At 40.1% G+C, this 460,605-nt stretch overlaps 19 protein-coding genes and 1 non-coding gene across 41 annotated transcripts; 8 read left to right on the plus strand and 12 right to left on the minus strand.

Moving 5' to 3' along the window:
- Positions 1–7,348: 7,348 nt before the first annotated feature.
- On the minus strand, positions 7,349–42,551 carry LOC148904006 (MICOS complex subunit mic25a-like). 2 transcript variants are annotated; one of them, XM_089012621.1, is made up of 9 exons: positions 42,330–42,551; positions 41,055–41,127; positions 34,168–34,285; positions 33,385–33,508; positions 24,759–24,842; positions 22,366–22,436; positions 19,375–19,510; positions 12,195–13,293; positions 7,349–8,839 (listed from the first exon to the last, which is right to left on the minus strand). In XM_089012621.1, the coding sequence occupies exons 1-8, from the start codon at positions 42,411–42,413 to the stop codon at positions 13,270–13,272; spliced, it is 714 nt and encodes a 237-aa protein (XP_088868747.1). In that variant the 5' UTR covers positions 42,414–42,551; the 3' UTR covers positions 7,349–8,839; positions 12,195–13,269. The 2 variants fall into 2 exon arrangements, with proteins under 2 accessions (XP_088868747.1, XP_088868739.1); XM_089012613.1 differs by lacking the exons at positions 41,055–41,127; positions 42,330–42,551 and adding an exon at positions 34,975–35,080.
- Positions 42,552–42,946: 395 nt separating this feature from the next.
- LOC148904007 (E3 ubiquitin-protein ligase TRIM39-like) lies at positions 42,947–55,486 on the minus strand. Its single transcript, XM_089012597.1, has 4 exons — positions 54,843–55,486; positions 53,022–53,161; positions 44,860–45,027; positions 42,947–44,210 (listed from the first exon to the last, which is right to left on the minus strand). The coding sequence occupies exons 1-4, from the start codon at positions 55,317–55,319 to the stop codon at positions 43,502–43,504; spliced, it is 1,494 nt and encodes a 497-aa protein (XP_088868723.1). The 5' UTR covers positions 55,320–55,486; the 3' UTR covers positions 42,947–43,501.
- A 2,332-nt stretch (positions 55,487–57,818) lies between these two features.
- LOC148904008 (twist-related protein-like) lies at positions 57,819–61,685 on the plus strand. 2 transcript variants are annotated; one of them, XM_089012601.1, is made up of 2 exons: positions 57,819–59,317; positions 60,550–61,685. In XM_089012601.1, exon 1 carries the CDS (start codon positions 58,302–58,304, stop codon positions 58,920–58,922), a length of 621 nt encoding a protein of 206 aa, XP_088868727.1. In that variant the 5' UTR covers positions 57,819–58,301; the 3' UTR covers positions 58,923–59,317; positions 60,550–61,685. The 2 variants fall into 2 exon arrangements, with proteins under 2 accessions (XP_088868727.1, XP_088868732.1); XM_089012606.1 differs by having other exon boundaries at positions 57,819–59,313.
- A 2,115-nt stretch (positions 61,686–63,800) lies between these two features.
- hdac7a (histone deacetylase 7a) lies at positions 63,801–123,893 on the minus strand. 3 transcript variants are annotated; one of them, XM_089012576.1, is made up of 28 exons: positions 123,781–123,893; positions 113,923–114,118; positions 101,354–101,583; positions 100,542–100,613; positions 86,803–86,981; positions 85,231–85,321; positions 84,635–84,755; positions 83,120–83,220; positions 82,871–82,993; positions 82,678–82,787; positions 81,032–81,133; positions 79,733–79,904; positions 78,859–79,064; positions 78,215–78,415; positions 77,129–77,360; positions 76,861–76,994; positions 76,189–76,309; positions 75,506–75,555; positions 74,564–74,671; positions 73,071–73,126; positions 72,870–72,957; positions 72,674–72,793; positions 72,488–72,585; positions 70,262–70,380; positions 69,778–69,911; positions 69,532–69,613; positions 69,266–69,404; positions 63,801–66,804 (listed from the first exon to the last, which is right to left on the minus strand). In XM_089012576.1, the coding sequence occupies exons 5-28, from the start codon at positions 86,947–86,949 to the stop codon at positions 66,762–66,764; spliced, it is 2,898 nt and encodes a 965-aa protein (XP_088868702.1). In that variant the 5' UTR covers positions 86,950–86,981; positions 100,542–100,613; positions 101,354–101,583; positions 113,923–114,118; positions 123,781–123,893; the 3' UTR covers positions 63,801–66,761. The 3 variants fall into 3 exon arrangements, with proteins under 3 accessions (XP_088868702.1, XP_088868695.1, XP_088868712.1); XM_089012569.1 differs by lacking the exon at positions 101,354–101,583; XM_089012586.1 differs by lacking the exons at positions 113,923–114,118; positions 123,781–123,893 and having other exon boundaries at positions 101,249–101,365.
- Positions 123,894–136,905: 13,012 nt separating this feature from the next.
- LOC148904010 (vitamin D3 receptor A) lies at positions 136,906–195,374 on the minus strand. 4 transcript variants are annotated; one of them, XM_089012758.1, is made up of 12 exons: positions 195,232–195,374; positions 191,954–192,026; positions 190,106–190,192; positions 182,161–182,315; positions 158,454–158,601; positions 155,544–155,674; positions 154,286–154,470; positions 153,235–153,334; positions 151,036–151,213; positions 148,198–148,349; positions 146,714–146,830; positions 136,906–144,490 (listed from the first exon to the last, which is right to left on the minus strand). In XM_089012758.1, exons 5-12 carry the CDS (start codon positions 158,597–158,599, stop codon positions 144,237–144,239), a joined length of 1,263 nt encoding a protein of 420 aa, XP_088868884.1. In that variant the 5' UTR covers positions 158,600–158,601; positions 182,161–182,315; positions 190,106–190,192; positions 191,954–192,026; positions 195,232–195,374; the 3' UTR covers positions 136,906–144,236. The 4 variants fall into 4 exon arrangements, with proteins under 4 accessions (XP_088868884.1, XP_088868852.1, XP_088868863.1 ...); XM_089012726.1 differs by having other exon boundaries at positions 151,036–151,216; XM_089012737.1 differs by lacking the exons at positions 190,106–190,192; positions 191,954–192,026; positions 195,232–195,374 and adding an exon at positions 183,061–183,246 and having other exon boundaries at positions 151,036–151,216.
- A 494-nt stretch (positions 195,375–195,868) lies between these two features.
- trnaq-uug (transfer RNA glutamine (anticodon UUG)) lies at positions 195,869–195,940 on the plus strand. The gene has a single exon. It is a non-coding gene; the product is annotated as a tRNA-Gln (tRNA).
- A 1,071-nt stretch (positions 195,941–197,011) lies between these two features.
- On the minus strand, positions 197,012–214,628 carry calcrl2 (calcitonin receptor-like 2). Of its 4 annotated transcripts, none has more exons than XM_089012632.1 (13): positions 214,479–214,628; positions 205,375–205,432; positions 204,560–204,734; positions 202,904–203,011; positions 202,721–202,833; positions 202,378–202,469; positions 201,274–201,403; positions 201,032–201,185; positions 200,780–200,840; positions 200,578–200,674; positions 199,687–199,905; positions 199,008–199,049; positions 197,012–198,538 (listed from the first exon to the last, which is right to left on the minus strand). In XM_089012632.1, the coding sequence occupies exons 2-13, from the start codon at positions 205,426–205,428 to the stop codon at positions 198,278–198,280; spliced, it is 1,506 nt and encodes a 501-aa protein (XP_088868758.1). In that variant the 5' UTR covers positions 205,429–205,432; positions 214,479–214,628; the 3' UTR covers positions 197,012–198,277. The 4 variants fall into 4 exon arrangements, with proteins under 4 accessions (XP_088868758.1, XP_088868786.1, XP_088868778.1 ...); XM_089012660.1 differs by having other exon boundaries at positions 200,578–200,644; positions 214,479–214,626; XM_089012652.1 differs by lacking the exon at positions 214,479–214,628 and adding an exon at positions 209,109–209,250.
- A 553-nt stretch (positions 214,629–215,181) lies between these two features.
- On the plus strand, positions 215,182–232,396 carry itchb (itchy E3 ubiquitin protein ligase b). Of its 3 annotated transcripts, none has more exons than XM_089012672.1 (24): positions 215,182–215,335; positions 217,657–217,747; positions 217,989–218,130; positions 219,911–220,035; positions 220,126–220,260; positions 220,888–220,933; positions 221,026–221,207; positions 222,056–222,299; positions 222,751–222,846; positions 222,970–223,144; positions 223,253–223,316; positions 223,928–224,012; positions 224,225–224,353; positions 224,975–225,047; positions 225,617–225,688; positions 225,899–225,987; positions 226,149–226,308; positions 226,393–226,526; positions 227,123–227,263; positions 227,504–227,624; positions 227,786–227,890; positions 228,067–228,163; positions 228,551–228,623; positions 229,178–232,396. In XM_089012672.1, exons 2-24 carry the CDS (start codon positions 217,678–217,680, stop codon positions 229,275–229,277), a joined length of 2,658 nt encoding a protein of 885 aa, XP_088868798.1. In that variant the 5' UTR covers positions 215,182–215,335; positions 217,657–217,677; the 3' UTR covers positions 229,278–232,396. The 3 variants fall into 3 exon arrangements, with proteins under 3 accessions (XP_088868798.1, XP_088868812.1, XP_088868806.1); XM_089012686.1 differs by lacking the exon at positions 215,182–215,335 and adding an exon at positions 215,390–215,527; XM_089012680.1 differs by lacking the exon at positions 215,182–215,335 and adding an exon at positions 215,577–216,476.
- Positions 232,397–232,447: 51 nt separating this feature from the next.
- znf341 (zinc finger protein 341) lies at positions 232,448–242,445 on the minus strand. The gene is given in 17 exon segments (XM_089012700.1): positions 232,448–232,626; positions 232,629–232,907; positions 233,651–233,721; positions 233,810–233,921; positions 234,042–234,174; positions 234,288–234,384; positions 235,343–235,551; positions 236,447–236,679; positions 236,847–237,015; positions 237,153–237,243; positions 237,316–237,406; positions 238,504–238,687; positions 239,828–240,109; positions 240,195–240,344; positions 240,575–240,765; positions 241,795–241,905; positions 242,406–242,445. Coding segments are annotated over 17 exon segments (2,586 nt in total). The 5' UTR covers positions 242,437–242,445; the 3' UTR covers positions 232,448–232,474.
- Positions 242,446–242,940: 495 nt separating this feature from the next.
- Positions 242,941–250,572, plus strand: e2f1 (E2F transcription factor 1). Its single transcript, XM_089012713.1, has 7 exons — positions 242,941–244,157; positions 244,880–244,979; positions 245,760–245,979; positions 246,097–246,249; positions 246,439–246,553; positions 246,648–246,921; positions 247,798–250,572. Exons 1-7 carry the CDS (start codon positions 243,906–243,908, stop codon positions 248,025–248,027), a joined length of 1,344 nt encoding a protein of 447 aa, XP_088868839.1. The 5' UTR covers positions 242,941–243,905; the 3' UTR covers positions 248,028–250,572.
- Positions 250,573–251,085: 513 nt separating this feature from the next.
- LOC148904016 (protein-glutamine gamma-glutamyltransferase 2-like) lies at positions 251,086–260,016 on the plus strand. The gene is made up of 15 exons (XM_089004936.1): positions 251,086–251,107; positions 252,097–252,291; positions 252,768–253,004; positions 253,081–253,199; positions 254,307–254,435; positions 254,964–255,141; positions 255,219–255,354; positions 255,588–255,691; positions 255,767–256,006; positions 256,092–256,121; positions 256,201–256,248; positions 256,606–256,812; positions 256,902–257,062; positions 257,436–257,575; positions 257,954–260,016. The coding sequence occupies exons 1-15, from the start codon at positions 251,086–251,088 to the stop codon at positions 258,102–258,104; spliced, it is 2,097 nt and encodes a 698-aa protein (XP_088861062.1). The 3' UTR covers positions 258,105–260,016.
- A 6,887-nt stretch (positions 260,017–266,903) lies between these two features.
- Positions 266,904–291,157, plus strand: ctnnbl1 (catenin, beta like 1). The gene is made up of 16 exons (XM_089012770.1): positions 266,904–267,044; positions 267,480–267,686; positions 268,025–268,131; positions 268,239–268,378; positions 268,972–269,069; positions 271,552–271,645; positions 274,400–274,491; positions 274,859–274,931; positions 275,433–275,491; positions 275,779–275,927; positions 277,567–277,748; positions 282,145–282,242; positions 283,535–283,615; positions 287,424–287,561; positions 288,761–288,833; positions 290,544–291,157. The coding sequence occupies exons 1-16, from the start codon at positions 267,015–267,017 to the stop codon at positions 290,630–290,632; spliced, it is 1,710 nt and encodes a 569-aa protein (XP_088868896.1). The 5' UTR covers positions 266,904–267,014; the 3' UTR covers positions 290,633–291,157.
- Positions 291,158–292,722: 1,565 nt separating this feature from the next.
- On the plus strand, positions 292,723–315,181 carry vstm2la (V-set and transmembrane domain containing 2 like a). Its single transcript, XM_089005033.1, has 4 exons — positions 292,723–293,071; positions 311,729–311,898; positions 312,733–312,777; positions 314,024–315,181. The coding sequence occupies exons 1-4, from the start codon at positions 292,966–292,968 to the stop codon at positions 314,444–314,446; spliced, it is 744 nt and encodes a 247-aa protein (XP_088861159.1). The 5' UTR covers positions 292,723–292,965; the 3' UTR covers positions 314,447–315,181.
- Positions 315,182–318,476: 3,295 nt separating this feature from the next.
- tti1 (TELO2 interacting protein 1) lies at positions 318,477–333,407 on the minus strand. Its single transcript, XM_089012782.1, has 14 exons — positions 333,270–333,407; positions 332,071–332,816; positions 331,601–331,938; positions 331,236–331,512; positions 330,286–330,457; positions 329,942–330,210; positions 328,192–328,581; positions 327,324–327,483; positions 325,993–326,151; positions 324,969–325,120; positions 324,595–324,735; positions 324,226–324,430; positions 321,265–321,352; positions 318,477–321,170 (listed from the first exon to the last, which is right to left on the minus strand). The coding sequence occupies exons 2-14, from the start codon at positions 332,794–332,796 to the stop codon at positions 320,969–320,971; spliced, it is 3,279 nt and encodes a 1,092-aa protein (XP_088868908.1). The 5' UTR covers positions 332,797–332,816; positions 333,270–333,407; the 3' UTR covers positions 318,477–320,968.
- Positions 333,408–333,687: 280 nt separating this feature from the next.
- On the plus strand, positions 333,688–341,923 carry zgpat (zinc finger, CCCH-type with G patch domain). Of its 2 annotated transcripts, XM_089012795.1 has the most exons (8): positions 333,688–333,885; positions 334,001–334,090; positions 334,396–335,039; positions 335,409–335,542; positions 336,964–337,122; positions 338,152–338,271; positions 339,214–339,631; positions 341,301–341,923. In XM_089012795.1, the coding sequence occupies exons 2-8, from the start codon at positions 334,007–334,009 to the stop codon at positions 341,437–341,439; spliced, it is 1,698 nt and encodes a 565-aa protein (XP_088868921.1). In that variant the 5' UTR covers positions 333,688–333,885; positions 334,001–334,006; the 3' UTR covers positions 341,440–341,923. The 2 variants fall into 2 exon arrangements, with proteins under 2 accessions (XP_088868921.1, XP_088868929.1); XM_089012803.1 differs by lacking the exon at positions 334,001–334,090.
- Positions 341,924–347,547: 5,624 nt separating this feature from the next.
- On the minus strand, positions 347,548–362,445 carry chrna4b (cholinergic receptor, nicotinic, alpha 4b). The gene is made up of 6 exons (XM_089012814.1): positions 362,169–362,445; positions 356,875–357,026; positions 355,034–355,078; positions 354,838–354,947; positions 349,992–351,399; positions 347,548–348,323 (listed from the first exon to the last, which is right to left on the minus strand). The coding sequence occupies exons 1-6, from the start codon at positions 362,248–362,250 to the stop codon at positions 348,198–348,200; spliced, it is 1,923 nt and encodes a 640-aa protein (XP_088868940.1). The 5' UTR covers positions 362,251–362,445; the 3' UTR covers positions 347,548–348,197.
- Positions 362,446–375,011: 12,566 nt separating this feature from the next.
- tm9sf4 (transmembrane 9 superfamily protein member 4) lies at positions 375,012–385,004 on the minus strand. Of its 2 annotated transcripts, none has more exons than XM_089012834.1 (18): positions 384,977–385,004; positions 383,613–383,723; positions 382,105–382,204; positions 381,875–382,031; positions 381,516–381,657; positions 380,587–380,713; positions 380,395–380,516; positions 380,006–380,117; positions 378,986–379,056; positions 378,765–378,897; positions 378,448–378,529; positions 378,267–378,342; positions 377,906–377,989; positions 377,602–377,777; positions 377,427–377,490; positions 377,209–377,328; positions 376,743–376,832; positions 375,012–376,618 (listed from the first exon to the last, which is right to left on the minus strand). In XM_089012834.1, exons 1-18 carry the CDS (start codon positions 384,992–384,994, stop codon positions 376,469–376,471), a joined length of 1,935 nt encoding a protein of 644 aa, XP_088868960.1. In that variant the 5' UTR covers positions 384,995–385,004; the 3' UTR covers positions 375,012–376,468. The 2 variants fall into 2 exon arrangements, with proteins under 2 accessions (XP_088868960.1, XP_088868953.1); XM_089012827.1 differs by lacking the exon at positions 384,977–385,004 and adding an exon at positions 384,867–384,917.
- Positions 385,005–386,062: 1,058 nt separating this feature from the next.
- hck (HCK proto-oncogene, Src family tyrosine kinase) lies at positions 386,063–394,601 on the minus strand. The gene is made up of 13 exons (XM_089012846.1): positions 394,442–394,601; positions 392,574–392,690; positions 392,018–392,051; positions 391,339–391,432; positions 391,158–391,253; positions 390,354–390,457; positions 390,086–390,235; positions 389,153–389,305; positions 388,883–389,065; positions 388,190–388,266; positions 387,774–387,927; positions 386,729–386,860; positions 386,063–386,559 (listed from the first exon to the last, which is right to left on the minus strand). The coding sequence occupies exons 2-13, from the start codon at positions 392,673–392,675 to the stop codon at positions 386,357–386,359; spliced, it is 1,482 nt and encodes a 493-aa protein (XP_088868972.1). The 5' UTR covers positions 392,676–392,690; positions 394,442–394,601; the 3' UTR covers positions 386,063–386,356.
- Positions 394,602–396,288: 1,687 nt separating this feature from the next.
- rbbp8nl (RBBP8 N-terminal like) lies at positions 396,289–405,269 on the minus strand. Of its 8 annotated transcripts, XM_089012868.1 has the most exons (16): positions 405,159–405,201; positions 404,603–404,712; positions 402,532–402,587; positions 402,242–402,316; positions 402,094–402,136; positions 401,482–401,577; positions 401,248–401,360; positions 400,893–400,968; positions 400,658–400,815; positions 400,520–400,569; positions 400,092–400,156; positions 399,249–399,969; positions 399,078–399,180; positions 398,937–399,001; positions 398,345–398,558; positions 396,289–398,271 (listed from the first exon to the last, which is right to left on the minus strand). In XM_089012868.1, the coding sequence occupies exons 4-16, from the start codon at positions 402,300–402,302 to the stop codon at positions 398,216–398,218; spliced, it is 1,821 nt and encodes a 606-aa protein (XP_088868994.1). In that variant the 5' UTR covers positions 402,303–402,316; positions 402,532–402,587; positions 404,603–404,712; positions 405,159–405,201; the 3' UTR covers positions 396,289–398,215. The 8 variants fall into 8 exon arrangements, with proteins under 8 accessions (XP_088868994.1, XP_088869028.1, XP_088869019.1 ...); XM_089012902.1 differs by lacking the exon at positions 404,603–404,712 and having other exon boundaries at positions 400,703–400,815; positions 405,159–405,269; XM_089012893.1 differs by lacking the exon at positions 404,603–404,712 and having other exon boundaries at positions 398,937–398,998; positions 399,078–399,177; positions 405,159–405,269.
- Positions 405,270–425,800: 20,531 nt separating this feature from the next.
- Positions 425,801–435,946, minus strand: gata5 (GATA binding protein 5). Its single transcript, XM_089012906.1, has 7 exons — positions 435,414–435,946; positions 434,099–434,760; positions 431,057–431,226; positions 429,420–429,548; positions 428,847–428,931; positions 427,537–427,667; positions 425,801–427,342 (listed from the first exon to the last, which is right to left on the minus strand). Exons 2-7 carry the CDS (start codon positions 434,640–434,642, stop codon positions 427,217–427,219), a joined length of 1,185 nt encoding a protein of 394 aa, XP_088869032.1. The 5' UTR covers positions 434,643–434,760; positions 435,414–435,946; the 3' UTR covers positions 425,801–427,216.
- Positions 435,947–460,605: the final 24,659 nt, after the last annotated feature.

Genomic DNA, 460,605 nt, shown 5'->3' on the forward strand with positions numbered 1-460,605 from the left:
GATCAGTAAATTAATACTGTTGTTAATTTCTGAATATTTCATCTCCAGTGACTGGCTCAGATAAAGAAAGCCCTTCCTTTTTATTATGGAGTCAGCCAGTCCTCCTTCAGGGATTTCAATTCGATCCAAAATGCTGCTGCTGGCCTCCTAACTGGAGCTTGTGGGAGGGAACAAGTATAACTAATTCTGGCCTCCCTTCACTTGCTCCCAGTACATATCAAAGTCAATTTAAGATACTTCTATTTGTTTTCAAGCATTCATTAAATAGCATAGCCTCGTCCCAGGTTACTTCCCTTATCTCCTACGCCTCTACAAATCTGTTTGATGCCTCTGTTATGGTATCCAGACGCTATTACTGAGAACAAATCGAAACGGAAGTGGAGATCAAAACCTTTGTGTCACTCACCTTAAAACCTGTTTGAAGGCACATCTGCATTGTTTGCTTTTAGACCCAAAACGAAATTGACACTGTCCTATAGATTTCCGGCGTTGAAAAGTTGTCCGGTACACTGAAATATTTTTCATGTACCGCAATAGTAATCCACGACATTGAACAGTGAGGCCTCTTGCTTGTGACCACCGTACCGCAGAAATTCTTTCGTGTTTTAACAGGACTGTAATTTCAGCAAGCCAGGACACGGGTAGCATTTGCCCCTCATTGGCCACACAGGAGTACACCCACAATAACCATCCTTCGATTCTCCCAGCGACACTCTGCATTAATTCCAGATGAAGAGAAGAGTTATGATGGAGATTTTCCCCATGGCGAGAAGAAGAAGCCGCGATTAACACAAGAGAGAAAGAAAGAGAGATCGAGAGAGAGGGACCATGTTCGAAAGAATGTGGGAGAGACGACAGGAAGTTAAAAGTTTGAGAAAACTTGAGGGTGAGGTGAGGATATTTGGCTGAAGAGAAGATGAACATGAAGGTGGCAAAAAAGCGGATTTGGTGGGAAGCTAAATAACTTGTTGGAAGATTGAGTTGATTCCAGAGGATACGATAAAAGCAAGTCGACATTTATCATTTTTTCATCTAACTCTTTCCATGACAAAGAACAAAATCTGTATCAAGGATTAAGTATTTTTCTGTTCACAAAAACAGAGAGCTCAAAGCTTTATCTCAAGCCTTGTTCAATGTGGGTGGAAATTGCCCTGGGGGGTGGCCATTGCCCTTGTTCTTTGTTGCGTTGATCCTGGAAAATGTCACTGTTGAACTTCAATGTAAAGGCCATCAAGTATCACCACCTGGAAATGTGGGTCCTTGCGTCAATATTTTACAGTTCCATGTAGATTGCTCCATTCTTTGCATTCCTCAGTCTCACAAGCAAATGTATTTGCATTATTCACGGACATAAAATAGCACGCTGACATGCATTGCCCAATTCATGTGCTCCAGATTAGCTGTCATTTTACGGACAAGTATAATTGGGTTGCTTTGTGATAGATTTGACAGTGTCAAAATACGAGTTTGAATACAATGGACAGGTATGATATTATCTGTACTATAAGGCACACTTAAAAGCATTCAATTTTCCCAAAAGTCGCAACCAAAAATCCGATGCACCTTATATTGACCGTCGCAATCTCCATTTCCCATTGAGCTATTTCCTTGTTTCTGTGCCTATGCATCTAGTGGTGATCATTAGCAGGCCCCAACTGTCACCTAAAACGGTTCTGCCTGACACTACTTGACATATGCTTTCGCCAACACACACACAGACAAACACTATAAGCTTTGCACGGTCATTATGAAACAAAAATACCAAAAACATTGTTACTTGTTCAATAAACGCAGGTCTTTGTAACTTTGGACTTTTGTTTTATTGTAATGTCATTTTTCTATGTTTCAAGTCCATGGCTTTAAAGCTGTATTGGATTGGATTGGATTTGCCTTTATTAGTCTCGCAGTGGAGAAATTTACATTTCATTGTACTCTATTGTAATGTATTACATTATATTGTATTGTATTCCCTTTAGCGTCGTTCAATCGAGTGGGTGCATAATGCAACCGCAGACATTTTTGTAGCTTCTCTTCTATGCGCCGTAAAATGTAGTGCATTCTGTATATAAAATGATAAAATGGGCGAGTCATTGAAGGTGCATCGTACAATCCAGAGTGCCTTATAGTGCCGAAAATACAGCATTTTGATTGTCTGTTCACTATTTTAATGATATTCTGGGTTGCCACATTTCCACAGGTAGTACAAATCTATTGTTTTTAATGATCGTAGTAGTAACTAAAGAGTCTTCCAGGCCATACTGAAATCCATTTTTACTTGATTCCAAAATGTTACATTATTTGTGTGGACAATGAACGTTTTCATTGCAAAAGTTGAGGCAAAGGACTGTTTCAGAAGCATCGTTCATCCCTGACCATTTTTCCGGCCACTGCTTGTGTGCTCAGTAAGGCAGTGAGGCTCTCTGTCAAAAGTGGGAAGAGCTCCGTCTCCCATCCAGCTCCAGGAAAATGCCAGCTTGTGTTTTCAGCCTGAATGGCTGGAACGTGCATGGCGCAACAGCAGAGTACAGTACCTGAAGCAGCCCCAGTCAAACCGCTGACAGGTTGGAGAAGGAAGACGATGAATAAAGCAGCACTCGAGCCGACCGGCCAACCGCTCAGCCATTCAAACGCCTGTCAGATACCCCAGTATCTTTTGACAGTGTGACAATTCTGGAATTATTTCAGCATGTATTTTAGGAAGACTGCCCACTGCTCGCGTGGATTCAAGCTGTGACTTGACACAAGCGTTTGTGCTATTTTTGTGTTTACTGATTTATCACCCTGGTGATGTCCACTAAGGTGACATTTTGTCCAGCTCTCCTTGAATTATAGCTGCCCTGTCATCCAGTTAACAAAAATGTATCGGAATGTGATCCTCAAAATGTGATGCAAAACAAAATACTGTATAGTCCGGTGCACAAGGCGCACCCAAAAGCCTTAATTTTCTTCAAAAGATAACCCTATGCCTTATACGCAGGTGCACCGTATATGTGAAGTAATATTGAGCCACAACAGGTCTCGCAACAACTGTCAGCAGCCGCCGACTCCATTCCCCCATGTAGAAGAAGTCGTACGTAACCCCATTCTCCACTGTAGCACCTTATAATGCGGTGTATCTTATATCTATTTACAGTAAAGTCTCGTTACATCGATATTCTCGGGAGTCGGAAAAAATATCGATATAACCGTACTATCGATATATCCGATCCTGCGGCATGTAAATTTTCTCCTTGCGTTCATAGAAATAGTATCGTAATAAGCAGTACTATCGATATAACCCATATCGATATAACGAGACTTTACTGTATACAGTAAAGTCTCGTTATATCGATATTCAAGGGAGTCCGAAAAAATATCGATATAACCGGGACTATCGATATATCCGACCCTGTTTGCATGTAATTTTCTCCGTGCGTGCATAGAAATAGTATCGATATAACCGGGACTATCGATATATCCGACCCTGTTTGCATGTAATTTTCTCCGTGCGTGCATAGAAATAGTATCGATATAACCGGGACTATCGATATATCCGATATCGATATAACGAGACTTTACTGTATATTATAATTGGATTTTTTTTTCATTCCTTGAAGGCATGCCTTATAGTCCGGTGCGCCTTATATATGGAAAATGTTTGAGAATACATCATTCATTGAGGGTGCGTTTTATAATCCGGCAAGCCTTATATTCCGGAAAATGCTGTGTTTTTTTTGTGTATTGTATTTAATTTAAAGACAAACCGCCACTTCTGGCTTTAAAAAAGGGACGGGCATAATAATGGGTTATCAGTCTTGTGGACTTTATTGCTGATGAATTTTATCTTGAGGCAATTGATGCGTCTGTGCAACCAGCAGATGAAGACCATAACCCGTTTGAGCCAGCAGACATTAAAACAACCTCACATCCATGCGCATGGGAGTTTAAGGTTCAAAACAAAATCATCAATTCAATGATCCTTACTTCATGAATTCGCAATAAAAAAAGGCATTTGTTATTTTAATTAGTTATTGTCTTTGAGTTTATACTTCCTTTATGCCGGTGTTTATATTTCTATTTTGATGTATCTTACCCCCCCTGGCCCCTTCGGTTCTTCCCCGGAAACAATCATAACAAGGTAGTGATGCAGCTCGGTGACCAGCCCATAAGCCAGATGGAATGGAATCCCACAGCTCAAAACTAAAATGTAATCCTCTTCGCAAAGCCACCTCTCTTTCCGGAACAATGCCTTCATTTTAGACCAGGGTGATGCTTAACCCTGTGCTGGAAACCAGGATATATCTTATGACATCTTGTGCAATGCTTTATCTATGGCATTTTTAGGCGTAGTGGGGGGAGCATCATCCTTTGTAAGTAGCATGACATGTCAATCCCCATTGTGGAGTTTACGATTGTCATCGTCGATGAGAAATATGAACAATTTACAAGATAGCAACTGTGATCTCGCATCAAACATGAGCAACCCTAACGATTCTTTTTCGTGACCTTTCTTGAGGTCAATGCATCACAAATCCTTTTGTTTTCCTTCTAGTCAACTTTGGTTTAAATGTCATCCAGTGAATCATCAGTGATCCAAAAAGCAGCCGACCTCTTTCCTGTGGCTACAACAACTTTTTTTTCCGCCCCCTTTTCACCTGTTGTGACGTCATCGATTAGGGCAGATGCTTAAAGCTGCATACTTTGTGTTTTGACAAATCAGTCCCTAAAGTAATTTGCGGCAGTCCAACAGCTATAAATAGACCCATTGTTAGTGATTGCACCTTCTTTTGAATACAGTTAATTAGCACAGATGTGGATGACACATTCAGTGTTACGATAATGAACAATCTTGTTCACAGTTTGTCTGCCGCTCCTCATTTTGTCCCCTCTCCTACTTTTACCACAGTCACTGATAGATAGAGACACAAACACAAGCGCACTCACACACACACACACACACACACACAGGTTGAGTGAGTCACTGTGATGGCCTCCATGTCTCTACCTGCCAATCAAGGCTCCATTAGTTGTTACTTGGTTTGGGGACTCAGGGTTCACTTTAATAGCCGGATGGGAGTTGAAAGCACAGTCTTCCACGGAACCATCCATGTGTGTACTGTGTTGTATACGCGTGCAGACTTAAGTGGCAGGTGTGCGGTTATCAGGTTGCTTATGGGTATACTGAGGGATTTTTTTTTCCTATCTATTTTTTAGGGTTGGACTCTGACATGAAATCGAGAATAATGCTTTCTTCAATGCACATTTTCTCCTTAGAGGTGAGAGTGAGTGCAAGACTGCCCTCTATTGTTTTCTACTAAGACCTGTCATATCTCAAAGATACGGAAGAGGATTAGGGCAATTGAAGAAAAATAAATAAGGTTGGCAAGATGTTCACTTTATTCTCAGAATTCTGACTTTATTTTAAGAATTCTGATTTTAGAGTGAGAATTCTGACTTTATTGTCAGAATTCGGATATTAAAGTCAGAATTGTGATTTTATTCTAAGAATTCTGACTAAAGATTAAGTCAGAATTCCGAGAATAAAGTCAGACTTTGAAGTTTAAGTCAGAATTCTGAGAATAAAGTGAGAATTCTGACTTTATTCTCAGAATTATTCTCAGAATTAAAGTGAGAATTCTGACTTTATTCTCAGAATTCTGACTTTAAAGTTTAAGTCAGAATTCTTTAAAGTCAGAATTCTGAAAATACGTAAAGTCCGAATTCTGACGTTATTCTCAGAATTAGTCACAGAATTAATGTGAGAATTCTGACTTTATAAATCAGAATTTTCAACAATATTTTCGGAATACAATTCGGACAACAATAAAGTCCGAATTCTCACTTTAAAATCAGAATTCTGAGTAAAGTCCGAATTCTCACTTTAAAATCAGAATTCTGACAATAAAGTCACTTTGAAATCAGAATTCTGAGTATAAAGTCAGAAATTTCACTTTAAACTCAGAATTCTGACTTTATAGTCAGAATTCTTAGAATAAAGTGAGAATATTGCCAAACCTTTTTTTTTCGTCAATGGCCCTAATCCTCTTCTGTACTAAAATACATTCATGTGTTCGCTAATATTTTGATGACCTTTTTGATTGCTGCAGTTTGGGTTTTTTCATGGCACATGAAGTTGACTTCGGAACATATCATGAAGTCCACTGAAACCCATTGTGTTCAATTTGATAGTCCACTTCCATTGTCTATATATGTATATATATGATTATCATTACTACCACTTAGCACTATGGTGGTCACAGAATTTGCATCTGCCTTCAAGAATAAATACATAAATAAATAATCTGCACTTTCTCATATTTGCATGCAGTCTCTGCTCGTTGGAGGACGACATGCGGGAATGTTCCTCCTCTCGGTGTCAAGTGTGTGCGTGTCAATCGCTGGACCGTTGTGGGAGGCAAACTAGGACTTGTGCCATGCATCATTAAGTTGAGTTTGGCTCCGAACCTGTGGATGGAGCTGGATAAAAAAATGTAGTGTTGCTATGGTTGGGTAAATAATGATGTCCAGGGGGCAGTTTCAGCCTCAGACTGGCTGCTCGAAAATAAATTGATGTTTTGCCCCTGGCTCATTGTTAATAATGCATTTTTATTTGCAGGTGAACAGTGGCTATATTCAACTAATCCTCTAATAATGTGGCCCAGAAGGCTTGTTGAAATACAAAATGTCTAAAATATATATATTTTTTTTCATGATACATGGTATTATAAAGTTGATTAATATAAGTAGATGTTACGCAGAATAATGTATGTGTCTTGTTGCTATCAACCACAAGCAAAATGCGCATTGGCAAATACGTGAAAATAAACTACAAAGCAATAGCATTTACACACCTGAATAATTTAGCATCCATTTCAAAACGTAATCTCAGCATTTAGCAAAGTGCGTTGTGCGCTCCACAAGAACTTAAGCTGATGTTGCAATCACAAGACCATGAACATGCAAATATCCGTAAATGAAACGTTCTCTTACACTGCCTCCAACTGGGCTGTGGGAAGGTGTTGTTATTTCCGTACTCTGGCTCCCTACTGTGTTCGTCCTCATTAGTGTCAATGTGACTCACTAGCATGCAGATCACATGGCCTGGAATTGAGATTCAAACCCCGGACCTCCAAATTATGAGGCGGATGTGAGAAGAGTTACTCCTACCCTGCATTCGTCATATCGAGCACAGCAGAACATAACAAAATAACTTCTGTTCCCCTGAAATCATATTTGCATAGTTCCCTGTCAACGTGTCAAAAAAAAAAACAACGAATAAAACAAAATGTGATTGTAGCCACAGAGGGGTGGGGGATGTGGGCACTGCTTCATAGTTTACATTGGTCAATACTAAGCAGATCAGAGATGATTGGATTGGATTAGCCTTTATTAGTTTCACAAGTGGATACATTTTCAATTAACAGCAGCAAAGTTATGAAAGAGGAATGGAAAGGAAGAAGTAGAAAAACAAAATACACGAGGTGCTGAAAAGGTAGCCACTCTCGTGGCGCCATCTTGAAGTCAAAAGAACAAAAAACTAAATGATATGACAACACAAAGACATAGTCATTCAATCGTCAGTACTTTCGGCACCCCCATTGTTGTATGCAGCAGTTCTAGATAAAAGAGGAGAGGATCAAAACATCCCTTTCAACAGTGGATCAGGGACGTCATGGTGGAATATGCACGTCAGCTACAACCTAATGTTGAAAGCAAACACGAAGCTGTAGCATCCATTGGCCCACGTCAATCCGCTTCAATTCCAAGCCGCGACATTTTCACATATGCATCGGTGCTCTGTGCTGACGCTCCTTTCTTCTCATGGCGGGCTCCTCAAGCCATGCATACATCCAGTCACAGACTGTCCAACAGCACCGACCTTTCCACTGAACAAAGCGGGGCTGTTAAACTGCTGTCCATTACAGGCGCAAAAAAGCAGAATCGCCCCAGAGTTGTTCAGCGATGACAGTCAATCACTGACATCGCTCCCAATCAAAAACGGCGCTGGCATATTCGCTTGGCAAAGTTTCCTTCTTGATGAATGACATGGCCCAAAATGCTGAAAAACAATCTGTATTCATTCCACACAGAACCCAACAACACAAAGTGACATAAGAAAACACAAAAACAAAAAAAGCACGGCTCGTGAGAGCATTTGATGACTGCTAGCTACTCGGGCGCCATTTTGAAAACCCTTTTATGAGTTCTCAGGTGTGCATTTCAGCATTATTGCAGTTTTTGAAAAAGGCAAACTCATACTACGTTGTACCTCTGCTATTATGATTGATCCATAACTGGTAAAGTATAAACTCATGTGGGAATTAAATAACAGAATAAAGGCAGTTTCTGCCCGCCAGTTCAAAATGAACACAAATAAGTCCTGCGATATAAAACAAGACATTACTTTCAATCGTGGACATGCTCTTTCCACAGGTGGGAATGTGTTTCATGTGAAGCCTTTGTAACGTAGCTTGTCCCGCAGTGATGCTAGCTACATGTGACATGTTTACCCTCCCGTTAAAAGGAAGAAATATCAATCAAAACAGTTGTAGATACAATTTCCACTTTTCGCCATCCCGATTTTTTCACTTTGTGTTTCACCTTTTTTTTCTTGTCTCTGAGGAGTCGCCTTCATTGATGTTTTTTCCTTCTGGGAAGAAGGACGATTTAGCGCTCTAGCGGTCGCCTCAAAGATGGATGTCAAAGTCGACCGGGAGCATCCTCCGAGCTCGTCAATATCTTCAACATCAAACCCACGGTGTGTGTTTTCCCAACACACAATGGCGTGAAGACATGAAGTGCACGCCGGGTCGCTCACTCTCCAGAAATATTGCCCGAATCAAGGATGTGGTCAGGCCCACTGGAACCAAACACATGATGATGGACATTTCAAAGAGTTGTTGACATTGAGCATTTGTTAGCCTCCATAGCAAGGTGTCAGATGTGAATAGTGTTGCCTTGAAAAATATGAAATCTGCACCAACTGTCATAATTTATCAAAACAAAATGGAGAGGAATTTCTGAGGCATGTCCGTGAAGCGGCGAGACGTGGACAGCAGCTCCTTCAACTAGCGTATCTGGTTTGACCTCTCCTGATGCATTTTTATACCCTCATTAACCAAAGGACAAGGCTCGCCTTGTATTGATCGGCAACATCACGGTCAAAGAGCGAGAGTTTCGAACCTCTTCTCCAGTCCAAGTTAATTTTGGATTATGTGACAAGGCTCGAGGGCCTCCAGCAATGATTATTTCGCTAGTCAACTAATCACCAACACAAGTACAGAGTCCGGTATGGTAATTGAGAGCATTGACCAATGAGTTTAAAGCACAGACGCCAGCCAAATCAGTGGGCAGCACTCTCTAGTGAGGCTAAAATAATGTTTACCTAATCTGATCGATTGTTTTTAGTAAGCAAATGTCAACCCTGTAGATTTTCAAGTCACTACAATGGACATTTTACCATGTAATCAGGTTTTCATTATTGGTGCACGGAAAGGTTAGAGTGAAGATTTTTTTTTCTGTATGTGGCATATCCCATGACGTTATAATATTCTGAATTCAATTGTCCTTTTATACCGACAATCTGAGGGCATGGAAAAGGTCTGTTCCATCCAACCAACCCACCCTCAGGCTTTTTCAGGACAGCAGCATAATTTCATCTTTACAGATACCTTCACAATAAAGAGTTTCTACTGTCCTGAAGAAAGAATAATGACACATGAAGAGAAACCTCCAAATTATAGAGCATTAGGCCACTGAGTACCAGGAGAAGCATTACAGAAATAAGATCGGATGATGAAAGGAGGGAGGTGGGGGTGAGGGGCTAAGAAAAAAAAGCAGAAAGGTCCAGAGAAAAGAGCCAGTGGTGATAAAAAAAAAAGATGAGCACTAATCCGGCCTCCGACACAGGGATTAAATTGCACTCGGGTTGCACGACGGTAGGGGTTAAGCAGACTGTCCATTCCCTAAAACACCTCTCTTTTTCTCATCCCTTCTAATGACATTAGAGAGGTGGAAGTCTTTAATCAGGGTGACGGAATGAAGAGAGTGTGCGACTTTTTCTGTAGAGAGCGCGTGCACACACACACGCGCACACACACACACAAAATGGGCAGGGCATGACTGGCGTAATGGATCGAAAAGAGAGCTTTGGATTTGTTTAACCCTTTCACGCATTAATGATGACAATCTATATAACCTGATAACACGATAAGATGTCCACGTTTGTAACTGCTGTTCTTGTTGAAGCTCACGTGAGACATGAATGTGGACAAGCTGCACCAAAAAAAATATATACATGAATCAGTAATATATATATGAAATTCAAGGATGACATTGCAATACAAAGGTGTATTTTAAATCAAGTCTGCATCCTCGTGTAAAAATATGTTCACATCCAACCGAGCCTTCACTTAAACAAGTAAGCAAATAAACAAATACATCGATGAATATATTAAATAAATGATGGCGTAAATGAACAGATGAATAAATGAATAACACATACATAAATAAATGAATAGATAGTGAGGGAGAGGAGAGAGGGAGAGCGACAGGGAGAGAGCGAGATAGAGCGAGAGAGAGACAGACAGACAGAGAGCGACAGAGAGACAGAGACAGACAGACACAGACACACAGGTGGTTTGATCCTGGGTACCTGTTGCAACTGTATCAAACTGTCCTTCACCAAGTTTCAAAATTTCACAAGTTGCTTTATCGTCTTACCCAAAGATTTTCACCAGTTGTCATGTTTGGGTTTTGTTGGGAGGTGGAGATTTGGCGGCTGACATCAGGCAAAAAGATAAATCGCACCCTGAACACATCAAGGGATTGAAAGCAATTCACACCGAGCATTCAGTGGGAACAGAAGCAATGTTTTCAAATCCGTGTCTCTTGAAGGGTTCGGTCTGGAAAAATCAAACAAATTAAAGCAACATCGCCACCGTAAGTTACCGCAGTGGTAAATGCATATGAAAGCGAGGGATGCATTTGAATGCGCGCAACATCATCTTCGTCTCTCTCGCCGCAGCACTCACTTGACACCGTTACCATAGCAACATCCGTACGTCTGGCCTCTGCCACCCAAGGCCGCGTTGAATTCTTTCATTAAGAAACGCCCGGACGTCCTTTCGCAAATGAGTAGCACCAGCCTCACTTGACACCGCAAACCAATTACGACAACCTGGGCAAACTAAAACCAAACGTCGCCACTTGAGTGAAATGCGCTCGGTCAATTCAGACAAGTGCTCACCTCCACATAGCGGGGGTGTTTTCTTACAGGTGTCAACTGCCTGGAAACGGTGCATATGGAGAGGATATGATCATAACGGTATTTGTAAAACGTCATCTCCTCTCCTTCCCCCCAAAAAAATGACAGCAATGTTATTTTTTTAGTTTCCTTTCAGTGGCAGCCAATGCAAACAATACTGCAACCCTTATTACATTTTGCTTAGTTGGACCACTTAAACATTTACAAGCGAATCATTATACTAATCCAAATATTGAGATTATTATAAAGATCAGTTACCCAGTGACAAATTATTGGTGCACGGAAACAGAATTAAAATACAGTAAAGTCCCGTTATATCGATATCGGATATATCGATAGTCCCGGTTATATCGATACTATTTCTATGCACGCACGGAGAAAATTACATGCAAACAGGGTCGGATATATCGATAGTCCCGGTTATATCGATATTTTTTCGGACTCCCTTGAATATCGATATAACGAGACTTTACTGTATTCCGCAAGTGAAAAACTCATATGATGATATTTTTAACTCAATTATTTCATGACGTTGAAATTATGAAAGCCATTCCTACATTTTAAAATGTCAAAAGTAAAGACAGATACCCAGAGAACATGATTAGGATGCCTCCTGGACGCTTCCCTGGTGAGGTGTTCCGGGCATGACCCAGGACACTATATATATATATATGACTATGTCACCAGAGCTGGCCTGGGAACACCTCAGGATCTACCAGGAAGAGCTGGAAGAAGTGGCTGGGGAGAGGGAAGTCGCGGCTTCCCGATTGAAGCTATTGCACCCGCGACCAGACCTCGGATATGCGTCAGATAATGGATGGACGGGTGGCATTGTGTGTAAAGTTGGCATATTCTCCCAGTGCCTGTGTGGGTTTCCTCTAGGTACTCCGATTCCCTCCCACATTCCAAAAACATGCATGGAATATTGATTGAACACTCCAAATTGTACCTTGGTGTGAGTGTGAGCGCGGATGGTTGTTTGTCTATGTGTGCCTGTCTACTAGCTGTCAACCAGTTCAGGGTGTCCGACATCTGCTGCCCAAAGACCAGAGGCCTAGGGTCCAAGAAACACCTACCAAAATAAATCAGTTGAAATCAATACATGTTAACATTCTTCTTCTGCTTTAATTCTTCATAGCAAGTCACAGTGTCCCATCATATGCAAACAAATCATAAGTTAACAACAGTTCTTCAATGGACTGGTTTCACTTTTAGATGTATGACACACAATCATATTCAAAAAGACATGATGGATCAACCTTGGCAATGAATCACAAAAATATATATATTTTCACGCCTTCCAGGTTTGAAGAAATCCATACGTGTGATAGGACAGCTCACAAAAGTTTGTAACGCCATCATTTTAAATGAGAAATGCCAAAATACTTGACAATGAAACTATGTGACATTGAAGTGGAGCTTTCGTCTCATTGTACTGCGACGACGAATCGGACAAGGATGGATTCTGTTAACCAAGGCCAAATAAACCGTGGGTAAATTGAATCAAATGATAGATGATTTTTTTGTACAAAAGTGATGGCAATGTGTCCACAAAACTGTGTGAAATAGAAAAACCACCACTCTTGAAATTGCTGCCATTTAACAATAACGCCATGCACAGTCCCCATACATTCTTTTTTTCCACGCTAGACAAGCAGTAGAAATCTGGATGCAAACTCAAGTTGACATTCATGCGCGCATGAAAGAGCCTTGAATGAATCTTTACCATTTAAATTGGCCAAACCTCTAATGGTCTCATAAAAGATGGATTTGAAAGTATATCGAGACAGACCTCGAACCCGCTCACTCTTTTTTCTTTTTCTTTTTTTTCTGTGAAAAAAGCAGTGTAGAATGATCGCATGTTTTCAATGGTTGATTACTGCAAATGAATAGCATACAAGAAAAAAAAAAACAACATTTCAACAACAAGCCATGCCGAGAGCACCGTCAACCTCCCAGAATTCAACACAAAATCACGATCGAAGGGATGCTCTGAGAAGTAGTGTAAAAGCCTTTGTCCTTCTTCATCCATGATTGACCAGGTGGTTCTAAAAGGGGAAAAAATGATTTGAGAATTAAAAATAAACACATAAAAAACAATTTCAGGTTGCTTGACAAGAAGAAAGCCTCAATTAGATTGTATTGAACTGTTCAAAAACTTGGATGTCCCACTCAAAGAGAAACTTTAATGGCAAAACGGACGACGATTTCACTTGACAAAAGAGCCCCAAAAATCAATCTGAAAACATTAAGGACAATGTCGCAGCTCGACAAACTATTGGAAAGCATGACGCAACCTATTTGAAAGTTCCAGATAAAAGCCTTCAGAAGAGCTACAAAAGGCAAAAATAATGCAATGGCGCTTGTTTATTTATTGACGAAAGCCCTGAGGAGAAAAGAAAATTGATCTCTTTGGGATGACGCGTTTGAATCGGGGCTGCAATCACAAAGGAGGCAGATGGAATGTGTGACAAAAGGACTTTGACAAAAAAAGGACAGTGCGTATAAAATGGACTGTTTTGATAATACAGTGGCTTGGATGCGACAAAGAACAGTGAAAATCCCCCACTGTTGCCCTCTTTTATCCCTGCTGGGGGTCTCGAGTGGTGAAGGTGGCAGAATCCAGACTGAATTAAGTGTTTGTGCGATGAGGCGTTGTATGGATGACGCTACGAGCAGATTATCAGGGTCGAAAAGAAGGTTAAAACTGGTGCTTGTAAGGTCAAGGTTCACTTTGTGTACGAAAATGCCTCACCGCAGAGGGCATTACAAGTGCCACTCCACTGCTGAATTGTTATTTGTTTCCTAGGTTGGAAGCCGCAAGGTGTCTGAAGGCCACTGTCTCGAAAAAAGACTTGACTTTTTTTGATAGCACGCGGCAGAGCAAGAAAAGGGCGGAGAGAAAAGAGGAAGGAAAAAGTGAAGTGATAATGGTGGATGAGGCCAGGAAGATGGCTGGATGATAAAAAGAATGGAAAATGAAAAAAGAACGATGACCGGAGGTGGACGTATTTCACGTTTGGGAGAGTGGTGGCATGTTTATACATTTGCAGGGCTTCAGACAAATACATATATTTTTTGTATTGTTATGCCGACTAACACAGTTGAGTCGTCCCTGTGATAATTTTAGGAAAATTTGAGGGAGCATGTGGTTAATTCACTCATTCACTGCCAAATGTGTCCACTGAAATTGCAAGACTCACTAAATATTGAGTTTTAAGACTACGTCAACATTCAATGCAGCGTAAGAAACCTTAGACTAGAGTTAATTTCTAAATTATATGGGTCTGTAGTTATATGCATTGAAAGTGGGGGCGGCTGTAAAAAAGGTAAATGCTGCCACCCATTGGGAGGAAAAAAACATTGCCAGAGATCTGACCGAAGCTTGAAACGCACCCCACGCAAGAAAAACCAAAACACGAGCAAATTTGGGAATGGTGCTCCACGTCATCCTTTTCAATTCCAAAATAAATTCGGGAATGGCACTGAATGATTTAAAATCAATACAATGCTTTGGCACACAGGAATGAAGATCATAGATTATACATATATAATGATGTTTAATACAATTAAACCCATTCACTGCCAGACGCGCAAAAATGCGTCCACTCCAGTGCCAGGGTTTTTGTCATTGTCAATCCAATTCCAGGACCCACAGAATATTGAGTTTTTAGGACAACATAAACATTCAATACAGTGTTAGAAACCTTTTATTTTCTTTCATCATAAAAAAGAGGTAATTTCTAAATTGTATGGGTCTGGAATTACCTAAACTTGAAATGAGGGTGGCTGTCCAAAATGCAATACATACAGTTTTTTTAGCACTTTAACAACAGCTAAAGCTGGAACAATGCACTAACATGCAAAAAAGGGAAATGTTGCCTCCTTGTAGAAAGGAAAAAAAACATTGCCAGAGGCCATGATCAGTGCTTTATCGGCACCCAAGCATGAAAAAACAAAACCGGAACAAATTCGGGAATGGCGCTCTATGTCATATTTTCAATTCCCGAATAAACTCGTGGATGGCAGTGAATGAGTTAAAAACGACAAAGCTATAACAATATTTCCTTAGCAGTTACATTCCAATCCAACTTTCTTATACTCTTATTGATGTTGTATCACAGGACTCTAATACGGGACCATTTATCTGCTAAATTTGGCGACTGACACATTAATGTTTAATTTTCTCATTCTGTCGCACACTTACGCAACCACCTGTTAACCACCCACTAAGTATCATTTTGTCTAGTATGCACTATTTCCTCCCTGATGTTTTTTTTCTTGCTGTTCTCCATTTTAACATTTTATATTGAATCCGGTTGTGACATCTGACAAACACATGTATTGTCTTTTTCTGTGCAAATAATTTTGTTCTTTTCTCATACTGTTTTCATGATTTCATTTGTTTGTCCCTTACTTCAATCACATTTTGTCTTCTTCATCTTTTTGCATTTGATTGCTTCATTATCGACAGGCACAGTAGCCATGCTCATGTGATCTCAGGAACAGCACGACTTGTGTGCAAAGAAATGAGGGAGGAAGGGGTGAATATAAAAGAATATTTAAATAACCATTTAGATTCACGGAGCGCATGTTCCGGAAAACTCAGCATGTGTGGTGTTTGCTTTGAAAGTGGATCTATCTGCGCTGGAATAGAGTATTTTAACTTTTTCCATATCCCATGATTTTCACACCACAAGAAATCAAAGTTTTACATATAGTACAACTCACAGACAATTTCTACACCTTGGCAGCATGTTAAGATTTAGAATAATTTATTTCCAATGGCACAACTAGCGGCTAATTGCTGGATAGAGTCATTTTTGAGTGAAAAGACCATATTCATTTTGCAAATCACAAGTGAAACATATGAAAATAAAAGAAAGTGAGTGTTATTTGGGCATGACGGGAGAATCAATATTTGTGGTCCCAAGCCATGATGGTCAAAGAGATCATTGGTTGGAAAACTATTTAATGGAAGAGAATCCTCGACTAGATTACGGAGTCATTACAATACAATCACAATTAAATTACATTCTGTTTGCGTGAAAAATAATACATTTTACTTTGTTCCATACTTTTTTAATTTTTCAGCTCAAGCCAGGTCTTTTCTTCTGCCTTTGCTTAACATTTTAAAAGACAGATGTTACTACAGCGGACATCTTATCTTGTTATCCGGTTGGGGGGGGGGGGGGTGCCTGAAAGGGTTAAACTCATTAAACATAGCAACTCTTTATCATCTCTTCTATGCTTCTCACATTGAGCGGGTCTGTATGTTCTTTTTTCCTTCCTTCCACTGTGATAGCCTGGCCACAGACATTGATCTACAGCGAATCGAATCTGATGAGATTGGCCCTAAAAGACTCACAAACAGCATCAGACTGTGCAGCTCAAAGTGTGGTGCATTCATTTACATCTAAGGCTGCGGATAAATGCCAGGAGCATCCCGCTGAGTGTCCAGACACTGTGTTTGAGTTATATCACTGTTTCATGTCAGACTCAGCCTCCCTGAGGATAATGACTAGCAGGGGTTGTCTGGCTCATCTATCTCGGCAGGGCCTGTGTCATTTGGTATACAGTGTACCGCACGCATCAACACCACTTTGAACAGGTTCAAGTGTCACCGTACAGGAAAAACCAGGGTAATGTGCATGATTGTCCTTTAGCCTGCTGTGAAGCTGATAAAAAAAAATCCCCAAAAATATACAAACAAACTACTGACAGTATATGTGGGAGTTTCAAACACAGCAAGAAGAAAACAAATCATCTATCATCTTTTGCATTTCATTTCATTTTCTTCAAAAGATGACCAAGCCCCTTATACGCCCATGCACCTTATATGTGAAGTAATATTGTGAACAGGTCACACAACTACTGTCAGCAGCCACCGACTCCATTTCCTCCCCCATAGAAGAAATAGTGTGTAGCCCCTGCCTCTACTGTAGCGCCTTATAATACGGCGTGCTTAATATTTGAAAAACTTTTATATACAGTAAAGTCTCGTTATATCGATACGCAAGGGAATCCGAAAAAATATCGATATAACCGGGACTATCGATATATCCGATCCTGTGGGGGGGGGGGGGGTGCGTAAATGCGGCATCTTTGTTATGGCATGTAATTTCATCATTGGGTTCATGGATTGCGTATCTAACATGTTTTTTGTACAGTAATGAAGTGAAAAATAAAGTTGTGCATAAAATAAAAACGTCTTTACACTTTTTAATGACTATTTCCTTTCAAAAATGCAACCAACCAATGCTAAATCGTCAAGTTCTATTCACACGAAGCCACGAACGCCAGCATGTACAATCATATGAAAAACAGTGATTGTTGCAAACAATAAAGATATCTGGATGCAACACAATTAAATACTGTACATGGATGAAAAACCAAAACTGCAACGTTTACATAACTTACGTGACGTTCGAGAGTGCCTGAATAGAATGCCGGCGCGCAGCGGTGACGTTACAACAGCTTTTTGACTGACTCAAGAAACTCAAAAAGTGATGTTGGTTGCCCTTTAATGCACAGTATGGAATGTACAGTCATTTTCAAAATCATGACGCTTCAGCAGACAAAACAACAAACATTGTTGCAAAAAACGCTTGCATTCATGTAACAGTACATGTACATAACACTGCAATTAGTATGTATGTAAGCTATTTAAAAAAGTCATCAATCTTCTTCTGCTTCCCATTTTTATATTTTAATATGAACACTTCCATCTTGTTTAACGCTTCTAAAAAACCGGATGCATTTTCTACGGATTCAAAGAAAGATCGCATGTCCGCAACCCCTTGCAACGCTTTTGTCGAAGTTGCAAAAGGTGTGCATTCAGTCGCTACTTCTTCATCGTCATCAGCATCATCATCATCACGGGAATCTACTGTGGCATACTTGGCTTTGACCTCTGCTGCGATATCCGCATCTGATGAGCTTGAGAATGTCGCAATGTCTTTGTCGACTGCGACATACGATGCAATGTCGGCGACTTTTAGCTTTTCAGCCAACACTGCAAGAGGAATGTTGTCGTCATCCTCTTCGTTAGCTGCAGATGTTTCCTCACTGCACCCTGGATTTTCAAATTTGCAGTGACGGAAGCAGTTCTTGATGGTGTTTTCGGACACCGTGCTCCACGCTTTGGAAATTGCTCTGATGGCATCCAAAACAGTCCATTGTTGAAGACACACGAGCAGCCGTCTGATACACACGAGCTGCCGTCTGAAAATGGCGTCTGCTCGGGAGAGCTGCTCAAGTAACAAGACACGTGACCAAGTTGACCAATGGCGCGACGGATATATCGATGTAAACAACAAAAATGGCCGGCGGGGGATGAAAAGGAGCACCGTAATAACCGGATTATCGTAACAACCGGGTATCGTACTAAACGGTACTAATTATACATAAAAAGACTAGAAATGTGCAAGGGAAATGAAAATAATATCGTAATAAGCGGTACTATCGTTATAACCGATATCGATATAACGAGACTTTACTGTATTTATATATTATATTTGGAAAACTTTGTTCATTCATTGAAGTTGCGCCTTATAGTCTGGTGTACCTTAGGTATAGAAAAAGTTTGAAAATACAACATTCATTGGGGGTGCGCCTTATACACGGAAAATATAGTACCGTATTTCCCGGTGTATATGCCGCTAGTGTGCCTTATATGTGAAGTTATATTGAACAGCAACTGGTCTGGCAACTATTGTCAGCTGCCCACTCCAATTCCCCCATGTAGAAGAAGTAGTGTGCGGTCCATGTTGATATATATATAAAATGCAACCCCAGCCTCTACTATAGTGCCTTATATTGTGGTGTACCTTATATAAGGAAAATATTTTTTAAACATGCCATTCATTCATCCCTTATAGTCCGGTGTGCATTACATATGGAAAAAAGCTTATGTATGGAAAAAAGTTTGAAAATACAGCATTCATTGGGGGTGCGCTTTATAGTCCAGTGCGCCTTATACATCAGAAACATATATGTATACAATGACTTGAGAAATTAATCGATGCCAGAGAACGATCTTTGTAGATTTGCAAAGTCAGACAGTAAAAGTTTGGCTAAATGTTCAATAAGATAATCAGCCTAAACGCTAAATTCAAGAACGTGCTTACCCTCTTTGCCGCATTTATGCATCGCATGTATTCTTTGGCCAGGTCTGAACATTTTAGAGTTTGCCGTCCGTTCTCCTTGTAGCAAGATAAAACCTGAGCCTGTAGGCCAGGACATACAGCGGCGGTATTCCGGAACCTATGACAGACACACACAAAAAAAAGATAAACAGGCTGTTTTAATCCAAAATAAGTGACTTTTGTTCACAGAAATAGGAGATAGATTATGATTTTGTGGCATTTTTCCATGATTGGTCAAACACAGATAGCAAAATAATCCCCAGTCTTCACGTGACATCAACTTCAATGTTTCGTTAAATTCCTTCCACTTAGTACAGGGCAGACAGGGAAGACAAAGCATTTATACTGAAGCGACTCGATGATTGAGGTCAAACAGATAAAAATAAAAATGTCACGGCAATCCACGTTCAGCAACTGTTGGTGCAGATGCTACAGTATGCGATTGGTGGTAAATCATGCAATTAAACGCTAAAACACATTTAATTGAGAGGAAAGGATCATTTTGATCAAATAGAGCAGAAAAGAGTGCTTGGAGAGATTGAATTAGCCACGCTTAATTAGCTATGTGGGTTGTATCATAATTGGTTTTTGCCCGTCTATCTGTGTGATTGTTAACTTTGACAGGTTTGCTGGCTGGGTGCATCATTCTCATGGAGATTGAATGATTGATGCGGAGACCAACAAGTTACATACGCCTACAGTCGTGACACACCACGCGCAGATACTGTTCAAGTTCATCGGAGACAAAAATACACACGGAGAAACCCGTTGTCCAGTGTGCCAACGCATCCAATTAGAGCATAGGCTCGGCAATTCTGAGAAGAGCTTTGAATGATAAATTTAATTGGAAAACAAATTAAAGGGCCCTTTCGTTTTCATACCCAGAGGATGCAATGACCCCTCGCATTTTAATTACAGTACAACCATGTCCGTGTGCGCCATGTTCGTCATATCGGCCAAAACAACAGCTCAAGTTCATCAACGCGCGAACAATATTGCGAGCTGAAAGGAAAATGAAGACGGAAGGCAGCGAGATCAAAGATGAGAAGTGACAAAGGAAAGGTCCGTTTTTGTTATTCTCTACGTTTTGGAATGATGACTGCCTGTCAGAGAGCTTTTGTTCTGTTTAAGCTTTGGATTTTGGGGTTCTATCAGTTTTCTTACTTTCCTCTCACTTTTCACACGTCATATTGGCAGAAAACCAAAGAGGCATTTTTATCTCCTGCAAAGGATGAAGCTGCCCAAGATAAGTAGCTGTCCTTTAATTTAAAATAAATGGCCTTCATCGGTGGAGCCAAAGTCTCCCGATAGCGGAGGGAGCTTATTAATAATATCGCCTGAAGATAAAATGACTCCAGCCACAGAGGCGGTAAAGCTGTCCTACAAGTTACAACAACCCGAAGGCTGTCCAAAGGGCTCCATCTTACACGTGGCAAGAAGCTCAGGTGTCCTCGATCATTTCTTCCTTCTGGCATTGATGGGCTTTTGAAGCTCATTACAGCTGATGTTATTTTAACTTGTAAGTGGACTAATGGGGGGGCGGGTGGGTTGATCATTATTTAAAACAATTCAGCAGCTAGCGCTATCGAGGCGGTCGATTAATGACACTGCATTGTGGGTGCTTTTATTTGGTCAATCGGTTGTGAAGCTATCGGTTGTTCATTGCCACGATTGCGCCTGAAAAACGTCTCACGTCATTGCATCTTCTCTTTGCAGTCAGAAAACAATCTTTCAATGGGCATGTTAGTCCCAGACAGTCCACTAAGGGCGGAAAAATACATTGTTCTAAGACTTTTGGAATTACAGTAAAGTCTCGTTATATCGATATTCAAGGGAGTCCGAAAAAATATCGATATAACCGGGACTATCGATATATCCGACCCTGTTTGCATGTAATTTTCTCTGTGCGTGCATAGAAATAGTATCGATATAACCGGGACTATTGATATATCCGATATCGATATAACGAGACTTTACTGTACCTTAACTCATTCACTGCTTGTCTGTGACTGGAAAGTGTCCTTGAGAGCATTGAAAGGTGCTTGAAATAAAATGTATTATTATTATTATTATTATTATTATTATTATTATTATTATTATTATTATTATTCCCGAATTTATTCAGGAATTGAAAAGCATGACGTGGGTCGCCATTCCCGAATTTGTTTGGGTTTTGTTTTTTCTTGCTGGGGGTGCCGATAAAGCGCTGGTCAGACCTCTGGCAAGGTTTTATCCTTCCACGAGGGAGCAGCATTTGCCTATTGTCCATGCTAGCACTTTGTTACAGCTTGAGTTGTTGTTAAAGCGCTATACAATAGAGAACTAATAAATTGGATGGATGACTCAAATCAACAAGCAAAAATGAACAAACCCCTTAGAATTGATTGTGTTGAACCTTTCGAGAGTCCACGACTATCGAGAAATTCCACATTATCACGATGAAGGCTTTTCTTTCAATTAGTCACATTTAATATTGTTTTTTAGAAGTCACAGAGACTGGTTATTCGAAAGCACTGTTAGTTTTCTGACAGAAAGTTTTGCAGCAAGCATAAGACTGGCCTCTTCTGTGACCGCAAGCATTTAGAATTAGTGAGCGTTTCCCAGGCTGTGGCTCATTAAAGTCTCACTGTGAGACATGCTGACCACAGGGAGTGAGCATATTGTTTAACTCGGCTTAATTAAAGTTGCCAATTAAATACACTTATCATATTAGTCGGGTTTGCTCTGGAGAATGTGAGCATTTAACCGGTTATAAAATGAGGAAAAGAACAGATCCTTGTCTATTACTGCTTATTAGTTTGCTGTGTGGAGTCAGTGTGTGTGTCAAAGCCCTGGAGGTCTAATATGGAAAATGAAATCTGTGTGTGTGCGTGTGCGTGTGTGCGTGTGCGTGTGCGTGTGTGTGTGTGTGTGTGTGTGTGTGTGTGTGTGTGTGTGTGTGCATGCATGTGAGTGCGCGCGCATGCGTCTTACCTCACGTTTGATTCCGTCTTGGATGCTGCTTGGTGGAATTGCTCCTTGCTCTGTTCATAAATCTCCAAATTCTACACACCGAAAAACACAGAAAACACTTGACTTCACAAGGTCGGGTCAACTTAATTGTTGTTAAAAGTTTTTTTTTTTGTTGCCAATTGGGAGTTTTGGGAGTGCCTTTGCATTTTACTGCATATTACTGGAAATACCACATAGAGCACTCCATGAACTTTGAAGCGACAATTTCAAAATCATTTTAACCATATAGCGACGCGGCCTTTTATGGGATTTTTTTAGAATTGGAATCTGTGCTAACATCAACCTTTGTGAAGAGTGCTTGGACAAACTTTGCGGTACAATAACATGGTCTGAAATTGTTTGTCGTGTTATTTTTTTCCTGTCACTTTATAAGTAAATGAAATGTATTTTTGAAAATGCCACTCGAAAATTGTAAATCGGTCGTTATTTTCTTACATTTTGAAAAAAGGAAAATAATAATGAAGGATTTCTTTTCTTTTCAGCCAAAAATGCGATCCTATATGGGGAAATAAAACGAAACAGTGCTAATCCACAACATCTGGAGTCTCTCTTCTGTTGACCTACATGGCTTAAGCCTGTACACATCCAGCATTCTCTCCAAATATTTAACCAATAAACTACAACAGCTGAGAGGGAAGCATAGTGGGGGAAAAAACATGAGAGAAAACTCTTGAAACAATTGTGGAGGAAAGGTAAAAAAACAAAAGCTATTTTTTTTTAAAGGCAAACGTAATGGAATCTTTTAGAAACATATCCCAAACTGTGCAACCAAACACGTAGTTAAGATACTGCTAAAATAGGAAAAGCTGCAATAAGCTGACATTTCTTTTTAATTCAGTGCAGCTAAACTCCTTTCATGATGACATTTTGCAAAGTCAAACAGACGAAACCACAGCGAGATTTTGGAGTCGTAAAGCAACCACACTGAACCCCGCGGACAAGCACAGAAATGTGTACAGTCGGCATGCCGCGCACCTGATTACACAACGCGTGTAAAAATGCAGAAAAGCGCTCGCTCTCTGCATCTTTCTGTCCTTTGCGGCCGCACCCGGAGAGAGGCCTATCAATAAACATCCAAGGCCCGAAAGCAAACACAGCTTGTAGCGCCTGTATGCCAGCCAGCCAGTCTTCTAGGGGCTGTGTATACCAAACCTGTTGCTAATGAGACTTTCATAAATAATCACACATCTGACACTGGGATAACGTGCTGAAGACACAAATACAACAAGTGGGATCACTGATCTGGTGGCCAGGGGCAAGTTTTGATGTGTATCACATATGGTGTTAGCATAAAATGAAAGTTGCAATTTTTGCCCAATACTAATATTTTGATCTGAAATCCAATTTTCTTTCCTATACTTTGTACAGAGACAAAGAGAATGACCATACTCCAATTGTTTTTGGGTGGACGGTATGTATTTATTTTATTTACATATTTATTTATGTATGTATTTGTTTTTTATGTTTTGTTTATTTGTTTTATGTTGTAATTTATTTATTTGGCTATCTGTGTATTGATTTATTTATTTATAGGTAGCACTGTTATTCTTCTTTGCATTCGTACCGGCAGTCCTCTATCATTGAATGATTTGATCCAGAGCAAAAAGATCCATATATCATGTGAACAATGCAGTATCACATTTTTATTGTTGCACAGAAAGTGTTGAGCATGTTTTTCAATTCAGATGTTCGTTTTTATGCATGTTATCTTAATGGTGGAAACAATATATTGTTATCAGATTTCACATTACCAAAATGTGACATTTGAACAGGACTGTGGAGACTTTTTCTTTTTATGTGATAAAAGGACTTTTTCGTGTGGGATGTGAAGGAATTGCTTGGCAACAAAAGGCCATGCAAAGGTTCTTATTGGTTGGCACCCGGTGAGGCTGAGACTTCAATGAAAATAAACCTTTTTTTCCACTCCAGCAAATGTCAGACAGTTGAAAGGGAACAAGCACAAATAAAATGGCTCCCTGCAGTGGGCGACTGTTGCTAAAATCTCTGATCTTTCACGTTTGCAGAGCTGTGCTAAATTACTTTGTTTGTCGAGTTTTGTTTTGTGTAAAATTGAAGTCCCTGAAATGTCATCAATATCTGTATGTTCAGTTCTGTCCTGGGCTGCTCCATGGACACTCTGAAGGAGGTGGCCAATGGGAGGATGCTAGCCAAGCGAAAAGCTATGATGGACATATCCACGCCCTCCCTAGACGAGACAGCACTGTGTACCCCCTTCAGCCGGAGACTGATACACCCGCACTACTTTCTCCCTTTCATAAGTTTGCCGCTGCAAATTGGGAATTTCTCCATTGTGAGACATAAAGGTTTTCTTATCTTATCGTAAGTTGACTCACCCGCTTCTCTTGGAGTGCTACTTGCTCCTTGTAGAATGCATCCAGCGCCTCCAGTCGTAACTCTTTCTTCTGAAGCTCTTGAGCCTGAATGATAACAAACACAGACACAAAAACATTGATGAAACACTAAGTGCTCTATGGTGGATCAGTCAGTAATAAACCAGTCTGAACAAACCCAAAGACTCAACATGAAATCAAAATAAAATGCCTCTGAAATGATCCATGTATTTCATGTAACCCAGAGCTGATTGTTGAGATGCAGCCATCGTACTTTTGAAAAACACAGAGAAACACTGCTGACTGTCGCACTTTGTAGAATCAATTTGTCAGCTGCCAAAAAGACACAATAAGGGCCTTAAAGTCACAAGATCGCAAATAGCGGGCGCTAAATTGCATGCTCACTCGAATAGCACACACGTGCACAAACGCACACAAACTGTGTGTCCGTTTTGTGTACCCAAAATATATTTCCTTTCGTGAAGGTTTCAGTAAAGGCACATAAACCGCCCAACACAGTTGGATATGCATGGGTAGATTACTTGATTATTAAAATAATAATTTGCGGCAGGCATACGGGGCAAGTAACCACCTCATCAAAATAAAATTACATCTACATATGTCATAATGAAAGAGGTACATGGATAATGTTCATATTCGCAACACAAGACACCTTTCATGGTTAAGCAATAACAATAGGTATGCCTGGAAAGAACAGGAATATTTGATCAAACCTATTTAAAGGACCTGGTAACATGTATGTGGATGCTCTGATTTTGTTAAAGTAGGACTATTGTCGCAGTATAAAGCATCAGGGCAAGTCTACAGAAATGCACACACACACACAAACACAGAGACGGAAGAAGATACATCATAATTATCAGGGCTGTTGAATACCAAATCAAATCAGAGGTGTCGTATAAACAAACCGATGCAAGAAAAAAAAGACGGGGCTTATGGGTCCACAGTCAAGGTGCATCAAGTATAGACGGTGAGTAAGGGACTAAAAGAGTTCATGTGTCAGTTCAATATTCAAGACAAGAGTTTATGCCAGGGAGATTAGTTACAACGCCTTGAAATAAAAGTCAGCACACTCTTCCAATCAGTATGCCTACTGTGTTGTTCCAGATTTAATTTCCAGCCAGAAAGGAAAATGAGAGTGAATGATACGACTCCCCTGTTGTCCCTGCAGGGATCTGCAAGTCTCCAGCAGATAAGAGGCAACCAGGCAAGACTCGACACACGTACACATTCACGCACACAGCATATGCACACAGAAAATGGGGAGCCCACTTTCTTTAAAGGAGATGAAGAGGATCTCGACAAACTTCGTCTTTTCCGGTGTATAAGGCGCACCGGAGTATAAGACACACCCCCAATGAATGAAAAAAGTTTTTCAAATATAATATATAAATATATAAAAGTTTTATAAGGCACATCACATAAGGCCCTATAATAGATGCTGGGGTACGCACTACTTCTTCTATTGGGGGAAATTGAGTCGGTGGCTGCTGACAGTAGTTGCCAGACCTGTTGTGGCTCAATATTACCGTAATGTCCGCACCCAAAAGCCTTCATTTTCGTCAAAAGATGAGCCTGCGCCTTTCCGTAGGTGTGCCTTATATGTGAAGTAACAATGAGCCACAAAAGGGTTCGCAACTACTGTCAGCAGCCACCGACTCCATTTCCCCCTGTACAAGAAGTGGTGCTTGGGTCCATGTTGGGATACATAAAACATAACCACGGCTTCTACGGTAGAGCCTTATTATGTGTTGTGCGTTATACACAGAAACTTCATGAAACATGTCCTATGTTTGGAAATGTTTTCTATATTTATATATTATATTTGGAAAACTTTTTTCATTCATTGAATGTGCGTCTTCTAGTCCGGTCCGCCTTATACATGGAAAAAGGTTGAAAATGCGGAATTTGTTTGAGGTGCGCCTTATATTCCGTAAAATATGATACTTCACATACAAGGTGCACCTGCGTATAAGGCGCAGGGTCATCTTTTGAAGAAAATGAAGGCTTTTGGGTGCACCTTATCCACTGGAAAATATGGTACATGGGGAGGATTTGATGTGATCAAGTTTAAATGTCACTAAACTATATTTACAGTAAAATACAAGTTATCATATATGACTTGGACTTACAAAGCACAATTTGTATGGTGTCTTGAACCTCAAAATATTTTGCCCCGACATTGTCGGACAATAATGGATTTTGGAATTCAGCCTTTCCAGGCAAAAATATACTGAATGACATTTCAATTTCTACTCGTTGCAATGATCTCAACAGTTAAGTCGAGTGAAGTGATGCAAACATCCTGTAAAAATATCTCTCGATTTTGACAAGCTTAGAATAAGCAAGAAATCTGGTGACCGTTGTTCTGGTGCATGCAATTAGCATTTGCATTGTGATAGTCATCAAAATAAATAAGACTCCATCTCTCCCTCCCAGTGTATGTGTGTGCGTGTGTGTCTGCATGCGTGCGTGTGCGTGTGTGGTGTTACCATCTGATAAAAACCAGCAGTCTGTTCGCCTTTTTCCCAGTTCTCCCCATATCAGTATTTACTCCGCTGGGTTTATTTAACGCATAGCTTCCAGTTAGACAATAAAAAAGCACTTTATAATAATCAGACTGGTAATTACGACAGGCAGCCACACAGAGAAGGAAGAACAACAACTGGGTCATTAAGGTTTTTTTTCTTTTACAGCTTCTCATTTTCCATAAACAGATTAGCCCATTCAATGCTGCCCCAGTAGATAAGACATTTTTTAAATGCAAGTGCAAATTGTATAAATTAAAAAAGAAACAAGAATCAGAACAATTGCAGCATCTTAATTATTACGAATGACTGCTGAGGCAACAATAATCGTGTCAAAACTTCCACTTGGTTGTTGAAGCTTCAATGATGTCAAGGAAAACATGTTTCTAAATTTTTAGGGAGTGATATGGAGTGATTATATCAGGCTGTGTTTGGGACACATTATGTATGTTGAGTTCCCCACAAAGAAAAATAGAATATTTTTTAATATTCGACACAAAGTGTATTGGAATATTGAATAAAACATTTTAACAGTAATTGCGGTCGCATCTGCACTTAACAAAATGGAATACAACCAATTTCAGGTTTGCAAAATAAATACCTCATAGCAATAGTATTTTTCTTTTAAGCTTTTTTTTAAGTAATTGCAGTTTTTAGTCAGCAGCAGAATCAACATTTACAAATTCCCATTACACTACATTCAAATAGGTATAATGAAACAATTATTTCTCTGTGCTAAAGATCTATTTTTTTTTTAAATCAATTGTTAGACTTATATGGATTTGATAACAATCTTGTTCAAAGACAAACATAGTCACGTTAAATATTAGAGGGGGAAAAAAGGGAAAATAAATCCAGAATTTGCTCTGGCTGCTGCTGGGTCGCTGCTGAGCAATTCATAGAACAATGCATCATCATAAAAGCCAAACGGTAACCTCTACACACACGCATCCCCACTGCCATATCGGTTCCAACAGATTACAATTATCGTTACAGATGTTGACTTATCAGCACCTCAGTCTCTTCCTCTCCCGTTTGCCCCTTTGTTCAGTTTTCCCCTCCACTATAGCCCCAGTTATCGCCACGGCACTCCCATTTTTTCCCTCCCTCCATTGCTCCTCTATCTCTTTAAATTCTCCTTCTTATATGCATGATGCTACAGCAGAGCCAGAGGCTATAGCCATGTCAGGAAACTGTTTAGCCCTTCTTCAGCCTTGAGAAAAAAAAGGCTTCAAACCGGGGACACATTGTACGAATGCTGGTTGCATTCATCGATTTACCCATTCACTCCACATGATATTTGATACGTTCTGAAAACCAGGCAGCATACAAAGCCTATTCATAAATTTTTTGAAATGTATTCATTTTTGTGCCATGGAGAGGTCTCTGACGCAGCCTCTGACGCAATGTTGATCATATTGATTGCTAAAGAATGGAAAAAGATAAATATTTTTATTACTATTTTGCAGCTGGGAAAAAAAGAATCTCATGTTTCTTTTGGCAGACAGCAAGTTTACATCCCAAAAGTAAACAATAATCTGTGGGCCTTGCAAATAAGTCAAAATTCAGTAAAACCGCTGGGATTGTGTGGTTTGCTCTAGTGAAAATGGGATTCAATGAGCTAATGAGCGGAGCATACTCTCCTTCTTAGTACACAGCCACTCTCAAGAGTAATGCATGCCTTTGGTTTGGGTTAGTTATCTCAGAGTCCTTCTCAGCACTGAATCGCTTTATAATAATGACAAAGAAATTCCCCCCGAAATGTTTCCCAATTGTCATGCGATTGGTGACTCCTGAAGTACCACCAACCACAGCTCATAAGTGGGGAAGCTTCAAAATTGTGTACAACAATAACAAAGACTTTAACTCAGTCACTGCTAGACATGTCCAAAAATGTGTCCACTCCAATACCAGGGTTTTTGTCATTGTAACTTGAATTCCAGGACGCAACCACACCCTCTCTTCTTTCATCAAGAAAAAAAAAGTTAACTCCTAAATTATAGGGGTCTGGAGTTATATGAGCTTGAAATGAGGGCTGTCCAAAATACAATGCAATACTTGCGTATTGGTTTACATAGTGCTTTAATAACAGCTGAAGCTGGAACAAAGCGTTAACATGGAAAAAAATGGAAATGCTGACCCCTTGTGGAAAAGAAGAAAACATTGCCAGAGGCCATGGCCAGCGCTTTATCGGCACCCAAGCGTGAAGAAAAAAAAAACCCAGACAAATTCGGGAATGGCGCTCTACATCATCTTTTCAATTCCAGAATACATTTGTGAATGGCAGTGAATGAGTTAATAGTCCCACAATGGGGAAATTTGCAACACATTCTCCCACTACAAAAAGCAGAAAAAAGCAAGGCATACAATTTGGCCTTCTCTTGTCACACAAAGCAGAGAAGGTGTAATCAAAGATGTCATCAATTACTGTGACTGAACAGTTGGGCTCAAATCTCTAACTTTGGGGCAATTCATACATTGAATACACGTCTCTACTGTGCACCAGTATTGTGAATTATTATTTTATTTCTTAAAAATTTGAATTCCCATCAAGTAAGAAAAGTCAAGTAAGAAAAATCAATATTTATCTAGTTTTTCCCTCTTTCCATTGGCCCTTGGACGGTACTTGATGTCCTCACTGATTGTAAGCATTGTGCTGAGATGGAATAAAACTCTTACTTATCAATCCTAAATAAATACATACAATGAAATATTCGAATCATGTGCAAGCATATACAGTATATTCCACAAAAACCATTGCCTTCAATTGAAATTCAAGTGAACAGACACATTTAACGTGTTTGTATTCACTTAAATAGCCTAATCCCACAGAGATGCAATATATTTCACTAAATTAGTAGTCGGAGGAGTACAAGATAAAACATGATGCCATTCACCAGCTAATATGAGGCATGGTAATGAAGCTTGTCCCCATCTGCATCAGCTCGCTTTTCTCTAAGCGTGTACACAGCTGTTTCGTTCACACCCATTACCAAAGTCTGAATGCGCTCCCCGACTCAGATGCTGCCGGATCTGCAGCTGACGACACGTCATTAAATGTAAACAAGGTAGGTAGGTGAGTCCAATCGAAGGAAACATCTGGATCAATTTACCACTGCAGCTTCACTGACAGATTGATGGACACGAGTGAAAGTGCAAGTCCCATCTTCCTTGAAATGGAAGCCACGGATCTAAGAGGTGTCCCAATTCATCACTGCTGCAGTAAACCAGATGCCTCCTTTATCGCTTCTGACACACTATGTGTCTTGTTTGAAGTTACTATTGGGCATTCCAGGGCAAACATTGCTAATCATTTCAGAAGTGAACAAAAGCAAAACTAGATTGTGAAGAGTGCTCTAAGACAAATGGTGAGTGACGGGAGGGTGCCATCCAATAGACAATTGTTCGTAACATAATTATATCACAAGATAGTTTCATATGAGCCAATTAAAACATGTATGACTCATACCCACTCAGACACACACACCTGCAGGGTCAACGCTGTTGGTGCCCTTTTGTTAATGAAATAAACTAAAATAATGTGCATGTTAAAATGTAATTAAAACAAAAAATAAATAAAGAATTGTCGTAGGAATTTTGAATTATCATGAGCAAATTAAAATGGTCTGGAAAAAAAAAACAATGGCCCCCTGACCTTTATTTTTCATTGTAGAAATGGAAATGTATTTTAATTAATTACATATCAAAACGCTTCTGTAAATTTCAATTCAGATTTTGAGCATGTGTTGAGATATTTTGACCATAAGTAAAGGGCTCCAACATTTTCATGTTTGAAGTGAACCTTCTCCACTCTGTATAATTTATCCTGTTTCATAGATGCCTCATGGTACTTTGTATTATCGCGGGGATAAGCAAACATTTGTCCACGGAAAATACACCAGACTCTGTACTTAATGTGATTTAATGTAATTTTCCACTTGTCAGACAATAAAAAAAGCAGAAGACAGCCGCACATAAATCCACATGGCGGGTCCAGAGTGTGTGTGTGTGTGTGTGTGTGTCCAGGGAGAGTAACGGGTGGGAGGCTGCCTTCGCTAACGATGTGTCGGATGAGTCAAAGAGCAGATAAATCGATATTAACAACCATTTAGTCCTATAGACAACAGAACTGAACATGCGTGTTTTTGGACTGGGAGAGGAAGGACCGATGAAAGGCTACTTAAGCACAGGGAAACTACAAAATATAAAGGCATGAAGCTATTTGAGAACCATGAGACCACCTTAGTTTCAGGAGCGAGATGGTCACTGCCAGGGGTAAAATGCAAAATCTGTCAAAGATGGTTGCCATTTAGTATCACCTGCAACAGGGGTGTCAAACTATTTTTTTTTTGCCGCAGTCCATCTTGTACTTAGTTTCCTCGCGAGGGCCGTTCTGAAACTATTAGAATGTTTCATTTCCTCCACATTATAGATACAGAATGCTTAGCAAATTCATGAATAACTTGTTTTCAAGAATAATGAGTGTTATTGTGGTTTACATACGACAATTTGAAATTTTGGTTTGGACTTTAGCAAGCATCATGGCACTTGACATGCTTGATTTGCTTTTGCGCCCCGAATAAAATGATTTGGGGGGGCCAGATTTGACCACCGGGACTTTGCTTCGACGGAAAACCCTACAAGGAAGAGGCAGTATCTATTTTAAATGATGCTGGTGTGTTGAGACCAATTTAATAACAGAGTCTATAATCCATTCCTGCTTTCTTCCATTTAGTAAGTATCCAATCGGCTACAAAAACAACATTTTCATTCAAATGATAGTCCACCTGAAGATCTAGTCATCACCAATTCATTGTGACGGTCTAAAACTCAATTCAAAAACACATATGCACTTGTAATAAATATCAAACATTAATACTGTCAGGATGCGTTCATAATTGACCATTAAATTAAAATGACACATTCAAAGAAAAGTAACCAAAAAGGCAAACACAATGCATCTTCACCAGCTTGGGTATTCACGGCGTGTGAATGTTGAGCCATTATGTTCGCCGCCACGATAATAGGAAAATAATCTCATTTGAGTTCCGCACGAATGAGCGCAAATCCGCCACACACTTGACTTGCATGCGCGTATAAGTATTCACAGCACAGGAAAGTGTAATTACAAGGCGCCTTTGGCATCAGCACGTCCAGTCTTGTTGGAACAGTTGTTGTGCTCACCATGTCCCTCTAGTGACTTTCTATTAACAGCGGGAGAGTGCTGGAGTGAAGATAAGGCAATCACTACAGCATTCCTTATCAAAAGGGCGTGGAGGGAAGCAGGGGCACGAGGAGAAGAGTCACACGAAATAGGCCACGGCCGGCGTGTAAAACAAGCTCTCCTCTCTCCATCCGACCAACCTACCGCCACACCGCTCCTATCTCCAATTCCAGGATACTCTCGGCTTGTAATTTAACACTTGCACTGTGCTGATAATGCAGTCTCCGGGGAAGGAGGCAAGAGGTGATCGGATGGGATGGAAAAGGTGAAAGACCAGCAGAGATACAGTCAAAGTGTAAGGAGAGAGAGAGAGAACAGTAGCAGAACTGAATAAAACGGTGGAGCAGGTTGCAGATTTTAAGAGTAAAGACCAGTGTTTCTACAAGTTGTTAAAATGAGAGTAAGGGGGCAGAAAGAGGACGTCAATGGAATGACATATTGCGTAGAATCCAACAAAATCATATACAAGAACAGTATGTAATGACATAACTGATTTCATTAAATCATGGGATTGACATAAATTTTTGAATGGTTGATAAGTATAAAAAACCTGCATATGCGTTGCTAAAATAATTATATGAGTTGTTTTCTCTCATTTTCTGTTTTGGAGTAATTGAAAGACTTTAAACTTGTTTATGCACAGAGGATTGTTGCAGTTTTTGAGTATACAGTCTTGCCATGGTATCTTGACATTGACCCATGACAATAAAACAATTTATTTCAAACCGGTTAAGCCCGAGGGTTAATTTTATTTTGATTACCACTTTAGTTTGGTTCAAAATCACAAAACAAAGTGTGTGTGTGTGTGTGTGTGTGTGTGTGTATGTCTGTGAAGTATGTCTGTGTGTTCATGTACCAACTGTTTGGTCTTCTCAGCCTCCTGGCGAGTATGCTGTCTCTCCCGAGTCATTTCCTTAATCATCTGTGCCTCTCTTTTACGGGCCAATTCCTCCCTTTGTATGATTTTCTGCCAATCAGTCCTAGAAACACACACACATGAATAATCATTCTTGTATTGCCCTCCGGCTTGCCACAGCATCAGATTTCCAAAAGGCTTTCATGCCGCAATTACAAGGCCTCCAATTTTGGTGACCTCTAGAGGGCAGCACAGACCATCACTCAGATGGCATACTCGAAGTCATATTGTGGAAGACAAGCAAAAAAAAAAGTCAATTAATTACAAAAAAACAAATAAAAAGATGTACACTGTTTGAATAAACAGGTTAGAAAATAAAACAGTCAATAAAAGTAAAACCACAGCTTTATAACTCCAAACCGAGCCACAATAGTATCAGATGAGAAAATTTAAATAGGAGCGATGTCACACGATTCAACCCTTTTTTCTGATGAAAGAAGAGTCTAAATTTCTTACGCTGCAGTCCTAAAACTTTATATTCTGCAGGTCCTGCAATTTGAGTGAAGCATGACATAAACCCTGGCACTGGGGTGCGTACATTTTTGCACATCGTCTGGCAGTGAAGGAGTTAATATTCATGTTTAGGAATCTGGGGCACAGATTGTCATATCAAACAAAATCTTTTAGACAGACATGCGAGCAAAGTCATCATGTTGCCCGCATTTTACTTGTTGTTTTTAGATTTCTTGATGTCAAAATCCAATTAGGAAAAATATGACGAACCTCTGCTCCTCTTTCTTGACTATAGCAGTTGTTTTGTCGGTACTGGACTGGGCGCTTAACTGGTTTTGTTGTGGATTCTGCTGCGGTCGGGTGTTGGAGACGGTGCTGAAGGATCCACCTGAAATAACCAGACAGGCAATAGTAAATCGAAGTGTAATGGATGACAAACTTTCAGTGTCATCACTTGAGACTTTGGGAGAGGGAACAGGGATTTGGGGAGTTGGAAAGCTCGAGGACATGTTCGGTTTTACGCTCCTGGCACAGATTCACTTCCACGGTTTGGTTAGTCAGAGTGCACCAAAAACGGAGTCCCGGGGTGCGTTTGAAGTGTTCCGATTAAGGACACTGTGTGCCACACAGTACGTCAGGCAGGATGGAAAGATTTCAAACGTGAGCTGATGATGGTTTTCAGAACATAGGATGCTTTCAGAACATGCAATTCTAGAAATTGATCTATTCTTGATTATCAATATCGGTATCAAGTCTTGAAAATGAGAAACATATCAGCACAGGCCAGGGAAAAAATGTGTGCACCCCTCTCCACTGGTCATGCATATGTTGCAAGAGCAGAGATTTTTGGACAAGTTGAAACTGCAACTATTATGCTGAGTTCACCTTGTCTCACCTGGACAAACAAACAAGAACAACTGCAAGAATTTGTCAGGTACAACAGGCATATTAGCCAGTGAAGGAAAGCAGTTAAATGATGAATTGTCTTCTGTTAAATTGATCAACAGTGAAAATGTAAACGATTAAGAAATGTGTTTAATTATAATTTGTAGACCCTAAAATTGGATGCAAGTATACCTGCATTTCTCTGTGCACGGTCTGGGGGAATATTGGCCACACCCCTCATCCTCTGGAGAACATCTTCTGAAAGCTGGACCAAAGAGTGAAAAGCATGTTTATCAAGACAATAAAAAATGCTGCGTTTTGTTTTTTAACATTCAGCTTTATGGCAGTTCATTGGTATAAAAACTTTTTTTTAACACCACCACCTGTTCACTTTTTATAATGGAAATGGTGACCGCTTTATCCAGGAAGGGAACAGAAAATAATATGTTGGCTTTATAAGTTCCTGTGTGTTTTGAAAGGAAGTTGTACCATTTTTTTTCAAATGCTGCAAAGAAAATCATCTGGGAGCAAAGGATTCTTCAGTGAATCACTTAAACGCAACTTCGTCTTTGGATGTGCATGTGTGCCTCTGTCCGCAGGCCCACGAAAAACCACGAAAACCAGTGACTCACTATTTCTAAGACTAAAAACATTAGAAGGTGCAGATTTATGGACTTGCGTATTGGTTTACATAGTGCTTTAATAACAGCTGAAGCTGGAACAAAGCGTTAACATGGAAAAAAATGGAAATGCTGACCCCTTGTGGAAAAGAAGAAAACATTGCCAGAGGCCATGGCCAGCGCTTTATCGGCACCCAAGCGTGAAGAAAAAAACCCAGACAAATTCGGGAATAGCGCTCTACATCATATTTTCAATTACAGAATACATTTGTGAATGGCAGTGAATGAGTTAATAGTCCCACAATGGGGAAATTTGCAACACATTCTCCCACTACAAAAAGCAGAAAAAAGCAAGGCATACAATTTGGCCTTCTCTTGTCACACAAAGCAGAGAAGGTGTAATCAAAGATGTCATCAATTACTGTGACTGAACAGTTGGGCTCAAATCTCTAACTTTGGGGCAATTCATACATTGAATACACGTCTCTACTGTGCACCACTATTGTGAATTATTATTTTATTTCTTAAAAATTTGAATGCCCATCAAGTAAGAAAAGTCAAGTAAGAAAAATCAATATTTATCTAGTTTTTCCCTCTTTCCATTGGCCCTTGGACGGTACTTGATGTCCTCACTGATTGTAAGCATTGTGCTGAGATGGAATAAAACTCTTACTTATCAATCCTAAATAAATACATACAATGAAATATTCGAATCATGTGCAAGCATATACAGTATATTCCACAAAAACCATTGCCTTCAATTGAAATTCAAGTGAACAGACACATTTAACGTGTTTGTATTCACTTAAATAGCCTAATCTCACAGAGATGCAATATATTTCACTAAATTAGTAGTCGGAGGAGTACAAGATAAAACATGATGCCATTCACCAGCTAATATGAGGCATGGTAATGAAGCTTGTCCCCATCTGCATCAGCTCGCTTTTCTCTAAGCGTGTACACAGCTGTTTCGTTCACACCCATTACCAAAGTCTGAATGCGCTCCCCGACTCAGATGCTGCCGGATCTGCAGCTGACGACACGTCATTAAATGTAAACAAGGTAGGTAGGTGAGTCCAATCGAAGGAAACATCTGGATCAATTTACCACTGCAGCTTCACTGACAGATTGATGGACACGAGTGAAAGTGCAAGTCCCATCTTCCTTGAAATGGAAGCCACGGATCTAAGAGGTGTCCCAATTCATCACTGCTGCAGTAAACCAGATGCCTCCTTTATCGCTTCTGACACACTATGTGTCTTGTTTGAAGTTACTATTGGGCATTCCAGGGCAAACATTGCTAATCATTTCAGAAGTGAACAAAAGCAAAACTAGATTGTGAAGAGTGCTCTAAGACAAATGGTGAGTGACGGGAGGGTGCCATCCAATAGACAATTGTTCGTAACATAATTATATCACAAGATAGTTTCATATGAGCCAATTAAAACATGTATGACTCATACCCACTCAGACACACACACCTGCAGGGTCAACGCTGTTGGTGCCCTTTTGTTAATGAAATAAACTAAAATAATGTGCATGTTAAAATGTAATTAAAACAAAAAATAAATAAAGAATTGTCGTAGGAATTTTGAATTATCATGAGCAAATTAAAATGGTCTGGAAAAAAAAAAACAATGGCCCCCTGACCTTTATTTTTCATTGTAGAAATGGAAATGTATTTTAATTAATTACATATCAAAACGCTTCTGTAAATTTCAATTCAGATTTTGAGCATGTGTTGAGATATTTTGACCATGAGTAAAGGGCTCCAACATTTTCATGTTTGAAGTGAACCTTCTCCACTCTGTATAATTTATCCTGTTTCATAGATGCCTCATGGTACTTTGTATTATCGCGGGGATAAGCAAACATTTGTCCACGGAAAATACACCAGACTCTGTACTTAATGTGATTTAATGTAATTTTCCACTTGTCAGACAATAAAAAAAGCAGAAGACAGCCGCACATAAATCCACATGGCGGGTCCAGAGTGTGTGTGTGTGTGTGTGTGTCCAGGGAGAGTAACGGGTGGGAGGCTGCCTTCGCTAACGATGTGTCGGATGAGTCAAAGAGCAGATAAATCGATATTAACAACCATTTAGTTCTATAGACAACAGAACTGAACATGCGTGTTTTTGGACTGGGAGAGGAAGGACCGATGAAAGGCTACTTAAGCACAGGGAAACTACAAAATATAAAGGCATGAAGCTATTTGAGAACCATGAGACCACCTTAGTTTCAGGAGAGAGATGGTCACTGCCAGGAGTAAAATACAAAATCTGTCATAGATGGTTGCCATTTAGTATCACCTGCAACAGGGGTGTCAAACTATTTTTTTTTTGCCGCAGTCCATCTTGTACTTAGTTTCCTCGCGAGGGCCGTTCTGAAACTGTTAGAATGTTTCATTTCCTCCACATTATAGATACAGAATGCTTAGCAAATTAATGAATAACTTGTTTTCAAGAATAATGAGTGTTATTGTGGTTTACATACGACAATTTGAAATTTTGTTTTGGACTTTAGCAAGCATCATGGCACTTGACATGCTTGATTTGCTTTAGCGCCCTGAATAAAATGATTTGTTGGGGCCAGATTTGACCACCGGGCCTTGGCTTTGACGCAAAACCCTACAAGGAAGAGGCAGTATCTATTTTAAATGATGCTGGTGTGTGGAGACCAATTTAATAACAGAGTCTATAATCCATTCCTGCTTTCTTCCATTTAGTAAGTATCCAATCGGCTACAAAAACAACATTTTCATTCAAATGATAGTCCACCTGAAGATCTAGTCATCACCAATTCATTGTGACGGTCTAAAACTCAATTCAAAAACACATATGCACTTGTAATAAATATCAAACATTAATACTGTCAGGATGCGTTCATAATTGACCATTAAATTAAAATGACACATTCAAAGAAAAGTAACCAAAAAGGCAAACACAATGCATCTTCACCAGCTTGGGTATTCACGGCGTGTGAATGTTGAGCCATTATGTTCGCCGCCACGATAATAGGAAAATAATCTCATTTGAGTTCCGCACGAATGAGCGCAAATCCGCCACACACTTGACTTGCATGCGCGTATAAGTATTCACAGCACAGGAAAGTGTAATTACAAGGCGCCTTTGGCATCAGCACGTCCAGTCTTGTTGGAACAGTTGTTGTGCTCACCATGTCCCTCTAGTGACTTTCTATTAACAGCGGGAGAGTGCTGGAGTGAAGATAAGGCAATCACTACAGCATTCCTTATCAAAAGGGCGTGGAGGGAAGCAGGGGCACGAGGAGAAGAGTCACACGAAATAGGCCACGGCCGGCGTGTAAAACAAGCTCTCCTCTCTCCATCCGACCAACCTACCGCCACACCGCTCCTATCTCCAATTCCAGGATACTCTCGGCTTGTAATTTAACACTTGCACTGTGCTGATAATGCAATCTCCGGGGAAGGAGGCAAGAGGTGATCGGATGGGATGGAAAAGGTGAAAGACCAGCAGAGATACAGTCAAAGTGTAAGGAGAGAGAGAGAACAGTAGCAGAACTGAATAAAACGGTGGAGCAGGTTGCAGATTTTAAGAGTAAAGACCAGTGTTTCTACAAGTTGTTAAAATGAGAGTAAGGGGGCAGAAAGAGGACGTCAATGGAATGACATATTGCGTAGAATCCAACAAAATCATATACAAGAACAGTATGTAATGACATAACTGATTTCATTAAATCATGGGATTGACATAAATTTTTGAATGGTTGATAAGTATAAAAAACCTGCATATGCGTTGCTAATTATATGAGTTGTTTTCTCTCATTTTCTGTTTTGGGGTAATTGAAAGACTTTAAACTTGTTTATGCACAGAGGATTGTTGCAGTTTTTGAGTATACAGTCTTACCATGGTATCTTGACATTGACCCATGACAATAAAACAATTTATTTCAAACCGGTTAAGCCCGAGGGTTAATTTTATTTTGATTACCACTTTAGTTTGGTTCAAAATCACAAAACAAAGTGTGTGTGTGTGTGTGTGTGTGTGTATGTCTGTGAAGTATGTCTGTGTGTTCATGTACCAACTGTTTGGTCTTCTCAGCCTCCTGGCGAGTATGCTGTCTCTCCCGAGTCATTTCCTTAATCATCTGCGCCTCTCTTTTACGGGCCAATTCCTCCCTTTGTATGATTTTCTGCCAATCAGTCCTGGAAACACACACACATGAATAATCATTCTTGTATTGCCCTCCGGCTTGCCACAACATCAGATTTCCAAAAGGCTTTCATGCCGCAATTACAAGGCCTCCAATTTTGGTGACCTCTAGAGGGCAGCACAGACCATAACTCAGATGGCATATTCGAAGTCATATTGTGGAAGACAAGCAAAAAAAAAGTCAATTAATTACAAAAATAAAAAATAAAAAGATGTACACTGTTTGAATGAACAGGTTAGAAAATAAAACAGTCAATAAAAGTAAAACCACAACTTTATAACTCCAAACCGAGCCACAATAGTATCAGATGAGAAAATTTAAATAGGAGCGATGTCACACGATTCAACCCTTTTTTCTGATGAAAGAAGAGTCTAAATTTCTTACGCTGCAGTCCTAAAACTTTATATTCTGCAGGTCCTGCAATTTGAGTGAAGCATGACATAAACCCTGGCACTGGGGTGGATACATTTTTGCACATCGTCTGGCAGTGAAGGAGTTAATATTCATGTTTAGGAATCTGGGGCACAGATTGTCATATCAAACAAAATCTTTTAGACAGACATGCGAGCAAAGTCATCATGTTGCCCGCATTTTACTTGTTGTTTTTAGATTTCTTGATGTCAAAATCCAATTAGGAAAAATATGACGAACCTCTGCTCTTCTTTCTTGACTATAGCAGTTGTTTTGTCGGTACTGGACTGGGCGCTTAACTGGTTTTGTTGTGGATTCTGCTGCGGTCGGGTGTTGGCGACGGTGCTGAAGGATCCACCTGAAATAACCAGACAGGCAATAGTAAATCGAAGTGTAATGGATGACAAACTTTCAGTGTCATCACTTGAGACTTTGGGAGAGGGAACAGGGATTTGGGGAGTTGGAAAGCTCGAGGACATGTTCGGTTTTACGCTCCTGGCACAGATTCACTTCCACGGTTTGGTTAGTCAGAGTGCACCAAAAACGGAGTCCCGGGGTGCGTTTGAAGTGTTCCGATTAAGGACACTGTGTGCCACACAGTACGTCAGGCAGGATGGAAAGATTTCAAACGTGAGCTGATGATGGTTTTCAGAACATAGGATGCTTTCAGAACATGCAATTCTAGAAATTGATCTATTCTTGATTATCAATATCGGTATCAAGTCTTGAAAATCAGAAACATATCAGCACAGGCCAGGGAAAAAATGTGTGCACCCCTCTCCACTGGTCATGCATATGTTGCAAGAGCAGAGATTTTTGGACAAGTTGAAACTGCAAATATTATGCTGAGTTCACCTTGTCTCACCTGGACAAACAAACAAGAACTACTGCAAGAATTTGTCAGGTACAACAGGCATATTAGCCAGCGAAGGAAAGCAGTTAAATGATGAATTGTCTTCTGTTAAATTGATCAACAGTGAAAATGTAAACGATTAAGAAATGTGTTTAATTATAATTTGTAGACCCTAAAATTGGATGCAAGTATACCTGCATTTCTCTGTGCACGGTCTGGGGGAATATTGGCCACACCCCTCATCCTCTGGAGAACATCTTCTGAAAGCTGGACCAAAGGGTGAAAAGCATGTTTATCAAGACAATAAAAAATGCTGCGTTTTGTTTTTTAACATTCAGCTTTATGGCAGTTCATTGGTATAAAAACTTTTTTTTAACACCACCACCTGTTCACTTTTTATAATGGAAATGGTGACCGCTTTATCCAGGAAGGGAACAGAAAATAATATGTTGGCTTTATAAGTTCCTGTGTGTTTTGAAAGGAAGTTGTACCATTTTTTTTCAAATGCTGCAAAGAAAATCATCTGGGAGCAAAGGATTCTTCAGTGAATCACTTAAACGCAACTTCGTCTTTGGATGTGCATGTGTGCCTCTGTCCGCAGGCCCACGAAAAACCACGAAAACCAGTGACTCACTATTTCTAAGACTAAAAACATTAGAAGGTGCAGATTTATGGAAAATGACAATTTGGTGAGAGTTTTCTTCGCACCATTTGTCCATTGTATTTACTCATATTTGTTTTAATGTGCTCTGTTTACAGTTTATGAAGTTCAGTTTTGAATTAGACTATATTTGGTTCCTAAAAGGTGGCTTTTTGATGATTTTGTGATGAAAATGCAATAGAATATTCACTGTAGTTTTCAAATTATGATGAGTTTTGTTGTCTGATATGTACTTTCTGCTTAGTGTAGTCACTGGAATTACGTATTGACTATCAAATAATTAACATGATTTTGTTGCGTGGTGGCTGTTTCTGTGTGTATAAGGGTTTTCAATAATATTCTGAAAGTTACTTCTTTATGTAATTCAACACAAATGGTCATATCTCAAATTTCATGACAAGTTGTAACGCAACTAGTCAATGTTTTGATTCAGGTTTTTATAACAAATAAGACAAATGCGGAAATATACACCGAATTTATCAATTGAACATAAATGATTATGAAATAAACACCTCGTATATTAATAGTTTGATTTCAACAAGAGAGACAATATTCCAAAATGCTGCATATGCTAAAGAAAGTCTGATTCTTCTGCTCCGGAGAGATCCGGCTAGTCTGATAACTTGTCCTTGCGTCCTTCTGCATCCGAAGTTGAAGTTGAAGACTCGTTTTAAGAAGGATCCGTTTGAACGAGCTCACAATTGTCCAGATTCGGCGTTTTAGCAAAACAGCGGGTATTGGTGAGTGTTGTGAGGACATGACCTAAGTTAGCATAGCTTTGCAACAAACGCTAGCGAATTAGCATTACCTTGACTCCACGCAGAATCCTGACTCTGTCCTCGTCGTCCACACCAAAAGACACTTTTCTCGTTGTACTTTCTCCGGAGCCCATTTTGCGGGCAGTAACACTGACTAAATTGCGTTTATACTTATATATATTTATTTATGCGGTCATCGCTGTTATTGCGTTCTATCGTTGATAATCGTGTAGCTACCGGTACTACTCAATGACAGCTGGGTTCGGGTTGCCAGATCCACGTGTCATCCCCCTTTGCAAGTTACAGACCGTACAAGTCAATAAATGAGAGGATAGTGTTAAATTTTGTCAGCAATTATTGCTGTTGTAGTTTGAACGAAATATACAGCTGTATAATCTTAAGTAAAAACACATACATATAGATAAACTCGTTCACACGTACATGGCAGTCTAAGTTTTTAAAACTCAAGATGCTGTTGTTGGAGTCGTACAACTGGCTGAAATGTCAAAGCAAACTCTCAAACTCCTTTAATTCCATTAATTAATGCATGTAATGTATTTTGGAGTGTATAGTATTCTATTATAATTTGTGATAACTCCAGAAACATATATATAATTCTCATTTATTTGTATATAAAAATCAAAAATCACGTTCACACTTCAATGTAAAAGAAAATAAACATATTACTGATTTCCTATGAGATAGTCAACAATAGACATGTATGAAAAGTAAAAAAAAAATGTGACAGTTGCTGACACTAAGACAATTACTCACTATACCAAATAATGTCATTGTAAACAAACTACTATTGGATGAGACTGCTCAATTAAAGTCGGGCTCTTACTTTCATAAATTAATCCCTTTAACTTTCTCAGATCATTTTGAAGTAGTTTTGGGAGATTTTAAGTTATTTTTATTGGTGTTTTGCATTTGACTAAAAATATCAGCCTGCGTGTTTTGGGTATTTTAGATGCTATATAACGTTTTTCCAATGTCAGTTAGGAAACAAAAAATGGTGTCGGTTGTCCTTTAAAATGCCATTTTTGCCATAAATCGGGTTAGGAAATTATCTGGTTTTAGGTGCTTATCCACACCCCAAGTAGCCCTGGAGGGACAGTGTGCCCCAACATATAAGTTTTCCATTCCTGATTTTGGCACTATTTTAATACATTTTACACACAGATTCATTCTGTGGAGGCTTATGAAACACAAGCAGGAATGCTTACAAGCCGCACTGGAGTGTGATCCAAGAGCCTGGCGTGTTGGAATGGATACTGAACGCTGGGTAAACGGCCTCTTTAAAAGCAACCTTGAAAGTGTAGAGATGCTCCTTTTGCTCTTTAATGTTATGGAACATTAAAGTGCCTTCCTCATAGTCCAAAGCCACTTCAATCTTCAAGGGCTGCGTCTTCATTTCACGCAGGACTACGTTTGACGAAGACTTGCACACAGTCAGTTTGCCGCTTTTCCACTGGAGCCGCCAGGACACCGAGTTGTGACCCAGTCGACTGTGGTCGCCGCGGCGCGGGATGCTCCTGTAACACACCCCAAGCGACCACATGCTCTCAGGGCCCACTTCCACCACCCAAACATGCGAGCCACTGGAAAAGCCTTGGTTGCACATGACTTGCGGGGCACTGGTAAAACGCTCCTTGTGCTCGACGTACGGCTGCTTGGTGTCGCTGCACTTGGCCGTGCGTAGATCGTTGCTCAGTTGCAAGCTGGGGTGGGCCGTGCACGAATTGAAGGTGAGCTCGAGAGGATTAAAGAGGATGCAAAGGAACTCGGCAAGGCGGATGATTTCGGCTCGGAAGGCCACACTTCGAAGACCTTCCTGCATTTGCTTGGTGTTGAGTGGAGCTTTTGTGGGGATGTTGCAGGAAATTGAGACGGTGGCAGCCTTCCTTACCTTCTCTTCTATCAGTATAAACCTAGGGGGGGAAATGAGTGGGAAATCATCATAAACTCTCCAAAAGACAAAGAAACTTTTTTTTTTAGAGAAGTTGAATCAAGATTTTGTTTGATCGGTGATATGATTTCACAATCATGTCCATTTTGGATATTTGACTGATGTGAATTGACAAAGCGAATGTACAATTGTAACATCGTTAAAATAACTCATAAAACTAAATCCTAAATCCTTCACTAAACCGATATGGTGGTGTGAGGTTCAATTTGGATCGTTCTTACAACAGACTGCTTAGGCAACATAGGATTAGTTATGCTGATGAAGTGATACCGGGGCAAATAGGGCAATCAGGCCAGTCGTCTGTCAGGACAATAGGAGCAATCAGTGGAGCCGCAGGGAGTAGTCCTCTGCTCCCCCCAACCTGAGAGCAGGGATCTATCATAGCAGAGTCCGGCAATGCCACGTCTGGACAGTAGGGATATATATAGGGCCGAAACTACCACTAAGACTTTAGTTCGCTGAAGAAGCATTTTGGATCAGAAGCGAAACATCCGACACCTTCAAAGAAGTACAGATGACGGCCGAAGAAACCTTTTCATCGATGGACCACTCCTGTACGACTGAGAGCTTACACAGACGTATCGTTAAAATGAATACAAGTTCATATTCACTGGTTTATGAAGCTGTACGAGTCCATCATATTGAGGGCCTCAGTTGCACTTTGCTGGGCCTCCACGAGCAGCTTCTGTTGCTCCTCCAGCGCACCCACGCCTGCCTGCCAGCTGTTTCGACGTTGACTTTGCTCCTCGTCCAGCAGCTTCTGCAATCTCTCACGGTACCTGAAAACATCATTCAAATGAAGCGAAACTGATCGAGTGCCAGCCGGTGGAACACAACGATAGGATGATGTGGCGGCATTCAAAATGTACAGGATTGTTTCCAAATGAGCCTAGTGTTAACGCTAAGGGTGCCTTTGTTATGCTAGCCTTATTTATGCTAGCCCTTAGGCTAAAGTAAGTATTTGAATCCTGGGATCGCTTACAAGGGAGAATGTTTTCAAAGGAATTTCTGAAAGTTCAAGTTTGGTGAAGAAATCCATTTTACAATTCCAAATTACTCTTGACATACTGTATTGGCCGTTTTTTAATCCATTCAAGACACACTCATTCTCTAAAATAGTGGTTCACAACCTGTTAGCCTTGTGTTCCCCCAAACCTACTTTCCTTCAACGAGTACCTACTACAATTTAAGAATTCCCGTCCAAAAAACAAGTCACTAAAAATTCTGGAAGCGCCAAGGTTATAGTATCCCTTTTTGTTTCATTGGCAGCCATATTTTTAAATGGTCAGTCAAGAATCAAATTGGCACACTCAATCAAGCACCTAAACCGCCTGACCAGAAATGGTGCCAAGCCCTTGCAGGGGAAAGGAGAAAATATTAACTCATTCGCTGCTATTCCCGAATTTTTTTGTTTGTTTTCTTGTGGGGGGTGCCAATAAAGCGCTGCTCAGACCTCTGGCAATGTTTTTATCCTTTCACGAGGTGGCAGCATTTGCCTTTTGTCCATATTAGTGCTTTGTTACAGCTTCATCTGTTGTTAAAGCGCTATATCAATCGATGTATGTATTGTATTTTGTACAGCCGCCCGCATTTCAAGCTCATCTAACTCCCGAACCATATAACTTAGGAATTAAATCTTTTTGTCTGATGAAAGAAGAGAGTCTAAGGCACAGGTGTCAAAGTCAAGGCCCGCGGGCCAAATCCGGCCCGACACATCATTTTTTTCGGCCCGCGAAAGCAAATCAAACTTGTTAAATTCCATGATGATTGCTAAAATCTGAGCCAAAATTTCATATTTTTGGATGTCAACCACCATAAAAGTCATTATTCTTGACTTCAGATTTGAAAACGAGTTATTCATTAATTTGCTGTGTGTGTCACATCTCGTCGCCGTCCTGGGCGCGCCCCGCCCCTCCTGTCTCTCCTCCGCTGCTCCCTGGAGACGGCCCCTCCCATCATCACGCACCTGGGTTCCCACAGCTGTTTGTCATTCCCGTGATTGTGCCTTCTGACTATATCTACCGATTGCGCTATCCAGTCTCCGTCGGAATATTTCGGAAGTCACCCCCATTACTACCTTGCTGTCAGGTTCGCTATTTCTTCCATTGCCTTTACGCACATTCCCCACCTTATGAGTTTGTTGTTTTGCATGCGTGTTTCAGTAAAAGACTTTACCCTGATCTCTGTCTCGCCGTTGCATTTCGGATCCAAGCCTTCCCTCCTTCCCTCGCCACTCGAGCCCGGCGTCCTTGCCTCGAGTAGCGTAACATAATATTCCGACCACCCATGGATCCCGCCGGCGAAGACAGATTCCTCACCGCCCTCTCCATGCAAGCGGAGCGTTCGAGCCAGATGGCGCAAGTCATCACGGAACTCCGCCAGATCACCACCTCGCTGGCTCAACGATTCGAGACGGTCGAGGAACGTCTGGCAGCCCTCACAATTCGGTCCTCCCCGTCCGCGGGTGGGCACCCGCTCCCGCTACCCAACCCCTCTCGCTACGCAGGCGAAACCGGGCGTTGCGCGCAATTTCTCATGCAATGCGCGCTCGTGTTTGAACAACTGCCGCAAGCCTACGCTAGCGATGAGGCTAAGGTAGCTTTTATCACCAGCCTGCTCAGGGGAGACGCCGAGACGTGGGTGCTGGCCATCAGGGAGTCTCGACCGGAGCTGTGCACCTCCTACCCGGACTTCGTGGCAGAGATTCGCCGGGTATTCCACCATCCAGTCACGGAAGTTGAGGTAGAAGGAAGACTCCTCGACTGCGTCCAGGGGTCCCGCTCGGCTGCAGAGTACTCCGTCGCCTTCCGGATTCAGGCCGCTGGCAGCGGCTACGACGACCGAGCGTTGAGGGGGGTGTTTCGTCGCGGGCTTAACTCCGATCTCAAGGACGAACTGGCTACACGCGACGCTGGCACCACCTTCGACGACTTGGTCAACATAGTCATCGGCCTTGATCACCGCCTTCAGGAGCGACGGAGGGAGCTGAGCGGTCGGCTGCCCGACGAGCCACGAACCCGGTCCTCGAGAACCAACGCCGGCAGCGAGCGCGTGCGACGTCGGGAGATTTCCCCCGAACCCATGCTGATTGGTGGGGGGAACGACCGCATCGAACCCGGGGCTCGCCGCACCCAAGGCCCCCAACCAAAGACCTCCGGCACATGCAAGTCCCTGTCGAAGAAACGACCTAGGCGACCGCGGGAGGCAAAACCCCCTACCCCCGTAACGCGATTGGAGCTGGAAAGTGAATTGACTGGGCCTTCCAGCTCCCAAACAGTGCGGGCATTAGTGGACTCGGGGGCCGACGGGTGCATTATCGATCCCGAGTTGGCAGACTCATTGGGCTGCCAACTTATCGACCTCCTGCCCCCCAAGGAGTTCGTGGACCTGGACGGAGGACTATTAGCGCGAGTCACGCACATCACGGCCCCGCTCAAACTTCGGGTAGCGGGGAACCATGTGGAGCACCGCCAATTTTTAGTCATGCCCTCCCGGAATGCTCCATTGGTATTGGGTCTTCCCTGGCTCAATACCCACGACCCATCCATCTCCTGGGAGGGTCCCACCATTCAGGGCTGGAGCCCCTACTGCTACGCCAACTGCCTACGGTCGGCTACGGCAGGGCAAGATCCCTCCCGCGTTGGCCCGCCCGAGGCCATCTGCCTCAAGGGTGTGCCACAATGTTACCATGACCTGCGGGAGGTGTTCAGCAAGGACAGAGCCCAATCCCTGCCACCCCACCGACCGTATGACTGTGCCATTGACTTGCAGCCAGGGGCTCCATTACCGGACTCCAGACTTTACCACATTTCACAACCGGAACGGGAAGCCCTGAGCACTTACATAGACTCCTCTCTAGCGGCGGGACTCATTCGCCCGTCGCGTTCCCCGCTGGGCGCAGGGTTTTTCTTTATCGAGAAGAAGGACGGATCCCTGCGCCCATGCGTTGACTACCGGGGCCTGAACGACATCACCATCCGTAACAGATACCCTCTCCCCCTCATGGATTCGGCCTTCGCACCCCTTCAGTCCGCCACCATGTTTTCTAAATTAGACCTTCGCAGCGCCTACCATTTGGTCCGTATCCGTGAGGGGGATGAATGGAAAACAGCATTCAAGACACCTTTAGGGCACTTCGAATACCTGGTGATGCCGTTCGGGCTCACGAACGCGCCCGCCGTTTTCCAAAATCTGATAAATGATGTGCTCAGGGACTTCCTCAATGTTTTCGTTTTTGTTTACCTAGATGACATTCTTATTTTTTCCCGCTCTGCAGAAGAACATCGGCAACACGTCCGACGGGTCCTGGCGCGGCTCCTGCAAAACCGGCTCTACGTGAAGGCAGAGAAGTGCGACTTCCACGTCCGCTCTCTGTCGTTCCTGGGGTTTGTCGTGGAGCAGGGGCAGCTCAGGGCCGACCCCGCCAAAACCAAAGCGGTGGTGGAATGGCCGACCCCTAAGACGCGCAAGCAGCTTCAGCGGTTTTTGGGGTTTGCCAACTTCTACCGCCGCTTCATTCGCGGGTATAGTCAGAAGGCACTTCCCCTCACTAACCTCACGTCCACCAAGCTCCCTTTCAGGTGGACTCCCGATGCTGAGGGGGCATTCAACCGCCTCCGTCGTGCCTTCACCAACCCCCCTGTCCTGCGTCATCCCGACCCCGAGCTTCCGTTCACGGTCGAGGTTGACGCATCCGAGTCCGGAGTAGGGGCCGTCCTTTCCCAGCGCTCTCCCACCGACCAGAAGCTACGCCCATGCGCCTTCTTCTCCCGCCGGCTCAGCCCCGCCGAGGCCAATTATGACGTCGGCAATCGGGAACTGCTGGCGGTCGTCCTGGCCCTGCAGGAATGGAGACACTGGCTTGAGGGAGCTAAACACCCCTTCACCGTCTACACGGATCACAAGAACCTGGCGGCCATCCGGTCTGCCAAGAGACTTAACTCGCGACAGGCCCGATGGTCACTCTTCCTCACCCGGTTTAACTTTTCTCTCACCTACTGCCCAGGGTCACAGAACACCAAGCCCGATGCCCTATCCCGCATCCATGAGCCGGCAGAAAGGGAGGAGACCACCACCAACATCCTGCCGGCCCAACGCATCCTGGGTGCCCTGAGGTGGGAGGTTGAGAGAAAAGTTCAGCAAGCCCTGGGGACGACTCCCATCCCCAGGGGCTGTCCTAAGGATCGCCTGTTCGTCCCCGCCCCTCTTCGCACGGAGGTGCTCGTCTGGGGGCACACCTCCAAGATTGCCTGTCACCCGGGGGTCAACAGGACGATCCAACTCATCGCCCAACGGTTCTGGTGGCCGGGGTTCCGAAGGGACATCACCAGCTTCGTGAAGGCCTGCCCGACCTGTGCTTGTGGGAAAGCTTCCCACCAGCCCCCGGCAGGACTCCTCCAACCGCTACCGGTGCCGTCCAGACCCTGGTCTCACATCTCCGTCGACTTCGTGACAGGCCTCCCCCCCTCCCGTGGCAAGACGGTCGTCCTCACCGTTGTGGACCGATTCTCCAAGTCGGCCCACTTCGTCCCGTTAACCAGGTTGCCGTCCGCCATCGAGACGGCTCAACTCCTGGTTAACCACGTCGTCCGTCTCCACGGGATTCCGACGGACATCGTGTCGGACCGGGGACCGCAGTTCGTGTCCAAGGTATGGAAGCGTTTCTGTCGGTCCCTAGGGGCGTCGGCGAGCCTGTCATCTGGATACCATCCCCAGACCAACGGACAGACGGAGAGGAAGAACCAGGACCTGGAGGCGGCCCTCCGGTGCGTGTGCCTCCACAACCCGGCGTCGTGGGCCCTGCACCTACCTTGGGTGGAGTACGCCCACAACTCCCTGGTCTCCGCAGCCACAGGTCGGTCCCCATTCATGTCCGCCTGTGGCTATCAGCCGCCCTTGTTCCCCACACAGGAGGGCCAGGTGGAGGTCCCGTCTATTGAACATCACCTCAGACGGGCCCACCGAGTCTGGAAGGAGACCAGGGACGCCCTGACACGCACCGCATCCCGGAACCAGCGGTTGGCGGACCGTCATCGGAGACAGGCACCCAACTACCAGGTCGGGCAGGAGGTGTGGCTGTCCACGAGGGACCTTCGGCTGGCAGGGTCTTCAGCCAAGCTGGGCCCACGCTTTACGGGTCCCTTCCCCATCGAGGCCATCCTCAGCCCGGTCTCGGTGAGGCTCCGGCTGCCACCCACCATGAGGATCCACCCCGTCTTTCACGTTTCCCTCCTCAAGCCAGTGGAAACCAGCTCCTTAGCCCCCACGCCCACCCCCCCACCTCCCCCCCGGATGTTGGCCGACGGACCGGTCTACACCGTGCGGGAGATACTGGACTCCAGGCGCATGGGCAGAGGAGTGCAGTACCTGGTCGACTGGGAGGGCTATGGACCGGAGGAACGACAGTGGGTCCCACGTGCCTGGATCCTCGACCCATCTCTCATCCGGGCGTTCCATGCGGCTCACCCTTCCAAACCTGGTGGGCCGCCAAGAGGCGTCCGTTGAGGGGGGGGCACTGTCACATCTCGTCGCCGTCCTGGGCGCGCCCCGCCCCTCCTGTCTCTCCTCCGCTGCTCCCTGGAGACGGCCCCTCCCATCATCACGCACCTGGGTTCCCACAGCTGTTTGTCATTCCCGTGATTGTGCCTTCTGACTATATCTACCGATTGCGCTATCCAGTCTCCGTCGGAATATTTCGGAAGTCACCCCCATTACTACCTTGCTGTCAGGTTCGCTATTTCTTCCATTGCCTTTACGCACATTCCCCACCTTATGAGTTTGTTGTTTTGCATGCGTGTTTCAGTAAAAGACTTTACCCTGATCTCTGTCTCGCCGTTGCATTTCGGATCCAAGCCTTCCCTCCTTCCCTCGCCACTCGAGCCCGGCGTCCTTGCCTCGAGTAGCGTAACAGTGTGCTTTATATGTAATATTTGAAGGGATTTAAACATTCTAATGGGTTCCCCAAATTCATAACGGCCCTCGAGAGGAAACCATAACTACAATGTGGCCCTCGGCAAAAAATGACTTTGACACCCCTGGTCTAAGGTATCTTACCCTGTAATTAATGTTGATTTAGTCCTAAAACTCAATATTCTGTGGGTCCTGCAATTTGAGTGAAAATGACAAAAACCCTGGCACTAAAGCGGACAAATGTTATCACATCGCCTGGAATTGAATGAGTTAATAATAATAAAAATAATAAGTATAATTATTTTTATCAATATCTATCATTAAACTATTTATAGCATTAATATCTTGTTGGACGGCATGTGCACCTTAAGTAAGTACAGTAAAGTCTCGTTATATCGATATCGGATATATCGATAGTCCCTGTTATATCGATACTATTTCTATGCACGCACGGAGAAAATTACATGCAAACGGGGTCGGATATATCGATAGTCCTGGTTATATCGATATTTTTTCGGACTCCCTTGAATATCGATATAACGAGACTTTACTGTATTAATAAAATAACAAGCACCTGAAAAAATATCAAAACATACATTTTTTGGTTGTAAAATTGCTAATAATATAATATTTTCTGAACTTATCAAAATATCATAAATTATAAAGCGCACCTTTAATGAATTTAAAACAGTTTGTGCTGATTTGATTGAAGGTGACCAGGTTGTCATTGTGGGGAAAAAATAACCTCAGTGAAATGAAATGCAGACAAACAACGTATGATTCCAACAACTGCCTGGTACATTAACAGGCAAAGATTTTGATCTGTAACCGTCACTCCCTGATCTTGCTCTTCAAGTTTGAAGACCTGACATTCGTGTGAAAACAATTGTTCTGATTATAAAACATATCATATTTGGAACGGCCTTGGGGTGAAATAACAGATCCCACTCAAACCCCAAATGTATTGTAGTCCTTTTTTCTGATGCATTATTCAGATTATTAGTAGTATTGGTATTATTGCTATTACTGCTATTACTGATATTACTGATATTACTGCTATTATTGCTATTATTGATATTAGTATAGTTATTCTTCTTATTATTATTTTCATTTATTAGTCGTAATATTGTATAAAAAGATGGCGTGCAAGGGAATTTTCATAAAAAAAAATCTGCCAACTTGTAGACTGATGAAAATCAAAACAAAAGAAAGATGTGCGTTGTTTTTCAAAACCTTCCAAATGTGACCTGCATGGACTGAATGTCAACCGTAGTGTTATGAAAAAGCCGAAACTTTGAAAAACAGGTTATCCACATTGTCAACCTGTATGCACTTGATCCAGATCACAAATCACAAAGTAGGTTAATCCATTCATTTGACAAAATCTTTTCATGCAGAGATTTGCCTACAGCACCGAGCTGCAGGACATATTTGCACTGCCGTGAGAGATTAGCCATCAGATACAACTCAGATTCAGATTATTTTATTCCTGTTTGACTATTGAATCAAGATTGATGAACTCTGTTGTAATGTATTGGGGGGAAAAAACTGTCCACTTTAGCAAACCAACAGCAAATATAGGCTTGTGCGGTTTATTTATTTGGTTGTGTATTAATATATTTATGTATGAATTTATTTATTTATGTATTTATTTAGTTATTTATTGTATATATAGTTATTTATATATTTATGTATTTACTTGTCTGTTTGTTTTGTATTTATTCGTGTTCTTTTATTGATGTTTGTATGTATGTATGTATGTATGTATGTATGTATGTATGTATGTATGTATGTATGTATGTATGCTTTTATGTGTTTAATTATTTATTTGATTGATTGATTGATTGATTATTTGTCTGCTTACCCTTCAACAAGTCTCGCCATGACTTCCACCGTTGTGACAGCCTTGTGAACCAATTTGTCTCCAACAGCTTCAGAAAGGCCCTGCTGCTCCTTCACCTTCTCGACCAGGAAGTCAGTCATCTTTAGCCTATTAGAAACCACCTGCATACGCACATTTAGCAACACAAATAAGCCTATGATTAAATGATGTCACTAATCCTTCGTCTCATCACATACTGATAGCATGACTTACCCAGAAATACATTATAACAGTATAAGAATCTTCAAAATGAAGAACTTTATTGCCAACTACAGTATGTAGAACACACAAGGAATTTGTTTACGGTTAAACACGCTGCACTATATAGACTATAAACACTACATTTTTTCCATATGTCCAAATCCCCTCTTCAGAAAATTAGATTTTTGAGTTATGGTTAATTTGTCCCTCTTGACAATCTGTCATGCTAGCGCTATAGCATATCATTGCAATGACCAAATAATTACATTGTTACAACATTTTCTAAGGTAAATGTTTTCATTCCTCATTTACTTTGTAGCGCGATTAAGTGTGTATGTTTATTTGAGAGATTATTTCATAATTTCATAAAGTGTTAGTCAAACACAGTGGATATACAGAGCAAATGAGATAAGACACATTCACGTTCATGCCAGGTAATTAAAACCCTTGTTTTTGGTCGGAGTGGCCCAGAGACATTTTACATCGTGACTCATATGTCACCGGTGAGTCTGTTATTTGCTTTTCATTCATTTCAACAAATAGTGGGACATATGGTTGATTTTAAATTACCTTTAAAGGACAACCGACATTACTTTTTTGTTCCCTAACTGACATCAGAAAAACGTTTTCACAGCATCTAAAATGCCCAAAACACGCAGTATGATATTTTAGTCAAATGCAAAACACCAATACAAATGACTCAAAGTGTCTATAAAGTACTTCAATTTGAAAGCAGAAGTGGCCAGTTTCAGAAGGTCCCGCCCCCTTGTTCGTGGTGTCACGCCAAGACGTCTTGCCTTGCTCGAGAATCAAAACAATGGCTTCAGATTCAGAAAAGATGCTTTCTTGTTCCTCATCCAGTTCTGAAGAGGAAAGCATACGTGTTTGCAATCGATTAAAGAATTTATTCCGGTTATTTTGATGCATCTGGAGAGAAATGTAGTGACAAACTCTTTAGTACTCACAGTACCCAAAAAAGGCAGAAGACGGCGACAAAGCTCTGTGGAAATTGTCTCCTGTGAGGTTTTGTCAGCGAATGTCAAATACACTGTAGAAGTCTTGATGCAACACACAAGGATTCACCATCGCGTTATTTATGTGTTTTCCTTCACCATCAACACGGATCAACACGAAGTTTCCAGACCAAACAAAGTACTGCAAAATGCATTGACGTGATGGAAGGACTGCTACAAGGTGTCCTTTTTTCGGTGAGAGGCGTTCCTTCCGTGACGTGACGTGAGGACTTGTCACCAACTCAAAAACAAGACTTCCGGAATATTCAGCGTGTCTTAAAACGTAAAATATAGTTATATGCGGTGGAATCTTTGTAAAATACGCTCAGTAGAAGTCATTTGAAGCCATTTTACAAATTATGGACGCAACTTGTCCGGAGACGTCGGTTGTCCTTTAAATTGTGATCATATAAACTGCTTTTTATATTATCATTTTTTTTTTATTATTTTAAAACAAATTTACGTTTCACACACAGCTCAATGATGATGAACCAAATAACACCGATTGTGTGTTTGGAGAGAGGGAAGCACTCTGCATTGGTGACCTAATGACTCAAGAATGTAACAACGTGACAAAAATGAACCTTACCTTGCTGCGGACCTCGAGGGCATGCCTCATCTCCCCTTCAGCAACGCTGAAGGTGAGAAGGTCATGGTTGTGGTGGAGCCCTTCCACGAAACACTTGGAACACAGCAAAGCCATGTCGGTGGAGCAAAAGTACACCAGGGGACAATGGTGGATGTCACACTCCTTCCTCATGTGTGACTCCTGGTCCACGGGGTTCTCGTACAGCTTGTCTGTCTTTTGCTGGTTCTCCGGTTCAATGGTTGATGTGGATGCTATGTAGCCGTTGATGATGCTGCTTAGTTTAAAGTTCTTCTGCAGGGATTGAACACCCTGAAACTCCAGGCGACATTCCGGACATTGCATGATCTTATCGGCGTTATCGATGGTCTGCATGATGCAAACCTGGCAGTAGTTGTGGCCGCAAGGGAGAACCACGGGGTCCAAGTAGAGCTGAAGGCAGATCGGACAACTGAGTTCCTCTCGCATGGAAAAACTCATGATGCAAAGGAGTGGGATGGAGTCACTTCCTAATATTTGTTCATATATCCTCGAGTGCCGTTTTTAGTCTTTGTAAAAGCTACTGGGACTGTCGCGATCGGCTGCCGGCTGTGTTCTAAGAGATACAGGTAAGACTGCGAGTTAGTCCAACAAGAAAATGAGAAAGTCAATACCTCTTTGTTTTCATTTGATGGGGCAGCGCATGCACAAGCGCACCAAGAAAAACAACATTCCTTTCTCGCGCTACAGGAAATCCAAATACACTATGGGGGTTGTTTGTGGTAAAAATATGAAGAAAAAAAGCAGGTCAAGGCTCCTTTAACACTGTTTTTTGTTGTTGAAATTTTTTGATAACAATTACAAAAGGAAAACATGGTCACATTGAGCTCCACTTGATCCGTGAAAAATAGGGCCGGCAACCTTTTAGAGTTGTCTGCCCTGGTGTACGGTAACTTTTTCTCATGAGCGGTTCAGACACTGGTATCAAGAAAGTTATTCTCCTCAATCCTATAATGCAGGGGTGTCAAAGTAATTTTTTGCCGCGGGCCACATTGTAGTTATGGTTTCCTCTCGAGGGCCGTTATGAATTTGGGGAACCCATTAGAATGTTTAAATCCCTTCAAATATTACATCTAGAGCACACAGCAAATTAATGAATAACTCGTTTTCAAATCTGAAGTCAAGAATAATGACTTTTATTGTGGTTGACATCCAAAAAATATGAAATTTTGGCTCAGATTTTAGCAATCATAATGGACTTTAACAAGTTTGATTTGCTTTCGCGGGCCGAAAAAAATGATGTGACGGGCCGGATTTGGCCCGCGGGCCTTGACTTTGACACCTGTGCTATAATGTTAGCTCAATGGCTTTTGTAGTTCGACACCGGTTAAGTCACATGTTGCTCAGAAGTGAGCCAACGAACGGTAAATGCGGGAACCTGCTTGCATACACACATTTAAAACGCACGCACCAGATGACTCGTGTTGAGAGTAAACACGGGATGCAGAAACCCTTGGTGTTTTCACAATGAAAGCCTGTCAGGAGTCACTGTCAGCTCAGGTGACTGTAAAATATAAAAATAGGGGTACAGTTAGCGTCACATGAGGTTCAAACAACTACTAGGTCAATTATATGATATTAACAAAGGCCCCAACAGTTTGACAAGGCTATGGTGTCTGTTGTTGTAAGAGTACAGTACACAAATAAATAAATAAACAAACAAATAAATAAATAAAAATAACACCTTTTTGGTGATGCGGATCATACAAGATTTCAACTGTCGATATGTTCTTTGATACATATGGTCAGTTGCTCCTCTTAACTCATTCACTGCCAGACGTGAAAATCTGTGTCCACTCCAGTGTCAGGGTTTTTGTCATAGTCACTTGAATTCCAGGACCCACAAAATATTGAGTTTTAGGACTACATAAACATTCAATGCAGCTTAAGAATCCTTCGACTCTCTTCTTTTATCAGGAAATAATAAGTTATTTCCGAAATTATATAGATCTGGAGTTATATGAGCTTGAAATGAGGGCGGCTGTCCAAAATACAATGCAATACATACATATTGGTTTATATAGCACTTTAACGGCAGCTCAAGCTGGAACAAAGCACTAAACTGGAAAAAAGGAAATGATGCCCCCTTGTGGAAAGGAAAAATATTTCCAGAGTCCATGGCAAGCGCTTTATCGGCACCCAAACAAGAAAAAAACTAAACCCGAACAAATTTGGTATTGGCGCGCTATGTTATATTTGCAATTTCCAAATAAATTAGTGAATGGCAGTGAATGAGTTAATGAATATTTGACAAACAGATGTTTTTGTACTTTTATCGCGATACGCCTTTCATATTAGAAGATAATTCATCTACTGCCCCAAAAAAATGCTGTGCCGTCAGTGGGTTGTCAAAAGTGGCTTCTTCTCTTGTGGTGGACTCGCGCCATTTTGGGGTTGACTCACGATCTTTGATAGGAGTTTTTCCAGTGACTCACGAGCGTGCATATCCAAAAGAAAACTATTTTCATTGTGGGGAACAAACTTTCCTTGTTGATGATTTGTGAAAAATCATATCTGACTTTTATCTTGCAGGGTTGTGTTTGGTGGGAAGCGTACGCTCGTCACGCAGAGTTTTGGACAGTAAAGTCCACGTTGGAAGCATTTCACAGGTCGGTTCTGGATGAAAGCAAACATAAAGCCTTTTTTTTCCGAAGTGTCTGATTGGACCTCAGTGTTGCGGTGCGGGGCGAACGCCAACTCTTTCCTCCCTCTGGGCCTATGATTAAAGAATAGAATAAAACACACCATTGTGTTTGCCTTGTTGCTTCTACCAGCGCGCTCAAGACGTATTTAATACTGTTACTCCATCCTGCTGGAATGTTACATGTTTAAAAACATCATAGAGCGGCTATACTTGATAGAAAAATTCAATGACCTAGTCGATGTTGAACCGGGGGAGGGGGAAGCGGCAGCTAGCAAGTATGTGGAAGGGGGGGAGGGGTGCCGACGACATGTTTAGGAGGAAATCTGGAACCAATATACTCGGGGAAGCTTCCACAGCGAGGAGAAAACGTCATTGAGGTTTGATTTGGTTGGCTGTACGAGACACCTTGTTCCTTTGATCACCGTGGCCAATAGTTTAGGGTTCCTGATGTACTGCGCGAAAAAAAAAGTAGACCCGCACACCAATCAGTGATTCAGATGGGCGGACCGCCGAACATTTCGTGGTCTCCTCCCTTTTAAGTCAGATTCAAATTTCTGTTGAATCACATGCGGCTCAGGCAGCGGCGGGACAAGATGACCAACGTGGTGATGACTGGCTCGCCTTACAGTCGTTTGGATGAAAGAGCATGGCGGTAAAACGTAAATGAAGACTGGAGTTTTCCCTATTTTGTGACAACTCAGCTGTTTCTGTAGATCAACCTGAGAAGAAAACACTCCATCGAGAGGAGGACTTGGAAGGATCCCAAAAGGAAGTTAAGTATGAGAGACGAAGAGCAAACAAGTGCAGATCATCCGGTGGGTGCGGAGTTTTCCAGTGAAGAGAACATCGGAAAACCACCCACAAACACTTGTCCTGTCCTTGTGGCAACACCTGGTTTCCGTAGGCGGAAACGCCACACAGGTTCACCTGAAACGGGCGACGCCACCACAGTCACATCAATCAACGAGAAGCTTGGAGACGACATCCAGAATGACACTCGGACCGGACTGAAAAAGCTCAAAAGGAGTCCTGAACATTTGCCGTCTTCGTCCCTTTCTCCGATATCTGGTCCAAGTCCTGGAGGGTCGTCACCCCTTGAGGACCTTAATGGTCAGCGCGTGATCGCCAACATCCGAGAGCGCCAGCGAACGCAATCCCTGAACGAAGCCTTCGCCTCGTTACGTAAAATCATCCCAACCCTCCCTTCGGACAAACTGAGCAAAATTCAGACTCTTAAACTGGCATCCCGCTACATCGACTTCCTGTATCAGGTTCTGCAGAGTGACGAGATTGATTCAAAGCTGAGCGGCTGTAACTACCTGGCCCACGAGAGGCTAAGTTATGCCTTTTCTGTCTGGAGGATGGAGGGGGCCTGGTCCACCATGTCTGCCAGTCACTAGACTCGTCTTTAACAAAACAATATTCTCATCTCGCGTGATTGAAAATGGGTCAGCCATTTTGATGTACAAGGCTCAGGTTACATCATTGGTTTGACTCACTGATGAGGCAACAAAACTGTGACTCTTAAGGAGAACATTTCTTTCGGAACATCTGACTTTTAAAGCTACATACTCATTTGTTCGTTTTTTTAGCCATTGAGTCGTCTCGTGGGGACTTTTTGCTTTGGTTGTTGCCTTGAAACAAGCATCCCCGAATTCCAATCGTTCTCAGAATGTGACCACTTTTTGAACAACTCCGAAATGATGTCTAACCATTGCACTGAACTGAAGTGGCATCCCATATTCGACCTTCAGCATCATCCCGAGGACCACAACAATCACCACCATACACGTAGGTATGCATCCTTGTTGTCTTTTATTTGTTTATTTTTACACGTCATCCTGTTCAGGATTGCGGCTGGCTAACTTGGAAGACTGATGAGTCACCTGTCAATCAGAAAAAAATGGCAGCGTAAACGCTAGAATCTACGTGCATTTTTTTTATGCTTATTATGAAGTCGGACCAAAAAAACATTGCTTCCTGCCAGTCTTCAGTCTCTTCTCAAAACAAACGCCTCCGTTTATTCTCATGCCAAAGAAACCCTCACAACCACCAAATTCTTTCCCCTCGTTTGGCTCTCAATGTGCTTGCTTTGCACACAAAAAAAGATACAGCTGACGACAAGAACTAATGAAAATAAACAGCTTTATAAAAAAGTGATGAATCATATGTGGTGCCATCAAAGCCCATGCGGGAATTCTCCCGCTGGGCTCCTATAGACCAATGAGAGTGATGGAGGAGGTGAGAGCTGATTTATGTAGCGCACATGCATAGGTGTAACCCCCTGTCCTCCACCAGCAGCCGTAACTTCCCCTTTTTCTCAACACACACACATTCCTTATATGTCCCAATGTTGATTTACCGGATGAAAAAGTATTTTTAAAAAGCCTCTTTTAAAAAAAATACAGATTTTTGACCAGTCAGCCTTTTTTTGTGGAGAACGAGCCAGGACACTTTGTCATAATCACTCACAAAAATGACCTTGTAATGTTCACGTCAAACAAATCATAATAAAGTTTAGGACCACTGAAAACAATCAGTGGAGCCGCAGGTAATAGTCCTCTGCTCCCCCCCAACCTGAGAGCAGGGACCTATCATAGCAGAGTCCGGCACCGCCATGTCTGGATAGGGATATATATATATATATGTATGTAGGGCCGAAACTACCAGTAAGACTTTAGTTTGCGAAGAAGCATCATGGATAAGAAGCCAAACGTCCGACACCTTCAAAGAAGTACAGATGACGGCTGAAGAAACTTTCTCATCGATTATCATGACAATTTATTCATGGATATTTTTGTCTTTATTTATTTATGTGTTTATTTCTGCAATTATTAATTTATTTTAGTATTTATTTACTTATTTATTTATTTGTATGCTCATTTATTTATGTATTTATTTGTTTATTTTAAGAGTTTATTGAGAAAAAAAACGTTTTTTTTTTCTGTTTGAAAAAATTTCAATGATACTCCGTTTCATGAAAAAGCGGTACAAGAAATAACCCCATTGACCTTTATGTCATTCCAGTTGCTCCAAAAAGGACTCATTTGTTGCCACCCCGTGTCTGCCGTGCTTGTCATGAGGACTTTGGATTGCCAATTTCAAGTATGAGGTGACTGTTGATTATCACAAACTGGAGAACTGAAGAGCGTGCAGCTAAAACGAGATTTCCAACAGATGACAAAAAAGGATTAACCTTTTTCAGGGACGGCAGTTACTACAGTGGACAGCTTCCTGTGTTATCAGGTTACAGGGTGCATGAAAGGTTAAAGGACAACCGACGTCACAACCACAAGTTGTGTCCCTAATTTGGAAAATCGCTTCAAATGACTTCTACTGAGCGTATTTTACAAAGATTCCACCGCATATAGCTATATTTTCCGTTTTAAGACTCGCGCTGAATACTCCGGAAGTCTTGTTTTTGAGTTGGTGACGAGTCCTCACCCTACGTCACTGAAGGAACACCCCTGACCAGAAAAACGACACATTGTAGCAGTCCTTCCATCACGTCAATGCATTTTGCTGTACTTGTTTGGTCTGAAAACTTTGTGTTGCAGCAAAAAGAGGCAGAAGAGGGCGACAAAGCTCCATGTAAGGAATTAATCAGCCTGTGGAAACGGGCTGATTAATTCCTTACACGGAGCTTTGTCGCCATTTTCTGCCTCTTTTTTGGTGCTACATTGCCCCCCACATTGCCTCAAAATGGCACGGAATACATTATTTAATCAATTGCAAACATTTATGCTTTCCTCTTCAGAACTATTTGAATCATATTCATAACTGGATGAGCAACAAGTAAGCATCTCCTCCGAATCTGAAGCCATTGTTTTGATTCTCGAGCAAGGCAAGACGTCTTGGCGTGATCTCACGAACAAGGGGGCGGGACCTTCTGAAACTGGCGACTTCCGGGTTCATTTTTTTGCAGATTTTGGACACTTTAAGTCATTTTTATTGGTGTTTTGCATTTGACGAAAAATATCATACTGCGTCTTTTGGGTATTTTAGATGATATGAAACGTTTTTCTGATGTCAGTTAGGAAACAAAAAAAGTGATGTCGGTTGTCCTTTAATAAGGCATTTTGCTGATTGCTGACATATCAGCACATACTGGACGTCATTCAAAATCCAAGTGTCCCGACAATAAAGTTGATCTAAAAATGTTATTGGCTTATTTTGTTCCAGCCGTGATGATGTTGCAAGTCGCTTTTAATTCAGGCACCCCACCCTCTTTGTCTCCAGCCTCTTGTTAAACGCTGTCTCACAGTCCTCTCTCCCCCGTTTCCCGTTTAATGAGGTCTGCACGCCTTCCTCCGCCTGGTCAGTCAGGAACACTTCATACTGCCAAAAGAACGAATTTTAAAGCGCAATTAAAAGCGCCGGGGGTATTTACAGGCCGGTTGGAGACTGAAAGGACACCCGGGCATTTTAACTTTCACAGGCTCTATATGGTCAGCAGAATTGAGTTCTTTGGATGAAACATTTGTTTGCTGAGGGGTCAGTTTGAGGTAGACGAGTGTGTTGCTTCACAATTCTCAGGTTTTGGTTCGAATCTTACCTTCAGTTTTCCCATGTGTGGTTCAGATCTTGTCCCTCCCTGTGCTTGTGCTTGATGTCAGCGCTCCCCAACCTTTATCTCCCCACGGATTTTCAGGGACCGGCCGTTCAGGTGTGACTGATAGATCCAACACAAGAAGAATATGATATGACCCCGCATGAAAAGCTATATGGCCACAACACACTTCTTCGATTTGTGGTGGTAACGTTTAAACGTACCTTGAAAATATGATATGCAGCAAATGCAAAAAAAAATGTGTCGGTTGTCCGTTAAGATTCCAAAATGAATAAAACATTTTCCGAAATGAAGAAAATGGAAGTCATGAAAGTTATGTATTCTTTGTTTGCGGCCGGGTACCAAACAACCCACGGGCCAGTACCGGTCCACGGCCTGAGGTTGGAGATTGTGCTTTACCTGACTGACACAGTATCTCACACACAGTAACTATGTATCTCACACACAGTAACTACCAAATAGCTAATTTGGCAAATGTTATTGACAAATTTTTACGCTGGTCAATCTTCTGTGAATAAAACCAGATTTGATACATTTGCTTTCCAAAAGTATTTCTTTTTAATCAAGAGGAAAAGACTAAAGTACAAAATAGAAAATCTTTCTATACATACAAATGGTAAGAAATCTGATGAAAATACAACACATACAGTTAGAAGTCATTAGGGAAGAAGAGCATAAAATCTATTTCAACAGTATTACTGCAAGTCCAGTTAGTTAAAAGTTACCAATACGTATATACCTACTGAATGCAACAAGGCACACAGCTGATGTGTATTTTGGTCTTGAAGATTCTATTTACAGTGTATTTCTTAAAAAGAAAAGTACACATGACATTGGTGAAAGAGGCAGTTAAGAAGAATTGGGGGGGGGGTTATTTTGACCTCTGCATAAGACAACTAAAATGCCACTGGGACTATTATGATAATAGATCACACAACAGTACTGAAATCACACACACACGCACGCACACACACAAAGATATACACTAATATACTTTGAGGACACCACATGCAAATTGGTTTGAATGTCTGTGGAATTTAGAGCCCGCGAGAGCATTTTATCCCAAAGTGGAACTGGAAAAACAAATAAAACCTCAGATGAACTGAACCAATAAATGCTCATAATATCCCATATAAGAATAATAAACATGTTTTTTTTTCTTCCCATAAATTTGCCATCCTAAAATGAACCCTGGTAGGGAAATGGCTTCAGAGCTTTGGCTTGACCTGGATTCTCACTTCACATTTTGAGTGACACCATTTTTGAAAATACCTTGAATTGAATATCTTGATATTAGGAATTAGACCTCGTTCCAAATATAGATGTCCATCTAGAATGCTACGTTTGAGATGTGTCCTTCACTAAATCCTCATGACAAGTGTTGTTCACACATCTGCGTTGTCACTATTTGGTACTCTGCTGGTTGCAGAGATAGTGCAAGAGAAAGAAAGAGAGCGAGAGAGAGGGAGGCAGAGAGAGAGGGAGGCAGAGAGAGAGAGAGAGAGAGAGAGAGAGAGAGAGAGAGAGAGAGAGAGAGAGAGAGAGAGAGAGAGAGAGAGAGAGAGAGAGAGAGAGAGAGAGAGAGAGAGAGAGAGAGAGAATTACACACACACATTTCTGTTTCAATTGTTTTGTGAGGTCCAGATAACTCCAGATAAGGAGTGAGGACCACCGTTGCTGCTAAATTTAGAGAAAAACTCGTGTTACATTTGAAGACTAAATGTCACCCCATTTCCCACTTCAACTTCTTTAAAAACAAAGAAATAAAAAGTGGACTTGGAATAACAGCAGGAGTGAGGTTTCTGAATGGGTACATTCAAAGTCCTCACCCCTGTATGAATTTGGTTAAAATATGGTTTTACTTTTTGTGGTATGAACTTTTTCCTCTCATTAAACACACTCGCACATAAACACACACACAGTGCGTAAAAAGTGTGTGTATCCAAGTGAAATGAAAATACACACCAAAAAATCATTTTGGGTGAATTTGTGAGGACCTTTCTTAAACTTCAACTGATGCATATGTAGACCCTCTTGAAGCCTTTAGAATGAAAAACTTGCAGGGACCAGCCAAAAGGTCCTCCGTTTTCAAAAATGTCCTCACTATTTACGGTAGAAAATATTAGTGGGCCTCACAAGACTAGTTATACAAACACACAGACAAACACTCGGGATGTCCAGATCATCAGAGTCATGTTCCGATATCTTGGCATTGAATAAATATGTAAATAAAAGAAAAAAAAAAATGTAAATTTGCGACATACATATTTTTGTTTCTCCAATTTGGAAGCAATTGATATATTCTATGAAGGAAAAAACAAGAATTCTACCAGAGGGTTTTCTATTATACAGTACTTTCGCTCCATACTGAATTTAGCTAAGACACCATTCTCTCCACAAAAGACAACACATTGCCATAATAATAATGGCTGGAGTGGTTACGCTCATTAAGAGGGTTAGGACAGAAATTTTCAAAACATGCAAAAAAAAAGTCCGATTTATACAGTGCTTTGCATTTTTTTTGGGGGGGGGGGTGGGGGGACACAACACGACTAAATTCTCTTCTGAGATAAAACTGAGCTACATTGGACCAAACAAAAGAGAATACTATTGTCAAATATAAATGTGGACATCAGTCTACGAGGTACGTATCCCCTTACCGTATCCACAGGCTTCTAAGTACAAAGTAGACGGGGCAAACTTAACGAAGAGGTTATTCACAATTCTGTCATTGTGAAATTTCCGGATCTTAACATAGATGAGGCGAAAATAGAGTTTAAAATTGCAACTGGCAGAGGCACCGGTGAGCTATGGGAACTCCCTTGGGTGAGCGTTCATCTGCCCAAAAACAACACTGGTAATAGAAATGAACAGAGAGTTGTTAGCCAATAAAATGACATTTAATAAATACTTAATTCTGACTTTGGGAAATGTGAAGAAAAAAAAAACGTTTTTTTTATATGCCCATCCCCTGTATACATTCTCGTCCTTAATGTCGTTCCTATGACACCCTTATTTCCAAAAGATTTAAAGGACAACCGACACCATTTTTTTGTTTCCTAACTGACATCAGAAAAACGTTTTATAGCATCTAAAATACCTACAACACGCAGGCTGATATTTTTTGAATTAATCAGCCCGTTTCCACAGGCTGATTAATTCCTTACATGGAGCTTTGTCGCCCTCTTCTGCCTCTTTTTGGTCCGACATGAAGTTTTTTTCGTTCAGGGGCGTTCCTTCAGTGACGCAGGGTGAGGACTCGTCACCAACTCAAAAACAAGACTTCCTGAATATTCAGCGCGAGTCTTAAAACTGAAAATATAGCTATATGCGGTGGAATCTTTGTAAAATACACTCAGTAGAAGTTATTTGAAGTGATTTTACAAATTATGGACACAACTTGTCCGGGGCGTCGGTTGTCCTTTAAGGCAGTTGTACTTGAGTGACGTATTCAAGTACAAAACTATTGCCACTATTTCGAAAAAGGTCCGCTTCTGGTTGCGCAGTGGAATGGGAAACGCCAAAACCAAAAAACAATTGTGCTACATTAATCAAAGAAAATACCGCTTGACTTCATTGGATTTTGAGTTCAACGATATTTGGGTCCGCGGAGCGATAATAGGAGGTCATAAGACATTGCGAGTGAAAGATAAATGCGTCTGTAGCATTTCAAAATATCTTTTAAGAGAGTCGGCGCGTTGTTTTTACCCAGCCGGTGGAATTTCTTACACTTCACATTCAGGAATGAACAGTGCAATGGAGCGACAAGGACTTTTGCCCTTTTTCTTTCGACAAAATCATGATGTCGTTAGTGCGTCTGTGTAAGATCTCAGTCGTACAGGAATGGTCCATCGATGAAAAGGATTCTTCAGCCGTCATCTGTATTTCCTTGAAGGTGTCGGACATTTCACTTCTTATCCAAGAAGCTGAAGTTTGCGGACTAAGCTTCTTGGATAAGAAGTGAAACGTCCGACACCTTCAACGAAGTACAGATGACGGCTGAAGAAACCTTTTCATCGATGTCATTAGTGGTTAACCTGCTGTCATGATATGATTACAACATTTCCCAATTGTTGTTTTCTTTTTTTTAATCTTCCGTAGTCATTCTTTCGTGCGTCTACACGTGTGCACGCAATGGCCCTGATGTCAGTCATTCAATGTTTTTTTTTTTTTTGGGAAGAAAAAGGGATTGCGGGGGGGTTGAAGTGGCACGAAGGGGGCAGGAATGCAAAGGCCTCCGATGGATGCAGCCCTCGGTCTGAACATTAAGGCAAACTTGAGGCACGTCGTGCTTGACGGAGAAACGTGAATGCTGCGTATGGGTGTGCGTTCAACAGAGCTGTTGTGCTGTATCAAAAAGGCACAATTCATTGTCAGTCAAGTTCATTAAAAAAAAAAAAATAGAAAAAACGTCTTGTATTGCTCTTTGGTGAGGTTTCACAAGGTTACCGCTGAGTGGCTCTCAGCATTGAGGTGCTTTTACCACGTAGGTGTTTCTGCGTGGCCAGAAGGCAAGACAGATGAATAAATGAATGGATGGATGGTCGCTTGCCCGCCCCTCAACCACCCCCGCCGCCCACTTTCATGCTCGTGAGCGGCGCTGGAGATCCAGTGCTTCACAAGTGGGGCCAGCCTAGTTTCTGAAGGTAAGTTGAATGAGGGCATTTGGTCACATGGAGTCGGTGTCATGTTCCATTGGCTCATCTGGAAGGCTGCGAGAAAGACAGAAAAATGGAGGTCAGTCAAGACAAGGAGGCGTTTCCCATTACTTTGTAGGCGACGTCAAGCAAGAACAAATGAAAGAAGCAATTTGCAGGGGGAGAGATGCCAAGGTGTGGACCCCACCCTCACACTTGCTGCCTTTTTTTCACAGTGTTTTAAAGTTATCAGTGAATCATCCCTGAGTTTTCACAACGAGGCGTTGGGTATCTGTAAATGTGTCAAATGTGGTGCTGATCCATAAGACTATTCTTCATTCTTGGAAATTCCCCTTTCACTGGCTGTCAAGCATCTAAGTGTCACGGTTTGCAAGGTTGTGATGGCAGTTGTGGATCCCAAAAAGCAGGCAGGAGGGAGCAGCAGGTTGTATTTGAGAAATGGTATTAAAATAAAGTCAACAGGAACAAAATCTAAAACATCCAAGTCATTCAAACAGATAAATACAAAGTATAAAATAAAGATCAAGAGTAAAAATCTGCCAAGATGAATCAAACACATGCACAGCATACAGTGCATACACAATGCCCAATGCATACAATGCATAAAATGACCCGACACCGAATGGTCGTGCCGGGAGTCCTTTTGACTGCTACTGATTGTAACGACCAGCACCTGCTGGCTACCCGTTGGTCGCCAATCCGAACGTGGCAGTCCGCCACTGATCGGGACAACCAGCACCTGTGCTGGTGCAGGCGGGGAGACAGCGCCACCTGTTGGTCGACAACCAGATGATGACACTAAGTGTCTTTATGCTGCATCTGCACAGGAGTTTGTTTCTTTTAGATGTTTTTTAAACTCGTGATTCATGAAAAAAAATCTGCAGAGCAAGGCAACCGCTGGCTAAGAAGACTCAAAAGCCATTTTGAGCATCAGAACTTGATAAGAAATACGCAATGTGACTACGTGAAGATACAATCAGGTCCTACTGTTTTATTATAATGTCACTTTTTCCTGCTTTTCCTTTTGTGTATTTATAGTCTGTAATTTTCCGCCACCCGCCAATCATCTCTGATTTTCAACATTCATGCTTTGTTACTACTCAGGTTGAAGTGGCCATTCCAACTACACTTTTGTATTTTTTAAGCAGAATTGATTTTTTGGGGGGGTGAGACGATTGTGTTTATAGTCAAAATTAAATAAATTGGGACAATAACTCATAAGATGAATTTATTCTGAGACTGAGCTGGTAGCTCATTTTATTCGTAGTGCAAACTGTGATATCATCAAGAGGCAACTCCATCAACGACCATCACAAAGGTAAATAAAACGACTTTATTATACAGTGCAGTTTATTTCTTTAATTAAAATCCAGTAGCACATTTATTATACATAACATAAAGTATATTTTGTGTAGTTTTAAGGATTATTTCGTCGAAAATTATGTTTTATGGGGACCTGGGAACGGATTATTCTCATTTTTAATGATTTCTTATGGGAAATAAATGTTCGGCAGACGAACTTTTCGCCTTACACACACTTTCTGGGAAGCAATTAAGTTTGTGAGCTGAGGTATCACTGCATATGGAAAACTTTTGTCATTTATTGAAAGTGCGCCTTATACTCCAATGTGCCTTAGACATGTAAAAAGTTTGAAAACACTACTCCATTCATTTGGGGTGTGCCTTATACTTATGCAGTGGAAAATATGGTAACCATCACTGAATTTAAATACGCTGCAAAAATATTGTCCTTGAATAGTTGAATACAAATGAAAATTAATTAACAAGTGTATTTAATTACAACTACTTCATCAGTTGTTTTTTTTGTGTATCACAAGGTGGAGCCCATGTACCTCTCGCAGCACACAAGTAACAGTCTTGCTGCACTTGTAAGTCAAGGTACCACTGAAAAGACACAACAGAATAAATCACCAATTCCCTTGAGCTGAAAATGTGGCCAGTGGAGGAATAACTTCAATTTCCCATCACCCCTTATCCTCCGTCTCCTACAACGAGGCTCCTACAGAGACGATGAGTAAGTTTTTCCTCTCTCTCACACACACATACACACCGGCGATTTGTTTCTTGGGCGTGCTCCCATTATACAGTGCGAGTAGTCAGTCACACACAACTCCCTTTGCAAGAGAATCTAACCTCCTCTTTAGGCCAGCGATTGAGAATATAGTCACGGGTCTTGTTCGTACGAGAATGGTTAACCGTAAGGTGAGCTGGTCGTCTGCTCCTTGCAACATTTTTGCACAAATGTGATAGCAGAAGCTTGATGTGCTTTGGTGATGAGCCAAGTCATGCTTTGCACACAACTATGCTCTTATCCAAGTTTACATCACGGTAGTTAAACAAAATATATAAAAGGTTATGTAACTGAGAATCTCTTGTTTATCACCGTGCATCTTGTATATCAGTTATTTTTTTCAAAAAAGGGTGTGAGGTACATGTTTGAGATGTACTGCCTGATAAATGGCTGTGGGATGTTGTGGACCTATGAGCCCAGTACCTTTTATTGGAAAGAACTCCAACAGAAAGGGACGCCAGAGCATTGACAGCATCTGATTCCTCGCAGTCTCGTCTCTGAGCAGTCAGGTAAGACAGATCCAAAGAGCTACTGGATGCCTTCACGCTTTGCCAATACTGACCTGAAACACATAGAAATGATGAAACAATGAAGTGGATGGTGACTGAAACGGATATGAAGACAGTGATGAACATCTTGACCACCGCAGAGAAGCTACAGTGCTTCTTAAAAAACAAATAATTGCTCACTTTGAATTTGTATGACCGTCTGCAGGGAGTGGATGGCGTTTGCATTTGGTTTTTGGAGCAGGACCTCTTCGGGTAATTGGTCCTGCAGGACAAAAAGGACACGAAAGTAGTCAGGAAGCTGTTTGATCTCACATTTAGGAATCCATTTAAGGCACAAATGTCATGGAGACTTCTGCTTAAGGGTTAAGCGGTCACATGGGAGCAATATTTTTCCAAAAAAGAACACTATTACTCAGCATGCCTCACCTGTGCACCAAGAAGGGCACTGACACAGGCTTCTGATGCATCGCAGATGGCTGTGAGGTCATGACCTCCCTCGAGGGACAAAACTAGACGGCCCCCTGCTAGAGACATCAGCTGGCGAGTCAGGAAGCTGAAACCTGAACACGCAAAATAACGATAAGACGCAGCGACCAAACCGAAGTGACGTTTGCGTTGCTGTCTTGACGTAAGCTTGACTACACTTCCCGATAGTTGTTCAAGACAAGTATATATTTTGACCTCCCCGCTGCACGGTGGCAAAAAGCACTCACTGTAATTATGGTCACATCAGAGATGCAGTCAAGGATGCTTTTCAGGCTAAACTTGACAAGAGGTATAATAATCTATTAAAATCTCACAGAATACGCGAGCGGCCCAAAAAATGAACATTTCTGGTTGTTCAGAAAACAGTATTGCTTCAAAAAAAGGAAAGAAGAGGGCTAAGAATGTGTTGAGAGGATTTGCTTACATTTAGCAGACACCTTGTAACCGCCAAGAGGTGCGGGGTTGCCCTCGGCAGCATCAAACCCGGCGGAGACCAGAACGACATCTGGGGCAAACTCTTGAGCTATGGGCATCAACACGGTCCTGGTTGCAACAAAAAGTCACACAAAGTCCAATGGTGAGGAGTCAAAAGGCAAAATATTTAAACAACTGAAGTCAGAGAGGTGAAAAGGGCTCTTATGTCCAGACAAGCTCTTTGCATTATGGCATTCCACAGTTCAGGGTAAGCGGTGTTGAAAATGGATGGAAAATAAAAATAAAAATAAAAATAAAAATAAAAATAAAAATAAAAATAATAAAAATAAATAAATAAAAAAAATACAAATAAATGAATAAATAATAAAAATAATACTACTACTAATAATAATACATTTCATTTCATTTCTAAGCGCCTTTCAAAACTCTCAAGGTCACTTTACAGTCACAGGATAGGTTTTCCTGTGGGTGAGCAGCGGCAGCGACACGCGCCGGCTTTCACTCAACCCGGAAGTAACTCAATTAGATAGAAAGCTAGCTAGATCAGAATCATCTTTATTGCCAAGAATGTAGAACAAACAAGGAATTTGTTTTCCGGTAGAACACGCTGCACTAGATAATTAGATAGCTGATACATAGCTAGCTAGATAGCCGGCCAGGGAGCTAGATAACAAATACCCAGCTAGCGAGACGCCAGCTAGATAGCTGGATAGGTGAAAGGGCTGCTGATTGACAGTTGGATGGCAGCCCATAACCCATATTTTGCTTCTAAAGGCTTCCTTTTTTTCTTGCTTGATGCTATGAGCCCGCTCCAGCATTCAAAATAACTTAAAAACAGGACATTCCAAAAACACTGTGAGTTTCAGAACAATATAAGTGTAGTTGATCGCACTTGGGAGTTTATTTCTGAACACACTTGAAATTGATACTTTCTAAGTACATTCCTAATTGATTCTTGTGAGCGTAATGATTTATTGATACCACTGAATCGCTATTCTTGTCCTTACCAAGAAGTAAATAACGAAGGCCGTTGTTGAAGGTTTCCATTGTACTGAACATTTCGGGAAGAGTGCAAAGCTGTTGGCGAGACATGACTTGAGCTCAGCGCAGTCGGTAAAGTTCAAAGCTAGAGCGAGAGAGTCTGTTTCCTATTAGAAGCCTGTCACTCTCCTCACGTCATTGACAACGTGGAGAAAAAGAGGAAAACAGTCCATCTGGGAGCCATTTAACTTCATTATTCTGCCGGGGGACTTTGGAGACTACCCCTGCACACATCCCCCCCCCACTCCCACCCCCATCATCTTCTTTGTACACACGCACACATGCTGTCATGACTGCATGCAGATGGACAACATGAGCTCATAGACTAAATTGAGAGCACCCAGAGATAAAGTGTTTTCCCATACCCCCCCCCCCCCAAAAAAAAAAAAGAAAATCACACACACACATACACACACGCACACACACACAACACAAAGGTAAAAAAAAGTCAGAAGGAAAAGGTATACTGCCACACATGAATATATGCATTTGCTGGCGTTGTCCCAATATCAATACATTTACTTTTAGTCCCATACTAAAATAAAATGCCCCGATACTGAAACGACATTGTAGCTTATTATGCCTCGCACGTAAATAACTTCAAATTATTTTTACGTATCAATTCAAATAATTTCCGTGAGAATACTCAATAGAATAATTTAGATTTAAAAAAAAACATTTTTATACACTTTTTTTACACATTTTTATACAATTCTGAAGATCCATAGAAAACATTTGCTATTTTTGACAATTTAATAATTTTACATACTTGCATAAACGGCACTGCCCAAAATATTTATCCTTATACAGTATATTGATCAATCTTCAGATTTCTTGGACGGATTAAGGCTTTTAAATGTTCTGTAAAGCACTTTGTTTCAGCTGTGGCGCTTTGTGAAATCGCTGCAGATATGTTGTATTGTATTGCCTTTAATGTAGCTCCATCTAGTGGTTGCATATAATGGAACCGCAGCCACTATTATAGCTTCTATTCTATGCACCTTATGATGCGGTGTACCCTGTATAGGAAAACAGTTTGAAAATAGGCCATTCATTGAAGGTGCGCTTGATACTCCAAAGCTTCCTATAGTGAGGAAAATATGTTATTCTCTTTTTCTCATGTCCTGTAAGAATGTATTATAATCTTCGTGAGAAGCAGGAGTGGGTATTCTACCTGAACGCTGCAAGGTACTCTGCATCCCCCATGGGAGGGTCCAGTCCTCCTGTCCATGCCACATTCACGTTGAAGCCCTCCCCAGCACCTAAACCAACCTAAAGCCAAAATAAAAAAAGAGAGATTCCGTCAGATTTTATTTTTAAGTATTCTTGTACATTCGGCCAATATATGAATGAAATCCACCTCAGAAGGTGATCCACTGCCAGGAAAGAAATTGCCATGGTCATAGCGATGAAGCGACATGTAGAGCACACTTGGGTCACTGTAGAAAATTTCTTGTGTCCCGTTACCATGGTGAACATCCTGGCAATAGACACTATGTTTAACATCACTATTAATCCAGGAAGTGGTAAATAAATCAAAGGTGACAGAGGCCTACCCAATCAACAATAAGGATTTTGCTGACGTTGAGCTTCTGTTGAAGTTGTTTGGCAGCAATAGCCACTGAATTAAAGTAGCAGAAACCCCTGCAAAAAAAAAAAAAAACGTTTGACGACTTGAGTTATGTTGAGAACAACATAATGGAAAAGCTTGAACTGTATTTATGATGTTTATCTTCAAAACAGACACACAAACTTACATTGGGTTGGAGGGGTCTGCATGATGCCCCGGTGGCCTGACCACCGCAAATCCGTTCTGTTTAGAATCGAGAATATAAATTGGCTTGTCATTCAAAAATATTTTAAAAACAGATAATATACATCATTAATCTTTGTTCAAAAAGTATTTTGCATTCAGAATGGAAAAATGTATTTGTTGCTTGCTTACACCCAACCGCAGAACTGCATATTTATTCCCCCCCATCCACCCGCTATGAGTACGCTAATGTTTAAAAGAATTCTTAAAAACATCATCGACACAGCGCATGCTTCACAATATTTTGTATGAGACAGTTGATGACGTTTATATGACAACATGGAAATAACTACACCGTCCACCAATAAAACCTGCAAGTAAGTTTTGGATGATATGATACTTTCTTACTCTTTGCTGCATTTGCATTTAAGAAATCTTGACTTTGGAATCAGAAAATAAACTAATAAGTCATGAAGAAAATGTGCCACTCTTCCAAATATATTTTGTAATGTTTTCATGTTTCATGTTTTAATGTTTGTAAATGCTTTGAAATGTCGGATTTTAAATGAAGCAAAACAAAGTGATTTCTAATTTTAGTGTGAGAAATATTAAAGGACAACCGATATCACTTTTTTGTTTCCTAACTGACATCAGAAAAACGTTTTTATAGCATCTAAAATACCCAAAACACGCAGTATGATATTTTTAGTCAAATGCAAAACACCAATTAAAATGACTTAAAGTGTCTAAAAACTACTTCAAATTGAACCCGAGGGTGGCCAGTTTCGGAAGGTCCCGCCCCCTTGTTCGTGGTGTCACGCCAAGACATCTTGCCTTGCTCGAGAATCAAAACAATGGCTTCAGATTCGGAGAAGATGCTTTCTTGTTACTCATCCAGTTATGAATATGATTCAAATAGTTCTGAAGAGGAAAGCATACATGTTGGCAATCGATTAAAGAATTTATTCCTATCATTTTGATGCATCTGGAGAGAAATGTAGCGACCAACTCTTTAGTACTCACAGTACCCAAAAACGGCAGAAGATGGCAACAAAGCTCCGTGGAAATTGTCGCCTGGGAAGTTTTGTCAGCAAATATCAAATAGAAGTCTTGGTGCAACGCACAACGATTCACCATCGCGTTATTTATGTGTTTTCCTTGTAATTTCGCCATCAACACGGATCAACACAAAGTTTTCAGACTAAACAAAGTACAGCAAAATGCATTGACGCCATGAAAGGACTGCTACAATGTGTCCATTCTCGGTCAGGGGCGTTCCTTCCGTGACGTGACGTGAGGACTCGTCACCAACTCAAAAACAAGACTCCCGGAATATTCAGCGCGAGTCTTAAAATGTAAAATATAGATATATGCGATGGAATCTTTGTGATTTTACAAATTATGGACACAACTTGTCGGGAGGCGTCGGTTGTCCTTTAAAAAAAATCATCTCATTTGCTAAATGATTTTCTATCAACACCAAAAACATATTCTCACCTTGAGCTCACCCTTAGCCACTCTTACAGCCAGTTCGACAACACTGCCGGCGGCCATGCGTGACGCCGTGGACGTGTGCGACTCATTCCAGATGGTGTCGTTGTCAACCTGCAGTGCAAATGACGACAACATAACAAATCAATGCTCATGCATGACTATCCATCACGCTTCTTTACACCTTTGCCAAGGTTAAAATTTAAGCGCGTCAGTAGTCAAGTCTGTGCAGTACTGTACAGTTCTAGAGAGCTCTGCTTTTCCTTTTTAGACCATATTTTCCAGATCATAAATTGAAGATATTTTTCATACTTTAACCAGAGGGACTTATACTTTGAAGCGACTTAGGTGTAAAATGATTAACACGTGACATCATTTCATGTTAATTTCACATTCAACCACAAGATGGCGCACAAGGCCCGAGTGGAATTTTACCACATTGGCGTTAACTGATAAAAAGCAATGATGACTAAGTGACTTAAAAGAGGAACTGCCACATCTCTACCGTCAGAGTTGGCAGAGTTGTTTAAAAGTGACACAGAGGATAACGATTTAATTGGATTTCGTGATTTGGAGTGACAGTGATGGTTTACGTGAGCATACGAGGCACTTTTCATTTTATTGCTTATGTGTCATGCAAGGTTAGAGATCACTTTACAAATGACTACCATTCAAATGCAGAGGTCATCATTTGTTGCCCTTGAAACAACCCCATTGAAATCAGCTGTTTTATTTGATATTTTATTTCCAGGCAAGATTCATTTTTTTTCATGAATGTCCACCTGGCTCAACATAACAAAGAATCTGTACTTGCTCATTCCTGAGTCTGAGAAATGTTGCTTTGATTGGTAGTGATCAGGGATTGCCAAGCAAACATTCATTCCAGCCCTTTTTTTTCAATGAACGCAGAGAACGTACAATTTGAGTTCAACTGTGTTTGAAACTTACCCCGACACCTCCACATGGTAACATGACAAACATCCTTTGAGAGAGAATTCCTAAAGAACAAAAAACTTAAATCAGTCAAATGTTACAATCCCTTTTAAAGATGCAGTAAGAAGATGCTAATTTGACATAAATAACTATTGAGAAGATTCAAATCCATGAAGGAATCCTAGAATAGTTGAGTCTGAAACAATTGTATTGGTTTACAGTGATGAAGAACTTCTTGTTCACCACTAAGTACTTAGAATCATATAAATTAAAACATGCTCAAATTCTGTGTCGATAATGGGGAATGGGTCGCTTGAAGATGGTGCTGAGAATGTGGCTGTCTTTACAACAGCTCTTACATTTTGTTTTTCTACTTAGTTTATTTCCTTTCCTCTTTCTTTCATAATTTTGATGCAGTGTTACAAGTGAGACGAATAAAGGACATCTTTTCTAATCTCACATCTTTCTGTGTGAGGTTGGGATTTTCTCTTTGCGCTTGGATGTTTTTGTCTACGGGTATCGTCCCACATTCCTCAAACCATGTTTCTTAGAGTAACTAAAGACTTTTAATATTCTGACAGGTTGAGTGTGAATCGTTGTTCATCTATCTGAGTCCGGAAAATTGGTTAATCAGCAGTTTGGGGTGTCAGAAAAGCGGTGCAGAAAAGCGAGAGACAAATTTGTAAATTGTAACGCACCTGCCAGTTTGCGGTTGTCCAGTTTGAGTCTGTTGAGCGGGTTGGTGCCGTAGAGCAAAACATGGCGCTCTGTATGGACGGATTGCAGCTCTTCCAATGTTGCCTTACGACCACGAATGCTCTGAGACAACAAAAGGAGGATTTAAATAAATTAACTTGGACTTTGTACTATGAGGGGGCGTCTGTACAATAACTTACTTAGAAACTTATGCTTATGATTTGACTTAGATACATGTATGCTTTGATATGTCTGTGTAAACTCTCAGTCGTCCATCGATGGAGGAGTGGTCCATCGATGAAAAGGTTTCTTCAGCCGTCATCTGTACTTCTTTGAAGGTGTCGGACGTTTCGCTTCTCATCCAAGAGGCTTCGTCAGCAAACAAAAATTTTGCTGGTAGCTCTTGCCATATATATATATATATATATATATATATATATATAATTTTTATATGTAAAAAATTTTAGTTCGGTGAGTTGGATGAGAAGCAAAACGCCACATACCTTCAAAGAAGTACAGATGACGGCTGAAGAAACCTTTTCATCTATGCTTTGATACAGTAATTATTGAATCCCTTGGGAAACACACTGGTTTATTGTCAATCTGACAGCCCTTCGGTTTTGGGGAGAAATTATTTTAAAAAAAGGACCAATTGTGTGCGTCTTGTGTCATACCTCACACTGCCCCCTCAGGCCCCTCTCCTGCAGTCGAGACCAGATGCTCTGTATTCTTCCAGCATGCTCTGGGTGATTGCTGTTGTCTCCACAGGCACACTGGTGCTTTAGCATCTGAGAATCATACACCAGGCCTGCACAGGCAAAATAAGCGTAGATGAAGATTTCACAAAAGACTGTCTCAGTGATCATCGAATCTGTCTGTTAAAGACAGGGTTAAAAAGCAGATACACACGAACACAAAGAGAAGCTCTAATGTGGCACTGACCAGTAGTGAAGCGGGATTTGCTGCTGGTCTCCTGCCCACTCAGGCTCAGAGGTTTTTCGGACAAAGCGAGAGACGTGGAGGCCGGGGAGGACTGCGTACGAGAGAGGGGCCGATGCACACCCAACGCACCGCAGATCCCACCGCCTCCACCGCCACGTAGCATTGGTACCGCCATGGTCTCCATCTGTCGATGCAACTGCTGCAGCTGTTTCTGCTGTTCCCACAGTAATGACTAGGAAACAGAAGAGAGGTCAAGACATATGGGAGATGTACCAGGAAGCCCACAAATGAGGACAAAACTAAGTAAATCAGGAATACTGCTGACTATCTAACTGCTCAGAAATAAGCGAATGAGGTACAGTAAAGTCTCGTTATATCGATATTCAAGGGAGTCCGAAAAAATATCGATATAACCCGACTATCGATATATCCAAACCTGCGCGCATGTAATTTTCTCCTTGCGTTCATAGAAATAGTATCGTAATAAGCGGTACTATCGATATATCCGATATCGATATAACGAGACTTTACTGTAGTTTAAAAAAAACCGATAGTCCAAAAGTCTGATAAAAATCAAGAATGCAAACTAAACAAAGTTTAGACCAAGCAATATGAGATTTCCCGAACCACCTAGTTTGTATTTGGAGTTGTTGTTATTTTTTCTTCACAAGAGTGACAACTCTATTTAAAATGGAATTGCTAAAATGTAACGAAATGTGATTTTTAAGTTTCATACAGTGACTGGTCAAACTTTAGCTTTCACATCTAAACTGAAATTCGGTGATATATTCACATGTTTTAAAATGTCAAAAGTTCAACTTTTGACTGTCATGATTGATGAAGCAAATGTAGAGACATTTTAAATGTTGCTTTTTAAAGGTGAACACATGCTTTAAAATGATTACAATGAAGATTGATTACAATTCAAATCTTGTTCCACCGTCACTGGTGAATAAAACTATCCAAAAGTGAAAAATCATGCCATCTAGAGGACAGTAGTCGGCTTAATAGCTGCTATGAACTCGCAGTGGTGTACTTTTTTGTCCTGTTTATTAACTTATGACATGAAAACTTCAGAATACCCACCTGGTTGAGTATGAGTGCATGTTGTAGGTTGATCTGTTCTTGACTATTGGATGTTGCTGGCTCAGCCTCCCTCATAGAATCTGACCTCTGTCTGCTTTGGTAGGCTGGCTCTGATGGCGACGTTCCCCCGCCATCCTCTGAATCCATGTCCTCGGAAGGGATCTGATGCAATCTGGGTTTCTCACTGGACTTGGACATGAGCTGCATTTACACACCCGCACAATAAACAGAATCAAACTGGTGAATTTATTTATATTTGTAATTGGAAATCACGAGGAAAAAATAACAGGATTTTGTGTTGAATTACATGATTGTAAATTTAGCATCCATGAATTAATAATGAATTAGTTACACTGTCATCAGCTCCCACCATTGACACGGAAATTTGTTTTGTTCAATCCACACTCAATTAACTTCTTCAAAGTTGGACCGAAAAACTCTGACGTTTGGTTCTGTCAAGTTTGTTATGGTACTCTATGTACGAAGCCATTATTTTGCAGCCTGATGTCAAGATTCCAACCATAGTGATGCAAATAACTATAGGCCATTAGGAACGGAATAATTACAGATGTCCTTTAATGTGATTCCATTATTTGGAATCAATCGACAGCAACGGTTCAAAAACCTTTCAAAAACCTGCATACCTTGCCAAGGTGAGTCTGCTGTTTTAATCGCTCGAGTAGTTGCGTGTTGTGATGCTGTTGAAGCAGTTGTGAGTGAAGCATCCTGGGGCTTTGTGGGAGGGGTTCTGAACGTGTTCTACTAAGAGGCTTGTGGGCCTGAGCTCCCCCTGGAGACAGTTGATCCAAGTGGGAGGAAAACTGCAGCGGGACTGAGTCGAGTCCTGGAACTGGTTTGAGACAGATGGACAGACCGCAAGTTTTGTCACTATGTATTACGGGAGGTGAAACATTTTGATTTTGAAGCTACAATAATGACTGCAGTTATGTTATATATCCACTAGATGGAGCTATTGTAAAATAATGCAATACAATACAATACAATACAACTGTATGTACAGCCTTCTTAACTGCTGTAGCTGCAATAAAGCCATCAGAACTGATCACAAACACGAATATGAAATATATAAATACAAATGGCAATGAAAACAAAAGTTTATGAAAACAATTGATTCAACAAAAGGGCACACGCACACACAAAAAACCATGTGTGCTCACATGCACAAGGGGCTAAATATACTTAAAAATCTTAACCAATCTTAACTATGCTTTTTTATGGCGTTATCGCTATTTCAAAATGGCTGCGGAGACCTTAGAAGTAGTTGTCTGTTGAAGTGTGTTGGCGAATACATGTCAATTTCTGGCAGTTACAATTAGTTGCTGATAGTAATCACCACAATATGGCAGAGGAACACTAACAGGGAACCAATTCGATGGAGAATATATAGAGACTGGAACAAAAAAACACAAGGCGCATGGGATTGTATGACGCACTGTCAGATTTTGAGAAAATGTAATGCTTTTAGGTGTGCCTTATAGTGCAGAAAATATGTTCTACCAGTCAGTAGCGGAGCGTGGACTAGTCCAGAAGGCTCCAGGATTATAACAGGAAGTTGTGAGCTCAGCTGCCCCGCTTGATCTTCTCTACTCAGGGGCAACAACACCTGCGGGGCCCCGGCTGTGACCAAGGGACCTCGACCAAACTTCAGTGGGGACAAATCACCATCAACCTGTAGAATAGACAAATGTGTTATGTCACATTACATTTTTCTACAGAGGTTTATTTAACTATAAACAAGCAACAAATCTAATTATGGCACTTGCCTTTTGCTCAGTATTCCTCAATGTATAAAACTGACATCAAAAACTAAATTCATCTGGAATTGACATGCAATCAGCAATGACAAAGTGGAATAAACAGAGTGGTATAATTTCAAAATATTTTCAATACAGTGATACATGATGTGTGTTGAACTGCCTTCCTTAAAGGACAACCAACGTCACTTTTTTGTTTCTTAACTGACATCAGAAAAACGTTTTATAGCATCTAAAATACCCAAAGCACGCAGTATATTTTTAGTCAAATGCAAAACACCAATAAAAATGACTTAAAATGTCCAAAATCTGCAAAAATTTGAGCTGCGAATTGGGCATTTTCAGAAAGTCCCGCCCCCAGTTCGTGATGTCAAGCCAAGATGTCTTGCATTGCTGGAGAATCAAAACAATGGCTTCAGATTCTGAGAATATACTTTCTTGTGACACATCCAGTTATGAATATGATTCAAATAGTTCTGAAGAGGAAATCATACATGTTTGCAATCGATTAAAGAATTTATTCCGTGCCATTTTGAGGCAATAGGGGGGGAAAATGTAGCACTAAAAAGAGGCAGAAAATGGCGACAAAGCTCCGTGTAAGGAATTAATCAGCCTGTTAAGTCAGCCTATTAAGTCCTGTGAGGATTTAATAAGCCCGTTTCCACAGGCTGATAAATTCCTTCCATGGAGCTTGGTCGTCCTCTTCTGGCGGCTTTTTGGTGCAACACGAGGTGTTCACACCAAACAAGCATTGACGTGATGGAAGGACTTCTACAATGTGTCCTTTGTTTTCGGTCAGGGGCACTCCTTTAATGATGACACATACGGACTCGTCACCACCTCAAAAACAAGACTTCCTGAATATTCAGTGTGAGTCTTAAAACGTAAAATATAGCTACATGTGGTGGAATCTTTGTAAAATACGCTCAGTAGAGGTCATTTGAAGCCATTTTACAAATTATGGACACAACTTGTCCGGAGGTGTCGGTTGTCCTTTAAGCGGAGATGCCATAGATATTATTTGTTTGTGTGCCAGGCTTACCCTGGCATTGGCTGGTAGTCCCAGTGTGATGGTGGGCAAAGTGGAAGGACTCTGGATAGTAAAATTTGCCAGAGTGCCATCTCTGAGCAACAGCTTCTGTGCCTGCAAATACCAAATATGGCTGGTTATTCTTCTTTTTTTACAGAAAAAAATACACATGCAATGGAATACAAAAACCAACATGTTAAACCAGACTGCTAAAAAGGACAGGTAGGAAAACAAAACTCTAATAGTGGTGAATGTAACTCCCAATTTTCCAACTTTGCAAAATACTGTCCGTAAAGTGTAGCTTTTGAGCAATGTAAGAACATAATTAAACGCATTAAATGTCATGAATCACACAGACGCAGCAGGTGTGACACCGGTTGCAATGTTTTTGACTTTTCTGTGATTAAATCAATTATGTATCAACAGCTGACACACAGTACTCCAGCAGGATTGTGTGCCTCTGCATTAAACAGGTCATTACTCAGAATCTGGCCACACTTCAAGCACAAGGGATGACTTGCCTTATAATATGTCTGCTTGTTTGAAACCTGCTTCATTTTCCATGATATAAGACAAATTACACTTCCCGGAGGAGGTCAAAAGTTAGATTGATTCATCAGGTATTGATGTACTGGTTTTGTGAACCACCTTTCAAAATAAGACATGATAAGGCTTTTCAGTTGGCCTGTTCGAACAAGAATTGGAAGTTAATCCATGCCATTAAAAATAAAATATTTTTTAATCCTAGGGATGTTGCAATCATGCTTTGTTGGCATCCATTTTTTTTCTGTCAATCGAAAGCCCCGAAGTGATACCTTTATAATGAAAAAAGAGCATACATTCAATTTTCCTCATGGAAATATGCATATAAACATGTCTAAACATCCTACTGGATACAGTTTCGAAATTGTTTGATATATTTATATTGTATGTCAATGCCAATTTGTTGGTTGCAAAACTCTCTAGTTCCAAATATTCTCTCAGCACAAAATTTGATGCTACTCAAAATGCGTGTCGGGCACTTTCTGAAGTAGTTGTTTTTACCTTGCTCTATATTAAAACTCTTTCTTGTTTGTTTGCATAATATTAGCAAAAATAAAACCTATAGCATGACAGTGACACTAATTGAATGTTAACGTTAAACACAAGCCTGTATCTTTCAATTTGCTCGACCTAAAGCAATTATTTTTACGCACTGTAATTGCGTGGGGACGCACATGGCAACAATTTGGTTGAACTTTACCGCAGAATGAGGGAATTCTCAGTATGACTGCATTTGATTTGTTCAGCGGTGAACAACACATTGACATCGTTTGGCTAAAATCAAGTTGTTGGGTGCATGTGGGACTTCCCTCATCTCAAAACAGCACGGTTGATTTATGACCTCATTAAATGAAAGCAGTGGGTAACAACCAAATATTTATACCCGTATATTTTACACTCCTATTTGAACTTGTTTGAAGTGACTTTGTTTCCATGTGTCACAATTGTCAACTTGTCAGTCGCTCTTGCAACTCTTTGACAATAGCATTGAGTGAGTAGGAATCTCTACATCAGGGCTTAGGAGACTTTAACTTGCTTTTCCTTAAAAAATACATTATTGTGCGCGCGTGTGTGCGTGTGCGTGTGCGCGCGCGCGCCCGTGTACATTTGATCACCTCGTGCGAGAGGCCACCTGCAGATGGCACTATCCCATTTTCACTGGGAAGACTGTCATTGGGGGAACTGCAACCAGAGACTGGAGTGCTGCTGCTGCTGGGAGATGAGTCTGCAGAGAAGCCAGAGCGGCAAAAAAAAGTGAGACTTATTTGTAATTATATATTATGTTTTGGTGTCAAATCAAGAATGTACCCAGTGTATCAGGTACTCTGTGTCTGATGGTGGGTGGTGCGCTCTCTTTGCGGGTCAATGGGCTCTGACGGGTGTTGAGATGTTTCTTCAGCTTGTGTTTCACTTTTAAATTGGGCTCAGATGCTTGATGAAAAAAAAAGGGATTGATGATAGTGGAGGTGATTAATTGATACAGTCGAGTCGCATAAAGATGCTACAAACCTCAGAATCCACTCAAAAAAAAACATCTTGAGTTGGTGTGTATTTTACCTGCCCTGCGTAGACGTGTCCCTTCTGAGCCCTCGGAAGAAGGCAGCGAAGGAGATGAAACCAGAGGCTGGGAGGAAATATTCTGTTCCAGAGCCAGTTTACTGAGAACGCACAGCACAAATCCAAATTAACTAATTTGACCTTGAAGTAGGTTAACAAACGTTTGGCCACGCAGCAATATTTGTTGCTAATGGACGGTCCTATGGAGCACTACTCAAAAATTGAAAAGAGGTCCAAAGTTTGAGGCTGCTTTGAATTAAAAATGAACAAAAATTGAGTTGCATGTCATTGTTACAAAGCGATGCTGGTGGCCCTCTGAAACAGGAATGTAAAAATGTAACTACAAGGCAGGCGCCAACTAGCTAGAAGGAATAAATTATAATCTTTGATGATTTTAAAGCAAACTAGTATTGAACAAGTTTAAGCCTTGTCACAGCACGTCCCATCACTAGTTTATGGGAGTAAAGCCCCTTCCGCTAAATTATTGTGACCGGTTAAACTTGTCACGTTACATGTTTTAGCTTCTCCAGCTAGCTTAGCGTAGCTCGCTCCACCAATACAACGCTAAGCAGTGATCGAGTGCGAGTATTAAATGATTATTGTGCGAACTGTGAACAACAAATAAAGAGGATAGGATCTTATATTTAAAGGACAACCGACACCACTTTTTTGTTTCCTAACTGACATCAGAAAAACGTTTTATAGCATCTAAAATACCCAAAACACGCAGGATGATATTTTTAGTCAAATGAAAAACACCAATAAAAATGACTTAAAGTGTACTAAAACTGCAACAAAATGAGCTGCGAATAGGGCATTTTCAGAAAGTCCCGCCCCCAGTTCGTGACGTCACGCCAAGACGTCTTGCATTGCTGGAGAATCAAAACAATGACTTTAGATTCAGAGAATATGCTTTCTTGTTACACATCCAGTTATGAATATGATTCAAAAAGTTCTGAAGAGGAAAGCAAACATGTTTGCAATTGATTAAAGAATTTATTCCGTGCCATTTTGAGGCAACATTGGGGGGAAATGTATCACCCAAAATGGAGGCTTAAAATGGCGACCAGCTCCTGTGAGTAATTAATCAGCCGCTTCCACAGGCTGATAAATTCCTTAATGGAGCTTGGACGCCCTCTTCTGGCTCTTTTGGGTGCAACATGAGGTTCTCAGACCAAACAAGCATTGACGTGATGGAAGGACTGCTACAATGTGTCCTTTTTTTTCGGTCAGGGGCGTTCCTTCAGTGACGTCACGTACGGACTCGTCACCAACTCAAAAACAAGACTTCCGGAAGATTCAGCACCAGTCTTAAAACGTAAAATATAGCTATATGCGGTGGAATCTTTGTACAATATGCTCAGTAGAAGTTATTTGAAGCCATTTTACAAATTATGGACACAACTTGTCCGGAGACGTCGGTTGTCCTTTAAATATCTGTAGATCATGAATGTAAATACAGAACATACATTACAGACATACTGCATTTTGTATCACTTGCATATTTTGTATCACCTGTATGTCACTGGCGTAGAAGTCAAAGTGTTGGAATTTGTTCTTTCCAGTGCCGCTTGCTTCTGCTTCTTCAAGATGACTTCCTGGAGTTTCTGTTTAACTAGTGAACTGGCAACCGCGCCTGGACGTTCAACCCAACAAGAATGCATTTTAAAAAATTCAGACACTTTCAGGAACAAAACATAATTTGTGCATCAAATCCTCAGTGAAGATGATTCATAATATACTTCCGAAACGGTTACTAGTTAAATGGGTGAGAATGGCTGCTAATAGTTCTGTATCGACTTTGTTTGTGAATATGGTGCCCTGAAGTCTGATACATGGTTAGGTCACTTGTTTTGTGTGTGTATTAGCGCATGTGTGTACAAAGAGGTGACAGAAGGTGTTCAAGTCAATATTGACCCAATGACTTGTGCCAATATTGAAAGCTATATTTAACTCAACTGTTGTAGTTCCACCAGTCAGGTTATATTTAACTAAAAGCAAACAGCCTTGGGAAACAGAGGAAAATGGCTCAATAAAATGTGTGTGCGTGCATGCGTGTGTACGTGCGTGCGTGTGTGTGTGCGTGAGTAGCTTTTGAATAACAGACTCACTTTGTTGACTCTTGTCCTTATTTTTGAGCTGCAGCAATTCTTGCTGCTTCTCGTGGTGTTCCTGTTCACGTCTCCGCTGCTCCATATTGAACTAAACATTCAAACATTTGTATTTCACTTTAGATTAAAAAAACATTGTGCTGTTTTGGTAGGAAATTCACGATTTCCAAAATATTTCAATGAAGTCAAAGACAGAATACAGCGGAAGAGGTTTATATAGGGAGCGAGGCCTGTATTTGTGTAAACTAGGTGTTGACAACGATTTTTGTTGTCGACGACAGAAGTGACAAACGTTATGACACTGTTAGAAAGCCTGCTGTGTTACAATCAAAATCAAGTTCTCGTTCTCATGGACAAACCATTTAGGCGACGAAGATGGGGCTTCGTCTACTACTACTACTACTACTACTACTACTACTGACTATTATTGCTCATCGCGAGACCCTCTGGAGGAAATATTAAAAAACGAATAACGATGATCTTTGTGGAACGGCTCTTTCAAAACCGGCCTGTTTTTTTTTGTTTTCAGAATCAGCGCAGATGTATGAACACTTGTTTGTCAGATATCCTAAACTCCCAAATCTGGTTGCATCATTTTATCATCTTGCCTTAAAGGACAACCGACACCATTTTTTTTTGCTTCCTAACTGACATCACAAAAACGTTTTATAGCATTTAAAATACCCAAAACACGCAGTATGATATTTTTAGTCAAATCCAAAACACCAATAAAAATGACTTAAAGTGTGCTAAAACTGCAAAAAAATTGAGCTGCGAATTGGGCATTTTCAGAAAGTCCCGCCCCCAGTTTGTGACGTCATGCCAATGGCTTCAGATTCGGAGAAGATGCTTTGTTGTTACTCATCCAGTTATGAATATGATTCAAATAGTTCTGAAGAGGAAAGCATAAATATTTGCAATCGATTAAAGAAGTTCTTCCGGGTCATTTTGAGGCGTCAGGACGGATGTTTAGCGTCCCATAAAATGCACAAAATGGCACCCAAGCTACGTTGGAAATGGGCTGATTTGTCTACTAGGAATAAGTGTCAGCGAATATCAAATAGTTGTCGTGGTGCAACACACAACGATTCACCATCGCATTATTTATGTGTTTTCCTTCTAATTTCGCAATCAACGCGGATCAACACGAAATTTTCAGACCAAACAAAGTACCGCAAAATGCATTGTGTGTCGCTTTCTCGGTCAGGGGCATTCCTTGCGTGACGTCAGGAATCGTCACCAACTCAAAAACAAGACTTCCTGAATATTCAGCGTGAGTCTTAAAACGTAAAATATAGCTATATGTGGTGGAATCTTTGTCAAATACACTCAGTAGAAGTCATTTTTAGTGATTTTACAAATTATGGACACAACTAGTCCGGAGGCGCCGGTTGTCCTTTAAAGTGGGTAGATTACTCCACACTTTTGATTAATTTAGAAAGATGTAGCCATGGATTGGCAGGATCTTTTTTTAATATCTGAAGTAATTGACACAAACTGCTATTTGAGTAAATTTGGTATAAATTCAAGCAAAAGAAAATTGGTTTACAAAAAAGTTGTGATTCTTTGTACCCGTATATGCTGTTGAAGCTGCTGTTGGGAGAAGGACGTCCGGGACTGCGGGGGAAAAGGGCTGAGAAGTAACGGCGGGTGTAACGGCGTAAGAAGTGCCGTGTCGGAGCCAGGGCGCATCCCCCGCTCTCCCACCCTGAGATCCATGGGAAACCAAGTGACGCACAACACACGGGAATCTGCAAGGCAGGAAAAGAGACGCAACAATTTCATTGTATGTTCATACATTTTTCCCTCCATCCTAAAGCGGACAAAAATAATGATGACATCAATCTCAGTTTGCAGTAAAGTAATTAAATTCACTCACAAACATCGCAAAGAAACAAACAGATGGCGGTAAAACAGAGCAGGCGTTATTACACATGTTGTATATTATCTGAGCACAGTATGTAAATCTTGAATTTGCTTGAATGAGAAGATGGCACCACCACATTTGTACAACACATACAACTTCGAATCGGATAACAAAGCCACTGTCTTTTGAACATTATTCCTCATGGCAACAAAGTTATTCATACAAACTTTTTTTTTTCACCGTCTGCAGCAATAAGACAGAACCGCTGCCAAAACACGTCAGCATTACACACAAGACTTAAGTCTTGAAAATCCAAAGACCGACTCACGCGAGGCACTGTGCTCACCCGTAGAGGTTGCACTCTCATTTAAAGTGTCTGCTGACTTTCAAAGTGCAAAGTCTCATCTGTGTCATTTTTAAAATCCTTTTTCCACTCTTGACTATCTGGCCCTGACGTCGACTCACACATATTTCCATGTTCTTTGCATGCTGTTGGGCATATTTGCATTGCAGGGTTGAGTCAATGGGAACGATTGCCTCATCTGGCACTAAAAACAGGATCCAGGAAGGGAACAGCTTGGGAAAATACTGACGGGGTGAGGAGGAGGGGGTTAGTGCGCGCAAAGACACACATATACACAAACACAAACATGCCTTGAAGAAATTCAGTATGACATCATCGATGTGCTGCTGCGGTTGGTCGTGAAATGTCAACCTGCAGTGTGTGAAGTAAATACCACTCATTGCCATGGTAGATTAGAACAGAATCCAAAGGAGCTCTTTGCGGTCATGTGACGCAGAGGGTACGGTAGTGTCAATCCTTCATCGCAGGAGGTGCCAATGTACACTGCATGAATAAAAGGCCAGGATTGGAATGAAAAAAATCCTTTAGTCAACACACACACACACACACACACATTCATGGTAATGCCTAATGAGAAATTGGGCCGTTGTCACTGGAAAGGAGGAGAACAGGCTGACGAAAAAAAGCGTTACGAGTGGGAATACCAGTATTTCTCCTTGACTTCCAGTTGTTATAAATACACACTGGTCTAACATTTACTAACAGTTAGTCTTTTGTGTCTGTCGGGGGGACAAACGAACAAAACATGCCTACACACGCAAGAAGACACTGTAGTTGAATCCTGAGAAGTCACATCAACTTTGCGGTTTCAGGGAATGTAACTGCTTGATTGACACTGACTACGGAGTTTGGTATTATTTACTTTATGGTTCGTTGCATGCTTTATTTATACGATTAAAGGATTACTGTCGATTTTTCAGAATGGATACATTTTTGCATGAGATGGAAGTAACCATGACTTATACTCAATTTTGATTAGCCAATCAAAAACCAAGACATCTGTAGCACTAAGGGTCTCCTGTATTTTACGGACCACAAGGAACATTTAAAAGCAGGTAATATTCTCAAATGCCACCGGTGCACTTTGTAATCCAATGCACCTTTTATATGGATCAATATTCTGATTTCTAGACATTGTATTTTAAATGTTCTATAAAGTTCTTTGCAGCAGTTGTGAAAGTGCTATATAAATTAAGCTGTATTGTATTGTATTCCTTTCACATACCTACATCTAGTGAATGCATAATACAACTGCAGCGATTGTAGCTTCTACACACCTCATATATGAAAACAGTTTTAAAATAGGCCACCTACCTAAGGTGTGATTTATATTCCAAAATACTTTCAGCAATACAATACATAAGTCTGATTTTTCAATTTTGCTGTATTTAAAAAAACATATACCTGTAACTGATATAATAGTTATATGGCACTTGTAAATTGTATTAAAGCAAGTTTTCAAATCTGGTTTACAACAAGAGAATTTGGCACATGATGATATTGTAATTTTAAATAGAAGGTCCTTCAGTTACTATGAACCAAAACCACACTCAATATGTGCAGTGGATCTTCAAGTGGAGAAATAGTCTTTTTTAACCACTTGGCAACAAGGCTTCTCAGTGAGTGGATACACAATGTCCTTTGGCTTGTAAAATGACCGATAATAACATACTTCCCCATGCAGGAAACAGTACTTTACGCCTTGAAAAAACAGTGTAATTGTTCAGTCGGTGACCCTGTGCAACCACATTTATTTTCTCCACTGACATTTTCTCAACCAGGCATTTGAAGAGAAAAAAGATTGAATATCTGCTTTAGAATGATATTTGCTTACAGTATATTATACTTTTGAACCATGAAAATTAAATAGGGATCATATTTGCATTTTACCACAGAAAGTTGGTGTTGATTGCATTTAAATAACACTGTAATGAACATGACAATGGAACTCTGTATGTTGTCTCAGCAAGGAAGGATGACCTCTAGGAAGCCTTCAACTTTTTGGGAAGGGAACAGAACAAAATGAAACAAATAGCCACAAATTATTCCATGGATATGGCAGAGTGGTTGTGATTGCCCACAAAATCGAGACAGTTTAGTTAATTCGAATATTTTTCTTCTTCAAAAACAAAAATAATAATCATAAAAAGTCCTTGTGAAGCAAACAAATGTGTTGTACATTTCATACACCACAGTGTAGCATGTTGCCAACATCAAATAAATAATAATTAAAGGACAACCGGCATCACTTTTTTGTTTCTAACTGACATCAGAAAAACGTTTTATAGCATCTAACATACCCAAAACACGCAGTATGAGATTTTTAGTCAAATGCAAAAAAAACAATATAAATGACTTAAAGTGTCCAAAATCTGAAAAAAAATGAACCCGGAAGTTTCAGAAGGTCCCGCCCCCTTGTTCGTGGCGTCACCCCAAGACGTCTTGCCTTGCTGGAGAATCAAAACAATGGCTTCAGATTCGGAGAATATGCTTTCTTGTTACTCATTCAGTTATGAATAGGATTCAAATAGTTCTGAAGAGGAAAGCATACATGTTTCCAATCGATTAAAAAATTTATTCCGTGCCATTTTGAGGCAATAAGGGGGGAAAATGTAGCACTAAAAAAGAGGCAGAAAATGTCGACAAAGCTCTGTGTAAGGAATTAATCAGCCCTTTTCCACAGGCTGATTAATTCCTTACACGGAGCTTTGTCACCCTCTTCTGCCTCTTTTTGGTGCAACACAAAGTTTTCAGACCAAACAAGTACAGCAAAATGCATTGACCTGATGGAAGGACTGTTACAATGTATCCTTTTTTCGGTCAGGGGCGTTTCTTCAGTGACGTAACGTACGGACTCGTCACCAACTCAAAAACAAGACTTCCGGAATATTCAGCGTGAGTCTTAAAACGTCAAATATTGCTATATGCGGTGGAATCTTTGTAAAATACGCTCAGTAGAAGTCATTTGAAGCCATTTTACAAATTATGGACACAACTTGTCCGGAGACGTCGGTTATCCTTTAAGTATGTCAAATGTGAAGAACAATACAATCATGTCCGCTCTTAAATACAGTGGCAAATTGAGCGCACCCCGCTCAACTGTCAAATACCACTTTTACAACATCAGACATGGCTGCTAAAATGGCCTCGCAACTTGATTATTCGTAAAGGCTCACTGAGCGGTAAAGGTTTGCAAATGTGTGTGCTGGCGACAATTGTTCTCTTTTTTTTCTGCAATGTTCAATGTCACAAACAATTTTAATGCTTTCACAAAATTGTTCTAATCATGTTCAAAATGTCATGGCAATTGGTGACCCAGAGATGGGGACTCAACTCCATGTGGGACTCAATTTGCTTACCAAAAAATGAAAATGACTTGAAGGAGGACACATCAAGAAACCCGGGAGTGATAAATATGGTATGGAAATATTTTCTGAACATGAAAGCAATTAGACAGCATGCATTCACAATGTATTACATCATTGTTAAACAACAAACACACCTACTTGAAGTTAAGCTTTATAGAAAAGATAATATGATACAGCAATAATTGAATCTGCTTACATGCTCAATGACTACACCACATTCTTGCTCAGTTTCATCCCCAAGTCTTTTGTCGTAAACTTTTGCTGTGCGATGTTTTTGACTGGTTCAACAGGTAAGACAGGGACTTTGCACTCACTCTCCGACAGCACAATTCAGAAATAAACACGACCAAATGGAAAGATAAAAAAAGACAAAAGGCAAATGACAGGACAGCCTGTCAAAAGACAATGTGACAAACATCAGGTCTGCCGGTCTTGTCAATGAGCAGACACTGAAAAAAGGCTCAATAACATCTATTGCATGACAGATATTCATTCTCTACCAAGTCAACAAACAACCAGGAAGATAATAGAACTATGTTATGAGATAAACCAGTTGGTGTAATAGTTTACAATACGGTTTTTGCAAATATTGAAATCACGACTTGCCAATACAGTATTACAAAAAGCATACCAGATTTGTTGAGAGAAATAAGAAATAATCATTTTTGAGTTTGTGCTGTATTTTTCAAGAGATTAAATTCATGCGTTTTCCATAATTTTGAGGATCCCTGAGAAACTTGTAATAAAGTCACAGTGTGTTTGTCTCATAAAGTAACAGCGCCACGAGTGTCACATTCACAGCTGGCTCTAAAATTACACTCCACACTCCCCTTTAGTCATCTTTCATAGACTGCCACATCCTCTTTTGGTTCTTAACTCTTTCTCTTCCTCTGTCTTGCTAAAAAAAACGTTTCATGATCACAATAACATCGTGACAGCTTAACTCCTTAAAATGCCATTCATTTTTTTGCGGAGGGGAGAGAGATGGGGGATGAGAGAGAGAGAGAGAGAGAGAGAGAGAGAGAGAGAGAGAGAGAGAGAGAGAGAGAGAGAGAGAGAGAGAGAGAGAGAGAGAGAGAGAGAGAGAGAGAGAGAGAAACCAAGTACAACTATAAATGTCCAGAGAATGAGGATAATTAATTGATGATAAGCTCATGTGTCATACTTTGGTCAGTCAGGACAGATCAGGCTATGTACACTCCATAATCTTTACAATCCATCCCATTAACAACTGGCATGGCAACCACGGTAACGGGGCGGGGGGGCGGTGGAGCCAAGCAGGAAGTCAAGTCTATAAAAACACAACAATGAGAGCACCCGGGCGGCTTCCTGTTTGAGAGCTGAGTTTAGACGCACATTTCCTCCCCATTCTATGCCCCAGCTGTTGTTGTCATGCTGCTGCCACAGTGCCCTTGAGCTTCTGGTGTCCACGCTTTGGCCTCCCAGGGGAAATGTTAATACAGTCATACAGACAAGAAGTGAAGAAGTGTTTCACCACTAAATGCTTCAGTCAGCTGCAGTGATAGTAATCTGCTAAAAAAAATGTGTGTGTGTATTTTTACATCATAATTGTGGCACTTGTTGAATTAAAATCTTATTTTCCTAATTATATTTCGTTCCTGCTATGGGATGGTAAACATAAACATAATTCTTGCATGTCATAGCAAAGCGGGAGGAAAGGTGTCCAACTTTGGAAAATGATTTCAATGTAAAAAGAAAACAAGAATAATACGAACAAGATCAAGGTGTCATGATCTGGTTGGCAACCAACAGGTGCGCTGTCAGCTCGTCGTTCCAATCAGTGGCAGTCAAAAGGACTCCCGGCACGACCATTCGGTGTCGGGTCATTGTATGCAATTGTATGCATTGTGTATGCATTGTATGCTGTGCATGTGTTTGTTTCACCTTGACAGACTTTTACTCTTGGTTTTTCTTTTGATCCTTTGTATTTTTCTGTTCAAATGATTTTAACGTTTTAGATGTTGTTCCTGTTGACTTTATTTTAATACAACATCTCAAATACAACCTGCTGCTCCCTCCTGCCTGCTTTTTGAGATCCACAACTGCCATCACCACCTTGAAAACCGTGACAAAAGGAAACCTTTAATCGTCCGAAAATGAGGAAAGCACAAGCATTCCACAAGAATTTCAGAAAGCAACCGAAACGTCAACTGTCGAGAAAACTGCATGCATAGCAAAGCATAAATAAATTCAACATTTAGTTTGGTAATATTCCTAGAAGCCCATCAAAATAAAAAAAATACACCCAACGTGGGTAATTTTACCCGAGTGCTGCTGCTTTTGCAACGTTACAAGTGCGTCTTTGAGAATTTGCATGCAGATGCTTTACAAAAGACCACTCGTTGGTCAAATACCAAAAAATGTTTGCACCGATCAGCAATAGAAATAAATAAATGAAGAAATCACAATGCTCCATTTTCCTTTGACTGACCGAAACAAGATTTCCCTCAAACTTCATCACCTGTCCACCAAGGAGAAAGATGAATACAAGAGCCCACAGTCTTGACTGAAAAACTACAAGGCTCTGAGAAAAAAAAAAAAACAAATTCACACTCGTAGTTGCTTAACAAGTCTTGTGCAACACAGGATCTCTATGAATAGTCAAGTGGAAGTGAAGGTCACATGCTCTTTAAGCTGGGACGCTCAGTTCCAAAAACAAAATTACTTCATTAGAGTCGCCAAAAATTTCATTTGCATCAGTGGAGTTGCATAAGTTTAACAGGAGAACTCACAATTTGCATTTCTATTATTTCCCATGGGAGATAATTCAAACAAATCAGAGGTTGACCAGGAGGCTGGAAGTGATTATGTTTAGTTGGGTCGTATCCAGGCTTGCAAAAAAAAAAAAAAAAAAAAACAGAGAACAGACACCGTTATTTCCTTATGGTGCCTACGCAATACTAGTGAACCAACCTAGACACTTCCCATGTTGAGTTAGCGTTGTCATCGGCATGAAAATTACCATTCCAAATAAATCACAGTGCTTGCACAAACTAAACAAATTATTCCAGGGCTTGATTTTTGTTTTCATAGCGTAATAGGAAACATCACAAAATAACAAAGAGCTGATATACTGTAGCGTAAAAATCAACACTTGACTCTGGAGCACAAAGTCCTGTATGTTAATATGAGAACAACTGTTTTACAAAGTCACATCATAAAAACAGTCTATAAACATTCCATGGGTCGCTGTCATCTTCCACCTGACTCGGTGCGGCAATTTGCCTGAAGCCAGACGCGACCACGCACATACACAACCACACTCACTGCATGCTTCTGTCAGAGCTACCAGGTGTCTAACAGACAAATGACTGCACCCCACCCCCATCATCTTCTGTTCAGACATCACACACATTCAAAGAGGTACACTCACAATCTTGGTGACATTCTCATCTCTGCTTGCTGTCTGTAACACAACACATTGCACCGATGAACTGATAGTGGACTTTAGGCACATTTTTATGGCTGCTGATTATATTTCAGCAAAATGTTGTAATTCCTAAAGCCAATGATATGGAACAAAACTTTATTATAGATATTAAAAGACAACCGACATCACTTTTTTGTTTCCTAACTGACATCAGAAAAACGTTTTATAGCATCTAAAATACCCAAAATGATGATATTGATATTTTTAGTCAAATGCAAAACACCAATAAAAATGACTTAAAGTGTCTAAAATCTGCAAAAAAAATGAAGCCGGAAGTGGCCAGTTTCAGAGGGTCCCGCCCCCTTGTTCGTGGCGTCACGCCAAGACGTCCTGCCTTGTTGGAGAATCAAAACAATGGCTTCAGATTCAGAGAATATGCTTTCTTTTAAATTAAAACCAGTTAGCCATGTATCATTAACTCAACATTATTTTTTTTTTCCTGCTTCTTGAACCAAGCAATCCCGACTAAAGCAGCCTTAATCTTGCTCACAAGTCTTGCTCTTGGGGGTCATTGCTCTCTCTTCAGTTCTGCCGATTTCCTTCACATCAAACACATTCTCGACATTACACAATACAGATAAAGCCGCTGGACACAGCAGCTTACTCTAAGGATAACTCCACTTTATCTTTGGACACAATCACAGACAGCGCACAGATGGTCAACCTTTATCACGCCTGACTTGTAATACACATGTCCAAGAAACATGTTAAGTTTAATAACCGTGGTTCAAATACATACAAATAAAATGTCTTACCAGTGGAATGTTGACACTAAAATAATTCATTTCACATCATGCGTCCAGGGTGTAACTCAACCTAATATCTTATGTATGCTCCAACCAAACTCAACCAAACACAGGACAAGCACTTTGGGTGACGGATGGAAGGATGATTGATCTGGTCATTGGCGTTAGAATGGGTGAGTCATGAGAAAAAGTGGTGACAAGCTAACTGATACTTTGACGGCTTGTGGTGGTGGTGACGAAGAGATAGGTAGCCACAAAGACTTCCAATCAGCAGTTAAGGCTTTTCAGCTGATAAATACAATGGTATAAATTGACTTACCCAGTTAGCTATTTGGCTACCCTTCAGGCGTGGTCCAGTTTGATTGGCTGCCGTGCCGAGTATGCAAAGTGCCAAATGAACGTTCGTTTGGCAATAATACTCGGCACGGCAGCCAATCAGAGGCTTGTTTTGTGCTTCGGACTATACCGTGACGGTAAAGTGTACTTCAGAATTTTGAAAGGCGCTTAGAAAGAGGAGTCCCTGTAGATCGTAACGCTTTGCTCGTAGCTTTTGCTTTATTGAATAAAACTAACGTTTGATTTGAAAAAAAAAAAAAAATTTTTTTTTTCCTTGAAGAAGTTGTCGGCCACCTGGGCCGAGTCGTTTTGAAAGTTGTAAGCCTGACGTAAAAGTTGTACGCCCCAGGCCTACGGCAGACTTTATTTCAAACAATGCTTATACAAAAGCAATTTCCATTGCTGGTCCAAAGAGATTGAAGCCATTAACTTTGAATTTGAATTATACGAGCATAATTTGCGAACACGTTCTGTCCAATTTCACTGATGGTCTGAGTCAATGTTGGCGGTAGCTGTGGTCTCGTAGCAACATAGAGATTGTAGAGATCTGAACGCTGTTGTTCCATGTCATGAAGTGTCCCTCTATATTACTTGTACTTGCGTTGACATTTATGGTCTTCCTTTGTCTATTTTAGGCCTTGGTGTACTCACGGTGGATTTTCTGTTGCTTAGCATTTTGTAATATTGGCTTACAGCTTTAGAAATACGTGAGGAGAGAGTGCACAGGGGACAGATAACAATATGAGCTAGGCATGCTAGATACCACTTTTTTAGGCCAATACCAGACTACTCAACTCTTTGGGACTTAATTTGTGGCGTCTCCTCTGCTGAGACTTAGTGGAACAAGCTCTTTTGCACAGTTCCTGGCATCCATCTTCAAAACGGGCCTTGAATGGAGCATGTCACAAGGGCTATTAAAAGCTTTCTCTCTGTGGGAGGGCATCACGGATATAATTCAAAGATTCATCTTAGTCACTGAATAAAATGCTGAGACAATGAGTCCAAGTCTTAAAATGTAATTCAATGCGTTTGTTTCAGTCTTCTAAGGCAGTGGTGTCAAACTCATTTTCATGGGAGGCTACATTTTAGTTACCATTTCCCTTGGAGGGCCATTTTGACTGAAATCAGATAAAGAAGTCAAGAAAGACACTTTATTCAGCTTGTTTAAGCTACTCTGATGGGGTGTTTGGCAACAAGAACATGCTTAAAATGTCTCTCTCATTACACGCGAGAATTGGAAATGTTGAATACATATTTTTAGCAAGCGTCATGGAGGTTTCTATGTTTGATTTGCTTTTGCAGACCACATACAATGATGTGGTGGACCTGATCTGGCCCCCTGGCTTTATGTAAAGGCCCTTGACACCTGTGTTCAAACCCAGAAACCACAGGAATCAACGCTGAGAAAAACGGAAAATAAATATGTGTGTGCGTGCGCATGTGTGTGTGTGTGTGTGTGTGTGTGTGTGTGTGTGTGTGTGTGTGTGTGTGTGTGTGTGTGTGTGTGTGTGTGTGTGTGTGTGTGTGTGTGTGTGTGTGTGTGTTCACCCAGATCACCACAGCAGGAAGCATTTAGATCATAAGGTTAATGTAAAATGACCTGATTTAAATAAACGGAAATGGTTAGTGGTCGGACTCATCACTCATTTTAAAAGTCGCTCATTCCATCGACTGACTAATCAATGGATTAATCGTCGACTTTGATCAAATACAAAATAAAAAAATACATTTTAAAAATGGATTTGGCATTCAAATACAGTACAGTATTAGCATATTTTTTTCTGATTAATGCTTACCAAGCTCATAACAGTTGATTATTTGGCACTGTTCCCCAATTGGGCAAAACCAAAAGGAAAACCATTTAGCTATATCACATTAGAGGGATGATATACACACCAACCTGAATAATTCTGTGCAGGCTCCAAATGCGGTACTCAAATGCGAGGCTGGCATGCTCAAGAATTGGTGGCCGCTTGGGGAGTATAATACACATTACCCCTGGCATATCAAGTGATGTCATGCACCTCGAGGCAACACAATCGAGACGTTTGTTCAGTGGGTCAAAAATAGCAGTCTAGTGTTACAGCCATTACCAGACCGGGTCCTACATGAGTTTTGTGCACACAAGGCCCAAGGGAGTAAGTGGCGCCAAATAATCAGCAAAGTTTAACAAGCCATTGTGATCAAACGTGGCAAATAATGTTTATTTTTTTCGGTCACAGGATTGATGACTATAAAAATTAACAAACGTAACTAAAGACCGAGCAAAATTCTCCAAAAGTGAATTTGGTGCAGTGGTAGTCATTCTAAGATGAGCATGAATGTGTCCACAATGCACTTGTCAACTGACCCCCCACTTGAAAACCAAGACTGGTGAATAAAAAAACTCAACATGACACCACCACGGCTTCATCAATTGTGCCTGTTGTTATCGGTTTCCCCAGAAGCAATAACACGCATCCACGGGTGGAGAGATAAACGTGGAAATAGAGATTGCACGCATTTTCCACCCCCCACATTATGTGAACTGATTCGAGTCATATTTTCCTTTGTTACAAGATTGGAGCAAGAATTTTAAGTCTCTTTGTGGGCATTACAGGGGACAGGACTGACTGGTTCTTACATAAATCTCATTGTATCGTATCTCCACGCGAATACGCTCATGGCGTGTATCGTATATGAAAAATATGCTTTACGTACAAGGTTAAAATGAAATCCACCACATATATAGAGTGACATTGGCATTTTCTTTCTGATTTATGATAGTCCCGCTGACACTTATGGTGGACAATAGCACGGTTCATCTTTCACAGTGTTGCTGTTTCATGGATTTTTATGGAGTGCAGTTTTGTATGCATTTATTTATTTTTAATGGTACATTGTGTTCTGCAACCTGATTGGCAATGGGACTGTCAACTAATTTTAGCAGTATGCGGGCTTCATCATTGCACACGTTTATTTCCACAATTACAAATCCTGAAATGTCGACAAAATGATGTGTGCAATATTTTTCTAAATGCGTGAAGCAGTATCTTGTAATGATTCGGGTTTCAGAACGTGAAGGTGCACTTTGAGTCCTACTGTGTACAGAAGGAGAAAAACGCTAACTACCTGTTGGCTAATGATACAAGTCTGCAAGATGAGAATGTGCTTCCTGGATGTTGCCGAGGTGCCCTTGGGCAAGGAAATCAGAGTGCCACTTGGTGATTGGTTAGCAGCACATCCGCCTCACAGACCAGAGGTGATAGGTTTGAATACCGGTTGCGGAATTCCTGTGTAGACTTTGCATGTTCTCCCCATGGGCTTTTTCCGGATATTCTGGTACCCCCCAACCCCACACCGCATTCCAAAATCATGCATGATCGGTCCATTGAATTGCCCTTCTGTTAATGTTAATGCAACTGGTAATGTAAATTTCTCCACTGCAAGCCTAATGAAGGCTAATCCAATCCAAGACGTCGAACGTTCCATCAACAATAAAGCATTGAATATTCATTTTTATTATTATTTATGGGAGAAAACTCTCTATATTATTTGCCATCATTTTGGATCTTGTATGGAATTGAACTGGCGATGCATACACAGAGGATGTGTAATGTTTGGGAGTGTCACATTTTTTTTTTGCATGTGATTCGATTGTTGCTACCTCGTACATATTAACTAGATATAACCAGATGCTGTAAAGTCATTGCCACGGCTTCACCTATTTCCACAAGAGTGTACGTGCACGCGCACCCGATGCAGCGCAGCCGTCGTAGACTGGCACGGAACGAACCAACCCCTATTGTGAGCCAGGCGTCCATTGTGATCTTACACAGTACGATCACACAGGCTTGTATGTGCCTCTCGGAGTGGAATACACAAAGAAACAGCTGGCTAACTGGTTTACAATGGGGCGGAGCCAAACGTTTTAATCTGAGACATGCGGACGGAACCCGAGTCAGCAAGATGTCTTCGATCAAGTTTTAGCAAGGCTCGACACGGCGACCAATACAGTATGCTCGCAAATGATGTCAACTTTTCACAGTAAGCGGTGGTAAAAATGTCATCCAGTCACAACTAGCACAAGTGCATGATTTAATATTCCGGCTGGTACTTTGGGGGTACTTTGTCATATGTCAAACTGCGCACAAAAGGTGGATAAATCCGTCTGGGATGCACGTGAGGTTAAATCCTTCTTGTATAAAACAAATAATGAATCTCCAAATCTGGACGTGTATTTTGCCATGTTAACGGCAATCGAACTAAACTAGCATTATTTGTTTGATAAAGGCTGGCTTTGCATTCTGATAGCTCCCATTCACTTAGACGCTCTTTGGTCAACTGAGACTGCACGCTTGTCATCCAGTGTTCCGTGTTGAATTATAAATACTGTTAGGTACTACTGTGGTACAACACAATATGTGGCCGGTTTGGTCTCCAAACTACCAAACCATTGCTATATTATATTCTGTGGGTCCTGGAATTTGAGTGAAAATGACAAAAAACCCAGGCACTGGAGTGGAAACATTTTTGCACATGTCTGGCAGTGAATGAGTTGATTCAAATATAAAGTAGAAGTTTACAAGCAACATTAATGAGTAAAGGTGTGGAATTGTATTTTATTTTTTATTTTTTATATTTGCCTTATGATTGACTTGTTACTAGTCCAAGGTGACGAGTCACTAATTTCTATTCACCCTTTTATCGAAAAGAAAAAAAAACTGTAAAAGGTCAGTTACATCAGAAATTGTGTCGAGTTAGTTGTGGAACAGATGTGCATCGTGTTGAAAAAAAACATGTGGTAGAATGCACCTTGCAGTTAAGCTTGAAATGCAATGTATGTTGTTGAGCTCACAAAAGATAGCAGACAAGATCACTGAATGCACACAAATGAAAACTACAAAAAGGTGAAATCCGTCTTTTCCAAATAGGACAACACCTATTCTATGTTCTTACTGCTGTTCCCTCACTTACGAAACGGTTAGATCATTGGTTGTGTTGGAAAAATTGCTGTCAGCACAGCCGTATAGAAAGAATCACTGTAGCCAATGTGTGAAATGTTTAAAAAAAAATATGTCATCATGAGTGAGCTTGCTGTGGATTTGTGGCATTTTTCCATATGAATGTTTCAATGTTGACAACTGTGCCCATTTTGAATGAAATGTTCAAGTGAAACATAATTCAGTCATAAACCTACCTGGCTCAATGAAAAATACTGGACTGCCCCTTTTTATATCTTTAGATTCCTCGTTCCGGCTGCTGATTCCATCTGTGGGAACAACAAAAAAAAAAAAAAAACACGGAAGATAAATTGAAGTGCAAATCACATGCAAATACTATGAGCAGATAAACAATCTGAAATGACAGTGAATTCCCTTTTGTGGTGCGCAAAAGTAACCCTGAACTCCTATCGCTTGTGGTTTAAAAAAGTTGTTGCAACGGGCAGCCAGGAACAGGAAATGCAGATAAAAGTTTATGAGGTGTTGTTACACTCCCGATTATGCACTTTGGTGGATGCATACGTGTATATAGCCAAAAGGAAGTCAAATATTAAACCCCAGATTTATGTGAATGAATGACACAATTCCAGTGCAGGTATGACTTGACCAAAAGAAAGCCAACTTCCGTGCACACACAAAAATAAACCAAAACCAACCACTGATGGGGATGCAAAACGCGGAGAACATTTCATTGATGCTGTGGACAAAACAATCAATTTCTCGGTGCAACTTCGTATGCTGTGTTTTTTAGAAACATCGTTGTTTAAATTGAGGAGTGAGTTTGTACGTGTTACGACATAAAAGTTCTCATAATTGAAAATCGACAACAACAACAAAAAAACACTAACGTGTCATGTAATTCACTAAAACTGCTGCGGGTGAAACACACGAATTAAAAAAACACCTGTGCACCTCCTCGCTTTTAAAACAGTTCGCAAATCCAAAAACGACGACGTCAAGCAAAAGGAAAAAGAAGGCGAACAAAGTTCCAGATGTTAATCCATCAGACCTTGGAAGATGAGGGTCGACACGTGAGAGTATCCAAAAACTCGGAGAAGTATATCCAGCTAACGTCGGTACATCCGTGAGCGGCGGCGACCGTGAAACCGGAGGTCGCGGTGCTTTTGTCAGCAGGCTCTCCGGCGGCGTTTAGGAGGAGGAAGAAAAGGGTTGTTGCGGCGAAGTTGCGAAAAGAAAGTCCGCCCCCTCCTCGTTCCTTCTCCTCCTTCGTCGCTCTTTCTGCTGACAGAAATAGAAAACTAGCAAGGCGGGCCCTTACCAAAAATAGCTTCAATTTCCCTCAGACCAGGATAATTGATTTCACCAACACCATATTCCCAAGGGATGCACGTGACGGCAAATGTGCGTTTTCTCAAAACTTTTAATATCGTCATCATGAACAAAACTAAAAGGCCAAGGTGAGCGCTGGGGATGATTAATGGAACCGACTCTGTGGCTCCATCTACTGCCGGTCAAATTCAAACTTGCACTTGTTTGAACGGAGCCGACAAAAGCGGTCAGGGTTTGTCTGTAAGACCCGCTAGGTTTGAAAAATATATATGCATTAAAACGGCGACATGCAAGTGACTCTTGATTGCAGTGAGTTTTACTGGAATTGCCAAAGGTTTTTAATTGCGTTAATTGACATTTACATCATGTAGATCGTGGTATTCAAACGAAGGACAGTAATTACGCAGAATATGAAGTGAGCTGTATCTGATTATTCAAAGCTGTTTACAAAGTATGAAACATTCAGGAGAGACTTCGAGTCGGATCATGTCAAATTTACGAGCCTTTAAACTCGTCTCGTTTCGTAGTAAATAGTCCCAATGACGTTATATTCTGTATACATTTTTATAAACGTGTGCTGCAGTTTTTGGGCAATATACCACTTTGGTGCTTGTGTTGTAACACTTGTATGTCATGAATATACTTGGACCTTCATACCGGACATATACTGTACCGTTGTTGTTTCACTGTTCTAATTAATATGAGTATGTTAATACCTGAATGTTTTTTTTTCTGATGATGTTTTATATGGACTGAAAAACATGCGGTTTTTTTATACGTGCCGTATCTTGTGCTGACCCAGCCCACCTGTCGAATTCTTGGAATGAATGTGGCCCCCAAGCAAAAAAAAAAAAAAAAACGTTGCCCACCAAAACGTCATCAGCACAGATGCTCATGTGTGTGTACAAATGTTTTTTTTTTTTTTTTTTGTTCCTGATCCTCTTCTACGGTTGTTTATGAGCTAATCCTTTTATTAGATGTGTTGCAAGAGTGAGAGATAGAAAACAGGCAGAACCACGGCACTGAAGAACCGGAGCTGGTCATGCCAGCTCTGGACAAACATTGTCCAAAGTAATAACAAATTCTAGCGGGAATTGTGCAAGGCTGACAGATTTTTCCATTTGATTTTTCGGTCATGTTTCTGGATGACAGCAATATATTTCTAGGAAAAACAAGCAGAAATATTTTATGTATTTAATTGAAGTTAGTTTTTTTTCCAGTCAGTGTTTATGGGGCAAGAAACTGCTGGATTTCTTTCAATTGGTGTGAGGTACTACAGAAGTCAAAGAATCATGCTACCTTGACAGCACGCGGTTGTTTTCATGAAAGTATCAATAACATTGATGTGAATTGAAGCAGGCGTTATAATAATGTAACGTAATGTATTATCATTATCATATTTCAGTAGTGCCATACAGCATCTGTTGCTATTAATTCTCAATAAATTCAGATGGCCGTCCGATCTTCATCAATGTAGGCATTTCTCATAGTTATTCACTTGAGCATAGGCAATAAACTCAACACCCGCTTCCAGTCAACGCTATTGCACAAGTTGTAACTGCAATGTTTCACCATGATTTATGCTGGAACAAACTTTATATGTCACCCAATAAAGCTGCTTTTCGCAATGGTTTGTAATGCTGAGAGATAATTTGAGACGAGATTTTTTTGTGATGGTTGTTGAAAAATATAGGATGGAACAAACTATGTATATAAACTGTTTTGCTCCAGGATGTTTGTTTGTCTTTGGTCTGATTTTTTTCCTACAAGCCTCTTTTGTCTGTGACAGAATTCACACATAAAGCTGATTAAAAAAATGACTAACAAAATAATGTATAGTCTGTAATATATGGTATATTCCTGATTATACATCACTTTTTTTTCATAGGTTGATCAGGGATGCACCTTATTCCCCAGAGTGAATTTATTAACACATTATTTGAATCAGCATGATTCAAACTAGATCTTAGTTTTACTACCTGTTGCTTTCTACTCTCATTGTGACTGCTTTATTTCCTGTCTATGATAGTTGTCCATGTTAAGCGCTTTGTTAGTTGCCGCTGTGGTTAAAGCGCTGCATAAATCGATATGTATTGTATTGTATTGTATCATATCGTATTGTATTATTGAATCATTTGACATCTCTGTGAAATCACATGAGGGCGCACTAGGCCTGTGTTGATAAATCAAAGCTGAGTTTGATGTAAGCAATGTCGAAGAAGAAACAAGAAACAACGAACGTATCTTTTACCACCAGGGTTGTTTCAAAGTCAACACCAAGGATGAAGATTTCGTTGGACTTAGTGATTTCGAGTGGCCTGTTAGCATGTTGTTTATGCTGTAGTTATCTGAATATCTTTATATTATGTCATGGAACGTAGCATATCATCCACTTGTTGAACGTAGCATATCATCCACGTAGCATATCAACCAATTGTTCTCTATTTTTTAAATACATTTCAAGGTGACATGTCTGTATTGGATCTTATCAAATACATTTTCCCTAAAAATGTGATTAATATGGCAGTGCGATTTATATTCCGGAAAATACAGTACAATGTTTTTATTGCTCACACCATTCCTCAGAATTACAATTTTCGTGTGTGTTAATCTAAGTTATAAAATGATTTAATCGACTGGTGTAACATATATGCATACATATACAGAATTTCTCAGGGCCCAAAACCGTTGAGAAACTGTTCTAAATGGTGTGATGGCTCTGTCAGCTCCAAATGAGTAACATCCTATTAGCGTGACACAATGTAATTGGCTTGTACATTCAATAATAAGAGCAAGGCGACCCATTAAACAAATGACAATAGAACACATTCTTTGGTCTTTCTTCTTGGCATGTAAAAAGAAGGCAAGCTTTGTCTCGGGGAAAATAGCGCCTTTTGCGTTGTACTCATTCCATTAGCGTGAATATAAATAACAGTCTGCATTGTCTTTAGATCCTAATCAAAGTTCTATGTTGTGGTTCTTTTTGCAGACATTCTTTGTTGATGCCGCCTGATTCCAGTGAAAACAATTGGATTGCAATACCTGGATTAAGCTGAACTGCTTGGGGAAATTTGCATTGTTATGGTCATTTTTGCCCGGAGACAATTTTATGACTGGCATTTTCCAGTTTGTAAAAAAAAAAAAAAAGTTTTTAGCACATTTCATGGACAGCAGTTACTTGAGTGGTCCGAATGGTGTTTTCTTTGATAATGTTAAAGTCGCTATTATTAACTCATTGACTGCCATTCCCGAATTTATTCAGGAATATATAATATGACATGGAGCACTATCCCCGAATTTGTTCGCATCTTGGATAAGAAGCAAAACGTCCGACACCTTCAAAGAAGTACAGATGACAGCTGAAGAAACCTTTTCATCGATGGACCACTCCTGTACGACTGAGAGCTTACACAGACGTCACAGTTGTTTTGTTTTTCGGTCAAGAAGCTCAGATTTTGTGAGCTTCACCTACATACCTGCCCCCACCCCAACTTCAAACTGCTCTTTGTCTCCACAAAGCTAAAGCATTGACATGCTTTTCGTGCTATTTGCCAATCTGAACATCGGCCAGCCAAGTCACTGAGCGAGTCAGGTCGGCCGAGTAATCTTGAAACCAAGTGGCGTGTGTATGTCTGCTTCACAAAGGGGGGAGGCCGCCATCCTCTCAGGTGTCTCTAAAGCCAAAGTAACTTTCCTCAGATCACTTCGTCGCGTGGGTGTGTGGCGCAATGTACATAAGTGTGCATGTGTGCACGCTCGCTCCATTCAATTACACAATCTGCCGTGAAGTCTGAATCACATCCGGTTTCATGCTGAAAATAACAAAACCACATGGTGACAGAAAAGTAGCTCGGAGAGCAACCGCCTACGGGGAAGGAGGGATACACACACGCACACACATACACAATGCTACAGAATTCATATTTTCCTTATCAACGTGCTATACAGACAAAGCACTTGGTTAAAAATATGATTAAAAACCTCGGCATGGAGCTCGGCGTTAAAAATTAATGTATAGACTGTAAACATTTGGGAGAATCTGGCTGAAGTCAGAGTAAGGAGTAGTGTCAAAGTTCGTCTTTAGTTCCCCTTGCACATGCATTGAATTAATATTTAAGTGAACCACCACCAATCATTCTTTTAGCCAGTGGCGGACAGTCAAGGCTTGCAAAGTCTTCTCTGGCGATTTTACAAATTATGGACACAACTTGTCCGGAGGAGTCTGATGTCCTTTAAATTGAAAGTAAATCACACCACACTTTTTTCAGTCTGGTATGCTTCAGACGCAGCACTACTGACGGCGATGAAATCCACGGCTACTAGCGCTACTTTTAGCCCATTTTCAGGCAGGATATTGTCAACTGTTCATTTAATAATCGCCTCCCACCTAGTTCCATCTAACCTTTTTATTGAAAAAGTGAGTCTTGATTTAACTGCAAGCCAATTACAGAGATGTACAATCATCAAATGAGATTAAATGACAGCAGCAATCCCTTGTGGTGAGCACCCCCACCCCTCCCCTAGGACCCATCTGTGTATTTTTTATTTTATATAAAACCAAGTGGTGACAACCTAATGAGGTTCATATCCAGTTTCACGCAGCAGGCCAAGTCAAGCGGATGAGCCTCATTTCCATTTTTTTTTGTTTTAACGAAACAAAGTTAACCTTTCGTACACGGTTCGCTGGTACAAACCCCCTCTATCTGCGAACTACAATTACAATGCCTGTCGCATTGGGGTGAGATTGTAAAGTGGAGACAGAGACAGTCAAAGCATTGATATGTACTGATGAGTGGAGGGTTAGAGGGTGGAAGAAAAAAATGCAGAAGGGGGTGGGGGGGGGGGAAAAAAATAGAGGGCTGTTGAGAGCACTATAATAATGTTTGGCCTTGGCCTGCCAGCGGGGTCCTTCCCCTTAAGAAGCCAACAGGAATGTAAAGAATGCTGCATGAGAAGAAAAAGTAAAGGACCGAATGGAGGGGGGGGGGGAGGAGCGCAACATAGGGGCAAACTGATACAAAAGAAACAAAGAGGAGGAAGGTGGAAACAAGATGAGAAAAAGGAAGCGCGGGTGAGATTTCGGTTGTTGTTGAGAAGAAAGACAAGAAAACAGCGAGGCTCTCGGATGTCAGGAAATCTGTTATGTGCTACGATGAGGCACTTAGGAGGGTGTGGTCAGAAAAACTTGAAGCACCCTAAAGACTATTCTCCATTCTTGTTTTATGGTGCGTTGAAAACATCACACCCAACAAAAACTCATTGGCGTCCCCTTTAACGAGAAAGTTGTGTGTTATTCTCACGCTCCGCGTTTGGTGATCGTGAGATTAACAAAAACATTCAAGGGAATACACTGAGCAGATGTCACATGATAAGCAGATGAACACAAAAATGTCATCCATATTTTTTGTGTTACCCAAATTCTTAAAACTGGAAACAGATATGGTGGAAATAATGTGGAATGGCTTAAAGCAAATGTACTTACATCCGCCCCAGTTGGAATTGTAGTATTGTAAAATACGCCTGATCTACAGGTGACCCGGTGGACAAGTGGATAGTGCCATGATCGGGTTGGCGACCAACGCGTGGCGCTGTCGGCCCCGCCTGCACCTGCACAGGTGCTGCTCGTCCTGATCAGTGGCAGACTGCCACGTTCTGATTAGCGACCAACAGGTAACGCTGTCGGCCCTGGCTGCAGCCGCGCAGGTGTTGGTCGTTCCAATCAGTGGCAGTCAAAAGGAATCCCGGCACGACCATTCGGTGTCGGGTCATTGCATTGTGCAGTACATTCATTGCATTGTATGCTGTGCATGTGTTTTCTGCACCCGTTCAAGTTTGTTTCATCTTGGCAGACTTTTACTCTTGGTTTTCTTCGATACTGTGTATTTTTCTGTTCAGATGATTTTGATGTTTTAGATTTTGTTCCTGTTGACTTTATTTTCATACAATTTCTCAAATACAATCTGCTGCTCCCTCCTGCCTGCTTTTTTGGCATCCACAACCGCCATCACCACCTTGCAAACCGTGACAGATAGATAGCACGTAGACCTAACAGTGCCCAGGACATGGGTTAGATTCCAGCTCCAACCATCCTCTGTGGACTTTGCATGCTCTCCTCGGGTCTATGTGGGTTTTCTCCGTGTACTCCGGTTTTCTCCCACATCCCAATAATGCATGGCAGTATAATGAGGACTCAAAATTGTCCCAATGAGCGCAGATAAAGGTAAATCCAATCCAATCTCTTTGTGCCCTGCGATTGACTGGACACCGGTTCAGGGTGCACCCCCACCTACTGCCCGAAGACGGTTAGGATGGGCCACAGCACCCCGCGAACATTGTGAGGATAAAGCGGAAAATGAATAAATGAATACCTCATCTCACAAGTGTTTGACAGGATGAACTATTTTGCGATTTCTGCTTCCTTTCTTTGTGGCATCTTAGTAAGACACACACACACACACAAAAGGACCGATCGCAACCATGGTTTCTCACAGAAAAAAAGTGTGACTTTAACAAACCAATCTAAAGAAGAAAAGCAAGATTGTGTACTCTACAGGTTCCACCACAGATCAATCATTTCATATATTCGCTAATCTCTGTCCACATACTGTCACGATTTGTAAGGTGGTGGTGGACCCCCAAAAAAAGCAGGCAGGAGGTAGGAGCAGGGTGTATTTGACAAATTGTATTAAATAAAGTCAGCAGGAACAAAATCTCAAACAACAAAGTAATCAGAAAAGGTCCAAAGTAGCAAACCAAACCATGAGTAAAACATGACAAGATGAAACAAACCTGATAGGGTAAAACAAACAATGACCCGACACGGATTGGTCATGCCGGGAGTTCTTTTGACTGCCACTGATTAAGACAACTAACACCTATGCAGCTGCAAGCGGGGCTTTACAGTGCCACCCGTTGGCCGCAAACTGAAACGTGACACACATTAACAAGCAACAATTCACTCCAACTCAAGGCTACAATTGACATTCACTTTGGTGTGAGGGAGGGGCACAATCCCTCCCCCCCCCCCCCGGAACAGAACACGCAAATTCCACAGAAGCGCAAGCGGATAACATCTAACGAGGTGTAGGAGGGTATGGGGGGTGTGGTGGTGGTGGTGGTGAATGAATTCCAATCTGAGAGTAAGTGAGGTCAACCCAAGCGACAGCACACACAAAGTCATCATGACAGACGAACGACCCACAACAACCTCGGGATGTTTGGAGTTGCGGGCAAGTTGTTCACAAACCATAGCGACCACAAGACTATCCCGAGGATATCAACCACTCGCACAAACACAAACACAAACACACTCACAGACGGGCAAACACACAAGATAAAGTTGAAAGTCTCACAGTGTCAATGCAAAACACTTTACAGTTGCAGGATATTTTTTTTCTGCGGGAATCAAAAATATCAACTATTATAACAAATTTGTTTCTCATATTCTTTGGGGTGAAATTCTATAATATTAAGATCGTTAAAAAATCTGCCTCGCCAAATGACATTTTTTTTTCTGCCCGAAAAAAAATATTTTCAGCAACAGCGGTCTGGTTGTTTTTTTTTTTTTTGACATATCGAAAATGCTCCATCTCATCACATACTGTATGTACGCACATTAATCAGAATCAGAATCAGAAAGCCTTTAATTGTCCCACAATGGGGACATTAATTAATAATTTATAATAATTAATAAATTATTTCCAACCATTTTAAAATTTGATGTTTTAATCAGCATTTTAAAGCGCATGATTTCTCTTTACTATTTATTGACTAGTGAGTATAGCTCACAAGATTATTTCCTTCATTTCAACGCTAGTTTTTGTTAATGATGAGCTGGAAATGTTGAAAACAGTACCGCAGATACGAAGAGAAAGAAGACTTACGCAAAAGCAAAGCGGACAAACACACCAATGAGTAAACTAAGCCAAAATAATAAACTGAGAGGGCTATCGCCGAATCGCAAGAAAATGAAGAGATTTGAGACGATTGGGAATCATTGAAGATGTGAGCGTAAACTATGAGGGAGGTCATGGGTCAAGAGGGGTGAGGAGGTCAGAGTGGGCTCAGCAGCTCTACTTAGAACAGGATATCCTGCGAGGAAAACCCATCTGTCTCTCTCTTACGCACTATCGTTCTGCCTCTTAATGTCGCATGGAGGGCACGGCAAAGAGGCGAGGTGTAACCTTTCACTGCCGGCACAGAAGAAAACACAAGCTGAGAAACTCAGCTTTCATCAATCATCGGTGACAGAAAGCGATAGAAATGATGTGCGCCCGGTGTCACTTTCCGTAAGCGGGCCTGAGGTGGCTTTGTCGTATTTGTATCGTGTTCCAGCGCTGTGTCTTCTAACAGAAAATCACTTGAGCGGCCAAGATAAATTTCCTCGCTGAGACAACAAAGTGACCGTATCTTATCTTGGCCAGGCAGACTTGTGTGTTCACTCTGTCGCATCCCACTTGCGGTGGGGCGCAAGGGATGGGGGATATTACAATCAAATCAACCGCAGAATGGGGTGTCCAAGGGTCACTGGGACCAAACAACATCGCTTCTATTTTCTTTTAATTGAAATTTATTTATTTATTTATGCATTTATTTATGCATTTATTTATGCATTTATTCATTTATGTAGTGGTCTATTTATTTGTGCATTTGTTTAGTATTTTTTCATTTATTTATGTGTTTATTTGTCTTTTTTGTAAGACTCGTTTTAGTCTTCATTTTATGTTTAGTACGGCCATAAATTGAAATAAATACAGTTAAAAAAGAAAACAATCTTGTGATGTCATGTATGAAAATAATTGACCAAGATGAAACAAAAGGACATTTTCCTTATAATTATGACTTAAAGGACAACCGACGTCTCCGGACAAATTGTGTCCATAATTTGTAAAATGGCTTCAAATGACTTCTACTGAGCGTATTATACAAAGATTCCACCGCATATAGCTATATTTTACGTTTTAAGACTTGTGCTGAATATTCCGGAAGTATTGTTTTTGAGTTGGTGACGAGTCCGTACGTGACGTCACTGAAGGAACACCCCTGACCGAAAAAAGGACATATTGTAGCAGTCCTTCCATCACGTCAATGCTTGTTTGGTCTGAAAACCTCGTGTTGCGCCAAAAGAGGGCGTCCGAGCTCCATATAAGAAATTTATCAGCCTGTGGAAGCGGCTGATTAATTACTAACAGGAGCTAGTCGCCATTTTAAGCCTCCCTTTTGGGTGATACATTTCCCCCCAATGTTGCCTCAAAATGGCACGGAATAAATTATTTAATCAATTGCAAACATGTATGCTTTCCTCTTCAGAACTGGATGTGTAACAAGAAAGCATATTCTCCGAATCTGAAGCCATTGTTTTCATTGTCCAGCAATGCAAGACGTCTTGGCGTGACGTCACGAACTGGGGGCGGGACTTTCTGAAAATGCCCAATTCGCAGCTCAATTTTTTGCAGATTTTGGACACTTTGTCATTTTTATTGGTGTTTTGCATTTGAATAAAAATATCATACTGCGTGTTTTGGGTATTTTAGATGCTATAAAACGTTTTTCTGATGTCAGTTAGGAAACAAAAAAGTGACGAGGGTTGTCCTTTAATTTTACTTTGCGTGGTAAAACATAGTCCCGGTTAGATCAGTTATTGAGAACCACTCTCTTCACAAAAATGCTTCCAGTTTTACCTCCTTCGTTTTCATGAGCATAACTTTGCCTTCTTGCCTAAATCCACGCACCCTACATCTTAAAGTGTGCAAAAAGAAAGTCCCAGACGCCTTTTGTTTCTCCCACATCGTCCTCTTGTCAGCCTCTGCTGCCCCTCTCTCCCACCCTGGGGTTTAGCTGGAATTCATTATGTGATGAATGGTTGTTTGTGTTTTTATAAGCTCAACAGCGCCAACCCGGACTTGCGTGCTCATAGCAGGAGATAACCAAACGTTTACCGTGATGAGGGGAACAATTAGCCAATCGTCCTTTGACCCGCTAGCTAACCCTGAGGTCAAAGTGACACGGGGTTCGCTAGTTCCCAGGTGGCTTACCATCCGGCAGCTTAGCAAAGTCAGTAATATAGTCATGGTGTTTTGTATGCAGACAGGTGACACAAACACCCCCAGAATGCCTATTTTCCCATCGGTATCCGTGTGTGTATGTGCGTATGTGTGCGTGTGTGCGTGTGTGTGTGTGTGTGTAGACATACATATGGGCAAGCGATAATGATCCCAGTGGACACAGTGGAGAGTTTGCACAGATAGACCGCAGTAGAAATCTGCACTTCCTGCTTCCTGTGGCAAGAGGAAGTGCTACCATCGCTGTCCTCTTATCACCAGTGACAGAGCCAAAACACGGGGAGAAAGACGAGATGGAGGTAAGGTACGCCAAGCAGCCTTGAGAAAGAAAACCAATGGATAATAAGCCGCTAAATGATTTCTGGATGGACGTTGGATTTCTTTGTTTGTTGTTGAAGGAGATATTAGTGATGGGTCTCGATTTACATTCTGGAGCAGGAGGAGAGGCTTCCATTGTGTTTGTCATGGCACAAAAAAAAAAACGTCCAATCGCTTCTGATTAAGTTTTGTTCCGAGCCAACCAACCATGAAAAATCGATGAAAAGGTTTCTTCAGCCGTCATCTGTACTTCTTTGAAGGTGTCGCACGTTTCGCTTCCAATCCAAGATGCTTCTTTAGTGAACTAAAAAGTCTTACTGGTAGTTTCGGCCCTATATATATATATCCCTACTGTCCAGACATGGCGGTGTCGGACTCTGCTATGATAGGTCCCTGCTCTCAGGTTGTCGGGAGCAGAGGACTACTCCATGCGGCTCCACTGATTGCTCCTATTGTCCTGACTAACAACTGGCCTGATTGCCCTATTTTCTCTGGTATCACCTCACCAGCATTATTAATCATGTGTTGCCTAAGCAGGCTGTTGTACGAACATCCAAATTGAACCTCACACCGCCATATCGGTTTAGTGAAGGATTTAGCTGTTTTATGAAAATCTCTTCTTTTACTCCCCTTTCAAACCATCTATGTTCTTTCGCTAAGATTTTAACCTCATTGTCGTCAAATGAGTGGTTGCTAGCTTTTAGGTGCATATGTACTGCAGATTGAGGTTCACTAGTATTATCCGTGCGATGTTGATAAAGTCTTTTTTTGAGAATTTGTTTAGTCTCCCCAATGTATTGCTCTTTACACCTTCAAAGAAGTATAGATGACGGCTGAAGAAACCTTTTCATCGATGGACCACTCCTGTACGACTGAGAGCTTACACAGACCAACCATGAAACAGCAATCAAAATGACGCGACTCATTTTTTTCCCGTAACAGGTGCAGATGCAGAGATCCAGGAAGGTTTGCAGGATTCAATATCCAAATGTTTGCATTTGCATCTGATGATGAGACACAGAATTTGAAGGAGTGATCGAGAGAAAATGAGGGAAAAGGGGGGACCGATTTTTTTTTTTGGGGGGGGGTAAGGGTGGAGGAGTTTTGAGCTGAGATTGTCCCAGATGGACGCAATCCAATCCCTCCCTTTGTAAACAGTCTTGAGCCTCTCATCATTTTCTAAACGTTTCCCACTTTTTAATCCTCAACACTTCCAGGAAACTAAAAGACAGAATATTAGCGCGCTTCTGGGAACACATCCTAGTGCAAATTCATTGTTTTCCTCTTATGACATATTTCTGGACCCCTTTACCCGTTTTTCCCCTCCCCCACGTCGCCGCTCGCCTAATTTCTGCCATTTCCAAAGTAAACAGACCACTAAATATCAAGCTGACTCACTTCCACTGTGGGTGGTTCTGTTTCCAATTTTCTCACTACCTCAGCCACCATAATACCTCTCAGAAGAAGAAGAAAAAGCAATTTGTACAACAAACAAAAAAGTGACCAAACCAGGTATGAAGTGCTAAACGTGAACATGTGGCCACCTGGTTCTTCTCTCACTACCTTTTGAATCTTTCAAATAGTGACTGTTTTTCTCCTTTGCTTTTTTCTCTTTTAGAGACCGTGGGAGCGCCCTCAGAGTACTGCGCAGGAACCACAGGGCTCAAAACAACAGGAGGAAAGCGGTAACTTGAGTAACTTTGACTGGGGAGTGAGTATGGGGTGGGGTGAGGTGATGGCTGAGAGGCAAGACAGGAATAGGGGGTTGGAGGGGGGGGGCAGAGATGCCCAGGGTGTACACCAAACAAAGATGTCAGAGCTCTGCCAAGTGAAAGACACCAAACATTTAGCACGACGCAGATTTTTGGATTAAAATTGATGACATGAATCACTTGTCCAGTTGCCTTACCAGCGTGCGGTGCGCTCATTCAACTGGAAGATCCCATCGGTCCATATTCTGCAGTTCAGTTCAGTCCAGAGAGCTCCACAGGAGTGAGGAAGGGACACCCAAGCTATTGCATCTACATGCATACATATAGTATAGATATATGCACACGTATGCAACACAACAGTTCTCCTTGTCCAAATGTTGAGAAAGTGAGGGGCTGCAACAAAAAGGCAATCAGAGGGAGGGAGAATTTGAGGTCGAGCAAGAGAAAGAGAGAATGAGGTTAACGGTTAACCCCTCAGAGTGGACTTGGCTCTCTCTCTCTTTCTCTCTCTCATACTCTCACACACACACACACACACACAAATATACACACAGACAGATGTTGTGTCATATCACTGACTTCTTGTGATTCTCTCAAGTGCAAAAAGGGAGAGAAGAATGGAGTCAAGCCAAGACTGTACAGTATGTGTCTGACTGGCATGTGTGTTGGGGTAGAGACGAATAGACAAGAAAAATAAAATGAAATAAAATAAAATGTCAAAACACTTTCAAAGTATGGTTTCAAACGTGGACTAATTTGCAGTCGCTCCTTAACATCAAATTTATGGAAGACACAAGTAGAAGCAAAGTATATTTTGTCAACCAATGTCAAGTCATGTCTTTTCAGAAAACTGTCATTGAGAGAAAGATTAGGTGATGCAAAATGCCGGTTTAAGAAAAACAGGCTATAGACTTTTTTTTCTTGTGGCAGATGTAAGCGAGCCAGATAAAAAATATTACGCTGAGATCTGATCAGTCATTAATAAAGATTAAAGGACAACCGACGTGACTTTTTTGTTTCCTAACTGACATCAGAAAAACGTTTTATAGCATCTAAAATACCCAAAACACGCAGGCTGATATTTTTAGTCAAATGAAAAACACAAATAAAAATGACTTAAAGTGCTCAAAAACTTCACCGGAAATGGCCAGTTTCAGAAGGTCCCATCCCCTTGTTCGTGACGTCACACCAAGACGCCTTGCCTTGCTCGAGAATTAAAACAATGGCTTCAGATTCGGAGAAGATGTTTTCTTGTTTCTCATCCAGTTATGAATATTATTCAAATAGTTCTGAAGAGGAAAGCATAAATGTTTGCAATCGATTAAAGGACCATTACATACCGTGACGTCACGGTAGGTATCGTCACCAACTCAAAAAAAAAAAAGACTTCTTGAATATTCAGCGCCAGTCTTAAAACGTAAAATATAGCCATATGTGGTGGAATCTTTGTAAAATATGCTCAGTAGAAGTCATTTGAAGTGATTTTACAAATTATGGACACAACTTGTCCATAGGCGTCGGTTGTCCTTTAAGTTCGAAAAACCTATTAAAAAAAATCATGTCATATTCACACACATGCATTCCCACCACAATCCCTCAGCCACGACTCCCACATAAGTACCACCACCACCCACACAGACACACAAAACCCCCCAACCCAACACACACAGACACATTCTCTCCAGCATTAATCATATCTAGTGAGAGGGTCAGCTTCCCCGAGCGTTCGCTGGCTTGCTGAGATCCACCTCACAATGGTCCTATATTGTAAGCCTGTTCTGATTACATCTGTGTAAGCTCTCAGTCGTACAGGAGTGGTCCATCGATGAGAAGGTTTCTTCAGCCGTCATCTGTACAAAAGTGAAGGTTTCGGACGTTTCGCCTCCTATCCAAGAGGCTTCGTCAGCGAACTAAAGTCTGACTGGTCGTATCGGCCCCATTTATATATCCCTAATGTCCAGACCTGGTGGCGCCGGACACAGCTATGATAGGCCCCTACTCTCAGCCTCCTCCAACCTGAGAGTAGGGGCCTATCATAGCTGTGTCCGGCGCCACCAGGTCTGGACATTAGGGATATATAAATGGGGCCGATACGACCAGTCAGACTTTAGTTCGCTGACGAAGCCTCTTGGATAGGAGGCGAAACGTCCGAAACCTTCACTTTTGTACAGATGACGGCTGAAGAAACCTTCTCATCGATGTTCTGATTACACACACAAGGAGTTGCATTACGCCCTGCTAACTCAATTTCCTCCCCACTAGGTCAACCTTGGTGTGTTTGCATGTGAGCCTGGTGTGTGTGTGTGTATGAACTGACTGGGCACTATTTGTCCTGTTCTCATTATTGTCCTGGATAAGACTGGAGGCAGCACAAAGCTATTTTTTTTTGCATACACACCGATGGACAATTTGAAATACAGTAAAGTCTCGTTATATCGATATTCAAGGGAGTCCGAAAAAATATCGATATAACCGGGACTATCGATATATCCGACCCTGTTTGCATGTAATTTTCTCCGTGCGTGCATAGAAATAGTATCGATATAACTGGGACTATCGATATATCCGATATCGATATAACGAGACTTTACTGTAGTTTCTCCCATTGCTTTTTTGTATAATGCCTCTTGTCTTATCCAGATCAATTGAAGAATGAAATAAAATGCCTCATATGACATTGTGTGCTTCATGCAATTGCACACATGGATGAGGGTCATCAAATCTTGTAAATTTACTTTTACAACACTAATTGTGTCTGCTAGGAGTAATCTGTGGTGTATTGCTATGACAACGGTGAAGGCAACAAAATAATCAGGTCAGAATTTGCGTCAAAGGAGCAGAACTTCATTGACATAAACATCAGATTGAAATTCCTAATGGTTGACACAATTCAGAATTACCAAATATTGTTGTAATGATTTAATACGGGCACAAAGTACAGTTTTTTTTTCATTGCCACTACCCAAAGATTGATCAGGGTGCGAGGTATAGCTGCAAAAAAAATCTAGAGCAAAATAAAAATCCAAACCTGTTCTCGGGTGAACTCTGTCATGAGAATTTATAAAATAGTTTGCAGGCCTCCTTCTGGCAAAAGTAGAACAAACACAGACGAGAGCAAGATGTCATAATGGGTGGGTCTCACAGAGCAAGACAGCAGATTCTCATTTGGATGCCCGGGCTGCAACATTACCATAAACCCACCCTCGCTTTAATTTTCGAGCAACACGTTAGATCTGCGCACTTTCCCACTGGTTGTGTGTCATAAATGTGTTTATCAGATGCGTTCATCACATCTGAGTCTCATTGTGGCAAAAACTAACAACGAGGACATACGCAATCCAGTTGCGTCTTTTCGACTAGTTACCTTCCAGTTATGAAAAGAACACATAAACCGTCGTCGAGTATTTTTTATTTCATTTTTTTTTGTCGCTGACTTTGACTGAATTCCCGCTCACACTTACTGTCTCTCACTGACACATGGAAAGATGTCATGGTTGTACACAATGATTAGTGTGTGCGGATGATTTGTTGTGTGTTTCCATGTCTCCTCCTCTGTTTTGGTTACCAGTTTCATCTGCTCAGGATCACTAATTAAGCCCGCTAGCAGGAAAACATGGAGACCTAAACATCGAGTCCGAACCGAGCCGTATGACAATGGACTAAATCAGAAAAGATATACGAGGCACATTAACTGATTGACTCACTCACTGCCATTCCAGAATTTATTCAGGAATTGAAGAGCATGACGAGGAGTGCCATTCCCGAATTTGTTCGGGTTTTGTTTTTTATTGTAGGAGGGGTGCAAATCAAGCTGCGGTCAGACCTCTACCGATTTTTTTCCCTTCCACGAGGGTGCATCATTTGCCTTTTGTCCATTCCAGATAACTCTAGAGCAGCGGTTTTTAATCTGGGTTCGATCGAGCCTTAGGGGTTCGGTGAGTGGGTCCCAGTGGTTCAGTGGATCCTCCGCCACAGAGGTCCACCCCTCAGTCTAGACTTAGACTTCTAGTCTAGACTTAGTAGTAGGCACAGTCATTGGAAGAAAGGTTCGGTGAATGAGCATATGAAACTGGTGGGGTTTGGTGCCTCCAACAAGATTAAGAACCACTTCTCTAGAGCCAAATGAAATCGACATAAACTTTTTTTTCTGATGAAAGAAGTGAGTCTAAGGCAGGGGTCTCCAAAGTCGGTCCTTGAGGGACACTGTCCTGCCTGTTTTCCAGCTCTCCCAGGAGCAACACACCTGATTCAAATGATCAGCTCATCAGCCAGCTTTGAAGCAGCATCAAAATGGTCCTGATGATTTGAATCAGGTGCGGAAATCAGGCAGGACAGCGGCCCTCGAGGACGGACTTTGGAGACCCCTGCCTTAGAAGGTTTTTTACACTGCATTGAATGTTTATGTAGTCCTAAAACTGAATATTATGTGGGTCCTGCAATTTGAGTGAAAATGTCAAAAACCCTGCCACTGGAGTGGACATATTTTTGCACATCAGAATCAGAAGACGTCTGGCAATGAATGAGTTAATTGCAATCAACTGAACTGCACTGGAAAAAAAAAAACATTTTTCAATCTGCTCATCTTTCTCCAAATCTTTCTGTTTCCTCTGTCCAGTCAAAGCAAATGCCCGCCCACTCCGAGTCTGGTTGGGTTCCAAGTTCCGTTGGGGTCCCAAACCGTGTATGTTGAGTGTCCCACGTCTTCCCTTCATACAAATATTGGAAAATGTGAACCGTAATTTGATGTTAACTCATCCACTGCCGTCGACAATTGTATTTGTCAACTTTGCTGCTACCCATAAACATTATCAGTTAAGTTTCTCAATAAGTTTTTAGCTAACTCTCTCTCTAACTCTCTCGAACTCTCTCTCTCTCTATCTCTATGACCTTCTCTAAATCTATCTCTCTCCCTCTCTCTAACTCTCTAACTCTCTCACCCTAACTCTCTGTTGCTCTTTCTCTAACTGTCTGTCTCTCTCTCACCCTAACTCTCTGTTGCTCTTTCTCTAACTGTCTGTCTCTCTCTCACCCTAACTCTCTCTCTCTGTCGCTCTCTCTCTCGCTCGCTCTCTAAATAACTTTCTCTCTCTCTATCTCTTTCTCCCTATCTCTCTCTCTAACTCTCTTTAACTCTCTACCTCTATGTCACTCTCCCACCCTAAATCTCTCTCTCTCTCTCTCTCTCTCTCTAACTCTCTCTCCAACTCTCTCACTCTCTAACACTGACTCTCGCTCTCTAGCTCTCTCTCACTCTCTCTAACTCTCTCTCTCTCCCTGACCCTGTCTCTCTCTCTCTCTTTCTCTGTCCCTCTACACCAATTCTCCCCCTACTGTGATACTGTATTGTGTTCCTGTACATTATTTTGTGAGATTGCGACAAGATAGTGGCAGTATTAACAGTCGACCTTGAGTAGATCAATTGAGTCCCCACCAAAGGCCCAGTCTGAAGCTTAAATCTGGAGAGAGTCTTTCTTTTGTGCCACTCCTCTGAGTCCAAATTCCTCTGTGAGGAATTTATGTTGCCAGGTACACCGGTGACTCAATAATTAATCCTATGAAAGGGTGGAAACTTCCTGTGTTGGCTACTGAAGTGGATGGCAAATGTAAATAAAGTGAAACTCCCCTCTAAACAAATACAAAGTGATGGGAAGGACTGAAAACTTCAAACGTGAAAGTTGATTGCATGAATGTGCAGGATTAAGATACATCTGCGCAGCTAGAAAGTGGCGGACTCAAGTGGTTGAATTCAAAGCGTATAACAGCGAAACCAAGAACAAGGGTGGGAAAGGAGAATACAAAGATAGTGTGTGGGGGTGGTAATGGTGGTGGGGTGTTATGGGGTCCAAACCCCTTGATGCCAGCAGCTGCTGCTGTTTTGTGGTTTGACATTACATCAGCGGGTTGAAGGAAACGGCTGGGAACCAGCTTCTTCTCGACTTGACCTACTTAAAGAATGTTACCGTTATAAATGACATGTAATACTCCCTGGTTACACAGCGCTCACTCACTTCCTACCAACACACACTGTTTTGTCATCTTGCTGCTGAAAAGGGGCTTCATGAAGCAAGTCAGGCCTAAACTGATTCCGATATTTCCACTTTGCTTGTCAGCTTTGTAGCCGTTGATAAAAGTATACATAATCTCGAAAGACAATGAGCTCACATTTAAGTGGGATCTTCCTAAAAAAAAAATCTGAAAACAAATGTAGATATGTAATACAGATCCATCTCCAAAGTACAAAAGCATCTGGGAAGAGACGTTACTTTTTGATTGCGTTCATTAAAATGACATCAAGTACTGCAATGGGTGTGTGGTCACAGTGACAGCACCTGAGGGAGTTGTAAATCGAGACGTGGAAGATTGATGGAAAGCTCTAAATCTGCTCTCATGATTTAGCCATTAAATTGTTGACATTTCTACCATGCAGCACAAAAAAGACAGAAACGAAAAGTGCTGTAAAAAAAAAACCTACGCTTAAGTACAGATTAAATGCATGGTTACTATCGTTCCAAATGGGCTTTTAAAATGGCTAACAAATTTGTCCTAGTAATTCTAATTGAAGAAGACAGCTTGTATTCTGAACTACCTCCAGAGCGTGAAATGTCACTCAACCAATCGACGACAAACAACACTTTTCTGCATTTTTCAACTACTGTTATCCTTATGACACAAACGTTCACATTCCTTCGAAACCAATGTGACAGAGCATAATTTAATTTACATCACCTGCAGATGAGGTTCAGCTAATTATCAACAACCACAGTTACTAGTTGCGCTGGAAAGCAGAAACTTCAGATAGCTCGGTTGTTAAACCAGATTGTGCGGTGTCTGAAAGGTCGGCACACTGAACTCCAATTTGCTCCCTGTGGGCCTAGTAGCGCTTTCCATAGCAGCAGCTGCCTCGTGGAGTATGAATGTGAGCATGAGTGGGTGAATGTGAGGCTTTGTCAAGCGCTTTGGGATCCGTAAAATGTTCTTATTTTCCCATTCACGGTTATAAATGGCCCGCTGAGAGCATCCCTCACTAAAACGTTGCTGGAGGTGAAACAAGTTTGAGGCAGGTGCTTTATAAGTCTCGCCTCACGATACTCTGGATGTTAATGTTTGTTCAATATTTGATGACATTTTTTACGATGGGGGCAGTGAGATATAGCTTTGAATTCAATCGCTTTGTGTCAGATATAAATATTATATCAAAATATATATTAAATAATTGGGTGAATAGTCGTTTAGCAAAGGACCATCAATTATAACAACAAAACAAAAACATGGGGTAATCTTGAGAATATTAACTCATCCACTGCCAGACGTGCAAAAATGTGTCCACTCCAGTGCCAAGGTTATTGTCATTGTCACTCCCACAGAATATTGTGTTTTAGGACTACATGAACATTCAATGCAGCGTTAGAAACCTTAGAATCTCTTCTTTCATCTAAAAAAATAGTTAATTCCTAAATGATATGGGTCTGAAGTTATATGAGCTCGAAATGAGGGTGGCTGTCCAAAATACAATACTGTACATGCATATTGGTTTATATCTCGCTTTAACAGCTGAAGCTAGAACAAAGCGTCACCATGGAAAAAACGGAAATGATGCCCCTTGTGGAAGGGAGAAAACATTGCCAGAGGCCATGGCCAGTGGTTAATCGACACCCAAACAAGAAAAAACAAAACCCAAACAAATTTCGGAATGGCGCCCAACGTCATATTTTCAATTCCCGTATAAATTCATGAATGGCAATGAATGAGTTAAGGATCTGAAATCAAACTATAATAAAAGCACTCTTGTGCAACCAAACACAAATAAAAGTCCTGGTCTGTGCTAATTGACATTATACAGTATACAATTGGTTCATTTCTGTTTTTTATTGTTATTTTTATTTATTTATTTGTTTTTAATGAGCGCAACACATTACAACACATTAATTTACCTGCTAATTTGCTATACATACTTTTACTACAGTCAGTTTTGAAGCAATTCCAGTCAGAACTTTGTTAGAAATGCTACCCAAGCATTTATGTTTGGCTAATGTATATTTCACATTAGCTTAGCGGTTAGCATGGCGTCTCTGTCATCTCCTGCTTTTTACTTCTGATTCAGTGTGTTGTTTACATGCTTTTCTCCTTGTCCTCCACTGACAGCAATATTATAATAATATTTAATAAGTTGGATGGGAGTGTTGGCATTTTAGAAGAGTGGCTCCCAACTGCGGAAGGATGGCGTTTAGCATTGCTAACTATTGAGCTCCACTTTCTATATTTAGTTGCTATTCAGTTCCTGAGTTGGCTGAAAGTAAGGTGGATTGATGACTGACATGAATCCATAATTCAATTTAACCATCTGGGAGGTGGTTAAAAACCTTTGCTGGCAGGTCATCCAGCAGTGTGGTCAAAAATGTCGAAAGCATTTTTGCCACAAAACAGAAGTGCTGATGCCATCATTCATCAACAAGAGTTAACGCAAATGGCCGGTGGGATCTAAATCTATACCGGAAGGGCAAAATTACACCGTCTACCTTATCCACTGCTTTTACGTGACAGTGTGACCTCAGTTTAACGTTTACAACCCCAGGTATGCTCAAGTTTCGACGTTCCAATGTACGGGTGATTATTTCAAGAACCTAACAGGCTGTACCACAATATGTGCAAACCACATACATCAGTCAGTGTACCGCAGTCTTTGGCTACTTTTAAATGGATTTGACCCAAAACTGCATTTGCCCTTCCGTGACCAATGTTCGACTCTTGAGAAAGCTTAAGTGAAACCCTGCATATTGTCTTTTATTTTATTATTTTATTCTGACTGACACACAAACTAAGCATGTGTGCCAAACAACACCCGACAGACTGGAAGTATTCAGTAATAAGCATACATCTGTGTAAGCTCTCAGTCATACGTGAGTGGTCCATCGATGAAAAGGTTTCTAAAGGCTGTCATCTGTACTTCTTTGAAGGTATCGGATGTTTCGCTTTTTATTAGGCAACATAGGATTAGTTATGCTGATGAGGTGATACCAGAGCAAATAGGGCAATCAGGCCAGTCGTCAGTCAGGACAATAGAAGCAATCAGTGGAGCCGCAGGGAGTAGTCCTCTGCTCCTCCCAACCTGAGAGCAGGAACCTATGATAGCAGAGTCCGGCACCGCCATTTCTGGACAGTAGGGATATATATAGGGCCGAAACTACCAGTAAGACTTTAGTTCTCTGAAGAAGCATCTTGGATAAGAAGCGAAACGTCCGACACCTTCAAAGAAGTACAGATGACGGCCGAAGAAACCTTTTCATCGATAACAAGCATACAATTAAATAAAATAGGTTTGTTTCTGATTTGAACCAAAACAGAAAGCATTAACGGTCAGGTAGAAAATAGTGCAGAAACCATTCTATTCTGTATCACTACAATTAAAATGTAAAGTTAGTGTACAAAAATCCTGCCTGACATCTTGTGAAGTTGTGAGCTGAGCTGGGTAAAGTAGCCTGTTTCGCAATTCTCCCTGCTTCTACACTGAATTCACGTGATCCCATCATACACAAGTTGGATAACAATCAGAAATTGAATCCGATTAGAATCGGAGTTGTTGCGCCAGGTAGATACAAGACAGGAAAGATAGCGGACCGAGTTGTGGACCGAGTTTGTTCAGCCCTGTTTTCAATAATAAATCACTGACAAACAGATAACTTATAATAAATCACTGACAACCAGATAACTTTTACAACCAACACACTTTTTTTTAAATCCTAAACACCTATTATCGAGCTATTCTTTGCAAACAATCGCCTCGCTTGCCCACGATGGAGCCAAACGTGTGGCTGATAGATTTGTGATATCCGAATGCAGAGCCAGCGTGTATTTTGCTAGGATGTGAGGATGGATGGATGGAGGAAGGAGATGAATGGGGAACACAATGGGCCTGAGAGAACATGAAGAGGTGTGTGTGTGTGTGTGTGTGTGTGTGTGCATGCTCTCAAAATGGGACAAGTCAACAGGAATTCACCAATTCATTTCCCATCCTGGCTTCCACTCTAATCATTCAGCCACTCACAGTGCACACTCACCCTTTTTTGAGCCCCTTTGTCCAGAATAGAGCTTTTCCTCATGTGACTTTCCCACAAAGACATCGACACGCGTAGAGATGGGTTTTGTCCGAAGGAGGCCACAGTGCAAGTAAGAGCAACAGCTGCAGGGATTAGAAATGAAATGAAAAAGTTAGTGGAATGTGTGGGCGGACAAACACTATAAAGTGAAGGAGGGGCTGTGGCGGGCATTATTTGCTCACTTACCTCACCCATTAATCCAACTCTTATGTTATTTTCACAGAAGGAAAAGCAACAAATGTCCCAAAGTCAATTTGACGAATTATATAAGTGTCTGAAAAAAAAGTATGTTTCAGTTTTTACTCATTCCGGTTGAATTATCGCGACCAGATGATGCTTCAATGGAGATTTTTTTTTTTGTATATATGGCTAAAATGTTGTAAAGGCATTTAAAAGGCCTTTCAGGCTTTGTTCAGCGGAAATGTTGGTGCTGTTGGACAGTCTGCGGCTGGATGTGTGCATGGCATGAGGAGCCCGCGATGAGAAGAAAGGAGCATCAACGCAGAGCACCGATGCATATGTGGAACTGTGTCCCAGCTTGGAATTGAAGCGGATTTGTGTGGGACAGGAGATGTGAGACAGTCTCTTTTCGTCAATGGATGCTTCAGCTTGGTGTTTGCTTTCAACATTTAGCATGTAGCAGACGTGCACATTTCACCATGCCGTCCCTGATCCACTGGTGAAAAGGACGCTTTGATTCTCTTCTCATTCATCTAGAACTGATTCATATGACAAATATGGTGTAGAAAGTTTTTAAGATTGAATGACAGTCCGTCTTTGTGTTGTCATATTATTTGTTATTTTGTTTTGTTGTTTTTTTTTTTACTTTAAGATGGTGCCACGAGAGTGGCTGTCTTGACAGCAGGTCCAGTGAGAGACGAATAAAGGCTAATTTAATCCAATCTAGATATAGATTCATGCCAATTTGATTTCATTTTACAGTTGGATTTTATTTTTTTAATTTAATTTCATCACTTCACCTGTATTCGAGTTAAAGAAAAAAAAGGAAGTAACAAAAAATTAGAGCATGTTGACATCACAACGTATCCACCCAACAAGTGACCACAACTTTACAACAACATAATTACACTTTTGGAGAGATTTGAAATGTGGATCTCACTTCATATTGCTTGCTAAAAACTTGAATTTAGTTGCACTGATAAATAATCAACCCCCATACCCTACACTGCACACAGACGGAAATCCTCCATTCTGCATACACAAACAACCAACTAATCTGTTGGGGACAATAAAAGTCAAGAATAACATGACGAGAGTGTGTTACCATGCTGCAATGCGTGGAATTATTTGAACAGAAACCCATCTTTTTTTTTCTGTGTCAGTCAGACTGCTGTGGGGCTCTGGGACTATTTTGTTGAGGGGACGGCTCAGCGAGAAAGTCGTCAAAACAGGAAGTGTTTTATGTAGCTGAAACATTCCATTTTTAACTCTCACGCGCAGTTGCAAAAAAAAAACAGACACACACACACAAACACACACGGCACCCATATAGTGAACAACAGGCTCACTTGGTGTGTATTTAAGATACTACATTTATTTAAGATATAAGATATAAAACAAATGTGCCACTTTTGTCTTTAGCTAGCCATTGTGTGCGCGAGTTTGCCTGCTGGAGATCCTGTGTGTTTGTGTGTGTGAGCATATGTCCATCAGTCCTTGCTCCGGACACTGCAGAGACGCCGGAGTGTGTGTATAGTCATTTCGTCTTTGACGTGGGACCTGCACTAGGTGGCTGTGGACTGGACTCATCTTTTAACCACTGTAAAGGGCATGTTTTTTTTTAATCGAATTGGACAGTCAGTTTTGAGAATAAAATGGTTGCATGTTATACAAGTACCGTATTTTCCGGTGTATAAGGTGCACCTGCGTATAAAGCGCAGGGTCATTTTTGGAAGAAAATCAAGACTTTTGGGTGCGCCTTATACACCATAAAATACAATCGCAGGATGTGCCTTGGTCTCCAGCAGGGACTAACTCACCAAAACAGACCTTCAATCTATTTTATTTAAAAATGCAAGGTAAAATCATGCAAGTGCTCCACTTCAAGCATCTGCACCATTTCAGAATCATGTTTAGCTCATGATATGGATCTCTTTCCAGAATAATCTGACACCACCAGTCCTGGAAGTTTTTTTTTTAACATGTCATTCCTACATAGATGTTTGTCAAAAAGCATTTTTCAGATGTGTACGCACATGATGTGTCTGTACACGTATACACGTATACAGTCAAATTGGACCTGAGAATTCACAGTCTTTTTTTGCCAATATATTTTTTAAATATATTTCTAGACACTTGAATTTCAAAAAAAGGCGCAGTTTACCAGTGAGAGTTACAGTCCATAACAGCAAGGATTAGGATTTACAGCAGCTACACCCATTCTGCAATACACAATTGGGAAAGAAATAAATCTTAAAGGGATTCGTTATGGGAGACGAGCTTGGAATTTCACATTAAAAAAAACGTTGACAAATAACTCTGGACTAATAAAACTGTCTACTCCGAGGAATCATGTTTTTTTTTTTAGAATAGATGTCTTTGTGTAGAGACAGTTTTAAGATCCACCTCCAGACTCTCATTTTATGATGATCGTCAAGTGACCCTTGGACGGCCTATGTTAGGGTGTCCAAAACCTCGCTCCTTGGGAGCCGCTCTGCTGCCTGTTTTTGAGCCGTCCATGCTGGAATGCACGCGATTCAAAGCATGTAGATTATTTTCAAGCTTCTTCGGAGCTTGCTGATCCTTGGAATCAGGCGTATTGCAGCAGGAAGTGAAGTGATAACAGACAGGACAGTGGAACCACGTTAACACGAGCTGGACATGCCTGGCCTATGACATATTGGTGGACCAGCCATTGTATCTTCACCTGCTGTTTCCATGTTGATATCAGTGCTAACATCACATCTAATAAATCAATTGTCTCAACTAACCAGGGGGAAAAGTGCTTTGCCACCACCATCTATCATCTAAGGGCCAAACAACTGAAGTAATGGGAAGAGGTCACTTCGTCAGGCTTTGAACTTGAAGTAGAAGCCTCGATGACTGTAAGCACAATGGAAGTTTATTGAGGAACCAGGCAAAACTTTTAAAAAAAAGAGGTCAAATTATGCTAATGAAGGAAAGAAGGAGGTGTTTGCCAGTTCTAGAATTTTAGAAGGGGTTAATATTTTGTGGAAAAATTAGTTTAGAAAAAAGAAATACTCTAAAATGGTTGCTATTCAAGACTTTGATTTGCATTTGACTCAGCATGATATTACAGTCTTGATCTTAATTTTACTCCTTGGTGTGTTCTACTATCTTTGTGACTGCTTAATTTTCTGTATATGATAGTTGTCCATGATAAGCGCTTTGTGACAGCATCAGCTGTTGTTAAAGTGAATCAATATGAATGAATGTGTATTGCATTGTATTACAGTAAAGTCTCGTTATATCGATATTTAAGGGAGTCCGAAAAAATATCGATATAACCGGAACTATCGATATATCCGACCCTGTTTGCATGTAATTTTCTCCGTGCGTGCATAGAAATAGTATCGATATAACCGGGACTATCGATATATCCGATATCGATATAACGAGACTTTACTGTATATTGTAAATCGCTGGCAGATTCAGAAAATGCAATTAAAAAAAAAACAAAGGAAATGAATGACAGTGATGCTAGTCCATTTGTCCGCAGTCGTTCTGGGAGAAAGCGAGAACACCACCCACAGGAGGAACTCACCAATTTTTCTTTTTTTTTTTTTTAATTCCACTGCCCAGAAAAGACCTTCCTATTTTTACGCAGGCAATGATGATTCTCGCAGGGAAAGCACCAGTTGCGGGAGAGCTCGTTTTCCCGCAGATGTGTTGTCCCTGAAGAGAACCAAAAATAAACGTTAGGAAAACCGCAAGGATAAATATGACTTCTTTGTATGGAAAAGCTCACAATTGTGCTCTCGCGTGCTTCTGGGGGTGAAAAAAAGGGAGCGAGAGAAAAGCAGAATGCTCTAGACATGAAGCACAAACAGGAAGGAAGAAAAAGGTTGAAGAATGTAATTAGGGGAATAAAAACAAAACCGGGAACTGAATGGGTGGATTTATGTTCAATATAACCACAACATTGGGGATATACATATGATGTACTGAATACATAGTACGGGGAAACAATGAGACCCTGCAAGATAAGATAAACAAACAAAATGATTTCTAAATCAAGGATGGCACGTGCTATGCCTGTGTCACAAATGAATCCCATTAACATTTGCAGAGAATGAAAAACACTTACTTCAATTCTCGGAATGGTATTTGTTTCCATAAACTGATGATATTGCAGTCGTCTATTTCATCAGAATTGGTCGGCATGAATTATACTGATCAAACTCCTTCCTGGAAGTAAAACGTGGTGCCATGAATGGATAAATTAAATCAGATCCTCTAAGATTTACTTTTGATCTTGGTTGCATTATTCTCGCAACCATTTTCAAACAAATAAAGAGAAACATATGAAACTAAAAGTAGAACTTCCTGGAGTGTATTTATAAATTCCTGTTTATGTGATCTCTAATCTACTCTGCAGTTTATCTTGGCAGAGAATAAACGTCAAAATAAACTGTGACAAGTCCAAAGAGCAGGAGAGTTAACTCAAATTCATAATGGGATATTCCCGACACTGTGTGTGTGTGTGTGTGTGTGTGTGTGTGTGTGTGTGTGTGTGTGTGTGTGTGTGTGTGTGTGTGTGTGTGTGTGTGTGTGTGTGTGTGCGTATTTATTTTTACGACGTGTACTAGTCATAACAAATCGAACAGTAAAACAGCAAGATGAATTGTTGGTTAGCTAGCTACCTTGCCAAATGGTTAGCTAACTCGCAAGCCAGATGATTAGCTAGCTAGCCAGCTAGCTAAATTGCTCGATAGATGTTTGAAAAGTACATTTTCGATGCGGCTCCGTTAGGAATTGTGGGTTTACTTGTCTTCTTCCTTCTTTTTTCAATTACTTAGGAATTAACGCTGCTGAATTGTCCCATCTGAGATCATATTTTCTTTGATAGCTCATACTGTCAAACTATATGTTTTTTTTTATCATTTCAAGTAATGTACAGCATACTACAACTTTTACATGGAGAAAAAAAAGAACATTTAAATTGTCAACCACTTTTACAAAGACCATTTTGGCTGAAATCCAATTTGTCTCGACTGCTGATAAACAACGACAATGCTGCCACCGATCGCTACTATTGTCACGATAAACCAGCAAAAGTAATCCTCAATCGTATTTTTTGTATGTATCGTTGCGTACGGTCGGATTTATAAAAAAAGCATAATGTGCACATGCACGTTAAGCTGTCTGCATTTCCGCTTGTGTCAGCATTTTTGTTTTTTAATCATTTCAAATAATGTATGACAACTTTTATAGAGGAATTGTAATCATTTATAAGGGCAGGCATTAGCCAAGTTTTTAAATAAAAAGCCTAGAAACGCGCAAACAGGACGGACACCCACCAGTTTGAGATGGTGTGAGCTCATGAAATATTTTTTTTTGTGTCATAGTCCAAAAAAAGATTGGACTTGATGGTATAAACCATCCATCTTGAACCCCCCCCCCCCTCCCATAAACCACTGTAGCAACGCCAGGCAAGCCCAACTGCTGCCAAAGGAATGCAGAGTAACCACCACAAAACATAAATCCATACAACTGAGGCAGAGCTCAAAAAAGGATATAAATATAACGCCGGTGAGTTATTCTTGTTGATATTTTTGGGAATCTACTTGGCGTCCAGAATTTCCGAGTTTTCGTCAGATTAGGACAAAAAGTAAAATTATGAGGATGACCTTGACAAACTGGGGAGTCAGACTCTCCAGATGAAATAAACGCTTTAGCACTTCGCCAGACACCAGACCAAGAAACATAGTATGGGCTGCTTTAACAGTAGTGAGCATTTATACCGTTTAATGTCTTTTCAAGATATGGTTTGGAGCGAGGCTCGATAAAACTTTTTCTTCCAGGAGCAATTTTGCGAATCACATTACTTGCTTTGAGGACCAGCTCACGAGTTATGAGGAGCAATTATTTGCAGGTGAATCCTACACACACACACGCACATAGATGGATAGATAGATAGATAGATAGATAGATAGATAGATAGATAGATAGATAGATAGATAGATAGATAGATAGATAGATAGATAGATAGATAGATAGATAGATAGATAGATAGATAGATAGATAGATAGATAGATAGATAGATAGATAGATAGATAGATAGATAGATAGATAGATAGATAGATAGATAGATAGTCCCTAATTCCTTCATTTCCATTTTTGTCACTATTAACCTCTGAGATAATTAAAATTAGCTTAGTTTTAAATATTTCTCCCAAAAACTGGGTGGGGTATTTAAACCCCCACTGAGTTTACTCAAAAATATTTTTTATTGAAAACAACTGGCGAGTCTGTTCTGTTGCATTGTTGTTCAAAGATGTGGGAGGCAACGAGCGAGGCGGAGGAGTGTCTGGGGTTGATTCGCAGTCCCTTGCGGTAATTTTTAATAACAAACATTAAAAATACCACAAAAATCCTTTACCGCATTCCCATGCTCCCAAAGTCCAGAGCGGGCGCGTACACGCGTGCCTTGCACTCCACCCATGAATGACCTCTTGACATTTAACAATGAATTGTCTCATGATGCGTTTGCATGAATAGAGACAATGTAATTTTACACTTAAAGGACAACCGACATCACTTTTTTGTTTCTTAACTGTCATCAGAAAAACGTTTTATAGCAACTAAAATACCCAAAACACGCAGGATGATATTTTTAGTCAAATGCAAAACACCAATAAAAATGAAAAGTGTGCTGAAACTGCAAAAAATTGAAACCGGAAGTGGCCAGTTTCAGAAGGTATCGCCCCCTTGTTCGTGGTGTCACGCCAAGACATCTTGCCTTGCTGGAGAATCAAAACAATGGCTTCAGATTCGGAGAAGATGCTTTCTTGTTACTCATCAAGTTATGAATATGATTCAAATTGTTCTGAAGAGGAAAGCATACATGTTTGCAATCGATTAAATAATTTATTCTGTGTCATTTTGAGGCAATAGGGGGGGGGGGGAATGTCGCCTCCAAAACAGGCAGAAGATGGCGACAAAGCTCCGTGTGTAATAATAATAATACATGGGCTCCGTGTGCAATATTAATACATGGGCTCAAAAGGCTTGTCACAACACGCACGGATTCACCATTGCGTTATATGTTTTCCTTCTAATTTCGCCATCAACACGAAGTTTTCAGACCTAACAAAGTACGGCAAAATGCATTGACGTGATGAAAGGACTGCTGCAACGTGTTCTTTCTCAGTCAGGGGCGTTCCTTCAGTGACGTGACGTGAGGACTCGTCACCAACTCAAAAACAAGACTTCCGGAATATTCAGCGCGAGTCTTAAAACGGAAAATATAGCTATATGCGGTGGAATCTTTGTAAAATACGCTCAGTAGAAGTCATTTGAAGCGTTTTTACAAATTATGGACACAACTTGTCCGGGGACGTCGGTTGTCCTTTAAAAAATAGAATGACCCCATTGTGATGGAACAGTTGTCATATATTGAGGGGAAGACATTTAGTTGAAAGGATTCCGCAACCTCTTTTCTGATTGATAGCAACAATTTAACTCCAATGAGTTTGGTTGCATGTGTGTGTGTGTGTGTGTACGTGTGCGTTTGTCATGTCGCCAGTGGCTTTCTGACCTCGTCTGGAGGTTTGGCGATCGCAGCTAAAGATTCCTTTCCACCCCTCCCTCCCCTCCATGTTTCACATGTGCGTCAGCAATGATACCGCAACACCCCTCCCGGCTCGCACCACCACCACCACTGCCTTTGCCGCCACCCAACGTTCTCCCGTGATCTTCCTTCGTTTTCCAACGTCCCCACCCTCGGCTTTTTTTTTCTACCCTACCCCGACTTCACTACCTCTCTTGCATGTGTGTGGTTGCTTTGTGTTGTACTCAATTTACAGACATTGTTTAGTAAACAAGCGGTCTTTTCCCTTCGCTGTCATTTTGCAGAAACACATGCAATCAGTCAATTGTATGACTGAGACTATGTTTCCCAAGCTTTATTGTGCCAAGGAACACAAACCTCAAGGCGCACCATTAGAACAATAATGTTGCAAAAACTACTGTATACATACTGAAATAATGATGATTTTTGTCTCAGTCTACTCTGTGGAAATCTGGACCTGTTTAGAAGAACACAAAGTATGTGATTATATAAGTGTACTGTGTGCCATTTCGTGGAAGCGCATTTACTTATTCTTAGTCATTATATATCATTAGCATACATCGACAAATAAATACATGAGTTGTCGTGAATAAAGAGATGGCTTGATTTCATGAACAAACTTATTATGAAGTAAGACATAAATAAATACATACATGTTTGTTATTTATTTTTAAACATTTATATGAATTTTATTTATTTGTTTGTTTATGTATTTGGTTGGTTAGTTTAATAATAATAATAATAATAATACATTTTATTTCAAGCGCCTTTCAAAGCTCTCAAGGACACTTTACATTCATAGACGAGCATAGATACAATAATAAATAAAATACAATTATAAATAGAATTCAATAAATAAAATATAATTATAAATAGAAACAAAAGACAGAGCTAAACAAAAAATGCAATTTTAAATAGGTGGGGTTTGAGATGGGATTTGAAGGTGGGAAGAGAATCGATGTGACAAATGTTGGAAGTGAGTTCCAGAGTTTGGGGGTAGAGCAGCTGGAAGCTCTGTCCCGCATTGTGCTGAGACGGGCAGGGGGTCACACAGAGATGGAGGGAGGAAGAGGATCTTAGGGAACGAGAGGGAATAGGTTGAGTTAGTTAGTTAGTTGTTGGTCATTTGGTTAATTAGCTAGTTAGCTACTTAGTTGTTTAGCCATTTGGTTGGTTAGTTAGTTGGTTTGTTATTTAGCTATTTGGTTAGCTAGCTAGCCAGTGAGCTCGTTGCAATAGCTAGTTAGTTTGATGGTTAGTTATTTAGCTATTTGGTTAGATAGCTAGCTGGCCAGTAAGCTAGTTAGTTGGTTTGTTGGTTAGTTATTTAGATATCTGCCTAGATAGTTACTTAGCTTCTTAGTTACTTGGTTGCTTTGTTGGTTGGTTTGTTGGTTAGTTATTTAGCAATTTGGTTAGATTGCTAGCCAGTACGCTAGTTAGCTAGTTCATTCGTTTGTTCTTTATTTTGGCTCAGTGGTGAGACCTAAAAACCACCCTGAGAATTAAATGACTCACTTGGTGATCACATACTCGTTCTCTGGCGTAGCAGGTGTGTCAGAAGTCGGGATGGGACGGCTCGACTTTAAAAAGTGCGCAAGCCCAGACGCGTGAAGAACAGATTGGGCGAATATGAGAATTTTGCCCTAGGAGCAGAACTTTGTAATAAACCGAGGACCCCCCAGTACAGTAAAATATTAACCTTCATAAATAAGTCATTATTTTGACAGGCAACATTTTACTGGACTTAGGGTGGAAATTTGGTATGCTTTTGTGTACACATTTTCAAAAAGAAAACTTATGAAGTCAAGTGCGTCCCTAAAAATAAAAATGAAAATACAAGTGACCCTGTGAGCCAGCGGTACTGGGTTCGATTCCAGCTCCTGTGTGGAGTATGCATGTTCTACCTGTGCCTGAATGGGTTTTCTGTAGGTACTGCAGTTTCCTCCCACATTCTAAAACATGCACGGTAGGCTGATTTAGCACTCTGAATTGTCCCTAGGTGTGAGTGTGAGTGTAGGTGGTTTGAAATGGGTGTTTTATTGCCTATTGAAATCGGGCGCGCCTTTGCACCAACCAAAAATGCAACCAACCAAATGGTTCAGCATAAAATGGTATAAGTTGACCATAGAAAAACAGCAAACACATGTGGGGAGCATCGCATCTTTTTTGACTACAGGAACAATATGCGCCATGATGACAACAAAGACAAACCTGTGGTATATGTTTGTTTACCCTTCATTTCATTGGAAATCATGTCGCCTCGCATCTCACCGACAATTCTTCACCCTTGGAAACGACAACCACAAACAAATAGTGACAATCCAAACTTGTCTTTGAATGTTTGACACGACATTTCTATTAGCGTTGGTCAAGCTCATGGACATAGCGTGTGTTTTCAAAAATGACAAGGGATTGTTTAAAATTCCAGTATTGCATCATGAATACCCCCCGCCCCCAACAACACCCAAATTTGGAACAGTGTTACGACATACTGTAGCATTCCAGTAAAAGTGAATGCGTCACAGTGAGCTGGATGTGACTGTGTGCGCGTGGGTATTTGTGTGTTTTCATGTCTGTGCATGCCTCCAGCGTATTATGCAGGAATGTGACAACCAGAAGTATTTTTCTGTCTCAACCAGAACGAAAAAAAAACTTTTTTTTATGTTCTGAAAAAAAAAGAGATAATAGGTAGTCTATCTACACTCAATCTACACAGTGCAGCGAGCTAGTGGTTTGTGGTCCCACACAACTGAAACCACAGTGAGGACAACATGGAGGAAATGTCAAGGTCTTTGCTATACTTTGTCAATGACCAAAAAAAAAAAAAAACAAATTGGAGAGAGATTACTGCAGGCGTCAATAAACGTTCGTGTTCTAACTACCACATTTGAATAGTGAAATTAACATTCGGCCAAATATTTTAAGAATTCTGCAACATTTGGATGGATTAAGTGAAGTGTTTTTTGATGGTAGAAAACCCCACACAGGCATGGGGAGAACCCGCAAACTCCACAAAGGGAATCGAACCCTTCACCTCTTCATTATGAGGCAGATGTGCTAACAGGTTAGTCACTGCGCCGCCCCGAATAAAATAGGCTTTAATACATTGTAACGAAACCTTTTTTGGCCAATTACTGCAGTCAAATTGTTTGTGTAACCGTCACTAACACTCGTGGAGCTGTCGTCAGGTGTCTTGTGAGTCTTGCCTCTCAAGTTTGATTGGCACCTTTCCCAGGTGACATATAATTTCACTTCTTCTCACAAATGTGTTAGGACTCATTTCATTTTTGAACAATCAGACATGTTACCGTTAACCATTCTTGGGTGTCCGTAGGACGTGCAAATGAGATCAAGCTTTCCGGGCAGCACATTTCAGGCCAGATTGCCGAAAAATGTCCTCGTGCTCTATGGCATGTGCGCCCTCTGCTGGCCAAGTATATGTACCTGCATCCTGTGAGAAAAATAATTGGAATGATATTAATTGATGAAAACAAGGTATTTATTTCGATATATACATGCAATGTATACATGGGGTTATACATTACCGTAAAGGTACCTTTTTTAAATTAACCCACCTTTTTCTGAAAATAACATTTCAGTTTTTAATAATTTATTGTGTTTGATTGGATTCTTATGAATTATATATTTTTTTTCGTCAAAAATTCTCTTCTCGTCCACTTATTTTGACAAAATTGTAAAATTGTAATATTGCACACGTTTTATTTCATTGATGTAAAGTCTAAATGTTTGTGTAAATAATAGCAATATTTTTATACTTGTTTGTAGTTCTACGGTGGTGGTGGAGAAGGTGGTGTGAAATCACATTGAAGAAATAAAGGACAACCGACACCTCAGGACAAGTTGTGTCCATAATTTGTAAAATCGCTGCAAATGACTTCTACTGAGCGTATTTTACAAAGATTCCACCGCATATAATATAATTAATCAATCAAATGCAAATTACCAATAAAAATGACTTGAAGTGTCCAAAATCTGCAAAAAAATTGAGCTGCGAATTGGGAATTTTCAGAAAGCCCCGCCCCCAGTTCGTGACGTCACGTCAAGACATCTTGCATTGCTGGAGAATCCAAACAATGGCTTCAGATTCGGAGAAGATGCTTTCTTGTTACACATCCAGGTATGAATATGATTCAAATAGTTCTGAAGAGGAAAGCATACATGTTTGCAATCGATTAAATAATTATATGTGCCATTTTGAAGCAACATTGGGGAAAATCTCACTCAAAAAAAAAAAAGAGGCACAAAATGGCGACCTCCAGTGGCCACCTCCGCTTCCACAGGCTGATAAATTCCTTATATGGAGCTTGGACTGGCGGCTTTTGGGTGCAACACGGTTCATTGACGTAATGGAAGGATGCTACAATGCGTGTTTTTTACGGTCAGGGGGCGGTCCTTTCTTGACGTCACGTATGGACTCGTCACCAACTCAAAAACAAGACTTCCTGAATATTCAGAGTGAGTCTTAAAACATAAAATATAGCTATAAGCGGTGGAATCTTATTAAAATACGCTTGGTAGAAGTCATTTGAAGCCATTTTACAAATTATGGACACAACTTGTCCGGAGACGTCGCTTGTCCTTTAAATAACAAAGCGCAGAAAGTAAAACCTGTAACGGAAGTGACAACAACCCAACGTAACGTGTCAAGAAAATAAAGCACAGCCATCTGCTGGTCAACTACGGGACAGCAGTTATAAACAAATGCATCAGCTGCAGTTACAGACAATTTATTCAATTCACTTACGATGCATGTTTTTTCGAACGGGGTAACTCTAGACGAGGTGGAGAAAGCCTGCACATAAACATTGAAATCCGATTTGGAAGGCCGCAGCTGTGATTTGAACCTGGAACCAAACACATGTGTAAGCAGATATGCAAAGCGCACCTAATCACAAATACGTTTGAAATAGAATGCTAAAAATGGGTTTGTGTCTTGCGTTACCTGTTTCCACACGACGGTCTTCTGAAAATCATGAATTCAAAGAAAAAGCCACAAACTCAATGGATGTTTTGCATCATTATGTACAGCTGTTTTATTTGTGATTTGATCCAAACATGATCAGTATTTTTTGTTTTTTCCTCGATACAATGCATGTAATCAAAGTACAATAGATCAAAATGCACGGAGAAGAGCACACAATAGAAGGAAAAGCCAGAGCAAATTGAGTTCCAGTCTGCATAAAACGACTTCCGGTCAAAGCGGTTTTTGTAGTAATGAGGCCATCGACAATGACGGCATGGCAACTGTGTGAATATGATGACAGAAAACGAGAAGCAATGACTTACAATTACTGCATGGTGTGGTGCTATTCTTGAGATGCGGCTACATTACAACTCTATCACTTGTTTATCCAAAACATGAAAAAAGATCACAGTCTACTGAGCTTAGCACATAAGCTTGGTCATTTCCGTCGAGAAGTGAAACGGATAAAATATACAAATCAGATGAGATGAGTTCATAGCTCGTGTACACTTTCGGTAAATTTGGGCTGTGTGATACACCGAATTCCCAGTTACTGTTGAAAATATAACGACATTGGAGAAACAACCCCATTTTAAGAAATGTGCAGCTGTGAAGCGCGACGGCAGCGTCAACATCGGCACGACAAAGACAGATCGTCGTGCGTTCAAGAGCCCTGATATTGTCCCAAAATAAGGCTGTGGGCTGTAGGCACACCGAGGTACAACTGAGTTGAGCAATTATGTGCATCAACTGAAAGATTTTGACTTTTAAAATGGACACAGATAGAGATATACAAGTGCATCATTGGTAAAAGACTGCTGGTGAGGGAGGAAACAAGTGCACAATGATCCGTGCGACATCTGTCTGGAGACGGGGGGTGAGTGTCTTCACGAGTCAAGTTGCCTGTGTGTGTGTGTGTGTGTGTGTGTGTGTATGTCCACGCTAGCAAGCGAGTAAGCACATAATATTTCAAAGAAACATAGCCATCCGTCACAATCCAGCCCACTGTCCGCATCCTAAAAACAACAAAGATGTGGCCCTCACAATTGTAGAAACGTTTACAGCCTCGTAGATCACAATAAGTATATAATTTTCTAGATTTGTGAGCGGTGAGAATCAAAATGGGTCTGAGAAAGAAAAACAGAAATGCATGAAGTGAACCGCAAAACATGTTTCCAGCTTCCCATTGTCATTAAAATATGAACATTTTGTCTAAAACACAATGGTGATGAAGTGGATGACATGAGACGTTCAAGGGGAAGTTTTGCTTTTTTTTGTGTGATATTTGTTCAGTGACTGAAAAATGGCGGCGCACAGTCCAAAATAATAGAGCTTGTTCAAAACTGCCCAAAAGGTGCCAAGCTTGTGGCATCATATTTAAAAATAATGGAGGCTGCGATGACTGCAAAAAGTGTGGATTGTCCAACAGTAGCAGACGTGTCCGATCTGCTGATAGAATTGCAAAAGTGGCTGTGTGAGTATGTTTTGGTCACAGTTGAGAAGTTTTTTTTCTTTTTCATGAAAAGAAGGCAGTTTTTGCAAAGGTCAGGTTGAAGCTGCTATGCGTAGTTTTGGAGTGGCAAGAATTACACACAAAAAAAAAAAAAACGACAATAAAAATCACTGTGATCAAAAATGGGATCCCATTGTCTTCATGAAAAGTTTGAAGAACAAGAGCAAAGCAAGATATTTGGGCGAGAGGCCCAGTTGGGGGTTGGTGAGGAACCCTTACACTCCAAAAAAAGTCAGAAAATGGCGACCAAGCTCCGTGTGAGGAATTAATCAGCCCATTTCAACAGGCTGATAAATTCCTTACATGGAGCTTGGTCGCCCTCTTCTGGCTCTTTTTGGTGCAACATGACGTTTTCAGACCAAACAAGTACAGCAAAATATATTGACGTGATGGAAGGACTGCTACAATGTGTCCTTTTTTTTTCGGTCAGGGGCGTTCCTTCAGTGACGTCACGTACGGACTTGTCACCAACTCAAAAACGAGACTTCCGGAATATTCAGCGCGAGTCTTAAAACGTGAAATACAGCTATATGTGGTGGAATCTTTGTAAAATACACTCAGTAGGATTCATTTGAAGCCATTTTACAAATTATGGACACAACTTGTCCGGGGATGTCGGTTGTCCTTTAAGACGAGTAAAATACAAATATTTGATTTGACAATTGAGTCATTTGATACAAATATAAGAACGTGTACCCGCATAACGCGAGTAATATCACTATTTTATTCAATGTTAGAACTTTTTATGAATGTAATTTCTAATAGATTACCTATATTGCGATAGTCACAATTCTCACAGGATACCATTCTGAGTGAAATATTGATTCAAACAGTTATGAGTATTTTTGGAACAGTAGTCATTCCTGTGACTTTTTTTTTATTAAACCTGTGTGGCTTTAATACCGCTTGGTAAAGTGTCATAATCGACATAAGTTCAGAACCGCCATTTGCAATTTACATTTACATTCATTTAGTTATATATATATATATATATATGTTGAAATGTATTGCCATTCCAATTGGATGCTGCTATTATTTCACCGTTTTTCGTTTTGTTTTCACCCAGACTGAAACAAACGTATGCCACATCCAGACACAGTGGGGGAATATATAATGAAGGCTGCTTTAGAAAACCGCTGCAACAACCATGTCTTTCTTCCTCGTAGCAGCAAATATGAACCACTTCCTGTCTGAAATTGATTGTAAAATAATAAATATAATATAAATAATAATTTCATCTTTTAAATCACGTATCGCTCAAATTCATTTTTAGTACGCCGGAATTTACCACACTCCTCTGCCTGACATCAAGTGAACATACGATTCTCTTGGTTACCACTAAGAGGCGCTCATGAGTGTGAATGGTGATGCGATGACGTATCTGACTTGACTTTAGACCTGCTAAGCTTATTTTGTGATGATGTTGAGGTAAAAAAAAAAAAAAAAAATCATCCAGCATTCTAATGAGATCAAAAAAAGGAACAAATCACGACCGCACACGACAAATGTATCCTTTCCTTTTTAGTGTTCAATTATTTTGCAACAGAAAAACACGATGCTAAATGTACTGTATGTGCTGAGAGGTAGTATGTTTGGTTAATGTGGCACTAAAGCTGAGCTGAAAACACTGGACTAAAAAAAAAAAAAGTGTGATGATCCAGAAATGAGGGCAAAGCCAGAAAATCAGAAAGTGTGTAAAAACCTCCAAGCTTTGCGATTCACACAGACGCAAGACACACACATCGCCAGTCGGATGAGCTGATGTTTGGTTCCCTTCGAGGCTATTAACGTCAAAAGTCATTTCAGATATGATTGAGGTATCTGTTTTGATGGTGTATAGAGTACGAGCACGGCTTCTGGGGGGGGGGGGGGTTTCACACTTATGAAATGGCTTTTCTCTGGTCCCAATCAGCCGACAAGTTTATATACTTGGCGCGTTTCCGCCTGGCTGGGTTTTTCCATCTAGAAGTGAGCAGGATGACTCAACTCATTCCCCAAGTCATCATTGATGGCGATGTTGACAGTTGGCTGAACTTTCTCACAGGCAACACGAGAATTCGGCAGAGGCCGAGAGTGATTTCGAAAACTTCAAAGTCAATTAAGTAATAATGCTCTCAAGCGAGGTACACGCATAGTGAGCGACCATCTGGTCCATTTTGAGTGTTTTTTTTTTCTTCTTTTTGTTGTTGTTGCTTTCGTCAGCAAAGGCCAGATTATCGGATGAGGTCTGAAAGACGATCATCTGGAAAGTAAAAACACTTCAGACATACGAAGCCTGCTAGATTGTTCTCTTGTCTTATTCTGGGTCTTTTCCAGAGTTCTGCATCACTGTTTTTTTAATCAAATAAAATGGCAAAAGGGACCAAAGAAAGTAAGTGTGAAAGCACCGCCAGTAAGGCGACTGAGGTGGAGCTGCAAACCTGCCTGGAGTGGGCGGACGACTCAACAGTTAAAGGACAACCAACACCTTCGGACAAGTTGTGTCCGTAATTTGTAAAATCACTTCAAATGACTTCTACTGAGCGTATTTTACAAAGATTCCATCGCATATAGCTATATTTTACGTTTTAAGACTAGCGCTGAATATTCAGGAAGTCTTGTTTTCGAGTTGATGACGATCCCTACGTGACGTCACGTTTGGAACGCCCCTGACTGAGAAAGCGACACATAATGCATTTTGCGGTATTTTGTTTGGTCTGAAAACTTCCGTGTTGATGGCGAAATTAGAAGGAAAACACAAATAATGTGATGGTGAATCCTTGTGTGTTGCACCAAGACTACTATTTGATAGTCGGTGACACAAATTCCCAGCAGACAAATCAGCCCATTTCCAACGGAGCTTGGGCGCCATCTTGTGCATTTTCTGGGAAGCTACATTACTGTCATTGACGGCTCGAATTGATATGGGAGGACTCCTTTAATCGATTGCAAACTTTTATGCTTTCCTCTTCAGAACTATTTGAATCATATTCATAACTGGATGAGTAACAAGAAAGCATCTTCTCCGAAGCTGAACTCCGTGAGCCCATTGTTTTGTTTCTTGAGCAAGGCAAGACGACTTGGCGTGACGTCATGAACTGCGGGCGGGACTTTCTGAAAATCCCCAGTTTCGAGCCGATTTGTGGCAGAATTTAGACACTTTAAGTAATTTTTATTGGTGTTTTGCATTTGACTAAAAATATCAGGCTGCGTGTTTTGGGTATTTTAGATGCTATAAAACGTTTTTCTGATGTCAGTTAGGAAACAAAAAAATGGTGTCGGTTGTCCTTTAACGGACAACCAACGTCACTTTTTTGTTTTTTCTTTGTTGTTACTCATCCAGTTATGAATATGATTCAAATAGTTCTGAAGAGGATTGCATACGTTTTTGCAATCGATTAAAGAATTTACTTTGTGCCATTTTGAGGCAACATTGGGGGGAAATGTCTCACCCAAAAAAAAAGAGGCACAAAATGGCGACCTCCTGTGGCCACCTCAGTTTCCACAGGTTGATAAATTCCTTATATGGAGCTTGAACGCCCTCTTCTGGCGGCTTTTGGGTGCAACACGGTTTTCAGACCAAAGAAGTATAGCAAAATACATTGACGTGATGGAAGGACTGCTACAATGTGTCCTTTTTTCGGTCAGGGGCGTTCCTTTAGTGACGTCACGTAGGGACTCGTCACCAACTCAAAAACAAGACTTCCTGAATATTCAGCACGAGTCGTAAAATGTAAAATATAGCTATATGCGGTGGAATCTTATTTAAAATACGCTCAGTAGAAGTCATTTGAAGCCATTTTACAATTTATGGACACAACTTGTCCGGAGACGTCGGTTGTCCTTTAAGGTTCATTTAAGCATCAAACACAGAGAAAGTTGAATGTTTGCTTCCCCCAAAACCTGAAAAGTTGAGCTTCCTTTTCAAGCAAGCGATGTTAGCATTTCCGTGTAAGTCCAGTTTTTTTGTTTCTTTTTCATCCCCTGAATTGTAAATTCTGAGAGCTGCAAAGTGAAGCTGCGGAAATGAGCAAGGTATTGTCACACTTTGGGATCAGGAGGTGACAAGTCGTCATCAGTCACTGCATATCCCGCCGGCCTGAGGTGATCCTCCTTTCAAAATTTCTGTACAAAGTCTTTTAAAGGTCCAGCTAAAGGTTTAAGCGGGGTAGAAAAAAAGGTAATTTGGGCATTGTTTGTTTTCACAGTTAAGCGACAGTCCACGGCGGATGTTCCCATCGGCCTTTGGTGCACCAAAGAAGCAAAGCCGAGAGAGACGGCTGCTGAGTTAAAGCTGTTGTGAGTCACCAACGGCAGCAAATATTGGCTCCTGCAGAAGATGAGGTGGTATGTAGGTTGGTTGGTTGATGAAAAGGCACGACCACGCTGGTTGCCATCGGCTAATGCTAGCGTCAGTCATGCTGAAACCCATTGAGGTTGTTGATACGGTGTTCCGTTTTGTATGAATTCTGGCAGAAAAGCAAGAAAACAGTGTTGTTTCCCTGCCAAAAAGTTGAAAAAAGAAAACCAAGTAGTCCTCCCAGCAAGTCATAACTACATAAAACCAGAAGTCCTCAGCCAGCAAGTAAGCGCAAAGCTCAGAATAGGATTTTAACAGTGTGAAAAAGCTTTTCCACAAACTTCAATACTTGAGCCCAAAAGAGTGGGAAGGTTGGAGAGGGCACCTTGGTGGCGACCACACACTGATTCGCACATCAAACATTTCCTGGATAGGAATGTTAAGTGACAAGAGTTTTTTTAAATACATTCCACCAATGCAAATTGTTTGCAACGGTTCGGTTTGTGAAGCGTCCAAAACAACAACACCTTGTTGTTTCCTTCAATAAATCAAATGCACTTGCTCACCAAAAGTGGTTGACTCCATCCACAAGCTTGAATAATACAACACAAGGCTCCATTGCTGCCAATTGCATATCGTTTGTCCAACTCCAGAGCAACTTGAATTCTTTTAGCGTTTTGACATGAAATTTTAAATATGTACAGACTGACAGTGGTATTTACAAAGTATGTCCACAAGGGGGAGCTCGAGGCCTGCCAGGGAGGGGGGGCTGTCAAATGACATGTGACCGTGAAAGGGGTTTTTTTTTTTTCAATCACTCGCCATGCTATTGAAAGCGTCAACATATTTCGAACCCAACGTGTCTTAATCTATATTGCTTCCTTCAGTATTCGTGCTGAATCAAATCAAATGAGGGTTCAAGGTCCCCAACCCCCCAATGAATGGATGGGTTGATTCAGTTTGTTTGTAGCTTCCAGTAACTGTTATCGGTACTATTAAAAATCACAGTGATGCAGAGTTATGAAAACGTTATCTTCTGATTGTAAGTTTACGCCTGACACACATCAACACGTACACACTATCAAACAGAACTTTTCCCTGAGGTAACAGCGAGCAACTTCCCGCAACTGTCTTAGCAGCCCCAATCAAATATGGCGGATAGGCGAGATCCAACCACATTGTGACGTCTTCTCAGTCAGTCTACAAACTTCACAGGTCCAAAAAAAATAAACTAAACAAAAAATGGGAACATATGAGGCCTCGGGTAGGGCCTGAACTCAACACCCCCTTGTGGTCCACACATATATCTATATAATTGTGTTTATCTGTGTAGGTCAGCTTATACATTTCATTTATGTAGCGTTATACATACGTACATTCCTGCACAATTCCCTTTTGACTGGACTGAAAGGAATTCCAACTGTAGGGGGTCTCTTTCTTGGTAGCCAACCACCGCCCTCTGACTCCCAGGATCCATCCCGGTTAATCCTGACAGTTTTTTTTTCCTCTTCTTCATAGCACACTATATTGAGCGCTTGCTTGGAAGCAGCAAATATTTTTTGTAAGACTGCCGTTGTTTTTGATGGCTTGACTTGCGCCAACAGCATAGATGATACAATCGTGTATTCCTCTTCAAGCGGACATGTGAACAGCGAGCTGCTTTGAAAGATGACAAGAGAAAAGAACTGTCCGTTCCAAACATCCAACCGTGGGGTGCGATTGTGATGTTATCCATCGGTAAGGAGTGATGCGTATGATGATGAATCTGCCCATGTCATTAGCCTTCAAAAGGTAGCGGTTTTCCAGCGGTGATGGGGATGAGGGGGGCGGTGAAGGCAATCGGCGTGCGTTTTGTGTGTTCCTGCTATGACACCTCACTGCCAAAAACCTCCAACACCAGCGGGGTGAGCTGCATGCTGTGCTCGGGCTGAAAGGACAGCGAGCGGTACTGCTTCGAGTGCTCCTCATTCAGGCTGCGCAGGTCTGCTAGTTTTTGGATCATCTTGGCGTAGAGAAGGCGTCCGCCGGGGTGGTTGACTCGGATGTAGGCCTGAAGAGTCTCTGACATGTGATCCTGGAGCTGCTCGATGCGGCCGTGGTCCTGCACCCCGGGACGATCTGCCATGAGGGAGGAAGGATTGAAAGGGAGGGGGGGGGGGGGGTGACGAGCAGATGTGAAGTACGTGTTTAGACAGCGGACGGTTTGGCGAATACATTGAAAACATCAGTTCGAGTAGTTCTGTCTGTCTAAAGTGGTCGTATTTTGAGAGTTTCTAAACAGACTACCACACATGCACATATGTTCAAAGGGCATCCCTTCACTATTGTCGTACACCCATGATTGATTTGCATGTTGTCAGCACCCCCCCGCAAGAAAACCCAAAACCCGAACAAATTTGGGAATGGCACTCCACGTCATGCTTTTAAATTCCCGAAAAATTTTTTGGGAATGGCAGAAAATGAGTTAATTATTTTCCATGTTCACTCTTGAGGGTTTGTTCACCGTTAGCATTCGCAGCCCCCCCCCCCCCCCAAAAAAAAATCTATATGCACTTTGACCACTGCCAACATACTGTAGTGGATGTGTAATTACACTTTGTTCTAGTAGGGCAGAAAAAGCATGTGCCCTGGTATCACACTCTGGCATTAAATGCCCTTCTCCAGTTTTGTGTAGTGACCCCCCCCCCCCACACACACACACACACAATCCTCTTTAAGGAGGTTGAGAATGAATCATCTGTGCCTCCGCGCTTGATGCAACCACATAATGAACTCCATTTTGCCTCAATGGGGCTTTTTTTGCATAAAATGCTGTGATGGAAAACTCGTTGGGGAAAAGTACTGTGCACTATTTTTTGTTTTTCCTCAATATGATGGCTGCATTTTTAGTTTGGGGTTAACAGCAGGGTATGATTCTTAAAATAAATAAACGAAACCGGGTGAGTGTTGCAAATTGCATTTTAAAGGACAATCGACATCACTTTTTTGTTTCCTAATTGACATCAGAAAAACGTTTTATAGCAACTAAAATACCCAAAACACACAGTATGATATTTTAGTAAAATGCAAAACACCAATAAAAATGACTTAGTGTCTAAAAAGTACTTCAATTTGAAACCGGAAGTGGCCAGTTTCAGAAGGTCCCGCCCCCTTGTTCGTGGTGACACGCCAAGATGTCTTGTCTTGCTCGAGAATCAAAAATATGGCTTCAGATTCGGAGAATATGCTTTCTTGTTACTCATCCAGTTATGAATATGATTAAAATAGTTCTGAAGAGGAAAGCATACATCAATCGATTAAATAATTTATTCCGTGTCATTTTGCGGTCTCTTGAGGTATTCTGCCACCCAAAAGAGGCAGAAGATGGCGACAAAGTCCGTGGAAACGGGCCGATTATTATTTCGCGTTATTTATGTGTTTTCCTTCTAATTTCGCCATCAACACGGATCAACACGAAGTTTTCAGACCAAACAAAGTACCGCAAAATGCATTGACCTGATGAAAGGACTACTACAATGTGTCCTTTCTCGGTCAGGGGCGTTCCTTCAGTGACGTGACGTGAGTACTCGTCACCAACTCAAAAACAAGACTTCCGGAATATTCAGCGCGAGACTTAAAACGTAAAATATAGCTATATGCGGTGGAATCTTTGTAAAATACGCTCAGTAGAAGTCATTTGAAGCGATTTTACAAATTATGGACACAACTTGTCCGGAGGAGTCGGTTGTCCTTTAAACTACCTCAGATTGGATTGGATTTGCCTTTATTATGTCTCGGTGATAATGAACTCAGTCTCGATTGCATGTATTGCACTGCTTTCTATATACAATAAAAAGCACAAATACTTTTGTTAAAGAAATAACTGCAGGAACTAAAGATTTGCTGAGGGCGATGACGACACGAGATTCAAGCCACGATGACAGTGAGAAAAAAAAACAGCCCAACATGTACACAGTGTGCTAAACAAAACCATTGATTGTTGTCTTGTTTTGACTCAAAAATCTGACTCACACACATAGACAACAATCATCAACTTGTGTTCTTGTGTGGGGGCGGGATTAGTTGATTTGGACTAAAGCCGAAAAATATAAATTATGTTGTCTTCAAACAAACTCTTTGATTTTTTGCATGCAAATTTATAGTCCAAATGGCGCAGCTTTCAGATAAAAAGTATTGTGCAAACTGTGGCCATTAAAGCAGAATCATTATGACAACTAAAATATATCATTGTTGCAAAAGAGCCCATCTGTGGTTGAAATAGAGTGGGAACATGTTGCCTTCAACGGGGTGATGTCGTAGGCCGTATTGATTCATAAACTCGAAAAAAAAAAAAAAAAGTACCTGGGGAGAGCAGGCAGATGGCCATGAGCAGGACGTGTTCCTCCTCGTGCAGATTGAGCTTCTTCAAGCCAACCTGAAACTTGATCAATGGCTCCAGGAGCTCCAAAGTGTGACCCGCTGCACGGTATAACATGAACATTGATGTTATTGAAATAAAACAAGGCTCCATATGAGAAAAGACAAGCACACTTTTAACCCAAATAGCCGAGTCGACTTACATGTCAGTCGCATACATGTTTGCGATTGATTAAAGAATTTATTCCGTGTCATTTTGAGGTATCTGGGGGGGAAATGTAGCACCCAAAAGAGGCAGAAGATGGCGACAAAGCTCCGTGGAAACGGGCTGATTTTTTTCCTTAGAATTTTTGTCAGTGAATATCAAATAGATGCTCGATTCACCACCGCATTATTTGTGTGTTTTCCTTCTAATTTTGCCATCAACACGAAGTTTTCAGACAAAACAAAGTACCGCAAAATGCATTGACGTGATGAAAGGACTGCTACAATGTGTCCTTTCTCGGTCAGGGGCGTTCCTTCCGTGACGTGAGGACTCGTTACCAACTCAAAAACAAGACTTTCGGAATATTCAGTGTGAGTCTTAAAACATAAAATATAGCTATGTGCGGTCGAATCTTTGTAAAATACATTCAGTAGAAGTCATTTGAAGCAATTTTACAAATTATGGACACAACTTGCCCGGTGGCGTCAGCTGTTCTTTAAATGAAAACCAAAGTGTCAAATAAATACATGAACGTCAGTATTAGATTAGTTGTCCAGGATTTTGATCACCAAATCTTAGTAGCCCCAAGGTTGATAATCTTTATGTGTGAGGGGAAAGCCATCCACTACGGAATAATATTGTGACTGCCTGGACTGTGAAAGAAAGGAAATCTGGCCATTCAAAGAAGCGCTCTGCAGACAAAGACGGGCAGTAAATATTTATTTTTTTTTTTGTCCCCATATGGCAAGAAATATTTTCATTGTCAAGTATTTTCTTTAGAATGTCGACATTGCTCTATAACATTGATTGACATTCATGGGATACCCTTCTTTGTCGTGGAGGTTTTTATTTTTGACAAAGATGGCGGGACGGATTCCTAATGTGCATCGTAATCTGTGTTGAGATGGTCTATGCACAGAACACGCAAAAAAGTGTAAAATGCTTGATTGTCTTTCTTTGTGTGTTCTGGCACAGATAAAAAAGTCATGATCTGTTTTTGTTATTAATTTATTGTTTTGACGTTTTATCTTAATGTGTGATTGAGGCTGATGTATTTTACATGCAGCTGTTATTGTTTTGAAAGTGCTCCGTAAACAAAGTGGAGTTAAGTATTAAATGTGTCATCACCTACGAAGACAACAAACGGTTGATTGTCCTTCAAACGCAAATAAGAATTGGATTGCGACCAAACATCAAAGCAGAATGTCAACGCTTTCACCTCAATTACGCCACGAACGGTGCAGGAAAGTACGAGGAAACCAACCCTTTGTGACATCATTGATGCAATATTTGAAGTCAGGTCCTCCACAGCTCCAGGACATGTCCTCCAGGCTGAAAGACTGATTGGAGCGCAGCATGATGATCTCAATGGCACTCGACTTCAGCAGAGCAATCTGGTCTTCTGCTGTCAGTTCTCTGAAATATATTGTCACAAGCTCACTAAGTATCAGTGTGGTCACGGCAAGGCTTAACCGCAGCTGAGATGATGACATTTTGAACCCTGATTTCCATTTTATACATCTACCCAATGTTCCGTACGATAATGCTCATCTAAAAGCACTAAATTTTCACAAAAACTGAATTTTTTTTCTTTCATTTAAATATAATAATAAACGTGAATCCATTGTGTATTTTTATCCAACTTTATTAGCAGAATCCTGGTAACATCGCACCAACAACAACATATGTAACATCGTCTCTGCCCCTTAACGCTCTATCGTCACCATGGTAATATTTAAATGTACCTTCAAAATAAGATACACCACAAAAACAAGTGAAACAAAAACTGATATAATCTGGTAATTTTTCATTTTTCAAAATAAAACATAGTTCAGACTCAGATAATAAATAAAACTGAAATTATGTAAATTAGTTATTTTTTCCGCGCGGCCCGGTACCAAATGACCCACGGACCGGTACCGGTCCGCAACCCGGAGGTTGGGGACCTCTGATCTAGGGGATGCATGACGAAAATGCTAAAGCTGTACTGTCTACCTTTAAATCCAACTAGAGGCTGCACGAGGCAGTTACTATTGCCTTACTATACTACGAAGAGAGCGGAAAATATGGTGTCTATTACTTTGCTCTACACTGTAGACTGTCTACAGTACTCAAAAAAAAAAAAAAAAATCACAACTAGCGCTAATATTAACATTGGAACCTGCTGAATGTTATTTTTTTAGAAAGTATACAAACAGCACAGTCCATTCAAACCAATGTGGATTCATATCAAGTCTGTTAAAGAAGAGTTTCTTCTCAGAAAGCATAAAGGACATCACATCAAACCACGAGCTGGTCAGTCCAAAGTCAAATAATTACAAACCAGCTCCGAAAAGAGGAGTTGAGGTTTTGGTGTCTGTAAATAAAGTCAAGATTGTTTTCACCATCCCCAACTGAAATCTGAGTCAGTTTTCCAAAAGTGCTGAAAGAATTATCATTGTACGTTATCCCCACAGCGAGGGTGGGCATTACCATTTTCCTATGAATGGGATTACTTCAGTTTTCTAAATTAAAAGAAATTGAAGAAATGATTCAAACAAATACTTTTTGTCAACACTACATGCTGGCTTCATTTGTTGGTTATATGCTATGCGTTTTTTTTGAACACGCAACTTCTTCCAAGTCTTAAAAGAATTGCATTGCAGGCCACATCAAATGCTCTCGTACATGTGCCGCAGGTTCCCCACCCATGCCTCCGAGCATTGTTTGAGAAAAAAAAGCAGTTAATTATGTAATTTTGTGTACAAGACGAAGAGACTACAACGGTTCCATCCTTGGTGTTTAATCCAACATCATCAAACAAATAAAGGCCCAAATATACAGTTGTCATGATCTGGTTGGCGACCAACGGGTAGCGCTGTCAGCCCAGCCTGCAGCCTCGCAGGTGCTAGTCATTACAATCAGTGACAGTCAAAAGGACTCCCGGCACGATCATTCGGCGTCGGGTCATTGTATGCATGTGTATGCATTGTATGCTGTGCATGTGTTTGTTTCATCTTGACAGACTTTTACTCTTGGTTTTTCTTTTTATCCTTTATATTTTTCTGTTCAAATGATTTTAACGTTTTAGATTTTGTTCCTGTTGACTTTATTTTAATACAATTTCTCAAATACAACCTGCTGCTCCCTCCTGTCTGCTTTTTGGGATCCACAACTGTCAACACCACCTTGCAAACCATGACAACAGTATGTACTTGAACGAGAGTTACAGGAGATTGACTAAAGTGTGCCCCTGCTGGTTGGAGTAGGTACTTCAATTCACCCCCACGCTGCGTTACAAGACTTGGCTGTGGGACTTCTTGTGTTAACTACATAATTTCAGTCCCTATGCACAGTGACGTGCAGTCAGTGGAGGCAGGTGAGGCAGTGCCTCACCTGTCATCATGGAAAGCTGTCATGGAAATATCAAATGAAAAATAAATTAAACAGTTAGATGTATTTAGTGATTTGTACTTTAAAGTTCTTGTCCATTTAACTTCACCGTTTTAGGATTTTTTTTCAAAAATCGCTGAATTTACCGTTCAAATACTAAGTAGAGACGAGCGGTGACGTCATTAATGACGTCAGTGCCTCACCAGCCATGAACCTCACCACACGTCACTGCCTATGCAAATGTCAATGTTCACTTTTCTTTCCATTTTTTTAACGTTAATAGCATGACTCATATTTATGAAACACGGCAACAAGGCCAGCAACAAGAATAAATCTAAATATGAGGTTGACTCGACATGAGTTCACTCTGTGTTCATTTCAGTCGCTGTAAAGCACAGAGTGGTTCATTCTGTCTATTTGCCAAGCAACGTATGCATCTCTCAAGCTCAGTGTGAGTCCCCCCCTTTTTTTTAATGGGAAGACCTTGTTTGTTAGGCAGTGGTAATACTGCCTTTTGCTTACATTTCAGCAACAATTGAGTATGCCACCCTTTGAAACCTGTTGCTGCTCATGAAATGTTTATGGCACCACAGGATGTACTGTAGCATGTATTAAGAGGTAGTATTAAGAGTCCCTATTTATTGAGGAGGAATCTTTTTTTAGCGGAGGCCCTGAAAAAAAATGCTAAGCACCGAGTGCAGAAAATGAATTCCGGTTGCGCAATATGTACCTGAAGCCTGGGATCATCTTGGCAAACCCTATGACCTTCTGGATGCTGTAGGAGACGAGATCAGCCAGATGAGGCAGCATAGAGAGTTTGCTTTCCTCCTCACTAGAGTCTGGACTGCTCGCACCGTCGTGGTACATCATTATCAGGTTGCTGAAGTTCATCTTGGTGTCCAGCGACTCTGCTTGTGATCAAAGAGGATTAAGAATTTGGGCAGAATATTGTGCAAATGTGATTCAAAGAAGTCACTAAAAACAAACAGAAATACAGTGAGACCTCAACTTACGAACTTAATTGGTTCCCAGACAGAGTGTGTAAGGCAAAAAGTGTGTATCTCAAAAAAAAAAAAAAAAAAAAAAAAAAAAAAAAATAGGAATAGGAAACCATTAAAATGGGAATAATCCGTTCCCGGGTTTCCATAAAATATACTTTTCAACTAAATAAGCCTTAAAACTACACACAACATACCTTAGTCTATGTTTAATAAATGTGCTATTGTATTGTAATGAAAGAAATACACTGCATTGTATCATAAAGTCACTTTATTTACATTTGTGATGGTCATTTATGGCTTGATGGAATGGCGTTGGAGGTCGAAGGTCAAAGGGAATTGCTGTTTGGAAAGAGAGGTGCATTACACGAGGACTGTAATTAAAGAAATAAACTGTGCTGTAAAATAAAGTTTTATTTACCTTTTTGATGGTCGTTGATGGCTTATGGAAGGAGAGTCACCTTCCATAAGGACTGTTGGTAACTTAACCTCTTCTAAAACCTCCTCCTCCAAAATTTGACGTTTGTAAGACGAAAAGTTTGTAAAATAAGGTGTTTGTAAGTTGAGGTCTCACTGTAACACGTTTTTTTTTTTTTAAGTTAAACACAGTGGAGACAAGGAAAATTATAGATCAGAATAGCTGCACAGAGAACCGACCTGATCTTCTTGTTTACCAGATGAATGACAAATTGCAGCAATAAAGTTTTGAAGCAAAAGACTTAAAATACAGTGCTGTGAAAATCTATACGCTCCTCTTTTTTTACCCACTTCAACATTGAGGAGTTGTCATGTGACCAAACCCAAAATCATGGCAGACTTTGAAGACAAGTGACTGAACGATGATCGTAAACTACTTTGAGGCGCGGTACACCCTAAAACGGGAGAAGTCATTTTTCATTTTCTTACTGAATGTTTTCTTCATACCGTGTACATGTATTGGAAAATGACATGCTTAAACTGTATAATTTTATCTTTTTATCTATAAATCTTCATATTGTATTTGAAATCCAAGTGGGCGGCAATACTTTGGAAATGGTTACACCAAACTACTGTGACAAAGTAAAAATCTGTCACGTTCCTCTTAGTACATTATAAGAAAGTTCGACTTCCTACTGCTGAGGAATGTGCCCAAAAATACTGTAAATACCCTCTCTAAAATATGGTTATTGCGGTTGCAATATGTATAGTGCTAAGGCTTGTGGGAAATTCCCATTTTAATATGAAGTTGTATTTTCCATGTAGGAAAAAAGCTTTCATCAAGACTAATAAGTACAAAATGACTTGAGCTTCATTTGGCAGTATCCATATGACATCATTCAACACTCATATGGAACCATGAACCCATTGTTTGGTTTTAGGATGGGTGAATTCCAGAATTAAAAAAAGAAAGAAAAGCAAAATACATAAATGGGATTTTTGGAGTGAAGAAATAGAGATTTTAAAATAAGGTGAATTGTAGAAAGTAAAAGCAAGACAAGTAAAATAAATCAATTAATTTTTCGAATTATTTTTTTCAATCGACCACATCATTTTCAATATTGATAGCAAAAACCTTTCTTGAATATGCTGTGATTAAAATAAATTCACTCATGTTAACTATTCTCTTTGTATATTCATTCTTCAGTTTCCGTTCAGCATAGTAATGTATTTTTAGTTTCATTTTACAACTTGGGAATGTTAAAAATAAGAACATTAATGTATTATTCTTAACCCAATCTGTAAAATTAATGCATATTTCAAAACGGGATCATTTGACAATGTTATTGATTCTTTCCATTTTTATTATTTCCGAAATCAGACATATGATGGAAATGCCAACAAATCAAAAGTTTAGCCAAGATCCCAGGAGGAATTTTGTAATAATTGAAAATCTAGCATATTGAGAGTAACTGTGATTCTTAAAATTGCGCTTCTCTGAGAAAGGGACATACCAGGCGAGTGATTGAACGAGTCGGAGGAAGCATCGGACAGAGAGTGAAGGGAGGCGGCTCTGCTGGCGCTGCGCGTGACAGGACCTTCACGCACTGGAGGCTAAATGCAGACACACACAATGATACAAACGTCAACACGGGTATGAAAATCTCATCTCATTTTCAATGGCAAATTAGAATAGAACAGAATACAAGATGACTGAATAGTAGCGGTTGTCAATGAGGGGGAAAAAGAAGAAGTTGAAAATTGCCTTGGGAGATTGCTCTACAGAAGACAATGTGAAAACAACGCTATGTACTGATTTTCTCTTTGCCGTGTGATTCATGCAACTGTGACTCGTGCTCGCTCACTTTGAAGGCCAGATGCTCTGCGTCGGCCACAACATTCCTTGACCTCATCACTGAGCAATTTATGAAAGTGAAGAAGGACTTTGTGTGTTTGGGGCGGGGGCACTTTAATTCATTGACAAATACAGTGGGACCTCGGTTTAGGAACACCTTGCCTTACGAACTTTTCGGTTTACGAACGTTAAATTTATGAAAATTAAACCTTGGCATACGCACTACTTTTCGGGATCCATACGGAGCGCCGCCCCACCACAGCTGGCGGAGTAATTTTCGGCGGAAGAACAGCAATTCTCTCCGACCTGCCACCCTATTGCATCAAGCCATCAACGACCATCACAAAGGTAAATAAAACGACTTTATTATACAGTGCAGTGTATTTCTTTCATTACAATACAATAGCACATTTATAATACTATTATATATAAGGTATATTGTTTGCAGTTTTAAGGCTTATTTAGTTGAAAATTATATTTCATAGAGACCTGGGAACGGATTATTCTCATTTTAATGGTTTCCTATGGTAAATTATTTTTTGGGATACACACTTTTCGCCTTACACACTGTCTGGGAACCAATTAAGTGCGTAAGCCACAATAATGCCCACTGTAATGCGATTGCATCCTAGCACGTTCACTTCCCAAATATTTGGCTTATTAAAGACTCGCAGGTTTGGTAAGAGAATCCAAGTTAGTAGCAGTCTCACCCGAAAGCGAGAGAAGTCAGAATAGGAGGCATCGTAAGTCTTGTGGTGAGCTTCAACCAAGGAAGAGATGATCTGGGCTTGCTCGTCGTTGAGCCGAGGCCTTGACGCTTCCTTTGCTGCCTCCTCCTCCTTCCTTTTTAATATCATTTCCTTCTTCCTTTGTACCTCTTCATCTGTGAGGATGACTGTAAGGCAGGAATAACAAAAAATAATAATAATAAAAAAAGATTCACATGTCTTGGGTTTCAGTCGGTGATTTGTCTTTTAAACATATGACATTCAAAATACAATTTAAGCAAATAACTCATCACTTTCTTGTTCCCTAACTGACATCAGAAAAACGTTTTATAGCATCTAAAATACCCAAAACACGGAGTATGACATTTTTAGTCAAATGCAAAACACCAACAAAATGACTTAGTGTCCAAAATCTGCAAAAAAATTGAGCATTTTCAGAAAGTCCCGCCCCCAGTTCGTGACGTCACGCCAAGACGTCTCGCATTGCTGGAGAATCAAAACAATGGCTTCAGATTCGGAGAATATGCTTTCTTGTTACTCATCCAGTTATGAATATGATTCAAATAGTTCTGAAGAGGAAAGCATACATGTTTGCAATCGATTAAATAATTTATTCCATGCCATTTTGAGGCAATAGGTGGGGGGAAATGTAGCACTAAAAAGAGGCAGAAAATGGCGACAAAGCTCTATGTAAAGAATTAATGAGCCCGTTTCCACAGGCTGATTAATTCCTTACACAGAGCTATGTCGCCCTCTTCTACCTCTTTTTGGTGCAACACGAAGTTTTCAGACCAAACAAGTACAGCAAAATGCATTGACGTGATGGAAGGACTACTACAATGTGTCCTTTTTTCGGTCAGGGGCGTTTCTTCAGTGACGTAACGTACAGACTCGTCACCAACTCAAAAACAAGACTTCCGGAATATTCAGTGCAAGTCTTAAAACGTAAAATATAGCTATATGCGGTGGAATCTTTGTAAAATACGCTCAGTAGAAGTCATTTGAAGCCATTTTACAAATTATGGACACAACTTGTCCAGAGAGGTCGGTTGTCCTTTAAGCTGCATTGAATGTTTATGTAGTCCTAAAACCCAATATTTTGTGGGCCCTTCAATTTGAGTGAAAATGATAAAAACCCTGGCACTGCAATGGACACATTTGCACATTGTCTGGAAGTGAATGAGTTCAACAAGTCAAGTCATTTTGTTGAAGGTGCTTAATACGGTTTAAACGTGCTCACACTCTTTCATCATGCCGATGTCAATGCAGCGCTTGAGACGACAGGCCTGGCAGTGACGTCGGTTGTCTTTGGTGATGGTGCAGCTGCCGTTGAATGGGCAGGTGAAGGCGGCTTTACGCTTCATACTGCGCCTAGCCGGGTGAAACACGAGATTGGTTACACTCATGAATAGGAATTTATTAGCGGTTGAATGGTGCAGCAGAAATAACATTTGGTAACATTTCAATGGTTATTTCACGGTTAATTAGTGAAACGTGTTTTGTATCCATGACAATGGAAGGACACAAGATGGCTCAGTGAAAAACATGCCGTGTCGGAACGAGGGTAGAAAGATCATCTATTCGCTATACTGTACTGATGGATAATGTAGCTCACATAGGCTTACATGTCAATGAGGAAAGCAGGGAAAAAAAAACAACCATCAAGATCTGTTATGTAGTAAGCAATACGCCTGTGTCGGCTGTCAGTCGTACAGGTGTGGTCCATCGAGGAAAAGGTTTATGTAGTAACCAATGAGAAAACAAGAACATTTCTGTATTATATTAAAAGCAGATCAGACTCGCTGATTATGTTACAGTATAATTTTTCCAACATGCTCAGAATTTTTGGGTCATGATTATGGATAGTGGTAAACATGCATTGGTTTGAACTTTGATGCTCGGGCTGTGTTCACACTTAAAATGAACTGCGTTTAGATTGCGAGTATAGTATATTTATTTTATTTTTACTTTATTTTTTATGTAGTTATTTATCTATATATTTGTTTATCCATTCATTCATTTATTTGTTCATGTATTTATTCATTTATATGTTAATTTATTTACATGTTTATCCATTCATTCATTTATTTGGTCATGTATTTATTTATTTGTTCATTTATTTATTTGTTTGTTTATTCATTCATTTATTTATCCATTCATTTATTTGTTCATTTATTTGTTCGTGTATTTATTTATTTGTTCATTTATTAATTTGTTTGTTTATTCATTCATGTATCCATTCATTTATTCGTTTCTTCATATATCTGTTCATTTATTTGTTTGTATATTTATTTTGATGTAGTTGTTTATGTACAGTAAAGTCTCGTTATATCGATATCGGATATATCGATAGTCCCGGTTATATCGATACTATTTCTATGCACGCACGGAGAAAATTACATGCAAACAGGGTCGGATATATCGATAGTCCCGGTTATATCGATATTTTTTCGGACTCCCTTGAATATCGATATAACGAGACTTTACTGTATTTGTTTCTGCATTTGTTTATTTATTCACCTGTATATTTATAGATTTCTTGATGTATTTTGTTTATTTATCCATGCGTTTATTTATGTATTTATTCGTGTGTTCATTTGTGTATTTATTTGTGTGTTTATTTATGTATTTATTTGTGTGGGTTTATTTATTATGTATGAGTGTGTTTGATTATTTATTTATTCATTTATTTACTCATTTATTTATTCATTCATTTATTTATTCATGTATGTAGTCCTTTATTTATTCATGTATTTATTCCTTTATTTATTTACAGTATTTATTTATCACTTTGCTCACAAGGGTGACTGGGCGTACTGGAGCCTAACCCAGCTGTCTTTGAGCAGTAGGCGGTGTACATCCTGAATCGCTTGCCAGCTAAACGCAAGGCACAAATACAGGAAAAATCCTTAACGAGAGAGCTTTTCTTTCCTACCGGTACATAGTGAGAAGGCGCTGCGTCGGTCTGTCTCTCAGACTGCAAAAACGCGGCGGCTATTTCAATGCCTTCATTTTCACGCCGAGTTACACGGTAGTACATACTGTACCGCATACAGTCATGAGCACAGTCGAACATTATTCTTCTGTTTTCACTGAATTTCACCAACCACAACTGACATAACGGAAGTGCGGCGCAGCGAGTGAGTGACATCACAATTGTGGCCACAAAAGAAATCAATACTTTTAATTGTTAGCAACACAATTAGGGATTTCTGATTTTATTGATTGTCTTCTCACGCTTGTTTTTTATTGGATTCTTTGGTCCAAAATGGCTGTCTGAATGCCAAGCGAAAAAAACCAAATGTATACACTGAATATGATTTTGTGTTCGAGTTCACACACAGCCCAAAAACCTTTTTTACTCATCTTTATCAGCAAAATATGTTTGATATATTTAATAATAATAATTAAATGAGATTCTATGACATTTATGCAGTTCTACTCTATTACATGTATGCAGTCTATTCTGGAACTGTCGCAACTTGGAATTGAAGCGGATTTAAATGATTAGATATGAGACAATCTCTTTTCGTCAATGGATGCTACAGCTTCGTGTTTGCTTTCAACAGTTACTTTGTAGTAGACGTGCATCATTACACCATGACGTCCCTGATCCACTGGTGAAAAGGACACTTTGACCCTTTCCTCTTTCATCTAGAACCGCTTCATGCAACAAAGAGGGTGCAGAAAGTGCTAAAGATTGAATGACTGTCTGTCTTTGTGTTGTCATATTTATTATTTAGGTTTTTTTTTTTGTTCTTGTGACTTCAAGATGGGGCCGCGAGAGTGGCTGCCTTTCCAGCAGCTTCGGTATTTTGTGTTTCTACTTTTTTCTTTCCTTTCCTCTCCCTTTCATAACTTTGCTGCTGTGAAATGTAAATGACTCCACTGCGAGACTAATAAACACTAATCTAATCGATTCAAACACAATCTGGTCCAGAGTAAATCAAGAGTGCCTCAAATGGTTCTGGCCAAGTAGTTCACTCCTCTTAGTCCTAAATCGGTTGGAGATATGCTGAATCGATGCTCACTTCCACACAATGAACATATAGTAATACCAGCAATACTACACCATCAACTGTTCCACCACTTATTCATACACTCAAAGTGAACGTGAAAAAAACATTTCCGGTCTAACATCATGACTGACCTGAAGAAGCCTTTGCAACCCTCGCAGGTCATGGCGTTGAAGTGGAAGCCGGTGGCTTTGTCGCCACAAACCCCGCAGATCCGCGGGGCGTTGCGATCGAAATCATCTGATCCCGCCACCGACGTCGTAACCGTCATGGGCTCCATCACTGTGTAAGACAAGAGAGAAGATTTCCAGATAAATTGTTTATTGTGCTGACAAGTGAGCAGTCAAAAAAAAAACAAAAAAAAACATAAAAGCTTTGATATTCTTCAGAAGTATGAGCGTCACCAACCAAAGCTAGATTACAAAATCAGTTGGTTTCCTATTAGCAGCGTGTTGTAAGTGATGTGCCTGGTCGGATGCTCCTATGTTGTCCCTTCTTATAAAAAGGCAGGTGTTGGGGTATTAGCATATTGAGCATGAGGCACCGAGACTCATGATACACAACCAGCTAATGCCTGAATGAGTCAGCGAAGACACGTGTAAACAAGCTTATGATGAAACCAAAAACTGGATGCATAATGAATATTTTCATGACAAAACTCTCAGAAATGTACTCAATATCTGATTATGTTAGGTTGAATACTGTTTATATGAACACGTGTGTGTGTATATATATATATATATATATATATATATATATATATATATATATATATATATATATATATATATATATATATATATATATATATATATATATATATATAGTAAAGTCTCGTTATATCGATATATCGATAGTCCCGGTTATATCAATACTATTTGTATGCACGCACGGAGATAATTACATGCAAACAGGGTCGGTTATATCGATAGTCCCGGTTATATCGATATTTTTTCGGACTCCCTTGAATATCGATATAACGAGACTTTACTGTATATAGATACACAGTAAAGTCTCGTTATATCGATATCGGATATATCGATAGTCCCGGTTATATCGATACTATTTCTATGCACGCACGGAGAAAATTACATGCAAACAGGGTCGGATATATCGATAGTCCCGGTTATATCGATATTTTTTCGGACTCCCTTGAATATCGATATAACGAAAAGCCGAAAGGAAAAGAAGACGAATAATTTCATATTAACAACAATAATAATTCTATACTTCATAATCACAATAATATTAATATTACTATTAATAATAATCAGAAGAAATCCCAACCTCTCAAATTCCGATGTAGAAAATAATTCAACTTTTGATCATGTACACCAGCAAATAGGGTGTTATAGATAAGCACAAATGAATATCAGCTTCTGAAAGGTGATCTTTCAGAAGGTTATATCAATACTATTTCTATGCACGCACGGAGATAATTACATGCAAACAGGGTCGGTTATATCGATAGTCCCGGTTATATCGATATTTTTTCGGACTCCCTTGAATATCGATATAACAAGACTTTACTGTATATAGATACACAGTCAAGTCTCGTTATATCGATATTCTCGGGAGTCGGAAAAAATTTCGTAATAAGCAGTACTATCGATATAACCGATATCGATATAACGAGACTTTACTGTATACAGTAAAGTCTCGTTATATCGATATTCAAGGGAGTCCGAAAAAATATCGATATAACCGGGACTATCGATATATCCGACCCTGTTTGCATGTAATTTTCTCCGTGCGTGCATAGAAATAGTATCGATATAACCGGGACTATCGATATATCCGATATCGATATAACGATACTTTACTGTATATATATATTCGACACACACTGGGCGAAATTCGTGTTTTTTAAGTTGGAAATCAGAACTACCCTTGAAAAGACATAAAAACACATAGGATCAGTCCAATCGTGAGAGCCGCAAAGGACATCGGTACACTCGCGGTCGGAGAAAACGATCTTGGCACACCACGGACAACATCATAAAAAATTTGTGTCCGTGAGAGAGGGAGGAGTCAACTGAGGAGAGGAAAAGCAAATGAGGGCAAAGAGAAGAGGGGGGGATTCACGCGATGAACGTGCGTGCCCAGCGGTCACGAGGCTGCAGGATGCATCTGAAATGCATCAGAGCCTCCGCCGCCGATGCATGTCAAACGAGGACAAAGACAGAGGGAGCAATTGGTGGAAGAAGTGAACTAGTGGAGAAACAATTAACCTACATTACCTTTCATTAGCTGTTAGTTTATGAGGCGTGGGGGGCAGGGTGGGGGGGTTATGATCTACAAAACGCACATCTGCTTTTCTGTTCCAACTTTACGTACAGTATGTATGCCCCTCGAGGTTAAGGACTTGTATTTTGTTCTATCATAAATCGTTCCAGTTCCAGCTTGTAAAACTACAACGTCCATGAGAAGAGTTTGAGGGGTGGCAATGAAGGGACCTTTTTTTTTCCTTTTGGACACGCAGCTCTGAAGGAGGCTTGTATCATAACAGTACAAAATGTTAGACAGCTTATTTTTACGTACACACAAAAAAATAATATTAATATGAAAAAGATTTTGAAATATTTTAAAATAAAAATAACCATAATAGCAATATAATTATTAATAATAAGAATTTCATATTTGCTGTGTCGACCCCTTGAGGGGAAAAGCCGAAAGGAAAAGAAGACGAATAATTTCATATTAACAACAATAATAATTCTATACTTCATAATCACAATAATATTAATATTACTATTAATAATAATCAGAAGAAATCCCGACCTCTCAAATTCCGATGTAGAAAATAATTCAACTTTTGATCATGTACACCAGCAAATAGGGTGTTATAGATAAGCACAAATGAATATCAGCTTCTGAAAGGTGATCTTTGAGGGTGCGCAATATTTTACGGGTGTGAAATAATGGTCACCACTGAATCACACGCGGCTGCGACTACTCATACTATTAAAAAAAAAACAACAACCTGAAGGTCATGGAAGAGGGCAAAACACGCAGGCTGATATTTTTAGTCAAATGCAAAACACTAATAAAAATGACTTAAAGTGTCCAAAAACGACTTCAAAATGAACCCGGAAATGGCCAGTTGCAGAAGGGCCCACCCCCTTGTTCATGACATCACACCTGCACGTCTTGCCTTGCTTGAGAATCGAAACAATGGCTTCAGATTCGGAGAAGATGCTTTCCTGTTACTCATCCAGTTATGAATATGATTCAAATAGTTCTGAAGAGCAAAGCATAAATGTTTGCAATCGATTAAAGGAGTCCTCCCATATCAATTCAAGAAGAAAGAAAGCATCTTCATTGTTTTGATTCTCGAGCAATGCAATACGTTTTGGCGTAACGTCACGAACTGGGGGCGGAACTTTCTGAAAATGGCCAATTCATAGCTGAATTTTTTTGCAGATTTCGGACACCAAGTCATTTTTATTGGTGTTTTGCATTTGACTAAAAATATCAGCCTACGTGTTTTGGGTATTTTAGATGCTATAAAACGTTTTTCTGATGTCAGTTAGGAAACAAAAAAGTGATGTCGGTTGTCCTTTAAAAGGCTACTGAATTGGAAGTAGTGGTAGTTGCCAACCCATACGACAAAGATAGATCGGTAGGTAGACCGAGACATATTTGAAATGTGTCAGCCACCAGGAATGTCTCAGTGCAATATTGGCAGTCATAGTGTGTGGGCTTTAGACTTCATCAGACCATAAAATACATGAATACACAACTGCAAACAGGAGAGAAAATACCTGATTATATAAGGTGCATTGTTTTGGATGGACAGACTTTGCAGTTTTTTTATCAAGTGCAATTAGTACGTTTTGAAGACGCAAGAATCGACGTTCAGTCATTTGGTTTTTCAAATCCTCTGATGATTATTTGGTATTTTTCTCCATGCTCAGTGTTGAGCCACCTTTTCTCTATTTTAACTGGCTGTAAGCGCGGTTACTCGATTGTCGGCACCTGTTACTTGCCACAGATGCTTGTAATTACTCATCTCGAGATAATTACTATGTCAACGTAGCGCTCAATTAATACAGCAGACAGGATACTTTTTTTCAGACTGTGTAAATTCTCATTTACATAAGTCACCAGCAGTCAGTCGCGCTACTTCAGTCCTACTCCCGTCAGTCACTTTGCTTGCCGCTGGGCGAGTTGGCACAAACACACACTAACTTGGGCCTCAACTGCTTTTGAAAACAGTTTCAACGGTTTGTTTTGACTGTTTCAGTTCAGTCCCGCCTTATCCTTGAAATCCAGTTTTTGAACTCGTTTTCATAGAAAGCGGATGGAAACGAAAAGAGGAAACGCAAGTGAGTCTGTAAGTGCGTGAGGTATGCCATTCAGGGTTTCCTTTCAAAATAGTAATGATCAGTTTAAGGTTTCAACCATGGTTAAACACAGAAATTTAGTGCTCATCGCGGCCTCCATTTTGGTATAAAAACGCAGCTCCAAAATGTACAACGAATTGTAAATGAAGACTGACTGAATCTCCAGTTTTCAAAACAAAAGCTGAAAAAAGGTACTGCAGCTAAATTTGTATTAACATGGAATCGGGCCAAAGGGCAAATAAGGTGAAGCATGTGGGTGAATTATTAACCTGATAAACAGGTTATCAGGCCGAGAACAAACTACACACGTCCAGCACAAAGCCACAACTGATAAGAAAGGAGTTTAATGACATTGCAGGTCTTAAGGAAAACTAAATAACGCAAGGTGGTGGCGGTAAAAAAAAGTGAAGAAATAAAATAGAATACAGTAAAGTCTCGTTATATCGATATTCTCGGGAGTCGGAAAAAATATCGATATAACCGGACTATCGATATATCCGATCCTGCGGCATGTAAATTTTCTCCTTGCGTTCATAAAAATAGTATCGTAATAAGTAGTACTATCGATATTACGAGACTTTACTGTAGTTGAATAGAATTACAAAACAGTTTACATCTCAATCCCATAAAAATTGGCATTTAGGAGTTATATGAGAAGATAATGCATTTAGGCAACTTCTCTATCGCTGCAAGTGTGTCCACATTCCCACAGCGTCATGGCAGACCGCGTTCAGATTACTCAATGCATGTTGACGTCACCTTCAGGCGTGACCAATACAATGCTTCCTGCTCTGACAGCAGCACATGTAGTTGTTCGGATGCTTGCAAGCAAAGTTGGTCTTGTCTCTTCCAATTTCTTTTCTAATTGAATAAACATTTTTAGAAGTGACAACGTGACCAGCTAGGGTTGATTGGCACCTGATATTATGGATCCTTATGTTTCATCCTGAGCCAAACATATTGAGGGCCTTGTGGTGATTCCAAAAGTTAAAACGAAGTCAGGCACTTCAAGAGCATTTGCTATTCAAGCTCAAGCACTTTGGAACGTCCTGGCAGTAGAAATTAGAGCATCTATCAGAATCAGAATACCTTTATTCGTCCCGCAATGGGGAAATTTGCAGTCCACAGCAGCAAGCTACTGCTTGTAGACCTCTTTCGAATCTTAATGTGGATTTATTTCTAGTTTAAAAAGTCTACATTCTCGAATTTGGTGAAACCACATTTCATATACAACTCATTTCTCGCATTGCCTCAACTACTGATGTGGATTTTGGTCTTTTGTATTGCCACTTCCCTTCTCTGGAGGGATTGCTGTGTTGATTTGGAATTAACAGCTTCCCCAGAGGTATTGCCATGGAATATTTGTTTTAGGATTTAAGGACAACAGCTTCCCTGGAGTTTCTCTCAAGAAGAGGATGATATATATCAATATGACTTTCTTGATACTTGCACTATGTACAGTTTTTTTATGAAACGGTTTTGCGCGTTTACAGTATACAGTTGACATTTTTATTTTACTATGCTTAGAATATCTTGTTTTCTACCCTTTCACCACCCTCCCATCCCCTTTCAAATTGCTGCTGTGGACTGCAAATTTCCCCATTGTGGGACGAATAAAGGTTTTCTGATTCTGATATGATCTTATGGCAAGGGTGTCCAACTCATGTTTTGCAGCAGGCCACATTGTAGTTAAGAGTTTCCTCTTGGATGCCATTATGAATTTGGCGAAGCCATTAGAATGTTTAATTTTATACCTTCCACATATTACATAGAGCGCACAACAAATTGATGAATAAATCATTTTCAAATTTGAAGTCAAAATTAATGACCATTATTGTGGTTCACACATTTGAAATTTTGGTTCGGACTTCAGCAAGCATTATGGAATTTCACAATTTAGATTTTTTTTCGCGGGCCGAATAAAATGATGTGACGGGCCAGATTTGGCCCCCGGGCCTTGACTTTGACACCTGCGTCTTACGGCATCGAAAAATAATTAAAAAAAAGGAAATGTTTTTGGTGAACCCAACACTATACTCAACGAGTGCATAGCCAACGAAAGGATGCAGTGTCAGCTGAACCTGAGAAAATAAAAGGCTCCACCATAGCCCAACAAGAAAACAACACTTGCCACTTCCCACTCGAGCTATAAAAGCTTGAGGAATGATGTGGACATTTATCAAAACACTTTCTCAACAGGCATGAATTCAAATTGTCCATAAAGCTCAGCTTTGTTTTACCCAAACCTAAAACTTGACCACAGTGTGATCAATTTGTATTCTGCATGGAATCTGTCTTTCAAATTCTGTTACTTTTTCTCATGGTCTGGATCCATCTACTGAATGCAGTATTTGTGTGATTGACATGAATCATTTCTTACGACATACCCAAGATTTGCGTATGATGGAAAATATGTATGTTCAAAGGGATAGCGTTGAGGCGGCATGTGTTTAAAGACACGCCCAAAACAGGGATAAAAACGCACCCGGCATGCAACTCTGATTGAAGAATGTCTTTTAAAAAGCAGACACATTAATTCCATTGTGTATCATTTCCACATGTTCATGTGAGCGTTTTAGTGGTTGACAAAGACAAAATCAATTGTAAACATGCTAAACAACACAACCAAAAAAAAAAAGACTCACAGCTATAGTTTGAAGTTTGCCTGCGTCTATTTCCCAAATAACATGGCCCAATTAAGTAGAGAAGCCACCACATGAATAAAAACATTTACGTAGAACCAAAAAATATAAAATTTCCTCTCGTTTTTTGGGTGGAGTTCCTTATCGATGAAAGATCTGAAACACTTATTAATCAGGTAAAATAGATTAATCAAAAAAAAAAAAAAATCAGCACATGTATGTAATAAAAAAATAAAGAAGACAAATGAATACATCAATAAAAAAATATATTGAAATAAATAATAGATTAATCAAAAAAATCCTCACAGGTATGCAATAAATACACGAACAAAAAATAGACAAATCTATCCATTGCTAAACAAATAAACAAATAATAATAAAAATACATTTCATTTATAAGCGCCTTTCAAAACTCTCAATGTATTGATAAATAAATAAACAAATAAATATATAAATAAATTGAAATAAATAATCAATTAATCCAAAAATCAGACCATGTATGAAATAAATAAATAGAATAAATAAATAAAGACAAATAAATACATCACTCGATAAATAAATAAATAAATAACTAATAGATTAATCCCAAAAAAATCCACACAGGTATGTAAGACATAAATTAATGTGACTAAATAAAGAAATATATTGTATTGGATTTACCTTTATTAGACTGGCAGTGGAGAAATGTACATTTCACAGGAGTTCTGAAAGTTATGAAAGGAATATATATATATATATATATATATATATATACACATATATATATTTTTATATATATATATAAATGAATAAAAATTTCAAAATCCTCTACAAGTCGCCTTATCCAGAGGACTACTAGAACGTCTAGACCGCTAAGCGCGTAAGCGTAACTCTACACGTTCACACAGCCCACTCACCCAAATACCCGAGATGCTATTTGACGCAGACCGTTTTTACGATGGAAATGTTACGGCACTGTTAACCAAAACCTTAATTTGTATACCAGACAATATTGCAGAGTGACATTTAACTCTGTGCAGCTTTGCTTTACTTTGCAATTGGAGCACTGCCGAGCCAAGTAGCTGTAAAATGGCAGTAACCGATTACAAACAACTATAGGAACAAATACTTTTTGCTCCACGGCAGTATAGCATGATATTGATATTGACATTATTTATGGCATTGCCTTTCTTTACATTACAATAGATTTTTCAAATTAGGCCAAATCCCTTTAGTGGGCATTAGGTGTCTCTGTGAATTGGACGGCTGCTCAAAAAAATATATATAATAATAATAATGTACAATATTATCCGCGCCTTCAATGAATGACATTTTAAAACCTGTTCCACGTATAAGGCGCTATAGCTATATTTTACGTTTTAAGAATCGTGCTGAGTATTCAGGAAGTCTTGTTTTCGAGTTGGTGATGATTCCTGACGTGACGTCACATCAGGAACGCCCCTGACCGAGAAAGCGACACACAATGCATTTTGGGTACTTTGTTTGGTCTGTGTTGATCCGTGTTGATGGCGAAATTAGAAGAAAAACACATAATGTGATGGTATTGCACCAAGACTACTAGAGTAAAGTCTCGTTATATCGATATTCAAGGGAGTCCGAAAAAATATCGATATAACCGGGACTATCGATATATCCGACCCTGTTTGCATGTAATTTTCTCCGTGCGTGCATAGAAATAGTATCGATATAACCGGGACTATCGATATGTCCGATATCGATATAACGAGACTTTACTGTATTTGATAATAGTTGACACAAATTCCCAGCGGACAAATCAACCCATTTCCAACGGAGCTTGGGCGCCATCTTGTGCATTTTCTGGGACGCTACATTGGAGTGCCGACGGCTCGAATTGATACGGAAGGACTTCTTTAATCGATTGCAAACATTTATGCTTACCTCTTCAGAACTATTTGAATAATATTCATAACTGGATGAGGAACAAGAAAGCATCTTCTCCAAATCTGAAGCCATTGTTTTGATTCTAGAACAAGGCAAGACAGCCTGGTGTGACATCACCAACAAGGGGGCAGGACCTTCTGAAACTCGCCATCTCCGAGGTCATTTTGAAGTAGTTTTGGGACACTTTAACTCATTTTTATTTGTGTTTTGATTTGACTAAAAATATCATCCCGCGCGTTTTGTATTTTAGATGCTATAAAACATTTTTCTGATGTCAGTTAGCAAACAAAAAAATGGTTTTCCTTTAAAAATGCACATTTAAACAAAACAAAAACCTTGAAACTGTCTCATCATTTCACCAGAAGGCTCCTTGAGCGCAAAGCAGCCTCATCAGAAATCTTTACTCAAATTTCACCACAGCTTCCTGAATTATAAAATTAGACTGCATCATTTAAAAAAAAAAAACAGAAGAAAAAAAAAACACTACCCGGCATCCATTTATGAGAGAAAATAACAGGCTTAGTGGAAAACAACAACGTCTACCAGAAAAAATGACTCATCTTGCTCTGAATCTCCATCATTCAGTCTCTCTCGCGCCAGTCGGGTTACCAGATACAGAACATCCTGAACACAACAACAGCCAACCTGACCAACGACAGAATATGCACAAACAAGCTCGGCCTTCTGTTCGGACAAATTTTGCCCGGACTGGCTGAAGTATTTCAAACATTTACGCTACTTTTTATATATCATTTATTTCAGTCATGTCCAAAATCCGGCCCGGGGCCAAATTCGGCCCGTGGACAATTTTCATTCGGCCCACAGCGTCCGTCATAAAATCCATCACGTCTGTCCTGCATGTAGAATTAATACATTGGGTAGTAGCGCTGTTACCTGCATATGCTAAGTGCTGCCATCTAGAGGCTCAATTAGAAAAATGTGCTAAATAGCATTTGAGTAATTGACTGACTGAATGACATAAATGTTAAAGGACAACAGGACAGTTGTGTCCATAATTTGTAAAATGGCTTCAAATGACTTCTACTGAGCGTATTTTACAAAGATTCCACCGCATATAGCTATATTTTACGTTTTAAGACTCTTGCTGAATATTCCGGAAGTCTTGTTGAGTTGGTGACGAGTCTGTACGTGACGTCACTGAAGGAATGCCCCTGACGAAAAAGGGACACATTGTAGCAGTCCTTCCATCACGTCAATGCATTTTGCTGTACTTTGTTTGGTCTGAAAACTTCGTGTAGGGCCAAAAAAGAGGCAGAAGAGGGAGACAAAGCTCCGTGTAAGGAATTAATCAGCCTGTGGAAACGGGCTGATTGATCAGATTTTCGTATTATAGACTCCGTGTTAAAATAACGTGTGTTACAAAAGTGTAAATTAGAGGTAAATAAAACACAAAAATGCTTTTATTGTTTAATTATATATTCAATTAGTATCAACATGTATTTTGTTTTTTACATTTTCTTTTGTTTCACCTTACAAATGAACTGTCTGTATTGTAACATGTATGGAATGAGCCCCCCAATTTATTAAAATGGCGATTTAGAAGTGAAGTTAAGTGAATATTCCATTTCAATTTAATTTTGAATGATTCAAATGAACCAAAACAAATGCTTAATTGAAATTAAAATAAAAAAAGTAAATGTGAAACACAGAATGGCTCGCTGAAATGTCTCAGCATTAATTGCTGTTATATGTAAAGAATGTCCTTTATATTTTTAACACATCAAATCTGTCCTCTTTGCAAAACCTTTCGACTTCATTAATTCATTGTTTTAGTTTGTTGAAAATACATCCAAAATGACTTTGAAAAGAAAAATAATCATTGAAAAATCTTCATGTGAAGGAGAGAGGAATCAGCCTCATTTCAAATGGCAGTTTGTGTACCTGAGCATGTGTTTACGCACGCGTTAAAAATGAGCCTGCAGCAAAACCCTTCTACCAGAGGAGTCCAGCCTCTGGCGGTTTGATAATCTCCGCTTTGTGCTCGTCTGTGCCATTTAATGCTTCATCCACCATTTTTCTCGGGGGAATTTATCTTTCCCATTTCAAAAACATTGTACATTTGAATGTGAAAAATTGCCAAATGTATGTAGGGAATTCATTCGATATTGATCAAACGCATTTCAAATGTGAGAGTGAAACGTGAGAAATGACACAATCCAATCATATTGATACGATGCAAATCTAAATAACTGGTGATATAACCCACCCTACCCCTCAAAAAAAAAGGAAAATAATAATAATAATCCATTTCATTTCTAAGCACCTTTCCAGACCTGCTCCTGCCCATGACCAGCTAACTAATAGACAGCTAATGGATAGCGAGCTAGATAGCTAATAGATAGCAAATAATCTGCAGAATAACAGCCTTAAAGGACAACCAACATCTCCGGACAAGTTGTGTCCATAATTTGTAAAATGGCTTCAAATGACCTCTACTGAGCGTATTTTACAACGGTTCCACCACATATAGCTTTATTTTACGTTTAAGACTCGCGCTGAATATTCCGGAAAACTTGTTTTTGAGTTGGTGACGAGTCCTCACCCTACGTCACTGAAGGAACGCCCCTGACCGAAAAAAGGACACATTGTAGCAGTCCTTCCATCACGTCAATGCATTTTGCTGTACTTTGATCTGAAAACGTCATTTAGGACCAAAAAGAGGCAGAAGAGGGCGACAAAGCTCCATGTAAGGAATTAGTCAGCCTGTGCAAACGGGCTGATTAATTCCTGACACGACTTTGTCGCCATTTTCTGCCTTTTTTGGGTGCGAAATTTCCCACACCTGATGCCTCAAAATGACATGGAATAAATTCTTTAATCGATTGCAAACATGTATCCTTTCTTCTTCAGAACTATTTCAATCATATTCATAACTGGATGAGTAACAAGAAAGCATCTTCTCCGAATCTGAAGCCATTGTTTTGATTCTCGAGCAAGGCAAGACGTCTTGCCGTGACACCACGAACAAGGGGGCGGGACCTTCTGAAACTGGCCACTTCCGGTTTCAAATTGAAGTACTTTTTAGACACTTTAAATCATTTTTATTGGTGTTTTGCATTTGACTAAAAATATCATACCGCGTGTTTTGGGTATTTTAGATGCTATAAAACGTTTTTCTGATGTCAGTTAAGAAAAAAAAGTGACGTTGGTTGTCCTTTAAATATTTATAGTCATTTGTGGTCAGTAGATTGCAAACTCGTCTGATCTCAAATAAAATGTTTGGGCCTCTTAACTCATGTTGTCGATAAATAGCTGGTCAGATCTCTGGCAATGTTTTTTACCTTCCGCGTGGGGGCAGCATTTGGTTTTTGTACAGCTGCCCCAACTTGCACCTCATATTACTCCAGACCCATATGACTTGGGAATTAACTCTTTTTTTCCTGACAAAAGAAGAGAGCCTGAGGTTTCTCACACTGCATTGAATGTTTATGTAGTCCTACCTTAAACGCAATATTCAGTGGGTACTTGAATTTGAGTGAAAATGACAAAAACCCTGGCACTGGAGTGGACACATTTTTGCATGTCTGGCAGTGAATGAGTTAAAAAGAAAAAAATCTCACACAAAACAGTTTTTTTGTTTGGTCCAGATGGAGGCCAAGAATTTGAAAAAAAAAGAACACTGGAGATAACCAAAACATCTCGGTAACAAAAAAAACACACACAATAACCTTCGCAGTCCAAACTTACGCCATTACAACACAAACACACGATCAAAAGAAACAGGAAACCATGGCGATAGATTTTGTAAATCTCTGCTCAAGCCATCAAATCCACATCTGGGAAGCATGAAAAATATTTTTTTTTTCAAGAAAGTGGTCACCACCACATTTGAAAACGGAATTGGGATTCCAAGCGACAACTTCCATTGAATGGGGTGGATTATTTTTTTTTGAATATATAAAACACTGTTAAGAATACTGAGTTTGGCTGAGGGGGTCTATTTTTTATTTGTAATTTTTTGTAGATGGGCTGCACTATCGCAATATGGTCGTTAAATTCCAAGGTGACATGTGAGCAAATAGTTATCAACTGTCAAAACATGTTTCAGCACTACGAGGACAGAACTAAAGTTTAGTCTGTACTTTGTGCAAGCGTATTGACACAGAAAAGCAGGAGGAATTTAAGTCATCCAGTCATCATGCTGATTCAAATGCGCAAGATGAGGAGACTCAGCCAACTTAAAGGACAACCGACGTCTCCGGACAAGTTGTTTTCCATAATTTGTAAAATGGCTTCAAATGACCTCTACTGAGCTTATTTTACAAAGATCCCACCGCGTATAGCTATATTTTACGTTTTAAGACTTGCACTGAATATTCCGGAAGTTTTGTTTTTGAGTTGGTGACGAGTCTTCGCGTTACGTCACTGAAGGAACGCCCCTGACCGAAAAAAGGACACATTGTAGCAGTCCTTCCATCACGTCAATGCATTTTGCTGTACTTGTTTGGTCTGAAAACTTCGTGTTGCAGCAAAAAGAGGCAGAAGAGGGCGACAAAGCTCCGTGTAAGGAATTAATCAGCCTGTGGAAATGGGCTGATTAATTCCTTACACGGAGCTTTGTCGCCATTTTCTGCCTCTTTTTTGGTGCTCCATTCCGCCCCAATGTTGCCTCAAAATGGAATGGAATAAATTATTTAATCGATTGCAAACATGTACGCTTTCCTCTTAAGAACTATTTGAATCATATTCATAACTGGATGAGTAACAAGAAAGCATATTGTCCGAATCTGAAGCCATTGTTTTGATTCTCCAGCGAGGCAAGACGTCTTGGGGTTACACACGAACAAGGGGACGGGACCTTCTGAAACTGAAACTTTATCAGATCATTTTGAAGTAGTTTTGGGAGACTTTAAGTTATTTTTATTGATGTTTTGCATTTGACTAAAAATATCATACTGCGTGTTTTGGGTATTTTAGATGCTATAAAATGTTTTTGCGATGTCAGTTAGGAAACAAAAAAGTGATGTCGGTTGTCCTTTAATTGTTTTACTTGCGGTCAGTTTTTTTTTTTTTTTTTTTTTACATCAGACCTTTTTTTAAGAGAAGTACAGTATATTAATTTACGACATCCTCTATACATGTTTTCCCAGAAGCTGAATTGAAGAAATTTACCCCCGACGATGAAAGCCTTTCACATAATCTGTATGTTTGCACAGAATTAAGAAATACAAACACCGCCAACCACCGGCACATGGCGGGGAAAGGATTTAGTACCAATGTAAATGTCGACAGACTTGTTGAGGCCACTCACTGCTTCTCGCAAGTCTTTCTTCCCCGTGTTAACTCATAAATTGCTCAGACAACAAAACCCGCCGGTTTCTCTGAATACAAACAATTTGCAAAAACGCATACACATTTAATTCAAATGACAGCAAATGTAGCCGCACATATTTACACAGTCAAATGGCTGTCTTTGTAATACTGTATTAGCGGTGTTGATCAATCAAAATTAAAACATTGTGCAAAGGATTTACAGTGCATATAAAGTTGACAGTCTTTTGGTGATACAATATTGGATATATAAAGAAAAATATCGGTAATGTGTGAAAACTGTGACTGTTTCATTTTTAACTCATTCGCTGCCATTCTCGAATTTATTCGGGAATTTGAAAGTGTGACGTGGAGCGCCATTCCTGCATTTGTTCAGGTTCTGGTTTTTCTTGCGGGGGGTGCCGATAAGGCGCTGGTCAGACCTCTGGCAATGTTTTTCCTTAACACAAGGGGGCAGCGTTTGCCTTTCGTCCATGTTAGCGCTTTGCTCCAGTTGCAGCTTTTCCGAAAGCGCTATATAAATCAATATGTATGTATTGTAGTGTATTTTGTACGGATGCCCCCATTTCAAGATCAGATGACTCCATAACCATAGAACTTTGGAGTTAACTCTTTTTTTTCTGATGAAAGAAGAGAGTCTAAGGTTTTTAACGCTGTAGTGAATGTTTATGTAGTCCTAAAACTCAATATTCTGTGGGTCCTGCAATTTGAGTGAAAATGTCAAAAACCCTGGCATTGGACTGGACACATTTTTGCACATCGTCTGGCAGTGAATGAGTTAATTGTTCAGTTTCTTTTTTTTTTCTTCATTGCAATTAAAATAATTTTAAGTTGTTTAGTGTTTGTTCTGTCAATTATTTCACCGCTTTTATTTTTTTTCTCCCTGTGGTATTGTTTCAGGGTTTCAATGGGGATTTCATTGTATCGATACCCAAATGTATTGTGACAACACGACAACAACATACTTGTTCAGAGTACAAATACTACCATGTGTGTCTAACTCATTTTTTTGCCACGGGCCAAAATGATTTCCTCTCGAGGGCCGTTATGAATTTAGGGAAACCCTTTGAATGTTTCATCTCCCCACATATCACATACACAATGCACAACGAATTAATGAATAACGAGTTTTCAAATCTGAAGTCAAGAATAATTACTGTTATTGTGATTTACATGCGACAATTTGACATTTTCGTTCATCGAATTTCACAAGTTTGAGTTGCTTTCATGGGCCGAATAACATTTTGTGGCGGGCTAGCTTTGGCCCCCAGGCCTTGACTTTGACACCAGTGGTGTAGAGAATGCTTTACTTCACTTTGATGGTTGTGTTTGAATAACTTGGTCAGGTTCTATGACAACTTTAACATCTAAAATTTGATTTTGGAGCAGCTAGCTAGTTTTCATTGTTAAAAAAAATGTTTACTTTGGTAGTGAGTATGTGTGATGTTCGATTACACAAATCACTCAGATACTTCCGGGTTGAGTGAACGCTGGCGCGTGTGGCTGCCGCTGCTTACCCGCAGAAAAAAATATCCTGTGACTGTAAAGTGTCCTTGAGAGTTTTGAAAGGCGCTTATAAATGAAATGTAATATTATTATAATCAGATGTACAAAGATTTTCGTGACAACCTTCACACTGATCATCATTTCCGTCATCAATGGAGCATCTCACAGCCATCTCAGGACACACGAGGAAGCGCCACAGGACTCTGCGTCATGTGGCGGGGATGATGCTGTTATCTACTGACTGCACAGGTTGGTCACTCTGGGAAGTAGCTGGCGCCGAACGCTTCAGGGGGTCATGTTCTTTGACTTATCGCTCTTTAAACATATTCAGCCACTGCGGCTCAGGGACAAATGGCGCAGCGAAACACGGATTTAGTTGTGGCAACCTGACTAATAAGATTGGGATGGCGTTGGCTTGAAACTTGATCGCATCACATTTCCACCTTTGACTGATTGCCATCAAGTCATTTGGAGGGCTCTTTCACTGTAATCTCCAATTTCCTAAATGCTCGATAAAGTGTCGCAGCTTGTACAAACGAGCGCAGCCGCACGATGGCCGACTTCTTACATCAATGCTGCACGAAGGCACCTCGGAGTCAAAGCATCACTCACATTCGATGAAAATCAAATGTAATGTACATGAAAATACCCCAAAAATGACAATTTCTGCCTTATCGTCTGTAAACCTGGGAACTGGATCCAAACTTGGGCGAACAAGGACACAGAACGGTCGATAAATATCACTAAAAAAAACACAAATTTTCACTGTGGTGCAATGGACTTCATTCCATCCAGGACAACATAAGAACACTGTTTGTGCGTTTGTCCTCACAATTTGGCAATTTGAGGCACTGGAATAGGAGGAACATGTGACGAACGGGTGAACGAAACAGATTGACATGAACCGAGTTGCCACTACAAAGCACCACAATATTGGTGAGCCATATATTTCGAGTTGCGAACCGCAACGTGGACTGTTTTGTAAAAGCGTGTAGCAGTAAGTGTGAATGTGAACTACGGCGGCCTTGAAAATGTGTTCTCGTTTAAACCCATAAAAGAAAGGCGAGTTCACACGCTCGTATGTGCGTGCAAATAAAGATGAACGATCATGCTTTGCCACCTGTTGTGATAAAAACAACAACCCAAACACACACACATATAAAGAGGCTATGGGCACAAAGGTGAGCAGAGGCAGTTTCAAATCGGGATAAGTTGTGATCCGTAAGCAACTATGCGCACATCTGGATGTGTAACATCAGCCCTCCCCCTCTTCCCCCGCCATTTCACAATACTACAATTTCATCCGCTGAACCGAATCACGTGTAATAATATCAGTGAACTGATGAGACAGAAAGTGTGAAACAAAGAAGAACATTGACATCCCTCAAGGGTTTGAGTGAAAATGGCGAAAAACTTTCCAATTGTTAATCATCAGACTACTGAATGTCAGTTTTGGAGACATTTATGGTCGTCAGCAGTGAGAACGCTTTGTTCCACCGTGTGATCGCTTCACTGCACTTTTCCTACTTCCAACTCCGTGTCAGTGTATAGGCATAGCAAATGATCTTGAAAGCAACTTGAGCATAAAGGGAAGACACGTTTTGGACATGGGCGATTAGTCGTGATCAACAAAGACATCACTTGCCTTATGTCGTCCATTTGTTGGTGGTGGTTTGATTTTATTTCCATTCTTGCACTATGAGATATAATAGAAGTTCACGTTATGGCTGGCTAGTTAAAAATACAGTATTTTTCCGGTGTATAAGGCGGACCCAAAAGCCTTTATTTTCTTCAAAAGATATTCCTGCACCTTATACGCCGGAGCGCCTTAGAAGTAGTCCATAACCCCAGACTTTACTGTAGTGCCTTATAATCAGACTTACGACCGGGTTCTGTTCCGACCAAACGGTCGTAAGTCAAAATGGTCGCAAGTCGAAATCCATTAAGAAATGTTGAATAGAGTGTTTGTAAGTACAGGTCATCGTAAGTCGAGCCGGTCGTAAGTTACTTGTATTAGCAAATTTTATATATTTGGAAAAGGTTTTTCATTCATTGAAGGTGCACTTTATAGTCCGGTGCCCCTTATAATCCGGTGGGCCTTAGATATGGAAAAACTTTGTAAATACATCATTCATTGGGGGTGCGCTTTATACTCCGGTGCTCCTTATATACCGGAAAATACGGTAAGAGCTAAAAATAAATACAATTTGAAACAGACAAGTCCTTCTAAAGGACATTACAGAAATGTTTTTTTTTAACACTCTTCAAATACACCCTCCATGACAGTCAGCCAGTCTGTCAGCCATATTTCCATATCTAAGTCATAATAGTGTATGTATGTTAAATATCCTTTTTTTAATTTTCATCACCTGTTTCCGAACAGGAAGTTCCCTGGGATCGACCGAACTAGGCCAGTCCACATTTCTTTCAATGAAAGACGAATTTACATCGGCATAACACATCTCATAATTGATCGTCTCTCCCGCAGCCTTGCACAGGATGAAGCCGCAAGACAGAGAGGCAGAGGATGTGATATAAATAAAGCTACAGTACACGCAGATGAGCCACCAGACATCTCGATCCCTTGTGGTTGTCGAATTGTCCAAAGAAGCGATGGGTGGAGCCTCATGCGGGAGGCCTGCTGAGTTTGAACCAATCACTTCAGTGGGCTTGTCTCCATCGCCCTCTCTGTGCTACAGTAGCATCAGAAAAAAAGAGGAATGGAATGGAAGGCGAGGGCGGGGGCGTTCAGGAAAGAGGGTTTACTGCTCAGAAGAAAAAAAAAAACCCTTACACTGGGCCTCAACACACTGACACAAAGACTATGAGGTCCAAATTGGGCTACAATCGTGTAGTCTGAGCTCGGCATTGGAGAAGAGAGACGGACTGAATGTCATTTGATTGTTTTTGTCCCGCTCTTTTCTCTGTGCCAGTTCCTTTCAATCTCGAGAAATGTGAAAAGTACATTCTCAGGGGGCCACTGAAAGGACTCGCAGTGTTCACATTTTCAGGTGTTGGGAAACATCAAGGGGCTGCTCGCGTTGTTCGCTGAAGTAGTGCGCAGTGGATGTCATTTAATTTAGGTACTTCTGATTATGGACACAAAAAAAAAACAATTATTTTCATTGAGTATTAAATCATGATTTTAAAAACTTTTTGTTGATTTGATAATGAAACTTCAAAAAAACATTTTTAAAGATGTTATTTTCACAAGTCTTGGGATTTAGAAGGCTACCCTGGGTACTCCCTGTGGATTGTATTTTGGGGCATACAATTAGATTACATTAGATTTTAACTCATTCACTGCCAATGTGCAAAAATGTGTCCACTCGAGTGCCATGGTTTTTGTCGCAGCAGTGGGGGTTGGGGTTACAGACAAAAGAGAGAGTGAGGCCGTTCTCCAAAAAACAAAATGGCGTCTTCGGTTAAAGCCACGTGATTGGTCAAGAACCCAGCAGTGGGGGGGGGGGGGGAAACATTAAAGAGACAGGCAGCCAGAGAGACAGTGAGAAAACCCACACACACACACACACACAAGAAAGGGAGATGACAGAGCTTGAAACAAAAAACCATAAGTGTAAGAGTGTGAGAATCCACACAGGGGGAGGATACTTGGATCAGTTGATGGATGGATAAATGGGTGTTTTCTAAACCCTTTCAGGCAAAGCGGTTACTACAGCGGACAGTTTATCATGTTATAGGGTGTAAGAAAAGCTAAATGTTCAGGACAAAAACGCTCTTTCAAAGTTAGATCTTCGTGACTAATGGGAAACAGCTCAAAAGAGGCCATTGTGATCATTTCCCCAACTTTATTATCTTGCATAAGAAGATTTAACGTACTATATTTTCGGGTGTATAAGGTGCACCCAAATGTCTTGGCTTTCTTCAAAAGATGATCCTGCGCCTTTTATGCAAGTGCGCCTTATATGTGAAGTCATATTGAGCGTAAACCCAGCCTCTACTGTAGCAGCTTATAATGTATTGTGCCTTATATTTGGAAAACTTTGATATACAGTAAAGTCTCGTTATATCGATATTCTCAGGAGTCTGAAAAAATGTCGATATAACCAGACTATCGATATATCCGATCCTGCGGCATGTAAATTTTCTCCTTGCGTTCATAGAAATAGTATCGTAATAAGCAGTACTATCGATATAACCCATATCGATATAACCCATATCGATATAACGAGACTTTACTGTATTTATATATATTTGGAAGATTTATTTCATTCATTGAAGATGAGCCTTATATATGGAAAAAGTTTGAAAATACACCATTCATTGGGGGTGCGCCTTATACTACAGTCAGCCTTATACACAGAAAATACAGTACAGTTGTTTAACATATGCTGCTTCATGTAACAAAGAGAGTACAGAAAGTGCTTAAGAATGAATGACTGTCTTTGTGTTGTCATTTTTTTTTGTTCTTTTGACTGTGGTTGACAAATAGTGGGCGTCAACCATGCTTTGGAATTTGTCATTTATCACAGCTGTAATAAATCAGCATTATTTTGATTTATTTTTATTATTATTTTTTTTGGGGGGGGTTACTATACATGTATATTATTTAAGTCATAGACAGTTCTCTCATATTGTCCTGAACAGTTAAACATTTTGTCATGTGATGTTCCCTTTCCAATTGTGGTTCCCGCCACGCCCAACATATTGTGAATTAGTGCATTTGTGCGCAACACACTGTTGGCAATGAGGAAGAATATCAAAGCAATCTGCCATCATTTTACAACCTTCCTGGAACTCCTCAAAGCCCGAAGCTCCTGAGTAACACATTTTTTTTCCCATTCCAAGTAACCTCAGCGTGGGTTGGGCTGGTGTTTGTTTCTGGTGCGACAGTGAACTCGCTGTGAACCAATTTGGCTTTCCACGCTCTGTAGAGCTCCAACAAACCGACACGGTGTCATTGTTTAAGTGGGGAGGAACTAATTATCATGAAAATGCGCTCCATTTTGCAAGTGTGCCCATGTTCACACCCACATTAACGACGAATCAGAACTCGAGGGAATCATTTTCTCTCTACGGTTTGGCATTTTGAAATCATTAAATGATTGAGGTTGACGGAGGAAAAAAAAAAAAGTTGGCTACACCTTTTTATAATAGCGCACATTAAAGCACAACATGCATGGCTTTGTATTGTGTGCAAGCGACTGCACCCGTGTCAATCAGCTCTTTTAATTTGCCAACTTTTTATCTGACCACTTTGTACTTTTCGCATCATAGAGAATTATGAGCTAGTCATCTCATTTCTCCGCAAACTTTCTGCTCAGAATACAATACAATACATATTGATTTATATAGCGAAGAATGAGGTCGGAAACAAAACATCAGATGACGCTACAATAAAATTATTTTAACTATTTTTTGAACAATCAAACTTGATTGGTGGCATCTATGCATCTGTTTTACTTTTAGTTTCGCTCTTGAGCGAGGCCAGTCTCCTCCAAGTACAAATGTTATTTGATTTTCAACTGATTATGAATTGGATCATGACATTACACTACCGGCCAAATGGCAACGAATGTAGACAGAAAACAAGACACCCCCCCCCCCCCCCCCCACACACACACACACACACACCATTTTCTAGCTCCGTTGGTGACTCAAAGATATCAAAGAACTGGTCAAACTTTGACAGTCATCACTAAAACTGTCGGCGGAGCTCTTGTATCAACGGTATTAACGGCTGCGTGGGAGAAATATTGACTATAAAGAATTATCATAGTGAAGTGGGGCCCATCCAGCAAGATGTTGGCATATCCATCTTGACTCCATTTAAGAGATTACCGACACAGTTGTAAAGAGTTGTCTCGGGTCTCCTTTGTGATGGCACCAGAGAACGGCAATAGCGATGGCAACATAAAGAAAACTAGAATGATAAGCATAGCTCGCAAGTAGCTTAGCAACAAGAGCTACACCTTCCTGGCCTCTCAATACAACGCGGCTAAATGTAAGTCAGTAATAATGATAAAAGACAAATGGAACGTAAGCTGCGACTAAATTATTTTTTGACTTGTACGACAGCGAAGATCCTGCTGGGCATTTGTCATACCCACCGGATGACCAGTTAAGAGTTCATCGTTAGCGGTTAGCTTATTTTTACAGATGCATGAGAGGAACTTTCAAATGACCATATTTTCCGGAGTATAAGGTGCACCTTCAATGAATAAAAAAAAAGTTTTCCAAATATATATATATATATATATATATATATATATATATATATATATATATATATATATATATATACACAAGTCTCCCAAATATAAGGCACACCACATTATATAGCGCTACAGTAAATGCTGGGGTACGTACGCACTACTTCTACAGGGGGAAATGGAGTCAGTGGTCACAAGTCCTGTGTGGCTTAATATAACTTCCACATATAAGGCGCACTTGTGTATATGGCGCACTTGTGTATCATCTTTTGAAAACAAAAAAAAAAAATCAAGGGTTTTGGGTGCGCCTTATACACCGGAAAATGTTACCTGTACACTACATTACATTTTTAACAATTATGACAGTTTGACCTTGCGATGTAGAAATGCTTTTTTTCCTGATTCCTTATGGCATAAATTCTGCTCAATTGCAATCAATTTTGGCACTTCCCGTAAACAACAAAACAACATTGGTTCACCTCGTCACGTCTTAGCATGATTATAACTCACAAGGGCAGTGAGGACAGCGCAGGCTTGCAACAAAGCCAAACAATCCCACTTTGGATCACCACCAAACTGCAATGTCCCATTCAGTGGCTGAATTTTGTCATTGAGATTCATGCATTATTCACAGAAAAATGGAAAAAATGTCATAAAATGTCTGTGGAGGGCTGAGGGCGATATAAAGTTATCATGATGACAGATGTTGTGATAACGTGTGTCCAACCATTGACAGGTAAACAGAGACTCAGACATATTGACTGAACAAAAAGCTTGTCAACAAGTCCGTGTTGTGCTGACTATGATTCCTATATTGACAGACCACTGCAAAATGATCAATTTCTCAGATTCTGTATTTTAGGAGAATAAAAAGAACATTTTGTTGTGTTTTGTGAAACTAATAACATTGGTCTTTAACTCATTCACTGACAGACATGCAAAAATGTGTGCACTCCAGTGCCAGGGTTTTAGTCATTTTCACTCAAATTCCAGGACCCACAGAATATTGAGTTTTAGGACTACATAAACATTCAATGTAGCGTAATGCAATACACACATTGGTTTATATAGTGCTTTAACAATAGCTGAAGCTGGAACAAAGCACTAACATGGTAAAAATGCTGCCCCTCATGGAAGGGAAAAAAAACATTGCCAGAGGTCTGGCCAGCACTTTATCGGCACCCCCGCAAGGAAAAACCAAAATCCGAACAAATTAGGGAATACCACTCTGTCGTATTTTCGATTCCCGAATACATTCGGGAATGGCAGTGAATGAGGTAATTGCAAAAAAAATTACAATGGTCAAAAAAAGTCTATTTTGAGGAGATCGGGGTCTCTTTATTTTGCCACAGTTGAATTTTTAAAAAGGTCAATTATTGAATGTGCAGAAGATACTAATATACACGCGTACTTTGACCGACCCCGTTTTAACCACTGATGTGGAGTTAATAGTAATCATAAACACCTGACTATGGTGACAATTCAATCAGAAGTCCGAAAATAGAATTCACTGAAAAAGGGAAACATCAAGCGTCTGCGCTCACAATGTGCCTGTCCTATTGCAGCTTCTTCCAACGTCGTCAGTACCTCTTTATTTTCTCCACGCGTTCAAGTCACAATTGCGACCATGCAGCTGGTTGTGACGAGTGGCGTTTCTCATTTGCAGACTCTTGCTTCAAGCCTGCTGCATGCCCGCGCAGAGGCGCACGCGTGCGCGCACACACATGCACACGCGGGCCAGTGTGGTATGTCGAGGGAAGCAACATAACAATAACACCAGGCACACACAAAACGCTGCAAGCCGAGTGTGTGCTGGAAATTGTCCGAGTGTATATCTGCAATGCGAAAGACCACGCGCGGTTCATGCTTCAGCGTGGAAACAAAGGGGCGGCTGAGTGATGCTGCTCTAGGACCATGTGGGCCAAAGCAGCGTGCACGATAAACTCGGATTGCGTTGTGTGCCTGCGAGATTTCGTTTACCTGATGTCGCATATCAGCCTTGAGTCTGTGCAGCGGTAGCAGAAAGAAGAGGTGGCGGCAAAAATGTTGTGGTGGCCAAATTTTCCGAGCCAGTTGAGGGCAATGGCTTAAGGAATTCTCCCCAGTGAAAAACTTTTCCTCGTTATAAAACGAAACTGTCAACAGAGAAGAAAAGTAGGAGTGAATCGGGGGAGTAACGGTCAGTCACCGGGGGCGGCACAAGGAAGCAAAGTGTGGGTGCAGGGTCGAGTGGGGAAGAGTCACGTTAGCCCCGATGAGCCCGAGGTTGTAACATGCATGCAAAAACATGCTTCAAAACGTGAAATAACAGCACGACGGCGCGCGCACAAGTGTTATTAGACCTTCTGGGGGGGAGCGAAGTTGCACATGACGCAACACTTCACCTTTGCCATAATATCACGCGGAGTAGTGGTCGAACTCCAGAGTCGAATTCAAAAGAAGACTCGTAGCTTTCGCAAAAGGACTTTCACTTGACCCGAAACACGTCGTCGAAGTGACAAAAAGCATTTCCTCCCTTTCTATAGTGAAGATTTGGCGCTCCGCAAGCGTGCGCGCGACGACGAACGGACGTTCGCGCGCAGCGCGGTGCTAGCAATAACAACAAATCACAACAGAGCAGTCCGCGAGAATGTCACGTCTCCATAGCGGCTGGGCGGTGAAATGGCTACCCTGGCTGACAGCGTACATTGTGCCCCGAGCGGCGTGTCAAAATATAGCACGAAGAAAGCGCTGACAGCGGCTAGCACACTTTTGCCTGGCCCCGAAAGCTACTTCTAAAGAGAAGCGAAGGTTGAAAAAAAAACTATGCTAGTTCGGGTTCGGTATTAAAACCCCTCTTTGGACATTGCAAATAAAGCCTATGCATGTTAAGCAACTTACATTTTTTGGGATGAAACCGAACATTAGTCCAGTCTTCTCGTACGTCTCAATGTAGCTGGACAAGCACTTCTTCAATGTCCCACCCCCTGTGTCGAGCCTCACGGCATATCTATACATATCTATAATCCCCCAGCATCCAATCACCGTTCTTCATTTGAGAATGAGATCTTCTCCTATTGGTCGAGAGACCGTTCAATCTCAGTTGTGTCGCCAGCTGTCTCTTTGCCATATAGGGGTGTGTCGTGACGTCAGTCACAGCCTGTTCAAGTTAAACAATCAAAAGGAGACAAAAAGGATCACAACACAGTTAAATGCCAAAATGAAGGCTTTAAACGAATTTATCAAGACAAATAATCACTTTCAGTAATTGTTCAGTCTAAAAGAAATAATGTGTGTATTTGAATTATGTGTTTGTTTTTATTAGTACTAATGAATTCTTCTTAAACGTATTTTGAAACGGCATTACCCAAATCATTTATTCATGATTTAGCTATACATAATGCAGGACATTTCCGGTATTCACTCTCCATCCTTGCAAATACTGGATAGTGATAGTAGGGCGTAGTCACCGATACATATGCACAGTAAGAGAATACATCCACAACACAAGTTTTATTGACTTTAATATTATTGAATAAATACAGTGGATATATGGAGTTGTTGATATGACTTTGATCGTGTCTCATCATCGGTCGCCATAGCGAGTCACTCGCATGATTTGTTTTTTTTTACCCCGGATGCCCTTCCTCGTGCATGCAATCCATCTATTTTTTATCCAGACTTGGAAGACCCTGCGTAAATGTATTTTAAAATTTAAAAGGAGAGTTTGCAGTCAAACCGCTGGCATGACTTGAACGTAGCCTCTCACTTCACGATGGGGATAAGATGCGTGGATGTCTAGATACAGGACGCTGATTAATTTCATAATCAGTATGATTTTTTTTTAAGATCTCACAGGAATTCACAAATCTCATGAAATATTGTCAGCGTGAGTGCATTTGTTGGCAAAAATGAAAAATGCACAAAAGATTGATTGAGTGATTAGTTGAGATTTATTTAATTTGTGACACTCAATCAGATATTTGAAATATCACATCAATATGAATTTCAGGAAAAGAAAGGAATAAAAACACTGCACAAATACAAATACATAAATAATAATAATAATATCTCTTCTTCAATGGATGCTACATCTTCGTGTTGGCTTTCAACATTTAGCTTGTAGTAGACGTGCACATTCCACCATTACGTCCCTGATCCACCGGTGTAAAGGACGCTTTGATCCTCTACTCTTTCATCGAGAACTGCTTCATGTAACAAAGAGGGTACAGAAAGTGCTTAAGAATGAATGTCTCTCTGTGTCTTTATGGTGTCATATTATCATTTATTTATTTATTCATTCATTCATGTTCTTTTGTGACGAGATTGGCTGCCATTCCAGCAGCTCCTGTATTATGTTTTTATTTCCTTTCATAACTTGGCTGCTGTGAAATGTAAATTTCTCCATTGGATTTATTAGACATAAAATAAGGTATATTTTCTGTAGTTTTAAGGCTTTGAAACTTAGAAAGTAGAACATTATGTTTTATGGGGATTTTAATGGTTTCCTATTGGAAATTAATTTTTGGGATACACACTTTTCGCCTAACACGCTCTGTCTGGGAACCAATTAAGTTTGTAAACCATGGTATCACTGTACTGTATGTTTCTCACAATGGAAATATTCCCAATTTACAATAGCGAAATTATGAAAGGGGGGGAATAGAAATTCACAGACACACACGCGCAAACACACACACACATTCCTGTTTCAAGGGTTTTGTGAGGTCCAGATAACTCCAGATAAGGAGTGAGGACCACCATTTCTGTTTAGTTTTGAACTAGTGTTTTTTCATTTGAACACTAAATGTCACCCCATTTCCCACTTGACCCTCTTTAAAAACAAAGCAATAAAAAGTGGACTTGAAACTGAAATAACAGCAGGAGTGACGTTTCTGAATGAGTACATTCAAAGTCCTCTGCCTTGTAGTGAATTTGACTAAAATATTGTTTAAACTTTTTGCGGTATGAACTTTTTCCTCTCATTAACCACATACACACACACATAAACACACACAGTGAGTAAAAACTGTGTGTATCCGAGTGTAATGAAAATACACACCAAAAAATCATTTTGGGTGAATTTGTGAGGACCTCTCTGAAACTTTAACAGATGCATATATAGAACCTCTAGAAGCCCGTAGAATGAAAAACTTGTGAGGAGCAGCCAAAAGGTCCTCACTTGTCTAAAAATGTCCTTAGTTACATATGGTATAAAATGTTAGTGGTCCTCACAAGACTAGTCATAGAAACTATTATGATGATGATTATTATTATTATTATTATGTCTTTTTTCAAGAGACCATATCTAAAAACAACATCCGGGTTTGTGTTTTGGTCTCAATCTATTTCTCAGTCCACAGTGCAGCGCGTTTACAGTCGACACTAAAAGGTGCAAATGGTCTCAACATCCGCACTATACATTTACCCGTCAAGTCTTGGGTTGCGTGATCCTGTATGTCTTTACAGCCTGTAGCCTGTGTGTGCATGTGTTGGAATCTAGGCCATCCCTTGTGGCTTTGTGTCTGAGAGGCGGATCAGGCTATATGAGGGGCAGCCAGGCATATGGGCGTGTCGACGTTTGGAGCATGCGCACACACACACATGCACGCATACATACATCCTTTCCAGAGCCGATGTATAAGTGGTTTCCCTCATGTAAATAAACGTCATTATTATTATCGGAAAAGTCGATATCCCAGCTTTAAAGTAAGCCCAAATCGCTTCTGTGACAAACACTACATCACTCTGTTCTGGCTCGCTCCATCCCACTTCAACGCTTCCCCGCCGCTCTCTACCCTACAAACAAACACTCACTCACACACAAAACGCGTTCGCTCCTTGACTCTTGGAAACAGCTGGAAAAGCAAATAGTCGGGCCAAGCGTTGGCCCGCTCGCGCTCACACATGACTGGACCATTACTTGGATGAATGCAGCCCTCACACTGATTTCCCCAGCCACAGTGGAAATGCGCGAGCACTGCAATCGCACACATCTAAAAGGAACACCGCGGTCATTCCCTTACTCGTTCGAACGGAGTCGAGGCCACACACGGGGATCACACAGTCCTGTTGGACATTGGTTCTCCGCGCTTGTGTCACGTCTTTCTCACTGCCGTCATCAACAACTTCAAACCTCTCAACATACCAAAGCCATTCAGAACTCAATGCAAGTTTGTTGGATTGTGTCCAATGAAGCAGGATGGACTAAGATAAATGTGGGAAATTGAGTGATTTAATGGCGCCGTACTCAATTCAGAGTTTTGCCTGGAATCTGTCACGATTTGCAAGGTGGTGATGGCACTTTGTGGATCCCAAAAAGCAGGCAGAAATCTAAAACATCAAAGACATTCAAACAGAAAAATACAAAGTATCAAATAAAGACCAAGAGTAAAAGTCTGCCAAGATGAAACAAACACATGCACAGCATAAAATGCATACACAATTGCATACAATGACCCGACGCCGAATGGTCGTGCCGGGAGTCCTTTTGACTGCCACTGATTGGAACTCTACAAACATAAGCTCGAAATAAACCTTTTTTGTGTGATAAAAGAAGAGAGTCTAATGTTTCTTACGCTGAATTGAATGTTTATGTAGTCCTAAAACTTAATACTCTGTGGGACTTGGAATTTGAGTGAAAATGACAAAAACCCTGGCACTGGAGTGGACACATTTTTGCACATCGTCTGGCAGTGAATGAGTTAACCGTTATCTAAAATATTAGACTTGAAACTGAAATAACAGCAGGAGTGAGGTTTCTGAATGGCTACATTCAAAGTCCTCACCCCTGTAGTAAATGTGGTTAAAACATTGTGTTACATTTTTGTGGTACGAACTTTTTCCTCACATTAACCGTGCATACATACATAAACACACATAATGAGTATAAAGTGTGTATCCAAGTGAAATGAAAATACACACCAAAAAATCAATTTGGGTGAATTTGTGAGGACCTCTCTGAAATTTTAACAGATGTATATATAGACTCTCTAGAAGCCTTTAGAATAAAAAACTTGTGAGGACCGGCCAAAAGGTCCTCACTTGTCAAAAATGTCCTCACTACGTATAGTATAAAATGTTAGTGGTCCTCACAAGACTAGTCATACAATCACACACAATTCCTTCAACACAAGAGAACATAGGAGGGAAAATTGGCAGGGGAGTGGAAGAACACCTGCATACCATTTATCATTTCACGCCTTTCAAGCCAAATTGATGTTTTTTTTTCATCAAGTGCTCAGTATTTTGCATTTTGATAAGCATTTGCATAACGGAACTTCTCCATAATTCTGGTAAAATGCGGTGATAGTTTTGATTTGCGGCAATTACCGTTTCGTTAAATGTCAGTGCAGATATGTTGACGTCATTGGAGCCATCTCTGTCTCTCTAAGTGGTCTCACATCCTGTATTACGTTCCTGTGTTGGTGCATTTTAACCATTATTTCTCTAAGTATACAGGGCCTGATTCACTCAACGTTTGCGGCGTACAAAAAAAAAAAATGCAAGCTGATTTACTGACCTCGGAGCATCCAGGGAATGCAAGTTCCTTTTCAAGTTTGAGATTAATTTAGCACACACAATATGTTTGAATGCAAGTTTTTGATTCCTTTGTGGATGTTTTCCCCATGCATGTGTGAGTTTTCTCTGGGTACTGCGGTTTCCTCTCACATACGAAAAACATGCATGGCGGCATGATTGAACACTCTAGTGTCCTAAGGTGTGGCTGGAGATGGTTGTTTGTCTCTGTCTGCCTTGCAATTAGCTGGCAAGTAGTTCAGGGTGTTCCCCGCCTACTGCCTGAAGACAGTTGACTGTGATGGAAAGATGGGCGGATGGACAGGTAGCTAGATGAGTAGGTCGGTAGGTCCATGGATGGATGGATAGATGGATAGATAGATAGATAGATAGATAGATAGATAGATAGATAGATAGATAGATAGATAGATAGATAGATAGATAGATAGATAGATAGATAGATAGATAGATAGATAGATAGATAGATAGATAGATAGATAGATAGATAGATAGATAGATAGATAGATAGATAGATAGATAGATAGATAGATAGATAGAGCGTGCTACACATCAGTCCTGACGCCTCAAAATGACCCGGAAGAATTTCTTTCATCGATTGCAAACATTTATGTTTTCCTCTTCAGAACTATTTGAATCATATTCAGAACTGGATGAGTAAAAAGAAAGCATCTTCTCCGAATCTGAAGCCATTGTTTTGATTCTCGAGCAAAGCCTTGGCGTGACGTCACGAACAAGGGGGCGGGACATTCTGAAAATGAAATTTTCTCAGATCATTTTGAAGTAGTTTTGGGAGACTTTAAGTCATTTTTATTGGTGTTTTTCATTTGACTGAAAATATCGTACTGTGTGTTTTGGGTATTTTAGATGCTATAAAACCTTTTTCCGATGTCAGTTAGGAAACAAAAAAATGGTGTCGGTAGTACTTTAAGGCCAACCGTTAAGAGAAAAAAAAAACGTGTGGTGGGGTTTCAACGAAGAAGTGTGAGTGACGCGTGAAACTTTAATGCAGAGTAATTCAACGAACATGTACGATATGTGCCGAGAAAATACGGGAGCAGGTTTGGTCATCTCCTTACCACCATTTGAGGTAAATGTTTAACTGAAATGTGTCTGCTTGCACACTATAGTGCACGTCAGAGACCAGATGAGAGGAAGATAATGTTGTCGCGGAGAAAACCAAGATGGGGGAAGAAGCACGCACAGGAATTAACCCAAAGTGAACTTTGTACGCACATTATTATTTGATCCACGCATTGCCTCGACCACATTTACGGTTTTTATCCAGCCGTGCGGTTTCACATTTATCGAATGGTTCCCTCGTGTGCTTGCTCATCAAGTCACTCGACAGTCATATGCGACTCATTTAGCGCCCACGTTGACTCCACTTCTGATAAAATGTGAATAACTGAGAATTTTTTTAATATGCTAAGCTAACATCCCAGTGTTTGATGGTAGAAAGCAGAAACTAGTGCGCCTCAAATGCACTTTTGTTTTACATGCTAATACTGCGTCAGTAAACAGTCACATGCGACTCTTTTAGCGCCCACTTTGTCTCCATTTCTGATTAAATGTGAATAACAGAATTTATTAATATGCTAAGCTAACATCCACATGTTTGATGGGAGAAACGAGAAACTATTGCGCCTCAAATGTTTTACATGCTAATACTGTATCAATAAACGCTCACAATCAACACGTCACTCGGCAGTCACATACGACAGAACTCATTTAGCGCCCACTTTGTCTCTACTTCTGATGATATGTGAAAAACTGAGCCTTTTTAAAATGCTAAGCTAACATCCACATGTTTGATGGTCGAAGACAGAAACTATTGCGCTTCAAATGCACTTTTGTTTTCCATGCTAATACAGTCACATGCTACTCATTTAGCGCCCATTTCATCTCCCGTTCTGATTAAATGTGAATAGTGAGCATTTTTAATATGCTAAGCTAACATGCGTGTCTCTAGCTGTAGAAAGTAGAAACGATTGCGCCATTAATGCACCTTTGTTTAACATGTTCCAATAATTTTTTTTCTTAAAGAAAATGACTCATTTTATGTCAAGTAACGATTCATCTGTTTCTGTCAAATGGAAATAATCTAGCAGCAGACAGGTCCAGTGATAACTTGGAGGGAATGTTTGGGTTTAGTTGAGCCATTTGTTTTTGAGATAAAACTAAACACAATGTTAACTAAACCGCACATTTACTTCAATCTTCCAGTGTTCCCACATCAGCCACATCTGCGCTTCAATTTCAAGCCATCTTTGGAATTTGGGAAGAAAACACTTGTAGACATTCCAGCTATTTACGCCTTTGGCATGCAATGTACTTTTGGGTAGGAGGGAAACGCAACAATTAAAGATTATCCCGCGGGCTTCATTATGCATCGTCACACTCCACAAACCCAAAGACGAAGGGCTGTTTCTCTGGTCGAACGTGCACTCCTCTGTTGGCCTCAGATGGTCACACATCGTTAACCCTTTCATGCACCCTGTAACCAGATAATAATAATAATAATAATAATAATAATAATAATAATACATTTCATTTATCAACGCCTTTCAAAACTCTCAGGGTCACTTTACAGTCACAGGATCAGTTTTTCTGTGGGTGAGCAGCGGCAGCGCCAGCGTTCACTCAACCGGGAATAACTCAAATAGATCACGTTAGCTAGCTAAAGATAACTAATAGCTAACTAGCTAGCTAGTTAGACAGCAAATATATGGCTAGCTAGGTCGCCAGCAACGGTGATCCCGTTCAACCGGGAATAAATCAAATAATTAAGTTAGCAAGCTAGCTAATAGATGAGTAATAGATAGCCAATAGATAACTAATAGCTAGCTAGGTAGTTAGTTAGACAGCAAATATATAGGTAGCTAGGTAGCCAGCAACGGTGACTCCGTTCAACCGGGAATACATCAAATAGATCAAGTTAGCTAGCTAGCTAATAGATGACTAATAGATAGCTAGTTAGATAGCTAGTTCGACAGCTAATAGACAGCAAAGATAACATGATAAACTGTCCTTTGTCATAACCGCCATCCCCGAAACGATTAAAGGCAACCCAAAAGAAAATTGAGGGGTGCAATTTTAATACTGTCACACTTTTCGGGTTCACATATCTAAATTCTCACACTCTCTATCTTAAAGAAGGACCAACACAAGTCAGCCTTTCGGGATCTTCTATTTATATAACTTCAAAATTATAAGATGTCAGTGTGGCGTGGTCGCTTCAGACCATAATGAGATATTAGCTTGCTCCCCAGACTAAACTAAGACTGCTGGCTTGCTGAACTTTGTCCTCCCTCCTTCCCACATTGTCACAGTTTAGTGGAATGAATGACCCTCGCCGTCCTTTCATTCTGCTTTCTTTGAAGGAGACAAATAATATATAATTTTTTAATACCACGATTTTAAACAGCTGTCACTCTTCTCTGTGCAAGTTTTTTGGAAATTGTTTTGTTGAAAGGTCAAATGAGCTATTGCGCACCACATCGTTACCGTGACAACCAAGGATGAAACTGGGTATTACATTGTGTTGCTTGTTCTCTCAGTCCGGCGAGAAATGAGAACTTCAATTTCACTTGTGGAATGACTTTTTTTCTTCTAGGTATAGCAGTTATGTATTTTTGTGTGCAGGGAATTTTTGAGTTCATTTTTTTGTTGTTGTGTGAAGTTTATTTCGGAATTAAAAAGTGTGACGCACAGCGCCATTTCAAAATATGTTTGGATTTTGGTTTTTCTTGCAGAGGGTGCAGATAAATCATGGTCAGACCTCTGGCAATGTTTGTCCTTTCTACGAGGGGGCAGCATTTGCCTTTTGTCCATGTTACAGCTACAGCTGTTGTTAAATTGTGATATAAATGGATATGTATGTATTGTATTTTGTACAGCCACCCCCATTTCAAGCTCAGATAACTCCAGACCCATATAACTTGGGCATTTACTTGTTTTCTGATTATGTAGTCCTAAAACTCAATATTATGTGGGTCCTGCAATTTGAGTGAAAATGACAAAAACCCTGCCACTGGAGTGGGCACATTTTTGCACATCGTCTGGCAGTGAAGCAGTGCCATATAGTTCGCTAACCAAGGGCAAGTGATAGCATTGACTAAAACCTGTAGGTTTAACAGTTCTAGTTTCCATGTTGACTAAATATCATTGTATTTAAACACGTGGAGTATAATTTGCGACCAGTCAACTTATCTCACTGCTGTCACTCCTCTTTTTCAAAGAGTGCAACTTTTCCCACCTTAGTTTGACTTCCACGGGTCGCTCCTGTCATGAAATCCATTCCAGCTTCTCTTTAAATTGGTTCTCCTCCCCTAAAATATCAGGTCAAAGCATATTGAGGAATCAATCCGAGTATATTGCAAAAAGGTTTTACAGCCAACATGTGTTTTGTATTGTACCGTTCACCACACACATTCATATTGATCAACACGTCCTGTTAGCAAAGTGAGTGTCTCAAACGTTCGACAAGATTTCTTTTTGATCCACGTTCTCTTCAAGCGCATTTGATTGCAGTGGGGAAACGATTGTTTTCACACTGGCCAGCGCATCCATCATTGTCATGTGATGCAATGCTCTTCTCCATCGTTCCCTTGATGGATCGTGAGTGTTAGAACACGATTAAAGCCAAGGACTCTGTCTATCTGATGAAAACAAGACCGGTTCTGTGTCACGGCAAAAACACAAAGGGTAAAACAACATTGAATCATCCAAAAAGTTGTCAACTTTTGTTCAGACCGCAAACACGAAGCAGCGTCCGGATAAAGACCCGTTACTCGCATTGTATGAGGATGACCTCATGGCCATGAAGGGAAACGAATGTCGATGATAATCCAGCACACTAAAAGGACAACCGACGCCTCCGGACAAGTTGTGTCTATAATTTGTAAAATGGCTTCAAATGACTTTTACTGAGCGGATTTGACAAAGATTCCACCGCATATAGCTATATTTTACGTTTTAAGACTCACGCTGAATATTCAGGAAGTCTTGTTTTTGAATTGGTGACGAGTCTGTACATGACGTCACTGAAGGAACGCCCCTGACCGAGAAAGTGACACACAATGCATTTTGCGGTACTCTGTTTGGTCTGAAAACTTCGAGTTGATCCGTGTTGATGGCGAAATTAGAAGGAAAACACATAAATAACGCGATGGTGAATTGTTGTTTGTTACACCAAGACAACTATTTGATATTCGCTGACACAAATACCCAGCAGACAAATCAGCCCATTTCCAACGGAGCTTTGGCGCCATCTTCTGCATTTTCTGGGTGCTACATTTCTGTCCAGATGCCTCAAAATGACACGGAATAACTTCTTTCATTGATTGCAAACATTTATGCTTTCCTCTTCAGAACGATTTGAATCACATTCATAACTGGATGAGTAACAAGAAAGCATCTTCTCCGAATCTGAAGCCATTGTTTTGATTCTCGAGCAAGGCAAGACGTCTTGGCGTGACGACCTTCTGAAACTGGCCACTTCCGGGTTCAATTTGAAGTAGTTTTTGGACACTTTAACTCTTTTTATTGGTGTTTTGCATTTGACTAAAAATATCATCCTGCGTGTTTTGGGTATTTTAGATGCTATAAAATTGTTTTCTGATGTCAGTTAGGAAACAAAAAAGTGGTGTCAGTTGTCCTTTAAACTTATTTCTACAAATATTGGTCAGCAATGTAAAGAATAATAAAATATATGCCCTATAAAGATATGTACATGTACAACTGGAGAGAATACTACATATGTTACTACAATGTTTGTATGCAACGCTGTTTGTAACTCTGTTTGTAAGGGGAACATCGGTACCCATAGAAAACCCACAAAGACACGAGGAGAACAGGCAAGGCCCGCAGAGGAAGACATTACTCCATATATATTTGTTTAGCACTTTCTGTGCAGCAGTTTTTCAGTGTTCTATGAATGCAATTGAATTGAGTTGAATAGCGCGTGTCACTTCAAAAACATGAACAAAACATTTAAATAATTAAAAATAGATACACATTGATTTGTCACATCCTCATAGTTTGTAGTGGTATTGAGGTGAGAACTGTTTCTAGTACCTGACCTGTAAAGAGATTATCCTATGTATTGGTTCATGCCACAGTTGTTCAAATTCCTAACCTTTCCCACTCTGTATTTCTGGCAGTGTATTCCAATTATATCCCAAAACATAATACTGATCGTCCGCCAGCTATATCTGAACCTGTCAAATGTGCATGAATGTGTGTTTATGTGTGTCAATGTGTTTGTGTGTGCGCGCGCAAATATGTGTCGTCTTTAACGGGTCAAAGGGAGCATGGGGTCATGTAGGAGGCGTATTCTCACATGTGAGGGATTGTGAGGACAGGGTTATGTGTGTGTTTGTGTTCCCATTAAGCCGTTGCGAAAGACTAAGCTGAGTGGACATCAGGTCTCTGTATCCTCGCACCACCTCACCGTTATGTATGGGTAGAGTTAGCGACTTCAAGGGAATCGTCATGCTCAATTTGAATGAAAATACATTATAAGTGAAAATCAAAAAGCGTAATAGATGGATATACTAATGCTAACACAAGTAAAAATCATTAGTACAGTAAAATATTCGCAAATGTTGTTAGTATGCTTAGAATGGCATTTTTATAACCAATCTTCTTCATAACCAATCTTCACTCGCCACAGTGAATCAGTGTCCTCCATCTTCAGATTATATTATTACATTTTTTAATCACTATTTGATTAGAAAACATTTTGAGGCCAAAAATAAGATATGTTCAAATTGTCCTTTAATTGACAAATACATTTTCAATGTATGAAACTTGAAGGACAATTATAAAGAATGTTAAAAATGATCATTTCTTGCATCGATATATTATGGATTAAACATTGCTGGCGCTGTCGTCAAATAAACTGAATGAATGTGCCCATGGGGGGGAGAGAGTAGTCACAGTTGGACACCCCATAGGTCCGTCCACTGCTTCGCACATGCACAGATGCAGGGTTCGATTCTAATCCTGTGGGTGGGGGGTTGCATGTTCTGCCTGTGCCCGCGGGGTTTTCTCCAGGTATTCCGGTTTCTTCCCACATTCCAAAAATCTAAATTGTCCCTAGGAGTGAGAAAAGCGTGGATGGTTGTTTGTCTTGATGTGTCCTGCGATAAACAGGAAAACGGTTCAGAGTGTCCCCTACCTGTTGCCTGGAAACCACTTGAATCGGTTCCAGCCTGTCTTGCGACCCTTGTGAGGATAATTGATGGAATGTATGAAAGGATGGACATATTAATGAAAAAACTACGTTTGTGGTTGTATTTTGGAAAATGTTCACTTTAAATGGATGCTTTTCAAGGATTTGTGTAAATCCCATCGTTGACCAATACAAAGTCGTTGTGCTTTTTCAGGTTAGTGCAAAAACTTATCATGTGACCGTAAAGTGCACTTGAGAGTTTTGAAAGGCGCTTATAAATGAAATGTATTATTATTAATGTAGCCTAAAAAGTGTACAGTTGTTATTTGCTGCCCCCGCGCGGTAAAATATCCACTCACCTGACAGTCAGGGGTGCTTTGGCTTTATAAGTGATGATTTTCGGGATATGACGATTAAAAGGTCGATAGTGAGTAGTGGTCCACTCGCCAGACTTGGAATCAGTTCCTACTTAATGACGGTGTGCAAAATGTTGCGAGTGGTTGTTTGTGGATAATCAGTGTTGGAAATGGATGTTTTTCACAAACGACCGAACGTGAATTTCAGTTCAAAGCCATCAAAAACCGGAAGCGGAAGTGGACTCATAAGATTATCACAATTGCTCATTTCGCGCACTCAAAATCTCGTTTTCTGTTTTATTTTATTTTTTTAATTGGGGTTAAAACGCGTGTGATGAGTTGAATGTATATTGAATTTAAAGAGTAAATGAAACGGCAGTTATTTGAATTCCGTGGTGATTTTCAAGAGAAATACAGAGGAAATGACGTATGGTTGGTGACGAATGAGCGAGGGAGCAGAGCGAGCTGTGGCGTGGAAAGCAAGATTCGTCACATTTCAGATGCGCTCTACCGACATAATGAATGAACAGCTGAATAGCGTTGGATATTTATTCGTCCGTGGACGTGTCTCCCGGTGACATTGCATGCACTGTACAAACCCTTTTATAAATGTTGACATCTGCCTGAAAAGGCATTAACCGGTCCCATGGTGTAATGGTTAGCACTCTGGACTTTGAATCCAGCGATCCGAGTTCAAATCTCGGTGGGACCTCGTCCTTTTGTTTTTCCTTCACAAGTATTTGTACGAATGTAATTTACTCGCAGTCGTTAAAAATGGTGCCATATGAATGTGTTGAATTTTATTCTAACTTAGCTGGTTCAAAATATACGTTTTCTTTTTACCTTTGCCAGCAGCATAGAGTACAGCCATGACACTTAAAGGACAACCGACACCATTTTTTTTGTTTCCCAACTGACATCAGAAAAACGTTTTATCGCATCTAAAATACCCAAAACACGCAGGCTGATATTTCCAGTCAAATGAAAAACACCAATAAAAATGACTTAAAGTCTCCCAAAACTACTTCAAAATGATCTGAGAAAATGTCATTTTCAGAAGGTCCCGACCCCCGTGTTCGTGATGTCACGCCAGGGTGTCTTGCCTTGCTCGATAATCAAAACAATGTCTTCAGATTCAGAGAAGATACTTTCTTGTTACTCATCCAGTTATAAATATGATTCAAATAGTTTTGAAGAGGAAAGCATAAATGTTTGCAATCGATGAAAGAAGTCCTCTCATATCAATTCGAGCCGTCAATGACACCAACGTAGCTTCCCAGAAAATGCACAAGATGGCGCCAAAGCTCCGTTGGAAATGGGCTGATTTGTCTGCTGGGAGTTCAAATCATAAAAATGTGAAGATGTCCTGTATTGTTTTTAGTTTGTCTCCACGACTGTATACATTATACTGCCTCCTGGTAGCCAAGGCGTACACACCAGAAGGAGCAGCACAATGATTGCAGCATTTAATATGCAAAATTGTTTAATGCTTGATATTCTTGAGTGTAAAGTACAACATGATAGTGCTATTTTTTTCTTCTTCTTTTTGCTTCAAAAAAATTACATTTTGTGCCAGTAATGGCATGTGCATTCATTTCAATGTGTAAAGATCTGAGACAAGTGTTTTTGACTTCCGAGACTGAACATGGAACTGATTAAATATGTCTCTCAGGGTATCAACGTTTCAAGATTTTAAAATAATCATATACTGACAAAAAAACAAAATTATAAAGCATCATGTTTCATATGGTGTTTCGAATATTGATGGAGGGAAAACTGAAAGGAATTTTTTTTCATTTATTCAGTCTTTTTTTTCAACAAAAATGTGCTGAACATGAAATAATTTGAATACTTTCTGGATGCCCTGTAAAAAAAAAAACGCACATATACGTACTCGTCAGCTTCACTTAGGAGCCAACAACTAATAGAGCTATGGTAGTTGTTGACTGAGGACATTATTTGAGGAAATACACAATAAATCAAAGCTTTGACTCTACAGTCACATAAAATATATACTGCATAATGTACATGAAATGACTATAAAATCTAGAAAATGATACAAATGATGTATTTAACAGCGCATAAATATGCATAAATTGAAGTGGTTATCTCAAAATGTGTGAAAAGCATGCTTTTTTTGCAAGTGCACTTATTATATGTGGGAACAGTGGCACATATGGGATTTTGGAACTGGATAAGGAACATTTTTTTATTAGATTTTTTTTAATGAATTTATTATTTATTTATTTATTTATTTCGACCCTTATTTTCAAACACTTTGTTTGTTTGTACCTCACCCTTAAAGGACAATCGACACCATGTTTTTGTTTTCATAACTGACATCAGAAAAACGCATCTTATAGCATCTAAAATACCCAAAACATGCAGGCTGATATTTTTAATCAAATGAAAAACACCAATAAAAATGACTTAAAGTGTCTAAAAACGACTTCAAAACCGGAAGCAGCCACTTTCAGAAGGTCCCGCCCCCTTATTTGTGGTGTCACGCCAAGACCTCTTGCCTTGCTCGAGGCCTAAGGAAATAATCAGCTTGTGGAAACGGGCTGATTAATTCCCTACAGGAGCTTTGTCGCCATTTTCTGCCTCTTTTTTGTGCGACATTTCCCGCCCCCAGATACCTCAAAATGGCATGGAGTAAATTCTTTCATCGATTGCAAACATGCATGCTTTCTTCTTCAGAACTATTTGAATCATATTCAGAACTGGATGTGTAACAAGAAAGCATATTCTCCGAATCTGATGCCATTGCTTTGATTCTCCAGAAGGGCAAGACGTCTTGGCGTAACGTCACGAACTGGGGGCGGGACCATCTCAAACTGGCCACTTCACCCTTTTGCAGATTTTGGACACTAAGTCATTTTTATTGGTGTTTTGCATTTGGATAAAAATATCATACTGTGTGTTTTGGGTATTTTAAATGCTATAAAACGTTTTTCTGATGTCAGTTATGAAACAAAAAAGTGATGTCGGTTGTCCTTTAAAAAAAAAGGGTTCCCCTTCAGCTATGTTACATTTTGGTGGTCTGTAGCTAGTTTAGCACGTCCACCTCTCCATTGCTGCGCTCCACACTTCTCGCTGACTGCCCACCGGACAGGATGTGAGCGTCGTCGCTTCCGCTTTTCCAATCGCTATCAGGTTGTTCCATGCTGACGGTGGCGCGACTGGTCTCTGTGATTGATGAATTGTTATGGTAGCCTAAGTGGCTAAAGTTGACAGGGGTCTCTCCCCAGCCTGTCTTGCCCCATGCCGATTTCCACTGGCCCCATTTTCTCTGCAGCGCCGTTTGGGCCTAATGGCGACAAGGAAACAATGTCGACTGTTGAAATTCAAACTATGGCGCCCCAGGCATGACATGGCTGGCAGGGGGAATTCATGTGTCCCCACTATGTCAATAAAACATGCGCGCAATGCAAATTTGCATCAACAAAGAAGGTGTAAGAATAACAGGTACAACTTTAAGGCCACTTGAGGGACCAAGGTGGACAATGGGGGCAAGCAAAAAGCACATTATATATTACAGTTTCAAGTATTGTGCATTTCATTTGATTATTTGTTCATGGGAATCATATTAAACAAACAAATTTGTATTCCATGTACGTATCATACCTACGTCGCATCCTTATAAAAGATATTTTTTTCACCAAACACTGCATGTGCATGAGGAAATTGATGCTCAATCCACAAAGTCAATATAACTGAGAAAAAAAAAACTTGAATCAAACTGATTACTCACTTTCTGGCTTGTAATGGTAACTTACCTCACTATTGCAGAAACATAATATGATTGCCACCAAGAGTCCCTGTAAAATAAAAAGATTAAACATGAAAAATGGCGGAAATGTATGTTGTGACTTTGAATTTTATGGAATTTTTTTTCAAGGTTTCTTTCCTTTATAAGCTTTGTTGCACTTCTAATAGTGGTACGATAAATGAAGTATACATTAAAGTTGAAATATCCTGTTACTGTCTTCTTCTTTTCCTTTCGGCTTTTCCCTTCATGGGGTCGCCACAGCAAATCATTGTCCTGCATCTTTAGAGGTTTGATCCGCATGTTTGTTTTGGCCAAAGTTTTTAAGTCAGATGCCCTTCCTGACAAAACCCTTTGTATTTATCCGGGCTTGGGACCGGCACAAGAAGACTTATGTCCCTTTGTGGCTACAGAACAAGCAACTCGCTCAGTAAAAGGCGCGCAAAAACAAAATGGTCATCGACACAGCAACATTCAAAAAAGCAAAAATTATACTATCCTGTTACTGTAAAAAATATTAATTATACTTTGCAAAACTACACTGCACTTTCTTTGAGTTAATTTGTGCTCCAACCACCATAGCTCCTGATGTCTGCCCCTACTACTCTTTGCAGCTGCACGAGGAAAAACTGAAATTTGACTTGGTATGGTGCTTTGATGGCAAAACAAAGGTTCTATTATTTCTTTACCTGAAAATGGCAGAAAATATTCACAAAGAAGTCATAGATGGCCCGACTGATGCGCCCCTCAGGCCTCCAGGGAACCAGAATAAATTGAACTCCGAGCAGAGGGATGAGGATGAGCGTGGCTCTCACAGCCTTCATGTAGGTCGTGGACTCGGCACAGTGGGTCTCCTTCAGCTTGGTGATCAGAACCCGCAAAATGTTCAGCAGGAAGAACAAATTTACCTGGACACAAAAGAGATGTGGATAAGCATGCATATTGAAAAAAAGATCAATATATTATTTCTTACATCGCTGACCAATATTTGTAGATATAAGTTTAACTGTTAAAGGACAACCGACACCATTTTTTTGTTTCCTGACATTAGAAAAACGTTTTATAGCATTTAAAATACCCAAAACACGCAGGCTGATATTTTTAGTCAAATGCAAAACACCAATAAAAATGACTTAAAGTGTCCAAAAACGACTTCAAAATGAAACCGGAAATGGCTAGTTTCAGAAGGTCCCGCCCCCTTGTTCGTGACGTCACGCCAAGACGTCTTGCCTTGCTCGAGAATCAAAACAATGGCATCAGATTCGGAGAGGATGCTTTCTTGTTACTCATCCAGTTATGAATATGATTCAAATAGTTCTGAAGAGGAAAACATAAATGTTTGCAATCAATTAAATAAGTTATTCCGTCTCAATAATTTACAAATTATGGACACAACTTGTCCGGGGGCGTCAGTTGTCCTTTAAGGAAACATATTCATGTTGAAGTAATGATGTCATATTATTTGTCACACACACATGCATTAGTTAACATGTTAGTTGCAGATTGGCGCTACGACAATTTGGCTGTCAACACAAAGTCTGGATGTATGCCGAGTATATACTCTTTAATCAGTTGCTCACCAACAGAGCTGCTTGAATGGGTCCATGAATGATGTAAAGCAGGTACGTGTTGGAGTTGATCCAACATCTTAGAGACAGAAAGTAGCAATGAGAAGTTCTAAAATAGTACATGATGAGACACAGCAAAACCTTGACTCTAAGCCTTAATCCTGACACACATTCATGACCCTATTCTCAAAACATCACTACCCGGGTTGCTTACTTGTCATTAAAGAAGAGCCCGCGAGCCACAGCATAGGTGACGGCAGGAATGATGGGAAAGCCTGACGGTAGAGACACACATAAGACTTTCGTTCCAATATGGCCAAATTCAGGTCAAGTGATTCCATGGCACACTTTTGTCTGCATCGGTCTTGTCTACCGGTGTCCATGTTTGTTTATTTAATAAATATATCAACATATGAACGTTCGTTTAATCTAAATAAGGACATACAATGATGATACTGACACTCACCCCACCCCAAGACATAGTACCAGTACAGTTTCTGCTCTCCGACAAAAACGGCCACGATGATGAGAGTATGTAGGTAGATGCCCTCGCACAGCATCCAGAAGTAGTTTGAGGTCGAAGTATATTGGGTGAGCACAGCCAACACTTTACAGCTCACCTGGTCGGGGAGAAAAGTGCGATTTATAATCTCAAAACCACCACAAACCGACAGTTGGAGGAGAAACAATGAGATGTGGCGAACTCACAGAATTGCTAGTATTGATGGCCTGGTTATTTGCTGCTGTCAGAGAGAGCCACATGATGGTCACAACCGAGTTCAAAATGAAGGAGAGGAACATGTTCTTGTGGAGGGAAATTCTTTGGCAACTCAGACTCCTGAAAAAAGGGGCAAACATGTCTTTTTTTTTAAAAAATACCGTAGAACACAGGTGTCAAAGTTAAGGCCCGAGGGCCAAATCTTGGCCACCACATCATTTTATTCGGTCCGCGAAAGCATATCAAACTTGTGAAATTCCAGGATGCTTGCTGAAGTCTGAACCAAAATTTCAAATAGTCCCATGTAAACCACAAAAATTGTCATTATTTTTTACTTAACATTTGAAAACGGATTATTTATTAGTTTGTTGTGCGCGCTATGTACAAATTTCCCCATTGTGGGACGAATAAAGGTTCTCTGATTCTGATTTTCTGATTCTGATGTAATAAGTGGAGGGGATTAAACATTCTAATGGCTTTCCCAAATTCATAACGAACCCGAGAGGAAATCGTAACTACAATGTGGCCCACGGCAAAAAAAAAAAAAGGTTTTGGACCCCAAAAATGCAGGCAAGAGTGAGGAGCAGGGTGTATTTGCCAAATTGCATTAAATAAAGTAAGCGGGCACAAAATCTCAAACAAAGTCATCAGAACAAAAAAGTCCAAAGTAGCAAACAAAATCATGAACAAAACATGACAAGACGAAACAAACATGACAGGATGAAACAAACAATGACCCGACACTGAATGGTCGTGCCGGGAGTCCTTTTAATTGCCACTGATTCAAACGACCAACACTTGCTGCTGGCGGGGGCCTACAGTGCCACCCGTTGGTCGCAAACCGAAACGTAACAGTTTATACAGTGGACTCCTGTGGAACAAAAGCTTCCCATTAAGAGTTTGTTGATGCAATAACTGAAGAACCCAAGGGTCGAATTTGTTTTTGGCAAAGATGAAATCAGCAGGGGTTTCCTGAACAGGCCAATTTTCAAGATACTGCACCTCATCAGAATTGTGATTCTTGGAGGTCATAGACACAACAACACAAACACGGTCCTATCCACACAGACGTGAGAGGACCCAAATTCACTCACTTGAAATAGGAGAAGATGATGAGGCAGATGATGAGTGAGACAATGGAGAGGCCGTGACCCACCATGGCCAGGTAGTACAGACTGATGGCGAACTGCACAAAACAAATACAAAAACACCTCCTTCTTAATTCATTTCCTCCCAAATCAAGTTTCCAAAGTGATATCCAGATGTCAAATTTAATTGCCTAAGCTAAATCTTGAAATCAAACAACTCCAAATCCACGCAGGAAGGATGAAACCCAGAGAGGCTCTCGACGGTGAGCCAGACATGCTAATCGGTTGCCTTTCAACTGTCATTTTTCATTGTATCCCTCAGAAAGAGATCTCAGTGTGTTATTTTCACCTTGAGTTTGTCCTTGGTGTAAATCTGACACTGGGTGTAGTTGGACCACACTCGGTTGCTCTCCGGGTGATGGAACCACTGTCCATCCGGATTGCAAACTTTGGTGACTTTTTCTGTGAGACAAAATAGTCACTCTGACTTTGTTGTTCATTTCTTTTATTATTGGTCTTCTCCTGGCCTCACCAGCAGGGTCAAAATCGTGGAAGTATTCTGGGCACATCTGAATGACCGTCCCTGGAGACGAATCCCCCCAACACAGCCAGCCGTCCCATGTGCGATTACAGTAATTACCTGCAGGGGGCAGTAGATACAAGAGAGAAGTGAGTGGTGAGGAGAACAAAGAATAATTTGAAAGGAACACAATCATGTGTTGAGAAACACACACGCGCATACACACGCACACACACACACACACACACACACATACACACACACACACGCACAAGCACAAGCACAAGCACAAGAACACGCACACTCACACTCACACTCACAAACACACACGCGTGCACACATATACAGTAAACACTATACACCCAAGGGACAAAATTTAGGCAAAACTTGTAACCACATCAGTTTTGGGAATGAAAAAAAAATCCCACTCCATTTCTAAAAACTGCAAAGTTTGAGGCCTTGACTTCAAAAGACCTCACACAAGACAATAATAAAATAATAATAATAATTTGGAGGGATGGATGCGGTAATTTTTGAGCGTGAGAACTATTTGAAAATTGAAACTCAATTGTTACAGTGAACAGAGTTCCAACAAATGCACGGAATAGAATCACAAAAGTAAGTAAGATATTGAGCATTCTTAACGCCCTGTCATATCAATGACGTTTATTCAACATAGATTGTATTGTCCACATAAGCTAATTCTCCACAACTGGGCCGCCGATACACTGCCAACAATAGACGGAAGCCTGGTAGTAGCAGGTTAGCGAGCAGCATGTTAGGAAGCTAATCACAAAATAACATTTCAAAGGCGAGATAGGGTCGAGCAGCAGTTAAAAGCAGCGCAACTAGACAAAGCCCAGGTTTCCTTTCTTTCATACTCACATCCTCTTTCTTTGCAACAACCGCTTTATATTTGTATATTTGAATGAATTACTGTTGCACCCCAGGAAAAGGGCATCAGAGGCAAATTTGAGTTAACTTAAAGGAAAACCGACGTCTCCGAACAAGTTGTGTGCATAATTTGTAAAATGGCTTCAAACGACTTCTACTGAGCGTATTTTACAAAGATTCCACCACATATAGCTATATTTTAAGACTCGCGCTGAATATTCCGGAGGTCTTGTTTTGGAGTTGGTGACGAGTCCTCATCCTACGTCACTGAAGGAACGCCCCTGACCGAAAAAAGGACACATTGTAGCAGTCCTTCCATCATGTCAATGCATTTTGCTGTCCTTGTTTGGTCTGAAAACTTCGTGTTGTACCAAAAAGAGGCAGAAGAGGGCGGCAAAGCTCTGTGTAAGGAATTAATCCGCCTGTGGAAACGGACTGACGGGTTAGTTAGTCGGGTGGTTAGATGCTTTGTTGATTAGTTCGTTAGTTGGGTGGTTAGTTAGATGAATAGCTAAATTGCAGGTTAGTTAGTTAGATAGTTGGCTAGTTGGTTAGTTAATTAGTTAGTTGTTTGGCTAGTTGGCTAGTTGGGCGGTTAGTAGTTAGGCGATTGGTTGGCCAGTTGGTTAGTCAGTTAGTTAGTTAGTTCATCAGTTGGTCAGTATCTTTAAATGGTCCCCAAATTGACCCAAAAAGGAAACGAGTAATATGAGAAATGGTTGATGGACTTCAACTGAATCAAGTAGTTGAGTCGGTACTATGTGGTAACTTCACCTTCTTCGGCGCGTGGTGGGTCGCGGATTATCTTCAGGTAACACTCGAACTGTGCAGCCAGGATCTGATGACGTGACATTCCTGGTACGTTGGATATGTTGTCAACATTCCCCTGCTGGTCCTGAAAGGCTAACTCATCCGCAGTCATGTACTCCACATCCTCGCATTGCGCAACCTGTAAAATGTAGTCAGCAAGATTCATTCATTCCAAGAAGACCCATACACTCTATTTTCAATCACTTCTAAGGCACTTCATTTTGTAACTCAATAGGATACAAGAAACGCACATGCATCATACCACTGAAAATGAATTGTCCTTCATTCAATTCGACACTGTATAGATACAATAATGCATATCTGATTCACACAAAAAATATGTCGAAACCTATTAAATTTCAAAATCATGACATACCATGCACAGTACCATCTTGGCTATTAAAGTCATCACTGTGACTTTGTGCATGCTGCAAAATTTTCATATATAGAGCGCACCGCATTATAAGGCACAGAATCGAAGCTAGAATCGTGCCTGTGGGTGCCTTATGCATCCACTAGATGGAGCTACGCTCACGGTAACACAATACAATACAGCTTTATTTATATGTTTACCTATTTTCACAGCCACTGCAGCTGTAACAAAGCGCTTAAAAAATCAATTAAAATACTATGTCCAAGATATCAGAATGTTGATGTGTAGGGAAGGTGCATCGAAGTATTAAGAGCGCTGTCAGTGTTTGAGAAAATGTAATGCTTTTACGTGTGCCTTCTAGTGCAGAAAATACAGTTTATAAAATCAATTTGTGGAGTGTTCTTACCTCTGAGCCCAACACCAGTGCAAATATCAGTGATAGCGTTTTGCTGCTCCACATGTCACTAAAGAAGAAACAACAAAACACGCAAGTCATCATTATTTGTGGTGGTTGCATTCATGTTTTGTTCATCTTTCCACAAAAGAAGTCTTGCTGCACAAAATTTCAGTAAAATGTGCTTAGCATCAGTTAAAAGGGCAGAATGTTCTCGAAAGTATTTCTAACTAACACCAGACAATGTTTCAACACAGCAGAAAGGTAGAGTGTCATAACAATTAGTTTCTGCCATTGGAAGAACATGAAAAAAACAGATAGGTTTCATCTCTGAATGACCTGGCCAGAAATCCATATTTCACTTTGGTATAAACTACGTTTAAAGGACAACCGACGCCTCCGGTCAAGTTGTGTCCATAATTTGCAAAATAATAAATAATAAATGTCATCACTTCAAATGACTTCTACTGAGTGTATTTTACAAAGATTCCACCGCATATAGCTATATTTTATGTTTTAAGACTTGCGCGGAATATTCCGGAAGTCTTGTTTTTGAGTTGGTGACGAGTCCTCACCCTACGTCATTGAAGGAACGCCCCTGACCGAAAAAAGGACACATTGTAGCAGTTCTTCCATCGCGTCAATGCATTTTGCTGTACCTTGTTCTGAAAACATCGTGTAGGACCAAAAAGAGGCAGAAGGGGGCGACAAAGCTCCATGTAGGGAATTAATCAGTCAGTGGAAACGGGCTGATTAATTCCTTACACAGCTTTGTCGCCATCTTCTGCCTTTTTTGGGTGCAACATTTCCCACCCCCGATGCCTCAAAATGACACCGAATAAATTCTTTAATCGATTGCAAACATGTATGCTTTCTTCTTCAGAACTAATTGAATCATATTCATAACTGGATGAGTAGCAAGAAAGCATATTCTCTCCAAATCTGAAGCCATTGTTTTGATTCTCCAGCAAGGCAAGACGTCTTGGCGTGACACCACGAACACGGGGGCGGGACCTTTTAAAATTGGCCACTTCCAGGTTCATTTTTTGGCAGATTTTGGACACTTTACGTCATTTTTATTGGTGTTTTGCCTTTGACTAAAAATATCATACTGAGTGTTTTGGGTATTTTAGATGCTATAAAATGTTTTTCTGATGTCAGTTAAGAAACAAAAAAAGTGATGTCGGTTGTCCTTTAAGGGTGATAATTTTTACAATTTCCTGTAAAAGCATCTTTGAGAACATCCAAACATTATGCGAAACACTTTTACATAATTGTGGGAAATACAGGACACAACCTTGACTGTATGTGACCCAAGCTGAAAAGTCAAGCACAATATGTTCTCGGTTCACTGGTTGACCTTGTGTTTGCTCCAATGTTCAAAATATTCTCCCACAGTAAAATGGAAAAAGGGGTATAGCAAAAAAACAATTTAATATTTTTCCAAATTGTTCTTTCAAAAGCTGGTTCTGATTTTAAAGATGTGATTGGTTTGAACTGGACTTAATTGTTCCACTTAAGGTGTTATTTTTGTAAAACACACACTCGACCTGACATGGTTTTTGTTTAAAAAAAAAAAGAGACCCACTTGAAGACAAACACTCAGTAAATCAAGACTAAATAATCTCTTGTACGTTCTATAAACAGCCGCTTATGGCAATGTGCAGTATAATTTCATTTAAGACTCACAATGTCAAACTGAGCTGCTCCCAAAGATAATAACTCTCCCCTTTTAATGGGAAGTCAGACTTTGTTTGGAGTAACACGGCCAGCTGATGTATTCCAAGCATTCCTTTCAACGAGTCCCTTATTTGTCCTGTTCTGTTCTGTTTAGACAGCGACTGTCAAATACAAAATGTGTTGGACTTCGGGTAACTGCATCACTGAGCAACACAGTTCGTACAACACAAGACATGTTAAAAACTTCAGTTCAGCGTGCCACTCTACAAATGGCAAACGTTGCACATGGTTACAGACTTCAGAGTAGATACGCTGATATGTTGTATGACAAAAACAAATGGAATTGTTTCAAATGAACAGTGCTTCAGGCACAACAGTTTCTGGCAGATTCAGTCATAAAAAAGTGGAGTAAATCGCTGTACGCCTTTGTTGTTCTTTTGGCCCAAAATAGATACAGGAGCGTAAGAAAATAAAAACATATTGTGCATATATCACCAGACAATTTCTTCAAAATTTGGGAAATAGGTTTTATTTTGTTTTTTGGTACAATCAATGGGGGCTCCTTGTTACTTGTGATTTAGATTTTATTATGATTTTTATGATAAGAATCCTTCATCATATGAATGAGGCTTCGGTCAATAGAGTTGCAAATTTCCCCATTGTGGGAGTATTAAAGGACAACCGACACCACTTTTTTTTGTTTCCTAATTGACATCAGAAAAACGTTTTATAGCATCTAGAAGGTCCCGCCCCCTCGTTCGTGGTGACGTCAGGAATCGTCACCAACTCAAAAACAAGACTTCCTGAATATTCAGCGCGAGTCTTAAAACGTAAAATATAGCTATATGTGGTGGATTCTTTGTAATATACACTCAGTAGAAGTCATTTGAAGCGATTTTACAAATTATGGACACAACTTGTCCGGCGGCGTCGGTTGTCCTTTAAAGGCTTTTTGATTTCACCAAAAAATATAAAATGTTACTTAAAAAGGTCGGTACACATGAATGCAATATTTTTGGTCATGCCTCTAAAACCACGGTGACGAATGCGAATATTAGGAGTCATTCCTATAGAAAAAAAATAAATGTCTAATGTGATGTTTTTAATGGTAAACATCATGTATTTGTTTAAGAAGATATGGACATCCCACATCCTGTCACCCTGCTTTAATAGCCCCCACAGCACTCGTGAGGTGGAGGGTCATGACGCAAGATGATGGGAAATGCAAACAATACTGTTTTGCTTGACCGGATATAGGATTATGGACCGATGCACTGATTCATGTGGATAGAAAACAAGTTTTGGGATTTCCATAAATCTAGCCATTGCCTGAGGTGTGGATTTTTATCACCAAAGCTTCATTTCTTAAAATTTTGACAGTATTTGTAAATTGCCCCACTTGGGAGATTTTCAAAACTTCACATTTACAGTATGTTCAAGTTTTTTTTTTGTGGGGCAGGACTTGATCTTGTATCAAAAAAGTTTTCATTGCAACTGAACTTCAATTCAGAAAATCAAAACCTTCTGTGGACCCTGACAGGGTGTGCACTGAACACCCAAGCAAAAATATACAAATAAATGAATAAATAATCCAAAGTGTCTGTGTAAATTTATGGGGAAATAATACTGTACGTGTGTTTCAGGGATCAATTAATAGTTTTATAAATGGATATCGGGTTAGAAAAGAGACAATTGATTCAATTGATCGATTTTGTAAAAATCCCAACCATAGTGTGAACAGCACCTATATTTTAAGTAAAAATGCAGTGTTATAATGCGCGCGCACACACACACACACACACACACACACACACACACACACACACACACACACACACACATGCATGTACACACACACACTTTCAAATCCACTTTTGTATCTCACATAATGCTGCTGTTTTATTTCCAATTTGACCAATGAATTAATTATTTTCAGAAATGTTTAATTCAGCTTTGATCATTTTGGCAAAAGGGCTCTTTATTTGATTATGACACAGTACCTGAGGGGGTACCCACGTAACAGCAAACCCCTCAAAAAAGAAGGGAGTTTAGATGCTGCTGCTCACCCGCAGAGAAAATTCTTATCCTGTGACTGTAAAGTGTCCTTGAGGGTTTTGAAAGGCGCTTATAAATACAATGTAAATACAAAAAAAAGGTAATAATGAAGATTCTGAAAAGGGAGAATGAAGGTCGTGCAGGACGCGATTATCTCCCACTCCGTCATCCTGCAAACAAATTCCTGCTTTGACAACCCCCTGCACTAGGACACACACACACACCTACATAGGTCAAAAATAAACCATTGTTACAAATATACAAAGGATTTTCATAATGCGGGGAACTTTGCTCGACAGAACAAGATGTTCAAGTTGCTAACAAGGGGACGATCAACACTCTGCGCTACTTCTTGTAAAAGAGCGGAAACAGATGGGTCACACAAGATCTAAATCAAAGTCGGTTGTTCACAAATATGGCGGAAAATGCATTCCCGACATGGGCATTCTGTTGTAACTTACTGTCAGTGACCCAATTCAACCCTTCTTACCACGATTATCATGAGGCATTTTGACAAAATATGCCAACTCACAATGTCTGCCATGACACTATCAATTTGCTGCTGTGAAATGTAAATTTCTCCACTGCGGGACGAATAAAGGCAAATCCAATCCAATTACAGAGCGAGACATTTTGTGTCATTAGGATGGAATACGATTACTACAAAAGATACTGCAAACCTCGAAACTACAATATCATGGGAGCAATTCACAATTCATATTTATTTAATGACTTGACAAAAACATAAAATATTTAAATCAAAAACATATTACTCTCAGAGATGCATATTATATTTAGATCATAATAATTGATCCTCTTTTGTTTGTGCCTGCGAGCCAGTTAGCTCACTGTGCAGTCTGGCAGTGAATGAATTAAAAGTACACCTTGAAAAATAATTTTGGATCACGCCCAACGGTCATCCACCATTGCTAAAAGAGTGCATTGGTAATAGGCCAGCACATTTGGAATTCAAAGCCTTGAGCAGATTACGATGACATGGCAACACAAAGAAGTTGACATATGAATGGACAAAAATTAAATATAAAAATCTAACATTCATTTGACTCGCATCAAATTGCAGCTAAAAGCAAATTGCGGGACGACTGTGTAACCGCTGAATGCTGACTCATCTGAGTACTTGCTGGAACAATCCCTCCTCACAATGAATTATGTATAAATTATTGCCTTAGAGGCCTTGTAGTGGAACGGCCATCTGTTCAAAATCAGCCTCCTCATTCCTTGAGGTGTTTCTACACTTTCAAAAATGTGAAATGTAAAATGCCATCATTACATAGATGTACGTCTAAGCAAAAACAAATAAATAAACAAACTAATAAATACATAAATACATCGAGACACAAACATATAATAATAATACTCATTCCGGATTTGTTTGAGACCACACAAATATATGTTTTTAACAAACAGGATTTTACAGTAACAGATTTGGTTATACTGTGTGGTGTGCACTGATAATCTCATCAGAGAACAAATATTCAGATCTCGAAAAAAGTAATAAAAATTAATCTGTACATTACTTTGTAGGGTATGTCGCGGTGAAATTTCCAAGGTGTTTCCAAATGGACTGAAGTTAGGGGTGTTGTGGAATGAATTTGGTCATGACAGACTTGTTTTATAAAACACATCATGCTGTCACAAAATAAGACATTCCGCAGGACATTGTTTTTGTTTTTGTTTACAACCAAAGGACTTCTTTGATTTCCTACATTCCGTACATTCCGTTCCACATGACAATTCATGGAGTCATGACTGGAAAAGTCGGCTTACACGTTATTTTTAATAATTTGAAGGAAAAAAACAGTCTTGTCCATATGAGTGCATGATGAGTGTTAGTTAAATGCTTTAAAGGACAACCGACGCCTCCGGACAAGTTGTGTCCATAATTTGTAAAATCACTTCAAATGACTTCTACTGAGCGGATTTTACAAAGATTCCACAGCATATAGTTATATTTTACGTTTTAAGACTCGCACCGAATATTCAGGAAGTCTTGTTTTCGAGTTGATGACGACATCACGTTTGGAACGCTTCTGACCGAGAAAGCGACACACAATGCATGTTGCGGTACTTTGTTTGGTCTCAAAATTCGTGTTGATCATTGTTGATGGCGAAATTAGAGGGAAAACACATAAATGACGCGATGGTGAATCGTTGTGTGTTGCACCAGGACTACTATTTGATACCAGCTGACAGAAATTCCCAGCAAACAAATCAGCCCATTTCCAACAGAGCTTGGGCGCCATTTTGTGCATTTTCTGGGATGCTACATTGGAGTCCAGACGCCTCAAAATGACACAGAAGGACTTCTTTAATCGATTGCAAAAATGTATGCTTTCCTCTTCAGAACTATATGAATCATATTCATAATTGGATGAGTAACAAGAAAGCATCTTCTCCAAATCTGAAGCCATTGTTTTGATTCTCGAGCAAGGCAAAACGTCTTGGCGTGACGTCACGTACAAGGGGGCGGGACCTTCTGAAACTGGCCACTTCCGGGTTCAATTTAAAGTAGTTTTTAGACACTTTCAGTCATTTTTATTGGTGTTTTGCATTTGACTAAAAATATCAGCCTGCGTGTTTTGGGTATTTTAGACGCTATAAAACGTTTTTCTGATGTCAGTTAGGAAACAAAAAAATGCTGTCGGTTGTCCTATAAGCAAAATTAAATTCAACTTGTTCTTGCTTTTTTCCCATAATGCTGTTATGTAACAATGAGGGGAAAACAGCACTGAGATAACTTGCATACAGTGTACATGCACCCACGAATTGCGCGTGATTGAAAACAGATTGTGATTGAAAACAGATTGTTATACCATATGGAAAGGTTGTCTCTGTTGCAAGTTCGTTATTTTAGCAGTGCACCTTGCACACATGAATGGGTTGCTAACTCAAATTACATCCTCTGGGCAAGCAGAAGTAAACACTCCCTTGAATCTCACAGGGCATTAACATCGCCCCCGGCATTTAAAAGCTCATCTATTACGATTCAGTTATGTTACAGCACGCTGTATGTTTTTCATTTTCCAGCTGATCCTCAGCTATGTTGTGAAATGTGGAAATTAAATTACAAGCGCTTGACTCCAAAGACATTTAAATCCTGAAAAATCCACACAATTGCTCATGCCAGCTTTGACGGCTCAGTTACTCTCCACTTAGCCTAAAATAAGAACACATTTTTCATCTTAGAAGGGGTTGTCATTGGGGAAATCGGTGAGGGAAGGGGTCTTGTGTTATGAAACAAGACATGACTCTGGAACAAATGGGGAACTGGGATCAAAGTAGCAGGCAGAACTTCTATTAATACCCACAGAGTGGCTTGGCAAGAGCAGACTGTTATGCTCCAGCTGAAAGTTACAGTGGGAAGTGGTCGCTTCCCACGAAAAGACGATCCCACGGTGCCGCAGATAAGATAGGATTGATTTTTAGGGTGAGAAACTTTGACAGCTGAGAGAAGGGATCAAAGACAGCCTGACAGAATGCTCAGAAGAGCAGTGAAAATCCCACCAAGTACTACGCATATTAAAACAACTTGTGTTTGTGTGCCCCAGCACAAATCAGTCAGGGGTGGCTGTTTTTCAAACACATAACTTTGTATTCAACACAATGTTGGAATTCATAAATGTCTCTCAACACTTTATCCTATTTGTTCCACTTTAAAGGACAACCGACGCCTCCGGGCAAGTTGTGTCCATAATTTGTAAAATCATTTCAAATGACTTCTACTGACCGTATTTTACAAAGATTCCGCCGCATATGGCTATATTTTACGTTTTAAGACTCACGCTGAATATTCAGGAAGTCTTGTTTTCGAGTTGGTGACAATTCCTGACGTGATGTCACGTCAGGACCGCCCCTGACCGAGCAGCTCCGGTATTTTGTTTTTCTACTTCTGTCATTCCTTCCCTCACTTCACTGCGAGACTAATAAAGGCTAATCCAATCCAATCCTAAATTAATTTCATTTAACATTTCGCACCCCATGTATTGAGAATCATATGAAATCCTCTTGTGTAGAGAGATGCACACCGCATATCATTATTGTTACTTTGCAATTCTTTTATGACCATACAGTAGTAATGTCAATTGACCGAGAGCAGACAAAACAATAAAATCTATTTCAGCCCAGTCATTAATCTTGACTGGGACCAGGCAGCCTGCCACACACAAACACAGGGAGAAGCCCATCCAGATACTAAGATACTGTATTTGTGCACGCAATTCCCACTGAAACTGAGAACTCATTGTTTGTCACACTTACTGTACCATAGTCAGGTTTCATGAAACAAAATGCATCCACATTCTCATAATACAAGTAGGATAAAGTCCAAGTAAAAAGTGATATTTTGTTGAACTTGTGTCATGAACACATTGAGCAAGGTTCTATGAGTTAAATGTATTTCATTTCACTAAGCCGGGGCAGCTCGGTATAAAGTGGTTAGCACGTTGACTTTATAGTACTGAGGCACAGGGTTCAATTCCAGTTGCGGTGCTGGGTTCAATTCCAGCTGTGGTGCTCCCTGTGTGGAGTTTGCATGTTTGCCCCGTGCATGCGCGCATATTTACTCATCCTTTACTACACGAGTTCCTGGTTTATCGTAGATCACAAACACGAATTTGTGATCCATACAAATATGATGCTTGGGTGAGCTCCATCCATATTCTGAAAATAAATTGTATAAACAAATTACTTTGAGCATCACACTCACTTTTTTTCTACTACATGCATTGTATTTTCCAAAAGATGTTCAAGTAATTAAATTAAGATTTTAACATTGAGTGTACCTCTTCATCAACAAAACCAAATGTGATGCATCTTAAGTAAAAAAAAGGTTAGGCGCAATAACATTCTAAACAAGACTTAATAATAACAACAACAACAATAATAATAATAATAATAATAATAATAATAATAATAATAATACATTTAATTTACAAGCGCCTTTCAAAGCACCCAAGGACACTTTGCAATCAAAATGAACAGAATAAAAGAGCTGATTATCCAAGATGACACCGTAACACATTTTCATTGTCAATGATGCTCTATTGCCATTCGGCATTTCAACTTTGCATTCATCAAAGCTTTAATTCAATGTGGCAAGAAGCCAGGTAATTCATTGAATTGCAGTACACTTAATTGGGTGGAAAACTCACTCACATAATATTCATCCTAAAAGAGATTGAGCACACTTTGAGATGCTTCGTATTGACATGAAAAATGCATGTTATCTTTTTAACAAGCATACATCGTTTTTTTGCGCGACTATTGTGCTTCAACTGTGGACAAGTGGCCTATTTTCCCCCCCACACGTTAAACATTGCAATAAATGACTTCTACAAATAAGGTGAATATAGTTCACTTACGTTTTGAATGGGAGTGTAATCAAGCCGACTTTCTTCACGAATGTACATTGCCTTCAAGACAAACGTCTCATGGTGTTCTGTGACAACACTGGCCGACCTCCACCAATACAGCACTCAACCATCTCACGGGGCTGTTACATGACTTCCTGTTATGACTTTCACAGTAAATTACCGCATATGATATGCATGTCGTGTAGTTTAATCGTTGCTTTAGTTATTTCTAACCTTCAGTAATATTAAACAGAATTCAACCACAATACCTTACAAACGAATGACTTCATAATAATTAAAATACATTTCGTTGATGCTGTTAAAATAAGCATTGACGTGCGAGTCTCACAACACAGTCTGGTCAATTCACTTAAAAATGTCCCTTGCAAGCTGGCTCACATATTTATGTGCTACAGTACAGGTACATTGAAACTTTACGATAGAAATGTCAATGTACCATCACAACAGTGCAAAGTATGACACTGCCTCCTGCTGTTTGCTCCGAGTGAAGGTCGACCAAAGAAAACGCATGAGGTAATTCTTTGTTATGGGCGATAAAAAATAAAAAATGTAAAAGCTGTACGCTGTAACGAAGAGAACAGATAGGTCGTTAGGTGTAACTAAATATAGAAAGACGGTTTTTTTCTCGGTTTCTTAAAGTTTAGGCCGCTCGCAACCACCGTCCAATCACAACGTTAATGCGCATGCTTCCCCTGAAGTACCAAGTCACGTGACATGAGTTTGGGAAGATGGTCGAAGTTTGTGTTCCCTGAAGCGAACCCGCCACCCAAACAGTCTGTGAAACAAGGGCTGGGACTTTTCTACATCACTGTCAGTTTGTTTCCCGAGTATCTCCTGGAGTGCGGGTAAGAGAGCGAAACTCGTAACCAACGAGTTGACGCGTACAATCTGTACTTTAACAGGCGTGGACTTTGCCATAATGATGACACGGGCTAGCAGGCTAACGACTAGCTGGGCTGTGGTGGTGGTAGTAGGTGGAGGCTGAGCTGCAGCTGACGCAAAACACGTTTTCAGTGCGGGGCGAGCATACCAAAGGGGTAAATATTATCACGAGGTGTTCATTTGTGCACTTCCTCAACGCTCCCAGGAGTAGCAAACCGATGGTGACTACGTCGTTAGCTTCTTATACAAAGCAAGTTCGACTCGTTTTTAAGGCAACCTGAAGCTTGTTCTTGCAGCACAAAGATCTGACAAAGACGAATTTTTCTTTGTGCTATGGTTATTAGAATTTACTTGCGCGCCTTGTTAGCTTTCCTTTCGTTGAACGCGTATGTTATCGAATTAACACACCTCACTTTCAACAGCAAGCTTACATGTCGTTTTTTTCTACTCGAATTATTCAAAATAAAAAGACCACTCGCGCTTTTTTTGTTGCAAAATGTCATTTCAACAAGCAAAGACCGTAGAATAAACCGAAACTGACAACGAAACGAGTTTATTTTTACTGAAACTTGAGTACTCAAATTCGCGTCTAATCGGTAGACCAATTGAAAGTAATAATTTTGCTAATGAAAAGAACATATTTGCAGGTATACGCCCCACTTGGTCTTTTTTAAATGACACGTTTTTATTTTGCGCACTATTTTTGGTATGGTATGTGGAAGCGAGAGGTAGGATAGGAAAAAAAAACAGGACTATTGCGTGTAAGGATCCAAAACTATAAAACGAAACGAACACCACCAAAATCAAAACACAAAATCAACAAAGTGAACCGAAAATATATCCATCCATCCATTTTCTGTACCGCTGATTCCTTATTAGGGTTGCGGGAGCTTATCCCAGCTGTCTTCGAGCATGAGGCAGGGGACACCCTGAATTGGTTGCAAGCCAATCGCAGGGCACATAGAGACAAACAACCAGTCACTCTCACACTCATACCTGGGCACAATTTTGACTGTTCAATCAGCCTTCCATTCATGATTTTGGAATATGGGAGGAAACCGGAGGACCCGCAGAAAAAACCCATGCGGGGAGAACATGCAAACGGTAGGAGGACAGACCGCGTCTTGAACTCACAACCTCTGCACTGTGAAGCCGGCGCGCTAAGCACTCGTCTACCAGGCCGCCCCAAAAAAAGCACTTGTACAAGTGTCAAGCAGACATGCGACGTGTGACAGGACCAGTAGTAGCAAAAAAAATATTATAAAGAGTCACAGAAACTAGAGAACTAAATACAAACAAACTGTCGAAGACGATAGGGGACAAGGAGCACGAGACATAAGTGGCTGAAGGAGCTCATTGGTTGACACAAGGAACCAGTCTGATGAGATCAGGTGGACACAAAAACCAAACAAGACAGACATGGAAAAGGGGCATTGCAGATGCTCAGGCATAACATAAAACTAACACCAAATACAAATCTACCTAAAAACACTGATCGTAGCAATTTTCCCATCTCAAAACCCACCCACCTATTTAGAATCGCATTTTCTGTGTAGCTCTTTCTCTTGTTTCTATTTATAACTATTTAATTTATTGTATTCTATTTGTGATTGTATTTTATTTATTATAGTGCCCGTGCTTGTACGTGACTGTAAAGTGTCCTTGAGACCTTTGAAAGGCGATTAAAATGAAATGTATTACTGTATTATTATTATTATTATTATTATTATTATTAATATTTTGTGGTCTGTTTATTTCTGGAATTTTGTAAATTTCATGTATGTTAGAATACTGTATAACCTTGTATAACCTTGCTGTGAAATGTAAATTTCTCCACTGTGAGACTAATAAAGGCATATCCAATCCAATCCAACCTTTTACTAAGAGTTATGTATGGCAAAAAATAGCATGATTTGATGAGATTGTTGTCACTGATGACGTTTGTTGTGTCAGTTCGACCAGTTACAGCAAATTATTGACAAATCAAAGAAAATCTCCCACAGAATTGAAAGTTAATTCAGGAGCTGTTTGCTCATGGACATTTGGACAATACAAGATTAAAAAGTCAGTCTTAATAATAAACTACGGGAAAGGTTTTTGGGTCTCTGATTTCTTTTTTTTTTTTGCCTTTCTGAAAATTGTATGTAATGATCTGAATCAGTCAAAGATGTTTTTAAAATGTAGAATTAAATATTTCTATATTCTCATGCTCTACTTCGTAAGAAATATCCAATTTTGTTCCCCAAAATTGCATTCATGGTTTGATTTGTTGTCTGGACTGCAGGCTGCATCGTAGCTCTATGTCATGGCAAGTGAAGTCACCAAGGCAGGCAGTTCCGATGGTTACCCAATGAAGGCGCAGCTACAAATTACTGGTGAGTCTTATTTGTACACGCACGTTAAGTCAATTCTCACATGAAGTCTTAAAAAGGCCTCTTAATATGTCTGTATGGATCTGTGAGTGGGGCTACTGCTAATCTAGATTTTATAGAGTCCTAAATTTAAACTAATGAGTCCAACAATGTTTTTATTGTATCACCAGTTTCTTCGTGGCAGAATTATTTTTTGTCTTACCATCTTCTGGTCTGGATCATGCTTTATGTCTCCCAATTTCAGTGCTATCAGCAAAACTAAAAGAGAACAAGAAGAACTGGTTTGGTCCGAGTCCTTATGTGGAAGTCACTGTTGATGGTCAGTCCAGGAAAACTGAAAAATGCAACAACACTCACAGTCCCAAATGGAAGCAGCAACTTACGGTGTAAGTTACGGATGATTACACACACAATGTGTGTTCAGAGGAATGCAACTGTCAGATTTTTATTCTGTGGTGGTGCCTGCAGTTGCTGCATTGTTAAACAACTATATGGCTGGATAAAATGGTGTGGGATCAGATTCCATATGTCTTTTTAAAGGACAACCGACGCCTCCGGACAAGTTGTGTCCATAATTTGTAAAATCACTTCAAATGACTTCTACTGAGCGGATTTTACAAAGATTCCACCGCGTATAGATATATTTTACGTTTTAAGACTCGCGCTGAATATTCAGGATGTCTTGTTTTCGAGTTGGTGACGAGTCCTGACGTCACGTCACGGAAGGAACGCCCCTAACCGAGAAAGCGACACACAATGCATTTTGGGTACTTTGTTTGATCTGAAAACTTCGTGTTGATCTGTGTTGATGGCGAAATTAGAAGGAAAACACATAAATAACGTGATGGTGAATCGTGGTGTGTTGCACCAAGACTAGACTGCCAGCAGACAAACCAGCCCATTTCCAAGCATCTTCTCCGAATCTGAAGCCATTGTTTTGATTCACTCGCAAGGCAAGACGTCCTGGCGTGACGTCACGAACAAGGGGGCGGGACCTTCTGAAACTTTCTGAGGTCATTTTGAAGTAGTTTTGAGACACTTTAAGACATTTTTATTGGTGTTTTTCATTTGACTAAAAATATCAGCCATATCAGCCAAAAATATCAGTTTTGGGTATTTTAGATGCTATAAAACGTTTTTCTGATGTCAGTTAGGAAACAAAAAATGGTGTCGGTTGTCGTTTAAGATAAGTCAAACTTTATTAGTCTCATAATGGAGAAGTTGAATGAAGAACCTGATTTATAGCAGCAAAAATTGTGAAAGGGACCAGCCGAAGAGTTTCGGCTGTAAAGACAGCCACGAGCACGACATCATCTTTGGGAGAACCATTTTTTTGCATTTTCATTGTCAAAGGTTGAGAAGAGTACCAAAATATGGTAACACCGGTCGCCATTGTAAAACATTACATAACATGCACTATAAGGAATGCAGTAGAAAAACCGCTTGAAGCTCATCTCTTGACTGTTCAACCTTTTGTTTTGGAAATATAAAACATTCCTTAAAGTATTGTTAGGTTTTATGGTGAATTACAACAACCATTGCGTTCTTGGGCCACATTTAAACATTTTTAACATTGAATGTCTTTCAAGTATAACCAAGTATAATCAACCACTATTTAATGATATCTGAGAACAAAGAAGTGTTCAACTTTGAAGGTTTGGCAATCTGTGCCAGAACATTTTTGGAGCCATTTATTGGAGTTTTAATTTGTGGTTAAGAGAAGTTCGTATGATTGGTTGGGAATAATCACCCGGCTTTAAAAGAAACAGTTTTTTTTGTCCTAAACGCAAGGGATACTGACAACGTGAGCTGTTTGCTTGCATTATGTCAGCACCCTGAATAGGTTCTCAACACCATTGTTTGCTCCCAGAATCGCACAATGGTTTTACTGCTCACATAAGCAACTGCGGCTGGTGTGTTGGAGACTAACAAGCGCTTTTTACTTGCAAAACTCCAATTTGAAAGTCTGGCCTCACCACTGACATATCAACTTTTTATCACGATTACATTAAATCCTTGTGATGCTGTTGAATTGTTATTTTGCTCGTGTTTAACTAAAATTGGCATAGTATTTATGATGACTACATTGCCTTTGGGTGATTCGGCTGGAAATTTTGATAGAAAATTCCCTAAAGGAGTATTTCTAAGTTTATTTGTTTTCGACAGGATCGTCACTCCCTTCAGCAAACTGGTGTTTCGAGTGTGGAGCCACCAAACCCTGAAGTCCGACATCCTGCTTGGCATGGCCAAGTTGGACATTAGTGCAACGCTCAAGTCTAACAACATGAAACGTGAGTGTCCGCTGTCATTGACTTGAAGATTGACTTGACAACTGGCGGCGAGATTGATGTGAGCGTATGCCCACATTTGCCTTCATCTAGTCTCTGACGTGCTGCAGAACATACAGCTGTGTACAGACCGAGACCAGACGGATGTGGTGGGAGATCTTTCCGTCTGTCTGGACGGGATGACAGTTGATCCCGAACTGTTCTCCAAGGCTGAAATCGACCATCAGAGTGAGTCGGGTGGTGTTAGTATATGAGCCCCAGCAATTGCTTGAGAGACTGCAAAGGCTGTTAAGTTGCTGAAACTTAAAAAAAAATAAGTAGCCTTACTTATTTTGTTCTCTTGAAAATTATATGTATGGCACAAGTGTCAAAGTCAAGGCCCGGGGGGCCAAATCTGGCCCGCCACATCATTTTATTCGACCCGCGAAAGCAAATCTAGCATAGCAAGAGCAACGATGCCTGCTCAAGTCCGAAACAGAATTGTCGAATGTAAACCACAATAACAGTCATTATTTTTGACTTCCGATTTGAAAACTAGTTACTCATTGATTTGTTGTGCGTTCTGTATGTAATAGGTGGAGGAGATGAAACATTCTAGTGGTTTCCCCAAATTCATAATGGCCCTCAAGAGGAAATGAGGAAACAGTAACTACAATGTTGCCAGTAGCAAAACATTAGTTTGACACCCCTGATGTATAGGAACTATCCTATTTGAAACCTTGTCCTCTTCTGCTTTATGGGTGGAAAAAAATAACACGTGCCATTTTTTTAAAAGCATTGTAGCTTTAAATGCGTGTCAAATGGCATTTTCACTGTCTGCTTCTTACGCGTCTAATACATTTTTTTGGTCTTCAGATCTATCAAATGGAGACTCTCGTCCTAATGGAGAACATACCCCAAGGTACGGCATATTTTTCACTATTATTTAGCAGGTTCCGTAAATCAAGCGTCAGTTTAATTTGGACTTCATTCCCCAAAACCACCTGCACTCAGACACAGCCGAGACAGTTCCCCTGCTGTGGATGGCGTAGAGCACCGCTCATCTCCGCGCGGTCGACGGTCAGGGACCACCTCCGGTTCTCCGCGGGTGTCGACGGGGAGCGTGCGACCTCTGCGGCCACCCAGACCCTCCAGACCACCTCCTCCGACCCCACGCAGACCCACCTCTTCACCAGGTCAGTCTTTTTATCAAGTTCAATTTTTAGTGGCTTTTACAATTCACTGTTCTGTATAAGTTCCACCTATACGGAATTGGAGGGACCATCACATGTGTCAATCTGCACTCAAACGCCACGATACGAAATCATGATATGAAGCTCACAATCCAATAATTAGCATGATATTCTTGTGGCAGGTGTCAAAATAAAAACTCTCACGATTCTGTCAAAGAAATAATGGAAAATGAAAGTTTTGTACATCACAGAAGTGATGGTTTATTGTCATTTGTTTCTATTTTGATGGCACACCTGATGTGCTGACATCATGAGTTGTGTGCAAAATGTATCATGTGCTGTTCTAGTTTGGAAGGCCTATTTCTCAAGTCATTCAATCATATCAGCACAACAAATGTCTAAACGGAAAAGTTTCAGCCGTATACTGCTGAGGTTTAGTGTGAGGTGAAGTCCTGTTCATGATGCGCATTTCCTTTTGAACAGTAATTCATTTCACTTGTTGCTTTCGTAATTGCATCCTGGCCTCTTTTAAAACATTAATTTCATTTGATTTATCTTAATCCGGAATTTCGTGATGTTGCAGTCATTTGTTTTCTTACTAAACTAAACTTTTATGTTTGTCAATCCATTTTTCCATCTGAAATGAAAATTTATGCCATGAAAAAAATGAACTCTACTCGTACAGTTATCATGTACAAAACGTATTTAAAACAGAATGAGAAAAAAATGTCATTTAGGCGGTATGGCTAATTTTGTTTCTACTTGTGGTTCATTTCATTGTTTATCTTTATTTATCAATAAACAACTGAAGTTATCACAAATGTTTAAACCAAGTAACATTCTCTGCTTAGCATCCTCGAGCAATAGCTCTACGCTGGCCGAGAGCAGCAATGGTCAGTCGGGTTCAGGGACACCTGTGCGTACAACTGCACCCTCAGCAGCCCCAGACTCCAGTCCTTCGACTGGCTCGGATAGGAACACTCCACCCGTTCCATCGACCACTGGACCTCCGGCATCCAGACAGCCAATGAGCGGCGTCGGCCCTGCTTCCTCATCCAGAGTCCCTGCAGTCAACTCTGGACCTTTGCCTCCAGGGTAAGATTGTCTTGTTCTTTTTACGCACATGTATTGTTAAACACAATTTGATTTGCAATGTTTGAATGTGGAACATGTAAGTTGAGAGTCTAAGGTTTCTTACGCTGTATTGAATGTTTATGTCGTCCTATAAATCAATATTTTGTGGGTCCTGCAATTTGAGTGAAAATGACAAAAACCCTGGCACTGCAGTGGACAATTTTTTTTGCACATCTGGCAGTGAAGGAGTTAAAAAGTTTGTAATGTTTTTTTTTTAATTTAATGGAACAGCAGGAAAAATTCATTTAATTTAAATATTCATATTATTCATTCAAAAACTTTTTATTCATTCTGTACATAATTATTGGTCATTCTGGCATACAGAAAGTTGCTTAAAAGTGTTAACATATCAGCACCCAAACTTTTTGAAAAGCTCCATCTGATATATCAATTCCCTGTGTTTTTTTTCTAGATGGGAGCAAAGGATCGATCAGAATGGCAGGTTGTATTTTGTTGACCACGTAGAAAAAAGAACGACATGGGAGCGCCCAGATCCTTTACCTCCAGGGTAAAAATAAACCCTCCTACAAATTTAACTTCATCTTTTTGAAACTTTCCAAATCAAAAAGTTCTGTTGTACAATTGTTGCAGATGAAAAGAGTTTTGCCCCTTGTTGACTTTTTGTCCTTAGCTGGGAACGTCGCGTAGACCAGATGGGCCGCGTTTATTTTGTCGACCACATTACGCGGACGACCACGTGGCAGCGGCCTACGGTGGAGACGGTGCGCAACTATGAGCAGTGGCAGCACCAGCGAAGTCAGTTGCAGGGTGCCATGCAACAGTTCAACCAGAGGTTTATCATTGGGGTGAGATGTAATAATGTTACAAAATAATTAAGATGGATTCTTTAAAATTGTGTTTTAAAAAATTGACCCAATGTTTTTAATGACAAGAGTATTCTTATCTTGACACAGGACCAGGCGGCAGCCTCACAAAATAAGGAGTATGATCCACTTGGGCCTTTGCCGAATGGATGGGGTAAGATATATGTACTCCTTTGTTAGCCAACAAGTACGCAGCAATGGGTGCGTTATTCGCGTTATGATGAGAAAAATACTGACGTTGAATTGCAGCTTTCCCTTGGAACTCAGCCTTCAGGTGTCCTCAGTATTTGTAGCTCTATCAGTGTGTTTTTTTATGCATTGTGTGTGTTCCAAGTTTTTTTTGTGACAGCTCAGTCGACTACTTCACAAGATATGGAGTATTTTAGTTCGGTCACACTACATTCATGTAGTGTCATGTGCCCGTGTGGTTTTTGACTGGGCTAAACTCTCTAAATAAATGTCATGTTTGAATAACAAACAGAAAAAGTAGTTGCAAATAAAGACTCATTCAAAAATAGAGACCCTGAATTGAAAAAAAAAAAGGAATAAGAAGTTCAAGAGACTTCACATCATGCCATGTTGAAGGCATGGTAAATTTTTAAGCGCACAAATGTCAATCTCAGGAGTGCACGGTTGTGCATAGGGCAGCAGAAAATATTGCTTATTAGAATTGTTAAATGTACACTATACAAGTTTTACAGTGAAACTGTGGTTGTTTTTGTTGACCTGTAATTGTGTCTTATTCATTTGTGTTTTTCTATTTAGAAAAAAGAACAGACAGCAACGGAAGAGTGTATTTTGTGCACCATCCTACACGGTCAACGCAATGGGAAGATCCACGGTCACAGGGGTATTTTTATTTTCAGTGTGAATATTTTTGCTGCATTCCATTTTCTCAAAAGCCGACAGCGCGCCTTGTAATCAGATGCACTTTATGTACGGACCAGTATTCTGATTCCTGGGGCATGGTATTGTACATGTTCTGTAAAGAGCTTTGTTATAGCTGCAACGGTTGCAAAAACAGAAATACTCACTGGCTTTATTTTATCTTGTGTTTTTTAGGTTGTTGAATGAGAAGCCACTTCCCGAAGGATGGGAGATGAGATTTACTGTTGATGGTACTCCCTACTTTGTAGACCACAACAGTAGAACGACCACCTACATTGACCCTCGCACTGGAAAATCCTCACAGTACGTCCTCTAGCAAATACAAAACTCAAATACAGTACCTGTTGTGAGTTCCATGGTTCTGTTCTGTTGTTGGATCTCAACAAGAGATCCAACTCTTTAGTAATTGTGGCCTTAACCACAATTTGATGTTTACGAATATCTGTTTTTGCCTGTTAAAATGATGCAGTTTAGAGCCCTTGCTTATGACAGTCTCGTCATGGCTTGCGAATGCTATATGTGTGGTTGATTACGTATGTCCGGTTTCAATCACACCCGTGAACAATTTCCCTCGAGTTAACTCAATGCAGCCTAAAAAAAGTGTATATTTACTTCAAGCATTTTTCTTGTAGTGTATGTCACCGTAGTTTTGTCTTCACAGAGCTCTCTATCATGTTCTGAGTAAAGGAAACCTGTTTTTGTTATTCTTCACATTGTCTCCGAGGAAACTCCTCTGATGACTCATTGTCATAAGTGCAGTACTGTGTGCAATGTCACCCGTCACTGACTGTCTATTAGCTCCCATTGTTGAAAAACAGGATTAGTGAACTGGCATGTGTATGTGACGACGTAATCGATGTGATGTAATGGGAACCGATTTACATACCTTGCACATATATTATATTTTCATTATCTTGCTTTCAGTGAAAATGGACCTCAGATCACCTACGTCAGAGACTTCAAAGCCAAAGTACAATATTTCAGGTTTTGGTGCCAGGTAAGAATCTGAAGAGCATCCACGTGATTAAATTACCTGTTGAATCTTTTGGACAGATTGTGTTTACCACATCATCCAAAAATGTAGCCATTCTTGTGTACAGAATGGCAGAGATATTGTCAAAGAGCTTCATGTTTGACAGAAGCCTGAAATAAAAGTAGAATTCAATAAAAAGATCTATGTATAGATACATTTTATTCCACTGACAATTTCTAAATATTTAACATTGGTACAAAAAAAAAACCCAGAGGGCCCACCAAAATGTAAATTCCGGTGCTCCTTGGTCCAAGCATGACATGCAAAGCTTGCATTGAATTATGACTTTTCGGCTTGTCGCGTCAGATATCACCACGTTGAGTAATTTTTATGATTTTCAAAGACTGCTGTAAGATAATTCTAATCAACTATTCTTGGTGAGGCAATCGGTGGAGAAATTTGAGTTTTAGTTTGATTTCCTCATCCTCAATATAGTTTTTTTTAATTAATTGGGGGAAAAGGACAGGAAAATGGCCCAATCAAATTTTATTCACCACGGTTTGATGATTTGATATATTTCCTTTCCTGTTTAGCAATTGGCAATGCCTCAACACATCAAGATTAACGTGTCACGGAAAACTCTGTTCGAGGACTCCTTCCAGCAGGTAAGCATACCTGCAGCCAAGAAGCCCCTTGTGTGTTGTAAAAAGTAAGAGTATTGTAAATATGCAATAATTGTGCATTTGTAAGTACAGTAATTATTTGCCAATGCATAGTACGGTATATGTTTTGTATGAACTTGTTGTCATAAGAGCTGTGGAAGTCTTTGGTGGTTCCAGTGTTGCACTTACCAATGTATAAATCAAACATTTAAGATCATGAGCTTCAACGCTCAGGATTTGCGAAGAAGGCTGTGGATTATCTTCCCTGGAGAAGAAGGTCTCGATTACGGAGGTGTTGCCAGGCAAGTACAAAACAGCATTAAACCCCTGCAAGTACATTGGGCCATAATTTCCAATGTGCGTTTTTCCGAAAAGGTGTGCATCATACATAGTGGATGTTGCCGATGTTGTTGGTTCTTTGACTGTATTTTGACGTCCTTTTTTTTGCTCCCTCCTCTTCCAGGGAATGGTTCTTCCTGTTGTCCCATGAAGTGTTAAACCCCATGTACTGTCTTTTTGAATATGCTGGAAAAGAAAACTACTGTCTTCAGATAAACCCCGCCTCCTACATCAATCCCGACCACCTGAAGTATTTCAAATTCATCGGGCGCTTCATTGCCATGGTTAGTCATTGTCGCGCATCAGCCAGGAAGCACAGTAAATACAACAGAGTAAATCTAATCAGACACCACTTTTATCATTTTCAGGCTCTTTTCCACAGCAAGTTCATAGACACGGGTTTTTCACTACCATTTTACAAGCGCATCTTGAACAAGCCTTTGGCCCTCAAAGACCTTGAGTCTGTTGACCCAGAGTTCTACAACTCCCTCATTTGGATCAAGTAAGTTCTGAGCGCTCAGTGTTTCATGTTGCTTGGTCATATTTGTGTCTACATTACTTTGATGAATTTGCAACATTACCATATTGTACATTATTAACTATGTAGATATATTTTGTTTCACTATATTGTACCCCTATTGTCGTAAAGAGATGAATTGACAGCTCTAAAATCGATTATTCGACAATCACTTAAAAAATGGATACGTTGTTTTGAGGTCTATTTCAATTTAAACTTGTCCAATTTAAATATTTGCTAGTTGCAGACCCACCATAACGCTCTTGCGTGTGGTAAAGGAACGCCACAGATTAGGAAGAACAGTGACACACAATTAGCACACTTGCGCAAGGGGTTGCTGTGGGTGACGACTCGCACCCAGATGCTCACAGACTTTCTGACTTCACACACCACCATATTTGCCCCCGCCTCTTGGAATACATTTACTGTTTGTGTTCTGGATTTAACGTATTGACCTATTTTGCCACATTTCAGATTTTATGTATCATGTTATAAAAATTGTGACAATCGTAAGGTGGAATGAAATGTCTACTACTACAAATTTCTCGGCCTGTGTCGTGATTGTCCTTCCTGCCCCGTAGGGACAACAACATTGAAGAGTGTGGCCTGGAAATGTTCTTTTGTGTTGACAAGGAGATCCTAGGTGAAATCACTACGCACGACCTGAAACCTGGCGGAGGAGAGATCCAAGTTACAGAGGAGAACAAGGAGGAGTACATCAGGTGTGGCGCAGATGGACTGTGATTCTGAAGTCCGTTTTCTGTTTACAGGGATTTTCCGCCGATCGGTGGATTTCCGACTTTTTCAGACCAAATGACCAGATAAAACTAAATACGTATTCTCACTTTTTTGCTGTTCATTTCCTGTTTCGGCTTGTGTTGGTGGAAAGTGTAACACCCTGATTCAAACCCCTTTTGTGCTTATTTATTTATTTATTTTTATTTTTTGTGTATGGTGTGCAGGTTGGTAGCAGAGTGGAGGCTGTCGAGAGGAGTGGAAGAGCAGACCCAGGCATTTTTTGAAGGCTTCAATGAGGTCCTCCCGCAGCAATACCTGCAGTATTTTGATGCCAAAGAGCTGGAAGTATGCATACAGAAACCATCACTTTATACATAATAAACACATTATAATTGTAACATAAATGTAAAAAAAAGTCGCAAATGCAAAGAACATTATTTCAATACTGGCCCTCATCATCTCCACCCTTGAGTTGACATTTTAACATACAACTTTTGTCCGTACAGGTGATGCTTTGTGGCATGCAGGAGATTGACCTTGCAGACTGGCAAAGAAATACCATCTACAGGCACTATGCTCGCGGCACCAAGCAGATCATGTGGTTCTGGCAGGTCAGCATTCAAAACCGTAGAGGTTCTGAGCAGGGAGCTCTTTTCTGCTATGGATGAGTGCATCTTGTATTGGATATGCTAGCAGTGTGTGGCTTTTGTAGCGGATTTGGTTAAATGGTAGAAAGGTATAGAAAGTTTTCACTGGGAAAATAATTTCTTGGATGTTTTCCTTACAGTTCATAAAAGAGATGGACAATGAGAAGAGAATGCGGCTGCTACAGTTTGTCACTGGTACCTGTCGTCTGCCTGTCGGAGGCTTTGCTGACCTCATGGGTAATTTCTATGTGTATTTTTGAAGTTGAGCAAGAGAGGCTCCGTGAGACGAGTCCAACTTTTTGAGCGAGAGGCAAGCAAAATAGTTTTATCAGGTTTTTAATGACAGTGGGATTTTTTTTTTTTTTACTTTATGTAACTTCCGGGTTGAGTGAACGCTGGCGCGTGTGGCTGCCGCTGCTCACCCGCAGAAAAAATATCCTGTGACTGTAAAGTGTCCTTGAGAGTTTTGAAATGCACTTATAAATGAAATATATTTATTATTATTATTATTATTATTATTATGATTCATTTGAACGGGAATAGCTAATTGGCATCTCAAATAGACAAACACTGCAGACTTTTTAATTGCACAGATCAAACAACTCATTCTACTTCATTTTACAGGAAGCAACGGTCCACAGAAGTTCTGTATTGAAAAGGTGGGAAAGGAAAACTGGCTTCCCAGAAGTCACACATGGTGAGTTCACTGACTCAAGATGTTGAAAGTGTTTCTGGAGAGAAGATACCGAAGATACAATAGAGCTGTAAAATCTGACTAGATAGAATATTTTAAAAAAACAGTGACAGTGAACAATGACAAATTTGCACTTTGATACTCGCACTTTGAGTTTTGCTTCTTTTTGTGGCATTTTGATGTGAAGGAACTACTGGTATGTTGAAGAGCTTAATTTAAACGAAAGTAACACTTTGCGACCAATTTGTGACAGTTAACGTTTTGGGGAGGTCAGTCTCTCCAGAGGGATTCTTAAGTTTCTCTGTTCTGCTATTTGCAAGTACATTATGTTATATGTAAAAGATAAAAAACATTTCTTGTTTTTACATGGGAACATTTTATGCCATCACTCTGAGAGGGTGTTTTTTTTAAACACCTATACAAGATTATAAAAATGCAAGTCTGTGAAACTAGCATCCGTTGTGACGATTTTGGTGCTGCAGAACGCACACGATGTCCCAAATGAGACAGAAATGACAATGCTTTTTTTCCTTCTCTCTCTACTTTACTTTGCACAGTTTCAACAGATTGGATTTGCCACCATACAAGAGCTACGAGCAGCTGAAGGAGAAGCTCATGTTTGCCATCGAGGAGACGGAAGGCTTTGGACAGGAGTGACATTTTGAACTGGCCGTGGCGCTCAAGCGCCAGGTCTTGGGATTTAGAGCATGGCGTTGAAATGGCGAAATCTTCCAGAAGATCCAGCAGAAACCGGGTGACAGCGTTGGAGTCGAGTCGCTTATTAGTCAAACTGGTCCCCGCTATGGTAGGTTTTCCAAAATTAAGCAGATTGTATTATTGGCTCTTAATCACCATCCACCAGAATGATTTCTCACCCCCACTACCGAGACTTTTTAATTGCTTTTGTTCTTGCCTTTAAGGATAAAGTAACAAAAAACATAAAGATGCTGCACATTAAAGCAAACTATGGTGCTCACCGCACTCGTTTGAGAGGAAAGAAGCAGCCCTGAATGGCTCCATGATTGTGACCATAGTTGTATTTTTATTGTTAGAGGCTTACTGCAATGGCAGCGTTTGAAAAAGAATCCTAGTTTTATAGGACCACGGGTTAGACAGGCATTGTATGACTAGGGAAAAAAAGATTTGTCAGGTTGTCATGATTGCAGGTGTTTTGAGTGATATACATGACCCCCAAACGGCTCGTCCTTGAGGGCATGCCAAGTATTCGCAGATGGAGAAACACCAAAATGAAAGTCAAGCCAAATGGAGTATTTTTGTTCTATTTTGTTCATGCAGGCTAAATAAAAGGGTAAAAATAACTTTTGAGTGTTTAAAACCGCTTCAGATATATTATTCAAAAGATCTAAGTAATTAGTGACTCATGTTGTTTTCCGCATTATTTTTTTTTAAATCAACTTTACGGCAGCAATGGCTGCTACAAGAAACTAGTGTGAAATAATCGGCAGTGTCTATGTCTTCATTTTTGAAGATGTGCTCTTCAGTAGACACCAAATAAGTGTTGTTTGTGGCTCAACATTGAGGAAAGATTAATGTAACAGTGGTTTTTAAAATGTGTACACAGATTGGGAAATAGAATAGGAATAAAAGTCATCCTGTGATCATCATCATCAATTATTTAATTTCTGACACTATCGAGAGATAGCAAATAGATACAGTGAATATAGTCGACATACCGTGAATCAAATGTCATATTTTTTTTAATCATAACTTCTAATTGGGGATGTAGCTGTGTTCACAAAGAACCACTCAAAAAAATAATTAAAACTTTACATAACACCCCTCTAAATTGAGTTGTACAGGTTTTAATTCACATTGTCTCCTCATTTGCCTTAAATGATGGCATTTAGTCCCTAAAGTTCGAAACTGTGCAATTACAATTTTCATCTTCCCATGCCAGTAACATTTTCCCCCAACCCCATAATATTTTTATGGGGTTATCGTTGTTGCAGTCAAGCTTTTTGTCTCCACACTTCACAGCTTGATTTATCAGTAATAACATTAAATTGAGTGGGGTGAATATATACTGAGCAAGTTAATGTATAGTATTTGTCCCTAAATCTTCTTAGAACCCTGAAAGGTTCAGGGACACTGTGGTCCTCGTGGAAAAAAAAGAAGTCTGCAGCCCTTCATGAATGGTGGAAAAAGTATTGACTTAAAGTATTGACCATTTGAAAAAGGGTGTGTAGCCTTTTTTTCTTTTCACTGTTAATGATAAATCTTAATACATCCATCTGCGTATTTTAAAAAAACAGGCGTTATGATTCCTGTATGTCAAACTTAATCTGCTGTATAAAACAAATGTTTTTTTTTCTTTCATAATTGAAAAAATAAGAGGTTAATGGTGTGGCTATACTTTCCCTTCCCATTTCTAATTGATCTTTATGACATATGTGGGATGGGGGCAAAATTCAATGGTCAAATGGTCACCTTAATTAAATTTAAAAAACTAAATCAAAGCTGTGTGTTTATCTATTGAGTAATATATCAACTACAGTAACAATATGTCAATGGAAATAGTGCGGGAGATGGTTTATTCCCATGGGGCAACTTTGAAAATTGACAATTTATCCCCCACAAAAAAAGCTGTCCAGCAATTTGGCTGCTGTTTGTTTGTTTGTTTGTTTTTTTTTTGTCAAGTTGAATTTGTCCGAAAACCAGTCATTGATCCCTTCATTATTATATAATGCCCACAGTGTTTTGACCAGAATATTAAAGGACAACCGACACCACTTTTTTTTGTTTCCTAACATCAGAAAAACGTTTTATAGCATCTAAAATACCCAAAACACGCAGTATGATATTTTTAATCAAATGCAAAACACCAATAAAAATGACTTAAAGTGTCTAAAAACTACTTCAAATTGAACCCGGAAGTGGCCAGTTTCAGAAGATCCCGCCCCCTTGTCGTGGTGTCACGCCAAGACGTTTTGCCTTGCTCGAGAATCAAAACAATGGATTCAGATTCGTGTTACACATCAGTTATGAATTTGATTAAAATAGTTCTGAAGAGGAAAGCATAAATGTTTGCAATCGATTAAAGAAGTTATTCAGTGTCATTTTGAGGCATCTGGACAGAAATGTAGCACCCAAAAAATGCAGAAGATGGCACCAAAGCTCTGTTGGAAATTAGGCTGGGAATTTTTGTCAGCGAATATCAAATAGTTGTCTTGGTGCAACACAACAATTCACCATTGCGTTATCTTTGTGTTTTCCTTCTAATTTCGCCATCAACATGAAGTTTTCACACCAAACAAAGTACCGCAAAATGCATTGTGTGTCCTTTCTCGGTCAGGGGCGTTCCTTCCGTGACGTCAGGCATCGTCACCAACTCAAAAACAAGACTTCCTGAATATTCAGCGCGAATCTTAAAACGTAAAATACAGCTATATGCGGTGGAATCTTTGTAAAATACGCTCAGTAGAAGTCATTTGAAGCCATTTTACATATTATGGACACAACTTGTCAGGAGGCGTCGGTTGTCCTTTAAATCAAATGTATTCAACTCATAATCACTTTTGGGGGAAATGCCGATGTATGTTGTGTTGCACACAGAACAGGCATCTTGTTCACACAGGTGTGTTTTGTTCTCTGTATGGTGTGCAACTCAGGCCGATAAAAATAAATGGAGTTCCTGCCCTGCCCGTGTAGAAGAAACAAAGTGAGTCCAGAAGATTAAAGACTAATGCTCACATTATTGCTCATAAGCATGTTGTTTAATTTTTTTACGTTTTAATATAAAACAAAATATTCATCCAGTGAATATTTCCTGATTGATTCTTAAAATCCTCAAACATAGCATAGGACGAAATCAGTTCAGAAGTGGCTTTTGATATCTACTGTGATGCATCTCCTTCAAGCCCCTCAACTTCAATGACAGCCATGGCTGCCGTAGCTTGACCGCCGTCATCTGTTGAGTCCCGCTCTCCATCATCCGCGTCTGTTCCCGCCTCCTCCTGGTTGTCCTCTTCCCTAATCTCATGCCTGGAGTCCTTAATTTCTCCGCCTGCCTCGTAAAATGAGCACAGCTCATTTTCTCGGTTTGCTCGTCCCCTCTATCTCGCTCCACGTATTCTTCGGGGGTCTCACCGTCCTGTCTCCCTGCCCCTGAACATTTGTGGTCTCTGTAGTAACTTTGTCTGGAGAAGCCTTTGTTGCAAGCGGAGCACCGGAAGCGATAATTGTCTGTGTGCGACTGCTGGTGCTCCAGCATGTGAGCCCTCCGACTGAATGCCTTCTGACAGAAGAGACACTTGAAGGGCTTGATGCCTACAAGTCAAAGATATTGAAGGAGAGATCATTGTGATGACAAATCGACAATTACCTTAATGGGCAAAATGTTGCCACGAGATATTGTAGAGGAAAATATATATATATTGTAGAGCAATATATATATGTAGTCGATATTGTAGAGCTATATTTATCCAGTACACTTTTCAGTCAGGGTGTAGTCAGAAGCAGGCTTCTGATTGGCCCCGGGCAGACGCTATTTCAAACACTGGTATATATAAGGGCCATCAGCGACCATCACAAATGTAAATAAAGTGACTTTATTATACAGTGCAGTGTATTTCTTTCATTACAATACAATAGCACACTTATTATACATAGAATAATGTATGTTGTGTGTAGTTTTAAGGCTTATTTAGTTGAAAATTATATTTTAATGGAGACCTGGAAACGGATTATTGTCATTTTAATGGTTTCCTATGGGGGAAAAAAATTGGGGATACACACTTTTCGCCTTACACTGTCTGGGAACCAATTAAGTTTGTAAGCCAAGGTCTCACATGTATGTGTGTGTGTGTGTGTGTGTATATATATAGTTTTTTTAGTTATTTATTTTACCATTTGAACAGTTCACTTTTTTAACAGTTTGAACCTAAAAGGTATTGATGTCAATGTTTTCTTGCCAACATGTGTTTCATGTGTAACAGACAAGAGCCCATACGGAATTATGGATAAAGAGTAGAGCCAAATTCAAATTGATGGAGTGGACAAAGATTACTGACCTGAGTGTGACAGAATGTGTGCCTTTAGCTTGTCGGGTCTGTTGAATTCTTTTGTGCAACCTACATGAGTCCTATTTGAAAGAAAAACAAAATGAAGGCATTAAGTTGGAGACACTGTATAAAAACCGAGAGATAGATTGGAATGACTTTTACCCTTACCTGAAAGGACACTTGTATTTTTTGAAGGGTTCATGGATGAGCATGTGGCGCTTGACTTTGTCCTTCCTGTTGAAAGTGGCTTCACACACCGAACATTTATACGGCTTCTCACCTACAAATAAAGTCGGGTTTCATTTTTCACATGACGCTTTCTTCATAAATTACTATTGAGCCATTTTAGCCAATATTTAGACCCCTAATTATGAATTTTCTTCAACAGGTGACTACACACCTGAATGAATCCTTGTATGCAGTTTGAGGTAGTGTTCTGTCTTGAAGACTTTCTTGCAGATGTGACACTTGAACCTCCCTCCAACACCATGAGTGGGTAGATGGCGTCTGAAGTACCTCTCGCATGGGAACACCTGAGGAGCGCAGTGCACACGAGGTCACCAAAATATCCGATTTTTCTTTTTCTGCTAGTAGTGTTAATATCTTCTTTTGAAAAAAAAAAAAATAGGGACCGGGTGCATAAAACCTTTTGACAATGTGGGCATGGAAAGTTGTGTGAGGCAGTCAGTAGGTGTTGCTCCAGAGCTTCTTGGGTAGAATATTTGCTTTGACATTTCACACATCTGTAGACAACAACAGCAACAAAAAAAAAGATATCAGAACGGTTGACCTCTGCCAAGGCTTGAACTATTTTTTTTGCCTGTGACTGACTCTGAGTCACGCTACGATCTTAATTGCATTAAAGGGGAAGTCAAGTTGAAAAATATATATACATATGCAGTGTATGAAACTCATGCCAAAATGTTAGCGGACACCAGGGCAGACAACTCTGAAAAGTTGCCTGCCCCATTTTTCACAACTTGAAACACAATAAGACGACTAATCGCAAAAGAAACAAACGTTGTTGCGAAGTATAAAGGTTTTTTTTTCAATTAAGGAAGTACCTACCACAAATGCTCCTTTGCTTAATTTATAGTAAATATCCCTTGTTGAAGATTTTGCTCCAGTTGTCGTTTGTCGTCATGGTGCACAATGCAATCGTTGCGTTGCGTGCTAAAAGCTACGTGGACTCCTCTTTCAAAGCGCCTTTCAAAACTCTCAAGTACACTTTACAGTCACGGTATAATGGTGACTGTAAAGTGTACTTGAGAGTTTTGAAAGGCGCTTAGAAAGAGGAGTCCACGTGGCTTGTAGCGATTTGCTTGTAGATTTTGCTTTATTGAATAAAACAAACGTTTGAGTTGTTGGCCACCTGGGCCGAAACGTTTTGAAAGTTGTACGCCTGATGTAAAAGTTGTACGCCCCGGGCAGACAACTTTATGGCCGGACAGGCAACAATATGGCCGGGCAGGCAACTTTTCAGAGTTGTCTGCCCTGGTGTCCGCTAACTTTTTGTCACGAGTTTCAGACACTGTTTATAGGATTGTGTATTAAATATTATAGTTGAACAAATCCACAATTATGAACAGAAAACTCCACATTAGTGTTATTTTGTGTGTTGTTTTGTAATATAAGTGAGAATGAACCAGAAACAGGCATTTTGTACCCAGACTGACCGCACAATAACCTTCATGGACTCACCTGTAGAATGTGGTTTCCTTGCGTGTGTTCTGCTGTGGGCAGAAACAATGGGAGTACTGGTGGACTCCCAGTTCAAACAGAGACGGGAACACCTTGCTGCATAGGTGACAGCGGTAGGTCAGCTGCTCTTGGTGAGTCCTTATGTGCTCTAGGAACTGATCCAGTTTCTGGTAGGTCTGGGAGCAGGACTTGAGCACACACTTGTAAACCTGACAGAAGGAGCGCTATGATTTATTGATACGGATATTGAAAGAAACATTTTAGATCAGTAGCTATTACTGTTAGAATCGATGAAAAGGTTTCTTCAGCCGTACTCTGTACTTAAAAAAACACTATCAACATCGTTGGGATAATCTTAGTGGGCCTCTATCTGCAGTACATTTGCACCTAAAAGCTAGCAACCACTCATTTGACGACAGTGAGGTTAAAATCTTAGCTTAAGAAAATAGATGGCTTGTAAGGGGAGTAAAGAAAGCCATTTTTGTAAAACAACAAAACCCTTCACTAAATCGCCATGGTGGTTTGAGGTTTAATTTGGATCGTGCTTACAACAGACTTCTTAGATCGTTACAACATAGGCTTAGTCATGCTGATGACGTGATACCAGTGCGAATGGGGCAATCAGTGCCAGTCATAGAACATAATCAGACAGACACTGCACCCCCTAACCTTGGAGCGGGGACCTATCAAAGCAGAAGTCTGGCACCGCCAACTCTGTCGATTAGGAATATACTGTATATAGGGCCAGAGCTACCGGCACAACTTTAATTCGCTGACGAAGCTTTTCGGATGAGCAGTGTAACGTCCGACACCTTCAGAGAAATACAGATGACGGCTGAAGAATCCTTTTCATCGATGGACCACTCCTGTACCACTGAGAGCTTACACAGACGTACTGTTGGTGTTGATGACAACTCATGGCATGATTGCAGTGTATAAGAACCACTGAGAATGGTGAAATATATTAAAGCCACTTTAACGAATGGATAGAATTGTCTGTTAAACTGCAAACATACTACCACCAAGCGCAAATTTGTGCAGATCCAACCGAACAGGCAGGGATTCGCTATTCTTGAAATTCCCCCGGCTGGTTCTTTAGCTCACCTGCTCCCCCTTGTGTTGAGTCATGTGGGATTTAAGTTGGAAGTAGGTCTTGAACTTGCTCGAGCAGAACTGGCACTGGTAGGAGCTGTCGACTACCACAATCTGTTTGGTCTGGGTTGGACCGTCTTGGTTCGGAGGCTGGGAGATCACCGACTCACTGCAAGTGCCCTCCACATCAGCCTGGGCTTCTGATATGCTTTCCTCCGTTTCCCCTGATGTTTCTGTGGCCAAAGCTGTCATTTATGGGCATTACTGAAGACCATTGCTGGGAAGTTTTTTCCCCTCTCTCTCAGTACCAGCACTTGAGCATTTCACAAATGATATTTGTAATATTGGCCAAACTCCATTGACTATAGCAGATGATATTCTAGTTGAGTTGTCACAAAAACTTGTAATGTACCCATTGAGGCTGTGTCGTCTTCCTGTGTTGCTCGGTGCTGAGGGTCCGCCTCCTCCTGGTCACACTGCTGCTGGTCCCCGCCGGTCTCCTCCTCATTGGCTGATATCGGTACGACTTTTACAGTGACCGGCAGCCTTGACACTGTGCTGGCCATGCCCATAGGCCATACCTTTATGACAAGAGACAGCTGGTATTTTGATGTAGCTGGTATCGGGGTGTCTTAGTTTCATCCTTCATAGGAACGAACGACAGCATTTTGTAGCTTGCAGTATGATGCAGGGTAGTTGTACACCACAGTGCCAGTACCTTGTGTGTCTGCATGTGCTTCTTCACATTGGATTTTTGGGCGAAGGCTCGACCGCACACGATACATTGAAATGGTTTCTCTCCTGTATGACTGCAAGAAAAGTGTAAGAAAGTGATTTTTTTTGATCATAGTGGATGGTCCAGCTTTCGAGAAATAACTCACCTCCTAATGTGCTGCTGAAGGTCAAAGTTTTTGGTGAAGACTTTATCACAGAAATTACACTTCAGCTTCGGTCCTTTGGATTTCAGCGACTCTGTTGAGGAAAATCAAATCCACAGTTGTAAAATTCACATAACGCACCACTTGGGTTTTACCGCATGAAATGTTTGTGGAAGGTCGCTGTCAGTGTTCATCAAAAAGCAGCTTCAGCTTAAAGAAACACCTTAGCTTAAAGGACAACCGACGCCTCCGTCTGGACAAGTTGTGTCCATAATTTGTAAAATCACTTCAAATGACTTCTATTGAGCGTATTTGACAAAGATTCCACCGCATATAGCTATATTTTACGTTTTAAGACTTGCGCTGAATATTCCGGAAGTCTTGTTTTTGAGTTGGTGACAAGTCCGTACGTGACGTCACTGAAGGAACGTCCCTGAGCGAGAAAGGACATACCTTGCATCACCTCAATGCATTTTGCGGTACTTTGTTTGGTCTGAAAACTTTGTGTTGATGGCGAAATTAGAAGGAAAACACATAAATGATGCGATGGTGAATCGTTGTGTGTTACACCAAGACTACTATTTGATACTAGTTGACACAAATTCCCAGCAGACAAATCAGCCCATATTCCAACAGAGCTTGTGCGCCATCCTTTGCATTTTCTGGGACACTGCATGCTCTCCTTGACTGCTCAAATTCATATGGGAGGACTCCTTTAATCGATTGCAAACATTTATGCTTTCCTCTTCAGAACTATTTGAATCATATTCATAACTGGATGAGTAACAAGAAAGCATCTTCTCCGAATCTGAAGCCATTGTTTTGATTCTCAAGCAAGCCAAGACGTCTTGGCGTGACGTCACGAACAAGGGGGCGGGACCTTCTGAATCTGGCCACTTCCGGTTTCAAATTCAAGTAGTTTTTAGACACTTTAAGTCATTTTTATTTGACTAAAAATATCAGCGTGTTTTGGGTATTTTAGATGCTATAAAACGTTTTTCTGATGTCAGTTAGGAAACAAAAAAATGGTGTCGGTTGTCCTTTAAAATAAAGGGTGGGGACATTATTCACAAATAATCTTTTTTTTTGTAAAAAAAATACTTTCCAGAGTAGCGCAACTTAAAAATAATAATTACAGCCTCAAAACACACGTGCACGGACACACACACACACACACACACGCATACATACCGATGACACCATCCGAGCTCTTTTTGCTACTTGTTGGTCTTTTGGGGCCAACTAGTTTTTCGAACTCGCCCAACTCCGTTATGTTGGTGGTGATGCTGCACGTCTTTGTTTTGATGCCCAGCTTTCCCGGACTGTAAACAGGAGGCGTGTTGAATGATTGGCTCTCCACACACTGACTGGGGATCTGTGCGACAGAACCATGTCATGTCAGCAAACCAATCAACTCCAAATCTGTTATACAGTCAAACCTCGGTTTTCGAACGTCTCGGTTCTCATGCCATTCGGTTTTCAACCAAAAATGTCATCTTTTTTATGCCCCGGTATACAACCGAAATTTGGTTCTCAACCAAACTGAGTGCAGACATATTTGGTTCAAGAATTAAAAAGTTAGTGTGCCCTGTGTTTGTACTAAGACAGCTGGGATAGGTGCCAACACGCTCCGTGGCAGAAATAAAATTGGTGAAACTAAGTTTGTTTTTATAAATTTTACACATGACCTGCTCTATTATTCCGTTTTTATCCGGTTTATGTGATGAAATAGTTAAAAAGTTGTTTTCTAGACTTTGAACGGATTAAGATTTTTTACGTTGATTTTAATGGAAAGTGCTGTTTCGGTTTTTGAATAAATCGGTTTTCGAACAGGTTTCTGAAACGGATTATGGTCGAAAACCGAGGTATCACTGTATTTAATCAATGAAATGGTACTCTCTTCGTTTGTGTAACATAAACTCAAAATTGTGACTAACGTCTTTAAAAAAATACTTGTAATTAACCACAATACGACTTCTACATTTTTCTTTTTATAAAGGTATGCAGTCGCTGCTTAGTCAAGTGAGACAATTTATGAATTACATAATTTGCAGTATATTTATCGCTTGAACTATTAACGTTAGTATTAACTCATTCACTGCCATTTCTGAATTTATTCAGGAATTGAAAAGCATTTGCCTTTTGTAAGGCCGCCCCCATTTCAAGCTCAGATAACTCTAGATCCATTTAACTTAGGAATTAACTTTTTTTTCCCGATGAAAGAAGAGTCTAAGGTTTCTTACACTGTATTGAATGTTTATGTAGTCCAACAACTCAATATACTGTGGGTCCTGGAATTTGAGTGAAAATGACAAAAACCCTGGCACTGAACACATTTTTGCACATCGTCTGGCAGTGAATTAGTCAATATAGGCAATTAAACATTTTTTTTAGAGGTTGGCATCAATTACTTGACTACTTTTCACAATTCCACGCTAATCATGTGGCATGTCAAGTGCACAGTCCGCCCGCAAGAGTACACTGAACTCTTTTTATACCATTTTTCTCCACTCACTTGTACAGGATGGAATGGATGCAGATTCAGTGCATGAATCTCTGCACTACCGCTCCCGACCATGTGGGGCAGTGTGCTGTAGACCTGAACTACCGAGTTGCTGTGGTTGGCAGGGACATGCGAAGAAGCGAGAAGTGGACCGGGTTGTCCTGCCGGCAGCGAGTGGGCCGGCGTCTGACTCAGAGCAAGTGTGTGGGGCGGCTGCTGTTGAGGATGATGATGATGATGATGGTGGTGGTGCTGAAGATACGATACACCAGTTGTATTCGTGCTTGGGTGACTCTGGAAAACAAACCATGATAAAGTTCAAGTGATACAGTTCGGTTGAGTTAAATGGGATGGAAATTGACCGGTCGTTTTGTGTTACCTGTACGGGCGTCTGCATGGCGCTCATTGGCTGATCAATGGAAGTAAAAGCGGAGATTGCAGACATGAGGATGTCATCACTGACCAGCACGTTGCCTTGGACTAGCGTGTGTGTTAGAGGAGAGGGTGGGACTGTGATGTAGGTGGACACCTGCAGGACAGACATGATGACACACAAGGTAGACGGGTTATTTTTCTTCCCCCATATGATAATCCAGAAATGAGTATCTCCACCAAAAATGTGATTCTTCCAGAAACAAATCTGTTACAATAGCGTCATAGTGTGAGAATAATGAGACATTGGAATGTAAGGACAACAAGTTACTTCAGTAATGTATACTAAACTACACTAAATGAAAAATGATCTGATTTTCTTCTCACCTGCCTGTTGGCATTCGTTTGTGGTCCTGAAGTGATGGAGGGAACTGGTGCGTAGGCATTAGTGGAAGCCAAAGACACAGTGGACAGGGAGGGTGCACTCGACTGGCACTGCTCTCGCTTATGTGCCATGAAGGCCGGCAGGGAATTAAACTGCTTCTTACACTTGCCGCACAAGAAGACATCTTCGTCATCTGTGAGAAGAAACAAACATACAGTGAGACCTCAACTTACAAACTTTTTGTCTTACAAATGTCAAATTTATGAAAATTAAACCTTATAATAAGCACTATTTTCATAATACACACCCACCACGGCTGGCGGAGTGATCTTCGGCGGAAGCACACGACCGAACAGAACCAGAGGTTAAGTTACCAACAGTCCTTATGGAAGGTGACTCTCCTTCCATAAGCCATCAACGACCATCAAAAAGGTAAATAAAACTTTATTTTACAGCACAGTTTATTTCTTTAATTACAGTCGTCATGTAATGCGCCTCTCTTTCCAAACAGCAATTCCCTTTGACCTTCGACCTCCAACGCAAATGCAGTGTATTTCTTTCATTACAATACAATAGCACATTTATTACACATAGAATAAGGTATGTTGTGTGTAGTTTTAAGGCTTATTTAGTTGAAAAGTATATTTTATGGAAACCTGGGAACGGATTATTCCCATTTTAATGGTTTCCTATGGGAATTATTTTTTTGAGATACACACTTTTCGCCTTACATACTCTGTCTGGGAACCAATTAAGTTCGTAAGTTGAGGTCTCACTGTATAGGGGTAGGCAGAGGAATTGTACATGTTTACACACATCTATCTGTTTCCTGTAGCGCTTGTCAGGTTTGCAGTGCAGACTGAGCCTCTCCCTACAGGACTGTGTGGCAGTTCGACTAAAATTTCTTCAATCTTTATTGAGCTACGGTACATTTTTACATTATAAAAAAAAAGTCACAAAACACTACAAAACAAAACTGTCCCTGAAAAAACAGTGGACACAAAAATTAACGGTACCTTCTTCCATCTCGTAATAAAACATTTTTTTATTCCTGCCAGTGGCATGGATACAGAAACTAAGACACATAATTTGCAGTAAAGAAATAATAGTCTATAAAATCTCACAGGAACATACATGTTCCATGTTTCGCAGGTGGAGAATCATTGCTCTAAAGAAGTCGAATTCATTGGAATGCAGAGAGGCTGCTTTGTCGTTCACGCACCCATCGACTGGATAGTAGGCGTGCCGGAGACGTTTTGGTTGTTCGGGTCAGGAACACCCCCTTGATCGTCCAGCAACGATTGGACCGCCAGTACTGTCTGATTGTCCATGCCTGAAGAGGAAAGTCAAACTTGCTGGTTTGATTGCATGCTTTGTTGCATCATTTAAAAATACGTCTTGAGATTTTACAGTGTGATTCACAAGCAGGCATGATATTTCATTTGAAATCAAGTCCATCAACTGTACTGTGCATTCATATGTACATTGTGACTTGTTTATATTATACTACTGTACATATAATCCGATGACGACGACCCTGAACAGTATTATAAAACCCCGCGTGCAACTAAATGTGTCAAAAAACTTCACGCAATGTATCATTTATTGCTTAAAATATAATTCAGTGAAAACGTCTTATCCATTATTCAATTTAACCATTAACTAAATTGTATTTCATTTTTTTGCACACGATTCTACGTGGTTTTGTGACAAAAACAAACCAAATGTGAATTTGTGTTGGGTGTAATGCAATATGAAACAGTTCCGTTAAAGTTCAGAAACGTGGTATGCACATCCAAGATTGTAATTAAATGGTCACAAATATATTCTTACCCTCAAGTACCTCAAATATAGCCTGCGCCATTTTGCGGTTCTTCAACTTGCATGATCGGCATTTGACTAGTTGAGTCTGTTGAATCGGAATCGCTACCACAGTTGTCAATTTGTAGCAAAATATTCAAACTAATGCCATGGACAAGCGTGTTGGTTTTTGAAACGTTAATTCCAATAATGACTTAATTTACTTGAAAAATTATAACAGATAAATATTCATTTCCAAATTTCGAAAAGGTAAAAAAAGATGTTGACATTGTTTCAAAACATTTTAGACACGTGGTTTATTTAAAATAAATGCGATAATATCATACATGATCATCAAATTAAATATATAACACCTACTGCGTGACACCGAAACGCATCTTTGCATCGACAACTCTGCGATCGATAAAATGACTGACAACAAAATCCGCCAATCAAATAGCGTTTACCTCCTCTCGAAGGGGACTCCGTTTCTCGACCAATGAAAGGCACCAAATTAGCACACGTGTCGGTTTCGCGGCAAAAAAGATTTCGCGCGAAAAGTGTCCCATCCTTGTTTGGACCTGGATCAGCTGGGACAATAACAACAATTCGGCACGTCAACCGGGCATCGGAGACCTTTTTAGAAATGGACTGCACCCGTTACGAGCTTCTTGCGGCCGAGCAGATGGCGATTTGGCGGATCCGTTAATTCACGGGAAGCTTTATTTTCTGTCTTTTTTAAAATCTGCACTTTAGTCGGACATCTTCCCGCATACCCCAACAAACCGAGGGGGTTGTGGCTAATGACATTGCTAGCATGCTAATATGACTAACTGTGTTCTCATGTAGGACGTCGTTTATTCATATCCTATTCAACGAACACGTTATTAAAATGGTTCGAACATAACGGAAGCCTTTTGGTGGAGGTGAAGGCGACTGTCTTCGTGCCGCACAGCGCTTTCCACCCTTTCTGGAAAACTACCGCGAAGTTTTTACTCGTCCTCTCGTTCAAGTTTGTATCGTGTCCGGTGTTGTGTTCTTTCTCCGTAAACCATAAACGGAGACTTTGCTTCGCGTTTATGCGCTTTTCGTGTCGTCCCGACAAGTGACTAGCTCACTCGTTAGCATGCTTGTCGGCGGGGCCTGGTCTCGTGCTGACAACCACAGGTTAAAACAAAAGGATAGCATGCTAGCTGATTATCCATCTGCTTTTTTTACTGCCTCGTCCGCTTTGTGTGCGTAAACCCCCACTCTGGCTTCCCGAGCTGGTACGTATTTGTCACGATTTGTATTTTAAATGCGTTTTATACAACATCACCCCCTGCACTTTCGCGCGGAAGTAGGATTGCAATATGAGTGTCATACACACATGAGGAACTTCTCCCAAAAAGTCTCCACAAGTTGCTCAAGAACTCTTGAAGTCAAACGATCACGCGACTTCTTTCTCAAAGACAAAAGAACCTTTTAACCGGAGGACTTGTTGAGTTAGTGTGAATCTCGTTCTGGCATAGCAAATTGTGGGAGAACCCTGCCATGTCAGAGACTCTGATAACAGGCCACACTTCAGAGGATCTGTTGGCTGACTTAGAGACTTTGCTAAACTCAGGAGGCGTTGCTCTTGATCAGGACCACCAAATAGTTATCATCACCAGCCCCAGCAATGAGGGACTCCATCCGGACGCAGCTCCTTCCAGCATGGGAGAAATCTTGCTGTTTGCCACCCCGCAGGGATCCGCTGATGTGGCTTTCCAAGACAAGAGCAGGCCAGCCCTCGGAAGGCCATCGGTGAGGACTCGCAACCTTGGTGGACGGTTTGGCCAATCATGATCACATGTTACCGACATTCAAAGTGTGGAGAATTGTTATAACATTTTCCTAGGATGTTAAGCTATGGAATTTCACACATCCAAACATAAATATCAATATTTCTCATAAACACGCAAACAAAATAGATGTTTCTCCTCATCCACATGTGCCAGCATCACACGGGCTCCAAAATCATTGGTGGGTGGATGGTCCTGGGTCACCGTGAAACTGTCAGGCCATCCCAAAGCTCAGAGACACTGGGCCAGTATACATTTCATGAATACATCAGAATAAATAAACACCTTGCTTGCTTTTTAACTAAAATAATCTCCAATTTTCTCCACTGAAATTTAACTATACAGACATAGTATACAGTATTCATAAAATATGAATCACTGAAACTTATCGCATCATGATTATAAATAGAGAATACCTACTTTTAGTAGATACCGGCCCTTTAATCGAGTAAATTCCTGCTTGATTCCCATATATTGCAGTAAAATTCCATTGTCAACTAAATTGTTTATCAGTGAATGTGAACGCTTGCTTCTCAGATATACATGTTCCATATGATTGGCGAAAAACCACTCCAGTGTCTCACTGTCCAATGACCAACCAACCAACCACGTGTTGATTTATCGAGTACATTTCTGATCGGAATGTCCTTTTTGGGTCATTTCCTCTTTGCATGTGTTTATCAGGTTAAAAGGAAGTTGGACCTGGACAGCGACCATCAGTATGTTAGCACGACGCGGCCATCTTCGGGCCACGAGCCTCCCTCCACACCTGCCCCTCCTAGAGGTAGATACACTTTCACACACACGTACATGTGAGCTTATTCTTCATGTCAGTTCTCATGTATTCATTCATTCAATAGAAGTTACAGACAAACCGGACTTGATGCCACGACTAAAACAATATCAATCATGCAAAGGAGTTGTTTTCGCTAAATGTCAGAGATGTTTGTTCGGACACTGAATAAAGGCTCGAACACAGGAAGATTGTCTGTTGCTGCCAGCAGGGGACGTAGCCATTAATGACCGACGCCCAACTTCTGCAGCCCTCTGCCTAGCTATTTATTGAGAGTATATGTAAATTTAAGTGATACATTAGTAAAACATAGTCTTTTTGATTTGAATACCACGCCCCTGGACGTCCCAAGCACCAGCATCTATAAACTAACAGAGCATGGACATTCTAATGGGTTATCTTTCCGTGAACTGATAGATTTTTAACCCGGCTAATGAGCTCTTCCTGTGAAGGAGTTACCAGGTCCTAAATTCCACCCAAAGGCTAGAACACTCCTACCCGAGGATGACAGTTTAACAGGCTGTGTCTGTTCACCTCGGATTGACCCCAGATTTTCTGTGCTTCCATTGTGGGCCTTGTGTTCGGCTAAGTCAGCATACAACAGCATGAAACAGAAATATGCTAACTTCCATTCTCTCTATTCTATATCACTAAACAATACTACGTGGATCACAACAATGAAAAATTCAAATAATCCAAAATGTGAAGGTTTGGAAATGAAATGATCAGCAGAATCTTCGCAATGACGTTTTGTGCTCGTTCTCCTCCCAGTTCCTCGCACCCTTACCGAGAAGTCTCGCTATGATACTTCTTTGAACTTGACCACCAAGCGCTTTCTGGACCTCCTGTCCAAGTCAGCTGATGGCGTGGTGGACCTGAACTGGGCCTCGCAGGTCCTGCATGTCCAGAAGCGACGCATCTATGACATCACCAACGTTCTGGAAGGGATCCAACTCATTTCTAAAAAATCCAAGAATCACATCCAGTGGCTGTGAGTGGACTGCAATTGTTTTACCCACCCATTCTGTTTTATTCAGCCTCGTCTGTCATTTGATCGAAACGTAGTTAAGGTGTGCTGTAAACGACTTTGTTTGCTCGTTCTCCACAGCGGCAACCGTGTCGACGGGGCCTCGGTGGCCTTCCAGCAGGACCTGCAAACGGAAGTGTGCAACCTCACCGCAGCGGAGGAGAAACTGGACAATCTCCTCTCCAAATGCAATCTTCAGTTCAGATTGCTGACAGAAGAGCCGAAGAACAAAAGATATCCTTTTGACCAACAAGTTCTGATGAATCGAGTCAATGGACAAGTTTTGTGACGATCACGTATGTTTGTAAGTACAGTCAAGTCTCGTTATATCGATATTCTCGGGAGTGGGAAAAAATATCGATATAACCGGACTATCGATATATCCGATCCTGCGCATTTTGGTCCTTAATGATTGTTTGTCACGCTGGGCTACGTGCGCTGCCAGGATTTGAGAGCGTCGTTCGATACCTCGGACCAGTTGGTCATGGTGATCCAATCTCCGCCAGAGACCCAGATGCAAATATCAGACCCCAGCGAGGTTGGCACCCTCATATTTCATCTAAACCCTTTTACAGGGGCGGGGGGGAGAAATCCCATCCGCCAATTTTCATCTTCTTTTTGTCATTCTCAAGGGTTACCAGGTGTCGTTGAAGAGCACGCAGGGTCCCATCGACGTTTTCCTCTGTCCAGATGACAGCTCTGGGGTTTGCAGCCCCGTAACTGGAAATAGTCCCTCGAAAACAAGTGCTGATGTCTCGGCTCACGCGCACGCATCAGCCCGTCGCTCTACACCCAGCAAAAACAGAAGCTCCTCGTCTTTGGAAGTAGCAGCGTCATCTCCAGCGTCCACGGCGACGGCGGAGTCTCAGCCAGAGTCTTCGACGTTGTTGTTAAGTGGACCCACGGGTACGTGACAGCTAACTCGTTTGTTTTCAGCCAGGTTGTTTGTGGAAGTCGTGCACATCAGTTTGCGATTTGAGATACATATTGAATTATTAATAGAAGTTCCTTTCTGGTGAACAGCTTATGAATATTCATGTTGCAACATGACAACAAAAAATATGACGTTGGTATATGAGGATGCTCTATGTTTGGTCTGACACAATGTGTTTCACTTAAATGTTTAGGATAGGGCATTTCTATTATTCACTTTTGAAAAGGTTAGTATTTTTCCACTTTTTGCTTTTATTTTTTCCTGTGCGTATTCTATCCTACTCGTACAACTAAAAAGACAACATTTTAAAGCTACAGTAAAGTCTCGTTATATCGATATTCAAGGGAGTCCGAAAAAATATCGATATAACTGGGACTATCGATATATCCGACCCTGTTTGCATGTAATTTTCTCCGTGCGTGCATAGAAATAGTATCGATATAACCGGGACTATCGATATATCCGATATCGATATAACGAGACTTTACTGTAATTTAAAACCACACGTTCATAGTAGATCCATTTTCCAGATCCGCTTTATCCTCAGCGGAGGAGTTCTGGCGCCCATCCCCGTCATTTTCGGGGAGTAGTTGGGGGAAATCCAGCATATTTAGTAGAAAATTATGTTTTATGGGGACCTGGGAACGGATTCTTCTCATTTTTAATGGTTTCTAATGGGAAATAAATGTTTGGCAGAGGAACCTTTCGCCTTACACACATTTTCCGGGAACCAATTAAGTTCGTAAGATGAGTTATCGCTGTATATAGAAAATAAAGCTCAGGGAAAAGTTAAAGGCAATGAGTTTCATATTTTTAAGAAGTAGCTGGTGTTTTTTCTTCTGTGGCAGAATCCCTTCTGAACGGTGACCCGCTCTCAGACTTTGGGGTCATGGCAGACTTTGACTTCTCCGCGGACTTCCTCCACGGAGAGAACCTCCCTCTCCCGCTGGATGGTTTCATCAACTTGTCTCCACCACACAGTCTGGACTACCACTTTGGCCTGGAGAGCGACTCAGGCATCACCGAACTGTTCGATAGTGACTTTGGTGACCTGTCACAAGTTTTAGGGGAGAGTTAGACAAGGATTTGGTTGGGGAGTGGGTGGGATTTTAGCTCTGGGAATACGCAGACTAGTATAGTGTACCTTCGGAGGTCCCAGCTTTTTTGTTTTGTTCAAAATAGAACGGGTTCACCGTTATAAAACTTTGAAATACTATACAGTGCAGGTGAGGTTTTAAATAGCATTTATGTTTGTGTGTACTCGTACCTCACTTTGAGACGCGCTGTCATGGGCGATGTAATTTCTCGAGAATTAAAGGACAACCGACGTCACTTTTTTATTTCTTAACTGACATCCGAAAAATGTTTTATAGCATCTAAAATACCCCATACACGCACTATGATATTTTTAGTCAAATACAAAACACCAATAAAAATGACTTAAAGTGTCTAAAAAGTACTTCAATTTGAAACCGGAAGTGGCCAGTTTCAGAAGGTCCCGCCCCCAGTTCGTGACGTCACGGAAGACATCTTGCCTTGATCGAGAATCAAAACAATGGCTTCAGATTCGGAGAATATGCTTTCTTGTTACTCGTCCAATTATGAATATGATTCAAATAGTTCTGAAGAGGAAAGCATACATGTTTGCAATCGATTAAATAATTTATTCCATGCCATTTTGAGGTATCTGGGGGCGGGAAAGGTCGTAAAATAAGAGGCAGAAAATAGAAACAAAGCTCCTGTAAGGAATTAATCAGTCCGTTTCCACAGGCGGATTAATTCCTTACACAGAGCTTTGCCGCCCTCTTCTGCCTCTTTTTGGTACAACACGAAGTTTTCAGGCCAGCCAAGTACAGCCAAATGCATTGACGTGATGGAAGGACTGCTACAATGTGTCCTTTTTTCGGTCAGGGGCGTTCCTTCAGTGACGTCACGTACGGACTCGTCACCAACTCAAAAACAAGACTTCCGGAATATTCAGCGCGAGTCTTAAAATGTAAAATATAGCTATATGCGGTGGAATCTTTGTAAAATACGCTCAGTAGAAGTCACTTGAAGCCATTTTACAAATTATGGACACAACTTGTCCGGACACGTCGGTTGTTCTTTAATGCGCACTTTTTTTCCTTAAAAAAAGTAATTAATGAAAAGGGGGGCGGGATATCAGAAAAATAGGGGATATTTTATACTGCACACGGGTTTAGAGGACACAATTTGTCACACTGTTGAGCTGTTTACTGTGTTGATCATATTTAATATCAAATGCTACAAATCTATCAATAATAATGCGATGGCATTGGTGCAACTATCCTATTGAGTTTTTTTTCTGTCCTGAACTTTGCAAACTTTCAAGGCGTATTGATATAAATGTTTTTTTTTTCTTACTTTTGGGATATTCACGGTGAATTCCAAAACGCAAAAAAATGGCGTCAGTTCCAGTCATCGTATCTTATCTGTTCCTGCCATTTCAGTTGGCTGTAACAAAAAAATAAATGTCGTGTCGAATATTACAAGACAACAGACATGCTGTTTATCCGTGAATTATACACATAGGTGTAATTGTAAGACTAATTTCTACTGTACAAGGAAGCTTCCTTTCTTTAGCAATATTTTCTGAGAATAATATAATACAAATTGCGTATCATAATTACCATATTTTCGGCACTATAAGGCGCTTTTGAGTATAAGACGCACCTTCAATGAAAACAATTTTCATATATAACGGGCACCGCATAATATGGTGTATTATACGGTGCATAGAATAGAAGCAACACTAGTGGTTGCGATTGTGTTATGCATCCTCTAGATGGAGCTACGTTAAAAAGAATACAATACAATACAGGTTATACAGTGCTTTCCCCTCGCCGCAGCTGAAACCGCCTGAACTGTCGGCTTCTAAGAAAACGGACATTTTGGGGTGCGCCTTATAGTGTGGAAAACATGTTACATTTTCAACAACATTGAAACATTGATTGGGATTTGGACAACAGTTTACAGTCTGATATCGTCTGTAAATGGCCCCTTTTTTATGTCGCCCTGTTTTTTTAGCCAGTTATCAGAGTGGGAAAAATGCCACACGCTACTGAGTGCATTACAACCAGCAAATTGGGGGGAGAAATTGCAAAGAGGCACTATACAGTTCTATTTGGGTTACTGTTTAAAGAGTTAATGGAATTAAGAAAGTGTTTTATTGTTCCTCCCAGTTTTTGCTGAACATTATCTTAAAGTGCAACTATAATTAACTTGAGTGAGGAATTCAAAGTAGCTTTTTTTCCAACCGAGGTCAGGGTTAAAAAAACACTCAATCATCTGGGTGTAACTTGCCTCAGAGCCAAGACAAAACGAACGGTGTCCTTTCGACCTCTTCAAAATTGACCTTTTTCTTCAAACATATGGAAACTGATATTATTCCCATTCTCCAAGGTCTAAATTAGCTAAATATAGCAGTTATTGTGATCTTGGACCTTGTAAACCATGTAATTTTATTGTTGACATTTTTCAAAAACGCTGCAAAACTTGGGATATTATGTCCTTATTTTCATTGTAGCTTTCCAGAGGTTGATGCTATAGCAATTAAAAGTGGTACCAAATGAAAGCTAATAACATTTTCTTGCATATGGTAGTAAACACATGAGCACCTGTGTTAATTTTAATTAATTTTAATGCACAAACATCTATTTTTTTATGCTTGGAAAGGATGCCATCATATATATAATACATAACTTTATCTCAAAAATGTTACTCTTAATGCATGTATATAATTTATTATCACTAATTATGTTTTATCTCTTCATTTCAGATTGTAAGTGAAAGCTGATTTGTTAAAATTTGTGACACTGTCCTTGTGTTATTGTCCAGACAGCAGGAAGGCGTTCATTCCTTCAGTCCGTACGAAAGATCAAGCATGGGACATGTGCACACGACAAGAGCATGTTGCTCTCTTTCCTGCTCTTGAAAAAAGCACCATATCCATTTGTTACCACATTAATAATGTTTGTTCGGGATAACCATCAAAGTTCTCAATTCATTTGTTGGCGTGCTCATCAGAAAGAAGTAAAAGTGAGATTGTTATCACAGGGTGGGAGGAGCCTTCTTATCACTCGTTGCTGTTGCTTGTCAGAGTTGTCAGTCAGAACATGGAGGCCACGCCACAAACAGGTGAGCGCCACACCACGAGCCACTTTTTACACTTTTATACATAAAACAAAATGTGTTTTTTTTTAACCTGCCGTGTGTTGTCAAACAATTCTAACATTCCATACGATATGATGGAAACATATCTGGTGTGTTTGCGCCTGCACAGATTGATTGACAGTTGCTGTGAATGTAAAAGGAGAGACAGTTTGTGTCAAAACCAGACACACCTTGACATTTTCCGTTGCTACCTTAACGAGTTGTAAAAAATATTAATTATTATACAGCGTATGTAATATATTTCTGCATCCCATTCAAGTATAAATTTAAAGATATGGACTCAATGACAACATAGTGACATTTGCCATTGGATTGGATTAGCCTTTATTAGTCTCGCAGTGGATAAATTTACATTTCACAGCAGCAAAGTGATGAAAGTAAAAGGAAAGGAAGAAGTAGAAAAACAAACTACAGGACCTGGTGTAAAGGCAGCTTCTATTGCGGCGCCATCTTGAAATCAAAACAACTAAAAACTAACTAAATAACAAATACAGTAATATGACAACACAAAGACACAGAGTCATTCATTCTTAAGCACTTTCTGTACCCTCTTTGTTACATGAAGCAGTTCTAGATGAAAGAGGAGAGGATCAAAGCATCCTATTCACCAATGGATCAGGGAAGTCGTGGTGAAATGTACATGTCTGCTACAAGCTAAATCTCGAAAGAAATCACAAAGCTGTAGCATCCATAGACGAAAAGAGTCAATATTCTCACATCTCCCACGTAAATCCGCTTCAATTCCAAGCCGCGACATATGAAGTCACGTCAATGATTCTTGAAAACAAAAATGATGAGGGCCGTGCTATTTTATATTTATTGATTTACATTAATTTACAGTATTTATTACTATTTTAAACATATAATTTCTGTTTGAACGAATGAACCAAACCTAGGGAGAGAAAAAAAACATGTTATCGCCGGGTTGCACCTTTCAACTGTCTTCATTTCAGGTCCAAACAGAGGCCAAAGGCGCCTAAAATTGGTCAACTTTGAGATCCAGGAAAACCACATTTCTCATGAGACCCAGGGGCTCAGCGACAAACATCTGGTGGTCCGGAGAGGGAAGCCATTCAAAGTTACTCTGCTGTTTTACGGACGAAAGTGGAACCCAAAAGCAGAGCGTCTGGCCTTGCAGGTTTTATTAGGTAATTTTGTACACACACACAAAAAAAAAAACAATGGTGTTCATCAATTCCAGTCCACGACACTTTTTGACTGACTTTTTTTAAAACTTCAGATTGGCCTTCAAAGAATATAATCTAATCCTCGCTGATGACAAATATTCTGTGATCCATTTGGAAAACATTCCGCTTGGTAAAGAGGTTCGGGGATTGGCTTGATAGGTCGATATGTAGGTTTCGAGGTAGCTAGCTAGCTAGCATGGTAGGTTGGTGGGCAGATAGATATCTGACTAGCCAGCTAGAGAGCTAGTCAATAAAAATCATCAGTCATGTTTTGTTTTTTTTATCCTTGCCCAGACCTTTCCAATTTATCCATGGGAATGAATATTAAACACACAAACAAGTATTTTGTACACACACTATATCACGTTCATGTCCACAAATGAGTAAAATTAGCAAACGAAATGGACACAGGTGAAGCTCTTATTCCCCATTCACAGGTGAAATGTCAGCGAAAATGTTGGTCCACTTCTCCGACAAGTGGTCCGATCCACATAGCTGGTCAGCACGAATTTACCCAGGCAACATAGGCCGTCGTGTCGTCACCATCCACGTTTGCGCCCCTGTGCTGTCCTCCGTGGCGCGATACCAACTCTTGGTACACATAGCGGGCGCACACGAACAAAGCAGCTACGTTGCAGGAACATTTGTGCTGCTCTGCAACCCTTGGCTCAAGGGTGAGTTTTGGAATGTGACTCGGCCATCTTGTGTCCACAATTCAGTGCAATGAGCCCCTTTTTTCTTTCCTTTAAGAGGATCCGGTGTACATGCCACTGGACGTGCAACGACAAGAGTATATCAAGAGTGATTATGGTGTGATCTATATGGGCACAGATGTCAACGTTATTCAGCGGCCCTGGTCGTTCGGTCAGGTAAATTTATGCAGTTGGCTGAACACCCGTACGGCATATGCAGTCATCTGTGGCCCCCTGCCCATGTCTGCTTCCTCCGTTTAAAAATGACTCATAAGGGGCAACGATTGTAACTGCCTCTTTTAGCTTGGTTTGAGATAATTTGTAAAATGTCTTCAAATGACTTCTACTGAGCGTATTTTACAAAGATTCCACCGCATATAGCTGCTATATTTTACCTTTTAAGACTCATGCTGAATATTCCGGAAGTCTTGTTTTTGAGTTGGTGACAAGTCCGTACGTGACGTCACTGAAGGAACGTCCCTGACCGAAAAAAAAGACACATTGTAGCAGTCCTTCCATCACGTCAATGTTTGTTTGGTCTGAAAACCTCGTATTGCGCCAGAAGAGGGCGTCCAAGCTCCATATAAGGAATTTGTCAGGCTGTGGAAACGCAATACACTGTCATGTCTACAAGAGGTCGCCATTGTCTGCCTCTTTTTGGGTGAGACATTTCCCCCCAATGTTGCCTCAAAATGGCACGGAATAAATTATTTAATCGATTGCAAACATGTATGCTTTCCTCTTCAGAACTATTTGAATCATATTCATTACTGGATGTGTAACAAGAAAGCATCTTCTCCGAATCTGAAGCCATTGTTTTGATTCTCCAGCAATGCAAGACGTCTTAGCGTGACGTCACAAACTGGGGGCAGGACTTTTTGAAAATGCCCAATTTTTTGCAGTTTTAGCACACTTTAAGTCATTTTTATTGGTGTTTTTCATTTGACCAAAAATATCAGCCTGCGTGTTTTGGGTATTTTAGATGCTATAAAACGTTTTTCTGATGTCAGTTAGGAAACAAAAAAGTGACGTCGGTTGTCCTTTAACAACAGCTGAAGTTGGAACAAAGCTCCAGCATGGAAAAAAAGGGAAATTCTGCCACCTTTTGGAAATGAAAAGACATTGCCAGAGGCCATGGCCAGCGCTTTATCAGCAGCCAAGCATGAAAAAACAAAACCCGAACAAATTCAGGAATGGCTATTTAAATCTGACAATAAGCTTGACAGCCCTGATGAAGCCGTTCAGATTGCAAATATGAGACTCAGTCAGTGTTTGTGTTCACAGTATGAGCCTGGAATTCTCGAGGCGTGTCTTCAGCTGCTACAGGTCAGCCCACAGCACCTCAGCAACAGTCACAAAGACTACGTCCGACGAGCAGACCCGACCTACCTGAGCAGGATCATCTGTGCTATGGTGAGACACAAAAATCCCAAGCAACCTTTGCACAAAAGAGTTTCCTCCTGTTCACAACAACGACACCATTTTTTTGGTTCCTAACTGAAATCAGAAAAAATGTTTTATCGCATCTAAAATACCCAAAACACGCAGGCTGATATTTTTAGTCAAATGCAAAACACCCATAAAAATGACTTAAAGTGTGCTAAAACTGCAAAAAAATTGGGCATTTTCAAAAAGTCCCGCCCCCTTGTTCGTGACGTCACAGAAGACATCTTGCCTTGACCGAGAATCAAAACAATGGCTTCAGATTCGGAGAAGATGCTTTCTTGTTACACATCCAGTAATGAATATGATTCAAATAGTTCTGAAGAGGAAAGCATAAATGTTTGCAATCATTTAAAGAAGTTCTTCCGGGTCATTTTGAGGCGTCAGGAATGATTTGGAGCGTCCCACAAAGAACACCCTTTCTTGAGAATCAACATATTTCCAAGTGGTTTTCTCTTTATGGACCATAATGGCTTTCAATCTCTGTTGGCCTTCAAGGTGAACTCCAATGATGACATGGGTCTTGTGGAGGGCAAGTGGAAGGGCAGCTACAAAGATGGTGTCGAGCCTACCCAGTGGAGCGGCAGTGCAGACATTCTTCACCGCTGGATGACATCCAAAGGCACACCTGTGCGTTATGGACAGTGCTGGGTCTTTGCATCTGTCCTCTGCACAGGTGCTATTCATATTTTTATTTGTCAACATATGCAAATGCCAGTATGTTACACTTTGTCCTGTTTTTTTTTTGTCCAGTAATGCGAGTGCTTGGGATTCCCTCCAGAGTGGTGACAGTGTTTAACGCAGCGCACGATGGTGATGGGAACCTGATCACTGAAGAATTTTATTCAAGCACCGGGGAAAGACTCGGGTTGTCAAAGGACAGTATTTGGTTGGTATCTCTTCATCTTAAAAATGTACGGTATGCAAAATGCATGCTTAGGTAGTCCTATCACCGTTTTTGCTATTGTTGTTGTAAATAAATAAATAAACCAAGAAATTAATACCAAAAAAATCCAGGTAGCTTTTGTGAATGAGTGAGCCGAAGCAGGTACCCTGTGGAACACTCTTGAATATCTATGTACCACTATTCTTCCCATGTATTTCGTGTATGTACACATACAGGAACTTCCACGTGTGGGTGGAGTGCTGGATGAAAAGGTCGGACATTGGTGCCGGATTTGACGGCTGGCAGGTTGTAGACCCAACACCACAAGAAACGAGTGCAGGTTTGCGGATATTTTAACGCGACAGCATACATTATTGGTTCAATTGAAATATGTTCAAGGATGTTTCTGCTGCAGGAGCATACCGCTGTGGTCCATGTCCAGTGGTGGCAATCCAAAGGCATAGCCTCGGCACCCCATTTGACACCGGCTTCGTTTATGCCTCTGTTGATGCGGACATTGTACGCATGATAGTGCGTTCCGGTAAGGTGGTGGGGAAGAAGGTGGACACCAAGTGGGTGGGACGCTTGATCTTCACCAAGAGCATCGGTTCAGATGCGCCAGAAGATCTGACGGATTCTTATAAGAGACAGAAACGTAGGAAAGCTTCTATTGAGGGAGAATTTTAGCGTACAATTAGCATAGAAGCTCAATGTTCTTTTTGTGTTGGTTTTTGTTACAGGAGATCAAACATACCGAGTGGGAAACTCAGGTCAATGATATTTTATCTATTATTTAATCTGCTTATTTGCCGTTTCCGTGTGTAATTGAGCGCTTCTTCTTTTGTATAGTCTGTCGGGCCTCACGTTCTATCGGACCTCGTCCTCCCGAAGAATTGGGTAATATACGATTGTTGATACTTTCTCACCTGAGCTGGTTTCGCCATTGTTTTACTCAATGTATACCCCTTTTTTGTTCTGTTTTTAAAACTTCAACGTGTTCACTGAATGGAACTGTTTTATTGCTTTTTCAATAGTGTAATTGAACATTTTTATCGTTTTGTACAGTATGTCCTTTATTACGTTCGGACATGCCTCGTTCACCCATAGAAGGTACAGTAATATACTATCTCTGACCTATCATCTGGAAAAGTGTTAACTGAGCGACACAAGTTAATTTAAAAAAATAGTGTGTGTACTTTGATATATTACAGCAATAATAACAGTCTTCCTCTTACGGTCTTTGTTCCTGTCCAGGCGCGTCTAGCTTGGATGTGACCTTGACCGTACAAGGAGACCCGATTGTGGGTGAGAACATCAACCTCACAGTGGCAGTCACAAACCTAACAAACAGCACACGCCTCTTGAGGGAACACCTGAACGCTCACTTGAAAGAATTCAATGGCGGTCCAGAAAAAAGCTTCTGGAAGAGCCATCAAGAGGTGTGCATTCAGCCATTTGAAGGTAAGCTGTCCCAGTGCCACACAGACTGATGAAAAACCACCATCAGGGGGGAAAAAATGTTTTTCATTTTGTTTTGCATTTCTGTGCAGATTTAACACATCACCTTTTCATCCCATCCTCTATGTATGAGGCTTTCCTGTCAGGCGATGACATTGTGAAGGTGGTGGTTGTTATCAAGGACTTAAAGACCAAAGAGAGGGTCTTGGCTATACAGGATTTCAACTTTAGCTCACCAAAAATAAATATAAAGGTAGTCATCAGTACTTCTTTGCAAAAAGTTTACCGGGGGAAAAAAACCAAACACACACTTTCTACTCAAAGCTGCAGACGCAGAAGTAGATAGAATAAGTGAACACGCCAAGTATTGTACTGCCAAATGCATTCAACTGCGATGCAGTTGCTTCTGAGGACTGACTTGAACTGTTCATCTCATCATCATTTCAATTATAAACTGTTGCGCTGATCAAACCCCAAATTAAGCTTTCAGTTTGTTGCCCCTTCTAAATTCATTCACTTTTGCCCAAACATTAAGCAACATCTAGTTTTATGCAATCCCATTGATTGACGAGTAACGACATATCTCAGAATCAGCTTGTCACCTCCTCACCCCGATTCTCATGCAGGTTGAAGGCGGGGATAATATCCAACTGAAAAAGGAGCACACGGCAATTGTGTCATTCACCAACAAGCTCAACAAATCTCTTAACGGCGCTATTCTCACTGTCGAGGGCTATGGTTTGTTGCATGGAAAACAAGAGGCCAGGTGGGTCTTTGCACACTTCTTTTGAAGTTCCATAGTCTCATTCCAGTCATGCTACGCGTGTAGTTTTTACTATCTTAGGAATGGTGTTACTGGAATGCCGTCAGGTATGACTTACTGTGAAAGAAACACGTCAACATTCCAACTTGGTTTCTTAGATTTACTGTATGTCATGTTGCAGGGAGTATTGAGTGAGATGTTTGTGTTTGTACAAGTCCCTCTCTACTCTATATGAACCAATTGTCAATGAAAATGTTATCATATATATATATATATATATATATATATATATATATATATATATATATATATATATATATATATATATATATATATATATATATATCAGTATTGCTCACTTTGAATGACTCTCTCCTTTAGGCTCACCGTCCTGCATCCAGATGAGAAAATCGAGAAGAAAGTTGCTATCATGGCATCTACTGCAGGCACAAAGCTGCTGATTGCTTCATTCTCGCATAACAGTTCCAGCGTCGTTTCGAGAAAGTATCACAAAGTGTCCGTCACCATCTAGTGACACTGAAAAGTCATGGAATCATGTGGAAAGTTGACATTTTTTCGTGGAATTCCTCATGCATTTTCATGACCTCTCCGTCTACTTTTTCTTTTTAATCAATATATTTCCAAAAGTCAGCAGAATGATTCAAATATGACAGAACTGTTTAAACAAATGGTGGTTCCTGGATATCTTATCTTGTTATCAGGTTACAAGGTGAGTGAAAGGGTTCATAAAGCAATTGAGTTGCCTGATATTGGTGTCGGCAATGTAGGTTCAATGCGAACGGTGATCAAGCGAATGGTTATCAATCTCCGCATTAATCTGGCTGTGATAGACAGGCGACCAATCAGAGGGGCAGGGATCCTTTTACCCAAATTCAACTGAAACCATGTACAGAGAAGCAGTATGGAAAATGTTTGAATGGGTTTTATTCTAGATGCTGTTGGTCCAAGCGACCACTTGATGGAAACATTGGCCCATGATGTTTTTGTCTTTGGTTCACAATTTAAAAAAACCCAAAAATAAATAAACCCACATTATTTTCAGTCGAGTATTAAATAGTTTTTCAAAAATCCTCTGCAATGTATTTGCTGTCAAAATGCAAAAGTCTGCCATAAATAGAGTTACCGTATCTTCTCCAATATCCCTATTACATACTGTGAAACCTATCTTATTGTTTATTACTCTTATCTTTATTATTATTATGATCGGTATTATATTTTTCACTGCACCCTATGCGATTTGAGTTTTGGGCAAGAGGCAGGCTACACCCTGGCTTCGTTGACATGCATTGAGTCAAAACCTTGACACATTTACACCTCACATCTCATCTAAATATATTCATGTCTTTTCCATGTCTAGCTAAGCATAAAAAAAAGACATTTATTGGGCGGAGATCTTCTCCAAGACACACAAGGGACATTCAGCTCCTGGTTAGGCTATGGTTAGGAATCCTGCCCTCTTCTTTGATGCCTTGATACCACGGGTGTCAAAGTCAAGGCCCGTGGGCCAAATCTGGCCCACCACATCATTTGATTCGGTCCAAGAAAGCAAATCCAACCTGTGAAATTCCATAATGCTTGCTTAAAGGACAACCGACGTCTCCGGACAAGTTGTGTCCATAATTTGTAAAATGGCTTCAGATGACTTCTACTGAGCGTATTTTACAAAAATTCCACCGCATATAGCTATATTTTACGTTTTAAGACTCGCATTGAATATTCCGGAAGTCTTGTTTTTGAGTTGGTGACGAGTCCTCACCCTACGTCACTGAAGGAACGCCCCTGACTGAAAAAAAAAGGACACATTGTAGCAGTCCTTCCATCACATCAATGCATTTTGCTGTACTTTGGTCTGAAAACTTCGTGTAGGACCAAAAAGAGGCAGAAGAGGGCGACAAAGCTCCATGTAAGGAATTAATCAGCCTGTGGGAACGGGCTGATTAATTCCTTACACGGATTTGTCGCCATTTTCTGCCTTTTTTTGGGTGTGACATTTCCCACCCCCGATGCCTCAAAATGACACAGAATAAATTCATTAATCGATTGCAAACATGTATGCTTTCTTCTTCAGAACTATTTGAATCATATTCATAACTGGATGTGTAACAAGAAAGCATTTTCTCCGAATCTGAAGCCATTGTTTTGATTCTCCAGCAAGGCAAGACGTCTTGGGGTGACATCACGAACAAGGGGGCGGGACCTTTTAAAATTGGCCACTTCCGGGTTCATTTTTTTTGTTGCAGATTTTGGACACTTTAAGTCATTTTTATTGGTGTTTTGCATTTGACTAAAAATATCATACTGCGTGTTTTGGGTATTTTAGATGCTATAAAACGTTTTTCTGATGTCAGTTAAGAAACAAAAGAAGTGATGTCGGTTGTCCTTTAAGAGTGGAAAAATATAAAGTCAAAAAATGTGTTCCACAATGTATTCTTTTCTCAATGTGCGCCTATGAATGGGTGGATGATTTAACGCCATGGTTGTCGGGGTGAACAGCTTGTGTTGTCACCTGAGTGTCAAGCAGACGCAGGCGATAATCAGACTGCACGCTTGCTGATTTTCAGACAAATTAAACGTCAGGGAAAAGCAGCCAGCGCGACCACTGAGAACGCTTTGAAAAGCTGAGCACGTCATAAATTATTAACGGCGCCCTCCTGCGCCCAGTATCCACACACAGACTCACACCGTCCATCTCTCCTGGCTTAGCAAATGTTAATGACACTTCTTTGTCTGAAGATGCATTTTTCACCCACTTTTCACCATGTCAATCATGGCTTCTTTTTCACCCTCACCCATCTTCTTGCATCTCATCTCATCTCCATCTCACACATTGTCTTGTCCATGTCTCTTTTTTTGTGTGTCCTTGTTAACTTCACCTCATTTGACCCGTCCAGACCATCTGTTTCTGTCTGGTTTGGAACATACCGTACTATTCCTCTTCCCTCCATCTTTTAGCACCTCAATTTTTATCCATCATTTTCTTGTTCTCTTCTCTATTTACTGTATCTTCCAATCAATATCATGGTTTATATTTTCTCTGTTTCTCTGTCCTTCCAGAATCTATCCTTCCACTCATCCTTTCTGCCCCCGAGATGGAAATGATCAATTTCCCCCTTTCATCCTCCTGGTCATTGACGATCCTTTCTTTCATCCATCTTTCTTTCTCTCTAATTAACTAAAGTTCCTTCCTTCCTATCCATCCATCCAAGAATGAATGATATCTAGCTAACTATGCTAGATAGCTTGCTAGTAGCCAGAAAGCCAACTTGATAGATAGCTATTGGTAAGTAGCCAGCTAGCTAGAGAGATACGGTAGATAGATAAATAGACGGATGGATGGATAGATTGATAGATTGATAGATTGATGAACAGATAGATAGGTCATCAATAAATTCATGAGATTATGTCACATTTTAACCATTCCATGAGCCATCGTGCCTGGAGATGGCGTGATCTAATGAGTCGATTTGGTTGACTATAACTGGACTGAAAAGCCACTTCAAGCCAGGCGGTAGAAATGGGCCGATGAATGAATCCTCACCACTTGAGTGACTGAGCGGTGAATTCTCATCATCAATGATTAAAGCCGCATTAAAGATGGCAATTTGACGATGTCAGTGGTTGAGTGTGTCATCATTAATGTGCATAGTGCTGTGCCCTTTAGATGTAGGAAACCAAGAGTACTGCTTTTAACGAGCGCTTAGTTATGTGAGGGAGATTTTCAATTCAGTTAAAATTTATTAGTCACCATTTTATTACTGCAGGTATGGAAAGTGGGGGGACTTGAATTTTAATAATGTTTGATATAAGACAATATGTCATACAAAGTATTTTATTTTGTTGAGGTTGAAAGCACAACACAATCCCTCCTGTGACAATGAAATTACTTTCTCATTTTCTTATTTTTCTACGTATTTCTACACAGTACAGGGTGCATTTTCTTCTTTTAAATTTATTTTACCATTAATCATTCAGTGCAAACATTTAAATCAACTCCAACTTCTTCAACATTGGGGCAACATTTTATTTTAGGGCATAGTTAATATTAATTTCATGCTGCATGCACTTTGTTACCATGAACAACGAGGAAAACGAGAAAAAAACAGCAAGTTTAATTTTCTGTCAAAACCTACCAATGGGAAGGAAAGCTCATATTCCATATATTGTATAAGGTGCACTAGACTGTCTATACGGCGAACTTTCACTGATTGAAAAAAGTTAACCAAATATAATATATAAATTAACATTTTCCAAATATACGGCACTCTACATTATACAGTAGAGGCTGGGGTTTCGGACAACTCTTCTACAGGGGGGAAATTTAGTTGATGGCCGCAGTTGGCAGTCGTTGCAAGACCTGTTGTGGCTTCATATTACTACACATATAAGATGCACCTGCGTATAAAGCGCAGGCTCATTGTTTGAAGAAAATTAAGGCTTTTGGGTGCACCTTATTCACCGGAAAATACGGCACTTAAAATAAAGTGCAACACAAAAACAACATCATGACAAAATAAAAATGGCCGAGTATGATGTGAAAATATTTAAGCCATCGTTAATGGCTGGCATATGCGTACAGACACAAACTAGCGCACACTCTGCAGTGGACGGGTTGCTATAGTAACACCAATAGAGATTCACTGAGCATCTTGTTTGGCCACTGCCCTTTTTGTAATGATGGTTCCCTGAAGTGGTTTGTTGATGAGAGGCAATACTCTCTGGAGTCCTCTTTTGCATTTGGAATCATGAATATCGCAATCCAACCCATAAAGCCAAAAAGTGAATGCAGACTTTTCCTTCTTTTCTTTTTCTTTTCTACTTCTCTGATGTTTTTATCATTAGACCATCACTGCAGAGGGAGGGAACATGTACGAGGCAAATGTAAACAAATTTTGTGATCATGTTGGACCACACATGTGCCTCTATGTTTGTAGCACGCACGATACCTCAGGCTTCATTTAAAGGACAACCGACACCATTTTTTTTTTGTTTCCTAACTGACATCAGAAAAACGTTTTATAGTATCTAAAATACCCAAAACACGCACGCTGATATTTTTAGTCAAATGCAAAACACCAATAAAAATGACTTAAAGTGTGCTAAAACTGCAAAAAATTGAGCTGCGAATTGGGCATTTTCAGAAAGTTCGTGACGTTATGCCAAGACGTCTTGCCTTGCTCCAGAATCAAAACAATGGCTTCAGATTCGGAGAAGATGCTTTCTTGTTACTCATCCAGTTATGAATATGATTCATATAGTTCTGAAGAGGAAAGCATAAATGTTTGCAATTGATTAAAGAAGTTCTTCCGGGTATTTTGAGGCGTCAGGAATGATGTATAGCGTCCCAGAAAATGCAGAAGATGGCACCCAAGCTCCGTTGGAAATGGGCTGATTTGTCTGCTGGGAATTTGTGTCAGCGAATATCAAATAGTTGTCTTGTTGCAACACACACCGATTCACCATTGCGTTATTTATATGTTGTCTTTCTAATTTCGTCATCAACACGAAGTTTTCAGACCAAACAAAGTACCGCAAAATGCATATATTATTATTATTATAAATTGTGCTGTCCAAAATCACACCTTGGGATTACAAAAAAAAAACCCCATACTCTGTATCCATTGAGATTAATTCTGTTCAGCGAGGCTTGAGTTGGTCTCGCACCCTTTTCTGCATGCAAAGTAAGAAAAAAAGTGCAAGAGGCAAAAAAAGAAAGTAATTGTGAGACGCAGAGTGTTGCAGACACCGGTTGCCATGACAACAGCCTTATAAAGTGGTCATGCTACCTCGCCTTCTGTGCGGTGATTTAATCAGTTTACCCAGCCAGCAATGCATCATCATCACCCCGAGTTAGGATACACCTAAAACGCAACGTTATGGCTACCACATTGGCTTGTGATGATTTTTTTTGAGTTTATTGAGCAAATGATGTCAATGTCAAAGTGTCGTCTAAAACCTTCGTTGCGTCTCCTCTTAATCGTGTCTCAGCCACGTGAACATTTGTGTCGACCTCCGATGGGACCCACAGTTAAAAGAAACTCATCTCGCTTTAATAGTGATCAGTCGTAAAATAGGTAATAAAGAAACAGATTAAGCAGATATTAGTGACCAAGGTCTCTGATTAAAGGTCGCGAGAATTATTGCTGAATGTTAAAATAACGGTTTAAGAAGAAAAAAAAGCCCCTTAGCTGAAGGGCAATAAAAGGTCGTTTGGAATGTTGTTCTGCTTCTTCCGTGTGCCACGCAAAGTACACATCAGTGTGGGTTAAATTTCTCCTTGAGAGGCCGCAATGATTATAATAAACTATATAAAACATATCTTCCGCAATTTTAGTATTTACTTTCACTGCTTCGCGGATGACACCCGACTCTACCTCTCCAGTAAACCCGACGCCTCTCTTCCATCTGCATCCCTTACACTTTGCCTCTCAGAAATTAAATCCTGGTTTTCTCATAATCATCTGTGCCCCCTGCCCGTCTCACCACGATGGGATGCAGAGCTTTCAGCCGCTCTGTTCCCAAACTCTGGAATTTAATTTATTCGATTTTATTGTTTTATGTATTGTTTTTATTGTAAAGTCTTCTTGGGTGTTCAGAAAGGCGCTTGTTAATTAAATGTATTATTATTATTATTATTATTATTATTATTATTATTATTATTATTATTATTACAAATTATTCAGTACATTTTTGTGGGGTTTGGAATAAAGGTACAGATGCATATTTTCTTTTCCCTCCAACTTTTGTCACCATAACGACATAGGACCTTTTATTCAGAATCTTCTAAGGTTTCTACTAAATAATGCATGACTCTCAAAGCGAACATTGGGCCGTGTAAAAGTACATTTCTTCATCATGATTGCTTCATACCACTTAGCCCTTCACCTCTCCGACAATCCTCATTGAGGATTTATACCAGAGGAAACTATGTAAATGATTTCCATTTTGCACCCGTGTCACCTTTTCTCTCAAACTCAAGCTGCAATTTCCATCAATTCTTAAAAGTTTGAGGGACATGCTCATTTCACAGGTCAATTAATTTTAATCGCACAATGTCAATTTAAACTGAGTTCAAGACGCTAGATGGACACATTGTGAAAATCTCATTAACCTTCCCACTTTGCAATTTGTTCAGGGTTCTCTTTCCCTGCAGATTGGAGCCACTCCTCAACCATTTTTTAAAACCTTTATTCTGTTTTATGTTGACGAAAAAAAAATTGACGTTCGGATTGTGTCAAGTCACAGCACTTTTCCTCCTTAGATTTGAGTGGCAGCGATCCCAGCAAGATATTAAACTTCATATTTTAAAATAAAAATAAATAAACAGTTACATTTATTGAATTTCCAGGATGTAAATTTTTTTTGCACATGATTTTGATGTGGACAAATCAATCTTCAGAGTTTCAAAAGTATTTTTACTTCATAACATGTTTGGAAAAAAAATCATTACCCCTCTTTCAACAATTGATCTTTCTGAATTGAATAGATCACAGTATGAATTTTAAGTGGACTGCCATTATGCACGGATGTGAAAAGAGTAATTGAATTAATTAGCTGTTAATCCACCCGTAGCAGTTTTGTCGCTGTCTGTTTCATTTGCACGAAAGCTATCATCTTCATAATGACAATCATATTAATTTGCTCTCCCCTTCTCTATCTTTGCCTGACACTCTCTGTCACGGGTTGCAAAGTGGTGATGGCAGTTGTGGATCCCAAAAAGCAGGCAGGAGGGAGCAGCAAGTTGTATTTGAGGAATTGTATTAAAATAAAGTCAACAGGAACAAAATCTAAAACATCAACATCATCTGAACAGAACAATACAAAGTATCAAAGAAAAACCAAGAGTAAAAGTCTGCCAAGATGAAACAAACACATGCACAGCATACAATTGCATACAATGACCCGACGCCGAATGGTCGTGCCGGGAGTCCTTTTGACTGCCACTGATTGGAATCACCAGCACCTGCGAGGCTACAGGCGGGGCCGACAGCGCCACCCGTTGGTCGCCAACCAGATCATGACACTCTCTGCCTTCTCCATCCCGTGTGTGTCCTCCTTTTTACCCTCTTCCTCTCCCCAGCAACTCTTCAGCGTTGTGTACGATACATTCTGTCAATATACAGATGCAAGATGGCTGGAAAAATAGCACATTGATTTTTGCTTCCTTCTTCCTCGAATCAAGACGACATCATTTGTGCTCAATGTTATCCTGCATTGTATTTTTGCAATCCGTTTAATTCTTCTTCTTCGCTTAATTGAAATCTTGCAAATGAGCCATTGTTTACATCTTGCTGCAGAAGAACAGACAATTCCAGCACACATTTTCCCCCCTCTCTCCAACCATGGAAATTAGTACAAACTCAGGAAAATAATTTGTCTCTGTGCAAATCTGAAAAAAAAGATGGGGAAATATCACTAGTCTCTCACTATGCAACCACCTCCTGAAAGACTGTTAGCTCTTAGTGGGAGATTTATCTACATTTGATCAGATTTGATGCGGCATTTTACTGTGGGCAAAGTGGGAAATATGACAAACAAAGTCTGGTCACAATGTGCCCTGTAGTCTAATCAAATCTGACAACAGTGATAAAGTAGGATTTGTTTTGTTTGCAAAGAGTCAATCTGACTTTTTATTCATCCTCTTTGGCATTCTCAGTCCAACTGTTTAATGTTTCAATACTTTTTTTGCACGGTAATGAGGTAAATGGCAAAATTAACTGTCGTGGTTGCACCCAAAAATGACAAATACAATACAAGGCTTCAGAAGGATTGTTATAGTGTATCTACTAAACTTGGAGCGTCATTCGCAGGTTACCACGGAGATACATAATGAACGAATTGCAGAAAGGCAATAATAATAATATCCATCCATTTTCCGTACTGCTTATTCCTCATTCGGGTCGTGGAGGGTGCTGGAGCCTATCCCAGCTGTCTCCGGGTACGAGGCGGGGGACACCCTGAATTGGTTGCCAGCCAATTGCAGGACACACAAAGACATACGACAGTCACTCTCAAACCCCGGGCCAATTTTGCAGTGTTCAATCTGCCTGCCATGCCTGTTTTTGGAATGTGGGAGGAAACCGGAGGACCCAGAGAAAACCCATGACATTACAGGATTTTTTAAATTATTATTATTATTATTATTATTATTATTATTATTATTATTATTATTATTATTATTATTATTATTATTATTATTATACTTTTTTGCACGATAATAAACAACCAACTAATCATTCCTGCTTGGGCGAATGCAGCTTCGTTATTTTACGACAGTCTCTCCGCTTCGCGGCATCTCTTAACCGTTTTACGGCATACGTGTGCGACTAGCTCGTACCCGCTCCATTATTATTACGGCATAAACAGGCATTATTTGTTTCTGGAACTGACAATAGTCTCGCGTTGAGGTTTCAGACCAGGAAATATGGATGTCGGAGAACTCTTGAATTATCAGGTAGGGTACACGATCCCCCCCTCACTCAGTACTCTTGAATGAACCTTGTGTTGCTGACACTTCCATTGAGAGCCCATTGCGTTTATCACTGCTTGCCAGTCGCGTAGTCTCCTTGCAAATTGTTTTAAAACCATCTCGTGTGGCGCACGACGTGACAAGAAAGCACGTTATTTGTCTATTGTGTTGTCTTTGGGTTAATTTTCACTAACATGCAAACTCAAACCAGATGAATGATTGTTCTTTATGTAGGTAGAAAGTCTCTGCTCCACAATTGAAGTTAAACTTTTAATATACGTAACTTCAAGCAGATCCCAAAAGAAGATCGTGATCATGTTTGGTGTGGTGCGAAACCTACATTACGCCTACTGCGCTTATCAGTTCGGGGAACCTTAATGTCATGCCGTGTCTTTGCTCATCGCATCTCTCACCGTGTAGCCCGACCGAGGAGCAACACGATCCCGAGAGGATGGCGCAGGAGAGGAAGATCTGAGAAATGCAAAGCATCCGAAGCTGTCCAGTACTAGACACAGGGATGGCACAGGATCGGGTGTTGAGGGAGGCGCTGAAATAAAAGAAGATTTGACTGTGGATCGCAAGAAGATTTTGGAGAAACTGATGGACCAGGATGAAGACGATCCGGAGGTACATGCACATATTTATGTACAGTAGAAGTCCAGAAGTCGAATTGCCATTGTGTTTTAGATTTTAGAATTTTTCCAATATAGATATAAATATAGTGAGAGAAAGGTTACGCCACACTTGGAAGGTCCGAACATGTTGCTTTTAATCCTTTAGGAAGTGAGACACTTTCTCTTTTCCAGTAAAATCCTCCAGATAGTGTAGAAACTCTGACTCCTTTCACATAATTAGTTTGTGTCTTTGAGCTGGCAGCCATGTGTCGCCTTCTTCTTGTTTCACTTTCACGCCCCCCCCCCCGCCTTTTCACACCCCCTCTGCTACTTCCCTTCTGTATCCAAAAGGCAGAGCCAGTCGATGAGAGCTCAGTGAAAAAAATGATCCTGACCTTTGAAAAACGATCCTACAAAAATCAGGAACTCAGGATTAAGTTCCCCGACAATCCCGAAAAGTAAGGCCACCAAGCGCCATCCTTTCAACCGTTATCAATTTTCCTCAACGCAAACACAACAACCTCTCCTTAATTAATCTCTTGTTTTTTTTTTTGCCTCCGTCCAGGTTCATGGAGTCCGAACTGGATCTAAATGACATCATACAGGAAATGCACGTGATTGCTACCATGCCTGATCTCTATCACCTGCTTGTGGAGCTCAACTCTGTTCACTCGCTGATGGGTCTTCTCAGTCATGAAAACACTGATATCCTTTTCTGGGATACATATTGTAATTCGTTTGTTTCTTCTTGGCCATTTAGAATGAATCCCAAGAGAAATTATTCAACATAGCTTTCTGGCTTTTGTGTTCGACTAAACAGCATGTTTCATACTGAGTAACGACCTTTTATTTATTTGTTTATTTGTGTGTGTAATAATTTTGGCTGTGTGCTGTGAGATCTGTCTAATACTTAAGGGGAAGTCAAGTAAAAAAAATATCTTGACAATAATCTGTTTCGTGTGCATTCAGATTCATATTACCATATTTGTGGAATATGAATTAAGACAAAAAATGTTTATTCATCTCATCGGATGGCCATTGTGCCTCTTCAAAAGTACCAAAACGCTCAATTATTGACTAATCACCTCTCTTAACCCCAAAAACAGGCAAGCAAAAAAATGATGATTGAATATGGGCTGCAAATCTTTTGAACGTGAGAGGAAACCAACACCTTGCAAGAAACCCAAAGTCAATCCCAGAGCTAGGATACAGATATGCTTTGCTCTCACAATTAATTTAACATGAAGAAAAACTCAGCCCAAACCAATTGTCGCTCTATTGTCCTTAGCTTTATCTACATGTTGCCATAGCAGTGGTGGACCTACTCCAAGAGCTGACGGACATTGACACACTCAACGAGAGCGAGGAAGGTGCCGAGGTTCTTATAGATTCTCTGGTGAGTCTACACCTTAAAGGACAACCGACACAATTTTTTTGTTTCCTAACTGACATCAGAAAAACGTTTTATAGCATCTAAAATACCCAAAACACGCAGTATGATATTTTTAGTCAAATGCAAAACACCAATAAAAATTACTTAAAGTGTCCAAAATCTGCAAACAAATTGAGCTGCGAATTGGGCATTTTCAGAAGGTCCCGCCCCCAGTTCGTGACATCATACCAAGACGTCTTGCATTGCTGGAGAATCCAAACAATGGTTTCAGATTCGGAGAATATGCTTTCTTGTTACACATCCAGTTATGGATATGATTCAAATACAGTAAAGTCTCGTTATATCGATAGTCCCGGTTATATCGATACTATTTCTATGCACGCACGGAGAAAATTACATGCAAACAGGGTCGGATATATAGATAGTCCCGGTTATATCGATATTTTTTCGGACTCCCTTGAATATCGATATAACGAGACTTTACTGTAGTTCTGAAGAGGAAAGCATACATGTTTGCAATCGATTAAAGAATTTATTCCGTGTCATTTTGAGGCATCTGGACTGCAATGTATCGTCTCAGAAAAGGGGCAGAAAATGGCGACCTCTTGTAGACATGACAGTTAGGCTGATAAATTCCTTATATGGAGCTTGCACACCCTCTTCTGGCTCAAAACAAGGTTTTCAGACCAAACAAGCATTGACGTGATGGAAGGACTGCTACAATGTGTCCTTTTTTTCGGTCAGGGGCGTTCCTTCAGTGACGTCACGTACGGACTCGTCACCAACTCCAAAACAGGACTTCCTGAATATTCAGCACGAGTCTTAAAACGTAAAATATAGCTATATGCGGTGGAATCTTTGTAAAATACGCTCAGTAGAAGTCATTTGAAGCCATTTTACAAATTATGGACACAACTTGTCCGGAGACGTCGGTTGTCCTTTAATTGTACATGCGGGGCCAGACATTATTGATTTTAATATGGAGGCTGAGGGCTGGCTGAAAATTGACCACGGCCCACATTTGGCCCCCGAGCCGGACTTTGGACATGATGACATAGAGAATCGTCGTCTGATGAAATACATTCGTGGGGAGAGGAAGAAAATGTAATATTAAATAAATAAATCAATCAATAAAAACATACTGGATTACAACAAATAAACCCCCTTTAATACATGTAGTGCTTTGCAATTTTCCCTCTGACTGACAATCATGGTTACATCATTGGGGGATACTTCTACAGGTCTTCTGTTCTCTTGTCAGTTTCCTCTGGCTTGGCTTCTTGGCTTGATGTGATATTGTTTAAAACAAACATGCGGATTTGCTTTTCCACGCTCCAAAGGGAATAACTACGACATAAAAATGAAGTCCATTTACTGGGCAATGGAGCGATATAAACCCAGGTCGTCTTTTACAACATCCTGCAGGCGAGAGCGTTTCAGAACGTCAAGGTTTGGTTCGGACCCATTTGTCTCTTCACTTGCTGTAATGCCTTCAAGTCCTCTGTCCTTGTTGCTGGAAGGCCAGGTGGCACCCTTGATAAGATGAATCAAAAAGATCCCTGACCGTCCCTGGTGGCTCATAAATCAGCGTGGATGCTCTGTCTCCTTTGTGTGTAATAGTACTTTTATCCAGCCAGACGCTGGATAAAAGGCACCCTTTGAGATTTGTGTGATTATCAGTCTCCAATCTTGACTGTTAACACTCGCCCATTTCCTCAAGTCCCGATCTTAATTTTCATCTGTGTAATTTACGCAGGTGATTGTGGAGAAATGGTTTTGATTTGGCTAGTTCTGTACATCGCTGCTATTTAGCATTGAAGTCACGTGTTGTTTGATTAACGTTCGTGTTCTAAATGCTGCATCTCATCCTTTTTTCAACTCATTCACTGCCAGATGATGTGCAAAAAGGTGTCCACTCCAATGCCAGAGTTTTTGTCATTTTCACTCAAATTGCAGGACCCACAGAATATTGAGTTGATGGATTACATAAACTTTCAAAACAGCGTTAGAAACCTTAGAGTCTAAGGCTTAGACTCTCTTGTTTCATCAGAAAAAAATTGTTAATTCCCAAGTTATTTGTGTGTGGAGTTATCTGAGCTCGAAATGGGGGCGTCTGTACAAAATAAAATCCATACATATTGATTTATATAGCGCTCTAACAACAGCTGAAACTGTAACAAAGCGCTAACATGGACAAAAGACAAATGGTGCCCCCTCGTGGAAGGGGAAAACGCTGCCAGAGGTCTGACCAGCGCTTTATCAGCACAAGAAAAACCAAACCGGGAATGGCGCTCCACGTCGCACTTTTCAATTCCAGAATAAATTCGGGAATGGCAGCGAGTGAGTTAAACAAAACAATGCATTCACATGAAAACTGTTGTCAATAATAACCCTTAACCTCTAACGGAAGAGAAAATGTGAATGAATGTTGCTGTCACACTGAAATGTTCAATTTTTTTGACCCCAAAACAAAATTTCTGTCTAGCTGGAAGGCCAGGTGGTCGCATTACTGGTGCAGAATATGGAGCGACTGGATGAGCAGGTTAAAGAGGAAGCTGATGGTGTCTTCAACACACTTGGTAAGAACTTAAAACGTTTTCCTTTCTTTCTCCATTCCAAAGATAAAAGCCATTCTGCTTCACACGCTACAAGTGAGCATTTTATAAAATGAATGTGATGAAATTAATACATTGTTCAGAAAAACAAAATGTGCGTCCACATTCGCCCAATCTCCTGGCTTTCTACTCTTTGTGTCGGGGCAAGTTTGGCGCTTGCAATTTTGTGCTACCCAAGCTCCACGTGACCTCTGTCTTGCCGGCTGACATGGCTAATCATGTTGCAGAGCGGCAAGTTCACTTTGTGTCCGGTGCCAACACAGCACATACCATTAATCATCACCTCCGTGGTAGCAAATAAGAACAAACTCTAAAATGTCTGAAGTCGGGGGCGGGGGTGGGACAACCGACATTATGAGCTCCCTCTTTTCAGCACCAGTTAGCAATTGAGCAGCAGGATTTCGCACCAACTTGAGGCCTATGAAGGACTACAAGATAGCAGCAAAACAAAGTTCATTACAGTAATTACAGATGAGATGTAACAAAGGACATTGATTAGAAAATGGCGAAGTTTTAACTTAGTCACAGAGTCTGTGTAAAATGTGGGTTTCACATAAAATCAATCGTTTTAATGTCCAGTCAAACCTGGGTTTTCAACCATAATTCGTTCCAGAAACCTGTTTGAAAACCGATTTGGTTGAAAACCGAAACATTTCTCATTCTAATCAATCTAATCGATGTCTGCTTTAAAAAAATATATATATATCGTGATTGAACCATACAAAACACACCTGCTCACATTGGAACGCTAAATGACAATAATGCGTAGGTCACGATAAGACGCGACACGAGGAAGCGGAGAGGAGTCGAGTGGTGCATTCAGATGCACTCAGTTTGGTCGAGAACCGTAAACCAAGACATAAAAAAAAATGAACTTTTTGGCCGGAAACCGAGATGTTTGAGGTTCGACTGTACATGGATTTTGATGGCTAGACTCAATAAGGTTTGACAAATGTTCCCTGTAACTGTGGTGTGGATAAATCCTGAGAGAATTTCAAATTCTACCCAATACAGACACACGCACACATGTATGCATGACTCCACCCCACAATTAAAAACAAAAATATTGAACTGTATGAGTTATGTGCGACACACACAAAATTACTTGACCTAAAAGTGGGCTACCAAGTCCTTCGTCTATATTTAACCTGACACCACTCAAAACTTTTCGAACTCTCAGCTCTTTTTTTCATTGAATAACTCCATCGACATGAGGCCTTTCTTTGCCGTCAGATTGGTCGAGGTGTACACGTACGTGCGTGCAGCGTATGTGTTTGGCTCCAGATGCGTGTCAAGGGAGCAGCGCTTGTGTATCGTCTATGCAAGTGTGTGCCTTTGCGCGCGTGCGTTATGGAGGCTTCACTACGACTTTTGTCTGTTGTCTGCTGCAAGCCTTCTGTCCTCCGGGAGTCTGTTTGTCGACTCCCTTTGAATCCCAGATAAAGGCCTCTGCTTCTTCTTGCTTTCAGTCAGCAGCAGCCCTTTCGCCTCGGTTGTTTCCTTGTTCGTATTTTCCCTTTGTCTCCATTCTTTTCAAGCATTCCTGATTTTATTGTTTGTTTATTTTGCTCCTATTTCTTCATTCGCCATATTTACGGTCTACTTGTTCTCCACGCTCCCATAACTTTCCACCCTTCATCTTTCCACCCTCCCTTCTGCTCTAAGCCTACCTCAATTCGGCTCCTTTCCTCTCCTAGTTTAATTCATTTGTATTCCCTTCCCTCATCGCAATTCCACATTATCACTCTGTCGCTTTCTGCAGTGGTACGCTCTGATGAAGATATCAGGTGGCAGCAGCCTCTTTCTAATCTAAGAGTGAACTGGGACCAAAAAAAAAAGACCTTCCATCTTGTATCCCTTCATGATTACCCCTGAAAATCTGTACCTGGGGTCTTTCGTTCAAGGCCTCCATAGAATTTAAGGCATATTCACAAACGTACACCCGCCAGACACTTGTTGCCACTGACTGCTACAGAGAAGAGACAATCATTTTTGACAGTGTGCAAAATATTTCAGATCTGTACTGTACCGAATGGATGTTTCTTTGACACAGCTTTGGTGTGTGATACCTCCCGACAGCCTGTAAAAAAAATAGCTGCATGTCCTCTACGTGCAGCTCATCTGTGACATTTTTTTGATGCTCGGTTATGCTTGAGAGAATCAGGATTTGTACCAAAATATATCCAGCCCTTGCAGTTATTTACCATATTTTCCGGTGTATAATGCGTACCGGAGTACAAGGCGCACCTACAATGAATAAAAAAGGTTTTCCAAATATATGTACATTTATCAAGGTTCTTCAAATATAAGGCACACACCACATTATAAGGCGCTACAGCATAGGCTGGGGTTACGCACGACTTCTTCTCGAGGGGGAAATGGAGTCGGTTGTGAAGTCACATTGTGGCTCAATGTGATTTCACATATAAGGCACACCTGTGTATAAGGCATAGGGTCATCTTTTGAAGAAAATCAAGGCTTTTGGGTGCACTTTATACACCGTAAATTACAGTAATATTTCTCATAGGCCACTTTGGGGTTACGTCTACCCCTGTAGGGACGTTATGACCGGAAAATTCAATAAATGTTTATGTATGACTGCTTATACACAGGAAATTACGGTAATATGACCCGTTGCCAAATACTTCGGGGACTTATGACAACAGCAGCTTTGAAAAATGGATTTTAATGTTTCCTCGCGTTGTTTTTGTCCCTCAGCCATTATAGAAAATATGGCCGAATTTAGACCGGGCTTGTGCACAGAAGCAGCTCAACAGGGTCTCATGCAATGGCTGCTCAAGAGAATTAAAGTAAGTCGTAGGGCTCTCACTGTTTAATATTGTCAGAATTCATTACTTCACTGATTATTCCATCACACTGTTTTGCAGTAAAAATGTGTTCCAAAATCATTTTGTTATTGATTACTGTTTCTTAACTGATGACATGAGTTTATTTATAATTACCGTATTTTCCGCACTGTAAGGCACACATAAAAGCCTTCATTTTTTTTTTCAAAAGCTAATCATGCACTTTACAATCCAGTGCGTCTCATAAAGTTTTAAAATATGTTATTTGTTGAACGTGTGCCTTGTAGTCTGGAAAATACGGTAAATAATACACACAATGTAATTAATAATGGTGTGAGCTAATTCAAGTTTTCTCATCTTTTCCTGTTAGGCAAAGATGCCTTTTGACGCAAACAAGCTTTACTGCAGTGAAATTCTGGCCATCTTGTTGCAAAACAATGACAGTAAGTGTGTCACAGTCGCTCATCTGTCTTTGCAAATGGCGTTCCACAGCTTCTTGTCTCTTAATGACCTCTCGTGACAAAGTCTCGTTATTGTCGCCGCGTTCAAAACTACCCTCAAGTTTTCACTTTTTATCATTGCGTCCCATCGCCTCTTGATTGTATTTGCTTCACTAGATATCTTTTAATCTCCTAATCTCAATTAAGATCTTGATTATTTTTTTCTTTCTTGTCGTCTGCTGTGTTTTCCATTTTATTACCTACTCTAACTTGTCATGTAGGAGGTGTCGGGCCCACGAAAGTTTCTCATTAATAGTGCAAGACTATTCAGTCATGTCACATTTCAGCATGATCACCTTAATCCTACTTTGGATCTAAACTGATTAATATAAGGTGGAAGAAGACGAAAGACTTGCCTGTAGCAATTAAGAGTGTCATTTTAAAACAATGATAGAACATTTTCCTTTCCTTCTCTCACTCAGTTTTTCATTCTCTCTTCCGCAGACACGAGAGAGCTCCTGGGAGAACTGGATGGCATTGATGTGTTACTGCAGCAACTATCCGTAAAACTCCTTTCAAGATGATTGCGTTTCCTGTGCATTCATAACCTGAAAATTTCCACATTACCCTTATTATTATTAGTATTATTATTATTTTTACAAACGCACATACCAATCTTTCTTTTGACGCTATTGCCCCTAGATATGAATTTAACCTAATCACAAGAATGTGACTTTATCCGATGAGTCGCTCAAATTTCTCATGCCACGTTTTCCACAGCACCAGACTTAGTCGGCTGTATTTGCAAGTGATATTTTTTATAAAGTGGTTCTTGTCAATCTTCTTTTAGGTGTTTAAACGTCATAACCCATCCACAGCTGAGGAGCAGGAGATGATGGAGAATCTCTTTGATGCATTGTGTTCCTGCCTAATGCTGCCAGCCAATCGGGATCGTTTCCTCAAAGGGGAGGGTCTTCAACTCATGAATCTCATGCTTCGGTGAGTGAAAATACAGCATGAAAACTACTCAAAGTCAAGGCCCGGGGGCCAAATGTGGCCCACCACATCATTTTATTTGGCCCGCGAAAGTAAATCAAACTTGTGAAATTCCATGATGCTTGCTGAAGTCCGAACCAAAATTTCAACTTGTGCCATGAAAACCACAATAACATATAATAATCATTATTTTTGACTTCAAATTTGAAAACTAGTTATTCATTAATTTGTTGTGTGTTCTGTATGTAATACTATGTGGAGGGGATTAAACATTCGAATGGCTTCCCAAAATTCATAATGGGCCCCGAGAGGAAACCAAAACTACAATGTGGTGCTAAAATCTCAGCCAAAATGTCTTATTATCTTGTGTAATAAATAACGTGGAGATTTTGCAATAAATTTGTTATTCTGTTAACATTCACCAAATCAATCATTGAAAAAAATATTACAGTTGATTTGACTGATTTCAAAATTGGTGATACATCAATTAGTTGTGTATTAGCAAGCATACATAAACATTTATTGAACGTCCTTGTTGTAACGTCCATAAAGGTGTAGGCGTCACCCCAAAATGGCCCACGACAAAAAATACCTGTAGTTTGACATACCTGGTCTACAAAGATAACAGAAAGGGAAAACGACAGACCGACTGTCTGTTTCGTTATAGAGGTAAAAAAAATGGAATGCTAATTTTCCCTTTAGCAAAACTAGTGATGATGACAACTTCTACACCATTTTGGAAGATTTCCCAGTTTTGATACTTGTGAAGTGATAATTGCCACCCAGTTTCATCCGTTCTGGGTGTCACTGTCATCCCTGCCATTTAGATGGAAAATAATCAAATAGGTTTGCTATGTGGTTGGGTTTTGACCGGGAATGGTTAATTTCACCTTTCAACACAGCTGCTCATATTTGTGTGTTTGGATACTCACAGTCACTTTATGGGGTCAAAATAATATTGTTGTTGATACCTGAAGGTTTTAAGCCAAGTGTCAAGCGAGTGAATAGGCTCATTCCCCATGGGAAAATGCGCTTTATATTGCCGCACCTCTGGCCTCTCCAACCGTCCATCATACCTAATGTTTCTGTCTGGAGAACCATACTCAACTGCCTGAAATATGTCCTCCTCCTCCCAAGGTAAATACTGCCATCTGTCATTTGTTGCAAAGCAGGGAGACAAACGGCTACAGATCCTTTGAGGACGCGTGCACTCAAAAGAGAAACGCTTAACGCTCAAAACGTGCTGCTTTTATAAGCAGATGAATTGCATATATGTGTTTTTATTTATTCTGGGAGCTACTTTTCCATTCAACTCATCTTCATAATTAACTGACAGATACAATAAAGTCTCGTTATATCGATATTCTCGGGAGTCGGAAAAAATATCAATATAACCGGACTATCGGTGTATCCGATTCTGCTGCATGTAAATTTTCTCCTTGCGTTCATAGAAATAGTATCGTAATAAGCAGTACTATCGATATAACCGATATCGATATAACGATATCGATATAACGTGACTTTACTGAATGTAATAAAAAGCTCATTTATTTATTTATTTATTAATCTAGAGTTTAAAACGTCAGCAGCATGCCGTTACATTTGATGACAAAAAAATGCTGTTTTTCTGTATTTAATTTAGGGAGAAGAAAATGTCCCGAACGAGCTCCCTCAAGGTTCTGGATCACGGGATGATCGGACCGGAGGGAGGAGACAACTGCCATAAATTTGTGGACATCCTGGGTTTGCGAACCATCTTTCCGCTTTTCATGAAAACTCCCAAGAAGATGAAGAGCTCCGGTGCTTCTGAGAAAGAACATGAAGGTCAGTTACGTTTTGCAACAAAATAATGGTTAATAGGTTTTGTTACTTGACCAAATGAATGTGATGACATGTCGAAGGCTTGACGAGAATCAAGTAGAATCCAAATGGAAAAATAACGCTTGCGGGCACTTCCTGTTTCGGCTTTGTGAACGTTTATCCGTCGTCACAACGCTGTAGAGATTAGTTATTTTGCAGCTTCATTCAAAAGTAATTAAGATGTCTTGCCTCTCCTTCATTTCCTTTTTACATTCATTGCCTCTCTCCGTCACGAACCTTCGAGCAAGATTGATACCCGTGAAATCCTTTTCTGAAATTGACAACAGCGCAAAATAACAGACGTCTGCACACAGACTGGCATAATTAATATATGTTGCAAATGTTTTGGGAGGGTGAAAAAAGAGGATAGTTCGGCATGATAAATTGCAGCCATCTTGATGAGTATTCTTTTCCAGACGCTTCATTTTTTTCTGGTTTCATTTCAGCGGTGTGCATATTATTTTAGTATCAGTGAAACGAGAGGAAGTTAAGGAAACAGCAGATTATATAATGAATGATGATTATTTAATGATCTATGTTTGCGGATAGGAATCAACAAGGGTTCAGTTGTCATAGCTCGGCCACTTCAAAAGTTTCTTTACTGTTCCAAACTCACACTTTTTGAAAGCAACTAATGACTCTATCCTCACCCTTTCTTCTAATAAAAGTAGCAACCTCCAATTTAAATTGCCGACAACCTTCACGTTAAAGGAAAAAAAATATTGTTTGCGTCCAACTGATGAAACTCTAATGCTCTAAAGTTATTTGTTGCCGCGGGCCGCATTGTAGTTACGGTTTCCTCTCGGGGGCCGTTATGAATTTGGAAAATCCAGTAGAATGTTTATTCCCCTCCGCATATTACATATAGAGCACGCAACAAATTAACGAATAACTAGTTTTCACATTTGAAGTAAAAAACAAATACTATTATTGTGGTTTTCATGGGACAATTTGAAATTTTGGTTCAGACTTTAGCAAGCATCGTGGGACTAGACACGCTTCATTTGCTTTCGGGGACTGAATAAAATGATGTGGCGGGCCAGATTTGGCCCCGGGACCTTAACTTTGACACTTGTGCTTGATTTTGACACAATTGTGAAGGATTTGGAATAGGTCAAATTTACAAAAATAGAACCCCTCCATCTCAATTCTTGACAAAGAAACATTCACTTACCATCCCGCCCATTTATCTCTAGTATGTCATTTTTGATATTAGCCAATATTTTATTGAACTGTGGCACCAAAAGCAGATCAGATTAAGGCATCATCCCGAACTCCATATTGCAACTTTTGTCGCATATCTCAGATGAAACCGTCGAGTCTCCTTTTATCATTCGTGTTACTGTTTGCTTTGTAGATAGCGTTTGAAATGACGCAAGTCTGATCGCTATCTGTTATATCAAAACTGCCATTCTGTGTAATCCTATTATGGTTGTATATGTAACACAAAGAAGGATTTGCTGAAAATCCCGGAGTAAAGACACATTTAATTACGTGTGTGCCTTTTTTTCCGGTGGGAACTGATCATATTTCATGTTGGTAATCTCATGCGCTAATGAAATAGAGCCCCCTCGCATTTGTTGTAAACGAAAGGTTTAACATATTATGTGCAGTTTTTAAAGGCTTAATCATGTCTTTTGTTCCCTTCTTCATTTTCAGCGGGTGGGGTCATGGTACTCGTGTGTGTTTACATATTCCTGCCCCTCTCGCATACATAATTATTGTGGTTATACGTTTAGCGATACAGCAAGAGATTTTGTAATTATCTTACGGTTAAATAGTTTCTGGTACTTCTCTGCCAATGTCTAATGCTTTTTTAAATTAGTTAAATTAAAAGTATCACTAAGTAACATCACTCACATTTTTTGGAGAGAAGGACAGTGAGGAAAAGTATGCAATGATGCATGTGTTATGATGGGATGCTTTGTTATTATTGTTCCTGAAATGTATATATTTTATTATTTGTTAATCAAACCTGAAGTAGCAGTCTTTCTTGACTATTGTTTGTAGGATGATTATTGCACCACTTGGATAAGAGCAGAGTTCGGTCTGGCTCCTGTTAAAACTCGATTATGCTTTTGAAAACGGCTGACATACCACCCTGGTGCTGAAAGGCTGGTTACTCTTCCCGCAGGTCACAAATATTCCTGGCTTTGTTTGTGTCTCTGTGAAAAATTGCCACTGACTGTTCAGAACTTTGCCATGCCTCTTATGCCACACAATAAAACCACTGTGTGTTTATTATTATTTTTTTGCCCACAGTTTAAATTTGGAATAAGAACAAACAGACAGTGAACACTTTCTTGGAGTTGTGAACATTGGAAAGGTCATTTTTCAAGCTTTTAAAGTAGTTCACGATCACGAAAATCGGCATAGGAAATATGCTGATTAACGATTAGCATTAAACAGTGATTGAAGACAAGTGTTTATTTAATTTTGTGCACCCTGGAGTCCACTGTAGGTATCGCTGAAAATTTGCAAGATACGAAGTACAACGAATAAGCAATGAATCAAAAACTAATTAATGATCATCTTGATCATTATTTTTGAGAGGGGATTTATCGTGTAGAGACATTTTTCGTTAATAAATGAATGTTGAACTTTATGACGCCAAACAAAACATTTGTCATCAACACGTTTGCCTATTTTCTGACAAATTTTTCCGACTTGCTCATTTGTTTGTCTTGTGTTTTGAAACACCAAAAAAACATCGATAGATTAATAAAATGTGAACATAAGGTTGTTTAATTCCCTGACATGTTTCGGCGTGTACTTCCGCCTTTGTTACAAATTAGATAACAAGGAGACAGTATGAACTTTACTCAACCAATATGTATGTATTGTATTGTATTGTATTGTATTGTATTTCGTACAGCCACCCCGATTTCAAGCTCAGATAATTCCAGACCCATATAATTTAGGAATCCATTCTTTTTTTTCTAATGAAAGAAGAGCGTGTAAGGTTATCTTACGCTGAATTGTTTATAAAGTCCTAAAACTCAATATTCTGTGGGTCCTGCAATTTGAGCGAAAATGACAAAAATAACCCTGGTACTGGAGTGGACACATTTTTGCAACATGGTCTCGATGTGCAAATTAGGTATTGATGACACGCTTGTCTCAGGACAGATTGGGAAACAGTTTTATGGCCAGCCTGAGCCTGTATACCGTTAATGCTCTCCACGTCTGACAATCTTGGCGAGGTTAGTTTCCAACTTCCTGCCGACTGTGATCAATAGCATTCTGTTCAGAGTGTGATGGTGGCCTCACCAATTACCGCTCAGACCAAATCAATAGTTTTTTTTTTCACCCCCTGTCTCAAAATGACAATTGAAAATTCGAAGTACCATGTGTGGGTTCATGGTTCAAAGAATATTCCCAGAAAGATATTTTACGGACTTGGAAGTAATAGTGGTGATGATGTATATCACTGTGCCGTCATGCAGTCCATGGGCTGTGGCAACAATAATGCAAACAAATCTGTGGCTAAGTGGACTCATCGGTTTGTTGTTGCAACCTTCGGCATTTGAAAATTGCATTTTTATCAATTCAGATTTCATACTATCGGTGACACTGTTTGACAACACTTATTATTATTATTATCAAGCAAATCTTAGGGATTTTTTTCAATTTGATCACAATGCACTCACTTATTTGATGCTATTTTTTCCTCCCTTCATGTCCAACTAAATTCTCAATGTAAACCATGGTTGGTGACTACCAGTACTTTCCGACCTTAGATCTCTTGAGCAAGCGAACCGCGGAAACTGTCGAAAACAAAACAACTTGTTTTAAAAGCAGAAATGGGATTGATTCCTGTGCTCTTGTTGCTTAGCAACAGTAAAGCCTGGTTGAGTGAGAATATTGACCTCTTGTTGAAAAAGTCCAATTGCATTTTTCTCCCTGCACGCTGGACTTTTAGAGATTGTGTTCTTCTGCACTTGTGTGTACAATTGTTTAGTCAATGTCATAAAACGGATAATATCATTGTCAGCTGCTTGTATGACCTGTTTGTAAGACAAGATAAGAAAAGCCTTTGTCTCACAATTGAGAAATGTGCAATTTGTAGCAGGAAAATTTAGGAAGGAAGAACGTCCAAAATGAAAAAACTATTTGCGTGTACAAATATAAACTTAAAAAGTGGCAATTCTGTCTCACAAAGATTTGCACAACTATTTACTTCTCGTCACCTTGATGTCAATTTTGATCATATCTTTCCGACTCAGTCAATGTAATGCAAAAGTTGAAGTGTTTTGTCAAGGATTTGCTTTTCAAAGGGGGAAAATTGGGACTATGTACTGATAAAACAATCATTTTACTTTTGTCTTCCTGTGTGTATTTTTTTCTTTTCGTTTTTTAGAGCATGTCTGTTCAATTATCGCTTCCATGCTGAGAAATCTCAAGTCCCAACAGAGAAGCAGACTCCTCAACAAGTTTACAGAAAATGACTGTGAGAAGGTCTGTAGTTGTTGATCTTTTCTTTTTTTTTTTTTTTTTTTTTTTTTGCATTTTCTTTCCTCATTTGTGCAGTCTTTAGCGTCTGCATCTGTGATCAAAATTACTTTTTGGTGTGTTGCACTTGCTGAGGCGTTTGTGGCATGTGCCGACAATAATAGATACATTTGAACTCCAAAGTCAAAAGTGCCCCAAAAAAAGTGTTGCATTAAAATAAATTGCTTTGTATTCAATATTGCTCATGAAGAAATTAATATCCTCCAATCAGGAGCATATAATGTGCCATTATGGTATAAATACAGATATCAAATGGACATGCACTTCTATTGCACATGGTAATGGATTCTGGATGCATTTATTGATTAATTTTTTTATCAATAGAAATATATTTTATATTCAACAAACTGTGGTTATTCAAAGGGAAAATGAGAAACAAAATATTCATTCAAAGCCGTTTGTTTCATATTGTGAAGTCCACCGCTTTATGATAATAACTGTGTCATGTTTTGAATTTATTCATCCTAAATTCTCCACTCAAGCCTCGAAGGCAAATCAATTAAAAACTATGGCTCGATTCCAATGTTCCCTCTCAGATTTTGCACGCGGGTACTTCTCTCACCCTTGCTGCGGCGCATTACTGATACGCCTCATTTCCGCACTCATTCCCTTTGTATCCACCCCATTTTAATCTACAAACAGGACACCACAGTATTCCCTCTACTCTTCCAAATAAAATCATCAAACCTCATTTTGCAAAAGCATACTTGAAATCTCTCCAACACGTGTGAAAAATCTATTGTTTGCTAAAGAAACCAAGGCTAAATTTACAGCTGCATCTGTTATGAAAGCACTCCACGTATAAAGACGAGTTGAGTAACGGGTTTCGAGTGTCAACCATTTTCACAAAACCTTTAGGTTTAAGCTCGAAAGCGAAGAAATATGGAAACGCAGACGAGAACAGCTTTATCTGTGCTGCGTCAGAGTCACCATTTTCAATGTCATTGGTTGATTGTGGACACAGCTCTTTTCTCCAATTATGTGGGTGTGCGCACTTTTGCAATCATATGACCTCTGATTTTATTTTTGTTGAGTTGTAGATGTCAACAAACAGCATATATTCAAAATTTAATTCCATTTGTTTTCTAGCCATATCCTCTTCTTTTATCTTGTCTCATCTTTATACTCGCATCCATTCCCTGATGCAGCCCTGTTTCTTTTTTCTCCCCATTTGGCTTGTGTATGCCGCTACACTCGCTTTCTTTTTTTCCCCCGCTTCAATTTCTTTTCCTCGCCAGGTTGATCGACTGATGGAGTTGCATTTTAAGTACCTGGAGGCTGTTCAACAGGCTGACAAGAGGATCGAAGGGGAGAAACATGTAAGCATTTCGCCTTTCACCTTCCATCCATTCCATGCTCTCTCTCTCTCTCTCTCTCTCTCTCTCTCACAAAAACCTTTTACAACGGGCATTGTGCTCCTTGTGGTTGGAGAAAACACCTTGAAGGCACCGCTATTTTATGTGAAACATTTCCATGTTTTGCTGCAAAGATTGCGATATGAACAACAATCCCCTGTTGTAAAACGCTGGATGATTTATTAAAAAAAAAAAAAAGAAAGAATGTAAGAAACCTTTGGTTGTTCTACCCAGTATCAAAACCTAAGCTTCATGGAAAAACCCGACGAGTCTCCTTGATAACAATCTGACATGTTGAATGAAGGGAATGAAAAAAATAAAATAAAATGACACCCATCTCCCAGGCGCCTATTGAGCGGTTTCCAATTGTGTCACTGTAGCTGTTGAATAGACAGACGGATGGAGACATGTTCCAAGATAAGGTGGTCAAAACTTGACAGAAAATAAATAAAGGAAGCTGGAGCTGCTGTGACCAGATGAGTTTAAAAAGAACAGAAAATATGCATCAGATGGAGGAAAGTAAACGACGTTCAAGAGTTGAAGAGCATGTTCAGATGACAGAAAGATTCATTTGTCAGTCAGACTGAGATTGCCTTGAAAGGCCAGACAGGTTGACATTTTATCTTCCTTCTCGTTCGCCTTTTTTTCCTCTCCCCATGCGCCTCTTTTGTGCTCTTGTTTCTTGCCCCCCCTACCATAAAATGGCAAAAGGATGATTTGTGTGCGATAAGGTATGCGTGTGTATCAGCATCTTCAAAGCCACACAGCTATATTTATTTGCGCTCATTTTCAACTCAACCAGTGCCAGATTCGGCCTTTATTATTTTTCAAAAATACACCGGATCCGACTGACACAAGTAAAAATATAATCTTATTATGTTACATATTTGACGTGAGATGATAATCTACCTCTGCCAAGTAGGTCATGATTTTATTCGTGTTAGCTTTTATCGCTTTAACTGTGTTTGTTTTGTTTGTTCATGACTTGATGAATATATTTCTAATTGACGGATATGTATACACTGGCCAACCAGCATATTTTGACTGCTTTTGGGCATGTTTTGTCATCCCAGCACAGAAAAGGAGACGCGATTGGAAAATTGTTGGCTCTGAGGCATTTAACACACGGAGCTCTTGTCTATCGGTGAAGCTCCACTGCATTTAAAAAAAATGTCAGAAATCGTTGTCATCTCTATGACTGGCAAGATGGTAACGATCCCATCCTAGGTACAGCGCGTCCGTCCGTCAGTCCGTCCCTGCAGCTGAATCGTGAGGCTTCCGTTGTTATTTTTAATCTCTTTGTTGCACCTTTATCCCAGTAAGCCAGTTTATTTTCTAAGAGCTAAACAAAATGGATTTCTTTGCTATCTCGTGCGAAACCAGTGGAAATCACGCTGCAAAGGAAAAGCCACTTCCACCCATCCCCAAAATAAGCTACTTATTTTTCTACCATGGTATCACTGTACTGTCCCTCTCCCATCAGTATTGTGTCATTTTAAACTTAAAGTTACTTTACAACGTGCTGTGCTTTAGATGTAATGTAACTGACCTTCCTTTCACCTCCATTTCTTCTTTATTTTAACTCATTCAAATCCATACCTGAATTTATTCTGGAATTGAAAAGCATGATGGGGAGTACCATTCTCGAATTGTGTTAGGGTTTTGTTTTTTCTTGCGGTGAGGTGTGCTGATCAGAATCAGAAAGCCTTTAATAGTTCCACAATGGGGAAATTTGCAAGATGGTAATAATCAAGCGCTGGTCAATGTTTTTCCTTCCCACGAGAGGGCAGCATTTGCCTTTTGTTCAGACGCCCTCATTTCAAGCTTGGATAACTCCAGACCCATATAATTTAGGAATTAACTATTTTTTTTTTTCGGATGAAAGAAGAGAGTTTAAGGTTTCTTACGCTGCATTGAATATTTATGTACTCCTAAAACTCAATATTCTGTGGGTCCTGGAATTTGAGTTTAAATTACAAAAAAAACCCTGGCACTGGAGTAGACACATTTTTGCATGTCTGGCAGTGAATGAGTAAAGGAACCCCTTGTTTAGACAGTAACATCTCTGCATGTTTTGCTGCCAAGTGACAAAATGGTGTGAGGGTTGCGGTGCAATTTGTAATGAGAATTTCAATTGTAAAAAGTAATTAAGTACATAGAAAAAAATGAAAGAAAGAGAATGCAAGAAAAAGTCCAGATTTCAGAATGACCTATTAGCTGGGTACAAAAAAAAGCTCGAATGATAACTCTGACTATTTTAACTGACTCTGAAAAACGTGACGTCGACAGTCGACCTGTTGTTTTTCATTCCAGCAAATATTTCTCTTGCGCTTTCCGCAATTGATTGAGTCATGTTAATGAGCTGAACTGCAAAGCCATAATTGGGTTCTGCGCCATCATCGATCTTTAAGGACAAGGCTGATTAAATCCGAGGGATGCAAATGTCACATGTGACGCCATTAAGCTCATCGCCAAAGGCTATTTGTTTTTATCGGGCGAGCTTTGAAAAGTTGCCCTTTTTTCTTGATTTACTGCGTTTGCCTTGTTAAGTTGTTTTCACAGGAAAAACAAAGTCACTCTCTGGCGGACTATAAAAAAAAAAAAGAAAATAAATAAATAAATAACAATCACAATTTGGATTTCTATGCACCGCGCATACTCGCTAGCGACTTTTTTGATACATCCGTGATTTGAATCGCTTTATCCTCACACGGGGTTGGGGTGTGCTGATTTTGTCTTCAGACACCTTTAGCGTGAATAAGAACCAAAAATCACGTTTACATGATGAAGGACTTAAAAAAAAAACACTTAAAGTTAATTTTCACTCTTTCTCTCTCTCCACTTAGAAAGTTAAAATGGATTTGTTTGCACGGCGCTCCAGTTGGCTTCCGCACCGTCTCCCCGTCACGTCTGCTACTTAATCTCTAATAGTGATTAATGTTGCCCGTATGTGTATTGGCAGCAGCGTGTTATTGGCATACTGACAAGATTGTTAAGATGGATAACGATGCAATTGCGAGTAGCAAATGTGGACTGACCGTGTGCCGTTGAGCAGCAAAAAAAAAAAAAAAACAATGGAGTCGCGTGTTCGGTCAGTGATGACAATGGATTTGCCGAAGAAATGTAAAACAAGACGACAATTTAAAACACTGCAGTTTTTCCTGTGTAACTCTTTTGTTTCCAAGCGCTTTGTTGTGTTGAAAAGCCCGTTAATTGTAAATTGTTTGCCTTGCGGGGCTCCCTGTGGGTGCCGTTGTGTATTCATGCCCACTGCTTTGTCAATGGTCACCGATAGGAATAAACAAATCGCTCGCTGCAGTACGGGGATTTTAATTTTAAATTAGGAAAGAGGATCTGCACGTTGCAGCACTGTATGGAATGATTTTCTTATAATAGTATGGTCCGTGGTCACAGCAAAAGTTGCACGACAAACTGAATCGTACAGAATTGTGCTTATTATTCCGACTGTTTAGCGTTGATAGAGGTTTGCATGATGGGTGCCATTGTAGTTTATCAACACCTGCGTGCCTGTGTATGCGTTTAGGAGATGGTTCGGTGTGGCGAAATCCTTGATGTTTTCAGACCAAACAAGCACAGCAAAATGCATTGATGTGAGGACTGCTACAATGTGTCCTTTTTTTCGGTCAGGGGCGTTCCTTCAGTGACGTCACGTACTGACTCGTCACCAACGGACTTGTCACCAACTCAAAAACAAGAGTTGATGGGTGCCATTGTAGTTTATCAACACCTGCGTGCCCGTGTATGCGTTTAGGAGATGGTTCGGCGTGGCGAAATCCTTGATGACAACATGGACGATGAATTTTACCTCCGTCGACTGGACGCCGGGCTGTTTGTTCTTCAGTCCATCTGCTATATCATGGTGGAGATCAGCAACTCGGGGCTATCACAGGTACAAACGTCTTAAGATGTTTTATTTTCTTGTCCACGTATAAAGAAAGCTGCAATTGAAAAAAACATTATTGACAAATATAGTTTCTCAAACAAGGCAGTCTTCAGACTCGCAAAGCCGATACCGCTGTTGTTGAAGTTTCCGCTGTATTAGAATGACTTTTGGAAAGCTAATGCCACATACGGTACTGGATTTGTAGTTGTCAGAGTACATGAAAGCTCTGAAGAAACATGCCTTTTTTTCACTATTCCGAACAGTTGTATGTAGCCTGTCTGTAATACGCTTTCCTCAAAGAATTACTATAACCTGCTTTTGAGAAGCTGTTCACCACTGTCCCTGAAAGTGGTAACATTTAGCTTATACTGTATTGATTTAAAAAGAAATTGCCTTTTATACGTGTTATCACTTTGTTACAGTTTCAGCTGTTGTTAAAGCGCTTTATATAAATCAACATGTATGTATTGTATTGTATTTTGTACAGCTGCCCCCATTTCAAGCTAAGATAAGTCCAGACCCATATAATTTAGGAATTAACTCATTTTTATAATGAAAGAAGAGAGTCTTAAGATTTCTTACACTGAATTTATTGTTTATGTAGTCCTCAAACTCAATATTCTGTGGGTCCTGCAATTTCAGTGAAAATGACAAAAACCCTGGCACTGGAGTGGACACATTTATGCATATCGTCTGGCAGTGAATGACTTACGTTTGAATTCAGCTCAAGTACCTCGACTTGCCTCTTATTTACATTTCATTGCCGCTTTTCAAGTAACGACCTTCACATTCAGTATCATATTTTCTGTACTGTAAGGCACACCTAAAAGCATTAAATTTTCTCAAAAGTCGACTGTACATTTTCCGATACACTAAATTTAGGTATACATATTCTGACACCTTGGATGTAGTTTATTGAAATTTTTGTAAAGTGTTTTTGTTACAGCTGTGACGCTTGTGAAAGCACTATATCAATAAATCTGTATTGTATTCTCTTTAGCAAAGCGAATATAAGAAGAAAAAAAACAACCACAGTCCCTATTGTAGCTTTTATTCTATCCTGTTTTTATGAAAACAGTTTTAAAATATTCCATTCATTGAAGGGTGTACCTTCTACTCCGAATCGCCTTATAGTGCGGAAAATATCGGTAAGTTGTATTTTAGAGGTTTGACCCCTTATGTATGCTCTATCTGTCTGACTTCAGCTGCAGCAGAGGGTCCATCAAATTCTCAATTTAAGAGGGGGCTCTGTCAAAGTTGTGCGCCACATCATGAGAGGTGAGTCATTAAATGAACTCAGCAAGTCACCTGCAGTACCACCAAAAGAGAGTGGACATAAATCGTCCAGAGAGTGTATTATAGGTGTTCAATTACCTGACTGTCTGTGTCAGGTAATTGAACACCTATAGTACACTGTCTGTAAGTAAAGTAAATTAGTAGACAGTAGTAGACAGGATGAACTTAGTAAAACGATATATTTTGTGTAGTTTTATGGCTTAGAAAATTATAAAGTAGAAAATTATGTTTTATGGGGACCTGGGAACGTATTATTCTCATTTTAATGGTTTCCTATGGTACATTAAATTTTGGGATACACACTTTTTGCCTGACACACTCTGTCTGGGAACCAATGAAGTTCGTAAGCCAAGGTATCACTATATATAATTTGGCTCTTCCGGAAAACAAATTATATTGGGGACAACATAAGCACGGATCTTCTTCGCCATTGATGGGAGAAAACATTGTAAAATGTGTAAGGGCACAGAAGCACTAACTCACAGGAGGACAGGAGACTTGTCTTCTACCCGTGCTGCCACAACCGCGACTCTTCTTCGGTTAAACAATCAACGAACTGCAGTGTGTAAAAGAGAAACGGAAACGGGCCTGACGCCAGCAGCGATGTTAGATTTGTTTTTTTTTCTCTCCACTGTGACATCTGCCGTTCCTATATCATTGTGTGATAAAGCTGAAGAGGCTCCACTCACACCCCCTCTGGCCCTGGAGCGTGTAGCCGGGGTAGATAGAGCCATCCGTCACGCGTGGCGTTGCCAACATGTCAACGTGCCAATTGTCATTGTGTGTAGAAACGTGTTGCTTTTGCTTCTGATTGCATCTGTGCAGCATTTGGTTTCTTTTTTCGTTTGTTTGTTTGTTTATGTTCCTCTCAGTGTGCAGCGCACATTTTGCGTCTCTGATTGTTGTCTCACTTCATTCATTTTACATGATCAAACCTGTCAGGAAGAATGTTTTTTTTTTTTTTTTTTTTTTTTTGGGACTAATGTAGTATCATATTTTCTACATAATAACGCACCCCGGAACGCTTTTTTTCCCCAAAAGGCACCTTTTGATCCAATGCACCTTCTTTAAAGGACAACCGACATCACTTTTTTGTTTCCTAACTGACATCAGAAAAACGTTTTACGCTCTACTCTAGTTTCCTTTTTTTTCCTCTTTCTTTTGTTCTTCCCGTGGCGTGATGTGTAATTCTTTCCTCCGAAGATAGCAGAGACCCCACTGAGGCTGCAGCTGCCGCAACCTTCTCTTTTTGCTCGCCAATCTCTCTCTCTCTCTCTCTCTCTTTCTCGCTCGCTCGCTCTCTCTGTCTGTCTCTCTCTGTCTCTCTCTCTCACTCCGTCTCTCTCTCTCTTTCCCTCTGTCTCTGTCTCTCTCTCTCTGTCTCTCTGAAAAATGTTTGACTAACCTTAACAACTCGAGTTGACATTCCACAATTGAATGCGTTTGTTCTTCATCCTTCTTTCTAACAACTCTTTTTTTTTTTTTCTTCAAATAGCTTTCATTGTGCTTTATTTCTTTCCTCGATCCACCACTCGTGTTGGTTCCCAAATCATCCGGAAATGAGTTTAAATGTCTCTTCAGTGCTTCCCGCGGCGCTGAATGTCAATGGCCTTAATGTATGGTTACCATCATCCACAAGATGTCCGCCTCTGGGGGGGGGGGCTGTCTTACCTGTCTGTGTCTTATTTGTAGAGTACGCAGAGAGCATCGGGGATGGCAAGAGTGATGAGTTCAAAGAGGCGGAACGCAAGAGGATTATGGACCTTTTAGAAAACTTTTAACATAACTTTTTTTGAAATTATTTTCATAGGAATGAGACATACACACACAATTTTGTTGTATTTGGGAGACCAAATGACAAATGTCATGTTATCAAAATTTCTGCCTTGCTTTTTCCATGGTTTCCTCATTTATGTTCCAATCATTCCTGCAGTGAAAACCCTCAATGTTATTTGATTGGCATTGTTATTATTTTTTTGTATATTCAGCTTGGCCAATATGTGCATAATGTTGGTGATGAATCCAATTTAACAACAAATTGGTAATGGGAGTGTTAAAGTAAATTTAACTTCTCAATACTGGTGTTATTTTAACATGCATGGCGTGAAATTCCCATACTCATTATTTTGTGTAATAATGTTATTGTAGACCATGTCTAGCAAAACAGTTAAAAGTCTGCAAATAACCGCTTAGCGGCAATTTTTGTCTCTCACTTTTTCTTCTTTTATTTTATTATTATTTTTATTTTTGAAGGGGCGGGGTCAAACTTGTCTTTTGGATTGAAGCTGAAAATATTTTCAAATAAAACATTTACTAATAAAATCTTGCTGGTGTACTTGCGTTGTTTGAAGAATGCTACAGTTTATCTGACTCAATTATTATTCTTAAAGGACAACCGACACCACTTTTTTTGTTTCCTAACTGACATTAGAAAAAACGTTTTATAGCATCTAAAATACCCAAAACACGCAGGATGATATTTTTAGTCAAATGCAAAACGCCAATAAAAATGATGTTACTCATCCAGTTATGAATATGATTCAAATAGTTCTGAAGAGGAAATCATACATGTTTGCAATTGATTAAAGAAAAGAGGCAGAAAATGGTGACCAAGCTCCCTGTGAGGAATTAATCAGCCCGTTTCAACAGGCTGATAAATTCCTTATATGGAGCTTGGTCGCCCTCTTCTGGCTCTTTTTGGTGCAACATGACGTTTTCAGACCAAACAAGCACAGCAAAATGCATTGATGTGATGGAAGGACTGCTACAATGTATCCTTTTTTTTTCGGTCAGGGGCGTTCCTTCAGTGACGTCACGTACGGACTCGTCACCAACTCAAAAACAAGACTCCCGGAATATTCAGCGTGAGTCTTAAAAGGTAAAATATAGCTATATGCGGTGGAATCTGTAAAATACGCTCAGTAGAGTAGAAGTCATTTGAAGCCATTTTACAAATTATGGACGCAACTTGTCCGGAGATGTCGGTTGTCCTTTAAAGTTGCACATATGGGATGAGCAAAGTTATACCTGAAGCTGCTTTGCAAGCCAGACATGTGTCAGGGTTGTGTCAGGAAGGGCATCCGACGTATTTTTTTTTTTGCCAAAACAAATATGCGAATCAAACCTCTGAAGAAGAAGAATTTAATAAAATATTAAATAATAACAATAATAATAATAATTGCAAACAGTACTGTTTTTGAATGTTAACCCCACTTGTTTCCGTCTTGTTGCCCATTTGTCATTTGGGTCAATGCTGTGCACATTCACACACATTACAACGCCCCCAAGACTAGATTTGTATACAAAACCGACTAAGTGTACTGTATTAGAACAAACAAACAAACATTTCTAAAGAAACGACAAAGTCTCGAAGGTAATGTGTCTTCATAGTTGAAAAGGCGAATGTTGTTTCAGGACCTTGGACAGCAACAGTGGAACAGTGATGATGACCCTCCCCCCCCCTTTACTAAGCATTGTGAACGAGCATTTTTTATTGGGTGAGGCTATTTTCTGGACATTCTTTATACTGTACGTGAACCACATTTGGCGATCCACGCGTATCATGTACACAAATCAGAATCCTCGCCCAACAATCTGAATCTCAGCCACCGGTGTGACATCCAAATTTAAAGGGATCGAAATCAAAAAATAGAATCTGAGACATATTGTCTGCAATCAATTTAGTGCTAACAAATTTATTTAAGTTGGTCGAAATAATTGTTTTCTTCACTGAACCTCACAAATTGGCTTTTCAATTTATTTCTTTCCCACCCATTGGCTACATTGGTAATTCTCTCTCCCGTCCTAATGAATGCTGACGCTCCCCCTCACAAAGCCCCAGCACCCAGTGACGTCTCCTTCCGCGTGAAATAGACCCAGCGACCAGGCAGTCATTCATACCAGACGGAGTTGCCAGACGACTGCGGAGGCTTCACGTACCTTGCCCACGTCTACTTTCACGCCACGACAAGTACAATTTCCACACCTCCCTCAGCCCCCCCCCCCTCCCACTCCCCGTGGATTTAACGCATCAGGAGGTGGAGAAAAGAACACTGGTGGAACCTCCGCCTCATGTGAGCGGGAGACACAAGACGCAAACACGAGAAGAAGCGCGATGGGAACCTTCGGGGTACTGCTGGGGACTTTGCACTACGTGGGACTGTGCGTGGCCACCAGGCACACTGGACACGGACACACTGAGAACCACATCAGCGGACACGGTAGGCGCGCGAACCCACGCGGAACCGCCCTACGGTGCTTGCGAGCTTGCTCCGGCTATGCCGTTCACTCCCACGCGTGATATACACGACAGGGTAGTGGTGGGTAAACTAGGGGGCTTTAATTTTGTTGTTCTAAAAAGTGCAAATGAAATCAAAAGTAGTTCACGGGCGAAACACCCAGAAAAAAATACACATATTTTGAGATGTAGTATAGTTGTGTCATTTAAAAAAGTCCGCCTCCACAAAGGTTCTGTTCCGAATGACCATGACTGAAAAGTATTCATTGAACAACGTCCATATTCATTACAACGCATTTCGCGAGAAATGCGGGAATTGTATTTTTAAATGAGGTCCTGAAATAGCACATTTCATATTCATGCCGTAATTTTAACATTTTCATCTGGAAATATAACTTCGTAGAGGTAAAGTGTATATTTCAGATCACCTAAAATCACAGCATAAGTCATAAGCATAAGTTTTTATCCAACGCTATAATTATCTATCTATCTATCTATCTATCTATCTATCTATCTATCTATCTATCTATCTATCTATCTATCTATCTGTCTGTCGCTCTCCGTCTCTCTTTTCAAATGGAATTTTATAAAAAATATAATTTCATCAGCATTTGCTTCATTTTTTAATGTTTTCCCGAAACAAAAGTTATATTTTTAGCGCTGCATTAGTCAATATACAGTAAACGCTAGCATCAAAAACGCCCTAAAAAACAAGGCCCAAATTGCATGCAGTAGGCGATTTCAATGAATCCAAGTTGATTTACACTTTCATTGGTGTGTAAAATACACCTGTAAGAGCGTTGGCTGCTCAAGCATCTTGAATAAGTCATCATTCAGATTAGAACATTGTCTGAATGATCCCCTTTATAGACAAGCGAATAAAATTAAATCCATCTCAGGGTGGCAATCAAAGATGAAAAGGGGTAAGCGTACAGTACATTTCAGATCTGGATGACATTGCTGAAAAACTAAACTGAATCGCCATGGTGGGGTGAGGTTCCATTTGGATCGTTCCTACAACAGATTTCGTAGGCAACATAGGCTTAGTTATGCTGATGAGGTGATACCAGAGCAAATGGGGCAATCAGGGCAGTATTAAAAACCCCATATCAGGCAGCAACAATAGAAGTAATCAGTGTACATTCAGGGAATAGTCCTCTGCTCCCCCCCAACCTGAGAGCAGGGACCTATCTTAGCAGAGTCTGGCACCACCATGTCTCTACAGGAGCGATATATATATATATATATATATATATATATATATATATATATATATATATATATAAAACTACCAGCAAATTTTTGTTTTCTGACGAAGCCTCTTGGATAAGAAGCGAAACACATTCAAAGAAGTACAGATGACGGCTGAAGAAACCTTCTCATCGATTGCTGAAAGATTTTTCACTCACAGCTCGGTCCAACAAATCAAATTCGGATCCAAACGTCGATTGTTGACTCTGTTTTCCCACATTTTTTATTGTAGCTGTCGGTTTTGAAGTTGAAATCGGGCCCAATCACACTGTGTGCTTTAAAGGACGTTGTTTCTGTTTGGGTTAAAAATATCTATTATATTCATCATTGGCAGTGATGTGAGTAATATCTCAGGGGGCGCCGCTGCATCCATAACATAAAGGAAGACGGCTTTCAAAGTGAATAATGTTCTTGTTGCCGGAGCTATTTCGACACAGTGCGGGAAATGGATGTGTGAGGAGGCATGAGCTAAAAAAAGAAGAGGTGTAGGGTTGATTCTTGCATGTATTGAAACCAGTTTGCAAAGTCTCTCTCCTTATTGTAGCTCGCCGTCTTTCATTCCTGATTGAAGAAGGTGGCAAATGGATTCATCTTACAATTTAGTGCAGGTGATTGTGATTGAGTTTTTACTCTAAAGTGATAAGATGATGGTTAAAAATTATTATCGGAGGAAAAAGGATACATCTGCGGTCACTGAAACCCGCAGCTACTTTAATGCGGTTTTGCGAGTTATAAAGAAAACATTTTGGAAAGGCTCAAATGACCTTGAATTATTTGTCATTGTTAATTCAGAACATTCTTAGTTGATGATTGACACGCGTCTATATGAAGACGCTGATCATATGATTGATTTCTCATCAATATCACACTGATTTAAAATGGTCAGAAATAAATACATGTCAATATGGTGCATTTCATTTGTAATATTTACAGTATCTGCAAAAGGGCCGAGGAAATCACAATGTCCTGTCACTGATGAAATATTACTTATCCATCCATCCATCCATTAATCCACCCATCCATCTATCCATTCATCCATCAATCCATCCATCCATCCATCTATCCATTCACCCACCCATGCATCCATCCATCCATCTATCCATTCATCCATCAATCCATCCACCCATCCATCATTCTATCCATCCATCCATCCATCCATCCTTCCATCCATCCATTATCCATGTATCCATCCATCCATCCATCCATCCATCCAACTCCACCCTCCCATCCATCCACCGACCCATCCATCAATCCATGAACTGACCCATCCATCCACCCATGCATCCTTCTATCCATCCATCCATCCATCCTTCCATCCATCCATTATCCATGTATCCATCCATCCATCCATCCATCCAACTCCACCCTCCCATCCATCCACAAAGCCATCCATCCATCCATCCACCCACCCACCCATGCATCCTTCTATCCATCCATCCACCAACCCATGCATCCTTCTATCCATCCATCCTTCCATCCATCCATTATCCATGTATCCATCCATCCATCAATCCATCCAACTCCACCCTCCCATCCACCCATCCATCCACCGACCCATCCGTCAATCCATGCACAGACCCATCAATCCATCCACCCATGCATCCTTCTATCCATCCATCCATCCATCCATCCATCCATCCATCCATCCATCCATCCATCCATCCATCCATCCATCCATCCATCCATCCACCGACCCATCCATCAATCCATGAACTGACCCATCCATCCACCCATGCATCCTTCTATCCATCCATTCATCCATCCATCCACCCACCCACAAAGCCACCCACCCACCCATCCATCCATCCATCCATCCATCCATCCATCCATCCATTCATTCATGTTTTTTATGCTACAAGAGTGAAACAAGTTTACATTTCAACCTTTCTGGCAACACTGTATGCACTGATCACATGAGCCATCCTGTGTTTAACGCTTTCAGGCACAGCGGTGACTTCAATGGAACAACTTATCATGTTATCAGCTTACAGTGTGCTTAAAAGTGTTCAATTTATTTGATACAGGATGCTAGAAAAGTTGAGGACACTAATTCAGCTGCTTTCTCTTCTCCCCGTGTGTCACGACCACCTCCTTCTCTCCTGATCTTTGCTGTTTTTAAGCCCATCAGGATGATTATTGATTGTACTGTTTTCACCACAGTGAAGAAAAAGCAATCCTAAATGGAAAAGTCAAACATTTGGTCTGAAAATGTATTGCGACCGCGGCAACATCAGGCCTTTATCTGCCTCGGGGTCGTTCCAGCCACTGATACTTTTCAATTAGCGTCTCATTAGAGTATGCTTATCCAGCCAGCTCGTTATTCCAACCAATCAATTGTCTTAATTAATGAGTGAAGGCTAAATGAGGCGTAAGGAATTGAAAACTTCTCAAGGGAAACCAAGTGAGATGGCACTACAATAAGTCTCTTTTTATTTTCAGGATGACATCTGATAGTTAGTTTTGTCTTCGTAATGTCATCCATTTTATGGACACAACTTGTCCGAGGGTGTCGGTTGTCCTTTAAAACATGATTTTAATTAGTGAGCAGTGTCATTCTTGTTTTCCAGTGTGGAAAAAAAGCCCCTTGTGATACAATAGCTGCATAGAAGCATTCAGTTTAACTGTTAAACATTTAACAATGTCTCACACGTTGCTGGCAAATATTCAGCAGCTTGTCGGATTTACTTTAGTGAGTGTGTGTGCGTGTATCTTGTGTCGGCTTCGCCCCCCCCCCTTCCTTCTTCTTTTCCGCAGGGGCATAAAGTAGAGCAGGTTTATGCTGGAGCATCACCAAGTCGTTAAAGCGACAAGCATACGCCTCACTAGATCCATTAATATGGGCACACGTCCCGGTGGCACTGAATAAACATGGCGCAGCGTTCGTCGGCTTTTGCCTTCACAATTACACAAACGGTTTTCAGGCATCGAACTCCACCGTGGCACACAGTCAGACTACATTAAAGACAATCCGATAATAAAGTGAATCTACCGCCTCGCATCCGAAGTGAGTGGGCATCGGCCCCCGGGGTCACCCGCGACCGTAATTAGTTGAGACTGGATGAAAAGTGTGTACTATTGCCTTGTCATCGGTTGTGGAGAAAGGGCACAATTGGGTAAAAACAACAACAACAACAAAAAGAACCAAAAAAGCGCCATATTTCGACCATAAAGTAAGACAAAAAAAAAGAATTGTTTTATATTTTTATTGGAATAAAAAAAAAAAAATCATTGTTATATTATTGTAATAATAAATATCATTATCATTTTCTTATTGGAATAAAAAAAACACCACAGTTATATTAACATTGGAATAAAAAAGAGACCATAATTACATTATAATTGGAAAAGAACAAAATTGCCATTGTTAAATGTTTAACAGTTAAACGGAATGCTTCTATGCAGCTATTGTATTGTGGACAAGTTGTGCCCATAATTTGTAAAATCACTTCAAATGACTTCTACTGAGCGTGTTTTACAAAGATTCCAGCGCATATAGCTATATTTTACCTCGCACTGACTATTCAGTCTTGTTTTTGAGTTGGTGACGATTCCTGACGTCACGTCACGGAGGGAACACCCCTGACCGAGAAAGCGACACACAATGCATTTTGGGTACTTTGTTTGGTCTGAAAACTTCGTGTTGATCCGTGTTGATGGCGAAATTAGAAGGAAAAAAAACATAAATGGCACGATAGTGAATTGTTGTGTGTTGTACCAAGAGAACTATTTGATATTCGCTGACACAAATTCCCATCAGACAAATCAGCCCATTTCCAACGGAGTTTGGGCGCCATCTTCTGCATTTTATGGGACGCTACACATCAGTCCTGACGCCTCAAAATGAACCGGAAGAACTTCTTTAATCGATTGCAAACATTTATGCTTTCCTCTTCAGAACTATTTGAATCATATTCATAACTGGATGAGTAACAAGAAAGCATCTTCTCCAAATCTGAAGTCAATCTGTTTTGATTCTCGAAAATATCATCCTGCGTGTTTTGGGTATTTTAGATGCTAGAAAACGTTTTTCTGATGACAGTTACGAAACAAAAAAAGTGATGTTGGTTGTCCTTTAAATGAACATATTCATTTTCTTGTTAGTTACAAACAAGATTAAAGATGGGGAACGTAGAAAGTATCATTTCTCCCGGACTGCTAAAGAGTTGACCTCATCGATTCTGCTTGTTTTTAGTTTAGTTGTTTTTAATCAACCGCATGGCTAGTTTTGTACCGGGCCTAGGTACTGATCCCTTATTTCGGTACCGCTTTTGACTTTTAACAATATAAGAACCGACAATGGCCTTTCTGCTTGAAGGAACTGGAGACTTATTGATCCACCCAACCATCGACCAAAAACGTCAACATGACAGTGGCTCTCGTCAAGGTTCTATTCTCAGCATCTTGACTCATTAAAGCCTTCCCACTTTCACCTACCGTCCTTATGTTGTGCGTAATAAAACCCGGGATCGGCTTTTCCTTTTCTCTCCAATCGGAAGGCTTCCTTATAAAATGGCACAAACAAGCTGGTGGCGAAGCCTGCAGTCAAGGACTCTTCCCCTGTCATCTTTTGGGGGAGGGGGGGTGTTTCATTCGCATATGCGTGTGTTTGAATGCGTGCCCGCGCATGTGTTTGCGGGAGCGAAAAAGCGTGGGGTGATGTCGTTTAGGTGAGAAATGATTGCAAGCGGCTTTGAGATTGGTGATCCAAAGCTTTGCTTGCTTTGAGGCATCCCTCTAAGACTAAAAATCATCCCTATGACTTGAAGCTCTGCGTGCGCGCATGTGTGTGTGCGTGTATGAGAGACGATAAAATAACTCATGATTTAGTTCACTTGGAATCGACCTTGGTTATGTGAGGTGTTTATGCATGATAGACTATGTAGTTTGTTGGAACAGTTGTAGTTGTCCTTGGCGCATTGTCCTTTGGTATCATTGCATTAGGAGCATAAAAAATATCGAACACCAAAGATTTTGGTCGACCGTGTTGTAAGATAACGCGTGCTCGGTTATTAAAATCCCAACCGCAGTACAGAGAGTGCGTGGGGTGGGTACTTGTCTGGGAGAGTGGTGCTTATCTTCCATGAGACACATTACTGTTAATGTTGCATCAAAGCGCACGCGCTTGGTCATTCAGATTTAGAGTCACACTTCTCCTGGGAAGCCACTTGGCAGGATTCACGTGTTGGCGGTCTTGCTTAGAGAGGAGGACGGGCGATGTTGCGTGATGCGTTCTTGAGTTTCGGAAGCAGTCATTTACTGGCTGAAAGAGCTGCCGGGCTCCAGCAGGCCACCATTTAAATGAGTGCAGTTTTATTGTGGACAGCTGCACTCGTTTGTCTTGGATTGTTTTCCGCATACAGTGCTGTGTATGAGGTGCCTCGCGGCTCTAAAGTTTCTGGTTTCAATCTCAGATCTTGGCTTACTGTTTGGAGTTTGCCTGAGACGTCAAGTTAAAGGACAACTGACACCACTTTTTTGTTTCCTAACTGACATCAGAAAAACGTTTTATAGCATATAATCTACCCCAGATGATATTTTTATTCAAATGCAAAACACCAATAAAAATGACTTAAAGTGTCTAAAAACTACTTCAAATTGAAACCGGAAGTGGCCAGTTTCAGAAGGTCCCGCCCCCTTGTTCGTGGTGTCACGCCAAGACGTCTTGCCTTGTTCGAGAATCAAAACAATGGCTTCAGATTCGGAGAAGATGCTTTCTTGTTACGCATCCAGTTATGAATATGATTCAAATAGTTCTGAAGAGGAAAGCATACATGTTTGCAATCGATTTAAAGAATTCTGTGTCATTTTGATGCATCAGGACTGATGTGTAGTGTCCCAGAAAATGCTGACTGCTGACAGTAGTTACAAGCCCTGTTGTGGCTCAATATTATTTCTCAGACACACCTGAGTATAAGGCGTAGGGTCATCTTTTGAAGAAAATCAAAGCTTTTGGGTGCGCCTTATACACCAGGAAATACGGCATGCTGTGCCCTTGGCTATCCCTTGACAGCTGGGATAGGCCAAAGTCGATCAGAAAATGGATGGATGGATGGCGGGATGGATGGATTCTTATTATTAGTCACTATTTCAGTGACTGCGGTTACTACAGTGGACAGCTAAACATGATCGCATGTTACAGGGTGCATGAAAGGGTTAAGCAACAGTCTCCTGAGCCCTTTTCTGTCAATTTTGCTATACGAGCATATAAAAAGGAGGCAACCGTCCTCCCTGCTCACTTTCACGCATTGGATTCCGACTGCTTCTTTCATGTGACTGATATGAAAGTATAACATTTACATTTAAATGACTTCATTCCGTAGAGTGTGAGAAGGTTACACTGCATCAGCAAGGTGCAACTTTTATTAACAACATCCTTCCCGAAAAGACCAACTTCACGGTTGTATTAAAATCATGTCACGCTTTTTACAAAAAAAAAAAAAGAAATCAGCACATGTCCACAAATGTAAGACATAGACACCAGTCACATTTTATTTGATTTCAATCCGCCCAGCTCATTAGGATAATATATGTGGTGGAAACAAGCTGTAAAAAAGTCAGCAAAGCAAACCTTAAAGGACAAGCGACGTCACCGGACAAGTTGTGTCCATAATTTGTAAAATGGCTTCAAATGACTTCTACTGAGCGTATTTTACAAAGATTCCACCGCTTATAGCTATATTTTACGTTTTGAGACTCACGCTGAATATTCCGGAAGTCTTGTTTTTGAGTTGGTGACGAGTCCGTACGTGACGTCACTAAAGGAACGCCCCTGACCGAAAAAAAAAGACACATTGTAGCAGTCCTTCCATCACGTAAATGTATTTTGCTGTATTGTTTTGTCTGAAAACCTTGTGTTGCACCCAAAAGCCGCCAGAAGCGGGTGTCCAAGCTCCATTTAAGGAATTTATCAGCCTGTGGAAACGGAGGTGGCTACAGGAGGTCGCCATTTTGTGCCTCTTTTCTAGGACGCTACATTGGAGTCCAGATGCCTCAAAATGACACAGAATAAATTTTTTAATCGATTGCATACATGTATGCTTTCCTCTTCAGAACTATTTGAATCATATTCATAACTGGATGTGTGACAAGAAGGCATATTCTCCGAATCTGAAGCCATTGTTTTGATTCTCCAGCAATGCAAGACGTCTCGGAGTGACGTCACGAACTGGGGGCGGGACTTTCTGAAAATTCCCAATTCACAGCTCAATTTTTAGCAGATTTTGGACACTTCAAGTCATTTTTATTGGTGTTTTGCATTTGAATAAAAAAATCATACTGCGTGTTTTGGGTATTTTAGATGCTATAAAACGTATTTCTGATGTCAGTTAAAAAACCAAAAAGTGACGTCGGCTGTCCTTTAAGAGATCTCACTTTTTTATTGTTCCTAAACACCAAAGGCTCAATTATAATTATCGCCTGCTCCTCCAAGCTATGGGCCTCTATTATAACATGTCCGCAGTGACCGAGCCTGATTGCACCAGAGAGGCTGTTGCCTGCCCAATTGATGTGGACAAAAGATGCGCTCTGTCGATTCGAATGTGCCTACTGGCTGCTTGTTCAATTATCAAAACTCATTTCAAATCGCTAGTGTGCATATGCATTCCCAGTATGCAATAATGTGACGTCTCAAGGCTTGATGGGTTTGATTCTTTAGCTTCATGCAAGTCATCAATGTTCAAAGAATGGCATTTTTTTTACCATATCTGATAAAAATAAAACATAGAAATACACACTGCAGTCATATTAATAAATATAAATACAGTAAAGTCTCGTTATATCGATATTGGATATATCGATAGTCCCGATTATATCGATACTACTTCTATGCACGCACTGAGAAAATTACATGCAAACAGGGTCGGATATATCGATAGTCCCGGTTATATCGATATTTTTTCGCACTCCCTTGAATATCGATATAACGAGACTTTACTGTATAATAAAAATATATTGTATTTTACCATGCAGTTGAACCATCCCAGTTGAATGTTCAGCTTAAGGATCGACATATTTATTTATTTATTTACACAATACAATATTATAGCGCTTTAACAACAGCTGAAGCTGCAACAAAGAACTTAACATGGACATTTATGTATTTAGTTGTTTATTTATCTATGTATTAATCTATGTATGCATTGTATTTTATGCATTGCATTGTTTGTATTCGTTTATGAATTCATACTTATCACTTATAAATGAAATGCATCACTATGTATGTATGTATGTATGTATGTATGTATGTATGTATGTATGTATGTATGTATGTATGTATGTATGTATGTATGTATGTATGTATGTATGTATGTATGCGTGTGTGTATGCGTGCATGCATGTGTGTATGCGTGTGTGTATGCATGCATGTATGTATGTATGTATGTATGTATGTATGTATGTATGTATGTATGTATGTATGTATGTATGTATGTAGCATACATATGTGTACATATGTATGTATTTGTTTGTTTGTATGTTTATTTGTTCACTTGTGTTTCTTTGTTTGTTTGTTTATTTATTGTTATTTGTTGTTGATTCCTTTTTCTATTGCCTTTTGTATTGTTATCCCAAGGGATTAATCAATCAATGTATTTTTTAAAAACCACCAATATATTAGATTTTCCACATATCTGAATTGCTGCATTATGATAGCCGATATGTTTTATTTCATGCAATTTTTTTTATCGTCTGTAACATTTTCTATTCACCATCATAGATTGGGCCCTCAAAATAAATCATGACAACAATAGTGCGACATACACACAACATTTTAATGGGAGCAGCATATGGGGACTCTCAATTCCTTAGCTTAACATGGACATGGCCGTTCCTAAAATAAACCGATCTAAATCAGTCTATCGTGTATTGTTGCACATTTCCCATCAATATGAGCAATCAGTGTGAGTCATTATTTCTAGATAAAGCGCTGTTGTACCCTAATGAGGCCCTGGGATGATGCAATGTCTTTCTGTTGGGCTGAGCGATGCAGCGTGTCGGGCTCATTAGACCCACCTCACTGTCCCCACTCACCTCCCTCGCACTCGTTTTCGTTTCAGAAATACAAACACAGCGCTGACACAACTAAAATCGCTGACAGATGAAGCATATCTTACTCCCCACGTCTCCTCTGATTAAATGCCGCATGAACGTGTTTCAAAGTTATTCCTGTGGTAAAGCCCAGTCATGTCCCGTGTCCCCATTAGAAGTGATACTCTTCCTGCTCGTGCTTTTTTTTAATATTTATTTTAATCTTACATCCTTTTCCCCCCTCTTTTACCTTCCTGTTCTCATTCTTGTCTTCACCTACTGTTCACTTGTGGGAATTTGGCGGAGGTGTCACTAGTTTGACAGCCACTGAGACGATGAAAAGATCATCGGGAGGTGACGCCGACAAGGGTGCCGCTGTCGGAAAGTACTGTACAGTTCTTATGGGACGTTTTGGAAAGTAGGCCATGAGCTATAAAGTCAAATGGCATTTTTCCGTCACATGCCACTGATGAAAATCCCTACATTACAGTTCAAAATGTAAGACTGTCATTTAAAATATCGCTTGTACGGTTAAGAACTGAGATGGCGGCATTTTGACACCAATGGAATATTTCTCTTTCTGTTATTTCACGGAGATATTCCATATTTTTCATTCTTTGAGTTAAAACACCTTCACACTGCTCTCTTTGCTCGATTTCATCCAATAGATTAGATTAGATTAGATTAGATTAGATTAGATTATCTTTTATTCGTCACACAGTGGATACATTTACATTCCACAGCAGCAAAGTGAAGTAAGTAAGAGGAAAAGAAAGAAGTAGAAAAACGAAAGGGAAAGGAAAGAAAAGGAAGAAGTAGAAAGACAAAATACAGGAGCTGCTGTAAAGGCAACCACTCTCGCGGCACGATTTTGAAGTCAAAAGAACAGAAAAGAAAACTAAATAACAAATATGATATCACAAAGACACAGTCATTCAATCATAAACACTTTCTTTCTGCACCCTCTTTGTTGTATGAAGCAGTTCCAAATGAAAGAGGAGAAGAACAAAGCGTCCTTTTCACCAGTGGATCAGGGATCATGGTGAAATGTGCATGTGTACTACAAGCTAAATGTTGACAGCGAACACAAAGCTATAGCATCCATTGTCTAAAAGAAATGGTCTCACATCTCCTGTGCCGTGTAAATTCGCTCCAATTCCAAGCCGCGACAGTTTCTAAAATACCCAAAACACACAGTTTGATATTTTTAGTCGAATGCAAAACACCAATAAAAATGAATTAAAGTGTGCTAAAACTGCAAAAAAAATGAGCTGCGAATTGGGCATTTTTGAGAAAGTCCCGCCTCCAGTTCGTGACGTCACGCCTCGACGTCTTGCATTGCAGGAGAATCCAAACAATGGCTTCAGATTCGGAGAATATGCTTTCTTGTTACACAAGAAACAAGTTTTCTACTTTCATTCCTTTCATCACTTTGCTGCTGTGAAATGTGAATTTCTCCACTGTGAGACTAATAAAGGCATATCCAATCCAATCCAATCCAATCCATCCAGTTATGAATATGATTCAAATAGTTCTGAAGAGGAAAGCATACATGTTTGCAATCGATTAAAGAATTTATTCCGTGCCATTTTGAGGCAACATTGGGGGGAAATGTCTCACCCAAAAAGAGGCAGAAAATGGCCACCGAGCTGATAAATTCCTTCCATGGAGCTTGGACGCCCTCTTCTGGCTCTTTCTGGTGCAACACGAGGTTTTCAGACCAAACAAGCATTGACGTGATGGAAGGACTGCTACAATGTGTCCTTTTTTTCCGGTCAGAAGATGCTTTCTTGTTACTCATTCAGTTATGAATATGATTATATGATCCGTGTCATTTTGAGGCATCTGGATGAAATGTAGCGTCCCAGAAAATGCACAAGATGGCGCCCAAGCTCCGTTGGAAATGGGCTGATTTGTCTGCTGGGAATTTTAGTCAACTAGTTCACCATTGCGTTATTTATGTGTTTTCCTTCTAATTTCGCCATCAACACGGATCAACACGAAGTTTTCAGACCAAAAAAAGTACCCAAAATGCATTGTGTGTCGCTTTCTCGGTCAGGGGCGTTCCTTCAGTGATGTCACGTACGGACTCGTCACCAACTCAAAAACAAGACTTCCGGAATATTCAGCACGAGTCTTAAAACATAAAATATAGCTATATGCGGTGGAATCTTTGTAGAAGTCATTTGAAGTGATTTTACAAATTATGGACACAACTTGTCCGGAGACGTCGGTTGTCCTTTAAATCTCCATCCATGCATCAGCCTCAATAGATGCAGAAAGGAAAGGAAGTTTGCAGTAGTGCATCTGTTAAAATCCCGTCTGTCATGTCCATCTGTTAGCATTTGAAAGTTGTACGCGTGTGTGCACGTGAGTGTTAGCTTTTGTGCGTGTAGGAATATGTACTTCCTGCATCGTGCCTCTATTTTAAATGCCAGAGAGCCTGCCGTAAGCCAGTTCATTCGTTTATCCTTGTCGTCAGCTCGCCCCACGAGAGCCTCGTTTCTGCACAGCAGTAATCCTCAGGGAGGAAAAGAATGAGGAAAAAGGGAGGAAAAAAAGGTGTCTGGGGAAGGCGGCAGCAGGGAGTTTGGCCAAATGAGAAAACGTATTTTTAGACGTTTTTTTCTATAAACGCCACTATTCTGTGCAGTTTTAGTGCCACTCGACATCTGGATCCATTACTTTTTTGAAAAATCCATGAACGAACGGATGTTTTTGTGGATGATCAAGTGGAGATTCCCTTGCACCCACGACTGAGCAACGACGCCAAATTGCGAGACGCGCCGGGGGCCCAGCAGCCATGTTAACTGGAACGGCGAGTGAGGCGTAGCGTGCCTACTCAATTTCACAAACACACTAATCTACACTTGTTCTGACATGAAAATAGAAATGTGCTGTGATTATACGCCAGGGAAACGGGCCCATGACGACCAAAAATAGGGCAATGAGTCTGCTTTAGCCAAAAGACAGCGTGTAGAACTAAGTCTGAAATGGAGATTGAAATATTTCTAGAGGTAGTACAGATGCTCCCCAATTTACGAACGAGATACATTCCGAACTGTCGTTCCTAAGGTGAATTCGGTCGTAAGTTGCTTTAGTGCTACAGTTTGTATGGAATGTATATTTAAAGGACAACCGACGCCTTCGGTTGTGTCCATAATTTCTTAAATCACTTCAAATGACTTCTACTGAGCGGATTTTACAAAGATTCCACCGCACATAGCTATATTTTACGTTTTAAGACTCGCGCTGAATATTCCGGAAGTCTTTGAGTTGGTGACGATTCCTAACGTGACGTCACTGAAGGAACGCCCCTGACCGAAAAAGCGACACACAATGCATTTTGGGTACTTTTTTTGGTCTGAAAACTCTGTGTTGATGGCGAAATTAGAAGGAAAACACATAAATAACGCGATGGTGAACTAGTTGACTAAAATTCCCAGCAGACAAATCAGCCCATTTCCAACGGAGCTTGGGCGCCATCTTGTGCATTTTCTGGGACGCTACATTTCATCCAGATGCCTCAAAATGACACGGAATTACTTCTTTAATCGATTCCAAACATTTATGCTTTCCTCTTCAGAACTATTTGAATCATATCCATAACTGAATGAGTAACAAGAAAGCATCTTCTCCAAATCTAAAGCCATTGTTTTGATTCTAGAGCAAGGCAAGACATATTGGCGTGACATCACGAACAAGGGGGCGGGACCTTCTGAAACTGGCCACTTCCGGGTTCAATTTGAAGTAGTTTTTGGACACTTTAAGTCATTTTTATTGGTGTTTTGCATTTGACTAAAAATATCAGCTCGTGTGTTTTGGGTATTTTAGATGCTATAAAACGTTTTTCTGATGTCAATTAGGAAACAAAAGTGGTGTCGGTTGTCCTTTAATGGACGAGAGGAAAAAACATAACGGTGAATTCTGAGGAACTCGGGCCAAATATTACATGTGGTAGTCGCATAATGTACATAAGTATTACCCGTTTGCTTGTGGATGTTATGTGTTGTCAAAGAAAATACCATAACCTGATTCAGCCTTTCTTATTTTTCTAAAACAATAAGGCACAGAACGCTAATATTTGTCTACAATCCATATACAAGCCAGCAGCAAGGTACTGCTTGATGCATAAAGAAAGAAACATACTTGAGCTGATTTATCCCTTTTCTTCCCCGCTTTCCTCAGTCTCTTTAGTTGTCGTCGTAAGTCAGACCCAGCAGGGATGGTTTCACCTTTACGTCGTAAATTTCAGTTGTTGGCTTCCAGCCTGTGTCGCCGTCAAAGTCCAATCACTGCTCCTGTGTTGTTGCAGGCTAGGACATACGGTGGTGCGTTAGATAGGCGAGGCAGATTAGATGCTCAGCACTGATATGGTGCTTCTTATATCTCTTCCTGTTCCTCCACTGGATGGCCGACCCCTGGACATTAAAGCTGGTAGAAAGATGCTTTGCAAGCTGCCTCAAAATTCACCAACTTGGACGCACGGATGTGGAAAATAAAGGTGGAACTTTACTGTGGGCAGATCTTAAAAGACCTGAAAAATCACATTTTAATTTTTGTATGTGAGTAACAATGGAATTTCCAACCCTAGTTTTTAAAGGACAACCGACTATACCGTCCGTGACTGTAAAGTGTACTTGAGAGTTTTGAAAGGCGCAGTCCACGTGGAATGTAGCAGTTTGCTTGTAGCTTTTGTTTTATTGAATACAGCAAACGTTTGATTTGAAAAAACATTTTTTTTTTCTTTTTCTTGAAGTTGTCGCCCACCCGGGCCGCGAAGTTTTGAAAGTTGTACGCCCGACATAAAAGTCGTACGCCCCCGGCCTCCGGGCAGACGTTATTCCAAACACTGATTGAACCCTTTATGTAGCAATAACGATAACCTGATAACATGATAAACCGTCCACTGTAGTAATGTTGTCCCTGAAAGGGCTAAAGTTAAGAATCTGAGTTCACGACATTTTTATGTTGCTTGCCTGATAAATCCCACAATCATTTTATGTTGATTTGAAATTGTGTGATATGCTACCGATCCACTTGGTTTATTATTTCAATGATGATATGATGGAAATACTTTCCTCCAGTGATAGACAACAATTAGCGTTTGGTATTTTCCAGAATATTTGATTGATCAGAAGGCTGAGTCTGCACTGTGCTTGCTATTGTGCTGATGTAGAGATTCATCTTGGAGATGGCTTTATCGATCTTCGTGGCCCTCGAAGTACAACACATCTCTAAATTCATCAACTGGCTTTTTGTCTGTATATTTAGGTTGCTCTCCACCGGCAGGGAGGTTAAAGCTGTATGCTACAGAACACACAGTGCATATTTGCTAAATAAAGAAGGGAAATGCCCTGGAAAGTAGTTTTTTTTTTTTGCAGGTGAGCAGTAGGGCTCTTGTTACGTCATTTGTTTTAGTTTACATTGAAGTAATGGCATTTGAATGGGGTGTAAAAAACATTTGATGAAGTGGTCAACTGGTTAGCATGTATGCCTCACGAAAGACAACAGACGTGAACAAAAGTCGACTGGATGGAAATAAACGTGAAGGTGAAACACACACGTGAATTTCTTGACTCATTTTAGAACGCTTGAGGATTATTTTCACAGTTGATACCAATCGTGAAATATTGAGTTTGAAGATCAAACTTCCAGCTGTATGGTTCATCACTGCTAGCTCATTAACAAATGTAAATGAGCACATTCCGCTCGCTTCTCTTTAGACATTTGTGGAGTTTTCCTACAGGTTCCCCAAGTAAGGTGTGGCAGCTGTTTCCCGCCATACTGCGCCAAGGCTCATTACTCGACCGCAAAGCTTATTAGGAGGCCGTTGGAGAGACTCGTTAGCGGCTAATTATTTCTGATGAGAGTGTGGATTGAAGTGTTTGGGCACATACACTGTACCTGTACAGTAAGGGGGGCTTTATTTTTAATTTTCGAAGAAAATAATGACCGCCACTCATTTAATGACTGCCGGGTGAAAATGGCAAGTGGCTCTAAAAGGTTTCACTTTCCCCTTGAGTGAATAAACATACATGGTGTAAAGAAATGTTGCCATTTTGGGAGCATGTTCTGCAGTAGAGGAACAATGAAATACTTCCACAGAATCAGAATCCATTTATTGTCTTCACATCGTCTCAGCCTAATGACTCTTTCTCTCCTGTTAATTTATGTGACCCACCCCTTCCTTCCTTCTTTGCTAAATGACTCAACTTGGATGCTTTCGAACATTAATCAGCCTGCGTTTCTTCTTCAGTTTGTCTTGGAGATAACAACAAGACATGCGGGTCCCTTATACGTTCTTTTCTGTGGCAGTTGGGACATTAGAGAAGACTTTTTAAGAAGAAATAGAACTTGAAATAGCCTCCAGTTGCCTCAGAATAGCCTTGAATCAATTTGATTGTGGAGATTTGTGCTGGGATAATTGTGTCCACGCAATTATTGTCATTGAGTTTTTGTAATGGTTCTGTTCTTGGCAATCTTTAGTTTTTAAAGTATACGCGATAGGTCAATACGAAAAAGTCGAAAGCCGTTTTTGAAGAGAGAAGTCTATTTGTGATGGTGGTGAGCAATAAATTTTGCGTGCGGTTTGAGAATTGAATCTCTTTGCTGAAGTTACTGTGTAGACTCTACACAGCAACTTCTACACTGTAGAGGTAGGTCATCATCCAGTTTCCTAGCACATATAAAATAAAAACCTCATATTTGGCTCTGAGAAAACTCTAAATTGCCCGTACGTGAGTCCCATCATATAAAATCTAATATTTGGCATCAAAAGCAAGAACCTACTGATTTTGTTATAATTATTCATGAAATGGCATCCAAAGAAAACAAATTCACTCTCACAGTCACATCTGCGGACAATTTAGTCGTTAACCTACCAAATCTACAAACAAATGTAAAACCTCTATTTACACGTACGGCTAAAAAAAGAAAAGATGAATGAATAAATATATCTTAAGATGCAACGTTGCTGACATTTGTATACTGGGATATGAGTACAAAGATCACTAAAAATAGATCTATGCGTCCTTTTGTTCTTCTGTCAGTTAGATCCACAACATGTTGTTTACTATTCAGGGTTTGAATCATTCTGTTGATTCTCTTGCGTCTTCGTACATGGTTGGCTTTGTATTTATATGCGCTTTAACTCTATGAATAGTGCGTCTCTGGCATATACTCCACCCATCTACTTTCCTCTACAAAGACAGCAACGTTTAATCTGACAGATGCGGTCGCAACTGCCACTATCTGCAATCCCGAACGACTGCTTCTGTGCTACGAATAACATCAATCGTATCCAGTTTTGGAAGGCTTGGTTGAGAACGTCTTTGGGGAACAGGACTATTGTTTTACACCAGATGTGTCAAAGTCATCCCCTACGTGACGTCACATTTGTAACGTCCCCTGACCAAAAAGCAACACACAATGCATTTTGCGATACTTTGTTTGGACTGAGAACTTCGTGTTGATGGCGAAATTAGAAGGGAAACACATAAATAATGCGATGGTGAATCATTGTGCGTTGCACCAAGACTACTATTTGATATTCGCTGATACGAATTCACAGCAGACAAATCAGCCCATTTCCAACGGAGCTTTGGCGCCATATTTTGCATTTTCTGGGAAACTACATGCAGTCCTTGATGGCTCGAATTGATATAGGAGGACTCCTTTAATCGATTGCAAACATCTATGCTTTCCTCTTCAGAACTATTTGAATCATGTTCAAAACTGGGCTGATTAATTCCTTACACGGAGCTCTGTCGCCATTTTCTGCCTTTTTTTGGTGCTACATCCCCCCCTATTGCCTCAAAATGGCACTGAATAAATTATTTAATTGATTGCAATCATGTATGCTTTCCTCTTCAGAACTATTTGAATCATATTCATAACTGGATGAGTAACATGAAAGCATCTTCTCCGAATCGGAAGCCACTGTTTTGATTCTCGAGCAAGGCAAGACGTCTTAGCGTGACGTCACGAACAAGAGGGCAGGACCTTCTGAAACTAGCCATTTCCGGTTTCATTTTGAAGTCGTTTTTGGACAATTTAAGTCATTTTTATTGGTGCTTTGCATTTGACTAAAAATATCAGCCTGTGTGTTTTGGTCTATTTTAGATGCTATAAAACGTTTTTGTGATGTCAGTTAGGAAACAAAAAAAATGGTGTCGGTTGTCCTTTAACTGGCATGGCATCGATGTATTTTTTTTTTTTCCAATTTGCGGTATAGAGAATATTTAAAATACGGTTTTGGGGACCTTTAAATGATGCTCACATTAAATTGTAAATTGTAATTTGTATTGTAAGTCAAATAACACCAAAGTGGCACTCTAGTCACTCACTAACTTTGTGTGTCCAGCCATGTTCACGGAGGTGCCTCATGATGTGACCGCTCAGAGGGGTCAAGATGTGGAAATGGCCTGCTCGTTCAGGGGGGCCGGCATGCCCTCCTACTCTCTCGAGATTCAGTGGTGGTACATCCGAAACCATATGGACTGGACAGACAGACAGCCGTGGAAAACCAATGAGGTAACAGCGTTTAATCTTTTCAGGGATGGACGGCGGTTACTACGGTGGACAGCTTGTCATGTTATCAGGTTACAGATGATCATTTTTGGTGCATGAATGGGTTAAACTTTAAAGGACAACCGACGCCCTCGGACAAGTCGTGTCCATAATTTGTCAAATCACTTCAAATGACTTCTACTGAGCGTATTTTACAAAGATTCTACCGCGTATAGCTATATTTTACGTTTTAAGACTCGCGCTGAATATTCAGGAAGTCTTGTTTTCGAGTTGATGACGATCCCTATGTGACGTCACGTTTGGAACGCCCCTGACCGAGAAAGCGACACACAATGCATTTTGCGGTACTTTGTTTGGTCTGAAAACTTCATGTTGATCCGTGTTGATGGCGAAATTAGAAGGAAAACACATCAATAACGCATACAACAGCCTGCTTAGGCAAAATAGGATTAGTAATGCTGATGAGGTGATATCAGAGCAAATAGGGCAATCAGGCCAGTCGTTAGTCAGGACAATAGGAACAATCAGTGTCTGGACAGTAGGGATATATATATATAGGGCCGAAACTACCAGTAAGACTTTAGTTCGCTGAAGAAGCATCATGGATAAGAAGCGAAACGTCCGACACCTTCAAAGAAGTACAAATGACGGCTGAAGAAACCAGCAGTTCATTAGAACACATATGTTTGTATTGCACTCTATGTGGCAATCCAGCGCGCTGTAATGCTAACGTCACTCTTTAATCCCTGGGTTCATTCCCATGGTTGGTTTTCGTTGGTGTCACTTCTTTTCATATTAAGTTGCAAAGTAATCCTGACACTTCTTATTTTTACACAGGTGTCTCCGGAGGAGGAGGTTCCAAAGGATTCTACAAAAATAAGCGTGAGTGAATCGCCTCTATACTCTGAAGCCTGCTGGTAACAATCTTTGATGATTACATGAGCCGTCAACCCCTATTCTGATTGCATTTCCATTTTTCGCTCTGTCTGATTTGCCAATGCTGCTTATCCTATTTCACACTAGGGATGACTTTTTCCTTGGATGCAATCATGGCATGGATAAGATCCTGTCATCCTCGGTGGTCTTCACGGCCACTTAACGGCAATGCTAGATTTTTCAAAGTACTATATATATTCTTCTGTCCCCTTCTGGTTTCCATGGTAACTTGGCATTTAGAGAGGAGCCGTTTAGCACCATATCAAGTATAAATGCCGATTTTCTTTTCAGCTCAATGCGCTGCATTGTAAAGACTGCAAAAAGGCTTTAAAGGACAACCGACGTCACTTTTTTGTTTCTTAACTGACATCAGAAAAACGTTTTATAGCACCTAAAATACTCAAAACACGCAGTATGATATTTTTAGTCAAATGCAAAACACCAATAAAAATGACTTAAAGTGTCCAAAATCTGCAAAAAAAATGAACCCGGAAGTGGCCAGTTTCAGAAGGTCCCGCCCCCTTGTTCGTGACATCACCCCGAGACGTCTTGCCTTGCTGGAGAATCAAAACAATGGCTTCAGATTTGGAGAATATGCTTTTTTGTTACTCGTCCAATTATGAATATGATTCAAATAGTTCTGAAGAGGAAAGCATACATGTTTGCAATCGATTAAAGAATTTATTCCTTGCCATTTTGAGGTATCTGGGGCGGGAAATGTAGCGCAAAAAGAGGCTGAAAATGGCGACAAAGCTCCTGTAAGGAATTAATCAGGCCGTTTCCACAGGCTGATTAATTCCTTACATGGAGCTTTGTCGCCCTCTTCTGCCTCTTTTTTGGTGCTACACGAAGTTTTCAGACCAGCCAAGTGCATCCAAATGCATTGACGTGATGGAAGGACTGCTACAATGTGTCCTTTTTTCGGTCAGGGGCGTTCCTTCAGTGACGTAGGGTGAGGACTCGTCACCAACTCCAAAACAAGACTTCCGGAATATTCAGCGTGCGTCTTAAAACGTAAAATATAGCTATATGCGGTGGAATCTTTGTAAAATACGCTCTGTAGAAGTCATTTGAAGCCATTTTACAAATTATGGACACAACTTGTCTTGAGACGTCGGTTGTCCTTGAAGATGCATTGAGGGTGATTTTCCTCATCTCACCATTCCTTTTTGTTTTTCTCATCTGTTCCTAGGTTGTAAAGGTCGCGGGAAGTAACATCTCCCACAAGCTCCGCCTTTCCCGTGTCAAGTCATCTGACGAGGGCACTTACGAATGTCGAGTCATCGACTTCAGTGACGCAGAAGGGGCGCGCCATCACCGCGTGCGCGCCTACCTGCAGGTAGTAGCCGAGAGCGACATCGTCACCAGTAACCAGTATGACAACTTCCAGGTGCTGGACGACACCAAAGGTCATTTGGGCTTGGAGCATTCTCACCGTCGACCCCAAAACGAGGGCCGCTCCCAGGAGCACAGCAAGCGACGTTCCTCGGCCTTGCAGCACAGCCATCCCGGCGGCAGCGATCAGCACCAAGCGGGAAGAAGGCTGAGGAAGCGGGATGTGGACAGTAACCATAGCAACAATGACTGCTCCAATGAGCCCAGCTGTGTGCTGTAATCTGATTGCATCTGAAAACAATGAGAGAAAAAATAAAGCGCAACGTATGATGCGCATAAAAGGCTACACTTTCCAAACAGAGCCAAACCCACAATGTCATATGCAGTCAATGAAAACCTCGGCTTGTCGAGGGTTCTGTGATGGAAATGTGTAGCTTTCCTTTTGAAATCAGTCATGTTTTGTGTCCCATGTGCCATTTTTTTCTAAAATGATCAATTTGAGTTCATGTTGCCTTGCATGAAGTGGACACAAAACTACACTTTGAAACCATTGCGCACAAACTTCAAATCAAAAAACAGACTTGCACTCAATGGAGTGCAAACATCTCTCAAGAGACAACATTTCAACAATGGTAAAAATTCATGTTAGTAAGAACACTTTTTGGTTTATTAATGTTTACTCATTCACTGGTATTCAAGAAATTAATTTGGGAATTGAAAATATGACTTAGAGCGCCATTCCCGAATTTGTTCGGGTTTTGTTTTTTTTTTCATGCTTGGCTGCCGATAAAGTGCTGGCCATGGCCTCTAACATTTTTTGTCTTTTCCGCAAGGGGCAGCATTTCCCTTCTTTTCCATGTTAGAGCTTTCTTCTAGCTTCAGCTGTTGTTAAAGCCCTATATAAACCAATATGTATGTATTGCATTGTATTTTGGACAGCCGCCCTCATTTCAAGCGCATATAACTCTAGACCCATATCATTTAGGTATTAACTCTATATATATATTGTATATATATATATTGTATACTGTACTGTATACTGTATATATATATATACACACACAGTATATATATATATATATATATATGTATATGTATATGTATATGTATATGTATATATACAGTAAAGTCTCGTTATATCGATATTCTCGGGAGTCGGAAAAAATATCGATATAACCGATCCTGCGTCATGTAAATTTTCTCTTTGCGTTCATAGAAATAGTATCGTAATATGCAGTACTATCGATATAACCGATATCGATATAATGAGACTTTACTGTATATATATATATATATATATATATATATATATATATATATATATATATATATATATATATATAGTTTTTTACTGCTTTGATTTCAGCGATTGTCATGAGCGAAACCATTTGGTAATCTCTTTTTCCTTGTGGATCTCATCGACTACATATACACTGTAAATACAATGAATATGAATGTGCGCTTTTGTTTAGGAGACTTTCTTAGAAAAAATAAGTACAATATTGGTATATCATCCATCCCGTATTTTCATAATAATAACTTCTATTGCTCATCAGCCATGAAAAAGCCTCAATCCTTTGGACGGTTAGCCTCCAAACTACTTTGTAAATAACTACATTGTATAACATAAAGTGAATGCATGTACGGTTGTTTTCTTAAAAGCCTTTTCAAAGAAATCATACAAAGGCAGCGCAATTACTTCCCTCCCTTTTCTAATATTGTTTGGTTGTTCAAAATACATTGTTGTATTTTAATCTCCTGCGTTATTTGTTGTTGTTCATTTGGATTTTGTTGTTACTTTTCTCAGTTTTTTCAAAAGTGCTGTACAGACAGATGAATGACATTTTGAGGAACAAAAATCTTAGTATGTCACTATCTGCCAACATCCAAGAGATTGGCTCATGATTCTGAGCGGTTTGAGTACATTAGCAACGGCTTTAAGGACAACCAGCGTCACTTTTTTGTTTCCTAACTGACATCAGAAAAACGTTTTATAGCATCTAAAATACCCAAAACACGCAGTATGATATTTTTATTCAAATGCAAAACACCAATAAAAATGACTTAAAGTGTCCAAAATCTGCAACAAAAAAAAAGAGCTGCGAATTGGGCATTTTCAGAAAGTGCCGCCCCCAGTTCGTGACGTCACCCCAAGACGTCTTGCCTTGCTGGAGAATCAAAACAATGGCTTCAGATTCGGAGAATATGCTTTCTTGTTACACATCCAGTTATGAATATGATTCAAATAGTCCTGAAGAAGAAAGCATGCATGTTTGCAATCGATTAAATAATGTATTCCGTGTCATTTTGAGGCATCAGGGGTGGGAAATCTCGCACCCAAGGGAGGCAGAAAATGGCAACAAAGCCGTGTAGGGAATTAGTCAGCCCGTTTTCACAGGCTGATAAATGCCTTACATTGAGCTTGGTCGCCCTCTTCTGGCGGCTTTTTGGTGCAACACGAGGTTTTCAGACCAAACAAGTACAGCAAAATATGTTGACGTGATGGAAGGACTGCTACAATGTGTCCTTTTTTCAGTCAGGGGCGTTCCTTCAGTGACGTCACGTACGGACTCGTTACCAACTCAAAAACAAGACTTCCTGAATATTCAGCGCGAGTCTTAAAACGTAAAATATAGCTATATGCGGTGGAATCTTTGTAAAATACGCTCAGTAGAAGTCATTTGAAGTGATTTTACAAATTATGGGCACAACTTGTCCGGAGGGGTCGGTTGTCCTTTAAAGGACAACCGACTGGTATTTGAATCATATTCATAACTGGATGAGTAACAAGAAAGCATTTTCTCCGAATCTGAAGCCATTGTTTTGATTCTAGAGCAAGGCAAAGACTTACTGGTGTGACGTCACGAACAAGGGGGCGGGATCTTCTAAAACCGCAATTTTGAAGTAGTTTTGGGACACTTTAACTCATTTTTATTGTTGTTTTGTATTTGACAAAAAATATCAGCCTGTGTGTTTTGGGTATTTTAGATGCTATAAAACGTTTTTCTGATGTCAGTTAGGAAAAAAAAAATGGTGTCGGTTGTCCTTCAAGAGACAAGTAATAATCTTGTCGTGTACATGCTTGCGTGGAGCCCGGTCATCAGCCCACACGTTACTCCACTTTGCTCCAAAGGGATCCGACGAGTCAGGAGTGAATATTTTGCAATGATGCGGATGAGTAAGCGCGCAGCCTATTTTGCCTCAAAGACCTTGTGGATAGTTTTGCTTCATTCAAGCGAACAACAGTCCCCGAAGAACACTCTTTCGGAATCCTTCCACCGATTGTTACAATTTGAAGGTTAGTCCTGGAAATAAGAAGGAACATGTAAAATTGCTCGGAGAACAATTTGAGCTCATGCTAACATGTATGCCACACAGAAAATAAATAGTATATGAACATTGATTATTGTGTCATTGTTGCTTCTAAGGAAATGTTGCAAGATTTTTGACACATTTTACAATAGCAATAGTGTTGCTATGGTGCTACATATCACTTGCTCCAGCCCCTTAAAGGACAACCCACGTCTCCGGACAAGTTGTGTCCATAATGTGTAAAATGGCTTCAAATGACTTCTACTGAGCGTATTTTACAAAGATTGTACCGCATATAGCTATATTTTACGTTTTAAGACTCGCGCTGAATATTCCGGAAGTCTTGTTTTTGAGTTAGTAACGAGTCCGTACGTGACGTCACTGAAGGAACTCATTTGAATAAAAATATCATACTGCGTGTTTTGGGTATTTTAGATGCTATAAAACGTTTTTCTAATGTCAGTTAGGAAACAAAAAAGTGACGTCGGTTGTCCTTTAAAACTATGCACTAACACACAAATGAACTCCATCGAACCATCTTTCGATGTGCTATCCTAACAGGTATGTTGAAGCCTATCCCGGCCGACTGTTTCGGGCAGTAGACGGGGGACATCCTGAACCAGTTGCTAGAACAATCGCAGGCCATACAGAGACGAAGGGAGGGATAATTTAGAGTGTTCAGTCAACCTGCCATGCATGTTTTTGCAATGTGCGAAGCAACCGAAATACCAGGAGAAAACCCACGCCAAACATGCAAATAGGCAGACTAGAGCTGGAATTGAACCGCTGCACTGTGAGGTCGACACGGGCCGCACTAAATGTACTACAGTGTGTGTAAAACTTCTGTCTGTCTACCCAGTTTATTTATTTGCAGTCTTCATTTTTTTTCTCTCATCGTAATTTACCGTATTTTCCGGCGTAAAGGCACACTGGATTAGAAAACATACCTTAATTCTATCTAGTTTGCTATCTGTTAGCTGGCGAGCTATTACGGCTGGCTACATAGCTGGCTATCAATTAGCTGGCTGGCTATTTGAGTTATTCCGGTTTGACTGAACGCTGGCGCGTGTGGCTGCCACTGCTCACCCGCAGAAAAACGTCACCTGTGACTGTAAAGTGTCCTTGAGACTTTTGAAAGGCGCTTATAAATGAAATGTTTTATCATAGGGCGCGTGGTCATCTTTTGGAAAAAAAATAAAGCTTTTAGGTGTACCCAACAGCGTGGAAATTACGGTAATTTGCCATAAAAATGTGTGTATTATTAAGGCAGCACCCTTTGCAGGTGCTTGTGTCTCTGAGGCCCCGCCCACCCGCGTTGACGTTGGTGACTAATGGTGCCGTTGTCAGGCCCTGGCAGGCGGATAAATAGCCGAGGCACACAATGAGATAAAGAGACGGCGTGCCACATTTGCTTTACATTAAGTCAAGCCGCCTAAATGGAAAAGGTGTTGTTTCCTCGTACAGCGGAGGCCTCGTACATTCATTACGGCACACTGAAGGTGGTGGGAGGCTTACAACCGCCCCTCTGGCCACCGCCACCACCACCTGACCGGAGAGGTGATGCGATAATAGAGAGCGACTGGGCCTCTTTTATTGAAACGCAACCTGAATGGCAAAGGCTTTAAGAGCAACAGCAGCTGTGATGGGTGATATGTCGTCTTCCAGTGAATAACAGCAGCAAGAAGGCTTTTCAAAGACTACCAGTGCATTGTTGCCCCTTTTTGGATAGACAGACAGATTGACTACCTGCTTGGCGATTCCTTCATGACACTTTCGACCGAGCATGAAAGCTTGCGACTACAGGAAAAGGGCATATTGAGTCGCGGACTGTCACCAGCTCATCATTCAAGAAGCTAATTTATTTGAAATAGAGTGGGACCTTGGCTTACGCACTTAACTGGTTCACAGACAGAGTGTGTAAGGCGAAAAGTGTGTATCCCAAAAAATAATTTCCCATAGGAAACCATTAAAATGACAATAATCCGTTCTCAGGACTCCATAAAATATAATTTTCAACTAAATAAGCCTTAAAACTACAAACAATTCTATGTATAATAAATGTGCTATTGTATTGTGATGAAAGAAATACACTGCGCTGGATAATAAAGTCGTTTTATTTACCTTTGTGATGGTCGTTGATGGCTTGATGGAATGGGGTAGCAGGTCGGAGGGAATTGCTGTTTGGAAGGAGTCACATTCCATAAGGACTGTAATTAAAGAAATAAACTGTACTGTCGTTTTATTTACCTTTGTGATGGTCGTTGATGGCTTGATGGAATGTGGTTCAGACTTCTCTTCCTGTGTTATGAAAGTCCAGTTAGGCATCTCTTTCCAAAAAAGGCCGGTCTCATCTGCATTAAATAACTTGCTGAGGAACGTAGCCTTCTTCTTTTACCATTTTGAGGAATGATCCCTTGTAGGCTTCGGCAGCTTTACTGTCAGAACTGGCTGTCTCACCATGACGAGTAACGCAGTGAATCCCGGGACGGCGCTTAAAGTTCTCAAACCATCCATTGCTAGCTTTAAAATCATCAATAAATGGCGAACTTCCAGGTTGCCACATGACGATATCAGAGTGAATTTGCCATGCTTTCTCGGATATAATTGCTTTATTCACGCTGTCGCCCGCTAGCTGCTTTTCGTGAATCCAAATTAACAGAAGTTTTTCAAACTCTGCTATTGCCAGAGACCGTAGCTTTGACAGCACGGAAATGCCTTTAGCAACACACACACCTTTAATGGCTTCTTTGTTGCGAAGGATGGTAGCAATGGTGGACTTAGCATATTGCTACTGGGCCGTGAAGTTAGACAAATGCACACCTCGTTCGTGTTTCTCAATGATCTCCTTCTTCTCCTCGACTGTAATCTTGTTTTGTGTCTTCTTCGGCTGAACACGAGCCTATGGTGGGGTCTTTTTCGGTCGCATAACAGCAAAAGTATCCGTGATAAATCCTTGAAGACGAACAATGTGTGCACTCAGAGAAAGGGGGTGTGGAAAGGTAGTGACGCTGTTCGGTCGTGTGGTTTGGTGTTCTTTCACCGAAAATTACTATTACTAGTATCCTGAAAAGTAGTGCGTATGCCAAGGTTTAATTTTCATAAATTTAACGTTCGTAAACCGAAACGTTCGTAAGGCAAGGTGTTCGTAAACGGAGGTCCCTGTCCACTGTACAAGATAACGATCAGATGAATGGAAATTACATGTAATGCATTTCATTTGTTCCTCATGTGCTGGATTCAAGTTCGACTGATAGTTGTGTTTATTTATTTATAAACGGGTCGCAAGTTTATGTAATCATAGTCATGATGAGGTGGGTTGATTGCAGGGCAAAATGAGGGGGGGGAAAGAATCATGTGTCACAGTCCGTATCTGAGACGGTTAACATGAAAGTTATATAAAATTAGAGCTTTGGGTAAAAATGTCTACATCTGTACACAGCTCGATCCTCTACGCTGAACGCCCATTGGTGTAGTTTTATCACAATCGTCTCTACTCGTCACCCGTTTGGCCAAATTCCTCCCTCAGCAGTTTGAGCACATTGTCCGAGTATTCATCCCTGGGGCTTCCCATCCCGCTAAGCCGCACGGGCTGCAGGTCAGGCTGCGGTGGAATGAAGGAGGATGGACAGTGGAGCTCATTTAACATTAACCAGAAAGCATCGGGATCCACTTGGGTCAAGTGGTGGAAAACGCTGGAAAGGAAAAAAAAAACGGCATGAAATTCAATCTGATATGCACAAAGATGTCATGGTGTCATGGTGTCATGATGAGCTGAAGTGAGTTTACCTCAAGCTTGCTTGTTGCAGTCGGAAGGGTTGTTTGCAGCTCAGGTAGGGCAGGCACGCTTCACTAACAACATCCAAATCTGCTTCAGCTGTAAAAACAAAGGCCGGAAAATCAAACAGAAATCGAGAAAAAAACGTTTTGTACGTATTTGGAAAGTTCATGACTTGAACTTGAAAGGAAAAAATATTGAATATACTTTTGCATGAGTCATTTTTCTTTATTTTGCCTTAATATTTCTGGGACACTACATGCTATCCTTGACGGCTCAAATTGATATCGGAGGACTCCTTTAATCAATTTCAAACATTTATGCTTTCCTCTTCAGAATTATTTGAATCATATTCATAACTGGATGAGTAACAAGAAAGCATCTTCTCCGACTCTGAAGCCATTGTTTTGATTCTAGAGCAAGGCAAGACGTCTCCATCCATCATGAGCTGAATTATTCGGCTCGATACAACACAAATATGGATAGAAGAACTCTGGGTGATTCTCAAGCAATTCTTCTTCAATAAGATGCCATGCGCTGTGAAAAAAACTGTTTCTAAAAATAAAATCCCTTGTTGGCATCCACCCAAGAGTTAAAAAGGAGAATTTTGGAAACGTTGCATTTTTGAAGCCCGTAGCAAAGCTGGATGAGGGAACAAGACTCACAGCGGGGTGCTTATCACGCTTTCATCTGCTTCCCTCTCCTTTTTCTTTGAAGCGGCGAAAAAGGTTCGAGTCGGTGTGAAAACCCTAACCAGAACTTGTTTCATGTCTCACCGGCTTCTTGCAGCAATTTGAAGCCCGTCGAGCCGCCTTGCCTCACCCCAACCTGCCAAATGCCCACTTTTCTTTCCCTCCCATGTTGCCTTGCTTCGAACCAATCTCGCTTTTTTTTATCCCCCGCCCCCTCCTGCAACCTACACGGGCATCCCCCCCGACAGACACTTAAAGGACAACCGACGTCTCCGGACAAGTTGTGTCCATAATTTGTAAAATGGCTTCAAATGACTTCTCCTGAGCGTATTTTAATAAGATTCCACCACATATAGCTATATTTTACGTTTTAAGACTCGCGCTGAATATTCCGGAAAACTTGTTTTTGAGTTGGTGATGAGTCCTCACGTTACGTCACTGAAGGAACGCCCCTGACTGAAAAAAGGACACATTGTAGTAGTCCTTCCATCACGTCAATGCATTTTGCTGTACTTTGTTTGGTCTGAAAACTTCGTGTAGCACCAAAAAAGAGGCAGAAGAGGGCGACAAAGCTCCAATGAAGGAATTTATCAGCCTGTGGAAAAGGGCTGATTAATTCCTCACAGAAGCTTGAACGCCATTTTCTGCCTCTTTTTGGTGCTACATTTCCCCCCCACTATTGCCTCAAAATGGCACGGAATAAATTCTTTAATCGATTGTGAACATGTATGCTTTCCTCTTCAGAACTATTTGAATCATATTCATAACTGGATGAGTAACAAGAAAGCATCTTCTCCGAATCTGAATCCATGGTTTTGATTCTCCAGCACTTCTGAAACGGGACTTCTGAAACTGGCCACTTCCGGGGGTTTTTTTTGTGTGCAGATTTTGGACACTTTAAGTCATTTTTATTGGTGTTTTGCATTTGACTAAATATATCATACTGCATGTTTTGGGTATTTTAGATGCTATAAAATGTTTTTCTGATGTCAGTTAGGAAACAAAAAAGTGATGTCGGTTGTCCTTTAACCATTCCCTTAGGTGCAAAATGGGCTTCTTTCAAGCTTCATTTCAAAACGATTTCCCCACACACGCCGGCGTGTCAGGAATAAAAAGAAGCGGGCCACATTTCTGACTTCAATGGGATTATTCGCCTGCCACTTCGCGTCCGCTTTTCTTCCATTCTATCGGCTGCTGCTTCCACTCCTGACCACTTTCTTTGTGGATGGATTGCGAGGAGCACACAAATACTCAGGTAGCGTCAAGTAGCTCGGTGGAAAATGAAGAAAAGGTGGCAGTGGGAAGCAGAAGCCCAGTGACCAGGAAGGAGGGGGAGGGGGGGATCATTTTCCTCCTGTCCGCGGCTCGCTGTATGACTGAGTCATTCTAATTGGCTTGCCGCAGGCGTCTCAAAGGCGAGCCGGAGCCAAATCGGTATTCACACGAGTAAAGCGGCATGCGGCCGCAGACTGTTTCTCTTCTCTGCTGCTCAGTTACATGCTCACCCCTCCAGTTTGTGACGTCACGCCTAGACGTCTTGCCTTGCTCGAGAATCAAAACAATGGCTTCAGATTCGCAGGAGATGATTTCTTGTTACTCATCCAGTTATGAACATAATTCAAATAGTTCTGAAAAGGTTTGCAATCGATTACAGAAGTTATTCCATATCATTTTGAGGCATCTGGACAGAAATGTACCACCTAGAAAATGCAGAAGATGGCGACAATGCTCCGTTGGAAATGGGCTGGGAATTTGTGTCAGCGAATATCAAATAGTTGTCTTGGTGCAACACACGATTCACCATCGCGTTATTTATGTGTTTTCCTTCTAATTTCGCTGCATTGAATGTTTATGAAACTCAATATTCTTTGGGTACTGCAATTCGAGTGAAAATGACAAAAACCCTGGAACTGGAGTGAACACATTTTTGCAAATGTCTGGCAGTGAATGAGTTAAGGAGCAATATTGACATGCAAAGTCAATACTTTCATGCATTATTTTTTTTTTAATTTCAATTGTATTTATTATATACATATTTTGTGTATCTGGACGCAAATACAAATAAAATAGCATCGGCTTGTATTCATTTGTTCATGGAAAGAATTCCGGATGATTGTCGAGTAAGCCTTCAAGGGAGAAATGTTTTCTACCATTGTGTAAGTCTGACATCTGGTGGTACAACTGCGTGTGGACGTGTGCGTGTGTGTGTGTGTGTGTGTGTGTGTGTGTGTGTGTGTGTGTGTGTGTGTGTGTGTGTGTGTTTTTCCACTTTCCACTCACCCAAGTCCAAGCTCTGGCACAGCGAACCCAGTCCCTCCAGTACCGCCAGCTGCAGTTTGTAGGCGAGAGTGTGAGTGTAGACGGGTCCTGCTTTGGCACTAACGGGTGCCTGTTTAGTCAAAGAGGTGGTCAGCTTTGGCAAAATCTCCTTGGAGACCCTCATCCTCAGGAAGTCGCCACAGGTGCCACCCAAAGTACACAAAACCTGGAAATTATGATTCTGTCATGAGATTGAATGACTTGAACATGTATGAAGAATTGTTTGGAAGCAAAAAATAGTGACAAAAAAACACAGTCTTCACCTGAATGTAGGTGAAATGTGAAGCTGATTTGCAGATGTTAAACACACGCGATGACTTCTTTACGTACCCCGAAGGCTCTGAGAATGGCGAGTGGGTCGTCGGCTGTCAGTCTCTGCACCAGAGCGGGCCAGCAGCGATGGGCCATGGGTAGCAATTCGTTTTCCCTCTCGCTCAGCACGTTAATGCACAGCTCCAGCACATCCAGCATCTGAGGGAAAACGCAAGGTGAAGCGGTACCAACCTTAAAAAAAATGTCAGCCAGTTTGGCTTGATGTATGGGTACCTGATGGGTTTATCGTCTGAAAAAATATTCCCTGAATTCAAGGTGTACATTGCATACTGTGTAAGTTGCCAATATTACATCATTAAATTAGCATTAATGTTCAGTTGTATTTTATGTTTACTAGCGTTAATCAAAAATCAAAGGGGGAAAAAAAAAACCTTGAGTCGGAGGCAGAGATTTGAGTCAGACAGCAGATGAATGCAGCGCTCCATAACATCTTTGGTAATGCTGAGGTGGGTGGGAAGTTCGGCTTTCACATCAAGGTTATCTGTATTGTCGTTGTCTTCAAATTCCGTTGGAGGAGAAATTTCTGAAAAAGGCAGTGAGATGTCACTAGGCAAGGACTTTCACACTAGAAATTAGTGTAACAGTCGAGCCGTGATTTGCGTTTTGAATCAAATGCAAACTCAAAGGACAACCGACACCATTTTTGTGTTTCCTAACTGACATCAGAAAAACGTTTTATAGCATCTAAAATACCCAAAACACGCAGGCTGATATTTTTTGTGAAATGAAAAACACTTCCTCAATATTCAGTGCGAGTCTTAAAACGTAAAATATAGCTATATGCGGTGAAATCTTTGTAAAATACGCTTAGTACAAGTCATGTGAAGTGATTTTATAAATTATGGACACAATTTGGCACAACGGAGTCGTCGGTTGTCCTTTAAAGGGTATTTCAGGGGTCCGGATTGTGTGCAAGTGGCTCCATTTTGTCCGTAAAATTTCGTCCTTTTGTTTGACCGGCAAATTAGTTTTTTTAAATTTGTATTGATATATTTTTTATTTATGAGCAGATTGTTTCAAACGAAACAATGACAAAAAAAACAAATCCTGGCCATGCTTACTTTATCTTCAATTGACCTACTACGCAAAAGGAGAAACATTCAAAACGGATCCAGAAAATGGCGGGAATTTCTGTTGAGGGATGAGCTAACTATGAATTTATTTACTTACTGCGGCCCGAAAAAAAATATTTGGGTAAATTGTTCTCTTGGTAAAAAGTCTGCTTTTTCTCTGACGCCGATGTAACCTTAGAAGATAGAAAATTCCTCGACCCCCTCCCTCAACAAATGGTACCTTGCACACATAACTGAGCCAGAAAAAATGTTGCACTTTTGGTTGAAAGCGTCCAAACACATTTGAAACGCTGGCTCTAGTTTTGCAGCTGCAGATTCATACCCAAGTCTTGAGGGTCCTCTTCCTCTATCCCGATGCCTTCTGCCAGCTCTTTCTGTTTGCGGTAGTCCAGCAGGAACTGGCGGACGTTGAAGACTTCATGGCCAGTGAGTGTCTGTTTGGACTGCTTGATTTTGCTAGATGTCAAAGGAAACCACCTTGCTGGAAGAAAAGCACACAGGAATATAAATTGGATGAGGCGGTGTGCTTTGTCTTGCCTTTGATGACAGTGTTTCATCCCATATGGTGAAAAAATATACAAATCTAATCAAGAATATTTAAAGGACAACCAACATCACTTTTTTGTTTCCTAACTGACATCAGAAAAAATGTTTTATAGAATCTAAAATACCCAAAACACGCACAATGATATTTTTAGTCAAATGCAAAACACCAATAAAAATGACTTAAAGTATCCAAAATCTGCAAAAAAATGAAAAGTGGCCAGTTTCAGAAGGTCCCGCCCCCTTGTTCGTGGTGTCACGCCAAGACGTCTTGCCTTGCTGGAGAATCAAAACAATGGCTTCAGATTTGGAGAATATGCTTTCTTGTTACTTGTCCAGTTATGAATATGATTCAAATAGTTCTGAAAAGGAAAGCATACATGTTTGCAATCGATTAAATAATTTATTCCGTGCCATTTTGAGGCAATATGGGGGGGGGGGGGGAATGTAGCACTAAAAAAGAGGCAGAAAATGGCGACAAAGCTCCGTGTAAGGAATTAATCAGGCCGTTTCCACATGCTGATTAATTCCTTACACGGAGCTTTGTCGCCCTCTTCTGTCTTTTTTTTGGTGCAACACGAAATTTTCACACCAAACAAGTACAGCAAAATGCATTGACGTGATGGAAAGACTGCTACAATGTGTCCTTTTTTCGGTCAGGGACGTTCCTTCAGTGACGTCACGTACGGACTCGTCACCAACTCAAAAACAAGACTTCCGGAATATTCAGCGCAAGTCTTAAAACATAAAATATAGCTATATGTGGTGGAATCTTTGTAAAATACACTCAGTAGAAGTCATTTGAAGCCATTTTACAAATTATGGACACAACTTGTCCGGAGACGTCGGTTGTCCTTTAAAATACATATAGAAATATCTATATCTCCATTTATCTAGATCTATCCATCCATGCACAGCTATCTATCTATCTATCTAGCTATCTGTCTTGCTAGTCTAGCTGTTTCATAGCACACTGACCAAATTTAGTTTTTGATGCATGGATGCCAAAAACGTTGAGAAGGATATTTTCTCTCATTTGTATCCACCATTGTGGTGTGACAACAGGATGAGCCTTGCGTAAACACTGTGACATCACTCGTGAGAGCTTACCAAGCGCTTTCATGAGTGCGAGCAGAACCGAAGAGAAGACGGAGGCCGTGTGATCGTAGCTGAGGTCAAGAGCCGTGAGTACGTCCTGGATGATGTCTCGCACCAGGGGCAGCAAAGTGCCATCAGAGTGAGTCAATATCACAGTCAGCACTCGGGGAGCCTGGACAACACGACAAAGTCATAGAAGAAAAAAAATTGGAGAGTGCCATATTTTCTGGACAATAAGGCGCTTTGGCCTATTTAAAAATTGTTTTCATATACGCACCATGCACCACTTTGTAAGAATTGAAGCTACAATACCAGTTGCGGTAGCACAATGCCTTCACTAGATGGAGCTACGGTAACGAGAATCCAATACAATGCAGCTTTATTTGTATGTAGCTTTCAAAACTGCAGTTTGTAAAAAAGTGCTCTACAGAAAATGTAAATGAATTTTTCCAAGAAAGCTGAATATTGATCCATGTTTCTAAATCAGCCTTCTAAGTCCTGCAGTTCGACAATGTCCCACATTTGTTCAGAGAAATTAATTGCTGTGGTGTCTGCTTTCGAGAAAAGACAGAAAATAGAATGATTGACAATTAGTGACAGATCTTTTCTACTTCAGGGGTTACAGCCGAGCTTATTTTTGTACTCTTTCTGCACTCTAAGAAGTTTGAAGCAACAAACTGGCTAATAAGAAAGTAGTCATTGCTGTCAAAGAAGTATGTTGAATTCATACATCATGACTTTAGATCTGCACAATGAGTCTCTCTACTGCTCTTCAGTCCAGACTGCTCATAATAACACCAAAAGTGACGGTTTGTCATAACGGTGGTCATAAGGTGGGGAAAAAAAATAATTTACAAGGCAAAAATATGTTCAAAGTTACCTGCGGATGCTGGCTGAGCCTCTGCAAGTTAAGTGAGATGTCATTGAGCAGATAGTCCGAGTTTTCGTTAATCAAGTCCTTTATGGACAAGTAGCCACAAGCCTTGCTGATGTCCCACATGGAGTCCAGAGCTGCTTGGCGGATCAAAAGTGTCTCCTCGCCCGCTTTCTCAAGCACGGGGTACAGTGATGTCATTAGTAGGGGACGGAAATCGTGTCCAAGGGCTTGAGCGAAGCAGGCCACACCCTCCAGCTGGATGCACAACTGCCAGATGTTACTATTGAGCTGGCGGACTGTTGAGGTGGGCGACGAGGCACAGGAGGGAGAGATGACTTGGAGAGGATTAGCGGGACTGTTGGATATTGGAAGCAGGACTGGCGGCTTCAGCAGCTATGGATAGAAAATGGACAATCGTTATGGATGACAGTGGTTAGTTTTATTTTAATGTTGTTTTGTTTTTGGGGGGAGTAACCGGTAATGCAATGTACAGCTCTATGAATGTGAAATTCGTGAGGGAAAGCAATAGTTTTTAAACATAAGATGGGGTGCCGTTTTTCCATTTAGGTTAATCTTTTTAATTTTTAATGAGTGGTAATAACTCAAACTTGAATTCATCAATTTATTTTCTATAACAATTACATTTTTTTTCATAAACGTTTTGATTGGAGTTTTTAATTGGAAGTATTGTAAATTTCACACAAATATTTAACATAAACATTTTGGGGAAAAGATCTACTATACAGGTAACATCCGATTTACGACTGGCGTGACTTACGAGCACAAGACCCTTTTTAAAAATTATTTTTATTCTACACCTGGCACCGCAATGTGCTAGCAGCCGGCAACGCGTACTACAATTTTGGCCAGCCAGCATCTCACTCTCGCACAGCAATCTACCGCGTGACTACACTCAGTACAGTAGTTATACAGCACAGATACATCTCCTGTAGTACTGTACACTGCTTGTTTTCCTTCGGCGTCCGCCTGACTCCGAGAGTGTGTGTCGGGCGAGCTCTTCTGGCTTCTCCGTTAGCAGGGAGAGTGATTTTTCAACAGCGCGCATGTGTGGGAAGCCGTGCATATTTGGGTCAGCACAACGCATGTGCGCAGAAACTAAAAGGTAAGTATAAAATGTATAAATAAACTGTACAGTAAACAGCACTGGTATACAGTAATAAAAATCCATAATCTGGAATATAAAATGATAAAAACGACACTAAAATGTATAACATTTATAAATAAACTGTACAGTAAACAGTTTGGTATACATTACAGGTACAGGTATACAGTAATGAAAATCGATAATACGAAATATAAAATGATTAAAATGACACTTAAAGTTATAACATTTATAAATGAACTGTAAATAGTTTGATATATAATAGTATAAAATACAAAAAGTCGAATGGGTTTCGACTTACGACTGTTTGATTTACGACCGTTTTATCGGAACGGAACGTGGTCGTAAGTCGGATGTTACCTGTAGTATATAATCTAAATAATATACTATATAATGTAAATTATTATAAACAATGTTAACTGATATGAATAACTTTTACAGCATTTTCCCATTACAGTTGATTTTTTAAGCGCATTACTGTACCTGTTTACCATGACCTCACCTTTCTTTCTGTTTGGATATAAATAAATGCAGAAATAAATATATGGATAAATAAATACATAAATAAAAATACATAAATATTACATTTAAAAAAATATGTAGGTATTAGAAAGGCGTCTCTCTCCTTACCTGTTGGTCCAGTCCACCATTGTCACTTTCCTCATTGACTGTGATCAAGTGCCAGTTGTTCAGGCTGACGTATTCCTCCATGACCAGCATCACAACGGCTTTGAGGTCTTCCCGGGAGGAAGGAAGCCCTCCGCTTTCAGCCTCTGTGACGCCGGCAGCCCCTCGGATGATTTCATTGAGAACCATGGCGGCCTGCTTCCTGTACGCCGAGGACTGGCGGTACAGATCCAAGAAGAAGTCCGCCAGCAGAAAAATGTTGCCATGGTGACCTACAAATCCATTGCAGGGAAATTACTCCATAGGATGTTGACAGACAGGTGACGTTGAAAGAATATTCGGCATACCTAAAAACTGACAGATTTCAGTGAGCACAGAAAAGATTTTCTCATCTGTAAAGAACAGAAAATGCTTCCTCCGGATGTGAGCCGAGTGCTGGGAGCTTGAGTTTGGTTCTATTGTAGTGTTGTGACCTCGTTCTTCTATAATCCGGACATCGGTGACGTCCAACTCCAGTACCTGTGAAAACAGCAATGTATTTGTACAGCTGGGGAAGAAATCTCATGTTTCTGTATACCAGTACAATCGTCTGCTTCATTTTCACATTGTTGATGTTGTTTGTGTGATTTACAATTACACCAAATTTTAACCAAGTCACTGCCAGACATGCGAAAAAAATATGTCCACTCCAGTGCTTGGGTTTTTGTCATTTTCACTCAAACCCACAGAATATTGACTTTTAGGACTACAAAAACATTCAATGCAGAGTAATAAATCTTACACCCTCTTCTTTCATCAGAAATTAAGAGTTCATTTCTAAATAATGTAGATGAATCTGGAGTTAGCTGAAATGGAGGTGGTTGTACAAAAGGCAAATTCTGCCCCCTCGTGGGAAGGAAAAAAAACACTGCCAGTGGTCTGACCAGTGCTTTGTCGGCACCCCTCTGCAAAAAAGAAAACCCAAACAAATTCGGGAATGGCGGAGAATGAGTTAATAGAGTTGCGACGTCAGTGCATTTTCTGTTACACGCCGTACAAACAATCTGTTGTCATCGGGAGAATTGTCTGAAAAAATATAATTAAAATAAATAAATAAATAAATAGATACATTATTACAGCTGAAAATTCTGCTGAGTGCCATCTGCAGATACCATTTATAAATATTTATGATGTAACATTTATAATCTGAAAAAAAAAACATGATTATTTGCATAAGATTTTAGAATGCGGTGTCATTTGGAGGCAGGTTCCACCCATGTTATATCCTCTCATACAGTGTAAAATATCTGTCAGTTACCTGCATCAGAGCTTTGGAAATCCTCTCAAGGTGCACCGCTGAGTTCAGCACCACAGATACCAGTGGTCCGAGGAGCTTTAAATAACCCAGAAAGACATTCAGGACAAACAGCTTCTTCTGGTCATCAGAGGTGCGCATCAGTCTGGGCAGAGAAGTGGCCAAAGAGTGGAGATTCTCTGACAGGACGTCCGTGAATGTTTGAGAGCTGTTTTTACGGCTGAGATCTTTTTCGGACTTCTGATTTTTCTGGGAAGCCTTTCTGAGTGCAACTTCACACCTGAAAAAATGAGTAAAGTTGCCAGGAATGAGCAAAATAATTTAGCTGAGCCCGCCCACTCTCCCATCTCCAAAAAAAAAAACCTAACCTCTGTCTGACTCTGGGCTCTTCATCATTAATCGCTCCCACCAGCGCTTCCAGAAGCAATCCAACACACTCTCCCAAAGCCTGACTGCACCTGTCCAGCAGGTGCTTTGCCAGTTCCACCACCTCCAGTCGAACTCTCCAGTGCTGATGTGCCACCGTGCTTGAGATGACCTTCTTCAGGAGCAAGCAGAGCTTTTCTGATGTGGTTTTCGCCCAGTCCAGTGTGCGATGGACCATCAACTGGCCAATCTTCCCCGGATCCACAGTGGGAGATTTAACTGGCTCATTGGACTGAAGCTGAGAATCTTCCATGACAAGACCGACAGTCCTGGACCAAACCTGAAATGGCAAAGAGCGTAAAATGACATGTATTTTCTTAAAATGCACTATCATTAATCTTCAGTCTAGAAAACAACTGGTTAAAAAAGTTGCCTTTGCAGCTTTGACGTTGAAAAGGAATTTAAATGGTACCTTGACAGCCCTAACAGTGACTCCATGACCTTGTCTGACATCGCCTGTAATGATCCGGGCTACTGTCATAGTAACTCCAGGTAAAAATGAAGCCAGGGCATTGCCAATGGCTTCCCACTCTTGTGAGGAAGGGACGACATGTTCCTCATTGCAGTCACACTGCAGAGTCAATACCTGAAGAACCTTCAAGGATGCTATTTGAACAGCTCTAGATTTCTCCTTCTCGGCCAAAGCCAGAAGAAGTGAAATGGCAGCTCCCAGCTCAGGTAGCATTGTGGTTTCGAAAAATTTGAATACAATATCTTCAAACGCAGCATGAAACAAGGCATTCAGGCATCTCAGCACGGTTAATTTGAGCTCTTCTGATGTATCGGCAGGTTTCCCAGGATTATCTGGTGAACAGAGGCAGAGGCAGAGCTCTGAGAAGAGTTCATGGAGGGTTTGCCAGGTCCGAATGCAGGTATTCTCGAGGACGTGACTCATAGCTTCAACCACAGCTTGCACCACTTTGTCCTTCTTGGGTCCAGGCACTTTGAGCACAAAGCGGAGAGGGAAGAGGACATAATCTTGGAGCTGCTGCAGGGTAGCATCGTTGACCTCCTTTAACTGTGCACTCAATGTCTCAACATGGTTGAAAGTCGGCACACGGGTCAGCCTGACACAAGCTGGTCGCAGGTAGGCAAAAGCAATCTTTGGATCGCATATAAGGGCCGTGTGTGGAGGCATCGCAGCTGCGGCTCTGTTCTCTGTGTCGTAGGAAGAAAAACGATAAGTATTCAATATGGAATAAAATCAATTGTTCATGAATTAATTGTCATCTGAACTGCGTGTCCTTAATAAGGTCATCTCCGAAAATATTATAGAGTCCGTCTATCAATCTACCAATCTCTCTATTAGTAGTCGATGTAACCTAAATGTGTTGTTGATAACTAACTGTGAGCAAGCAAAGCAATACTGTAAATAGTATTCGACTTTCACACGCGACTTCTTTTCAAATACAATGTTTAAACTGCATTCGCATTCAAAAGGCAGAAGCCAATCCTTATAAATGTTATACAATACTACATACTGTGCTATATGCTCAAGTTGGAACCATACACATTGTTGACATCCGGTATCGGAGTACAAATTAAGATATGTAGTAACTTCCTATCGAGATACTGTGTTCGCATCGAAGAAAAAATATACCGAAATCATACCTTCAAGTTGATGATTTCAGAAAACCCACATTCGGGTGCAAATTAGACATAAAATGTTTCACAAGAACAGCGCACTGACAAAGAGCTGCCATTGAGCCATTATTTGCCGACGTCATTGTTCTGCGCCGAGGACTCTTTTATGTCAGGCGACAACGAAGTACAGCTCAGATTTTTAAAAGGATCTACTTCTGATTATCCTAAAAAATAAACCGAGATTAATTTCAATCTAAAATTATTAATATGATTTTAAAATTCAGTAAGAAATGATAAATAATAAAATGCTTTATTCTGAGGTATACTAAATATCTCTGTGCAAATGAAAACTATTTTACTATTTTTACTAGTCTTATCCCAGTTATTGAATTTGTTTACTTTGAAAAGTATAGAACGGAAGTGATTTTCTTGAAATTTATTTTGACCCAGCCGGTCAACTTTACTGTTTTGGTTTTATCTAAAGCATTTCATTTGCAAAGCACATTTTATGGGTTATTTCATTCCAGTCGTCACATTGGTTTCAGATAATTAGCGAGATAACAGAGGGAATCCCAGTCAGATGATGTCCAATTCTCTCAGCTAGCTCGAAGGTGGCTAACAATTTTGCCTCACTCGCTCCTATGTAAGTTACTGCTGCTCTTATCGAATTTGACCACATTTTATCTGAGCTGACTTCTATCTAAGTCGACGGATTCAGTGTGCAAAATATGAATGCAAGTGATCTCTGTATTTTTCAGGGTTGCATGTTTCTATATTCAATGTTTTGGATTGAATGGAATGACTTGACTCTAAACGGGAATTGCAATGACCATGTAAATACAATACAGGCAAGTCGGAGAGATCTACAACCACACAGCCGTCTTCCGTTATTTCACCACTCTGGTGAACATCACTTTCCCCAATTCAGCAATATTTACACAACCTTGTATATTGTCAACTAACAGATTATTGTTATTGTTATTATTTTTAATATGCATTAGCCAGTGGCGGGCGTCTTTCCAATAAAAGATGATTCGAAACGTATATCAACACATGGGGTGTGATCCGATTCAAGCAAGTGGTTTGGAACACGTGGTAGTTTCACTCATTTCCACTTTAAATGATGCATTTCTCTTGCATACTTTCCCCAAAGGCTGGATGCCTTTCATTCCCGTCCCGCCGTTTGTGGAGTGACACTATGGACGAGGAAACTCTGGAGGGAGCCATATCTACATATGAAGCCCAGCTGCAGCAAGTGGATGCCACACTGGCTGCTGGCCTGGATCCCTCCCAGCAGAGTGACCTGCTCAAATTGAAAGAGGACCTCTGTCATCTGATAGAACTCACCAAGGCCAGCCTGCTGTCTTTCAAGAAGAGTCTGCTTCTGGCTTCCCTGGAGGACGCTAGTGGAGTGGCGGCCAATTCGCAAAAGCCTGAGGCTGACACAAAAGGCGCTTTGGAGTCCGAGTTTGCTGCTTTCTACAATGAACTTGGGGAGTTTTCAGGAAACAACGCTGATTTGAAGGAAGGCGACCAGGACACGGATGGTTTTGGAGAAGATGAATGTGAAGAAGAGAATGGGGATGAGGTAGACACACTGAGTGGTACCAAAGTAAGAGCACCTTACAGGACATCGTGGGGGACGCTGGAGTACCACAATGCCATGGTGGTTGGGGCAGAGCAACCGGATGGAGAGGAGGCACAAGTTCGAGTTTTGTACATTTACCCCACACAGAAGTCAATGAAACCATGTCCATTCTACCTTGAGGACAAATGTCGCTTCCAGGATAACTGCAGGTGCCTTTTTATTTATTTCTGGTTTTGCTATTAGAATTTCCAGTTCGCTGAAGAAGCACCAAAACGTTGACCAAGAATGTTCCCTTTGCTTTTATATTATTTAGAGTTCAATTCAGACATTTTGTGCTTTGAAATATTGTCCAGCAGGTGGAAGCAAAACAATATTGTCCATATTATTATATATTATCATTATACACTGTACTTCAGAATCAGAAAGCCTTACTTAACAGTGATGCAATTGGGCAAGTAGGAGCATTCTTTTACTCTCGTTTACCATGAACTAAAAACTGCCAATGTATTTACCCTTGACATCCTTAATATCACAGCTGTCGAATCCCTTCCTTGTTTCTTTATTCATGCTCCGCAAAGGTTTTCTCATGGTGAAGTGGTGTACGTGTCAGAACTCAGAGACTTCCAGGACTGTGATCTCAGTCATCTCGAGGAAGGCTCATCCTGTTTGACTCGGCACGAGGATGGCATCTGGTATCCGGCCAGAATTACAGGTACGGACTGGGCTTGTTCACATCAAGAGTTGTGAAAAAAAATTCCATTCACAAAAATGATTTTGATTGATGTTACAGAAGAATTAGCATGCATGCATAGGTGTCAGAGATGTTTGTTCGGACACTGTGAACAAACGCTCGAACACAGAAAAGATTGTCTTTTACTGCCGGCAGGGGGCAGTTTTCATGAAGCCACTTCGTGTGCACTTCTTCGACCGATGCCCAACCTTTGCAGCCCTATTTATTGCGAGTATATGAAAATTTAAATGATACATTAGTAAAACACTTCTTGAATTGATTACCACACCCCTGGACATCTCATGTTACAAGCACCAACATCCATAAACAAACAGAACATAGACATTTCAAAGGGTTGTCTTTCCGTGAACTGATAGATTTGTAACCTGGCGAATGACCTCTTCCTGTGAAGGAGTTACCAGGTCCTAAATTCCGCCCAAGACGATGACAGTTTAACAGGCTGTGTCTGTTCACCTCAGATTGACCCCAGATTTGCTGTGCTTCTATTGTGGGCCTTATGTTCGGCCAACTAAGCATACAAAAGCATGAAACTTTTAAATATGATAATTTCAATCATTGTGGGACGAATAAAGGTATTCTGATTCCGATTCAATTCTGTCTATTTGTTATCAATAGGACATCTACTGTGTGTATTCATTGTGGGTCCTTGTACATCTATGCTACTCTTACAAAAAAAACAACAAGTTAGGGATATTGAGCTTCTCCGTAACACTTCTGGATAAACTTAAATGCACATTAACCCTGGCAATAATCACAGTCTGTGACATGATAACTTGTTAAACTGTCCACCATTTTCTCTGAAAGGATGAACCTTAAAAGACGAACTTGGGTTGAGCTCGAAAAAATGGCACATTTCCAGCAGGTGTTTGTTTGATTCCTCACCATGGAATGGTGAAGAACAGCCACTTTCACGCCATTCGCAATATATCTGTGTTGACACCTAATTATGAAACTCTCAGTGAGGATTTCTCTCCGAGAACATCTGCTTTGAAGCCTTACAATGCTGAGGGACCGTTGATCGATTATTTTTTTGTGCCGTCTAGGTCTCATAGTGCAGGACATTGACTGTTTTCATTTGTGGATTGAGTTCTGCAAAAAGTATGCAAACATTGAACATTCATAAGTTTCAAAAAAGTCAAATTAAATTTAATCTGGACATTTCACGCAAAATCTCCCAAAAAACATTTTTTTTGTGAGCAGTGGATCAGTCATGCTGGAAAGATTATCATTTTGCAAAGAAAGAAATATTAAGAAAAGCTATGCGCTTACAGAATAAGACAATTACAATTACAACACACACTGCACCATTTGGACAGTACGCGCTTCTTTTTCAACACGCTACGACACAATCACCTTGGATGTTTGTTGTTTCTCTCATGTAGATATCGACAATGGCTTCTACACGGTGAAGTTTGACTCCCTCCTACTCAAAGATGCTGTCGTTGAAGCCGACTGCATCATTCCACCGCTGAGAGAAGAAGACCCGCTCTCTTCCGACTCGGACCAGGGCGATGCCGAAGACGATGCAGCGTATGCGAAAGGTCATTTTCAATCATATTTTACTATACACTATTATTTTGGCGGTATTAAAAAAAAAAGAAAGCAAAAAAGACATTTAAAGGACAACCGACATCAGTTTTTTGTTTCCTAACTGACATCAGAAAAACGTTTTATAGCATCTAAAATACCCAAAACACACAGTATGATATTTTTAGTCAAATGCAAAACACCAATAAAAATGAATTAAAGTGTCCAAAATCTACAAAAAAAATGAACCTGGAAGTGGCCAGTGTCAGAAGGTCCCGCCCCCTTGTTCGTGGTGTCACGCCAAGACGTCTTGCATTGCTGGAGAATAAAAACAATGGCTTCAGATTCGGAGAATATGCTTTCTTGTTACTCATCCAGTTATGAATATGATTCAAATAGTTCTGTAGAGGAAAGCATGTATTATTATTATTTTTACTTTTTTTTAACTTTATGTTACTTCCGGGTTGAGTGAACGCTGGCGCGAATGGCTGCCGCTGCTCACCCGCACAAAAAAATATCCTGTTACTGTAAAGTGTCCTTGAGAGTTTTTAAAGGCGCTTAGAAATTAAATGTATTATTATTTATTATTATTATTATGTTTGCAATCGATTAAATAATATATTCAGTGCCATTTTGAGGTATCTGGGAGCGGGAAATGTAGCACCAAAAAGAGGCAGAAAATGGCGACAAAGCTCCGTGTAAGGAATTAATCAGCCCGTTTCCACAGGCTGATTAATTCCTTCGTATCAATCAAAAACTCATCATTCATAGAAAGAGCTAAAGAAAGAGATGCATTCACAGATTTTTTTTTTAGTTAATGTCAAGTATTTTATTGGCTATCGCAATGGGCACATGCTAATGAGACAATAATGAAAGCGATGGAGTTAAACGCCCAAAAAACACTCAAGATGCTGGACAAGAAAATACCAATGTTACATATTCACAAAGTAAAATGCTAAATTTTGAAAACCACGACATAAAACTGTATTGTCAAAGTGCATTGTGGTGTATTTTGTGTTTGATTGAAACTTATTTCCCCACAGTTTTGGGGTCCGGCAGCGAATCGACTGCAAACAACACTTCCACTTTTGGCGGTTGGGAAGTTCACACAAGAGGCATCGGATCAAAGCTAATGCTAAAGATGGGCTACGAATATGGCAAAGGTGGGTGAAAATGCACTCGATATACTACGATTTTGAATCATTTTGATGGAATTGCATTACTCTGCTTTTGCTAGCGATCAAAAGTTATCATGGCATCACCAAAACCATATTCTTCTTTTTGCACGCTAATGTAATTTATTTTTTCATGAAGACAGTTTGACCTTGGAACACATTTGTCATATTTTCTATGGGAATTATTCTCATTATATTTTTAATTCAAACTAATCGCTGGTCAATTAAAGTGTAGATGTATGACCTTCGAGGTCCCACTGCAATATCCAAATATTCCTCATTTGTTTTAGTTTCTAGGCAAATTGGACCCTGGGGGGGAGTTGGGGGGAATATATATCCAGCTTGCTAGTTAAGGTAATAAAATTAATAATTGATCACTAGCCGATAACCATTTATCTCAAAATCCACCAGCTGTCATAGCAATTAAATAAAGGTCAAAGTTGTGACATGAGGAATCAAACATTTTATTTATTCCCCCCATCCCTCTAATGTACAGATCTGTATCTTTCAGGTAACATGACTGAGACAAAGTAAAAGAAGATCTGTATCCGATCACAGCAAGAAATGTGAATTACAGCCTGTTCTTTTTTTCTGATATGTTCCCACCATGATGTTTTTAGGCGAGGTTGAGCCATCAATTTGAAATTGAAAGCAGAACACGACAGGCTCGGCGGTTTCCAGACAAGATGCAGGCTTGTCTCGGTTATTTCTCTGTTTTCCATTGATATGCGTTCCTACATCGCTGCGGTTGCAACATATCAATCACAAAAGAGCCACGCCTAAAACAGTACCCTGATTTATCATCGACCTCAATCTAAATGGGAACATGATTAATCTTTGGAGCGTCATGACGTATTGAAGCAGACATGAAAACAGATCAAAACCATCAACCGAACTTTCAATGCAAGTTTGTCTCGCTGGTTTTCGCAGGTTTGGGAAAAACGCAGGAAGGTCGAGTGGAGCCCGTCATGGCGGTGCTCGTACCCAAAGGGAAATCACTGGATCAGTGTGCCGAGTTAACCCTGAGACGCGCTCACAACAAACCAAATGATGACGACAAAACAAGCCGGCCAAAGCGTCGGCGGAAGCTGCGGAAGGCCAACGGCGAGCGAAAAACTGTCTTTGACTTTCTTAACTGCAAGCTCGGCGCCAAGGAGCGTGATGTTTCCGAGGAGGGGGCGACAACGGCCGCTGGGTCGTCGTCGCTCACTGGGGTGGAGGCCTACAAGGGTGGCAAGAACACCAAGAGGAGTCTGAATGTGAAGCTGTTCCAGGTCGCCGAGAAGGTGTCACAGACTGAGAGGGAGATCCAGAACTTGACCCAGTCGCTCAGCAGGCAAACGGGCAGGTCAGTATTGCCGGCTGTTGGAAATTGCCATACTACAGTATATGAGAATTTACCCCCATTTCAGGGCAAAGTTGGATTTGGCAAAAAGTGTTACAAATTTGCCTTCCTTATCCAAAGACGTAAAACAATATGGGCCTTGACTTAAAGGACAACCAACAGCATTTTTTTGTTTCCTAACTGACATCAGAAAAACGTTTTATAGCATCTAAAATACCTAAAACACGCAGTCTGATATGTTTTGTCAAATGCAAAACACCAATAAAAATGACTTAACGTGTGCCAAAACTGCAACAAATATAGCTGCGAATTGGAGATTTTCAGAACGTCCCGCCCCCAGTTCGTGACGTCACGCCAAGACGTCTTGCATTGCTGGAGAATAAAAACAATGGCTTCAGATTCGGAGGAGATGCTTTCTTGTTACTCATCCAGTTATAAATATGATTCAAATAGTTCTGAAGAGGAAAGCATAAATGATTGCAATCGATTAAAGGAGTCAATGACAGCAATGTAGCACCCAGAAAATGCAGAAGATGGCGCCCAAGCTCCGTTGGAAATGGTGCTGATTTGTCTGCTGGGAATTTGTGTCAGCGAATATCAAATAGTTGTCTTGGTGCAACACACAATGATTCACCATCACGTTATTTATGTGTTTTCCTTCTGATTTCGCCATCAACACAGATCAACACGAAGTTTTCAGACCAAACAAAGTACCGCAAAATTCATTGTGTGTAGCTTTCTCGGTCAGGGGCGTTCCAAACGTGACGTCACGTAGGGATCGTCATCAACTCGAAAACAAGACTTCCTGAATATTCAGCGCGAGTCTCAAAATGTAAAATATAGCTATATGCGGTGGAATCTTTGTAAAATATGCTCAGTAGAAGTCATTTGAAGTCTTTTGCGTCGGATGCCCTTCCTGACACAACCCTCTGTATTTATCCGGGCTTGGGACCGGCACAAGAAGACATTTGTCCCTTTGTGGCTACAGAACAAGCAACTCGCTCAGTAAAAGGCTCCAAAACACAAAATGGTCATCGGCACAGCAACATTCAAAAAAGCAAAAACTATACTCACCATTTGATGACAATGCTCTGATCTTACCGTGAAATGGGCATCTCTTTCCTTAGCTTTGACTAAGACATAAGTGCCTTGCTGTCATTTTGTGGCATCTATGATGTCAATTACAGTAAAGTCTCGTTATATCGATATCGGATATATCGATAGTCCCGGTTATATCGATACTATTTCTATGCACGCACAGAGAAAATTACTTGCAAACAGGGTTGGATATATCGATAGTCCCGGTTATATCGATATTTTTTCGGACTCCCTTGAATGTCGATATAACGAGACTTTACTGTACTTCGTTCCCACGGAACGCACTCCTTCTGGGCCTCAGTTGGCTCAAGACGCGATGAACCGATGACTGATTATGATTATTGTGGCCATGATGTTCATCCCTAATCGCAATCTAATGCATCCCACTTGTTATTTTCAAGTGACGATTCATTGGAATTCAGGGCTGTTGGTAAATGTGACAATGAGATGCAGGGATTCAAGGTGAGAGTTGGTGCATGCGGCCAACTCATCGGGGAGAGTGCAGCCCGGAAAAACCAGCATGTCTCTCTCCCCACTTTCTAATCTGTTTGTTGTCTGTGTCCTGGAAAAAAAGGGACGCGTCCAGAGTGAAGCAGCTGGAACAGAAGCTGTCGGACGCTCGTCGGCTGCTGGCCCAGCAGAAGGCCCAGGAGCTGTCCATCCAGAGACAACAAAACAAAGCGGACACACACAAGAAGATGACCGAGTTCTAAGATCTTTGTAACGTAAAATATTTTTTTAAGAGTTGTATCATAAACCAAACACCACACATCAAAACAAGACAAGAGCTAGTTATTTTACTTTGAAGGACAACCGACGTCTCCGGACAAATTGTGTCCATAATTTGTAAAATGGCTTCAAATGACTTCTACTGAGCGTATTTTACAAAGATTCCACCGCATATAGCTATATTTTCCGTTTTAAGACTCGCGCTGAATATTCAGGAAGTCTTGTTTTTGAGTTGGCCACGAGTCCTCACCCTACGTCACTGACTGAGAAAGGACATACCTTGCATCACCTCAATGCATTTTGCGGTACTTTATTTGGTCTGAAAACTTCGTGTTGATCCGTGTTGATGGCGAAATTTGACGGAAAACACGTAACACAGTGGTGAATCGTTGTATGTTACACCGAGACAACTCTTTGATATTGGTTGACAAAAATTCCAAGCTGAAAAATAAACCTATTTCCAACGGAGCTCTGGAGCATCTTCTGCATTGTCTTGATCCCTCAAAATGACCCGGAAGTCCTTCTTTAATCGATTGCAAACATTTATACTTTCCTCTTCAGAACTATTTGAATGATATTCATAACTGTATGTGTAACAAGAAAGCATATTCTCCGAATCTGAAGCCATTGTTTTGATTCTTGAGCAAGGCAAGACGTCTTGGCGTGACAACACGAACAAGGGGGCAGGTCCTTGTGAAAATGGCCACTTCCGGTTTCAATTTGAAGTAGTTTTTAGACACTGGAAGTCATTTTTATTGGTGTTTTGCATTTGACTAAAAATATCAGCCTGTGTGTTTTGGATATTTTAGATGCTATAAAACGTTTTTCTGATATCAGTTAGGAAACAAAAAAAGTGATGTCGGTTGTCTTTTGGATTGGATTGGATTGGATATGCCTTTATTAGTCTCACAGTGGAGAAATTTTTAATGGTTTATGTCACTATTTGTCTGTACAGAAAGTATCAGATGCTCATTTTTATTTGTCGGGGTTTTTTAGTTTTTATTTCTTCACTAAAATCATGATTTGGAGAATGTTCCTATTTGTGTGTTTTTCTTTCTCGTTGCAAAACAGTTCCTTCTGTCTGAATAGTGACAATTTGAATGGTAATTTTTGAACTCTTTCTAAAACCGTGGCTTCCAGTTTCAATTTTGGAGAACAAGGGAAACACAAGATTTGATGAATAATTCCATCAATATCATAGGGGCCTGATTTCACAAGCATTTCATGTAGCTCTAACTCACGTGTGTCGAAGGATTTACAGTTTGCCCACGTCGCCTTAAAGAATTCTCATTGTGGGTAGACAAGAAAAAAAAAACGTCAAAGTCAATCAAAGCTGATTAAAAAAAAGTCTGAATCTACATACTATTATTTTTAAAAAATTAAATTTGTGTGTGTCTAGTCCCACAATGTTTTTATTCCATACTACCTGGATAATTACTTTATTATATATATATATATATATATATATTTTAAAGATCATTTCATTTCCACTTAACTCTGTTATTGGAAGATGAAAATGAAATGTAATACTTGCCTGTTGAAGAAAGGAACAAGGGTCAGGGGTTAGGGTCAGGATAAGAGGTTCATGTCAGAGGTTAGTGTTAGGGGAAGGAGTCAGGGGTATCACAAGGGTTCAGGGTTTGGGTCAATATAAGGGTTCGGGGTCAGGATAAGGGATATGGGTCGGGATTAGTGTTAGGTTTAAAATTAGGGTTTGGAGTCAGGATAAGGGTTAGGGATCGGTGTTAGGTTTAGGGCTCGGACAAGGGTCATTGGTTAGGGTCAGGATAAGGGGTTTGGATCAGAGGTTAGTGTTAGGGGAAGCGGTCAGGGGTTGGGATAATGGGTCAGGGTTAGGGTCAAATTAAGGGTTAGGGTCGGTTACGGATTAGGGGGTTAGGATTGGGGTTAGGATGTGGGGAAGGGGGTAGAGTCAAATTAATGGGTTATGGGTTGATGTCAGGGGTTAGAGTTAGGACGTAAGGTCAGGATAAGGGGTTAGGGTTAGGGCCAGGGTGAAGGTTAGGGTTAGTGTTTGGTTCAGGGTTAGAATAAGGGGTTAGGGATCACGGTCAAGAGGTTAGAATCAGGCTACGGGGTGAGAATCAAGATAAATTGTTCAGGGTCAGGGGTTAGGGTTCAGGGTTATGTGATCCAGATACCCTTTAAAGAAGTAGAGTCTACATAAATGCATCTGATTTGATTAAGTGCAACCACTTTATTTTAACAAAAACGTTTTTCAATGCAGGAAAGCTTCACTTTTGTAGACTATCCAAAAGATTTTCTCCCACAAGTTTTTTGGTTTGTCACTGTGCATTTGGGAAAATGACAGTCTTGTCATTTGCAAGGAACTTTAGTCATCATTGTGGCTTTTTCTTCTTTTAATAGAAGATTGCCAACGATGGTGTCTGTATTGCCAGCTCAATTTTCCTATTTATTATTGAAGCTTTCATTTCTGGTTAGTCAAACGGCATTGCTATCTTGAGCCGTATCTGTGATTCTCACGGGCTGCTAGCGAGTAATTAACAGAGGAAAATTGATTGAATTTACGATGCGCGACCAAACTGTGCTTTCACCCATTTCAAATATCACCTTCCCCCACGGCGACCGAGGAAAGGTCGAGATCAACGACATGAGGCGCCATCCAATTAGTTTCTCGATCTGGATCGACATGGACAGATAGGATTATGTTGTCATCCAGTTATGATCGTAGCAAATATCTGTGGACTGAAACTAAAACCCAAACTCAGGTAGGGTATTTTTTTTCGAGTCCGCAATTTCAGTAGTACTTGAGTGGAGGTTTTTAAAAAATACACTTATGTGTTGTTGGTTTTTTCTTCACCCACTTATGAAGGCTCACAAATGCGGAGAGCAAAACTTGGGGTATCGAGAATCTTTGCCAGATCATGGAAGGTGGCACAAATGCAGTGTGGTTTTAAATAATGATATCCCAAGGGAACAGGCCTCTGTGCACCTTCCTTTCAGCCATTTATGAGCCTGATCTCTCTGAAACTTTCCTCTTCCAAGCCAGATTGGACCGTTCTTGCCCTTGTCTCTCATCTGTATTTTCACCCCCCCCCCCCAAAATAATAATCAATAGCTTCTTTGCTGAGCCAGTGGAGACAGAAGGAAGGTCACCGTGGCGGGTGTTCAAGTGAAAAACGCCACATGCCGTTAAATAGAATCTGTTTCAAGGATGGCATGGAGGGGCGGGGTGTCATCTTGGTGGCCGAGCAGCATGCTGATGTGTGTACTGACAATAAAATAAAGAGACAAATCCCTGGGAGCCTGAAAGGCTCCCCTGTTTTGGTACGGGCACTAAAAAAACATAAATATTCAGATAGTATATATATATATATATATATATATATATATATATATATATATATATATATATATATATATATATATATATATATATACACGCACACATTGTCCTGTAATTGGTTGTAGACTTTGAAGCCTGTTCAGCTTGGAGAAGGAAAAATACTCACTTTCCTAATAATTCTGCACACAGTCTATATACTGTATATATAAATGTGCTTTTTTTGGTCTTATCTATATAATGTTTTGTTTCTAACCTCATGGCTCATTCTATACTATCACCCATTCGTCATACAATGTACCTTGCAGTCACGTTCTAACATTTGCTGTTGACTCAGCTAAGCTCTGACCTAAATTGTTTATTGACCTTGCTTTTTTGCCTAACGTATTTGATACTTTTGCCTTCACTGACCGTCAACGCTTGTCCTCAAACCAAGCTGGTTATTCAATGAAACCGGATGTTTTTTTTGTAGCACCGATTCTTGCATTTATGTCTTACCTTTTGAACTGTTCTTGATATAAAGTGCTGCTGTGTTTTTGTGCAAATGCGTTGACCTGAACTGATATTCACTGGCATCATTGACTCAAGTGAACCATACCACTTCAGAGAATGACTCATGGTAACCCGAGTCCATCAAATGAAGTGACTTCATCACCACTTGGACAGAAAGCTTTCATAAATGGCATTGCTATCTTTTTGACTTCTTGACCAAAATATGCCCCCAGATGTCTAAATAGGAACAATTGTTTGTTAATAAGAGTACATACATGCCCTTAGGCCACTACATAAGGAAATACAATATGCTGCCATGTCTACTCGAGAGCTTTTTTTCAAAGATAAATCTCAATATCTTGCATAAATTCATACAGCATTGAACATTTGAAGCAGAAAGAAAGAGAAATTGGAGACAATTTTCTGACAAATCATACTTTAAGTGACAGAAATCCACAAACCTTAAAGGACAAACGACATCACTTTTTGTTTTCTAACTGACATCAGAAAAACGTTTTCTAGGATCTAAAATACCCAAAACACACAGTATGATATTTTTAGTCAAATGCAAAACACGGAGCTTTGTCACCCTCTTCTGCCTCTTTTTGGTGCAACATGAAGTTTTCAGACCAAACAAGTACAGCAAAATGCATTGACGTGATAGAGGAACTGCTACAATGTGTCCTTTTTTCGGTCAGGGGCGTTCCTTCAGTGACGTAACGTGAGGACTCGTCACCAACTCAAAAACAAGACTTCCGGAATATTCAGCGCGAGTCTTAAAATTTAAACTATAGCTATATGCGATGGAATCGTTGTAAAATATGCTCAGTAGAAGTCATTTGAAGACAGTTTACAAATTATGGACACAACTTGTCCAGAGACGTCGGTTGTCCTTTAAATAGTCCCACAATGGGAAAATTTGCATCATGTTTTTTTCATTAATTCATTTTGTCCATTTTTATTCTGTCAATTTGTGCAAAGCTTTAGAAACGTTTGCACAATCTGCTTCATGTTATTGCCGTTATTCACTCCGACCCTGTGTTGTGGAGTGTGGCAATACAAAAATGGTTTTCATTACCATCACAAGTTGCTGAGCTAGGGAGTTGACTCTTGTTAAACTCTGTGTCCAATAAACCTGTGTGAAATACACACTGCACTTGAGCCATTAAAAATACAAATAAATAAATAAACAAATACATAAAAATTCAGAGCCCGGATTGTTTCCACTCCTGGAATCGGCACTCGGTTACTTCCAAGTTACACTCGCTAATTGTGTGCTGATCCATATGTGTGGCACATGCAGCGGACATATAACTAGTGATTTGAATGACCCTCTGTTGTAATTTACAACAGATTCTTTTCTTACAGTGTTTTTTAGGTGTTCAATTGCCTGACATGTTTCGGCGTATACTTCCACCTTCGTCAGAGTGTCACCCATTGTATATTGGTGATTGCAATTATGCTGTAGAAACCATTATAGTAAGCAATACTGTACCACAGTGGCGGACCGTCAAGGCCTGCAAACCCTTCTCTGCTGGCCTAAAAATATCTGAATCACAGAATGATGTTAATTATATTATATCCATTATATTATATCCATGAAGTCTTATTAAATATTCCACATTTTTATTTTTTATTTTGTATTTTTTATTATTTTTATTATTATTATTATTAAAGCCTGTTGTGCTATCGGAAAAAAATAGGGCGGAAAAGTTTACTTCTATTTTACCCGTCTGAAAATGATCCATTAAAATAGCAACCTTGACTTCTCAGTGAATGACGAACAAAACCTAATGATACAATTTAGGCAGATACAAGGAAGTGTGCCTCTTTGAAGGTGATGAAAATTAGGAATGATCAACATTGGAGGAGATCTGCAGCCTACCAAGTGACATTTAAAGGACAACCGACGTCTCCGGACAAGCTGTGTCCATAATTTGTAAAATGGCTTGAAATGACTTCTACTGAGCGTATTTTACAAAGATTCCACCGCATATAGCTATATTTTACGTTTTAAGACTCGTGCTGAATATTCAGGAAGTCCTGTTTTTGAGTTGGTGACGAGTCCTCACCCTACGTCACTGAAGGAACACCCCTGACCGAAGGACATATTGTAGCAGCCCTTCCATCACGTCAATGCATTTTGCTGCACTTGTTTGGTCTGAAAACTTCGTGTTGCACTAAAAAGAGGCAGAAGAGGGCGACAAAGCTCAGTGTAAGGAATTAATCAGCCTGCGGAAACGGGCTGATTAATTCCTTACACGTTTGTCGCCATTTTCTGCCTCTTTTCTGGGACGCTACATTGCAGTCCAGATGCCTCAAAATGACACGGAAGGACTTCTTTAATCGATTGCAAACATGTATGCTTTCCTCTTCAGAACTGTTTGAATCAGATTCATAACTGGATGAGTAACAAGAAAGCATATTCTTCGAATCTGAAGCCATTGTTTTGATTCTCCAGCAAGGCAAGACGTCTTGGGGTGACACCATGAACAAGGGGGCGGGACCTTCTGAAACTGGCCATTTCCTGTTTCATTTTTTTGCAGATTTTGGACACTTTAAGTCATTCTTATTGGTGTTTTGCATTTGAATACAAATATCATACTGCGTGTTTTGGGTATTTTACATGCTATAAAACGTTTTTCTGATGTCAGTTAGGAAACAAAAAGTGATATCGGTTGTCCTTTAAGTTATGGAGGCAGTAGTTGGAGATGCAAAGCTCAATGTCAAAACAGGGAAGTACAAAGGGGTGTTTTCATTACCTCATCAATTATTTATATGCTCCCAGGAATTGATTATAGACTTCTCACGTTGTCCATAGGCTTGATGTTAAACTGGGACAAAACATTTGAAGCTCATTGTACAAATATCCCCCCCAAAAAACAGGATAAATAACCGTCTTCTGTTTGCTTTGGTGGGGAAATTTCAAATCATTCCAGCAAGCCAAGGAGGAAGAAAGAGTCCCACTGATCCCAGTATACATACAAGTACAAACATCCAGAGGAATATTCTGTCGATGACCATGGCGACATACTTCCAATCCTCTTTCACCTAACAGGAAAAAGAGCAAAAAGGGACATTGAACACGTATTCCAAGACACCAACATCCTGTTAGTCAGCTGTCAGTTTTCACCCTTGAGTGATTTCTTCCGAGTGGATGATTTTTTTTTTTTCATTAGGATGGCTCGTCCCTAAATGTCATTCAATCGTGGCCTCTCTGGAGAAAAATCAAGGTTGAATAGCTAAGGTCAACTTATTTCAATCACAGACCTTTACCATGAGAGTGACTCAAATTGTTTTCTTTTTGATTTTTTTTAAACTGTCTTGCTAGCATATGTACCTAACACCATGACATAAGATGGTTTTATGAAGATCCACACTTAAAATATATGTAAATAAAAACTGCATTTCAGAGATGATGTTAAACGATGAAGCGAGAGACAGCACTTTAATATTAAGTATGCAGGTGATTTATCCAACATACGGCCCGCGGGCCGGAACCGGCCCCCAAGGAGGTTTGATGAGGCCCGCAGGATAATTTAAAAGTGGAAAAAAAATGCACGAACGACATGAAAATCATATTTGTAATGTGGTGCAATTCAAGGATTGTCCGCTAGGGCCATAGTGGTGCTTTTTCAACCGCAGTTTCAACACCCTCATTCGCCAAAATGTCATTATCCAAATGAAGAAAAGTAGCTAACGAGTGTCGAATTTTCAATGAAAAATGGACCACGTCATATTTTTTTACAGAGATGCATGGGGAACCTTTGTGCTTTGTGTGTTTTCAACAAGTTTCTGTATTTTGGTTATTTATAGAATGTAAGGTATGATTTTAATGGTCCGGCCCACTTGACGTCTACCGAGGCCATATGTGGTCCACGATGTGAAAGGAGTTTGACAGCCCTGATCTAAACGTATCCAGCTAGCTAGCTACTCACCCACTTCCATTCATCCATCCATCTGTATTTGTTAGTCCATATATGTTTTTTTGCATTTATCTATAATATCCTTAGTTTTTATTTTTAAATTGTGAAAAATGTACATTTGTTTAAATGATTGGTATGGCATAAAAAAAGAAACTACAGGAAAACTAAAAAAAAAATATATATGTGAAACTTTTATTTTGAAAGAAAATTGCGTGTGTCAGGGACAAAAATAAAATAAAATAAAATAATGAAACATTTTTTTTTCAAAACTCTCTGGGACACTTTACATTCCCAGGATAAGAACAAAAATAGTTGAATATCAATCTGAATCTGTGATAATACAAACATTTTTTTTAGAAATTAGAGGGGGTGGTGGGTAATGTAACTTTTTTTAGGTTTTATTTTCATTGGAAATTAATAAGAACTTTTGTGGGGATTTTCGAAGTGCATATGTTGAATATTTGATCAATTGGAATTTTAGTGATGTTTTAAATCATTGCCAAGGTGGCATTGAAGGAGCTAAACATTTCTAATTTTGAAAGGGAAAGGGAAACAACAGTAAATCTATTTTTCTTGAATGTATGGTGGAGAATAATTTGTGATTTTTTTTGTTGGGAAAATGTACATTTTTTTTTTTTGTACATCAGAATTTTGGGTGAATTTGAGTCACCTCGATTGTTTACTCTTTTGTACTTCTTACTGTGGAACTGTGCGGTAAAGGTTTAGTTTTACCATTTTCTGAAAAGTACCACCTTACTTTTTTGTTAAATGGTTAACATTTTAATCAACTCACTGAGAAGTCGTCGTCCTCTGCCCTGAGATGATCAGCGACGTATTGAACTCCCTCAATGGCTCGTTGCATAGCAGGAGACAAGCGATGGATCACAGCTTCTTTATCAGGCTCCTCTTTGAGGGTATTTGTAAGGTAGTTTGTAGAGGCTCGTTGTTTTGTTTGTTCTGCAGTCCCAGTCCATTTCTCCGGCCATTCGTTGTGCAAGCAGCAGGACTGATAGCCGTGCGAGTGACACCGTCGTGCAGCTCTCAGTGGAAGCTCCTTCTGTAGGTCACCCATTTGCTCCACGCTGAGTGAGCGGCCATTTAAAAACAATTTATTCACGTCTTTGTTGGAAAGATTGTGAAGGTGTCCGAGAGGCAAAGTTGGAGGTAAGGAAAGTTGAGAAGAAGACAAAATGGAAGAGATGTGTCCTTGTCGGAGACCCGAATACTGTTTAGTGGGTGACTGGGAGAAAATGTTGGCCTTTAACGAGGGATCTTCCTGATTGACGTCCTTGACAGGGGAGGAGGACGGAGACGGTGAGCAGACACGGATGTTTGGGCTCTCGGGTGGAGTTTTCGGGAGGCTCTTCTCGGCCTGCATTGTTTGGGACAGCCCTGTTTCTAAACCCATCCAAAAGGTCTGGGAGTTGCCCGTTGCTGATATGATGGTTGGGCGGTGCATCATTTCAATCAACTTCTTGCAGTGTTGCTTGGCCGTTCCGGGGGGCCGCTTCATGAAAAGGACCCGGGGCACCATATCCAAAAAAACCCTTCGCACCCAATGCGGCATTCCGTGGGTTTGGGGTGATCGGTGGTGGACGTTCAAAACAAAGACAGTAATTATAATTGAAAGTGTGACAAAGACCATGGTGAACAGCAGGTATTCACCAATGAGTGGAATCACCAAGGATGTGGACGGTATTATCTCTGTGATTAACAGTAGAAACACGGTTAAGGATAATAAAACGGAAATACACAAAGTGATCTTCTCGCCGCATTGCGATGGTAAATAAAACACCAACACAGTCAAACAGGAGATGAGGAGACAGGGGATGATCAGATTAATGGTGTAGAACAACGGGAGCCTCCGAATGATGAAGTAGTATGTGATGTCTGCGTAGATTTCAGTGCAACACTCGTACTTTTTAGTGTTGTACTTGCCCACGGCGTTCATAATAACCCACTCGCCGCTCTCCCAGTAGTCCATCTGATCCACGTCGCTGGCCATGCTGATAAGGTCAATCTTGGCTCGGTCAAAGGTCCAGGAGCCAAATTTCATCTTGCAACTTTGTTGGTCAAAGGGGAAAAAGGTGACGTCGATGCTGCACGAAGACTTGTAGATGGCCGGTGGCATCCACTTGATCCGTCCGTCGTGGAATAGATGCGCCTTGGTTAGGTGGGTGACGGCAAAGTCACCATCAGCACTGGAGATACGTACGACAGTATTACACAACAAATACACCTTCTTACACAAGAAGGCGGAAGTTACAATGAGCCTGTGTATCCACCCGTTACTCTTTCATACAACAGAATGAGAGCTAGCTTAGCGTTGAATTTAGCATTTAGCTAAACGGGCCCTGCAGCTTTCATATTAAGGACATTATAAAATCGCCATCATTTTTGTTAGGGGTCCACCAATCTGGACTTTTTGACGCTAATGCAGATTTCAGGCTTACCTTTACAACGAAACAAAACAAAACAAAAACACACACAGACACAAAACAACCATGAACTGATTTAGATTGATATTGAGTCCATAAATGTAAACACGATTTACAGTATGTGTCATGCTCTTAAATATCTCATCATATGTTGAGAATAATAATGCCTTTTTTTACAGGTCAAAACGCCTCTTCAGAAATTGAAATGTTTAATGTACAACGAGAGCCAATTTTTACGTGAATAATGCATACTGAGCATGAAAATAAAACAAATTAACATATTGTCGATATATTTTTCAAACATTAGATGTCAAACAGCACGTGGGAGGAATAAGGAGGATGTAATTTACACAAAATAACAATTTTCACTCATGTCCTCCACTTCTTGCCCAATACCTACTGAACACTATTTACTATTCATGTTGGTTTCACTCCCTGGTGCTTTCTACTATCTTTGGGACTGCTTTATTTCCTGTATATGATACCTGTCCATGTTAAGTGCTCTGTTGCAGCTTCAGCTGTTGTAAAAGCGCTATATAAATCAATATGTATTGTATTGTATTCAAGGAAAATGTGAAATTATTTTACAGTTTCAGTGGCAAAACACCAGTTGATATTTCTTATTTTGAAAAATTCAAATTTCAGGCGATATAATTAACCGACTGAATATTCGGTGCGGCCCTAATTTCAGTATCTATATTTTTTGTGCACATTTTTGTTGAACATAGGCATTGGTTCATTCAACATTTTCTTCACTGGATTAAAGTTATCTAGTGAAAAATCCTCGTAAAGTCACCACTGGACAGCATTTGCGAGGTGTTTGTGACTGAGACTACTTTTTTAATTAAACGGTCTCGCCCGACTATGTTGGCGTGCATCAGGGTGCAGAATCAAATATATCATAACAAAAACTGTATCTCGACCGTGAACCCATAAATACAAATTATGATGACTAAAATTTTTCCAGCAAGAACATGCCTCCTTGTGTTCCCCTTTCTTTCTTCTGCCGAAAGGCAATCACATCCGTGTAAACTCTTCAACATTTCAGCACAATACAATAAATTATCTATTTCCAGGGCTCCATTATGAATTGATATGTAAAAAAATGGTATCAGGTGCGGTCATAATTTCATGTCATATGCTTATAACACAATGGCAACCTTTGTCCAGCTAGCCCTTTGTCTCGTTTTATTAGTTTCATGACTCATAGGCCATTTAATCAAAAGGCAGCAGAGTACACTCACTTTTGAATGACAAATCAATTTGGTTATTGTATTGCTTACATCACGTCATGTCTAATAAATGTCATTGTTATGTTGGTCATTTAGAAGTCCCTTCACTCATAATAATATTCACATTGGATGTGTTTATATCAAAGGTTCTTTGAAACGCCTTTAATTACATTTGATCTCCTAGTTCTTCAACCTAATATGCATTTGCTTTGTGCGATGTACCAAGTTTGTTTACGGCCATTCGCATTAAGGATGACCTTGTTTACAACCAAAGTAATTGATGACGTTGGCACAGGACAAGAGTGTTGGCACAGCGGTGGGATCTTCTTATTTTCTGTTTGAATTGAATCAGCAAATTATGAAAATGAATGCGGATGTGATTGCACTTGCGTCAGGGAGGGCAACGTTGGTGCATGAATCACATGAATCACCGCCCCCAGTTTGTGATGTCACGCCAAGACGTCTTGCCTTGCTCGAGAATCAACAAACAATGGCTTCGGATTCGGAGAATATGCTTTCTTGTTACGCATCCAGTTATGAATATGATTCAAATAGTTCTGAAGAGGAAAGCATACATGTTTGCAATCGATTAAAGATGTTCTTCTGGGTCATTTTGAGGCATCAAGACTGATGTGTAGCACCTCGAGAAAATGCAGAAGATGGCGCCAGAGCTCCGTTGATTTGTCTGATTGGAATTTGTGTCAGCGAATATCAAATAGTTGTCTTGGTACAACACACAACGATTCGCCGTGTTATTTATGTGTTTTCCTTCTAATTACGCCATCAACACGGATCAACACGAAGTTTTCAGACCAAACAAAGTACCGCAAAATGCATTGTGTGTCCTTTCTCGGTCAGGGGCGTTCCTTCCGTGACGTCAGGACTCGTCACCAACTCAAAAACAAGACTTCATGAATATTCAGCGCGAGTCTTAAAACGTAAAATATAGCTATATGCGGTGGAATCTTTGTAAAATACGCTCAGTCGAAGTCATTTGAAGCGATTTTACAAATTATGGACACAACTTGTTCGGAGACGTTGGTTGTCCTTTAAATATTTATGGACCTACATTGGTGGGCAGGTGCTGGTGTGGGCCATGTAAAAATGGATGGTTCTCCATTTTTGTGTTGAGGCAATTAGAGTTTAGCATGTTTGTGACGGAGGCCTACCGTGTTCTGGGTGATGCAGCTGCCACACATATGGAAGCAAGGTAATGAGTACAAGGTGGTCTCCGATTGCCAACATCACACACACATCCGCAAGTGGACATCTTGCAGTTTACCTGACAATGTCATGGATGCAACCGCATCTGCTTTTCCAATGTCAAGCACAGTGTACATTGTACACGTTGACTGCTCTTATTTTAATGCAAATGAAGGGAGCCTTTACAATTGGCCGGGAGTCAGCTATATCCCATCACACAATGGCACACTGTGCATTAGTGCAAAATGTCGGAAGATACCAAAAGAAAGAAAAATTCCACCCATGGGGCCAGCTCGACCGCGCTTTGTGCTCGACTCACGCTGGGCACAAAATAGGGCTTCTTAATGTTTACAAGATCTTTGGTTAATGGGGTATATTTGGAAGTTTATCACAAAAAAAACTATATTCACAGTCAAGTAATATTATTTTGGCGGGGTCCCGAATGTCAAAATTGTTCCCATTTTCATGAACATAAAACTACAGCAGCCTCTATTTTTTTCTGAGATATTTATCAAATAGTAATGGTTAATATTATTTTGGGCTGCGACTCCCCCTATGAAGTTGTTTTGAGTGTGTGTAGTTCATTCTCGGACACAGACACCATAACAGTTCACATGGTAACAAACTGCGCATAGATGATGATGTTATGGATGTGCCAAATATTTTCTCAGAGTACTGCATAATCAGCCCAAATACTCCTTCATTGGAAATATTTCCAAAAAATAACGTCAAATTCTAACATAAATGTATTGGAGGAGACCCTTACTTGTTGTAAAGGACAATATCGGGCCTCCAGATGATCTCTGAGGGAATCCGGATGGAGGTAACGTTGTCGTATTCCTCCGGGTTCCAGCGCAGCTTGTAATCGTTCCATTCCTGGAGGGCAAAATTCATCATGAAGTACAATAATGGTGTTCCATATTGGATTCATTCTAGCGATTTGTCTCTTGTCATTGACATACTTGCTTGACCCAGACATTTGTCGTCATCATCTGGTTCTTCTCATCCTTGGTTGATGGAAACAGAAAATGTTGATGTTATTCGTATTGTATTGTACCAATTTGCTCCAAAACATCGGTGTCCTGTTTATTATTGTTTTACTCAGTAGCATATGAAACAAGACACCCAAATTTACAATAATCCTCAGATGGATAAAAAAAAAACACACTTTTTCCAGCCTTGAAACATTCTGTCAGAGAGACAACTTGGCCAAGACTTCCTTTCGTCTCTCAGGCATGTGAGACAAGCTTTCTCTCCTAATTCGTCTGTGTAAGATCTCAGTCGTACAGGGGTGGTCCATCGATGAAAAGGTTTCTTCAGCCGTCATCTGTACTTCTTTGAAGGTGTCGGACGTTTCGCTTCTTACCCAAGAAACTTTGTCAGCAAACTAAAGTCTTACTGGTAGTTTCGGCCCTACTGATATATATAGGGCCGAAACTACTAGTTTATATATAGGGCCGAAACTACTAGTAAGACTTTAGTTTGCTGACAAAGTTTCTTGGGTAAGAAGCGAAACGTCCGACCCCTTCAAAGAAGTACAGATGACGGCTGAAGAAACCTTTTCATCGTTCTCTCCTAATTCTGAGTAAAACAATCCTCACGACCGTGCAGGCGTTACATTTTCAATCACATGAGCTCATTGTAGAATTAAAAAATCCATGTTCCTAACACCAAACATCAGCTTTTCTTTCAGTCAATGGAATTCCTTGAACAGGGGTTGTGTAAAGAATACGTGATGTGTTGAATTCTCCACGGGGCCACGCAAACGCTATGTGTGTAATAGGAAAACAAACCTACAAACAAGACATTGGGTTCTGTTTTCATTCCCAGCCCAAGTCGAGCACAAAGAGCTGTCTAACAGTGCGCATTTATGGAGTTTTCTTTTGGCATTTTGCTTGACCTCGCACGGGTAGAATTGGGTGTAAATGGGCTTTTTGCACCGTTATGAATAGAACAAGTGTTATTGAGGGCACATTGTGGCAACATCTCTCATTTGCATTAAAATCAGGCCTGTCAGAGAACAGTGCATCCAAATATGCACATCCAATAATAATAAAAATGCATAGCAAATAAATATGTGCTTGACATTAGAAACAGAAATAAATTTATTGGAGTCCGGGCAGGTAAACTGCAAGCATTCCCCTTGCGGATGATGTGCAGGTAACGTGGGCAACTGGAAACTATCTAAAACACAGGTGTCAAAGTCAAGGCTCAGGAGCTAGTTTTGGCCCGCCAAATATTTTTTTTCGGCCTGCGAAAGCAAATCAAGCGTGTCAAATGCCATGATGCTAGCTAAAGTTCAAATCAAATTTTCAAATTGTCGTATGAAAACCACAATAACACATTATTTTTTTTTACTTCAAATCTGAAAACTAGTCATTCATCTATTTGTTGTGCGCTCTTGGTATGTAATATGTGGAGCAGATGAAACATTCTAATGGTTTCCCCAAATTCCTAATGGACCTCAAGAGGAAACTAACTACAATGAGGCCCGCGGCAAAAAGTTAGTTTGACACCCTTGGTTTAAAATGTAGTCCAGTTCTTCTTCACCATCAAACACTGGTGTCCAAAGTCACAAACATGCTGAACGAAAATGCAGACGACTTGCATTTATCAAACATTTGGATGAATCAGGGGTGAGGCAACTCAATGCTGACACAGCGGCAACATGGCCCCAAATATGCTGGACTTGACTCATTCTGGCACTAAAATGACGTTACAAGCATTTATACGCCTAATGCCTGCGAGCCAGTCCATAAAAATAAATCCGGCTGTGTTTGAAAATAGTGAAAATCTTACTCACCACATCTATAAGCTGAGCAATAGAGAGACCAAAGTGGACCAGCACTGTGTCTGATGAGTTTTCCACGGGCCTGGAGAGCTTGTTGTAACGCACAAATAGATCCTGCAGCAGCTTCTCCTCAGCGTGAGCCCGAGGAACAGCATAGCAGGACACTGGAGGTGATGATATGAAATGATCAAACTGTTGACAGAAATGCTCTCCTCAAACATTTTAGCATCCCTTTGGAGACTTTGGAGAATTTTTGGAGAACCGCAGTATATGGCGCAGCCCCAATGAATGGTGTATTTTCAAAGTTTTTCCATATAAAAAGCGCACCTTCAATGAATGAAAAAAAAATTTAATTCCAAATATCATAAATACATATAGGTTTCCAAATATAAGGCGCACCCCCAATGAATGGTGTATTTTCAAACGTTTTCCATATATAAGGCGCACCAGATTATAAAGCACACCTTCAATGAATGGAAAAAAATTCAAATTCCAAATATAATATATAAATATTCATATATGTTTCCCAAATATAAGGCGCACCCCCAATGAATGGTGTATTTTCAAACGTTTTCCATATATAAGGCGCACCAGAGTATAAGGCACACCTTCAATGAATGAAAAAAAATCAAATTCCAAATATAATATATAAATATACATATATGTTTTCCAAATATAAGGCGCACCCCCAATGAATGGTGTATTTTCAAACAGTTTCCATATATAAGGCGCACCAGAGTATAAGGCACACCTTCAATGAATGAAAAAAATTCAAATTCCAACTATAATACATAAATATACAAATATGTTTTCCAAATATAAGGCGCACCCCCAATGAATGGTGTATTTTCAAGCTTTTTCCACATATAAGGCGCACCAGAGTATAAGGCACACCTTCAATGAATAAAAATAATAAATTTCCAAATATATATATATATATATACACGTTTTCCAAATATAAGGTGCACCCTCAATGAATTGTGTATTTTCAAGCTTTTTCCATATATAAGGCACACCAGAGTATAAGGCACACCTTCAATGCATGAAAAAAAAAAACAATTCCAAATATAATACATATACACAGTATATGTTTTCCAAATATAAAGCACACCCTATTTATTATAAGGCGCTACATTAGAGGCTGGGGCTACGCATTAATTCTTCTATAGGGGCAAATGGAGTCGGTGGCTGCTGACAGTAGTTGCCAGACCTGTTGTGCCTCAATAGTACTTCACATATAAGGCGCACCTGCGTATATTTCGAAGAAAATGAATGATTTTGGGTGTGCCTTATACACCAGAATATACAGATTTTTTTTTTTTTTACCGTTTGTTGTTGTTTGCAATAATGAGAACCCGTTTGTAGAGCTGAAAACAGAAAGCGACCTCCGCCAGACCTAGCTGATGTCATGGTTACACGAGACAGTGGGGAAAAGCGATGGGAAGGATGAATGCGGATCAGAGGACATGTTGTGCCTGCAAACCCCTTTCGTCACATCACCCTCACACAAAATTTCCACCTGTGCACCGCTGTCCCTTCGCTACCCATCTAATGGAACACCTCCTCCCTGCGCCCCCACAGAAGATGACCTCGCCAAGTCCCAGAACAATTAGAGACTTACCCCGAGGCTTGCGCAGTGCTTTGCCAATTTGTATGCTCTGTGATTTTTTTTTTCCTACAATGAGTCGAAGCTTTCTTCTCTTTGAGCCATTCATCATCATTGAGTGATTCATATTTGTGACTTCAATTACTACACTGGTACTAATGCATTATTTAAGTATGTTTTATGTGGTAGATTCATCCATCAGTTTAGCGCACTCTACTGCATTTATCTTTTGGAAGTGAACTGAAACAACTTCCAGGAGCCTGTTTGACCTTGTCAATTCTTTGATTGTCTTACAATGGGAATTACTGTAAAGTATTTTGTTCCTGGGATTGAGTTATTTTTTTGGGGGGAAATATTCTGTACACGGAATTTATATCCATCGTACAGATATGACTGTAAAAGATTTGGAAATTGTGAAATATCTCTGCTGTAATGCGAAACTCGTCTGCATTTCCACCCTACAACCAGAAGAGACACTGTTGATCCAGACAACACATAAAGAGACATGTTGGCGATGTCCTCCTACACATTCAATCAAAGCTGATGCGTTGTCCTTTACTCGCTGACAAAAACGGTATCCCAGGTTCAATATCTGCCCACATATCGTCACGCTTTTTATTATTTCTATATTTTTTTATGCCGAGATCTGTGTGCAGGTACCCATTAAGCAAACGGCAACAAAGCATAGTAGCCTACACATTGACCTTTGTTTCATCATCTCGCTACATCTGTCTAATGCACCTGATATGAAATCGAAGCATCCGCTAAAGGTGTGTAATAGCCAGCAAAGTAACTACGTGAACCAGCGCAGCGTCACGTTATAAATGGTGGGAAACGTTTCACGATGGAATACTTGGAGACACGCTTCATTTCATTTGATGGCCACACCGAGGGTAATTTCTTTCATTTGATGGAGACAACCTGGCCAATGTGTATTCATGATGTCCCCCAGACTCAAATTAAAAATACAATAAAGTTTTCTAATGAGGCATTGACATTAAATAGTTTGGCAATTTTTGATCGTCGAAATGATGGGTGTCAAACTCATTTTTTTGTCGTGGGTCACATTGTAGTTAGGGTTTCCCTCTCGGGGGCCGTTAGGAATTTGAGGAACCCATTAGAATGTTTTATCCCCTCCACATATGACATACAGAGCGCACAATAAATTAATAAATACTTTTCAAATCTGAAGTCAAAAATAATGACTGTTATTGTGGTTTACATACGACTATTTCGGACTTCAGCAAGCATCATGGGATTTCATATTTGATTTGCTTTCGTGGGCCGAATAAAATGATGTGGTGGGCCAGATTTTGCCCCCGGGCCTTGATTTTGACACCTGTGAGCTATCACTCTGTCAGAGATATGACAGTCAGACACTGTGGATAGAGACTCGGAACAAGAAAGATTGTCCCTGCTGCCGGCAGGAAACGCAGTCATCCATGACATACGACTGAATTCTGCGTCCCTCTGCCAAGCTATTTATTGAGAGTACGTACAAATTTAGTTGATACATTAGTAAAACATAGTTTTCTTGATTATAATACCACGCCTCTGGAGGTTCTGCGCACCAACAGCTGTAAGCAATAAAACATTGTGTTTTCCATGAACTGATAAGTTTGTAACCTGGCGAATGACCTCTTCCTGTGTTAAGGAGTTTGAAGTCCTAAATTACTCCTGTGATAAGGAGTTCCCCAAGTCCTAAATTACTCCTGTGAATCTAACCGTTTAACTTGCTGTGTGTGTTGACCTGATTGGCCCCAGGTTGTTCTGTGCTTCAATTGTGTATTGAGTCACAAGTGTTGATTAAGCATACAACAGCATGAAACTTTTAAATATGATAACTTCTTATTCTGTCTAATCTCTATCACACAGCAACATGGTTGTGTGGTGTCGTTGCCACATCAGAATGCAGCATAGGCTTTATTTTTTATAATAAATATTTGCATGAAAAACATTTCCAGGCCATTAATGGGAAATAATCTAGTATGGTAGTAAATAGATGGCTGTTCTAGTGCTGTATGATGACATATAACTAATGGTGGGGTGTGAATCCAAACACTGACTTCAAAACCTCCTTTCATGCTGTTTTCACCACAGAAAAATGACATTGCATGGACACAGAGTTCCAACAATACATATATGATCACTGAAAAAGAGCTATGATGCCTCTTTGTATGCTACTTCAACTTTTACCTTCATTATTCAAACCGTGACATGTCTTGCAGTTGAATGATCGTGAAACTCTGTCTTTCGGTACTGTTACATCATATAAAACCAGCATCAAATTTGAAATTGAAATTAAGGATAACAAAAAGCTCTGTCTCAAACATGAACACATTTGAAAATACCACATTGAATTTTTACGCTTTCACCAAGCTACCATGGATTTAATCAGTGTTATGACTACAAACTGGTGTGTGCAGGTGACTTAGCTGCTGGTTTTCCGGCATTACTGAACCCGATTCTGTCCTCTTTTGATCAATGGACTCTCTGAGGCCAATCGTGCATCATCAGCAGCCGATATCTACGAGCAGTGTTTGAGGTCCGTCATAGGCAATGCTTTGTAGCAGGTCACCAAAGACACAGAGGTGGTCATCATTATCCGATGGAAACGGCAAAAAAAAAAAGTACAAAGTGAAAGTGTCCTTTTTTTATTTTTATACAAAAAAAATACATTAATAAATAGCTAAATTAAAAAAAAAATCAAAAATACACAAATTAAATACAAAAATACACAAATAAATAAATAAACACACACACACACACACATATATATATATATATATATATATATATTTTTTTTTCGATATATCCGACCCTATTAATAAATGGCAAAATTAAAAATAAATTAAATACAAAAATGCACAAATAATATATATATATACCGGGATATATATATATATCCGATATCGATATAACGATTCATTTTGATATAAAAATATATTAATAAATGGCAAAATTTAAAAACATCAAAAATAAATTAAATACAAAAATGCACAAATAATATATATATATATATATATATATATATATATATATATATATATATATATATATATATTGTGCATTTATGTATATATATTTTATATATTTTTTTTTTATTATATTTTGTTTGCCATTTATTAATATATTTTTATATCAAAATGAATATATATATATTATATCGATACTATTTGTGCATTTTTGTATTTATTTTATTTTTAAGTTTGCCATTTATTAATATATTTATATATATAAAAAAAAAAAAAAAAATATCGATATAACGAGATATACTATATATATATATATATATATATATATATATATATATATATATATATATATATATATATATATATATATATTTTTTTTTTTAAGAAAGACAAACATTAGGCAACCTCTGCCACCCAAAAAAAATATATGACTAAAAATACACAACTTTACTATACTGGACTGCATTAATATGACATTTACGGAAGCTTAAAACACCCTTCTCAATTTGTACACATCTCCATCCAACCTGCCTGCTGCTATGGGATTAATTCCTATATTATCCTATATTATTCCTATATTTAAAATTCATTTAAAAATGTCGTTGAATATTTTCAACGTGATTGAAAGTTTTAAAAGGATGGATGATACATGCCTATTGAACACATAGATAATATATAGATTGATCAATCGAATCTCACGGTAATATTTTATGAATCACAATTACCTTGTGTTCCGAGAGCGAGCCAAAGTAAGCTGAAACATTTGTTTACTGCCATGGCGCTCCTCAAGATGCAAGATGTCGCCATAGAAACAGTGTGGTCTTGCTTCAGATGATTTTATCAAAGAGGCAAAATGTTGAATGAGTCAATGTCAGCCTGGTGCCGCTCACCCTGCTCATCCATCTGTCACTCGGCTGTCCACTTTGAGTTGAGACAGAGGGATGCCTGCCTGTCTGGTTTCGATACGAGCGGGTGGCTCCTCGCTCTGGTGGAATTCTTGGATCACATGAGTTTGCTTCCCTGCTCCTCTACATGCATGACTGTGGCTCTCGTATCTAAGGCCCCTCCTCCCCTCTCTCCCTCTCTCTCTCTTGCACTCTCGCTGTCTCTCTCCCTCTTTCTCTCTCTCTCTCTCTCTCTCTCTCTCTCATTTCAGCCCTCCAAACAGTTCTCTAAAAATGTACAATGGGCCCACTGAAGATTAACCGAATTCATTCTGTTTTTATTTTGAAGTATCCCCCCCGCCCCCTACTGTGAATAATGCTTATGCTGGGTTAAATTCAGTGGCTGGCCGTGCATGTCACTCCTTGGCCTTCAGTAGTGCTACATCTCAATCAATTAGCTGCGAGCGTGATGTGATATTACTAAACGTCCACTAGAGGATGCCGTTGGCCAGTAAATGACTTAAGAAGAAACGTAAATACTGCCATTAAACTGTTAGAATGCTGACTATGAACGTGTGGATTCATGATAATCTCATAAAATTGCAATTTTCTTTGCTATTTTCGATAGCTTCGGAGCTGTCTCCGAAGCTATCAAACCTTAATGATGCCACAATTGAAAAATGGCATTATAGTATATATAGTTAGTATATATATACTATACAGTATACAGTGATACCTTGGTTTTCAACCATAATCCGTTTCAGAAACCTGTTCGAAAACCGGTTTGTTCAAAAACCGAAACAGCACTTTCCATTAAAATCAATGTAAAAAATCTTAATCCGTTAAAAGTCTAGAAAACAACTTTTTACATATTTCATCGCATAAACCGGATAAAAATTCAAAACATATTAGAGCAGGTCATGTGTAAAATTCTATAAAAACAAACTTTTATTTTCACCAATTTTTAACATCAACATTAACATTTGTACATAAAAATCTCTCAACACAGGGCACACTAACTTTTCAAACCATCCTCTGCTTGCTTTAAAATCATACTATTCAGGAGATTTTAACCAAATATGTCAGCATTTTCGCAAAAATAAAACAACAACAATATCAACGTGTCGTCACAATGAGACAATGAGGAAGACGTGACATCTAAGGAAGTGACGTATAAGGAAGCAGGGGGTAGTCGAGTGATGCACTCAGTTTGGTTGATAACCACATTTCGGTTGTATACCGGGGCATAAAAAATATGACATTTTTGGTTGAAAACCGAATGGGATGAGAACCGAGATGTTCGAAAACCAAGGTTTGACTGTATATACTATATATATATAGTATATATGTTTTATATATCGGGCCGAAACTACCAGTACGACTTCAGTTTGCTGACGAAGCTTCTTGGATGGGAAGCAAACCTCCGACACCTTCATAGAAGTACAGATGACGGCTGAAGAAACCTTTTCATCGATGGACCTTAGTCTAGACTGAGTCATTGGAAAAAGAGTTCGGTGAATGAGCATATGAAACTGGTGGGGTTCGGTGCCTCCAACAAGATTAAGAACCACTGTTCTAGATTAACGTTAAAAAATTTTGAAATCAAACATAAAATAAAGGCAATCTTTTATTTGACATATTGTTAACTCTGTTGTCATGGAACTTTGTAGCAGAGATATTTTTTTATTTATTGATATTTTTTTCCATATATCTGTCATATTTTTAACCCACCCACAAAGTCAAGCCTCCGCAGAGTACGCATCAACATTTCTCGAATCAAAGACGCACTTCACTTTATCGGGTCACGACTAACAATGACGTGAGCAAATCGAAGTGAGCCTCTGAGTCCCTGATGTAGGCAACGACTACACCGTCATTGGCTGATTGTGTGTGTTGATAGCCGATAAGAGTGCAAGGAGGAGAGTTTTCCAGAAAGGAACTTGCTAACCCGAGTGGGTGGAAATGAGCTCATTAATAAACACTTTTTTTCCCCTCTGGTCTCTTCAGTTAAATCGTAAATACAGTTGCCTCAAATTATGATTTTTATCAGCCACATTCAACACATTTATGTTGGATCAAATATCCCGTTTTGATATCATTTTCTATTTCGATTCCCAAAATAGCATCAGCATTAGTGTTTGGAGAAGAATTTGATCTAATCATCCTCACGAGTGTCGCGGGCATACTTGTACCTATTCTAGGCGTCTTTGGGCTGTCGGCGGGGGACAACCTGAACTGGTAGCCAGCCAATCACAGGGCACATATCCAACAGCCATTGGAGCTCACACTCATACCATAGAGACAATTTGGACTTTTTCAAACAACTTGTCATGGACGGTTTTGGAATGTGGAAGGAAACTGGAGTACCCACTTGGGGTTGAATCCAGGTGACATCCCATTTCAACAACACGTCAGTGTTCCACCCTTGACTCCACAGGCTATTTTATGACTGCGTGGCGTTAATGCAACCGTCTTGAACACCGCCCCTGAATTTTTAGGACTGGTTGATTTGCAGTGCATGTCCAAAATCCCCCAGTAAATTTCAGATTTAAGACTTAAAACTAACTAAGTTCTCAAGCCCAACCTCATATTGATGAATTGATTGATTCATTTGAGAAGTCTTTCACTACGTCGGGAATTGCGACCAGCCAATGTAAAACAACAACAGTGAGAATGTGACGATAGATTTAATGATTATACCACAAGGCTCAGAAGGTCCAAAGGGAATGAACCATGTGACAATCATTGAATTATTGATGATCCTCCCATGAAGAAACTTTGTCATTGATCACAACAGTACGAATGACAACCCACTGAAGCCATTCGCTGTGTGGAGCATTCCCAAAGAACAGCCTGAGGGAAGTGACATCATTGCAATGGGTCAGATTCCTCTATATAGCACTCAACAATACATGCTTTTTTTTCTGCCTTTATGATTCAGACCAACTGCTTTCTTTGTATGTATTCTGCCTCAGCATGCACACACATGCTCGTACATGCACACGCACATACACAGAGATACGACCATGCATATGTAAGTACACCCCCACCCATGAATACGGCCAAGATTAGCTGTCAATCACGGCTTTAAAATAATACCCTTTTCTGTACTTTTGCTGATTTATAGGCCAAGTGTCAGATGTTTGCCTCCTACTATGAATGTTAAGTAGTGATATGGATCTGGCTGCGATGATATAATTAGACTTTAGCGGATTTACTCAACCCAATATATGGCACTTGATTAAGAGGTACGCCAAGACTTTTCAAAGCACCGGTGGGGTTATCATTTGTTAAAATAAGACAGTGGTTGGCGGACCACTTATTTTTTCTTCAGCAGATTGCCTTTGCCGTCTATCAAAAATGTTGTTTGTCTTTTTTTATTTAGCACTGATTACATATCTGCCCTTATATCTGCATGCATGGCTTTACACAAAGGCCCCAAACCGACCAGTTGACACCCCCACTGCAATTTATGTATTTAGCTTCATAAATAAATAGCCATTAGATGAACATGTTCGGATTTCTCAGAATTATTTTTGGTAATTAATGCAGCGCATTTGTCATCTGAAATCACGTGCCTAAATGTTTGCCTATATTATCCATAATGTATAACTTAAACCTTAAAGGACAACCGACATTACTTTTTTGTTTCCTAACTGACATCAGAAAAACGTTTTATAGCATCTAAAATACCCAAAATGCGCAGTATGATATTTTTTTTAAATGCAAAACCAATAAAAATGACTTAAAGTGTGCTGAAACTGCAAAAAAAATGAAACCGGAAGTGGCCATTTTCAGAAGGTCCCGCCCCCTTGTTCGTGGTGTCACCCCAAGACGTCTTGCCTTTCTCGAGAATCAAAACAATGGCTTCAGATTCGGAGAATATGCTTTCTTGTTACTCATCCGGTTATGAATATGATTCAAATAGTTCTGAAGAGGAAAGCATACATGTTTGCAATTGATTAAAGAATTTATTCCGTGCCATTTTGAGGTATCTGGGGGCGGGAAATGTAGCACCAAAAAGAGGCAGAAGAGGGCGACAAAGCTCCGTGTAAGGAATTAATCAGCCCGTTAATCAGCATGTTAGCGCTTTGTTCCAGCTTCAGCTGTTGTTAAAGCGCTATATAAACCAATATGTATGTAATACATTGTATTTTGGACAGTCGCAATTTCAAACTCATATAACCCCAAACCCATATAATTCAGTAATTAAACTCTTTTTTTCCTGATGAAAGAATGGAGTCTAAGGTTTCTTATGCTCCATTGAATGTTTATGTAGTCCTAAAACGCAATATTCTGTCAATCCTGAAATTTGAGTGACAATGACAAAAACCCTGGCTCTGGAGTAGACACATTTTTGCATAATCATCTGGCAGTCAATGAGTTAATGTGATACTGGATTATTTTTAGTGTGTGTAAAACTGATAAAGGGTTAATATTCTTGCCATCATTCAATGTGGACATTGAAGCGTTCATGCGTGCTGAGAACTCATCTAAATATTGACGTTCGCCTGATACAACCGAGAGGACCTGACAGGGCTGTTAAACAGGTACTGACAAAGGACATAGAACCAGTGACCGTGTCTGATTCTCTCATTTATTTAGTTGTTTGATAAAGCGGTGCCTGTTGGGAGATGAAAAAGGTGTGAATGTTTTAAATACGTTTACTGTTCATAACAATAATGATGAGCCACAACTTTGGACCGGGCTATTTGGAATCAATGTTACAATCATCTGATTAAGGTTTGTAGGGGTGGTGGTAAATTAATGGTGCATCCAAGTGCAGCCTCATTACCATGTCTTAATGTGTTCTGCTCTATTGATTGGTAATGTTAATTGGCTGATGTTTTTTTACATGCCACCACAGGTCCTCAAATTCATCATATTGATTGATATCATATTTATTTCTAAAAGTAGGGTTGGACTACAACTATAACAGCTACCGCTGGCTGTTTATTCTTTCTTTTTTTATGGTAGTCAAGATGCTATGTGACACCATGTTGGCCCTCACAGATCACTTGTAGGACTTCTTCAGACATCGCGAGGTGTGGCATGTGCTGTGTTATGAATCACACAATACAATACAACATATATTGATTTATATACCACTTTAACGACAGCTGAAGCTGTAACAAAGCGCTTAACATGGACAACTATCATATGCAGGGTATAAAGCAGTCACCAAGGTAGTAGCACACACAAAAAGAGCATTAGAAGAAACATTTTCCCCTTTTTCCCCCGACGTGACGTCAGGAATTGTCACCAACTCAAAAACAAGACTTCCGGAATAGTCAGCGCGAGTCTTAAAATATAAAATATCGCTATATGCGAAGGAATCTTTGTAAAATACGCTCAGAAGAAGTCATTTGAAGCCATTTTACAAATTATGGACACAACTTGTCCGGAGGCGTCGGTTTTCCTTTAAATCAATATTAACAAATCATTCCAATCATAGTGGATATTAACTCAAGCAAAAAAATAGCATCTTATTATTCGTCTTATTATTGCTATTATTCGTCAGGCCAAATTCTCCAGCTCCATTTTATGCATGACAAGTGTCTTGCCACTAGCAAGGGTTACAAATCAGGTACCAAATAGCCCCCAAGGATCACATACAGTAAGTAGCCTGCGGGCCTGTTCGGTAAACGAAATATTTCTTTGGAATGTTGCAGAAATTAGCATTTCAAAATGTAATCCACCTTCTTTAATCATTGCGCAAAATCATTTACGTGATCAGGGTCTTCACCACCAGTACCAGTAGTTGTTAATTATTAATAATTGAGGAATATTTGAGAAAATTCGTTCTGCGGGAATTTTGTATAAAACGTCATTATAAAAGCAGGCAATAGGGAACTCTCAGTTCCAAAAAAGTTGGTGACAACTGGCCTCGAGTAATAGATAAGGACTAAGTCACTCAGTTGTCCAATCGAATTGGACCCATTACATCATCAAACTGCTTGCGGCGACAAAGGGGGCCATAACGTGATTACACATATTTTATCGTCAAAAAGAGGAATCAGTAAAATGGATTAAAATGAGGTGATTTTTATCCACCCGCCGAGCCATTATTTGCCATTTTTAATTCCACAGCCCATCCTTCAAAAAGTTCTTCAAATCTTTTTTATATTAGTTTTTTTTACGCAATTCCACTGTGGTTCGTAGATACGCAGATGAAGCAGGAAAAGGAATAAAGCAATACTTTTTCTGCATGCATGTTTCCTCTACATAGACATTTCTCATCCTCTTTTATTGCCTTCTAACCTAATAAAATACCACATTAGCCAGCAATACACATAAGCAGCAGTCAGATTCCAATTTTGCCCACAGAGTAAATCACGATGAAAAGTGTTTCTGCCGAGCTTCCTCCGAACGATATTGCAGCAGAGGGTGATACCGTTCAAAGCGGTTATACGGGCAAAGTGTTAAACATGTGTCAGCAAAATACCTGAAAACGAGAACCGGAGGAGGCATCTTGTGTGTGGGATGAAAATCCCCCTGGGCCTTCATGGAAATGACATTTTTATTTTGATGAAGAGCCATAAATCCAGTTTACTTCGCAGAAGCAGACGACAACATAGACTGGTTGCTAATCAATCACAGATTGGGAATGAGGCAAAGGTGTGTTCGTGTGTAGATGGGTAGATAGGTAGATGTGTAGAGGTGTAGCTGGATGGATGGAATGAGTAAATCCAAAGGAACTTTTTTTCCGTACATAATGTACCAAACAGTGTTGTGCGCCAATTTTAAATTAGCCAGAGAAGTTCACAATAATCTTATAGCATCCATTCAAAAACATAAAATGACCCCAAAGTATCTGCAAATAATAACCATCATCCCCTAATTTATTGAAAAATGTATTGAAAAGGTCACTCACACGCTTCACTTATACAAAATAGTATTGAAAATCAAATTGGTTGCGGCCAGAGTGATTCTTTTGGGATTCCCGGGAGACACTTGAGAATTAGCGATGCATATTTTTAAAATGTCAAGTGAATTAGGAGAAATCTCCAGCTCATATTAAAAGTCGCTCGTCTGGCTTAAAGGGCGTGACCCAAAAGACACGCGAGTGTCAAGTCGCCGCCAATGTTTGTGGCATGTTACAAGAGGCGGTGTCATCCATCACGAGTTCCAGGTGACAGCACGCGGCGCTGCGCCTGAATGTTTGCATCTTATCCCTCCTCCGAGCAAATCATTGTGGAATCCACAGCACGCCTTCCCCCCCACACACACACCCCAGATGCTCATCCATCAAGGACATCGTACTATATGTGACATTTCATCATGCCACCACCTTTATTATGCAGAATAAAAATAAAAAGAAGGAAATTCATCAGTCTGTCATGAAAGAATACCAGGGCTGCAAGTAATGATTCTTTTTATGAATCAATTAATCTGACAAGTAACTTTTCACGTGAAAAATGGGTTGGAAATATTTTTTAATGTGCTTCCTTTCAATTTTTTTTAATTCCAAAAATGATTTGGATTGACTGAATAATTTGGTCCATCACATGTCACAAAATCAGCAAACATTTGATTCCAAAGTAAAAGCAGATGTTGCAAATTAATCTGATTCTATATCAAGAGAATGAATTTTGTATTTTATTTTGGAAGGACAACATAAATTTAAGAATATTCACTTTGAGAGAATGAAATTTTAACCAGGTGGCAAGTGTCAGTGAAAGATAAAAGACTCAAAACAATTGATTCATGTATTCATTTATTTATGTATTCATTCATTTATTTATTCATTCATTTATTTATTCATTTTTTATTTATTCATTCATCCATTCGTTTATTAATTTGTTTATTTATGTATTCATGTCTGTATTCATTCCTTTCATTCATTTAGTCATTTGTTTATTTGTTTGTTTATTAATTCATTTATTCATTCATGTATTCATTTATGAATTTGTGTATTCATAATAATAATACATTTAATTTCTAATCGCCTTATTTGTTTATTTATGTGTGCATTCATTTTTCCATTCATTTATTCATTTGTTTATTGATTTATTTATTTATTCACTCATTTATTTTTCATTTATTTATTCATTCAAAAATTCCTTTATTTTTGATTCATTCATTTTTTTCATTTGTGTATTCTTTTTCTATATTCATTCATTTGGTATTCATTCATGTACTCATTGATTTATTGATTTATTTGTGTATGTATTTATTGAATTCACTTATTGTGGCAATGAACGTAACTTGACAATTATTCAAAATAATCAATCGTATAAATACGTATGCCGACAGACGACCTCCGAGTTTACTGAAAATGATGAAAAGACAGACAGAAAAGGGTCGAGCATATTTACACTCAGGGGGCCGAAGTAATGGAAGTGCTGGCGGCTCAGACGTGACTCAAAAGACAAAAAGACAAATTAAATATCTCTATTCACATCGCACAGAAGGGCCTTGGACTCTTCCTCACCAATTTGTTAACATTTGTGGGGAAAACAAAGGTTGTGCATTTTTATTTTATCCTACTGAATAAGACAACGCAAATTAAACTGTTCAACCATTTCATACAAATGATTTGGAGTTGTTTACATTTTGTATCAGATGGTAAACTACAGTCACGCAGATTAAAAACTCAGACCGACTTGAAAACAATATGTCGTCAAAGGACATGTGTTCCGTCCAGTTTGTCAAGGCCATTCCATTGTTTCGCCTTCAAACATGACGGTGAGGTGTCAGTCTGTCTCTTTCCTTCCTCTCTCGTTTAATTTAAAGTTACAAAGCAAGCTCAACTTTTCTTTCCTCTTTCCATCCATCTCCCTCACTTTCAAAATCCATCTATCCCAATCTGCTCGCCTCGAAAGCACCTGCTGTTGTTCCCATGGTGAGAAGGGTCAAGGGGCCGTGTGTGCGTGCGCGTGTGCGTGGCCGATTTTTAACAGGGTGCCGAAGACAACAACTGACAACCTCAGCGTCAGGAAACCTTATTGGGAGTCGGTGTCAAACAGTTTTCCCAAGGGGAAAACTAACCTTGAATATGTACATTGATTTGAAATCCATCCATACATTTCCGGTTGTGCTCGGCCTCATTACAAATGGATGAAATACAGCGCTGGGCATTTCTAGAATACATCCTAACCCCAAAAGGAGTTCTTATCAACATTCCAAAAATATACAGCCACAATTGTTCATCATACAGAAAAAGAAACAGCTTGAGATCAAATGTTCCCTTTGATTCGGTGTGCGCATCGATGGGTTGCCCCAGACCTGATTTTTTAGTGTTTTGCAGGTGAGAAAAAAGGAGTTTAACTTACCGACTTGGTGCCAACAGCTTTAGATTAGATCCGGCAAAAAAAGCCATTTCATTTCCCCGACTGAAAAAGAAACGTCATTGTTTATTATCAAAGAAGTCTGCGAGAGCAAGTCAGATATTTTTTTTTTCAGTGAGGTGTACAGCCTATTTCAATGTCAAAGACCCACCTTGCTTTTTGTTGCGTGCACTCTGTCAAGGCTGGTCTCACTCAATAGAGCTACACGAATAGCACTGTAGAAGTTGATATTTAACTTGTAATTGAATCACAAAAAAATAGTGTTATATTTTTCCTTTCGCTCAAACTTAACCATAAAGGAAAGTGCAGGCATCTGTCTAACTTATAGCTTACTGCTATGGCTCGGAATCAAGTATTAATATACTCCAACAGCTGTGTGGTCCAAAAAAAAGTCTTTGAAAAACATTTATTATAGTTTGGGATTTTTTTTTTTACCCTCCAGTTAATGTCAATAAATTTTGAAGATTGAACCCCGCAAATGTAGAAAAAAAAATCCAAACAAAAATATTCATTCAATAATAAAGGTGTACTGATCAGGTCAGTTTAAAGGGAAATAACTGGCCATTAAAAAACACCCATCAATAAAAGTGCTTGTGAAGACAAGGAAATTGTTAATCAGATGATTAACTGAAACGACGAGAGTCCAATTACATGAAAAAAAAGAATGAAAACAAAAGACAAAATATGCTAAATACAAGCGAGAGACTAAAGAACAAAAATCGCAATGATGAGATCGAGTGGTCTCGAAAACAACATTTGAACATGAAAAGCGAACATTGTCACTAACCCAATAAAGACATGAGATCTTGGCATTAAAATATTTCTTTCATTACAATACAATAGCACATTTATTATACATAGAATAAGGTACGTTGTGTGTAGTTTTAAGGCTTATTTAGTTGAAAATTATATTTTTTTATGGAGACCTGGGAACGGATTATTCTCATTTTAATGGTTTCCTATGGGAAATTATTTTTTGGGATACACACTTTGTTTGGGAACCAATTAAGTTCGTAAGCCAGGGCCCCGCTGTATTTAAATCAGTGTCTGGAACTCATGACAAAAAGTTAGCGGACACCGGCACAGACAACTCTGAAAAGTTGCCTGCCCGGCCATACAGTTGCCTGCCCCATTTTTCACAACTTGAAACATAAGACGACTAATCGCAAAAAAAAAAAAAACATTGTTGCGAAGTATAAAGGATTTTTTAAATTAAGGAAGTACCTACCGCAAATGCTCCCTTGCTTAATTTACGGAAAATATCCCTTGCTCAAGATTTTGCTCCAGTTGTCATTTGTCGTCATGGTGCATGATGCAATGTTTGTGTTGTGTTGTCTGCTAAAGGCCACGTGGACTCCTCTTTCTAAGCGCCTTTCAAAACTCTCAAGTACACTTTACAGTCACGGTATAGTCCGAAGCACGAAATTTATGCAATTTGTCAAACAAATGTTCATTTGTCAATTTGCATACTCAATTTGCATACTTGGCACGGCAGCCAATCAGAAGCCTATTTCCTGCTTCGTACTATACCGTGACTGTAAAGTGTACTTGAGAGTTTTGAAAGTCGCCTAGAAAGAGGAGTCCACATGGCTTGTAGCGGTTTGCTTGTCGCGGTTGCTTTATGGAATAAAACAAACATTTGATTGGAAAACAATCTTTTTTTTTTTCCTTGAAGAAGTTGTCGGCCACCTGAGACGTTTTGAAAGTTGTACACCCCGGGCAGACGTTATTTCAAACACTGCTTAAATATTTGGCTATATTGATGACTAACCAGGCAGCAGGTGTGTGTGCTGGCGGGAAAGCCCTCCATTGCCATCTGCTGGAAACATGATTTATATATATTAGAATGAGAATCAGAAAACCTTTTGCAGTCCACAGCAACAATTTGAAAGAGGATAGGGGGAAAGGATAAAAAAAAACTGTACATAGTGCAAGTATCAAGAAAAAGTATATTGATATATGTACCTGGATATACAATACATACATTTATACATATATAGCACTTTAACACAGCAACTTTAGAGACAAAAGAGTTTTTGTTTTTGTCGACCGTGTTTGTTGATAGAACACTTTACTTCAGTGTATCAACACAACACGTCCTTGTTACAAAGACACTGCAGCCTTCCACCAGAGTGCAATAAAACTAAATGATGACGGATAAGCCCATCAATATTATTTATACAAGTGTTTATCTCAATGTGCTGTTGCCATTATTTAAGCAGGCATATCAGGTTTGTTTTTCATTTGTATTTATTGGGACTTTGAATCATTTTCCCCTAATAGTAACCAGTACTTTAAAATGTTTACCAAGATGAAGAGTAGGAAGCACATATATCAACATACAGCTGGTGCCAAGGACAAAAAGGTCATCCCGATTTCAGCTGTGATTGCCCAAAGGCAATAAAGTTACAATGGGCTTACAAAGGGCTTTTTCAAGGATGTACTTGGGTGCGTATTTATTGCTGAACATGTTGACGCACAACGCAGAAGGCTCAGTCCATCTGTTCTTTGGGGGTCCCGTTTTGGACAAGCAAGGAGTTTTAATTGATCACTGGGCCTTTCCATTTATCACCCGGGGGTCATTATGCTGCCTCCATCTAATGACTTTGTTTAAATGCCAATCTCTCATGTCTGAACAAATAGCTTCTGCCACTTTTTGTGAGCTCTGCACACATTGTGTATGCTTTGTTTCATTCTTGCTAAGCAGAACTAACAAATTGTGAAGTATTACATCACAGATATTGGAATTTCTTAAAAATGCATTCCGGCACATGAAGGGCAAAAATTTGAAGGGTGGAGGGGTGCATGTATTGATAGATTGATCCATAGAGAAAATACTTAATTATTCCAGATTCAGTCTGTCGTTGATTTCTCAGTCTTTTCGACTTATACTAATAATATTCAAGTAACATTTCGACAAATTCATACAAAAGTATACAAAAGCAAAAACAAGTGTAGCACTGTTCGAAAAGAACGAGTGATCATGTATGCTTTCACTTGTGGGAACTAATGTTCAAAGAGGATTTAAACACGTTTCTTTTGTTCAATCCACGTTGATGTCTGAAGTAGTGACAAAAAACATGTCACATCGTAGATAAAAGTAGATAAGCATTACATCCTTTCCTGCCATCATTTGAATTTCATTTATGAGCAAATGAAAGCCCATCCATCTTGCAAACCTTAGACATGGCTGAGAACGTCGTCACGTTCCTGTTTTGCGCTTATTCGCCTTTAAATAGGTTGTTAAATAAAATGTGTCGAGTTAACACAATGGCAACGTCAATGTTGTGACGACACAAATGGGATAGGTTTAATTCCACGAAAGATGAACATTTGTCTGTCGGTGGTTTTCCCTTACATTAAAGACATTGCCTGCCACCTGATGACGAATGACGAGAATTGCACCATGCCAATTTATTTGCTCAAACATATTATTGCATATCCTTTTTTTTTGCAATAATCAAGATATTAGGAGAAGTTGGCAGGTTCTCAAAGGTCAGTGATCCCTGCTGGAGAGTTGCAGTTATAATCTCAAAATATTTCCCCATATCTTGATGTGTAGTTTACTGAGAGAGAAAAAAATAGTACATATAATGCAAAATTAAACTGAATTGCGGTTTTTCAATAGCTGCAAGCTAAAATCCAACTTATGCAACATTCCAGTACCAGATCCTTTTTGTATTCAATTACTGAATGTTTTCCACAATATTAAACTTTTTGAAAAACCTGTAATATTGTTGTACACAACACGAGCACTTAGTACTGAGGCGTTTCATTGGGGTTAACTGCCTTGCTCAAGGGGAATTTCAACAATAATCAGGACTGGAATTTCTCAGACAACAGTATGTGTGCCATTTATTCTGCTCGCAGGATGACTTTGACCATGACTTTCCGCTTCCAAAGCCCCACATCACTAACGGATGTACAGACCATATACAAACAAAATGTGGAAGGATAATGATCTCTCAAATAAAAAAAATGTGTTTAACACCCACCAGCTGTCCCAAACCACAGAGAAGGACTAAAAATATTGTATCCATTATTGAATGATCATAAAAACAAATTTGCAATTGACAGCTGGGTTGTTTCAAAGGTAATTATTGTAACTTGACACATTCTTCGTCTTAGGTGTTTGGATGCTTTCACACTTTCAATCACCAAGTAACAAGCCATACATGGTACATTGAGACGCTTTAGAAGGGAAAGCGATACAGTTGTGATTTAAGTGTCTCCACAGAGAACACATGGAAACATGATTTAAAAAATAAGAAGAGCATTTAATATACCTTAAGCATTCTGAAGTCACAATGTAGATCAGTTCAACAACATAAGACAGAAACGCACCACAACCACAGTGCCACCTCTCTTTTGGCAAAGTCTCTCAAAACGAAACACAGGTGGAAATGAAGAGATTGGGAATATTGTGATGAAAAACCACATCATTCTTGATTGCAGAACAAAACATGGAAAAAAATAGGTCCCAAACACATAGTTGGAGTTGGGGGCGGAGGGCAATGTGCAGAAAACTTTTGTTTGGCCCACTGTGTTGTGTGCAAGGTGAACCAAGGTGACACAAGCAACCCCATCAGAGGAAATGTCCCGTGTCTCCGTCCCAAAAAAAGACAAAACAAAAAACAAAAAGTCAGGGTGGCAAGAAAGGAGGACACTGTTTGCTCAATCCTGCCAGTGGGCATTTTACTGTGGGCGAAGAAAACAAAAAAAAAAACAACAAAAAGTACTGCTTTTGCTTTCCTGCCCCAATACACAAGTCAGTGCTTGTTGGACAATAAAAATACTTGTATTTAAAAAAAAAAGTGAATGTGACAAAAAAACACAATAGCAGCAATTGACTCAGTCTATCTTGACTGCTGCGTAGATCTTTCTGATGAACATGTACGCGGCGTAGAAGCCGATTGTGCCCGTTAGCAGCCAGAAAGACAGAACCATCAGGGTGGTGTAACCAAAATACAACAGTGACGGGATGAACTCCACAATGTCGAGCTGTGGAAGAACCAAGAAGAATTTTGTGAACAAGGATGAACATTAAAATTGCACACCGGCATTCCAACAGACATATTCAAACACCGGAGCAGTTGAGCTCTTGATAAACAGTGTGAAATTCTACCTTGTTGACAAAGTAGAAGACGGCGTACACAAGGACGTAGAATGCTGACCCTCCTGAAACCAGGAACGTTCTCCACCACCACCGGTAATCCTTTGTGCGACGTTGGGAGAAACACAAAACACACATGGTTAAAGCAGGTGATGGAAATAGCCAAATATGCCCTTTGGCAATTCAAAGGCAATGAAAAAAACAAACTAATCCTGATACATTATTGTTGACAATTCACTTGAAAGCTAATATTTTTACAATGTAGTGGGAAAAATTACAAAAAAAAACAAAAACAAAATGGGAGGGTCACTTGGTGGCAAGTGGTTAACTTTCACAATATAACAGCATCTATATATAATGTTTTTTTAAAATGGAAAAAATGCTATACAATATATATGAAATTATAGTTTGTAATTAAAATCGGACATATGTTAACACATTAAATAACTCAATAAATACATTTAAAAAATATCCATACCTCCGCACAAAGTTGGAAATAAACCATAACAATGCTAATCTGAGAGCAGGAGACCACCAATATGATGAAGACCAGAAACAGGAAGCCAAAGAGATAATAAAACTGATTCTCCCAGATGGCCTAAAGAGGTGAGAGCACACATGGACATGACTGGCATTTTATCTACTGTGTGTTGGGGCAAATAAACACATTCAAATGTCCATTGCAGACACACTCACACTGAAAATGAAGAAGAGCTCAATGAACATGGCTCCAAATGGCAAGATCCCAGCCATCAGGATTCTAATAAAAGAAGGTGACGAGAAAAAAAAAAAAACAGCATGGTAAACAAACAGGCCTTGAATCAGCCATCGAAAAGGCTAAAATAAATTTTGGGAGTCGCTCAACACCCACCCCACAAACTTGTTCATGTACCAGCGCTGCTCCGGGACCTGCCGAGGGATTTGGTTGGTGCGCACGGGGTTGTCATACGGCTGCTTGCGGAAGCCAAAATAGTAGCCCAGGTAGACCAGGGGCATGGAGATCCCAAACCACATACACAGTAGAGCCAGCATGGTCGTGAAGGGCACCTGAATGAAAGCATAATCAATCTGTGTTTTGTTTTCAGGTTGTATAAACCCACTGTCAATAATATCTAGCAATTTTAAAAGAGGTGCTAATAATTCATTTTTATCAAATTATGCATCAGTTTACTCACCGCCCCAGAGGAATGCTCTCCCCAGATGAAGCAATTGAGGATGAAGCAGATTCCAAACACCACAGCTGGATACAAAGTTGCCGTCTATAACACAAAGATAACACACATCTCAGATGTCCAAAAGAAACAAAGAGTTTACAAATTAGTCCCAATGACTGTTCCAATAGGCCTTGTACACTTCCTTTTGTTTCAGGCATCATCCGAACAGATATAACATCACCAGTATTGGATAATTTATAATTTAATTTTCATAAAAATCTATAAAATCTCAATACAAAAATGAGCTGTAGGCCACTTTGTACTGGTTTTGTTGGAACCCAAGTCCAAAAAGGTTTACTGGCCCTAATCTACAAACACTCACACAAAAGGCTCCTTTCCTCCACCGGTGGCCTTTCAGTGTGCGGTATAGTCTTCCGGCGAAGTAGCCACCGAATACACTACAAAAAGATACATAAATAAATAAAAATCAATAAAACAGTTCAACACAATAATCAGTTTCTTGGCATCACCGTGTTGCAGATTCACCAGTCAACGGTTCTCACCCCATAAACATGAAGAGGAAGCATGCAGTGGTCATCAAAGCTCCTCTACTCGAAGGAGACAACATGCCCAACATGGCAACAACTACATGGCAAAGCGGAGAAACAATCAAACGTGACTGAAGAATATTTTTTGTGAAAATGAAAAAAGCTACTTCACATCATTCATAATTTGTTATGCAAAGAAGGATTTCATTTAAAAGCTATGGATGCTTGCCACTTATACTAAACAAAGTAACATAAATGTAAAAACATATCAAAACAAAAACGATGCTTATTTAATAAAGGGTAAGATCAGCGATAATGTAGTCAATACTCACAGATGACGATAAGGATCATGCAAAAGAGTTGGATCCCTGAACCCAGAAGCGAGCTGAGAATCATGGGATACTGAGGCGGCCTGAAGACGTCACCATGGACATTTTTCCATCCTGATTCTTCCATCGTGTCTTCCTGATTTGTGCGAGGCAGTGGGGGAAAAACAGTATCTAAAACATCCTGGTCGAGCAAGCTGAACAATAACAGTCCCTCAGAGACTTACGATATCATCCTCTCGGTTGTAATTAGCAATGTCCTTCCTTAAGGTCCTGATGATGATCATACTCAGGATACCTGAAAGGTGAAAGACATAAAATTTAAAGCATTCCAGCGAGGTGATTTCAGGAAGGAAAGAAAAAGATTCATTATTTTCACGTGGAATAAGGCCCACGTAAAATGCATTCCGGCACATGCTATAGGTCACAGGTGTCAAAGTCGAGGTCCGGGGGCCAAATCCGGCCCGCCACACCATTTTCTTTCGGCCCGTGAAAGCAAAGCAAACTTGTGAAATTCCGTAATTCTTGCTAAAATCCTAACCAAAATGTCATATTTTTGTATTTAAACCACAATAACAGTCATTATTCTTGACTTCAGATTTGAAAACTAGTTATTCATTAATTTGTTGTGCGCTCTATATGTAATATGTGGAGTGGATGAAACATTCTAATGGCTTCCCCAAATTCATAACAGCCAACGAGAGGAAACCATAACTACAATGTGCCCCGCGGCAAAAAATGACCGACACCCCTGCTTTTGGTGTTTCCGCACTACAAGGTGCACCTAAAAGCATTCAATTTTCTCAAAAGATGACAGTGCGCCTTTTAATCCGATGTGCCTAATACAGTATATGGTTCAATATTGAGATTTACGCAGTGTTTGAAATCAGGGATGCATCTGGGAAAAGGGGCCAAATTCTAAAATTGATGCGAATTGATTTAACTAGACTGGTGAAGTATACTAAATTGATTGAAATAAAGCAAAATACATTCATTGGAGCATGATATATTCCTTTCCGTTCTAAATTGCAAATGAACAACCATTATTTCAGTAAAATCTTTTTTTCTAATATATCAGTTTTAATTGAAGTCAAAGAATTTATTTATATATAAAATAAACAAACATTTTCAATTTTCTTGAGATACTACACAATCAATTCTGATTGATTGTGTAGTATCTCATTCTATTTTGATATTCTGCGGTATTACAGAAAAGCAAATATTTCTGCAGAATTTGACAACCATACCGGAAAGGAAGAAGACGACCACCACAGAGTTGACAATCGAGAACCAGTGGATCTGCACGTCGCTCATGGTCAGGTACGTGTCCCACCGAGAAGCCCATTTCACCTCACTCTCCTGCACGGGTTACAAGACACACGGGTGTCTTTATCATCTATTTATTTATCTTAGTCCAACATGGGAAAGTTAAGATGTTTTTTTTATATATTTATCATGTGGCTCAACAAAAATCGGGAATGGCAGCGAATGGCACAACACACAAGGCGGATTCCACCTCCTCCCAGAAAAATCTTAAATTTTTCAGGTTAAAGGTCGAATTGTGTGAAAATTTTGGTAGATCCAATCGGAAAACTGTAAACAATTGTGTTCTGTTTTCAAGAAAACAATCACTGACCTCCCAGTGCACAGAATACGTGAAGAGGACCTCGTTCTCCTTGGAGGGGTCAATTTCCAGCGCAGCAGAGCTTCTGGCCTCTGGCAAGGTGCAAGTCTTCTCTTTTTGCACAGCCATCAGATCTGCAGATAGAGTCCACATTTCTCATGTGAATTCATACATACAAGCGCATCAAGAAATGGAGACAACTACCTTCTACTTTTACACTTTGTGGTACGACCTCAAATCGCACCACTCTGTAGTTGTGCTGCTCCCCTTCCTCTTCGAGCTTCTCCTTGTGGTAGTACAGGATGAAGGAAAGGTGGTTGTGTAGATAAAACTGGGAGCGTGGGGAGAAAAAAAAGCGCAGAGGATTGGTATGACGAACCACAATATTAGAATGACAACAAGTTCAGATAAAAATAAAAAAAGATAAAAAAAAGAAGTCCGAGATGGCGCCTGAGTAGGCAGCAGTCAGCAGGTGCTCCTACGAGTCTTGCTTTTTTTGTTGTTTTTGTGTTTACTTTTGTCACTTTGAGTTGTTGTGTGTTGTGTGGAATGGAGACGGATTGCTTCTCAGCATTTTTAGCCACGACATTCATCAAGAAGGAGTCTCTGCCGAGCGGTTGCACCTTTACGGCAGCATGAATATGCCAGAACTGTTTTTGATTTGGGAGGAATGTCGGTGCCTTTTGATTGTCATTGCTGGACAGCTCTGGGGCGATCGTGCTTTTCTGCGCCTGTAATGGCAACGTTTTCACAGCCCCGATTTGTTCAGCAGAAAGGTCGGTGTTGTTGGACAGTCTGCGGCTGGATGGATGCCTGGCTTGAGGAGCCCGCGATGAACTGCTTCATACAACAAAGATGATGCAGAAAGTGGTTCAAATTGAATGACTATGTCTGTGTTGTCATATTATTTTTTTACTTCAAGATGGCGCCGCGAGACTGGCTACATTTACAGCAGGTCCTGTATTTCGTTTTTCTACTTCCTCCTTTCCTTTCTTTTTACTTTCATCACTTGGCTGCTGTGAAATGTAAATTTCTCCACTGTGAGACTAATAAAGGCTAATCCAATCCAATCCAATAAACCAAACTGGACTGAAAGAAAGTCCTTGGCAATCCAAAGAGCAGATATGACCTACCTTGTTGTTGTCCACAAAGCCCAGTCGGTAGCCATGTTCAAACTGGATATCTTTCACGTCTTTCTTAAGCTCCTCTTCTGCTCCTGCTTCTCGATTGAGATACACCTCCAACCTGGTGGCTACTGGCAGATTATCTGCAATTCTAAATGAATAGAGAATGACGTTGGGGTTTTGGTTTACATACTGGAAAACATCTTCAAGTCACCAGGATTAGATCAACATTGTGTATAGATGCTGCTAATCGGTTTAGTGCATTGAAGAACATGTGTTATGGATCAACATGGTGTTACTGTAATGCAATGATGTGTTGTCATCCCATTTATCATGACCGATTCTGGAAGTTGGTAAGAAATACTCACAGGTGAACATAATATTCCTCCTGGATTCTCTCAGCAAATAATTTGCTCTCTGCTTTGCTGAGTTTTTTCTCGTCGCACACTATCTCACACTTCTTGTCCTTGTTCATTTGCACATTGAAGGGCGTGTTTACAATACGGTCCCCGCGCAACACCTCACCTGGCAAAAGAGAAATAATTTGGGGGGAGTTGCAACATCAAATTTACTCAGGAGTTGGGAGGTCACCACTTACCGAGGTTCTCGCCTTTGTAGACAACGGAGTTCGGCTTACAATACGGCAGGGAGTAGTATTCATAAGGAAGTTGGGTATGCGAGCTTGTCATCTTCACAGCCTGTCAAAATGAGGAGAACATTAAAGGAGAACCGACATCACTTTTTTGTTTCCTAACTGACATCAGAAAAAAGTTTTATAGCATATAAAATACCCAAATCACGCAGTATGATATTTTTAGTCAAATGCAAAGCACCAATAAAAATGACTTTAAGAGTGGTGAAACTGCAAAAAAATCAAAACCGGAAGTGGCCAGTTTCAGAAGGTCCCGCCCCCTTGTTCGTGGTGTCACGCCAAGACGTCTTGCCTTGCTCGAGAATCAAAACAATGGCTTCAGATTCGGAGAACATGCTTTCTTGTTACTCATCCAGTTATGAATATGATTAAAATAGTTCTGAAGAGGAAAGTATACATGTTTGCAATCGATTAAAGAATTTATTCCGTGTCATTTTGAGGCAATAGGGGGGGAAATGTCGCACCCAAAATAGGCAGAAGATGGCGACAAAGCTCCGTGTATAATAATAATACATGGGCTCAAAATGTTTGTCACAACACACAAGGATTCACAATCGCGTTATTTATGTTTTCCTTCTAATTTCGCCATCAACACGGATCAACACGAAGTTTTCAGACCAAACAAAGTACTGTATTGACAAGACTTCCTGAATATTCAGCGCAAGTCTTAAAACGTAAAATATAGCTATATGCGGTGGAATCTTTGTAAAATACGCTCAGTCGAAGTCATTTGACGTTGGTTGTCCTTTAAATGATAAGTAATTGGATTAGGGCTGTCACTATTATACCTTTTTTTCGGTTTATCCTATTAAACGGTATATGATGGATTTGCAAACACCCCCCCCACATCCACCGCGGTTGAAGAATGTACCACAACAAGTCCCACATTCCAGCAACACACCCATGCAAAACACTGCAAATAAAACTTAGCTTCCAACTTGTAGTCGGACAACACTGTACTGTACGTTCCACTTAGCGATTCACACTTAACAGTCTGTTTTAACTGCCAAGGGTAATTTCTAAACGTGATTTACTTGAAGACTGACCGATACAATGGGGTGCAATGTGGATTATACGGAGACAAGCGACCAAATACCGATTATGAAAGATAGCATCTTTGTATGCAAGTCCCCATTTCCTGGCTGCGACCGGTCACAAACTCAGGTCAATACAGAATTGACTACATTAACATATTTCCCCAGTAGAAGGTGCTAACAGACGGGAAGAAAATAGTAATTTATATTTAAAAAGAACAGAGGTTCATGTTCACTGGAAATGTTTTTTGTGCGGGAGTGCGTGGTGAAGACGGAGCCTAGGGAATAATATTTGTGGCAACCTAATTTTGTGGTGACTTTTTCCCAGCCCATAATAGAACAGATTACATTCATTTTACTCTATCCTCGGGAAAGGGAAGACATGTTCAAAAAAAATAGCATAGTTGAGAGTGTTCATACCTTAATATCTACAATATCCCCTTCAAGGAAGTCCCGGGGAGCAACACCAGGAACATAGAAGGGCAACACCACAGGCACCAAGGACAAGAGCAGCAAGGCCCACCACGTCTCCTGTAAGAGACATGTGACATGACAAATGCTCTCAGGAATCCAAACAAATTTAACAGCGGAAATTACAGCTTGTGGTTGTTTTTGGGCTGCTTTCACCCTTTGTTGAAATCTGGATCATATACATGTGTATTGACAAAATTGATACAGGATGGTAGCAGCAGAATTAACACAGAGGTTGAGTTAAAAAAAACTTTCATGTGGAAATTTACAGAAAACACATTCAAACAAATTGGGAAAATGTTCTTTATGCAATACGTCAGTGACTCCATCAGTGGGAACAAGGAGAAGGTCATTTTCTCCTCAAGTCAATCCACCAAACTTAAATTAAAAAAAAGAACGCATTGCTTTTGAGACTTTCAATGTGCAACGCCTTCCAAATACTAATGTAGATAATATTTTGCTCTTAATTTTTCTAAATAGTCAATGCAAATGACAGCATACCTTAAGTCATCACTGTTTGAGCATGGACAGGCAAGTGTTTTGTTCTGTCATTTGACATCACACCCAGCACGAATAAATAGAATAAACATAAGGAAATTTAGAAGTGTCACTGGGGAGGGCTCACAGTACGCATATGTATACTGGTACAACATGGACCATATCGCAGCTGCCCTGTTATGATCACACATTTCCATTTTCATCATTTATTAAAGATGTTGCATTAACTGGGTGTCGGCAAAGCAGCACCCACTAACGTATAATGTTTTTTTTTGTCGATTGCTTAGATTCCATGTACTTATCGGTGCTTCGTTCAACGTAGAGTCACGCATGTCTTAGCTCACTACATTTCCAGGTATCTTGCCCAACACCGGTTGTTGGATCACCATTCAGCAGCAACTCCTGCACTGTCAGCAACGAGTGATGCAGCCTGGAATTCTATGAATTCTCTTTAATTTTGGTCATGAATGAATGGATAAACGAATGAATGATAGTTGAATAAAATGACCCGGGGCCTCCTCGATATTGTCAACACAGTCCAATTGACCTGACAAATACATCGGATCTGTTTTTGGAGCCATTGAGGCAGCTAAGTAATGTTAGCTAAGTACCAGGAAGTTAGCAAGCAGCGTCAACACGAAACAAGCTAAATCGCCATTCGTTTTTAAAGTGTTATCTACCGAGTAATATAGACCACACACCTACCGAGGAATATAGACGAGACATGAACAACCAAGACATGTCGCTTGTTTTATAACCGGAAGAGACAATCGGGAATTAGTGATTATAAGAAAAGTACTCGTTCCTCCACTCACCATCGCCGTGGCCGCCATTTTGACTACGTGTCATTGGTGAATGGTGACGTCACAGAATGCATATATGCTTTTTTAAAAACTATCATACCTGTCAACCTCCACGGCTCCATTCCCTTACAAACTGTCGTATTTTCCCTTACAAAATAATCGTACACCATATTTTTTTCAAACGTGTTTATTTTTGTAGTTTAACATGTTATATTGTACATGCGTTTCATTATATCATTCGGTATATATTCTTAATAAATGATGAAATTACATGATGAATGATGCAATGGGAAATCCCCAGGCGTAGACACATGCGCACAGTAGCATCAAACTACTCGCTTCGTTTGCAACAAAAAAAAACAAAACGATATATAACATTAACGATTAATTTTGATTAATGTAACTCTCCAAGTACTGTATTACTGCTATTTTTATGGTGACATTAATATTTGTTCTGACGCTATGTATTTGTATCTGTGTACATTTATGTATTGATTGTTATGTAAACAGTTTTTTTTAGGACATTTTTTAATGCGGAAACTTTTGAGCGTCTTCATGTCGTCTGTAAACTGTGTTTGTGGCAATAAAAAAAAAAATCCATCATTTCTGCCGTAATGTGATGCGATCTCCTTTCCTTTGGTAAAATATATGGTCAGGAGGAGAACATTGTGTCAGTGAAAGGTTACATCCTTCCATCCTCTTTCTCACTGTCATCCTTTCTTGGTTTGGAGGAGATTTTCACAAGACAAGCCAACAAACTGCTTTTACGCCAGCGGCTCACTGACAGTGTGGTGGCAATGGCATTTTTAAAGAGCATTTCGTTTATGTTAGCCTTTGAACAGTCATTTTTGTTGTTTAGTATTTCTCTTAATATAAGCAATGTATTAGACCTTTAGAAGAAAATTGAAGTTCTTTTTCAAAGAACAAAATGAATTTTAATACAGTACCTTATGTGACCCAGCTTTCTTTCTCATACAAATGAATATTTATTTAAACATTCACAAAAAGCTTGATCTATACTGTGGCTCGAGTCGTAGAATGCAACATTTCTTTTAACCATAGGGCAAGGCACAAACACAAAGAAATGTTGAGAGCCAGCACAGAACATAACCAGATTTATTGAGGGGTTTTTTTTTGCTTTTGAATTGCTCACCGATATGCAAATGTAATCTACAATAAAATAAAATAAAAGTGTGCAAATTGCGGTTACCGGCAATTCTTGAGACTTCTGACAACACAATCGCAGGAATGATTCAAAAAGGTGTGGGTTGTTTCCCAAGAAATGTCATCTAAGTAACAGATAGATTTACAAAATGACACATTCGAAAATACTGCAAAGATTTTGTACAAATACTACATCATGAAATGTCACGCAAACAAAGACTCTGTAAGTCATGGTTGCTGCTGATACTGGCTCTCTGTGGCTGTGTAGAAATCCTCTAAGACACTCTGCAGGTAATCAAAGGTTGGACGGTCATCTGGTTTGCTCTTCCAACACTCTAGCATGATGTCATAGAGTTCCTTGGGACAAGTGTCCTGACGCTGCATTCGATAGCCCTTCTCCAGTGAACGGATCACCTCTGGATTTGTCATCCCTGAAAATACAAATCATATGTGTTGATTGATGGAATTTGGTGATTAAGCACCTAATCCATTAGGTCCTAATGGATGCCTGTGGATTGATTTGTGACAGTGACAGTGTGTGTGTGTGTGTGAGGGGGGGGAATGAAACAAAACATGCCGCATCAAGACCTAAGTTGTTACCTGGGTACGGTGTGCGTCCATAACTGATGATCTCAGTCAACAAAATGCCAAAAGACCAGACATCTGACTTAATAGTGAAACAGCCGTAGTTGATGGCTTCAGGGGCTGTCCACTTAATGGGAAATCTTGCTCCTGGAGAACCGTGAAAGAATATTCAAGCTCCATTCATGTTAAGTTTCAGAAATCATAACTAGGGAGATTTTCATACTCACGACTGTGGTGCATGTTAAAATAATGCTTTTATTGTTTATTTATACATTAAATTAGTATAAAAGTTTTGTCACTTGATTAGAGGAGTTGTCTTGACTGCTGGTGACGAATGTGCGGATTTTTTTCGTTTGTTGATCGACTATTTACTAATTCCATGTGTTGCACAGTTTTGTTGTGATTCGTAACATCGTTTTTTTCCCACCATGGCTGACCGAAATATGCACGCAACATATTGAACAAAATGCAAATGGTACTCCGCGATCGCTTGCTCATATCCAAGAATATTCAGTTTGCCAGCCTGACTGAAATTTACATTCATATTTTTTTTTTTTTGCAGGACGCTTTGCATTCTCGCTGCTACTATCCGCCATGTTAATTTGTCTGCTGTTCTCAAAAGTATGAGATCATGTGCACTGCGAGACGATCTATTCTCGATTCTCATTTTTCGAGCGCCTGCAAAAAATGATGGCGATTGAGGTTATTCGTAGTTCGGTCACTTTCCAAATCAGAGCGAAAGGTATTGTTACAAAATAGTGACAAATGAGAGCGGTAAAAATAAAAATAAAATATTTTTTTACAAACTGGGAGATTTGGCTCTCTCATCGTGTACTGTGGTCAAATTGTGGTCAAAATCAGGAGTCTCCTGAGCAAATTGTGAGACTTAACTTGTTTGAATTAAGCTCATATATTCAGAATAAAACTCAGATTTAGGCATTTTATCATGTTATCAGGTGACAGGGTGCACGAAACGGTTAAAATGAGAAACCCCGGCCACTGTTTTCTGCATTCACAGCTAATCCAAGACAAAATTAAATCATTCTGTAGTGTGTCGCACCTTCTCTTGCTGTGTATTCATTGTCTTCGATGATGCGGGCGAGGCCAAAGTCAGCAATTTTGCACACTAAAGCCTTATTGACAAGGATGTTGGCAGCCCTCAAGTCTCGGTGGATGTAATTCCTTTTCTCAATAAAGGCCATACCTTCTGCTATCTAGGAATAAACAAAACAGTTTCCGGTTTTATTTAATCAGTAATGTCAGTCATATTAGTCTCAAAATAAGTTTTTTTAATGACTAAATCATGACTACAGTGGAAATAGGACTTTCGTGCCTTACTTTGGTGTCATTATGTGTATGGTTCAACAAATCCGGCATAAATTACAAAAAAAAAAAAAAAAATCACATTGCAACATTAACTATGGCTATTTTCTAATTCGAAGGTTGAAGCTCTTGATGAGACGAAGGGACTGTTACCTGAGCAGAAAAGTCGATCAGCTTGGGAAGCGGGATATGACTGCCTTCATCACTTTTGAGGAAGTCTAATAAACTACCTGTAGGTACGAGCACAGGCAAGCAAAAGGTAAATCCATGTAAACTTGGCCTTTCAACTTTCATCAATGGCCGTCGAGAGAAATTTGTCATCTTTGTTTTGTTTTACTTTATTGGTTTGAGTCGGATGCGTTAACCAGTCAACCAATGTGCTGGCAAAAATGTAATATGAAAAACGCAATAGAGTACGTATATATTTTGCACAACATTCTACATGTTGCTCTCATCTGCTTGGTTTTGAACAATAGTTAAAACCTGGTTCTAGCGCAAGGGTGTCAAACTATTTTTTTTTTGTTGCCGCGGGCCACATTGTAGTTACAGTTTTCCTCTCGTTCTAAATCTGCGGAAGCCATTAGAATTTTTAATCCCCTCAATGTATTACATATAGAGCGCGCAACAAATTAATGAATAACTAGTTTTCAAATTTTAAGTAAAAAATAATGATATACAATGTTATTCTGGTTTACATGGGACAATTTGAAATTTTGGTTCAGACTTTGGAATTTCACAAGTTTGATTTGCTTTCGCGGGCCGAATAAAATAATGTGACGGGCCAGATTTGGCCCCAAGGCCTTGACTTTGACACCTGTCTTGTAGCGTGACAAGATGTCCACATACCTTTTTCCATCAATTCGGTGATAATATAAATAGGTTCCTCCTTGGTGACCACAGCATGGAGCCGCACCAGTTTGTCATGCTGTAAAGTCTTCATCAAGTTTGCCTCAGCCATGAAAGCTTCCACTGACATACTCCCAGGTTTCATGGTCTTCACCGCTACCTTGGTGTGTTTGTTGTATGTAGCTGAACACATACAACATCAAAAGCAGTGAAATGCCGCCCTCCAATAGATATCACCACAGAGCGGGAAAATGCTCGAATGTGTTGTACCGAGCCAGACTTCTCCAAATTGGCCGGCGCCGAGTCTCTTCTCCAGTTTAAGTGATGACCTTTGGATCTCCCAGGCGTCTTTCTCCCAAGGTTTCTCTGGTTTCGGACTCAGGCAAGGGTTGGTGAGGGTCTGGCAAAGGCCATCACCTTGTTCTGGGTGGAATCAGAAATCGATTTATCTGTATATGATCCATTACGGTATACCTGTATCTTGATTTGATCATGTCAGAATCAGAATCATCTTTATTGCCAAATATGTAGAACACACAATGAATGTGTTTCCAGTAGAACACGCTGCACTAGTATCATCATCAAAACATTGCAAAGAGGCACTATACATATATATTGATGTGAGACATCTTTAAGTCGGAATTTTTATCATTCCGTTAAGGTCAAATGAGAGTGCAATTTAACATCCAAAAGTACCACTGACTTTATGCTAATTTGAGACCTTGTGAATTAACTCATTCACTGCCATTCACAAATTTATTCGAAAATTGAAAAAGACGTAGAGCGCCATTCCTGAATTTGAGTTTTGTTTTTTCATGCTTGGTAGCCGATAAAGCGCTGGCTATGACCTCTGACAATGTTTTTTCTTTTCCAAAAGGTGGCAGAATTTCCCTTTTTTCCATGTTAGCGCTTTGTTCCAGCTTCAGCTGTTGTTAAAGCGCTATGTAAACCAATGCGTATGTATTGCATTGCATTTTGGACAGCCGCCCTTTTTTCAAGCTCATATAACTCCAGATCCATATAATTTAGCAATTAACTATTTGTTTCTGATGAAAGAAGAGAGTCTAAGGCAGGTGTGTCCAAAGTCGGTCCTCAACGGGCGCTGTTTTTTTTTCTGCATTGTATCTGACTGAAGACCTACGTTTTGATTAACCAACCTCCCATTACTTCCACAAGCTCAAAACTTTGGAAAATCATACTCACTCTTATAATGCTTGATCATCTCTGGCAGTGTGCTGAATGTGATACGGGGAGAGATGTAAAAGCCTCCGTTGTCCAGCATACGGATTTTATAATGTTTAACTGTGTCACCAGCTTGGCCATCACTGTCCCTGACGGACAGGGAGAAGCTTCCTTTAAAAAAAAAAAACTTTTATGCTCACTCAACTATTTTATGATTATGTTTGACTTCACAGTAGCTTAATTCTGTGCTGTGCTAAGTTTTGATTACATTGCACCATATTTGACTCACCCTTATTGGTCTCACTGTCTCGGATCATGAACGATCCTACTTTGTTCCCAGGGGCCAGCAGCTGTCTCTCGGCATCCCTCCTGCTCACGCCTTTAAAGAACCACCTCAACAACAGGAAACAGCCATAAGAGCAGAAACTGCATCTCAGTCCAAAACATATTTATAAGCATATTTATAAGTGATCACGGCACTGTCCAAACCTGATGGCGTTAAGTCAATTAACTCATCCGCTGCCATTCCCACATTTCTTCGGGAACTGATAAGTGTGATGTGGAGCACCATTCCCGAATTTGTTCATGTTTAGTTTTTTTTCTTGCGTGGGGTGCCGATAAAGCGCTGGGCAGACCTCTAGAAATGTTTTTCCCTTCCATGAGGTGGCAGCATTTTGTCCATGTTCGCGCTTTGTTTCAGCTTCAGCTGTTGTTAAAGCGCTATATAAAACAATATGTATTGTATGCTATGTATTTTCTATAGCCGCCCCCATTTCAAACTCAGATGACTCCAGATCCATATAACTTGGGAATTAACTCTTTTTTTCTGATGAAAGAAGAGAGTATGTTTTTTCTTACACTGAATTGAATGTTTATGCACTCCTAAATCTCAATATCCTGTGGGTACTGCAATTTGAGTGAAAATGAGAAAAACCCAGGCACATTTGGACACATTTTTGCACTTCGTCTGACAGTCACTGAGTTAATTGATATGCACATCATCTTCTTTTCCTTATTACAAACCAGATCAGGCTTTGAATGATGAAGTGGTTATATTAAAAGGTCATCGTGTTACTTATATAAGCATACTTACTCCTCCGCCTCCAGGGTATCTTTAGCAATGTAATTGCTGGGGATGAAGCCTTCTTGACCTGTCGAGATGGACATCGCTCGCCACCACTCCCCTGATCTAAAGAGAGAGACAACAAAGGGTATTTCTCCATCACTATGAACGAGTCAAGCAAGAAAGGAGATTACGGGTGGCTTTTACTCACTCCTCTAAAACTTTCAGTCGGTCTCCCTTCTTGAAGCCAAGGTCTCCATCATGAATGGCATCATAATCATAGAGTGCGATAGCAATGTTGTCCCCTGCGTCCACATGGAAGGAGAGAATTTCGTGTGTATATATGTGAGTGCTCATAGATGAGTACTTAAACCTTCCTCTGTTAAAGGACAACCGACACTTCCGGACAATTTGTGTCCATAATTTGTAAAATGTCTTCAAATGACTTCTATTGAGTGTATTTTACAAAGATTCCACCGCATATAGCTATATTTTACGTTTTAAGACTCGCGCTGAATATTCCGGAAGTCTTGTTTTTGAGTTGGTGACGAGTCCGTACGTTACGTCACTGAAGGAACGCCCCTGACCGAAAAAAGGACACATTGTAGAGGTCCTTCCATCACGTCAATGCATTTTGCTGTACTTGTTTGGTCTGAAAACTTCGTGTTGCACCAAAAAGAGGCATAAAATGGCGACAAAGCTCCGTGTAAGGAATTAATCAGCCTGTAGAAGTGATCTCGGTTGTCCTTTAATCATAAATGGAAAGTGAACCAACATTGCATCAGTGCAAGTTCAAGCATGGTAATACATTGCAAAGAATGCAAATACAGTACACGCAGCGGAAGGTTACGATAATGCAGAAGAAGAATCCAAAAGAGGGTTGTACGAACCATCTATTATGTTTGCAATGGAGGGTGTTTTGCTCTGTGGACAAAAAAATAAAATAAAACACTTGAGGACATGTGAAAGAAAGAAGCACATACGTATTTGACAGAAAGGAAGGACATATTCCTATCAAATGTACATATCTAGGTCTTGTTGGTAGGTTTTCATTTGCTCAGTCTATAAAAAGCAACCAGGAAGTAAAACTAGCTGTGTGTGCTATATCATGTTGCATCTACAGGTTGAGTGATCTTGGTTGTTGCTTAAGAGAGAGGTTTTAATCATGCATCTACTGCCTTTTTGACGCTCTGCTTCTGCTTTCGTCAATTCTCCTTGCTTCATTTTGGGTGAAAGACAGGAAGCAACGGTCAGGGGAACCACGCAGAATAGATAGAAGTGGCGCACTGCTATCCATCAAAATCCTTCCAATTATCCAAATTATCTGGACCTAAATCTAACCATTCTTCATTTGCAACACAACATGAATTTTATGCTTGCCGTTTTTTATTCGTGTTAATTTGGACTACATTTCCATCCCAGTACCTGCATACAGTTTTTTCCTACCGTGGGATCTTTGACGTAGTGGGTTGTCTGTGGATTTTTCTGCACCTCACTGTTCCCTTTCCGAAGATAGTCCCGGTCCTTCTTTGAGCCCACACAGCCCATGGTGACGTCCTGGTGCTTGAGAAGGAGAGCAAAAGAGAATTTCAGATTTTATCAAAGAATTTCCTTTGCAATATTTTTTTGAACGTTTTCTTGTTTTTAATGTTACTAATAGTTTTAGCTCACCTTTATCGCACCATAACTTCATATTAGTGCCTTATACTGGAGTATCCATTTAGCTCCATCATAGCACATACTGTACAGTATGCATCATGCCCATTGGAGAGCTTCTTTTTTTGTACAATACTGCCCTGTATGAATATTTATACATGTAACTGGGAAACATCAAACTAGAACATTACAAGATATGATATAGAGATGAAAACCCCTCCCTCTGACATTTATCCAGTCAGCCGAGTGCCCATGCAATATCAGGAGTGTAGCTTTGCTTGATGTTTTCATTGACTAACTGCGTGAGTACAGAAGCAGTCAGCTGAAGTACTGTGGTCATGTACATTTTTCCATACAACCACATTAAGCAGCTTAAAGACTTTCAGTTTTGTGTTGAGATGAGAATATATGGGCCGGATATAGAAAAAAATTGGCCAATTAAAGATATTCAACTTTTTTTGACTACACTTAAGAAAGTATAAATATATTGTTTGTATTGTCTAGTTAAATTCATCAGTTTTCTGTGATGTGAAAGGAAATAGTAGTGGGGTTTTTGGGGTGGCCAATAGCAACAATAGCTCCATCTTTGCACTGAGCAGAAATCAGATAAAAGGGGAAGAACCGTGTGTGAAATTAAATGAACTTTAAATGAACCAAAAGAGAGGACGGATTCTCAATGGATTTTATTTATTTTTACATTTATTGTTTATTTATGTATTATGTTGTACGTAAATGCTGTAAAACTTGAATGAATGACCCGGCAATTGATCTCTGGAGCATGGTTGAAAGTGGCATCGTATATGCATGGTCGCAAATCATTCAATATAAAAAATAATTGAGGGATAATTATGACAATATTCTCTCCCGCAACATTACAATTATAGTACCTTACTATTTTTATATTAGTACTTTGAATGATTGACAGCATTTAAACCAATCCTTACTTGACACCAACATTCATGGTTAACATATTTAGAACACCATACAACACTGGCTGTGTGTGTGGCTGTTTTGGGATGCCCAGGCGAAAATCTACCTGCTAGCATTCTATTATGTGTCAGTATTTAACAGGAAGGAAAAAAATGCTGGATTTAAATTGCACCCTCTGCTGTTGGCAAGTATACGTGTTTAACCAAAAACCGCAACATATATTATGAAGGGATTTGGCAAAAAAATACATCTCATAAAAGTGAAGGGTTGCAGAATTGCAGAAAACTGCATTTTATTTGCTCCCCCCAAAAAGTTTTGCGGGAAAAAAGTCAATGCTTTATTTGCATGACATTGTCATTTGCTACGACCTGTAAAGTGATTAGGCCAGCCTGATATGTGACCAGCCTCTTACGAGTTTGACATTTGTAAAATTGATGATTGAATGAATGACATGTTTGCAGGACACTCTCTCCGCAGTGTTTAATGGAACAGATAGAAAGCAATGTTTTCATGATTTAACAATCATCCTACATTTTGCCTGGTGATTTGGAGTTTGAAATACAGTGTAGATAATTAAAAGATTATTTTTTGAAAGGTTACATTTGTAAAGACACTTTATGATGAGCAATGCTTATAATTGCATTTAATTTTAATTTGTCTTCCTTGGCTGGAGAGTGATGTCACAATCCCCCCCCCCCCAAAAAAAGAAAAGAAAAATAAGGACTCACCGCCTTTAAACGGGCACCCCAATGACGACAAATTTAATACAATTCTTCTGCCAGAGTATCACGTCCGAAATTATTCCTCATTTCGTTCTGACACTTCCATTGCCAACGTGCTTCAAGTTGAGAGCACAACGACTGCGATTTAGACGAGGAAATTGGGAGTGCGCTGCCGTTAATCTTGAACGAGCAGACGAAAAGGGGAAGCAACTCTACGAATTTTCCACTTTGACATTATTTGTTTGATTTTGACTTTCGTTGCATTTAACAACTCAGTCATTTTTCACAAGGCTATTTTTTTTGTATTGAAAACATTTTAAAATGTAGGCAATATAGTTTTTTTTTACTACAGGTATGTGATAAATCAATGGTTTTAAATATCGTTATCTTTTGTTTTAATCCGTTAGAGGTCGCTACAGAGTCACCCTTTCCCATTTAATCTCCCAACTACGTTTTCTAGTGAAGTGTTGTCACTAACTACAATATGAACCCTCTCTAAGGTCCTCATCTCCCTCTAGCTCCATCCTCAATCAACACACAATCTTTCTGCTGAACGTGTCCAGATGCTCCAAATCTGCTCTCTCAAAAATGGTCTCCAAAACATCTAAACACGACCTTTGAGGAGCCCATTTAAAAAGAAGTTCAATTTGGTCACTCGAAATGAGAACATTAACATTTTTATCTCCACTGTGTCGCTACCATAAACATTATGGGTATCCATGCGAGTTTTAGGAACCTATCCATTGATCCTGCAGTACCCGAAGAAAACCCCACGCAGGCTGAAGGAGACCATGCAAAATTCACACGAGAAGCCTGGAATCAAACCCTGCACCTTTTCACTGCGATGCTAACACGCTAACCAATTGATTAACTATGATGTTTGTTTGTGTGTGTGTGCGTGTGGCTGTTTTTTAACGATGCATGTGTTGGTAGAGAGGGGCACAACAGCAGCTCACCCAACAGCACACGAGAGAAAACCACCAGCACTCAAGCATAATCCTTAATCAGCAGCCAGGATTAGAAATTCTCCTGAAATTTAGCGGGGGTGGAGTTATGGGTGAAAAGGGGAATGAGGACACGACGCAAATTAAATGAGATCAGAGAAATGGAGATAAATGTAGCATGTAAGAGTTTTAAAATTGTTGAAAGATAATAAAAGATGAGCCAAAGGATAAAAGAATGATTGGCCGTGCAGCTGTTTAGTACTGCTGATGACCTCCTATTTCCTCAATCACAATAAACCTGTTGATTCAGTGCTGACCTGGCGGGTTTTGATTCCAAGAAGGGCAGTTGAAAACAAACAAACAAACAAACAAATAAATAAACAAACAAAAACGTCTGATTTTGTTTCCCCGGAAGCCCGGGCCGTACAACTTTTACGTCGGGCGTACAACTTTCAAAATGTCTCGGCCCATGTGACCGACAACTTCTTCAAGAAAAAAAAAAATATTTTTTTTCAAATCAAGCATTTGTTTTATTCAATAAAGCAAAAACTACATGCAAATTGCTAGAATCCATGTGGATTCCTCTTTCTAAGCGCCTATGAAAACTCTCAAGTACACTTTACAATCACGGAATAGTCCGAAGCACGAAACATGCTTCTGATTGGCTGCCGTGCCGACTATGCAAATTGCCAAACGAACGTTCGTTAATAAAAAAAAAAAATCCTTTTTACTTTGCAACAATGTTTTTTTGGGGCATTAGTCGTCTTATTGAGTTTCAAGTTGTGAAAAATGGGGCAGGCAACTTTTCAGAGTTGCCCGCCCTGGTGTCCGCTAACTTTTTGTCATGAGTTTCAGACACTCACTAGTTGCAATTGACCGTCTCACAATAAACAGACGAATAAAAGACAGTAAGTTTGCATTATGTCTTTAATTGACTGAAATACAACCGGAAAACATTGACTACTCATCCACATCATACTTTTGGAAAGACGACCTGCTCACTGTCACAGCAACAGGGTCGCTCACATAAAGGTTATAAACAAAGTGCACTAAAATACAACAATCTAATAAAAAAGTGCAAATATTAGAGCGAACAAAAACAAAGTAATGACTGCTTTTATGGAATTATAAAATGAATTATAAAATGACACCGCGAATAAACTGAGTGGGGCAACAGCCACAGTGACTTTGCAGCAGTCTATCACGAAACCAACATCGTTTTATCACACGCAGCCTTCCGCATGAATAGATGCTGTCACAGCTGTAAGTGGAAACTTGGTCGTTGCAAAATATTTGCATGTTGAAAATGAAAAAGAGGAAGAGGAAGTAGTTTTACTCATTTTTTTTCTCCCTTTGTTGGGCCACTGAAAGGCTCTAATGGCAACATGAGGGGGACTTCATGGTAAAAATATCTTCAGTGGTGACATCGATGCCAGGAAAAGTGAAATACGTAGTTCCAAACGTGTTTCATAAACAAGAAGACAGTATGTACTGAGTACTTTGAAGGAGTCTGAAAGCATTGAGTCGATGCTACAAATCTTGATTTGTTGTAACGTAGCTAAACGTACTATCGATAACATGTGGCTAAAAGCGCGATTTATGTAGAAAAGCCCACTCAGAATTTAAGTGCATTTAATAAGGATACGTGAAAATGACACGTGAAGAATGTGAAAGTTTCTTTGCCGTTATAGTGTTGCATAAGTTACACGGCTGCTGTCATGAGGGTTTTTGGGCATTGAGAAAACAAGCCACAGTAAGTCACATGGTAACAATTTGTAAGTATCTCCAGAGAGTTTTACTTGCGAGACAATTGGGAACTGACGTACTCTTTTGTCATGTCTCATATTACTCATAGTCATTCGGGGTAATTTGCATTGCTTTGAAGGTCTGCTTCCAAATAGATTAAAAAAAAAATTATGAATGAATGAATGAATTTATTTATTTATTTGTGTATTTATTTATTTATTTATTTATTTATTTATTTATTTATTTATTTATTTATACATGTATTTATAATAATAATACATTTCATTTATAAGTGTCTTTCAAAACTCTCAAGGAAACTTTACAGTCACAGGATATTTTTTCTGCAGGTGAGCAGCGGCAGCCACACGCACCAGCGTTCACTCAACCCGGAAGTAACATAATGTAAAATAATATATCTAAATAATTTATGTACAGTATCCGTCCGTCCGTCCGTCCGATCTATCTATCTATCTATCTATCTATCTATCTATCTATCTATCTATCTATCTATCTATCCATCTATCTATCTATCTATCCATCTATCCATCTATCCATCCATCTATCCATCCATCCATCCATCTATCCATCCATCCATCCATCCATCCATCCATCCATCCATCCATCTATCTATCTATCTATCTATCTATCTATCTATCTATCTATCTATCTATCTATCTATCTATCTATCTATCTATCTATCTATCTATCTATCTATCTATCTATCTATCTATCTATCTATCTATCTATCTATCTGTCTATCTATCTATCTATCTATCTATCTATCTATCTATCTACCTATCTATCTATCTATCTATCTATCTATCTATCTATCTATCTATCTATCTATCTATCTATCTATCTATCTATCTATCTATCTATCTATCTATCTATCTATCTATCTATCTATCTGTTGGGGAATCCGTCTGGTTAAAATCTGATGTTACAATTGCATACAATTTCCGAGATGCTTTCAAATTAAATCTAGTTTAACCCAAACTGCTTTAAAAACTTCACAATGTACTTTAGTCGTACTTTATCGACCCACAATTGCGAATACAATCCCCCGTGACACAGCTACAGTCCACTTCCATCAGCTGGAGTTCTTTTCTGGAGCTCTTACTGTGATCTTGACCTTCTTTGCTTTTTCTATATGAGGATAACAGAAGAGAATTTAAAAAAGAAAGCTTAATTTAGATTTCTTTTGTCAACGGATGCTCACCGTCAGTGTCTGAGTCTCGATCCATTTCTCTGTCCATGAACAATTTCTTCCTTTTGTAGACATGGTTGGTCGACTGTTCTGATGTGTTTTCCTCGTCGTCTCCCTTCTCCTTTTGCTCCTCCCCTTCTACCTCTTCCTCCACTTCCTCCTCATCTTCCTTCCTTTCCTCCACCTGTTCCTCTGAGCTTTTTGGCTCGACAACTGTAGGAGATGACTGCAAAGAGACACATATAAACATTCTCCGATTGAAATACATGTACGATCTGTTTTCCGTTGCCCAATCTGTTCACAGTGAAAACAACAACAAATGCAGACATATGGAACAAGACAAGCAACAATATTCCTCAGAGCATTTGGTCAAATGGTTTGTCCACTTTTCTTCGGCATATGGGAGAAAGCACATCATCACAACTCACAACTCTGCAGAGGTTTATGCAAACCAACAACCGTATTTCTTACATGTCCAAGGAATTGACCACAAAACAACTGCGAGTCAGAAAACCTGAAATAGGGTTAATTTCAACATATGGAGCCGGGCTCCTCTTGACTTATTTTCATCCAAAAAGATCTGCAGATCTCATCATCACCTTACCTTGCCGTTTGTCGATATGCCGTCTTCCCTTTGAATAGCCGAATTCATAGTCTCCAGCACAACTACTATCCCAGACAAGACATGTTTGCATTAAAGATCAATTCATGGTTCCCAATTCAATTATTTATGCATAGCGGTTACCTGGATGTAACGCTACAGTGAGAGCAGGCCCCATCTTTCCATTGCTTTGTTTTGTTTTTTCATCAACCTCTTTTTTCCTCTCCACGTTCTCTTTTACCACCTGCTGGCATAAGACATTGCATGACACACCAGAAAATCTCTTGTCATCACTTACGGATCGGTACTAAGTACCTTGTGTTTATGTTGCGTAACTTCTGGTTGTTGCGTGACCAGAGGTAAGGATGGCGCCAAAGATCGAGAAGGGGGAGGTGATGCAGTTTGAACATGTGTGGGAACACTCTGCACCATTTCCTTGTTTGAACCCTCTCCCTCTTGTGAGAAGAGAGAACGTTCATGTTTTGTTGTTTGGCTGGGTTTTGACTTCCCTCTGTCGGAGAGATCTAGAGGACCGTCGCAGGGATCTCTAAGACCATCCCCGGCCACCCTTTCGGTGATAGATGTTGGTGGTTGATTGTCCCTCTTCTCATGAGACTTACCCAGAATGTGCTCTGTGAAATTATTCAACCTAAATACCACAATTGGTTCTTTAATGGGGCCTTGGAAGCTGCTGTTATTTTGCCATTGACTCCCACAAACCTGATCTTGATTGCTAGAAAGGCTTGTATGCTGGCCAGTTGGGACCAAGTTTGGAAATCGAGGAAGATTTGATTTGGGATAAGGGTTCCTGGCCAAGTTTGTGCCCGAATTGGCAAGTGAAGCCCAGGCAGACGATTCAGGAAGAGCCCAAGGAAAGGGAACGGGGCTGCTTTTGATTGGTTGAGGGCGACAGGGGACGGGGGCTTTGATTGTATGTCGGGTTGGATTCAAATCAGCATTGAGAGAGGTCGTCCTCAAAAGAGTAGTTTGAGAGGGTGCTGGGGGTGTCTGGTCCGAGGTTCCCACGACGTGAGATCTACGGGAGAAAGTCACCCATGAGAGTATCCGTAGAAAAGCAACACAGGCACGGGGGGGGAGAACATGCAAACTTCACACAGGAATTGGCAGGATATACTGTAAATCATTTAAGTGAATTACCTCCTGTCACCATGTGTCACACTGCCTTCTGACTTCCAGGGCGGTGACGTGAACGTTGATAGAGCCTTCAGGCAAGTCAAAAAATACACAATTACCTTATTTGCACATCAAAAATTCTGTGCCTTTTTTAACATTTTCATTTTTCAATCAATTATATAGCCTGCTGACTTTCTATATATCACACTGAAAAACAGAATGCCCTCGCTGTCTTATAATTCGAATTTAACCCATACATCGCCGTCTGTCAATAATAAATAAATAAATAAGTAAATAAATAAATAAAGAGAGGAAAATATTGTGGGCAAATGTTGGAAAATAAACTGTGATAATAAATGTATTTACATATATCCTTGTCACCGTTTTAATAAATGTAAATAATTGACATAGCACATGGAACTGTGTATAAAACATGTCCAAATTAAACTTACGTACTGACTCTTGCTTATTGCCTGGAGCTGCCTGAACTCCGACAGAGGCTCTGTTTGGTCAAAAAGAATAGTTTCAAACAGAGGGAATAAAAATAAAGAAAAAAGGCTTCCCTGACTCCTTTGTCATTTCAACATCACCATCAGCCATTTGGTTTGTGTCCGTTTTCACTGCAACATTGCCACCTGTTGGTTGGTTGGATGTAGCCCTGCTCGTCGCCATGGTGATGAGAGATACAGGTCCAGATAAAGGTGAAAGGGCAGGAGAGATGTTTGGTTTGGCTTCCAAAGGTGTTTGGCTGTAAGATGTGAGGTCATCGTTTAATCTATTGCACACATCCTAAAACCTCTTTTGTTGTCATCACTGTATACTTACTTTAATGCTTCCCGGAGATGATCAATCTCATCTCGTAATCTTCTGTTTTCCTTTTTTAGGGCATTTGTCTCTCCAGCTATGACACAGTGACATTGGAAATCCATGAGTAATAGAAACACAGTATTGTGTTTTTGCCGTTTTTTCCAACAATAGTTTGATTAGGTACCACACTTTTATTTTTCCTATTATATTTTGCATTTGGTGCATTACCACCACCGTCTTTATGATTACTATTTACAGCACAGTGTTCAGTAATATACACCTCACAATGAATGGTAATTATTACACACACAAAATCTTGCTTTATTAAAGGAGTCGATTTACGACCATGCTTATCATGAATGAGAAAGATTACCTAGCAGTGTGATGTGCTGGATGGTTTGCATCTGAGAAACTTCAAACTCCTGCTGCCTTCTCTTGGCCACCTCTTGAGTGACGGTACATCTGTCACAAAGGCCTGCCCTCAGTCTGCGAGATGTAAATGCAAATAGAAAGAAAAAAAAAAACAGGTTGCATATGTATTGCCGCTTGTCCAATCAATTTCAAACCTTTATTCAAATATGGATTTAAAAAAATGTATTCTGTATACCTGTTCTCGAGTGTCTTGATGTTTTCAGTGAGTAATCGCTGCTGCTCCTTCATTTGCTGGTTCTTCGTGAAAAGCTCCTCCATACGCTTTGTATCACTGAAAACACACACGTGCACACAAATGATATTGTTGCTTTTGATTTGAACGGTATCAATAAACATGCCTGCATCATGACAGCGGTAACCTTGGACATTTTATGTTTCAGCTCATATCCTTGTTAATGTATCAAACCATCATTGAATACAGTATTCTCGAGTTTTTTCCTTTGCACCAAAAAAAATCCCCACCAAAGAAATGGTGACACCATAGGCTTATCCGCTCTGTCTCTAGTGGACATTGTCTTTATCTGTCTCTTTGGACAGCTGACTGTAACTTGGAACTGTTCAGTGAAATTTGTGGCTCTCTACTGATTGACAATAGATTTTTTTAGGGGTGAGTGCAAACGAGGGATTCTCACACTGGAACTGTTTAAAAAAAGCTACTTTGAGAGCTGAACACAACAAGAAGTAACAGCTTAGTTGAAACGGCTCGAATCACCGATTGGTCACCATCAATTATAAAACATTTTTTTATGTCTCTAGCCTAAGCTGTGAAATAGAATCCTTCACTTACCAACCCTTCTTGTTGGACAACTCTTGCACCTTCATCTGCCATGCTGAAAGTTAAACAGAGCACAGGTCAGTTGTTGGGTCCTTTGAAATAATTGTGACTTTCTTTTTTCACTCATTAAAATTAATAAAAATTATGTATTTCCTCATACCCTCAAGTTCGCGCTCATGGACATCCCTGAGTTTAAGAAGCAGCTCATTGAAGCTCTCCATCGTCCTCACATTCGCTGTTGAGTGGATAGATAGATAGATAGATAGATAGATAGATAGATAGATAGATAGATAGATAGATAGATAGATAGATAGATATATATATATATATATATATATATATATATATATATATATATATATATATATATATATATATATATATATATATATATATATATATATATATATATATATATATATATATATATATATATATATATTTACTTACCTATAGGGTCATGTGTTGTTTTTCTGCTGAGTCATCACTATTTACTGATGAAAATACTGCAACAACAAAATGTTAATGAGCCAATATTGTATAGTAATCGCTACTCACACAACTAAAACAGCAAAATCACTTAGATCCAATAATTATGCTGTTTATACCTTGAGATTTTATTGCAAAATGACTAAATAAGTGAATTAATTACATTTTGATTGATGTAACTTCACTTATCGATGTAAATTCACACCAATACGTCTATAACTTAAATAAATAAAAGCTGTTTTTCTGTGTAAAGGAGGAAATAAATTTGCTCTGAGCTGTTTGAGCTCTCAAGATGCACTCTTGACTATGATCTTTGCCTAAATTTAATTAATATTTAGTCATCATTCAAATCACTTTTGCCATAATCTTTTTTTTTTCATGGCAGCGGTTTAGAGAGGAATAACATCGCAAGCTTAAGATGAGTGCTGGAGGTGTGCAAACAAATAAATATATACAAGGCAAACCGGTTGTAGTTTACTTCCCATTGTTGACAAGAAGTAATGTGTTGTATGTCCATAAAAATGACTTTGTAAATATTCAGTGTCTACATGTAGTTTGTCACATGTTATACAAGTTCAGGGACAGTGTTTTGCATTGTGATCTTATTTTTCAATTTGTGTGAAAATTAGGAAAATACAATATTATTTTAAACATAATGCTCGAGAAATGACTCCCCCTAATTCACACTATATCTGATTTAACCTGCGTCCATTGGGTTGTATTTGCCCTTGGAGGTTCGCACAGTCAGCTAATTATATCCAAAGATTCAAAACAGAGTGAAATAAATTAAAAAAGCCACTCTTACTTGGGCATGAGCATTAATGCTAACTAGCAAAACATTACGCTCCAAGACCTTGTCATGCACCTTCATGCATGCACTGCGCCGCATTTTGGTTGTCAAATTTGGTTGTCATATTGACGATGATTACAGCTGGCTGGACCGGTCTAGCTAGGCCTGGGAAAGCAAATGTGAACTTTGTGTGTCAAGTACACAAAAGTTTTTGTTTTCTTTCTCCCCCAAATGTGTATGTGTCAGCAGAACTACGTGTGCGGGTGATAACTTACAGAATGTCTTCATTAAGGACTAAGTTTGGTAAAACTAGCACACTAAAGGATAACCTGATGAGGCTGTTTGTTTTTTAATTAAACTGGGCAAGATTATGTAAATTGTATAACGTAATAACCTTGTTCCATGACGTTATGTTACCAGGTGGTGTAGATTGTGAATCTATGCATTATTATTATTATTATTATTATTATTTTAATCATATAGTTTATTTCATAGTCCAATGCGGTCCCAAGGTGAGGTCAGAAGATTCGGGTCAATTAGTGGAGCCCATAGTTGAAATCAAACATTGTGCATCAGCACTTAGCTGCTACGTCGCAGAAAATAGAGGTTAATTCCAAGTCAATTTGTTTAAAGTGAGATTAAAAATTATACTTTTCCTCCCATTTACCTATGATTTAGGTCTATCAGCATTTCAAAACCATGCTCTGTGCATTGTTTGTCCGTCTTGTTATTTTTGTGAAGTACTTTTTACTTTGTACTTTTACTGTAAATGCCTTGAATTCTTATGTCTTAATTTTCTCAATATTTAGTGTTGAATTTCCTGTTAAAATGTTGTCTTTAAAGGACAACCGACCTCTCCGCACAAGTTGTGTCCATAATTTGTAAAATCGCTTCAAATGACTTCTACTGAGCGTATTTTACAAAGATTCCACCGCATATAGCTATATTTTATGTTTTAAAACTTGCGCTGAATATTCAGGAAGTCCTGTTTTTGAGTTGGTGACGAGTCCTCACGTCACGTCACTGAAGGAGCGCCCCTGACCGAGAAAGGACACACTGTAGCAGCCCTTACATCACGTCAATGCATTTCGTGGTACTTTGTTTGGTCTGAAAACTTCGTGTTGATCCATGTTGATGGCGAAATTAGAAGGAAAACAAAACAAAAACAAAAGAAGGAATATATATATATATATACATATATATATATAATGAGGACTAACACTGTTTGTCATAATTGCAAACCTTTGATATTAGTTTCCATTTAGAGCAGTGAACTTCACACTCCCTCTTCAACAAGTCGGGATATGTCTTGCACATCAGTCCGTGGTGCAAGAGAAGACCTGTCTGTCTTTCTGATCATCCCTCACAAACACACAGACGTGCACATAAGACTGAAGTCACCTAATGACTAGCGCATGCCTGTATGAGGTATAAATTGTAGATAATATTTCAAAGGTCAACAGAATTACACATCCCAACTTGTATTTTAAAAGTTTTGATATTCTAATACCATCAACCACATGGTGGGGTAGGGGGGAATGAAAGCCACAGTACCAATTGTAATGAAATTATTGAACACGCATTATTGATAACATTCAAAACAATGACCGAGCCAGAATTAACACTAATAAACTTGCACACACATGCTAATGAGCATGCATGCTGATATCGTGATGTCGATTGAGGCTATGAATAATTCCTGGCTTCATACCTCCACAGCAGAAATTGCCACCCCTGCTACACACCTGCTGGCAAAGTGTTGACCCGAAAGGCAACACCTCAGCACCCGAAAACTCACCTCACACGGAGGGGTGATTCTCTCGGCTCCCCTTCTTTTTCCGCTTAACGCTCCAGAGATGGACGGAGTAATATGGACACACAGAGAAAAAAAAAATGGCGAGTGAGATTGTCTGACACCCTCCCATCCTTCATCTCCCCACCCCAAGAAACCGGTCTGAGCGGTTGTTCCCTTGAGGAACACAAACACTGAGGCCTGGGCAAGTTCTCCCTTGATATTCCAGTTCTGCTGAAATCTCACATAACTGGCCAAACTGGTCCCATAAAGCCCTAAGGTGATAGAGAGACAGGACGAATTGGGTAACTGGTGCAGGCCATTGCACATCCCTATTCTTGTATAATGTACAGTAGATTGACATTTTTTTTCAAAGGCGTGTTTAACACACTAGTGTATTCTCAAATATAACAAAAAAAATCACTTTCAACTGCATCACAAATTGCTAAAGACAACATTATAATGTGGTTTCCTGATTCCACAAAGTAATTTTCCGATGACTAACTTGGCAATTAGCATTACTAGGCCTCACTCCTTCGCATCCTTTCATGAAAGGCCACCTTAAATCTCATAAACCAAAAACAAGAATGACTGAAGAGTGCGGATGTCTGCCAAGGTGAAACATTCTTAAAAAAAAACGCTTGGATCGTGATTGCAAGTCTTTACATACTTTTTTTTCCCAGTACTGTAATTTTTTTTGACCCATATGTTGGAATTTATAACAATTACATTTCCAAAAAGCCATATGTTGCTGAACCTAACCCCAATTCAAAAACACAATGAGAAACATTGCATCTTGTTTTATTGTTACAGTAAAGTCTCGTTATATCGATATCGGATATATCGATAGTCCCGGTTATATCGATACTATTTATATGCACGCACGGAGAAAATTACATGCAAACAGGGTCGGTTATATCGATAGTCCCGGTTATATCGATATTTTTTTGGACTCCCTTGAATATCGATATAACGAGACTTTACTGTATGTTATTGTTTTTATGAAAAACTCATATACTCGAAAACAATAATGAAGCTAAATTCAGAATCAATGGGGGGAAAAATAGAAAAAGTTACTTGTTTGTCTGATGAAAAACTTTATTTGTGGATTTGTTGATGACAACTCATATTCGCTGTTCCCCGTTTGGACTCCTGAATATATAGATAAGTAGAAAGTATGATATTTTTGAATATTTTGACAGTGATGTACAGTAAATTGATCATTTGATGACTTATAATAAGATTAGTGTATACATTCATATGTATGAAATTGTAGATTAGCATACAGTAATAATAATAATACATTTTATTTATAAGCACTATCAGGCCAAATCCTATTGTCCCCCACGTGTACATGACACGAACCATTCGGTCCCCTAATGCCAGTTTTGCTCCTCTCTCTTTTTTTGATGGGGGTGGTGGGGGTGGAAATAGACGACCCATCCCTTAATTTTCTCATCCTCAGGGGTCATTCAGTATTATAAATTATCACTGGATCTGGATTATGATAATACATCGCTGTCTCCTTCGTTTAATGTGGAAGAGAAAGCAACCAGCGGATGTCAGTGCCGTCATATGAAACATTTTCTCCATGCTTTGTTTTTTTGTTGTTGTTTTATTTTGTTTTTGTATGGTGTCATTACACGTTTCTTTCACTAGAGGGCGAAAATACGCTGCAAAAAATAGATATGGGGGTGAGTAGGCCGAATCATTGAAAGGCTTGTGGAAGCTATTTTGTTTTGAGGAGGGGGTACTGAGTTTGGCATTTGTCATGGTGACGTCAGAGTGAACGATCAAGACTGCTATCGATTACAATGCATCGATTCTTCCAACTTAACAATTAAAGAGGAATGCGTTTAGAAACAATCACAACAATTCAAAGGGCAAGAACTACATACAAGTTTTCAGTGATAAATATCTATCAACAGATTATTGTGAATGGTGCCTATGTTTCGCCTGTGCAAAGCACAGTCTTTTTATTTTATTTTTAATTTTGTTTTATTTCACTTCAAGAAGATCATTGGGTGATGTGAGAAGCCCAGCCGGTGAAAAGGAACGGAACAAAAGGAACGCGTGCAAACGGTACGCAGCATGTACACAATCCTATCTGAACACGTGTGTGTTTTACAGGGTGAGACTGTCTCAAGTGCTGCTGTGGTGGCATGCTGTCACACAGACTGTGTGTGACTGTGTGTGTGCATGTGCGTGTGCGTGTATGTGTGTGTGTGTGGTTACTTGAACTATCTGAGCTATTAATATGCACAGTTTGAAAGTCAACCACTCTTGCGGCCATGCATCCATCCAGCCGTAGACAGTCCAACAACACCAACCTTTCCGCTGAACAAAGCGGGGGTGTGAAGATGCTGCCCATTACAGGCGCAAAAAAAGCACAATTCCTCCCATTCAAAAACAGTACTGGCATATTCATGCTGCCGGAAAGGCAGGTATCTGTTCCACACGACGCACAACAACACAAAGTGACAAAAGAAAACATAAAAACAACACAAAAACAAAACAAAAAAAAAGCAAGGCTCATGAGAGCACTTGCTGACGACTGCCTACTTGGGCGCCATCTTGGACTTTCTTCATGTGCTTTTGTGCAACCCTAACAGTATTTGAAAAGAAAATGAAGTCTCCAGGATAAACTACTGAGAGAAGATACACCGAAACTCACATTTGATACAAAAAGCTTTCAATGTCACGTTATTTTTTTCCTTTTTTTTTTCCTCCACATTTTTTTTCCTGTAATGTGTTTTTTTTTCCATTATACTTTTAACAGTGACCAGTGTGACACTTGTATGATAGATGACAAATACATTTTATTTACAGCAGGAAGATTTATCTTGTAATATGAAGAAGTTAAAAGCAGAGCAATAGCTTGTAAAGTATTCTATTCAACGTCAGAAGTTCCACTGTACTGCGTAATTTAGTTCTAGGACCTAGAAAATGCAAACATTATCAACAACAATGAACCCAAATTTAAAAAAAAAAAACTAAATTTATATTGTAATGGGTTGCATTTTCTTTGGAAAATGTCTGAAATGATACAAAAGTTTAATCAATGTATTTTCCGTGTATTGTCGTGTGGAACAGATACCTGCCTTTCCGGCAGCATGAATATGCCAGTACTGTTTTTGAATGGGAGGAATTGTGCTTTTTTTGCGCCTGTAATGGGCAGCATCTTCACACCCCCGCTTTGTTCAGCGGAAAGTGCATTGATGAATGGCTTGTAAAACCGTTTATTTCATGCAAACTGTGTAGAAAAAAATAAAGTAGAGATAATTGAGAGTGGTGGCCTCACACAAACGTGCTGTAAGTTACGACATTCATGGCCCGAAGGAATTTGAACTTGGACACTTGTTATGATGTTCATGCAGGCTCTCTTTGCCCCCCCCCCCCCCGTCCAGTCCTGCAACTCTTATTTATGATCATTACCTTGACCTGATCGAGCCCGCACATGCTTGTAAATCACCAGCGTCCTTCCCTCTTGCTCTCGTTCTTACATAAACAACATTTAACACATCTATCCAGGAGGCTGCACGCCCGAGTGAGGTCTCTCATCAGAGAGACATCTTTTGGTTTGCTTGGTCTCTGAAAAATGGGTCCAAAAATATTGCCCACCTGTATGAGTTAACAGGCTTTAGAGACCATTTACTGTTTTCTGAACATACATCAGGGTGGATAAGATAAGATAAGATAAGATAAGATAAGAGACAATATAAGATAAGAACATCTTTAATAGTCTAACAATGGAGAAATTCCCACTTCACAGCAGCAAAGTTATGAAAGGAAGACTTAAAGGACAACCGACACCTCCAGAGAAGTTTTGTCCATAAATGTAAAATGGCTTCATAGACTTCTACTGAGCATATTTTACAATGATTCCACCGCATATAGCTATATTTTACGTTTTAAGACTCGCGCTGAATATTTCGGAAGTCTTGTTTTTGGGTTGGTGACGAGTCCGTACGTGACGTCCCTAAAGGACTGTAAAAAAGACGCATTCCTTCCATCACGTCAATGTATTTTGCTGTACTTGTTTGGTCTGAAAACCTCGTGTTGCACCAAAAAGCCACCAGAAGGGGGCGACCAAGCTCCATGGAAGGAATTTATCAGCGTGTGGAAACGGGCTGATTAATTCCTCACAGGGGCTTGGACGCCATTTTCTGCCTCTTTTGGGTGATACATTTCCCCCCAATGTTGCCTCAAATTGGCACGGAATAAATTCTTTAATCGATTGCAAACATGTATGCTTTCCTCTTCAGAACTATTTGAATCATATTCATAACTGGATGTGTCACAAGAAAGCAAAGACTTTGATGTTTTAGATTTTGTTCCTGCTGACTTTATTTTAATAAAATTTGTCAAATACAACCTGCTGCTCCCTACTGCTTGATTTTTTGGGATCCACAACCACCAATACCACCTCGCGAACCGTGACAATATTAATGCTGGACCGGCAAGAAGAATCACTTATTTGCCAGTTCCATTAAAATGCCATTATATAAAGTCCTATTGAACACCATATATCCCGGTTTATGATGTATACTCAAAAGTTCATTTTCTTCAAAAGGTGACCCTGCGCCTTATACGCAGACGGGTCTTATATGTTATATAATATTGAGCCAGAACAGGTGTCACAACTACCACCACTCCGTTTCCCCCTGTCGAAGAAATAGTGCATAACCCCAGCTTCCACGGCAGTGCCTTATAATGTGGTGTGTCTTATATTTGGAAACGTTTATATATATATATATATATATATATATATATATATATATATATATATATATATATATATATATATATATATATATATACAGTAAAGTATATATATCGATATTCTCGGGAGTAAAAAATATCGATATAACCGGGACTATCGATATATCCGAACCTGTGCGCATGTAATTTTCTCCTTGCGTTCATAGAAATAGTATCGTAATAAGCGGTACTATCGATATAACCGATATCGATATAACGAGACTTTACTGTATATATATAATATTTGGAAAACTTTTTTCATTCACTGAAGGTGTCCCTTATAATCCGGTGCGCCTTATGTATGGAAAAAGTTGGAAAATACACCATTCATTGGAGGTGCGCCTTATACGCCAGTGCAGTTTATACACCTGAAAGTCCAGGACTTAAAGTCGGTGTTACACAGACAAGTGCAAAGTAGAAAAGTGTTAATCTTTTTTTTTTTTTTTTTTGTCTATTGACCCCTGCATCTTAGCACAATGGCAGGCTTGTTCTGTCCACTTGTCTTTCAAAGCTTAAATCATTGTGGAGCTCATGCGGAACGGCTACGTCGTATATCAAGACACAAAGACTTACAGAAGGAGGACAGTTGCTTAAGACGGTGATTCCCAACTAGTATGCCATGTTAGTATTACTTTACTTTAATAAGTACACCTATATGTCACTATTTGTGAATTTTTGTTGCTGAGCGTGATGCTAACGTTTCACAGGGAACGGCGATAATACGGAGATTGAACGGCTGGAAAGAGTGCACACATACACACAGCAGTACGGTAGATAACACATCAAAGCTGCAAACTGATTTACAAGACACCACGAAGGGCCTTTAAAAATTACTGCTGCGTAAATGTTTATGCAGCTCTAAGCATATCAGGCACTATGGGGAGGAGAGCACGCCTGCGCTGTGAACAAGTAGACACTTTGCAAATTAACAGCCTGGAATCAGACGTTTGCATTTCTGCTCAGGCGGGAATGATCACGGTTTTAAATGCCTTTAAATCTTTTCTTGCTTACTTTGAAAGGTCTGGAGGCTTTGACGAGAGTATTCTATGGAGGAGCTCTTTGGTGATGTGGCAAGTGGGATATTCAAGCAATGAGGGGGAAGAGAGACATTACCTAGACTTCGATGGTGAAAGCTGTACGTGTTATTCAATTGTTTCTATAGTCACAGCACTCTGTCTAAACGATGTGTATATATAGTGATACCTATGGAAGGCGTACATGACTGCTAGGGAGAAAATGAAGCAAATACATCTTGTTTGAGTGTATAGCATATGACCAACTACCCTTAAGCTAGCTATGGCTCCAGTCAATGACCTCATCATCTAGAGGTGCAAACACGAGTCCTTTAAGCAAAATGATCAATCTCCAGTGTACATTTTAAACTGCCGATGAAAACTCATCCCGTTTTATTTTTTATTTTTAGTGTGTGGTGATATTTTACACCTCTGGTGTCTGTACTTAACCTGTTTGCTAGCGTTTACCTTTTGGGTCAGTGATGTCAGGCTCACATTGACGGGGGTATGACCATTTGTGCTTCGGTCACATTCACATTTCATAATCAACTGAAAAAGAGGAAGAAAGTAAACTTCATTCCGGTTTCTGTGTGCACAGCTGAGTGTGTGTATTGTAGATTTATTTATTGAAGAACAATGCGGATTTCAACATTTCCCCATAAGGGGCTCAGTTCAACCCCACCTGATGGAAATATGAAACAATTTTGCCAGCTGAAAAAAATCACACTATCTCACAGTACCATCGGTGAGGGGGGCTGAGTCATTCCTAGGCCAGCAATGAGACGTAAACCCTTTTCAGGCCACCTATTATCAATGGCATACTCAGTTCAAACACAAAAGTAAATTCGGAAGAAATCCAGGACTGAGAGTACACTTTTCATGGCCTAAAGAGGTATTATCAGAGTGACCATTGACTGCAAGGCAGAAGCGAGCCATGCAAGTTCATCCTAGGCCTTCAGTAGTGCTACGTCTGAATTATTCCGCAGCTGCCTGTCTAAAAAAGTGTGGTGTGATTTACTACACGTTCTGTACTGTACAAGAGGAAAACAACTTGTGAAGGAAGAAATACTGTCATTAAACTGTTCGAGTTTTTACAATCAACATGTGGATTCATGATATGGGGTCAAAAGTTGCTCTTTGACACCACAGAAGGATGGCGAACCATCAATACTAACCTCATAAAATTGCAGTATTATTTGGTATTTTAGCTAGTCTGACCTTTCTTAATGATGTCCAACTTTACTTGAAAAGTCCATCTTGAAAAGGGCTTTAACAGTAAATTCACAACCAAATCCATTGTTCTCCTCCTTCAGCCATTGAGCGCTGACAAAACCGCGATTTACGCTACACAATAGATTTGCTTATGCAGCTTGCTACCGATAAAGTGCACTAGCTCTGGCCAGTATGCTCTTATTACCTGCGGCTTGCAATACTTTGACGTTGACCAGCCTGCAAGAAGGCGATGGTACCCATTTTGGGTTGCCAACTTGAAATCTGACAAGTCATGGCTGAAATGTGATTGGTTAAATGCTTAAATACGAAAACACATCTGGAAGCAGCGCAACAGGGGAAAAGCAATGAAACGAATCTGAAAAAAAAAAATGGAATAATTTAATAAGATATCACGGACAAATTATAATTAATATTTTTAGTCCAGCAGAGAAGGCTTGATGGTCCGCCACTGCCGCAAGGAAGCTGCCTACCTTTTTTCGAAAGCAAAATTCGAGTGAGAAAGTTCATTATCTTCAATAAAAGCTGAAATTTCTCAAGCGTTGTTAGCTGTAGCGAATTCCTGTCACATTTTCATATTCACATCATCCCAGACATGCAGTCACCTTTTCGGTTGATTTGTTTGTTTATCAGCAGTTTACAATAAGGAAAAAAAATGTTGACGTCGTTGTGCGACTCCCGCTGGCTTCCTGCCTACTATACCAGCCTGTTTCCTGTGTGCTTCCGTCACCAGGACGTCTGCGGACTTCCTGCTTGGGATTACAGTAATGTGTGGCTGCTGATAAAAGCAACATGGCACTCTGTTTTTCTTCATTACTCTATTGCTGTTTTTTTTCATCTCTCCTGTGCGTCACCACATGAAACTCCTTTTTTTGTTGTTGCACCCTTTGGGTGAGGAAAATGTGAAATGGATGAGCGGTGAGCATATACGGTCTACGCATTCATCTTCATTCCCGTCATAGAGATGGACAGATGGCCTCTGGGAGATGGCGTATGTAACTCTTTATGTAACTCTTTGCAGCCATTTCTCTTGATAGCAGCCAATGAGCAATGACATCTAAGTTAAGTCAATCAAACCGCATGAGAGAGTGTCACTATGGGAGATTCTAGGACTATCTGACCTGTTTAGAGTCTCCCGCCGCACTGACATAAAGCAGAACCCCCGTTGGGAGGGGGGGAAAGCAATTAGGCAATTACACCACTGAGTCTTATAAGGAGCTCACATCACCCTGTTTTCATAGACTCTCTGTGGGCCGATAAGGGACAGCCACCGTCATGGTTGCGGTCCGGCTGACAAATGAGCACTGCAAGGACCTGAGGATGGCAAGTGAAGAGGAATGGCAAGCAAAGCAGGATATAAGAAGCCAGGAAAAAGGCAGGAAGCAAACGGAAAGAGGGAGAAAGTGATAGATCAAGGAAAGGCTCAGAGGAGAAAGCCAAGGAATGCTTTTTGAAAGCTCATTGAAACAAAGCACCAGAAATGAATCGAGTGTCAAAGCTTGATGAGATGGCTTGAATAAGTTCAAGTGTTCTCATGCGATTCCATGAAAACTGCACTTTTTACTTTGTTAGGCAATTTTCCTTTACTTGTGGTAAAACAGTGCACAACCATTAACAATTAGGCACTCTAAAAGATTTGGCTCTCGTGCCTTGACTTAGACACCTGTGCTGTGTAGTATCCTTTCCCTTTACAATGTACATCAATGTTCAGAAAATACAGTACATATGGGCAAAAAAAAAGTTATTTTTAAACCAGACGATTGCGCAAATGTTGGCCTTACATCAACGGTTGAAGACAAGTGCTGCCAAATCACAGAATCAAAGTGAAGTTGGCCATTCACCCAGCAGAATCCTTTTTGGTACTTAGTTAGGAGCACACTTGGGTGGTCCAAAAGCATCCATCGCTTCTTCTCGTGTATTTATTCTCCTTTCCTCCCGCACTCCCACGTGTCTATTCAACGGGTGTATTGTCAAGCAGGCCTATGCACGCATTGCAGTGTAGCATCACAATTCAGATAGAAACCATAAACACCTTCCTTCAAAATTCCTTCATTTCAATTTCTTTGGTTCTCTCCTCCGCATCTCATCGTTGGACTCTGTGTTTCAAAGGCAAACTTTCTCCCTCTATAGCGAGAAATATGAGGTCCGCAAAGAGAATCTCCAATGTAATAAACAATTGTCAAGCGAGAGCGAAAGCAGAACAAGAGAACGGGCCACTTTAAAAGCACATCAAAGGCTTGTGGCGAGACGACAAACACACACATATACACACAAACAGGCGCATACACAAAATGATGTCCAAAATGACTTCAAAGCCTTTGTAAAAAAATCCTAATAGTTTATGTTGAACTTTGTCACATTTGAATGTTATCCCTATCCAAAGCCATAGACATGCAACACTTTAGACTGTGTATAGTCCATTTGCAGAGATGTTAAGTATTGTATGATCCCCTATGGCAGCGACAACTGTTACTCCAGGAGACATTCCAGGATCTCTTGAACAGGGGAGATTTTATTTGACTATTAAATGGAGTGAGCGGATGGTCGTTCAATGTCCACGAACAGGATGTTCCATAGCGGCGGAGGCAATGGCTCTGTCCCTCACTTTGGCATGGTGAGATGATGGTGAGTTGCTGTCAGGAGAATGGAGGTAGCAAATGGGTGAGTGGCCGATGTCATTTGAGGGCCTCAGGCAAAACAATGCCATGGTGCCCATATTTTTGCCGTGTCATTTAGTAACAGTGTACTGTGTAACCCTTCCATCAAGATTTCACCTGCGTAGTTATCAGATTTTACAACACTCTGGAAGATAATTACAAGTTCTCATCCAGACTGACTTGTATTCTTGATAAAAGATGGCTTATTCGGAGTTTTGTGGGTATAATCAAATTTCTAAATAAATTAGCTGCATGCTAACTTATTACTGTACATTGGAGATTGCCATCATATGTGATTCCATATCATTTCAACCATTCTCCCAAAATTTTCCTGAGCTATAACAGCCATATTCCAACACAGGTGGATGTCCCCTCTATCCAGAAACGCTCCCGTCAAACCTTTGCCGGCGTATGCAACCCCACCCACACATTGCCTCCCTGTTGGAGGAGCCAGGCTGGCTGAGAAGGAGCGATCCATCCCTCTATTAGGCCAGCGGAGGAGGGAGATAAGTTGACTTCACAGCCTGTGACGTAAATCACATCAAGACATGACAGTGGGACGTTGAGCAGGACCGCTGATAAACCTCAGCATGGGAGGCACTGTTGAGGACAGAAGAAGAAGGAGGAGCTATGCCCTCTTGGGTCATTATTACCCCAACAAACTTGGAGAGGTGATCAGTGAGGGGGTGGCATTGTTCCGTCTCTTACATCTCACACGCCTCAACCGGAATATGCTGTGATGATGTCATCTGTGAAGTGATCATAGGTTGGGTGCACACAAACACGCACAGTGAGTAAAAAGTGTGAGTATCCAAGTGGAATGAAAATGCACACCAAAAAATCATTTTGGGTGTATTTGTGAGGACCTCTCTGAAACTTTAACAGATGCATATATAGACCCTCTAGAAGTCTTTAGAATACAAAACTTGTGAGGACTGGCCAAAAGGTCCTCACTTGTAAAAAATGTCCTCACTACGTATGGTATAAAATGTTCGTGGTCCTCAAAAGACCATTCATACAAACACACACACACACACACACACACACACACACACACACACACACACACACACACACACACACACACACACACACACACACACACACACACACACACACACACACACACACAAGTACGTACCCAAGTGAACTAATATGGACCTTTGAAATGAAACGTGACCATTGTAATGTTCTCTCAATCCCCCTTTAGTATGCGTGCGTGTGTGTGTATGTGTGTGTGTGTGTTTGTTGTTGTTGTTGTGTGTGTGTGTGTGTGTGCGTGCGTGCACACTGGGATTCTTCATGCCTGTCTCATTGTCCATGGGCCCCGTAAGACAAAGGGTTAAGTAAATGTTTGGGAAAGATAAGACCACTCAGTCTGACAGCCAGCAGGCCCCAGGCAAAGGGGGACCAAGACCCAAACTCACACCCGCGTAAGCGTGCGCGCACACACACACACACACACACACACACACACACACACACACACACACACACACACACACACACACACACACACACACACACACTGATCACATGGATAATTTCCATTCTTTGTAGCACACATTTCTGCTCATCCTTCATCCCACATGGACTCACCCATGTGGGTGCAGAATTAAATCACTGTTGCGAGCGAGGTAAAGTTCCTCGTGCAAAAATGTTTGTTGGGTACCACACAATGGCTTTTCGGATTCATCTGGTGGTCAGTTGCCTCGTACCACAAAATGCCTACAATGAACCAACACCCAAACCGTACCAAGGCAGGATTTTGTCCCAAATGATGATGACCAAAATGTCTATTCCAGTGTGACCATTGTACAACCTTTCCAAACCATTCAGGTCATGTTTGAACCTCCAATTCAAATGCTGATTTAGGTTGAAATAAAAGGCTTTTTCATAATTGAACATTTTTGCTACATTTTCAATCAAGTTTAGTATTTCCGAATATAATCTACACAGAAAAGCTCTTTCATCGCTCCTCTATCCCCCCCCCCCCCCCCCCCCCCCCACACACAATGTTGATCTCAATTGTTTCGACTCAACTACGATGGGATGTCTTGCGACTCCAATCAGGCTATTTTGTTGAATTGCTGTCTCTTGTTCTGGATGAGCTGACTGGAACTATTTATTTCTTCTTTACATTTGACTGCTGTAAAGTCCCTTATCTGTATGTTTAGCAGCTGTATGGAAGGAATGCAGCAACAAACCTTTGTTCTTGTGTCAGCTGAGTTAAACAGAGATGCATCGTTTCAGTACAGTAGCCGAGCACAATGGTTTTAAATGAATTGCATTATTTTGAGCCTAAAAAAAGAGGGGGAAAACCAAGCCAAACATCTAGTGATATGTTGGTGTGTTTTTAAGGACCAACCACTAATCTGTTGTTCATTTCAAGAATCATACTACACTGTGCAAATGTGCATGTGTGGTTGGACGCTTGTATACGGACCCTATTTCAAGGTTTGAGCTATGTCAAATAACATGCAACTTTAAAGGACAACCGACGTCTCCGGACAAGTTCTGTCCATAATTTGTAAGATGGCTTCAAATGACTTCTACTGAGCGCATTTTACACATATTCCATGGCATATAGCTGTATTTTACGTTTTAAGACTCATGCTGAATATTCCGAAAGTGTTGTTTTTGAGTTGGTTATGAGTCCTCACGTGACGTCACTGAAGGAACGCCCCTGACTGAAAAAAGGACACATTGTAGCAGTCATTCCATCACGTCAATGCATTTTGCTGTACTTTGTTTGGTCTGAAAACTTCGTGTCGCACCAAAAAGAGGCAGAAGAGGGTGACAAAGCTCCGTCTAAGGAATTAATCAGCCTGTGTGACATACAGCACAAATGAAATTAATGATGTCGGTTGTCCTTAAATGGTTCCACTGTACTCCACTGACCCATTTTACAGTGATATGTGTACATGAGTACATTCAACACATCATCATTGTCACCTCCTTTATCGCCGCCCTGAAGTAATTAGTCATAATTGTACTAGATTGGGTTGAGTTGAACTGGCAGCACACCGAGCATATATTTATTTCTATAAATCAACCATGTCCTCAAATGCTGCCCGTGATTTCTTGCCCGGAGCTGAAAAAGCTTTTAAAAGGGCTTCATCAGAGTATTGAGCTACATAGAAAAACAAAAACAAATCTGCCCACTGAGTCTCAGCGCACTCATAAACGACATCTAGAGATTTTTTTTTCCTTCATATGGTTTCTAAAGGCTATTAACCGTATCACATCACTGTTAATCTTTTTTCTGTAGTGCGGAGTATGAGATGCTAGCTGGCTTTCAAAAATACTAATCGTACCTTTACAGATTGGATCCAGGAACATTCCTGGAGTTCTTAAATCAATATTTCCTCACTGCTGCAGATTCTTTCTGTCCTAAAAGCCCACTGATGCATTCCCGTAAGCTCTTGAAATGGATGATGAGGGGGAAAAAAGGAGTAAAATTGCTCAAGATAAAAAGTTCCCACGCTCTGATATCAAGGCTAGCCTGACTCATGAATATATATCGCTCCACCACACCAACCCCTCTTCCACCAAAAAATAAAAGACAAAAAAATATATATCCCATCAGCTCTTATTTGACTAAATCCACTGCAGCCAGTCAGTCTTTGGTCTGCACATTCTTCCCCACTGAAAAACTACTGAAATAAATAGGGTGCATCTCAGCACAGGAAACATTGGGGAGGCTTTGCCGAAGGTTATCCAGAGTGCACATTCAGAAGCTGAGACAGAAACAGATGATGGTAAGAAACAAGAGGCAAAGAAATGAGGGAGACCGATGGAGATGACTGCCAAAGGCCGCGAGGAAAGAAATGTATGTACTTTAAGGCAATGACGAGAACTGGAGGAAAGACAAGAAGTGTGCAACCTACAAGTAAGGGGAATATATCGTCAGTGTTTTTTTTTATTTTTTCGTTCCTTTGTTTTATGCTTGCAGTATTGCTAGGAGTTAAGCATTTTATTTGCACAAGCAAATAATCTTAAAAAAATGGATTACCGGCACTATACCTAAGCCATAAGGAACATATTTATTTATTTATTCATTCATTCATTCATTTATTTATTTGTGTGTTTATTTATTTATGTTATCAACCTATCTGTTTATTGATTTACTTAGATATTCATTTGTGTGTTTGTTTATTTATTTTCTATTTATCAATTAATTTATTTATTTGTTCATTCATTTATTTATTTGTGTGTTTATTTATTTATTTACCCACCTGTCTGTTTATTTATTTACATATTTATTTGTGTGTTTGTTTATTTATTTTTCTTTATTTATTTATCCACTTATCTGTTCATTTATGTATTTTCGTATTTATTTATTTATCCGCCTATTTGTTTATTTTTTATAGGTGTGTTGAAGCATTTGTGTATTTATGTACGTATTCATTATTTATTCATTTATTTATGTTTATAGATTTATTGATGTATGTATGTATGTATGTATGTATGTATGTATGTATGTATGAATGTGTTTATGTGTGCATGTGTACGTGTGTGTGTGTGTGTGTGTGTGTGTGTGTGTGTGTGTGTGTGTGTGTGTGTGTGTGTGTGTGCGTGTGTGTGTGTGTGCGCGTGTCTGTCTGTCTGCCCGCCGGCCCGCCGGCCCGCCTGGCTGCCAGCGCACCTGCCCGCCAGCCTGTCTGTCAGTCTGTCTATCTATTTATTTATTTGTTGGGGGTGAGACTCATCACCATCACCCGGAGGAGGAAATACACAGGGGCGAGGGGGAGGGGCCGCCAAGGAACTACATATGGGGGAGATAATAAAGGGAGATGAGTCTTTACGACGGCCGTAATGATGATTATTTAGTGTGGTGCTCAGGCGCATGCAACTGTTGACTGCAACTTCGTCAGAAGATCAAACAATGCTCGTCGTGTGGGTGAGGACCTCCACTCCCCCACCCAACTTCACTCCACTCATGTGTCTTCAAAGCTCTTTGTGGATCATTGAATACACACCAGGTAGCAAAAATGTGTTTCCACTTCTGCAGTCGTTTATGAAAAGAAATTGGACTTCCAGTTTTTACAAACAAGGACTGAGATGAGATGTACTGTATATGATTACATTGTAATATTTGAGCTAATCACTGCTCTCTCAGTGATTCCGTGTTCCGACAGTGCTGACGGTATGTCTGTCAGTTTGGGACTTGCGGATGCCATTTTTGCTGACGATTGACAGGAAACTTGATGATGGACTAAACATGAAGTGGGTTTTCGTCAGTCGATGTAATTGTGACAAACTGGATTAAGTACTGACTGACCTCTCCGTCCGTTATCGTTTTGCTGACGACTCAGAGAAATAGCACAGGCAAAATGAAATGAAAACATTTCTGTCTCTGAGGTTTCAATTTCATTATTAAAGCAAAGTCACATTGTGTTTTAATATCCACTTCTATGTTAAAATGATACTTAAACATTACTTTGGAAACGTAATTCATATTTTCTAATGACCCATATCTTTTTTTATTACTTATGCACATAGCCAGAAAACAGGAATGGATTCTGTGTTTGACTTCAGAGATTCTGCTGTTCTTTTAATGTTGTTCCTAAAGTGTGTTTTACCTCAACATGCGTGGGGAATAGTTTCTGTGAGGTCTTATTTGTCATTTCAATGAACTATGTTCCTCTGTACTGCTTCTGATTCATTTGTGGGAGATCACGATGAGTCGAGATATCATATGTGTGTTTGTACGTTTGTGTGTTGGAGTATTTGTTTAAAAACACCAAAATACCAGCAGACACTTGGAGCCGGTCATCGCTGATACCACCCTGACTTCACTGAGAACTGTGTGACTAACGGCTCATACCTGGCACATATCACTCTACACCCCTTCCCCTGTTCCTGACTCTCTTTCTCGCAATCTCTTTCTCTGTCACTCTTTCTATCTCTCTCCCTATGTCCCTCTCTCTGTCTCTCTCTCTTTCTCTGTCTCTCTCTGTCTCTGTCTCTCTTTCTCTCTATGCATTGCAAGTCAAAACTCAAAACAAAGTCTTTACAGCTATAACTTCCACTTTTCTGTGTGAGAATGTTTGCAACTCACCCAGAATTGGTTGTTTGATCATCCTGAAAGAGAGCATCTTGTAGAGCCTTCTCTGTTCTAGATCATCAGCATGTTTTTCTGGACCTGGCTTTGTGTACTGGGGCGCAGTCATGCTGGGGAAGATGGAGCAACTCAGCTGTGTTCAAGTGCGCCGTGGAAAATTGTTAACCTTTCCACTCCCACACAGTCACAACTGCAGATATCTATAAATCAGAAGACTTTGAGAAGATTTAGAAAACACCCTTGGAAAGATATCATCTAACACCTGCTGAGACTCTTTCGTACACCGTGTAACCTGATAACATAATAAGCTGTCAACTGGAGTAATTGCCATCACTGAAAGTGTTAAAGTTGTCGAGTTTTTAGTCACAGACTCTCAGATTGAGATTTTACAAAGACTGTGAAGGCCTTTTTTCCTAAACACAATCCAATGTTTTACCACCAAGCAAAGGTTATGCTTCCACCATTTTTGTTTGTGACTTTGTAGACAGTTTCCTGTTTCCGCTTTTTTTTAGAGCTCATCTTTTGGTTGTTGTCACGCCGGCTGTAGAAGTTGTTCTATGTAAACCAAGGGTGTCAAACTAATTTTTTTGGGGCGCGGGACACGTAGTTACAGTCCTCTCAGGAGCCGTTATGAATTTGAGGAAGCTATTAGAATATTTAATACCCTCCTTATATTACATATAGAATGCAAAACAAATTATTGAAGAACTAGTTCTCAAATTTGAAGTAAAAAAAGGACTGTTATTGTGGTTTACTTGGGACAATTTGAAATTTTGGTTTGGACTTTAGCAAGTATCATGGAATTTCACAAGTTTGATTTGCTTTCGCGGGCCGATAAAATGATTAGGCGGGCCAGATTTGGCCCCCTGGCCTTGACTTTGACACCTCTGATGTAAACCAATATCCAAACACGGTACTGTTTGATTCTACCAAATTCCATGCTCAGGAGGACATAAAAAAATACAGTCGTCAGTGCCAAACCCAAAAAGTGGTCTGTGCTTACTTTGTTCCTGAAAACGTAACCTTGTCGTTCAATTTTTCATTGGCGTATCACATATATGACAGACACTGAGGATTCAAAACATTTGATAAACAGAGTTCTTTCAAATTCATGCTGTGTCTCTCGACAAAATTGCATTTGTAGGTTTTTTGGTGTTACTATTTTCAGTCCCACAGCAATCAGAATAGCCAAAGCTAGCCACGCTAACCCATGATCTTCTTTCTTTTTTCCTACTCCTTCTCCGTTTTCACAGATCTCCTCTCATCAACTCTTCTTTTGACCCATTACGCCCCCCTCACCACTTTACTCTGTAAAATCAACTAGTTCTCCTCCCTCCTTGGCCCTTCATCCTTCATGTGAAGGTGATGGAGAGAGGGGAGGAAGAGGAGGAGGAGGAGGAGTGCCTGTGGGGGTTGAGTAAGCCTGGACTTGACCCCTGGTTTCTGGGCTCCGAGTAGTCTCCACTCCACCCGAGCCAATGACTGATGGAGAGACAACCAGGCACGACACACACACACACACACACACACACACACACACACACACACACACACACACACACACACACACACACACACACACACACACACACACACACACACACACACACACACACACACACACACACACACACACACACACACACACACACACACACGCGCACACACGCACACACACACACACACACACACACACACACGCACAAACACACGCACACACACGCACACGCACACACACGCACACACGCACACACACACACACAAACACACGCACACACACGCACACACACAGGCATACATACACACACACGTGCACAAACACTCATAGAGAATTTCTTTCGTAAAAGCAGGAGACATGAGACTACGGGATCGATGTCCATTTGGGGCCAATAAATCCGACACTGTATTCATGTGTGTATTTGCTAGATTATGAAATATGTCTATTTTTAGAGACAGGGAGAGGTACGAAGGGTACATGAATCAACATAAGTGAATGTTCCCTCGGTTAAATTTCAAAAGTGAATTTTTTTTTTTTTTTTAATTGTTCTCTTCGGCACTGAGATGTGAATAAAATAATATATTTCAAACGGTTTCTTTTTCCTCATACATATTTATACTGAGCGCTGTGTCGTTACAAAAGAAATATTCGTCATTAGCCACAGATCATTTTGTGGAATACTCCATCTGGGGTGGCAGATATAATTGGTTGCATGATGATGACATAAGACCAATTTGATGTGAAGCCGATGTGCGAAGGATTTTATTTCAAAGCATATCGCCTCTTTCTTGAGCTATACCTCCATTAGCGCGAGTGGTTGTTTGTCTACATGTGCTATGTGATTGGCTGAAAACCAGTTCAGGGTTTACCCTGCCTATTTTAGTCGGCCCGTGAAAGCAAATCAAATTTGTGTAATTCCATGATGAACCAAAATTGTCAAATGTAAACCACAATAACAGTCATTATTCTTGACTTCAGATTTGAAAATTAGTTATTTGTTAATTTGTTGTGTGCTCTTTATGTAATATGTGAAGGAGATGAAACAATCTAATGGTTTCGCCAAATTCAAAATGGCCCTTGAGAGGAAACCATAACTACAATGTGGACCGTGGAAAAAAAAAAGAGTTCTCTGTTCTTGAGAATATGTGGATTAGAACATGGGTGGATGGACAATCATCATCATCATGATGTTATTTTGATTTCAAGATGGCGCCGCGAAAGTGTCTGCGTTTCCAGCATCTCCTGTATTTTGTGTTTCTACTTCTTCCTTTTGTTTTGTTTTCCTTTCATAACTTTGCTGCTGTGAAATTTTAATTTCTCCATCGGGGAAAAATAGTTTAAAAAATTAATACATTAGTGAATTTCACCCAAATACTTGATATAATGCAGCATTTGCACTGCTTTGTGTGCACGTGTGCGAGCATGCATGAATGCCGATAATCCAATGGAAGGACATGAATCTTGCTCGCAGCCACTTTCACTTTACCTCCCCCAAGGCTGACACTGTCATTATTACTTGAGGTGTCTTGGAAGTAATATGGAGGTGAGGTGTTTGTATTTGTGACAGGTGATTCATATCCTTCATCAGAGTTCCATGGAGATTACAAACCTCTGCCGCAGGTAAAGAACATCTTTTTGGTAAAAATCAGAGGTTGATCAGCTGTAAAAATCACCATGGATTCACTTTCATACAAAATTCACTAAAGTGACACAATCCTATGTCTGAAAGTATATATTCACAATGCTGTGATGTGAGCTCTAAATTCTGCATCTTATGATGTGAAGTGTCGAGCTTCACGTATTTTGTATGTGCTGTGTGCGACTGGAGCTTCAGAGCAAAGTTTCTCAATTGGTTCACTGCCCTCAATGATTGAGTTTCCATCCTTCCCTTCCTTTTTTTTCTTCCTCAAGGAAACAATCAAACTCACGGTCACGGAAGTCATCGTTCACGTGTGTCACCAAGCCATCTATTATCCTGCTGTTTTTCGTTCTTATTTTAGCTCTCGCTCAGCCGTTTATAATACGTCTGTGAATGGCGGTCTAAGTTCACGGCCAATTATATCAAGAGGTTTGTGATTCATGGTCTTTGTATGGAGAACATTGAGAAAATAAAACATGCTTCAAGCTCAGCAAAAAGTGGAAGTCGACAAGCACGTTAGCATGTTAGCTTTCTGCTGTATTGCTGTGGTTTGGGTTCAGTATTGTTGACTCAATCTGATAAAAGAGTGAAAGGTCACATGAGTTCAGTGTGGCCGAACAACAAACTCTAGAAGAGGCTTGACTGGCCTGGGTTTTGAGTTACAAGTTGTCCCAAGCTTTGTTTCTGGCTATACGTTTGTGTCAGAGGTGGGCAACTCCAATCCCAGATGGTCAGTCACATGAATGTTTTATTTGCATCTCTGCTCCAATACACCCGATTCAATGTAAGGATCAGCCAAATTGCATTTGAAAGGAAAATAGGGGAGCAAGAAATCAAATCAGCATAGTGCAAACTATGCAGAACTCTTTTCCAGGATTCAGTTTGGTCATCTCTAACTGTATCTCTTCAAAAGTTACAATGATTTGACGATGATGGCAGTCAATGTTAAGTAAAATTATAAAGATGATTCAATTCATATCCATCCATCCATCCATCCATTAATTTTCAGCGCCGCTTTTCCTGAATAGGGGTATGGGGAGTTGCTGGAACCTACCCCAGCTGTCTTTGTGCAGTGGACGAGGTGCACCCCAGACTGGCAGCAAACCACTCACAGGGCACACATACAACTAACTTACAGTCACACCGAAGGACAATTTAGGGTGCCCAATCAATTTACTATACATGTTTTTGGAATATGGAAGGAAATTGGAGAACCCAGAGAAAACCTACACTACCTCTGTACTGTGGGGCGCACATGCTACCAGGTTGAAGTTGGAGATATGTTGCAAAACTCTTTCAGTTCATTTAAATTGATTGTGTCAGAAAATCTGAACAATGCTGTTCTCAATTTCAAGCACTTACTTTACCTGCCAAGCAGGTGATCACGCTGCACTTGATGAAAGGCGTCGCCCAAGAATAGAGAGGATATAAGATCTCGCCCGGTGCTATAAATCAGGGCGGTGTTGTTGGTGCAGTGGTGCCTACATGTCGCCATGGTGGCAGTAAAGCAGCCTTGTTGCTGACTGGGGGTGCATTCTCTTTCACAGTATGGATTGATGCCATAAAGCACAGTTGGAACACAACCTTTGGACGGCCACATGCCAAATAAACACATAGGCGTGCGCACGCGCACACAAACACACACACACACACACACACACACACACACACACACACACACACACACACACACACACACACACACACACACACACACACACACACGAACACACGAAATAAAGTCATAGGATTTACATTTATTAGTCTCGCAGTACAGTTGAGTATTGTGCCGCAATTGTTGTATGCAAGTAGAGGACCTCGAGGCTCATGTTCAACTTTGACATTACATATACTGTATGTAATATTGACATTATATAATATATTTTGATATCATTGTGACAATCAAGCAGATGTAAATAAAAAGATGAAATTCAGTTAACAAACATTTATGAATAATTGTTTGAGCAATTTTCAAATGGAAACAAAGACTGAACAGGCGAACTTAGCTGTCGTGTTCGGACTATTCTGTTAATAACACAAGTATTTTAAGTATTAAAAAATGAACTATATATATATATATATGTGTTCTGTTCTGTTTGTTTCCATTTGAAAATTGTTCAAAATCTTTTTCATAAATGTTATATATTTGACATATTTGTATATTTTTACATGTGCTTGATAGTTACAATTCTATAAATCCCACTTGGTAGTTTTTGGAAATTATTAATAGGGATGAATCAAATTTTGAAAGGTGTTTTTTTTTCTTATCAGAAAAATGAGCTCGTACAAGCAGTGAGATTCACTTTTTATTCCATTCATTTTTTTCCCCATCAGTCAAATTAATAAATAGCAAATCGGTTCAACCAAAAAGGATTTCAAAGGACTTAGATAAGAGAGAAGAAACGGAGGGTGACATACACTTCAAAATATTACAACAACAAACAGCTTTCATTCTCAACAAAATACAGACATTAAGTTTATGTCTTAAGTGACATTAAGTTTATAATTATTTCACTCATTTTTATTTATTTATTTATTTTATTTTTAATGGAGCCATTGCACATTTATAGTCAAACGCTAGGGCCAACCTCTGATATGTATTGACAACACATCAAAACAAACAATTGGGTATTTATTGATAACCATCATATTTCACAAACTACTTGCTCACATAACCCTGCATGGAGGTCACACAACATGGCCGACCCACAGGGGCGTGGGGGATTGGTAAGGGGGCGCAGTTAAATGATATTGGTTATGACTTAACTGCCCTTATCTCAACATAAATAATACGGCTATAAAAGTCAATCATCTACATGCTGAGTTGTATTCAGCAGCCATAAAATAAAGGGGAAAAAGTGTTTTTTTTTTCTGTCCATTTTATTTCTACAGTACATTTTATTTCTACTTATTGTGCTCCTTAAACACAACAATAACAACTTCAAATGAAAATGCTATGGATTTAATATCCAAGTTTGTGTTTCAGGCTTTACAAGTCATATAACTGTCTTGGTATGGGTGCATTTGCTTGCTTCATAAAAGGTAGTTGCTTGTGAAATCCAGCTTTGCTGCATCCTGGATCTCTGAGGTTCCTTGACATTCATGTAAGTCACAAGGCCGATCGTACATTGCATTGGTATACGTGTGCATCAAACGTCTCGGCCGGTAAGACAGTGAGACTGGGTGACTTTTTTAGGCATCATGCTTGAGATAAAGCGCACCAGGAGTTCTGTGGGGCCATTGATGTTGGAGTAAAGGTATAATCCTCATATTTAATGTCCATATGTGCTGATGACACTGAAGTTACGTTCAACTGCGTAGCCGTCTGGAGATAAAAGGAAATATAAACCATTAGGATTCTTCCAAGCCAAGCACTTTGTTTACATGTTTTGAAAGCCTAATGGAGGCTTCCACTTCGGGTGAGGAAATGCCCGCTGCTAGCTACCCTGTTCTTTTAGTGATAGTATCAATATCTAGTCAGGTAAAAGTTGTTGTCTCTCTTGATATGAACGAGATTACCTGAGTGGCAGACGTGACGGTCTGTCCGGCGTAAGGTGAGGAGGTCATACTGGGTTCATTCTTGATAGTTGAGGCGTGCTCAGACACTGAAAGTGACGATGGCGACCGACTGTTTGAGCTGATGGGCGCTCCTGAAGTATAAAAAAGTGTGACTGACATTAGATTTTTCACTTCCCCTTTTCATTTTGTTTGAGAAAAAATGTACAACGAAATTCTCCATCATTACTTGCCATGTTATTGTTATGTACTTGAAAGGTGAATGCAACACAAACGTTTTGTTGACAAAACATGTTATTCTGATTCATGATGCATTTGAGAAATGTGAAATAAGCAACAAGATCCATCCGCTCCAACGTATCCGAAGCGGCGGACTTTTGGCCATTTGCTGTCGACTGAAATCGTGGCAGTTGCAAGCTGAGCCGTGATTGGTGGTTACCGAAGCCCTGAGTAACTGTGACAAAATGGCCGCCCCCTGAGATGGATAATAGGAGGTGAGATTTTGCTGCTCATTTCATTTTCTACAAATAAAATATTATTCTAAAGACCACGTTTACATAGGTCTGCTGCATTGAACGTATTTTTGAAAATACATTTTTGGTTGACTCCCCCTTTAAGAAGTAGAAGTATTTATTTATTTATGTATTTATTTATTTTGGGAAAGGTCGCTCCTTCTTATTTTTGTCTTTTGAGGCCCAGAAATAAAAGAGCAGAAAACAAATCATGTATTTAAAAAAAACAACATGCTAGGTCATGCATAACTGAATATTGTCTATTTCCCTGTATGGTATGAATAAAGTATCAACCTATAACAACAATACGGATTTTATTCTTCTTCAAAGAAAGTTAACATCCCTTTTCACTCCCCTTACTGAATTTATTTTGAAAATTGACAATTGAAAATATGATGTGGAATGCCATTCCCGAATTTGTTCAGGTTTTGGTTTTTCTTGTTGGGGTGCGGATAAAGCGCTGGTCAGACCTCTGGCAATGTTTGTCCCTCCCACAATTGGGCGGCCTTTTGTACAGCTGCCTCCATTTGCACTTTATCTTACTCACGACTCATATAACTTAGGAATTACGTCTTTTTTTCTGATAAAAAACGAGACTCTAAGGTTAGTTACGCTGTATTGCATGTCTATGTAGTCCTAAAACTCAATATTCTGTGGGTCTTGGAATTTGAGTGAAAATCACAAAAACCTTGTCACTAGAGTGGACAAAATTTTGCACATTGTCTGGCAGTGAATACGTTAATACAAAATGCCTCCACAGGTTGCTGCATTCATTTCTATTTCAGGCCACGTTTGCCCCACCTGTTGGTAATTTGTTCTTGGGAATCTTTGGTTTGCGCTTCCTTGTCTGTATACTTTCTTTCTTCATGGCTAGAGGTCTGGGCACCTGTAGGGAAGTAGGAATGGATCATTGGTTGATACAATGTTATTAATTACATAGGCCACGGTGTCATGATAACCCACACAAGCTCCACTCCCACGCTGCAGCCCTGATAACAATGACAGCAGCATCTGAGATGCAATCTACTGGACAAATATGAGCCCCCTGATACTGTAGAGCCACCTTCACTCGAAGTGTAACAGTTTAGTTACCGGACAACCGACGTCTCCGGACAAGTTGTGTCCATAATTTGTAAAATGGCTTCAAATGACTTCTACTGAGCGTATTCCACGGCATATAGCTATACCTATATAGTGAGACCTGTTGTGGCTCTATATTACTTCACATATAAGGTGCAGGATGAAGGCTTCTGGGTGTGCCTTATACATCGGAAAATGCGGTACGTACACGTGAAGTTAAAGTGAAAGAACCTGACATCAACGATATCCAAATTGCTTAAAATCCATTATGGAGGAACGTGATATTCAACATACCCCGTGCAGTTTCATGTAGAGACCGCAGGCGTTACACACAGGCTCTCCCTCCGCGTTACGTCTCCACAGCGTCGTGGTGCTCGTGTGACAGTTGGTACAGCACAGGCCGGCTCGCCGAGATGTGGTCTGCTGTAGGTGAAGATAAAAATAAAGTATAAGCTTTGTATTTTTGCCTTGGCCGAGACCCAAGACAGTGCTCCCCGCATCCCAGACTCCATTTTAAGTCAAACTGTTCCCTTAAGAAAGAATTGCAGGATGTCAGCGCAGGACAAAAAACATTCGACAAGGATAAATTATTGCTTCATGGCTCGGATGTGAAAATAGCTAATGAGTCATTCGTATTTTTTTTTTTTACGTGCAAAAATAATGATCTTGCTTTGCAGAGCAAAAGCAGCAGTGGCCATGTTTGTAATGATAATCTCGCAAACACTTCATCCAAGGTCAAGGTCACTACGGGACAAATACAAGCAGCTTATGAGGTACTGCAAGTGTGGTTTTTTTCACAATTACAGTAAAGTCTCGTTATATCGATATTCTCGGGAGTCCGAAAAATATCGATATAACCGGGACTATCGATATATCCGACCATGCGCGCATGTAATTTTCTCCTTGCGTTCATAGAAATAGTATTGTAATAAGCGGTACTATCGATATAACCGATATCGATATAACGAGACTTTACTGTAATTTGATGTCATTATTTTTATGTACATTGTGTACACTTAAAAACACATTTCCCCATTTGCACTGTGCACAAATCACAGTTCAGCTTGTAACTTCCTCCATTGTGAGACAAATCAAACTTATCTTATTTTATCTTATTTTATCAACCTCACGTGTTCCGGGAATAGTTGTTCACTGAGCACATATGATTTTTCCGTGACATTTTTAGTTGACTTTGTTTTGAAAGGTGTTAATTGTACATGACAAATAATTAAGATATCAAATTCACGGCAACCAAAATACAAAATATGCTTGTAACACTTTTTATAAATACTATAGTGCACTGTTACACTGTAATAGCAAATTGATGACAGATCAAGTTTGTCATTCTAAAATGTACTATCACTATCAACCACGTTCCCTACCAGCCCCCAACTATATCTCAATTTACAATTTGATTTTGCCTCCCTAACCCATTTTGGTCGGAAATCATGAACTATTAATAACATATCAAATAGGAAGTGTGTTTCCAACTGGTGTCCCTTTGGATTATTCAGCAACCAAGTGGTTTATGTGCTAACTAGTAGCCCACTGTTGCACCCATATTTCAATATGTTCATCCATGCGACACTCTTTCAGTTTTGAGTGAGGTCGTCTTTGATTTCAATTAATGTTAGAAAATCTTGGTAGACTATGCTCAAGCCAAAGTATACTGTACATACCATGTATGCTTTTCTATCTTTGTGTTTTACATCCTATGTTTCCTGAAAAAGACAAACAAAAACGAACTATCCCCATTTCTGAAATAATGGCCACCCTTGAACACGAGCACATCCACAAACGTCAGGCATGTGCCATAAAAACAAAATGCTGCAGTAAAACACTTCCATTTGCTCAGAAAGGACATTCGTCATTTTCGTTTCATTTATCCAAATGGCGTTAGTTAAAAAAAGCACATTCAAGCTCCGTTTTACCAGTCGTTTCTGTGGTTTGATGAGTGGCCTGTTGATCCCGTTCATCTTGTGGTAGAGGCCGCAGGCGTTGCAAAGGTAGTGGCCCGTTCCATCCCTGCGCCAAAGTGGTGTGGAGATGGAGCCGCAGTTAACACATTCCCTGCCCTCGGTGGCCATGTCCTCCACCAGATCTGAGGACAACTTTTAGTCTTAATGGTGGGCAAAATGTCAACGTCACCATTGGAAGTGTTTAGTACAAGATAACTCTCTTAGACATATTTACACGTCTCATTCAACCAAGATGCCTTTTTTACTGACATAGAAAACTATGTTTTTGTTGTTGTTGTTTTTTCACAAATCTCGACAGTTGGTCAGTGCACGTCTGAATGCTACATTTACCAATAATGAATAAGTCTATAGAGTTATGGTTTCTTTGTTTTTTTTTTGTTTTTTGTTCTCCGTTTCCTCTCGGGCCCTCAGATCCTCTTCCTCCCGCCACCTCTGTATGCCCTCTGCCCGTCTCACCACGATGGGGTGCAGAGCTTTCAGCCGCTCAGCTCCCAAACTCTGGATCTCACTTCCACTTAACATCCGTAACATTGACTCCCTTCCTAGTTTCAAATCTCACCTCAAAACCCACCAGTTTAAACTTGCTTTCATGGTCTAGTTTAATCTGCTGTATTATTATTTATTGTTTTATTCATGATTTTATTGTTTTATGTATTGTTTTTGTTGTAAAGTGTCCTTGGGTGTCCAGATAGGCGCTTGTAAATTAAATGTATTATTAAATGTATTCTTTTGTTTTTTAATGCACGGTTTCCACCCAATGCCTTTTTGTGCATTTTTAAATATATATAATGTCACCTCTCGAGGCTCTTAACAATTATCCTCCACAACTATACAGTCCTATGATTAAATCATTGAACTAACTGTAACTTAGCCCATTGGTCTGATTTTTCTTTTAGTGGTGGTGGTGGGGGAAGTTTGGTTTAGGGACCATTGGGTGATGAATAACTGTGGAGGAATTTAAAATACATTACTCTCATTCCCTGAGCCATGCATGCAATAGAGTGACATAAAAAACTGAGGTGGGGAGAGAGACTAATGGAAGGAATGGTTGAGTGGGGTGTTATCAGTTAGAAAAAATACAGGGGTCCTTTCTATCCATCACAGCAGGAGCACAAAACGACTCGTGGCATGAATTGGCCCCCAAATCCCAATGACTCATCGAACAAGGGATTCACTGCCTGCATGGGGATGTTTGAAAATCCAATTGAAGAAGCCACCCCCCCCCCCCCCCCCAGTTATGTTAATATATGCCAAGATGAACCATTTCTGTTTCCAAGAAAGTGCAAGTAGAACCACACCAACAAGTCAACATTTGATCAGTTCGGATTGGCTGACCAAACACTTAGTAGTTCTACAGTTTGCAAACTAAAATAGATCACAATATGTATCCATCTTTTTTCAAATTTCAAACATTTATGATTTTTATTTTTGTCATTGCTTTTCAATTTGATGTAGTCAAAGACAACTAAAAATGAGCGGAGCATAACGATTTTCATGCTATACTGAAACTAGAGGATGCTTGTACTGTAAATTGTAGTTGTTTACGGACACACGTTTATCTCTACTCATGGATTTACTGTTTTTTTTTTGTTGCAGATTATGATTTTTATTTTGACTAATTATTCATGTCACTTCTTGCATATCACTTGCTTTTCTGTTTTATTGGTCATGATAAAACACGTCTGAAGATTGGTCGGCATTGTGTAGCTATGACCTCAACACTCGTCTTATTTATTACAGATGAAAGACGAGCAACAACAGGGAATCTAAGAGTGGATGAGTCAAATTTTATGATCAACGCAAACATCAAAGGAGACTTTAGTACATTACGTTTGATGTCTAAATGTGGATGAGCAGATATTTTTAGTAACTCTTGTTCCCAGTCTTGATGGTGGAGGTGATAAATGCTGCTGATGGCTCAGGACAATGGCTGCTTGTGTTGGTGTGTATTGAGCCCTAAATTCAAAACATTGCACTGTTGCTCGGGATTAGATTAACATTTTAATTGATTGTTGTTACTCTGCCTTTCTGTAGAAGAATGTGTATTGTCTCACTCCAAATAAGGGGTGAGGGGGCTTTGATTGAATCAATACCACTGTTAGGGCACCCCCTAATAGATCGCTATGACATATGATCAGAATGTATTGTCACAAATGTAACAGAATTCCTTCGATTAAGATTACTGGTAACTGTTCAAAATAACAATGTTGCATAAATAAACACAATACAATGATAATGATAGACAGCCAACCGATAGAATTGTGAAATATTGATGAACATCTTGAAGCACAATTGAAAACAATCTGACAATCATAGCTACACATTAAAAATAATATTTGTACATTGATTATATGTATTATTTATGTGCAGTTTAGTTTACAGCCTTTAAAAAATAAGATGTTTTTGATTGGATCTTGAACAAATTATATTATGATGGTGTTTTAATTAATTATCTTATTATTGTTACATGCGAATCAAACCTCTGAAGATGGAGGACACCGAATTGCTATATGGCGACTCCTTGAAGAGAAAAGACGAAAGGAAAAGAAATTAGATTATTATTATTATTATTAGTAGTAGTAGTAGTAGTAGTAGTAGTAGTAGTAGTATACTGAAGATGTGATCATATTTAGATGTTTCTCATATTTTCAATTAGCTGTATTAATGTTGAGAGTGTCACAATTTTGATACAACAATGCAACTACTCTTCACATACTGAATGTGTGTATTTTAAAATATAACAACAACATTGATATGAAGTGAATAAATAAATACAACTACTATCAGATAGTGATTGATTGTGGAGAGTTTCAATAGAAAGGATAAGATTTGCGTTTGACGTCATGATACTTAATTTAATTAGTAATTTTAAATGGATAATTATTTTCAAGTAAAAATACGCCTTTCTTTGTAGTTGCCATGAAATATATTGGTTTGAACTTGATGGCTTTAATCCACTGTCATAACATTGCGCTTGTGACATGAGGGGCCTACCCAGACTGGATCGCCGTGTCGACATGCCTCCTTGTCGGCCTTGCAGGCTCATCACCCCGCTCTCAAACGGTCCCGGCGACCAGGAGGAGGTCGCCATCTCGGGGCTCATGTAAGCGTACGGACCGGTGTACGAGCCTCCCATTGGACGCACCAGGGCCCCGCTGAGCTGGTCCACCCGGCCGCTGTTGCCAAGCATAAGCGGGCTCTGGTAGGCTGCATCCCGGCCGGTGTTGGTACTCAGCGGCGGGCTGTGCGAGTACGAGAAGCCGTGTGCGGGGTGAGGACTGCTGGACGCGAACGACGAGCCGTCCGCGGTGCTCTGAGGCCAGCCGTGATGGGGGTGGTGATGATGGTGGTGGTGTGTCCCGAGTCCGTGGGACTGATGAGGAGATTCGCAGGTCTGCAGGTACGGGAGGGTGGGCAACATGCTCGGGACCCTGCTGGTGGGGACGTAGACGGGGGAGTTGGCAGGTGGGTGCATGTAATTCCCGGTATCGTGCGTGTAGGGGGACTGGTTGGGCGTCAAGGTCAGGCTTTGATACATTTTCCTCTCCTCTCGTACGTTTTGGGACGAAAAATATATTTGTCCGAGTCCTCCGTGAGACGGAAGACCTTCTTCGCGCTCCTTTGATCGTTACCCAGCCTTGCAGTAAAAGAAGAAACTGTAAAAGACGTGACAGGAGTCATTCCAAAATCGGAGAACGCCGAAAAAAAGAATTAATATACGCGTGTAAAATAGAGAAACTTGCATGTTAGTCATCGATAAAATTTGACGTCAAATATATAACAAATAAAATACAGTTTTTATAATACGTCTTTTGTATGAGTTTGATTTGTCTCTATCGTAAACACTAAATATTTTGTTTTTTAGACTCATTTTAAAGAATATTGCTATTGCTATGCTGTGCCTTTCAAAATAAAAAAATAGAACGACTTATTTCAGTTTCAACAAAAGACAAAAAACATCGAAGCTATGTTAATATACATCATCTTCGTCACGTCAGACATTTTATTCCTCCATCGCGAGTATGAGCTTGAATTAACTACGCGTGCTAGTTGAGGATCACTTATGGGGGGCATTAAACTCCTTACAAGATTAAAAATCACGCACGCACGCACTCACACAAGCACGCACATACACACACACATCCACACACACACACACACACGCACACACACATGCACGCAAATGTACGAATCAGACACACGGGTGTAATCATACACGCACGCACGCATCCATCGATGATAACGCGCGGAAGGATACACGAGGAACATTATTTGGTTCCAAGAGCTCTCTTGCAGCGTATTATCTTACCAGATAAGGCCGACCAGGTGATAAACAAAAAACAAATCCGTTCAACCCTGGAAGGGTCCAAATGTCCCCCAAATAAGAGCACCCCAGAAGGCAAACGTTGTGGACCGAAGGAGGAGATTGACTCCAAATCAGCAAGGCGCTTCACATCAAGGCTGTTGTCGTTTCAAGTAAATCCGAGATTTTTGACTTCTTTCTTGTCCACCCGTGGCCCTTGGTCGCGTGGAGATAGGGAAGCGTAGCTGATAATTGCTGATAGGCGTGTGTGTCGAGGCGCTCTCCCACTGGAAATTTTGTATTCGCTCGAGGAACACGTGACTCAGCACGGAGGAAGGCTGCTGGTGGAGGAGGGCCAAAGGTATACCCCCACTCCCACCCTCCACCTTCAGGGCAAGGCTTCTTCGGTTGCTTACACCTGTACGCACAATTACAGTTTTTCCCTAGCCTTTAAATATTTTGATTAAAAGTAATAATATAATTACTTGATTTTACTTGAATCAAGTTGCTCGTTTCAGGAATGAGCTGTAAAATAATTGCAAGATTACCCCTCCTCCACAGCTAATAATTCTGATTTAATTAGATTGTCGAGTAACTTGTATTCGAGTATTTTTTTTTATCGCAGAATGATTATTTTTTTATTTGTTCTTTACACATTTAGCGTTGATATTTTTTTTATTCATGTAAGTAACAAACACTCGTTTCAGGACGAAATGTGGTGAAATAGTCATTTAGTTAAACGTTTAGTACATACTGTACAAGTATACTTTTACATAAGTACATACAAAGGTTAAACGTTATATTGAATAACTGTGGTAATAATGTACATTGTGAGTTATAGATAGATCGATAAATAGATTATTACAAGGGCTTCAGGTTTCAGTGTGTGTGTGTGTTTGTGTGTTTGTGTGTGTGTGCGCGCGCGTGCGTTCACGTGTGCCGAGCCTGTTGGAAATCGGGTTTTTAAAAAGCACCGTGATTTTTTTCTTATTAAAATACATGTAAAATATGTCTTTATGTAATTTGATTCCCCATATAATCATATTTTTTATTGTCATGCATAAGGTCGTTTTATTAAACAAATAATCGATAAAATTTGGATTTTACCAATATTTTTACTGTGAAAAAATCTTAACTTTTATGCCTTCATAAAACATAAATAAAATGTGGGAATCGGGAAAAGTTTAAAACAAATATAAAAAAGCCGAGCCAAGTTTAAATAATTATCATACATTCATAGAAATAACGAGATGTTTTTTAAGTACAGTATTTAAAAGGAAGGGACACATTGACGGTGAATTGCATTAAGACTCTTTGATGTCGGACTTTCTTTTTTGCCACCTCAGAGTAATAACATTAACTGTCTGGTCTGCATTCTTCGACCCTCACTTCCACTGAAGAAGACGGGAGTCGTCTGCCTGTTTATTCATGTTCTTGCTCTTCTCGTGGCCCAACATTTTGTGAATCATTTCCACAAGCACCGGTGTAAAAGCACTTATATAGCTTTCAAACCATCACAGGCGATTTAGATTAAAAGTTGTCAAATAATGTTTTTTCTGTGTTATTTTATGATGTTTCGTTGTTTTCCAATGTCAATTTGCCATTGTCAATACAAATAATCGAATGGAACGTTTCAATGTGTTCTACCATATTTGTAGTGGGGGACAAAAAATATGCACGACGAGCATAAAATGAACCTTATTCGTATGAGCTCATAATATTGTTCTAATCTAGATCATGATTGGGGTTTGTTAAAATCATTGAAGGAGATTTGATCAAAGTGCAATAAAACAATTTGTTTGATGGTTTATTAAGAATTCATGTTGTCATTAATTTTTTTTCATAAGTTCATGACTTTAAATTCAGCATCACCTAATTGTTTTCAATATTTAATAAAACAGCAGAAAAAAATAGCAAACGCCTATAGTTAAATTATAGACAATTTTGCTTGCATTTATGTTTATGGGATGAAATAAAATGAAAAATAACTGAAACGTATTTTTCTACATCTGTGTTAATGCAACATCAATTATTTGAAGTTATCACATACGATTAAAGACAACACCTTATAAATAAGGTTTTGTGTTTTACTGCTTGGATAAAATAGTGACTTCCTCTACAGGTGAGACATGCATTTTTTTTTTCTTAGCCACAGTTGTACTTCCCACAAATTGTGTGTTATTATTATCAATGAAATTTGCTGCAAACTGCACTATACACGTGATTGAACATACATAACCACCATAATAAAGCATGAGGGTTGGTTCACTACAAATAAAGGCACTAATGTATAGTTACATAAAAAAATGTCACAAAAATACTTGATTTCTGATGCTTCGATTGAAATGTATTAAACTAAATCAGTCTTTACACACACACACACACACACACACACACACACACACACACACACACACACACACACACACACACACACACACACACACACACACACACACACACACACACACACACACACACACACACACACACACACACACACGCACACACACACACATGCGCACACACGTCCAACATTAAATGCACTGACTTGAACATTTAGCAACCATAAGAGACATGTACCATTTTTCCTATTATCACCACACTTTTTTCACATTCTAAAACGAGTAATCCTCTGGGGTGACCTTTGAACAGAAGACAAAAGACGTAGAAGAAAAAAAAAAGTTCAAATATGAACACATTTGGAATCAATTCTTTTGAGGCTCTTTGAGCTGAACTCTTAGAAGATGATTGATTCCCCATGACAGTGATTAAGGCTGGCGAATGTTATCCAACTCATAGGAGTATTTCTATTGAAAAATGTGATTTCTAATTGACTCCCCAGGTGAAACGTTCAAGTTAAGTGGACGTGCTTGGTTTGTACTACCGGGATTTTATTTCACATATTTGCTCAGTCTATAAACTCTGCATGCACCATCTTGCATCAGAAACGAGACAAGGCCAACGAGAGGGTTTTAGCACACAGAGTAATTCCCGTCTCTCAGTATAGGAGTCAGATAGCGAACATATGAATGAGGTGATTGGTGAAGACTCGCTCCACCGCAACCTCATTTACACTCTTCGTCATGCTCGGTGCTCATTGGTCTGCATGTGTCAAGGGGCTTGTGGTCATACTGCTCACTGCGGTCACTCAGTGGTTATGTCAATAATAAGCCGGCTCCGTAAATGTGGCACATATTTCGTTGTGGGCCACAAATGTTGCTATTTGCATCGGCTTTTGTTCCTTTTTGGAATCTTTGCTCTCACATGTTGCCTTTCTTGCAACATTCTTTGGGCTGGAGTGGAATTTCAGTCTCTATCTTTAATGTACATACCTGCAATATAAGTCAGGAATTTTCCTCAGGTATTTATTGTCTATCAAAGAACAAGCTGTTGTGCATGTGTTTATGTGTGCCGTGTCACTCATGTTTTAGAGGTTTTCCCCCACTAATTCGTTGTCATTTTTGCAAATTGATTCAACGATCTGTCCAGATAAGATCCCAAATGGTCTTCACTCATCACCAGGGAAAAGCATTATGACCTCCATCCTAACTCAAACCCACCATGGTTCAATAGCCCTGCCGGGAGCGGCCATGTTGCCGGAGACCCCGACGAAGGAGTAAAAGTCAGATAGGTGCTATCTCTACGGCTTATTCCCGCATCATTCCTCCTCTTCACGTGATGGCAGATGACTGTGTTCACGGGAACGAAAGCTGAGACCGTTGTTGGCCTCTCTTTCGCTACGAATGGAGTGATGCTGGATGTGGACAGACGCAACTCATGCATGGTTAAAATCACTTTCCACCCTAGTGTGTGTGTGTGTGTGTGTGTGTGTGTGTGTGTTGGGGCGGAGTAAACATGTACAAGATTCAACATGATTTGATGAGAATTAAGAAGGAAATCATTCAAAAAGTTAAGGGCTTTATTATGTTTGTAACAGGCAACGCAGTGGAGTATGTGGTTCATAAATCTGCCTCACAATTATGACTTTCAATGTCTGAATTTCGGTTGTGGAATTTTTAACTTGGAGGGATGTTCTCCAGGTACGATTGAAGAGTCAAAATTCCTCACCAGCAATTTTCACCTTACACGCTCTGTCTGGGAACCAATTAAGTTCGTCAGCCAAGGTATCACTGTATATGGAAAAACACCATTCATTGGGAGTGCGCCTTATGCTCCGGTGCGCCTTATACACCGGAAAATACGGTAAATGGTGCGACGCAAATAGGAAGGGGGGCTTCACTTCCTACTCCAAGTGGTGTTTGTATCCATGATGCTTCACCCAAAATGATGTCATTATCCAACTTGACTATTACAAGTTACCCTGAGTGTGACTCAGAGCTGAAAATCTCCAAGAAAACAAAAAAACATTTAAAAGGGGTCAAAACAGGCCCCGCGTGTTGCTTTCTTGGCTGGGGAATGTGAAGTAGGAGTCAGCCTAATCTCCAGCACCCATGGGAGACTGGCTCCTGTCTGCCTGGACGCCATGTCACTATCTGTGTGTTTCATTTCAGCCTGTCAGGTCCTATCTGGACTGCTGGTGCTGCTACTACCGCTGTTGGGTCCAAGCCGGGGAGTACAACATACATATATACACACACAGCACTACCAAGTACTGATAGTAAGCACCAAGCTAATACTCATGAGAATTAAGTTGGATTTCACACAAAAACATTGCACTGCGCGTTTTTGGGGAAAAAAGCGATGTATGTAAAAGTTTGGTCATACTTTCTCAGGCGGAGACACAGTACTGGCACATTATTTATTTCCCTTTATAACATGTTAGTTTCAGTGTCAGTGTAAGATACATGGTTCACATTTGAAAAAAAAAAAGATCTACAGTCAGATAGCAGTGGAAAAACTCCCATGTGCACCTCCAAGTTGTATGTTAACCTTGAGTTTGCTCACACAAGTGCAGTTGAATTAGCGGGAAGTCTGCGTGACGACTGGTTGTGTGGCTGTATTGAGCAGTCCAAGTGCTGGTAAATGATCTGTGTAAATTGGACTTTTATGAGACTACGGGGGAGAATCGTTCACACCCTGTTTAACTCTATCATTATTTAGTCCGAAAGGTCTCAGTTTGCAGGAACCTTAAGTGGTGGTGATGCTAGTTAGTGCCGATTCAAAAGGGGAGAGAGACTGTGCCTTTTACTGGTCGAGCAAACAATCTCTCTCTCGTCTACACTGTGAATATAAAGGAGCTGGATTAAGATCAATGTGGCGCAAATGCTAAGATTAACTCAATCAAACAAAAACCAAAACAAATACTTTGATCAATGGATGCTCATAAAGTATCTGTGGTAGGGTCAAACTGTCACCATCATAAAGCCTTGAATCACTGTACACTATAGACTGACACCACTTTGGAATGTTTTGACACATCTTAGAGTCAAGTTAACATCTATTCACGTCCCCCAAAAAAATAAACACAACTTCAAAACTAGTTTGAGTTAATAATCACTGATCTATCTCATAATTCCATAGCACCAAATAGAGTGTACAATAGCTCTGGAAATGCAGGTAAGTGTGCTACATGCATTGTCTTTGAACCTGCACACACCACGCTCACACACGTACACACAGTGCTGATAGAAAAGTGGGGAAATACTTTCAATAGCAACCTTGAGATAGAATGCTATACAGACTTTTCACAATGCAGTAGCTACTAGCTACAGGCACGCAAAATAGAATGCAGTATAGAATACACAATCCATACGTGTTATCTGATTAATTCAAGTGGAAAACAAACTTGGAATGTATTTATGACCAAAACAAAATGTGACTTGAGCTTGTTTGCAGTTTCTCGCTAATCTAATCTGTAATTAGCTGTGGTTACGCAAGCGCTACCGACCACCTGTGTCAGCATTGCCTTTTAGCTCCTCCTGCATACATTGCACAATTTCTCACCCAAAACAATATCCAAGCACAAAGACTGCTTTGAACATGTACACTCGTTTCTATTTCCAGAATTTTCGTCTGACATTTGTTGACATGCATGGTCACTTTCCAAATATGTCCTTACGCAAACCAAGGGAATTCTTCTAATCCTTTGTTGAAATTCTCAATCCCAGTTAAGGCACATGCATTTGTATAAAACACTCTGTCCTATTTTCATGATTTAATTTGGTTCAGTGTTGGCAGCATGTTGGGTACATTGACATTAAATCGTGTCCGTAGGTGTGAATCTGAATTTTTATTCAAAATCTACTCGGCTATATTCAAACTCACCTTTGACCTACAGTAAATGATAACGGGTGGTGTAGCGGATGGTGTATGGGCCACTGTTATCACCTTTATCAGAAATCGAAGGTAACAAGTGTTTGTGCTTGAATATCTTTGAGTATGTGTTTTTTCTGGCCTTTTTTCCTCTTTTACCATTACGTTTGATACCTGGTATGTGTACTTTATGCTCATAACTTTGTCAAAAAATGTTCCTGCCACAAAAATGACAGCAATATAATCAGTTGTGAATGAATAATTAATGTGTTTTGATTGCAATGTATGATGGAACAGGCATGAGAGGTGGCGACATGAAGGAAAGTGAACAAGGGTGTATTTACAAAGACAACAACATTCATAGCCTTGATTCATAGACTTTGCAAAATTTCCCCATTGTGAAAATATTAAAGGCTCTCTGATTAAGACATTTGTTGATGACTCACGGCGATTGCATTATGACTTATTATAGAAACAAAATAACAAGAATCTAACTTTTAAAAATATTTCTTCTTATCTAAAAAAAACAACAAAATACGTACAGTTTATGTATTTTTACAGCAGTTTAAAAAAATGTTAATATACTATATTTTGTTCATCCGGTCACAATGTTAGCAAAGCTGCGGCAACGCAGTTTGGTCTCATCAAAATAGAGTCAGTGCATACTAACATATAAAATTACACGTGATACACCAAATTATGTTATATCAAGAGATCACACATTTTGTTAGCACATATGTTTTTATTTTTCCTGAAAATCTAGCAGTAGAAAGGATCGCAACTTTTTTACATTTCCTGAAAACTTCTTGAATCTAAAAAAACTACAATTCTACTTTTACATAACATTTTCTATCATAATAATAAAAAATATCATAATAAAGTGTTTATACTGTAGCGTGAGAGGATTTGCCACCACTTCCGCTTTTGAAAAAAACAATTGGGGAGCTTCAATTTTCCTGCTGCAGGGAGGCCTGGACTTGTAGCACACACATCAACCACAGTAGGGCGGTATGGACTTTCGCACGAGTACTGCAGGGACCATCTGCACTGCGTCGACTGTACTTGCAGTTGAAGACGCAATCATCTAAAGGAGACTTCTGAGGACTCTGTACTGAGCCCTTGACGTTTTTTTCCCTCCGGTTTCCAGATCTAGTTATGTAAATTATAAATACATTTAACAGTCACACTGGCTAGACTGAAACTCACATGACACATAAAACAAGAGCTGTTCAATTTCAAGCTGAGGGTAAAGCAAAAAATAATATTAAAACTCTTAATCTAATATTCAAATTAATGATAGTAATCATACTCGAACATTAGACAACGAGGCATGATTGGATTGGATGTACCTTTATCTGTATAGTGAAGACATTTACATTTCACAGCAGCAAAGTGATGAAAGGAAGAGGAAAGGAAAGAAAGAAGTAGAAAAACAAAATACACGAGCTGCTGGAAAGGCAGCCATGATGTAGCTTTATTCAATTTCAGGAGTCACCACAACAGTTGATGTATTCACTTCTTTTTTTTATTTTGCGAAGACAGATTTCTTATTAGTGCATTAGCTGCTGCACTGTATACTTGACATTCTGGTATGAAGACACCATTAAAGGACAACTGACATCACTTTTTTGTTCCCTAACTGACATCAGAAAAACGTTTTATAGCATCTATAATATCCAAAACACGCGGGCTGATATTTTTAGTCAAATGCAAAACACCAATAAAAATGACTTAACGTGTCCAAAATCTGCAAACAAATTGAGCTGCGAATTGGGCATTTAGGGAAAGTCCCGCCCCCGTTCGTGACATCACGCCAAGACGTCTTGCCTTGCTCAAGAATCAAAACAATGGCTTCAGATTCAGGGAATATGCTTTCTTGTGACACATCCAGTTATGAATATGATTCAAATAGTTCTGAAGAGGAAAGTAGAAATGTTTGCAATCGATTAAAGAAGGTCTTCCGGGTCATTTTGAGTGATCAAGACTGATGTGTAGTGTCACAGAAAATGCAGAAGATGGCGCCAGAGCTCCGTTGGAAATTGGTTGATTCTTCACCTTGGAATTTTTGTTAGCGAATATCTAATAGTTGTCTCGGTGTAACATACAACGATTCACCATTGTGTTATTTATGTGTTTTTCTTCTAATTTTGCCATCAACATGAAGTTTTCAGACCAAAAAAAGTAACGCAAAATGCATTGAGGTGATGCAATGTATGTCCGTTCTCGCTCAGAGGTGTTCCTTCAGTGACGTAGGGTGAGGACTCGTCACCAACTCGAAAACAAGACTTCCTGAATATTCAACACGAGTCTTAAAATGTAAAATATAGCTATATGCCGTGGAATATTTGTAAAATACACCCACTAGAAGTCATTTGAAGTGATTTTACAAATTATGTACACAATTTGTCCGGAGGCGTCGGTTGTCCTTTAAAGGCTTTACGATTTCACTTAGGGTGAGACAATTTGAAGAGCTGGTCATCTCGGCATTTGGCAATGAAGAAATAAGAGAGGACAGCAAATGAGGTTGAGTTTTGCTTCACGCTTTCTGACTCACTAATGAAACTATTAATTGAATAAATGCAGACTGTTGTTTTGACTTCAGTGGCCCATGAAATGAGTGACTGTGCACTGTCTATATTTGCATGCCAGTACATTTGTGCGGCTGTCCTTGCCTGCAATTGCTTGTGTGTGTGCGTCAGGCCACAACAGAGTGACAGTACGCCCAGTAAGCACATTTCCGACAGGCTAATTAAAGCTCCTCCGGAATAAGGCCAGGCTTATTAACATCTCAGCACAGCCACTAAAGTATGCTCATAACCCAACGAGGATCAATGCTCTTCATTAGGGCAGGACTGCGGCCCTGCCAGAACCACCTTTGCCACCCAAATGAATGCTTGAGGGAGAGGACACGGAGCTGCTGAAAATGCAGGAAGGGAGAAGTCGCCAGGAGTATATTGGCACATTGCTCTGTAGTTAATGGAAAGAGATTTTATCTATGATTCAAATCCAAAATGTTCCTTTTTTTCAAAGCTGACAGACTCAAGGTACTCCAAAGAACAAAACACGTGGACTTTTTCTCTTGAAAAGTTTACCACTACTTTCTCTGGCATGAACCCTACAAACAGCCTCGTCATGCTGTCAAGCCACGATAGGATTATTCCATCAAACGGTTGTTCGTTTTTGAGCCGATTTAAGGTTCCTCCACTGACATGGAATACTTTTAGGAGCGAGGCGTTTGGATAGTGCAGAAGGAAAAAAGTTAAGACCACCAGCTGAAAGTTCCAGAGGAAATTGGTGAATCCTGAATAGGGTTTTTTTAGCATGCGTGAGAATTATATCAGTGTAAAAATAGAGAAGTTAAGCACTTTAAAGGACAACCGACCTCTCCGCACAAGTTGTGTCCATAATTTGCAAAATGGCTTCAAATGACTTCGATTGAGCGTATTTTACAAAGATTCCATCGCATATAGCTATATTATACGTTTTAAGACCCGCGCTGAATATTCCGGAAGTCTTGCTTTTGAGTTGTGACGAGTCCTCACGTTATGGCACTGAAGGAACGCCCCTGACCAAAAAAAGGACACATTGTAGCAGTCCTTCCATCACGTCAATGCATTTTGCTGTACTTGTTTGCTCTGAAAACTTTGTGGTGCACCAAAAAGAGGCAGAAGAGGGCGACAAAGGATTAGAAAGGAAAGGAATTAATCAGTCTGTGGAAACGGGCTGAATAATTCCTTACACGGAGCTTTGTCGCCATTTTCTGCCTCTGTTTGGTGCAACATTTCCCCCCCTATTGCCTCAAAACTGTTAATGGCTTGGGGGAAGAAGCTGTTTAAATGATGCTGGATTTGGTGCGCCTGCCTGAGGGTAGTATCTGGAAAAGGTGGTGGGCAGGGTGCGGCGAGTCCAGTAGTATTGTATTGTATTGTATTGTATTGTATTGCATCATTTTAGAAAATTGGGCGGCTCATTCAGTGAGTTAATTATTCATATCGTAACTTGCTGTTCTTAATTGAACCTCTAGATGGCGTCACTTAGCACACGCAGATAACAGAGCTGCTGTCCAATGTAGTAATTCTACATGTGGGCTCGACGTTATTGATTTTATGATGGAGGCTGTGGGCCGGATGAAAATTGACCACGGACTGCATCTGGCCCCCTGGCCCGACTTTGGACATATCTGACATAGGGTATCACAAAAGCCATACCTTCTGGCTAAAAGAAAGATGGGCAATTTTGCTATCATTACAAGTTGGACCTAATCCACATGGCATCCATCCACTTGTTGGCCAAATGGCCGAGGGCCGTCACCAGTTGCCCGGGCCTCCTCTAAAAGTTTCGAAATCGATTTGAAAGCATAAAAATTGAACGTAAAGGACAGATCGAAATGTGCTCGTGGGGTTTCAATCGCAGGACACCAGTGAAAATGTACGACAAGGTGGACGGACGGCGCAATTATAGGAGAATGGAAGCAGAGAAAGTGAAGCCCTCCTTCCTTAGGGGAGGTGCAAAGCTCTTCTAATCAATCCATGGATGCATTGTAAAATCAATGCTTTGTATAATTAGGGCATATCCAAGGGTAAAAAAGAAAAAAAAGCACCCTGCTCTGCATTTTGCCTCCGTTTGCACTCAGTCTTTCCCCTGCTGGAACGCCTTCATCGTAAACGTCTCTGGGTTACAGTTACACGATTCCAACTTGGTTGGAATAATTGAAAAAAACTCATGTCACAAAGTGCGATTGCAGTTCAGACAACAATGTACCGAAATAAACTGCAGCCTTTTTTGGAAAGTGCCTAGTCTTATTTTCCAAGAGAGTTAGGTACCACTTTCACTTTTGCTGAGCTGGAATCAATAGTGTCCCCCAAAACTATTTCACATATATTGATTTTTTTTTAAATAAATATATTTTGGTTTTTATTCCATTCCTGACTTGTAAAACGCTGATTCAGCTTTTTGCATGTCGACATGAAAAGTCCTGTTGTAAAAATTTCTTTGAAACAGGGTTGTATACACTGTAATGTGTATTATTGGATGGATGCCAAATCAAAAGTACTTTTTCTGATTCTGACTAAAACCTTGTCACTGGAGTGGACACAATTTTGCACATGGTTGACAGTGAATGAGTTAATGCAATCTAATATTATCTAATCTAATCTAATCTAATCTAATCTAATCTAATATAATCTAATCATGCCCTCCTATCTTTTTGTGTGAGCTGTGTGAAATATTGAATTTAAATTATTACATTTTGAATTGAAATTTTGTATTTAACGTGTTATTTGAGGTTGAGAGACAAACTGTATGTCATTCATATTATTCATTATTTCATAACTTTGCTGCTGTGGAATGTACATTTCTCCACTGCGAGACTAATAAAGGCAAATCCAATCCAACACTCATAATAACTACTGTACACTGTGAACACTATATTTGTTGCTTAAATACACGAGTGAGTGTTGAGTATTTCACATCTTTGAAATTTGAATTCAGATGCTTTTACACTGTTAAAATGAACCATTTATGATGTTGAATTGAAACCAGTCGATTAGCATTGTTACCACAATGCTAACGCCGAGAGTAGAATGATGTCATCTTCATTGAATACCAAAGATCTTTATGTGTCCATTAGTGATGAATTATATACAGCGTATTGCATAAAAATTTAGTTGAGGCACACACACACACACACACACACACACACACACACACACACACACACACACACACACACACACACACACACACACACACACACACACACACACACACACACACGCACACACACACACACACACATGCACGCCCATTCATCATACAATTGCGTTTAATCTTTTTAAGTGTTTTCCCACTCCGCCTTCTTTCTTCCCGTCTTCCATTTCTCCCTCTGAGCTTTTGGAGCAGTGAGGCTTCATGGTGCTAACGCCACACAAGAGGCCATTCTTCTTCTGGCCATCATAAATCGCTCACTGGACTGCTGATGCTGATGTCTAGGTTCCAAGATTTGGCACGAGAACACATTTAATTTCTGAGATTAGATGGCTGATTTGTGGGAAAACAAATGAATTGCAGGTGTATCTATATTGGGGCCTTTGTTTTGAAAATGGATCTTTGCACACCCTTTGTTCTCGAAATATTCAAATATTTCTAATAAAGGAAAAGCACTCGGAAAGTTAATTCACATCCTATTTCACATTATCATGTGAAACGTCCGTGTAAGATCTCAGTCATACAGGAGTGGTCCATCAATGAAAAGGTTTCTTCAGCCGTCATCTGTACTTCTTTGAAGGTGTCGGACATTTCGCTTCTTATCCAAGAAACTTTGTCAGCAAACTAAAGTCTAACTGGTAGTTTAGGCCCTATATATATCCCTATTGTCCGGCACCGCCATGTCTGGACTGGCCATGTCTCATCCAACATGGCCCCCAGAGGGAGCAGTTCCGAGACCCTCTCTCACTTGGGCTTTCCTGTACTGCAGCAACCTTGAAACTGGATAAGGAACAATAAACCATAAATCAACACAAAATGGGGTTGAGGGAATGGGCGACACAGGTGAAGAAAACTGGGTGAAGACGCGAGGCGAAGGGGTAGCCTGTGACACCTGTCATTCCTCGTTTAGTTTCAGGACGTCAGTGGCTGGCCAGGTCGTGACGCTCCGCTGTTTGGTGGATTCAGCAAAATGGCAGATAGCGCACCGGGGACTGACCTTCAGGAGGTGAGTGAGATTAGGGAGGCGGCAATAGTGGGGATGGGTGGGTTGAAGGCTCCTAGTGTATATTACTGCACCATGTGTAGGTGTTGTGTGACAATTCAATTTGTCACATGGGCAATAGCAACTCTACAATAAGGACGGGGGACCATTTGTCTTTTCAATAATTTTTATTTAAAGCACAGCCGACACTTCGTGTTGATCCGTGTTGATGGCGAAATAAGAAGGAAATTAGAAGGAAAACACATAAATAATGCGATGGCGAATCGTTGTGTGCTGCACCAAGACTACGATTTGATTCTAGTTGACACAAATTCCCAGCAAACAAATCAGCCCATTTCCAACGGAGCTTGGCCGCCATCTTGTGCATTTTCTGGGACGCTACATTTCATCCAGATGCCTCAAAATGACACGGAATTACTTCTCTAATCGATTGAAAACATTTATGCTTTCCTCTTCAGAACTATTTGAATCATATTCATAACTGGATGAGTAACAAGAAAGCATCTTCTCCGAATCTGAAGCCATTGTTTTGTTTCTCGAGCAAGGCAAGACGTCCTGGCGTGACATCACGAACAAGGGGGAGGGACCTTCTGAAACGGGCCATTTCCGGCTTCATTTTGAAGTCGTTTTTGGACACTTTAAGTTATTTTTATTGGTGTTTTGCATTTGACAAAAAATATCAGCCTGCGTGTTTTGGGTATTTTAGATGCTAGAAAACGTTTTTCTGATGTCAGTTAGGAAACAAAAAAAATGTTGTCGGTTGTCCTTTAAGGTGCAATAGTAATCGGACAATATGAACTCCACCTGGCACATACCCATTTTACTCATTCACTGCCAGACATGTGCAACAATGTGTCCACTCCAGTGCAAGGGTGTTTGCCATTGTCACTCGAATTTCAGGACCCACTGAAAATTGACTGTTAGGACTACATTAACATTCAATACAGCATTCTTAACTTTAGACTCTCTTCTTTCACCAGAAAAAAACACATTAATTCCTAAATTGCGTCTGGAGTCATGTAAGCTTGAAATGAAAGCAGCTGTCAAAAAACAATGCAATAAATACATTTTGGTTTATATAGGCCTATCACAACAGCTGAAGCTGGGCGAAAGGGAGACTTCATCCTGCAGTCAATCATCAAAAAATATATACAATAGAACAAATACCTACATTACAAATTCCTTGTGTGTTCTACATACTTGGCAATAAAGATGATTCTGATTCTGATTTTCAAAATTTCCTGCATTATCCGATCATTGCTGCATACTCTTTTATCTGTGGTGGAGTCTTTGATGGCAAATAAATGTATTCATGAGGTTAAGTAAGCATGGAAGCTTTGATGAAAAGTAATAGTGACCACTTCCACAGCTGCTTTCAAACCTTTTTTTACGAGTGCATGCTTTCCATACTTGGATGGAGACAAGCGCTCGGCTTAAACGTGATAAATGGACAGAATGATGAGGATTATGAAGTCGATATGGTCAGTTGAAAATTAAAATGGAAGCATGGCTAGTTTATCAAGACTCCGATATACTACTTTTTTCTTTCCTTTCCTCTTTCTTTCATAACTTTGCTGCTGTGAAATGTAAATTTCTCCACTGCGAGACGAATAAAGGTACATCCACTCCAATAAGACATTCATTAATTTGCACACATTACACACACACCCACAGACATACACACAGACACATTGTACAGTAAAAATACACTCCACTCCTCTTTGTATCACAGTTTCACCAAAACAGTTAACTGTTAGTGATGGAACAATAAAACAGATTGGAAGGTGTCATTCGGCCACAACTATTTGGCTGACCAGAATCTGACCTCAATATCATTGCTCAGCACGTGACAGATATAACTGCCCGGCGAATTGAGAGCAGTCCAATCCGCTTGATGGCTTGTGTGTGGACCAGCGACAAATTTGTGTCTGCAAAAAAATGCTCTCTATTTGTCTGTATAGTCATTGTAATTGTGAGTTAAGTCCAATGAGTTCCTATTATGCCGTAAATATATTGAATCACATTTTCAGGATTTATGCATGTGTGTATCCATTGTTAACTATAATCAATGGGTTGGATTGGACTGGGTTAGCCTTTATTAGTCTCACAGTGCAGAAATTTACATTTCACAGCTGCAAAGTGAGGAAAGTAAGAGGAAAGGAAAGGAAGAAGTAGAAAAACAAAATGCAGGTCCGGTTGGAAAGGCAGCCACTCTCGCGGTACCATCTTGAAGTCAAAGGAACAAAAAAGACAAAATAACAAAATTATATGACAACACAAAGACGCATTCATTCAATCTGAAGCACTTTCTCAACCCTCTTTGTTGCATGAAGCAGTTCTCGATGAAAGAGGAGTGGATCAAAGTGTCCTTTTCACCAGTGGATTAGGGACGTCATGGTGAAATGTGCCAATGTCTGGTCCAAGCTAAATGTTGAAAGCAAACACAAAGCTGTAGCATCCATTGAGGAAAACAGATTGTCTCACATCTCTTGTCCCACATAAATCCGCTGACACTCCTTTCTTTTCATTGCGGGGTCCTCTCGCCATGCTTCATTCCAGCCGGAGACTGTCCAACAGCACCAACCGTTCCGCTGAACAAATCGGGGCTGTGAAAATGCTGCCCATTAGGTGCAAAAAAGCACATCCGCCCCAGAATTGTCCAGCGATGACAGTCAAATGGCATCGACATTGCTCCCAATCAAAAACAGTGCTGGCATATTCGTGCTGCCGAGAAGGTGCAACGGCTCGGCACAGTCCCCTCCTTAATGAATGCCATGAAAAACGATCCATATCCGTTCCACACGACGCACAACAACACAAAGTAACAAAAATACAAAGACAACACAAAAGCAACAAAAAAATGAAGGCTTGTGTATGTATGTAGCCGTAAAACTGGTTTGGTGGCGAAAGTATGAGAGCAATGCAGGTAAATTGGTTAGTGTCGTTATCCTTCAATTTAGTAGTGGGAATCGGTGGCATCGGTTCTGACTGGTGAATGTCATTGCGATCCATGATCACAAATGCAGATGATCTGAGGCCTGTTGATACAGCACGTATTGACTCGTATACCAGGGTCACAGAGACCAGAATGATCCATCAAAATCGCCATGTACTTGTCTTTACAGTTACTACAGTGTATGTGTGTGTCTGTGTTTGTGTGTACGTGTGTCTATGTGTGTGTGTGTGGACGAGAGCAGTGGTGCTCTGCTCACTTGAGAATGCAAAGTGACTAATAAGGCTTGATTCAGCAGTATTGGTGATGTGAGGAAGGATGTCAAGGGAATCCAAAAAGCAAAGACGGTTTATTTACCAGGAAAGATGACTGCTTTGAGGATTTTCAAGTATGTACACCAAGAGTGTTCTGATTACTAATGTTGCAACGGACTGACTAGATTTTTAACAATTTGCGGAAGCACTTCTGAGAGACGAGCACTTCACTCAATTTTGCCGGGCCATCCTCCGTTTGCGATTTGGGTACCAAATCCGGAGTCATACCTCCACCCTTATTCGTATAATAATGGTCATCCGTCCCCATATGTCGTCGTCACCGTTTTACAGTCAGTTACAGTTTGCCCAATGTGAGAAAGGAATGGGGAGGTAGAGGTGGGATGAATACTGTACAGGTAGTCCATTATTTGCTGAATCCACGTGATTATATAATGTCAAAAATCATATTTTTGGCCACAGCATTCCTCAATGAGGTGACTGCTGAGCGGTTGCGCCTTTTCGGCAGCATGAATACGCCAGCGCTGTTTTTGATTGGGAGGAATGGCGGTGCCATTTGACTATCATCATTGGACAGCAGAGCGCTGATGCCCTGTCGCAGCTTGGAAATAAAGAGGATTCATGTGGGGCGAGAGATGTGAGACAGTCTCTTTTCATCAATGGATGTTACAGCTTCGTGTTTACTTTCAACATTTAGATTGTAGTGCACATTCCATCATGATGTCTCTGAGCCACTGGTGAAAAGGAAGCATTGATCCTCTCCTCTTTCATCTACAACTGCTTCATACAACAAAGATGGTGCAGAATGGTTAAGATTGAATGACTGTCTGACTGACTGAATGTTGTCATATTATTTTGTTATGATTTTTTTTTGTTCTTTTGACTTCAATATGGTGCCGCGAGAGTTGGCTGCCTTTACAGCAGCTCCTGTATTTCTACTTCTTCCTTTCCTTTCCTCTGACTTTTATCACGTTGCTGCTGTGATATGTGAATTTCTCCACCGCGAGACTAATGAAGGCGAATCCAATGCAAACTAATCCAGTCTTAATATAAACATGGCCGATGGGCTGACATATTGCTCTGACATTAAAGATTACAGAATAGGATTACATTTACTGCTGTACCAATTTGTACCTTGACTCTCACTAATAGTCAGCTCCTGCTCATTCATGACCCTAATGAGGACAAGCGCTATAAAAAAATGTACAGCTGGACCTGAAAACTGCATGTACACATGCCCACCATACACTTGCATCAAAATAAAGGTGACAAGAATTTGAAGTGTCAAAAAGGTTCAGCGTGATTTCACTTTGCACTCCTAATGTAAAGGTCAATGTTCCTTGTGGATTTTGCTGAGTAGTCGTTTGAGATAGACGAAAGACCCAAAGTCCTTCGGTTTCCTCCCACATTCCCAAGACACGCATGGCATGCTGATTGAACAGAAAAAAATGTCACTCAATGTGAATGTGAGCGCAAAAGGTTGCTTGTTTCTGTGTTCCCTACAAATGGCTGGCAACCAGTTCAGGGTGTCCCCGGTCTGCTACCTGAAGACATTTGGGATACGCTCCAGCACCACCAGGATAATGTGGTTTGGAAAATGAATGAACAAATACTTGGAGATACCTACATTTTCTTTCTTTATTTTACTTTGACTTATTGTGAGAGATTGTCATTTTTCTGGATATGTGTTCTATTTTTTGTTGACACCCTCTGTTTTCTTGAAAAGTGTCATGATCTGGTTGGCGACCAACAGGTGGCGCTGTCGGCCCCGCCTGCACCTGCACAGGTGCTGGTCATCCCGATCAGTGGCAGACTGCCACCTTCGGATTGGCGACCAACGGGTAGCGCTGTCAGCCCGGCCTGCAGCCTCGCAGGTGCTGGTCGTTCCAATCAGTGGCAGTCAAAAGGACTCCCGGCACGATCATTCGGCATCGGGTCATTGTATGCAATTGTATGCATTGTGCATTATTTATTCATTGTCTGCTGTGCATGTGTTTGTTTCATCTTGGCAGACTTTTACTCTTGGTTATTCTTTGATACTTTGTATTGTTCTGTTCAAATGATTTTGATGTTTTAGATTTTTGTTCCTGTTGACTTTATTTTAATACAATTTCTCAAATACAACCTGCTGCTCCCTCCTGCCTGCTTTTTGGGATCCACAGCTGCCATCACCACCTTGCAAACCATGACAGAAAGAACACGAATCTCAAACTAATTTGCACGTAGTGCAACATAGGCTGCAATTGTCAAACACAATTTCAAGTCCTACTGTAACAATTAAGATATCCTCATCAAAAGAGCCCTTCGAGACAGGTGCACGGGGCTATTTGTATCATCATGGCGAGTAGTTACTTAAGCGGAAGGTGACACTGTTGCACGCAGGATCCCTGTGAGGTCTTCTCTCATCAATACAACCCTCCAACCCAGTTTCTCTCAGTGACATCTGAGCTGCCCCCTCTCACCCCTCACAAAATCCCAGCCCACGTGTGCCTGCTTTGGGTCTTTCTTTAGCCTCTGCTGTCCGGCCAAATGCTCGGACTGTTATATACCAAGCTATTCGAGAATGCATTGGCAGAGAACTTAAGTGTTCCAGCACCAGGAGTTCCCTGACAACAGCAGATTATACCAGCTGTTGCCACCTTTATATACAGCAGCATGTCATCCCTTCTCCTGGGATATCTGTTTCTCTCTCTGAATACAGTCAAGCAATTTATTTTATTTCTCTTTGTAGCTTTTGTTCTTCACTACCTTTTATATTGGCAACATTTATTTATCTACTCAAGCATCTGCCAGTTATACTATCATTGTCTGCTCCCTACACCCACAAATCCATTCATGTTGTTGTTGTTGTTGTTAATAGTGTAACTCCAACTTTCATTCCTTTCATAACTTTGCTGCTGTGAAATGTAAAATTCTCCACTGCGAGACTAATCAATCAAATCCAATCCAATCCCTATGTGTAGGAAGCATAACGTAGTGAGGAATAAACAAATATTTGAACAAACCAGAGGCATTTGGGAGAAGGCTCTCTTCTATGTGTCTCGAGAGTGCCATTACCCCATGTTGTAAAAATTATTTTAGAAAAGCGATCCGAAAGGACTCACCTTCCCAAAATATGCACGATATGTTAATGGAGCATAATTGGATTGGATTGGACTGGATTGGATTAGCCTTTATTAGTCTCGCAGTGGATGCATTTACATTTCACAGGAGCAAAGTTATGAAAAGAAGAGGAAAGGAAAGGAAGTAGATAAACAAAATACAGAGCTGCTGTAAAGACTCTGGCAGCACCACCTTGAAGTCAAAACAAAATAAACTAAATAACAAATAATATGACAACACAAAGACATAGAGAGTCATTCTTCTTCATCACTTTCTGTACCCTCTGTTACATGAAACAGTTCTAGATGATAGAGGAGAGGTTCAAAGTGTCCTTTTCACCAGCGGATCAGTGATGTGGAATGTGCACATCTGCTACAAGCTAAATGTTGAAAGCAAACACGAAGCTGAAGCATTATTGATGAAAGAGATTGTCTCACATCTCCTGTCCAACGGCAATCCGCTTCAATTCCAAGCCGTGACAGTTCCACATACGCATCGCGTTCTGTGCTGACGCTCCTTTCTTTTCATGACCCTTGAGCGGACCCTTGAAAAGAATCTCTTCATCACTATTGAAGCGTTTTGACACAAACTGATATTTAAAAAAAACATCAGTCGATTCTAGATGTCATGAGCATGTGATGGCCTCCATCGTGACCTCCACATTTGAGCAGCTTGCACAACCGGAGATTAATGTCGAGTGTCGAGTAGATCATTTAAGAAGTGGGGCTGCCCTACTTGCTAATAGACTATTCAAATCATATGTGTTAAAAGGTTATATTGTGCATTGTTTACCGTCATGCATGCATTGCATTTTTGAGCTCACGCAGTATACACACATACACACACACGTGCACACTATACGCATGATGGATAGCATAGTGCGTCTCGATAATCACTCTCTGGCCCGCTACTTTCTCTCATTTCTACCCATCATATCATCTCCCACGTTTCATTAGAGGGACTTTAAAAACTTTTTTTTCCCCAGGGGAGACTCATTTTTCCTCTGTCCTGCTGTTTTTCCTTCTTGCACCATGCTGTACGCTTTTCCCTTCACTTGTGTTATAAGATGTAGCACTGCTGCTTTACACAAGACAAATCCACTCATGCAGTGGTTTCTTTTTCTTTCTTTCTCTCTTTCTCTCTCTCTCTTTCTTGCTTTCTTTCTCTTTTTCTCTTTTTCTTTCTTTCTTATATTATTTTGTTACTTGTCGCTTTACAAAATGACATTGAAACTGAAACAATAAGCGGGTGTGGAAACCTATTTTCACAAGTTAAAAATAAAAAGATTTTTAACATGCTTTCATACCTGTATTGCAAAGAAGGAGCCGAGGTCAGTTTCGTTGAGAAGACCATGTGATCAAGCAGCTGCAATCACAAAGTAACAATAGACGAGATTACATTTATTTTTCATTTTTTTGGGGGGGTGTTGTGTGTGTATGAGAGAGAGAGAGAGAGTTTGTGTGTGTGTGCGCGCACTTATCTGTTTCTTTACTGTGTGGCATTTAACCACATCGTCAACAATTGTGTAGAACAAAAGGAGCCAAGGACAAGGTTACGCACATAATCTCTTTGAACGCTCTCCCTCCTTTAAGTACTTGCGAACCGTAGCGGCGGAATTGAGGCATTAACATTAGGAAGAGAATGTGCTGCGTCTGCCGCACGTTGTGTACTCGACAAGAAAGCGCATGAGCGCGTGAATGTTTGTGTGCGGGGTTAAAATTGGCCGGCTGGTGAAGGTTTAGTATCAGTCAAACAGCCTTCTTCGCGCATGAAGAATTGGCTCCAGCTAAGACCTCACGTGGAACACCAAGAGGCAAGTTAGGAAGATCAGGGAGAGAAGATTGTGAATGCTTACTGTCCGATATCAGCCTAAGGGACACTTGGAAAGCAATCACTTGTTTGTCGATCCTTTGACCATTCAATCTTTTCGGGAGCTAGTCTGCTGTCACTGATTGTAATTCGACCTCACTTTTAATATGTTCTTACTCATTTCATGGGATTATTATTATTATTTTTTGTTTTGACTCCACTAAAGGCTGTATTCATATTGCAGGCCTCAGAGATCAACTCAGATTTTGTGTGTGTGAGCATGTTACATCTCACCCTGAATGCTCTTTCCTTTCTTAGCTGCAACTCAAAACGTGACCGCCCCAAAAAAGGAATTAGGAGGAGTTTAAGGGGTAGCGTCACTGAGTCACATCCACAATTCTGTTCAGCGTAATGCATTATGGTCAGGTTTTACAATTAGGATAGACATATACAAATCTCATTGGAGGTGAATTAAAAACATGGTGATACACCATACGTGTATGTAAATGTTTAGGCAGTGGCGGGCCATCTGGGCCTGAAAGGCCTTCTCTGCTGGCCTGAAAATATCTGACTCACAGACTAATGGCACGCCTTCACAATCAGTTCTGCAGGCTGTGCAGCATAAAAATCAATGGCGATGAAACAGTAGCTTTAACCAATCACAGTTTGAGTACCAGGTGGTACAGTGGTTAGGTACCGAGTTCGATTATAAGTCCCGCCTCCCTGTGTGGAGTTTGCATGTTCTGCCATGCATGTGTGGTTTTTTTTCCGGGTACTTCGGTTTCCTGCCATATTCCAAAATCATGCATAGCAGGCTGACTGAACACTCCAAATTTTCCCGTAGTGTGAGTGTGAGCACGAATGGTTGTTTGAAACCTTGATTGCTATTTAAGTCATCAATTCAAACACAGTGTTACAGACTGATTTTATGTCTTGTTGTAACCAACCCATTAATTGTTGAATTTATGTCAAAATACACAACAATGTTTTAGTTTGCACTTCACTGGGCTGTCTCATAAACATTTTATGAAGTCCACAGTTGAACCCTGCCCGGCGTAGATGTGTCCAGTTTCTTGTTCCGTTATTTCAGTGGGTGAATTATTTCCTTGTTGGATTTATCAGCATAAATGACAGCAATAGTTTGAACTGTCATATCAATCTGTCCGACAAATGAGTCATGATTGACAACGGATGATATCACAGTGTGAGAGACATGAACAAGGGGGGGCAAGTATATGAGGGCGCACAAATCACTCAGTTAGAATGTCAAGGTTGTCATAAGGCTCTTTGCTTTTTTGTGCTGAGTCAAAGCAACATTTTTAATCATCTTATGTATCTCCTGGAGGTCATTTGTGGCTCATTTATTAACCCCAAAGTGCTGCTGCTGGCAATATTTTAGCTTGCAATATTCAGGTGTTGGAAGGTAAGCCGGGGTCGGCCATATTTATTTATGAATGTTTAGTGGTGTTTTTATAGGGTGATGTGAAAATGAATTATATCCCTCCTCTTTTTTTAAATATAGAAACAACCGGAGCAAATACAATCAAACAATTCTGTAGATGAATGAAGAACAGGTGTTTCATTCATGTTTTACATCATTTTTTAAAATGTGCATTCTTGTTCTTTGTGACATACACATCAACCAGAAATAGGCATGTAATTATTATTTTATTAATGGTCGGGACTATGTCTCGCTTAAGAGCGCAGATGAAAGCCTGAAGAAGAATGTCTCGTCAAGATATCATCAGGTGTGCAGCAGGTTTTATGTCTGTCATCTTCCATTTCCCAATGCCAATAAATTGCCACATTTTGATGAACTTCCACTAAAAACTCGATTAAGATATTAGCGCCCGCCTTGAAAATATGACGTGAGTCCGTCAAGAAACAGCGAATGTCCTTGGTTGTATCAAATGAGGGAATTAGCTGCGAGAAGACTGATTCCTCCATTGTGGCACGGCCATGTTTGATTGATAAGCGGCCATTTTTTGGTTGTCCTGTACAAACTGACATGAGTTATAGATAAACATGCCTGTCAATTGACAGTAGATTCACCCTTTTGTTGTATTGTGTGTGTGTGTGTGTGTGTGTGTGTGTGTGTGTGTGTGTGTGTGTGTGTGTGTGTGTGTGTGTGTGTGTGTGTGTGCGTGCGTGCGTGCGTGTGTGTGTGTGTGTGTGTGTTTGTGACGAAACATGTATTGGTTTGTTCCACCTTGCTGCTACAAAGTAGTTCAAAATGAACCGAGTTCATTAACGGCATTCCCTCTAAAAGGTGATCGAATGCTGACTCAGGTTCTGGAAGGTGGGAGTAATTCTTGAAGGACAGTCAGACAATGATAAAGTCTCCCCTTCGCAACCCCCCAACCAGTTCCTGGAGTAAAGGATTGTAGGATTGGCACCTCAACCCCACCCCTTGCAAAAGGAAAAAGGAGAGCGGTGAAGAGGAATAAAGTGCTGATCAGGGAAATCTAGACTGCTTACACCTGGGGCGGGTCAAGGAGAAGACAAACCAGTGTCAGAGTACTGTCAACATTTTATTCTGCGGGAAGACGTCAAAAAACGGAGTAAGGAAATATGTAGAGACACTGACACACATCCTTCGGGATGTGTGTCAGTGTAACTCACAATTTCACAGAGGAAATGTTACTTACTGTATTTTCCAGTGTATAAGGCAGACCCCAAAGCCTTGCTTTTCTTCAAAAGATGACTGTCAACATTTTATTCTGCGGGAAGACGTCAAAAAACGGAGTAAGGAAACATTTGGAGACACTGACACACATCCTTCGAGATGTGTGTTACTTACGGTATTTTCCAGTGTATAAGGCACACCCCAAAGCCTTGCTTTTCTTCAAAAGATGACTGTCAACATTTTATTCTGCGGGAAGACGTCAAAAAAACGGAGTAAGGAAACATTTAGAGTCACTGACACACATCATTCCGGATGTGTGTCAGTGTAACTCACAATTTGACTGAGGAAATGTTACTTACCGTATTTTCCAGTGTATAAGGCACACCCCAAAGCCTTGATTTTCTTCAAAAGATGACTGGCAACCAGTTTAGGGTGTTCCTCGCCTACTGCCTGATGATGACTGGGATAGACTGCAGCACGCCCATGACCCTCATGAGGATAAAGATGATGGATGGATAGATGTAGCTCTAAATATGTTTTTAACGACAATTCAAATCAATTCTGATTCTGAAAACGAGTCAGCTATGTGGTGTGACACACAAAGCAGAATTGGAAGCCTTGCTCTCATTGGGCACTTTTTTACCTGACACCAAAATGTCTTTTAACCTTTATTTGAGCACATTTAGTAAAACACAACCAGTCGTCCATTGTTTCATTGCTGGCAAAGTAGCTGCCGAACAGTAATTGAATGGGCCACTCTACACTTTGGAAGGCTGGAGGTTAAACAGACAAGCGAGCTTACTGGGAGGAAAGTGGCCTTGAGTCCTCTAAACGATTCTAAATGGGGGAGGGGGATCTCCTCATTGCTGACCTTTCTGAGATAGATTTTAATGCATAAAGTGGAATAAAGCTGAATTAATCATGTGGAGGGACTAGGTCATGAACAGAGGTGTAACATAGAGAGCAAGGTTTTTGAGCGTGTATATGTGTGTATGTGTGTGCGTGTGTTTGTATGTGTGTTTTAAGAAAATGTGGACCACAGAATGAGAGCAGGTTGAGGCGAAAAACAAAAGCAAACAACACACGTATAACGATACAAAACATGGGGACAAACCTGCCATAATTTCAACAAAGGAAACTTGGGAGGGTTGTGATTTGTATTTTTGTGTGAAAATGTAGGTGTAGAAAAAAAAATCATTGACTTGATGAACTCGTGCCATCTGTGATTTTTCCATCAAGGTGCTTTCATCAAAGCGACAAAAAAGGCACTCAAAGAAATTGAAAGTCATTGATCATGCAAACTTGCATGAAATGCACTGAAAAACAGTTCCAATCTAAAAACAATAGAAAAGTCAGCTCCAAAATGTGACTAATCCTTGGCCGATTCTCCACCCCGTAGAAAAAGTGTGCTAAATGGCTCGAATGTGACAATGTGCAAATATGTCATTCTCATATTCAGAATTTACATGTTTGGGGACACCAGTTTTAAAACCTGCACATGATCATGCAAA

Source organism: Hippocampus bargibanti, linkage group LG01, assembly GCF_051943395.1.
Source record: "Hippocampus bargibanti isolate YZ-2025 linkage group LG01, ASM5194339v1, whole genome shotgun sequence".
Classification (NCBI taxonomy): Eukaryota; Metazoa; Chordata; class Actinopteri; order Syngnathiformes; family Syngnathidae; genus Hippocampus; species Hippocampus bargibanti.

Coding starts and splice junctions, on each gene's coding strand:
- hdac7a (XM_089012569.1), bottom strand. Junction 76,310..76,860: donor GCCTGAGGGGGCAGTGTGAG/GTATGACACAAG, acceptor TTGTTGTCTCAG/AGCATTCGTGGTCGTAAGGC. Junction 75,556..76,188: donor GGACAACCGCAAACTGGCAG/GTGCGTTACAAT, acceptor TTTGTTCTTTAG/GAATTCTCTCTCAAAGGATG.
- tm9sf4 (XM_089012827.1), bottom strand. CDS start 384,902: ATGTCTTGGTTGTTCATGTCTCGTCTATATTCCTCG. Junction 377,778..377,905: donor GAGAGCATTCCTCTGGGGCG/GTGAGTAAACTG, acceptor GCTTTCATTCAG/GTGCCCTTCACGACCATGCT. Junction 376,833..377,208: donor ATTTCCAACTTTGTGCGGAG/GTATGGATATTT, acceptor CGTCGCACAAAG/GATTACCGGTGGTGGTGGAG.
- LOC148904007 (XM_089012597.1), bottom strand. CDS start 55,319: ATGAGTTTTTCCATGCGAGAGGAACTCAGTTGTCCGATCTGCCTTCAG. Junction 45,028..53,021: donor ATGGCGAGACTTGTTGAAGG/GTAAGCAGACAA, acceptor TGATGTTTTCAG/GTACCGTGAGAGATTGCAGA. Junction 44,211..44,859: donor TCGTACAGCTTCATAAACCA/GTGAATATGAAC, acceptor TTCCCCCCCTAG/GTTTATACTGATAGAAGAGA.
- e2f1 (XM_089012713.1), top strand. CDS start 243,906: ATGTCAGAGACTCTGATAACAGGCCACACTTCAGAGGATCTGTTGGCT. Junction 244,980..245,759: donor CACACCTGCCCCTCCTAGAG/GTAGATACACTT, acceptor TTCTCCTCCCAG/TTCCTCGCACCCTTACCGAG. Junction 246,554..246,647: donor AAATATCAGACCCCAGCGAG/GTTGGCACCCTC, acceptor GTCATTCTCAAG/GGTTACCAGGTGTCGTTGAA.
- ctnnbl1 (XM_089012770.1), top strand. CDS start 267,015: ATGGATGTCGGAGAACTCTTGAATTATCAG. Junction 267,687..268,024: donor AGGATGAAGACGATCCGGAG/GTACATGCACAT, acceptor TGTATCCAAAAG/GCAGAGCCAGTCGATGAGAG. Junction 275,492..275,778: donor TGTTACTGCAGCAACTATCC/GTAAAACTCCTT, acceptor ATCTTCTTTTAG/GTGTTTAAACGTCATAACCC.
- vstm2la (XM_089005033.1), top strand. CDS start 292,966: ATGGGAACCTTCGGGGTACTGCTGGGGACTTTGCACTACGTGGGACTG. Junction 311,899..312,732: donor AGCCGTGGAAAACCAATGAG/GTAACAGCGTTT, acceptor ATTTTTACACAG/GTGTCTCCGGAGGAGGAGGT. Junction 312,778..314,023: donor AGGATTCTACAAAAATAAGC/GTGAGTGAATCG, acceptor ATCTGTTCCTAG/GTTGTAAAGGTCGCGGGAAG.
- zgpat (XM_089012795.1), top strand. CDS start 334,007: ATGTTTCTATATTCAATGTTTTGGATTGAATGGAATGACTTGACTCTA. Junction 334,091..334,395: donor ACCATGTAAATACAATACAG/GCAAGTCGGAGA, acceptor CTTTCCCCAAAG/GCTGGATGCCTTTCATTCCC. Junction 335,543..336,963: donor GTATCCGGCCAGAATTACAG/GTACGGACTGGG, acceptor TCTCTCATGTAG/ATATCGACAATGGCTTCTAC.
- rbbp8nl (XM_089012859.1), bottom strand. CDS start 402,302: ATGGAGAGCTTCAATGAGCTGCTTCTTAAACTCAGGGATGTCCATGAG. Junction 400,570..400,657: donor CACAAACCAAATGGCTGATG/GTGATGTTGAAA, acceptor TTGACCAAACAG/AGCCTCTGTCGGAGTTCAGG. Junction 398,272..398,344: donor TCGAGACTCAGACACTGACG/GTGAGCATCCGT, acceptor ATCCTCATATAG/AAAAAGCAAAGAAGGTCAAG.
- chrna4b (XM_089012814.1), bottom strand. CDS start 362,250: ATGGCGACATCTTGCATCTTGAGGAGCGCCATGGCAGTAAACAAATGT. Junction 357,027..362,168: donor GCTCGCTCTCGGAACACAAG/GTAATTGTGATT, acceptor CATCACCTCCAG/TGTCCTGCTATGCTGTTCCT. Junction 348,324..349,991: donor CAGAGGACGACGACTTCTCA/GTGAGTTGATTA, acceptor TTTTCCTGTTAG/GTGAAAGAGGATTGGAAGTA.
- LOC148904016 (XM_089004936.1), top strand. CDS start 251,086: ATGGAGGCCACGCCACAAACAG. Junction 253,200..254,306: donor GGCCCTGGTCGTTCGGTCAG/GTAAATTTATGC, acceptor TTGTGTTCACAG/TATGAGCCTGGAATTCTCGA. Junction 255,142..255,218: donor TGCATCTGTCCTCTGCACAG/GTGCTATTCATA, acceptor TTTTTTGTCCAG/TAATGCGAGTGCTTGGGATT.
- calcrl2 (XM_089012632.1), bottom strand. CDS start 205,428: ATGTGGAGCAGCAAAACGCTATCACTGATATTTGCACTGGTGTTGGGC. Junction 203,012..204,559: donor CCCACCACGCGCCGAAGAAG/GTGAAGTTACCA, acceptor TGCCCCCTGCAG/GTAATTACTGTAATCGCACA. Junction 199,050..199,686: donor ATATTTTCTGCCATTTTCAG/GTAAAGAAATAA, acceptor TTTATTTTACAG/GGACTCTTGGTGGCAATCAT.
- hck (XM_089012846.1), bottom strand. CDS start 392,675: ATGGGCTGTGTGGGCTCAAAGAAGGACCGGGACTATCTTCGGAAAGGG. Junction 389,066..389,152: donor ATTTGGAGAAGTCTGGCTCG/GTACAACACATT, acceptor GTATGTGTTCAG/CTACATACAACAAACACACC. Junction 387,928..388,189: donor TGATCGACTTTTCTGCTCAG/GTAACAGTCCCT, acceptor GTTTATTCCTAG/ATAGCAGAAGGTATGGCCTT.
- LOC148904008 (XM_089012601.1), top strand. CDS start 58,302: ATGAGAGACGAAGAGCAAACAAGTGCAGATCATCCGGTGGGTGCGGAG.
- gata5 (XM_089012906.1), bottom strand. CDS start 434,642: ATGTATCAAAGCCTGACCTTGACGCCCAACCAGTCCCCCTACACGCAC. Junction 429,549..431,056: donor TCAAACCACAGAAACGACTG/GTAAAACGGAGC, acceptor CTTCACCTACAG/CAGACCACATCTCGGCGAGC. Junction 427,343..427,536: donor CCGTCACGTCTGCCACTCAG/GTAATCTCGTTC, acceptor TTTTATCTCCAG/ACGGCTACGCAGTTGAACGT.
- LOC148904006 (XM_089012621.1), bottom strand. CDS start 42,413: ATGGGCTCCGGAGAAAGTACAACGAGAAAAGTGTCTTTTGGTGTGGAC. Junction 34,286..41,054: donor CCGTGCACAGAGAAATGCAG/GTATACTTGCAT, acceptor TGGTTATTTCAG/GTGGATCCTTCAGCACCGTC. Junction 24,843..33,384: donor CTGAGAAGACCAAACAGTTG/GTACATGAACAC, acceptor GTTATCATTCAG/GCTCAAGAGCTTCAGAAGAA.
- tti1 (XM_089012782.1), bottom strand. CDS start 332,796: ATGCCTCCACACACGGCCCTTATATGCGATCCAAAGATTGCTTTTGCC. Junction 330,458..331,235: donor TTTCCAAAGCTCTGATGCAG/GTAACTGACAGA, acceptor CTGTTTTCACAG/GTACTGGAGTTGGACGTCAC. Junction 324,431..324,594: donor CCATTCTCAGAGCCTTCGGG/GTACGTAAAGAA, acceptor CATAATTTCCAG/GTTTTGTGTACTTTGGGTGG.
- LOC148904010 (XM_089012726.1), bottom strand. CDS start 158,599: ATGGAGCCCATGACGGTTACGACGTCGGTGGCGGGATCAGATGATTTC. Junction 154,471..155,543: donor CATCGGCATGATGAAAGAGT/GTGAGCACGTTT, acceptor CCTGCCTTACAG/TCATCCTCACAGATGAAGAG. Junction 151,217..153,234: donor CTCGTTCAATCACTCGCCTG/GTATGTCCCTTT, acceptor TTTGATCACAAG/CAGAGTCGCTGGACACCAAG.
- itchb (XM_089012672.1), top strand. CDS start 217,678: ATGGCAAGTGAAGTCACCAAGGCAGGCAGTTCCGATGGTTACCCAATG. Junction 217,748..217,988: donor GGCGCAGCTACAAATTACTG/GTGAGTCTTATT, acceptor TCCCAATTTCAG/TGCTATCAGCAAAACTAAAA. Junction 220,934..221,025: donor AATGGAGAACATACCCCAAG/GTACGGCATATT, acceptor ACCTGCACTCAG/ACACAGCCGAGACAGTTCCC.